Genomic DNA, 576716 nt, shown 5'->3' on the forward strand with positions numbered 1-576716 from the left:
AGGTTGGCAGGAGCTGGGACCGCGCAACGGGAGCTCGCCCCGTTGCGGGGATTCGAACCGCTGACCTTCTGATCGGCAAGTCCAAGAGGCTCAGTGGTTTACACCACAGCGCCACCCGCGTCTCTTTGAAATGACATTACCCATGCCCAAAGTACATATATCAGCATGCTCAAATGTAAATGATGGTGGTGGTGATGATGATGTTTAAGGGGCCAAAAAGTGGCCATAGAATGCTGAGTGCCTGTTATTTAGGGCAAGCAGGATGAGTGCAGTATCCTTGAGGAAGTTATGGTAGACTGACTGGGACCTTGAACATGAACATTCCACACTGTAATAACAAAAAGGCAAGATTCTTTATTTTTTCAACTTCACTTTAATTTCAAAAATACATATAGCACAACTCTAATTACTGCCCATTTACATTTCTATGCAACTGAATGTTAATTAAGTTACGTTATGAGGCAGTCGTCTAGTTAAAAAAAGACCTGTTAAATGATCTGTCAGTTACCATAAATATTTTAATTTAAACACCTCTCTTTAATCTGGAGACATATAGTGATAGAGCTTAAGAAGTTGTTTTGTACATGTTACTATGGGAGAATACAGACAACAATAAATGATTATTAATTGAGCGTTTCAGCCCCAGGCTCTGGACAAACAAAAGTTATTTACACTTAATTCCCATTAACATTAGCGAGGCATGTTAGTCATGCTGAAGTCAAGTTCTGTCGATTCCAATGGGATTTCAGCCCAGCTAACTTCTGTTGGAATGGGTCCTGTGTATCACCCAACTTGGTGCATTGCCACCATCACAGCAGTTGAGGATCCTCTGTCACTTCATGAGAACAGATTGTTCAGGAAAAGCCCAACACACTAATTTATTTTTTACAGAATAAATCTCCCCTGCCCCATTTCCCAAAAAACCCATTCCCTTGACCCAAGGCTCTGTGATGGATATATGACCACATGGAATACACCAGAGTTGTTGGACAAGGATGATCATGTAGAAGTGAGTCCCAGACAAAATTTACTTTCACATTGTGTGCTAGAGGGGGCAGAGTCTAGCAACTTAATCACCGCTCAGGCATACTGAAATCAGAATGCGAAGTTACATGCCAAGTCTGCAACCTTAAGCATTGGGAGTAGGTCCTGGTAAATTCATTGTTGCCTATTCGGATAGATCTTTGGTCATAGGCTAACTCAATATCACCATAAAAGCATGGGTCCCTTCAATCACTGTTCCCAGTTTTCCAGGTTTTTGCACAAAGGCAAGAATTACACATCTCTTGGATATGGGTACAAACAACCTTCTCATCCACTGAGACCTGGTTGCAGGGGATGAGGAAGAACAAGTCCTTCATTCAGCAGGTTCTCCTCATAAAGGAGAGCATGGGTTGTTGAAGGGTTAACAAGACATCCCAGAGTTGGAGAGGCGGGTCAGTTTGGATGGCCACATGTGTGATTGATGGGTGTGCTGTTGCTGGGGAAATTTGCTAGTAGTAAATGATTGATTGACAGCCTTAACCCTATATATGCTTAGAGAGCAGCTTTCAGTTCCACTTTGCTACTCGCAAGGAATCTCCTGCCTGCCCTCCTCTAATTTTAGGTGGTTTTTTGCATTAACCTTGCTGCGCATCTCATGGGGTCGCCTGTTTTAGATCAGGGGCCTGGTAGGAATTTTGCCACTTGGCTGATGGGCTGGTGCCAGGTGGTTTTTGCCTACTACGCTGCAATAAGTCACAACTTGTAAGGTTGGCGGTTAGGCATTGGTTCAAATTGGATGGTTGAGGGGTACGGATTTTGGTTGGGCCTGCCCCTCATGGTTGCTGCTGCCTTTAGGGGTATTCCTTTAAAGGAATGCTGGGGCTATACATGTAGTCCGTGTATCCCCGGTAGGGGCCAGGGCCATGCATGAGTCTCGGGGAGCATCTGAGGGTGAGGTCAAGGGTGTGGCCCCTGCCCCGATCTCTCCTGCTAAGGGTGCTTACCTACTGGCTCCCCTACTAGGCTAGTGGGAGTCAGATCTGTCCCAGGCGGGGGACAGATGGCAAGAACCAATGCCTAAGCAACCACTCACATTCAGTTGTATTTAAATAAAGTTGTGGCCAAATTAATGCCAAAAACCTTAAACTTAAAATATTGTGTGAGGTGTGAGTTATTGGGGGGATGTCTTGGTACCTCGGCACACAACTCCTCTCTTGCTACTTTCATGAAAAGCAGCACAAAGCTACCTTAGGTATTACTGGATTCCAAACAATGTCTGTTGTGAAGTAGATGCAGATACCCTCCTTCTTACTTTTTTTAGTCTTGTCTCACTCTCTTCCCAGAGGAGCACACCTTGACATTATCTGGTTTCAGGTTAGGTTGTTTATTTGCATAATTCTAGTGTGGCTGCTCTCTATTCCATAAGTAATGAACAAATGCAAAGACTCACAAGAAAGGTAGAGAAGGAGCGACAATGTTAAACTGGTTGACTCAACCAACAAGAACATTTTAACACATGCCAGAACAACAACAAAAAGGAGATGTAGGGAGGGGAGAGAAATATCATGGAATCAGGGTGGGAATCAACTTTTACATTTGTATTAAATTTGTATTTATTTGATGCTAATTTGTTTAATTTCTTGAAAAGCAATAAAAAGTAATTGGCAAAAAAATGAGATGTAGAATAGCCTGTATGTGAAAGTTTGTCCAATTTCTTTCAGTGGGGATGGCCCTCCAGACATTTTGACTCAAAATACCATTATGCTCAACTGTCAGGGATGATGTACACTACATTTCCAGAGCCACGGGTTCCCTGCCCCTCGTTGCAGTATGCACTGAAGAAAGTCCCAACGCCTATCACCTTGAGGCATTAACTCTAAAAATTGCAAAGAAGTCTGCATGGGGCGTAAAAATCAGCCCTTAAGTGTGGGTGAAATTCACTCAGTCAAAGAACTCTACAAAGTTAATTATCACAATGTGAGGGCAAGAAGCACTAGCAAACTGCAGCTTGTACAATGTGAAAGACCTGAATATATAAACATAAACTGCAGGAATACATCAGACAACAAAATAATGAGAGATATTAACCTGTTCTTAATATTAGAGATTTGAGAATTACATTGCAAATCGCAAAAATAAAAACATGTTCAGAAGCATTAATAAATTACTACAAATCTATGATAGCTGGCCAGGAATTTATGTGTTTCCATTAAGAAATGATAGTTTAGAAAGCTCAATAATAAAGCATTTAATATTGTGTCAAACAATGCAGCCCCATTTTTTTTAAAAAAGGCAGTCAACCAAAAATTCTATATGAAAAATCTCTTCATAACATCCTGACCATAGCCTGAAGAATTCAGAAAAAGGTTTTCCTTGTCAAGCTATTATTATTAAATTTATTAACCAACCTTCACCTTAAGGTCTTGGGGGTGGATTACAATAACATAAGCAATACGAATTAAAACCAAACCATATTTTTAAAAAAGGTATTATCACGTGTCTTTTCCCAGCCATTTCAAAAACAAACAAACAAACAAACAAATCTCCCAATTAGAATGCAATGAATATAGCTTCTGTTTAGTCATTCTAAATATTTCTATTTTTTGTTTGTTGTCTAAAAACAGGCTTCTCACACAGGTGTTCCGCCTGGCAGCCATGTACTGTAGCTGACCAGGTGTTTTTTTTAACAGATGGCATACATATTGCTTGAAGCCTGGGTCTAACATTTTTACAGGCCTGGTCTAAAATATCAGTTCAGGAGCTAACGAAATTCGTTCTTGTCTATGTCTTCATGCCCAGGACCTTGATATCGGATACATTTTGTTGGACGTTTGCAGTAATAATAAACAATATACCAAATAAAGGGTCCCAGGTCTTATTTCGTCCTGTGGCAGTGTAAAACCTATTCATTTTTTGTCATGTAAAGCTTAATTTACTCTTCAGATGAATAATATGAAGGAAAGAAGCAGCTGATCTGTAAAATGTGCACCAGCTTCAGAGAGATGGAAGACCAATTTTTCAGAAGCAAACAATGGGTAAAGGTGCTCAGAAGGAATTACTGCAACTCAAAGTTGTGGAAACTCCTAAATATTGTTTTGTGAATGCAAAGTCCCAGGTATATTGTATATGGAGTTCCCCTTCTATGGCTAGGCCTAACCCTACGTTTGTCAGCTTTGCTCTGCACACAGGGCAGGGAAGAGCTTTCAAAGGTTATAACATGTATAATATGATGTCCACACTGGTCTTTTATATGGTGCAGTGAGCAAGGTTATCATCACCAGAGATGTTATAATGCATTGGCAGTGGGTTCTATGTAAAATACTGAGAAACAATACTTCATGGAAAACTGGTGTCCAAACAGACGACGTACAAATGTATATACAGTACTATATAACCCATAGGGTAACTGCTTTTCCTTATTTAGATGAAGATTTCAGTTCATCACCACCAATGTCTATTTGGTTTTTAAAATATTATTTAATGCCTCTGAACTGTCCTACAGGAACTGTGATATTAGGCTGAACGGACTAAATTATTTCTATCAGTAAGTTTAGAACATATGAGAATCAGCTAGAATTTTTATTTTTATGACAAGGAGTTCTCTAACTTGGAAGCTCTTATGCCACCAGAACATGGCCCCATAAGAAGATACCACTTATCTACCTCATCCTAATGTTTCTCCAGGGCATTATATATTACTAATTTGTTCTCAGTAAAACAAGGACAGTTTTCAGCTATGTAGACAACAGCAACGTCTCCCCTATTGCTGTTTCCGAGTCCTGACTGTGAGTGGAACTGATTCCAGTATCAGAGTCTGTATCATTTATGTCTAAACTAGTCACTTTGTGAAGGAGATCAGTCCCTGTAAAGCTCTTGGTGGAAATTTCACTGTCCTTTGCTTTCTCCTCATTAGGTGGGTGCCTGATTTCACTTTTGGCCTTAGCATGCAAAGCATTAAGCTCTTCCACAATCAGTTCATACTCCTTTTCCTTCTTTTGAAGCATCAGGTCCCTATATTTTAACTCCTGCTGGATGCAGTTTAGTTGAGAATGGATCCGTAAGGCATCTTTCATGCTTTTCTCCAATTCATTCTTGACACTTCCTACATCGCAACTCTCCATTTCCTCCTTAGGCGGTTCCTCTGTCCGCATGTCTCCGTTTCTTCCAATGTCATTAACCTCTCGTTCAATTTCCGCAGAGAGCTTTTCAATAAGCTCTTTATGGTGCTTTAGTCCTTCTTCCACTTGTAACATCCCCTCTCCTTTGCCAGAGCTTTCTGGCATCTGCTGGTTGCTGTGAGGCATGTCTGTTTCTTCTTCAGCATCACTGGATGTCACCATTAAATAAGACTCCTGCACATAATTTCCTCCATCACCTTCAAGCTGATCTAGGTGAAATTTGGCTTCACACTGTTCGATTTCTAGATCCAGTTCCTTCATTCTGTTGATTTGCTGGTGAATGGTGTGGTCCTGAGAAAGGATCAAGTGGATGAGAGTCTCTATGTTGTCCCTCTCTTGCAGGACTCCTTCTTGTTTAAGTTTGGCCAGCTTCCGGAAGGTTTTCCTAACAATCCTCTTTTGCTTGTCCATTGGCAACATCTTCATGTAATTGGCTGGGCTCAGGTCCCAGGGTTTTTCAAGATTTGGTACAAGCTTGGCTTCAGCTGTCCTCCACAATGGAAATGGGGGGAAGGCATCTGCCTTGACCAAAACAAAGTGCAAATTAGGCTGCTCTTCCCCCCAGGCTTTCCAGAGTCTCAGCATTTTAGTGAGAGGCGGAAGGACCCTCTCAGAACCTCTCCATTTTTCTATGATGCAGTAATCCTTGGGCTGTCCAAAAAGAAACCTCTTTTCTGCAAAGGTGGCTTGATGTTCCTCAAGCAGAGCTTCAATTACTTGAGTGCAAGTTGTGCGCTTTGTCAATCCGCTAACAATTTTCTCTTCCTGGCAAACCCAGACCACGATTTCTCGCTCTGTAGAACCCATCTCTTTTTCCGGTGACCTGGAATTAAAGAAAGCAAATATTATATAGAGCACTTGTTATCTCTGAAGTTTTGAGCATGATATGTATTTGATGTGTTTAAACTGTGGGTGGATTTCAATCTTTTAAAACCATCTTGGAGGGTGGGGATGAGGAAATTCACAAGTTCAAAGAGGTTATGGCTGTGATCTGCATGCTCATTAAAGCTAATCTTTATATTAACATACAAGAAGTAACTATGTAGTTTCATGTTCAATTCTTTATAGTGGTCCGTGGTACCTTGCTAGGTGATACAGAACAATGATTGTTGTTGTTGTTTGTTGTCTGAGCAGACAATGTTATTTTTAGTGGAACTTTTTCTTACCCCATTACTCAGAACTGTATTCTGATAGTGAAAGCTGCTGTGGGAACTTTGTTGAAAGGAAGGCTGGAAATCTATAAAATAAATAAGTGAATACATTTGAATCCTGAAGGGGGCATGTACAGTGCCTTAACCGTGTGCCTTCTTTGCTGCAGTGCCTTCCTTGTTGCACTTCTTAATGCTATCCTCTTATTGCAATGCAGCAGAATGGTGCATATGTGCTGTATGTGCAAGCTTACTCCTCTTGGGATTAGTGAGGCCAATATATTACTCTCAAGAGTATTGCCTCAGGGTTACAAGATTTATTTTATTACAGTCATACCTTGGTTTGAGAATGCTCTGGTTTGAGTACTTTCAGTTTAAGTACTCTGTGGACCTGGAAGTGTTTACTTCCGGGTTCCGCGGCATGTGCATGTGCAGAAGCGACCTGCACGGTTCGCGCATGCGCAGAAGTGTTCTATCGGCACTTCACGCACGTGCAGAAGAGGCGCTCGGATTAAGTACTTTTCGGGGTGTGAATGGCACCCCAGAACCAATTAAGTCCTTAACCCGAGGTACCACTGTATAAGGCTGACTATACGTCTACAAAGTTTGTTAAGCATGCTGAGAGTTGCTATTTCCATCGCAGCTACAATTCCCAGAATTCTCTGGAAGTGAATGTTAAACAATTCTGATAATTGTAATTATGTGAAGGGAATGGGGTCTCCTAACAACTCTCAGCACCCTTAACAAACTACATTTCCCAAGCTCCTTTGGGGGGAAGCCATGTAGTAGTGCAGATGGAGTCTAGGAGGGGAAATCCTGAAACAGTCCAATGCCTTAGCATGTTCAATGGACACAGAATGCTGACACAGAATGTTGGAGGTGGATGGAAACCAGAAAACTAGGAGGGAGGGGGTTGGATAAAATGGAGTATCTTGAAAGAGAGCTTGGCCAGATTGCTGTAATCCTGAACAGAAGCACTCCAGAGCACAATGCTTCTCTGCAGGCCCCCTTGTTAATATTTGATTATCAGACAAAGTAGCTGTCATGGGACCTCTCCCAGTCAAAAGGTCTGTGGAAGGCTGCAAAAAGGCTGTGATGGAGAGGTTGACAGTTGCAAGCGGTTGTTAACCTACAAGAGAAGTCAGCTTGACATAGGTCAAATTTTAGAAATGTGAAAGTATACCAAGACATTCTCTCAGTACCCACTCAATTTACCACTCCTCCATACACAAAACACTGGGAACTCAAACAATGTACACTTGCAAGCCTCCTCCCACCTGTTCTGCACACAGTCACATTTCCCATTGTTATGCTGTTGCACAGAATACACTCCCCCATCCCGTTCAGTTTACTATCCAGAATTAACATTTAACTCCCTAGTTCCCACAGTGCTTTCAGGCTGTGCTGGCTGCTACACAATATTGGTAGCAGCAGCCTAATTCAAAGGTAAACTCCAGGGATTGGGGAAGGGTTGGTGTGGCTATTAAAAAGTACACTTTCTCAAATGTACAACGTATAGTCTGGATATTGTATATTTATGTTTTGCATTGACAGAATTAAGAATGTGTGAAGCACACAGGAACTTTGGGAGCTGCCTTATACTAAGTTCATCTTAGCTCAGTTGTCTGCACTGCCTGCCTGTGACTCTCTAGATCTCTTCCAGACGTACCTGGAGATGCCAGAGATTGAACCTGGGACCTTCTGCATGCAAAACAGATACCGAGCTACACGCCTTTCCTTGTATTTTTCAATTTACATCCTGTAAGTTTACAACATTATGGTAGTATTGTTGTTTTGCTGACTGAAAAAAGAATGAGTTAGTGACTGTGGGTGTCACCATCATTGGGTGGCCCCAGAGATCTCAATCTTTTGCAGGAAGCCCTAAATATAGATTGGCCTCTGCAGTGAATGGGGGAGAGGTTATCCAGAGCCTGAGAAGGTTGACACAGGTGATAGACAGCAAGAACCAGAAAAAGAAGAAGAAATTAGTTTGTTGTCCTCTCACTTTTTTATGCCTCAAGAGCTGTGTGTGCTGGGGGTAAGGATAATTAGTCCCAAGTCTGGAATAGAAATCAGTCCAGCAAACATGATCAGTATCTGCTGTTGTTGATACAGATTGTTTTACGTCTCCCCCTTTAGGAGTCCAGGTTCCCGGCTTGGTAACACAGTAAGCGTACATAATTAAAAAGGAGGATTTATTGCAAAAAACAAGCAATTATCTCCAGATGGCTCTAGCAAACCTGCAGCCTCCATCACTCAGTTGATCCTTCTGAGGAGTTCTTCCTGTGTCGACAGAAGAGATGGAACCTTTCACCTTTACATATCTTATTTTGCTTCCTGTCTAGCAGCCTTCCTATACGCCCACACCTCAGACTTATTTGGTCAGCTGCAGCCCCTTCCTGTTCTGAAAAGCTGTCTCTAAGGCTTTCCACGCCTGTTTGGGCTTTCGGGGAGCTTTGGCTGTGTTCCAGCCTGCTCTCTGTTCCTTATCAGTCAGCTGTCCAAGGTCAGAGGGAGTCAACTCTGGCAGCTGCGGGCTCTCCTGTGCCAGCATGAAAGCCCAACCTCCCTGTTCCTGACTGCATTCTGCAGCTGGCTGCGAGATTACACTTGGAGCTGGTGTGTTCATGACACCCCCATTCCATTTGTATTATGTTACCCATGCATTAAAATAAATAGGGTAGAATAAACATAATGGAAACATGGGGGAAAAAGATTCTGGATCTTTGGGTGACATCTGTGTGGGCATGAGCCAATTGTGCCCAAGTCACTGTGGATCAGACTATTTCCAATCCATGTCCTTTTTGCATTTGCCCATTCCATCTCACTTGCACATCAATCTATGAATTGTTTATTTTTGAAAAAAAATCCACATTTAAATCCACCTTTCTTTGAACAGAGAGCTGCATTGTAGCATTTCAAGACACACAAAAGCCAATGGATAGTACTGTATGTTCCATTCCACATGTTTGTCTGGGAGGTACAGGTCATTTCGTCAATTCATATTGCAATTCCAAACAGCAAATTCCTCAGGTATTCCTAGAATTCTGCTGCATATAGAGCCAGTGGTTGTGACACACAATCACATCATAGACTCATTGTTTTTACGCAACTCATTCAAACAGTCATGAGCTATCATGGCAGGGGCGTAGCCAGGATCAAAACTAGGGGGGGGCAAGCCATGGTCGATCAGGGGCGGGGCCACAAAGTGGGAACGTGGGTGGGGCTGGAGAGGACGGGAGGGTCGGGCAGGCGAGAGGGGGTGGCAGGGCGGGCGAGGGCGAGGCAAGGCACGGCCGCAGTCACGACGGCTCCGAGGCGTTGCTGCATATCAGCATAATATTTCAACCATGTTGTGGGTTCAAACCCCACATTGGGGGGAAATTCCTGCATTGCAGGGGGTTGTACTAGATGACCCTTGTGGTCCCTTCTGACTACAATCCCATGATTCTATTGATATATTACCATAGCATATGCATCATTCTGCTTTCTTGAATTGTCCTAGGCATAGCAGCCAACTCCTAGAGGCCTAGGTGCCTCCCCCCCCAATTACTGGTAAATACTGTATTTTAAAGAGTCATCCCCCCCATGTTGATGGGCTTTCTATGTGGGGCTTATCTGCCCCCCCCCCAGTATTTTATTGAGGATGGAAGAGGGAGGAAAGGAAGGAAGACATAGAGAGAGGGATAACTCATATTTGTGGGTGCCTCTGGCTGACGCTGTGATGCTAGAACTCTGCAGCAAGAGGAAGATACTGGTACACCTGTACAGGAGCCTTGTAAGCAGCTTTCTCTCTGCTTGATTTACAGCAGGCACGTCCAACAGGTAGATTGTGATCTACCAGTAGATCACTGGATGTCTGTGGTAGATCACTGCTAGATCACTGGCACCCCTAAAAAAAGCTCACCCCAAATTTTCCTCCTCCCTAAAAAAAGCTGAACTATGACCTGAAGCCCTAAACAAAAATGGGCCTCCCTCCCTCCTAAAAGAAGCTCAACAAGTTTGACCTAACCCCCCCCAAACAGGGCTTCCCTTCCTTAAAAAAACTCAACAGCTTTGATCTGAACCCCCCAAAAGGGGGTAGATCACTCCCAGTTTTTAACTCTGTGAGTAGATCAGAGTCTCTTGGGAGGTGGCCACCCCTGATTTACAGTATACAGATGCAGAAGGAGGGGCAGACTGAAACACCACTGCTTTTTATAAACATCACTGTGTCTATCAAAAGCTACAGCCCCCCCCCTTTCTTATTCACTTCCTTTTAGCCTTGCAGGGCCACCTTAGTCAAATTGAATCCTCTGCACCCTCATTAAATCGCCAAAAGAACTGTTAATGCGATCCCTGAATGCTCATTAACAGCTCCCACTGAAGAACAATAGGGTGAATAGGGTGGACCTTGCCTGAAGGGATATTCTTCTCCCTTGTCTTAACTGCTTAAGTACTGGTAGCCACTTTGCTTTATTTATTTGATGTGTTTTTGTTACAGCTGTGTTCCTGCCCCCCCCCCCCCCGCCCCAGCAAGTGGAGAGCTGCTCTTGCTAAAGCAAAGCCCTTTCCACTTCAGTTTTTGGAGGGGGAAAGTGCTGGTTTTGGTCTGTAAAATACAATAATTTTTTGCTTCTAGGGGGGGCAACTGCCCCCTCCTGCCCCCCCTGTCTACACCCATGTATCATGGAGGTTTTTCTAAGAGCAAAAATGAAGTGTTAGAGTGACCATTAATTTGGCAAAGTATAGTTCTGCATAGATATAATTGTGAAACAGTGAGCTGCAACCAATGTTAGTCATACTCAGAGTAGGTGATTTTTAAAGTTTTATTCAGAATAGATCCACTGAAATTAATGGTCCTAACTTAGTCATGTTAATTACTTTCAGCGGGTCTACACTATGTAAAACTTAGTTGAATACCACCCAGTGAAATTAATGGACACGATTAATTCAGGCCCATTAATTTTAGCAGGTCTATTATAAGTAGAACTTAGTTGCCTACAACCCAGTGATACTATTTTATTTTTACAGCTATTAATTTAAGTACACCGATTCATAACGTAGGGAAAGGAAAGAGTGGCAGAAAGACCAAGTCAGACAACATTATTTCTGAATGTGTCACCAGATACAAAATAAATATCTGCCACCTTTTGGGATGTTTACATAGCCCGGGATGCCATAGAAATGCCATTCTGAGCTCACAGACTGGCTGTTAAAATAGAACGTATAGATAGATTGCAACAGAGGCAACAGGTAAGCACTAAATGTCAACAAATTCTGAGCTCTGTTTGCCTTAAGTTTCAGCAATCATAAAAAAGTAGGTCCCACAAATGGAACAGGGAGTTTCTGAAGGTGTTTCAATATTCTATGGCTAAAATGAAAAGCAAAGTAACCCATAATGATAATACACATTAACACAATAGTTATCAAGTACAACTGATAGCTTTACAAATAACTAGCAGGTGCTGATAAAAAAAGAGAAAGGAACAGTCTACCAGGAACAATTCAGCTCCAAGGAACTATCTGAAGCCTGCTGAAATCTCACCTCCATATACCTGACCACAGCAGAAGTAGTCAACCCTTCTATTCTATCTAGTATTGATTAAGATAATAGTACAGGCTGCTGCATTGATACAGAAATCCTGCAAAGCTTCAGGGAGAGTATTCTGGATGCCAAGATTTCTATGGGCTTCTATGGATGAAAAATATAGAATGCCACACCTCACCATGTTCCTAAACATTTATTAGTATTTTTCTCTGCTGCACAAATGAATCCATCGATTATATTGTTGTTAATTTAACCGAGGGTCGTTTCCACTCGGCACATGGCTTTGTTTTGAATATTCGTAGTAGGTCAAAATCTTTATTTCACCAACCAAAGCATCACAAAATAGGGTGAAAGGCTGCAAGTTCTCCAGAACTCTCCATCAAGTTAGAGAGTAGACAAAGAACTTTTTTTAGGGGGGGAAGGGGTGGTGGTGGATGGTAACACCATCTGGTCAGGGTCTTAAAACGGAAAGTAGCAGGAAGCAGCAGATAGTAGAAGCCAAAGTAGCAATAGTGCCATATGATGTGAGATATTGTTACTGCATCACCCTCCTGGTGATACTGCTGCTCCCTGGTATGGGCCAGTCAGGTGGTAGCAAGGGCAGGTGAGCACAAGACTGGCAGCAGGTGGAGGGGGTGTAACACCTGGGCCCACAGCTGCTGCCAATCCATGGTTTCCTCCACCCTCACTGCTGCTCCACCTCATCCTTGGCAAGGGACAGCACCACTACAGCCAGGAAGGTGGTCCAGTACTGGCACCCCACCTTACATAACATGAATGCAGTTTGGATAACTCTACTTTTTAGCTGGAGTGAAATTTCTCTTAGGGAATAAAGCCCAATCTTCACAAGATCCTCTTCCTCCAGTTTACGATTCCACTGTTCAGTGGTGAAATTCAGTATTTTCCACATCACATAAAATATTTCCCCTCTACAGTATTCGCTTTTTAATAAACCTAGCAGGTCACCTAGAATTTATTTCCACATTGGTTGACGTTAAGACTGCCTAGGTTTACTTTATTTGTGTTTTCCACCTATCAGAGAACCTGTGTTTTCTCCCACGTGTGAAGATCAGGTTTAATAACAGCCTTAGTAACAGCCGTTTTCTGTATTTGGAAGAGATGGGGAAATTGGCTGTTCTGTTTGCCACTGAATAAGGATGGGAAATTGAAACAAATCCAATGGAGCAACTGTTCGTTGCCCTTTCTATAATACAAATTGTTAATGGCTATTTTTAGGCACATAACTTTAAGGGTCCTTGAGAATGAAAATCCGGAAACCTCATAAGAGCGGAATAATGGCAGGGAGCAGTAACTTTGCAAGAAATGAAAAGAGCAGTTGTAACATGTGATTATGTGATAAAAGATTGTATCATACTCTGGCTAAGCATTTTTAAATTCCAAAGGATTCATTTTGCAATGTTGCTCTGCTTCTAAGGTGGTTGGGTGTACATGGTATATGTCTGTCTCTTTAGACAGCTTTCTGGAGCAGCTCTAATCCTAAACAGGAATAGTTGCCTAGAGAGTGGAAATATCTAAGCAAAGGATGGGCAGGAATCTGCCAGGAAATGCTTTATGCATAGGATGTCCTGCTACAGGGCAGGGACTTGTGCCAGATGATTCACTACATTCCCTTCCAACCCCACAGCTGTGCTTCTATGATATACCCACCCTAAATGAAACCTGCATTAGTCCTGATTTCCTTCAGTAGTCATATGACATGCTTTCTAAATTTCATAAACAAATACCAAGAAGAAGTTTAAGGAACTTCCAGCTTCAAGAATGCTTGTATTGTTTTGAGGCTACAGAAAGGATAATCTGTGTCACCATTACGGTTCATGTTAAGAACAACAGTCCTATTTTCAGTTTTTAGAGACCCACTATAAACGGCGTTTTTGTGCACTGCTCTGGTTTGCCAGAAGCAGCTTCGTCATGCTGGCCACATGACCCAGAAAAACTGTCTGTGGACAAATGCCGACTCCCTCGGCCAGTAAAGCGAGATGAGCGCCGCAACCCCAGAGTCGTCCATGACTGCAGGGGCGGAGCAAGTGGGGGGCGTGGGACGGTATGCCCCAGGCACCACTCTGGAGGGGGTTTACTCAGGGCCGTGCCCCTGCCCCGCAATCGGCACCTCCAAAGCTGCGCGCCTTGCTCCAGCTACAAACTCCAGGTAAAAAGCCCTTGGGAGGCATGGGAGGTTGGCGATACCCCACCACGTAACGATGCATGTGACGTTACGTAGCGATGCCGCGCCCACCCGGGTGCATGGCAATTTGCCGCCCCGGGTGTCGCAGCGCCTCGCTACGCCCCTGCGTGACTGGACTTAACGGTCAGGGGTCCCTTTACCTTTATAAGGCTTCTGGTTGTGGCTAACACTTTTTAGCCTGAGGAACACATTCACTCATGGCAAACTCTCCAGAGGTCATATGCCAGTGGTGCAAGTGGCCACCATACACTTGCGCACACTCCCTCATATACCTGCAAAAAAGGGAAAGGTTGAGTCCAGCCAAAGGCGACTATGGGGTGCAGTACTCATCTCGCTTTCAGGCCGAAGGAGCCAGTGTTTGTACACAAACAGCTTTCTGTTTACATGGCCCCATTCTGATGCAAACAGCTGAGAAGTTTGTTCATCACTGGGGATGTCAGACGAAACTGTCCAAATGCCCTAGCAATCTGTTTCCTTCCATCAACTCAGTTTGCACAGACTTGTGCAAAATAAACCAATTCACCAGCCGCTGATCAGCCTAATTCTGAATTTACTTGGTTTGTAAAAAAATTCTTCACCATCAAAATCACTAGGATTTTTTTTTTAAAAAAATATTTTGGTGGGAGGCACAAAATTGCTTGTTGAGCTGGCTCAGGCCCCTGAACTGGGGGTTAGGCACCTCTGTCCTAGACAAATTGCTGTTGCAGACCAGCCCTTTAATCTTCTCAATAGAGGAATAATAATACAGTGGTGCCTCGACTTACGAATTTAATCCGTTCTGAAGGCACCTTCGCAAGTCGAAAAATTCGTACGTCGAAAAACGCCATTGGAAACGCGATTTCCCATAGGAATCCCCTATCTAAAAATTCGTAAGTCGAAAAATCCCTATCTAAAACCGCAGCGGTTTCCCCCCGGATGTCAAGACATTCAAAAGCACCCCCGTTCGTAAGTAAAAAAATTCGGTTGTCGAGTCGTTCGTAAGTCGAGGTACCACTGTAGTGAGATATGAATACTACATTCTCGAGTACAATTATGGCAACAATTTTAAGTTGTACTCAAGAATGTACATTTATTTATTACCTTAAGCAATCTGGAGGAGTCTGTGGAGACAGAGGTTTGGCAAGATACAAAAATAAATAAATAAAAATGATGATAATAGCTAGAGAAGGAGGTTGACAGCTTTGTCTCAGCTGTGCCAAACTAGAGAGTAATATAGGAACCATGGGAGAAACACCTAACTTGCTTACAAAGAGAGAGAGAGATGTAAGAACAGTGGAAATAATCTTTTTTTTTTAAGGGGGTGGAGTACTCTTATTAGCACCACTTGATCTTTACTATTTATTTATTTTTCCTGATAGGGGCGGACCTGATCTTCCCTTCTCACATAATGCATGGACCAAAACAGTTTTTCATGAGCTTTCACACTTCCCAAATGTTTTGATGCAGTTCTCAAGTTTAAAAAGCATGCTCAAAACAAAACACATTTTCAAATGTGGTCTTAAATAGGTATTAAAGGGTGCAATCAGTGGTCAGTGGGAGGCCATATGACCTCCCATATGGTCATGAAGCAGGTGTTTCTGTTTCATGTCAGCCATGACACAGAGAAAGGATCACATAGAGGGGAAAGGGTACACAGTATAGGAAAATCTTGGCAGAGAAAAGGGAAGAAAATGGAAAGGGGGCATTTCTGGGTTTGATTAGGAGAGGCGTTGGATCCAGTGAATTCCAAGCTCCCATGATCTCAGTATGCCACGACAGTGGTAGATGGAATAAATGCCAGCTTCGGAACTGGCATGCTAATCCCTCACAACCTTTTACCCTGGCAGGTATGAGACTGGCTGGGCTTGGGAACTGGTAGTTCTATTGCCTCCTCCAACCTCACCGGTTTGCTTTGCCCATGTGAATTTGAAAACAACAACACATTAACATGGAAATAGGATCAAATGGACTTATGGGTGAACACATGAAAAGCTGACACAGACCAGAAACAGACTGATTCATTCATCCTTAAGCTCCACTAGATATTTCATATATGGCTGATGCAAATATCTCAGCCTAAGGAAATAATGTAGTAAATTTGAATGGAAGCCCACTAGGCACGGTAGAAATCCATGAATAGTTACAGAGAAGATAAAATAGGAATGTAAGAAGAGGTTGCCTTGTACTTTTATAATTTCCTGGCAGTCTTCCATGTCTTGATCTGCTTTCCAGAATGGGTAGCGTACCATGGCCTAAGGTGATTTTTGGGGTTTTTTTTAACAATAATTGCACTTCAAAATGAAATTTGGTAGACAATAAGGAGGATTCACTGACATGGCTCCAATTCTAAAATATAATCACAGTGGCTTATTGATCCTGCACGACAGGGCGAGCCTTGGTCCTAGTACACTGGATGACCATTATGATAATCTGATCTGCTGTCCTTTGCTTAACCAGGAGTAGAGTCGACAGCCATTGTTGTTGAAACAAAAGCTATTGCAGCAACAGATGTTCTCAAATTCCAGAAGGCTCCGAATTCAATCCCTGGCATCTCCATGTATGACTGAGAAAGACCCCTGAAACCTCAGAGAGTCACTGCCAGAGTGTAGACAGTACTGAAGGAGATGGAACCAATAGTCTGATTCTGTATAACACAGATTTCTGAGTGTTTCCAAAAAACTCTGCCACCACAATAGCTGGATAGGATTGGGAAATGTTTCTGTTGCAGGTTCAATCCCTGGCAAACCATGGAGAGATGGTGCTAGTCAGTGTAAACAATACCAATCTAGGTGGATCTATGGCAGGCTTCCTCAAACTCAGCCCTCCAGATGTTTTGAGACTACAATTCCCATCATCCCAGACCACTGGTCCTGCTAGCTAGGGATCATGGGAGTTGTAGGCCAAAACAATCTGGAGGGCTGAGTTTGAGGAAGCCTGATCTATGGCCTGACTCAGGAGGATGTCAGCTTCCTATGTTCCCTCTGCTCCTACATCAATCATGAACCCACAGTACCCATGCAAGTAATGCAGTAATCAACAGCTGATGACAATGGAAATGTCAGACAATGTCATCCTACTCAGGTTACGCCCCCTCCATATAAAATCCACAAGAATGCAGGTGGGAAATCTCCGCTTAGAGCTTGTTGTGGTCTCGTGGTTAGCAGGCCTAAATGGAGAAACTAGAGGTTTCTCAGGAAAAGGCCTCAGGTTTTTGAGATACTCTCAGTTACACACTGAGACATACAAGTTCAGAACACAGACTGCAACACGCATCTAGTTATATACGGTATGTCGGAGAGGAACAAGCCCTGCTTTGAGAGGGAGGGATGAAAGCCATATGGCTAAGAAAGACTGAAAGCTACAGTAGCACACAGGAGGCAAGAGCACCAACAGACCATTCACTCAGTAGGAAAGAAAACACTTTGTGAAACAGGCACTGTGGATTTGAGTTCCACTGCTGAGAAATGCCAATGCATCCTTCACAAGGCAAAGCCCAACTTTTGGGTGTGCTGACAGCAAAAATAACATTAATTTCTTCAACAGGTAATAGAAGGTAGAGTCCCATGGATGCAGAATGGGGAATCTGTAGCCCCCCAGATGTTGTTGGGGCTCCCACCATTCCAAGGTAGCAGGACCAATTGTCAGGGATGATCGGAACATCATCCAAGAACATCTGCAGAACCAAAGGTTCCTAGCCCTGCACTGGAGCAACTCATAAACTATAGAGCAGACAGAAGAATGCCTTGTGATATGGTTATGCGTATTCTCCTAGCCAATGACACAACCCTTGCCAGCCTCTCGCTTACCCATTCCATATAGAACAGAACTGAAGCAGAAGAGGATTTAGGAGTGATCGTATCTGCCCCAGCCTGCACAACTCTGGATTTATATTATCATTTACGGTCATTTGGTTTCCTTTACCGCTTCTTTCATGTAAAGCATGCTATTAATTCCAAACTTATCAAGCAGTGCCATGCAACTGTAATATCTCAAACATCTGTTCTTTGTCATCTCACATTTCAGAAAATTAAGTCAGTAAGATCTAATATCATATGGTCTTTTCAGGCAAATTACATCATAATTCTTTAATTATAGCTAATCCTGGTAATACCCAACAAAGAAGCTCTGAACTTAGCTTCTGCTTGTTCAGTAACCATTTAATACCATAAGGGGTTGCGTTTCTTTGTTCTTCTGTCCAAAAATGGAGCTTATGTAAAAATAATGATTATTAATAACGAGTTGCCTCATTACATATGTTTGCATTAAGAAATAAGCAGCTTCCATCGCCATTTGAGGACTGATTCTACATGTTCAGAAATCTAATATGGTATGGCTCTCCTAGGACTGTGCCATTTCAGAATGCATTTCTACACGACGACAACGAAACCGTCAAGGTAAGGAGTACTTGTCAAACATTGTGTCTGAACTGAAGAGAAGACAACATGTATGTATTGCTATGTAAATAGAAGTTCATGGGAAGCAAAGGTCTTCTGGCGAGTCCCAGCTCGGAAACCTGTTACTTCCGGGTTTCGCCACTTGCGCATGCACAGAAGCGCTAAATTGCACTTCACGCATGCACAGAAGCGCTAAATTGCACTTCACGGGCATGCGCAGATGTGGCACTGCAGGTTACGAATGCTGTGGGTTGCGGACGTTCCTTCATCATGGATTACGGATGCAACCTGAGGTTCCACTGTATAATACCATAGTGTATCATACAACATAAACACCCATGGAAAAACAAAAAAACCCCACACATACCAGCTTTATAAATATAGTCGTACCTTGGTTCTTAAAAGCCTTGTGACTCAAACATTTTGGCTCCTGAAGGCCACAAACCCAGAAGTGAGTATTCCGGTTTGCGAATGTTTTTTGGAAGCTGAATGTCCGACGCGGAAGCCGCACCAATCGGAAGCCGCACCTTTGTTTTCAAACGTTTTCAGAAGTCAAACAGACTTCTGGAACGGATTCCATTTGAGAACCGAGGTACAACTGTAGTAGCAAAAAATAGTAATACTACTCAAATAATAAACAAAGCAATGCCTCAGCCTCCCCCTAGACCAAACAAAACCTCAGCCTCCTCCTAGTCCAAAAAATCATGCACATCGAACCAGCAATTTTCCCCATTTAACATCCCCACCCCACCCTGAAGTCTGGTGTCAAGGCCAGTTGTTAGAAAGCAGTGGTCAGTGGGTTTAGTGTCCTCCAGGGATGGTCTGTCATCTCTCCTCTGCCTTCAGGGGGGAGCAGAAGCGAAGCGAAGCAGGAAGGTGGTAACAAAAGTTTTGCCTGATTTGCAGTTGACCCAGCTACTACTCCTCTCCTGCTTTAATCTTGGCCCCCTCCCTAGAGGCAGCCCAAACAGATCTGGAGTTAGGACACGTCTCTCTTAAGCTCAGATGCTGCAGCTTCAGTGCCAACCCCCACCCCAGATAGTATAGTATACTAACTAGCTGCCGTTTAAAGTAAAGTTTCTAAGATGAGATCACTTCTACTTTCAATCTACACAAATCAAAGACATATCTGGCTTTCCCCCTGGAGTTTTCACTATTTTTTTATACTGCAAAACCTAAATAAATATGGATTTATCAAAGGGCCTTAAGGCAGAACTGTTCAAGCTATGACTGCATTTTGTTTGAAACTCAAAGCTTTTCAAGCTCCATGCTTATGGAGTGGTGAAACTTAGGTATGCTGGGGATATTGTTTGTTGTGGTATTTTCACTTTCATGCTGGAGGTAAAAAAGAGCTGAAATGAAAAAATCTAAGGGAACTGCAAGTATACAGTGTGTGTGTGTGTGTGTGTGTGTGTGTGTGTGTGTGAGAGAGAGAGAGAGAGAGAGAGAGAGAGAGAGAGAGAGAGACTGAATACCCATATTACTATTTTAGCCTCTTTCCAGCAAGTTCTGCTAGCATACAGATGAAGAAGATAATCACATTTGCCAAACTCATTTTAGATACCTTAAGTTGGAGATGCAGGAATCAGTTACCGTATTTGAACATCTTCTCCAGCTACCTGGATCAAGCACGCAAGCCATGGTTCTCAGGGCTTGACTTATCTGTGATGACTTTTGGGCTCTGAGGCTAATGCAACATCTCAGTGGATGGAACGTTCAAAGCCCACAATGTCCGAGTTGCCTCAGATGCTGTGAATCTTGGTAGCATAGTTCATCTATTTTTGGCCTATCTCGAACAATCAAACAGCGCTGCAAATGTACAGATGAAATAACCTGTTGTGTGATAGGAAACGGTATTTTCCATGGGCTGTTGGAGCACTATGACCAAAGAGCAATGAACTAAGGAGAACTGTGATGCATAACTGAATCTGGATTTCATCGCTTGAGAACACATACCCCAAATACTTTACAGGGATAAAGCTTGAACAAATAGTCAGCCTGAAAGGAGTTAGTCTGAACAAAGCACTGAGCTTTGATGCAATATGTTCCATGTTAGGTTGCTATCTGGGCAGTTACTCCAGGAAACTGACATGTTTGCACTTCAACATTTCAATATCGTTTACCCAGCATAACATAGTAGCTCAACCAAAGCACATTCACAAAGGACTCAGCAAAGAAGTTAGTCAAAATTATTCCTTAAAATCACCCTGATTCTGCACAACATTTAGGTCATGTTCACACCATACATTTAAAGCACTATGATACCACTTTGAACAGTCATGACTTCTCCCAAAGGGTTCTGGGAGTTGTTAGGAGAACTGTATCCCTCAAAACTACAGAGTTCCCTGTGAAGAGGGATCAGTTGTTAGAACCACTCAGCACCCTTAACAAACTACAGCTCCCAGAATCCTTTGGGGGAGCCATGATTGTTAAAGTGATAGCATAGTCCTTTAAATGTATGGTGTGAATGTGGCCTCAGAAACAAGTCCTACTGTTTTCCACAGAACTTCCAAGTATGTGACTAAGACTGGAATGGGGACATTTAAGAACAATTAAAAGCTTGGCCTAAAAGTCTTCCTGGAGGAAAATAAATGAATAAACGAGTAATTACTGAGAGACCACATGATAAATTATAATTTAGTTTTTAGGATAACTGAGTGATGAAAGAAGTGAGCAATGGAACTACTACATATTTTGCCATGATGAATCAAAATGGATTGTATCTCCTCAAAGTAGACTTACTAAAATGAATGAACCAAAGTTAGTCATGGCTATTAATTTCAATGGGCTTACTCTGACTAGAGCTATTGTATACAACCCAATGCACTAGCAAAATGCTCTGGAAAGCAAAGGGGTTTAGTGGATGGTGAGCTACAGAGTTTTGCAGTGTACAGCAATGCAATATACTGTATGCCAGTATGGCCCCTCTCAGGTTGCCCAGTGTTGGGGCTAGATATGTGTAGGCTTTTTCTCTTGTGCAACAGAGTCCCTGACCATTCATTTATATGGGAAAAAGTAAAGGTGCCTGCTCTTTGTGGCTAGAGCTAAGCACCGTGTCCTCGCTTCCTCGCAGAGAGAGTAATTTATTTTTATTTATTTGCCTTTCTCCCAACAATTGCCAAAGGCTGCATCACATTTCATTTGGCTCATAGAACTTAGGCAGTCAGTATGAGTCAAATGGCTCACCACAAAACTGTGCCAATTGAGACTGCATGCAAGGACATGCTTAACCTTTTCCAAAAGAAGTCATTGTAGTAGTCAAAGGGCCTGGGACTCTTCTGAGTATGCTTTTATATGCTTCCTGTGTTTTTATATTGCTTTTAGGTTATGGTTTTGTTTCTTATGATATATTGTTTCTTTTTCAGACAATACACTGCTTAGAGTTTTTAAGAATGTGAAATGGTTGCCAAATTATTTGAAATAAATGTAAATAAATAGGAGTATGGGTGCAGAATAAGCTAAGCAAATATATTTTATTTATTATTTCCATTTTTTAGACAACGTACTATCTGAAGATCTTGAAGCGGTTTACAATAAATAGAAACACAGGTATGAGTACAATCAAAACCATAGCAAATGATTTACATAAAAGAGAAATGGCTATATACACTGTATCAATAAATAGAAACACAATGTTGTTCTAAATGAAGCCAGAAACCCCAATGGGCTCTTGCCCCACTCACACTGCTCATCTCTTATCTCTCACCTGAGAGCACCAAGTTTTATATTGGAGCAGACTTTTACACTCAGTTGGGTGTTATAAACCTACTTCCCTCTGTGCACTCCCAACTACATAATCGTAACATGCTTGGTGCTGCACAACCTCAGCTCCTGAGAAATCAGCACTGGTAGCAGAAAATAGTAGATCCTTCCCAAAACAGATACCCCCTCCCCAAATTCTCCCCAGTACTGGGATGGGCTTGCCTGTGATTAACTCAGCTCTTCAGAAATACTGATTTGTCAGTCGAGAACCCGCCACCCGCTTGAGGAAATAAAGATCCAAGGACACAATGTATTTTAGTTAATGGGTGAAAAAGGCCACAACTTTATTGGTTACAGCATGGGAGTGGTATTGGCTTAGGCATTAGATTGAACAGACTAGATGACTCCCCCCGCTCAGCGTGGAGTCATCAAAGGTTAGCAACCAGAAAGTGGAGCCTGTTGATGCAAATACAACTGAAAGCTCCCCCTGATGCCACTGGGGGTCGTGCCATGGCCATAGCCCAGGTCTCCCATATTCTCCGGGAAACCCCCGTTTTTCCAGCCATTTCCCGCTGGCAGCCCAGATTTATTTAAAAAACCCGTAAATCCCCCGGATTCTTACCGGCCCGGGGAGGCTCCTCCTGTGCATGTCTGGAGTCTCTGGACATGCGCAGAAGTGATTTCTGGTGCTGTGGCCATTTTGGAAATGGGCAGAGCATGCGTAGAAGTGACTTCCGGTGCTGCTCTGCCCAGTTCCAAAATGGCCGCAGTGTGACTTCCGCTGCCGCGCCGCAGCCAATCAGGGATTTTTCAATCTGGGAGTTGGCACCTATGGCCATGGCCCTAGCCACCAGCAGGGCATCAGCAGGAAATGGAGGCTGAGATCTGCCATGGCTTCATTAAGTGCAGCTAAACCCCGCCCCAGAGCCAACCCTATTGGCTGGCTACTGGAGGTGTGGTGCGGCAGCAAGGGCAGGTAAGGTAAGGGGCTGACACGCCCCCTTGCCTACGCGGGAGCGGCTTCCGTTCACAACCCCTCCCCTCTGTAAGGAGGAGAGACTTTAGATCAAAGAATAGTTACCAGTATGTCACATACAATGCAGTCATGACAGTTATCATTGACTGTGCAATTACCCCACCATCCTCTCAGCTATATCCAAAGGTGTATAAGGATTGGGATTCACTTACCACATATGCACAGTTTCTAAGATGCTCTATTAATATGAAGGGGTTTTTTTAGTGCAAAATTTAAATGGCTTACAAGACAATATCCAGCCCAATTCCTCTGGACAGATATATGCTAAAAAACACAGCCCATAGGTTGAGTGCAGTGAGCACTTGTTACACTGATGGTTTTCATTCCAGTTACGGCTCTTGATCTGCAAGTCTACACTTTTAGTACATCTATTCTTCTTCTTTACTTGTCACAAAAAGTTTGTTTACACCATGCATCCTCTAACCTCAGGGTAACGCTGCTGGGGGTTTTCTTTGGTAATTCATACCTGCCACCTGTCTGACACCTGCCACCTGTCTGATTCTTATGAATGCAAAGGCACTGTAAGGTTACTGGCAATCATTCCAAATATCTCATTGCGAAGAAGGCAAAATGCCAACAGATAGGTTGAGTGCGGTGTCATTCCTATATTGCAGCTGAAACTGCAGCTAAGGAGAGCCTTGGATTTGTTTTCTACAAAAGTGCAGGTGGGGTGCTGCTTATATGATCCTCCTTTCAGCCTAAGGTCCCAGGACACGTAATTGCAGGAGTTTTTTTTTTTAAAAAAAATGGAACAAAATCATATTTTACAGAAATAAGTAGGAAGCCTCGGAATTACAATTATAGATTTAATTATAGTCTACACAGACTCCACTAAGGAAAACCAACAACCATTATGCATGTTCTTGCTTGAGGGGGGGAAACAAGAAGAAAACTATACATCGTATTTCCTCAAACATAGGGCCGGACAGAAAACAGATTATGGTCCATTAAGCAGTTTCTTAATGGACAAGACAAGAATGATGGACAAGGTGGATCTTCATCTGATCTTACACCACACAGTCACACTCCACAACCTATTGTATTGGCTCCCGATCTATAGATCTTTCCAGCAGATGTTTGGGCATTTAGAGTGGTTTTTTCTTTGCTTTTTCTTTTATAAATGAAGTCCTTTATTTATATCTTTTTTTAAAAAAGAAAACCCCAGCTTATATGAATTTCTTTATAATGGGCTCCTGAGATCTGAAGAAATAAAATGTCTTTTGAATTATTATTATTTTTCCCTGTAGCAAAGACAACAAAGAAACGGGTATGCATAAATACACCTGTTCAGACTCCACTCTCATCTCCATCCCAAGAAAATTTGGCTGCTTTCCAGTCACCCTTGAATCAGTTAAATTATGTAGGAATGTCTTGTATCAAAGCTGAGGAAAAGAAAATGGATAGGCTCATGCCTAATTTATTTTGAAAGTGACCCAAATGGCCCTTCCACCTGCTGGGAGGAAACTAAGCAAACCAGTCTTTCCCTTGAAAACAGTCTACGAAAATAAAGCCTTTAGGGACCTGTTACCATATACTATACTGGGGTCCAGCTCAGAGACCTTTCAAAAGCTATCTAGTTTATCCTTCCTTTCCATTCCTGCCAGCATGGTCCTTTCCTTCCTGAGGCAGCTTCATTTTTCTAGAGGAACGAGTGAACCATCCCTACCAGAGGCAACTCATATTTTCTTATCTCTGTCAAAACACTGTCCCTCTGTTTCCTGTGAGTGTCAAATCTTTATATCACCCATGATTGAGAAGGGCGTGTCAACAGACTGGGCTAGCCAACATGGTGCCCTCCAGTTGTTGTCCGACTCCAATTCCCATCAGACCCAGCCAGCATGGCCCGTGATATGGGATGGTGAAGTCCAGCATCATCTGCACCATGTTGGCTATGCCTGAGCTAGGAGCAATAATTACTCACTTAATGGACCTCTGAACCTTCAAAATAATAGGCTCAGGTAAAATCATTGTGTGTAGGGTTGTCGTATTTCAAATAGTGAAAATCCGGACAAAAACATGGTTGAGCTTTTTTTTTAGTTTTGCGCAGAGTTGTTGACTATTTTCTATAAAAACAGCACTGCTGACATGGGTTGCCATCCGTCCAGATTTTCCAAGACATTTAGCCAATTTCTGCCTGGACACTACTGACAAATGCAGTATTCCAGATATGTCCAGGAAATTCAGCAACCCTAATTGTGTGGAGCTTCAAGCATTGGACTTTTGGGGAAGTTTTTCCTAAACCTTTTGAGATCCATTGCCCCACATGTTCCAACAGACTTCCTTTTGCTGAGCAGGTTTTTAGTTCAGGCCCTAGATTAGGAATCCTGCAAACTAAATCATTACCTACAATCATATGTAATTTCTTTTGCACTCGGTGAATCATTAAGTCTGGGGAGACAGCTTATTTATATCTGCTTAACTATACAGTGCTTGCCAATTTGGATGAACCAATCATTACTTCAAGGATACCAGGCTAGGACCTGCTTGACTACAGCATGACACCCAAACCCTGCCTGATCCTTTACTCCCTCAAGGAAGGAGTTGCGTATTCTCCTGCAAGCCTTCTATCAGTCTTGCTTTTTCAGGAGGGAAGACAAAATATACCTCCCTTGGCCAGGAAGCTGTTTTCTATCCATGCAGGAAATCCTAGCACATAATTATCACCAACACAAGGAACAATCGGTGTGAGAAGTGCACCTACTTTGCCATCCAGAAACATAGAGATAAATAATAATTAAGGATACATTTCTCTTTAGAATTATATCTTGTTTGCAGTATTATATAAATTAGCCGTCATCTTGGGGAAAACTACTATTTTGGTTTATGGAAGACTGTCCAAAAAGGACAATTCTCAGATTGGCTCAGAAGTGTCCACTGTCTTCCCTGAAACAAACATAGTTCAAAAGTGGTCTAAGTGCAACTCAGAAGGTGGAGGTTTTCAAAACAGAAGTTGTTTGGCCATTTGTCAGGAATTCTTTAGCTGTGTTTCTTGCATTCATAGAATCGTAGAATTGTGCAGTTGAAAGGAAGCCACAGGGTCATTTAGTTCAACCCCCTGCACTGCAGGAATCTCAGCTAGATCATACATGACAGATGATAATTGAAACCCTGCTTAAAGACCTCCAAGGAAGGAGAGCCTACCACCTCTTGTAGCAGTGTGTTCCACTGTCAAACAGTTCTTACTGTCAGAAAGTTCTTCCTGATATTTATTCAGAATATCCTTTCTTGTAACTTGCACCCATTGGTTCAAGTCTTACTCTCCAGAGCAGAAGAAAACAAGCTTGCACCCTCCATGTGATAGCCCTTTAGATATTTGGAGTTGGCTAACATATCACCTCTTAGTCTCCTCTTTATAAGGCTAAACATACTCAATTCCATCAACTGTTGCTCATTAGACCTGGTTTCTAGACCCTTCATCATCTTGATTGCCCTCTTCTGCACACATTCCGGCTTGCCAATATCCTTCTTAAATTGTGGCACCCAGAACTGGACATAGTATTCCAGGTGTGGTCTGACTAAGGCAGAATTTAGGACTATTCTGAGTAGGACATTGATCAAGACCAGGCATCCCCAAACTGTGGCCCTCCATATGTTTTGGCCTACAACTCCCATGATCCCTAGCTAACAGGACCAGTGGTTGGGGAAGATGGGAATTGTAGTCCAAAACATCTGGAGGGCCGAAGTTTGGGGGTGCCTGATCAAGACACTTCTGTTGATGCAGCCTAGAATAGCATTAGCTTTTTTGCTGCTGCTGCTGCTGCATCACACTGTTGACTCACCATTGACAATGTTGGCTTGGGGTCTACTAACATCCCTAGATCCTTGACATATGTCCTATCGGCAATCCAAGTGTCCCTCATTTTATATTTGTGGTGCTGGTTCTTCCTACCTGTGTAGAACCTTACATTTGTCTCTGCGAGGCATCTAACTAGGAGACCCTTGGAGTCCCTTCCAATTCTACAGTTCTGTGATTCCATGAAAGTGACTTTTATTTCAACAGATACTATACATTTAGTAAAAAACTATTGACACTTCCTCACAAGCAAATGAATGCAACATTCATTTTGGTGACCTGTTTGTACAGTCTAGTCTTAAAATGAAATCAGACCTTAAATGATATTTACATTCCTAATTCATAAGGATGCTTCAAGAACTGATGTTTTTAGAACATGTGATTACAGAGTTTGAAGATTATGTTTGAAGATTAGGTTTGTGAAATACATTTATGTATTTATCTTATTATTCTGTATATGCCCAAGGAACTTTTTGTCCCTATGATTATTACCCTGTGAGTAAATAACCAGCTTCTAAATGCACTTATCCTCACAACACCTAAGTGAAGCAATGAACTGCTGCTTTTCAACCACCATCCCATTTTTAAAAACAAGCAAACAAACAAAACTAGGACAGATTTGCACAGAAGTTTCATGTGCTACTTTTGAAAATGCCAGAAGCTGTGTTGAAGACATACTCCAATTTTTATTTATACTAATAGCAAATTTTCCTTCTAACATTACACTTTCCCATAAGTAATTTGCCCAACTCTTCTGTAGAGTTTCTCCTAGAAGGTGGTATCAAATGCTAAGAAGGTACAGTGGTACCTCGGGTTACAGATGCTTCAGGTTACAGACTCTGCTAACCCAGAAATATTACCTCGGGTTAAGAACTTTGATTCAGGATGAGAACAGAAATCGTGTGGCGGCGGCAGAGGGAGGCCCCATTAGCAAAAGTGGTACCTCAGGTTAAGAACAGTTTCAGGTTAAGAACGGACTTCCGGAACAAATTAAGTTCTTAACCTGAGATACCACTGTACTTCTCTAGGGATAAAAATGCATGAATCACAAAGTGGTTCAATGTAATAGCTCAGAGTACCCACAGCAAAAGAAGTTACACTACTCAGTCCTGGGTTTACCCTAACACTTAGACAAAGCTCTTGCAACCTGACAATGTTGATTCCACCCCCCATTCAGTGCAATATTGGAAGCAGAGTCACATTCATTGTGAACTGTAAGGATTATGCTATCCCTGACCTGAATGTACCAACACACAATTGACTTTCTTCCAGGTTAAGCACAGGTCTCCAGTAGGTGTTTCAAACAACTGCACTGATGATGTATGTATGGAAATTAAGTAGGATGGAAATTAAGTAGGTTATCAGAGGTGAGCGTTCACCTCTGCATTGCATAGAAGCATGGGGAGAAAAAGCACAAGTTCATTCCCTGCATTGCTATTATTATTGCTTTCCTGCATTGCAATTGTTGATTAATTTATATACTGCTCAGTGCCTGAACTTGTTTCTACAAATTCTATTTATTTATATTTAAAAAAAATAAAAATATAAAAACCAAACACATAAATTGAATTTGAACCCATGATTAAGATATACAATAAAGCTGTATAATTTTTTAAAAAGTAAAAACGGAAGATCTAGTTCAAGGGAATAGGAATATGGTTACACATCTGCAAGTGCCTGCAGGATGCAAACACAGACCGGGGTCTCTCAAATCTCAAGACAGAGGGCATTCCATAGATCTGGTACAATAAGTGGAAAAGGCCACCTTCACATTCCCAATAATCATTGGGCCATGGCAACATTACCAGGGTTCCATTTGCTGACTTCAATGCCTTTACAGGGTAAAAAGGTAAAGGTAAAGGAGCCCTGAGAGTTAAGTCCAGGTGCGAATGACTCTGGGGTTGCAGCGCTCATCTTGCTTTACTGGCCGAGGGAGCCACGTTTGTCCGCAGACAGTTTTACCAGGTCATGTGGCCAGCATGACTAGGCTGCTTCTGGTGAACCAGAGCAGCACACGGAAACGCCATTTGCCTTCCAGCTGTAGCAGTACCTATTTATCTACTTGCACTGGCGTGCTTTCGAACTGATAGGTTGGCAGGATCTGGGACCGCACAATGGGAGCTCACCCTGTCGTGGGGATTCGAACTGTCGACCTTCTGATCGACAAGCCCTAGGCTCAGTGGTTTAGACCACAGCACCACCCGCGTAGAGGGGAAATCAGCAGTCCAGAGTATTTTAGCAGTTTATATGAAACTCTCAAGACCTTAAAGCTGGCTCGGTAGCTAATAGGCAGCAAGAGCAGATCCATCAGTACAGGTGTGATGTGTGTCCAATAAAAGGCACCACTCAGCACCTAGGCTGTGGGCATTCTGCAGCAGTGGCACCTATGGACCAGCCATAAGAGAAGCCCGATATATGATGCACTACAGAGAATCTCAGAAATATTTCCCCTGTGGGTGAGATTGTGTCCCTGGACCAAGAGTATGGAAGAAATGAACAACAAAAGTACCAAAACAGTGGCCTGGGGATGCTCCAAGAGTCATCAAAGTCACTGGTGGCTCAAGTGGCTGCAGTAATGAGGAGCATCTCTTATCAGTTTTGGCTGGTACATCAGCTTTGGCTGTGTCTGAACAGGGACAGCTTAGCCACAGTGCCTTGCTAACCTAATGCCTTGATTACTGCGATGTGCTCTATGTGGACCTACCCCTAGCTGCAGTCTGGAAGCTGAAGCTAGCATAGAATGCAATAGTTAGGCTAATGAGCCAGGGACATGTAACACCCTTGTTAAAAGACCTACACTGTGCCAATTAGCTAACAGGCCAGGTTCCAGGTTCTAATATTAATTTACAATTTCTTAACCAGCTAGGGACTAGCTTATCTGAGAGAGTGCCTTCCATATAAAACTGTCTGCTTCCTGCAGTCATCTTCAGTAATCTCCCACAACCTGCAAATGTTTGTTGGCGACAACTCACAACAGAGCCTTCCCTGTCATGACACTTTCTTTTTGGAATAACCATCTCCCAGACATAAAGCAAACATTAACTCGGCTACACTTTTGATGAACGTTGAAAACCTTCCTGTTCATCTTGGTGTGTGCTGGTGTGTACTGGTGTGTGCTGGCAGGCATTATGGTTTTAAAAAAGGTTTTGACTTCTGATTATGTTGGACACTTTTAAAAAATTTTAAGTATATAGTGGAATCTCGGGTTGCGGATGTAATCCATGATGGAGGCATGTCCGCAACCCGCAGCGTTCGTAACCTGCAGCCCTGCGTCTGCACATGCGTGTGACGCAATTTGGTGTTTCTGCACATGCGGAAGTGCAATTTAGCACTTCTGCGCATGCGTGAGCAGTGAAACCTGGAAGTAACCCTTTCCAGTACTTCCAGGTTTCCCGCAAACGTGTAACCTGAAACGTCTGTAACCCCGAAGGTACCACTGTATTATGGGCCTTGGCCAGTATAGCGAGATGAGCACAGCAACCCCAGAGTTGTTTGCAACTGGGCTTAACTGTCAGGGGTCCTTTACCTTTTTTAAGTATATTGTATATTTGTTTTGCTGTATGCCACTTTGAAATGGTGCTCTTGCTGTGAGAATCGCAGGCAGCACGCACATATTTAAAAATAAATAGCCATCAACAACAATATCTCCTACTCCTTCTCACTGTATGAAGTGACCTATATTGAAAATCTCAAGTGAAGCAATCCTACTAGCCATCTGAAACTGTTTTGACCTCTAGCCACTCTTCACAACTGCCATTAAACATTCATTTCTAAAGAAGTGTCTGAGAAGTTTAGAAGTGCTATCTGTTCTTTCTACAGGCTTCATATACAATATGCTGTACTTCCCCTACAAGAAAACTGTGGTTTCTTAACTCATGGGATTATTTCTGAGTAAGTGTTTTATTAGCTTCTATCCAAGCCAGCTCTTTCTCTTTCTCCAGATTATGCAGTATTATGCTCGAGTCCATTAGTCATGTAATTTAGCCTGCCGGAATGAAATTGTTGCCTGCCTTTCTAAAGTGGTAGATAATTAACTGTTGCAGAGAAAGGTATTTGTGCTTTGCCATTGAAAGAAAACTCTTCCTGGGTAAATGAGTAAGAATCCAGATATTGCTAGAATTTTTTTGCTAACTAGCAGTCTGATCCTGTGCATGCTTTAGCTAAACACCAATGCAGGCTTGTCCATTAGGACTGATGGGGCACTGCCCTACCAACCTCAGTCTGCCATCATTGGCTCAGGCACCTACTATTGGCATTTCTGCCTTCTGCACCACCAGTCCTAATGGCCACCAGCCACTACTGTTAAATTCTCATAGGGCATTGCATTCAAGAGTATTCTCGCGAAGTGGCAGCCAATGAAATGGAAAACCGAGCATGGTTTCCAGAGACATTGTGCGTTAAGGACTCCATTTGGGAAGGAACACATGTTTTGCATGCAAAAGGTCCCAGGATCAGACTTTGGAACTCCCTGCCTATTGATATCAGGCAGGAATCTTCATGGTACTGTATGCTTTTTGGTGCCTGCTAAAACATTCTTGTGTAGACAAGTCTACTCATATGTTTACAAAGTTGATGCAAGTTTTAATCTGCTTTTAGTCTATTGCCGTTTTAATTTTTTGGAAGTTTTACATTTTTGTTGTTAATTCTTCTTATTGCTAATGTAATTGTTTCATATATATTTTTTGTAAACCACTTTAAGTGGGTTTTTTTTAAAAAAACCAAATCAAGTGGTATACAAATTTTATGAAATAAATAAATAGAATCCCTGCAAGCATGATAGAGAAAGACTTCTGTATGAAACCCAAGAGTGCCACTGCCAGTCACTGGAGACAGTATTGAGTTTGATAGACCAACAGTCTTGCTTGATATAAGAAAGCTTCCTATGTCCCTATGTGTTTTGACATGCATGCAGAACAAGGGGAGTGGAATTGTACCTGCTGGCTCAACCAACTCTGGCATAACCCATGTGTGCAAGAACCTGTGAGTCATAGCTGCCAAGTCTCCTGTTTTTCATGGGAAACCCCCGTATTTTGTTGCTGTTTCCCGCTGTTATCCCGAATTGATTATATCCCGTAAATATCCCGTAAAGCTCCTGCCGGTGGTCATGTCCCGGCTCCCGGCTGTCTGAGCATGTCTGGACATGCGATTTCTGGTGCCCAGACATGCAGACACAGGCAGCCCAGCACCAGAAGTCGCTTCTACGCATGTCTGGACATGCGTAGAAGCGACTTCCGGTGCCACTCTGCCCATGTCTGGGCACCGGAAATCAGGCGGCGCCGGCACTGGAAGTCGCTTCTACGCATGTGCGTAGAAGTGACTTCCAGTGCCGCACCGCCGCTGATCCCGGATTTTTCAATCCAGGAGTTGGAGGGTATGCTGTGAGTCCGCAATATGTAGGTTTGACAGGGATCACTGAAAGAGAATGTCTCAGATTTGCAAACAGGAGTATGCATGTACACTCTGCATTCCTCTGAAGAATCTTTATAACGGCTACAGCTTTGGAACTCAGTTTCCCCACCTCTGCTTCACTGCATTGGTTGCTATTGGCAGAGACAATGATGCCTGCCTGCCTTCTTTAATTAAAGGTTACTAGGGAAATGCAGAATTAATATGATGTGATGGCAGGCATGTTAGTATGCTGTTTGGATGACTTACTTCTGAGCAAGCATGCGCTGGATCAGATTGCTCGCTGGCAAGCATTTCTTAGCAATCTCTGGGAATTTACTGATTTAAGCGTCAGAAAGAGTTTTCTCTCGGTGGCAAAGAAAGCACAGGTATTTGTGCATTAAGAGTTAATTATCGACTGCTTTTGGAAAGCAGGCAACAATTTCTTTCTAGTGGAGTAGATTGCATGACTAATGGTATTATACAGGTATGTAATACTTCCTAAGCCAGAGAAAGAGGAAAATTGGGTTAGATTGATACTCATATAGGGCTGAGAGCATGTGGACACAGAAGTTATGCTGAATGCATGCTGTGAGTAGAGCAAATGGACCCAATATTGTAGCATTCATGTTAATGCGAGAAGAATTTTATGGTACCTTAAAAATTAGTAGAAGTATTGTGGCATGAGCTTTAATGGACTAGAGCCCACCTCATCAGATGCATGTATATCGCCAGTTGCCCAGCATTTGTCTATCTTTCTATGCACAAATTTGGAAAATATAATTTGGGCTTCTGTTAAGTGGAGCTTTTTCACAAGTTTGTGTGGATAAGAATCGCACTCACAAAACATTCAGTACTACTTTCATCTCAGAATGATGGATAACAATAACATCATACCTATTTTGAATTTAAGAAAGATAGGGCTGTAATAAAGCTGTGTTGGTTTTCCCCTTAAAAAGACACGGTGAGCTTGTAGGCCTACAGATATTGTTGGATATCAGCCCCAAACAACCTGATAGGAGTTGATTGGCAGCATATGGAGGGCTACAGGTACCCCAGACTCGTCCTAGGATAACTGGCATAACAGCTTGTTGCAAAGATAGCCTAACCTGTAAAAGGCACTATTCCCCGCCCGCCCCTTCTCTTCTGTGACTGCATATGTGTGCAATGAGAGAAAGTGAAGTATAGTTAGAGCAACCTTCTCCAACCTGATGTCCTTCAGATGTTACTGGGCAACAACACTCCTCAACCTTAGTCAGCATGGACAATGGTCAAGTGGGCAAGTCTGGGTTCGAGTGATAGACTAGGACCAACGAGGCTTGGATTCAAATCCCTGTTGTGCCATGAGGCTTGCAGGATTAGCTCAGGCCAAGCACCAACTCCTAGCTTAACCACTACACAGGATTGTTGTAAGGATCAATTAGTGGCAGGGTGAGACAATCATGTGTGCAGCACTGAGCTATAAAAAACGTACTAAATAAACTGATAACAGCAAGTGTGCAAGTAAATGTGCTTGTAGGCAGCCTCCCTCTTCCTTCCTCCCTCTCAGCCGCCAGTGCCTGTCTATCCTGTGTAAGATGTCCTTGAACAAATATTGGGGGTTCCTCTGAGCATACTGATACCTTCCTATTGCTTCTCAATTTTGGCTACATGGTAACAGCATACTAGGATGCTACATAGTAGCAGTGTACAGTATAAAGATGACCCAAAGTCACCTCGTATCTGAGCATTAAAAAGAAAGATAGATTTCTGAGTTCCAACCACGCTGTGTTCTAATGAATCCAATCAATGTTTAAGTTTCTGAGCCACTCTCTATAAAATGAAGCTCTGCTCTCCCGCTCACTATAATGGGGGAATCTAAAAACAGCTTTAACTTTCTCCCCTTTTGGCTACAGTGGATGAAACTTATGAGCGTAGTAATGGTTTAAGCCGACTAAGCTGTAGAGCAGGCTAAGCTGTAGGACCAGAACCATTTTGTGGATAAAGTTATGAATGTAAATTTCCTTTATAACCCATTATGAAGGTTGTGTGAGAGTGATGGTTTGTCTTTAACATATTTAAGAACTGGCAAAATGGGTATGTTTGCTTGTATTATTATTATTATTATTATTATTATTTAATAATAATAACAACCTTAGCTTGATAGACCTGGCTTTGTTGTTTATAGATCTACATTGAAAAAATGGCCACACATTTTTTTTTTTTAGTTTATAACTGAAAAACATTTATAACACAATCACAAAATTTCACTTTGGTCAATCATTTATATTTATACTTTATCCCCTACCGGGTTAGCAAAACTTGCATGAACAATATATTAAAATTATACGATTGAGACTCACATAGAGATTTTTTTTTTAAAAAAAGAAACTGTATAATATGTTGAAAAACACACATAATATAATGTTCTCATGTGCAATCCCCCTCTGCTAAGGTATCCTCCTCCTCCGCAGTCGAAACATTCCTAAAAGATTAGCTCTTTGCAAGAAGAGGAGAATGCAGCCTGTCATCATCCAGATTACAGCATGGCAGAAAAAGACAGCAAGAGATACGGATGACCAGCACAGCCTTCAGGGTAAGGAACACATTCAGGAAGACAAGCCCCAATGGATCAAACAAGCTGGCCATGGCACATCATCACACACTTCTGGGAAAGGCGAAAACCTACTTGCTCTACCAATCCATTTGATGCAATGGCAAATTGGCACTGGTCGCATTGAAATGATCACCCCTCTTTTCTGAAAGAGCTCTAGTTATGGACCACTGCATCCACCCAAGCCTTCTAGAAGTGCAACAAATTTGAAAGTGCACATGTCTGCCAAATTATATTTTCAAAACGTGAACATGATCATTGCTTTCACATAAGGCCAATGGCCACAACAACCACAGTAACTCGAACTGTAACTCTCCAAAGATGATCTGCCCCAAACTCAATTCTTCATTCCTGCTTGTTTGGGTATACTGTACATAGTTTCCAGGTAGCACAGTACTCTGTGGATCCTTTATCCTCTCTCTATAGGATTAGTGACTATGCCTCTACCATCTTCAGCACAATTGGAATACCGTGCTGCAAATTCTGAACAAGCAGCAGGAAAAATGTCGATTTTTTGACTAAGCACAAAATTCTCCTTAGTTCCCCCTATTACTTGTGGTGACAAAAATATTGTCTATATTAGTGAAGATAACTAAATGGATCCCCATGATCACAAAGGGTACATTGTTGAACACCAGGTGTCATGGGACCACAGAACAGGGGAAAATATGTTGCCTTCATAGAATCTTAGGAATTCCAATGGTCATCTAGTCAAATCTGCTGCCACAGCATCCCAGAAAGGTCACCATCCAGCTTCTGCATGAAAACCTCAAATGAAAGTTGATCCTTGTTCCACTGTCGAGCACCTCATACAATCAGAAAACTCTAATACTGTATTTACTCAAAACCCTCTTTCTTTTATTTTGAAAATGTTGGTGTAGGTTCTACCCTCTTGAGCAACAGAAGGCAAGTTTGCTGCACCCCCCATGTGGCAGTCCTTCAAATACCTGTATTTGAAAACAGCCTCTTTGTTGCCTCTTTTAAATATATCCAGTGTGGTGTAGTGGTTAAGAGCAGTAGACACATAATCTGGGGGACTGGGTTCGGGTCTCCGCTCCTCCACATGCAGCTGCTGGGTGACCTTGGGCTAGTCACACTTCTCTGAAGTTTCTCAGCCCCACTCACCTCACAGAGTGTTTGTTGTGGGGGAGGAAGGAAAAGGAGATTGTTAGGCGCTTTGAGACTCCTTCAGGTAGTGATAAAGCGGGATATCAAATCCAAACTCTTCTTCTTCTTCTTCTTCTTCTTCTTCTTCTTCTTCTTCTTCTTCTTCTTCTTCTTCTTCTTCTTCTTCCACCTTCATTGTAGAACTTGGCCTGTCACCCAACACCATCACCCCCAAAGGACATTTTATCCTGCTTGCAAGCTGTAGCTGAGTGGTAAAACACCCTACTTTGCATTCAGAAGGTCCCACCTTCAATTCCCAGCATCTCCAAGTAGGGCTGGGAGGGATCCCTGCATGAAATCCTGGAGAGCCACTGCCAGGCAGTGTTTGTCAGAATATGTTTAGATAGACCAAATGGTCTGACTCAATATAAGTCAGTTTCTTCTACCCTGTGTTCTTCCTTTTCAAGAGGATGTTTCTGTCCACTGCTTAGAAACTGAATAAATGGTCCATTTGCTCTCAACAGGAAAACTCTGCTTCCATCTGCTTCAAATAATCTTGACCTCTTTGGCTAACTAAACAATATATTGCCTTTTAAACTGGGGGAGGGAGGGTTCCCACTGTTTTTGTTTGTTATTATGGTATGTATTTTTGTGTTTTGATGTTGTAAACTGCCCTGTGACTTTCAAATGAAGGGTTGTACAGAAATTTAATAAATCACCATCATCTTTGCTTGACTAAGCTGAAACATATATACTAGAAATGTCTTCTTCTTCTTTGGCAATCACTCATAGCTGAGTAAGATTGTCTTCCATAAACACAGTTTTAACAATGAGTCTGTAAATGACTGTGGAGGCCAATTCTGGATCCACACATCCACTAGAAATGTAAGGATGTTTAGAACTCCTGCCTAAACTTCACTGAAGTCATTCAGATGAATGGGACTTTTTAATATACAAGCATGTTAGAATAGGATGATAAATCAGAGATAAAATATAGATGGCACTCACGTAACTCTGTGGGGCTTAAAAATATATTTCTTGGATAGTTGTTAATAATTTCAAATGTATTTCTATGGACATTCATGTGGAATTATGAGATGTCTATTGAGTTCCCCAGAACTGGAAACAATGGGCCTCACAGCACTTCTGTGGATTACAAATGAGTGCATTATGAGTACTTGCATGTCCCAAACCACAAGGACTAGCTGGCACTATTTGTTCAAAAGTAGCAGAGCCAGGAACAAAAAGAAAAAGAAAAATCTATTTCCAAGCTTACTGTACCAATTAAAACTTTGATGGACAGATCCGACTTAGGGCAAGATTTTACTTAGGTTTGAAAAGGCAGCAACTACTCAGGGAAATGATTCCTATCTCATCACAACTTTACAGATTTACAAAACATCCGTTTTTCATCTGTCTTGGCAGCCTTTAAATTATCAGACACTGATCTCCACCAGGAGCAAGCTGTAGACAATTGTCCTCTGGTTCCAGTACTGTAGTGCAAGAAAGGGTGCCTTTGTTTACTTTCCAGATTTTGCCCTTTGTTATTGTGCCAAGATTTACCCTCCACCCCTACCCCACTGGTCCAACAAGAACGTCATAAAACCACAGCAGATTTTGGGACTAACACTAATTTTCAAGGAAAACAAAGACTGCAGTCCCCAATGCCATCCCACAAAACTCCCCCCAAAACTTCTGAAAATGTGTCACTTCTTTGTAATTTAATTGGAAAGGAATATATCCAAGTGTAGGCCTCTGAAACTTTCTGCATATATTTGCCCACCACCACCGCAGTTCACTGTAGAGTTTTAGATTAGCTTCTTACACTGCAATTCTATGCATATTTGCTCAGAAGAAAACCCGACATAAGAGTACATAGCTTTTGCAGTCTAAAGCAGCTATCATTTTCTAACATTAACAGAAAACTCATGAACAAATCATTGTTCTCAAACACAGAGACATGCTCATTTATTTTTGCCTGCCACTTGTGAATAATAACCACTGATAATATACTGATAGAGGCAAAGAGATATTATTGCAGATTATTGGCCTTATCATGGAATGTGACCATGGTCCTAAAGAGACCAAGGCACACAAATGTAAATGAAACCAATAAAATAAAATAAAATAGAAAACATCCCAATAGAACTCAAATCGGAATTACAGAAATGAGGAGGACACAAACCAGCGCAACGATAGGCACTTTAGCTATTCCATCTCAAGTTCAAGGTCACTGTAATTGCCAAAGCAACAGAAAAAATATCATGTTCACTCCAAGGAAACTTACACTTAAAGATGTAAAGCCACACCAGCAGTTAAAAATAATTACACAATTCTGGAGCATGCAATTTTCTCCTTGCAGTATTGGAAAGAACATGTACAAGCAAGTGTGGCTATTGGGGGTAGGGGGGGATAGGAGCCCTGGAAATAAGAGGAAAGGGGACATGAAGTGCTGCCCTTGTTAGGACAGACTAGGCTATTCAAAACGAACCAACTCTTACCCCCAGTAAAAAGTGGTAACAAATTTTAACGATGAATTAGGAACCATATCGTATAGATCCCAAACTCTGCTCTCAGAACAGATTAAAACCCAAAAAACTAAAAACAAACCAACAAACCATCATACAGCCCGCCAAACATAACAAACTTTCTCTTCACAGTACAAAACTTACACTGAAAAGCGAATGTAGCCTGCTGAGAAGCGAGAGTGGATTCCTGAGAGTTTTCAGGCAAACGTTGGGCAAAGTTTAGGTGGGACACGAACAAAAACATGAGCCGCCCCCTTCAATGAACAAGCGAGTCCCCGCTGTTTGCAGCCAGCCAACTCCTGCGCGCAGAAACTTATCTGCTTCCAGATAAGGGGCGCTGTAACGTTTGTGTTTAGTTCCCACTCCTAGCCAGGACGTTGTCATCCCACCCTGGAATTTTCTCGGACATTCTTTCACACGTTCAGTTTGCAGGAGGAAATGAAATAGTAGTAGTAGTAGTAGTAGTAGTAAAGTCGTGCACTGCGCCAGTATCCGAGCGCTTACAAGCACCTTTTTATAAAGGGGGAGGGGAGGGATAAGAGTGGGGTGGAATCTTCCTATTGAAAAGCCATGGTTGGAGAAGCCAATTTATAGGCATGTGGAAAGTGCAAAAAAGGGGAGAAAGAGAGAGACATATACCCGACTTGAGTTTATATAGGCACCCTTCCCCGAAGCGTTAATCTTTAGATGATCGTCTTCTAGGAGAAAGCTCGGCTGTGTGTGAATCAAACAAGTACAGGAAAGAGAATCTCCAAACAACCCCTTACCTATTTTTGTGCCGGGTCTTTAAGAGATTCCTTCCAAAAGGAGCCATGGTAGGTCCCAAAGGCAGGAGGAGGAGAACATCAAAGAGGTCCCAGAAGAAAACTCTGGCTGGCTGGCTGGCTGGCTGGCGCGTTGCTGTCTCGCTGGCGTTCTTGTTGCTGCTGCTGCTACTCCAGCTTGTTAATAGTCACCCAGCGTCGAAGTTGTGCAACCCGTTGCTAACTTTGAACTCCTGCCTCCTTGTTTGTTGCTGCTGCTCTTTTGGAGCCCTGCCCAGCAGCCGCGATCTTGAAGGAGGCGTTTAGGAACAGGCGGGAGCCGGGAGGAGGGGATGGGTGTCGAGAGAGGAAGGGCGAAACCTGAGGTGGAAGGGGGAACAGGAGCGATGGCGAGGGGGAGCAATGCTGCTAAACTTTCTGAGCTGCTAACTAGAAAGAAAGAAAGAAAGAAAGAAAGAAAGAAAGAAAGAAAGAAAGAAAGAAAGAAAGAAAGAAAGAAAGAAAGAAAGAAAGAAAGAAAGAAAGAAAGAAAGAAATAGATCAGTAAAACTAGAGCGCGGGGCAGAGGGGGTTTAACAAACCAAAACGGAAAGCCAACTTTTGTTTGTTTGTTGGGGGTGAGCAAGCAAGGTGGAGAGCATCAGACCACTAAAGGGTAGAATCATAGAATTGTAGAGTTGCAAGGGACCACAAGGGCCATCTAGTCCACCCCCCTGCAATGCAGGAATCGTTTGCCCAATATGAGACTTGAACCCATGACTCTGAGATTAAGAGTCTCATGCTCTGCTGACTGAACTACCAGATAGGATTCCACTGGCTGCATCAATTTAGCATTGCCATACAGTATTTTGAAAAGCAAAAAAAGAGAGAGGACTCTATGACACTATGATGGCCATTCAAGGCAAATAAATGCAATTTGTCTCAAATTTTACCCCTGAAAAAGAGGACGTATCCTGGAAAAAGAAGACACATGCATGTATCTCTGCCTCCCCAGAGAAGATCACCTGCCACCAGCTCTGTGAAGACCTTCCAAAGCCTTTTAAATAGTCTAGTCATCTAAGTTTTGAATTTTGTCTTAAATTGTGGTTCTGTTTTATTTTTATTTTTGCTGGAGTTTATATTGTTCTATATGTGGACTTTTGGGGAGAGGAATTTTTTTTTTTACACTTGCTTTTTTGTATAACTCTTGTAAGATACATACCTGTAAGAAGAAAATATATGACAAGATGAAATTCAACAGGGGAAGGTTTTTCCATGAGAGAAAAATATGGAGAGGGGAGAGTGTATTTGTACCTTGAACACAGTGTGGTGGGAAAGATATCTCAAGCAAGTTAGGATGCGATTCTGACTCTACCTGAGAGTAAGGCCCATTACATTCAATAGGACCACCTTCTACATGTGATTAGTATTGCAGCCTGGGAGGAGCATCAGACAATAATAGAAATAACAGGAGTGGGAATGGGGAAATGTGTATGCTCTTGAAATTGTTACAGCATATGTTTTCTTTCGCTGGGGAAGGTATATGAGAAGAGTCTTGACTTCGGAAGTTAATTATATACTTGAATACAGGAAAAATGGTTCATTCACCCTTCCTGTATGTATTTACATGATATTACTAAAGTGCAAAGTTACTTTTAAGGTCCCTTCCAGTGTCTCCTAAGAAACATGAGAGCCTTTTGTTTGTATTTCTTGTACTGCCACAACAACATAGCAATGTAGCATCTCTCCATGCCAGCACTTCCCAAGCATCATGGGGGTCAACACTAGTGTGGGAGGCAGGCACCTTGCTGAATCTTCTCACATAGCCTGGTACTTCCAACATGACAGCAGTGGAATGGAAAAGAAAGGACACGCCTGCAGCTTCTATGCATGCTATTCAAGTATTTATCAAGTATATGTGATTCTGCCCCCCCCCATTCCATCAAAGCACCTGCAACCAGCTCTTCATTTGAAAAGCTCTAAGAACAGCTTACAAATAAATAAAAATAAGACAATCTAAAAAGACATGTCACAAAAGGAAAATGGATGGTGAAGGAAGAGGAAAACAAACTCTAATAATAATAATAATAATAATAATAATAATAATAATAATAATTTATTTATACCCCGCCCATCTGGCTGGGTTTCCCCAGCCACTCTGGGTAGCTTCCAACAGAAGAATAAAAGAATCAATTAAAGATTAAAAGCCTCTCTAAACAGGGCTGCCTTCAGATGTCTTCTAAAAATCTGGTAGCTGTTTTTCTCTTTGACATCTGATGGGAGGGCGTTCCACAGGGCGGGTGCCACTACCGAGAAGGCCCTCTGCCTGGTTCCCTGCAACTTGGCTTCTTGCAATGAGGGAACCGCCAGAAGGCCCTCGGAGCTGGACCTCAGTGTCCGGGCTGAACGATGGGGGTGGAGACGCTCATTCAGGTATACTGGACCGAGGCAATTTAGGGCTTTAAAGGTCAACACCAACACTTTGAACTGTGCTCGGAAACGTACTGGGAGCCAATGTAGATCTTTCTCGGCGGCCATTCCCAGTCACCAGTCTATCTGCCGCATCCTGGATTAGTTGTAGTTTCCGCGTCACCTTCAAAGGTAGCCCCACGTAGAGCGCATTGCAGTAGTACAAGCGGGAGATAAATATCAAATTGCAGTAGTCCAAGCAGAAGATAAATATCAAATTATCAATGTTTTCAATGGCCAATTTGAATGAAAACTAGCTGTTCACTAACTAAACTAAACAGGCCTTGTCAACCCCTGAGAAAAATCAAAAAGAACCATGGTGACTGTACCTTACTGGACTGGTAGTGTGGCAAGCTTTTTTCATTTTCCACAGTGCCAGATCTAATGTTATTACAGAGCATCATAGAGAAGAATGACAGTTGACACAAAAATATTTAGAGAGTATTTGGCAACATGTCTGCAGGTTTGTTTGCTTATTTTTGTAGGTGGGTGGTGAGAAAAAGAAGATTCTCATACATTTTATTATTATTTTTATTTTTAAAAAAACTCCCCAGAGAAATTTCAACTCAGCTCTAAATGCAATGTAAACATTTATGGAATGAAAATATGGACACACAAAGCTCCCAAGTCAGCTTTGTGGCACAAATCTAAAGTACCCCTGAACAAGAAAGTCATCTTTCCCTCTGAGGACAGGTGTCAAAAAAGCAGGCAAACCAGCTGTGTATTATGCATCCAGCGCACACAGGATCTCACTGTTATCCCCATCAACTCTAGGGGAGATGGCAGCAGATTGACAGGAACCGAAATTACCTGTGAGAGGCAGTGTGGAAATGAGATATACAGGACTACGAACAGGTGTAAAAACCCATCAAATGAGGGTGTTGTGCATCTTCTTATGCACATCACAGCATAAAGAGTTAGAAGGCAGCTTTGATATTTTTGGGTATGTTTTACTATCTTCTCTCATATGCTTTGTTGGTGTTCTTATTCTTTCTGACACTTTAACAGAGTCCTTTAGTGCAGGAACTGTGCAAAAAGCTTTAAATTAGAATCCCAATTCTTTTCTCCTGTTACTCTCTCATCGACGGAAGGGGGAGGGTCATGAGGCACATTCTGCCTTTTTAACATTATGGGCTGCTTTGCTCACTGACAAGTGAAAAATAATGAAAAATAATAACAACATAATTTGCATGAAGATAGTAAGTTGGAAGTCAACTGTGATGCTCTAACCACAAACTATATTTTCCTCCTCTCGCCTCCCCCATAGAGAAGGAAGAGTTTTCCTTGTCAAATGTCTGTGAATTGTGAAACAGCCATGAATGAGGGCAAAAAAATGGGTGCCAGCAGCATTCTTCATCCCACTATAGTGTCTATCTCAGGCATCCCCAAACTTTGGCCCTCCAGATGTTTTGGACTACAATTCCCATCAGCCCTGACCACTGGTCCTGTTAGCTAGGGATCATGGGAGTTGTAGGCCAAAACATCTGGAGGGACGCAGTTTGGGGATGCCTGGTCTATCTCAATCAGCCTATCTAGTTCAGGATTTCATATTTATTCTTTTTTTTTAAGTGTCCTTGTTTTCTTAAGGTTTTCTTGGTTATAGTGGTGTGACAACTCCATACTGTTGTCCTTTTCCAATGTTTTCGCTGCTGATTTCTTTTACAAATGCATTTGTTTTTAATGGCTGGACTTATCCATGAATGTTTTGAATAGGGGGAGGGCATTCTCCACGCCATTCCGTAATCCATGGCCTGGCACCTCATTACTGGATGTAGTTCTTCATCAAATGCTGAAGATACATAAGAGCAGCCTGCTGTATCAGGCCCCTGGCCCATATAAGAATAAGAATAAAAGAATAAGAATATACCACTCTATATCCACAGGTCTCAGGGCAGTTCACAGAATAAAATCAAAATATAAAACCACAAAATATAAAATCAAAACAACAACAACAACAACCCAATACCACCCCCACCCCGCCCAAACTCCCACATTTTAAAAGGGCTTGTAGTCGAGCATCCTGGAACTGGCACATTAACTTCTCCCCTCCTGTGTATTCCAGCAACTGATGTTCAGAAGCACCTCATTACTTTGACCTTTGACACCAGAGAGAGATATTTCTAGGAACCACCATATTGTCTTGATAGTTCATTTGTTTCTACTGAAATTAGTATGGCAGCGTTAAGCTGTTGTGACCTTCCCTGGGTCCTCATGATGAAGGGTGGGTAAAAAAAAAAACAAATTGGGAAGGAAGTTAATATTTTGATGCAGAGAAAGGAAGACGTTGGGCGACTAGGGAAATAGGGACCTGTTGTTTGCATTAAGAGGTTCATTGTGTCATTGTGGCAAAGATTGCAAGAAAAGAATGGTGCCCAGTATTGTAGTTACACTAACCTTCATGGAACAATGTTGGAACTCATTCCATGGATTATCTATTACCAGCAGGTTTGGGAATACCCTACAAACTTTCAGTTAATCCCATGGCACTAAACTGTGACTACAAAACGAAGAGACAGAGGAGAGGGGAGGGGAGAGGGGAGGAGAGGAGAGGAGACAAAAAGAAAAGAAAAGAAAAGACCCCGTAAACTTGACAATTGCACAGCTGTCCTTGTTTCATATCTCCATAGAAAGCTTTCTACTGATACCTCAAACCTGGGGCTTAATTCAACGGGAGGGGAATTTCCGCACCATTCAATGGTGACAAATATTTCTCAACCACCTGAAATGCCTGCCAGTCTTTTCTTGGCACAGAAACCTCATTCCGCAGCTGGGAATTTCTCCAATACACATTAACTTACTTCCCCCTCCCTTTCCCCTCTTTCTTTGTCTGACTTACAATATTATAGGCAGATTGTTTCAACAGGCAGCTTTACATTATGGTCCTAGGTTTCTCTTATTACAAAGATAAAAGGTAACATTATGACAGCTACAGCTTATCTGACATTTGTACAATTAGCCAATTACTCCTGCAGAACAGAAAGTGGTGTAGCATGGTGTCTAAGAAGCTGTACTACAAATGAGGAAATCTGTGATCTCAATCTCATTCCTGACATAAATACCCAAAGTAGTCTTAACCAAGCTCTCAGGTTCAAGTAAACCTCTGTTGGGACCAAGGTACGGTCAATCCATTCAACACATGTCCAGCTCAAGATTTCTAGCTTTTGAAAGAGGGCTGCGGCCCAGAAGCAGAGCATCTGCTTTGCATGTAGAAGGTCTCAGGAGTCAGGTTCAATCCCTGGCATCTCCAGGCAGGGCTGGGAATGTAGCCTGTCCATATACCCTGAAGAGCTGCTGCCAGTCAGTGTGGACAATACTGAACTAGATGGACCAATAATTTTTTTAAAATTAAGATAAGACAGCTTTCCTATGGACCCTTCTGGATGCCAATATATTGTGCATTCACGATAATTTGCAGTCATGATAGTACTGGGGTGGTTTGATGCATTCAAGACTCTTTGCACCTGCAAAAGTTTCAGAGAGGACATACTGCTTTCATTCCCAGTCAGTGCATACCCTGTTCAGCTTTCTGCTGAAATCATGTAATTTTTACGCCACAAACATTCCAGGAGCTTTGGTCTCACTTTTGTTGTGCAATAGTGCAAGAGTGCTCCTCCAGATGACAATGGGGCATTAACTTTGGGAAAAGGATCACAGAACAAGGAATAAAGTGGTGTGGTATGTAGACTTTCCAGTGTAAATCCACCACTAATGTGGGAGCCACCCCAGGCATTAGGCAGGGTGAGGCCACTGCTTCAGGTGGCAGAAGCACACACACACCCGGAGTGGGCACGCCCACAGGTGCCCTGCCACCAACACCAATCGGGAGTGTGATTATGTCCATTTGGGAGAGATGTCACCCCAAATTGTTGTGATCTTGCCCAACATTTGTACAGATGGCGGTGCCGCTTCTGTAATTCAGCAAAAACTGTGAAATTGATACTGAGCACAGAAGTCCACAACTTGAGCAGCTCAGTGGATCCATTCAAGTCTTTCAGTTATTCAGTGGAACAATTCTAGCTAATTGCCATGAATAATCTCCTTTAGGTTCAAAAGGGGAGAGGAGAGTAAAACCATTTGCATTTGGGTATCACCTAGCAAGAATGCTTATGCCCGGGAGATTTACAAACAAAGGTTGGAATATTCCAGCTCTGAGTCCATCCCATTTGGTCAGCAGTTCCAGAGGCTCAAAGCCATGGCATATTAATGGGTATGCCATTCACAGAAAAGTTATTTCTTTTGCTCTTAAACTTTGTGTCCGAGACACACATACAGTGGTGGTACCTCGGGTTACAAACACTTCGGGTTACAAACAATTCGAGTTACAAACTTCGCTAACCCGGAAGTAGTACCTCGGGTTGAGAATTTTGCCCTAGGATGAGAATGGAAATCGCGTGCTCGCGGCGTGGCGGCAGGCCCCATTAGCAAAAGTGTGCCTCTGGTTAAGAACAGACCTCCAGAATGAATTAAGTTCATAACCACTCTATAGGGTATTCCCAAGGCTGGGAAGTATAGTTAGAGGTCAACTCCAGTGGTCAAAAGCCAAAGAAGCAAGAAGAAAAGAAATCTAAACTTCAAAGAGTGGGTCTGGAATATTTAAAATGGCACAAAAATGAGGGCATGGTTCATAGTTTTAGAGAAGTTGCTGCAGCAGCACTATGTTAAGCAGGTGGCAACCCAATGGGAGCAATGTGTAAAACAGAGGTACAAATGTAATAAACCACAACAGCAACAGCAACTATTATTGCTATTGTTGCATGCCACCCCTATCTCTGAGCAGTGTGAGATTCCAGAGTTCCAGGCACTTACCCAGGGTTCATCTTTCCTTCAGAATGAGGGACAGTGGTGTCTTTAGGATATATGGTTTAGTTACACATATATACAACTTGAGCCTACGATGGAGAGGGTTGCAGCATTAACACCCCAAGAGGGTCTTGCTTCTCCCACAGCCACAGCCTTGGATTCCCACACCTGAGAGGATCTGTAGGGATGGAGGTGTTCTTTCAAATGTTTGGTGCCTAACTTGTTGGACTACTGCAATGGGCTCTAAGTGGGGCTACCTTTGAAGGTGACCCGGAAACTACAACTAATCCAGAATGAGGCAGCTAAACTGGTGACTGGGAGCAGCCGCCAAGACCACATAACACTGGTCTTGAAAGATCTACATTGGCTCCAGTACATTTCCAAGCACAATTCAAAGTGTCGGTGCTGACCTTTAAAGCCCTAAATGGCCTCGGTCCAGTATACCTGAAGGAGCCTCCACCCCCATCATTCTGCCCGGACACTGAGGTCCAGCACCGAGGGCCTTCTGGCAGTTCCCTCGTTGAGAAGCCAAGTTGCAGGGAACCAGGCAGAGGGCCTTCTCAGTAGTGGCGCCCGCCCTGTGCAACGCCCTCCCATCAGATGGCAAAGAGAAAAACAGCTACCAGATTTTTAGAAGACATCTGAAGGCAGCCCTGTTTCGGGAGGCTTTTAATGTTTAATAGATTACTGTATTTTATTTTTCTGTTGGAAGCCACCCAGAGTGGCTGGGGAAACCCAGCCAGATGGGCAGGATATAAATAATAAATTGTTGTTGTTGTTGTTGTTGTTGTTGTTGTTGTTGTTGTTGTTGTTGTTTGCCTTGGATTGGGCCCAGAAATGAACTGGTAACCAGTTCACATGTTCTAAATGGAACCCAGTTCTGTAGCTGGTGGTTATGAGATGGAGTTCAAAATATCTGGAGGGCACCAGAGGGTCAGATGAATGTGCTTAGGGCCCTCAAACTGCAAGGTGGTTGTGCCTGTTGTAGTTCCCACCTCCTGACCCAGAGAGGGTTCCTGTGCTTCTGACAGTTGTCTGACAGGAAGTTTTGTTTACTAAGTATATATTCCCCCATTACAGTGCTCCAGGGTGTCTCTTCCATCTAGCGATTATAGGTACGGAAAACCCTTTAAGGCCAGGTGTTGGCATCCCTGTGAGCCTATTATGATGACTGAGCTTTCTTTGAAATATGCACCTAGTTCTCTCCTCGACAGGATGTTTGTTTTTATTTATTGTTTGTATAAAATATTTATAAACCACTCCTTACCAAAATTGGTTCCAGGGCAGTCGACAAAATTAAAATGACGATAAAAGTGCCATAATAAAGCAACTAGCAAATAAAAGCGGCAGTCGAGTTTTTAAATGCGTGGAATACTTTTCAAAGCCTGAGAGGATGAGAAAGGGTTTGTCCGGTGCCTGAGAAAAGGAAATGTTGGTGCCAAGTGGAGAGGGTGTTCCATTGTTGGGCACACAGTCAAAGAGGGTCTTTCTGGTTGCTACTTGCTTCATTTGACAAGTTGCAACAGAGAGAATGGCCTCAGAGTGTGGGAACAATGATCTTGGTGGAACTGCACCTTCATATAGCATACTCCTCAACTGGGGGTGGCAATTCGATATGCTGCTAGACTACAGGCAGATCACATAGTAACATGAATTGGATCCTGCTGTCGGAGAGTCTGTTGCTATCATTGCAGTCATGCAATATCAGTCCTATACACGTTATCGATCACACTCCAGTTTCAGATTTATTGCAAACACAATCCCCTGATCTGGCATGTTAATCCTCAGTTATTAACTCCTCGGCCTGGTGCAGAGAAAATTAGACAGGCACTTACAAATAATTTCAAGGAAAATGATACTCCTGTTATTTCCACAAAAATTAAATCGGAGGTGATGAAAACAACTCTTAAAGGAATCTGCATTAAGGAGCTGAATGAAATGGGGCGTGCAGGAGATAAACAAATTACAAAAATAATGCATTACAAACTCAATGTAATCAATTGGCTTCTAAGAAAATGTATAAGCCAGTGGTGGCGAACCTTTTAGAGACCGAGTTCCCAAACTGCAACCCCAACCCTGCTTATTTATCGCAAAGTGCCAGCACGGCAATTTAATATGGGATAATAATAATAATAATAATAATAATAATAATAATAATAATAATGGTTGTCTGCAGGCACACATACAAATAAATATAAATAAAGAAACCCAGCCAGATGGGCATGGTATCATTAATAATAATAATAATAATAATAATAATTTGCCGTTTGATTTGCCTAAGAACTCCATGAATGCTAACCTCAAGTTCCATGATGAAGGAAAGGCAGGCTATTGGTGTACGCAGGGTCACCCATTATGTAAAGCCTCGTAAAGCCCAGAGGATATAACAGGAAGACCGTCCTGGCCAGGCCAGCATCCAACTTTTGCTCCCCTTGTCTACAGCAGTTTCAGGAGGAGAGAGAAAGACATGCTATTAGCTAGTAGGAACTGATCACAAAGAATTAAATTTACTAGATATTATTTTATGTCAAACAACTTTATTATGAATTAGAAAGTTGAAACAAATTAAAAACTAAACAACAAAGTTGGATGTTTCATTATATTAAAAGCACCGACAACTTCTCAGGGAAACACAGAGTATAGCACAAAGTATTTTAGGGATTTACATATATTTAACCTACTGAGTGCTGACTTTATTTCCTGATATTTATCAACTTTGTTACTCCCCAACTTTGACAGAAAAGGAATCAAGGAAGTTATCAACCACCTGAAAACAAAGAATGTGCTGGGCCCAAAACATTTTGTGAGTGGGTATTATAAATTCTATAAAGATTTGCTAATTCCTCAAATAAAACTATTTCATGAAATTTTAGAGGGTGCTCCTATCTCCAACATATGGAAAGATTCTAGAATTATAGCTTTGTCCAAAGCTCATAAAAACCCTTGTGTCTAGATTCCTATCACCCTATTTCCTTATTAAATCATGATCGCAAAACTTTTATCAACATGGATAGCTCAGCTGGTTACAGTTTGGTGCTGATAATGACAAGGTTGTAGCTTTGATTGATGTATAGGAAAGAAGCTGCATATTCCAGCATTGCAGGGGGTGGGACCAGATAATCCTCAGGATCCCTTCCAACTCTACATTTCTATGATTCTATGATAACTACTCAAGATTAAATAAAGAATTACTGTACCTAAATAAATCTTGATCAATCTGGTTGATTTCCAACCACCAAACTGCTGACCATCTTGGAAGCATTTTAAATATAACCAGTCCATAAACAGTGCCTCTGTGAGGATAATTCAACATTCATGGTGGTAAATCCCTTGACAACAGCTATAAAATCTGTAATGAATTGGACTCTTTTCATATAGTTTCAGGGCTAAAGGCAAATTATAAAAAGTCTGAAATGTTCTGCTTTCATGTGCCTGCTTTAGAGCAAAGACAAGCCTCGGCTCATTTGGATGTTATGTTTCACTGTGAGCAAATACGTCATTTAGGTATTCAGATTTCTTGAGAACTATCTAAATGATTTCTGGTGAATTTCAAACAAGTTTGTTTTTCATGTTTGCGGCTACAAAAAAATGTTCTGCCCATCCATGCTTGTTCCCCACATTCCCAGTATGGATTCCAGGAAAAGTAATTAGCAATTTGGCAAAGGATACTTTGGGCCATTGTTCTAGTGAACATAAGGGAGGCGTGGGAGATCTGAGGAAGGAGGCTGAAGAAGAGAGTTGGGAGCAGGCCCAAGTGCCGCTCATTGGTCAGTTGGGCCAATCCTGGGGAACACCTGTCTGTAGGGTTGCCAGACTCAATAGAGGACAGGACTTCTGTGCCTTTAATTGCCCTGCTCTCTTTTGAGTCTGGAAACCTTAAAGAGAAACCAGCAGACCCTTTCTTTAATTTTCAAGCAAAGGGTCTGCTGGTTTCTCTTTAAGGTTCCAAGACTCAAAAGAGAACAGGGCTATTAAAGGCACAGAAGTCCTGTCCTCTATTGAGTCTGGCAACCCTACCTGTCTGAAGTCTGCCGGGATTGCCCAATCGCTAGCAGCTGGATGATCTGGCCTGCCATTTGTCAGATCACTGGCCTGGCCTGTAGCCTGGTTGCAATACCATCACCACAGAAGGTGAGTGGACTTAATAAATGAATGGTGTGAATGCAGTCTAACAGTGTAATTATATGTATGTCTACTCAGAAGTGAGCCCCATTTAGTACAGTAGGACTTACTCTGTGTACATTTATATAGGATTGCAGCCTGAAGGAGCAATCCCTTCTCATCAGGCAGGTGGGTTTTATAGCACACTGCAGACTGACAATGGTTATTTCAATAAGTAGCAAGAGACATGTACTTTCATCTGTGCACACATGCTAATTATTTTGTTCGCAGCATGCCATATTTGCAAAGAACCAGACTGATTTAGTTTGATGACTGTTATTATGTATGGTTATACCTGGTATAACTTACTATTAAAGCAGAGGCAAAATATGCATGTCTCTTTATCAGTTGGTATGCGGACTCTGTACTGTGGTACCTCAGGTTAAAACACCTCAGGTTGCAAACACTTCGGGTTACAGACTCCACTAACCCGGAAGTATTATCTCGGGATGGGAACAGAAATTGTGCACTGGCGGCACGGCGGCAGCAGGAGGCCCCATTAGCTAAAGTGGTACCTCAGGTTAAGAACGGTTTCAGGTTAAGAACGGACCTCTGGAACGAATTGAGTTTGTAACCTGAGGTACCACTGTATATAAAAATTAGTTCACAGTGTTTCATAGAGTTCCTAGAAAACCATAGACAGAAAGCTGTGCTCATAGGTGAGAATTTGTCCAAACAGGCTGGGACATCTCCCCAGTCAATCATACATTGTGAAACATATCCACTTATGGATATTTGAAGGATCTGAATCTTTCTCCAACTAGGTGAGGAATTAAAACCAGGGCATAAGACAATGATCACATTGAAATTAAGCCTCTTTACATTTTTAAAATCATTTTCTTATGATTATTATGATTTCTTATGTTTATAGGAGACTGCACTCCTATAAACATACACACCAGGGAGTAAACGCTGTTGGACACAGCGAGACTTACTTACAACTCAGCATGCATAGGAATTGTACTGTAAAAACAGCAGAGTTAATAGATCTAATCAAAAGCGTTCAAGAAATGGCATGTGGATGGCATGACTAATCACCCTTCCCAACGTACAAGTCATGAAACAATAAATCATAATTTTGCAAAAATGTTATTTAGCAAACGACTCGAAATTTTCAGTGGTTTCCAAACAGGTATTAATCAATAAATGAATGAATCATTTGGGAGATGTTTGATACTGCTTTGAAAGCATAACAACAACCCCTAACATGATGAAAGTAAAGCTCTGATCTTCAGACTGTCCTGCCAAAGCAAATCTTACTCATTTCAGGCAGTGCCAGCCAGGAATTCTGACTTCCCAAGCAAAAGGATTTCTGGATGTTCCAGCTTCCTCCCACTTCAACCAGCCCTCTGGACTTTGCAGTACCATCTATGTCATTTTGAGCTTTGCCTAATTGCTTGTGCATTTTCCTTCTCCACCAAATAACTTTGAGATTCTGGAGTACAGCATTCATGTTCTGCTCTAGCCGCTTAGTACCACCATCATGCCATCTTCTCTTGCTTCTGCAGGTGTCCCCATTCTTAACAAGTTGAGATTCAGGGCTTACCTAGATGGAAGCTTTCTCAGTGGATGGTTTAGACCAGGCCCTGCTTGCAGGCTTCTGGTTGAGAATAGGATGCTGGACTAGTTGGGCCACTCTCCTGATCTAGCAGTGCTGTTCTTATGAATGCAAAGTTGGAAGTGAATGAAAGGTACTTCTGATGACCCTTTGGGTCCCTTCAAACTCCTGATTCACTACAGGAGAGATGTACCAACTACCTGTTGTGCCAGAAAGCACGCTTACCATTTTGACAAGTGGCAACAATTGAGGCCTGATGGGATCACAAACATGGCAGGGTGGGCGGGGGAATCCTTGGCTCTCGTGCGGCTGCTGGATAATGTGTTTCCCCCATTGGCTGCATGAGAGGCCCAGAAAGCCCGTAAAGGTCAAATCTTTTTTTGGCCAATTGCAGGCAACCTGTAAATTTGAAAGGCCTGATCACATGCCAGTTTGGGGCAAGTCACTCAAGGTGGACCTGAATGAAGCCTTTCCTTGTCTGGCTTCAAACAAGTCCACCTCCTATCCATAAAAGCTGGTTGTGGTGGTTTTTTTGTTTTGGTAAAACACTTTGCAGGTTTTCCATAATAAATTTTATTAAATAAACAAACCATAATAAATATAAATAAAATAACACAAGCCAAAACACAATCCACCCTGTAGATTTAAGTATCTGTCCATAGTCGCCTGCTTGTTATCAGAGGCTCAGAATCCACATTCATTTGTAAGAAAATATGAAAGAACGTAAAATCATTTTTGCAGGCCAAAAAAATAAAATAAAAATCAGTGTGTGTGTGGGGGGGGGGGTTGACAAGAAATTTTCCACACCTGACCTTCCTACGCCTCTGCCTGTTGTTATAACACCCCAACCCAACACCCCAGCCCACTGCGCCAGAAAACACAATTGCTGATTTGGCTCCATCTTTCAAGATCCCATTTTGTCATCTAGACTAGCAAAGATCTGTTTGGGCATTGTCGTCAGAAAGTCTATGTAGTTTGCTGGCAAGTAGCATGTCTGAGCTCTTCACCCCCACCCACTGCCCCCCACCTTGCCAAAAGTACACTGTGCGACTCCACTGAGTTTCCAACCAATTAAGATGCTCAGGCTCACACATGTCTGCAATTGTGTAGCAACAAGAGTTCTGCTTGAATCAGAAGTGTGTGCTTATGCATCTGGATGGGATTGTAGCTATACCTGTGATTTTACTGGCAGCTCTTGAGGCTGATTACAGCCAGCATAGGGAGCAGCAATGGATGGCATTGTGGGGCATGGGACACTATTGAAATTTCATGTTTCATCCTTGCAATTAGAGAAGATCAACGCCACCGTATGGTTGGTTTGTATTATCATAGCATACCATATCGTGACCTCTTCAGGTCAAACCTTTGAATTTGCCCAAGATAAATTGATGCAAAATCTTTGCACTTAAAAATGCACGGACCAAAGTTGAAAGCTCAAAATGCAGAACATTGTAGCAGATGTACCATTGATGAATTAGACCTAACAGCTTGCAGCACAATCTTAACCATATCTACTCAGAAGTAAGGGCTATTGACTTCATTGAGGCATTCTCCCAGAAAAGTGGGTTTAATATTGCAGCCGTAGCTGGGCATAGTGTTAAGCAAATGACAATGCAACTCTGTTCATGAGTTGCACTGGCTAGAATAAACTATGATCAAATTACAACAAACCCCATTATGTTTGCACAATTTTTCCCCAGTCAGTGTGACTCATATACCACCATAACTAGGGCAGAGTTGTGGGCATGGTGAAGCAACATTTTAGCCAGATGGGTATGTTTCCTCAGTGAGAGGGATTGGTGAAACTGTCTGGTTCAATTTCTCTGCTTTGTTCGCCACCACTGATCAACCAAGCAGGTTACATTGCAGCTTCCTGAGAACTTGTGGTTGCCAAGTGAACTGCTCCTTTCACAAGTAATGTCCTTCCAAAGTGCTTGGCGCCACCATACAGACACCAATAAATACCTACTGAGTGCAGTATTACTAGCACTAGTTCTACAGCAGGACTCAAACCTCTGTTAGGACTACACTGTTGTCAATGGATTCCAAATTCACAGCTGATTCAACAGATATTTTTTATTGTTGTTTATTTGCTTCTTTCCCAAGCTGCTTCCTTATATGCCACACACAACCTTGCACTTTATATCAAGCAGACAGTGCACTTGATCTTAGCCTTGCTTTAATCTCCACCTGTCAAGCCACCAAGTGAGGTACAGTCTGAAAAGGCACAGTTGAGGGAGCATGTGGCTTGTGAAGCTCAGTTATGCTCATCTAGAGGCATTTATTTACTCTCTTCATTACAAAAAACATGCATATTGCTCCTTATAGGCATAATTAGAACTCATCACTGAATATTGCCATACTGTTTGGCATAGACTGCTCTTATAAATGTGTAGCAGGGGCCACAAGTGTGTCATCTGCAGGTACCTCTGTGCTCACCAACATCCACTCCTTAAATATCCTGTTGACACTGGCTCAGCGGTACTCCTGGGTAAGCACGCAAAGCATTGCAGCCTTTTTATAACCCACACCAGTCTATCAGAGAAAGATTAACACCACCAGAGCTCTTGTCTTCAAAGATTTGCACCCTGCCCCCCCAAAAAAAAACTCTTCATGAAAATTCACCTGGATTTTAGTGCCAATTTATCGTTATATACACATTTTTGTATGCAATTTCCCAACTCACACATTCTTGCAAATGACTTTCCCCAATATAATTCATTTTCCCCAACATAATGCACTAATATATGCACATTACTCTCCTATATGCATTTTTGTACACATTACTTGGCTAGAAAACTGCAGTGCAAAATTTAGAGAAATGTGAATTTCGATGGATGGTTGTGCTTCAGCTAATATATTGTTTCAGAATATGAGACTTAGGTGGGTTCACCTTTAAATGTAAAACAGTTTAAATTTAAAACAGTAAGAACAAGCAGCCTCACACTTTGCTCTTTAAATTTCTTCCCATTTCTAACATTATTTGTCACAATTCAGTTTTGTTTGGGAGAAAATGAAACAGCGACCTGGATCAATAATGCCAGGCCTGTTCCAGCCTGTTGAAAATATAGCAAGGACAGACTATGCATTTTGAGGGAAATGCAAAGGTGCAGAAGACTTTGGGTATCAAAACACTCTTGTCTGCTAAGGTGCCCAATTCAAGATAAAAATAGAGTAAAAAGCCAAAGGCTATTAGCTGGAACAGAAATGCATATTACACTGAATCATGAATTATTCTGGGAGACAACCTCAAGAGCCTGAGTGGTCCTTTTGTACCCAATCATTTACCTACTTAAACCAGAGAGAGAGAGAGAGAGAGAGAGAGAGAGAGAGAGAGAGAGAGAGAGAGAGAGAGAGAGAGAGAAGTCATCCCATTGTTTAAAATTGCATGATCTTGTAGCTGGGGCCAGAGTATGCAACATTAGTCCTCTAGGGGATATAGTTGATTCCCTTTCTGAAATTGCCATGTTGATTCTCATTCTATACTAATGAATGTTAATTATTATATCAAACACTGTCAGAACAGGATTTTATTTATTTAATTTGTTTTTAAAACCCTCTAGTCTTCTGTGAGGAAATGAAGTGTGAGAGGAGGCTTAAAGTAACCCAGAACTGTTGAAATGAGGCTGCTATCCTAGACTCACTTACTTGGGAGTAAGTCACATGGGACACAGTAGCATTAAGTAGATGTGCGTAGCATGGTTCTGAGCTTAGGTCCACATCATGGGAAGGGTTGTCATGGCTATTGATGGTGCACTATACTGTAAATTATAAATAATACTAGTACAACTAATGAGGATGGTGTAAGTCAGTGATGGGCAACCTTTTGAGCTTGGTGTGTCAAAATTAACCAAAAAACCGAGCATAACTCGGGTGGTGTGTCACTTCGAGAAAAAAAAAACACAATTTTGTGATATTTATAGTTTACATAACAAAAATGTATAATTGTAATATATAACTGTATTTAATAAACCAAAAACTAATTATTTAACCAAACCAAACCAAAAACCCCTTATTTACCATAAAGTGTCCAGAGTTGTTGAGCTTTTTTGGGGGGAGCTGCTGACCAAAGTTTTGGAGGTTTTTTTGGGGGTGCAAAAGTTTCTTTGGTTTTTTTTTGGGGGGGGGGGTGCCCCAAAGCTGCTGCGCTTTTTTGGGGGGGGGGAAGAGAACAGAAATAAATGATGAATAATACATTTGCAGGAACTAACACGCAGCACCGACATAGCCTGCCAAAGTGCCAAAAAACCCAGCACAGAACGGGTTAAAAAATGAACGCTATTACACCCAATCATCGTCTGCCAAAGCGCCAGAAAAAACAGCACAGAAAGGGTTTAAAAACCAGTCTTTGGCTACCAGCAGCAGCAACAACAATAAAAGGATCTGGGTTTTAACAGCGGGTTTTACAGCGGAGACAAGCCCATATCATACCTGCCAACAATACTCCAATGAAAATAGGGACATCCTATTTAATAAAATAATAATAATAATAATAATAATAATAATAATAATAATAATAATAATTTTAGTATTTAGACCCTGTCCATCTAACTTGGTTGCCCCAGCCACTCTGGGCAGTTTCCAATATATATAAAAACATAACAAGTCATTAAACTTTAAAAAAATTCCCTATACTGTACAGGGCTGCCTTCAGATGGCTTGGGTGGTGGATGATTCCATACCCTCCAACATTTCTCTAATTAAAACAGGGACATCCTAAGGAAAAGCGGGACATTCCAGGATCAAATCAGAAACTAGGATAGCTCCTGTAAATCTGGGACGGTCCCTGGAAAATAGGGACACTTGGAGGGTCTGTCATATGCACTGTCGAGCTGTGTGTGTGTAGAGTGTGTAGAACACCCTGTTTGTGTGTTCATCTTGCACCCAGCTGGCGATATCCCACTCCACACTCCATGCCAGAAAATGACTTTTCTTTCTGTAATGTTTTGTCATGATTGCAAGAAAACGGCTACCTTGCAAAAGGAAAATAAAACTGCTTCAAGGGGTGTGTTTCCTGATGTTAAGAAACAACATGTTTCTCTACAATACCCTTAGGCCTGGCTGCAATCTGAAACAGATATACTGGAGAGTAAAATGGGACTTCCTTCTGAATAGACATGCAGAGAATTGCACTCTAAGACTGTGTATATGTCGTGCATTTAAAACACCCCTCTTAAAAATTCCTGGAAACTGCAGATCTCCCCTTTCAGGGCTTAAATTTGAAACACCCTTAAGAAATTACAGTTCCCAGGATTCTTAGGAAATATTTTTAAAATGTTCTTTAAACTTCCCAAATCTTGGTCCTGTCTTCAGGAAGTAGAGTCTTGAGGGTGGGGTGGTGATGGAGGAATTACATTTGAAATCAATATTCTATTCAAGTTTTAGGCTGCAATTCTAGCCACACTTACCTGGGAGTAGGCCTGGCTGAATATAATGGGACCTGCTTCTGAGTATGCATGAGTCAGATTGCAAGCTATGCCATCATGCCCTTTCCCTATACCTGTTTATCCTCATCTTCACCATTAATGAAATCCGTGTTTCATTTCTTGCTGAGTGATCGTGTCCATTGCAGCATGCAATCCAAGCCAAGCAAGTTACGGCAGAAAATGCAAACAAACCTGAGAAATGTTTCACAAGCGTGCCTTACATAGTCAATGATCCACCACACACTGAAGTCGCCACTTGTCATGTTGGTTTGTACAATAAGCTCAATGGAGCAAAGTGTATTTTGGCCACATGGAGGTTACAGTTTTTCTCGTACTTCCACTATGCCCCCTAATGGAAGAAAGGTAGATAGAGGAATAAACTTGACTTACTATGCTAACAACAGCCAAGTGTATGTTCATTTCATTCATCTTCTGGGTCTGCTTAATAATATCCTGTGCAATGTTCGTATTAAATCATTCAACAGTTCTTTATGAAATTAGTTTTTGATTTTTTGTCACCTCCTGAAGTATGAAGTTCGCATATTTTTATGTGCAACTGATTACGTTGAAAGAAACAAAGTCACATACATGTTTGTAAACCATTTTTTTTAAAAAAAAAATCAAATATCAGCAAGGGTGCAGTCCTATGCATACTTGCTTGTGAATAGGACCCCTTCAAGTTACTGTGGTTTCTTCTGGATAGACATGTAAAGTTAACTGGACCACATAGACTGATGTATTCTTGTTCCCCCTCCATCAAATATGTAAAACGGTAACATTTTACATACATCAGTGTATCAGTCTTGGAATCTTTGATGAGATGCATTTAAATATTATTGCGCTTCATTGGGGACTGGGGTCCATTGATTCAGAAGAACCTGCTGGATCAGGCCAATGGCCCATCTAGTCCAACATCCTGTTCACACAGTGCTCAGCCAGTTGCCTGTGGGGATAAACATTTAATAATAATGATGATGATAATAATATTTTATTTTATTTTATTTTATTTAAAAATTGAGGCAGCAATGCTTCCGAATACCAGTTGCTGGAAATCAGCAGAGGGGAAGAGTGCTCTTGTGTTCAGGTTTTGCTTGAAGGATCCCCACAGGCAACGGGCCAGCCACTGTGTGAATAGTTTGCTGGACTAGAAGGGCCATTGGCCTGGTTCAGGAAGCTCTTCTCATGTTGTTAGGTTCAATGGTCCAATTCCCAATGTGGCACATTATTTATTTATTATTATTATTATTTGGAATAATGATGCTGGTACATCATACCTACCGGATAACTGTGTCACTACCTATATCGTCTAAATTGCATGGGACATATGCATCACAGTTCGACTTTCTTGTTATTGTTGTTCCTCTTATCGCCCGATGCCTCCCGGTGTCCCTCTCCCTCTCTCTGCGTCAAGAAGCGCGGAGCGCAATTAACGACGCGCGTCAGTTTCACTCCGGAGAAGGGGAGGGAGGCGAGGAAGGAGGAGCGGGCGAGTGGGTGGGTGGGTGTTTCATTAAAAGACAGTGGCTGTTGTGCGTTTATGACATCAGCCCCCTCGCTTATATACTTAGGGAATGGCCCAGAACTCCCTTTATGGTCCAGACCAACAGAAATCAGCTCAAGGCAGTAGGAAAGCCGAAGACCTCTCGACTCTCTCTCTCCCTCCCTCTCTCTCTCTCTCTTTCTCTTTTCTGTGCGTTTCCCTCCCTCTCTCCGCGTGTGTGTCTCCCTCTCTCGCTCTCGCTCACACAGCTTGTCCCTTCTTTGTACGGACTTTACTTTCTAGAGGGAAAGAAGCATGGCAAAACTGAGGATGCAGCTAGTGTGCGCGATGCTCCTGGCGCTCGCCTCCTGGAGCCTCTGCTCAGGTAAGTCCCGTTACTGCAGCCTCTCTCCGCAGGGCTAACGGCAAGGGGCGCCTCTTCTCGGGCTTGCCTCTCTCTCTGGCGAGGAGGAGGACGCAGGGCGGTTTTATGCTAAGCTGGGAGAGCCGCATGCAGGGGAGACTGCGTTGCGAAATGCCTAGTCAATCCCGAAATACTTGGCCGGTTTCAAAGATTGGGCGCCCAACAGGGCGGATGCTATCTATGGTGGAGCAGCTCTCAGGAGGTGTCTAAACTCGGAGATTTATTGTAGTGTGCGTGTGCGCGCAAGAGTAGCACACAACTTTCAAGGAAGTGTGCGCCTGTGGTTGCCAACGCGCGCTCGCTTCTCCCCTCTGCATCTGCTAAAAAAAAAAACCGGACCAAATGTACCAAAACAGTTCACTATAAGCTATCTTGATACAGCTGGCCCCATCGAGGAAGATTCGTTGTAGGACTCTGAAATCTGATGAACCACACCTGAAACCGACTGAAAAATTCCTATGGCTTAATCCAGACTTGGATAGGCTTGCCGTGTGCTCAGTCCTACACATGGAGAAAGGTGATTCTAGATCAAAACTGAAAGAAGACCCTTTAATGTGAAACAAACAATAGATCCATTTTGAAGACAGGCAACTCGGCTCTGGTCCTCAGGTCTACTGTACGTTTGCTGGCTAGTTTTAGGGCAAGTCACCTTTTTACCTGTAATTCAGTTTTGTTTTGTTTTCGTAAAATACAATGAGGAAAGTAATCTATCTCATAGGCTGCTGTGAGAACGAGGGTGCTTTCAGATGGACACTTAATATTGTTAATGGATTGTTCAAATATAAAAGGGTTATTGTCAACAGGTGGTGCACATATATGTGCACACGAACACACACACACACACACACACACTGCTATTTTTCTTGAAAAATAGGTTCACTATGAACACCTCCCTCGTCTCTTAGAATGGCAATGGCACCCACCTGTGACGTGCCAAAACTGAGTTCCCTGCATTTACCCCAGAAAAAAGCAAATCCTGATTAAGTGAGGTGGAGGTGGAATTGGGCTGGCATTTTGATGCCTTGACATCTTATGGATGCTGTGAAAAGCATGCATACCCAGGGCACACCCATCCATAATCAACTCCTATCTGAAAGCACCCTGAATGGGATAAGAATGTATGGTTACTTGATTTGGCTGCAAGGTAAAAGAGAAGGTTCTTTCTGAAGCTTTGAGCAAGATCTACCGAAGGGGCAAACTGCATCTTTCCAGTCTGTCCATAGCTGAAACTCATCAATAACATGGTTGATTTCACATGAATTTAAAGGATCAGAAAGAAGTTTTTTCTCAATGAAAATGTGGGTTTAAGTAAATGTAGCAGCAGATCACCATAAAGAAAGAAAGAAAACAGGGATATTGAATGCAAATATACTGCTTTAAATCAACTCTACTCACCTCCCAAAAAATATCTTTTGGTAACCTGTACTTTGGAATATCATTTCCCCTAAAGAAAAAAGCTGCAGTGTGCAAAATACAAAATAATCTGATATTCCTATGATACACAGAGAGACATAAACTAGGGTAAACCAAGTTCAAATCAAATGTCCATGTGTTTCATGACTATTCATGAAATATTTCATGGAGTAAAGTTGTATTTCATATTCAGCTGCTTCATGTAGAGTTCAAAACTCTATGATGCATGGTTCAAGACTAGAGCAAAAGTATTCCCAAACTCATTAAAAATGCTTATGCTTTAAACCTTTGTATCTTTATGTGGATGTAGTGAAGTAGCAACCCAGAATCCAGTGCAGTTACAATGAAGGAATTCTTTTTTTAAATCAGTGAGGTTTAAAGTTAAACAACACTTCAATTTCTGTGTCATGCTGAACCCAATGAATCTTACTTTAAAAACAGTGTACTGTTTAGGGGAGCATCTAACAGCTCTCTCCCTTTTTAAATCAGTTTTTATCTCCCTTTTTATCAGTATATTGCATTTTCCTATCAGAAGAAATGTCAAAAGTACATAAACCATTGTTTAAGGGCTCTACAGATATTGGGTACTATAATAGCCCAGTTGATAACATGGATACTTTGATATGAAGTGTTCTCATCCCGGTGTCAGAAACAGAGCTTTCTCAACTTTTTATTTTTTTAAATCTGTTACTAATTGTGCTGTTAAGTGTTAGGAAAGTCATTGTAAGAAAAGTGGTATTTAGATCTACTTAAAACAGCAGGAGCTGTATTCTTCAATGGCACAGCACTTCTCTTTTGCAAATGTTCTTTTGCAATCCTCTGTTATTATAAAGCCAAGAGAACACTTATGCAAATATTCCATTTTTCAATTTGAGAACATTGCTGTTCCTTGTACTTGATCATCCCAAACACAATCTAGTGATAAGTACTTTAAAATCCCACTGGATTCCAATGGGAAGTGCAAGCACTTGCCAAAAAGCTTTCATTAAAACCAATGCAGTGCCTTAAGTTTGACTAGGATCATACGAGTGATATCCATAGAACGGTCCATAGAACACTGAATGATTGCCATTGAACTCACTGAGCTTTTAATCTGAATATTTAGATTTACATATTTATAGTTAGAACCAGACAAAAAATGAAGTAGAACACAGCAGGGTAGCAAATACTACTACCATCCATATCTTTAACTCTGAGGACATGATATGTAAAGCATGACATGAGGTTGAAGGTGACTCTAAAATTCAAAATCTCCTTGTGAGTTCATGGAATTGAAACAGGATGCCTTTCATACAGATTATAGTAGCAGTTTTCAAGTGTAACTATCATTTTCAGTTGCCATTAGCATCATTTTTCTGATGTGCACATCCCTGGGTTGTTTTCACTTATTCTGGAGATATATATGCATAGTATTATTTTTGCCTAGATAGATATTTTCCCAGATCTATGAATTGTTTTTCCTTACAGGAAGATGTACACCAATATGGTTTTTTTGAATTCACTCACATGCTTATATACCCACATGTGAGAGCCAGCGTGGTGAAGTGGTTAAGAGCAGTGGACTCGTAATCTGGGGAACCGGGTTCGTGTCCCCACTCCTCCACATGCAGCTGCTGGGTGACCTTGGGCTAGTCACACTTCTCTGAAGTCTCTCAACCTCACTCACCTCACAGAGTGTTTGTTGTGGGGGAGGAAGGGAAAGGAGATTGTTAGCCGCTTTGAGACTCCTTAGGGTAGTGATAAAGTGGGATATCAAATCCAAACTCCTCCTCCTCCTCCTCACTCTACCCCAATGTTCTTTGCTTTTATACACCAAGTTGTCTGGATTCCTTCATTACAATATAACTGCCTACTTTGGGCAGCATTCTTTCAGCAATATCGTTTCTCATACAATTTGTATTGCAATCTAGCTCCATTAGAGATGATGAAAAAAAATGTTGATTTTAAGCAGATGTGGCTTGCACCTATAAGTTGGCATCTATCTACTGCTTATAATTTATACCATAGACCTATTAATAACACTATTCCAAAGATACTGTATTCATTGTGTGAATTTGATACTGTAAAAGATATGGTCTACAGATTATTCTGTTTAAAAGTTTACTAGGCTAAATCACTATGAATATTATTGGGCGATTCCAACCAAGTCAGTAGTTTTAGTAAGTCCATTTCATTGTTGTTTTCAGCTACTGGTGCCCTTGGAAGAGACCCTGTAGCAACATAATACCCCTTAAGTATCTTCATACATGTTTGTATATATTGTCCCCCAATCCTAGTTATGACTTAAAACAGTTAATGATTAAATTTTATCGCTATCAATGGCACAGTGATCTTGATCTTATTCATATTGATTTAGAGGGAAGTCCCAGTGCTTTCAATGAAACTCAATCTCAATAATTGTGCATAGGGTTGCAGCCTTAGCCACAGCAAACCATAGCTGCATTGGGGCCAAATGAACTTAGTTGCTCTTCTCCTTCTTCTCTTGGAATGCAATAAATTTTCCCCTGCAATTCACTGTTGAAATAAATTGCTTCTTATTCATGGATCAGTCCTCCAGACTTATCCTTCCCTTGGGGGAAAGGGGGGGGGGAAGAACTTCAAGACTTGCTAGCATGCTAATATAGGGGTCACCTATGTTAGCAGAAAACTCTAAACCCCATTGGAACCATAAATCTCTTACTGTTTTAGTCATGTGGATCCATACATACAAACTCACTGAATATGGAATGTTTACTGTGAAAACTGTCCTTTCTGCCAAAAAGAAGTTCAACGCTATTTGACCTCTTGGATTTAAATATTTTCAGGATGTGCCTCTGGGTAAACGTAGTAGGAACTTAAAATAATTAAGTCATTAAACCTACCCCTCATCCCAAAGAACCAATGGGTTCTGAGCCCTAAAATGGTGATGGAGCCCTAAAATGTTGCAGTGGACCAATTATAAGCTGCTTTCATGATTGAGCTGCACTTTTCCAGAGAGAGAGAGAGAGAGAGAGAGAGAGAGACTGCATAAATCAGGGAATGTGTATTAAAGAACAAACCACTTGCCAAGCATTTATTTTAGCCAGTGCTTAACCCTAAAATCCCTTTAAAGGATATTCCTAAATCCTATGTGTTGAAACCCAAATGCTAGTGATTTATAATGAAATAGCAAACATATGTTTCTGATTAACTCACAGATTCAGAAGAGGAAATGAAAGCCTTAGAAGCTGATTTATTGACCAATATGTATACATCAAAGGTAATGTTTCCCCCTTTTTGCCACAGAATGCATGAATTCTCAAACATATTTGTTTTAGCACACCATCGTAAAACCACAGTTTTACAATATTCTATACAAGGTATTGTGCAAAAATTCTCTTCAATTTCAAAGACAGCAGAAAGCCAAAATCTACGGGTGAAGGGATAGTGAAAAATTTGTGTTTTCTCAGCTGAACTGTTGATACATTTACTGAACAGCCAGCATGGAAATATGGCCTGAAGTACATTTATTTGAGGAAGATATATTCCTGGTCAGAATATACCTGATGAAAGTTAAGGTAACATAAAATCAAATAATGATGTAACATTTTAAAAGATGTGCAATTACCATATCAAGCCAGTGAAAATCCATCCCTAGAACTGCTAGTTTTATCATGTAGCAACATATTTTTTTAGCGAACCTCCAATTGATGGAAAAATTACTTCCATGGCATGAAATCAGTGAATGATGGCTCCTTCATTTTGAGGATATTGTATCCCTTCATATTTGGTCTCAAATGGATGGCCTCAGGATCCCACAGGTGACATATCAAAATGTGGAACATATGGTTTGACAGGCAGGTAGCCAAAGAAAGGGTACCCAAGTTATATCTCCTTAATGTAAGTGAATAGCTAATGCTTCACCATCAAAAGATTTATTGCACAGGTTAAAAGCAGGATCCTTCAGACACAAATGGTCATCCCCCCACTTCGAAAGAAAATTTGATCTAAATTTTAATCTAAATTTTGGCAAGCTATAGTCAATATTACCATTTTCCAAGTCTTTCACCTGCAATCCATATGTTCAGGACCTTTGTCTTTGCTGGAACAGGTGATTGCAGTCTTGTGGCCTTGGTAGAAATAGCATTTCTGCTGCTACTACTAATTGCTCTAAAGGATTTCTATAATATAATGGGGGGGAAATATCTGAATTCTCTCCCCCCTCTCTCTCACATACACACACATAATATGAGCCACAGGGTTGTGTTTTCTTATAATGATGCCTCAACAAAATACTTTTTCTTGGTTAAACTGGTGATACCTTGGGGGGGGGGAATTAGACTAATCCTTACTGGAAGACATGGTCGAAGCCATCAAAAGGCATCAAAAGAGTGTACAGACCATTTTTGCCTGTACACTCTCACCTATGGCTAGAAAAGGCTTCACATTGAAGTGAAGCATGGACTTTGTTAACCAGGAGATGGGAGCCTCCAAATGTTCCTAGACTAGAACTCCCATTATGTCTTATTATTGGCAATGCTGGTTGTGGTTGAAATTAGTTGGAGGCCACAGGCTCCCCAGCTCAGTTATAAGTGGTTGCTGAAGCATTAGCAGCTGCCCTAAATTGCCAAGAAAAAGTATAAAACATAAAGAAAACATGAACATTTATATATGGGGAAGGGGGTGGGGGAGACGACCAAAGAACCTATCTGACACAAAAACAAGCAAATTAGTTTCAACCAAAAGAGAGGCAAATGCAAACTGAAGTTGTGTGGACCCATAAAGACAAACAGATTTATCATGGCATAAACTTCCTAGTCATTAAGTTTAGTCTTCAAGGTGACTCATGACTTTTTTGTGTATTTGCTACAGCAGACTAACTCAGCTAAGCCCCTTTTGGATTTATAACAAAGGGAATTGCTGGCACTTTTTAATTTAGATATTTGAAAGTGGAATGGCAAAGACATAATTACTTCTGATGTACATGCTTTTTTCTTCCTTGGGCCACCACCGCCTACTGTCACCTCAAACAGGCCAAACTCTCCAAAGCCTGTTTAACATAAATGATGGTGGTCTGGACTCTGGCAACTATGGATCTAACAATCTACCAACAGCTATCTGAAATAGCAACCATCTAATAATCTCCCCCCACCCTCTTTTACTCTGATAAAATACGTGGATAGCACATCGGTAAAGCATACCAGAGGATGGCATTAATGAGGCAAACCTTTTCTTCTGGTTTGTGTGATATCCTTTGGCATGAATTATCATGGCGAGGTTCACAACCCATCCAATGGCCTTAAAGTGAACAGTATAAAGGGATGAAGAGAAATAAACATGAAAGAAAACTGAGTGCTACAAACCTCAGGACTGAGCAACAAAGTATCTAACTGCCATGCTGTCTCAATTTTGAACATTTTTTTAAAAAATATTTTCAAAAATGTTACATTTGTTTCTGCCAGGGTGCTTGCACTTCCATGAATGCTTTCTTTCTCTTTCTTTCTTTTCTTTCTTTCTTTCTTTCTTTCTTTCTTTCTTTCTTTCTTTCTTTCTTTCTTTCTTTTTAGATTAGTGTTCTCTTGTGAGGAAATGATTCCCTGGACACTGCACCAGGGTTTTTCCTTTTGTTTTTAAAGCCACATCCCTTGCATGCATAGTTCACATTGCAAATCTTCTGCATTTTAGCAAATTGCTCCATGACTCTTGAAAACTTCACGCCCTGATTCTCTTAGGGCTTCTCCAGATGATGTATTTATTGAGCATTCATCCCAGTTTGCTTGTGCAAAGCATAAGCAGAGGTTAAATTATGGTCTCCCATTCAGAGCATTCATCCTGATTTGCCCGTGGGGGTGTTCATATGTCTTTTCATTAATCATTAATTCATCGCACACGGTCCAGTGCAATTCATTTTCACTCTCCTTCTCCTAACTTCAAAAAGTGGTTTGTTTTTTTAAAAAAGGTTTTGTTGAGCAACAGAGCCCATTTAATCCACTTCAGTTGATCAAGCCTAAATCTCTAGTATGCCCATGAATCCCTCCCACAAAATAGTTACATTCTGCAGGAGCCATTACTTTTCATTCATTCTTTTTCATGGGGAGCCTGCTTGTCCCGCTGGATGTTGTTGGGCTCCAACTCCCATCAGCCATAGAAAGAAGGTCCAAGGATCAAGGGCAATAGGAGTTCTAGGCCAGTAATCTGGAGGGCAGTAAACTCATAAGAATAGCCTGCTGGATCAAGCCAATGATCCTGGATCCTGTTCTCACAGTGGCCAACCAGATGCCTGTGGGAAACCAGTGAGCAAAATATGGCCATAAAAGCATGCTCCTGCCCCATGGTTTCCATTGATAGTCCACAAATTTGTCTCGTTCTCTTTTAATGCCGTCAAAGTTGGTGGCCATTGCTGCCTTCTAGGGGAGTGAGTTCAATAGTTTGACTAGATGCTGCAGGAAGAAGACGTAGTTGCTTTTATTTCTCCTGAATCTTCTAACATTCAACTTCGTTGGATTTCCACAAATTCTGGTGTTATGGAAGAGGGACAAAAGCTTTTCTCTCTCTAGTCACTTTCTCCATACCAAGCATAATTTTATAAACTTCATTCATGTTGCCTCTTGCTTGCTTTTTCTCTGAACTAAAAAGTCACAAATGCTGCAGTCTTTCTTGACAGAGGATCCACTCAGTCCCATTTGGTTACCATTGTGGTTACCCATCCTCGCTTTGGATCATCAAAGTGAGTAGCTGTTGCCTTAAAAGTGTTTACCTGAGCATTCAGGGTTGTATCCAGCTAAGTAGGGTAAGCCCACTGAAAGTAGTGAATCCATTATCACCATATCCAATAATTTCAATCTTTCCTTTCTGCATGGAACTAGCACTGGATACAAACCCCCTGCAAAACAGAGATGTATATAAGTACCTTAATCATTGTTCATGCTCAATTAAAAAAAAATAACCATTCAGATGAAATCCTAAACAATCTTTCAGAAGACTGGGTTTTGCCACCTTTTGGTTTTGCTTCCTGGACCCATCTGTTATTGTATCCCGGTAATTAAGTTGTCAAACAATCCTGCAAGGCTTGGACAGGTTCAGTTCCAAAGCAACCTTGCTTCAAAATGTCTTTCTTAATTAATTAAAATTGCCACTTCATGGGTAAAAAAAATATTCAGGAAGGTATTGACTGCAACTTCAGAACAGAACTTTGATAAATTTAATATTGATGGAATGTGGATTTAGTCACATAATGTATTTCAGTTTTCCATGAAACTGTGGGTATTGTTATGACAAAAATAATAGATTAAATAAACGCAAGCTTTTCATGATAGTATATAGAAAACACACTCATTCATGTCTACTACTACTCATGTCCTTTGTCCAAAAATGAAGGGACGAATGAAGGTGTGGGGAACCTGTGCAGAAGTTGTTGGATTCCAACTCCCATCAGTCCTGGCCACCATGGCTCAAGGTTAGGGATAATGGGAGCTTAGCAGCACCCAGAGGGCCACATATACACCACCCCTAATTTATATGTACAAAGAAAAGAAATCCTGAATGTTAGAATTAAGCTTTCTACTTTGAAACATCTCTTAAGGCTCTCTTGAATTGTCACTTATCCAACAGCACAGATGTAACAAGGTTTATTTTAACTGGCAAAATAGCAGAAGTCTGGGGAAATGTTTTGCATTTGAATCGAACAATTCAGTGTCTGTACATCCATGGTGGAAAATTGCTTGATAGAATGAAAGTGCTCTAGAGGGAGAATAGTATCTTTTTTCAAACTAATTAACAAAATGATTTACAAAGTGTTAATTAGCTGACAAAAAAACCTTCCCAGTGTAGTAAGTGTTTTGATGTTAACACACTTTCCTCATGTGCATCCTTAAATGCAAAGAACATTGTTTAGGTAAGCAGTGAAGGTGAGACTGACTAAAACAGATTGAATGGTGATCAGTAATCAAAATAAAATAAATTCCTTGCAGTAGCACCTTAGAGACCAACTACGTTTGTTGTTGGTATGAGCATGCACACGAAAGCTCATACCAATAACAAACTTAGTTGGTCTCTAAGGTGCTACTGGAAGGATTTTTTTTTAATTTTGTTTCGACTACGTCAGACCAACATGGCTACCTACCTGTAAGCAATCAAAATGTCATGCTAGAAGAGGGAGAGGTGGCCCCTCCGTAATTGGATGGCAAGTGATGGAACTTAGAAGTTCTCCAGATAAAATGCATCCAGTATTAAAACAGCCAAAGTTTACTTGAGTTATGTAAGGGATTAATCTCTATTTACAAAACACAAAGACTTGTAAATAATGTCCAAACCAACCTTAGAGCTATTAGGATCCATTTAACATTTTTAAGAAGCATCAGCAGAAATGTAGATTTTCAAGATATGATGAAAAGTTAAGGACATTGGATTGCAACCATTTCGTTTCTAGTCAAATTACACCAATGAAAATCTATAGGCTTACATTAGTCATATCCATTCATTTCAATAGGTCGACTCTGAGAATGACAGGCATTGAATACAACCATACAGATCATTCAAAGACTGAGCAATGACAGTTGGGAGTGGAGAGCCTTAGGAGGTAGATATTTGATTAACTGCCCATGACTGGATTGGGAAGATGAACTTTTTTTAATCACACGGAATGCGTGCTATCACTAGCGTGCTATTATTTTGGCCCTGATGGTGAGCTTAACAAGCTGCCAGGATCTAGAGCTTTGTGAGTATCACTGTGACTCTCAGAATCAAGGGAAATGAAATTCTGATATGCTGATGCTGAGAAGCATCTCTAACCTTGTGTCAGCTTGCAGCTTGAATGACAGCAACTGAATCTGTGCTATATAGGCAGGGTGGATGGCAGAACAGAATAGCAGACAAAACCTCATGCTCACAGCTAAGCCTTCAGCCTTCTGTGACATATGAAACACTTCTTAGCATACAGGAACAACAGTTATATGGGAGCCCGAGAGCACATTCAAAAACCTCATTCTGTTATTCAAGTGGCACTGTCTACTGATAACAGGCAAGAACATCTGACATGCTGTGCCTTTTGATCTTTCAGATAAACAAGGCAAAGCCTCCTCAGTGGAAAATGACCCTTCTAAATATCTGTGACCTCCTAAGCAACATAAACAACCAGGAAGAGGATGTGGGTGATGTTGAAGAAGAAGACCTCCTGTCAAGAAGACAGTTTCCCTCTACTCTCGATGGCTCCACTTTGGAAGCTTTGTTGACATTGTACCAGCTTCAGAAAGTCTGCCACAGCAGAAACTTTCAGCACTGGGAGGTAAGTCAAATCATGGTGGGAACCCAAGTTTTGCTTTACTTTGGTCATATTACTATGAAAAGCCATTTTTATTCATACAGTGCACAGATGAAATTATTAGTATGTTTTTCCTAGTTAGCAAGGTATTGAATGAAATTGTCCATAGTTTAACAGGCCCTCAGGCTAGAATTTTTATTCCTAGATTAGGGATGTCATAGTTTTATTCCTACCGGTAAATGATGAAGGAAATTATATGGGACCCAATCTCGCCCTAAAACTTCAGAGTCTGACTTCTCAGCCACAGTATGCAAAGTAATACTTTAAAAGACAATACCTTAAAAATGTACAAAGTCCCATCTCCTTGACTACTGCAAATCCCCAACTAGTTCCCATGCATCTAGAATTAGATGGAAAGAGTTCAAAAGGAGAGGGGTGCAGGTAACATCCACTTAATCTTTATTTCTGCATGCAATAAGTTTCTGATCCTTAGGACATGAAGGATATTATTTTATTATTCATATCATTTCTATACAGCTTTCGATTTTAAGGGGGGGGGCATCTCAAAGCGGTTTACAACACATCAAAACATCAAATAAAACAATCCAGAATAAAACATTCAAATATTGGAAGGAAGTCAGATATAAATTATACATTCGAAACAACACAATTAACAGGAAACTAAAATATCTTCTTAAATATTTCAGTTGGAGTTGGGGGAAAACCCCTATTGGGTAATGGGAGTTGTTGGGGAAGGCTAGTGTAATTGTTGACAATTCTATAGTAATTGATTAGCTCATATTACATGGTATTAACTTTAGGCAGCATAGATGATAGGTAGATGACAGAGATAGATTAGATAGATGATAGATAGATAGATAGATAGATAGATAGATAGATATAGATAGATATGATTCAGATGTGCTCCCCTCACCAAAAGTCCACAGGAAAACAATGATTTCATATTATTTTGTTATTACCAACAGTTACTTCAGCAAGATGTTTATGACCCTGAAAATGCAAGCCAAGATAAAGATCTGATGAAGAGGAAAACTCCTTACATTCTGAAACGGCAACTACATGTCAACAAAGCCCGCCGACCATACATACTGAAGAGGAGTTCGTATTACTGACTCAGCAGTTAAAGTAGTGTTTATTTAGTTTCTAAGTAACTGTGCTTTATGGTTACCTTATTTCAACCTTAAATCTTATTTGTGTGGAAAATAGATTATGGAAAGTGACTGTGTCTTTCTTGCCACTGTTGTTTATTGGTTGTTATTTTTTCCTACTTAAAATTCATTGGAATAATATATTTGAAAATAAATCTAGTTTCTAAGCATTATGCATTGTACACCACTGAGAATTTTGAAGAGCTGGCAACATTGTTTACTTTGTGATACACACTCCTTTCAGCAAGTAGAAGAGCATAGTTGTATAAAGCCTTACAAGGATATTTCATAATTCAAGCCATGTTGAATTATCCATAGTTATTACACAAGTAAATTGCAATATAAAACATTTTGACATTCATGATGATGAGTTATGCCATCAGTTACTATAGAATGCTTATTAATAAATTCATAACACCCAAATGCATTTTTATCGTCCATTCTAGCTTAAACTGATTCAGAAAATGAAGGACAAAGCCCATAGAAATTATATGCACCTTAAAACCCAGACAAATCAGGGTGATTGACAGCACATTCCTATGTTCAGAAGTAAATCCCATTCTATCCAGTGGGGCTGGGTGCAAAGGACTGGAGCCTTCATGGCACAATTAAAGCTGCAATCCTTTACTCATTTTCTTGGGGGCAGAGATGGAAATAGCTGTCAATATCAGTTCTATCCATTTCTCTCTCTCTTTTTCCAATCTAAAATTCAGTTCTCCACATTTCTGCAGCAATTTGCATTTTCTCTCTTTAAAAAAAATCCTCATGAAAATTTATCAGCATTTTTGTGCAAATGTCTCCTAGCCCAGAAATGTATGTATGCAGTTCTAAGTAACGTACACAGTGCTGTAAGTAATTTATCTTGGTGTAATGAATTTTGTATGATATTTTCACAAATAGCTTCATCTTTAGGCACACTTTCCCCTAATATATACCTTAGAGAAATATTATTTGGTCAGAGAACTGCATCACGTAATTCAGATACATCCACATTTCAAAGGATAGCTGTGCTTTTGTTCTCATATTGTTTCAGAAAGTGTGGAATTTGATAGATTTGGCTTTAAATGAGAACTGAATTGAATTTTCTTCCCCAGCCCTACTTTGGAGTAAGTGCCATTGAACTCGGTGTGACTTACTTCTGCATTGACAGGCCTTGGAATGTACTGTGAATTTATAAGGAACACTTAACTGTCTTAGGATCACTATCTCCTATGCACTAGAACCCAATGGACAGTTCGGAAAGAAAAATGAAATATTGTCAACTGGTTTGGAGAGCAAAAAGTATGGCAATCATTGGGGCTGGGCTTGATTTCTTAACTGGAAGCTACACTGATGGCTTTGATATGGAAATTGATAGGTTATAATGTGCTTCAGGTGCTCCATTTTACTGAACTCGTATGGCTAGGATATGATAGGTAGCTTTTAAGTTATAGAGATCTCTTCATCAGGCATGAAGTCAATATCTATTGGAAACTTCAGAGCTCTGAAAGAAGAGTAAAATTGGATGTGAAACTTGCTGCAAAGTGGGAAGAGTATAAAGGTAAAGGTACCCCTGACCGTTAGGTCCAGTCGCGGACGACTCTGGGGTTGCAGCGCTCATCTTGCTCTATAGGCCGAGGGAGCCGGCATTTGTCCACAGACAGCTTCCGGGTCATGTGGCCAGCATGATGTGCTTTCAAACTGCTAGGTGGGCAGGAGCTGGGACTGAACAATGGGAGCTCACCCCATCGTGGGGATTCGAACTGCTGACCTTCTGATTGGCAAGCCCCAGGCTCAGTGGTTTAGACTACAGCTCCACCCACGTCCTGGAAAGAGTATAAAGGTTCACTAATGTGGGGAAACTCAAGGTCAAATCCTTACTCATTATTATTATTACTCAGTCTTTAAGATTTGGTATCATCGAACCAGTTGCTATCATTCAGCTAAACATTCCCTCACAGAGAGTATAGAATACAAATTTCATACTGATAATTTAATTTTTTTTATAAAAACACATTTTAAGCAAATTAAAGGTGCTAAAATGTTTTCAAAAACCTAATGAGACTCATGCATTCACTGAAATTGGATTATACTTAGAATTCCTGAAGGCAGAGCTATCACCAGACCATATGCCAAGATAAAGTAAGCACATTTAATACTACACGGATCAATCAAAATATCAATATCGGACTGATAACAGCTCTGCGTGTCATCAGTCTGGGGTTCCTCTCATCATCTGCTGATTTTCAAGTGGAGATACCAGCAATTGAACCTGAGAATTTATTCATGAATAACACATTGTTTTCACCAAGCTATGGATGAGGGATGGGGAATCAGTGGTCCTGCTGGACTGCCACTCCCATATTAACCGGCCATGTTGACTGGGGCTGATGAGAGCTGGAGTCCACAGGTTCTCACTCCTCCTGTGAGCCCTTCCCAGCTCAAAATATGATGTGACTTTTTGAACTGCAGGTCTTTGTATTTTGAATACTCCCCCTACAAATTTACCCCATCGTTAGCCCTTATCAGTGATGGTTCTGAAGGTTCAATAAAGGGTGGAGAGCCAGTGAAACAAGCTAGGAAGCGTGGAAAACAAATAGTAGATAAAGGAAAGGAAATCCCAGTGGCACAGGGAAGCAGCAGGTGGAAATGATGATGGATACAAGAGTGAATGGATGCTTGTGTTGCATACATGCTGAAAGTGAGAGATAAAATGAAGTCCATTGGGAAATGGACTGGAAAGAAGGAAGATGTAATATCACAATGCTACCCAAAGCCTTTACAATTGTTCTGTGAGTCCCTTTCTTATTCATGCTGGTAGGATATCATAGAAGGGTATAACCAGCGTGAAAACAAAACTCTGCCGTGATAACTCCCTGAAAAAGGTGAAAAAACTCAACTAATAATTCCTCAAAGACAAATAATAGATTTAAATATTCCAAAAGAAACTTAGTATAGAAAAGAAATAAGTATCCCAAAATAACCTCTAAATGAAATAAACCTTGACGAAGTGCTGGCTAAGTTACTCCTTTCACTGGAAAATATCTGTTTCCTCAGAAGGAAAATGTTAATGTTAAAGGGCTGAGAAATATCATTGCTCATTGAAAAGTTAAAACACAGGGCTGCAAAAGCTCTCTTGGTTGTGATGGTATGTCCCCATTATTCAGACTGCTAAAGGGTGTTTCTAATTCTTGGCTTATATACCAAATGGAGCTCCATTTCTTAAAGGGCTAGGAACCATAAATAGTCTTAGGGCGTGTCAAAGGACACTTTCAACAGTAAAATACAACAAACTTACACAATGCTGGTTCTAAATTGCTCTTAGCATAGAGAGAATTATAGAGGAATAATAGTACTAAATATGATTGTAAAATGAAAAGGAAGTATCCTTGTTTATAATCACAGTAAAACACTGTAAGCGCTCCTGATCTGAAACATAACTCCAAGCTAACCTCTTAAAGAAAAGGATGTTTGTGACCTTATATTTAACGTTCTTGGAATTAATGAAAATGGGTCTTTACAAGAAGGGACTAATATCCATTTTCGTGTTAAGGCATATAGGCAGGCATATAAGCAGGCATATAAAAGACAAAATAGAAGGTACATAAAAAAATTCCTTCAGTAGCACCTTAAAGACCAACTAAGTTTTTATTTTGGTATGAGCTTTCGTGTGCATGCACACTTCTTGCATGCACACGAAAGCTCATACCAAAATAAAAACTTAGTTGGTCTTTAAGGTGCTACTGAAGGAATTTTTTTATTTTACTTCGACCCAGACCAACACGGCTACCTACCTGTAACTAGAAGGTACATGACATCTTAATAACTTCCACCAATAAAACCAATATTTTAGTTTCCCAGAATATGATATTGTGTGACCAGGCCATGACAGCCCCAGCCCCCAGGGATCATAAGAAAGGAATAAAGACTCTGACAATGTGTTATGGAATTAAAATTAGGCCACAACTTTATTAATCTTCCGAACGTGGGAAGATTTTGGCCTAGGCCTTGGGCGTGTATCCCTCCCAGCCCCCCAGCTGGGGAACTGGGGCACATCAGAGTTAATGGGATATGGGGGTGCACTGCGAGACATATGTGTACGCAGGCAGCCCAGCCCATATCCCCGCACACAGGGTAGTTCACTGACAACTTTTCAGTGTATGGCCAATGACACCCATTATATAACCCCTTTTAAAAGAGGACCCTGGAATCGCCGCCAGGGTGTGTGTGTGGGGTGAGTCACCACTTCATGCCCCCCCTATAGGGAAGAAAAGACTAAAGGATTCCACCCAAGGCCATAACCGCCAAAGTTGTGACGAATTGCTACGGGGAAATTGATCAGAATTTCTCAAGTTCAGATGCAATGTAAAACTGCAGTTGATTCAAAAAGTGGAAGCTTTCAGTCTCCTCCTTTTGCAGTTTCCCATTTCTTCTAAACTGTATTTTTTCATGTGTCACTCGGAACTGTTTAGCTATAAAGAATTCTTTTGAGCATTTACATTTGTTGTAGGGTTTGTATTTCAAAATATTCTACTGACCTCTTGTTCTTCACAGTTATCAACAAGGTATAGACTAGAAACCTAATCGGCACACTCTATTCCAATAAGCTTTTTAAAAGTGCTAGCTGCAAAATGCAGTGAAAGTTAATATAGCCACAACATAGCATTAAAAAGGCCTCTTCGCTTAGGAGGCTTTGTGCTTCTCTAGTTAAAAAATGCCTTATCTTACAGTGTAGAAAGAGCATCTACCGTATGAGTCATCTTCCCTAAAGTTTTATGAATGCAAAAATAAGTGTCCAGCACTTTTGCTAGAAAGTTGCTTTAACATTGCATTGCATAATTCTCAGTGAAATAGTTAAGTCACTTTGAGACAATTTTTCTGTAATAAGTGACAAATATAATAATATTATATATAATATAATAACACAGCTATGGGGAACATGGAATTAAGAACCTTCCTGGAACACCTGAAAACTTCTCGGAAACCCCACAAAAAGAAAACAGCTTTGATTGTATCCTTTAAGAGATTCTGCATAAGACTCTAAGAGTACCGGAGCGCTCTCTCTCTCTCTCTCTCTGGATTCACGCAGTGGGTCTTTAATGCTGACAGAAACATGTTATCATCATTTTCAGGCCAGCTTTGCAAAAGACACCCCGAAGCCTGCCTATGCACCCTATGTTTAAAACACATTATCCCCCAAATCCCCCAATGACTGTTGGAAACTTCACAGAGCTACAATTCCAAGCACACTTATGAAATTAATGTTCATGAGATTCTTTGTGTGTGTGTGGTTTTTAATGTATGGTGTTGCATGCAGCCAAAATCAAAACTCCTTGGCTTGCCTCTGAGCTGCTTGCTTAGAATAAATTTACATCTCAGCAGGCAACAATTTAACACTGCACTTTCACTCTTCAGATTTTCATAGGGAAACCTACTCCCTCTGGACCACGCCCCAGTATCTTTTGTTGTAGTTCTATTAGTTTCTCCCCTCAGTAAATGATAGAGGACTTCTGTGAGCACATGCTGAAGCTCAAACCAAACCCTTACACTGTACAGAAAGCAGTGAGTAACCTCACAGACCCATCCTCTATGGTTCTCTAATCCTCTTTAAAAGCTATCCAAGTTGGTGAATATTGTCACATCTTGTTCTAATGAATGCTGTAAGTTAATAATAGTGTGTGAAGAGGCACTTCCTTTTGCCTGTCCTGAACCTACTGTCCATCACTCTCTCTGAATTATAATAGAATGAGAGAGGGAGGTGAAAACGTTACCACGTCAACTTTCGACATGCAATGCATCATTTGCAGAACTGAGAGGAAGACAGGGTGAAGGTGCAATGCTTTGGAAGTGAAATCAACCACAACTTTATTACCAAGCTCTAAAAAAGCTATTATAAACAGTGTGTTGCAGGGTAGGTGAGTTTATTTCATTTCCTTTGTGAATCGACGTCTGTCACTTGATAACAGAAGCCCCAAATTCTATCATTTAAATGTCACTCAGTTTTAAATGTTTTGTGACTACTTTAGAGGAATTTTCATTCCAGAGTAATGTAGGGTGTGTGAATTGTTCTTACTTCTTCTCTCAGTCTAACACTAAATAAAAACTCAACACTTAAGAGTGTTTATGTCAAAGCTGGAATGCATTCTGAAAACCTGGGTTGCCTATACATATATGTTTGGCTAGCCACGAGATTTTCAGTCCTTTCTCTTATGCGCTAAAGATTCCTTCCTGATTTGACTCTAGGTCTGATTGGATATACTTTCAATCAGAACTGGGGTCCAATCAGGAAGGATTGGTTAGCTGGAAGATCATAAAAGCCCACCTCAAGGAAAAGTGAATTTCACGAGCTCTAAAATTCTTCTTCAGCTATAATTAAAATTAAAACTGGAGATGAATTTCAAGTTTCCACCCACAAGTTTCCACTAGCTAGAATTATCTGGAAAAGCTTTCTTCTGCCCCCCCTCCCCAACATGCTCTCCCCTTCCATTGGCTTATTTTGCAAGTAGAAGAAGCCACAACAGAAGATGGAGAACAGAGAGGTGAGAATGATGTCCTCTTTCTATCCCATTTTCTCCTTTATTGTGATAGGTTAGGCAAAGTGCATCAGGGTACAAAGCCCAGGAACTGTGGAAGATGCTGTTCTCCTAAGAATTGCTGCAATGTGGGACTCCTGCTGCATGGGAAAATAAATTCTGACCCCTTGAGTTCAGATAAATAGGTTAAGTGCAGGGCAAGATCTCGTGAGAATGAATTTCTTACCTAACATCTGAAGATCCTAAGACTTTGGGTCAGAACTTGAGTTAGACCATCTATCTCCATCATTCACTGATTGACAACAGTTCTCCAGGGATCCGAACAGGGATATTCCCAGCTCTACCAGGAAATGCCAACAATGGGAACATAGGGAATTTCCATATGCTTGGTTCGTCTAGCTCAGTATTGTCTACACTGACTGGCAGTGGCATTTCAGGGTTTCAGGCAGGGCTCTCACACAGCCCTACCTGGAGATGCCAGAGATTGATCTTCGGCAAGCAAAGTGAATACTCTACCACAGAGTTATGGCCGTTTCCCAAACTTTGAAAAACATATCTCCATTTCTAAATGAGCAGAGATGGGAAATGCAACGGATTCGTTTTAGCCGTGACAAATCATTTTGCAGATAATGGGATTTAATCAACATCTGCAGTGGGCCATTCTGAGGACCAGTATAAGTGATGACACACCAGGCAGTAGAGCTCATCTGAACTATTTCCCTACAGATAGCTATGTGCTCAGGAAAGGCCAATTTGTTCTCTTTTGTCCAGATGTGGTTCAGCTATGCTTGAGTGAGTCCTGTGAGTCAATGCCTAAATTTCATCTTGTCATAAATATTCGTATCCATCAAAACTGTGGGACAGAATGAAAGACTGGAGCAAAGAAAACAGCAAAATATATCTAAATAGAGTTTTGTGCACTTCAAAGGAATGGCATAGCATCCTGCATCACTGCATATAACCATGAGAACTTTACCCCTCACAGAACTACTTTTCTGAACACTCTACAGGTCCCAGGATTCTTTGGAAAATCTGCTTTAAATGTGCTTTACGTTCTTATGACCTTGTAGCCTACCTCATATTTTAGGGAACTCTAATAACTCAGGGCAGCAGTTCTTTGTAGAAATGAATATATTCAGTTTCATAGTGATGTGAATTGAATAACTAAGCATGAAAAAAAAAGCTTCCACATTGATTACCAATAAAATTAAGTGACTATTCTTCCATTTTGAGATGAATTTTTAGATGCCAAAACAAAATGATCTATTTGTATTCATGTCGTTTTTTAATGTTATAGCACCATCTGGTGGATATTTCTAGGAACAACTATTTAACAAAATATAACCATTGTGGCTCCGAGGGGGAGAAGTGGAAGCATAAAAACATACGGTAATAGGACTCCTGCTGGATGAGACCACAAGGCATATCAAGTTCAGCATTCTGTTTTCATAGAGGCCAACCAGATGACAACTCAATCCTTGCAACCAGCACCTGAACTGGAAACAGAAAGCACCATTTTGGAGGACTGACTGGTATGACTGGCAGTTCCTGGTATGACAAAAAGACTACAAGAAAACCATTCTGCCTAAGTCAATGCAGATATGTTTATTTATTGCTGTACTACATGCAGTTGATGGTCATCCCCACATTTTCTTTTTGTGCAGTTGTCAGCCTGCCAGGTCTTTTGGGACAGTTTTTTTCAGTTATGGTGCATCTCACAAATAAATAAGGCCTGTAAAGAAGGAAGCCACAGTTGACCATTAACTACAGTTCAGTTTACTTCAGTTTTATTTACTACAGTAAGGTAAATAAGATGGGCATTAGCTTAAGTCCACTGATTTCAGTAGGATATCACCAAATAAAATGCCACCTGCTGAACTTCCAGTGTTAACAATTTCTCTCAATACCAATTAAAATCAAAGTAAGCACTCCATTTTGATTGTTTTAATATTGTTTTCTAAATTTATTTTTTAGATTTCTTAGCTGCCCTTCACCATAAGCTCCCAGGGCAGATTGCAACAATATAATATACAATTATAAAAACAGATAGAAGAGTTACAATTGGGGGGGGGGATCCAGTAAAACTATCCAGCTAGAACAGCGCAGCACAGCTTCAAGAAAAGGGGTGCTTCCACAAAACAAGCGCCAGGGCAAAGAGGTATATCTTCAGCATATGGTGAAAGCTATACAAAAAAAAAAAAGCTAGTCTAACCCCCATGGGGATGGAACTCCACAAGTTAGGACTTGCCACAGGGAAAGCCTTTGACCAGGCCACTATTCCCCACACTTTGAGAATGCTGGCGCTACAGAGAGAGCCCCCCTCTGCAGATCTTAACACTCCAAATGGTCTGTAGACATGGAAGCAGCTTTGCAGCTAAGTTGCTAAGGGCTTTAATCACTAATGTGAGAGGTCTGATTTGGGTCTTCTAATGAATTAGCAACGGGTGCAGCTGTTTTAAAATGGGTATGTGTGTCTGTGTGCATGTGTATGTGTTATATGAGCTCTAAATTGGAATCCTGGCCAGTAGTCTGGCTGCCGTATTTTGGACTAATTGAATATTCTGAATCCTCCTCAACAGCAGCCTCATACAGTTTTCAAGTTAGCAGAGCAGGAAGTAGAGTGGCCATATCATGGATGGCATTTCTTTCAATCAATCCACACTATGAAAGCAAGCTAAGCAACCCTGGTACTCAGGGCTAACCTTTGTGCATTTTGCATTCAAGAACTTCGAAGCATAAAAAAAGAGCTTCAACACAGGAATTTGTGCTATGTCAATTCATGAAATTAATGGGATTTGAAGTGTGTTGTGTAACTTAATGCAGCCACAGCCACATCAAAACGTTAGGAAAGATCAGCAAGTACTGTTAAGCAAAAGAAAGGTCTGTGGACTATATCTGCAGTAAGCAAGAATCCAAGTGGCCACTAGGTGCTACTCCTACTCCAAATATCCAGAAATACAAATTCAGAAACAGCATTCTGTGAATATGACTTACAGTCATACCTCTAGATACGAATGCTGTGAGTTGTGTACAACACGGGTTCCGAACGCGCCGAACCCGGAAGAACAGAACGGTTTGGTGATTCGTGCATGCGCAGAAGCGCCAAATCGCGCGGTGAGCATGCACAGATTTGGCGTTTCAGGTTGCACACTGCTCTGGTTGCATATGGGGCTCCAGAATGGATCCTGTTCACATCCAGAGGTACCACTGTGTATGTTCATTTGCAAACAAGCTATTTATTCATTTTGTTTTATACTGGCAATCACTACACCTTTCAGCAAATTCCCCATAATGGAAACAATTAAACATAAAGAATAGTGTAATAAGTGTGCATGCACACGAAAGCTCATACCAAAATATAAACTTAGTTGGTCTTTAAGGTGCTACTGAAGGAATTTTTTTATTTTGCTTTGACTCAGACCAACGCGGCTACCTACCTGTAACTATAAAGAATAGTGTGATTTCTTAGAGTCACTTCTTGCTCTCTGACAGCTTATTTACCGTTCTAGCCTATATTTTTGTGAGCCTGCATTTCTGTAGGCTTGTGGCAGATTAAAAATATAAGAGCCATGCTGCATCAGACCAAAGGGCCATTTATTTCAGCATCCTGTTCTCTCAGTGGCCAACCAAAGGCATACCCATCAACTGCCCTGATTTGACCAGGACATCTCAGAATTACAGAAGCCTTCCCAGCTTCTGATTGGTTCCCAGTGTGCTCGGTGTGCTGACAAAACTTTGGGAGTGGGGCCTCAAAAGATGTGCAACCCGATTTCCCTCTGCAGCATGTTGGAGGGTATGGAAATGTCCATGGGAAGCCTGCAAGCAGATTCTGAATGTAATAACAGCCTCCCCGCTAGTGAATCCTAGCAACTGGTGTTCAGAGGAATATGTGCCATGTGAAGGTTTAATTTCCTTTTTTGTGTGTCTTGGATCTTCCAACATTCAGCTCTTCAGTGGATGTCTTCAAGTTTTAGTGCTATGAGAGAGGAAGAAAACTTTCTGCTGGGAGATAATTGATACTGGCTGGTTCTTCGTGCCAGAATAATGTGAAGACTATTACTAATAGGTACATCTGCAGAAAGCATAAGTCAAGGATGGGGAACATGTAGCTAGCCAGAGATTGTCAGACTCCAACACTCAGCCCGCTAAGCTATCATGATAATTGTTCAGGGGTTATGTAAGTTGTAGTTCATGAATATCTAGAGGACCACAGGTTCCTTATCTATGGGATGACGGCTAATTATCCATGTCGGGGTGGGTGGGTGGGTTAATTCCAGTCATTTCTCCACATGGTGTTTCTTACATGCCCTTGGATAGTTCCATCACACACACAAGAATTATTTTTATTTGACCTTTAAAAATGGTATAGATTACTTTTCAAACAAAATGCTTCCCAAAGTGATTTTACAAAATACAACCATAATACAACTTTAAAATCAAGTTAGGAAACAGACATTTCTTTATAGTATAAAACTTTACAAAAACCAGCATGAACGAACGTAACCATGCAAACAAACAAAACTAAAACAAAACCCAGATATAGCACAAAGTAGCCATTAAAAGCGGCAACTAAAATAGAGATTTTGAAGTCAAAATAAAAATAAAAATAAAAAAATCCAACACGGCTACCTACCTGTAAATAGATTTTGAAGGCCTGCTTAAAGGCGTTTAGGGGCAGAGCATCCCCACCTCCATGTAGAATTGAGTTCTTTTACTAGAACCACTAGAACTGAATATCAATGAGCCTTGGGTCAAATTTGGGCATACATTTTCTTCCAGTAAAAGCTTAGCTTTTTAATAAATTTGCATAAGGATTCTGTCTAAGGATTAGAAATTAGAATTCCAAATTTCCTAGAGTCTCAGAAATGGAACTGATCTGTAATCACCACCACCACCATCTTCCTAAGGCTGGTTCAAGCATCTTCCATTGCTCAGCACCAGATTTAGGGCAGTATGGCCACAGGGTGCCAAACTAAGGGGATGCAAAATTGAGTAGATCCATAATTGAGAGGATCCATTTGGGGGCACAAAAATTTGGACTCGGACAGGAAAGATTGCCAAAGTCTGCCCCTGCATTGCTTAGATTCTGACCCCACACATTGTGGGTTGGGAACCTCAGGCCCTGGAGCCAAGTCCAAGCTTCTCTGTTTTACACCCAGAATTCTCCCTAAACTACAGTTCTCACCAGCCCTGCTTTACAGCCTCCTCAAGTAATAATAATAATAATAATAATAATAATAATAATTTATTATTTATACCCCACCCATCTGGCTGGGTTTCCCCAGCCACTCTGGGCGGCTTCCAACACAAATATAAAACACAATAATCTATTAAACATTAAAAGCCTCCCTGAACAGGGCTGCCTTCAGATGTCTTCTAAAAGTCTGGTAGTTGTTTTCCTCTTTGACATCTGTTGGGAGGGCGTTCCACAGGGCAGGAGCCACCACCAAGAAGGCCCTCTGCCTAGTTCCCTGCAACTTGGCTTCTCGCAATGAGGGAACCGCCAGAAGGCCCTCGGTGCTGGACCTCAGTTTCCGGGCAGAATGATGGAGGTGGAGACGCTCCTTCAGGTATACTGGACCGAGGCCATTAAGGGCGTTTGTCGGACTGGAGCCATTAAGTGCTTTTGTCGGACTGGAATTAGCATTTGAACTGTCATGATGCCTCCTGCTTTGATGTGAGTGAGGGTTGCAGAACCCTCTGACTTTTGTGTGCTGAAGAATAACCTACTGAATGCAGGTAAGAGTTGCATCCATTGATCTGCCCATTTGTTGTTGCCTCTTTGACCTCACACACCTTTGCCTCAACAGCATGCAGGTTTGCTGATGAGAAAATGTGGTCTTCAGATGAAAACATTCCCCCCCTCCTTCCATGCACTGAACTGTCACCCACAGCAATGCATTCCTGTAGATACAATATTGGGTGGGGAAAGTGCCTTGATGTGATGATATTCATGATCACATCCAGATTATTTTCCAGTGGGGTGTGTGTGTGCATATGTTCTCTTTGGATATTTTCAATCACTGGCAAATATTGGAGTAGGCAATAGGAATACATGTTTGTATCCATGTGTATATGTCAAGTTAATAGAGCCAGTACTATGCCTTATTTCACAGACATCCAAAGAATCCTACCCTTTCTTTGTAATATTTGAGATAAATGCTGATTTGTCTATGGCTCTCTGAGCCTTTGTGTTTTAAAGAGCAGTCATAATCAAGAACAAAGAGGAAGTGGGGAAGACAGCGACACCCCAAATCTATATGGAAATAGAAGACATAAAAGAGGAGGTAAACATTTTTCTTGCTCTTATCTGGCCTAATGGAGAAATGGAACTGTGTTGGACTCTGATATCATGAAATGAGAGTTTTTAAAAGGAGAGGTTGTGTGTGCGTGCGCAGACACTTTAGCACCATGGAAGCTGCAAAATCACACTTTTCAAGACAGATCTCTGTGCCATATGGAAGGACGGCTCTGTTTCCCAACAAACAGGAAATAAACAATCACTTAAGATGGCAAACAATTTTACTAATTGTTTTAGCTGTCCCTGTTGTTCCTTTTTTCACAGTTACAGTAAAGAATGGAAGATTACCACATAGGTTAGTGAGGAGCAGCCATAGTTGTAGATATGTACTTTGCATGTAGATTCAGTCCCCATTACTTCTTCATTTACTGACAGACATGTATAATCCATATTTTTTCAGCCCCCTTTCCTAAGACTTGGTCTAGATTTGCCATGCAATGAAGAAAATGTAAAAACAGCATAGAAGAACTCTGCTGGATCAGGCCAAAGGCCCATCTTGTTCAGCATCCTAGTAGCCATTGATAACTTAATTCCTCATGTATTTGTCTAACACCCCCCACCCCAGTAAAATACTGAGGTTCTAGAGTGAATTTTACAAGAAGTTGGGATGCTATTAAAAAGTTTCCCTGACCATCATTTTACTTCCACCACAATGTTCAATATCTTGCGTCATTCCAAGGTACAGTATTGGGTAATGGGGCACTGGCCACCACAAAAAGAAGGGAAAAGGTGAAGAATATTTGGGGACAATTCTGCAGACTTTGTATTCTCCCAAGTCTTTCATTCTGGTCATATTTTTAGGTCCATTTTAGATCTTGGCATTAATTCCATGCCCACCTTTCCTGGTTCTCAAGCTATTAACTACACTAATTTCATGCTGCTTGTTTGTTTTTGGGTGGTTTTTTTTTATAAAAAAAGCTGTGTGGTTTTACTTTATGTTGGGCTCTGAGTCTTTAAGGAATTTGTGATGAGATTGTTTTATTGAATTGCATTTGTGTGTTTCACTGCTAATTTGTAAATTGCCCATGGTACCTTAGTTGGTCTGGTCTAGAAATTTAAATCAATCAATGAGTGATTTTTTTAAAAAAATTGCCTTGGCCAAATCTTTGCCCATTAAGTCAAGACATGCCCCCTGGCATGTGGCTGGATGGCAGAAAGAAAATAATATTGCTGGCCAAATTCAGTTCTACAAGTGGAAATCTAGGTTTTACGAACTGAGATTCTAATTTTGTGAGGAGGTGTTGCTTTCAATCAACAAATAATACACCATTGATTATGCCCCGCCATCTACATTGCATTTTCTTTGCACTGAAATGGGTGGGATGGGATAATGCAATGATAACATACTTTACACAATTTACAAAATTATTTATGTAAGTTATATAATTTCACCACAGCAGGCACGCAGTGAGACGAATGGCAGAAGATGAACTGCAGAATGGCAGAAACAGTACTCCATGTGACGAATACAGGGTAACAGAAGAGTATGTTTTCTTAAGTCCCTACACACAAGTTGTAGTCTCATTTTGTAGTACGGCACGTGGTGCATACAGTTTGTACGCGCAACTACTTCCTCAGTTGAACTGTCTTTTCTCCCCACTGGCTCGATGTGGAAAGCAATATTCACAGCTCTGAGTGACTCTGCACTTTCTGATCATAGCAGCTCTACTTGCCCAGGGCAAGACTTTGTAAAACTGAACACATTATGGTAATTGATATGGAATTATGGAAGCAAAGGTGAGGGCAAGTGCTGTGTGAGCAGCCATCTTTTTCTGAGGGGTTAATAGTGCTTCTGACAGAAAGGAGCATTGCTCAGGATGGCAATAGGTCAAAAGAAAGGGTTCAGTTCTTCAAAGAATATATAGCTACCTGATCTGGTAGCCTGGCAACCATTTATTTTTTAGCCCCTGTCTATACATAGCTCTTTCTCATTCACATTTCCTTACCTGATGATTCCCACATTTTATGTGATCTTTCACACAATGTAAAAATTACTTTGGAAAAGCTAGAAAAATTAATGCTCATTTCAGTCTTATGTGCTTCAACAAATTGCAAACCCATGAACACAGCTTGCAAGCCCACGAACACAAAAAATCACAATAGGTTTTTTCCTGTTGTATTTTCATGCGATGAAATTGCAAAAAAATCTTGGACAGTTTCCTGGAATCTTTGTGGGAGCAGTGTCGCAGATACAATTTGGAAATCCACCATATTGGAAGTCAAGACTGGGCTGCAAAATTATAAATAGTCATAGGGGGAGGTGAGCCTTTCATATGTCATTTTTTCCAGTTTGATTTGGTAAATTTCCCCTGGAAAGGCTAATGTTTGATGCAATCGGTTTTGGAAAATTACTGAGCAGGCGCTCAGAACTATGTGAAGATGGCGGCTGCCAGCAGTGAAAAAAACATTTGGATATATTCAGCGGAAACACCAGCATGTGAGGAGATACTGTGAACTTATGGAAGGGAATCATAGACATAAAATCCACACAGATTTGTTTTAACTCACTTGTGGGAACAACTCAGAGGCTGCGAAAGAATGAAGGATAACAACAGAAAGAAATAGAGGAACCACCGGGAATGATTATGAAATGCAGTAGAGCTATGATGATGATCAGAGCCTTCCGAACTTGAAGCATGGGAAGTCCCCCCCAAAAATATAATTTGGCAGAATATTTGGATTATTTGATATGTACATGTATAATTTGGAATGTTTAATGTGATTTGATTGGATTGTTAAAGTGGAAAATTTAATAAAAATGATTTTAAAAAAAGAAGAAGGTGTAAATTAGAAATCATGTAAATGAATAAGTAAAATCTATTTATGTCATTGTTAACCTTTCAAAACAGTGTATAAGATATCCAACAATAACCAACATGGGCATTTTATGAAACAATGGAAATATCTGTCTAGTAATAATAACAGTATTCCACTCAAGCACAGAATGGACAATGGTCTGAGTTGTTTCATACCATTTGCAAGCAGAACTTGTCTAGCTGGCAGCACGCTCCTTAACACAAAATGTCATGCATATTTAACCCTAACTTTTTTCCATCTTGGATCAATACTGCACCAGAATTTTTGACAACTGATATGAATCAATTTCAGTAGACATGATAGTTGTCTTACTCCTGTTTGTACTCAAAAGAAATGGACATTGCTTCAGCGTTTGATGCGAAGCACCAAATATAAAAAATTATAGCCAGCTTCCCAAATAACACAGTATATTATTTCCCACACAAGCTAATAAATAACTGTCATTTATGGTTTAAATGCATTGACAAAATTGTTTCAAGCATGAGACATTTAGTTCATTGGTATGTCTGTAAACTCACTCAATTACACATGGCTTTGATTAAATGGACATATTACATCTTGGTATGTTGTGTACTGCTTGTGCCAATGTGGGATGTGTTTGGAATATGTGGTGTGTACACACAGAGAGGCTCATGTTGCATTTCCAAGACTACTTTTCCTTTGTTTTCCACACAAGCTTATAATATTTAGTCTTCTCTGATCAGGTTCCTTCATCACCAATACAGGCAACGAGACAAAAAAGAATGGCACTGTGTTTAAGAATTATGTCTAGCCATAAAAATAGTCAGTTACTATAGAAGGTAATTTTAAAAATAGTTAGCCTTTTATGTATATTTAGATGTGTGTTGATTTAAACTTAGTGGTTATTTTTTAAATTTAGAGAAATTGCAGGGGCATTTGAACTTGAGCCTCCAGAAGGTATTTAAAATGCCTTGTTTTCCCAGGGATTAGAGAGGTGGATGGTTGTGAAAGAATTTGAGTTGAATAAATCAAACAAAGATTCTTCTCTTTGGGAAAGAGAAGCTTTCGGGAGTGTCGCAGTGCTACTCACTAGATCATTTATTTAGTGGGACATTGTGCTTTTAAAAAGCCTTTGCCAAACCACCCTCGAAAGTTAGCAGGATTTATGAGAAGAAAGCTATGAGGTTCCTACCTCTTGGAACCACATGAATAATAATGCTCTTGTGAAACAGCCTTGCAGGTACATACAGTGCTATGCTTGATTTCTTTTCCTGTTGGCATGTTTGCTCAGGACAGGCATTCTTTCCACTAAATGTTTTTTTTTTTACCAACTTTATGCAAATGACATCAACACATTTCCAAGCACAGATGACCACAACATTCCTGGGATTATTGGTACAAGCATCTATTGTGCTTGCTTTAATGGGCTGAGGATTGGGAAGTGAATCGAACTCCAAAAATGAAACTTTCATCCAGAGAGGATGATTTGAAAATTGTTTATGCCATAAAGTTTATGGAGAATAATCTTTGCAGGGTGAATAGGGTCTATTCAGATGTTACTTATTGAACAGAAATTGGTGAAGGGGTTGACATATTCACAGCAGCTTTCAGTAACAAGCCTTCATGTCCTGTTATATTGTCTGGTCATCTTGTGTAAAATAGCTAAACTGTGCATAGCTGCCAAGTCTCCCATTTTCCCCGGGAAATCCCCGTTTTTCCAGCTGTTCCTGTTTTTCCAGCTGTTCCTGTTCTGTTTTTTGTTTTCCCCCGGTTTATTCTGGCACGGCGGCCATTTTGGAACTGGGCTGAGCATGGGCCGGAAATAGCAGACCGGAAGTAGCGCTGCCGCCATTTTGGAACTGGGCGGAGCATGTTCAGAAGTGACTTTTGATGCTGCTCTGCCCAGTTCCAAAATGGCTGCAGTGCGACTTCTGGCGCGGTGGCCATTTTGGAACTGGGCAAAGCAGCATCAAAAGTCACTTCTGAACATGCTCCGCCCAGTTCCAAAATGGCAGCAGCGCTACTTCCGGTCTGCTATTTCCGGCCCGGTCCCTTATTTCTCTGACAGCAACTTGGCAGGTATGAAACTGCGTGGTGTGCCCAGATTCTGATGGCATCCTGCAGCCCTGCTTTCTGCAGTTGAGCTATGGGTCAGGTACATGTAGGTTGCAGTCAATAACACAATGAAATGCAATGGGTCATAGCACAGAGGGAGAGCATGAGATTTGTATGCAGAAGGGTCCAGGATCAATCCCTGCCATCATTTCCCAGCCTTAACCTTTGATCTCAAATCCCTGAGAGCCACTGCTAGGCAGTGTGGACGATATAGAGCAAATGGACCAATATCCTGACTTAATATAAAGCAGCTCCAATGCTACCCTAAATTAGATGAAATATAGCTTGCTGCCTTTGTCTCCTGGGTTTTAAAGCAAATGTTAAAATAAATCATTTTACAGCAGTTTCCGATAACCAGTCCTCACCCCACCACCCCAATAACTGCTGGTGTTTCAGTCAATAGGCAGTAATATAATAGGGTGAAACTGGTGTGTCTGAGAAGGCCAACAGGCAGTGGTCTCCTCCACAACCTCTATTTATTGCACCAGTTAGATTTTTTTTTGCTTTCTTCCCCATGAGTAGCATCCGACTGCAGAACCATTATTCATTAGATCCCTTTTGACATGAGCTCCATCCTTTAGAACCAACACACAGAACATACTGTATATAAATGATATGAGCTGCTGATTTTCCATGTGAGTGGGCCACAGATGCAAGTGAAGAAAAGGGTTTATGCCAGAGTTAGGTGCCCAAAAGATAAAGGGGATAACATAGAAGGAATGTCTGGCTAATAATTAAATGATTGTAGTCTTCAAACATCCAGACCCTTTCTGGTGTATCTTATTCAAGACTGGATTTTGTAAACTGGTGGTGTTCTTATGCCATAGCTGCCAAGTTATCCCTTTTTTAAAGGGATTTCCCCTTATGCTGAATAGGCTTCCTCGCGAGAAAAGGGAAAACTTGGCAGCTATGTCTTATGCTCAGTTCATAGACTGTCAACAGTGTAGCTGTAACAGCTTCTTCTCCCTGGCTCTGGGAAGCAGAATCACTATATTGTCATTTGTTCAGATAGGACTACTCACATTTTGAGACATACACTTTGATTTTACTCTAGCATATATTTTCCTAATTTGGCCTCATCGATATTTTACCTTTTTGTTGTCTGCTAGGGGGTCTACTGGGGGTCTTAGTAGATTACAAGCTTAACAAGAGTCAACAGTGGGATGCAGCAGCAAAAGAAGCTTTTAGGCTGCATCAGCATATAGTGTCCTGATCGAGGGAAATAATTGTCCCACTCTATTCTGCATTGGTAAGATCACACCTAAAATTCTGTGTCCAGTTCTGGGCACCACAATTTAAGAAGGATATAGACAAGCTGGAACATGTACAGAGAAGAGTGGTCAAGATGATAAATAGTCTGGAAACCAAACCTTTTGAGGAGTTGTTGAAGGAGTTGTGTTATGTTTAGCCTCATAAAGAGGAGAGAGAGAGGAGATATGATGGCCGCCTTGAAATATCCGAAGAGCTGTCATGTGAGAAATGAAGCAGGCCTGGGTTCTCCTGCTCTGGAGACTAGGGCCCAAACCAATGGATCCAAGTTTCCAGAAAGGAGATTCTGACTAAACATTAGGAATTACTTTCTGACAGTAAGAGCTGTTTGACCATGGAACAGACTCCCGCAGGAGGTGGTGGACTCTCCCTCCTTGGCGGTTTTAAAGCAGAGCTTGGACAACCATCTGTCCTGTATGATTTAGTTTAAATTCCTGCATTGCAGGGTGATGGCCTAGATGACCCTTGGGGTCTCTTCCAACTCTTCAATTCTATGATTCTATGGACACATGGGCATATTGCAGATATGTGTTAGAATGTGCGTAGGGCAGGGGTTAGAGCCTGCCACTGACATGATGGCCTCGACCTTAAGTTCTATGAACACATGACACCCCGGTCCCTCCCCCCTTTAAGAGGGTTCCATTCTTTTTTAATTCCTTCTGCCAAAGAAGGACAAATCGCACCCTCCCTTGGCAGCCTACCCACCTGCACCCACAGCTCAGCTTGTGGAAATACTGTACTCATCCTAGTTTCACCATAACAGAAACAAGAAAGACTTAACTTTCAAGTAATGAAGACAGTCTTCCATTCTGTCAGTTAAATCAATATTAGAATGGAGGTTATTTACTGTTGCTTCCATAGAGATTTATCACTGGTGCTGTCACAATTGACATCACTTGTCATGATGAAGACCACCTCCAGCACCGGGCTCAGAAATGCCAATTTCACAGTTCATGCACAATGACAACTGCTTCAAGCTCAATAAAATGAAATATTGCTGCAGTTTTTGCTTTTTTAAAAAAATGTCGGATGTACTTATCTTCGAAAGATAACTCAATAACAGTCAGGGAGAGGAATATGGACTAATTTTTTAAAGTGTCTTCCATCCATACTATCCCAACTGCTGATTAACTTGAGCCCAATTTCCTCACACAGAACTTCTGTAAATGCAGGGTTTCCTCAGGGGATGTCTTCATCTGTGCACTGAGAATGCATATGCAGAGCTGCTCAGCAAGCCAGGAGAGTTGAGTGGCATCGCTAAAGAACCTTAAGGGCATCAGAAGAGGTGATGTTAAAGGGAAGCCCAGAGAGCCTGACCTCTCTGAGTCTTTTATGCACTGGCCTCAGATCTCTTCCCACTTCTCTGCTTTTGGGGGAATTGAAAAATAATGTTTCACTTTGCTTTCAGGTCAGCTGGGCATGCGGCAGAAGTGCAGTGCCAGTGAGACTGCAGCCCTCACCTGCACCTTAATCTGCTAGAGGCACTCTACACATTTATGCAAATTTGTCCTATGAGCTGTTTATGAGCTGTTTATGAGCTGTTGCCTTTAATATCTAGCAATGCCCCTGATCATGAGACAGAACAATGGAATGGGGAGAAATTCAATTCACTTTCAATTTAAAAGTGAACTTAGCTAACTTACACGTTCTCTAACAATACACAATATACTTCTCCCTGTTTTGCAATGCAATTCTCCAGCAAAGTCATATGTACAATGATGCATATAAGGTAAAAGAAAAAAAAGCTTTAAAATGCATACATTAGTGAAAGCAGCATACATAACTCATCATACAGTATTAGGAAAAAAATGTTTTGTGAAAATGTGTATTAGGCAAAATAGCATACACAAAGCTATATTTTGGGGAAAATTTGTGGATGAATTTTCATGAGGATATAATCACCACCACCATCATCAAATGTGAATATGTGGAGAACTGAATTTACGATTGGAAAAATGAGAATCTGAAACCAAAATTGGCAGATTCATGCATCCCTAGAGGAGAACACCAGCAAAAGGTGAAAGGATTCAAATTCAAGGATGCAAGGCAGAGTTAGGCAAAGTCAAGAGATGAGAGAGCAATCAGGTTTGAGCCACATTCTGAAAGACTGTAGCTTATTAGAAGCTTCTTTTAATTGGTTCTAGAAGGATTATTGAAAAGATTGGGACTATGATGGATAACAGTAAGATTTTGATAATAGGATTAGGATGGCAATGTTAACAGCTGTTTAAAATCCCAGGATTTTGGAGCATGGGGAGTCGAAAAAAATTGTCTTAAGGATTTGGCATAATATTTGGCTTAATTGATATGTATATGTATAATTGGATATAATTGAAATAATTGAATTGTTTTTTTTAATTGGAAAATTTAATAAAAAAAAGTATTTATAAAAAAAAGAAGAAGCTTCTTTTAATTGGGCTGCTGTGAGGCTGGAGCCAGGAATGGGAAACTCAAGAGGTCTCAGGTGAGCTTTCCAAATCTGTTAAAAGTAAATGCACAGGATTGTAGCCAAAGATGTGTGTGTTAGCAACAACATTTCATTTTTTGTATCAAACTACTAGATATTATGTCATTCTGTCTCCTTGTTGTATGCCCTAGATAGACCATGGAAAAACACATGGATTTATATCGGGAGGAGGGTAAGACACTACAAATGAATTTTTTTTTTTTGAAGGTAGTGTTGGAAAGAATAAATATGCTTCTTGTTTCTCATTTTCAATGAACCTTCTACAATTATCAAGATGAAAGCATTCCTAGTGGAACATAGAACCATCATAATTTGACAGCAACTGTACATTTTTTACACTATCACCCTAGAACACTTCTTATTCATTTCTTCATTATGTTTAGTTGCAGTTTCTGTTCTCTCTTGATCCTATTTATATTGTTAATTTATTATCTGTATATTATTGGCAGTATCAATGTACTGCTATAATAAGAAATAAAATAAAAATAAAAATCTGTAAAACGAAACAAGGTACACTTTAAATACATTAAAGCTACAAGCTGTCGGGGGAAGGGGACCCACATGAGGGGAACTGCAATGAGGACCAATGATTTAAAAGTACGTAGTGTTTTAAAAGTGTGACTGTATTTATCAACTGTATCTCCAAAGCAAAACTGTTATAGTGTGCAAGAGTTTTCTACCAGCTTTGCACCAGCATTTCCCACCCTGATGCACTCCATATATTTTTGAACTACAACTCCCACCATCCCCAAGCTGCATGGCCAATGGTCAGATATCTGTTTATTACTTAGAAAAGTATTGATGTACTGCCATCTCATGTAAAATATCAAGGCAGTGTACAACAAAATGTACAAATACAATAAAACATAGCATACCATCAAAACAATACGAAATAATCATTAACAAAATTTAAGCTGACTTTTGGCAGTAAAAGGTTTTCAGGGGATGCCTGAAAGTTAATAGAGAATGATCCTGCAAAAATCTCCCCCTGGAAGAGCATTCCATAGCATGAGACCGGCAACACTAAATGCATGACCTGGTTGAGGACACTTGTGCCTCCAGTTCTCCTCTGGATGTTCTCAGTGATCAAGCTGGGATATAAGGGCTGGACCCAAATTGTTAATATGAGAACCTTGAACCTGGATTGGCAGCTGGTACAGGTGATTTAGCAAAAGGGTTGTATGCTGTCTTCCAACTCTTCCTATCAGAAGTCTAACTAGCTTCTGGAGAAGGTCCAAGGACAGCCCCACACAGAGCACATTGCAGTAATCCAGTCTTGAGGTCAGCAATGCACTGACTACCATGGCTAGGTGATCCCCAGATCCAGAGGGAGCTGTAGCTGGCATGCCACATGAAGCTGATAAGAATGACAATACATATTTTAGTCCAAGTCACCTGGAAGGCACCAGGTTGGGGACACCTGCTTTATTTGGGGTGCGGGGTGCGCAAAGTTGACTTATTCATAATGATTAAATCAACCACAACAATAACAAAAAGCTCACACTGGGGAAACAGCAGTGAATGACAGATTTCTAAAAAAAAAAATTCTAAAAAAAAGCTGCAAAGGAAAAGCTGATGTGGATGGCTGGGGAAATGATTGGAAATATCTCACATGGCAATACAACAAAGATATTGTATGAAAAAGAGTTGCTTGTTATAAACCCACCTACTGATAGGCCTTCCATTGACAAGAGGAGCAAAGCAGAAAAGACTCACTGAAATGAAATGGAGCCATGCAATAGTAGTCTCTTTCGTTGTTCTTATTGGCTACAATGCCTAGCGCTGCAGGGACCTTCTGTGCTCACAGAACTCAGTAGATCACTTTAGTAGTTCACTTTAGTAGCACACTTTACCATGACCCGGTCCCAAGGCCAGGATGGCCTTCTTCCCTACAGCTGTCCTTGGCTCTTCTTGTATTGCAGCCCCCAATAACTTTGACTTAGTACCTCTTAGGGTTGGAGCTCCATATGTACATCAAATCCTATAGGGAACCTATGGCCCTCCATCTGCATTGGCCACGCATGCTGGGGCTAATAGGAGTTGAAGTTCAGCAACATCTGGAGGGCAAAGGTTCCCCACATCTTCCTTGTATGTTACAGACTTGTCTGCATTTCTGCAGCTGTCACATATCTAAGTGTCCTCTGTGCAGAACTTGAAGACCAAAAAGAACCTTAAAGTATAATATGATGGATAGGCCTAATGCAAAACAGAAAGGCTACTCCCGTAATTCAAACTGAATACTGGGGAATGAAGCTAAAGGCAGATAAAATTGAATTGGTGCATCATTTCAATGTAATGAATCATGGTAGGACCATACATCGTGACTGAGATCAAGAATAGTTTACAGAACTTGAGGTGAACAGAATGAGCATTACAGATTCATAACAGAGCATGTATTTTTCATTTTAAATAAGTTGCAAAGGGTATCAACACTGCTTTCATACAGTTCTCACAGTAGAGATTACCACCTTCATTAACAGGAGTTCTGTCACCAAAACTTTCTTCAAAACAAAACAAACCACCAACCACTGTACAAACACAAACCACCATTACATTTTTAATTTATATGTGGATATGATGGAGTCAAATTCTTTTGACAATATACTGGCACAGGCCTACAAAACCTTTAAATAATGAAACAACACTTGCTTTGTTTAGTACATCGGAATTCCCCCAAGAGGGGAGATGAAAACAACAGAGCAGTGGATTTGGAGCTTGAGAGATGAACAAGAACTTGTTTGCACTTCCTAAAAAAATTCAAACATTCCATCAAACTAGTAGTTGTATATTGCCTGACTGAACTAGGAAAAACTAGATTGCTTTTGTTTGTTTTATGATTTCCCAGATTGACAATGTCTTTAGTAAAAATCGGGTTGGGTGAAGTCATTTAGGGAGTGGCACCATTTTTGGGATTCAAGCGATGGGGCCTGCTTCCCTTATAAGGAAGGAGAAAAACCTACTGTGATACATTTGCCTTATTGACTTGGGCTCTGTGAAGTCCATATGCTAATGCTCCGAATGATCAACCATTCCTTTTGGCTTTTGGTAACAAGTATTCTCATACAGTTAATATCAAAAAGAACTTTGTGCTCCACATTTGCAATTTCAAAGTTTCCATTTTTAAACTCCCCTAGCCGCAAGAAAGTAGTACATTGTCTCCCTTTTTTGCCACCAACAATTCTTTCCCCAACTTCCAGAGCCCCATGATGCAAGATATCATTTTGTCGGTCTTCTGTCCCAGTGACAACTTTAATTCTGCTAATTTTAATAGGTTTTTCAAAGACGATCATATAGAAATCTCCAGTCGAGGGAGCTTTGCCCCAGAAGTACTCGTCGACGCTACTATATGCCTTGCTTGCCTCGTAGTTTTCAAATACATTCATGTTAGTGTGCAGGTTGGCAGGTGGGTTATCGGGAAGGTCAAATGAATCCTCTTCAAAGTCATCATCTTTCAATTTATTCTCAGCACCCTTGTAGGATGAATAATATCCCATATGCTGGAAGAGAGATGGTTTGAAACGTATCACATCCTTTTGAGCCAACAGCCCACGGAAATGTATCAGCAGCCAGTCACAAGGCATTTCCTGGTAGAACATCAGCAAGAAATGGGCCAGGCGAGGGAGATCGTGGGAGTGGTACAACTTCCCAATGTAGCCCAACTTTGAAAATTCTAACGTCACCCAGTATGTTCCTTCTCGTGAGGTTATGACTTTCTTAACAACAGTCAAGAAGTTTTTTGCACACCGAACATCATCTTCTAGCATCACATAATAATCAGAAAGGTTAGCACAAAAGTTAAGCAAGAAAGCATAATCTACATTTTGCTTGGAACGAAATTTCACTCGGTCCTCTGGGTCATTATAATTTCTCTTAAGGCCATCCAATACAGGGTAGTATTCTTCAGGCGTATGGATCACCATTAACCTCCCAGCAATTACATGATGGGCAAATTTCTGTGAAATATCCTGAACCATCCCATCGCACCAAGATGAATCAAACTCTGCCAGGTGGACCACTACTGCAATTTCCTTCAGCTCTTCATAACTTGACTGCTCAAAGATGGACTTGATAGTCTCCAGCAAATAATTCCCCTTTTTCCTTTTGACAGAGGACAGTCCAATGGTTAGATACCCTGAATAGGAGAAGCAAATAATAATAATAATAATAATAATAATAATAATAATAATAATAATAATAAGATGTTAAAAAATAGAGACTACAAATATTGTCAGAACATGTGAATATAAAGAAGAGTATACTGGATTAGGCTGATGGCCCATCTAGTCCAGCATTCTGGTTTCAAAGTGGCCAACCAGCTGCCTGTGGGAAACCTACAAGCAAGCTCTAAGCACAACAGCACCCTCTCCTCTTATGGTTTCCAACAGCTTGTATTCAGAACCATTACTGCCTCCAACTGTGGAGACAGAGCATAGCCATCATGACTGGTGTCACCTTTTATCTCTGTGAGATAAAAGCAGAGTTGATGTTTTAATAAAAATATGTTATCTGAATTACAAAGGCCATAGGAAATATATGGCCAGCAGGCCTTTTGCCTTTTCCCCTTTTAGATAGCAGATCCCACCCCAATATCACATCATAAATGGCTTTTGAAACTATCTAGTTTTGTGTGTCTGAAGTGTGTATATAGACACATATATTAGTGACAATAATGTACAAAAACGCATTGCATTAGGGGAAAATCGCTTTGCAAAAATGTGTATATTATGGAAAAATGCATATAAAATATGCATAGTAAGATAAATTCACACCAAAAAAATGTTGAATTAATTTCTCACGAGGTCTTTAAAAATAAATAAATCACAAACTGGTGTAGACATGTGGAGAACTGACCGAAATGAAAAACGAGAAACTGAAATTGACATATTTGCTCATCACTAACCCCACTCAAGTATCAATCCTATGCCCTTCCTAAAACTGTGTTTCCATTAAGGGGGTTATGAAGGCCTCTTCCTTTTCGTGTTCATGCACTTTGCACATATGACATACACATTCTGCGGGAAAGTAAAGTTTATCAATTGAAGCTTCTTTCACCCAACTCTACTAAGCAAGAACATCGAACTTGCAGTTTTTTCTCTGCTTGCTTCAATTAGGTCAGATACAAACCTTGCTTTACTTAATGAAATCGAAATGTTCAGATACTTACTTTTTCTTAGCAAAGGTGTGCCAGCCAGATAGCGGTAGGAAACATTTATTGATCCTGAGAAATTGGACAGATCTTTAAACGTGTGAACGTATCGCTCTGAGTTTAATTGATGTGTGGCTGTTTCTCTGATTAACTGTTTGTCTCCATCCTAGCAGTTGGTAGAGAAACAGAAAAAAGCAAGACATTCACAATTCAGAAGCTAGTATGAGGAATGGGGAGGGGTTTAGGGATGAAAACACATCCTTACATTGCAAATATATGTAGATTAGTCCCTATTAGCCTGGTTATAAGCATGTGCAGGTGGCTTCAGGTAGAATCAAGCATTATCATTTGCGTAAAAACAGTGTACATCCAACTTGATAGGGGATAGAGAAATGTATTCAGATATGTGATTCTGAATCTGCACTGTCAATATACAGTATTACTTTCTAAACTTGAGCATTAATGTACAGGATGTGGATCAGAAACACAATGTCTGTGTTTAATCATATATTGTTTATTAAACTGAAATATCAATACAATTTTTTTTTGTTATTTCAGACACTTTATTCTTTTTTGGCAAACAATTTGGGAAGGCTTCCAATTAACTACATTTCCCCATTTCTTCCAAATTCAGAAGCAATGATTAACAGCTTCACAGCAAGTTGGGATGTCCGGTCAACCTCAAACCAGAGTTTAACATCTTGGCTTGTTCAAAAGTTGTTAACTATACTGTCCTCATTTGGATGAAACAGTAAACATTGGTTAATTAGAGGTTGGCTGGTCTGACTAAAACCAAGGAGGAATAAAGGGGCTGTGCTGAATACACAGTCAGAAGGTTAATTTGTATATCTGCTTATCAAACTGAGATATATGATCATCCAAAAGTTAAGAAAAGATAAAAAAAAATTGGGGGGGGGGGAGTAGAATTAAATTGCATTGACAGTCAAATAGATAGACAGCTTGTTAAACATTGAAGTTGTTTAACATGCCTGGGGAGATTAATAACTTTCCCACTTTTATTTGAATATAATGATATTATATATTGGAATTATTTTCCATGGAACATAAGTTCTGCCCATGAAGTACAGATCCAAAACACTCCTTTGAAACAAGGACACAATGTGTTTCCAATAAAACAAATCCATGTATGAAAGGTACTGCTGTACATTTCAGAGCTACCTCCTGTGCAAGTGTCTTCTTCAATACATCTCAAAGCTATGCTTCATCTATGTATATTGTAGCCCTCTTTCTCAAGAGAGGTGAAAACTGCTTTGCTGTAGCATCTCAAAGGAGGTTCTGCATTGAAATGTTGATTTTCCTTCTTTTTTTCCATGGCAACATCAATACACATTTTAGGCAGCATTGGTTAAGGCACACTACTAGACACATGGAATGCATTCTGAATAAGGCATGGAAATCCAAAGAGCTCTATGTCTCTACTTGTTGTATAATACTTTTGAAAAAGCTTCAGAAGTCCTCTTTTTTCTTTCTTTTTTTGGAGGGGACAATGCTGGTTTCAGATTTTACACCGACTTTGGCAGCAGTGTTGCCTCTGCCCGTTGAGAACCAGTCCTGCCATTAGGAAGAGATAAGTGCCTATTAGCCAGCAGATTTTGACTGTCATGAAATGGCAGCCAACATTGTTGCTGTTGCTGCTATAGAGGGGGATATTCAGCCTCAGGTGCCAAAATAACCTAGCTGGCTTTGAATACTATGCTCCATGACTTGGGCACTATATGTTGCGATGTCTCAGGCAGGAACATGCTAATCCTGTGTCCACTGCCTTTTCTCCCCCCCCCCCCGGGAATAAATCCACACCACCTCCCAGAGCGAGAGGACAAGGCATACAAAAAATACTTCTCTTCCACCTCACACTTTTTACTTACTTAGAGAGGGCAGGTGAAAAGGTAGCAACACCAAGGAGGTGGAGCAACAGAAGACTCTAGGTTGAGGGGTCATTCCTGGACAATGTGCCTTGGCAATGTCCCAACTGTGCCAACTCCTGACACCATCCCACATATAATCTTCCCTGGCATTCTTATCTTACCATTTTGCCCTTGGATAACTGAGCATCTTTATCACTGCTCCCACCACCTTGACATGATTATTTAGAGGGCTAAGGATTTAACAGATCCATGGAATCTCTGTATTATTCTTTTTCTCATGAATTTGAATTTATGAGAAAGGAAGCTCTCAAAAATGTATGTAGCTTTCCTGTAGTCCAGGAAGAAGAATAACAAAAGCGACAAGTTTCAACATCCTAATATATAGGCTAAGCTCAGATGTAACATGAAACCATGGTCTGTTTAGCTAAATTGTGGTTTGTTTTAACATTTGAGCTTCAGTCTACTCACAAACTGTGGTTTGTTTGGCACTGACAATGCAGGATCTGCAACCATGGTCTGAAGCTAGTTTGCAAGTCATAGGTTGTACCATAGATATATTAACAAAAACCACCAAGTGTCTCTAGATCATAGCTTATCTGAAAGTTCAGACCATGATGTGTGACCTTAACTATGGTGAGTACAAAACATTACTTCTCATTATGTCTAATCTCAGACACTGAATGAACCATAAAATCTCAGAAGAACTAGACAAACACAGCGGAGGCTCAGCAATGAGATGTGCCAAATTTGTTTTGAAAGATACAATGGAGGAAAAACACATTTTAATTTAAAGAAGTCAAATAAAGCACAATACATCATGCCATCTGGGAAGTTCACAAAAAGATCTAAAGACAAGCAAAACAGAAACAGCATAAGCCACAATAAATTAAAAAATCCCAGATATGTATCTATGGGGTTTTGAAGCAATTAGCAAATCAAAGGAGGCATCAGCCAGATTGACAGAAAATATGGTATAAGCCACATCACATCTAATCACAAGTTAGGGGTTGTTAATAAATAAAATCCCGCCCACAATCTTAATGCAGATGGTGCCACAAAAAGAAGCCATATATCAAAAGCTGAGCAGAACACAAAAAATAAAAAAGACCAACTGTTGGATTCTCTTACTTGGAAATATCTTGTTGACTGAAGCCTGAACAGCCATATAAAAAAGTGAATGCTTTCTGTGGTATTTTAATAGCAAGGAATTGTGTAATCAATTGGAAAAGCAATTTATTTACTTTGCCCAGTTCTTCTAAGTTGGGAGAATCCTCCTCTCAAAGTCATCTTGGGTGGGCAAATGTGGAGGACAAACCACAGCCCATCCATTTCATACTCTCTTTTTTCTGTGGGTTTCCAGAAGCAGCTGGCTGGATGCCATTGGAAAGAGAATAGATGGACCTTTGGTCAGAGCCAACATGGCCGTTTGTTCTCCCCCCACACACACCTAGGAAGCGGCTGAAGGATTCTAAATGACTCCAGCTGAAGACAAACCAGAACTGTTTGTTTGCAGTTTCAGCATCCAGTATCCTGAAACCTTCCACCCCTTTCCCCTGGCCAACATTGCTAGACCTTTGGGCAGATTCCATCTTTTTCTGAACTCAAGATGTGCAGCATGGTCGATGTTTCAGTGCTTCACATTTGCTCAATAAATCATGCAGAAATGAAGAAAAGGCTCCAACAGGCAATGCTATCATTGCTTTCAGGCCCATCTCTTCAGCAAATAAATAAATCGTTCACTCTGTCTCACAGCCCACAAACAGTTCCGCAATCCCTTTGGATTTTATGACTCACAGGCGAGGACAATGCCCACCCTCACATACCTGTATTTGTTTTTGTTATCCAATAGTTTTAAAGGGTAGTTTGTTCCATACACCAAACTTACCAAGACATAGCTATCTTCAATGTATAAATTCATGAACAACAAGCAGATGACAAGGACTCCTAGGAAGGAAACTGCAGATCGCTTTCTCAAGCATCTCATTTTGTCCAGATAATTCAGTGTGAATCTCATATGGAGAAAGGCATAGGGCATCTCCTAAGGGAGAAAAAAACATATGGAAATTTGGTTTTCTATAAGCTCTTGTGGGAAACAATTGGTAAGGTGAAATTTTAAAAACACTACAAAACTTTTGCTCCTCAGAATTTCTTACATCTCTTCACGTCTTTATCAGCTGCTTCATGTCATATAAGAAATCATAAACTGAATTTCATAGCCTAATGTTTACAAACATGGAACAGCTTGGCATATGAAAATAATAATAATAATAATAATAATAATAATAATAATAATAATAATAATAATATCCAGTGTAAAGACATCACACCAATTTCTTACTGATCTCTTTCAAATATAGCCTGTGTCTAAAACACTGTGCCATCGTTTTAAAAAATGGATGGCACCATACCCATTACACAAGGTGGTTTTCAAGAAACATACACAATTCACTAGGTGTGCAGAGCTTTTGGCCATCCAAATGTTGTTGAAGTACCATTTGCATCACCCCTGACTATTGACCATGCTTGTTAGGGCTGATAGGAATTGAATGATATTGCTAAATATCATAAAATAATGAATGAATTGGACAAGGCTTGGCCAAAAACACTTCAAAATGCCATAAACCGTAGCAGCAGAACATGCAATTAAAAGCCTGAAAAAAATAGATAGGTTTGTAAAACTTTCTTTAAAATCAGAAGCTAGTTCCTTTTTTTTTTGGAAGGGAATCCCACAGGATAGAAGCCACCACTAAGAAGGTCTTACTAGTGGAGGTAACAAATTTCACACACATTCTTTTCTTGCTCCCTCTGTGAAAGGAAGAACATGCAGGACACAGATATTCCATGTCTGCACCAGAGTAATAATAACAAAATACTACCAACATTTATGTGACTCCAATCTAAAATCGTTTACTCATCTCTACAAAATTTAGTCAAATTGCATGGGCCTGAACCTAGACTGTAGTGTTGGGAATCGATTAGTGAATGTTTGATAGCAGGGAAGAAAACAGTAAGAATGCAAAGAAGGCATGGCAAGCACAAATGCCACAAATGAAGTGGAAGTTTTGCCTTAAGAATGTTTATAGTTGGTGACAAAAACGCTAGTAGTTTTCTGCTTTTAAAATCCAGCTTTCATTGATCTCTCTCACATGATTCCACCTGAAGTAGGTCACGTTACCCTACAATAGCAGGGTTAGTCCCATAACAAGTTCGAAACTCCACGCAAGAGACCTGAAGCTGTTCAGGGTGCTGTCAGGGTGCTTCAGGATGAGAGGTGAAAATTGCAAATGCTTCACTAAGATATCACACTGGTGAGTCTTAAAACTGTATTTGGATTTTCCCTGGAAAGGGTAAATCTGAATAAAATTGGCTGCGGCGAATAGGAAACGGCATTCTGATGGCAACAATGTTGTGTGGACACTTAAAAAACAAACAAACTCGTATGCATGAAGAACACCACAGTCCCAGAATTATAACCCACCCAGAGGCCTCAGTTGCATGTTCATATATAAGTCTTTAACAAGACCTACACAAAGCAGCCTTCAGAAATCTACAGATATTTATTGGGAGGTGGGAATGCAGCCAATGATTTGTTTCGAAGAGCTACATCTGAAAAGAAAATGATCAGATACAACTGGAAAATTCAGGGCTTAAATAAATAAATGAATGAAATGCTTGAGCCGTACCAAGGATGTATTGAAACAGTAATGTCATAGCTGTGGCGCAGCGTAATGTTGCATGTGTCAAAAAACTTAGTTGTACTTTTATAATCACTAGATGGCAGCATGGATACTTTCCTAGCTCTGTTTGCCCTTCTGCTTTTTTCCCATTAGGTTATCTAAATGCATCACCTGTTTTTCGTTTTAGCACACTTAGGGCCAAATCCGACCTAACACTTTTCCATATGAAAAGTTTATATCGGAATCCCAAACCCACATGGATCTTTTTCTTTTTCTTTTTTATTTGCTGTTGGTGAGGAGGAAAACCTGAAAGAATAAGATGAAAATTGTCTCTTTCTGCTCCTAAAGGCATGCATCCCATCTCAAGTAATGAGATGACTATGTATTAAACAGAAAAAGTGAAACATGGGATAATTAACATTTCCTTTGAATTTTCTATTCTTTTTTTAAAAAAAAATAAATTCACAAATTGCAACAAGGCGGAAAGCACAGACAAAGAAAAGAAAAAGACTCTGAGTAGAGGAAGGGTGTGTGGGTTAAGAAAAATGGAAATGTTAATTTGCTCCTGCACTTGGGAATAAAGGGACAAAGACAATGAGAATGAGTTAAACTAAGGAACACAAGTTAATTAATTAATTTGGGCTGCAATGCTAAAGCTGTCCAAAGATGAAGAGCAGTTTGATGTGGCCTAAGTGCATGATTGGGAACATAATTTTGCTGTTAAGTTCATGCCAAAAGAAAAATAAGCACAAGGCAACCCCAGCCAGTTTTAAAATAACATGCACATTTAGAATGTCTCCTGGTGTTCTTGGCTTGGCCTTCTGTTTTAAAAAAAGACTTGACTGGTAAAGAGTTGGAGCTGGAAAGCATAAACTCTACATAGCACTGACATGCACTATTTGTGTTGCTCTGGATTGTATATCTTTACAATTTATGGCTCAATTGTTGCTCTGCCTCGCTGACACACTGGTGGTATTTAGGCGTTGATCATGTCAAAGTCCCATCCTCATCACTCAAGTAAGAGAGCAACTTTTCTACTGGTTCTTCAGTACTTCACCACTACTCAGCCACACTAGCACATCAGCAACCTGGATTCCTTCAAAGCTCCTACATTAACAGTCCTTTTTTGTCACATATTTAGGACCATTAGTGTAGCTCTCTGTCCTTTTATCCAGAATTAAAGGGAAATGTGGCTATTCAAGGGAAATATAGAGGTGGTTTTTTTGGAGGGGGGATTTCCCCAATGGAAACAGGGCCCAAGTTTTCAATCTCTTCCTACTTGTGCACCACATTAAACATAGTGACATCCAAAGATGGGTCTGCCCATGATGTTGTCGAGGAAACATTGCTTTCTTGCGGTGTCATGTGTGAGGTGGGCTTGTTTTTATCCCTGGGGAGCAGACCTGAATGGAGACCTTGTTGGACCCAGTCACACCCACCCGTCAGGAGGCCTGCCTGCCCTTCAGCCAGTTGTGCAGGCAGGCTAAATTCAAGATATCCAATTGGAATAAGTTAGCTGTGACATCGTCCAATGGCAGGGATTCCTGTCTGTTCTGGCTGCTGTGGCTGTGAGCTGGCCTTGTCCCTCAAAACCACTCTCTCTTCGTGGCAATTTGCCATGCGCCACATGCAGCTGGTGGTGGGGCTGAATCCAACAGTGGGCAGGGTGAAAGCAGGGATGCAGTGGGGAGGCTTCCAGAGGGGCATGAATTTTTGAGAGGGTGTGAAGCAGGCACCCACACGCAGGCACCCCCAGCGTGGCCCAGTGCTCCTTTCCCAGGCGTTGGAGGAACCAACGCTCAGAAAGAAGGACACGAGGATGGGCCACACTAGGGGTGCAGGCATTGGGGGTGGCAGATCACACCCGCCAAGTACAGCATCAGCTGGTCAGTCTCCCGCCTGCACCAGAAGAGCAGTAGCAGTGCCAGGAGCAGCAGGATCCAAGCCAGTGGCTCTGTGAACAGCAGCAGTGCTTTGCCTCCTCTCCTCTCAGTGGCCTTGTGCTTCTGGATTCCAGTTGGAGGAGAGCATTGCTCTTGATTTTTGAGGGGGCTCTGGAATGGGGGTGCCTGCAGTCAGCAGTGAGGGCTGGAGTGTTGTGACTGGCCCCTTCACTCTCTGTGCCCTGCCCCCCCTCCCAGTGTGTGTGAACCTTCTGTTCAGAGGAAACAGTTACTTGGGGGCTTGGGAATCTAAGACATTGCTTTCTTAACCCCTTGCTGCTTCTGTCATTTCCTCCCTGTCCACCGCATTTTAATTCCTATGTTAATCACATGGGCTACCCCAGCCAACCAATGATCAAATAGCAAATGAGGTGGTGTTACAATGCTACACATCCATTCATCTTGGCCATGTGATGATGTCAGTGAAGGCAAACAAAGTCCATTGGGAGTAAGAGCACTAGAAGCCGAAGCCATCAATCTCATCCATGATTCCAGTCAAGTGGGTATCACACCGTAACTGAATGCCATCACAAAGCTATGTGGTCAATTGTATTGGCCTGCCTAACAATGCCCCTGAAGACAAACAAACCCAACTAAGAAAGAAACTGAGAAGAAGCTGGAACAAGGCTGCAAACACAGTCACAGACACTGTGGGAAATTGTCAGAAGGGTGTGGGGCTTTTGATGCAGCTCAACATTTGTACAAAATAATTGGTTTTGTCTTAACCCTGCTTAATTACCAGCATCAAGAATCCTAGCACTGCAGTCCTAAGCATACTAATTTGGAAGTAGCATTGCATTGATGGAAATTGTTCTGAGGTAAACACGGTTAGGATTGGGCTGTAAAACGAATAGCAAGCATCATTTAGCTTTAACAAATACTCATCAAAAGCAAGTGGCATGTCCCACCTACGAAATCATTCAGAGACTGTTGCAGTACTTGTGAACTTGCTTCCAGTACTTTGCAAATTCTTCTTCTTGAAATAGCATCAACCTTTTGCACTTGTCAGCAGCTATGGTCGCCTTCCTTTGTGCTTGGCCAATTTATGTTTCTACTTTTGCTCTTAAAAGACTGCACACGATGCCCTCGGGGTTATGCTCTATCTCACCTTCACCAACTGACAACTCCAGACAGTGGGAGGATGCTAAAAAATACCCACCTGAGCAACACAATCCTTCACAAGGAAAATAGGAAATGTACATGAAGGTGTTCAATATTCTGCCATAGTTTTTCCATAATATATGCATTTACAAATATAGGACCTAATTTTTCAGCTATTGTTGGCATTGAACTGGAAATGAAGGCAAATTAAACTGTGGTCCATGGTCCCATGTAGACTTCCAGTAAAATTACTCTTTGTCCCATGGAGAAAGCTTGATAATATTTATCAGCAAGGAGCAGAACATTTGTTACCAATATACAACAGACAGGAAAATGTCATCAAGTGGCTAAGAAGAAACGTATTATGGGAATAATGCCAGAAAATGTAGGGATGAGTGGATTATTTCTGCCCCCGAATAGAAGCAGTGCCAGGAGTTTATTCTGTTAATGGTAGAAGCATTAAAAAGTGAACTGAGGGCAGACACCTTCCTAAAGTCCACATTCTCATTTACTTCGAAGTTCTTGACCCATTTTGAAGTGTAATCTTTATTTGCAGACACCACTACACTTTGTCACTCTTTTAATTGCCTTTGCGCACATCTTTCATCTGACATTTTAATTGATTTGCCTTTCATTGATTGTCATGTGCATATGTCATCTTCTATTCTATCCTTATTTTAAGGGCATGGAGCATTTATAAAATCACCCCTAAGGAATGAGTCACACCATAAATGAATGATCACAACACCTGTCAACACTTCCCATAAATTAGCTTTACAATTGCTCTACAACTACAACCTTTTCAAGAGCCAGCACTCAAATCCTGTGCTGGGTGGGGCTTGACACTTAACCCAGTTCCATTACTGCAGACTATAGTCCCGGGCACGGAACTCTCCTTCAAAGAAAGAACAAAAATGTAGGATCCCAAACTCTGAGTGCATGCGACAAAATGAGGTAACTGCCGCCGGTGGCAGGATCGCGCCTCCAGTAAATGTTTCACCTGCTGCTACTGAAGCCGTCAGATGAGCCTACTTACTCCTTGGCATGCCCCTCGTGCTACTTCTACAGCAGCCTCTTGGTGAATAGGAGGGGCTACTGGTCTCCTCCCACTCTTGTTCCTGATGTAGATCTTCACTCACACCTTCTTCCCAGGGGAGGGGAGGGCGGAAAACACCCTTCTTTTTTGTTCACCTCATGTGCCATAATATTGGGCCGGCCCTCATCATTGTAGCTGTAGTGATTCGTTCTAGAAGCTTCACATATTTATTTCTCCATAGTAAAGCTAAATTAAGCTGACGTTTGGGGCAATGAAATCCATTTTACAATTATGCACTCCCTGCCCTTGCAGAAACCAAGCCAATCCTATTGTACTCCATCTGATTGCACAAGAGATGATCCAGTGTCATCTGTTCAACGAATATACTTAATAGTTATCAGTTTAATGAGTCCAGTGTAGAACCTATTATTTTTAAACAGACACCACCAAGATAAATTTGGTATGCATTACATCCACACAGAATTGAATATATTCCACATTAAACAAGTGTGCAAGAGAGTCAGCACTTTGAAAGCGATTTACATTCCATTATGTTGCTTTGAGTCCATGGAAACTCACTGCCAATTGGTTTTTCTTTGGAGAATAAACTAATTTTTAAATCTATGTATTAACCTAGAGCCAATTCCATGTGCATCATTTTCTATCCACCCCCCCCTTTTCTTTTTGGAATGAATTCCTTTATTGATCAGGAAGCTTCTGTCAGGGCGTTCAATAAAAGGTCTTAATGAAAAACTTATTTTAGAAAAAGATTAATAATATAGCCAGTGGAAACCAATTTCTTCATGTTTAATCCCCTAATCTATTTTACATTATTTCCCAAGAGGGCCCTGGACTTCATGGATACATGGTGCATAGAATCAATTGTGCTAGAAAAAGCACATGGAACATAGTTAGATCTTTTAAAACCCACCAAGTTTCTACAAAAAGTATTTCTAAAATACTTTCATAAACTTTGAACCAAGGGCCATTTGGGTGCTACATAACTGTGGTGCTTTTCTATGTTGCTGCATGAAGGACATTTCCTCCCAAACTCTCCCAGTGTGCTTTCTGGGGACTTCTCTGCATAGAAGGGAGTTGGAAAACCCTGGAGCATTCATGTGTATTGAGAGGGATCAAGGGCTACAAAAACAAGCTGGCCCGGGACAGCTCTTACATGTGTGTCTTTAGAGTGTCTGGAGCTGCCATCAGTTGCACAGTTGGACAATGTGTGATTGGCAGCAGCCCATTTTGGCAGCACAGCATTCTCACAAATCTCAGCTCTAACATGGAGGTGCCAGTCGAGTTCTCACCAGATCTGAGGCATGATTTCCAATGCATATGTCAAAATTTGCTTACTTGTTGAGGGAAAGCATATTAACGAGTAGCCTGGCATTTGCAAACAAAAACCAAAAGTAATTCTCCACTTTTCATCCCGTTAGATGCTAATCACAGCAGAGTAGCACAACAATTTCCACTGCCCGATTTTAAAGTTGGCAGGGAACTGTACACTCCCTGTACAGGCCTACAGAAAAGCTCTAAAAGGCAATCGATTTCAAAGGTTTGCATTGGTTTTTCTTTGATAATGTTGTTGTTGTTGTTTAGTCGTTTAGTCGTGTCCGACTCTTCGTGACCCCATGGACCAGAGCATGCCAGGCACTCCTGTTTTCCACTGCCTTCCGCAGTTTGGCCAGACTCATGTTGGTGGCTTCGAGAACACTGTCCAACCATCTCGTCCTCTGTCGTCCCCTTCTCCTTGTGCCCCCAAACTTTCCCAACATCAGGGTCATTTCCAGGGAGTCTTCTTTTCTCATGAGGTGGCCCAAGTATTGGAGCCTCAGATTCAGGATCTGTCCTTCCAGTGAGCACTCAGGGCAGATTTCTTTGACAATAGGGGGCTGTTATATTGGAGAATACTTGCTTTAGTTTTATGGGTGAAGGGCCAAAGACAGAAGGGGTGTGGCAGGAGGGGAAAGGCAGGATTGGAAAGGAGGGGCAGAAAAGGGAGGTCGTGGTGGGTAGAGGGAAGGGGGTGCTCAATGGGTGACACAAAAGGCAACTTACTGATACTCTATTGCCCACAACCACCTGAAACCCTGATCTACAATCTCATCTACAGTACTGGATTCTTCTCTCCCAGATTACTGCAAAGTCATGGCAGCCAGAGGGTTCAGGAAGTAAAAAAGGGATTAAAAAGAATTAATAAGTCTCCAAATATAAAATGTTGCTTTCCTTAGCAGGCTGCAGTCTTGGCTCACTGACCTGCATTCAATAATTATTTTGTTTTGTTTTATTTGGCATATTATCAAAGCAAAGGACTCTGAATGTATTCCATAGCTTGCCAAACGTAAGCTCAACTAATTTATAAGAATAATATGAAAAGTAAAGGAGAAGCTGATCCCTGTTTACAGGTTTCCCATTGTAATTTCATATGATAAAAAAAATGGAAAGGGGAGAGAAAAGACAAGTGTCATTAGGTCTACTGTATTTTAACAAGACTACATTACTATGTCTCATTACAGTGAGATGTTTTACATTCACACAGTGACATTAATTGCTATACTTTAAGGTTTTAACCTGTTGTAGTGGATGTTCCACTTGTATCATGGTTGGTATCATGTGCTTGCATTCATATCTATTCTCAAACCTGAGCTAGCTTGAACTGAATCATTAACATATCCTTTGGAAAAGAAAACCAGAGATTTTTGTATCATGCACTAGAATATTATCAGCTTTCCCCAAGCTGCTACCCTCCAGATGTTTTAGGATGGAACTCATTTTATCTGATGAGAATTGTAGTCCTAAACACCAACTTTTAAAGAAAGGAATCTACATTGTTTGTATGTGATTAGTTTAGTAGCCTACTGTGCTGTGCTGAAATCTGTCCACCAGTTTCTATCATGTTGTCATCTTCTGTGAAACAAGTTTGTATGTTTCTGTCTCATTCATAGAATCTTTATAATTTCTCAGGAATTTCAGTGAGTGCAGGGTGTTTTTTTTTTTTTTTTGCTTACCTTGGCCATTGTGAGGTGTTTAAGGGCAGTGTATGTGTCTTATGTTCCAGTAAACATTTCTCTAGCACTCTGCAGCTTTCCTCGCTACCTAAGCTTCCTGATCTGAAAAAGCCCCATAGGAGGAGTTAGGTCATGATATCTTCTCCTGAGGTATGACTGAAATGCAAGCACTCAGGAAGGTTCCAAAGAGCAGACCAATGGTGAGTCGATCTGAAGCTTTAAAGGACACTCACAGACACCCCTCAAGCACCTCAGAGCTGAGACAAGCACAACAAAACCCTGCTCTCCACCTATGTGAATTTTATCAAAGTTTTCTCTTCTCTTTGATAATTTTCAAATGCAATAATTTTTCCTTACAAATTGATAGAAAACGGTCAAAATAAATGCTGGATAATCTGTTAGCACAGCAGCATCAGTTTAATAATTATATTAAGCAGTGATATTTTTCTAGAAAAAGAGATGTAAGAACTCACCACACACACCTCCCTTGTTCTCTTACAATGAAAATGGTGCCCTCCTGAGAGGTGCTGTAACTGAGTTCTGGCTGAAAAACAGCCCTGGTATTAAGTGCCTTGATAACTAAGAGAGGAAGGCAGTGTTGTTGTTGTTGTTGTTGTTGTTGTTGTTGTTGTTGTTTTTAAAAAATAAACAGAAAAATAAATAAACCCAACCGCATACCTATGAATCTTGCTGTGAGCCTGCCATGCCCAACACAAGGACTGAATTGTAATTCTCCTCTAGTGAAATGGCATCCCTGTGCATATAATTGGAAATACTGCTCCCTCTCTCTCTCTCACACACACACACCAAATCTGATTTGTCTCACATTATACCCAAGCCTGACAATATATTTCAGTGTCAGAGTAGCATTACAAAGATCCATAATTTATCCACGAAAAGCTTTTTTTTTGCTTTAAACAGATTAATTATACATTGAGATAAAGTCTTTCATGTATAACTAAGAAATCTCACTCTCATCTAATGCTGTTTTAAAATCCAAAGTATCATTTCTTAGACACCCTTCACTGCACAGGGCTTTCCATATATATATATATATATCATCAGTTCTTATGCTCTGTGGGGATCAATGAAAACCATGTTCGAGATGTTTTAATTTGTACATAGCAGAACAGATTGGGATTTCATTTGCGGCAGTGTAATTGAGATAATATCCTTTTCCAATAAGGCGGAATATTAGATTTTCATCAGCGTGCCTCCATTTTGAAGGTGGCAAAAGAAGAGTTTTCAAATAGGCATAGTTGCTGAGGAACATCCCTGTCCCCGAGCTTATTCACCCAGTGAATAAACCTCAAGGAGAAGGCATGCCAGCAGTTATCTCAGCAGATTGCAAATAATGGGACTAAACTGGAATTGTGCCCATATCCGAGGCCAATGTTCTACTGTTAGAGGAGGAAGATGAGACAAGCATCTATACAAAACTGAATATATTGGAACACCAGCTGCTGTCTTTCAGATGGCAGTGAGGATTAATGTAGGTGGGTTAAGAACATGAATTGAGCCATGTTTCTCATTCACACGTTTCATTAGGTTTCATTTTTAATACGCATAGGCACATAGGAAGCTGCTCTGTATTGTGATCAGACCATTGGTCCTTCTAATTCAGTATTGTTGACTCTCACTGGTAGCAGTTCTCCAGGGTTTGAGCTTGGGACCTCCTAGGTGCAAAATATTCGCTCTAGCCCTGAGCTATGAACCTTTCAAAGTGAAAAGGTGGATGGTTGTTTACATACACCCATGGTTGTTTTTCTGAGGAAAGATATTGCAAGAGATTATTCTTTCAGGGCTGTTTCTTGCTGAAATCTTACACCGTAGCTTCACATAAAATCCATAGTAATAAATTATATTCCATTCCATAGATATGAAAGAAGATGTGATACACATAAATATTTGTTCTTATCCACTGGAACGATAAGGTGCTATCTAACCCTTGGGTAAGTTTGCACTAAAGACTTGAAATTCTACCTCCATTTTTCAATCAAACTGAATAAATCATATATCAAAGCTTATACATGAAGGTTAATTCACACTCTTTCAGGTGGAGTTTTTCTGAGTCTGAACAAACATCACTGTCAGCAGTAGCAGCAATGCAAAAAAGAATGACAAAGACTATTCAGAAAAAATGATGTCCAAAATTAGCAGACAAATCCTGTAGTCTACAAAGTAAATGAAGGACTTGGCATTTTTTTAAAAAATAATAATGAATATATTGCAGATGGAGCATAGATAATTTTTGTCTTCATATGCCTTGTGTCACTTTGCTACACATTTCATCCAAATAATTACTTACTAATGAATTAAAATGCACCATCTGCCTATTTTGCTACGGGATCCATCTCTGCAGCTAGCCTAGAAGGCAACAACATAAATGGCTCTATTAAGACAGTAAATGTGATATAAGTTTGTGAAGGCAGCAAATGCAAGTGATCCAATTAGAACAAGTTGCAAACTTTAGGGACTACAATTTCTTCCCTTGCATGATGTAGGGAGAATGAGATGAGGATGATGGTGATGGTGATGGTATCCCACCTTTCCTTAAAGGAGCTCAAGGTGACATCCCATGGTGATCCTCCTCCTCTTTGCAATCACCCTATGAGGTGAAGCTGAGAGACTGTGACTGACCCAAGATGGTCTAGTGAGCTTCATGGCTGTGTGGGGATTTGAACCACAGTCTCCCAAGTCCTAGTCTAACCACTGCACCTGACTTACAATTGTTCTGATGTTGGGTAACTTGAAAGAACAAAAATCAAACATATTGCCATAGCCATGGAAACCAGGACCATCGACAGTAAATGTGTGACATTTCTTTGATCAATAAATTCAAGACGGACTGTCATGCAGGTATACACCAGGATAGAACTGCACCTCCAAATGCAAAAAGAAAGGAGGGGAGAATTCAAGTAACATACAGCCTGAAAGTAGAGAACGGTGATGTAAGAACCAGAGCTCCAGCTTTGGTTTTATTACTACTTGTTCAAGTCAACAACTGGAATGAATATACCCAATAACATTTTCCATTTGCAATTTGTCTCTTGTTGTCAAATGTCTGAGCTGGAGCAGGTGCAATCTAGTTTCTATAGCTTTGGTGTGTTCATTGGGTAAGTGTGCTTCTTTTGATTTCTCTCCGCCCCCAACCATTCTGGTTTTTCTGCTGTGGGGGTTTTAGATAGAAAGAGCATCTTGACTTTCGGTGCCTAAGTGCTGATCAAAAGGAAGGAGGAAAAAAACCAAACCTATGCACTCCGCAGGTGTTCCTTCTTGGTCTCGCTTAACGATCAGTTTTAGTGACTTGGATGTGCAGAGCTGCCAATATTAAATGTAAAAGATATCACACGGTGAGTACCATTAGCTTCTCAAGTTATATAGGGTGAAATTATTGATTTCTAAGACTTATTTTTAGTCATTTATCATGGGGCAAGGCACCTGCAGGAAAAGCCTGACACTTTTATAAAGCTGCTCAGTGATTAGGTATTCCCTATTTACTGATGATTCTTTAGTATAACAGCATCTACAACAGCAGACAATGTTTTCCAAAATATTTCCATTGCAGTAAGAAATCCACCCCAAGGGCCTTTGTATCTGCTAGCATTTCCAGTTGCATAACCTGTTAATACTCGTGTGAGTTATCCACATGTGCCCAGATTTATTTTAATCATGTTAATACATCACTGTGAACTGCTACTTTACAAACTAGGTAATTTGTTGCCTGAAGGCATTAGACTATATGCTGAAAACTTCATGTTTCAATAAGCAACACAGTTATTTCTCATTTGGCATGTCTAGAGGAGAGTGAGAGAGATAGTTAGAAGGATGTGTTACCTACAATGAGTCTCCCATGAATATTTCAAGTGATGTGATATTCATACTCATCTAGTGAATCAACCTCATTATGGTCTTTGCAAATTCACAGAAAGGCACATAATTGATCTGTAGTCCATTGCATAGCTTAACCCAATTATTTCATAAGGTGGGGGGGGAATCTACCTTCAGTTATTCACAAAACTGTGACTTTCCCTTTGCTGGTGATAAACTGGATTATGAATTCTTTCAAATTTTAATTGTGGGGACAGTGAAAAGTGAGTGAATGGATAAATGGGGTATGGATGGTATGAATAGGCTATTTTATCTACCATTGACTACACAGATTGCAGAGGATGAGTAAAAGAGTGGTTCCCTTTGTCTTCAAACAATTGGAATACGGCCCATATATGACCCCTAAATGATGATCGATTCCAACACCTCTGAATTCAATGAACTGGGTTAGGAGGAATCCCAAACACTCTTGCTGAGTAACTTTGACTGGGCAAACATTTAAATCACATCTTCTCCCACAAACCACAATCCTGGGAACTATGATTTACCCTTTACAGGACTATAATTCTCAGCACCCTTAACAAACTTCTGTTGCTAGGATTATTTGGTGCAGGGAATGGGCATTTAAATTTATTGTGCAAATGAAGCCTACCACTCAAATACAATGCTAATAAGAAATGGAACTGGAATTGGCACTAAATTTTACTCATAATGGGCGGGGGGGGCCAAGATGAATTTAAAGATTCTCCCTTGGTCAAAGCATCCAGCACATTTTGAGGGAAGCAAAACTAACTTCAGTAAGACTGGTGGTATTTCTCAGGACATTTCTCATTCATGTATTCCAAGATAAGCAAGATTTGGGCTCAGCAATCTTTATTTTTTTCTTACGTATTGTTTTCCTTAGAAAAAAACCCAATGAGTTCCCCTCTTTGTTTTTAATTCCCCTAAGCAATGACATTTCATTATTTTCTTGGGCTCCTTGATCACTGCAGATGGTGACAGCAGTCACGAAATTAAAAGACGCCTGCTTCTTGGGAGAAAAGCAATGACAAACCTAGACAGCATCTTAAAAAGCAGAGACATCACCTTGCCGACGAAGGTCCGTATAGTTAAAGCTATGGTTTTCCCAGTAGTGATGTATGGAAGTGAGAGTTGGACCATGAAGAATTGATGCTTTTGAATTATGGTGCTGGAGGAGACTCTTGAGAGTCCCATGGACTGCAAGAAGATCAAACCTTAAGGAAATCAGCCCTGAGTGCTCCCTGGAAGGACAGATCGTGAAGCTGAGGCTCCAATACTTTGGCCACCTCATGAGAAGAGAAGAATCCTTGGAAAAGACCCTGATGTTGGGAAAGATTGAGGGCACTAGGAGAAGGGGACGACAGAGGGCGAGATGGTTGGATAGTGTTCTCGAAGCTACGAACATGAGTTTGACCAAACTGCGGGAGGCAGTGCAAGACAGGAGTGCCTGGCGTGCTATGGTCCATGGGGTCACGAAGAGTCGGACACGACTAAACGACTAAACAACAACAAAGCAATGTCATTCTGACATAAGGTTTGCAAAGTGTTTTCCTTTGCCGGTATTCCTCTGTGGACCAAGTGCATTATCTCGGAACCGGCCTTTAAAGGAAATGCTGCTCTGGGTTGCCCTGAACAGACAGACTATGTCAGTGCACATTAAAAGAGAACTAGTATTATATATTTTGCCAGCTATGCAAACCAGCCATTATTCTTCCACTAAAAGCAGCCCTTGTGACCTCTGCTTCTGTGCAAGACACCTGCAACAGATAAATGCCTGCCCAGCAGAACTATCTGATTGGGAAGTTCATTGCGAATTCTCTTTTCCCTGCCAAGTTTTGAGGTGATAAAATGGTGTCGGTCTAATCACCAAGAATACTATTATCATTCAGGGAAGGATACAAATTAGTGAATGATCACCACCACCCCTGGCTTGTTTCAGAATTAAGATCAGCAAATGGAGGTGTTTTGCCTGCCAATCATAAAACACTTCACTATCTTCAATGCCTGATTACAAAATTCGGACTCTTTTGGTGCCCAGTGTATAATCAACAGAGTGTGATTTCTGAATGAGTCCCTCACCCATCAGTAAACTGTTGCCCCACAACGTGACAATACTTGACTAGATGGACACATAGTCGGACACTGGGTAAGGCAGCTCTCGTGGTTCCTGCCTTTGTTTTTGTTTAAAAGAATAATGTTAATAATTGGGGTAGAAACCAAACAGCTCTTAGGAAAGAAAGTGACACAGAGAAAAGAAGTGGTTGTTGCCTAGTATAATAAAAGAAAGGGAAAGAGTCATAATCTGGCTAAAACAATGGGGTAAGCCTGAAATAGAGGATATTGGTGTCTGGAATTAAGCCACAGTGTATTGAAGGATTTTAGTTTGAATTTCTCCTAATTTGCTTGTATGCAATTTTCCCTAAAACCTGAGTTTTTTGGGGGGGAACCACCATGTTCCCACATTTATGCATTAGTTAGTTGTTTTTATGCATACTTCTCCCTAATTTGTGCACTTTTGGGCACATGACTTCGCTGGAGAACTGCATTGCAAAATTCAGGGCAGTGTGAATTTCAAAAAGATGATTGTGCATTGATTCAGGTATTGTTTCAGAAGGTGTGAATGAGGTAGATTAGCCTTTAAAAGTGAACTTAATGCAAACTGGGTGCCATGAGCAATGGTCTGTATCAACGTCCTTCACCAGAATATGAATTCTCTCCCTCCCCTGGAATTTAGTCAGGGCCGTCTTAAGTATATTTGGCGCCCTGGCGCCGTGGTGCAACGGATCCCTCCAGCGCCCCCACCCCACTCCATTTCCCAGCGTGGCGGGCGGGCGGAGCTGCACGGGCGGAGCTGTGTGACCGGGCGGGCGGGCGGGTGCAGTGCACAGCACGGCTGCTGGGGGTGCAGCTCCACAGCGGGCGGGGGGGGGTGTGCCCTGGCGCCCTGCGCCACCCAGCCTGGCCGTAGGGCTGGCCCTGAATTTAGTGCCCCAAGTCAGTGGCAGACTTTGGGTTCTCAATTTTGAGCGGCACCTGTGTGATGCTAAAATTCAGCGCCCCTCCCCCCGGATGCCTCTTGCATTCCGTTCTACATCATTGTTTTGGCACTCCCTGCAACATGGTGCCCAGTCAAACTGCACCAGTTGTGCCACCCTAAAACTGCCTCTCCCTCTCCCTTTCTTTGAGATTGTGATACACTCATTTCAAATAAACGCCACTTTGCAAAGAAAAGCCCTTTCGTGCTGCAGTCAAAGTTCTCTTTTGATTTGGTTTCAATAGCAGTTCTGTGACCAATCATATGTGAAAAATAGGTTACAATGAAGAAGCTCCAGGTCTGATGGAAGAAGGGTAAAGCCAGGGATACATGTAATTCTCAAAGCTTTCATCGTTAATATTTTATGGACCTCGCTGGTGTGCCCTGAAGTAGAAGCACACATGCAAAAAAGATCTTCCACTTAAGCATGCAAGGCAAAGTAATAGGTTTCATCTCTAGATGGAGGGAGGTGAAATTCAAAGCGCAACCAAGATGTCAGGAGTAAGAAACAAAACCATTTTCCTCCATCTTATTCGTGACAGGCCTTTCTTGCGAGGCTTGGCCTTCTCTGCACAACAGAGACATCGCTGGAATACAAAGCTTTACATAAAATGACCAACGGACCGAAATCTGATCCATACAGTATCTGAGATTTATTCAGTCCCCATTTATAATTCCTCTTCATATTCCGGAAGTCTCCAATAATCAATGTTCATCTCTTAACCAAATACTGAAGAAGACGGTGATTAGCTCAAACAATCTGTCTACGTGCTGGATTTATTTGCATGGTGGGAGGGTGGGAAGAATATAAAAGAAAAATCATTCTTTTCATGCATTCGCTGACCCATCTCAATTTATTAGCCCAAAGTGAAAGATCTGTATCAGCTAAACAGCTTTAAATTAGTTATCTAAAATAGTAAGCACTGAAATTGAAGAGGCTCCCTCCCCCAATTAATGGAAGCATTAATGCATTTTTCTAAGAACACAGCTATGTTAAGGGTTTGGGTGGTCCCATTAAATGGAGACAAGTGTTAACTAAGCTTAAAAAAAAAAACACCCCACACAGCCTTCATTCAGTGACCCCTATCACTGAGACAGACAAACATAGTTTGGGCAAGAACTGGGTAAATAAGGTTTATGCCCAAAAGCCTTCTGCATTGTGACTGGAGAATGAAATTAAGGACCCCAACAGTTATAGTCTATTTTTAAAAAAACTAAGATGGAAAATTTGCTGTTAACTTGCAAATATTTATGGTTCCGATGTAGATGTCCCATCATATTTTCATGATTCTTTTTGACATCTGCAGGTGGTGACTTATGGCCATCTACTTATTGAGGGTGGTTTCAGTGTTATCCTAGATCCAGGGTTGGATTGAAACTGCCCTCTTTTCAGCAAAATCACAAGCTAGGGAATCTTTGTTTGCTTATATAACAGAACTACAGGTCACGGATATCTGGTGCCTCACACTCTTCTTGTGATACTACACATTTGCCTCTTCTTACATCAAAACTGTTTTAGGGTGGATTATTATCTCTCTCTCTCTCTCTCTCTCTCTCTCTCTCTCCATATATATATATATATATATATATATATATATATATATATATATACTGGGCATGGGGGTTGGTCTCCACTTTTCTCCAAAACCGCTTGACCAATTGGACACAACGTCCCAAGCGAATATGTGAGTGACCATATACAGGTTTCGTAGATAGATGTCACACCTGTGGCATGTAAAACCCCATTTTTTGAAGCTCGAAACCCACACAGCAAACCTTGCCGGGCATGCTGGGAAAAGAACCAGGTTACACAACATCGCCCTCTAGTGGCGGCTACACTGGTACTACAGCTATAAAACCTTCGGCCTCTATCTGCGACTACACTGGTACTGCAGCTAGAAAACCTTCCCTCTCCAAAACACCTTGGCTCGCCTTTACAGACTAGGCCGAATGGAAGTGGGACTCACCTGGGTGGGGGTGGGGGGGAGGAGGGGGTGGGATAGTTCATGGATCAGGACAGGGTGGGGAGAATCACAGGGAAGAGCTACAGCAATGCGTGGCCGGGCCAGCTAGTTATTTATATATTTATATATTCAGGTCTTTGATTCCTCTGAGTGAATGGGGAAGGCCTCGCTTAGGCAAAATTATAATAATTTCGTTAAGATCCTACAAAATTAAAATAATTTTGTTAAGATTCACATATTCCAAGAGGCTTTCCACATGCCTATGGGTTGGGATTGCAAGAGAAGTGAACAAATTTATAGATTAGTGTGTGTGTCACATAAATATCAAAAATCTTGTTCCTTCCTTCCTTCTTTAGTGTAAAGCCCCCACCTTAGGTCACACCCCTCACTAACCTAGCTCCATGCTTTTGCCTGCTTGGAATGTGTCCTTGAACTATAATAATATGACTGATTGCCTGAATGGATGGGTGCGTGCAGAAACCGCTGACTTCCCATGACTGGAATGCAGTCTAACATACAAAGGTAAAATTCGCATTTGTTGCTCTGTCCACTTTTCTTCCTGGTCGAATGTCCCTAGAGGTTCACTCTGGTAAGCAGCAGTGACTTTGCTGCTTGAAGATCAGGTATGGAGTTCTGCACCACCCCGCCATCCACTACCAGTGCCACGTAATTAGCTTGATTACCACACAACAGACAATTTTCATGCAACAATGAACGTGAAATGGCTCAATAATGGAATCAAGAATTGTAGCATTGGAAGGTACCCCTGGGTAATCTAGTGCAACCCTTTGCAATGTAGAAATGTCAACTAAGACATCCATGACAGATGGCCCTTGAAGCTCTGCTTAAGAACCTCCAAGGAAGAAGTCCACCACCTTCTGAGGGTCTTACTGTCAGAAAGTCTTTCCTGATGTTCATTTGGAATCTTCTTTCTTGTAACTTGAATCCATTGGTTTGGTGACAGGTGAGTAGCATGCAATGAATGAGAAGACAGGTGTTCTTTGTTCTTAAATAAGTTCTTCCATACTTAGAGTTTTGAAGGCCATCCAGCAAAGAAAGCCTTCCAAAACAGATTAGCAGTGGAGGATCAGTCTGGTGTTGGCTAAGCAACCATTATTACTGGACAACCAGATCTATTTCAATAATTACAAAGCTAGGCAATAGATCAGCAAGCAGAAGTCCCTCTGTGATTTATCCATAAACACAGGCACTGTTTGGTTTACAATAAAATGAATTAAAATTGAATTAGAAGCAACTGATATAAAAAAGCTTCTGTAGAATCTGAAAGCTATGGTCACTCATACACACTCAGACCCTGGGGATATTAACAAGGTTATAAAAGGAGAGCCGGCAACTGGCACTTTAAATAATAAATGACGATAATAAAGAGAGAGAGCAGTGCCAAGCTGCTAGGAAATGGGAGAAAGCATAATTGTATAATTTGAAGATGAATTAATGTTCACTAGCCTGTTAGCATTCTAAGGCTGCTAGTCAGTGAGGTAAAGAGAAAATATTTTACAGATGTGCATTTTTGAGAGTTATATATTTGCCCAAATTTAGTGCCTGGTTTTGAGAGTGCTAAAAAAGCTCTTTCCAGCATTTTCTTTTTTTTCTTTTTACTCTCTTTGTTATTAAAATTGGATTGTTTCAAATGCTGCTCTGATATAGCACCACTTTCCTTCTCCTTCCATACCTTAATTGCCTTTGGCCTCATTGGTTCTCACTGCTGTTTAGTCCAGCTGGCTCTGGCAAGCTCTGTGAAAGGCTATGATTCTGGCTTTGCAGGGGTTTGGACTAGACAACCTTTTCGATTCCTTCCAACTCTACAATTTTATGATTCTATTACTTTGCCCATGACATCACACTGCTGCCTCTGATGTGATGATGAAAGAGATTATTATCCCCCCCCCCAAAAAAAATCACAGGGATTACCTGGTTGGCTATAGAAACTGCTGCAATTTTGTCCATGATACCACACACTGTTGTCTCTGAGATGATGATGAAAAAGATTATCATCACCCAAATCACAGAGTTTGCCACAAGCAATCAGGTAGGGATGCAGAAAATAGCAAGGGCAGTGAGGGCAAAGAAAAAGGCACATTTCTACCCTCACTTCCTTAGCAGTGCCAGGTGTCCCCTGGAAGGAAGAAATGTATATCCTTTATCCTGCAACTTTGGCAGCGAGCTTCATCAGCTTCACAAAAGAAGGAAATGAAATGGGCAAAAGAATAACCAGTGTTGAAAGGAGGAGAGAATGCAGGCTTCAAAGAGGGGGAAAGAGTAACAAAAAAAGCAATAGATTGTATCGGATGCTGCCCTTCAACTCATGACACAAAGTTTGATTCCAGGATGGACTCTGTAAATGGACATGGGGGGGAGGCATCTTTTGCCAATTCCTCCTTCCTTCTGAAGTTTGCTGCACAGGTAACAGCCTAGATTTGCTCCGGAGAGTTGGCAGAGCAACCCTGCAGCAAAGACTTCCCAACAGATTTCTTTTACTCAATTTAGAAATAACTAGGATGATATCTAAAAGAGTGAGGAATTGCTATTGATGATTTGTTGGTTTAGGATACAGGCTATTTAAATCTTTCATTGCAGACTTTCTGATGGGGATCTCTAGTCCCTGTATCAGTTTTGCAAAAAGATTCTGTGGGAGGCTGAGGAACCCTATTCTGGAATTTCATGGTCTGCCCACCCCATTTCTGGAGCAAAATCTCCTGAGTTGTATTTCAGGGAGGAAGGGAATGGGGCAAACAAACCCACACTAGAAAACGGGTTTGTGATTGGTCTTTTCAGAAAAGTCTCCTGATACAATCAGTTCCTTATTTGCTTTATGTGAGTTTTGTCCATAGAAAAATCTGACAACAAAGAAGACTAAATGATCCCATTTTAATATCTATCTCCTCCAAAATTCTTTAGCAATTATTCAGTTTATGACATTTATTATTAGGTGTTAGAATACTGTATAATTGATCTATAATTTAAATGAAGGAACATAATACAGAAAAAAATGTATGTACTTATGAAATACGGGTAGCGTTCAAAAGAGAGGTTAAGTTATTGCATTTATGTGTAATTAAAATGAATGTTAATAAACTTCTGAAACAAGAGATTATAAATGGAATGAATGAAAGAAATTGTGAATAACTATGATAACAATATACCATTATTCTATTTGATAACTCATGTTGATTTATTGCTGTGCCAAAAAAAAAAACCCTACATCTTCACATATCTTCCAACAACTCCTCATCAATTAATGAGAAAAGAAATTGTATTCTAAAATTATCAAATAAGTGAGAAAATTTCAGTGAAATTCATAATGGTGGGATTCAGAGTCTTTGTCACATCTACCTTATTTTAGTAACTGTGTTGTGATTGAGGTTTTTGTTTTGTTTTGCTGCTTTCGTTTCTACAAATGATTTCTCCAGTGGTCTGCACTCTGAAGCCTTCTGGGGTGTATGTGCTTTTATTAAAGCCCTATTGAAAACATCCTCCTACAGAATATAATCCTAGTGAGCAATGACTAAACTAGCTATCTTTGTTTCCTGTCTTAAAGTTATCTTAACTAAAGATTTTCAGTCAAGCCTAACAATGCTAGTTAGTATGTGAAGCAGTTAAGGACCATAGAGTCCTAATTTTCTAGAGTAGGCTCAGTGATGACATTTCGTCTTCTCCAGAGAGGGAGGAAATAAAACTTTCTTTTCCTGTTCTTTCTTGTTTCTTCGTGCCATGTGAGCAAATGGACATGCCTGGTCTCCGCTCCCCTCCAAGACCACCTTCCATATTTAGAAACAAACTTTGTACTCAATAAGTTTTTACCTGTGTTAATTGGGCTGTAGCATTGGCTGACACATGAATGAGATTGCAGATTATGTAAGTAAAGCATTTTAACTTACTAAAGTGTGGGGTCTATTCATTGAGAAAGGGGTACATGTTAGGAGATTCATTCCCCGTCTGCAGTCATAGGGTTGTTGTGTATCATATGACTGTATGAGTTTTGTTCCCACAGAGTGGAAGTGACGTAGACAGGATGTTTATCTTGCTGTACTACGTGGGACTGTTGTCTCTCTCTTCTTTCCCTTTACTGGCTGTGATGCCAGAGAGAGGGAGCCATGATGTAGAGCTCCCAGTTTGTTTATATGTAAATAAAGCAGTTAAGCCTTATTTACTGACTTGTGTGTTGTTCATCACGTTTGTGAGAGCAATCACATATTTGGCCTGTGGGACAAATATGACAACTTGTCCCCAGGACGGCCGAATTACTGACATGGGAGCAATGGAGGAGCATATTGTAACTGTCTGAAACGGGATATTTTAAAGTCTAATAACCTATATTCCCCACACTTCACAAACAGTGCATATACTTGTATATTTAAACTCTGCTGGGGGCTGTTTTGTTAGAGTGAGTCAAGTTCCTCCCTTTTTAAACTCACGCAGCCCACCGGTTCTTTTGTAGTTCCCCCCCTATAGAACTTCAGGATTAAATATACTTTCCCTATTTATTCCTTAAAAAACTATTTGTCTGTGTGGCAACCATCCTTTAACTTTAGCATTTTGCTGGTAACCAGATTATATTTGCTGATCTTTACACAAAGTATTAGGAGCTCAGGATGTCTCCTTGATGCCTTCCAGGACACAAACTGAGATAGGACTGGTACCAGGGTCAAGAAAATTCATAATGGGGATCTATTTCATGCTAAGTTATGCTATGCCAAATTTTACTCATGCCAAAATCTATAGTAATAAACCAAAGGAAAAGTTCAGATTGACACTCATCTATTCACACATCTATCCATGACATACAATTTTCATAGCTTGCATAGCACACGCTATCCATGAAGGAAGTCCCAGGTTCAGTCTAACAGTATCTGGAGCATATCACATAGGCTACCCCGGTATGGACAGTGCTTAGCTAGATGCAACACGAAGGAGAATGGTAGGTATTGACACAATCAAAGTAAAAAGTCTGCATCAAAGCAAACAAAAAAAATAGCAGAGATGAAGTTTTTCAGTATGTATTTTTATGCAGTTACCTATTCTAAAGGTATAGTCTTCTTACATTAACCTAAAGCTGATGGCCCAAAATGACAGACCATAAAAAAGTACATAGCTACAGGAACTGGTGATATTGTGAGGAGATTGTTTGCTATATCAGTGGCAAATCAGTGAGTGATGTGGTTCATCATTTTCCTCCAATACTGGGCTTAAGATGTTCTCACTTGCAAGATATGTGCATGGTGTCATGTTTTATGGAGTTTATCTAGCTGAAAAAGAGGGATGTGCCTACCTTAGATAGCAAAGCAATGTGTAGAAAAGCAAGGTTTTAAACATTTGTATTTTAGAAGATACACACAGGTTAAATTCTCTGGTATTTGGTGCAAGCTCAAGATTTATTATCATATCCTGCAGGCACGGTTTTAAGACATTGAAGAGGAGATGAGTTCAAAGTTGAGGTCACATTTGAAAGCGTTCTGAGTTCCACCAACCTGACATCTCTTTTGACACCCTGGATGCCATATTTTCCTGACCCACCTATTCCATCTGGCCTGGAAAAGGGGTAGAGCACCGAGATGCAAGTGTCCTGACATATGCTATATCTCGATGCTAGCAGGTGCATGGGCAGAACGTAAGCCAAGTTTTTAAGTCCATTGTCCATCAGCACTTGGAAATACTTGGAGCCTTCCCATCTGCTCTTAGGATGCAATGAACCAAATTGATCAAAGGGATATATTTTATTCTATCTTGTTTGCCTCCTCTTTCCTGCTTACCCTGGAGCATTGGTAATGACCATAGAATAGTGTGCAGGTCTCCTTTTCATTAACTTTCACCCATCCCCTGCCCACCATGTGTCTCTATACCTGTAACTCAGGAGTTACTTCAGACATCTGATGAAGCACACTGTAGTTCATGAAAGTTATACCACTGTAAATGTATTAGATTTTAAAGGTGTTGCATGAGTCTTTATTGTATGTAGGGAATATAGGTTTTGAGGAGACATTTGAAGGAAGATAAATTATGTTTAGATCACCCCTTAATTGTAAGTCTATTAACAGCAGCCTGTGCGATTAGATTTCAATGGTAAGAACGCTCAATATGTACAATTTGCACTCCCACTGTGAAACATAAATATTATATATACATTTCATGTGGTGTTCTCTCGGCAAAATAATACAACAACTTCAGAAAGTGCTTCACTTACTAGCAAGTGGCCTATAACAGCGCCTGAGAACCCTGAACAGAACATAAGATCTGCTAGAAATTACTACTTATGTCGACTTGAAGTGGTTTGTGTGATTATGAACTGGCATTCAGAAATACAGCACATACAAATGGAGGGCGTAGGGGAGCATTTTGAAATGCCCTAGGCATGGCTTATGGGGAAAACCAAACTCAGGCCAAAGTGTTCACAGTAAGAGAAAGTGAAATGAAGTACCAATGATGGTACAATTGGTTTGTATTTGGGGTGAGGTTGAGGGAGAAAAATGTGCTATTTGCTTTAGGAATGTTATGTGGCCTACTTGTGGGGCTATACATTCATTTTAAAATAAATCACTTGCATGACATTTCCACTGTAGGGGTTGCCCATTAATAAGCATTTGTTCTGATTTGTTTATGAGGCAGTTTTATAACAATGAGCATTCATCTTGCGTACATCCTGATTTGCTTGCAGGTGACATCTTCCTATTAGTCCCTTGTTCATCCCACAACTTTCAACGCATTTCCAAATCACATAAGTCAGCTTCTTGTTTTTCAAGCAGATGCGGTGTACTAAGAAAACCGAGTGCTTCAACCCACTTCAGTTGTGCGAATCTAAATTTCCCAGTATGCAATGGAATCTCTTGCACAAAATACGACCCATATGCAGGCAGATGATGGTCTCCTTCCCCCAGAGGAATTTGGTGAACTGGTGCCCCCCCTCCCCATTTCTTTGCCAGCAAATCGGGTCAAGAATTTCAAAAGGCCATTTACACACCCTTGCCATTAATTCTCATAGATGTGTGAAACTTTCAATGGAAATAGAGAAGAATGTGGCTTAAACCCCCCCCCCACTTATTAAAGGTAAGAAAATTAAAGGGATAAAGACTTGCTTTAAAAGCATTTGATCAGGGGATCTTTAGAAATCTCACTGTTTTCAGTGGTAATGCTTTAGAAGAAAAATGCTATACGAAATGCATCTCAAAGAGATTTTTTTTTTGGTCCATGAAAATCAGCCTGTTGTAATGAACTACATAAGAAGATGATAATAAACGGGCCAGAACATGAAGTCTGAATGCATAATTGTCTACACTTCTTCTGAAGAACCTTGTGGGTGGATTCTTTAACTATTTTTCTTCACAGTCACTTTAGGCACCATTATTGCCATAAGAATCCTCAGGACACCTTGCCTCTCATCTAAACACGAATGCAACTGCTGCTTCATTTAGGTAGGAAAAGATTGTTGTGAAAAATTGTCTAGCAGGCAGAAACAGTCTGCATTATTATGATGTCAGATTTTAGAGTTATAGTTAAATAGCTCCAAATCACCTGTTTTTGCAAAAGTAGCAGTGTGTGTCCAGCTAAATATCATTGTTACACAAGTGGCTACCCATGAAAACCCACAGATAACATTCCATTTCCTCCCTACTTCAAAGTCTGCAAGAACAGAATCCTGCAGCCTTCCAATGCCATCCTCCCCCATCTCACAAGTTTTGAAGAGTTACAGGAGAATTCCTCTGGAATCGGTGAAACTTTAAGACAATTATATGTTCATCAAACTAATATTTTTTTGATGTCATGAATGAATGGGCAGACTAAGCAATTCATGCATCTTCCAAATTATACTAGCAAAGAGTGTGTTTTGTTTTGTTTTGTTTTTTGCTTTAGGATTCATTTATGTCTGCCCACACCCATGCTACAATTAGTCAACAATATGTGAATCTTTTCAAACTATTCTCCCGACCATTCTGCATTTTTGCAAAATGTCATTGCCTGGCTTCTCTTGTATCACATTAAATGCAGATATCCAGGTGGGAAAGGAAACATTATGCTTTTGTAGTCATCTGTCATCTATATCTCATTACTCAGGAAAGCCCCATCTGCCCTATACATTTAAAGCAGTATCTTACCACCATAAACGGTCATATTGTCTCCCAAAGAATCATGGGAAGTGTATGGACTGAGAATTATTAGGAGACTCCCATATTTCTGTCATGGAGTTACAATTCCCACAGTTCCCTGAAAAAAAGAGATTGGTTGTTAAACCACCTGGAAGATTGTGGAAGTCTGGAACTAAGCTCATCAAAGCATTCTCTTTTTGTTTGGTTGTTGTTGTTTAGTCGTTTAGTCGTGTCCGATTCTTCATGACCCCATGGACCATAGCACGCCAGGCACTCCTGTCTTCCACTGCCTCCCACAGATTGGTCTTTTTTTTGGGGGGGTATACTTTTTGTTTGGTATACATGCTCTTTCTTCTGAATTCCCTTACCCACTATGCCCAAGTTAAATTTACTAAGAGTTGTAATCTGGCATTAGTCATATTCAGAGTAGATCTATTGAAACTGATTATCCTAAGCTAGTAATGTTAATTAATTTCAATGAGTCTAAGTGCGATCAACACTGGATACAGCCCTAAGTCTCAAGAAATATCAATGATGTCTCTGTGCCATCCCCATAAAGCTTACTTTTTCTACCTTCATAGAGGAACACAGCTCTCTCACTCCCAATCCACATGCTGATGGGGAAGGCTAAAGCATCTGTGGTAACACCACTTTCTTCCCTCCTGTGTTTACATCTAATGAAGCCAGACGTGACACAGTTCAAAGACTGGAGACAGCAGCGGCAAGACCCTCACTTTATGCTTTCTGAATGCATTGTTCCTGTTGTTTTTGTGTATTGTGAGCCACTTAGAGTGTGACTGGAAATGAGGTATATACATTTAAAATCTAATCTAAGTCCAGCCATCATTATTTGTTTTCTCCTCCTCTACTTTTGTCTCTTTGCTTGCTCTGTCTCTATGAATGTCATTGGTTGACATGTTCTGATGTCACAAGGTACATGGGATAACACAGTGTGTAGCTCCCCACTTATTTCTTTCATAGTGGACTATTGAATGCATATAATGGCATGGGTGACCATCATAATTCTGTCCTAGCACATGTTCTTTTGGTTATGTTTGGTGGTTAAGTAGAAGGGGATTATAACTTACCATTTTTGTAGAATTGTGTTTGACAACTTTTATGCTCTATTTCCATATGCCCTTAAATGTATTATCCGTCTTCACATTTCAGGATATGGTGGAATAAAATGTTTCTCTTTGCAGGAATAGGAAACATGGCATAGCCTTGACATCATGTCACAAACCAGTTTACGTTTTACATTTATATCTGTAATTTATCTGCTTCTATATATAGTTGGCCCCATCTAGCTTTTTAATTAATCTGCCTAATGAGAAGCTCAACACGTTCTAAAGGTTGAATACCCTTTCACAAACTTATAATGCTATTAATGGCAAAAATAATAATCTTTCAAAGGCCTTTACTAGAAGAGATGTATGGGAAAATCCACATCCTGCATCTGAAGCCCATTCAATGCGCATTCAAAAGATGTGATACTGTTCCCCACCCCCAGACTGTGGTTTGTTCAGAGTGTTGAGAATTGTAGCTCTGTAAGGGGGAAACTGCAGTTCCCAGGATTCTTTAGGGTAAGTCATGTGTTTTACACATGTTTTGGATGTGTGGAGCTGCCTGTAGTCTAATGCTTATGATGAACACTCTACATCAGGGTTTGGAAATCGTCTTCAGCCTGAGGGCTGCATTCCCTCCTGGACAACCTTTTAGGGGCCACATATCCGTGCTGTGCTGTGCCACAGGCAAAATTGGATGGAGCAACACATTTAAATGATGCCTTTGTACAGTAGGCTAGTTTTGACACATACTCCCACACACTGCTCTATTCTTCATCCACGCATTATCAGAGTTTGACACATTCTAAAGCAGGCAAAATCACTCAAGAAAGGTGAAAAACAGGGCAAGGGAGGGGTGTGGTTGGAGAGGGATTGTGACCTGGGGAGAGACAATGGCCAGATAGAGAGACTACTTTTAACTCTCAGGCCTAATGTTCTACATGAAAAGGTCTATATGGAACAAGCGTAGGAGAAAAGAGAATGTGTTCCCATTGCGAAGGCAACCAGGGCACCCTAAAACATTTGAATGAACATCCCACCAAAATGAATTGTGTGGCAATGTCCCTCCCTTCCCCAGAAATAAGGCACAAGACACAGTGAATTGAGTTTGAGTGGGTGAAAAGGCCACAACTTTATTGGTTGTGGATGTAGAGCGGTATTGGCTTAGGCATTGGACCCTAACCGGCTATATCCGACTGTAACCCGTGTGTTACAGTCTGGGAGAAATTAACCACCAGAAAGGAGCCCAGTGATGTACATCTACCGAGACACCTCCTGTGGCCACCGTTGGGGGGTGCCATAAGGCCCTATCCTCCGCAGGCCCAGGACAAAGCTACCGCCCCCAGAATCCCTTTAACGGGGTTAAATCTCCAATTTCGGGCAGAGGATGACGTAATCTGCCCGCCCATTCTTTATTATGCAAATTTCCAATGCCTAACCGCAAAACCAAGTTGTGACGAAATGCTATGAGGTAGGCGAAAAAACCAGATTGGCTAATCCAAGTGGAAAAAGTCCTACCTGGCCCCCCGGCCAACCAAGGCGACCGACCGAAGTCCACAGCAGTGTCGGCCTAACCTGCCTAGCTGCCTAACCTAAATGGGCGGGTGGGTGGGTGATCCGGATGGTTCAGGTGCCGGGGCAAAGAGAGACAGGGCTCCCGCCTCCGGCCCAATTTAAAACATGTGGAGGCCCCGCCTCCCGGTCGACCCTATTGGTCGGCCGGGGGTATGACGAAGGCGGGAGCCCCGTCTCGCGAGAGGGCTGAGATCCCAGCCCCCTCGCGAGGGTTGAGTCGGGCCACGCCCACAACACCACCTCCGTGAAACGCGGAAGTGGTTTTCTCTACAGGAGAAAAACATTCAGATACATATTTGATAAGCAATCAAAGGCACATACCGCCCCCATGTATAAGACACCTTTTTTTGAGACTCCGAATTGAGAAAATGGGGGGAGATGGCCCAGAGTTGTTGAGCTTTTTTGGGGGGGGGTTCCCAGACTTCTTGAGCTTTTGGGGGGGGGTTGCTGAAAATCGCTCACCTGCAGGACCGCCACAGCCAATCTTGCTCACATTGACGAAGCCACCAATTGTCTGCCCACTCGCCGAAAGCGAGTGCCAATCACCCACCCCATTGCCATGGCAGCCAATTGCCAGCGGACCTTGCCACACCCACCAATCACCCACACAAACGCCGCTGACAAAATCTCCTGCTAACGGCAGCCACCAAACGCCCATCCCACCCCTCCATTACCCGTATATAAGATGACCACCAATTTTAGCATTATTTTTTAAAATAAAATAACCTTGTCTTATACACAGAAAAACATGGTATGTCGTTGTTCTACACTGTGAAGTTCAGTGGGATGCAAATTGACATGCATATCCCTGCATATCAGTTACCTTAGCAAGACAACCCATTTCTTCTTCTTCCACAAGCAGAAGCATTTAAGATTGGGGAAATGATGGAGGTGAGAAGTTTCTTTTTAAAAATAAAAGGAAAGGAAAGAAATACTCTTCTAAAGCCAGGAAGAAGGTTTTTTCAAGTGATTTCATATCCCCCAAAAGGCAAGGTGAAAACAGAAACTTCACAACACTTTTAACACAGCACTAATCTGTAAGAAATAATATGAAAAGTGGGGTGGGGTGGGGTGGGCGAGACTTCAAATTTTGCACAGTGATAAATTGCAATATGCCATTCAATCCATTTCACTTCCAAGGCGCCTTTGTTTTCCTCTTACCAACACCAGATCTGGAAAAAGCACTTGTCAGAAATAAAGACGTAGTTGTGATTCATGGAGATTTTACAGAATTCTTTTTATGTTCCAAAGAATATCCACAAAAGAATACCCCCCCCCCTCTCGATCCAATTTCATTCAGACAGGAGGTTCCTTGATTAGGTTAATTGGTAAACACTAGACAACTTCTCTTAGTTATATCCTGAGATATTAACTAAAATTAGCCTTAGAAATAAAAGAATGGCTGCATTAAAAAGATGAAGTAATTGTGTATTCTTCCATTTAGCTTCTTATAATTCTTTCCTTCACACACGTACAAAGACTGCCGTAAGTTCTCCCTCCCTACCACTCCAATTATTTTAGCACAATATTTTAATGAGGTTTGCTCAACTCTCAATTACAGTCGTGTTGACTGTTGAATATTGTCAATCCAAGAGTGCAACAATAGTGCTTAATATTGGTGTAGTGTTTTCAGGTGTTCAAAGTGTTTCACATCTGTTATCTAGGTGCAAGCCATACAGTGATCCTGTCAGTATTATTACCCATCCTCCCCTAATAATGAAGACAAAGAGACAAAGTGATTGCTAAACCACTATAGGAGTTGCAGCTCCCTGGGGAGAATAAACCACTGAGCCTCTTGGGCTTGCCGATCAGAAGGTCGGCAGTTCGAATCCCTGCGACGGGGTGAGCTCCTGTTGCTCAGTCCCAGCTCCTGCCAACCTAGCAGTTCGAAAGCAAACCAAAGTGCAAGTAGATTAATAGATACCACTCCAGCGGGAAGGTAAAAGGTGTTTCCATGCGCTGCTCTGGTTTCGGTGCTCTGTTGCACCAGAAGTGGCTTAGTCATGCTGGCCACATGAGCCAGAAAAACTGTCTGTGGACAAACGCTGGCTCCCTCGGCCTGTAAAGTGAGATGAGCACTGCAACCCCAGAGTTTTCTGTGACTGGACTTAACTGTCAGGGGTCCTTTAGCTTTTTGAAAAAAACTACCGGCAATAGCAGGACCTTTAACAAACTATAGTTCCCAGGATTCCTAGAGGGAACCTGTGTATCTTAAATATAATAGAGCTTTAAATGTATGGTTTGGATGTGGCCTGAATCTGGGACAGAGTGGCTTGCCTAAGGCTACCCTAGCAAGCTGAAGACAGAGATGAAATTTTAACAGCCATTACACTGTGTATCCCCCCCCCCCATGTTCAAAGGGCTCTTCTCTGTGTGGTGCCAGCTAATTAAAGGATGAATAAATTGCTAGGAAGGGACAGCATGTTTTGTGTGGGGAGGAATTATGCAAAACTTTTAACACCACCTTTTTAGCTCAGAACTAGAAAATAAAAAAATGAGCAAGTAACATTCTAAAGCTTCATTGTGTGTGTGTGTGGTGAGGTGTGTAGAGTGGGGAGAAAAACCTTCCATTGACTTACCTAATTACTTCTTAAGCGGTGACAAAGATAGCAGAATGGAAAGAGAAATTTAAAATGATTTCCACCTCATTTTCCCAAGATTAACAATGTCATAGTCATGAATGAAAAACAATTCAGTGGTAGACAACCCCTGAAATGCTCCTGGATACTTAAAAAGACAGAAAATCAATGCAGCCCATAACTATTGGCACAGACATGTAATGAAGTGTAAAACTTTGGTGTAACAACAAATTAAAACAGCATTCATGTCCAGGCTAATGAAGAACATAAAATGAATTTTTCTTTGTGCATGAGGAGGATATTATCCTCTCTCCTGTTTTTCTTTTCCTCATTAAAGAGGAAAAACACTAAATCAAAAATGGTAATGAGAAGTTAAGACTTATTATGATCCACAGAGCCTTAGCTCACCTGAGCATTCTCAGGTCAGTGCCACATTCTCAATGAATAACAAGCTTTGCAGGAAGAATTTAAGAATGAATATGAAGAATGCCATAGGCAGGTTAATTGGGTTTGCACCTTGAAGTATTTCTTCCAAATTGGTTATCCACCCCTTTTTCTTGCCATTGATGCAGCACCAGGTTCTAGGAGGAGGTGAAAAGCATATGCAATACTGCCTGAGAGTAATGGGGGACTGTGCAAAGTGTTTCTGAAAATCAGGTTCAGACATTATATAAAGACAGAACAGAATGAGTCATGTGTTTGTATGTAGTTTTACATTGTTGGGGGAAAATATTCTTATAAACTTAATATGCCATGTTTTATTTGGTATATACATTTGGGGAAAATATTTTTTGCCATTTATTACTGTCATTTTATGTTCACATTTAAATTGAACTTCTGACTGTGCAGGTATTATTTGTTCTGGCAATGGTACAGAGCTGTTTTCCTTGTTCTCCACAGGTGCTTAGGATCTTTTTATGATCATTAGTCTGACTTGATGGAAGCTGTCCCACTATATTACAGAAACTAATGACCCTCAAACTGGGAAATTAGTGGCAATGTGTTTATCCTGTGTATGTTGTCTGCCAGCTCAGAGCTGACATGTGTTATGAGATGCAGAGCAGATAAAGCCACACATTTGATTTTTGATTTGATTTGATTATTTAATTTTTATACCACTTGATATATTAAAAATATCTCTAAGCAGTGTACAAAAACTTAAGCAATGACAGATAAACAAAATATTACAATGCAGTTTTTGCATTGACTGTTCCATTAATACAAAGCTACTGATATATTCACAACTTGATGAAAATGCGGGCAGTGAGAGAGAAGGGGAGAGAAAGTATGTTGTTAAAAATATTAAGATCAACAGGAAGCATACCCTCCAACTCCCGGATTGAAAAATCCAGGATCAGCGGCGGCGCGGCACCAGAAGTCGCTTCTGCGCGGTGGCGGAAGTCGCTTCTACGCATGTCCAGACATGCCTAGAAGCGACTTCCGGGGGCCGGGCTGCCCGTGTCTGCATGTCTGGGCACCAGAAATTGCTTCTGTGCATGTCCAGACATGCGCAGACAGCCAGGAGCCGGGACATGGCCGCCGGCAGGAGCTTTACGGGATATTTACGGGATATAATCAATTTGGGATAACAGCGGGAAATGGTAACAAAATACGGGGGTTTCCCGCGAAAAATGGGAGACTTGGCAGCTATGACAGGAAGGTATTTTTAAATACTTCAGAAGAATGAGATCAGCCTGAATATACTTTTTAACTATTAGGTAACATGAGAAAAGGAAGTGCTAAAGGAGGATCATGAGATTGCATATGCTGAATAAAATCTCCTCTCCCTCAGTCCCAGTGCCTTTTTTTCTTTAAAAAAATTGTTTAGGGGTACTCTCATTTTGACTCAAGAGAATTACCATTTTATAGTTCAAATCGGGAAAAATACAGTAAATGAACAAAAGTACAAAGATTCACAAAATGTTTGGGGGTCTGCGTACCCCTGCGTGCCCCCAGAAAAAAGCATTGCTTAGTCCTATAGGGCACCTGCATTGGAAAGAGTTGCTTTTTTGTGTGTCACAATCAAGATAACTCATTGCAGACCCCAAATTTCAATAACACTGGATTATTATTGTTTGACACTTGCATGAAGTAGCTTGGTTCTTATAATTTGGTATCAACTCAAATTCATAAAGGAAACGTATAACAAAATTTCATACTTTAAAACTATCATTCAATGTGCATCCTTCAAAGTAAATATTCAAAATATGAATTTATAAATATTCATTTTTTAAAAGTCCTGGTATTAATCCTGTTTTTTTGCCAATTTCATTTCAACTCTAGGCTTTCCTACTGTCAACAACTAAAGTGCTGTCCTCTCTGGAGCCAGCAAAAGCGTCAACAGAATCACTCTGTGTACATATGTGGCCCAAAATTTCATAAAAACTATTTCCATTTTTATAATATTTCCTCAAACACAGACTATTTACCGTGACATAAAATATTTATTTTAGTCAAGGCACAGTAGGATAGCCAGAATGAAGAAGATTACATGCACATTTTATGCAAAATAATGGTGCTGAAAGCCCTCCATTTCAATTCTGCATTTCAGATAAAAATCCCATTACTATGTTCAGTGGAATTCATATATCTGGTCTGAACATTCTTCAAGAACTGGCCTTAAACAACAACAACAGCAACTACAAAGTCCAAGCCTCAAACACTGACTTGTCATTTTGTCAAAATATCAAGGATGACCATACTGTTATTCAAAAAATGGATCCCATTTTTGTAATAAAGAATTCTACTCAACAATTCAAATACAACAACAATCATAGCTCCATTCAAAATCATTTAGGAATTACATCCAATGATATTACCTTTTGATAGATGTCACTAGGACAATTCAACATCTTGACCTGACAGCATGTAATGATTCAGATCCCTCCATAAAATCATATAAATGGCTTTTGTCAAGAGCACAAAACCTTTCTCTCAGTACACAAACCCATGTTTTCTCTATTCTGTTTTAAATAAAGTAAATCATTTACATTGTTTATTTTCATTGCACCTACAATGAAAGGGGCATGCAAAGCCAGAGCAAATCTACTACTGTATAATTAATTCAAAGTTCCATACTATATTTGTATTCATAAATGTTCCATAAATGAAACCTGTAAATAATACATTAGAGGGCATGTAAAGGAACCAACACAAACAGAAAATGATTTTGTTGAAAACCTTTATAAACTATATTATTGAAACTCCCTGTGAAATAATTGAAAACAGATCAAAAAGAGCGATGGTCTCACATCTGCAGATGCTGTTATAACCATTGAAGTATAAAGTTATTTTAAATAGCTAATAGAAAATCATAGTCAGCTAATTATAAAAAAGAGACAATTTCCTTCATTAAAAAGCCATAGCATTTCCACAATAGGCGGCAATTTAAAAAATAATAATATTGCCATAGAGTTTCCAATGCAAGAATTTGCTATACTAGTAAATAAATGGGAAGGATATAGCAGTTCCACTAAACACGCAATGATGATTAAATGTGCAGGGACAGTGCCAATGAATTGCATACAGATATGCTGCCATGCCTGGCACAAGGCCAGCAGAACTGGAGTTTTCTACCAAACTCCAACATATGAGCATTCAAACAACACATACAGATAGCTTATGGTACTGTGAGCCCTAGGAGCTGCTACCATCCCAAATGAGCATGCAACCATCTTCAGCGAAATCCATCCTATACAGTGGTACCTTGGGTTACAGACGCTTCAGGTTATAGACTCCACTAACCCAGAAATGGTACCTTGAATTAAGAACTTTGCTTCAGGATGGGAACAGAAATTGTGCGGTAGGCCTCATTAGCTAAAGTAGTACCTCAGGTTAAGAACAGTTTCAGGTTAAGAATGGACCTCCAGAACCAATTAAAGTTCTTAGCCCAAGGTACTACTGTACAGTAATGTGTTTGTACTGTGCCACCATCAACTCTCCCCCTCTCCATCCTGGTATGCAGCAGTGACTGAGCTAGAGGGAGGTCAGGTGAACAGCACAGATCCACTATGCCAGGCATGTCAAACCTGTGGCCCTCCAGATGTTTTGGCCTACAACTCCCATGATCCCTAGCTAGCAGGACCAGTGGTTGGGGAAGATGGGAATTGTAGTCCAAAACATCTGGAGGGCCGCAGGTTTGACATGCCTGCACTATGCTATCTGGTACTGGATGACTTGCCCGAGGCCATCTAAGTATAGCATGGATTAACTCCCTGGCTCCAGTACTAGATACCAACCCTTGCCGGCACCCTTAAAAACTATAAAACTACTAATTAATAGTGCTTGATCTTCCTTCTGGGTCTCTGATCTCTTTCACCCTAACCCACATCTTCAACAAAGTTTCTCACACTCACTGAAGCAAAATAATGTCAGCCATATGAATGAAAAATTTGTGGAGGTCCCAGAATACTGCAGTGAACTGCCATTCATCTATGCTTGGTGAATTGTGATTACTGCTACTCCCACATAACCCTTTTCAGATGATCAAGAAAATATTCAATGCGAGTTCCCTGCACAATCATTTAGAATAGCGGAGCCATCAGAAATAGAAAGAGATTTAAATTGGTTAGATAAACTGATATGAATTATACATTTAGCTACTGTATGCTTTATTTCAGGTGGGTAAAATTAAATGTCTAAGGTTTAACTTCCTGAAAGGTTTTAATTAGAGCTGGTCAAATAATTCATGGAAGTTTAACTACATAATAAGTTTTAGCCCCCCCTTTTTTTGCCAAGTGTTTTGTAGAAACCAAAGCTATTTTAATGATCATTTGAGCGTGCATACTATTAAATAGTTTTAGCATGAAAAAAACAACAGTTCACTCAGTCACCAAAGAGGCATTTTTACTGTTAAGCCAGAACAGCATCTCAAAGAGGCCCTTATGATTAAAATGATAACAATACATTAACAAATAGTTAGATAATTCTTATTTAAGAGTTCCTGGAAACTAAACTCTCTTCACTATGAACCAAGCTATATGCAGGAGAAAGTGAAAAGCAATCTGGCTATATGCACCAAGGTTTGCTCATTAAGAACTAACTGGGCTCTTTCCTTGCAGTTGGATTGATCCAAAGTCATTGCTATGGTCCCCACATTTTGCAACATCAATAGGTGTTGGCATTCATACACATTCAACAAATTTCTTTCAGCATACAATATCCATGGAAATCTTGGAAGAGGGCAGGTTGTGAATCCTTTTCCACATTCACTGAAACAATCATTAAAACATATTCACATTGTCTTAACACCTGCTACACAGACAATATTTAATAAAAGTGGGGTGATTGTAGCTCTTTCTCTATACTTGTACTAAAGTCCTCTTTTTCTTTCTCCATATTTGTACCAAAAATCTGCAGAATACTTCCTTTCAGAGCTTGTAAGCTGCCTCATCAACAGATGTCATTCCACTATCCTGTTGACTTACAATTTATCTGCCAAGGGATTAATTTGCTTGACATAAAGTTTAGCTGGAGAGGCTAAATATTGGAGCCTTGATCTACTGAGGGAAGAAGCAGACAAACTGAGGTTGTGGTGAACAAAGAAATCGATGAACAGTGCTGTAGAAAGATGCCATAATGAACCAGCTGGTTACAATGGCCTACAGCATAAGCAGGCATCCTCAGTACTAACAGCATTAAACTCCACACAGAAGAAAATGAACTAAAGTCTATCCAATTGAATAGAATTCTTTGCAGGATTTCTGTTTGGGCAGTGGGCGGGGGCTATGTTCAGAGAAAAACAAATTGGAAGTCACGATAAGCCACTGCATGCCTAGCCAGGATAAAATATTTTCCCCAAGCTGAATGGAATTATCCCAAAGAGGGCTGGTGCTGGGTTGATATTGGGGTGCCTGACTATAGTGGAACGAACAAACAAACTGTCTTCACTGAAATGGTTGTGAGCTAATTCACTTCCATAAACATTCTGCTGTACAAAGTCATTTTTCTCTGCCCAGAACTGCGAGCACACAGCTTCCAATTAAGGCCCATAAAAGCAGAAACCGGGCTTGAAAATAGGTACATCTTCTGTAGTGTAAATCAGGCAGTTCCAGATGTTGAAACCTGCTGTCAATGCTTTCAGCTCCTCTTCCCATTATCATATACGAGCTGCATCTATGGCTTGCCCCTGCTGCATCCATATTGTACTGTTACGTACAGGCATCACAATGGGCTCAAAATGTAAATATGGTAGGCAGTTAGAAGCACCCACAGCAGCTCAGGGTCTGAATCCAAACACATGTGCTACCCCCCCCCCCACTCCAGGGGACAATTTCCAAGCATCAAAATAATATACTTTAAAACAGGAGTATTATATGTAAGTAATGTAAATGGGAACACAATGCATCATTATGTTATTCTGGGAAATCAGGGAATTTCCTGCAGACATCCCCAAACTTCAGCCCTCCAGATGTTTTGGACTACAATTCCCATCATCCCCGACCACTGGTCCTGTTAGCTAGGGATCATGGGAGTTGTAGGCCAAAACATCTGGAGGGCCGCAGTTTGGGAATGCCTGCTATAGTGCATTGGCTACCTTCATGAACATGCTTTCCAGAGCCCACCTAATCCCTTGGCTAGTTTCCTCGGTATATCTAGATACCAAGCAAAATTTCAGCCCCAAGTAGTTTACAGATCTTCAGGCTGGAGATCTCCAAAATCCTCAAATGGGGTATTTTCATGTGATGAGTCTGATGTGTGCAATATCCCCACATCTTACCAATAAGCTCCCATTAAAACCACCAATGGATCGATCCATGCATTCCTTAAGCCATCTGAATTAGTTAACAAAGTTTAAAGTCTTTTTTTTTAAAAAAAGGGGGAGGCGGCAGCTGTGTGGCTGTGGAGATACAGGGTATGCAAGCCAGCCAACAAGAAGATACAGGGTGTCCCTTGTTCAAAAAAATCAGGCGATGGGTTTCTCTTCAAGATGACATATCTGAAGCTAACAGTTCTAGAATTTTAATCCCTTTGTTGACACTCTTATTCACTTCTGTGATTGGCAAGGCCCTGACAACCTGTTTTATAACACTGTTTGTGTTATAAATGTCACCTCGATTAATGAACAGTTTATAAATTAAAGCAGAACACACCTTGATATTTATTAAAGTAAACATGACATATGCTTTGATGTACTATTTCTCACCTTTTATTTCAGGTATCACAGAGATGGCAACATCATTTAAATATATTGACTCTGAAGAATTTATGGTCTTGTCTTTCACTGAGTTCCAAAGACATAAAGCAAAACAACAACAACAAAAACAGTGCAGCTCCTTTGAGTTATGAGAACAACAAATTTTCAGCATATCAAGAACTCTACGATGACAGGACAGAATAACTTGTCTCCTTATCTAGAATTTATTACTCACAGTTTCATCCCTATACACAATGGAACCTCTGTGTCAGAAATATTCAGAGATGCTCCATAGCACTATGAAATCTGAATTGCTGCTTAAAGCATATTTCTGCTTATCTTTCAGCATCTAAACATATGAAATAATGTGCCCCCAAAGTCACTCAATGCCTCATAAATGCATTCTATCTTTATCACCATTTTTTCAGGGCAAAGGAAACCAAACAAGATGAAAGACTTTGTCCTGGGAAACATTAGTAGTGTCAGACCTTTATTTCCTTAGCTGTATACCTATTTTGAAAGTACTGTCAGAGAGACTTGTTTATTAACTTTCCCTCATTCATCTGACCGCTAGTTAGTTGGATTACTGCTGCTTACTGGAAGGTAAAGGGACGAGACAAGGCAGCAACAAGGTTGGTGTGGCACTAATGCACCAGCAGAGTCAATCAGGTGCTCTTCCCAGTGTGTTTGCACTATGCCAATTTTGCCACTGCCTCTCCCCTCCCCCTCTATTTCTCAATAAGTATCGGTAAATGACCTGCTAGAGATCAATGAGTGATACCAACACACCAAACTATCTTCTACTGTCTGTACGCTCTTCTGAAGAGCCACAAAGAATATTGTTGTTACCTAACACCGGAGAGGAGGCTGCCAAAAGGAGGGTTAAAGGTAAAGGGACCCCTGACCATTAGGTCCAGTCGTGACCGACTCTGGGGTTGCAGTCATAGCTGCCAAGTTTTTCCCTTTTCTCGCGAGGAAGCCTATTCAGCATAAGGGAAAATCCCTTAAAAAAGGGATAACTTGGCAGCTATGGTTGCAGTGCTCATCTCGCGTTATTGGCCGAGGGATCCGGTGTACAGCTTCCAGGTCATGTGGCCAGCATGACAAAGCAGCTTCTGGCGAACCAGAGCAGCAGTGAACGAAAACGCCGTTTACCTTCCCACTGTAGCGGTACCTATTTATCTACTTGTACTTTGATGTGCTTTCGAACTGCTAGGTTGGCAGGAGCTGGGACCGAGCAACGGGAGCTCACCCCGTCACAGGGATTCAAACCGTCGACCTTCTGATTGGCAAGCCCTAGGCTCTGTGGTTTAACCCACAGCGCCACCTGCGTCCCCAAAGGAGGGTTGTGATAGGGCAAATTAGAGTTGCAAGCTTGGACATGCAAATCGCAGTGAGGGAGACTACAGATTTGTACCAGGCATGTTCTAGAGCAGGCATGTCCAACTTCCAAGAGGGAAGGTCATCTAGTCCAACCCCCTGCAATGCAGGAATCTGCAACTGTCCCATATGAGGATCGAACCTGTGACCTTGACATTATCAGCACCACACTCTAACCAACTGAGTTACCCACTTCAAAATACCAAATGCTAGAGACAAAAGACAGGACCAAGTCATGACTGTGGTACCGTGTGTGTGAGCTTCCATGCTTCCAGTTTTAATCAAAGCACATCACAGCCTTCTGAATGATAGCTAAGAGGAACAATACAAAAAGGTATTACCCCCCCCCAAAAAAAATTGTACATTGCTTAGAATATAATGTGGGGGAGGGATCAAGTATCTGATATCACTAACCATGTTAGTGGTGGTCGTGATGTATAATTTTGTTGATACAAACAGAGAATTTGGAATGTATTATTTTCAGATGTAAAGCTGCATTTCACACTGGGTGGTATGAAGAGTCTCCACCATCCCTGAAAATGCATTATTGTGTGTCCTGTTTGCTCATTATATTCAATATTCATATCTGAACGTGACTCACCTTGACAACCTAGCCATAAAGTTGTGAAAAATCTAGAACCGAATCAGGGCCATTTCATTTCCAGCTTTCCCACGGCTGCAGAAGATTGAACAGCTGCATTGAAATAAACTCACAGAGTAAAATGCTGAAGGCTTTAAAACAGCCCAGGGGAAGGAATAGGTAAGGTATCCCATATATTTGGTTTTCCAATAAGAACACTATACAAACACTGTTGAAATGTGAATGCCATTATTTTAGGTGCCTAAAGATGGATTCAAGCTGTGCACCTCTAAACCTCACCATGTCTAATAACTGAATCCACCCTCATTCTGAAATAACAATATTTTGCCTGAAGCAATTCCTGTGTTTATAACTCTGTAGCTCAAGCAAAATAGAATTTTGAAATGTTGTAGGGTCAAACTCTCTGAATGGTTCAGGATAGGTTGAAAACTGTCAGCAGTATAATTCTGCAAGGTCAATTTTTTAATTCCTCATCTCCTCATACTCTTTGCACTAAACAAATATTCAGAGGCATTATCAAGCAATCAGGACATTCCTGAATTAAGTCCTGTTTGAATGAATTAAAAAGCTTCCATTTAAAAACAACAATTGTGATATACAGTGGTACCCCAGTTTAAGAACAGTCCTGTTTACGAACCATTTGGTTTAAGAACGCCACAAAACCAGAAATAGTGTCCTAGTTTATGAACTTTATCTTGCTCTAAGAACAGTATCTGAATGGTGGAAGGGCACCTGCGGCGAGAGGCCTCATTAGGAAAGGCGTGCCTTGGTTTAAGAACGGTTTCGGTTTAAGAATGGACTTCCGGAACGGATTAAGTTCGTAAAACGAGCTACCACTGTATAAACACATAGGCCTACTCATTTTTAAAAAACCAAATTGCCATGTTTTTGACTGTGTGAAAGACAGTGAGATGTTTTCAGCCATGCCACTGTTATATAGAATAATAAAATAATAGAAATGGAGAATTAGAAGGGGTCCCGAGCATCATCTAGTCCGATCACCTGCATGACATATGGCCATTCTATGAGGGAGTCAATCACCTTCCAATGGAGTCCATTCCATGGCTGAACAGCTCTTACTACCAGAAATGTCTTCCTCGTGTTTAGTCACCCTCACCCACAAACTCACAATCAAGTTTCCAAACAGCTCAGACAAGCAACCAACCTTAATTCAAAAGACACAATCTCACTCTTTTCAGTCTCCACCACCAAGCCCTCGGAAACACCCCTTGTTGTCAAGTCCTGGTCAAAATGTCCTGGTCATGAGCTCCCAGATTTACAGAAGCATACTGAAATGGCTAATGTAGCATTTCATATAACATAAATTGTAGAATAATGTTCCAAGGGGCTGAAATCAAAATACCATATAATTCAGGAAAAACCCTACAGTGGTACCTCGAGTTACAAACGCCTCAGGTTACAAACTCCATTAACCTGGAAGAGTTATCTCGAGTTGAGAAATTTGCCCCAGGATGAGAACGGAAATTGTGTGTTGGTGGCGCAGCTGCAGCTAGAGGCCCCATTAGTGAAAGCACACCTCTAGTTAAGAACAGTTTCAGGTTAAGAACATACCTCCGGAATGAATTAACTTCGTAACTAGAGGTACCACTTCTAATGAAACCCATTGCATAAATGGTAAGGCACAACTGTCAATGTGATTGATACAAATTAGCTGGAAATTTCCCCCAATAAAAGAGTCGCAGAAGTATTCAGAAAAAGCAGCTTAGCAGAGTATGGAAAAATCAAAGTCGCCTTGATTGCTGACACAATGTAAACAAGATCCTCAAATTAGTTCAGGACTCTGACACAATTTTGTTGCCACCTCACCTCCTCTGCCACCCCTTTTACACTTCTCTGCTTCCTTTTCCTTCTTCCTATAATATGTTATGCACGGCTTGGTTGAAACCCAGCAACAAAGTGGTTTCTATCTGTGATATTTTTTTCTCCTTACTGACATTGCCACTCATGTTCCTGATGTGGGCAAGCTAAGTGAACCATGCTGAGGAATGCTTTCTGGTGTACTGCCTCTAAGGTGGGCTTTGGAGAAATTCCTTGAAATACAGAAAGCTGGAGTTTTTCCTCGGCTGATCTGCCCCTCTGCTAATGTGGAGATAACTTGACTCTTGGACCTTATTTGGAGACTGAAGGAGATCAGTCTCTCTTCTTATTTCCTAGCTTCCATAGCACTGGTGCAGGGGGGATGAAAAAGGTGGAATATGCTGGGAAAGGCTGGTTTCCAGGGAAATTTCTTCTTAGGTTCAGCTGACATCCCATTCTAGCTATCTGCTGTGAAGGTCAATACCTACCTTTGCTAGGGAGCTCATTAAGCCTAGTGAATGACCTGAGACCAGGGGCATCTTACTCCATAGTATTTTTAAAATTAAGCAACTGTGACCTGATTGTGGTGTGGATGAGAAGTCATTGAGAACACCATGCAAGCTATCCTGAACTTTCCAAAGAAGCTTGGATTTTATACAGATTAAATAATAATGCTTATTAGGTAGGAAACTTTTGTTACGCGGAGAGTGGGCTGTTATTGTCTATTAGCCTAAAACATATTTTGTACTCATGAAATAGCATTCGTGAATGAAAATATAAAAGAACATTTGGGGGCTTTGGGTCAATTTTTTCAAGGAGGTTAGAACACTTTCATTATTGCTGGGTACAAAAATGTCCTCTGAGTGTTCCTTCTCCAAATATCCTTTGGGTGTTTCTTCCAAAAAGCTATATTCATTTCAAATTGCTTCCCCCCCCCTCCCGGACCTTATTGCTTCGGCACCCCTTTTTGCAGCATAAAACAACTCATTATATCACTAAAAGGTAATGCAATGTAAAAGGTCACCTCTTAGTTGTATGTATATTTATGTGGGTGAACCAAACAACAAGAGACCTGATTTATGATGGGAAACTCTGAATGCCACCTTCATTAATGGAATTTATTTAAAAGTGAAGATCCTCTGTTTTATTGAGATTTCTCACCCACCATATTCTCAAAGTCCTTACATTTCAAAATATTTTGAAGATCCAGCTAAAGATTTTTTTTCCTTTTTTTTAAGTAGGACCACTAATGGGACTCCTCACTATGAATGCAAACAAAAACAAACATTCTTGCAGCACTTTTGGTGATCATCAAGGAAAAATGAATGCCTCATTTGTGACGCATGTACAAGTAAACCTACAGATTAAAATTTAAATTCAAAATGTTACTCTTCATTGATAATGGCATTTTCAATAGGATAATGGGGAGGAGGTAATATTTCACATTCCAATTATATTAGTTTGGTTAGGACATAGAGAGCATTATAAGACGATGCTTGGTCCCTGTTGGTGGTTCGACACTCTCTCCTCCTCCTCCTATCGAATAGCAGAAAACCATTTCTGTTTGACCACAGTTTTTCACATAATCTAAATCTGTGTTTTGTCTGAAACAAGACAACTTCAAACCATAGGGTTATGAAACTGGCTGGTCTCAACAAACCATAGTTAAGTTTAAGCACCATTTTGACAGCATGTTTGATGGTGGTTGATCTAAAGGGAGAGCTTCCAATCTTCTTCTTGTGGCCACACAAGGAGATGATAGGGATGGGGAAGAAAGAGTGTGAGCCAAGGAAAGGCATGACTCATTCTCACCATGTTAACATAATTTAGCGTTATGAGCAAACACAGTTGTTTCATACACATTCTTGCAGCATGCTTTGAAATTGCCTTACTTGTGTTAGAGGACCTTAAAGACTAAGAGGAAAACCAAGTCAATGCATCAACTGATGTGGTTACTTGGACAATATCAGATAGATGATAGAATCACTGCACTATTAACTCTTGCAGAAAATATTTCTACTTGACTTTGTATGACACCCCCCTGCGGCTACGCTCAATCCACTCTCTTTAAATTGCATTTCGTTTTTTGATGAACAATGTCTGGCAGGGCCTAAAATGTGTGCTACTCAATCCTGTGGGGAAAATGATACACAAACTAAAATGAAATAGAATAACTCAAGTGAATACACACAGAGAGAAAACATCATATGTATGAAGCCCAGTTCCCTGTTCTCCATGACCTGGTCCAAGACTGACATCAGGAGTGAAGGGACCTGCAGCAAAAATGCTCTCCAGTGGGCTCCCTCTGATAGCGATGGACCCTTCTGTTTGGTGGGCTTGCCAGTGTCCATGAGTACTACCCACCATTATGATGCTTGTACAACGCTCTGATATAGCATTCCACTGGGTTATCAACCAGTCATAGGGAAACCTATGGCTCCCAATATTAGCAGACATCAACTGCTAATAGCCCAGTCAATATACGTGTCCCAGAATTTTTTGACAAAAGCAAGAATCCTGAGCTGAAGTGGGACATTTTGGACAGAATCAAGGCTTGAACGCCTCTGGTCTGGCCCTTGTGTAGAAATAAATCTTATTTAACACAAAAAATAGGTTTTTAAAACTTCACTTGCAGAACTTGATTTTAAACATTAGAAAAACAAGAAAATTATATATTGCAAAAAAACAAGCAATTAGATTCAGCATTACAATTTCGTCTCACACTTATCCCAGTGTGAGGCTCTAAGCATGTTTACTAAAATGTAGCTTCTCTGCTAAAAAAAAAAAATTAGATACTGTGTCTATCTCATTCTCCTGCATGCTGGCAACTGACTACATGCAGCTCTGTGTTGCAAGCAATCCAATTTTCATAGACAAATGCTGATAAGATACTAAAGTTTCAGCTCGCCTGTTGAGTCACAGACCTAATACCTGAGATCTAGTCACAAAGCCTAGGCACAATGTTGTCTACCACACCCAGTGGAACAATACTGGCTATACGCCTAAAACTGAAGAATAAAACATTTTATGTAAATTAAACTTTTAACAGCAATGTCAGACAGCAAATGGAGGGCAGGAGAAGGAGATGCATGGAGGCTGCCTGCAGGTCTCTCTCTCCCCCCCCCCTCCCTGACTTTATGTTTATATAGAGTTTAAAACCCTAGTTAAAGGCTGTGCATGGTCCCTAATTTGGTTCAGAGCCAAGATCTGAGCCATGTCACCCCCAGATCATTCCAGGTCAGATCAGGATCTCTCTGAAGTGCCCTGTATTGGATTAGAGGGGATTGCACAGTCTATACACACCTTCAAAGGCCTGACGCAAAGTGTCAGGTTTCTGCTCCCACCATCTATCTTGTTTTCCATGGTTCAGGTAGCAAAAAGTGATGGGTTAAAGCTATCTCATTTAAATCAACTGCACCACTAGCCATAGTTAAAATTGGAATCCTCTCGTTCCATCCCAGGAGATTTGTATCCATATACTATGAAATAAAGGCTATAATGGATATTTTAAAACAGTGCAGTTTATTTCATGTTTAGATCAGCCGATTGTGGAGAAAGGGGTTCTGAGCACCTTTTGCAACAACTGAAACATGTATGTTCTCTTGGAAGCAACTTCCTCACATGGTGGCCCAATGCCAGTCACAGCTCCACTTTTCGGGTCAGGCCTGAGCCGGGAGCAGAAGTGGCAGGCTCCAGTGCATGAGTGTGCCACCCTCAGCACACTCCACCCCTGGCACATCCTGCAAACACCTCAGCACATGTGCACCTGCGCCGGGTGGTGATAGGAGACGCTATGCCCCTGGCTCCAGGTGCACTCAGAAGTTTGCTTCTCATCTTGTGTGCATGAATCCAGAACAACAGTACATTGTAAAATTTCTGTTAAAATTTGTTTTGAGGAAGAGGAGCATGTGCAGTTTCTGACCAGCAGTGGGGAGAATAGAAGCCTCTTCGCTACGAACCCTGGCAATGTAAAGGTCAAACATAATGCAAAGTTTGCAACACAAAAGCTCTGCTCCTTTGTTAGATGCAAATGCTATTTTGCGCCCATAAATTAATTTGAATTTGGAGCCTCAACATAGACAATCCTCACTTTGATTTTCCTTTGTTTCCTTTGTCCACATTCCAAACTTGAAGAGGGGTAGAAAATGATATGGCTGTCATCATTGGCTTTTCTAGTTTAATTAGTGTTTATAAATCCAGCTGAAAGCAGATAACAGATTATGGACAAAGCGGAAGCATCCGCCATCCGGCATAAATGAAAGCCATTGTTCATTTCCTCCTATTTCACCTACATTAATGAAACTGGTAATAGTTTTGGACCCCATGCCATTTTGTCATGTAGTTACAGCTTGTCCTTTCACAAAAGAAAATTAGAAAACTGCTGAGTATTATAGATATTAACGGTTGCTGGGACAGTATAATAAAAGGCTTCTTTTCTAAAGCGCTGCCAAGCTTTCATGTCATTATTCATGAATGAGTAATGCATTCAAAAGGAGAAGAGTGCTGATCTCCAAGGATGTGGAGCAGCAAGAAGGAAGGATGGAAAGAAAAATTCATGTAAAACACAAATGCTGGGGCTATGCATATTGAACGGTTTTTAGAATGAAGTGAAAATGAACCCTACTTACAGGGAAGGAAGGTGCCTTGCCAATCAGGGGAAAATATTCCTGACATCCACAGAAATGTACAGGTAACTAGGCAGCCAGAGAGGGGGGGGAATCACTAAAGCTTTGAGAATTTCCACAAAAAGAGGAGACTTCGTCTACTCTTTCCTTCTGAGCAAAAGCTTAAGAACCCAGAGAAAGGTAAGGATGCCTATTCAGCTCTAGTGCTTAACTGTGTGCATTATTGCACAAGTTAAACAATGTTGTTTATTTATTCATTCAGTTGCTTACTTAGTTATTACTAGATGGATGCTCATCAGCATGTGTTCGCTGTGATGCTTACAAAAAGGAGTAAAATATAATACTGAATGACAAGATAATGAAATGCTTAAGTGTCACATGAAAATCTCCTTTCTGGTAGAGTAAATGCAATTTACTGTAGTTAGCAGCCCGGTTTACGAGATCTAAAATACTTCAGGCCCTGTTGATTACAATGGCAGACTTTGAGCACAATTCGGTCCATGTTTCCTCAGAAGGCTACTGCTCTGTGTTCAGAAGTATTCACTCCTCAGTAGGGGCAGCTAGAACTGTGGCCTCATTCGCAAATGACTTAGCTCTGATTTATTTCAACTGGAGATGTGCAGTGGGCTTGTTCTCAAGACATTTAGCTTGCCCGAGGCTAAGGACAATATGGTGCCTCTTCAAATCCATGTAGAGAAACCAACTGAACTGGAAGCTGCAACTTACTTTGACACTGGTGACGGTTAGCATCCTTCAGAAAGCAGGCTTGTTTAGGAGGAGCTAGGTAGGCTGTACTGTACGTCACACACAGCTCTATCTTCTAACAGAATGGATTGGCCCCTGGGCTCAGGAGGAATGCCCTTTAGGTTTCCGCCACTACCCTGCCCCACACAGAGATAGAACATCTGCCTGAGGCTATCAGGGGCAGCTGCCTCACTCTATCTAATGGTAGAGCTGGCCCTGATGGGGCAGCCTTATTCTCTGTGTGATTTTTCATAGCTCTGATTGATTATTCAGAGCTAGGTTCCCAACTTCTATTTTTCTGCCATGATTTAGTTGTCCAATATCTCCAGCTTCCCCCAATGTACCTCCTGCTAGGTTATAATTTTGAGGATGATCACTTGGCAGCCAAGGTTCCTCTTTTGCAATCTCTTCCTTTCAGGAGCCACCAGAAGAATGAATCACTACAATGAGTCTGGAAGACAACATTGAGCTGTGCATTACCTAGTAGTTTCCCAGATTCTTTGGTGGGGAAGGCAGGGATGTCATCATTCTGCAGACAGCTTCAAATACAGTAAATAAGTGTTTCCTTTCTTCTCATCTTCAAAGAAGACATAGCTTGCTAGGTAGAATGGGCTGACAGCTGTAATCAATGGTGGGGAAAGTGGCATGCAATATTCCTTTGGGCAGCCATAAATTGCATGCTAGCTTGATCGTAAAGAAGAAGTTGCAAACTCTTATAACAAGGGATACATAAAAATGAGATGTGAAACTGCAGAGATTTAGGGCCTTCCTAAAGGTTTTATTTGTCACCTAACTTCTGTCACACACACTGGAAGAGATGATGATAACATGTACATATATTGAATACAGCATGTGAATTATTTCCTAGATCCAAGGGAGTCCAAGACACATCCAACGCTATATTCACAAAACAGCTGCAGGATGAAACTGCGGGTACTCTGTTGACTTCACTATATTAAACCAAGAAGCACTGCATTATTATTAATATCAGTGAGCACCATGCATTTAAAGCCAAAATGAAATTAGGGTGGTTATGTATTACACATCACTGGAATGCTGTCATTTGGATGATGTACCGTACAACACTAAGAGCTGCTGTTCCAATGAAGTATTGCACCAAATGCCATCACTCTGGTGATATATTTCACCCTAGCATAAGAACCAATGTGAAAATAGATCGTCGGAGCAATCCCTAAGGGTAATATATCCCCTCAGCCACTGCAATACACTTAGTGTTGGATTATAGCTTGCATGGTGTGTATGCATTTACATCTGGAATATTTCCACGTATTCCTGCCAGGAGCATTTATGGAGTGTTGTTTGTTATTGTTGTTGCATGTGTTTACTTGAACCTGAGATTTCTTTGCAGCTGCAGACTACTTGGGGAGAAATGTAGTTAGTCAATTACATTTCTGTTTCCTCTCCTTATTTAAAGCGGGGGCACACACAGATTATTACTACAAACACTTTATGCACTTAGGGCAGAACCGCATGGGCTTTATTTAAAGCATCTAAATGCACAGTTGATGAACCACTAACTCTCTCACAGACCACATTGCACCTTCTAAATCCTTTTCATGATACTTATGGCCAAGTTAGATGGATCAGATGCCCTGGGCACAATCCTATCAAAATAAAGCATTTTAGAATCCCATCAGTTCAAGGGGAGAGTTACTCGTAAGTGCAGAGCTTAAAATTGCTTCACATTGGCTGGATCATGCTCACTGAGTGTAGCAGCACTGGGCAGTTAAGATGGAAGTTATGAAGACATAAGTACAGTGAAAGGCTAGCATGACTCTCTGGTGTTATATACAGCAGTGGTGCATGTGGGGATTGGGCAGAGGTAACATGGGGCTGTGCAGGTGCACAGGTAGGACCAACCCAGCACTCCCACCAGCAGATCCACACAGTCTCTGTCAGGAGCATGGGCAGGAGTCAGGCTCTGGGGCCTGTAGTGCTTTGCAGGACTGGGGCCTGCCTCAGCTTGTGCTGGAGAAGCAATGAGTGGCCACTCAGGTGAGGCCTCAGCTTGTGCTGGAGAAGCAAGGAGTGACCACTCAGGTGAGGCCACTTGATACCTCACAAGCACCTGGTGGCAGGAGCTGGGAGGGATAAAAGTTCAGCATTTCCCTTCAGCTCTTTGCCACAGCAACGCTATCCCTGCCTGGTTGCATCTGGCCTCTTGCTCCTTGCTCCCTTGCCTTGCCGACGCCTTGATCCTCGACCCTTGGACCTTTGCCTTGCCAACACTTTGCTCCTTGACTCCCAGACCTTCGCCTCTGCCTTGTTCCTTGACCCTGCAACTGCCTGCTGCTGGACCCTCAGGCCTGCACCTGTTCCTGCTTCTACACCACCATCTTGCCTCTGGTCATGATGTCCTCAGCCAGGGCTTCAACTGCCCGCCGACTGGACCGTGACAGTCTCAATCTCACCACTGCCCCATCCTAGATCTGTCCACCTAAGCAGCACTCTTGCCAGTGTTAGGTCAGTGCCACCCTACCCTATGCAATGCTGCTGGGCATATGCTTTTATTGGTGCAATAATATTTTGAGATTTCATTGCCCCGGCAGCTATGAAGCGAAGGCTGGAGGTGGAGGAGTTGGGGTTGGAAAACGAACCTGTTACCAGGCAAATTTAGCAGCCATGCCATCTTCCCTAACACAATCAGCTGCTCTTGGCTAGTGCTTCTGTAGCATTAAGGGTGATCTGGGCAGAGTAAACAAAGAAACCACACTAGACCATAATTAAGGAACCGTCTGGGTTCACACATAATGTTAAGCCATACTTTCAGGTTAGTAAGCTAACAACAAACAATGGCTTACTTTTAGTGGCAAACCATAGTTAACAAACCAAGCAACTTGTTAAGATATTGGTCAGTTTATGCTAAACTATAGCTTATTAATTAATATTTGTTTAAACCATAGTTTAACATTACATATGAACAAAGCCTTTGTTACATTGACCTGGTTTGCATAACACAGTAAGCTAAAATGGTTTACTTGGACCATGTGAAAAATTCTCCTAGAGAGGAGCATTGCTCCTTCCATAATAATAATAATAATAATAATAATAATAATAATAATAATAATATGCTCCCATGCCACACAGTGCTAAGCCATGATTTAGCTTAGTGTGTCATCTAAACTGGTACTCATGGTAAGCTCACAAACTTAAAACTTCCTTCATGGCTAATGGGCGGGGATGGTGGAAGTTGTAGTTCAACATATAGAAGCCACCATCCTGGCTTCCTCTGGTGTGATCCTTATTTCAGTGCCTGCTCTATGATCGTTGGATTCCACAAGTTAGAGTACAGGGCCAAGGAGGGGTGGTAGATGGGTGATCTTGCCTTTGGGACAAGGGATGGCAGAAATGAGCTTTCATTCATTTCAGTGCTTCAATTTTCTATCAGTATTGTTTTGTAATGCAACATAATGAAAATGTAACGGAATGAAAGTCGCTTAAATCTCACGATAATACACAGTTGATGTAGCAGCCAAACATTTTGTACACACTTCAGGCAGTCATATTATTAAAGTTAATGGCATCTGTAAGAGGAAGACAAACTCACCGGCTTGAGACTGTAATGAGATAAGCTGATCCAGTTGCATGCAAATGATCTCATCTGAATTAAATTTATGTCTGCATTTCAATAATACCCTGAAAAGTATGGCAGTTCTCTTTTCACTTTCCTTTTCTGAGATTTCTATACTTTCTTTCATTTCTACTCCTCAGAAAATAACCAGAAGGTCACAGATTACTCTGAATTTCCTGGATGTATCGGCTGTGAAGCTCTTATATTGGTTACAGAATATGAACTTCAGAATCCCAACCTTAAAAAAAAAAGGTTTTAGATGGCTTGTGTCATTCTGCGAGTTGAATAAAATGGTTTTTGACTTAAACTGTAACCATGCATTTCTAAAGAATAATGAGATGCCAGGACCTCATATTTTGATGAAAAATGTATTAACAACCTTAATTACATTTTAATCCAACAATCCATTTAAATGCACATTTGAAATGGTGAGGTGATACTGCACAAGCCATGCTATGCAGAAGCTTGTGCTTTTACTAAAGCTGGGCAGATAGGTGGGGGCAAAAAGAAACCACCCAATAAAAAGAAAAGTGATAAATCTTGCAAGTTCCCATGGGTTAAAAGGGTTTGGATTCCATTATATAAATGTTGTGGCAAGCTTTTTGTTTTCTACTTCTAAAGTTTGATGAAAGACTCACATGTCCACAGAGGAACATCCCATCTCAAAACGGAAATTCATCACCAATTGGGGTAGCCAACATGATGCCTTCCAGATGTTGTGGACTACAATTCTTATCAGTCCCGGAGAGCATGGCCTATAGTCATGGATGGTGGACCTTGTAGTCCACAACATCTGGATAGCACCACATTGGCTACCCAGACATAGAATATATTAATTAAAAGCACACTGTCCAAATTAGTGAATGTATATATTTCAATAACTACACTACTGTCTTAAAACCAACAAGAGGTACCGAAAGGGACAAGGAAAATTATGACAATAAATTATTCAGCGTTTGTGAGAAAGCTTGCCACTAATCTTTCAAAGTAAATAAATCAGTACACTGTTATATACCAATAACATATCAGAATAAATAATATGTCAAGGAAATGCAGAAAGAAGGATGTGTTGATTTAGCTGTCTTATCTATGCTGAGATATCACTTTTACTGATCTCACAAGAGAGCAAGAGAACAGAGAACAAAACAGCATACATAACAAGTGATATACATAGAAATGAAGATACTCCGAATGTCAGCAGAAAATAAAACATGGGGGAAATGCCAAATAAGGAAACAAGAAAGGTTACCCTGAGCTTTTGCTTTATTATTATTATTATTAAAAAGTGCTAGTTATTGATAGCATAATGTTTTTATTTAATTAAACAATTACAAAAATTTATGAGGTTATTTAGCTTTCTTATGGTCCGTGAAGAGGAATAGATATTCTCAGAGGAGCAACAATTTATTGGGCTGATGTTTCTATTAAGCCTAGTCTTCTCTGGCTTCATAAAGTTGGTAATGTTTCATGGTTGGTATGCTTGCATCTCCTGGTGACCAGTATCCTACCAGCGACTGAAATAGGCAAATGATCTCATATGGGGTATAGCCCTTGAATATAACTATATCTTCAGCATAACTTGGTGGGTAAATTCATTGGCAAGCTCTGATAATGGAAGAACAATTCTCAGCTAGCCTAGCTTGAGGATGCTAGCATGTCATCCATCCTTTAGGCTGGATGGTTTCCTTCCATGTTCCACTCACCATAATGCAATGTTTTCTAGAAGTATAGCTAACTATCATGTGCATTCGAACACGTCAGCCTGGGTCTCTTATTGGGTCAGACAGGGATTATTATCTTATTTCTTCCACTTTCAGGCTAAAGAACAAGTAACAGCTTGAGACTTCATGGCCTCCTTGACAACCATGGGTCTCTCTCAGATGGTCATCGGTCCAACACACCAGGCAGGGCTCACTCTTGATGTGATATTTGCCCCAAGTGATACAAGGGATGGACTGAAGATAGAGGGAGCTATCAAGGATGTTCTGCGGGATCAGTTTTACCTTATGCAATCAGCTGTTGTCAACAAGGTGCTGGTGGCAATGCATCGGACCACATACTCCCTCGACCCCTGTCCCTCCTGGCTTAACAAATCTATCAGAAGGGGGATGACAGGTTGGGTACAGAGTGTGATGAACACTTTGCTGCATGAGGGGATGGTCCCTGCTGAATATACGTCAGTTCTTGAAAACTGAGTTTTGTTTTGTTTTTACAATCAAGTGGTATATAGATTTTATGAAATAGATAAATAAATTCAGACATGTGACTTGCTTAAAACTAGCATTCCTGGGTCAATTGATTTTTGTTCATCTCGTAATCACTTATCAGCTCCTACCATGCAGAGCTCCCATTCATTGAGGCTACTGGAGACTGCATGTTGTTGTTTAGTCGTGTCCGACTCTTCATGACCCCATGGACCAAAGTACGCCAGGCACTCCTGTCTTCCACTGCCTCCCGCAGTTTGGTCAGACTCATGTTGGTGGCTTCGAGAACACTGTCCAACCACCTCGTCCTCTATCGCTCCCTTCTCCTTGTGCCCTCAATCTTTCCCAGCATCAGGGTCTTTTCCAGGGAGTCTTCTCTTCTCATGAGGTGGCCAAAGTATTGGAGCCTCAGCTTCACAATCTGTCCTTCCAGTGAGCACTCAGGGCTGATTTCCTTCAGAATGGATAGGTTTGATCTTCTTGCAGTCCATGGGACTCTCAAGAGTCTCCTCCAGCACCACAATTCAAAAGCATCAATTCTTCGGCGATCAGCCTTCTTTATGGTCCAGCTCTCACTTCCATACATCACTACTGGGAAAACCATAACTTTAACTATACGGACCTTTGTCGGCAAGGTGATGTCTCTGCTTTTTAAGATGCTGTCTAGGTTTGTCATTGCTTTTCTCCCAAGGAGCAGGCATCTTTTAATTTCTTGACTGCTGTCACCATCTGCAGTGATCATGGAACCCAAGAAAGTAAAATCTCTCACTGCCTCCATTTCTTCCCCTTCTATTTGCCAGGAGGTGACGGGACCAGTGGCCATGATCTTGTTTTTTTTATGTTGAGCTTCAGACCATATTTTGCGCTCTCCTCTTTCACCCTCATTAAAATGTTCTTTAATTTCTCCTCACTTTCTGCCATCAAGGTTGTGTCATCAGCATATTACTGCATAGCCGTTCCAAATGTGGTGGACATGCACCATGCAGTAACTCCTAAACCATGGGTAGGCAAACTAAGGCCTGGGGGCCAGATCCAGCCCAATCGCCTTCTAAATCCAGCCCGTGGACAGTCCGGGAGTCGGTATGTTTTTACATGAGTAGAATGTGTGCTTTTATTTAAAATGCATCTCTGGGTTATTCCTGGGGCATATAAATTTGTTCATTTTTTTTCCAAAATATAGTCTGCCCCCCCACAAGTTCTGAGGGACAGTGGACTGGCCCCCTGCTGAAAAACTTTGCTGACCCCTGTCCAGGTTCTCTGAGGGGCTGCTTAGTATCTTGCTGGTGACTGTAACATGGGATTTCTTCCTCAGTCTTCTAAATGGAAACTGAAAGTTGCGACCATCTGCAACCTCAAACATAAGCATGCATTTCCTTCCAGATTCCAAGGCCACAATCCTATATAATATAAGAATATGCTCACTTTAGACAGAAAACTTAATTTATCTTTTTGGGTTTTGGATTTGCAAGACTACTGGAAGTCAGTTGTGTGTGTGTGTGTGTGTGTGTGTGTGTGTGTGTGTGTGTGTTTAACTGATACCAGCAAAGTTTGAAAGATATCTTAACCATACAGTTTTATGGCATCTGAATTCTGCTACAAAGGCATTTAGGTGGAACATATGTGGTTGAAATGGAGCGCTCCCCCATTTTGCTAAACAGAAATCTACTAAAATTCTTGCTTGAAGAAGCTAGACTTTTTATATCACTTATCTAATTTATTCATTGGATTGATTTTTTTAAAGCTTTCTAGATGTTTATTTGATCTGGCACAATGTTCAGATTGAAGCATGGTTGTTTATTTATCTTTCTGCTCTGCAAAATTTTCACCTTTACCTTTCGGTGAGAGATGGGAATGAAATCCGTAAAGAGCTGTCTGGGTTGGTTGTGCAATCCAATGTGAATGCCATTATAACAGGAAAGTTTAACAACATTGTCATTTAGAGTGCTTTGGCAGAGCTGCAATATTGTTCCAAGAACACATTTGCCTTTGGCGTGGCAATGAGAAAGACAAGGTAGCTCAGAACTAATATCTTTATCTGACAGCTCTTGGATAAAAGTCAGCAATAATACCAAGTAAACCAGGACATAACTGGGGAAGAAGAGGCAATAAGTAACCATTTATAAAAAGATAATAATGGTTTTGCAGTTCATTTTATTCCAGGGGGAGACATGTGCAAAGAAGTATTCATCCCATCCAAAACTTTCAAAAGAAAAGGTCATTAGAGTGGCTGCAAGGGCAATATTAGAAACATATTAAAATATAATGTAATCTCTTTCTTTCCGGCTGAACTTTGCTAAATATTCATACTGTGCCCTAGTGACCGTGTTGTGGGAACAGTTTGGGTGTTGGGGACAAAACAATGCCTGCTTTGAGGGCACTTTAGCATAATTAAAACATGCAGTTTGCTCAGATGCTGTGGGCAGGGGTGGACTTTGACAATATGGCACCCCATGCGAGCCTAAAATTGTGTGTCCACCCCCCTCCCAATAATGGCCAACAGGATGGTACAACAGAAGTCTGACAGTCTTTTGCTCTCCCCGCCTCCTCTCCTCTCCTCTCCTCTCCTCTCCTCTCCTCTCCTTCTTCCCAGCCTGATTTCCCCTCCCGGGCAATACAACAACAAAAATAACACAGAAAGAGGTGTTAGAGGGATTTCTCTGGATTCCCTCCCTCTTTCCTTCTTCCTTCCCCCTTTCCTAGCCATCTTTCTCAAGCAGAAATAAAACTTCAGTGCTTCCGAAATCCCCTTTCCTCCCCTTTTTCTCCAAAAAGAAAAGAAATAAAAGCCGTTGACTTAAAAAATAAATAAATCTGAACATAAACCATTCCCCTTTGGCTTCCAGTCTCCAAACCTGCCTTATTGCTCTTGTGCATTATGTCTAAGTGAGTATGGGAGGTAGTTCCCACCATTCAGTCCTCCTTCTGAGCAAAGAAACGGAGGTTTGGTTTTGAGAGAGAGAGGACAAGAAGTGGAAGTGGTGGAAAGAGATGCACCTTGCTCACTTTTTGGATTTTCTAGACCTTCTCCCTGCCCCTTCCCTTTTAAGACAAATCTCACTGTGAACTGAAAGGTGGAGGATGTGGTTGTTGTTGTTTAATCGTTTAGTTGTGTCCGACTCTTCATGACCCCATGGACCAGAGCACACCAGGCACTCCTGTCTTCCACTGCCTTCTGCAGTTTGGTCAGACTCATGTTGGTGGCTTCGAGGGATCAAGGGCTACAAAAACAAGCTGGCCCGGGACAGCTCTTACATGTGTGTCTTCAGAGTGTTCTGCAGCTGCCATCAGTTGCACAGTTGGACAATGTGTGATTGGCAGCAGCCCATTTTGGCAGCACAGCATTCTCACTAATCTCAGCTCTAACATGGAGGTGCCAGTCGAGTTCTCACCAGATCTGAGCCATGATTTCCAATGCATATGTCAAAATTTGCTTACTTGTTGAGGGAAAGCATATTAACGAGTAGCCTGACATTTGCAAACAAAAACCAAAAGTAATTCTCCACTTTTCATCCCGTTAGATGCTAATCACAGCAGAGTAGCACAACAATTTCCACCGCCCGATTTTAAAGTTTGAAAGCAAACATACTTGGTACACTTAGACCTAAGAAACCTCGCTGATGAAGAATCATCGAAACAGGGCCTTGTCCTGATGTTGATATTTACTGGAAGTTATCCTGAATAAAACTTTGTGAATATTTTTTGAAATTATCCTTTCTGGCCCGAGTTCTTGCAACTTTTCATTTTAATCACAGCAGAGTAGCACAACAATTTCCACTGCCTGATTTTAAAGTTGGCAGGGAACTGTGCATTCCCTGTACAGGCCTACAGAAAAGCTCTAAAAGGCAATCGATTTCAAAGGTTTGCATTGGTTTTTCTTTGACAATGTTGTCGTTTAGTCATGTCCGACTCTTCGTGACCCCATGGACCAGAGCATGCCAGGCCCTCCTGTCTTCCACTGCCTCACACAGTTTGGTCAGACTCATGTTGGTGGCTTCGAGAACACTGTCCAACCATCTCATCCTCTGTCGTCCCCTTCTCCTTGTGCCCTCCATCTTTCCCAACATCAGGGTCTTTTCCAAGGATTCTTCTCTTCTCACGAGGTGGCCAAAGTCTTGGAGCCTCAGCTTCAGGATCTGTCCTTCCAGTGAGCACTCAGGACTGATTTCCCTAAGAATGGATAGGTTTGATCTCCTTGCAATCCATGGGACTCTCAAGAGCAGGCACCCCGAAACTTTGGCCTTCCAGATGTTTTGGACTACAATTCCTATCATCCTTGACCACTGGTCCTGTTAGCTAGGGATCATGGAAGTTGTAGGCCAAAACATCTGGAGGGCCGCAGTTTGGGGATGCCTGCTCAAGGGCCTCCTCCAGCACCATAACTCAAAAGCATCAATTCTTCAGCGACCAGCCTTCTTTATGGCTGAGGATGAGGAGGAGACTATAAAATGCAGCTCCCTTTATTGGTGCCACCTCAGCCCTCACCACCTTAAATGTGGCTCTGCTGTGAGGTGAATCTACCAGTTTCATTTCTCTCATGTTCCCAATCTTAAATTCTGCTCACCACATTTCCAAGCAACTGGAAACTACTCTGGCAAATGAAATAATGCAAAGAAGGGTTCTTCTCACCATAAGTGACATTTCCTAGTTGGGGGGTGGGGAATAGAAAAACACAAGGTTTCCCTGACTCCATATTTGCAATGCAATGCTAATGCAGAAGACGGTGGGTAGTATTTGCAGGCACCAAGAGGAGTGTTCAACCCATCCACCACATATTACTGTCCTCTCGCCAGTTTTAGCCTACTTTTGCCCAGTCAAGTCCAGTAGGAAGCCTGTCTGGGGAATACCGGTAGTCTCAGGAAATGGGGATGATATTTGCTGGAGAGAATTGGCAGGCGTGGGACACTTCTTATCTTGCCTAGGGATGGACAAAATTGTCAATTTCACTTTCTTTTGGTTTCCCATTTTTCCAAACTTAAGTTCAGGGGTTTTTTTAATTAAAAAAAGAATGTCCTTATGAAAATTCATAATCTTTTTGGTGCATATTCCTCCTGGTATACACTGTTGTTGGTTTTTCATGCAGTCTTGGCTAGTTTGCACATATTAGAAATCCGGTAGGAATGATGAAGCCAATATTAATGGTAAAACCCTCATATTTATTAGTTAAAGCTAAATTTTGTTTTGACTGCTAAAGTAGGGGTTGTCAACAAAGGCTGTTTCCCATAGACATCTGGTTGGCCACTGTGAGAACTGGATGCCTGATTGGATGATCCATTGGGCTGATCCAGCAGGGCTATTTTAATGTTCTTAATGATGTGCCCGTGGGCACAGAGTTGCCCTCAGAAGCTTTCCTTGGAGTCCACAGAGTACCCCGTTAGGATTCATTCCCCGTGTTGCAGTCATGGGATTGTTTTTATCACATGATGATGTATGTTTTCATTCCACATTGTGAGAAGTGACGGAGGCAGGATGTTTTTATTACTGTGTTTCCGTGATGAAGGATTTTTGTCCTTTGTCCTTCCTCTTTGCTGTCTGGTGTTGAAGAGGAAGGAGCTGAGTTATGATGCTCTGAGTGTGTATATGTAAATAAACATAGCCAAATTGCTGCACTACTGAATCTGTACGCTAACTGCCTATACTCTGCTGATCCTGAAGTGTGCTGATGCCTCTTAGGAATCAGTTGCTGTGGTGTTTGGGCTGGAGAAAGATTTTGAATCTCCCGAACGAACGACCAGGAGGGAGAGAACATGCCAGTCGGGCATGTGTCTCTGCCGGACTCCTACTTGTGTGTATCATTATAGCCAATAGGAAAAAGCTGCCACTTGTGCTTCCCACATGGTTCCCACAAATAGTGTTTCCTGTTTGCAAATGTGCCCATGGGTTCTCAAAGGTTGACACTATGTTTTCTATTGGAATTGTAAATCTGAACTCACATCGTATTGAAAAAAGCACATAGAACATAGCTGTCAAGTTTTCCCTTTTCTCGCGAGGAAGCCTATTGAGCATAAGGGAATTTCCCTTTAAAAAAAAAAGGGAGAACTTGACAGCTATGACATAGAACCCTCTTTTTTTTTCCTTCAAAAAATGAAATACACGGTCCATTTTGAAGATGTTTTCTTTATCCCTCAACACTTACATCCATACAAATCTTAAATTTCAGTATCGATACAAAGGACAGGTCTGATCACTACTGCCTGGTGTCATTCTAGCAGCTTGTACAGTGAATTGAAAATGCAGCAAACACACAGTGAAGTGAAAATCCAATCTTCTGAGTTGCACTGAAAAACAACAGATGGCACAAAATCAGTGACCCAATGTAGTAGCAACTGCCATCAAGCCAATTGTCACACTGTATTTATTTTCACTTTGCTAGGTGCCCTATTTCTATAGGTTTGGCAAATCCCTTTCCTTCATGGAAGTCATTTATTTAATTCTTGCCCTTACTGGAGCCAAGTTGATCCCTGACAAAAATGCACTTCTATAGAAAGCAAATCTGTACATCTGTCAGCCAAGTCTCTTGATGCAGGTCTCAGAAGTATATTAAGAATCAGATCCTCGCCACACCCATTGATTGGTTTTATGCCATCTCTGCTGTCAACTCAGTTTCATTTCATTGAATAATATACACCAGCGCTTCATAACCTCAAGCATGTGAACCACTGCTTGTCTTATGGAATCCTGCACTTTTATTGTAATACAGATTTTCTCAGGCCACAACCCCAAGTCTTCTCGTGTATCCTGCCCCCGCTAGATTAAACTACAAATGCCTAAATATCACCTATAAAACATTTTTTCTGTGCTCAATTTATCCGTGACTGTTTCAGTATTCCCATCTGATGAGCTGCAAAATTTACAAAAGTGTTGAATATATATTCAAAATCCATTCATAGTCATTCAAAATAAAAGCTCCTTTTCTCCCACCCTCACCAATGCCTGAAAAGTGGGGCTGCATTTATTTTTTTTAGAACAAATGTGATAATACTGTTCGTCTACTGTAGACCACTTTTCCAGTTTCAAACATAAATCAGTTCATTTATGTGCTATCAAGGTTATTCATATGGTATTCAGGTGAGTGCACTAGATATAAATATCACTATTGAAGTTTGAATGCTAAAGGAACGCATTTCAAAATGGGTCTTATTATAGCTATATTTTCTTTTTGAGCACATTAAATGCTGATGCCATTTTAAACCTGCCTGAACTGCAAGATGCTTTGGGTATGTTAACTGTAGCGCTACCACAGACTTTTTTTCTAGCTGACATGTTTTCTCTCCTGTACTGTCCAAGGGGTGGAGAGTGGAATTTGTATTCCATTGGAACCTTGGTGTTGCTTGATATAAATGAGTGAGAAACACAAGTGACAACCTGATAATCAGACATAACCTAAGCCCTCGACATGCATAAGCAGATTTGCATATGGCAAATAGTGACTCTACTTTTACAAACTTCTAAGGGGCACATTTTCAAACAATTCCAAGTAATTGCTATTAATGTTCCAATGGTCCATAAATTCCCAGCTTGTGTATTATGTTGCTCTCAGAAATGGAGATGTCAGGGTGACTCCCTTATTGGAACAGCTGAACTTCTTTTAATTTAAATTTACATATCTTTAAGTGAATTAGCCTCATCAGTCTTCTATTTATTATTAACTGAGCAACACAATGTTGCAAGGGTAGATTTTATATTTCCAACCATTGTATGTTCTTCCCTGCAGCCCTTGATTTAACTGGAAACCTACATAGCACCTTATGGAGCCTACTCCAAGTCTCTGCTGCAACATCTCCTTAGTCTGTGACCAGATACAGGACTGCTGCCTTTTTGCAGGTGTGTTTACACCTGAAATCATGGATGCAATAAAAGGGCATTTGTGGCAGGCTTATATTGAACTGCCCATACAATATCTCAGTTTATCAGTTGTTCTGTGTTGCTTCCCCAATTACATGCTGGTATTGCCATCTGAAATGGGACGTGGGTGGCGCTGTGGGTTAAACCACAGAGCCTAGGGCTTGTTGATCAGAAGGTTGGTGGTTTGAATCCCCATGACGGGGTGAGCTCCCATTGTTTGGTCCCTGCTCCTGCCAACCTAGCAGTTCAAAAGCATGTCGAAGTGCAAGTAGATAAATAGGTTCCACTCTGGCAGGACGGTAAATGGCAATTCTGTGTGCTGCTCTGGTTCGCCAGAAGTGGCTTAGTCATGCTGGCCACATGACCTGGAAGCTGTACGCCGGCTCCCTCAGCCAGTAAAGTGAGATGAGCAACCCAACCCCAGAGTCGTCCGCAACTGGACCTAATGGTCAGGGTCCCTTTACCTTTACCTTTATTGTCATCTGAAGGGGCACTCATGTGCTCAGGTGAAACAAAAGCAGTGGCGTCGCAACGGGGGTGGGGGGTGCGCCCTGGGTGCCATGTCTGCAGGGGTGACAAGAAGGTACCCCGCAGAAGTTCGCGGGGGCACAAGCAGCCATCGCGCCACTGCAGCCACATGTGGAGGATCCTCTGTTTGCAGCTGCAGCCGCGAGCAGAGAATCCCAGCACCGTCCTTACGGTGCTGGAGCGATGCCGCCAGCAAACCACTAAGCACAGAGCATGTGCAGCATCACTACGTACGATGCATGCATTGCACGTAGTGACGCCGCACATGCGCCCTACGTAGCGATGCCCCACCCTGGGTGTCACAACACCTTCGTTCTCCCCTGAACAAAAGGGGAACAATTCTCACCTGTTCCCCAGTCAGCTGAGCAGAGCAAGAGGGAGCAGAGAGAGGACAGTTTTCAACCTTTCCGAGGATGCTTTTTCTTTTCCAAACACTCCTGGTGGTTAAAGGTACAGGTTGCCTCGATCAATGGAGGAGAAAGATCTCAAGGTTTGTATGGCAGGGAAAGCCCCCAAGGATAAAACACAAATTGTTAATAGACAAAAAAGAATGGGGGGGGGCTTTGCCCTGCCAGACTTAAAAGCATACTACGAGGCGGCTTGTCTAGTCTGGGCTAGAGAATGGATGGCTTTAAAAGATGTTGACCTGTTAGACTTGGAAGGCTTTAATAACAGGTACGGGTGGCACTCGTACCTGTGGTATAATAAAGTAAAAGTGCACAAAGGATTCTTATCACATATATTCATAAAACCTATTTACGAAGTGTGGGAAAGGTATAGAAACTTATTAGAAAGAAAGACCCCTTTGTGGTTATCACCGACCGAGGCCCTGTCAGTAAAGAAAAAAAACATGGAAACTAATTGGTTAACATATGAAGACTTAATAATAAGATCAGAGGAAGGTTGGAAAATTAGGCCATACGAACAATTAAAGTCCAAAATGACTAGTTGGCTCCAGTATTACCAGGTGGCAGACTTATTTAAGGAGGATAATAGGAAAAACGGTTTTGAAAGGGAGAAATCTAAATTCCAAATAGAAATTGTGGAAGGAGATAAAAAGATGTTGTCAAAAATGTATGAGTATATCCTCGAATGGAACACCAAGGACGAGGAAACAAAAGACGTTATGATCAAATGGGCTAGGGACATTGGTCATAACATAGAAATTGACTTATGGCTGAAACTATGGAATTCTAATATCAAGTTCACCGCATGTACAATATTAAAAGAAAATATTATGAAACTTATGTACCGCTGGTACTTGACTCCAGTCAAGCTAGCTAGAATCTATAAGAAACAGGACAAGAAATGCTGGAAGTGCAAGGAGGAGGTTGGAGAAATGTACCATATGTGGTGGCAATGTAAAACAGTGAAACCCTTCTGGGAGTTGATTTATAATGAGCTAAAAAGGCTGTTAAAATACACATTCCCGAAGAAACCTGAACTATTTTTGTTGGGCTTAATTGGGAAGGAAATAAGAAAAGAAGATGTAAGATTATTTATGTATGCCACCACAGCAGCCAGGGTGCTCCTAGCTCAGAAATGGAAATCCACTATGATACCATCAATAGAGGATTGGAGAGAGAAAATGGTAGAATATATAGAACTAGCTAAATTGACTGGAAGAGTAAGAGACCAAAAAGATCAGAAAATCCAGAAAGAATGGGGTAAATTTACGGAATACCTTAAAACATATTATGAAACACCAATTGTGTCTATTGTAACTTCATGATACCTGCATCCGTAAATAATAGAGACTATATAGAAGATGATAATATATAAGAATATAAATAAGGAATGGTTTTGTAAGAGCGCAAGTTTAAAAATTTGATAAATAAAACCAAAGATGGGAGAAAGGGGAAGTCGGGTTCGGCAGAACAAATGTAAATTATGTTGTAACCAAAGGAGATATCCCTAAAAATGTATAACTTGGGATATATTTATAAGTTTAGGTTGTGATTATGTAAGAATGATGATTATGTTGATTTGTGATAAAATAATAAAAATTATTGGGGGGGGGAGGACAGTTTTCAACCTTACCTCCCTCTCCCATGATTCAAATGAAAATCCCTCCCTGCTGGTATTAAGCTAAAGAAAAAACCTTCATAGCAGCATGGGAATCGATAATAATGGAAACACTGCCATTTCTTGTACTGCTCAACTGACTGGAGAGCAGGTCAGAATGGTGATAAGGGGATTGGACTGCAGAAAAAACGTCTATTTTTATCTGGAACCTTGTCGCTCCTTCCTGCTGCTGTTCTAATTGGTGGGAGATGTTGTGGGCCATGTAAGATTAGGCAGTGGGCAAAAAGCAGCCCAAGGCGTGCAGATGCAATGCCTCTGAACAAGAGGTAAGGAAAAATGGGTGTGTTTCTTGGAAACCATTCGTACCTGTTGGAGAATGTGTATATTTCCTCAGGGCTCATCGTAGACCCCCGGTGGCGCAGGGCACCATGGCGCCGGCATTATTTCATTTGATCCTTTCCCAACATCAGGGTCTTTTCCAAGGATTCTTCTCTTCTCATGAGGTGGCCAAAGTATTGGAGCCTCAGCTTCACGATCTGTCCTTCCAGTGAGCACTCAGGGCTGATTTCCTTAAGAATGGATAGGTTTGATCTTCTTGCAGTCCATGGGACTCTCAAGAGTCTCCTCCAGCACCACAATTCAAAAGCATCAATTCTTCGGCGATCAGCCTTCTTTATGGTCCAGATCTCACTTCCATACATCACTACTGGGAAAACCATAGCTTTAACTATACGGACCTTTGTCGGCAAGGTGATGTCTCTGCTTTTTAAGATGCTGTCTAGGTTTGTCATTGCTTTTCTCCCAAGAAGCAGGCGTCTTTTAATTTCTTGACTGCTGTCACCATCTGCAGTGATCAAGGAGCCCAAGAAAGTAAAATCTCTCACTGCCTCCATTTCTTCCCCTTCTATTTGCCAGGAGGTGATGGGACCAGTGGCCATGATCTTGGTTTTTTTGATGTTGAGCTTCAGACCATATTTTGCGCTAACCACTCAATTTACATCCCCCTTAATATAGATAGATCGACAGATACCCTTCTATCCTCAAGAATACACACACACACACTCATTCACAAATAATAAAAACATAAAAGAAGACCTGAAGTTAGAAGCATGCTTCAAAGTTATAACATATCATAGTTAACATCTCAATCTCAGTCTCCAGTCCTTCTTCCCTGGGAACTTGCACATAATGTGTTAAGCTTATACTATAAATATTAGTAACACTGTACAATATATAAGTTAGTTTGGATGAGAATGTACTGTTGACAGTTTATTTAGGAGTGGTTTTTGCATATGCAGCCCATCAGTAAGGTAAAGATATTCATGTCATTAAATTCTTTGTTTATGGAAAAGCAGATGCTATCCCCTGTAGATCATTGAACTCTACAATGAAATATTCATGAAAAGGAAGGTGTTGTTTATTATTAATAATCCTGCTGCTTACTATGGAAATAAGGAGTACATTTCATTATGCCATTCTGAAAGGCTTAACAACTTTCAGGGTGTCTTTCCCTTCTAACTTTGCTTTAGTTAAAATTGTAATGAATAATCTGTGCCACAGGACCTGAATCTCAGTGTGGAAAAGTGTATTGTCTAATACGATGCATTACATTATAAAACAAAATAGCATTTTGCACTGTAAAACATTGCAGCTGTGCTCAATTTTTTAGCATCAAAGTGGGAAATGCTAGGGGCATATAAATAGAAAAGATTAGACGCTACAACAGCTTTGCTACACTTACTACAGCAAAATACCCTTACTGTAGGGGTAGACAACTAAATGCTTGTTGAACTACAACTTCCATCAACTCCATACAGAATGGCCAATATGCAGGACATCACAAAGGCAGGACAACCCCCACCCACCCCAAAAATTGTGGTCTGGAGTTACAGGATATACACTGACATGGCAATGAATCATTATAATCGCCCCAAAACTTTTGGAGGTAGAAATAGTATTGAATATGTTCTTGTATATGACTGCTCCAATAGCATTATCAAGGAAAAAGAATATGCAATGAAAATAACATCTGGAGAGGTCCCTGGTATGGATTAGAGCCTAAATATTTGACACAAACAAGTGTCCATGTGTTACTTGTGAACAGAGCATAAATGTGTAGAGAAGGAGGAGTGGGACACCTACTAGCAGGTGTCCCCAAGTCCTGAACCCTGCACCAATACTCCTGCACATCATTTGTAAAAAGAATGAATAAAGGTAGCCAGGAGCTGCCTGCCTCTATCACCCTCCCTCTGGCTAGTCCTTCCAGATTGAGCTGGTTTTCTTCTCCAGTCTCCCAGGAGAAACAAGGCAGCCAATGTTCCAGGAGAGCCTTCCAACTGCTCTGCGTATATTCAGTTCTGCAGTGATGACTCCAACAGCGACTCTAAAGTGCTGGCAGTCACCAGGACATCAAAGACAGGCTGGTAGTGAGTGAGACATGGTCTGGAATCAGGCTACCTGGCATAGGCTGAGCTCTGCCTTTGAAGGGCAGGTTTGGATGAATTGTGGAGGAAAGAGAGGCATTTAACTCTCTGGTGAGTCTCTCCATACTACATCCAATTGTGTGTTTCTAGCAACAAGAATAGCAAACTGGCTTTGTTTTTCCTTTAAGTCCAAGGCTGCACAAGAGTCACATTGATGTTTGAGAGGGGTGGTTTTCTGGCTACCATTGTGACTACGCATAGTCTTTTTTTAAAGAGAAAGAAAATAAATAAGTTCAATTTTAAGTTCCTGGTAAAAACAGCTTTAATGTAAAATGGCATGGTTTAATCATCTGAGTGGGATGAAGAGAGTGTATTCTCTTATTTATTTTTACAACTACCTTATTTTTTTAAAGACCTCCTTCATCCGAGTCCTTTACCATATCTGATATGATAGGTATGGGTCCTTTCCACATTTGATTACACCATGGAACCACAACCTCATTGTGAAATACGGAAGAGGGGGGGTTGTCATTTTCCACCATAATTCTGCAATTTCTGCCACTGATGGCTGGATGTTGCACTTGCTGTGTGATTCTGTTTCCCTCCCTCTTCAATGGGATTGTGTAGTAAACATGAAATTAGCATTCCTTGCAGGCAGAAGCAAAACTACTTGAAAATGGAGAAACTATTTATTTAATAATCAAATATAATAGCTAAGCAGCAGCATAAGAAATAGATCTCAAGCGGAGCTCAAATACCAAGAAATCAACAGCCTTGGAAATTTCATGCCTTGGAAATTAAGAGCTCGAGAAGCAATTTGAAGGAAATATCAGGTAAATTCAGTCCTAAGTGAGGTTAGCACTTGAATTGTTCCAATCCCAGAGGATATTAATTGCCTTGCAAAGCCTGGTAAATTCACCATTAAAAGTTTGTTTGGGTCACACATAGACACACACACTCACAACAAGCCCACTTACCATTTTTGGCTGTGATGGCAGTTGTGGCCTGGCATGTCTATGGGAAGTCAGCAGGTGGAGAACAACTCTTCCAACATGGCCAACAGATAGTGTTTCCTCCGTTGGCCATGATGGTTGACTGGACATACCCAAGAATTGGTCAATCATGGGTGAATTAAGGGGTGGGTCATTATTTGGCAGACCTGGGTGAAGTCCAGCCTGGATGGGCTTCACTCAGGTCTGAATTCTTTTTATTTGAACTGACTGTGCTCACAATATCATCAGATGTCCCGCCCTAATGTTTTGACACTACCCATGCAGTAGGCATGTTGGACAGTACATGCTCGGACCTTGCTATGGAATTATTCAGTTACCATATTTGGGGCAGAGGAGGAACTCACCTACAGACAAAATTGAGGTTTTGCCTTCCTCATAGCAATTGTCACAACTTGCTGGTGGAAAAGGGGCATGGAGTTGGATGCTTAGTCCAAGCATTGGGGGAAGATTGGTGCTCTACCCCTATTCCTCCCTCAATGAATCTGGGTACCCCAGAAAAGGAATCCAGGGGGGCGGATTCTGTCTGAATGCTCAAACAGGGGTTAATGGGCAATAGAAAATTCTGAATGGCATCTTGGAAGATTGGTCCAGTTTGGTGCACATCATGAGGTAATTCATAACTCAGGATTGACCCTGAAGGAATAATCTGTCAACAATACAGGTTGGATGATTCAGGATTCACACTCAGTGCCTATGTCAAAGCCAACTGACACCTGCAATCAATAAAGATTGTGGCCAGTTTGATCCCTGTATGTTGTCCTGTCATTATTGCTTTCCACTCTCTACCCCAACAACATCAGACACACTGTGCCTGGACACTAACCAGTACTTCAGGAAGTAAACTATGATACTGTGTACCAGGTTTCCCAACCTGGTACCGTCCAGGTGTTTTGCACTACAACTCTCATGATCTCTGACCATTGGTCAGGCTGGCTGCAGCAGATAGGAATTGTAATCCGAAACATGTGGAGGGCACCAGACTGGAGCAGGCTCCTGCTGAACACTGGCTTTGGTCTTACTACCAGAGTCCTGGGCACATCTTCACTGAAAGTGTAACCTTGCTTTCTAAACTAGTTTAGCATCGTGGATTTTAAACAGACAAACTTTTTTGAACTAGACACCAGGAATCACACATAATTCCTTACTAAATCCCCAGGGATGCTTGGAGGTGTTTTACTGGTTAGAATGGTTGTGACTAGTTTTATATTTGTGGTGTAGATGTGAATACTTTGTCCTAGGCAATACAGTCACACCTCGGTTTAAGAACGCTTCAGTTTGAGTACTTTCAGTTTAAGTACTCCGTGGACCCGTCTGGAACGGATTAATCCACTTTCCATTACTTTCAATGGGGAAGTTCGCTTCAGGTTAAGTACACTTCAGGGTAATAATAATAATAATAATAATAATAATTTATTTATACCTCACCCATCTGGCTGGGTTTCCCCAGCCACTCTGGGAGGCTTCCAACTGAATATTAAAAACGGTACAGCATCAAACATCAAAAACGTCCCTAAACAGGGCCACTTTCAGTTGTCTTCTGAAAGTAAAATAATTACTTATTGCCTTGACATCTGCTGGGAGGGCATTCCACAGGGCGGGTGCCACTACCAAGAAGGCCCTCTGTCTGGTTCCCTGTAACCTCACTTCTCGCAATGAGGGAACCGCCAGAAGGCCCTCGGTGCTGGATCTCGGTGTCCGGGCTGAATGGTGGGGGTGGGGACGCTCCTTCAGGTATACAGGACCGAGGCTGTTTAGGGCTTTAAAGGTCAGTACCAACACTTTGAATTGTGCTCGGAAACATACTGGGAGCCAGTGTAGATCTCTCAGTTTAAGTACTCCACGGACCGTCTGGAATGGATTAATCCACTTTCCATTACTTTCGATGGGAAAGTTTGCTTCAGGTTAAGTACGCTTCAGGTTAAGTACAGACTTCCGGAACCAATTGTGTACTTAAACTGAGGTACCACTGTATCCTACTTGGAAGTTATTCTGTTTCCTCTCTTGTTATGTACTGAGCTTGGATCCTAGAACAATAGGCAGGGAGGATCCTAGAAGGCAGCAACCTGATTGGTCTGCAGGAGCCGCCCAATCCGGCTCTAGGAGGAAATGAATCAGCAACCTGATTGGCCTGTCAACACTCAACTCTGAGTATATTTCAGTGCTCCTCTAGGCTAAAGTTTAGATTCCATTCAAACTATGATCAAGAACCAATGGGATGCAAATAGGGACATAGAGAGGTGCCTCAATCTGTTCCAACATCCATTCACTCTGCCTTCTGTCCCATTGCAATGGGTCTATCAGTGGTGGACTTTGGGCTCTCAAGTTTCAGTGGCACCCTATGCAATGCTAAAATTTGGCTCCTCTCGCACTCTGTTCTACATCTTTGATACAGCATCCCCTGAAGTGGGCCAGTGCCCAGTGTTGTGCTACCTTAAAACAGCCTCTGGGTTTATTTTGTACAAGTTCCCCCCCCCCCTGTTTCCTCATCTGCTGATGTAGAAATAGATGTACTTTCCCCCCATTTATCATAGTACACAATAGACACGAACCTCTCATCCATCCATAGATATTTACAAATCAATTGCCTTCCCCGTCCTTTCAAATTTAATGCATTTCTAGAAGTGCAGCCCTGTTAGTCTTTTGTACTAACAACAACAAAGAGTCTTGTGGCACTTTAAAGATAAAATTAATGAAGTGGCTAAAGGCCTATCACAAAGGTATCTATACAGCTGGAATTCTAACCATGTCTACTCACAAGTAAGTCCCATTCAATTACATGGAGCTTACTTGCAGGTAAGCAGGGATAGGATTGCAGCCTTTCTCACTCATCTAACTGCATAAACATCTTTTTTTTTATTGCAACATTTTATTTCACAAATGTGTATACTATGCCAAAAAAAATTGGTCAGGTATGTGTGTCATGTTTAACACCCATTGCAAAGCAGTTTGTGTATCTATTTACCTACAATGCGCGTATGTTTAACAAAATGCTTCTGTTGTAGAGAAGTAAGGTGAAAAGAATCATAGCAAGAGTCTGAGCTGTGATGGGGGTCGAACAAAAATATAGAATAAAATCTGCTTGGTAGTCCATGTTCAACAGATTCCTCTGACATGCCAAGGTACAAGTGGTGTTCTTAAATATCAATTTTCATCAGCCAGGCTTGTAGGACTGTTTACGAGACGAGTAGATGAAAGGTTGAGCATCAGAAGCAGGAAGTAACTGCCTACACCATTTTTAGAGTTTTGAAAGATGTAGTTTGAAGTAAGTGTCTTCAAAGATATATATTCCATGACTTAAGGGCAATTCACTTTTTATTTCAGTATAGATACGCAAAATAAATGAGGCTCTTTGCAAATGTGAACTGTGCACACAGACATCATATTTGGAATGCTCCTCTCAAAAATACTTGAAGAAGTATGAACTCTGCTTCTTAGTATTTAAATGAATATGCCAGATTGTATACAGAGGCATTCCTTCCACACTTGATCAAATGTGTATGTTTGGGTAAAGGTAAAGGTAAAAGGACCCCTGACCATTAGGTCCAGTCATGACCGACTCTGGGGTTACGTCGCTCATCTCGCGTTATTGGCCAAGGGAGCCGGCGTACAGCTTCCGGGTCATGTGGCCAGCATGGCAAAGCCGCTTCTGGTGAACCAGAGCAGCACACAGAAACGCCGTTTACCTTCCCGCCGGAGCGGTACCTATTTATCTACCTGCACTTTGATGTGCTTTCAAACTGCTAGGTTGGCAGGAGCTGGGACCGAACAACAGGAGCTCACCCCATTGCGGGGATTCGAACTGCTGACCTTCTGATCGGCAAGCCTTAGGCTCTGTGGTTTAACCCCCAGTGCCACCCGCACTGTATTTGGGTAGCCATTCCCAAATACAATTGTAAAGCAAATATGAGTCTTTATACAGTGCCAGATTTAGGGCAGTGTGGGTGCTTTCTCAGACCAAACAGTGCACTCGAGAGCATGCACAGAACCGAAGGAAAAAAGAAAGGGGGAAGGCACTTCAACAAACTCTTTTCCAAAAGTAATCATTGTGAAAGTAAGAAATAGAGAGGGCTCCATATTTTGCCTTCACTCAGTGCACCATATTATCAGGATCTGCCCCTGCAGTGCTGCAGCTGACAGACTTTTGGAACTGGACATTTCCAAAAAATTTCCAAATTGTAAAGCTCAGTGAATGGTCTTAGACAAATCAGCAAATCTAAACTATCTGGAGAGGTGTGGTACCTCAGATCAGAGGCACACTTTGTAGGAAGGTTGTTGTTAATCAGCATTCATTTGCAGACTAAGATTATTGCAGATCTGGATTTTTATTTTTCTGGCTGAATCTGCTAGCACACTTGATTGTCTATGTCAGACAAGGGAACAGCATGGTGGTAAGGGAATTCAGAAAAATGGGTGAAAGTGTGGGGAAAAGCTCCATTTAACTTTTCATCATCAAGATTTTATGATAATTGTTTTAAATTCATAGGTGATATCTGACTCCTCAGTCTCTCAATAGGGTAACACGTAGTACCAGCCCCAATCGTTGGTCGTTGTGTGGAGGACTAGGTCATTTCATAGTGATTGAGGAGCTTTGGAAGAAGGTTTTCTATGAGCTCCAACTGATTATGGGGCAGCTGCTGTCACCAGATCCACTTCTGGCACTGTTGCCCATTTTAGATATTGGAGACAAAAAGGCACTTTATCAGAGTGCATTGGTTTCCTTTTATATTGCAGCCTGCATAGTGGTAGCCTGAAATGGGAAATTAGCAGAATAGCACCTAATTTGAGGAGTGGTATTCTCAGATTAGGTTGGCGGCCCTAAATGGGGGGTGGGGAGAAACCCTTGTCAATTAAGGGAACGAAAGACTCCAAGGAGGGAAAAAAAAAAGTTTTATGTGAAATGGTTTTGTTTTATTAAATATGTTTCAGTCAAAGAGCATAATAGGCTCCCTCCATCAACTCATGTTGCTTTTTGGAGTGATGTTATAGGTTGAATGAGTTAATTTTCCTTCTTCTTTTTATGCTTGGCTAGATGATTACTTCTATGGCAGTTCCCTGATTGCTTCGCTAAGTGTTGATTTGTGCATGTTATGATTTTCTGTTGACTACTTGTTTTGCTCTTATGTTTGCTGTAACCAAATGCATACGCTTTAAGTTCTTGTTGATTTTTTTTTTGCTTCTTTTTCTTTGATAGGGAAAGATTAAAATAAATAAAATCCCTTTTAAAAATCTACCAAGAATTCCAGTTCAAGTAGCTTAGTGTTTTACAAGGGATCAAGTTATTTCCCATCTGTGTCACTTTCACATTTATTCATTCCTAAGTCTGTTCCTTTCCAGTTCTGCATTAATGTGTGATACATCTGCATGAGAATTCACACTTAAATACTTATTTTGAAATATATTTTGTCACACAATATGCAGTTCCTAACATATTTATAAACACATTTTTGGGCTGAAGGCATCCTGAAATTCAGAAAAGTGTGAAAGTGTGAACTAGATCAATTCATACTGGTATTGGCAAAGGGTTTGTCAGGCAATAATAATAATAATAATAATAATAATAATAATAATAATAATAATAATTGATTATTTATACCCCACCCATCTGGCTGGGTTTCCCCAGCCATTCTGGGCGGCTTCCAACAAAATATTAAAATACAATGGTCAGTTAAACATTAAAAGCTTCCCTAAACAGGGCTGCCTTCAGATATCTTCTGAAATTCTGGTAGATGTTTTTCTTGTTGACATCTGGTGGGAGGGCATTCCACAGGGCAGGTGCCACTACCGAGAAGGCCCTCTGCCTGGTTCCCTGTAACTTGGCTTCTCGCAGCGAGGGAATTGTCAGAAGGCCCTCGGCGCTGGACCTTAGTGTCCGGGCAGAACAATGGGGGTGGAGACGCTCCTTCAGGTATACTGGACCGAGGCCGTTTAGGGCTTTAAAGGTCAGCACCAACACTTTGAATTATGCTTGGAAATGTACTGGGAGCCAATGTAGATCTTTCAAGACCGGTGTTATGTGGTCTTGGCATCTGCTCCCAGACACCAGTCTAGCTGCTGCAATCTGGATTAGTTGTAGTTTCCGGGTCACCTTCAAAGGTAGCCCCACATAGAGCACATTGCAGTAATCCATGCAAGAGATAACTAGAGCATGCACCCCTCTGTGAGAGAGACCACGGGCCGGTAGGGTCTCAGCCTGCGTACCAGATGGAGCTGGTAGACAGCTGCCCTGGACACAGAATTTACTTGCGCCTCCATGGACAGCTGTGAGTCCAGAATGACTCCCAGGCTGCGCACCTGGTCCTTCAGGGGCAGAGTTTACCCCATTAAGGACCAGAGAGTCCTCCACACCTGCCTGCCTCCTGTCCCTCCAAAACAGTACTTCTGTCTTGTCAGGATGCAGCCTCAATCTGTTAGCCTCCATCCATCCTCCAACCACATCCATCCTCCAAATCATAGATTGTAAATATGATTTACAATCCTTTAAATGTTGAATGAGAGAGGTTCTGCGCAAATAGATATAACAGAAAACACAATTTAAACTGAGTTAGACTTGTGGACTTTGGCAACGTTCCTAATTATTTCGATGAACTGGGATCTTGCCCTAACTTTGAACAATTCCTCCAGTAACTTATGCTCTCAAATGATTTAACGGCAACAATAAATAATAAGCAGCAGATGTGTTTGGGATTCAAAATTCATTACACAATAAATCTGGGCAATAGAAATGTTTGTGTCCCCAAACTATCATGCACTAAGCTGTTTCTTGTTCGATATCTTCAAAGCCCTGTTATTTAGGAGAACAACAGACCATACATGCAACAAACAGAATTATGCAGATAAACAGAGAAACCCATTACAGAAAGCAATTAATCCTCAGCAAAAAGATTTCTTTTGAAACCACATAATGATAGTGTCGCTAGAAGTATTTTTTAAATAATTTTTGCTGGGTTCTGCTAGTTATGCTGAACTGACTCTCATCACACTGTTTTTCTGCTTTTTAAAAAAGATGTTTGATACATTGTGATTAGGGAACTGGATAGAAAGTTGTCTTTTCTGCTATGTGAAAGAGTAACCTGCTGTTCTAGACAATCACCTTTATTGTATTTCCTGTAGATGCTAATAAGCATGGAGTGAGAGTGAACAAAAGCAACACTTTGATACACAAAAAAGGGGCAAATGCATCTCTGATAGTCCATATGGGGTAGTCAAGAGAAGAGGTATTCATGCTAATAATGACTAAAACATTATTAAATGGCTGGGTGATTTAACAAAAGATTCTGGCTTGTGTAGTTTTCCAGGTGCAAACTTACTGCTGTTATGTACTTTGCCTAAATAAAAATCCCCACTCTTTCTTGTCATTCTTTCATTTGTAGCTTGGGGAGATTTTCAGGGGACATTTTTTTCCTGTATCCTTATTTTTGCACTAGTTGTTCATCCTGGGGTCCTCCAGCTACTTTTGGACCCCAACTCCCACCATCCCTCACCACTGGCCAATAGTAGTAGTAGTAGTAGTAGTAGTAGTAATATCTATACCCCTCCCATCCGGCTGGGTTTTCCCAGCCACTCTGGGTGGTTCCCAACAGAATATAAAAAACACAAGGAAACATCAAACATTAAAAACTTCCCTAAACAGGACTGCCTTAAGATGTCTTCTACAAAGTCAGCTGGGGATCCAAGGTTGAATAACACTGTACTAGAAGGTTGGAACACATCACATTATGTACACCTGTGTCAACCCCCCCCCCCCAAATTAGTGATTGCGCGCACACACACACACACACACACACACACACTTGTATATCTTCAAATTATTTTGCTGAATTTAATGATAATACCTGGACCTCTCTATGGTGCAGCCATCATCTTAGTGCCAGTTCCACCTTTAAAAATGCAGAAGACCTTCCTTTGCAGATTGAAGCAAAGGCACCACTACACTGAACAAGACGACCAATATTTTGTTGTAACGCTCGACAGCAACGTGTCATGGAATTGGTCATGTGCTGGCCCTGGACCAAATAGATCTGGGTCCAAGTTCTGATTCAGCCATGAAATTCAATGGATAGCAGTGGAACAACAGCAACAAATAAATATTCTTTCAAACTAATTAAATAAATAAAAAGCTTCATGCAACACCAACTCCAATTCACTTTTCAAAGCTTGCACAGTCCAGCTGGGAATTCATGGTAAACACAGCGAGCTACTCCTACTAATCCGTCATTTTCGGCCTTTGTTTGTTGCTATTCAGTGATGCAAACTCCAAACAGTAGCAATTTAATACATTTTCATCCAATTATACTCCCCTAATGTTTAACATTACACATCCCTAGTGTACTATGTAAAGTCTATCGCAAGCCCAATTTTAAAATGATGCCAGGCAAGCAAGAAGAGGAGGAAGGGGGGGGCTACCCATGCAGTATACCACATGCCGGCATTCTCATTTAAAGTTGGCTCTCAGCAACTACACCAGTGGGGTGTCTGCCTGAACCACAGATCTCTGGCTTGCTAATGCTGCAAGTGCTGGTGAAACAATGGCATTTAAACTAGTACTGTGCTAAAGAATTCTCCTGCACCCTGTCCCCCAACTATTGCCTGTCAATTAATGAGAAAAGAAATTACATTCAAACATTATGAAAGGGGAGAGAAAATTATAATGGGGTTGTTGTTGTTGTTGCAGCACTTCCTTTACTTTTAAGTTAGATGAGGACTGTTTGTGAGCATCGTTCCTTTCATTCTATAAATCATCTCACCATTGGGCTACACCAGTAGCGACCGTTGAGGATGGGGCACCATTGCTGTGCTGGCTTCCCAGCCCTACAGGCTGCTGGCACTTACCAAGAAGGAGAAGGGAGGTGAGCTTGGTGCCATGTAGCATGTTGTCAGGCTTAGGGAAAGCTATTCCTCTCCCTGACAATGTTGTTGCTTTTTTCCGGTCTCCTCCTCCCTCCTTCCTAGCAACAGCACCTCCCTTTACGGTGGCTGCTCGTCCTCAATTGCCTCTGAATCCTTTGTTCCTGCACTCTTAACAAACAATGGGTAATGGGAGAAGAGGGGTCAGAAATACTCTCCAGTGACAATGTGTCAGCTGGCTGCTCTGCTTCTGTCTCCCCTCCCCCTTCTGCTAACACTTTCCAACTCTTCTGTTCGCCTATCTCTGCGCTGTGATCTTCCTCAAACTCCTCAAACCCCTGCTGTAATTCAATTCTGCATTCCTCTTCTCCTGCAGCATCAGGAGAAAGGGGGGGTGATCTTCACCATTCCTCCTCCATCTTGCCCTCATGAGTCCAATCCTTGACACATGTGGCAGGAGTGTCCGACCCACTGTTTTGGGAAGCCAGGAAAGCAACTGAGCCTGACCCCCAATGGCTTAACATTCACTCGACTCCATTATCTTCTGATAGTTGTCACCAAGAAACTCCCAAGGAGTAGAGGACAGAGGTCACCAGAGGTCATTAGAGGTCACTTTGCCCCAAACCCCTCAAACCTGAAACACCTCAGTGTGTATAGATCCTTGCTAACAGGCAAAACTCATTTTTCATTTATTCTACAGAGTCCGTTATAGCACAATATTTAACTTTGTGGGCTTCCCCCTTTCCGATTACTTTATTAGCATAACATTTCACTCCATCAGGACTACGATTTGGCATTTAAAAGTGTCAATTAAAAAATCCTTTACATAAATACATTCCTTTTATTGTTTGACTGATAATTTACTGACTATCATAATATTTTGTAGCACAGCATAAATAACCATTATTACAACTACCAAGTTTATGGCAGAGTATGATTTTATACCCTGTGGTCAGGGTGATTGTTCTATAAAAGAGTTTCCTGTTGTCATCCTTGCCATTTTCATTTAAAAAAAAAAAACAGGAGATGATGTCCAACTGAGCGTGCCTGTATTAGTAATGAGTTTGAATTTTCTAGGCATAAACTTCCAGCTCAAATTGAACAGGGGAAACAAGCCAAGAACCTGGGGCCATTTTGGAGGGCGGGCAGTTTTGTTATGTGGAGAATTCATCAGGAGGCAGGTTTCCCATTGGTAGTGGGAAGCCTCTTGCTCCCCTCTTTTAAATTTAAATTTAAATGCAGTTGCTGAAGGATCTCCTCTTGATAGCTACTAACTGGTGGCTGCCATTTATTGCTTCCTCACATACCCAGTTCCTTGTAAGAGTGGTGCTCATTAAGAGCTCCTTCAACATCTTTGACAGTGCCACCTAAATATTATTTAGGTTACTACAGTCATACCTCGGTTTAAGTATGCCTCGGTTTGAGTATTTTCAGTTTAAGTACTCCACGGACCTGTCTGGAACGGATTAATCCACTTTCCATTATTTTCAAGTTCACTTCAGGTTACGTACGTTTCAGGTTAAGTACGGATTTCCGGAACCAATTACACTCATACCTTGGGTTAAGTACGCTTCAGGTTGAGTACTCCATGGACCCGTCTGGAACAGATTAATCCACTTTCCATTACTTTCAACGGGAAAGTACACTTCAGGTTAAGTACAGACTTCTGGAACCGATTGTGTGTGTAAACCGAGGTACCACTGTACATCCACCTATGTCACATGTGTCATTGTGGAGAGGCCTCATCCAACAATGATGTATCTGCAGGTGTACTTTAACTAAACCAAATGCCATCGACAAACTGATAATATGTACTCCAAGTTTTGGGTTGTTTTGCTTGTGTTATTACTAGGGTGTGTGTGTGTGTGTGTGTGTGTGTGTGTGTGTGTTGAGTTCTATATAGTTTTAATCTGATACTGTATATCTGCTGCAGACTCTTATGCTATTTTATATTGTTTTGTTGATGAACCTCTAAAGGATTTTTATTTGAAGAATTGCACAAACACACTACCGATTGCATGGTAGGACATTGGCTGTACTCCATGTCACCCACCCCAGACAACAAGGGAGCCCCAGTGGTTCAGAGGTTAGAGTCCTGGACTAGTACCTGGGAGACCAGGGTTCGAATCCCCATGTAGTCATGAAGCTCACTGGGTGACCTTGGGCCAGTCACTACATCTCAGCCTAACCTACCTCACAGGGTTGCTGTGGGGATTAAAGCAGCTGAGGGAGAACTAGGTATGCCACCTTGAGCTCCTTGGAGAGGTGGGAAATAAATGCAATAAATGTATAAAATGAAATACACTTCATGTGCATTTGAATTTATGTTGGAATGAGTATAAATCTATCAATTGCTCCTCAATCTTCTTAAGATTTCAGTGTTGAAAATGCCTTAGAAATATAACCAATTTGTGGGGAAAGTGTGAATTGTCCTCTTGTTAAGTACCAACATTTGCTCCTGGAAAACTGAATTGGAGCAACAAACACAGCGCCGGGAGCGACACTTTCAAAGTGAAAAGATGAAAGGTTGGAGAAGAAAGTAAGTGGCAATCACAAACCAGACACAAATGAAATTGGACAGATAGAACTAGTGCGGATTGCAATTTGTAAATTATTGAGTGGGACTGGGAGCTTAGTGGATGAGAAGATGTTAGAAACAATTTAAATTAACTATGGTATTAAGATGTTGCTTTTTGTAACACTTTCAAAAAATCTACTGGGTGCCCTGCCTCCAGTTCTATTTAGATCATTTGGAGCATTGCCTTTGACTTTGCTCACACTATTCCCCCTACTTTTCAAGGTAGGTTTCTCCATTCCAGTATATTCCAGATTTCATCCCATTCCTATTTCTTTTTTTCCCCTTTTTTGCATTTTTTAAAATTAGAAACTGTAAAGAAAGTAAGAGGTGCTGCGAAGTTACAGAGAACCAGGCAGAGGGCCTTCTCAGTAGTGGCGCCCGCCCTGTGGAACGCCCTCCCACCAGATGTCAAAGGAAAAAACAACTACCAGACTTTTAGAAGGCATCTGAAGGCAGCCCTGTTTAGGGAAGCTTTTAATATCTGAAGGACTATTGTATTTTAATATTTTGTTGGAAGCTGCCCAGAGTGGCTAGGGAAACCCAGCCAGATGGGCAGGGTATAAATTGTTGTTGTTGTTGGTGGTGGTGGTGTTATGACTGTACAATTGCAACCTCCGAGAACTAAAAGTGCCCAAGTTCTATTTTTAATGCCCAGAGTTAGTATTTGATGTTAGCACAGATGTTATAATTCAAAATGGAGTCACTACCACAAGTATTCCAAGTAATATGGCAACATCCACCTGGAGTAATAAAAAAATTCTAAATGTCTCTCTGTGAAACGCTCCCTCAAGACTCCCTCCCTGTTGTGGGTCCCTTTGTGCATATATCAATTATGTGCAAAGTCCTCATGATTAGGGTTGTCAGACTCAATAGAGGGCAGGACTTCTGTGCCTTTAATTCCCCTACTCTCTTTTGAGTTTGGAAACCTTAAAGAGAAACCAGCAGACCCTTTGTTTAATTTCCAAGCAAAGGGTCTGCTGGTTTCTCTTTAAGGGTTTCCAGACTCAAAAGAGAGCAGGGCAATTAAAGGCACAAAAGTCCTGTCCTCTATTGAGTCTGGCAACCCTAACCATGATGCATTTATTGGGGGTATGACTAGAGTGGACATTGTAATCTAGGATGGACCAAAATAACTGAACAGGGTGAATGAGAGAGAAAGAAATCTTTATGCACCCAATACCACCTTAAGTTAACCGAAAACCACCATAGCCCAGTTTATTTTGCTGATTTCATGCATTTCATAAGAAGCTTTTCACAGTAATGTGAAATGCAGTTTGCCACCACATTTGAAATGTCTAAGCATCGCTGAAGGCGCCCATAGGAAACTGAGCTGCTGGAAGAAAAAGACTGCTCATTGCATGCAAGTGATCTAAAGTGACTGACAAATCCTCATATATTATCAAATGCCTGAAGAAGTAGCTTAATATTTGCTAAAGGAAAGGGGGAAGAAACCTAATTAAATAGTTTGTATTTGCTAGGAGCATGCTAGGCTATGAATATGGAAGTATATATAAAGTAATAATACTCTTGTTATATCTTTTCAGAAACACACAAAGACAACTCATAATCTACTATTATTTTACTGAATTAACAAAAAAGAAAGTAAGGCTACACACACACCATGTATTTAAGGCACATTCATGCACTCCAAAGAAGCATGGGAACTGTTGTGGGTGCTGGGAACTGTAGGTTTGTGATGAGTAAACTACAGAGCTCAAGATTATTGAAGGATGTTTTAAATGTATGGTGTACAGTATACGCAGCCTATTATGAGAATCTGAATGAAGACTAGATGGACTCTTTATATGGAACATCTGTTCATAGATAATAACCAGGACATCATCCTATCAAAAGTGCAAGCATTTCCTATTTTAGGCTATGAAGTGTCAAGACCCACACTCACATATGGTGTGCATAGCTTGCAGGAGGAAACCTACCTGTGCTTATTTTTTTCGAAACATGGTCATTGGCCAGTGTGCAATTGATTCTGGAACCAATCCTGTAAAATAAATTGAATGACTAACTCAATTCTGTTGGCTTACACCTGCAGGCATTTGCATCTGTGCACACTGCGAGCAGCCATGTTAACACACTCAGCAAACTTCAACACTCTCAGTTCTCAGACAGTTGAAAAACTAAGGCTTGCAGGTTTTTATTAAAACAGCAAAAATCCGAAACTGTTCCCTGGGAAGCGGGATCGATTGTTGAACCACTCTGGAAACTAGCTCTGCGAAGGGAATAGGGGTCTCCTAACAACTCTTAGCACCCTTAACAAACTACAGCTCCCAGAATTCTTTAGGTGAAACCATGACTGGCAAAAGCGGTATCATTCTGCTTTAAATGAATGGTGTGGATGTGATGCAATAGTAGGTGGAATTAGAGCCAATGACAAGCAGAGCCAACTAAATTCTAGTTTTGTCCCCATCCGCCTCCCTGCTGAGTTCTATAAGGGGCAACAAGGAGACTAAGGAGAAGGAAGCTGATAGGCAATGGCACTCCCGGGACTGGCTGTAAAGAAGGCAGGCAGGCAGGCAGGCAAGTGGAGGTGGCTGAAGGTGGTCCCCGCCTCTGCCCTAATGGACCAGCCTTCATTGCAGATAGACTTGCCACTGCTTTGTGAGGATTATTTCCAGGCTGCTGCCAAATAATCCTTACTTGCAAATCACATGGTAGAGCCAATAGTGAGCTTGTACATACAACCATTTCCCAGCATGGAACAGCCACCACATGGAGGCAAGATCCAGAGGCATTCTGCATTTGCTCAGTCAAGTCAGAACAGGCCTGGCTCTAGGGGTAGTCTCGGTGGCCCCCCAGTCTCGGGGGCGGTGGCGCCGGAGCGATCTCCGCACCATGGCGCCAGGGTGCCCGACCGGCTTGAGACGGCCCTGAGTCAGAATGTGCTGTTTATTCACACAGCTCATGTACAGACGATCTAAATCGACTTTTCCCATCGTCCTTAGAGTATTGTCTTTTAAAAAGTATTTATTTTTTTACAATAGCTATTTATGCCCACTTTTTTTCTTTGAAATCCACATGTAGCAAAATGTCAAAAGCCAAACTATGGCTGGCCGTTTCCAATTCCCTACATCAAATTCATTTTATTTCTCTCCCCCTCATGGCCTCAGCGTTTTCACCAAAGATGTTGACCTATATTCTCCTCCCAGCACACCCCCCCCTTATTCAGAGTAGACATCTACATGCGGCAAGAATAAAAATCCCAATTAATATCCTGGTTTTGCCTCAGTGGTTTAAAAAAAAGGCATCTCTTGAATGCAAATAAGCAGCGATAAATTGTCAAATATTCAAGAGGTGGAAAATAAGCTATAGAGTCGGGCAGGATTTTGTCATGTCTAGAGTACAAAAACGTCTCTCTGGGAGCTGTGAAATAGCAGGCTGTCACATACAGTACCACATGTACAATTAAAGTTGGTAATGTCCTCAAGCATTAATGTGTATCTCTTTCAAAGGCTTAAGCATAGATTTCTATTTAACTAGATGTATGGTTGTATTTCTCCATTGCATCCAGGCATAAGGAGGAGGATGTCCCAATATGGATGCGTATTGAAATCATTTAACAGCATGATGATGTGAAGAGATTGCAAATTCCAGCCATTTGGGGGAATGAAGTTTACGCAGCTCACTCAAGCACAGAGAGAGCTTTCTGGGGAAAGAAAAGCAGAAGTGAAAATAGGATGTGTTGCGATGTCTTGGTGTCAGAGGACAAAATAAATTGTGAGCCAATGTGTTTAAAATGCTCTTAGAAGAGAATACATTATCTCCCCATGGCCTGCCACTATAAAAGCCAAGCATATGTGAAACTTTGCAATGAATAAAAAGGCACCAGTACTTCTTTTTATAGCACTGGATGAAACTGCAAACAAATCAGATCCAAAAGCAATGCAGGAACTCTCACCACTGTGTCTAAATAGGAAATTGCTAATGAACTGAAAGCACAGGGAAAATCATAATAATGAATGTATCTTGGCTTGGAGTATGTGTCTCTCCAATTCAGTTCATTATTTGGGACTGAATTAGATACGTTTAAAGCAAAGCTTTGTCCCATCCCCGTCCCCTTTCACTATAATGGGGAATCTAAAAATGTTGTTTTCCCTTTTCAAAGTAGATGGCATTTACAGGCACACATGCCCATCCAGAATGCACTTAGGCTGCCAAATTGTAGGCAGATACATACAGGTGTTTTCATGCAGGGACACCTTTAAAATCCATTTGTTTTAAAGCATCTTTATTAGATTCAGTTTACAGGCATGGCTGCCCCTTCTAAGCGTACGAAGCCTGCCATATTTCAGAATGATAGCTGTAGCGGTTCTCCTTGGTAAGAATGGGGTGGGGATGGGGTGGGGGGAGAGTGTAAATTTCCAAGAAGGATTGGGATTCTGGGAGTGGGGATAATGCCATCCACCAGCAAGGGGGACTAGATGGGTAATTGGCCTAATCCAGCAGGCTCTATTTAGTTTTTATATTCAGCTATCCAGCAGGCTCCATTTAGTTTTTGTATTCAGCTCAAAAATGTGCATTTTAGGTGGAAATGCACTACAAAGCATACAAGAATGTGTATTTAAGGGAGAAGAATGCATGTTAAATGGATACAGTGAAACTGTTTTATCCCTCATATTCCCAGTAGGTTGCTGTGTTTTCAGGCAAGTTTCACAAATATCAGAAGCCACAGTAACTCAGGGCTGGACTTCCAGGGTTGCACCCCTGTTTCTATGGAACAGTATCTCCATCAAGATACAACAGGTATCCACACTGTGTACTTTCCAGAAACAACTGAAAAACAAGCTTTTCCAATTGGATGAAAAGGTCTTTTCCTTTGGTTTAAACCTGTCTTTAGTTGTTTTCTGTACAGTCATACCTTGGTTCTCGAACAGAATGCTTTCTGGGAGTCCGTTCAACTTCCAGAACTGTTCAAATATGAAGACTCGGAGTTTTTGATACATCAGAAGCTGAAATGTATGAGTTCCAAGGCATTCAGCAACTTTCTTAAGAAAAAACATGCACATTGAGATGAATGTAAAAGGAAATTTATAACTTAATAAAATAAATACAAAATGTGTACAATTTAAATGTGATCTTTCATACTTTTCTAAAATGTAATCCATAAAACACAGAACTGAGGCCATACTAATGGGTCCTGGAATGGAAACTGATTCATATGTACTTATGGATTCTGGGTGCAGAGTGCCAGTTAAAAGGTCTTTAGAAATAAAAATTAATTCCACAATATTTTTCCAAGCTTCCCACTGTGTTGCTTCACTCTGCCCTCACAATAGCAGAGCATGTTACTGTTTGTCACAGAAATGCCACAAAAGAGTCAAAGAGAGAGGGAGAGAAATGAGCTTGCAACAGGAGTTAATGCATTCATTTCAAACCTGAGAGTCAACACTTCACAACTGAGGTAATAGTAAGTGTCCAGTGGCTTGGAGAGAACAAAGGCATAAAACATCAAGACTGGAGATGTACAATTGTTCCTTTAAAAATCTTTGCTTTTCCTGATACAGAATATTAAATAGTGAAGTCACAAATCGTAAAATCATTCCAATTGCTATGGTAATAATAAAGAAGAATCCCATTCAAAATGCTGGACACAGAACAGATGAAATTATACCTTTTGGGACCTATCATTTGCTTAAAATGCTTCTGAAGTCATCTCTTATTCATCCAGAGCTGGTATTCAGAGCAAAACATAAAAATAGATTTTGTTCTTAGGCCTGGGCTTACAGTTCTCTGGCTGGGTCTAGTGATCTTACAATGAAGGTGGTGAGGATGCAGTGCGGAAATTGGATTATAGATAATTAGGCTTTGTCCAGAGAAATGGCCGAAATTTCAGTTCACTTTGATACCAGGAGAAAGATAGCCAGGAAAATGCAGGTAGCAAATCAAGATGCAATTAATCATTAGCAGAGAAGGCATTTCTCCATTTCTAACTCCAACCAGAACCAGATCTCAAAGAAACATGGAAAGGCAAAGAATGCAGAAGTGCAAAGTAGTCATTATATTAGCAGAACTGGGGATGAATTTGGAAAGCAAACTAGGTAGGGCAAGTGTCAAAGTGCTGACACTCAGAAAAAAAATGCTTCATTTGTTGAAATTCCTTTGTTTGAGAACTACAGTACATACCAAAATGCAGGCGTAAGCTACAGTTTATTTTTAAATGAAGAAAAACATGTAATTATTTTCCTCCCAGGGAATACTTAATTGGCTCTTGTTGATGTGTATGTCTGTGTGTTTTTAAAAACCAAGCAAACAGTACACAGTGACAAAATTTGCACAAATTAGCATTCTTCTTCCTTCTGAATTAAACATCAGACTTGCGCTTACGTAAACCAAGGAAGATCTGCTAAATCAATGCAGACATCCTTCTTTAGATTAAGAAAACAGATGCACCAACATGTCAACGCTCCATTATGTTCATTCCCATACTGTTGTTTCATCAATTCTCATTTATTACTTCTTTAAAGGACAATTAATTCCAGTCTGTAGATTCGGGTTCGCCACTTTACTCCCTTTGCCTACAGCCTGAAACTTCATTCTTTCCTTTAAACCTTTATACCACTGAAACGTTTATTTAAACCTTTCTGATCACAAGTGAAGGTGCATTTTTACAATTGTGAGATGTGAGTTGATCATTTCTGATTCAGCAATTAACAAATTAGACCCAGAATGATCTCCCCACCACCACCAAATGGGTTGCTACAAGATATCCGGTGAGGTCAGAAGTGTTCTGGAGATACAAGCATTGACTTTACAACATTTTTGTTCACACCGAATGTTTATCCTCACCCCCACCCCCTACATTGAGCAGTATTCTGATTGCTTTGAGCAAAGCTATGCTATTTGCAACCCATTTAATATTGCCCCTTTCAAAAATGTTCTACTGCTGTGCATTAAACTCAGGGGGGCTTGAAACACTGCAGGATGCAGCAATCACCACCACCTGTTTGTGTTTCATCACTGCACCCAAATTAGGGACAAACATGCACGGCTTTCCACTGATAAATATTTGAATTACCTATGTGCCTACATTTTATTATAGTGGAAATATATAGTCCCTCTTTTGGACAGTGCAAAAATGGCATAGATTATGATTCATGCACACATCCTGAAGTCACATTCAGGTAGGTTGCCACCACCCTAGAAACTTCCAGATATATTTTCTTACTTTATGTTTGATCTGAAGTTCTGCTTATTTGAATCCCCAGGGAATGCATGATACGTACATTAAACAGAATTACAATGTGCGGGCAAGATAGTGGGTGATATCCAACTAAATCTCACTCGGGGCAGACTCAACGGTTCTACTCTGTGTATGCCTAATGCTGGATGTCATTCATTGACCTATTTTCATTGTGTTCCAAAATGTAGATCTTTGGTTATGCATTGTATTCATGTGTGCTGCTCTTGGAGATGATAAAAGATTCCCCTGAACCTCAGCTTGTCCCTTTCAGTTCTCCCAGGCATCTAATAAGTAGGACCTTTCAGGTGTGCCACACCATTTCTGTGCTGATTCACAGCAGAAAGGATGACATTTTCTCAGACAGTAATCATAGCTTCTATCCAACAATAAAAAATAAATAAGACAACCCAATGCTGGAAGGCTGGAGGAGCTGTTCTGCTTGCAGAGTTCCCCCTTGAAATAGATGACACTTGATGAGATGGACTAACAGCAGATTCTGAGGGAACTCCAAATATTAGTTCACCTTGTAGTGAGACTAGCAAGCATTCATCTGTGGCATGGCTCAAACACAGCTTGACAGTATTGTAGATGTAGCTGCTGATTTGAAATTCATTACTTTGAGTGAGGCAAAAAGAGGGAGCAGGGGGTGTATTTTTTTTCTTTTTCTTTAATATATATATATATAATCTAAGTTTGGCATGGCAGGAAAACTTGAGTCTGAATGTACAATTTACCATGAGCAAAAGAACACACAAGGTCTGGTTGAAACCTGGTAAACATTGCATTTAATTTATAGCCTGAAACAAAGGATCAGGTCTTTTAATTGATTGACAAAGAGAAGCTAAGGATAGGAAAAGTAAATGAAAACACTCTAGAAATGGACAGGTTTGTAATTGAAAATGGGAAAAGGTCACTCAATGTGCTCTGCGTAATTTAATGGAATCATTATTTTATAGAAATCTTTATTTGGAGCCCAAGTGTGGGCAGGACTAAGCAGAATAAAGGTGGACTCACATCTTGTTTACTCCTAGTAACATGCTGCTTCTGAACCGTAACAAGATAGTGATTGTAAAAGTCTTTTTTTTTTTTTACAGGCAGGCATCATACCCAAGTTGAAATGGAAAACCCTCCACATTTCCAGTTAGGGCTAGCTACAGAGGTTGGCATAGTTGGGTACATGCTGAGGTCCATAAAATAGCTGTGGTGGTGAGGAAACCACCAACAGCTTCCTTGACCTACTGCTTCTTCTACTCCTGCACCTCACTATTGTTACCTGCTTGCAGATAACCTTCAAGATGGAAGGGGGAAATCTATTGCAGCCACCTGGGCTGCACCAGTAACCCTACCCCCTGGTTGGATCAGAGACCTCATCCTGGGACATGGAGGAGAAATGTGTGCACAGTGAAGGGATGGTAAACAATGGTCCCCTCACTCTATTGCAGCATGGCCACCAGCATGTAAGGTCTAAACAATGGTCCCCTCACTCTATTGCAGCATGGCCACCAGCATGTAAGGTCTAATGTAGGGGTAGGAAAGCTCAGGCTCAGGGGTCAAATGAAGCTCCTCTAGGCTCCTCTGTCATGTCCTCAGAACCACCCCCCTTCTTTCTAGTCCATATCCTACACTTGACTTGTTTCATGTCCTTCTCAAGTCCTGTGAACTGCATAGATCTCTGACTTTAGCTTGGCTAAAATGTAAACTACTGTGCAGTCACATCCATTGTCCCACCCACTTTTTGTTTCTGGCCCCACCCACTATTTTCACGCATCCCTTGGACTGAAAATTGTTCTTCATGCCTGGTGTAGTGCTAGAACCTTCGCATCCAGCAAGGGTCCAGGAAAATGCTCCTGTACAGATGCTGAGTCAATGACAGAGACCAGATTCCAGATTCTATAAGCCACTCCGGAGTTTGGGCAGGGCAGCAGGATTCTATTTTCCTCTCTGCCCAAACTCCACAAAGTGAAACCATCTAATTCCACTCACCCATACTTGTATAGTGTGTGGGTACATTATTTGCCTCTGTGTGGTGGGTCGTGGGGATTCTAAACAGGGAATGTGGGGTGGATACACCAAGACTACTAAACAGAGAGGGGGGATGTCTCAGGGCACAGGCTGCAATAGGGCCTCCCAAGTTTTATCAACTAAGGATACAAATTGACTCTCACTTGTGTAACATTCAAAATGCAAACAGAACAACAAAATAAATCAATAGAAAAACTGCCCAAACCTACAAATCCTTGCTGAAAAGCGGACCATAAAGCAGATGTTTGCATTCACTGCATAATCATTATATTAAAGAAATCCATACTCTAGCAATGTATAATATATACATTATTTAATGTGTACTACAAAAAGGGGATAGAGCAAATTGTCTAAAACTATTTCATCACACAATTTATTCCCTTTTATTCCCCCCACCCCAAAGCAATCTGATACCGGAATCCAACTGAGAAAGTTAGTAGTGGAGAGCGATGTGGGAGGATAACACACCTAAAACACTGTGAAATCCCAAGTATGGTAAAATTCATAGTATCAAATGCTACCTGAAACATAGCTGCCAAGTTATCCCTTTTTTACAGGGATTTTCCCTTATGCTGAATAGGCTTCCTCGCGAGAAAAGTGAAAACTTGGCAGCTATGGCCTGAATCCAAATCTAAAAGCGCAATGTTTTGCTAGAAAAGTAACAAGGAGTGAAATATAAAATCTAGTAACCTGTCATCAACTGTTAGAGGTGTCCTACTGATATTTAACAGTGTGCTAGACATTATAAAGGACTTTATCTGTGTTCCAGAGCTAAAAGGACAAACTTAAATTTGGTCGGTGGTTTGGACTGGGGAGGAATTTAACCCTCTGCCTCATCGTGGCCTCAGTTTGGACCAGAATGGCTAATTTCACCGATGACAGCTGCACCCCAAGGAGGCAAAGTGGCTGCAGAAAGGGAGGCTCAGCCCAAATTGGGACTCTTAAGTCCCTACTCTTCCCCTCTGCCACGATGCCCTGATCCCGATGTGGAATACTTCTCTAGCTATTACTTAGGGAATAAAAACCAAGCACACATTGGCAAATCACATGCTTAATGAGACATTTTTTAAAGGGGTGAGTTCCAGTTTCAGTTCATCGCCAAGTTGGCAGTGAGGAATATAAGCCTGTGAGTCTCACCTAGATCCTTGTTGGGTCGACAACCCAAGTACACCCTTGCTGAGCTTCCAGTACCACAGTAAGTGCTCCCCATGGACAAAGGGCAATGCACACACTCCAGGCCAGGAACTTGTGAAGGTCTGACCCCACAGGTTCTGCTCGTCCAGGAGATTCTTCCTGGGGTTCCTGTCAAAGAGCCTCAGGCACAGTGCTCTCCTGATCTCCAGCAGGAGAGTCCTTAACTTGATATTGCTCCTTAGCTGGTGTCCCTGTGACCTCCAGCTCTGTGTCTGCATTGATGCTGGATTCAGGGATCAAGACAGTTTGCCTAAGGACCACATTCCTTTGTGGGTAACCTTCTAGGGGCTGCATGAATGCGGTGGGTGGGGCTGGAGGGGGAAAGTGGACAGGGCAATTGGAGTGACTCTTACACTTGTGTAGTAGGCTGCTTTCTATCCATGTGAAATTCTGAGCTTTCTACCTTCTCTCTCACACACACATATTTCTCTGGGGTGTGAATCAATCTAGGGGAGGCATGTGGCCTGGGGATAGTCATGCAGGCTCGACAGAGAGGACTGGTGGACCACATCCACCCTCTGGACCTGTTACTTCCCATCCCAAGTTTCTGTCAATAAACCCTTGCAAAATCTGGAGAACATCATCCTCAATTGTCGTTATGAGTAAGAAACACAATTCAATTTGCTCAACGAATGAGAAGAGACATAAGCGGGGGGAGGGGCAGAGTTGGCAATCTTCATTTAAAAGTCAATTGCATTTAGCTATAAAAGTATTGGGAGATAACTGTGCTGCTTCCTCAATATATTCCTGAATGCCCAAGACTTCATGATGAAAATAAATTTCAGGTTGCGGTGAGTCAATAAAAGGTATGTTCTTTTTGTACTGGTGAAGCTTGCCTGACTGCTGGGAGAAAAAAAAAATGCCTGCTCCTGCCTTTGAAGAGGTCTATATAAACTTTGTCTTTCAGAAAATAAAAAGGCGTTCAATTTATGTATTACTGAAAAGTGACTCTGCCTGGGCAAAGATGTCTCTGGGGACTGTGTACCATCTCTTCCCCACCCTTGATAATAGCTGAACTAGCACTAGCTATTTGTGCTAGATACCAAGATAAATTGGTGGCTGGGGGTTATCTTTCTAATTTACTAGAGATTTCCTGATAGCCTTGCCGTTCTAGTATCTAGCATTACTGATCTAAATTGACAGATCAATCAGGCTACAGCAACATGCTCTCCTATATGTCTGACCAGCAATGGAACTGAGCGCTTTCCTGTCACCATGCTGCTAAGGCTGCTCTTCCTAGCTAAGGTCACCGTCAGGAGGAATCCACCGAGAAGGCCTGATCAATCCCTCCATGTGGAGCAAAAGAGGCTGCTTCCGACGAATCCATTAATGCAGAAATTCAAACTCAAAAGTTGAAAGCAGGCTATAATAAACATCTTCTACCCTTCTGTCAAATCCAATTAAATTAGAAGTGACACAGTAAATACAAGTGTATACTATCACACTGTGCTGCAATGGCATTTCATGTAATAGATTTTTATCCTTTAGTACAGAAGGGGTGAGAATAAAAAAAACCATAGATAGCACTTCAAGAAGTTTGATATTGCTTATGTTCTCAATACCACTAAATACAAAATGCAGAGGAGGGCAAAACCGATCAAGGGTTAGGAAACCAGGCCTTATGAGGAACAGTTGAAGGAACTGGGTATGTTTAGCCTGGAAAAGAGGAGACTGAGAGGAGATATGATAGCCACAGGGCCGGCCCTACGGCCAGGCTGGGTGGCGCAGGGCACCACGGCGCCGGCCCACCAGGAGGGCGCCGCGAGCTGCGCCCAGCTGCTGGCCGGCCAGTCCGCCGCGCACAGCAACCGCGCTGTGCCTGCCTGCCCGCCCGCTGCGCAGCAGCGCCTGTGGCAGCCACGCTGCGTGCGACGCCCACCCGCCCACCGCACTGGGAAACGGGGCGGGAGGGCGCCGGAAGGATCCGGCGCACCACGGCGCCAGGGGCGCTTAAGACGGCCCTGGATAGCCACCTTCACATATATTAAGGGCTGTCACATGGAAGAGGGAACAAGCTTGTTTTATCCTCTTCTGGAGGGTAGGATTCAAACCAATGGCTTCAAATTACAAGAAAGTTGATTCCAACTAAACATCAGGAAGAACTTTCTGGCAGTATGAGCTATTTGAAAGAGGAATGGTCTCCCTTGGAAGGTTGTGGATTCTCCTTCCATGTAGGTTTTTAAGCATAGGTGGGGTGTATGCTTTAGCTGAGATGCCTGCATTGCAGAAGGTTGGACTAGATGGCCCTTGGGGTCCCTTCCAACTCTACAATTCTTTGATTCTATTACAGCCAATTGTATGGTTGTTGCTGCAAATCTCCCTTTGGGACCATGGCACCTCATACAGCAATCCTATATCTTCTTACCTTCAGAGCTGGTATAATAGTGTAAACTGATTGCTTGTCTCAGCATATATACTAAAGATGGGGAAGGAAACAATTCACTCTACTTTTCTCACTGGGCTTTTCTCAGTAGACCAAAAAATTCAATTTTCCCAGACTTGCTTGAGAATTAGAACACAACTATCAATTGCATTGCACATTTATCTAAATTCTGTGGTGCAGTTTTTGTTGTAAATGCTGTTTTTTAAAATTAAAAAAAAGCATTTAAAAGAGTCTATAGAATGCATATTTTGGGAGACACATTGAAAAGTTTTGAAATGAATTTAATTATTTATGTTCTAGGGAAAGAGCGTGCACAAAATGTGTATAATTTACATGCAGCTTTTTCAGAGAGTTTGCAAGAAGTATGATGGAATAGATCTATGTCCGAATACCAGCAAAATAGATACAGAAGGGACTTAGACTGTTCTGTTCATCCCTAATGCACACTTGACACCAATATATTACTGTATAATGCTTTCTGAAGCTGTTGTTGCTGTGATATGAACCCTCTTCATAATATGACTATATCAGAAGACTTTGGGCGCTAAACAAAGTATACCCCTGCATATAAAGCAGTGTAATATCTGTTTCAGGACATGGACACACACTTACAGACACGATGTCCTTTTCATTCATGGCTATTTGTGCTCATGATGCTATTCCCACTTTCACTGCTGCTTGTGCCTGTAGAGGCTTGGGGGAGGTCACACTGCTTCATAGAATTGTAGAGTTGGAAGGGACTATGGGGGTCCCCTCGTCCAACTCCCTGCAATGCAAGGATCATTTCCCCAAGGTGGGACTCGAACCCATGACCCTGAAATTAAGACTCTCATGCTCCATCCACTGAGCTACCCCAGGTCCATTTCCCATCAGTCCATATCACCTAACTTTCTGATGAATTTTCCCATACCTTTTTATATTACAAACGTTCTGGTTTATTTTCAGCCCTCTTTTGTTGCACGTTAGCCCCTCTGGACAACAACCATGGGTAGAATTATGGATGCATCACAGAACAAACTAAAGCAGGATAAATCCACCACAAATGCACTATTAGTGCACCAAGAATTTGTAACAGAATACATCTGCAACAAAACACCAGCTTTTTATTTGCACATTCAGAGTGGGTTTTCCTAGACAAATAACTTAAACGTCAAGGTGTGGGATGGTGATGTTCCAGCTTAGATGTTTCCCTTTGTATTTATGCTCTAGAAACTTCATTACAATTTTCTGGCCAGTGAAAGGCTCTTTAGAACTTCAGCCACAGGTGCAGTAAAACCTAACAATTCATGTAGCCAATATTTCTATTCTAAATTCATTATCCATGTGCATTTTGCAGATGAAAGAGAAAAAGGTGATGATCCTTATTAGTCCAAAGGTTGGTTTCACAGAATGAACAACCTTAAGGGGAGATCTGTTATCATTAAATGAATATTCAATTCCGCTGGAACCTAGAGAAGATTGAAAACCTCAAAGCTCTACCCATTAATTTCTCACACAGGCCAGACTCATCTCCCAGGGGTAGCACGTAAATGTTTCTTGCACATGGTCCCAGTTTCAATCTTTGACATGTCCAGCTAAAGAATCTGAGGTAGCAAAGCTCAGATAAACATTCTGCCTGAGTTCTTGATTGACATGGGAGCTGTGAGCTGGCCTGGTGGCCAAAGGCTACTTCATATGGTTTGTATACTAGCAGCTTCTAGTCTTTCGTACTGGGATTTCTAGAGTAGTGGGGTAGGAGAACTGGGGTGGGGGTGGGGAATCAGATCTGGCAATCAATGTGCCCCTTTGGTTTCAGATAGTACATGGGTAGACAAGTCTAAAATGCCCAGTACACAAATTTTCATGGCCCTTTAGCAGCTATGGTGGCTCATTTGCCAGAAGTGTTAACTCTGGGAGTGTATACTCAGTTCTAACCAGCCTTGAATATACAGTTCCAGAGTTAACACTAAATACATTACTTCTGGTAAATGAGTCACCATAGCCATTTCTTTTTAGAGGACCGTGAAAATTTGTGTCCTGGGCTTTTTAGCCTTGTCTACACAAGGGAGAGGGACGCGGGTGGCACTGTGGGTTAAACCACAGAGCCTAGGGCTTGCCAATCAGAAGGTCGGCAGTTTAAATCCCTGTGACGGGGTGAGCTCCCGTTGCTTGGTCCCAGTTCCTGCCAACCTAGCAGTTCGAAAGCACGTCAAAGTGCAAGTAGATAAATAGGTACCGCTCTGGCGGGAAGGTAAACAATGTTTCCATGCACTGCTCTGGTTCGCCAGAAGCGGCTTTGTCATGCTGGCCACATGACCCGGAAGCTGGGTGCCGGTTCCCTTGGCCAATAACGTGAGATGAGGGCCGCAACCCCAGAGTCGGTCACGACTGGACCTAATGGTCAGGGGTCCCTTTACCTTTACCTTCACACAAGGGAGCCAACTGAAATAAAATATTGCGGAGGGGCCAGTAAGCATTAAGGGGACAGTATGATGGCACTTTTGAAATACTCAAAGGACTCATAGGCAAAAGAGCAAAGACTCTTCTGCCCTGGATGAGAGGTCTAGATCTTCTGGGCTTAATTTACAGAAGGGTAAATTAATCACTCAGGCTCAGATTGTATATATGTGTAACTATACTATATACCGGTATCATAAAGACACCACAGTCTCTGCTGTGCCTCATTTCCAACAGAAAACATGAAATCTGGGTGAGAGCCTGGAATCTTCACAGGTCAGAGATTGGGGTGCCGTGCAACAAATAATAAATAACTTTCACAGTAAGACAGGAAAATGTTTCCTTTGATCCATCCTTTCCAGCCTTAAAATAATAAACATATTTCTCTTGTTGAGGGGCAAGTTATTATAACTTTGCATGGGTTGAACATTCAAAACACAAGTCATGCTGTTTTAATAAACTCAACCTGAAACTCGAACTGGAAAGATAACTACTGCCTTGATATCGTCAGAGATGCCTAAGTATGGTGATTTTATGTTGAGCTGGAATTCACCCACACATACACATTGTTTTCTCCACAGTCCTTTTTCACTTGGGATGTCATGCCCATCAAGCAGTTATTCTAAACATGCAAATCCCGCCATGTGGAAAATAAAAACAGGATTGCTGCATTGCCTTCATACAGCAGAATCACACAGGATTTTGTTGCTAGAACACCTAAGGAATCTGCCCATATCAGTCCATATGCACACATGTGTTGACCTCATGGAAACAGTCACTGTGATAGTCTCTCTGTTCTTCCAGCGACTAACAGTGTATCTAACAGCACAATCCTGTGCATGGCTGCTGAGAAATCTCATTATGTTCCATGGAACCTTACAGAGAATCAGTGGAGAGTATATCCCATTGAACTCAATGAGGCTTACTTCAGAGTAAACATGCACAGAATTGCACCACATCTCTCCTAAAAGTTTATTTCTCATGCTTCCCTGTTTAAAGTCTGAGCATGCATTATGGAAGATGCATAAAATAAATCATAAATCCTTTCACATGCCCATGCTGTACAGCTAAAGATTTTATCGGACACAACAGTTAGTGGCATGCCATAATTATTAAAAAAAATATTTTTCTCCCTCAACAACCAGCATAAAGAGAAAGGTGATTTGGATCTGCGGGAGTTGAAAGTAAAATCTGCATGTCAAGTCATGAATTCTTTTTTAAAATGTTTTTAAAGTGCTTTTACTTGGCGTACCAGTATTGCTTAGGTATTTTCAGCACTTATTTAGGCCCTTTATGCTAAGAAAAATAGTATTGTATTATTATTAATATTATTGGTACTGCTATAAGGCACATTTGGAAGGATTGTCCCTTGATAGTCTGTGTGCATAACCAGAGATTAGCAAAGCCATTGTCAAGAAAACATGTACTAGTGGCTCACACTAGGGACATTCGTGACCTGCATATTGAACTGGCAAGACAAAACAATTAACCTGATGTTTTCTTTCATCATGTTACCCTGCAATGAACAAACATTATTCCAAAATTAATATGCATTTATGTCTTTGAAATTTCAACAAAGTACACTATAATGAGGGAGACTGCTGTAGTATTAGTTATATATCATTAGTCGTTTAAAATCTAATTACAGGAAAACCTGCATGTCTGCAGGTTATTCATCTGCTACCTACACAGGGTAATGTTCCATCACTGCGATAGTGTGCTTTGTCTGCGGAGGACTTGATTTAAATGATATACTGGGCAGAGATAATGGCTGTAAGATTCAAGGAAGAACTTTCCAAGCGCATTCCTTATCCAGTGTACAAAGGAACATAGGAAGCGGTCTTATACCTTCAGACCAATGCTCCACCTAGTACAATATTGTCTATACTCTCTGGCAGCATGTCTACAGGGGTTCAGTAAGGATATCTTTTCCAGCCTTACCTGGGCATGCAAGTGGTTGAACCTGAAACCTTTAGCATTCAGAACAGATGATCCACAGTTAGAGCTTTTCCTCAGATGTACTACACACATGCCTGAGAGCTGAACTACTCTTCATACTCTACCACGTACAGTCATACCTCAGTTTAAGTAGGCCTCGGTTTGAGTACTTTCAGTTTAAGTACTCCACGGACTGTCTGGAACAGATTAATCCACTTTCCATTACTTTCAATGGGAAAGTTCCCTTCAGGTTAAGTACGCTTCAGGTTAAGTACGGACTTCCAGAACCAATTGTGTACAGTACTTAAACAATTTGTGTTTTTGTTTGGGTGGATGGATATAAACTACAGTGACAGCTGCATTTTGTTGCAAGTCTCCTTTCATTAATTCCCAACACTCTGCAGTGAACAACATACGTAGAAAAGACAAATGTCAAAGAAGCCTCAGATAGGATGTTGAGAGGACATATTGCCCACAATAAGGAGCCTCGAGATCATGTCATCAAAGCAGGGGACTCAACTATGCTAAAATCTTTGTTATTCACATTGTGCTGTCACCACCCAATTGTACTTTCTTAGAGCAGATGGATTGGACTAGGAGAGAAAGTCAAGCCATCCATCACCCACATATGTGAAATAAAAAGGTACACAGTAATTGCTTGCACCAGATCTGTTGTAAAGATGTTTCTGAAAGTTTGACCTTTATCAGATGCTTGCCTGCTTCAGACACATTTCCTTTGGCTCTTCTCTTAATTTATGTGTGAAATGGAGCAAAGACAGAGCCACTGGATTATGAACAGGTCATCTCCTCCCTTCCGCGTTAGCAGGTGTATTTTTTCAGGGTCAAAACAATCAGCGGTGGCAAATGGATAAGCGTGCCACAGCTGAGGCGCTAGCCTGACTCACTAAAAAACCAACCTGCCTCTCAGCACGGACAAAAGTCTCCAGCAATCATATGGCTCTTTCCAGAACGCTCAACTTGTGAAGCAAGAAAAACAACTTCAGAAAAGACAAAGTAGGGAGAATAATGAAAACTCATCCAAGTCTGTGTCAGTTTTTAGCTTACATGTGATTCTGCACTGTGTTCTATCTGCATGGGGTAGGGGTAGGAACAGAGGAGAAATGTGATTCAGTTCACATTTAAAGACAAATCTACCTAATTTGCACTTTCTGAAACAATACAAGAAACCAAAACACAACCACCACTCAAAATTCACACTTCTTTGAATTTTGCAGTGCAGGTTTCCAGCTACGCAATGTGTAAAAAAAAAGGGGGGGGAAGCATATTCTTGGGTAAAGTGGACAAATGTAGGAGCAATTCACACTCCAAGGCTGGAAATTGCTCATGAGAACTTGGAGAAAAATAAATAAATCAGAAACTAGGTTCAGAAAGGCTTAGAAGATGAATGAAGACTTCTATAAATGAGGTTTTGAGGGCTATTAGGCTTGGAAGGGGGGATAGGAGTTGCCTGAAATCATCTATGCAAAGCTATTAGGCTCAGTGGGTGGTAGCTTGGCTCTCAAGACCACAAACCATCGTGAAATATGTGGAAGGAAAAGGGAAAAGCCTCTTCATCACTCCTGGAATCAGAGCCAGGCTGGGGTACCTTGAACCTTGTAAGAGTGGAGCAGACAAAAAAAGTAGCACCTATTATTTCAACATCAGGGTTATACCCACATTTGTGTTGGGAATGCAGAATTTAATTATCCCGTGGCATAAAATTTAAACTAGGGTTGGCTCAGCAGTGGCAACTCTAGAGGATGCTGGACTGCAGCTCACATTGTCCTTGACAAATGGCCATGCTGGCGGGGCCTGATGGGAGTTGGAGCCCCACAGTATTTGGAGGGCCACAAGTTAGCCATCCCTAAGGTAAAACCAATTAGCAAAGTTGTGGTGCTTGTTTAATCCATTGCTGGTGTCTTGCCCCCTTTATTTCTGGGACCATGGGTGATTCATAAACATGCCATTACATAAGTCACATTTGACATTTTTTGGAAAAAGGAATAATGATAATTATAATTTTGGGACACAAATCTCTTCTGCCAGTGATATAATGAGTTTAGTGTGAGTAACAAAAGGCACCTCAAGTATTCTGTATAAACTCCACATTTGTAGAATCGTCTACCATGAAAGACAAACCATATTCCAAATTTTCATGAAATAGAGTATTTTATCACTTGTGGCTTATGGACACAATATAAAGCACATCATCTAATGAAGGTATATTAAGTCAGTGTTCGAGTAAAGTAAGGTACAATTTAGGCAGGCAGTGAGTTCCATCTAAGCTCATTCATGGACATATATATTTATTTATCCACAGAACAGCGGCAGTTATAGTAATAACCAAAGTTCTTTTCAGTACCATCCTAAGATAACAATGGCATTATCATGCAGTAATGTAAGATAATACTTTATCTTTATCATTGTCTGCTATGCAGACAGACAATCTGAATGCAGCATCTAATGTCATTTTGTACTGGCTCTGAGAAAGAAAAAGAGCCAGATTCTCCATGCTTCATCATTAAGCGACACAGAATTTTCTTCTAACAATATTTCATTTAATGCTTGGGGCAGAAGATAATGGTGTAAGAAACAGTATACATATGTTGAATATCTTCTTTTTTTTAAAAAAACGAACTCTGTTATGTATTCCAAGATTTTCATGAAATGCATGGCACAATCAGGACGGTGATGAGTGTTATTTTTGGTAATGCCCAACGCAGAGAATTATTACCTGTATATGAGAGTTCAAGGAAGTATAGAGGTTATCCAACAACATCTGTTCCAAAACAGGCTTACTACAAAATACTACAGGGAACCTGAAAGTATGAAATATAAATGGGACTGCATATTCACTGATATCTAAGTTGGAATACAGAGGAAGTGTACATAAATTTCACTGCTCTGTGAGATTTTCCAGATGTTGTGCTCTGACTTTTGTCAACTCCAGATTGTACCGTGTTTCTCCAAAAATAAGACACCGCCTTATATTTATTTTTCCTATAAAAAAACCCCCACAGTGCCTTATTTTCAGGGGATGTCTTATTTTTTTAATTACGCGTCCAGCCTTGCCTCTTCCTTGGGGCCCTCCAAAACTGCACCTATCACTGTGTCTTATTTTTGGGGTATGGCTTATATTGCACAAATGCTTAGAAATCCTGCTACGGCTTATTTTATGGGTATGTCTTATTTTAGGAGAAACAGGGTATGGCCAATGGTCATGGATGGTAAGAACTATAGTGTAACAACACCTGGATGGCCTCAGGCTCCCCATTCCTGTTCTGGACAGTATTCCCCAGCCAATTTAATTTACTTTAAAAAATTGCATAGTTATACTGTATAATACACTTTAGCTATTCATCATCATCAGATCCAAGGGAAGCAAACCAAATAAAAGTATAAAGCAAATAAAAAAATCAGTAAAAACAGGGGGACACAGAATCATTAAGAAATGAAAGTCATAAAGTCCAGCAACCTCTTGAGGACCACAGGCTTCCCTCCCCTGTCTTAGATGGTAGTTGGGCTAGGTAGACAACTCAGATGAAGATCTGAAAATTTCAGATGCTTTGTATGGCCAAATATTTCTGATTGGTTGATAGTAGGTTCTTCCACGGGGGTAAGTATTTTGCCCAACAGTATATCTTCCACTTGGGTTCCTCAACCGCGCTAGCTTTTAACCCTCGTTGTTGTAGATTTGTGTAGATGTCTGAAACAGTTGGCACTATTTCAGATGGCAACAATTATTGAAGTGCTAAGTTTGGATAATGCTGTTGAAGAAAAATGAAGAGGTGTGATTCTAATGTGCTTTTCGGCACACTCGACTCCTCTATATCCAACAGTCGAGAACTGAGGATGAAGGCAGACCAACACTGTTGGATATACAAGAGTCAAGTGTGTTGAAATGATTTTTTAAAAATATATAGAAACCCTCAAATCAGGCCATAAATAGGCCCTGTCTCTAAAGTCATTCTTCTCTCCCCTCCTAGACAGATGCTGGGAGAGAATGTAGAAGAGAGTTCTGTAGAACAGTACGGTTACTACACCGTCTCTCAGGGGAAATATAAAAGGACCATAGTGCCTTTGAAACAGCTGAATCCTCTGTCCCCTGTGAGAAGCACGGTTGCTATCATTACTGCTGGAAGTCAAGCTGATCTTCCAGAAAGGTTCACAAAGCAGGTGTATGCCTCCTCCTTCTTCCCTGTCCTCCAGTTGTGATCTCACCGGCAGATGGTTCATATAGAGATAGTGGAAGACAAAGGGTGTCTTTTCCCCCCTCTCCCTTATTTACTCCAATACATCAGCTACTACATTCTCCCACTTCCTTGACCACCTTTCTATTGTGAATGACAAACAATGTGTTGAACAGAAATACATGGTAAGAAAAAGAAATACACACCAGGAACAATCCTGTAGAAATGAAACACTTTTAAAGCCCACTGATTTCAATGAGAGAATTAGGCTCAAATCTCTTCTGCTGGGATTTCAAACGTGTTTCATTTCCACTGGATGGCACCTCATTGTGTTTCCCCCCCTACAAAATGTGGTTTTCACATGGATGTTTCAAAGACACCTCCTTTAAGAAGGGCTACCAGTTAGTTTGAAATTCCATCCAAGACATTGGGAAGGGGAGTATATTATGACAAGGGTCCAGAAAGCTGCTTGAGGCACACTCAAAGTCTTGGGCATTCCCAACCCAATTGGATTTTTTTACTACCACCATCCCTTTAAAAAGGAAATGATTTACCAATGTGGTGCGGAGGCAGAGTCCTACTTGGGAACTCATTATGCACTTGGGACCAGTTGCACGGTTCTAAGGATCCTGGCTCACGTTTCTTTGATTTGTAAGAGTTGAAAATACTTCCTGTGCTTTGTGTGTGTGTGCTTCCAGAATTTATTAAGCGCTTCACTGTTCCGTGTCTTAATATAATATGTAGGTATTCATATTTTACTTATAGCTTCTGCAAATCAACAGGTTCGCCGTTCATAAATTCAATCTGTTCTTCATAAAATAAAATAAAAAAGCAGTCATCAGACTATTAAACGTTAGCACATTTATTGCTGCCCGGAAGAACAAATTCTTTTACTAACAGACCCAGATCTAGTATTTCCATGCTGCCCCATTTATCTTGGAAGTTGTTAAAATGCACTTAAGATTCAATTAAGTTTCTCTGTTCAGTTATATTATCAAGCACAGTTTTCAAAGCTTGAATCAATCCTTTTCCATTCAGGCTTCTGATTGGGCATTAATATTAATTGATCTGCCACTGGTTCCCAGAACTTCAAGCATAAATGATGAATTTTTTATCGTATCCCAAGTCATTAATCTATCTTTCTTTTGCAGTAACCAACATCATATGTAATCAAGAGAGTGAAACCAGCATCTGAAATATTAATGTGCTGACCCCTATCACTGAAGTGATGGGATTAACTCTTCATTTTGCTGATTATAGCAGAATGTTTTTCTCTAAGTGCTAAGTAAGGTAAGCTGTAGAACAGGCATTCCCAAACTGCGGCCCTCCAGATGTTTTGGCCTACAACTCCCATGTTCCCTAGCTAACAGGACCAGTGGTGAGGGATGATGGGAATTGTAGTCCAAAACATCTGGAGGGCCGAGGTTTGGGGGTGCCTGCTGTAGAACATAAACTTGCACCCTATCCTAAACAGCTTATTTAGAAGTCAGCCCCAATGTCTTAAATGGACCTCGTTGCCATCAAATGTGAACATCAGACTGTAGCACGTATAAAACTTCCTACTGGATTGTTTTTAAATGTGAAGAATTGAGATTTGCCAATATGTAGCAAATCTACGACAGAGAATCATAATATTTGGACTAGAGGTGGCAAACCTGTGGACAATACAGGCAAAATAATTATTATGATATAACTGAAAGCATATTGCTACAACAGATTTCCAAACATGGCCCTATCATTCACTTTTTGAATTCTTGAAAAGTATTATTATTAAATTATGTTGTTTAGTTGTTTAGTCGTGTCTGACTCTTCGTGACCCCATGGACCATAGCACGCCAGGCACTCCTGTCTTGCTATAATTAAATTATAGAAAGAGGGAATATACGTCTGTTCCTGAAAAAGTGGTGGGAAATATTGTCAAAGATAACATTACAAAGGATATGGAAGATCAAGCCTTGCTGACGCAAAACCAGCAAGGGTAAGTCCCATCTCACTAACCTATTAGAGTTCTTTTGGGTGTTAACAAGTATATAGATAGTGGTGCTCCAGCCGATGTTTTGCACTTGGACTTTCAAATAGCTTTTTATATTACCAAGAATCCCTAGTAAGTTAGGCAGTCATGGAATCAGAGAGGTCCTCTTGTGAACTGGGAAGCAGAGTTGGAATAAATAGATAGTTCTTCCAATGGAGGTATGTAGAAAGTGGAGTCACCAAAGGATTGAAACTGGGACCTGTGCTTGCCAACTTGTCCATAAGTAATCTGCAGTTAGGAGTGAGCAATCAGGGAGCCAAGTTTGATCATTCTAAATTGTCCTGGGTGATTAAAACAAAAAAAGGATTGTGAAGAGCTTCCAAGGACCTCTCCAAACAGAGTGAAAGACAAATTTATGGAAAATGTAATTCAGTGCAAACAAACGCGAAGTGATGTATGCCAGGGAAAAACAACAACTTAATTTCACATATACATTCATACCTCGGTTTAAGTACGCTTCGGTTTGAGTACTTTCAGTTTAAGTACTCCGCGGACCCATCTGGAACGGATTAATCCACTTACCATTACTTTCAGTGGGAAAGTTCGCTCCAGGTTAAGTAGGCTTCAGGTTCAGTACAAACTTCCAGAACCAATTGTGTACTTAAACCAAGGTACCACTGTATAATCACGGGGTCTGAATTGGCAGTGATGGACCAGGAAATAGATTTTGGGGTGGTAGTGGATCACTCAGGGAAGATATTGACACAGTGTACAGCAGCAGTGAAAAATGTGAATTCCATGTAAGGAACCTTAGGAAAGTAACTGAAAATATAAATTGCAAATACTGTACCACAATGTCCTTATACAAATCTATGGTGTGACTGCACTTGGAATACTATGTATAGGTCTGGGCTCCTCACCTGAAAAAGAATATTGTAAAGTTGGGAAAAGGTTCAGAAAAGTGTAACTGAAATTATCAAGGGGACAGAGAAACTCCCAGGTTAGACCAGAGCTGCTCCAAAGCACCAGATCATACTCCAAATTGGATCAGGGGGCCTTAGAATCATAGAATCTTAGAGTTGGAAGGGGCCCAATGGTCATCTAGTCTAACCCCCTGCAATGCAGGAATCTAGCTAAAGCATCCATGACAGATGGGCCAGCCAACATCTGCTTAAAAATCTCCAAGGAAGGAGAGTCCTCCAACTCTCGTGGGAGTCCTACTAGACAGCCCTATTAAATATAGCTGGCAAGGAGAGCTCATACCCTCCTGTGGTAGTCTGTTCCACTGTCAATTAAATTCTGCTTTTAGGAAGTTTCTTCTAATGTTGTGGTGAAATCTTCTATGATTCCCTTCAATTTCAACTCAATCCAGGAAAAAAATAAAAATAAAATATTCAATATAAATGATCCTGTCAGAGCCTTTCCCCTCTTCTCTACAAGTTTCAAATAAATATATAACTTTTAGGCTGCAACCCTCCACACATCTGTACTGGAAGCGAGTCGCATAGAGCTCAGGCATGTATAGGATTGCATATTACCCAAGCCTATAAATACACACAAACACACACACACAATTAAAGCACACAAATCATTGTGTGTTAATGAAACAATTCATATTATTCACACTAGTCACAGTGACAGACACATTTCTCATGAATGGTTAAGGTGCTGTCAGCATAGCTGCCAAGTTATCCCTTTTTTAAAGGGATTTTCCCTTATGCTGAATAGGCTTCCTCGTGAGAAAAGGGAAAACTTGGCAGCTATGGCTGTCAGCATAAGAAGTTTTTTAAAGCAATAAAGTCTCTTCCCCACCTCGGGGAGAGGAGATGTTGTGGGCGCCACGAGGCCTTCATGTGGGGGGGGGGTGGTTAGCATTCCCCCCCCAGCCCATTGGTCATCTCCCTGCCGCGGCACGCCCCTAGCACAGCCAATTAGGTCGCTCTGGGGGGCGCGGCTCGCCTATTTGAACAAGAGCGCGGCAGGGACTCTGCCTTGCTTCTTCTGGATTCAACAACTGCGTTTCTCCCACCCACCTCCCCCACGTAGGCAGGGTTTCTTCGTGACAGTGCTATGGACTATGGTTGGTCGCCTATTGGGGCCTGGTAGGAGTTTTTCCCACTTGGCAAATTGGCTCAGGCCTTGTGGTTTTCGCCTACCTCGTAGCTACTCGTCACAACTTGGGTTTTGGCGGTAGGCATTGGATTATCTCGTGAAGGTACAGGTGTGGGGGGGAGGTTGCGGCCATCACCTCCCCCAAAATGCAGAAAGGTACTCCCTTAAGGAGTCTGGGGGCGTTGCCAAGTCCGAAGCCGTGGTAGGTGAGGGCCAGAGGGCACGCCCCTAGCGGTGGCCCCAGGATGAGCTCCTAGTTGATGTGCATCGCAGGACTCATCCAACGGTGGTTAACCTTTCACAGACTGCCAGCAGAGCGGGCTGGAGTCAGATATAGTCGGTTAGATCCAATGCCTAGGCCAATACCCCTCTACATCCGTAATCAATAAAGTTGTGGCCTTCTATGCCCATTAACCTTATGCAATGTGTCTAGTGTTTTTATTTCTCGGGGAGGCATTGGGGTATCGCCACACAACTCTCTCTCTCATTAAATATCATCTCCAAGCCCTGTGCTTCCATTTTCAGTAGAAGGTCAAAATAATGGCAGGTAAAGTATCCAGGAAAGAATGCACAGCTGCATTTGCCACCAAATATTTATTATTATTGTGCTATTTCTGAGCTGTAGAAGCGTACTATGAAAGATATCAGCATGCATATATGGGGAAAATGTTATTAAAAAGTAGAATTGAAATAATCATAATTGGTGCATCTGTTAAGATAAATTTATTGTCCTTAAAATTACAGCACCTCTGCTTCCCCTTCCTCTATATATACAGGTTTTTCCCCCCTGCTGAAATTCACCAGAACTGAGTTTCGCCATCCCTTTGGTGCATTCTGGGACCTCTGTGTCGGGAGGCTTCTGGCTGCATGCCACTCGTGGTTTTGTGTCTGAGGTTTTGTGGCAGTGCATCTGAGTTGATGTTGTAAGGCATCCCCCCCCCTGAAAAAAGTGGGAGTTCCTGCTCCTCTTTCTAGAAAAAAAGTAGTGTGTGTGTCTTTTCTCAGCCAAAATGGAAGGAATTCCCTTCCCCTCCAACTTGGCATTTTTTCATGGGGAGGGCCAACTTAATGCATTTTGCTGCTTGAGGTAAAGGAGAAGATATCTTTTCTATGCACGTAATCTATCCATGCAGTTAACCAACCCAAATAGTAGCAGAATTTTTACAGCATTGCTGGTGATGGAATAATATCCTGCACCCCATTTGAAGATAGCAAGGTCTCTTAGGAGTCACAGAGCAGGCCAAATAGAACACAATCTCCTTGTCACTACTTCCCACTGCCCATCGTCTTTGGCCCGAGGTGTGTACCTCATCCTGCCTAATGAAAGGGACAGTCCCATTCATGGGGCATGAAGACACACACACACACACACACACACACACACACACACACACACACACACAATAATCAGATAGACCTCTTTAGATTTAAAGAATAGTAAAATTACCAACAAAACACATTCATAGAAGGTTTTTTAGAAGGCATCTTAAGGCAGCCCTGTTTAGGGAATTTTTAATGTTTGGTGGATTTCTGTATTTTAATGTTTTGTTGGAAGTTGCCCAGAGTGGCTGGGGGAGCCCAGCCAGATGGGTCGGGTATAAATAGTATATTATTATTATTAGTATTAGTATTATTATTATTATTATTACTACTACTACTACATAATCCTAGCCATGTCTATTCAGAAGTAAGAAACCCTACTTATTTGTGAGGGTTCCCCCAGTAAGCAGTGTATTATTGGAAGTAATCAATTACAGGTAGATAGCCGTGTTGGTCTGACGTGTTGGTCTGCTTGGCAGGGGGTTGCAATGACTGGATGGCCCTTGTGGTCTCTTCCAACTCTATGATTCTATGAAACAAAAAATAATTTTTAAAAAATTCCTTCCAGTAGCACCTTAAAGACGAACTAAGTCTCTAAGTAAGTCTCTTAGTAAGGAACTAAGTAATCAGTTCCTATTATCTTTTGTTGTGGTATATGGGATTGGGATTGCAGCCTATTCTCTCTCTCTCTCTCTCTCTCCCCAGAGGCAGATATTATACCTTATATTGTGAATCCATGAAAACTTGCCAACCTCAGCCTAATGATTCCAATGAGCTATAAGAATATCAAAAGCTATGATTATCACCAATTTCTTTAGTTTATGGATAGTCTTCTCTAGTAGATAAAGTTTTATCCGTATATTTTCAAACAATTATTTACACAATTTATTCATAACAGCTGCTGCCAAACCTTCTTCATGAATCTCAAAGGCTCTTGATGCTTTCAGAAAGGAGGTCACAACAGAACTCATGATACAATTATTTTACATGAATAATACACAGTAAATAGCGAGGATAATCATTAATTTAGAAGTTGTGTTGCAGAATTTGATTCATTAAATGATTACATCTTCATGCTAAGCATTTTCTCAGTTTGCTTCCGAAAATCCTCACAGAAAATTCAATAGGCTTTCAGTCTACATATAGATGACAGGTAAGACTCAGAAATCAAACATGTTTCTTTGAATATTGATTCATTCTGCATGGGAAACGTTTACACACTGCCCTTCAAAATAAAATTCCAGGGCAGCTGAAAACACAATGTCAAAATACAACAAAGCAATTAAAGTCTATAAAACAATATTCTAATAGCAGCCAAGTCTATAAAAGAGCAAAGCTCAAATGTTCTGATTGACCGATCTTCAAAAATCATGAGAATGTGGGGAGGAGGGGCTCCTTTGCAAGTTTACCAGAATCTGCCAAGTCTAAAAGATGTAACTACTTCTACCACATAGTGATAACCATTATTGTTTATCATAAATGACTCATATGTTATGTGGCTGAAGGACACAAGAGAGATAGAGACAGGCAGACCCTATTCCCTTCTAAATACTTCTTTCAGTATTTATAATAATAATATCTTTATTACGGTCATAGACCAGCAAAAGTATTTGAATCCTCTCTGTGGACCAATATTTCGGAGTTGTTTGCTGTCATTTTTCTATGACCTTAACTGAGTGTGCCAATGTTTCCAAACTTTGAAAAGATTAATCCATCTTTTAAATCTATCCTACCCTCTAGCAACCCACTTTGCCAATATTTTCTTCCACACCAGAACATGTAGAGATCTTTGCACTTATTATTTTTGCTGCAAGGAGTTGGGGCACTAATCTGTCACTGGCAATAGAAAGGGGGATACCTTCTACCCTTCTTATAACTGTCTATGCCGAAACACCACATATATACCATATATATATATATATATATATATATATATATATATATATATTAGCAATTATTCCCAAATCATGCTAGGATGATGATGCAAGTTGGCAATCAGTCCCAATAGTGTATTTCTGTGGTATACCAGCATAGCCAAGTAGAAAATATATGCACCATCAATTCCAATGCAACAGCCATTGGGAATCCATTGTATAGTTTGGCCTTTCACAACATCCATCAGTACCGATGCCATGTGCAGGTGCAGATTTTTTAACCCTTTCCTCCCTTACCATAGTTCCATGACCATCATCTACTGCTATTTGCATTTCAATAGAAGCTGCTACTGTCGTTGCTATTTGCATTGCAATAGAAACTACCACTGATGCAAGAGGGACAGAGAAACACACACACACACACACACCACAAACAATTACCTTTCACAAGGTGTATTTGGGTGTATTTATAAGTTAATTGTGTATTGTCCAGTGCCATGCCAAAAAAAATCTCCAAGGTTTCCCTGCTCCATTACTATTTTCCATCAACAAATGTGGAAAATTATTTGCATTTGAAAATTATCATTTGGGGAGAGGTGGTGAAATGGTGAAATTATGAAGGATCACATGAAGGATATTGGTTGCACTTACTTTGCTTTTGGGGTGGCTCAGTTTGTGAGAGTCCATTCTCTCTACAAATTATCTCATCTCAGTGGCCCGCAATCTGCAGCCTTCCCATGTGGACTGCAATCAGAGTCCAGATGAAAACATCACAATGGAATTCCTCCAATTGAGCTTCCCACCCACCACCCTGCTCTGGAAACACAGACAAACAAGGAGGCTATACACCACACAGCCACCTCATTGTGGTTGCTCAAAACCCACCAACCACCAACATTTTAGATATTCTCCTGTGCCCTAAGAATGAGGCAGAAAAATTCAAAGAAATTATAAGCACAGAACTGGCAGTGACACTTATCTGGAGTGTTTTAGTTGTTCTGTATTCTCAGATATTGGTCCTTAGCAGGGATGCGAACTTGAACAAAATATTGTGGGCACCAGGTAAGCCCCTGCCTTGCATAATCGATCACAAGAAGTGGAACACACCCACCGTTAGAATGGCAATGTCCATCAACGGTGTGTGTGTGTGTGTTTGTGTGTGTGTGTGTGTGTGTGCTGGCCCCCTGAAATATTGTATTGTGGGGTCAAAGGGATCTCAGTCCATAGGAATTGGCTCCTATGGTCCTTAGCATTTCCTGTGCCTCCTAACATTCCACCCTTTTGTTTGTTTGCCCTCTGCATCCTGATCCTGCCTGCACTTACCATGGGTAAGGATGCTGTGAAATCCACCAACAGTCTGGTTCCCAAGAGTTCTATGACTGTGAGAAGGGAAGCCATCAAGGCTAGAGAAGCACAATGCACCTTTTGTCATTAAATGCCAGCATAGGATTTTACAATAAGAAGACCCTGGCTCTTCATTGATTCAGTGGAAACTGAGAGCAGGACAGGTGCCAAAGCTTTGACTGTGTTATTTTATTCATTTCCACTTTTCAGGGAATTATTTATCTACAGGATGAGAACAGAAGGGAAAAAAATCTCATTGATCATCTCCAGTCTGCTAGCATTAGGTGGGGCATCTAAAATATTTTGCACATTTCTTCTGTAGTTGATGACACCTGTTTAGAATTGTAAGTATACAGGAGGGGGTGGTGGTTACAAGCACATCATCTCAATGTATGTAGAGATACAAGCAGCAACTACTGTGTAGTACCTTGTCATGGCACCCTGTTTCACATGGATATCATAAAACATGAAATTCAAGGTTTGCGAAGGGTGTTAAGGTGTGCCTGATGTTTTAAGACATGCAGTTTCTACTTGTAAAAGCTACAGCCTGGTTCTATGCATATTTATGCAGAGGTATTTCTCAATAATCAGCCAGACTTACTCCTGATAAGTGTACACAGGACTGGAACCTCAATTTGGAATAACCAACTGGGATATAAAGGAGTGGGCAACACATGACTTAAAAGACTAGAACACTGGCAGCATGGTCCAAAGCATGCTTCCTTGGAAGTTGATCCCATTGAGTTCAAAGGGGTTTACTCATTAGCAAGTTTACTTAGAGTTGCAGGTTTAGAAACAGATGTGTGGGCATCATGGAATGATTGACTTTATTTGCCCAGGCAGGTGTATTATGTGACCCATGAGGGCACTAAAATAACCAGCCTGTACAATGGTGATGGGGTAAAATCAGGCCAATTCTTTATTGACAGCAGCAGGCAGGCAGGCAAGGGTTGGCATGGCATTGGGTCCCAGGATCAGCTCATCATTTCACAAGCCCCATGTTGATGGAATGGATCTGCTGGGTTTAGATCGCTCCAAACCTGTATGATGGGAGTCGGGCAGTGTTGAACCTTGCTGTGGTGCAAGCTGGGGGACCAGGGTGCAGATTCCAGATTCCAACCAGGCAGATACCAAACCCACGCTTGGGTTTGCCATAGTCAATCTTTCCCTCAGGTCCATTATGGGAGCCCCCCCACCCTATACTATGTTGATCCTGACCAATGCCATTTCCACCCTCATACAAACAATGTTCTTCCTCCTAACAAAGGAAAGCCATAATTTCACTGAGGGAAAAGCATGGGAAAAAACTCAATCAAGTGCCAAGTAGGTTAAGAAAAAAAAAAGATCCCCTTCAGACACTGTCAACCAGCAACCCAAAATTGCTCAGTGAAGGCTCTAACCTGAGGGAGGGAGGGTGGGCGGGAATCTCTCAAAGCAAAATGGCTCTGAGTTCCAAAGGAAGCAGCCTGTTATAGGCTTCCCCCTCCCTTCTGCAGCAAGGACTCATGGGACAGCTTTTTCCATGAGCCTATTACACAGAGAAGATACTGGACAAAACCTTGCCCAGTACTTTGCTGTAATCTATGGCCTTTGGGCAAAGGAGCCCCGTTCTTATTGGGCATGGGACGGGGCATATCACTTAATACTCAGATGGCTTCTAAACAGTTTATAAAACATAAAAATCAATTGCAGAACACTGATAAAATGCAAAATAATTTAAAATACACCACCATTAAAATACACAATACAACAATCCCATTATAACATTATAATATAAGTGTCCATGATCCAAATAAGCAATAAAACAATCAAGATAAAACAGCACAGCAATTAAAATGGGAGACTTCGGTCAAAAGATCAAGGGAATGAACGTGTAAACAGGTGTGTCTTCAAACGCAGGTGGAATGCCAATACAGATGGGGCCATTGGTATTTCAGCAGGGAGTGTGTTCCTTAACACTGGTGCCACCAGTGAAAAATCCCATTTCCATATCATCACAAGCCAAAGCTGATGGAGGGCACTTCACATCACTGAGGCCACCTGAGCCTCAAGTGACAGCAATGGGCCCCGGAGTACTTGGATTGAGGATGTGGACAAGGTGCTCTGGACCTTTGTCCATCTTGACTGATAAAAACTAGCAAGGAGCAGATAGCTGGCTAGACCAGGAAGGTGATTAATGCCTCCTTGTGAGAGGGGGTGGTGCCTGCTTGCTTGAAGGAGGCAGTAGTAAACCCACTCCTCAAGAAACCCTCCCTGGATTTGGAACATCTATTCTAAGTCATTACTGGCCAGTTGTCATGCTCCTCTTCTTGGGCAAGGTTCCTGAATGGGTGGTAGTGGACCAGATTCAGGAGTTCTTGGAGGAATTTGATTTTCTAGATCCTTTTCAATGGGAACGGTTTTGTTTATGTTTTTTGTTTGTTTTTAGATTGTAAACTTCCCTTCAGATGAAGGATGGTATAGGAATTTAACAAAACAGCAAGAGAATATAGGAACATTGCAGCTGTGCCAATAACTCTGTGGAAAAGGTGGATTTTGAGGAGGAATTTGAAAGAAGCGATATCACACATGTTTTTAGAGTGGGTTGGCAACAAGTTTAATTTCTCCCAGTCTAAAGAACTACACAATGTTTTAAAGTTTTAATATATTAATGATTAGCTGTTTTAATTGTGTGGTTTTCTTTTAACTGTTCACCGCTCTCAGAAACCCTTGGGGTTGAAGAATTATAGATTCAAATGGTTGTATATTGAAAGTTACCCCATGGGTCATCTAGTCCAACCCTCTGCTGTGCAGAAATCACAGCTAAATAATCCCTGACAGATGGCCATCTAACCCATTTTTAAACCTCCAGTGAATAGTAAGATGTTTGTTCTCTTTACAGGTAGGTAGCCGTGTTGGTCTGACACAGTCAAAATAAAAATAAATATTAAAAAATCCTTCCAGTTCTCTTGCTGCAAGACAGACCGAAAAAAGAAAATAACAGAACACCACTAGTAATCACATACAGCTCCCAAGTTAAAACAGTACAGCGCATCATCAGAGATCTACAACCTCTCCTAGACAATGACAGTTCTCTTTCTCAAGCCCTGGGAGGAAGACCTTTCATTGCCTACAGACATCCACCCAATCTTAAACAACTCCTCACCCACAATAATGCCACCACCAGACTTAACATGGACACTGGTACCAAAGCCTGCAATCATCCCAGATGCCAACTTTGCTGCCATATACACCCAGACAACACCATCACTGGCCCCAACAACATCAAACATACCATCTCAGGACTATTTAATTGCTCATCTTCTAACACTGTGTATGCCATCAAATGGCAACAGTGCCCTTCAGCTCTCTATATTGGACAAACAGGCCAAACCCTACGCCAAAGGATAAATGGACATAAATCTGACATCAGGAATCACAAGACAGAGAAACCAGTAGGAGAACACTTCAATCTCCCAGGACATTCTATACAAGATCTCAAAGTAGCTGTTTTATTACAGAAAAAATTCAGAAACAGACTGGAAAGAGAAGTTGCTGAATTGGAACTCATTACCAAGCTTAAAACCATGGAGAGACCTGGTATGAACAGAGACATAGGATTCTTATCTCATTATACATGATCAAGCTTTCTTTAGCACCTCAGCTTTTTCCTGCAAGACCAATTGCAGTCATTAACAGTCGTTAACAGTCATCAACAGGTTTACCACTCCTATCAGCCCATCACCCATTCCCACCCCCACCCCACCCTCTGTCTATACATAAGGGTCTGGTTACTTCTGTTTCAGTGTATTATACACCACTTGATTGTTCAAAAATCTCAGAGTGGTTTACATTTACAAAAGATAAAAGAATAATATCAAGAAAACTTAAAAATGTACACAAGTTAAAATACTGAAACATATTAAAATCACCTCAACTATCTAAGCATTTGGCTTGTCTAAACAGGAATGTTTTTTAGCAGGCATCGAAAAGAGCACAGTGTAAGGTACCTGCTGGACTTCAATAGTAAAGGAGTTCCAAAATGTAGGCACTAAACACTAAACAATTGAGTTCTTACTAATACAGAATTGGTATTATAAATATGTATCTGTGAAAAAATACAAAAATATACATTTGTAGTTGGCAGAAATTATTACTTTAGCTTGACAATAAAAGATCCATCTATAGCAGGCATCCCCAAACTCGGCCCTCCAGGTGTTTTGGGACTACAATTCCCATCATCCTTGACCACTAGTCCTGTTAGCTAGGGATGATGGGAGTTGTAGTCCCAAAACACCTGGAGGGCCGAGTTTGAGGATGCCTGATCTATAGGGACTAAGTTTGGATGTGCAATGGTTGTCTCCATGAACCCATGCAACCCATTTAAAGCAAATGAAGATTACACTATTGCTTGCCATCTCCAAAGGGGTAAGGGGGGGGGGTAACCATCCACACAGAAAACCTGAGATCTGGGAATATGAAGACTCAATCACTGCACAGCTAAATTCAACCCGCATCCCCATTTTCAGAGTTGTGTGAGTCTTCTGTGTTTAAATAGTCATCCATGAGTGCCTTTGATTGTTTTTGCCATATAAAGAATGGGGGAAGTTGTTCAGTCACTGTTTTTTTCTCCTAATCTAAGACTACCTACAATTTCATTCACTTACTATTTCATTCGCACATGGCATTGTTTGGGCATGTATGCACCAAAAGAGCTGGATCAGAAGTGGTAAGTAATCAGAGTTACTGTTAAAGCACTTCTGAGATAGAAAAAGAAAAAAAATGTAAGCTAGTACAGGATAGGCAAGAAACCTATACTATCTTTTAAGAAACTCCTGAGCTGGAACTCACTACATCTCCTAAATTACTGATACCTTGACACAAATCTGAGACATGTAAGCAGGTGATGAAATTACAAATAGCATGCACACATAAAACTCATTCTTATTGTACTATCAGAGATTATTAAAATTAAAAACAATAAAGCCAGATGTTAAGTGGAAAATAGTGGATTCCAATCATTCCCATCTAAATAACTGCCATCAGCTTTTCTATTAACCTCAACCAGTTATTTAGTTCTTCTCATTATGCACATTATTTGACTACTTAAACTGGTTATTGGATTGTTCATACAGTAGCCCTTCAACTCCCTCAGTCAATTAAACCATTATTGTATCTGATTTGTCGGAGTCAGTGTCACTGCTAATCTCCTAAATCCACATCAGTTCCGGAGCTTTACATGTGCTTACTATCTTGCAAAAGAGGGAAGGCGTATAAGCAGGACCCCACAGAGGACAGCCACAGAGCTGAACAGCAGCTCTACTCTGCCCAAAATGGGCACAATTATCCCTTTTTATATCAGACAAAAAAAGTAATTATCAGAGAGAGAGAGAGAGAGAGAGAGAGAGAGAGAACACAGAGTAGATCAATATTTTATTGCTGACATCAAGTTGTACAATCTGTGTGTTTCTCATTTCCTTATTTCTCAATGAATGAAAATAAGTGCATATAACTTAATATTGGAATCAGGATAATATAAATATTAGCCTGTGCTGCTAATGCAGAAGTATACACCAACACAAAACTATTCCAGAGCATTTTAAAAGTTTGATCTGATCTCAAATTCTCTGTCTTCCTGCACAAACCTTTTATATATATATCTTCCCCCTTCCCCTAAATGCTAAATATCTATACATAAAAAGGGGAGAAGTACGGTAAATTATTGATCAGGGTTACAGCTTCGTCAATCCAGTGCTAAATCTTCAAACACCCACAGGCTGGCATTGCGATTTTATATTGTAAAGTAGAATTCCAGCCAGTCAGCCAGATAAGACACACACATACATACACACACACACAAACCACACACGTGCTTTTCTCCCCCTTTAAATAACACCCTTCTTTACATAACAAAGGCTGCAGCTTACATATTAAAACAGCATAACCCCCTGGATTCTAAATACGGTTCCCTTCCCCGTACAGGTTTGATCCATCATCTCTTTTTCTGAAGAAAGAGGAAGTAAAACAAAAGACTCCCTTACCACAGGAGTAGAGAGAAAGCAATTCGTTCAGCTACATCCAACAGGCTTTGTGCATGCAGGCAGCATGAGTGATTCTTGGGCCTCACACAAAAGCAAAATAATTGGTTCTCATGAAGAGATGTAAACATCCATCATAATGGCACTAGTACTGAAGCCGAAAGCTACCTCAGCTGTTCTATGTACTCTGACTGGGAGATGATGTCACAAACATCAACTGGGTGTACTCTCATTGGCTTCTGTTACCTGGAATCATATCTTAACCCTAAACTGTCAGATGCATATTTCAGTGTGGATCTCTGTTCCTTGGGAGAGGGACAGGCAGCAATCTCCCATTCTGGGAGAGAGAGTAGCTGGCAGGTGAATATTAATTAAAAATGGGAAGGGGAATGTGTAAAAAATAAAATAAATATATATCTAAATCTATGTACCCAAACTAATTTGCCTAAATTATTAAATTAGAGCCCTAGGGAACTGCATTTTCATAATCTGTTTACTAAATGGCAGTAATCATCAAAATAATGTACAGAGAGGATCTTAAAGGAAAGGTTAATGAATACAGCATCTGGAGGATTCAACCATAATGGGCTTACATTGTCTCCTATTGTGCCCAGGCTTTGTGATAGATATACGCTTGGGGGGGGGAAGAGGAGGGTGTTTATTTTGTGATGTTTTACTTTGTTGAAGCAAGCTTTGGAGTTACATTGATTTTAAAGTTTGAAAAGATACATTGTGTGCCCAAATAACACATATATACTGATCTCTAAATAGGAAGTAGAAATCTGGGCATTCTGTAGTCAAATAGGAATGCAAGATAATGCTTTGATTATGATAATTTATACAGAGGAGCTAAATATGCTATAATACTGGCAATCAGACAAAAATGTGATTTTAAAGCCAGTTTATAAATGATTTGTATTTCTTCTTTAAAACTCTTAAAAATGCAATTTTCAACTACATTTGACATAATCATTGCAATACTTTAAAAAGTTATTAAGCTACAAAACACACACACACACACCTAAGTATTTTCCTTCTGTTGCCAAGGTCTACCCCGTTACATTTATCTGAATGGAATAAAGCCTGTGTTGAATAAAACATACAACACTCCAATCTATTTCTGAATTCAGAGTTTCTTTTTCAAAAGCTTACAACTATTCTTATTCTCTGGGAAGAAAACCTTGAGTTGAACACAGCAAAGGTGGAAAATATTATAGGAGTTTCAGAATTAACTTGATAAACTACTCTGCCTTTGCCTTGTGGTCCTTTTGCAAAGTTGTAAAGACTTGGGAGATTAAATTCTGGGGACTTAATAAACAGCAGCTCTGTGTGGAGATTCAGACACTGGCTTATTAGTCAAAATGTACTTTAGGCCAAAGTGAAAACCTCTGCTCATTTATTTCTGCCTCTAAACATAGGAGTTCAGATGGAAATGTATAGAGGGGGTGGGGAAGATCCATTGCCATGCAAAGTGACATAAGAATGAATTACAGATCAGAAAGATGAATTTGGACAATGGAAATGCCAACTTTGTTTTTTGTTTTTTTCATGATTAATGGTAAAGGTAAGGCCCAATAATTCCTAAGGAGATATGAGTCATGAATAAAAGAATTATTTATGAAGGAAAATCTGTTTAGGCATATAACATGTATAAATTATATTCCTCTGAAAATTTAATGCTATAAATAGCCAAGATCAAGCAGAGAGGTACTCTGTGATAGAAATCTGACTGTGTGGTTTAGGTCACTCAGCAACACCTTCCAAAATTCCTTTATGAAATGAGTTTAACATTGCCTGTTTGTAAGATTTCTATACAAGGCAATGTGTTTTCTCCTTTGAGTAGCTACTCTTCCCTAAGGTTGGGTGAGTATTCAGGTCACTCCACAATTAGGAGTGAATGCCCCCCCCCCCAATCTAATGGATCGTGCTTGGATCAGAACATACGGTAGATATATGGATTATATCACATGACTATGAACCTTCCCAAGCCTGATTTGCTACTATGTACAGATGCAAGAAGGCAAAAATTTGCATTCTATCCTGTATTCATCATATGCAATGTTGTTTCCCTTCCCCTGCAAATCAACTCCCACCAAAAACTACATTATATCCTGGTTCCCACTAAAGGAAGAACTGGAACTGAATCGAAGATTCTTCCCAAATGCTTTTATGCTCAAGTCACTGCAAAACATATTGAAAAACTCAGTTCAAAAGCTCAGCAGGCAATACACATCTCTACTCAAGGCATGGATAAACAAAGGCACAGCAGGTGATGTGACTACTCAAAGCAAAGACCTTGATCCAGCAATGACACATCTCCTGCAATCCTGTTATAAAGGAATGGGGCAGGCACAGCTTAACATGGCAAATGTTTCTGTTCCTTAGCAAGCAATCTAGTACTCCACATTGTAGGCTGGACCTGAACCTGATCCTTCTGTCCATGCCTCTCTGTTGACCCAGGTAACAGAGGAGACATCTTTGTCTCTTAAGAGGTGGAGGATGGAGGTGCAGAACCCCCTCTGAAGAGGTAGGGCTAGATCCAGTGTCTCGCACCTCTTTGGCAGAGTGGGTGGAGAAAGAGGCCCAATGGAAAGATCTGAGACTGACTCTGACAGCTGTGGAGAGGGAAGGAGAGGCTGGTGGCTCATGTCATTGGGACTGGCAAGGTGTGAGAGCAGATGGAATGGTGGGAACTGAACCGGAATCCTCAGCATCAGATAGCCCTGGCTCAGGCAGTGACCTCTCTAGCTCACTGGAGCACAGCTGTCAACTTACAGATTGGAAAATAAGGGATCAGCAGCCTCACCCAGTGGCACAGCACCAGAAATCGGTTCTGTGCATGTCCAGACCATAGTTGCCAAGTCTCCTGCTGAAAAATGTGGGATCAGCAGCGGCACGGCACTGGAAGTCACTTCTACGCATGTCCGGACATGCATAGAAGCGACTTCCAGTGCTGGCGCTGCCCGATTTTCGCTGCCCAGACGTGGGAGGAGCGGCACCGGAAGTCGCTTCTATGCGTGTCTGGACATGCATAGAAGCGACTTCTGGTGCTGCTCTGCCCGATTTCCGGTGCCCATACATGGGCAGAGCGGCACCCGAAATACAGCCTCTGGCAGGTAGGAAATCCAGGGGATTTCTGGGATTTTTTTTCCATTCGGGAGAACAGTGGGAAATGGATTAAAATCCAGGGGTTTCCCACGAAAAATGGGAGACTTGGTAGCTATGGTCCAGACATGCGCAGAAGCGACTTCCGGTGCCGGGCTGCCTGTGTACACATATCTGGGCACCAGAAATCGGTTCTGCGCATGCCCGGGCATGCACAGAGGCGATTTCCGGCAGCACTCGGAAAGTGAGTGAGCAGCCAGCCGCTGAGCGAGGCGTTTTACCGGGTGGCGGCTGGATGTTGCTTGCAGGGGGGGCACCAAGTGGAGCCTCCCTGGCCAACAGGGAGGGAGAGGAGCTGCTTTGAAACCCGGGAAATTTACGGGATATCTACAATCCAGGATAGCAGCGGGAAACGGATTGAAATAAGGGGGTTTCCCGTGAAAAACTGGAATGTTGACAGCTATGCACTGGAGACATCTTCTGGGTCCTCTGTAATTCTGGGCAACATCCTAACTCAGTCAGCCCATTATTTGTCTCATGTGGCAAATTTATGAAAGGTACATGAATTAGGTAAGTTATGTTGTCAATACACAATTCTACTCCATTCATTTTAATGCACAGAAAACACAATAGAGAATGGGGCTGGGGACATAATCAATTGCATAACATTTGTGGAATGAAAGCAACAAGGCAGTGAATACCAATTGTATTTCTGCTAGATTGATTTCCATTCCAAACCATGGGACAAATATACAAACAGTGGCAATTTCCACTCCTATTTTCTTGGGATTTGCTGATATCCCTACTCCTACTTACATTTCACACACACATATGAATATTCATATATGCATCCCTGTGATGTATGTTATGATTGTTGTGATTGACCACCATGTCCTGGGTTCAAATGCCCATTTGGCCATAAATCCCACTTGGGTTAACTTAACTCACTGGGTTGTTTTGAGGATAAAAATGGGTATACATAATAATAAATAAAATACATAATGATAAATTGTATGGCTATAACATAGCTGCCAAGTTATCCCTTTTTTTCAGGGATTTTCCATTATGCTGAATAGGCTTCCTCGCGAGAAAAGGGAAAACTTGGCAGCTATGGGCTATAAGGATGGCTGCACCCAAACAGCTGCTCCAAGCAGCTAGAAAATAATTTTAAACGGAAAAAAACATAGAAAGACAGAAAACCCTTGGGCCACCTCCTAAGTGCTTTATACTCTATTCCCCTACATTTTGAAAGTGCATAGATTATTTTAAGCATTTGCCCTAAAAACATCTGCATGGATATTTGACAGAGTGAATTTACTGGTCAGATTAAGACCATTTGGCCCATTGCTTTTGTTAAGACCAGCATGCCAGGAAAGGAATTTGAAAGAGGTAATTGGGTATGTGCACATGATGGCCAATCATCTGTCCTCTCCTGCCTCCCAACCCCCAACAAAACAAAACAAAACAAAACACAAAACCCTATTGATCATTTGGTTTCACTTTGTTTTCAGCTGGTTGCCAGAAAAATTCTTTTTTTAAAAAAAAGCACACCACTGTTCCTTAGGTGAATAACCTGAGCTCTACCCCTAGATATGCCAAAGTTGTTAGGTTCTGTGACCCTAGACCTAGGGCCAGTTTCAGCTTTTAGGGGTCTTATCTGGCCTTATTTAACTTATATGCAGAATTCATCATGCGAAAGGCTGGACTAGATGAATCCCAAGCCGGAATTAAGATTGCCGGAAGAAATATCAACAACCTCAGATATGCAGATGACACAACCTTGATGGCAGAAAGTGAGGAGGAATTAAAGAACCTTTTAATGAGGGTGAAAGAGGAGAGCACAAAATATGGTCTGAAGCTCAACATCAAAAAAACCAAGATCATGGCCACTGGTCCCATCACCTCCTGGCAAATAGAAGGGGAAGAAATGGAGGCAGTGAGAGATTTTACTTTCTTGGGCTCCTTGATCACTGCAGATGGTGACAGCAGTCACGAAATTAAAAGACGCCTGCTTCTTGGGAGAAAAGCAATGACAAACCTAGACAGCATCTTGAAAAGCAGAGACATCACCTTGCCGACAAAGGTCCGTATAGTTAAAGCTATGGTTTTCCCAGTAGTGATGTATGGAAGTGAGAGCTGGACCATCAAGAAGGCTGATCGCCGAAGAATTGATGCTTTTGAATTATGGTGCTGGAGGAGACTCTTGAGAGTCCCATGGACTGCAAGAAGATCAAACCTATCCATTCTTAAGGAAATCAGCCCTGAGTGCTCACTGGAAGGACAGATCGTGAAGCTGAGGCTCCAATACTTTGGCCACCTCATGAGAAGAGAAGAATCCTTGGAAAAGACCTTGATGTTGGGAAAGATGGAGGGAACTAGGAGAAGAGGACGACAGAGGACGAGATGGTTGGACAGTGTTCTCGAAGCTACCAACATGAGTTTGACCAAACTGCGGGAGGCAGTGCAAGACAGGAGTGCCTGGCGTGCTATGGTCCATGGGGTCACGAAGAGTCGGACACGACTAAACGACTAAACAACAACAACATCTGGCCTTGGCAGTTCAAATACAGTAAGCAACCACCAAGCAGCTTGGTCTAGCCATCATTTGAATTGCACAGTGTAGTATCACATCACTCCAGAGTATTTTTGAAAATAAACATGGCAGCTACTGCTGGGAGCTTTAAAATGGGGAGGGGGCACACAGCTGGCATTAGCAGTGGGTCCTGCCAAGCCATTGGGACCTTGGCAACTTCCCAATAATGCCAGATACTTTTGTCAGCCCTGTCTGGACCTATTACCCAAACCTGTGCTGCCAGACACAACAAAAACTGTTCATCTGTGTCCATGGCTCCACTGCTGAACTGATTCTGGGCCGTGTCCCCTCAGGGGATCCTCAGAAGAACTGCAAAATCTTTCTTTGGAAAGTTGGCAGCCTTATTTATGAACACCAATGGCAATGAAAAAATGGAATCACTGATGGGGGCAGGGGAGAGGAAGATCAACTCCAGGTGCCAGAAATGTGAGCCTAACACATATTGGAGATTTCCTTCTTCAAGAATGTGATTTTAACACCAGACTCAAAAGAGAGCAGGGCAATTAAAGGCACAGAAGTCCTGTCCTCTATTGAGTCTGGCAACCCTATCCACAAACATTTCATAATTGTATTTGAATTCTGAGAAGCACTGCAAGCATTTATGCCAATCTACTTTTCTCTGACCAATCTGGTCTCTGGAGACAATCCTAATCAAGAAATATAGCTATGGAAAAAATGCCCCTCTCATGCAGAAAAACCATGCAGCTTATCAGATTACTGGAAAGCCAGCCCAACATGGAAGGCTCCTCCTTGAACCTTCTTGCCTTAAGTCTTCACCCCTTGTTCCCATATTTGGCCATCTTTGGTCAATGATGTGAGCAATGCATGGCACAAAGGAAAACACAAGCTCATACATCTTCTTGGCATTACAAGAAACGACAATTTATGTTCAACACAATGGAAATATTGATGGTTATAGAAAGAACTGGCTGGAACAAAGCTTAATGAAGCAGACATCTCATGATCATAATCAATGCACTGAGTAACCAACAAGGCAAGTTTACATGGCCAACAAGGGAATTAGCAGCATTTCAGTTGCCTGAATTGAAGGGAACAAATGAAAATAAAAATAAAATAATGGGCTGCCAAAGCTCTATGTCTCCTCTATGCTGTAACTGCATACTAAAATTCAGAAATAGCTGCTAGCTATTTTCTTCAATTGACCGCTTGAGTGAAAAGCAAATGTAGAAACACTTAAAGTAGTTCAGAAATTTTTTACCCCTATTATCTCAGTTTTGGGGTGTTTTTTTAATGTTATAAAAATCAGAAGAACGTGATACATTGTATTAAACAAAATACAGTGCACATTCCTATTATACTTGTATAATGGGAAAAAGTGTTTTTTTTTTTTTGTTCTTTTTTCAGATTAGGTTGTGCTGATGTGAGTCAGTAACATAGTATATAAGAAAATCAAATGATTCCTTCCCCCTTTCCTTGCCTATGGCCAAATACACTACTTTTGCCTGGATAAAACAAAAAGAAGTAATGTATCAAAATTCAGGAAATGGTTTACAATGTAATGGTATGGAAACATGGGCCATGATGCAATTAAAAAGCACACACACACACACACACACACACACACAAAATTAAGCACTTGATTTCAAAGGGAAACTTAAGCAAGTGCTTAAAACTAGCCCATTGAAATCAATGGGGCTTAGACTAAAATGGAAAATGTACTTACTCGGGAGCAAGCCCCATTGAATGAACACAGGGCTTGCTTCTGAGTAATCATGCACAGATTTGTTTTGTACCAAGTGTGTTGGTGCATTATGCCCTCAGTTTTTTAGGAGTGGGTATGTCACAGGAGTTGAAACAATTTCTTTGCCTGACCCTTTATTCAGGCATACAAGTTTAACGACCAAAGCAATGCACAATAAAAGGATCTGGCTTACACCAATTAAATGAAAAGGTTTGTGGCATCCTAAGTCAAGTGCAATTGCAAACATAATCAAATCATGTTTCAGCAGGATCACCAAATGGCTCGTTATCTGCTCATTCACAAGATGGCAGCTCTACTGACATGCTCATCCTGACCATTTAAAAACAAAACAAAACTGGATAATTTCAAAGAAGTTCTTCAAAAGGATATGATTTCATGTAGATGCATTTGTAGGCTCTTTCGTATGTCATGATCACAAGTCACTGAAATAAATGGATCAGATGTGCAGTCAGAAAATGTAAGCATTGTCGCTTTGAATGTCAGTGGCAGTCCTCTCCAGTTCCTATCAGTCCTAGCCAGCATGGTCAACTGCCAGGGATGCAGGTTTTCCTACCTTGGTTTGTGCAAATTAAATGCATCCCACTAGGCACAAACTTGGACCTCTCAGATAACTTTGCCCGCATCTTTTTTTCCTGCATTCCCAGGCACAAAGCTAAAGATGGGTGCTTATTGAACCTGTATCACAGCTCATGAGTACTAACCATTATGCTGATTCTTTGCCTCTACAGTCAGAGGCAACATGGCTCAGAATATCAGTTTCTGGGAAGCACGGGAGGCGAGAATACTGTTGTGCTTAGGTCTTGCTTGCACACTTCACATGAACATCTATTAGGCCCAATTACTCATGAATATGGTGGCAAATATCATTGTAGCCTTGGAAATTTAAGGTTAGTATTGCTTGCCATCAACACTTTTCAGCAGGTTTCTGCACGGAGACCACAGCAGAGTCTCCTTTAACTTAGTTTCTTTTAAAGCATCTAATCTTTTAAAAAAGTCATTACTATTAAAAGTCTGCCTTCTTGAAATTTGCATTTTCTTTCATTCTTTATATTTACGTGGCTGCAGTGTTTGATCCTATCAGAGAACTAGACTTTCCCGTTTCTAATTTGATTTCCCCTGCAGCAAGTCTTATTAATTTCTTCTATATAATATACTGAACGACCCCGTGACTTTCCCCCCTCTCTAATGCATTTTGTGCTGTCTTCTTCAAAATATTCCAGTAGCTTTCACAGCTCAATGCTAGTTCATTTTATTCTAGAATCTCCTTGTCATTTTATTGTTCAATGGGCAACAGGAAGGACTATTTGAGGAGGGGACTGCCAGTCAAAATAGACAATACTGGTATAGATTTTACAAATTGTCTTTCTGGCATAAGGCAGCTCCCTTTGTTCCTAGGACATCAATAAGGTGCTGTCTTTATTGTATGTTTTTAGTACATCAAAAATAGTTATCGGGAAAATATCTGTGAAATTTCACACTACTGTGTTTTACATTATTATTGTTTTACTAGGGACCTGCCCTGTTCACATTGCTCACCAATCTCACCTATCCCTTAGGTAAAGGTAAAGGGACCCCTAACCATTAGGTCCAGTCGCGGACGACTCTGGGGTTGCGGCGCTTTACTGGCCGAGGGAGCCAGCCTACGGCTTCTGGGTCATGTGGCCAGCATGACTAAGCCGCTTCTGGCAAACCAGAGGAGCACACAGAAATGCTGTTTACCTTCCCGCTGTAGCGGTACCTATTCATCTACTTGCACTTTGACGTGCTTTCGAACTGCTAGGTGGGCAGGAGCAGGGACCAAGCAACGGGAGCTCACCCCATTGTGGGGATTCAAACCGCCGACCTTCTGATTGGCAAGCCCTAGCCTCAGTGGTTTAACCCACAGCGCCACCTGCACCACCAATCCCATACCCCCGGACAACTACCCCTCCCTTTACACCTCACCCAAACCTGCCATTCTCTTACAGTTGCTTCAAGCCCCAGAGCTCCTTCAAGCCACCTTCCCCTCACAGCAGGCTCATCTTATGTTCTTCCATTCTTATGCTTTTCAGAAGTGTACTTTATGGGTTTTATTGTATGCTATACGATGAGCCTATAGCACAGGGGTGAGAACTCTCAGACTGAGGTGGAGTGGATGAATGTGGCCAACTAGACCTCTTCAGCCAACCCTTGGGAATTTCTGAGGGCACACCCATCTCCAGTCCTGCTCCATGTCCTTCTCAAATGACTGAAATATGTCCTTTAACTGTGATAATGCCTCTTGGTTACCTTGATGGAATATGGAGAGACGTGGAGGGAGGGGAGGGGGGGGGCTTTGGTTTCTGCATGGTGAAAAGTATCCTACTGTAGAAAGGTAAGAGTCACATCTATTGCTCTGCTCGCTTTTGCCTCTGACCCAAACCAGAACTTCCAGAAGTTTGCTTGGGAAGGAATACAACCCTCAGACTGAAAAGGTCTCCCTGTCTCTGATACAGAGAAAATATGTTATTGGGTGACTAATAAACACAGTGATTTTGCAGAGCAGCTGTACCTGTCAGATAGCTGCTTTGGGCAACCACACCTTCCAAAACTGAGCTGAAAGATTGAGGCAAACTGTAGGCACACAGAGTTTAATTTGTAAGCAAGCATAGTATCCGAGACTGGGCAAAGCCAATATCAAAGTGTCTACTCCTTTTTACTATGAAATCTTCTTGAAGCCTATAGGATCTTCAGCAGTATATGTAATGCAACCAGTAATAGTATGTGCACTTAATTACTACACCTATCTAGTCTGAATAATTTAGGTACAATGTGTTTTGCATGCTGTGACTGCTCTAATTGGTCACAGACATTGCTTATGCTCCCAAGCTCTTTCATGCAGTCCTTTTCACTACATGCATTATTCAGCATTTGGTGGCAATAGTTGAAAGTCACTCATTATGCAAAAAAGATAGCAAACCCCAAATTCAGAAGGATTAAGCCGGAAACAGTTCCATGCTTTCGATGTAAAATAATCAAATGAGTCTCTGGTCACCCATAGAAACAGGATTCCTTCCCTTCCCTGCCCCGCATTCTTCTGCTTACAGATCACTTGCGTCCACCGACAAATTGTAAGTCCTATTAGCAGGTCCTTCTGGTGCCAAAATGGTTTGCAGAAGTACAATAAAAATTAAGGGGAACCTAAATGGAAGTCAGGGGCACTCAAAATACCTAGTTGATGACTGAGCATGCTCAGAGGACATAGAAAGTTGACTGGCTGTTGGAGGGAGAGCAGAATGGAAAACCAGGAAATATCCTGGATGGGGGCAAGGCTGGCTTACTGGAAAGCTGAATGGGAGGACTGCACAGTATAATGTTCGTTATGGGCCCCTGCTTGGCTAAAATATTTGAAGAATTTAAGAGGAATAAAGAATAGTATTGATAAAGCCAATTTTATCTGGGCACATTTTACATGTTTATAAAATAACCTTGTGTGTTTTTTCTAAAGCCTTCACCTTTCCTCTGTCATCATGATCTAGGCTCCAGAGGCAATGTAAGAGCAGAGGGAAAGAAAAGGGCTTCCCATGGTTGTTAGGAAGCTGAGGGGAGCCAATTTTCTTTTGAATTAGGCAGAGTGAGGTACCTCAAGAAGCAGGTACTGGGAGTGGGGATAGAGTAATGGTGAGGTGTTGGCCTACCCTGAATGACCTAAGCCAGGCACCCACAAACTGCGGCCCTCCAGATGTTTTGGCCTACAACTCCCATGAACCCTAGCTAACAGGACCAGTGGTCAGGGATGATTGGAATTGTAGTCCAAAACATCTGGAGGGCCGAAGTTTGGGGATGCCTGACCTAAGCTAACCTGCTGCCCTCAGATTTGGTGGAGGGTGCTGTCCGGTTGATAGTGCTGAAGTAACAGTCAACTGCCACCCTGGGTGGGAACTAGGAGAATTCATTTTCCTTGAGCCAGCCCTGGTAAGAAGAGATGTCACAGCATTTTGTTGACAATAACTAACAGTCCTAATGGTTTACACGCCAGCTAACAGTGAAGGGGGGTGTACCAAGGTGTAGAAACAGACATGGATAAGCTGTGGCCCTCCATATATTGTTGGACTACAACTCCCATCAACCCCCACCAGCATAGCCAATGGGCAGGGAAGATGGGATCTGTAGTCTGGAGGGCCACAGCATAGCCACTTTAAAGAACTCTTCAAAAGTGGTTTACCTGGCAGAGCGGCTTCACGTGACAAATGTCTGCCAGTGACTGACACTTCCATTTGTACTTAGCAGTTCTAATGTGTTCTAGCTGTCCACCTCATCTGGAAAGCCACACATGCTGAATGCTGCAAAATTGACTTTATTTTGTCAGAAACAAAGAGAGAGATGAGTTTCCCAGTGAAAATAGGCCACCTCTTCCCCATTCTGCGGAATGCACTGATGTTGATCAGTGTTATTTCTTTGTTCCTTGCTAAAAAAATGAGCAACAAAATGTTTTATAGCGGCGATTCTAAATGGATCACCCAGAAATAATAATATAACCAAGAGCAGCTGACATACGTATGTATGATATCACTGAATTAATTGTAGTTTATATTGCCTGTGTTTGCTGCTGCAGTTTTTTTTTTTTTGGGTGGGATTTATTTATATTTTTCCAAAGTCTGCTGTTCCATTCTATTTGACCTTAATTAGTATAATTGATAATAGCTTTAGAACTGCATGCCATTTTAATCATGTAGTTACATCTTTCCTGACAGAAGAAAAATGAAGAAGCAGCTGGGAGCCATCTATTAATAGTTAGGCAACAGAAAGTTAGAGCAGCAAAGCTCTTCTTTGTGGGGAGACTGGGTCTTCTACAGGATAAGTAATGAACAACTAGTATATTTTAAAGAGGGACACAGTGATCTCTCCAAGGATATGAAGAACAACAGGAGTGAAGATCAATGTACAGTGGGAATTTGATATCATTAGAGAGGTGTGTGGCTAGAAATTGAGACAGCAATTCAGGAAGATAATTCATGCCATGACATTTTCATTCCCCTCGGACTCAATGCATTGCACATGCAGCCACTCAACAGTTTTTAAGGATTTGGAGAACCATGGGGATCAACCAACACAAAATATTCAAAATCACATTCTTTACTACAGTGATTTTTATACTGAAGCCCATAATTTATGCTTAACAAAGGAATATATTTTAGCAAGGTCCCTCTGTATAATTGGGGAAAAAAAGAAAGAAAGTTATCAGCTGCATTTCTGGGTAGGGATTTATATGGAGAAATGAGTCTTTTGGTCTGTGATTCAGAAAAAGCCTGGCCCTAGGTGGGAGAAATAAAGTGGGAGAATTTCAGAGCAGGGAACAAAAATGTCCCATTTGACTGTCCAGCATTTCCTTTAAGTGTTATCTTCTTGAAGGTTTCTCCGTTGCCGCTAAAAGTTGCTCTCCCTGGGTTTCCAGGGATGTGGATCTTTTGCAACAAAGGGAACCTCTTGCTCACCAGGTGGGTTTTATCCATCTCTAACTGATCTAGCAAAAAGAATAGTCTGCCCATGGCACGTTTTTCTCACACCATACTGGGAGAAAGAAAGATGTCCGCGTAAGTGCCAATTACAGATGAAATATCATGTCCCCCTGTGTTTCTCTATGACAGGATAGCCGAGGAGCCTGGTGCTTTCTGTTTTGTTTTTAGAAGTAATTGATCGAATTCATATGAAACAATATTTCTTAACCTGTGCTCTCAAATAAAGCTTGATCACATACTCATATATATATATATATATATATATATATATATATATATATATATATAGAAAAGACACTGTACCAAAAACCAATTGCTGCATTTTCTTTTTGCTGTGCTTTTTGGGGGGTAGAGACTGGGAGCTATTTGATTCCTGATGCATGAGTTGAGACGACATCAATCATAGCCCTGGTCACACTGTGAAATATGGAGATGATGATTCAGGTGCTTGATGTGAACATTCACCTCCATCCCTGCAAAGCCCTTGGTCACAGCTTTGGTATTCTGTAGGAATGAGGGCAAGGAATCCGGAAGGGAAATGGCCAGGATGCAAGTGAAGGAAAGATCACCAACAGTCTGACCACCACCTCCTCTCAGTGCCATCTGGCAAAACCTGTTCTTTTGGGGGTTGGGGGTGGAGTTTGATTGTTTTCACACCATTGTTGCAATTTAGCCCTTCCGGGGATGTGAAAGAGCCTTCAAAATCACATTGTGTGATATGTTTGCAAGTTACCTTGAGGATAAAATAACTCCCGCCAGCTGTGACTTGGATATTATGTTTGGAGGGCAACCTATGGAGGTGGCCAGATATTAGTCTGCCCTATATTGATAAGTAATTGGACATGCCTGTGCTCAACCCCTGCCCTTCTTGGGTCATATCACTGAGAAGGAAGAGTCTGACTGGCTGGGCTCGGGTAGTGATAAATGGGGGAGAGAGGGAGAGAGAGAGAGAGAGAGAGAGAGAGAGAGAGAGAGAGAGAGAGAGAGAGAGAGAGAGAGTACTTAGTCTCCTATATAAGCACTACTATGGCCCATGTGAGGTGGGGCAAAATTTCAGAAGCACCCTCACAACACCAGCATCATTGCTGCTTTCCAGTATGCACCTGAAACTGGGAGGTGGTGAAGTTAGGAAAGCATGATTGCTTTCATTGAACCACCACCACCATTTCCAATGGAGGCACCGTCCTGCCCCATAGTCCTTTCTCGTAAAGCAATAGTGATGCTAGTGTTGGGAGAATGCCTTTTCACCACCCAAAAGCCCTTGCTGGGTATGACTGCTTCTGAAAAAAATGTACGTTTGACCCAAAATATTATATATAATCCAGTTTTTAATATCCCCTTTTTGGCAATGTGTTTGAGGATGTGGATACAGTACAGTACAGCTGATTTTATGACGGTAGATTTGCTTTTGGTACAGAAGTGCCATCCTGAAAAATGATTTATGCCAGGGCAGAGACAGGAATAGTGGCATCTTGTTTTTGTTCCTGGATCTCTCAGCAGCTTTCAATCACCAGGCAAAAGCCTTTTTTGAAAAAAAAACAACCTTTGGGGCTTCTTAAGTTTTGTTGTTCTATTTTATTTTCATCCTGCTTTTATAGAGTTGCCATTTTAGCTCATTTCAATGTAGTTATTTTATGGTGCTGGTACTATTTTATTGGAAGCCACCCTGATAATATACAGGTGCACATCGTATAAATCTAAGAGGTCAATAACAAATCCATACTAACACAGTTGGTTCTGGGTATTCTTAAGGCAGTGGTTGTCAATCTTTTTGGGTAGCATGGGTAACAGTCATAAAAGAGCTGCCACTGAGGACATGTCATAACACAAAATTAGAGAGTACACTTCTTGCTTCATGCCCTACAGGACAACCTCATCCTTACTACGGGAAGTAAGCTATATTCTGCCGATCCCAATTCTGGAGTTTGCACGATGTTGATTTCTATGCACACACCCCCCCCCCCCTTCACAATACAAATTTTTATCTTATTTCACACGATAAAGGGAATCTATTCAAATCCTGCTATTTCACTGGAATGAGAAATGACATTTGTATGTGTGAACTTCAGAAACAGCCACTTCCTTCCTCTTGGACTCCTTCAGCAACAATCTCTCTCTATGGAAAGCTGCAAGATTCTTCATGCTCTAGATCTCACCCTGTCCAAATATATCAGAGATGAATGGATGAATGGATGCTTTTAAACTTTTGCTCTCACTTGAACCCATTTGTGTCTTAAAGGTTTGGAAACAGGCAACATTGGTAAACTACTCCGTTGTAGCATTCCATAAAGTGATGGTGGAAAGCAAATTAAGCAAAGTGCATAGTTAGCTTTGCAAAGTGCCTTTTCTTTTCTGAGGGGGTGTTCAAGTATCAAGAGACAGCTCACGGGTAAAGGTTCCCTGCCACAAAGAATAGGAAGTGAGATGGCAGCAGCAGAAACAGCATTTTTAAGACACCACTGTGTGATTACCAAAATAGCAATTTAATGCCCATAGGGAAAGCAATACAACACAAGGGTGCAGAAAAAGTATGCAGTATATATAAATGTATCTGCAGATGAAGTTGATTGCTCAACTCATAACTGAAGTGAGTCACCCCAGGGGGACAGGAAAGTTACCTACCAACATTCACACTTTTTTTAAAAAAAAATTGGTTCAATATTCTGCAAAACAGTTGGCTGGTTATTACAGATCAATATTCAACTCCTTTCCTGATGATCAAAAACCACCATCCACCCCAAGTCCCAATTTCTTGTTTCCATCCTTGCTTCCCTTTACTACTCTGTCTATTATTCCATGAGCTATATTCAATGCTAATCGTACTTAAATTAGACACATTAAAGCTAATGGACACAAGTAACTTTGGTTCAATAATTTCAATGGGTCTACTCTAAGTAGGACTTAGTTGAGCACCACCCTCTGCCTTCAAACTCATGTCCTCCAATTCCCCTGTTGGTTTCTTCCCATCTTGGCATTCCTCTTCCATGCCTCTCCAGTCTTCAGCCCTCACAGCACAATCGACCTGTTTCCTACACAGTCTCTACCATGACTGAGCACATTCTGTGATGCTCCTTTCCCCATGCAACTTGAATGTTTGTGAGTTTATTTATTAAGCTTGGGGGAGCTCAAAGGCAATAATCACACACCCCCTTCATGGATTATTTATTTATTTGCCATCTATATTTAATGATTATTTAAAGTTTTGGTATCAGCATGTGGATAATGTCATTATATGCAGAGGGGGAAGTCAATTTGTTGTTTGTGGTTGTCAAACAATTGGAAGTTGGATAAATCCTTCCAACACATCACCAAGTCTACCACCGATCTACCAACTGCCCACCCCTGGTTTTATCACCAGGTGGCACTGGACTTAGGGCAGACCCACATCCTACATTAAAAAAAAACATCCAATACACATTTAAAGCACATGGCTTCTCTCAAAGAATCCTGGGAGCTGTAGGGTACTAGGTATTGTGGCTCTGTGAGGGGAAACGTCATTTCCCAGAATTCTTTAGGGAAGATATGTAGTTTATATATGCTTTAAATGTAGGGTGTGAATCTGTGAATCTGACTTTAGTTATATCTGCCTGCAGTGACAAATTCCATGGCTGTTTTGTTCTTGTTAGAAAAAGGCAATGTGGTGTTTTTCTACCTTCCTCTGAGTGTGGCCTCTGCACCTTCCATGTCACTCTGCCTTTCACTTTTATAAATATCAAGAAAGATGGGGGGCTGCTCAAGTTAACTTTATAGAAATGGAATAGTAAAGCAAATCTCCTCACTTCCCTCTACTATATCAGTTGTAGAGGAGGATAGCAGATCTTAATTGTGTTGCATGGCAGAAGTGTGGTTGACATAGGACTAAAATCATGACCCATATTTCAGCTCCAAAAGATTGTGCCAGTGATATATCTTTCATGCTATGAAGGGTAATTCAAATGGCTTACAATGTACATACAAGTAACTGAGTTATATATTGTTTTTCCCGATAAACAGGCAAAGTTTCAATGAAAACTATACCTTGCATACACAACTAAAGCATTTCTGTCAATAAAAAATGCCACAGAGGTCTTTATGGAGAGAGGAAGTGAAGAACTAGATGGGGAACCCAAGGCGGCTAGTTATGTAAGAATGGGAAAAAAATTAAAATGCCAACAATACTTCTTTGGATAAAAAAGGAGATTCACATGGGTACATATGGGATATCACACAATTACTCAAACCTTCCATAAAATCTGTTTCCAATCCAATGACAACTAAGTGCTTCTTTTTTGGTATTATAGACAACAGACCAAGTGTAAGAAATCTCCTTGATATTGTGCACTACTGCAGTCTAATTAATTGAAACCCTCCCAATTTTCAAGCAGTCACAATATACAGTATATAGAAGACCAGGAAAACACACACACAGGCAGCTTTTACATACTAGAAAGCACTAGAGAAGAGCTGGCAACTCTTGATTGTTGCAATGAGTTTGATTATAATTAATCACAATTAAATCTGAACAAAACAATGTATGTCAGCATGGTTTTTGAGCAGAGATTTGACAAGTATAATGAATAAAAGGATGAGAGCTTGAAGAAAACAAAACAAGTGTAGAAAAGAGAACAGAGATTAATCCACCCAGAAATGCATCCTGTATGAAATGAAATATTTATCCTATTCACATATACTAAATAGAATGACTGCAAAAAGATTGGTTATATTCAGCTTTCCTGAGGGGCAAACTACACACATGCAAATATATGTATTGATGCTCAGACAGATTTTCTTTTTCAGTGCATAGAGGCCTCAGGAGAGAGCAATTCCAAGCAGATGAGTAGGAATAAGCGAGTTCTTAACCTTCCCAGATGCTACTCTTTTCCCCATTCAAAATGGCTTCCCTAATTTCAAACTTTATTGGGGATAGGGAAGCATCTTAAGGGAGTAAGAATAGCCAGTAGGGAAATGGTTAACCTCAAAGCCACCTTACAAGGTGGCGGCGGTAATTATATAGACTGTTTATTTATAGCTTAATGACAATAATCTCTAAGCAGTGTACAAGGAACACAACACAGTGGAACCAAGAGCCAGTGAAAACTCTAACATCAGAATTCAGTTGAAATGCTTACTGCATTAAAAAAAAAATACTTCAGTAGACACTGGAAATTCAACAGGAAGGGGGCCTGTCTGATCTCCAGTGGGAATTCTATAAAATTAGGCCCACAATACTGAAGCACAGCTTCTTGGGGATACAAGTCATGCATCCGAGACATGTCTTATCCATTAACACTCCTGATTTGACTGGGACATCCTGGTATTACAGAAGCTATCCCAGCTTCTGAATGGATGTCCTATTTTTGGTGCTAAGCTCTTGTGCAAGTCAGGTGGTTTCTGTGAGAGCTGGGCACCAAAAGATACACTGAGCAGGAGCCCATGGAGGGGGAGGAGAGGGAACTGCTGGTGAGACAGGTCAGGTCACCCCTGCTGGACCCAGGCACCACACCTCCTCTGCCCAATGCTACCCCCATTGGAGAAGAATATGACGATGAAGACAAGGAAAACAATGAGGACAGGGAAGAAAGGGAGGAGGAGGAGCTGGAGGTGCCGGTCTGGCGTTCACTGAGGGAGCCAAGACAGGGGACCGGGGCAGGGAAGACCCAGTTGGCTCATACAGCACCAAACAACATGCACCCCAATTTTAATCGGTGGAATGTTGGAAGGTATGACAAGTGATATGACACTATCAGCAAGTCCCCCCAAACCCTCAGTGATCAGGCAGGGATATTAGGGATCAGGTAGCTCCTGAAGTATCCTGGGCACAGGGGATTGTAAGTTAATACAATAATTTTGACCCTTGTAGTTCTGTGCTGCCAGCAACAGCAGAGCTCAGTGGAGGGAGAAGCCAGCCAACCAGCTGAGACTCAGGGAGGTACTTGCCTGGAGACAGAGTCCATATACAAGGCTCAGTCCAGTCCTAAGGTCAGGAGTATCTTAGCTCATGTAGTCAGACAATCCAGGGGTCAAGAAAGCTGAAAGTTCAAGGTCCAAGGTCATGAGAAGCAAGAAGAAGCAAGGTCTGGCCAGGAACAATGAATGTTGCTTCCAGCAACTGAATAAGACTGGAAACCCTGCTTAAGAAAGCTGGAGCCAGCTGGTTCTCACCAGGAGCAAGAAGGCTGATCAGCAGCAAGTTGAGTCACTTTGCCTTCTGTTCCTTCAGACTGCTTCTCAGCAGGTGAAGCCGCCTCCTGACCCATGACAAACCTGCCTGGACCCAATATTGTGACATTTGCCTGCTTCTTAAATGTCTGCTAAAGTGAAGCAGTGTATAGATGACCATGACTGGCTTTCTATAATTCTCTGGTGCTTTTGCCCCACCCTGAGTTAGTGACTGCTATGACCCATCCCTCCACATTTGTTGCCATTCCTTTCTGGCTCTTTGTTTAGGGAAGTAGATAGTTAATGTATTCTCACAATCTGAACAGTTTATTTATGCCGATAATGGTGCTGTTTCAAACAGGTCAATAAAACATGCACCACTCTCTTTAGAGTTATTCATTTTCTCTCGGGAAAATTGTCTCACTTGTTTTTAAAATGGCATTATTTGCAAACCCGTGAAGCCAATCTCTGGCGTATAATTTCATACCTTAAAATCAAGATTAATCATATATACGCACACTGCACTCAGCCCCACAGAGAAACAGATCAGAGGTATGACTACAGTTTATCACATATTAATAACAATAATAATAATAAATGTAAACCCTCACACAGACTGAACATTATGGGGCTAAATTTAGTATCTCACATTACTGTGGGCTGTAGCAAGACTCTGGCGTTTGACTTATTTCTTTCTTTGAGTTCTATTCTAGGAGCAAACAGCCAGTTCTTAGTCTGCAGTAAAGTATGTTATTTATTCATATATTAAAATATGTTCCTATCAAAACACAGTAAAAGAGGCTGTGTATAAACAAACAAACAAACAAACAAACAAACAAAAAGGTATTTATTTATTTATCACCCTGAACAGTCTGGTGTCAGCATCAAAGCTGGCTGTCTCACAGCTAGCTCCTAGATTCAGAGCATTTAAGAACTAGTTTAAAATCACAAGTCCCAATAGAAATCCTTGGAGGCCTGGATGTATTGAGAGTTATCTGGTCTGGACCAAAATCACATTCTTCTGAGACACACATCTGCAACTCTATGACATGCATGTTGGGAAGAATAAAATGCCATAGAATCCTTCTAGTATAAATTTGTTAACACTTTAATCTACAAGATTTGGAGCTTTGTGGTTTATGTACAAAAGTCATGCTGTGAGGCTACACACGATTATTACACAATTCACTGTCGCCTGTTTTAGAATCTGATGATTCATTTAAATAAGAAACAGGACATAGTGAAATATTAAGGGCAGCATAGATTATAATAATATATTCATATTTAAGTTGTTTTTCCTAAACAAACTATGTTGAATTCTTTGCTAAAGTAACTTTTTCTTTTTCATTTGACTTGATGGAGGAAAAACAATGAAGAGTCTATTATAACCTAGTTTAGATAGCATGCATGAATAAGCAAAGATGCAAAATTGATGGATTATCTGTTAACAGCTTCCCTGATGAACCAAAGAACCAAACATAAACACAAATAAGATGGTTGTTTGGGGGGGGGGGGCAAAGAAGGATCCATCTCCAAACCAGTCATCCTATTCCACGGCTCATTAAGGCATTCTGCAGCCATCTGTCTTTCTGGGTTTCCCCCTCCACTGAGTTTTTTTATTTTTTTACAGACATGCAAGGTGGTTAATAAACTATGTTTTATTTCAACTTCTGCAAATTATAAAATTAGATTAGCTTTTATTTAAAGTTGAAAAGTGTGCAGTTTTCACACACACCCCAATCCACTTAAAAACCAAAGCTCCTTGGTAGGAAAGAAATTAAAGTGTGTCATCAGAACACAAGGCTATATTCTTGACGGAGCGTAAATAGAGGTGGGGTGAATTCCTCCACTCAGGTTTAGAAGTAGATTTGGAAAACTAAACTATCCCATTGCCCCAAACTCAGAAAAAATAGGGACACCCCATTGAATCCTACACAGTGAAACCAAAATATATGGAGCTGAAAGATATTAGCTGAAGGCTACGGAACCACGACGGCAGCAACATCTTTAGTTGAATTTAAGTGCAAATAAATCCTCTCCAAAGATATGTACGGAAATCAAATGAATTTAATCTGGGGGAATGCTCATGATTTCCAATGCCTCATTGCACATTCCAACTGCAACCTGAAAAACAGGAGGTCAACACCAGAGTACTTGTCAGCTGCAACAGGAATGGCTTGCAATGTCAAAATAAAACTGTAGCTTTTTTATGTCCAGTTGGCACAGCAGAGCAGTCACTACTGCATCTTAAGCATTTCTTAGAAGCAGGCTTTTTGTCTGAGTGGGAAGATGGGTTTCATTATGAATAGCCCTTAATTTATCATGAGTAGCCACACAAAAAATATGTTTACTGTATTTTGCTTTCCAAAGAATTTCCTGATGCTGTTCACCAGAAACCAGAACATCTACCATAGTCTATTTCACAGCACTCTGTTAGTCTGTAGAAATAGGGCTGTGGTTCTTGTTCCTCCACCCACTTCTGAATTTATTCCATCATTCAGGCCTCCACAACTTAACATTGAAGAATTTCCATTTTTTTACCAGCTAGTAACGAGCTGTGTGCATTCATGTTTAAGGAATAGACACAAAACTTCCTACTGGATATTGCCTCTTCCTTGGGCTGTCTTTCAAAATCCATGCATTCAGCTTCCCAATCACAATCAATGGATTATATGCATGCTGCTGAACTCTGCCTGCTCCCCAAATCTAGGCAAATCCATTTGCAAGACAAGGTGTATGAATTTTCATGCATTTTTAAAATCACTCCTGTGTATGGCAATGGGATGAACTGAACTTTAAAAGGGGGCGAAATAGAAACTGAAATTGAATAATTTAACCTTCCCTCAAAATCCAAAACAGTGGCACCTCAGGTTATGAACTTAATTCGTTTCTTAACCTGAAACCATTCTTAACCTGAGATACCACTTTAGCTAAAGGGGCCTGCCGCTGCTGCTACCACACGATTTCTCTTCTCATCCTGAGGTAAAGTTCTTAACCCGAGGAACTACCTTAACCCGAGGTACTACTTCTGGGTTAGCAGAGTCTGTAACCCGAGGTGTTTGTAACCCGAGGTACCACTGTACTAAATATGGAAACTGTGATTCCCTACCTGTGTCTCTTCCTCCTTTCCCTCTACTTCCAAGTGCAGAAATCTTAGGCCTCTAGATCTAGCATGTTCAGTTCACTTTCCCCAGAGATGAAGAAGGCACAGGTGGCCACGAAGTGGCAACAGCAGTAGTCAACCATGGAGCTAGTAGAGAAGGGCAGCAGTAGTAGAGAGGGGCAGTGCTTGATTTGCTAGCATAGCTGGCAGTTCATATTTGAAGGTGGGATCAAAATGCTGCAAACACTCTCAAACCTCATTCTTCATTTTTTTTAATCTCACACATTTTTTAAAAACATCTTAGCCTGTCTCTCCAGCCGCTACAAAATGTGATATCTAATAATAACAGGTTGCAAATCACCATATGGCTCCAAGGCAACTGTCTCAAGGCACCTGTGTCCTTTATATGCATTCCTTGTACTATATGGCCCTGTATACCACCAATGTTTTGTAATCAGTTAACCTTAGCAAATGGAGTATGTCGAGCAAGTAAGCATTACTGTTTAAATCACATTGTATTACAGAGTACGAATAAAGATACAGACAAGATTGCATTTGTATCCCTAAATATGTGTAGACAAAGGGAAACCGAGAGCACTCTCCCATGTTTCTTGTACTCAGAGTAGACCCATGGAAATGAATGGGCACGACTAACTTGGGGCAACTGATTTCAGTGTGTCTTCTCTGAGTAAAACTCAGTTGGATACAAATCTGAAGCCGCCAACTGATATATATGCCACACAACTCTTAGCAATGACCTTTGCTCCAACTAGGTTCCAGCAGTCTGTTAACTGAAACTTCAAGGGAGAAAGGTACTCCTTCTTTAGAGTGCAACAAGCCATTATTCAGAGACTGTATGCAATCAAATAATTAACTGCAAATTGGGTAATTTGCATAAACTACTCTACCAGCTCAATAAATGAGCTCACTATACTGAATTGTGGCACCAACTTTCATTTAATGACTTTTTAAAACCACAGAAGCATGTAATATATCCAATAAATTTTAATATGTTATTTTTGCTTAAAAGCAAGCAAACCAAAAGAAAAGCAATTAATTGATCCTGGTTTTGATGGTATTTTATATAAGCACAGTAAATATTTATTTGAGTACAGAGTATGTAAACTTGTCCTCTCTGTAGACCACAGAAAATTTTGCTGCATTTAAACCTTTACCTACAGATCTATATTAAACTTTTCAGTTTCCTTCTTTCTGAAATCTTCTTGTATGGATCTGTAAGGTGTTCATGCCTGCCACTCCACTCCACAAGACCATAGTTTGCTGCTCTTGCATTGTGAGTGTGTGCAGAGTAAGCAGAAGTTTACACAGGGCCTGGTTAAAGTGAGTGAAATAATAAGAAAAAGCCCCTTTCTTTCACAAACAGTGTAACACTTCTCTTTCCCCCGTGCCTTTTGCCATCTGTATGTCTCAAAGCTAAGGACAGTAATCTCATTCTGTCAGCTGCTTTGGAGAAGAACCTTAAGAACTTCCTGTTTCCTGCTCCAGCCAGCCTAATTTTTGCTCCACTTAACATGCACACGGTAAGACATAATTCCCACTGGTTCCCAATGGTGGGATCCCATGTACCTGCAGAGTGTGTGCCAATATCACACCTATGACTGTGTCGGTTTCCTTTTCTACCTGATCATTGCTCTTCATGAAAGACATAGGGTTGTATCCAACCAAGTCATTCTCAAGGTAGATCCATTGAAACCAATGGATTTAAGCTCGTGGTGCCCATTGATTTCAGTGGGCCTACTCTCAGTATGTCTTAGTTGACTGCAGACTATAATTTTACAAAAGGGCCCCATAATGATTGAGTAGACCTGTTGTGACATTCATACACACACTGATGATGTGGGATAGCACTCAGTGTTGTGAGTTCCTTAATAGTAGTCATTCAGTGACAACATCTTCATGATAACAGCTCTTTATTTAAGGCAATAAGACAAGACTGACTCTAAGGACAGGATAGCTACATTTATAGGGACGGGAAACTAGCTAGAAAGGGATACATTTTGGAGGGAACAATATCAGGCAATCACAATGCTGCCTTTTGGAGGAAACCAATAAGACAGAGGATCCAAATACAGCAGCTTAAATGAACCAATAGTAGCTGTACCTTCTGGAACCAAAAGGTAGTAGTTGTTGTTGTTTAGTCGTTTAGTCGTGTCCGACTCTTCATGACCCCCATGGACCATAGCACGCCAGGCACTCCTGTCTTGCACTGCCTCCCACAGTTTGGTCAAACTCATGTTCGTAGCTTCGAGAACACTGTCCAACCATCTCGTCCTCTGTCGTCCCCTTCTCCTAGTGCCCTCAATCTTTCCCAACATCAGGGTCTTTTCCAAGGATTCTTCTCTTCTCATGAGGTGGCCAAAGTATTGGAGCCTCAGTTTCACGATCTGTCCTTCCAGTGAGCACTCAGGGCTGATTGCCTTAAGAATGGATAGGTTTGATCTTCTTGCAGTCCATGGGACTCTCAAGAGTCTCCTCCAGCACCATAATTCAAAAGGCAGTTACTTTACCCTAAAGCAAATACTGTACAGACAATAGTAATACAGATATAAAATCCTTTGACTCAATACACAACACTCAGGGCAGCAGTTTCCATGCTTCTATGTCTGTCTGAGGCCACATCCGCACTGTGCACTGACAGCATTCTTATAGCACTTCCCCTAAATAATAATGGGAACTGTAGCTTGTTATGTGTGCTACGAGTTGCAGAACAGAGGTGTCCTAACATCTCCCAGCACCAAACACCACACACTTTTGGAACAGGCATGACCATAGCTGCCAAGTTTTCACTTTTCTCGCGAGGAAGCCTATTCAGCATAAGGGAAAATCCCTGTAAAAAAGGGATAACTTGGCAGCTATGGGCATGACTGTTTAAGCAGTTTGATGTTGCTTTAAATGTATGGAGTGGATTTGCTTCATGTGTCTGTGTCAAAGATTCAGGAGTTGTAATTTTGTGCAGAATTATAGTTAAAAAAACAAAACCAAGCTACAAACATTGAAAAAACCTTCTCTGTTTGGTGCCATGCATCTTCCGAATGCCTCTCTATAAACACAAACAATCTGGAAATCCAGAGATGCATGCTATGAGCAGAGAATCTGGAAATGTATGATTTACCAGCCTCCTCTCAAATGGGTGCAGTTATGAAGCTAGTAAATAACTGCACTTTTCTGCTGGAAATCCTGGTTTGTAAAGCTGTCACCATTTGCACTTGGTTGATAGCACTGGGGAAATGACCGCTCACAGCACAACAAGAATGCAGATGAAATTGCTTTGACTATAGGTGCCTGGGGAGCTTGCTAAACATTTTATACAGCAGCCACATCCTGTCACTTTCCTCAACAGCCAGGAATAGCTGCTCTATCATATAGACCTCATAGTGCCCATTTTTCAGGCTGCTCATCTCAGGTGTACTCAGGCAAGATGATGTGGTAAGGACAGACAGCTGGCTCCAAACCCCTTTTACAGGATAATCCTATCTAAACTACTTCTACATTACCTATGATCCACTGGGGAAAAGAAATAAAATATTTCATCTAGTCATAATCCTAGATTTTGGCATCTATCCCAATATATCAAAGGTGGGTTTGTCAGCAGATTAAGGTTTATTTTAGCCATTTTAAAGAAAACTGGCTAAAGCTTTAGGAAAGGGCTATAGCTCAGTGACAGAGCTTTAGATTATTTATTTACTTACTGCATTTGTATCTATGGTTGCCACTTTTGTTCTGGCAAAATACAGAACAGGGCGGGGAGGGGCGGTTGGGGTTGATTCCCCCCCCTTCCTCTCATGCAGAAGTGACTTCAAAGCAACATCTCTCACCACCAAAGGAATGCAAGCGAACAGCAGAGAACCTACACAAGCAACGCTGACAAAACAAAAAGCCCACATACACTAAGCAAAATAGAAACATCGTCACCCCACCCCACCCCCACGCACCCTCCCCCCATCTACCCCTTTCCCCCTTTTCTTCCTAGTGTCTCAACAATTGAAACTGATTTGTAAAGATGTTACAAGAGACGTTGCACATATTTTTGTAACTCAAGAAAACCTTTAATAAAAAAAGCAATCAATTACAATTTATTGCACCCAAACAGGATGGCCCCTCTACAATTTTTCACACATGCACACACACGTGTACACACACATGGATTTGTAAATCTGTTTGTGCTTAAATACATGGCCTTTCACACTCCCTTTTAAACACATGCATTTGGAAAGGATCCATATCTTGGTGGGGGTGGGAGCTTAAGGCAGCAAACTTGGCTCTCCTCCTCCCCCAACACACACTGCTCCAGCTTCCACCTTATTCTCACAACAAACCTGTGAGGTAGGTTAGGATGTGCCCCAAGTTTGTGATTGAGTGCGGAATTGAAACTTGGTCTCCCCTGTCCTAGCCAAAGAGCCTCCCACTCAGCCCCTCTGAAAGGACAAGGATCAAGCATAGGTGTAGCGGGTCTTCACACACACACACACACACACACACACACACACACACACTTCATATATATATGAATTCCGAATTTGTACAGATATGAGCAATCTTATCCATCAAGTGCCTTGCAAATTGGTCACAGTAGTCTTTATCCCTATATTATAGATCAGTATGTAGGATGCACAGGATTACCTGAAAAAGCTCTCTTGGATGATTCTGCAGATGCAATGTAAAGTTCTTCCAATTGCCTGGTCATTTTCTGTCTTAATATGTTTTCATAGAGCCTTGATTGGCTCTATGTGCTCTACTTTTGGTTTTGTTGATTAAATAATGTTAAAGCACAAACACTTCTCTCAAGAGAAAGAAAGATTTTTATTAGTTTCTCATGTGCTACACTATTTTATAGAAGACAGGAGTGCCTGGCGTGCTATGGTCCATGGGGTCATGAAGAGTCGGACATGACTAAATGACTAAACAACAACAACAACACCCTATTTTATTATATCATGGTCATACAAGGTGAAGGTATTTTTTTTAAAAAAAACAGGAGCCAAAGACACCCCACTCTCTTCAGATGTTTGCACACAAAAAAATGCTTACAACATTTGCTTTCATCTTTGATTCCCAAATAATTCTGCTTGTCTTATTGAAATTCCTCAAGTGCCATCATTGCGTCCATGTTCAGTCCCTAGTGCTGCCTCATTAGTTGAAAAAGATCTTAGACACAGATGATGCAAGGATCTTCTTGCCTAAAGTTCTGGTGAGCTGTTGTCAGTCAAAATATGCAATGCTAGAGTAGATGAATGAATAGTTTGACCTGGTAAAATACATCCCTCCTATGTTCTAACTGAAATATGAATGATTCTAAGGAAATACTCTTAATTACCTGGTTAATGTTAAGATATTCATGTTGGAAACTGATCTGATACTCCCCCCCCCCGGGGGGGGGAATGCCAGCTCCTACTGCTTTTGCAAGTTGCATTCAACTATTTAAAAATAGCATGGACTATGGGCTTGAAGCACTGGATTTTCTTTCAAGATTTCATGAAGTAAGGCACCATCTTGTGAAGGGCTTCTCATTTCACTCTTGGAATGAATACTGTACAAATGTGCTAACATAACTAAGAAAGAAAAATGCCCTTCAGAACACATTTCTGATGTTTTGGGGACAGTAAACCTCTCAAGGAATTGCGAGGGAGTTCATCATTTTATTAGACAACAGTTGTTCTGCAGGGCTTTCACACATACATAGACATTTATTTGAAAATCCTTTGTAACTGCAATCTGCACAGCGCAATGGATTTTCAAAAATGTTAGTATTGTACTAAAGGCAGCTACACCTGACAACAGAGCTATTGTAGAATCAACAGTGAAAGCATTCTAAAGGCTACCTAAGCCAATTCACTAAAATGGGAGGCATGATCCTGCATTATCAAACCTTTTAAACTGCCCCATTTTATCTTGAAGACATTTCCAGGCCACCAGGACATATTGTATCCAACAATGTTGACTCTTTTTGGAAACTTTATAGAAGGATCTTAAAACAAAGTTTCTACTTGTGAGGACACTTTTCTTGGATTCATAATAGATTCTGTTGTATTTTCCTTGTTCAGAGTGGTAAAGGTAAAGGGACCCCTGACCATTAGGTCCTGTCGCGGACGACTCTGGGGTTGCGGCGCTCATCTCGCTTTACTGGCCGAGGGAGGCGGCGTACAGCTTCTGGGTCATGTGGCCAGCATGACTAAGCCGCTTCTGGCGAACCAGAGCAGCACACGGAAACGCCGTTTACCTTCCTGCTGGAGCAGTACCTATTAATTTGCTTGCACTTTGGCATGCTTTCAAACTGCTAGGTTGGCAGGAGCTGGGACCAAGCAACGGGAACTCACCCCATCACGGGGATTCGAACCGCCAACCTTCTGATCGGCAAGCCCTAGGCTCAGTGGTTTAAGACTGGTAGGGTGGAAGGCAGGAAGGCCAGCAGAAAGCGGTACCAGTGTCAATGCCAGGCAGAGCCAACTACTGATAGTGTTGTTCCCATTCTCATCCCTGCTGATTTCTAGAAGGGGCAACATTGAGGAATATGGAGAAGGAAGCTGATAGGCAGTGCTACCCCTTGGACTGGTCATAAGTTTTTTTTTTTAAGCAAGCAGGTAGGGGCTGGTGACAGTCAGCTGAGATTGGTGGATCAATGCACCATTTGTCCCAATGAATCATCTGCAACTGCTTATTCATTTATTTAAAACAGTATAGTAGGAATCAGACACAGCACTTAGACCAGTAACCATAAAAACGCACCAGTGGTTCCCAATTGGTAGTCTGTAGACTCCAGGGGGTCCATGAAACCCACCCATAGAGATATCAAAATTTTCAAAAGTAGGGGGTCCATGGCTTGGCTTTTGAAAAACAGGGGGTCCACAGTACTTACCTAATGGGGAACCACTGCTTTAGATTATTTCGATCTGACTTTTTTGCCTTTCTGTGGCTGGCGAAGAGAACAGCAGAATAAATATTTGTGTGTGGCTGTAAGCAGCAACATGATGATATTAAAAAAATACTTGTGGTTTTTAAAGCAATCACAACATGGAAATATGTTCTATATGGATCAGTGCATAAGAAAACTAAAAAATCAATTTTAAATGGCCCATGAATTTTCTCCTCCACTAAAGCTTGCTTGAACAGTAAATTGAAACTGTAAATATACTTCAATAGTCTCATTAACATCTCTTTGTCACTTGCTTTCATCTATTGATGGTTAAAGTCAGTCAACTGTTAAATATTGCTAATTCATCTTCCTTTGATTAGTAGGCTGCATAAATAAATAGAGAAGTGGTCAATGGCTGGATAATTTTTTACTAAATATGGCAGTGTATCAAAGTTCTATCACGTAAGATTATATAGAGCAAGTTTCCATATTGATTATGGACCACTATGTTAGTTATTGTACCATAATTAATTTGGATGGGAGTGAAAATGTGATTACATTGCCAAACATACAAAGAAAATCTTCCTCCCTGTTGCTCATTTCTGCTGTCCTGCTAGAAAAGTAGAGAACGCAAGGTGTATATTGGCTAATATGTTGCCCAGCCCATCTGATGCCAATGTACTCATACCCCTGCATGTTGCCATATTATTTATAGCCATACTTGTTGGACCACTAGGCACATTTTGAATTTCGAAAGAGTGCTGTGAATGCCAGTCACAAAATGACTGCTGTGGGAACTTGGCACAATACAATATTAGACAGTCATGGTGAAATTTTCCCCTAAATTGTATTTCAGTACTGGAAAATAATTAACCTGTTGAGTTTCTGCCTGCCATACAAGTACTAAAGTCACAACAGTCCCATTTCTCTGCAATGTCAACCCTCAATTAAAACCCAGGATGCCCTATTAAACATGAATAGACTTACTTCTGATTAGATACAGTATGCATGCTATTAGTTATACAATAAATATCTGGTATTTAATTCCTGAAGAGCAGGAGACATGCCTAAACCTCTTTGGCAAAGTTTAAACATTTGCCTTTGTAGCCAACAAAAGAAGACTGGCAGCTTAAAATGATGGAAGACGAAGAAATGGAGAAAGTTACAGCAAGATTAAGAGATAAATAATAATAATAATAATTTATTATTTATACCCCGCCCATCTGACCGGGTTCCCCCAGCCACTCTGGGCGGCTTCCAACAAAATATTAAAATACAGAAATCAATCAAACATTAAAAGCTTCCCTAAACAGGGCTGCCTTAAGATGCCTTCTAAAGGTCTGGTAATTGTTATTCTCTTTGACCTCTGGTGGGAGGGCATTCCACAGGGTGGGCGCCACTACTGAGAAGGCAATAAAGACTTTAAACAAGACTGGAATTATTATATTTGCAGAAGCGTTGTAAAGAATTAGACTCAGTAGCAGGGTTTGAGTAAACACAACCAAAAAAAATTGATGTTTAAAATATAGAAGGATGATAGGAAAATAAATAAGTAGAACATGTGATTTTAATGGTTCGATATTAAATTTGGAAGAAACTAGGGGTGGGGGGAAAGGGGATTTATGTTTATCTTTTTATTTGCAAACTATGTTGTTAGCTTATGTTGTTTATAAAATTGTAAAATTCAAAAAAAAATTAAACAACAACAGCAACAACAACAACAACACATTTGATTTTGTGTGGAGGGGGGATTCTGTAACATAACATCCACCTGTGCTTGATATGTAGTATTATTTGTACACATAATTTATAGGGAGTACCTGATCTCAGACAAATCCACCACAGGAAAGATGCACCCTGGTTGTTGGGCTAAAAAGAACAGCAAACTAAGGAGATTCAAAGGACTAGAAAATAAAACAGAAGTAGGAAAATGTACACTAAGACAGGGGGCAGCAGCTCATTAGCATCCCAAGGTTTCCAATGGCCTGGTGTCCAAACAACTTACTTATCAGTCACAGCTCTGAATTCCCTCATGTGCTAAGAACACTGACAAGTGGGAACATTCACATAAATTGCTAAAATATGCTTCACAGCTTTCTTTCTGGAGGCCTATGGGCAAAAGGGAGGGAGGGAGGGAGGGTCTTGGGTCCCTGCCCAAACATGTCACCAAATGACAGGAGCCAATAGGCACCAGGTTGGTGACTCCTAGCCCATAATTAGAGGAAAAATGTAATTCCAAAGTAGAACACACATGTTCTGCATTGAGAGAGTCCCATGTTCACCCCCTGGCATCTCCAGTTAATAGCATCAGGTTGCAGGTGATGACCTCTGCCTCTGCTTAAGACCTTGGAGAGGCACTGCCAGTTCAATAGAGGCTGTACCTTGGGCTCTATGGATAAATAGTCTGAAGGTGACTTTCTGTATTCCCCAAGAAGAAGGAAGACAGATTGGAATACAGTGGAACCTCGGTTTATGAACACCTCGGTTTATGAATTTTCGGTTTATGAACGCCGCGGACCTATCTGGAACGGATTAATTCACTTTCCATTACTTTCAATGGGAAAGTTCGCTTCAGTTTATGAACGCTTCAGTTTATGAACAGACTTCCGGAACCAATTACACCCATGTTTCAGTTTATGAACGCTTCAGTTTAAGTACTCCGCGGACCCGTCTGGAACGGTTTAATCCACTTTCCATTACTTTCAATGGGAAAGTTCGCTTCAGTTTATGAACAGTTACTCCGCGGACCGTCTGGAACGGATTAATCCACTTTCCATTACTTTCAATGGGAAAGTTCGCTTCAGTTTATGAACGCTTCAGTTTATGAACAGACTTCCGGAACCAATTGTGTTCATAAACCGAGGTACCACTGTAGAACTATTTTAGAAGAGACGTTCACATAAAGTTGCACCTGTTCTGTTCAGGCTGGAGCTGAAATGTAAGACACTTTAAAAAGAGCATTGAATCAATGACATATTGTATCAAACGTGAGAGTTTGTGGGTATAAAATCTGACACCATGTACCAGCACCTTTTCTTATTGATGGACCTGCAAGGCCAAACAATCTAATGAGCTTTTCATTTAACTATGGCTTGAAGCTTTCAAGAATGGTAACATTGGCTGTGTTTTGAATGTACAGTCTGTGTTAATATATAAAAAAGCATTTGACAATAAGCAAAACAAGACAACCTTGGGCTTTTATTTTTATTAAGCTGGTAAAAGCATTTTCATGGTTACAGATGCCTCCCTGCCTTAAACCTTTCACAGCATCATCCTATCCATGTTTACCCATTTTTGTAAGTTCCATTGTGCTCAACAAGGAAGGACACCATCACTTCTCATTGCACACAGAAAAGGCTGCTTTCCCCAATCACCAAAACCATTAACACTGCTTTCCTACTTGACATTTGCTTCAGCGTAGCTAACACAGTTTCTCCCCCTTTCTTCACCCCTCTGCACCTGAGGCAAAGGCCAATTGTCCTTGATCATCTCCTGTACCCATTCTGTTTCACTTGGTCCTCCTACCAACCCCGCCAAACAGCTCTGAGATGGCGGGCCAATGAGAGGGCTGTCCATAGTGGAAAAAACGATCCACAGGAACCTTTAAAAATGTGTTTGGCATCATGACGGAAAAGGAAACACTTCCTATCTCCTGTGAAATGTAATGAAGGGTAACAGATCTTTCCCTTAGGTTTGAAGACACAGAAGGCTAGTATGAAATGGATGCAGAACGTAGCATGCTAGAATCCTCATCTTTCCTTTCTTTTCAAGTATGCTTCTTGCTCGATGGGCTTGAAAGTTTGCAAGCAATGCTCAAGAAATCTCAGAAGGTTGGTAATATAAGGCTTGGAACCTAAGTATGACTCTCATTGTGCATTTGGTGGAATACCCAAGCTCTAAATAACTCTTTGTCCCAGCAAACCACAGTATAATCCTGAGAATTGTGCAAAATAAGTAAAACTATACAGATATATTTGGCTACAAAAATTTGCACCCATAGTTGCACAATGGGCCCTATGAAACAGAGCTGGAGGCCAAAAACATACAAATGACTGTGCCTGAAGAGTGAAGAGTCATTCAAAATTCACTGAGTCCAGTAAATCAGTTCCTATGCCCTGGAGGTTTCTTCTCTCCTTTTGTTCAGACTGGATCACATGACCACAGGAGAGGAATCATAACTAAAGGGAGGATGTGATTCACATTCAGAAGGTCCCCGGTTTAATACCAGGCTGTTCTAGATAAAAAATTTGGTAGCAGCTGATGTAAAAGGCTTCTATGCCAAATATGTGCCAATTGAGATTCTTCTAAATTTCTTCCTGTTTTTGCTCTGAAGGACTAGAGATGGAGGGATAGAAATAACTATCCACACAAACTTGTATTTGTGGAACACATATGCATCTCTTATTCCTCTCCGTACTATGGGAGTTGTAAGGAAAAGAGTATTGCCTGTTCTTACATGACTGGTAATAAATTAGGTTGGGGAGGAGGGAGGGACCAGAAAGCCAAAAGCTATCAAGGCAGCTGTGGCCAACCAGCCCATCAGTGTCCAGCAGCTCAGCTCACATCTCTCCACAATAATAGTGATTCATGCTATAAATCTGAGACTTTATGCTATTCCGCCCCATCTGTGCTTGTCGAATTCATCTGTTACCATGTGATAAGATTGTTTATCCTGGACCTTAAAAAGGGATTCGCCTGAAAAAGACAAATAGGCACATGCTCATTGCAGGCCAAGGAGAAGTGTGAAAGCCTCAGAGGACAAAACAGTCGGCACAATAAACTTCAATCTAGCAAACAAGCACATAAGCGGCTAATGAGATCTGGCTCTGACGCCCGTTGCATTGAATTATATTCTGTATTATGGAACAAATCTCTTCTGCCATAACTCCATTTGTTTCACTGTTTATACATGAAGATTTCATAAGCTTTCATTTAATGAATCTTCAGCAGTCTGACTAAAGACAATGTTCCAGCTGGATGGAAATCAGCAGATCTGTCTAATGAAAAGGCTCACATTTCAAACAATTTCTAACATGAAAGAGGATGACTAAATATTTATGCTCTTGGACGAGGAGGATAATGTATTTTAGGTGGTTGCAAAGGCTACTGCGGTAAATAATGGAACTTGGAGAGATCACACATATTCATATCTTCCAAAATGTGGCCTGATGGATTTGAAGCACCATACTTCTTAAATCCCAGGGAAAAGGAGAATAGTCAATTAATCAGGCTTGTGGTGCTTTTAACTTGCTATGGGTCTAAGCTATTAAATATTAAAGTGCTGCTAAAGGTAAAGGTACCCCTGACCATTAGGTCTGGTCGCGGACAACTCTGGGGTTGAGGTGCTCATCTCGCTTTACTGGCCGAGGGAGCCAGAGTTTGTCCGCAAACAGCTTCCGGATCAGGTGGCCAGCATGACTAAGCCGCTTCTGGCGAACCAGAGCAGCGCACAGAAACACTGTTGACCTTCCCGCTGGAGCAGTACCTATTTATCTACTTGCACTTGACGTGCTTTTGAACTGCTAGGTGGGCAGGAACTGGGACCAAACAAAGGGAGCTCATCCCGTCATGGGGATTCGAACTGCCAACCTTCTGATCGGCAAGTCCGCATCCTAGTTCTGCTACCTCTGCATAAAAATCCCCACATTTGATGGATGTTGTTTATGAGTGATCAGTGCAATTCTATGGGTCTGCTAAAACACTTACTGCATGCTCAGTCAAATGCATCCCAACAACATACTAGTAATAGTGGCAGAATAATAATTACAACATCAAATAGTGCCCATCGAGTACCACTTGCTTAAAACCACAATTTCTGAATACCAGTTGCTTGAAACCACAGGAAGGGCGTAGTAGATGAATCAGGGCAAGGAAACAGCTATGCTTATCATGACAGTCAGTATCAATTGATTGTGTGAATTGACTGAAGTTTACCACATTGAATGAACACATGGCATGTTTGCCCTTTATTGCAAAAGAGTGCCACTTTAATTCCACTACAAAATGGCTTCTTCATCGCTCAAACAATTAATGTAGGGATTAAAATGTATTAGGAGTTCACATTATCCACGCATTAGTGTAATGAAAGCTGCCTTCATTGTTTAGATTATCCCTTGTGGAATTTTCAGTTGTTAAACAGTATGTCTTGTGTCAGCAACCCAGTAGCTAATTTTAGTAATCCAGATAGATATTTCCAAGGGCTGTACATTACAGTACACAATTCCCTGGTAGAAAACTCTATGATGATAGACAGCATACATCTATATATTTGAATTATTTGAAAAGGTGTATGTAGGAAGTACTTTTTCAACAATATTTCACATGATTACAAAATGTAAGTTTGTTTTATTATTTAGAACAGTTTTACATATGGCATTTTATATATAGTTTATAAAAAGGTAAAGGGACCCCTGACCATTAGGTCCAGTTGTGACCGACTCTGGGGTTGTGCGCTCATCTCGCTTTATTGGCCAAGGGAGCCGGCGTACAGGTTCCAGGTCATGGGGCCAGCATGACAAAGGCGCTTCTGGCGAACCAGAGCAGCGCATGGAAACGCTGTTTACCTTCCCGCTGTAGCGGTACCTATTTATCTACTTGCACTTTGACGTGCTTTTGAACTGCTAGGTTGGCAGGAGCTGGGACTGAGCAACGGGAGCTCACCCCGTCGCAGGGATTCGAACCGCCGACCTTCTGATCAGCAAGCCTTAAGCTCTGTGGTTTAACCCACAGCGCCACCTGCATCCCTTATATAGTTCTTAGACATTATTTATTATTAATCAAGTTTGTGATCAATGTAAATAGATGTCTTCTATGAGACTATTAGTAATGTCCTTCCAATAGATATTGTAATGGAAAGGTATTCCAAAACAAGGTCCACTCTCACCGAAAAAAACGGGCCAACCTGTTGCCTGTAGAGACTCAACCTGTATTGCCAGAATAGAATCTACAATTCTTCCATGAAAAGTATATAAGAAGTATACTGACAGTGGAATCTTAACATCCCTGCTGTACCTAAGGCAGTATATTGAAGGGAATTCACTGCTATTCCCTTCAAATCCATTCAGGGTGTTGCTGCAGTGAAGATATCCTTGACTTATGCCCTCTGAAATCTGTCTCTTTTTACTGCACTGGTTTCCACATGGCATTTCTAAAGCTGGGTATGAAGCTGATTCATTGCTTCTAACAATAACTAAAGCTGATTTACCACCGAACTGCAACTCGTGTCATAAAACCATTACAGTGGTGGTGATGGAGACTTCCCAATTCTAGTTTCAGTAGTAAACTTGTAGCAGAGTACTGAGGACATACAGTCTCTGTCTCCTATTTTTCGCCAGGATTTCTTGAGACATTGCACTCGTGCAATGTAGCATGTACATTGGATTTCAAACCGGCAACTTAATCTGCTGTGAATATTGCAACTAAACTGGTAATTTTTTAATTTTAAAAAAATCCAATAGTTTGAATATTCTAGCCACACTGATCTATCTCTCTTTGATAGCCACACTTAGACAACAAACTCAGAAATTGCTTCAAAGACTTCTAATATCAATCTGGTATACAGAAATGGCAGAAACAGCTGGAGTGTTTTTGAATTTAGGCAGGAAGAACCTGTTTTCCTGTTTCCATAGCTGAGTTCTAAAATGACCTTCGTGGTGTGACTGTCACTGCCTGCAGTGTACACACAGGTTTCTGTTCAACAGTGTTCCTCTTTAGCCTGGCAGGAGAAAAAATGCATGATAAAAAGCTAACAAGGAAAGTTAGCCTGGGATTAAAAGTGCAAATTGAATGAAAGTTCAAGTTAATTGCTTGGGAAATATTAAAAGAGCCAGTGTGTGTGTGTGTGTGTGTGTGTGTGTGTGTGTGTGTGTGAGAGAGAGAGAGAGAGAGAGAGAGAGAGAGAGAGAGAGAGAGAGAGAGAGAGGTGTGTGCAAATTCCATTCTCACAAAAGTTTAAGTTTTATTTCATTAGTAGAACTAATAAGGCTTCCCATCAGACAGGATGCTGTCTTCCTGACACCTTCTCAGTGCCAAGAGCTAAGACATAGGGATGGACAGATAATTCCCTCTCACTTTTGCAATTATGTTCATTCCTGAATCCATTCAATCAGGTTTATGCATTAATCTGCATTATATATATTTCTGAATGAGTATTTTAGGCTGTTTTTTAAATTCATATTTATTTATTTAATACAATTTTTACACTACTTTATTGCAGACATAACCTCTAAGACATAACCTTAATCAAAAGCAGATTAAAACACACATCAGGTGCCACACCTTCGGAGAGGATTGCCTAGACAATTTTTTTTTTTTTAGCAGGCAACATAAAGAGTAAAGTGATGGCACCTGATGCTGATATTCCAAAGTGTGGGTGCTGCCACTCTAAAAGATTGTTTTATTACAGCTGCAGAACATGTGTGCCTCTGTTCATACATTTTGGGTGTCAAGTAAAAGCTTACCCCTTTTCCCAGGCTTTTGCTGAACTAGAATAATGTTCTTTGTTGTTAGTTGTGCTGCCAATTATACTTTTAAAGATGTTGTAAGTCGCTTGGAGACCTTTTTTTGTGTACCAAGCGACTGACAAGTTCAATTAATCATCATCAACAACCAGAAAAACAGCAGCAGCATTCACACATTAGTCCAGTGGAGGTGGACCAGGTCAGTTCCTACTGGAATTCTCAAAGAACAAATTGCTCAAGCATCCCTAGTTAGAATGGACTGGGTGGTATAAGATTTGTAGGTCCCCGTGGCGTTTCCCTATTGATCCATATGCTTGGCTAAAACCATTCATCTTTTGTGCACAAGGCAGAAAATGTAAACCCATTGGCAAATGAGCATAAAGGTTTGAAGGACGTTGACACATAACAGCAAGGCCAATTGGCAGTATCTGTGACAGCACAGAAAGGAAAAGCAGGGGATATGAATAGACCTTTCTCATTTTTAATATATTTTTTATTCGCAAAGATAATAGAAAGAAAGAAAACAACAATAAAGCATTGACAGATGTCATTGACTACAAAATATCCCATTAATCCTAATTGAAATATATAGTTCTATTATAACGACAACATAACATCTATGGCAGCGTTTGAATGACCCTTGTGTAAATTAAATACTTCTAGGCAAGGAAAAATGGTACGATATGTTATAAGAAATACTAGAAACTATAGTAAGAATAAGGTAAGAAGTATAAGCACATTCAATGTCGTAAATGTAACTTACATCGGGAAATGACGGGAAGTCTGATTTCATATAATTTAGTTTATTGGAATTTAGTTTATTGGATTTTTTACGTTGGTTTATTTTTGTTTAGTTAGAAATTATAAGAAAAGAGCATGTGCAAATACAAGTTTAAATCAATATTTAATGGTATAATTATTTAAGGCTGTACATGTACCTAAGATTGTGTATGTATGTAAATAAATAAATAAATGAATAAATAAAAGAAATATATATGTCTCTATATATGTAGTCTCTATGTCCAAATTGACATTTAAATAAGATTGACGAATATAAGGTATGGGTCCAAAAGTTGAAATTTTCAGATCACTGAGTAGCAGAAAGTAGATATTTGTTCTTCCAGCCTTACAAAATAACTTTATTTGCCTCTTAAAATCCACTTATATTACTTATTTGTTAGTCCCAAGTAAGGTTGCCATATTTCAATATTTCAAAGAGTGGAAACCAGGACACCCCGAAAGTTGCTGAGCTTTATTTTTTATTTTTTACAAAAATATCTTTGAAATTCAAGAAAATTCAGGCGTATGGCCCTAATCCCAAGACCACATGGATATAATTTATGTAAAGGTAAAGGTAAAGGGACCCCTGACCATTAGGTCCAGTCATGACCGACTCTGGGGTTGCGCGCTCATCTCGCATTATTGGCCGAGGTGGCCGGCGTATAGCTTCCAGGTCATGTGGCCAGCATGACAAAGCCACTTCTGGCGAACCAGAGCAGCACACGGAAACGACATTTACCTTCCCGCTGTAGCGGTTCCTATTTATCTACTTGCATTTTGATGTGCTTTCGAACTGCTAGGTTGGCAGGAGCTGGGACCGAGCAACGGGAGCTCACCCTGTCACAGGGATTCGAACCGCTGACCTTCTGATCAGCAAGCCCTAGGCTCTGTGGTTTAACCCACAGCTCCACCTGGGTCCCGCCATTCACTAATAAATACCAAGGATTTCTACAAGACAATGCAAACAATCATTTCTGACTGAAGGAGAGTTCAGATCAGGCAGCTCCATCCAAATCCCTCTGGTTTCATTCCACTTTCTAGAACAGCTGTTAGATGCCTTGGTGTCTATGGATATAGGCACACTTTTCAGGAGGCTGTTGGTAAAGGAAACTTCTGAATGATTCATAAAAATTTGACCTCCAAATCCATCCTGGTGAGAATATAAATTTTCTTGCTATATTTGAATGGGTACCATGACACAGATTGGCTTGAGGTTTTTTAAATGCTGTTCTTTTGACAATGCTGCTTCAACCAATTTGTTGCCATAAGGATGAGTGAGGAATTTGATTTATGTACTTTCTGCTGCAAGCTGACCTGGTCTGTCCCTGTTGTCCTACTGTGCAACTTGAGACATAATTATCCAGGGTTGTATCCAACTAAACTATACCAAGAATAGATGCATTAGAGTTAATGGGTATGAAGTAATTTAGGTCCATCAATTTCGGTGAATCTACTCAGAGCAGAACTTAGTTAGGGACAATCTCCAGATTTCACACATCTCCGAACATTGTGATAAAGCCTTTGGCTCCAAAAATGTGCCAGGATGCATATAAAATGTGTATGTTTAGGATTAAATATGTTTGAAATGTATATATATATGCATGTTGGAATGTGTACTTTGTGACAAAAGATCATTTACATATTGATTTCAATTAAAAATAGTGGGCATTTTAAAATGTAAATTGATGTGGAAATGGCACAAAACAGACGTTTGAATGAACATATGCGAAATTGACATAGTCTGGAAACAGACTGATCTATCCATCCCTTCTTGCCAATCCCCAAATCTAATAAATATGGACATTTTGGAAACTATTCCTCCTCAAATAATTCATTTCCATACCATTTTGAATATAAAAAGAAATGCCCTGGGAAAGCAGCATTTGCAAACTGATGGCCAAATAAAGAGACAGACAGAGAGTCTGGGTTGAATTTACTTAGGCTGCTTTATTTAAGAATAAAATCCACACAAAAAAACCCCGCAGAGGGAAAACACTATTGGTGAGAGAGAGCAAACTTAAATCTGAACAAACTGCAATCTCTAGGGCGACTGAAACCCCTGCCTGTAGGAACTGCCTCCCATTCCCATGTCACACCATGAAGGTGAGTAGGAAGATATGTGCTGCTCCACTACTGCCCTGAGGTCCCACAGCTTCAGGCCAATGAAGTAATTTAGCCTCAAGAGCTGCTCTCCTACTCCAGAGCCCAGAGAGCAAGCCTCAGGGCCAGCCCATCACCCAGAAAGGTGCCGAAATGGGGTCAGTGGGCTGAAACACAAATATGCCCCTGAACGGCCAAAAGTGACTGAATTGAAGACCAGGTTGACCTAATTAACAGTACAGCTGACCATCTAATGCCCATTACCCAGCTATTCAGTATGGAGGAGGCAAAACAACAACAACAACAACAACAACAACAACAACAACAACAACAACAACAACAACAACAACAACAACGGCCCACTAAGAGGCAGGTCGGCCAAAAATTCCTACACGGTTATGAAGTGAAGGGAGGGAGAAAAAGAGGGAGAAAGAGCCTGGAAGGAATTTTCCTGCAGACAAATTGTGCCTGTTTGGAAGTTTTGCTTTCCTCATAGCAAATGTCACGACTTTTGGCAGATAAGGCATTGGGTGGAATCCTAGTCCATTAATTGACTTGGGGTGATGTGGTGAAAGCAAGTACAATTTCATGATGCCCCATTGGGGGGGGGGGGCTAAGTGGAAGTCTCTGTCCAGAAGCTAAGTATGGAGCAGACAGGCTATAGAGCAGGCATAGGCAAACTCTGCCCTCCAGATGTTTTGGGACTACAATTCCCATCATCCCTTACCACTGGTCCTGTTAGCTAGGGATCATGGGAGTTGTAGTCCCAAAAACATCTGGAGGGCCAAGTTTGCCTATGCTTGCCATAGAGTTTCCAGCAGCAACCATGGATGGGCCATGTTGGTGGACCTGCATCTTGACATGGCCCCAAATCCCAGGCACAAGCCCCAATGCCTGAGCCAAAGCCTAACCTACACCTGTAATCAAGAAAGTCGTGGGCAATTTTAACCCCAGATTACGGTCAAGTCTGCTCCATCACAACCTTGCTGTTGTCTTCTCCCTCCCGGGTGGAGAGCACTACAGGTGGGTCTGAAACAGTTTCTAAGAATTTTGCTTCAGAACAACTTCTACAGTAAGGAGGTTTTATCTAATGGCCAATTGCATTCAATTCACTAGTGTGTTTGAATTGCATTAGCCTCTGTTAAAAATGCTGAATTAATCAACATATTCAGACGACAAGATAACTATATTCAGCTATCCTTGCTATATAAAGACGTACCTGTTTTATATTCCAGGTCAGGACTGGAAAAGGGAGGAGAAGAGATTCAGTAGTTATCCCTTTGTATGGAATAACAATGCAAGTGAACAAATAGTAGTATCCAGTCATCACAATTATTCTGGAATCAGTAGTACAACGGGCATCCAGATATTTGCTTAATTTATTATCATGCAGTGAAGATTATGAATGTTAAAATATTCAATTTTTTTCTGACTTCCTTGAAAAATAAAAAAGCCTGCCAGTTCTACCATCTTTAGTACCTCTAAAATATTTCATAATTATTGCTAACGTTGCGGTTGTGTTAATTTTTCAAATCTTGAGTACCATTTCTTTGCTAACAACTAATATGAACTGTGGTGCCCTGGTTTAACCAGGTGGTGCTGTGGTTAAACCACTGGGCCTAGGGCTTGCTGATCAGAAGGTCGGCGGTTCGAATCCCTGTGATGGGGTGAGCTCCCGTTGCTCGGTCCCAGCTCCTGCCAACCTAGCAGTTCGAAAGCACGTCAAAATGCAAGTAGATAAATAGGAACCGCTACAGCGGGAAGGTAAACGTCGTTTCCATGTGCTGCTCTGGTTTGCCAGAAGCAGCTTTGTCATGCTGGCCACATGACCTGGAAGCTGTACGCCGGCTCCCTCGGCCAATAATGCGAGATGAGCGCGCAACCCCAGAGTCGGTCACGACTGGACCTAATGGTCAGGGGTCCCTTTACCTTTTAATATGTTTGACACCTATTTTCTTTCATTGTTTTGAGAAGCTAAAATAAACCAGCAGTCATCATATAAGAAAGCTTGGTGCAATATTGATTCCTTGGTTTGATTAAACAAGGATATATTTCAAGTGACAGCTGGAAGCTTTAGTGTTAAAAACCTAAAATGAATTATGGCCAAATTGCTTACCATTTCACAGAGTTTACTAATGCATCTGTGTCAAAGGCAACTTCTAATAAGAAAGTCGGGGAATTTCAGAGTCCCCTGTATCACTTAGTACTTTGTGATTCTCCCAGGGCAATTAATATTTTCTCGGAAATAAGTTCCACTGAGTTCAACAATATTTACTCCCGGATAACTGCATTTCAGATAGCAAAAGTATTTTCTCCATGTTATATCTTACTGATGGGTATACAGATAAAATGGTTAAACCAACCACATGACATACAATATACTAAGCACATATAGACCTTAAAAACTGGAGGGATAGTACAAGTCTGCCTGCTCTCTTGTCAATCACCTGCTTTTCAATGATATTGAGGCTGTAATTTTAGATGCTAGGAGTGAGATACCTTGTGGCCATCAGTCCTAACCATTGGCCATGCTGGGTTGTGCTGATGGGAACTGCAGTCCAACAACATTTGGAGGATCAAAGTTCATAGAATCATAGAGTTGGAAGAGACCACAAGGGCCATCCAGTCCAACCCCCTGCCAAGCAGGAAACACCATCAAAGCATTCTTGACATATGGCTGTCAACCCTCTTCTTAAAGACCTCCAAAGAAGCAGACTCCACCACACTTCTTGGCAGCAAATTCCACTGTTGAACAGCTCTTACTGTCAGGAAGTTCTTCCTAATGTTCTCCCCTCTGCTATTCACTAGGGTAGGCGAGCTTCCCCCCCCCCTCTGTTGAGAGCCACATTGTTGAAATGGGAGTATTCTCTGTTGGGGGCTGCATGGCCCCAATGAGTGGAGTCAAAGCTAATAATGGATAGAGTCAAAGAAAATAATATATTCTGAATAGGCAAATCCAGAATAAAGACCACCCTGTTATGATTTTTTCACACCAGCTAACTCAGGTTAAAATTCCCAGTCCCAGACACATCTATTCAGAAGTAAACTTCACTGGGTTTGATGGGATTACTATCAAATAAACACAAAGAGGATTTTTTTTTTAAAAAAAAAGTACAACAGACTTTTTAAAAAAGTACAACAGACAAATATTTCTACTGCTCTAGAAAGCAAGTAAGAGTAATTCCTTTGCACAGATATCCCTTCTTAATCACAAGGCACACACCAAGAAGAAGCCTACTGATTTGTCCTCGAACACATGGGAGGGGACTTCCTTTCCCCCAAGCCATGCAACCAGGAATTATTTTTAAGCAACCCATCAGTTTATTTTTATCAAATAAAATACTGCATCTTTTAATTGTTCTGGGACAATGGGACAACTTCAAAAGGCAAAGAGGTCACACAAAATCAGGTCCGGGGAGGAGACATACACAGGTTGCCCACCTGTGCTCATTTTCAGTTTAATCTTACATATATTCCTTCTTCTTCATCTCCCTTTCCTGATTCTTAAGGTTCAGTGGATCTAGTCTAGCTTCTGTATTCATAAATAATTACCAGTTTGAGGGAATACCCTAGGGCTATTTTCCTCTATCAGAATTGGCAGGCATTGGGCTCCATTTGCAAATCACAGACAAGTTTCTCATGCAGTGAATTTCAGGTCATGCTGCCTTGCTCGCCTCATCACTCAAGTTGGAGTTTTGGCAAAGCAAAGTAGCAGCTTGCCTTCTGCAAACGAGCTCAATTTAAGAATGTCCATGAATATGAATGAGTAAAAGTACACCACCGGTATGGGCTATTTAAATAAGAATTAACAGGAGTAGTGTTCTCTTATGAGGTCATGGTATCCAATTATATGGCAATCTCAGTACCACTGGATTTCTCTTCATTCACATCTATATTCAGCTAAAATGCTGAATTTTAATAGTTAACTCATAGATTAAGTTCTCCTTCCTTGTCAGGTTATTAAAAGAAAGATTGTTTCACTGTCATGCTGGCCACATGACCTGGAAGCTATATGCCGGCTCCCTCGGCCAATAATGCGAGATGAGCGCGCACCCCCAGAGTCAGTCATGACTGGACCTAATGGTCAGGGGTCCCTTTACCTTTTTAATGCTCATTTATTTATTTATTAAATTTTATATCACCCTTTGCAGTGCATTCCTCTCTCTGTCTGCTAGGAGTTAAGTCCTGAGGAGTTTGGTGGGATTTCACTCCCTCGGAAAGTGAAGTAGGCAGTCTGAGGTTTGCAATCGTATGTGCATGTACTCAGGAAGCAAGACTGCTTGAATCCAATAGGGCGTACTTCTGCATAGACATGCATATGCTTGTGTTTACTTTGCATAGCATTTAATGAATGTGGTTCATCTCCATTCCATGAAGACGCATCAGTGGCTACAAGCCATGATGGCTGAAAGAAAGGAGATTCTGATGAAACCTTCTGACAGCAAGAGCTGTTTGACAGCTGAATGGTCTCCCTCAGGAGGTGGGGAATTCTCTTTGGAAATTTTAAAGCAGATGTTGGATGGCCATCAGTCAGTGGTTAGGTAGCCATCAGTCAGTGTAGTTGAGATTTCTGCATTGCAGGGAGTTTGAGTAGATGACCCCGAGGATTACTTCCAACCATACAATTATGTAATTCTATGATTCTATTATCTACAGTGCCAGAGGCAGTATGCCTCTGAGATGGTGTATACACCATACTTCAAAGCAAACCCCACAAGAATCCTGGGAACTGTAATATGTCAAGGGTGCTTGGTAAACTACAGCTCCCAATATTCTTGGGAGGGAGTTCCACAACCTAGGGATTGCCACAGAGAATGTGCTCTCCTAGGCCACTCTCCCTGAGCTTCTGAGGACAACACCCAATAAGGCCTGTTGTGCCAATCTTAAAACTTGAGAATTTCTATAGGGAAGGAGGAAGTCCATGCCCTCTAACATGTCACAGCAGACAACCAGGACACAGGTCTTTGGGAATGTGCTCCCATGCGAATTATGTGACCTGTACGAGATTGTGGCCCTAACATCTTTCAAGGCCACAGCACCCAAAACCCCCCAATTTAATCAGGGCGGTTGAGGAATATAGAAGTTTTGCAGGTATTTGGGACTTGGGTAGCTTAGGGTTTAAAACACCAATGTCAGCACATTGAATTGGGTCCAGGAACAAGCTGACACCCCTGCAGATTTTAGTCATCACCTAGCGTTTAAGAGTGGGAAGTAACAGTTTTACAAGAAACTTTCTACTACACCTGTACTGTACTGTCTTATGGAAAGATCTCAAATTTGTGGATTTTCAGATGTTGACCTTTCTGGAAATAATCCAATTACTCTTTTTAAACACAGAGCCAACTGTTTGTTTGAAACTCTTCCCAGCATGCAGTTGATAAAAGAAACTTTTTTTTTATGAAACAACTCATATGAGCCACAGTTACTTTCTACTAAATTGCTTCGAGATTGTTATGCATATGGGCTGCACTCACAGAATGTGTATATTGGCATTCCAGAGCCACAGCAGAATCCCTCATTCCAGAGCATTCTTTGGGTTACAATGTGCACATGGAACTCCATCTCCCCTTTCACAAGGTTCACACCACTCATTTCAGTTAAAGGAGCAGATAAGAACACACAAAAGGAATGCATTCACAAATCCTCTTCTTTCATGAAATGAATGGAGCAGCTGTAAGAATCAGGAAGGAGCTTCCCCACCCATAAAAAATAGCTGGATCAGTGTTAATGCCAAGGAATTGAATAGCATTTTTTTTTATCACGTGTGTTATTTGTTTTGCTTTAATTATGGGGATAGAATTCTGTTTTTCTCTCTTCAACCTGGCAGTCAAATGAATACAAAAAGGTATAAAGAAACTACTTAAACTGCAGGTGCAAACCTTGAGAGTATCCAGATCACATTGTTTTTGTTAATTTGATACCAGTGCACGCATATATATATATATATATATATATATATATATATATATATATATATAATATCTCCATCCTTTTATATAGAAAGTGATATTTTGAAGAAATCTCCCTCTTAAGAAGTGTTAGATTGCCAATTAAACATTGTGAAATGTACTTACTGCATTGGGTGCCACTGTTCATTAGACAGCCTCACAAGGGTTTAAGGTCACTGTCTAATTTACAGATTACAAACTGTGAAGCATCTCCTCCTTTAAATGTTGTGAATTCTGCAAGATTGATCTCATCCTACTTACTCGTCCTCCTTAAACTGGTGCTCTGTATCCTGAAAACCACATATATATTTTACGTTCAATACTGAGCAGTCTTATCACTAACATTGGTCCAGTTCCTTAAAATACCTGGCTCCCTCCTGCACTCCATATCACAGCATGACTGTGGTAGAACAATGGCATGTCATGTGAAATGTTTTCCACTTTTGTTTTTTCCTGCAAGACCAATTGCACTCGTTAACAGTCGTCAACAGCTACCGGCCAATCACCCATTCCCACCACCCTTCTGAGTAATACCCCTCCCCACCCTCTGACTATACATAAGGGTCTGGTGACTTCTGTTTCAGTGTATCTGAAGAAGTGTGCATGCACACGAAAGCTCATACCTATGAGAAACTTAGCTGATCTCTAAGGTGCTACTGGAAGGATTTTTTTTTAATTTTTTTGTTTCAACCACGTCAGACCAACACGGCTAAAACGGTAAAGGTAAAGGGGCCCCTGACCATCAGGTCCAGTCGTGTCCGACTCTGGGGTTGCGGTGCTCATCTCGCTCTATAGGCCGAGGGAGCCGGCATTTGTCCGCAGACAGCTTCCGGGTCATGTGGCCAGCATGACAAAGCTGCTTCTGGCGAACCAGAGCAGCGCACGGAAACGCCGTTTACCTTCCCGCCGGAGCGGTCCCTATTTATCTACTTGCACTTTGATGTGCTTTCGAACTGCTAGGTGGGCAGGAGCTGGGACCGAGCAACGGGAGTTCACCCCGTTGCAGGGATTCAAACCACCGACCTTCTGATCAGCAAGCCCTAGACTCTGTGGTTTAACCCACAGCGCCACCTGGGTCCCTACCTGTAACTAGTTTTCCACTTTGTTTCCTTTTTTTTCTTGGTTAAAAAGCCTCCCTTGTGACAGCCAAGTGATTGTGCAACACACACGAGATGTGGGAAGAAGAAAGCGGAGGCCAGATTATGGACCCTGCCCTTTGGGTTGCATCCAACATCTTTCTAGACAGGCAGATTTATGTAGTTCTTCAAGTCCCCTTGAAGGGGTCATGTAGTTCTTCAAGACCCCTAAGTTCCAGTCATTGCTGGATCTTGCCTGATGGGCTGTCTCCTCTTAAATAAAGCTTGGGAGCCAATAAGATCTAAGATCTCCTTCTATTGCTCCTGTTCTGTCTTCCTTTCATTTACGTTCCTTGTCTGACTTCAGATGTAGACTTCCTTTTAACCCACTTTGTTTGTGTTTATTTTGTTTAGACTCAGTTTTGATCCACAGTCATTTTATCCCTGGCTTTAAATCCCCAAACACACAAGACATTATATCAGCTTGTTTGTTTTATAGTAAATTTCATTCCATGTTCTGACATGGTGCAGTGTTATCCACTCCTGTTTGCTTAAAGAGGGACTTCTTTTTCAGCTCAGTTTTATACTAGATTATCTTCATGTATCGTCTGTATGTATAAACTTTATAATTCTAATACAAATATTCCACTGGATATGATAACTTTCTCCATATATGCATAATAGATTGTTTCCCCCCTTAAACATAGTTAGAAAATTAAGAAAGTGTTTATCTTTCAGTAGAAAATGATCATAATAGATTTTCACCTAGTCTTATTTTTTTAGTATTTTAAATGCTACTATGCAATTTAAATTCCAGTATCCCACAGCCCAGAGTCAGCTAAAACTGTGGGTGGCAGTCAGTCCATTAATCACATTTTAGGAAATGCAAATAGCAATCTTATTACCATTTGGTAAAGTGAATAATCTGTCTTTAAACACCACCACCAAAGGTGCAAGTAAAGGAAGCTGAATATAATAATTATTATTTCCTTCCTTTCTTTTTTCTTTTAAAAGGCCTGGCTGGCACACTCATATCCACCAGCCACTCATTCTGCTTTGCACGACATCACATAAGTGCTACGCAGCACAAAAATAGCTTATCTACATTATATTTTAAAAGTTATCTGCTTTTTCCAGGAAAAGGCAAGAGGAACATCGCTAATTAGATTGGGGATTCAGCTGCCAAGATCGCAAACAGGAGTGCTTCTGAACCGAGTGTGCTCTATCCAGTGGCATGGCTCGGCTGACCCCCCAAATGTGACCTGTTCCCAGTGGAAAGCAATTTAATGCTTCAGCACACAGCAAGTGGGTATATACGAATGCAAAAAAAGACTATACAGATAAATTAGCAAAGGTGCATGCGAATAGGACAGCTTCAAGCTTGCTTATCTGGGGTCATGCAAGCTTGCCCCACCTCCATTTAAAATATAAAGCCAAAGGGCAGCCTGCCTCAGGAAGTTCCCATCAAGCAAACAGCCTCCATTGTCCATTAGCAGAGAAGTCTTCCTATTATTTAAGGGAATGTGACAGCAATAAAGGCAAAGTGAAAGCTATCTGCTGGTAGGAAATTCATCAGCGCATTATGAACCTTTGTGCCTTCTGGATTTTTTTGCTAGCTTTTTCTGTCTTCCACTTCGGCTGCCTGACAGTTCAGATACCCGAGGGTTGTAGTCATGGCAAAGTTCAAGAACGTAACAGCAGGGCTTTAACATGAGGCACATTCAGAGTGGGGGGAACTGTCAAACATTAGCAAATATACCAAGAGGCAAATAATGAAGCCTGTGATTTCAGCAATCTTATCTTCCTAGCACAGGGGCTGCTGCTGTTTGCTGGATAGCATAGTAAAATGTTCAGAGCCGTTTGAATGTGTTTAGATTCGCTACCACCAGAACACCACACTAAAATATTAAGGCAAGGACCTATGCCACCCAAATGGATGAGGGGTTTCTGCAGTACATAGGAGATAATCCACATTATTCTCTATCTAAAAAGATAGAGATGGGCTAGATATCATCTCTCTGCAATGTATGAGCATAACAGGAAGAAGAACTGCTGCAATGCATGGACAGGAGCCTGGAATTAAAGCTGCAACACATGCGTTCTAACACTGAGCTACTACTCTTCACATAGGACTGAATGGGTGATCCTGTGATGTGCTAGGAAGGAATCATGGAATCATAAAGTTGAAAGGGACCATGAAAGTCATCTAGTCCAGGCATCCCCAAACTTCGGCCCTCCAGATGTTTTGGACTACAATTCCCATCTTCCCTGACCACTGGTCCTGTTAGCTAGGGATCATGGGAGTTGTAGGCCAAAACATCTGGAGGGCCACAGTTTGGGGATGCCTGATCTAGTCCAACCCCCTGCAATGCAGGAATCTTTTGCCCAGCATAGGGCTTGAATCCTCAAGCCTGAGATCAAGAGTCTCATGCTCTATCGACTGAGCTGTCATGTGAACACTGAAATCATTTAATGTTCTTTGTTAGGTGGTGTCAGTACATGAAAGAGGAGATGTGTCAGTACATGAAAGAGGAGATGTGCTGGTTATCATTAATGACAAAGCACTTACATAACTACACTCAATGTAACATACTCAAAAGCTACTTCATCAAGCTGATTTTCCAATCCATTAAGAGCATTGCCACATTAAGCAATAAGCCAACAGAAGGCTCCCCCCCGCAAAGCCTAACTGTGGTGCTGTGATCCCCACCTCCCCAGGCCTGTGTGATCTGAGGAGGGAAGGTTAAGACACACCTCTTTCCCTTGTCATTTATCACTTGGGATGTATATTTTTTAGGACCAGGACCAACAACCACAACTCTTGGTTTTCCAGGCTGCACTTTCCAGGAAAATCACCCACTATCCTAACAGTAGGATAGGCTTCCTTGGTAATGATTGTAAAGTTCACAACACAGATCTCTGTTAAACGCAGTGCTTTTTTCTTCTTCTAAAAAAATGTTTAGGGGTACTCTCATTTTCCTACTCATTTTGAAATACGGCCCCTCAATGAGGCCAAACTTAGATTCACAAAATATTTAGAGATATATGTACCCCTGCATCCCTCCCCCCCAAAAAAGCACTGGTTAAACAAAAAAACTGATCAAAACAGATGATATTTCTGAAGTGCTGAAAAGCTAGCTTTTGATATAATTTCTGAGATTTTTATTTACTATCTCTCTAACACCTTGCTAGAGAGGGAGGTCACTGAGTTGATGACATTTCCCTCCCGCAATTCCCTGGTGTGACACTAGCACCAGGGCATTGTGGATGCAAAATGGTCATCATCCTGAAAAGATAGTAGCTGCTGCCACACACAATGGTGATGGGGGACCTTATGAAATAAGACAGAAACCGTGCTGCTGCTGATGTTCAGACTGACCTCCAAGAGACCATTGGAAAATATATCTACCCACTGGAGAAATTGGGTGAAATGATCCCTTCAATTTCTCTGCTCACAAATAGTGTGGAGAATTTCAAGAGGTCCTTTGATCACTGCTCTTGAATGATAGCATTCTAAAATCTTCACAGAATTACATGGTGAGGGGGGAGCTCTAGTTCCAAGGTTTTCTGAACTCCATTCTGCCTCCTTATTGTGGGGTCGATCATGAAGCAAAGTGGATTGTCTCCATAAACCAATTGATATAGATTCTTGAAACAGTAATTTGAGAAGTAGACGTTTCAGCCTATGATCACAATTTTCTCTCCAGAAATGGCTTCTCTTGGCTTTCTCATGATGGTTATGTATGTCTCTAACTCCTGAACCTTGAGCACAGATGTAATGAATAAGGAATAACAGTGCTTCTCAGCACTAGTTCAGTCTAGTTCAGTAACACCAAGGGAGAAATATGTGTGCAACAAATTTTAGCTCCAGATTGCAGTTATTGAAAATTGTAGTCATTGAAAATTGAAAACAATAACTTTGACTATTTAGAGCAGGCATCCCCAAACTGTGGCCATCCAGATGTTTTGGCCTACAACGCCCATGATCCCTGGCTAACAGGACCAGTGGTCGGGAAGATGGGAATTGTAGTCCAAAACATTTGGAGGGCCGAAGTTTTGGGGATGCCTGATTTAGAGCAAGGTATGGAAATCAGGAAGACAGGTACAATAGGTTCATTTGGACTGTTTTATATTGTTGCCACCCACCCTGGAACAGTAGTCGCTTCTACACATGCCCGGTGACCATGCGACTTCTGGTGCCGCTCTGCCCTATTTCCGCTGTCCACACATGGTCGGAGCGGCCCTGGAAGTTGCTTCTACACAACCTCCGGAGCCGCGCTGCTGCTGATCCCGCATTTTTCAGCGGGAGACTTGGCAGGTATGATCAAACCATTGATAAAATCAGAATACTGTATACGGCAAAATGCATTTGCTCACATCTCTGCTTCCTGAAAGGTTGAAGTTCTAGAAGCACACTCTATTGGAAGTAAGTTCTTATTGAAGTATCTCTATCTATCTATCTATCTATCTATCTATCTATCTATCTATCTATCATCCCCCCCCCCTCTCTCTCTCTTCTTTTGTGAATTCTCTATGTGGTTGGGGTGTCCATACTTTAGGCTTAGTGTTACTATTCTTCTATGCATGCAAGCAAAACAATCCAATATGTGCTCATTGGGAGTGGGACAGGAAACAGCAAGCCCAATTCTGCCACAATGAGTGCTCTTGAACATCTGCATAGGGCTACCATCATAAGCCAGCATGCCTTCAAAATTGTGCTGGAAATATTCGTAGATTAATATAGTTTGTGTTAATTTCACGCTTCAGGTGGCAGTATATTGGGGTCAAGGAGAAGAGTAAGTGGCAATGGATTTGCAATAATGAGAAGCAAAGACATGGACCAGAGGAAATAGGTTGCATAGGAGAAAGGAAGATAGGGATGCAGAGGGTGAGGAGAATGACTGGGAGAGAAATGTGTTAGGGAAAGAAATAAGTATGCTTTCCTTGCATCACTCTACCAGTCTGCACACCTGAATACTAAACCTTCCCATTCAGATGTATGTTTTTATGTTTGAGTGACACTTTATGTATGTTGAGAGAAAAATGTCTTCAGAGAAATTTGAGTTTCATTGTGGCTCTCATTCTGAATTAACACCTTTGCTAACCTGGTGCCCTCCATCATTCCCAGCCAGTAATAGCCACAACTAGTGAATGTTTATTCTAGTTAAGCATATTAAGCTATCATTACTATTGATTATTTTATTAATTTTATTTATTAAAAATTATATACTAAAAGTTAAATTATAGATCATTAGCTAATTTCAGCAGTTGTGGTTTTCTTTTAGGATGTTGGAAACCATTAAGAGATTATCTTTGAAATCTGAAGTTGTATATACTTAATCCAAATAAATAAATAAATAACATATTACACAGAGGTTTTAATGGAAAGGACACTTCAGTCGTCATATGTGGGCACTTCCATATGTCTCTTCTTGTGCCACATCTGTGAATACCTATAGGATCAAAGAATTTGACCATATTTCTTTCTTCTTCTTCTAAACGTCACTCAGCAAAGAGCAAAGCCTTGATTTTGACAATGCTTATAAGAAAATCAAGCATATTCTATAATGAACAGGCCTAATCAATATCATTTTAAAGTTTATGCTTCTACAGACATCAAACACAGTGCTTTGTAATAATAATGGACAAAGATTAATGTCTATTCAAAAGCCACTTTATAAATAATTGCTAGCTACATCCAAATGAATAAGACACGACTAAATCTACAAATAATGACAAATTAATGAACAATCATTTCCAAGGGGATTGAAAAGGGGGGCTGTAAAACCTTTTCTCTGAATGGTTAAAGATTATTTCTGATGCTGTGAATAACTTGAACAGACACAAGCCAATAATTCACAGTGATAATTTCACCCTTCTAGGAGATCTCGTATAAGTTTGTGGGTCAAATTAAATGGCCACATGCTGTTAAGTCCTTCTCATTTGAAAGAGAATAGCTGTTTTTTTTATTATTATGATAACAATAATACATGACAAATTTTTATTAACAGATTAAGTCTTCACTACAATGTTATTAATCATAATGATTTAGCTTGGTAGTCATGCAAATGAAATATTACATTCATGCTGCTTATTTTCAATTATTGCATAAGGAGATTAATTTCAGTTTAGCACTGCTGGGTAAATGCTTTATATATGTGCATAAAAACCAATGACCGCATTGGTGATTTGAACTGGGAGATGTTGTGGAAGCCTCTTTTATAAATACAAATAGACCTTGAGTCCATGAATAATTAGTTTGACTTTATCAGCTTATTTCCTTATATATCTGTGGGTAGGCAAATATGTTTCTAGGAGTGAAGCAACCCATAATCTTGTTCTACATCACTTTAACGGAATTCCTAGAGTAAAATTATAGACATCTCTAAATAAGCTACTGCTTCAAAAGAATCACAAGTTTTCAACAGCATACATACAGTATCTTTCAGTCAACACCTTCCATGCTTCCCTCTCTTGCTCCTTTGAGTCAGATATAATCTAGGAAGAGTCCTCCCTCCTCCCCTACAAAGACATTCAGCCTGTCTTCTGTATTCTTGATGGAAAGCAATGACCTTTGAGAAAGCCTGTGTCTTTTTGTTGAGTGCTGGTGCTGCTAATGAGGAAGGGAATGCAACAGTCCAAGCAGCACTAGACTCTTCCATGCATTACCCATCCAAAAGAAGTAATCCACAACCTTGGAATGGCTGAAAGGAAATGAAAGGTGTGGATTCACTAGCCTTATCTAAGGATTGAAACAAAATAAAAAAAATTCCTTCCAGCAGCACCTTAGAGACCAACTAAGTTTGTCATTGGGATGAGCTTTTGTGTGCATGCAGACATATTCCAACAACTTGGTATCTGAAGAAGTGTGCATGCACACAAAAGCTCATACCAATGACAAACTTTGTTGGTCTCTAAGGTGCTGCTGGAAGGAATTTTTTTTATTTTGTTTCGACTACGTCAGACCAACATGGCTACCTACCTGTAACTTATCTAGGGATAGCATTCTTACATTTTCGAAGCTTCGCAAACGCAACCCTTGCTGTTGGCAATGCAAAATATCCCCATTGTTTTCATGTTATGGATAATAGAGAGTCTCCAGATACAACGAGAAAGCGTTACCTTGCTAAAGGCATCTGAATTCCTTCTAGTGCTAAATCCAAGGAAATTCAGGGTAGAACATCAGTGGTAAATAAAAAACTGTAACTACAAAAGCACTTAAATATACTACAAAAACTTGCACTGTTGTTGTGCCAGATGTCAGTACTACCATCCATGCTGCATTGCAATTTAAGGGATTGTCACTGCCACTGCTTTTGTACACACTTGATGGTGATGATGGCGACATAGCTGAGCCAAAATTCAGGATAATATTTTTCTGCCTTTCGCTCACACAGAAATTTGCACCTGTTTGCAGATTTTTAGCTGAATATCCTCCACGATATTTTTGTAAAATGGTGGCCAGGCTGCCACTACAGTTGTTGCTGCTATTGTGGAGGAGCCTGTGTTGTAAACTTAGGGTAAAAGAAAGAAGCTGTGTGTTTGCTGCTGTTTGTCTTCTTAAAAACTGTGAAAGAATTTCCCCTGTTTCTGGAGAAAAGCGATGAAGTGGTATTCCCCACCACCACCCATCTTAATTTGTCTGTCCACAACTAGGGTGGAGAATTTCAAGAAGCCGCTTGTGACCAGCTCTGTGCAGTCGTAAGAGATTTGTGGACAATGCCCAAAATGTTATGATATGACTGATATGTAGCAAATCAGTGAACATGCAGGTGCTACACAACGATGATATGTCACATTGTTGTCAAACAATTTCTGTGCCTGATGGCAAGCCCCACTTTTAAATGAACATTGGAGATAGTAAGTGGAAAATGTAAGTCAAATGAATAAAATAAGTGGCTGAGTAGTTTTTATCTACTATAACTAGGGCTGAGATGACAGCTACGGTAGTTACTCCATTCAATTCAGTAAGTGCCTTGCTTGATCAGAACTGTGATCCATTGAGTCCAGCATGTTCCTTTGAAACAAGCATTTACATTCTTTGGAGACATACAGAAAAATGAAATACAGCAATCCTCTAAATGGCAGAGAGGGAAATAATTTTCCAACTGCAGCTATAGCCACTGAAAAGATAAGGATTTCTCTCTCTCCATCTTCTGTTTCACTACTGACCCATACTTTAATATTTCATATTCCTTTTTATCTTGAAATAACCGTGTAGATGTTAGACCCATTTGCTTTTCTATATAAGGATTTTCTACACAGTAAAGATCAGGATGCTATTATGATCCTTAGAAAAGGCATCCTTCTAGCAGATTTCTACTGAATTGCATTCTCTGCATCAAGAGGGAAAGAAACAGAAAGGGCAGATGTGTGCGGAAGAAAGCTACTAAATCAACATGACCTTTTTATTTCCTGGTCCTAGTGGTAGGTCAGTCTCTAGAGAGTCAATCAAATGAGGTTCTGTTCATCTTGTAATGAGATGTCAACCCTCAGCTACTATTCTATCATTATCAGCCCAACTTGGCTACAAAGTGAAAACATCTTACAAATGTCAACCATTCTTTCCCACGAGACAGAAGGGTGCAGCCACATTACTATAATTAGTTTTTCTTTAAATAAATTAAAGGGGAGAGTCTTCCTCAGACTAAACACCTAGAGAATATATAGGGAAGCCCAATATGTTTTGATAAGGTAAGTGATTTTTTTCCCCCCAGAGTGAAAAATGTAGTGCTTCCAGATCAGTTGAAAAAAATTGAGGAATTTTGAGAAGATGTAGGGGAAAATGTTTTGATAGTACTGTATAGAAGCATTCCTTGGGGAGAAGAGGATATATCCACAGCTATGAATTTAAGGAATGTGCCAGTTCTATACCAGTCTACACAAGCAATAACGAGGGCTTCAGGGGCATCTCAGTATGCTTTAGAACAGGCATAGCTCAACTTGGCCCTCCAGATATTTTGGGAATACAACTCCCATCATCCCTGACCATTGGTCCTGTTAGCTAGGGATGATGGGAGTTGTAGTCTCAAAACATCTGGAGGGCCGAGTTTGCCTAAGCCTGCTTTAGAATGTACAGAGATGGCTTCTTGTTTTGAACACAGAGAAATCCAGAGGGGAGGAGTTCCTTTATTTTATTAGAATCCTTCTTCAATCTTGCAGCTGTGCACCACAATTTTGTTTGCATTTTAATGAAAAAACAAACTTATTTACACTTCTCAAGCCAATACACAAACCAAAACACAGCTTTCCATCAAAATTCACACTGATACAGAACTCCAAGTAGAGAGTAAGTATAAAATATGAATATGTACAAAATATGCCCCAGTGTGGGTATGTTTGGAGAATGCAAAACACATATTCTGGTGAAAGCAACATACAAAAAGTCATTATATTAGGGGGAAATTGTTAGCAAACACATATATTAGTCAAAATGCATACAAAAATATATTCCTATGAATAAATTTTTCACCCAAAGGCTGATTAATTTTCAAGTGAAATTGACATATTTGTCCATCCTTAGCCTGTATCTTACTTCTACAGGATAAAGTGCATGCTAGAGGGATGCATAAATGAAGGGGGGGCTTGGAGGGGTGACACAAAACATATATGAAGCATTATGATCTGATGACGAGGAGGAGAGGGACAAGAAAAGTAGATGGTTACAGGTAGGTAGCCGTGTTGGTCTGGGTCGAAGTAAAATAAAAAAAATCCTTCAGTAGCACCTTAAAGACCAACTAAGTTTTTATTTTGGTATGAGCTTTCGTGTGCATGCACACTTCTTCAGATACAGTGAAATAGAAGTCCCCAGGCACTTCGCTGTATCTGAAGAAGTGTGCATGCACATGAAAGCTCATACCAAAATAAAAACTTAGTTGGTCTTTAAGGTGCTACTGAAGGAATTAAGAAAAGTAGACTGTGGCTTAGGAAGAGAAGAGGAAGCAAGTTTGCCAGAATCGTACTGTGAAAAGTTCATGTTCCATGAATAGATGTTCAGAAGGGGAATTTATACTAGCTTTCCATTCTGTCCATCTGTTAGCAAAACAGAAGACCTTGCAAGGTCTGAACTTTGAAATCCTAGAAAAGTAAATAGTCCAGAAGGTGTTTATTGAACTTTTCAAATCGTATGCTCATAGATTACCATTTTATGACAATGATGTGGCCTTCTTCACTTCTCTCCTGCTGCTGCTGCAGTCTCAGTGTGTGAATTTTACCACACATCTCTAACAGGTGTGTGGAAACATGGAGATCTTTTTCTTAAAAAAAATGTACATTTGTGTTGTACTTGGAACATATATAAGAAGTGCAACAGGCCATAAACAGACGCATCTCTCCATCCCTTCTTGGAGGACATGATGATGGCCATTGTTTCAAGATTTCAGGGGTGAACCGAGCTAAAAGAGAAACCAGTATTCTAGCTCTGGGTCTTCCAAAGAATTTTGTAATTAGGATTGATTCAAATATGAACTTGTCTAATTCACACTTTCCTAAACAATATGCAAATCAAAACACAGCCACCCTTCATAAGTTGCACTTTTCTGAATTTTGTAATGAAGTTCTCCAGTCAGATAATATGTAAAAAAGAGAGAGAGGATATACTAGGGTAAAATATACGTGTACATGCATATATTAGAGAAAATAACATGCAAAATGCATTATACAAAATGGAAATTGTTTTGCCAGAATGTGTACGTTAGGAAAAATTCACACAAAAAGCTGATGAACTTACATGATACTTAAAAACAACAACACCAAAGTGATGTGGAAATGTGGAGAAACTGAATTTAAGATTGGAGAAATGAGAATCTGAGAGAAACAGATCACTATATGTAATAAATGCTTCCAAAATTGAACGCAGGAACATCTTAGATTTTTTGTTGCTCTCACAACACAATAAATATATGGCATTATTTAATTATTGCCCCTAAACTGATGGAGATAGATCAATGCAAATGTTAGACCAAGGCAGAGGTGGGACCATGATTATTACTAAAAGAGAGGGAAAGAGAGAGAATGTGCCAGACATAGAAATAAGTGTAGCTCCTTTACTTTGAGACTATTCTGTCTAAAGTTTCAAATGCCTTTTAAAAATGAAATAATATTAGCCACAATTCAGCACATTCCCATCAGGTGTCATCACTTATTATTATTCCTATAATTAACTAATCTCACCTCCAACTGCGTGTTTCTCAACCAAAACATAAACAAAACATTTTAAAGCACCACACCCTTCTGTCATCTCAACATGTGGCTCAGTGAATTAAAAACCTATGATCTGCTCAGACTTTCATATAGCAAAAAGTACAGATTTGTTTACCCTAGTTTTGACAGCAGGTAACCAAACATCCAGATCTTCAAATTCTCTCTAGAATGCCATTTTTGCAGTTGTCATACAGGTGCCCTTTGAATTAAACCTTTGGAACAAAAGCACCAGCCCCAATTCACAGAACTATAAGCACAGCAAAATGGGGGGGGGGAGTGAAAAAGTAAAGAAAGTCGTGTGCTCAGCAGTTTCAAAGAGTGACCATTTCAGAAGGAGCAAAGACATTTCAGATGGAGCAAAAGAGGATAAATAACCTTTGAGAATTGTTCCACTTGTCTCCAATCCCCACCAGTTCCAAGCAGAACTTCTTATAACACCAGTCACTAACTAACCAATAAATACACTAGGCCAGTGTTTCCCAACTGGTGGTCCGCGGACCCCCAGGGGTCCGCGAGCTATGCGAGAGGGGTCCGCAAGACTGGGACTCTGGCGAGGCAAGATGGCGGCGCGGAGCTCCTAAACTCGACGAACGTGCTAGCGCCGCCAAATCAGCCCCCAAACAAGCAGAAAGCCACCCAAACCGCAGCCGCTGCTGCGTGGGAGCCGAACCCTTCCCCCGCGAGTCCACCCGCCTACCGGCCGCCTAGCCGCCGGCCACCGGCCGCCGGCGCCCGCTGCCTGGGGCTCCCGCGTCTGCAGGGGGGCGGAGTCAGCCCCCTGCACCAGCCCCTCCCCATCGCCGCATCATACCCCTCTGCCAGCCAATAGGGCTCAGGGGGCGGAGTCCAGCTGCGGCGGGAGAATCTTTCCAGCTTCTTGTTGGACTTCCGGCGAGCCATTATTGGCACGCGCCGCGGCGCCACCGAGCTCCTGAGGGCAGCCAGCGTGTTCGCGCTGCCTGAAGGGCTCCTGAGCCGCTGAGACCGCCGCCGCGGCGTGCATTCTTGGCCAAGTGAGTTGCGACAGATTTATACCTCATTGATTTCAATGGGCCTTAAGCATGAGTTGGATTGGGATAGCTGATTGTGAGGGTCCTTTATTCTACGGCTACTGCTTTAGTTTAGTATCTGAACAGTACAAGTTAAAATTTGGTAATTTAATGAAATTAGGGGGCCTTTCACACCTCTTTCCTATATTGCCTTACTCCCTATAACAGGGACAAGTAAATAAGTATATTTCTCATTAATATCAGTTCTGTATATGTTTAAGTCATGAGTCCATCCATATTAGCCTGCAGATTTTTCTCTAAAAGTCTGCAGGAAAATTCACATTTAAACATGAATTTTTTTAAAGGGCCTTTCTCTCAAAATGCACATTTTAAATGTTATTTGCTGTCCAAATACAGTATGCATTTCAAGTACATGTTGTTGATGTATTTATTTTTTTGGTGGTGTTTGAGCCAAGAGCAGTATTGAAAGATTTGGGAACTAAACAAGCCAGTGGTTAAATTGGAACTGTACATTATTTCAATACTTGCATTTCAAAACAAGACCAGTGCAGGCTAAATCCTGTGTTTTTGACAGAATTACAAGCCTGGTAGATGAAGGGAATGCTGTGGATATAGCCTATCTTGATTTCAGCAAGGCCTTTGACAAGGTGCCCCATGATATTCTTGTAAAGAAGCTGGTAAAATGTGGTCTAGAACTGAAAATTAAAACTAACTGTATACTGATGGAGTACTCTGTTGTAACTAAAAAGACTCTTAATTTGGCTCTCACTTTTTAATTTTAGGATTAGGAATTAATGGGGGTCCTTGTCACAATAGCGGCTCGATGAGGGGTCCTCGAGAAAATTTTGTTGGGAACCCCTGCACTAGGCAAAAGCAATTTCAGGCCAAATCATCTTCTGATGGATATAAAAATTGTTAAATGGCCGTAGTGTTCCAGCACATGAGAATAAACATGCAGGTTGAAAGTGATCTTATATCTGTCTTCATCTTACATGTGTCCACATTGTAAACTTTCCAATGTTTAATTGAGGGCTTAAACACTGATTAAGTTTTGCTTCTGCTGCAGGTAAATATATTTCAAATAAACAGTTTATCATTGTCGTAGCATCCAGCAAGCTTCCTGGGTCACACACAAAGGCGTTTCGGAAAGACCAATGTGGGAGAATATTAATGTTTAGCTCGCCTGTTCTCTTACAAGTTTCCAACATTTTGATATGCAATGATTGGAGTGCATTAATTATAGCAGCAACGTTTTTAAAAATGAAAACACCCTAATCTGAAATATCTTGGGATCACACACACACACACACCATAGCTGCCAAGTTTTCCCTTTTTTAAAGGGAAATTCCCTTATGCTGAATAGGCTTCCTCGCGAGAAAAGGGAAAACTTGGCAGCTATGACACACACACATATATGAGAGAGAGAAAGTTGTGTTTCCTTTATTATTAACTTGAGATGGGTAGTTTGAAGAATACAACCATGCATTTACCTTTCAATATGACTGTAGTCCAGTTAATAAATGTGTAGCAGGAGGAAAGGGTGGGGATCTTGTCAGTGTTCAATAATGCCACAAGCACAAGGTTGACAAGTTTTTTTTTTGTGAGGTTCCCCCCCCCTTTTTTGGGTTACCGTGAAGTCAAGCATCAAATATATGGTAAGCAGATACCCAATGGTCACAGGAGAGTTGACAGCTTGAATTACTTAGTTATAATGAAGATAAATAGTGTTCCAGACACAGACATTTATTGCACCCTGAAGAAAAATTGACAATGAGCTTGTTGCCAGGCAACCCCTGTTCAGCATATAAGACATATACTTCCTGTGACTTGATAGCTATCAATGTTTAAGGAAGGGGCCTGGCATATTCTCTGTGCTTATGTTGCAAGAATGTGCTGAGGACAAATATTTGCATGTGCCATGAACATAACAGAATGCTACAATTTTGCTCCTAAGCAAAATTAACGAAGTTAAATTACTATTTTTTTTAAAAAAATATATCCATACTAAAGAACCTTTCTACTACTAAAAGCATTTTTAAAAGCAGCTAATTTTGAAAAGAATACATTCTTTGGGAAGGGAATTTATATTGTTGAGGATATTTTTAATGCGCTGTTAGAGCATTTAAAAAACAGAATTGTCGCCACAATGATTGCAGAGAGTGAAAGAAATGAGGAATTTAAAAGGAAAAACTGGATAGAGGTCTATATATGTGCAATCAGGAGATCAAACTCCCTCCCCCTCAAAGTCATGGTAAAGATTATTTTATTTTATTAACAGTTAAAAGTAGCTTACACTTTGTTCTTACATGGACTGTTTTTAGCAGGGACACCAGCAAGATTTTCTTTGCCTCACTTGAATAATGTGATACAAATATGCATCAAATTTGTGTTTACATTCTGTCGTATGTAATGTCATTTTCAGGGGAGTTGGAGGACCCGAAAGCAAATTAAAGCCACAAACAAGTAATTAGATGTTGGACAGATAGAAGGTCATCAGGTGAAGTTTTCTCCATAATCACATCCACAAAGGTGTAACCTGTTTCTGCCTAGCACACAGATGTGAAAAGGCCCAAGTGCTCTGATCTCCCTCAATTCCAACCCTAAACCATTCAAAGAGCTCAAATTCCACGAGTTCTTACCCAATTATATTACTATAGGTGTTTCATCAATTGACCTTAGGTTGGCAATAGAACATTCACTTGAAGACCAGGCTTGGTATCTCAGGTGGTGCTGATGCTCATGTTTAGATAAATGTAAATTTAAATTGTTTTAAGGTAAGCAGATTATTCTAAGAGCACTTGTGGTGGTGATTTATTTATATGTTATAATAACCACATCAGTGTTATCAGCACACATCAAAGATTCACCCTTTCCCTTTTTGAGGAAAAAGGATTTGAGCCTTGGCCATGGATATACTTACTTTAACCAGCAATATTTTCCTAAAATAACAACAAGCAAACAAGAAGTCACCAAGAAACAACCGTGGATTGTATCCAAAGGGTCATCTAGTCCAACCCCCTGCAATGCAGAGAAGGTGTTGTCATACACATACACTACCCTTTTTCACCCAACCCCAACCCAAAATATTAATATAACACTCGACTACTTTGCAGGGCTGAAGAAGCCCACACTTTCTCTAAGTCAGGCATCCCCAAACTTCGGCCCTCCAGATGTTTTGGACTACAATTACCATCTTCCCCGACCACTGGTCCTGTTAGCTAGGGATCATGGGAGTTGTAGGCCAAAACATCTTGAGGGCCGCAGTTTGGGGATGCCTGCTCTAAGTGGTTTGAGCCCTACTCTCCCCACTGTAATACTAATGATTTTCATTTTTGCATTTACAATGGCAGGATATTTTAGTATGCTTTCATACTCAGATTTTTTTTAAAATGAAATTAAGCCGGAGTTAGAAAGTTAATGAATTGTATTTGCTGCTACCTTTTCCTTCTGGGTGAACACGCGTTTGCTCAGCCAATGCTTCTTCCCCTCTTTGTTCAAGAAGCCCTCCCTCAGATATTCACTTCTGGTCCTCTGGGTTCAGCCAAAGTCTGTTCAGACTTGGTCTGCAGAAACCTGGCCTCTGGTTAGCCTGGTTGCAGCTCTTGCCGCAGGCCCACTCACTGCTGAAACTGGTAGAACCTCTCCTCCTTCCTGAGGGGAGGAGTTGTGAGCGGGAGCCGGCTCCCGCGTTGGCAAGGGGGCAATTCGGCCCCTTGCCTTAGCTTAGCTGTTCCTGCTGCTGCGCCACACCTCCCGCAGCCAGCCAATAGGGCTGGCTCGGGGTCGGGGTTTAGCTGCACTGAAGCAGCCGCGGCAGCCCTGAGCTTCCATTGTGCGCCAGATTTTGCATTGGATCTCCCTCCCACCCTCCCTTTAGGTCATTTCTATGCTCATGACATTGCTATGGACTTTGGTTGGTTGCCATGGTTGCCCAAGGGGCCTGGTAGGAGTTTTCATCCATTTGGCAAAGTGGAATATTTGTAGTGTATTGGAGGGCAAGGTTCAAGCCATCGCCTACCCCTCCATCTTTTGGGTATTCCATTAAAGGAATCCAGCAGTAATGGATCCTGTCCGATGCCCTGCTAGTGGCTAGGGCCATGGCATGACTCCCGGTGACACCAGGGGGAGCTTCCAGTTGTATTTGCATCAGCAGGCTCCACCTTCTGGTTGTTAACCCTTGAATGACTCCCCGCCAAGCTGGGTGGGGTATAGCTTGTTTGATCCAGTGCCTAAGCCAATACCACTCCCATGCTGTAACCAATAAAGTTGAGGCCTTTTTTCACCCATTAACATCATATCCTTGTGTCTTTATTTCCTCACGTGGGTGGCAGGTCCTCGACTCACAATTAGGAAGCCATCAGGAATGCCATTAATCCCAGCAGTTCCCCACAGTGGTTTAATAACTGGATCTGGAAAGCTGCCATTTTGATCATTCCTTAATGAGGGAGTATAAAATCAAGGAAGTTGAGGAAGGGAGAGTTATTGCTCATGCCCCAAGCAGTAAAATATGTAGAAGAGTCTTGGGACAGCGATCATTTGACATAATCCAGAAATGCTTGAGCAAAGCAGATGGCCGTATGATAATCAGCTTGCACAGTCTTTGGATTCTTAAATGTCTATCTCTTTATTAAAGTCATTCTTATCAAAGCTTTTTTTTGTGTAGCTCCACCTTTAATCTCTACCAGCAGCTTTCAATAATACATTTTCCTCTACAGCACATCACTGTCATTGGCTTCAGACTTCTAACCCAAGGCGAGTCTAGAGTTCCAGACCTGGCCTGGGTCCAATCTGAAACCCCTGGAGCTGCCATCAGCCTCATTTTGCAATGTACCATTTGGTGAAGTCAGCACAAGATAATCTCCCACTTAACTGAATCTTACAAAAAGGCTGTTGGAGTGGAGAACCCTCCAACAGAGCTTTTTAAACCTGAAGCGCTAATTGCTTAGTGATGAAAAATTCAATCATGAGGCTATTAAGATGTTAAGTGCTAAGCAGATGGATAGAATCCAAGCGATTCTAGCAGAGACAGATAGAAAGTTTTGCTTGAATAATATATTGGACAACCTCCCTCCACAAAAGTATCTTGTATCCAAATTTTGACCTTTAAGAAAGAGGATTCCTCACTATTTTTGCTCTGAAAGTATATCCAGACATCTTTTCCAGGATTGAAGTCTGCCTCTAAGTAAGCCGTACCTGGAGTTTAAATCAATGGACTCAAGCTAGTCAAAGTATTGATTTCAATGGATCTACTTTGCATATGCATTTGTTGGATACAACCCAACTGTTCTCCTCCTTGAAAGATGATTCATTCTCACCCCAGAGCTGCTTCACATACAGTAAAACACCTGCAGGGATGCCACAAGTATACATAGATTTTTGTGTTCTGTCTGAAACTTACATGTGCATGATTCCATGATGCACAGGGAGCAGGTCTGAGAATGCCAGCAATGAGCAGAAAAGGCAGTGATGGACAAGCTGAAGTACAGTGCAATCAATTGCAATTAATAATAACCATACAATGTGTAACATTGATCCAGATCTGAATTGCAAGTGTCAAATGTTTGTTTTGTCCTTCACACATAACAGCAACATGTGTGGGAAGGTGGAAACACCCATAGGAAGAAAGAGATAGGTCTTACAAATTCTCTATTCATATCCATGCCTCAACAAATATCCTGAGCTTCTTTCACAGATATTTAAGAAGTTTGCATTTGCATTTGCGGTTTGTGTGTGTGTGAACACGAACAATATGGAATTTCTTGTTTGGAGTGGCTTCAACATTATAGCTACCCTTCTTCCTCTAACTAGTGGATTGGACTAGCTGTTGCAGTAGAGTTCTTTGCCCAGGTAGGCAGATTATGTGACTCACAAGAGCAGCAAAATAACCAGACTGTACAACCGTGGTAGGATAAAATCAGGTCAAATATTTATTGACAGAAGCAGGCAGTGTAAGGGTTGGCATGGCATTGTGGCCAGGATTAGTTCATCATGCCACAAGCCCCATGTTGATGGAATAGGTCCACCTGGTTTGGGCTTCTCTTACATTAGGCAAAGATGACTACTTTAATTTTCATTCTAGCAGGGAAAATGTGGAACTCCTATGATGAATATGAGAAGGTTGACCAACTACCATTAGTGAAAGTTTCTGCCAGAAGATGTCTGCTCAGTTTTAAATCTCATCAACTCGCACTAACAGCTGCAAATTAGCATCACAGTAGAGACCTGCATGTTCTCCACAACGTTCTAATAGGTCAATATTAGCTTGAGTCTGTCAAAGTTTTAACAGAATAACCAAGTTGGCTGAAGTTTCTGACGGATGGAGAAAACACTTCAGCTCCCCTCTCTCTTCAATGCCTCATGACAAAGATTTTTTTCTTAACTTCTTCGATTTCTGCTGTAACATTCAGCCTAAATCCCCACTGAATAATCACCTGGTGGTGTATCACAGGCAATCAATTCATTCCCCATGACTTTCCTGGACTGAAAAATAACAGCACTTTGGGGAGAAGCTGCCATGTCTCCTCTGTTTTAAGAATCAAATTCTTCCCGACTTCTTTCTGGCAGGTTCTATAATAATATTTTATCAAATACTAAGGAGAGAGGGCATTTTAAAAAGTGAACCATTCATCTTCTATTAAATCTCTGTAACCAGCTCTATCCAGTTTTCTTCTTTTTTCCATTATTTGTTGAAGCGGTCCTGCAATGTCTGTCCTTGAAAAGACAACTCTGAAAGTCAGTAAACTCCAGTTCTAAAAGAAAATAGTTGTTTGCATAATGTTTTGAGCTAATCAATAGTTCCATAATCCACAAACCATGTGGTGGCTCCAGTATGTGAATGAACCATCATGGATCAAACACCAAAGACAATCTAACAATGAGCAAACAGTGTTTGGGGTGGGGGGAGCAACATTAGTAGGGGAAGAGGAAGAAAGAATAAAAGTAAATATGGCCTTAAAAGGAGCAGCAAAAATCTCCAACCCTATGGAAAATGGGATTTTTTTATCCACATGAAACAAAAAAAGATTGAATAAGGAACATTGGAGATTTTAACTAAAAAATTATTCTACCCTCTGGACTTTCTGGGGTGCTCAGGGAAAACAATAATAGCCTGATCTTCCTCAGATTACTTTTTTCCCTTCAACTGTACATCTTCCTCTCTGCACTGCACCACAGAATGGATAGATGATGGCTTTCAGAGTTTGACACTGGCCAGAAAGATTAGCAGTAGTGTTGACATTGACAAATTAGATATATTAAACCTTTGCCACAGGGAGTCCCACAATGGTGGGATGAATCAAAGGAAGGCACCACATTTACAAGTCTGCTGGAAAAAAAGATAATGGCTTTGTGTGTGCTCACATACTCATAAACATTGGTGGGATCATCGCCATCCTGTAGAAGTACAGATGTTTGTGTGTAGTTCTGGCAGAATGCTGACTGACTTGTGTTGATGTAGCTTCAGAATTTTGGACCTTATGCACTGTAAATTTAGGAGCACTCTGAATTTGGGCATGTGGGTCTTATGGGTACTGAATGTGTGAAGGCAATCTTTGGAACATGTCTGGCCAGACTGATCCCCTAAATGCTGATGTGCATGATGAATATGTGCCTTCAGGTCAAAGTGCAGACTTGCATATAGATATATCCCATGGGGATAAGAAACATGGTCAATCAGGGTTCATTTCTTGTGAATGGAGTAGTAAGTACATACAGCTATACAATATAGATATCCCACACTTCAGACTGATGCTGATCATAAGCTGGCTAGAAAGCCATGGCTGACACATTAACATCTGGGGGATGACAGCCTGTCGTGAATTGAAGTTTCTAAATGTCTCTTATTTCAAAACATGCATTACCAAATCCATTTCCTCTCACAATGCACATTTTTATAATGCACATTGATATGGTCCTTGAGCTGAAAATGATGTCAGAGTAAAAGTTTACAAATACTAAGCTCCAATCTGCTTATTAGTTTGAGAAGTGTGTGTCAGGTAAGTTTGTATCTGAACTCACAAAAATCAAATTCTTCAGGCATCCTAAATTTGACCTTTATAGGTTACAACTGGCAGGTTCAATGAAGGTTGAAGGAAGGGGAACATCTGAATAGTGAAGGGAGGATCAGTCAAACCAGCAAACCCATAGTTCACCAGCTTGGTGGGTGCTTGGTTAGGGAGACTTTTACAAAAGGGATAGGAAGACCTGCGGTCCTCTAGACTCCATCAACTACAAGCTGGATGGCCAGGTGAGATAGGAGTTGTCATCCAACAATATCCGGTTTGCCACAGGTTTCTTGCCTTTGCTTTACAGCCTAACTTAGCCCATGGCTAATGGATTGACATTACTGACAAACCAGATTGCCCTGACAACCTTTTAAGTGTGGGGGTAGTGAAGGAAAAGAAAGAAACCCTGATGCATAGAGTCAGGGTGTAGTCATCCACACACACCAGGCAAGAGAAAATGCTAGCTTTCACCTTAGTAGCACACATATCTAAACTTTGTTAAGGTTTTTGGCTTTAACTAAGTAAGACTGATTAGACATTTAGTAATAATGTCTCATAGCTCAATAGGGAAGGACAGTAGCTCAGCATCTGCTGTGCATACAGAAGGTCCCAGGTTCAATTCCTTGTGTCTCCAGGTGGGACTGGTAGTTTCTTGCCTGAAAACACTGCTGGACAGTGTTGAGAATACTGACCTGGATGTGCCAATGGTCTGACTTGAAGGCAGCTTCCTTGGTTCTCGGTCTTTTTGTGTGTGTCTCATGTGGTGTAGTGTAGTGTAGTGGTTAAGAGCAGAGGACTCGTAATCTGGTGAACCAGGTTCGCTTCCCCGCTCCTCCACATGCAGCTGCTGGGTGACCTTGGGCTAGTCACACTTCTTTGAAGTCTCTCGGCCTCACTCACCTCACAGAGTGTTTGTTGTGGGGGAGGAAGGGAAAGGAGATTGTTAGCCGCTTTGAGACTCCTCAGGGTAGTGATAAAGCGGGATATCAAATCCAAACTCTTCTTCTCCTTCTTCTCCTTCTTCTCCTTCTCTATTTTGGAAGGGACAAATGGGACAAGGATTGCTGCCTTTTTTCTTTTCTTTTTTTGATGAGGGGATGTGAAGTAAAAAAACAACAACACCCGTACCTGTAATGCAAATATATGCATTCAACAGGAGACCAGATGGATTACCTTTCCCCACAAATAAAAAATATAAAAGAGCAAAAAAACTCATATCGGCTCTTGTCTCAGTAATACAGTTACCCACACTGCAGTGGGAAATAAATATGAAAATACACATTTCAAAAGGCTACAAGTAATTTCTCTTTCTCTTTCTTCTCCTCTGCTTCACACCATAATCCTATTAAGGAATTTCCATGACAAAATCCACCACCCTAACTGTAACAGAAGAAAATTATTTTCATATCAGAGGGGAATTAGGGGCTTCAGAATTTAGTTAAATGAAACAGATCTGCAGGGAGGGAGACTTGGCTAATCTCCAGGTCTTGCACAAAACCTGGCTCTCTTTAGAAGTGTGGAAAACATTCATCCAAGGAGCACTTGCTTGTTAAAACAATGTTACGGCATTAGGGCCATTCATGCTGCATTTCATTAACATTGCATAGGTTGATACACCTACATTTTTGACGATACCAATGCTTGCAAAGTGACAAACTTGTAGACCTTCATACACATTGTCTATCATGAAGTTTCTCACTTTGCATTTCCAGTCCAGAGAAGACAGAATCAGAATTGATGGTCTAGAGATTTTCTCGGGAGAATCTAGTTTATCCCCCATTCTTCTAGAGCTGCCACTGAATTTTGCCCAATGTGAAAGTCAAGGTAATTTGGGAGGAAGGGGTTCTGCTCTGCTAAAACCTCTGTAAGGATTTCAAGGAAAGTGAAAAAGAAAAGGATTTCAAGGTCAGTACCACATTCATGCTTCAAATCCAATTGCAGTAGGTGTGCCAGCTTATCCCACAGTATAATTCATTCTTAAACAGTAGACACATCCTGAAATGATTATTTGGCCAGGGTTTTCAGGTAGAAGTATAACCATAACAAAGAAGGACATTAACAAATGCCTATTTTGTTTGCTTTTCTAGAAAACAGATACTTCTCCTGAAACTTTATGCCATGGTGACTATGAAGATTGCTTTTTTTAAATTGATTAAATGCCCACTTCACATTATGAGTCAGGAACCTAGTGCAGTGTTTCTCAACCTTTTTTGGGCCACGGCACACTTGTTCCATGAAAAAAATCACGAGGCACACCAACTCTGTGCCGCCCTCCCCTTTTCGGGGAGAAAACTGGGCCTGGGGTTCAATAGTACTGTAATCAATAATGATTGTGGTGGTTGCGATGCAATCGGATCGTCCCTGTGACGGGTAGGGGGCTGAAGGCTCTAATGCCCCCCCTCCTTTTGAAGCGAATAATATTGGGGAGAGGGTCAACACCCCCAGCACCTCACACCGCCTGCCCCCCCTCATCGAGATTACTATTATTCCTATTACCATGAATTTATTCGTCACCCGCCCCTCACCCTAAGGACCCAGGGCAGGGGTGGGAGGGGGCACTTACCGCCCGCAGGAGGAGGTGGTTGAGGAGGAGGAGGAGGAGGAGGCCTGCCGGGCCCCTCCGGTGGTCTCGAATAGAAGTGCGCCGCCGTCGCTGCGCCTCACAGGCGCTCCCCCCGCGGCGGCACCGGGCCTCGCCGCTTGCTGCTGCTGCTGCCGCCGCCTCCCCTTCCTCCTCAGAGGGGGCTTCTCAGCCAGAGGGCCGCTCTCCATGCCGGGCGAGACCAGACTTGCCTCCGCTTAAGCCCGGGACGAGAATGGTTAATGGCGGCGGCTGAGGGAGGAGGGCCGCCCGGCCACCTCGGCAAAAAAAAAAAAAAAGCCGTTCGAAAATGGCGGCGGGAGCCGCGCCAGCCAATCAGCGCTGCCGACGGCCGGTTGCTAGGAGACGGCGCGGGGTGCGAGTGGGGAAGAGGCCTAGCTGCCAGGCCTGAGGTCTTCTTCGCTTTGGGGATTGCCCTTCTCCCCAAATCGCCCTTCTCGTCACCGCACTCACGGCACACCAGCCAGCATCTCGCGGCACACTAGTGTGCCGCGGAACAGCGGTTGAGAAATGCTGACCTAGTGGATGGGAAATGGAAGTAAGGATGGACTTTTAAAGGGGCTGAATCTCTTCAAGTGTTCAATGTGAACACATGAAAAAGGCCCTGTTGCCTTCCCCTTTGCTTGCCTCAAACCAAAAGATTTACCTTACAGCAGGGGAAAAGGGAGTTGGGTGCTTCAAGCCCAGAATTAAACCTCTTTAACCACTGGGGTATAAAACTGCAATCCCTGGTGGGAATTCCTGCCTGGAATTTTGAGACATAGTATTTCACTCCCCAGCAACAGAAGGCTCTCCATTGGGGATTGGGATTCCTCTCTTCCATGGTAGTGTTTTGTTTTGTTTTGCTGTCTTAGGGCATTGGGCAGAAAAGTGTTCAAGCAGAATTAAGGTAGCCATCATCTACACACTGCAGGTTTTGCTGGTGCCTCTTCTGCTTGCAAGACTTTATGTGTTGATGCTTGCCCTGGTGGAGGAAGAGGAATGGGGGGGGGGAGTGCACCGCAATCTGGTGGGGTGCCGTCGCGGCTGCCCCACGCCCACGCCGGGCACCCCCCCCCCGCGCAGGTGGCACGCCATGCCCCAGGACGCATGCACGCCACTGGATGCTCACCTGTGTCAACCAGTGTATGGTTTGACACCATACACTAGTCATATTCATTGTAATTGGTTAATTAGCACATAGCTGAATGCAGAAAGGGGCTTCCAAGTGGTTTACAACATATACAAACCAGCTGCATCAATGTGAAAATCCCTAATGAAAATCCACAACAAAACAGTCCTATTAGAATGCCAAAATATCCATGTTTTATTTAAATGTAGGGCATTTCTGCTTTTAGCTCCCCCCCCCCGGATTTTCTTCCTGCAACCTCCATGGGTTGAGCATAGTTGTTTGAAGTAATACGGAACCTGTGTAAAATATTGTTTTTCATCTAGAGAAATGTGTATCACCGTGCCCACGGAATGATGAATGAGACAAGCAACTCCTATTTTTGAAGGAGGTGAAAGGACTAGAGCAAAACTTCGGTTAAAGTAAACATGTCTGTTTTGCTTTCCCATGGTTTCTCATTCTCCCAAAGTTCCACTCAACATATTTCCACACCACTTTGTAATCTTCCTCCTGCCCATGAAATGTCAAAGCAAGTACAGTGCTACCTCTACTTACGAATAACTCTACTTACGAATGTTTCTACTTTCGAATGGAGCTCCGTCCGCCATCTTGGATGCGGTTTAGATAGGATTTTTTTCTACTTACGAATTTTTAGATAGGGTTGCTTCTACTTATGAATTTTTTCTCCCAATGCATTCCTATGGGATTCGACTTACACATTTTTTTTGACTTACGAATGTGCGTCTGGAACGCATTAAATTCGTAAGTAGAGGTACCACTGTATACACATTTTGCAAGTGATTTTAACCACGGAATGTGATTTTGTATGTTATTTTCCACTAATACGGGCATTTTAATACTATTCACATATTTGTACACATTCTGTGTTTGGGGAGCTGTATCACAAAATTCAGAAAACCGCCAAGTCTGAAGGTTAACTACATTTCAGTTCACAAACTGGGAAGTGAGAACTGGGTAGGTTCACATTAAAGGGCAAACCAAACATCATTTCTGTCCAATTCCTAGGTTAGCTCTGTATTTTAAAAATGCAAATATGATGGTCCTTTGAATCCAGGGGAAAATGTGAAAGAGCCGGGGGCGGGGGGGGGGGGAGTATATAGCATCCAGCCACAGTAACTGGAAATGACAGGCTTGTGAAGCAAACATAAATAATAAAGAGGCAGTGTTTAGAAATACAAATGACCTGTCCCCTGTTACACCTCTTTCATTTCAGCTTCAGTTACAATGTGACAGAGAAGATGACTAAAATCAGGGGAGGGTTGTGCGTGTGTGCACATGTGTGCATGTGTACATATTTAAACTGCTGCTGATCATAATCTCTCAGACCGCATGAATAACTAAAAAAAAGGGGGGGATATATTCTCAACTGCACATCAATTTTGTACTCAGAAATCCCGAGAAACAACAGAATCAAATGAAAAAGCCATGGTAAACAGCATAAAACATACTGTGGCCTGGTTTTCACATCACGTGAAACTGTAGTTAATGTTCAGCTCTGGTTTGATGCAAGTAAGCAGCGCAATGTTGCATAGCAGATACTGTAAGTCCCTGCTTTGCTTCTCCCTTGCCATGCCATACAAAGAGCAGCAAGCCTCTAGCCTTGGCTTGTTGCATTGGCCAGAGCCAGGCTCGTGGTTTGTTTGTGGGTTGTTGCTCCTGGCATGGTGCCCTGCAGCCAGGACTGTGGGTGGGGTAAATTGAGCACCAACCAGAGATCTGTTCATTCATATTAAAACAGAGTTAAAACATTAACAATGGTTTAGAATCATATGTGAACATAGCTAGTATGGCAGATCCAAAGGGGGGGGGGGACATTTTCCATGTGATTTTCTTGGAAAGTGAATGTTCTCAGCATGTGTTGGGAAATGACCCATTTCCATAACCTGTCAGGTCCTCCCCCTCCCCCCTCCTCCTCCTTTCTCAGATTTACATAGTTTAAGGCATTCAGGTAGGTAGCCATGTTGGTCTGACGCAGTCAAAATAAATAAAAAAATAAAAATTGTCTAGTAGCGCCTTAGAGACCAACTAAGTTTGTTCTGGGTATAAGCTTTTGTGTGCATTCAGAACAAACTTAGTTGGTCTCTAAGGTGCTACTGGACAATTTTTTAATGGTTTTTGCAGTTTGGCTAAGGCAGAATCCTATGTATACTTACATAATAAACACAGTGGGTCCTATTTCTGAATAAGTCTGCATAGTATTTTGCTGCGCGTAATTTTGAACTACTTTTTTCCAGTGTTCCAAAATATTTCAGAGTTTGTGGGGTGGTTTATCTCCTCTTTTCTGATTACATTTTCAAAAGTTAGCTTAGGATAAGGGAGAGTGTAGAAAGACATAATAGAAACATCTTAAAATGTGCAGGAGAAAACCTTGCTCACTGTCAGAATTTTCCTGACTCCTTTCCCTGTTGTTTGGTTTGTAAAAATTAATTGGTCTTTTTTGGGGAGAAAGTAAGGAAATCTCCTGTCTACATCTCTCTCTCTCTCTCTCTCTCTCTCTCTCTCTCTCTCTCTCTCTCTCTCTCTCTCTCTCTCTCTCTACATATCACCACATCCCTAGAGAAGCTAGACTGTCTCCCTTATTGTCCTTCTGTTGGCAAGTGAAGAGATTTTTACTCCAACAGACTTTTGGGAACTGAGTGCTTTTAATGAAAGGGCTGGTTGTTATTATAATTATTTGTAAGGGTTTCTTAGATTTTATTTGTGTTTTACTTCTATCGAAGTTTAATTGCTTTTTAATGTTGGTTTCCCCCCTATGTTTTTAATGGTTCTCATTTTTATATGTAAGGTGCCTTGAGTCACATCAGGTAAAAATAACAATTATTATTGTTAATAATAATAATAATAATAATAATAATAATAATAATAATAATAATGCAACCGTCTCCCAGTACAACAATATCACACATATTCCCACATGCCTATGCTACACACCTAAATGATTTGTGAGTCATTTAAATGTGATGCGAAGCACTATATGACTTGCAAATCATCAAGGTGTGTAGTATAAACACTAATAATTAAAACATCATATTCTGACATATTCATGTGTAGCTATATTATACTTTGATCTACGAAGAAATAATCTGATCTATTTAATTTGAAATAACTAACAAAAATTTCAGTGAAGAATTGCTTTTAGATCAAACTTGATGTAAGGCTGCATTGAGTTCTGACAGTGCTACAGGGGAAAGATATCTATGAAGTGAGGGCAATGCCTTGGCGGATAGTTATGATTAGCAAGAAGGAGATCTACTCAATAGCTAGGAAGTTCTATAAGGTCAGTAGAAAATGAGTGTTATTTTTCAAACACTTGTCACTCACTGAAAAGACTTTGCACTTCACCTACGTTTATGGTTAGCATACTGAAGATTCAAATGTCACCTGCATTTACACATGGAACTGTAAACGAGTTGCAGTATAACTGAGGTTACCATGAGCCCAGAAAGAAAGTATTTCTTTACATGGTGCACAGTTTAATTATGGGATTTGTTCCCACAAGATGTAGTGTTCAAAAGAGAATTAGACACACTCATGGGAGAAAAGGCTATTGGTGATTACGAGCCCCAATGGCTATGTTTTACCTCCACTGTTGGACATGATTGCAACATGTCCTCCATCATCCTGCAATTGCCAACAACTCATATTCAGAGGCATGGTGCCTCTAACAGTGGAGGTAGAACATAGATCTCATGACTAGTAGCTTTCAGTAGCCTTGTCCACTGTGACTTTGTCTAATCCTCTTTAAAGCCATTCAAGTTGGTGGCTCTCACTGCTTCCTGTGAGAGTGAGTTCATTAGTTTAACAGGACAATTTTAAAAATTCGCAAAAAAATTATAAAAATTCACAGAAAAAAGCCTCTAGCCTACCTCCATTGTCAGAGGCATTATGCTTCTGAGTTTGATAAAGTTTGCTTCTGAGGCAGGGTGCTTTTGCAATCATTCCCCTCCCCCCCCCACACCAAATATATTTATTAATTTTATAAAACTGAAACAAGAAAAAAGCAAACATAAAGAACACAAAAATATAAAAATACAATAAAGAATCACATAAATCACAAAACATAAAAATACAAAATACACCTTACAAAAAGAAAAAAGAACCATATTAAACCACTCATATGTCTTAACATTGTTGACTTCCTCAAGTCCCTCCTTTCTGCTTTTCATTATATATCATCCTTAGTAGTTTCTATATCATGCTTCAATTATCTTATTATTACCTTAACTAACAAATTTCGATATTATACTTCAATCGTCTATTTTTCATATTAATTATTTAACAATACTTATTATACCTTTATATGTGAATCTTAATATTCTGCTCTACCTCTCCAAAACTACCTCTACAGCCTCCCTATACTTCCGAATCTTATCTTAAACATTTCTAATATTACAATTATTTCTTAAATAAATTTTAAATTTCTTCCAATCTTCTTCCACCGACTCTTCCCTCTGGTCACGAAGTCTCCCGGTCAGCTCGACCAGTTCCATAAATTCAATCATCTTCAACGGCCATTCATCCACTGTAGGTATGTCTTCAGTCTTCCAATTCTTAGCTAAAACAATCCTAGCTGCTGTTCTGGCATACAGAAAAAACGTGATATCTTTTTTTTGGTAATTCCTCTCTAACTATCCCAAGTAAAAAAGCTTCTGGTTTCTTAATAAATGTGTTTTTCAACACTTTTTTCATTTCATTATAAATCATTTCCCGGAAGTTCTTTACTTGGGGGCAGGTCCACCACATGTGGTAAAAGGTTCCTTCTACATTCTTACATTTCTAACATTTATTATCATGTTTATGATAATTTTTTGCTAGTTTTACCGGTGTAAGGTACCATCTATACATCAGAAGCCCATATGTGTTTGTGTGTGTGAGGGACAGCAACATTGGAATTAAAGCTAAGAAGGGAAAGGATTCTAGGCAACCCCCCAAAAGTATGTGTTTGTGTCTTAAGATAGAGCTCACCAAAATTAGAATCCTAGAATTGGAGAATTGGAAGGGGCCCTGATGGTCATCAAGTCCAACCCCCTGGAATACACTTGTACTCAAGAAGCATTTATTATTATTATTATTATTATTATTATTATTATTATTATTATTATTATTTCTTATCTGGTATATAAAGGCTTGTGTACTCCCATTGAACTGAAAACAAAAATATTCTTGCCAATATGTTTGCTGTTCATATTCTTGAAAGGAGGGGTTGGTTTCATTCCTACTTTTACTTCCTTTAAACTTGAGTAAAAATGAGGGAATGTTTTTGACAGGAAGTTAAAATTATTCCCGGCTAATTGCTGTCCATACAATTTTGGGTCAGGCTCAGGAGAATAAAGCTGTCTCTATATTTTGAACACTTAAGTTCCTTTCAATCATAGTTAGTGAGACTTTTGCCTAGGCTTCAAAGGCAAAGAAAATAGTATGTTAATTTATTCTATAACAGAGACTTCTGGACAGAGTTTTCAGACTCCAGAGGCTATAGCTGGCGATGAAGCTGTCAGAAATTGCTACACTTTCTCCACCCCCTGAAGGATATATGATGTCTCTGGTAAAATCAAAAACATATTGCTGCCACTGAAACCTTGTTAAGATTGCAAAGAATCCATAGGTATTCTTTTCCCCTCAGCAAGCGGTAACTATGAAATTATTTTATATAAAAATAAGTCTGAAGATACAAATCATAACCTAGATTCTGAACTATTTATTTCTTCAGTTTACTTATTAAAAAGATTTATGCTTTGCCTTTTGATTAAAATCTTCAGAGTGGCTTACCAAATTTTCTAAAAACATTTCTGAAAACACTTTAAAATACACATAAAAAAAATTAGTGCTATAAGAGTAAAATGCTAAATAGCAAAACCAAAGGAAGCAATTAAAAAAAGAAAAAAAAGCACCCCAAAGGATTTCAGAAGAGAGATGCCTGGTCTGATGCCTAAAAGTGCAGTAAACCTCTCTATGGAGGGAATTTCACAACCTTGTTGCCACCATGTAGCAAGTCCTGCTCCCACACCCAGTCTCCATGTGTCAGATAGTGTCAGGTGGAAAGGGGCCTCCAAGGAGGTTCTTAATGTATGAGTAGATTTGCACAGAAGCAGTTGGTCCTTAAGGTATCCTGGGCTCAGATTGTTTAGCCCTGTGCCTTTTCAAACATCAATTACAATGGTGGCACTAGGTTTCACAAACATGACCAATCAGCTGTTTGTCAGCATGTAGAAAGCACTGTGCCTTTGCCTGAAATGGTTTGATTTCAAACCACACAGGCAAAGAGAAACTGGGTCACCTGACATCATTGTGACGTCAGGTGGATAACAGGCGATCCCCACCCGCTTGATAAAGTTGACCTGCAATTTAGTGTTTTGAAGGTCAACACGCCAGTACTTTAAATTGGTCCCCCAAACCGTCTGGGAACCGATGAAGTAAATTCAGTGTTATGTGCACAAGACAGCCTGTCCCAATTCAAGTCTGGCAGCTGCATGATATGGAGCCTTTTCAGATGCACACCCAAGAAGAGTACATTGCAGCAGCTTAATCACAAAGAAGAGGATCACATATTTGACCAGCTGGATATCAAAAGATCAAATATTCGGCCAGCTAGATACTAGGACACATAGAATCGGAAACATGACACTCTTAGGGTCTTCTCTCACCAGTCCATTGGTCCAGGGAACACCACAGAATACAGGAGAACTACCTGTCTGAAGACCAGAGGATTGGTCCTTTAAGAGACTCTAGATCCCCCAACCCATTTGGAGCAAGCGGTTCACTGGCAGCTGTCCAAGGTCCTGCAGCTGCCTAGCTGCCTTTTTCTGTGGGCTTCTCTGCATGGCCAGAACAGGCAAGATTTGAGCACACACACAGTCTGGACAGTTCTTCCACACATTTGTGAAAGTGAAGCCCAGCTGGTCTGGACAGCACCCTTGTAAATTGAGTGTGTGGCTTTGAATGTGCCCCAGGACACTCTTTTTATTTCATAGTCAATGTGCAGGAGTTATTCATATGAAGGGTTGATCTGCTAAATGTAGAAAGTTTGAAGATCATGGTACTAGAAAAAGCACATACAACCATACTGAATGCAGCATTGCACCCTAATATACAGCTGTATTTAAATCATTTACATCTTTCTTTTTATGGCTATAACAGGGAAATCTGTTCTTTCTCATTTACAATTAGGAACCAGAGCAGATGGCAAAAAGCTCAGTTTAAACTAATACAGGCTTTAAAATAACCACATTTTCTGGATTTTCCAACGTAACAGACATTTAGTTCTCTATAAAAGCAGTTTGTGCTACAGTGAAATGCATTAGCAGATGCATATGGTTTCGTATGACTTTACAAAAACCATAAAAATCACTCCCGTTTTCTTCTTGCAGGTTTTCTCAAGCCCATATGCACACACATATCAAGTGAATGGATTCAATGACTGGTGAGTTATGAATATCTGGGGTGTTATGTAAATCTGTTAATACATACAAGATGTGTAGACTAAAGAAAAGGAAACAGGATTTCAGAATCTCTCCATGGGCATTATGTACAATGTACTCTAATTCTTGATAATGTGATAAAATATTGAAAAAAGTTTAGCTGCTGTAGATATAGAACTATTTGGTGATAATGAAGTAAAAACATAAAGCTTGAGACCTGAGAGCAGAGTGGTAGCAGGGTAAACTTTACATGGGTAGTTTACAGAAAAGGAAATTATGATTCAAATTGGAATATGGAGACATATTGACAGAGCACCCATCCACCAACATCACTACATGTGTTACAACATAGGAAACTTTCTTGTTCCGCGTCAGACCATTGGTCAACACTACTGGCAGAGGCTCTGCATAGTCTCAGACAGGGTTTGCAGATTAAACCTCCATCATTTTCAGATTAATAGTGCCAAATCTAATGTGAAGACCTATTTAAGAAAAAGCACCTTGGTATAGTACGACATCAAACACAGATATAAGGATGGATGAATTAGTCTATTTCTGATCCTTGCCAAATTCATTTCTGTTTATTAAGAAGCCCATCTCGTCCCATTTCTAGAAATAATATGTGACTTTAAAAATCATTTTGAAATACTTATGTTATCACAAAAAGCCTATTTAAAGTTTGATATGTTGTTTGAGCTAAGAACGGTATTGCAAAATTCAAAGAAGTGTAAAAGCAAAATGACAGCTTCATTCCAATCCATGCATTAGTCGGAGAGGTGTGATTTGCATCAGTTCCCTTAAAAATGCAGACCAGATGAAATTCTGCTACATCCCTATACAAATGGAACACCTTTGACTCATTAAAACTGATTAGCCCAGGCTATCTTTGCTTCTCTCCCCCAGTTTCATATTCCAGCATAAATCTTATACACCCCACATTCCCTCCCCTTCCCACCTCCACAATTATTTCTCAATTCACTGGTGAGTACAGGGCAATAATTAAATCTGTTTCTTTGGTAAATGGAAATAGGGCAGGGAGATGAAGCCATTCCCCTATTGGTTAGAATTAATTAAGTGCCGAAGTTTACAGATACATGCACATTTATCCAGGGAGACTAAATTGATTTCCTTTTTGCATGAAAAGACAAAGGATGGCATGGAGGATGAATCCACTGATTGCCCAGATTAGCTCGTGTCGAAACGTTTATTGTTATATATTAAAGAGAATTCTTAGATCACAGCTGTTAAGAGAAGGGCAGACTGCACTAAATCCTGGGGATTTGCATATTTGAGCACAATGTACTCCATATGACAAAAAACAAACTTTCTAAGGGAAGTGGCACAGTCACATTCTTTTAAATGCTAAACTAATAGTTTTGTGAATTCCAAATTCCCAGCCAGAACACACAGCCCAAGAGTAAAAGTGTTCCTCTGTGAGCTACTCAATATATGCATATTAGTAACAAAAGGGAATCTTTGAGCAAGAGGAAAGTCACTCAGGGTTAAACCTCAAATGTAATCAAGACAAAACCCTACTAAGAAAAGTTAATTCTGAATAGCGACCAACCGAAGTCCATAGCAAGGCCAATGACGCAACCTAAAAGAAGGGTGGGAAGGCGGGAGATCCTTAGCGCGAGGCTGAAAGAGGAAGCCTCAGTCGCGCCGAGGCTTAAATCATCCTCGGCCATGCCCCCAGGCGAGCTGATTGGCTGCCTGGCATCCTGATGTGGCCGGGGTCTCCCCCAGCGTAACACGGGACACTGTCTCGCCATGACACTGAGGGGCTAGGGGAGCCAGACCACAACCCGGCCCCATCAGGAAGTGGATCCACTTATCAGAACATAATTAGGAAAACCATTAGTTGAGGAGGAGGGAAGTCTCATGCCAAGATGGCCAAGTGGTCTCTATATATTATATGTAAGATGGATGTTTTGTCAAAAAAATTATAAAATTCAATAAAAATATATAAAAAAGAAATACAAATGCTACACCAGGGGTCCCCAAACTAAGGCCCAGAGGCCGGATGCGGCTCAATAGCCTTCTAAATCCGGCCCGCGGACAGTCCGGTAATCAGCATGTTTTTACATGAGTAAACTGTGTCCTTTTATTTAAAATGCATCTCTGGGTTATTTGTGGGGCATAGGAATTCGTTCATATATTTTTTTCAAAATATAGTCCGGCCCCCCACAAGGTCTGAGGGACAGTGGACCGGCCCCCTGCTGAAAAAGTTTGCTGACCCCTCTGCTACACAGATAGTCAGCAAATATGTCTGATTACTATAGTATGAAGAAGAAGAAGAAGAAGAAGAAGAAGAAGAAGAAGAAGAAGAAGAAGAAGAAGAAGAAGAAGAAGAAGAAGAAAGAATTGGGCAGAAGTGTACACATACGTTCCACACCCAATAGCCTGAGGCATATGAGCTGGTCTTCAGTTCATTGGGTTTCAACATGAAGATGTGAAGGGTTTTTTCAAAAGGTGTATTCAACTGAATGGGCTTAGAAACTCTAAGAACATGTCTGGAAACTCTCCCTGTGATCAAAAACACTGGTAAAAGAATGATTCCACTTGCACTGAAGGTTTTTAATTGTGCTGCATGTGCCTAAATCTGTTTTTAAATCTTCATGCTAATCTCACCAAAAACGAAGATCAGGCCCAGTTTAACTGGTCACATGTTCAGTCCAGTTTTTTATCAAATCATTTGAAAAGCTCTCTTTGTCCTTCCATCTCCTAGTCATTCTAGTCATGCATCCAATATTTCTCGCCCTCTATTTTTGCACTGAAAAACAATTTTGATAAATATCAGCAGACACAGGGAGCCGAATAAAACATCTTACACTGATTCTGTAACACCTATTCTCTAGAGAAATGGGAAAGAGGAGCAAAATATTGTTCAGAGTTGTAACAAAATAAAAGAAGAAAAAGAGTTCTGGCTAAGTAGTTAAAGAAAGTTCTAATAAAATTACAGAGCAATCCTAACCCTTGTTGGGCAGCATCAAGGTGCGATGGGGTGGCATAACCATCAGTACATCTGCAGCCCCACCATCTGTCACTCATACCATCCAGAGGGAAGCGGGGAGAAGGCAACCGCCTGTTGTCTACTTCACCTGGAGCTGATGAAGCAGACACTGATTTAAGGGAGCACAGTCGGTTTGATGTCACTGAGCCCTGAGCCTTGGGGCACCTCAACTATGATTTAGAATGGAGCACAAGAAGGGGGGCACCAAATTTTGGCATTGCGCAGGGCACCACTGAAATTTGAGACCCCATCACACAGAGCACCACTGAAATTTAGACTGTGGATGCAGTAGTGGAGCTGGATGCCATCAAGTGACAATAGTGGGGCAAGATTGAGCTAGCTCCTCTTCCTCCTACCCCCAAAATAGCCTGTTCTGGGGCTTTACATGGGCTACCACCAGAGAGAATCCCACTGGTGGTACTTCTGCCCAGGCACCAATTCAGTGGGTAGAATGGAGAGCTTTGCTCCAGAATAGGGATACTGACATCACTTCATAGGCAGAGGCCAGTGGCACTGAGCTGTTTGGGGCTGGGCAGATACCTTCATTCCATTTAAAACCACCCCCTCTGGTACTGGTATTCTGAATACGCACTGGTATTCTGAATATTCGTTGCAAGGCTTAGACATGTTGGCCAGATCAAATGCTTTTAAAATGAGGAAGCTGCACAGTACCTCAGAAGAAAAGAGTAATAACACTATTTGACTGCACAATTCACACTTTATTTAAATGTACAAATTAATGCTTGCATTTGCTTTTCTCACTTTTTCAGCAATTGCATCTGGGTCACAGCATCACAAAGCCCGTCTCAGAGTTTAAAATAATTTGGTGGCTTGAGTAGTCAAATGGTGTTAACCACAACATCCTTTGGTTAAAAAACCATCATCATAACCATCAATATCTAAACTGGAGACAAGTTAGCTTTTTTGAAAGCTTCCCATATCACCTTGCTCATTGTCAGAGGTTCACACCATTGAAAAGCATCAGTAAGCACAAGTTCCATGCAGCAGATCTGTACTGGAGGCTCTTGTTAGAACAGAATACCAGCCCATGTCCTCTTGAGGTGTCCCTGAAGTGGCTTTGCATCTGTGGATCAACAGTCTCTCCTAGCAGAGGCTAATCCAATGAAGTCAGCTGGACTGGACTTGACAACCCTTTGAGTACCTTCCCACTGAACAATTATATTACTCTAAGTCTGGAATAATTCACTTTAGGACAATGTAGGGAGAGCATAACATTAGTCACATTCAGAATAGACACATCAGAATCAATGGATTTAAGTCACTTAATGGGTCTATGCTGAGTACAACTTCCATATACCTTGCGGCTATAACAACAGACCAGCTTTTTTTCTCCCCTGCCCCAACTTTTTTGCTTAACATCTAGCCAGAAGAGTTCAGCTGGAGTTCAGCTGGAACATTCAGAACTGGAAGAGTTCTGAAGAGCCCATGAATCTTCTTCATTGTTTTGTGGCATTTGATTGGTCTAATAATGTTATTGCGCAAGTGTGGATTTTGAAACCATCTCTGTTTTCAAGTTCCATTAAAAGATTCACAAGGAAGCATTCAATAGCAGTCTATTTTTCTGTGCTGGAGCAAATGCATCCCAGTATAGAGTCACTTCTCAAGAGTGAAGGAAAGGTTTGGTTAACTATGAAGTGTGCATGTGAGACCTTTGAACAAAGGCTGCACTATATATTTTCTATTTTAAAAACCCCATTTGATGTGCAGATTGTTTGACAAGCAATTCTGAAAACATATAGCTGCAGGAGTAAATTAATGCAAGCAAGGTCAATCTTGGCACAATTCTGGTCTAAGAATGTGTATTTTCATAGATCTGCAAGGAAGCCCTGAAATGAATGAAGTTCAGTTTGCCTGATGATTATGTTTGGAGTACACCACAATCACCCAATATAATATGCAAAGGGCTTCAGCTTACCTTGGTTGTCAACAAAATAAAATACAAGCAGTACAATACTGACTTGTCTTCCTTAATCTGCATAGGAGCTTGGCTTCCTGAATACCTTTATTGTCTCATCTAATACCGGTATGTTGTAGAGGTGTCATGTCTGTGGAAGACAAAGGTACAGACCCTTGTTTATAACTGGCCCAGGAAACAGGACCATTTCCATTGATTTGTAATCCTTTGTGTCTCTGGCCCGAACAGCATCCGTGCAATCAGTAGGCAGTTTAAGATTTCAGTTCATGGCTTCCTTTACATATCTAGCAACTCTTTCTCAGCAGTCCAATTATTCTCAGTGGGAGAGCTAACTTTCCTGCTTAGGATTCCCATTACATCTGCTATGTCAAGTCTGGTTGTTATGGCAAAATACAGGAGTTTTCCAATGGCTGACCTGTAGTGGTTGTTGTCTCACAAGAATTCAGACTCATATTTACTCTTTAGAAAGTCAGTCACCATTGATGCAACTACTTCCTTGGCTTCTTTCAGCCCTAGGCTTTGTCTTCCATGGAGTCGGAGCACATAGCTGCATGCAAATAACTGGTCTTGATTGACCAAACAACTATGGACTCTGAGTTGTATGAGCAGAAAGCTATCTGACTGATAAAGGACAATCAAAGCTGTTTTAAATTATCTGAAAGTTCCATACAAGATACAAGAACCAAACACATTGGGGTGAAATAACACAGTTTGAGTGAGAAGATTTGGTGTTTTGTGAAAACAAAGAAATGACAGCTGATACTCTCAACAAGCCACTACCAAGAGAACCTTCAAGATGGTTCAATAATTGTGCATGCAATATCTATATTTGCCAGCAAAGGAGTTTGTGGAATACCCAGCCTCTTATAACCAACATGCTTAATTAATGCATGAAGAGTTTAAGACCATTGAGTAAGCTTTCCTACAAGGCTTAGCTCCTTGGGGCAGGCTAGGTAATCAAGGCTTTGTTGCCTTCAGTTTACCTGAGAAGCTCAACATGTGAAGAGATCTGAGCAGGTTGCTGCAGCTCAGACTGCATGGCTCTAACAAGCCTCCCTTGAGTTGGAACTAAACCAAGTTTTACTGCCTGTGCACCTTTTCTGGCTGATGTATGGAAAAGCACATGAACCTGACCTTTGAAGAGTTTGTAAGTAAACAAAATTTAACTTACCAAACCTGTGGTCTTCTTATGCTGGGGATGGAGGAAAGTTTTCACACTTACAAGGTGAGCTAAGCCTTGCAAGACAGCTTACTCTATGGTCACAACCCCTTAATTAATTAATTAGACTTAAGCATGTTGGTTATATGACGCTGGTTTCCCCAGAATTTTAAATGCCACAGTTATGTAAAACAACCCCATTGGTTGGTTGTAATTAAACTAGGTCAGATAAAATAATAGAACAAGCAAAATGTACCCACTCAAACATTTTCCCTAAGTGTGTGTTAAGGAGCAGGAGAGACATTTTTTGAATTTTTTCACGCACTTAGAAAATAAGACAAGAACAAAAAGCTTATTGAGGTTAAAAAACAAACAAGCACTAAGGAAGATGTATCTGCTTTCTACTTGCTGTGAGATTTTTTAAAAATGATCTTTCACACATAGCCTATTTACTAGTTCAGGACTCTTAACACCACATTAGTCTCCCAGGTGTAAATTGCCTCTTACATTTATCCTCAGTAAAATTCAGTACAAAGAATAATAATATCAGATTTCCATATCTACCCAATCACAATACTTGAACAGATTTGCTGTGAACAGTCATTTTTAATGTCTCTCTGATGTACATTTTCATTCCAGGTCATTCTGAGGGGATTAGGAATTAAGCCTGTAGAGCAATTTCGTACCATTAGTATGAAATTATTAGGACTAAAACACTTTGGTCGCAATTAGGTGTTCTTTCCTTCCAAGCAGAAATTATTAACTAGAGATCTGAAATGTAGCACCGCTCAATGTGATTATATAATTTAATATTCACTTTGCGAATCTGTAATGATTTTTCATCAGTTAATGCATAGGAAGCAATAATCAGCTCCTCCTTCTAGTAGAAACTAAGCAGTGAAAGAATCAAGTTATTCAATTTGCACAATTACAACTGTTCCCTCTATCATCTTCTATTGTAGAGAATTCAGAGTATTAGAATTTGATGTGACATTTTTATTTTCTTCCAAACTGACACAAAGCACTGAATTGGGTGCAGGGACACTTAAGTCTGCTGAAAACTAATATGGGATGGGGAAGAAATTTGATTCTCATTTAAAGCCAAATTTATCAAATTCTCACTTTCAAAACCAATGAGAAGCAAAACACAGCTCTCCTTAAAATTCTGCTCTAATTCAAATTTTCTGATACAATTCTCTGTGTTTTCAAAAATGCACATATTAGGGGGAATGTGAATAACAAAAGAAAGAAATATAGTAATGAAAATCACAGACAAAATACATCAAATTAGGAGAAATTGCTTGCAAAAATGTGTGCTTGTGAAAAGTGCAGACAATAAAAGTGTTTAGTAGAAGAAATTCATACTAAAGTGCTCTAGAATTTTCATGAGGATTTAAAAAAAATATCCAATTGCTGCAGAAACCTGGAGAACTGGATTTAATCTCGGGGAAATGAGAAACAGAGAGAAATTATACTGACAGATATTTCCATCTCTAACCCCCTTCCATACGCACACTTCAACCTCTTACACACATAGGCTTAGTCTGTCACACATTTTGTTCTGTATTTTAATGAGTAGCATTTTCCATTCTACAGAGAAGATGGAAAAATACACCCTGTGGAATCTGTGTTTGGAATCTGCAGAGAACTGAGAAAATAAAAAAAACACAGGTGGGATAGTATCATTTTTTATCCCTGTCTGTGTCCTACAGTTTACAAAGGAATAGTTCCAACTATAGTTTTCAGAAAAGGCAGCTCCATAGGGAGGGTAAGATTCTTTCGGCAGAAGGTTTGGTTCCCATGGAGAAAATGTTTCACAGATCTATCCAACAGGGATGCTTGTAATCTTAAACTAACACCACCCTTATTCTTATGTGCAATTCAGGCATGGGAGCGCAACCTCATGGAAGAAGCTCCATGCCAGAAAATGCAGTGAGAGAAGATGGGTTACAATGTCATCAAAGTTGGAATTTCAAGAAGAGAATTCCAACTTTGATGACATTATAACCCATCTTCCCTCACTGCATTTTCTGGCACGACTAAGGCTTCTGCAACTAGGTGGGAAGTCTCTCCCCCAAGGTATACTCCCAAATTCAAGTGCTCAACACCCCAAGCACCCAAAACACACATTATACAATAGCCCTCACCCCCTGCAATGTGTCCCACTCCCACACCTGTGTTTTGGTGGGGGTGTGGTAGATTGACTGGTGTCCGTTAGATTATTGTATGTGTGCATGTGCATGTCTGTGTTTCCTGAGCTATATTTATCATGCATGCAAATAGGCATGTGTGTTAATTTGCCTTGGGCTAAAATGGCCATCCCTTGATGCAAAATGTGAAGGAAAATGTTGGCAAGTTATCATAGGGTGAATTAGTGAAGCATTTGGAGGGGCGTGCTTATTCTGCCTTTTTTTTAAAAAAAATACACTCTCACTCTCTTTTGCGGTCCCCTGTCAGGAGGAAGATGGCAGCCAGCGTCATGTAGGAACATTCTTTCTCTACAAGAGAGAAGGGAAGAAAGAAAGTATGCCCGGATAGATCTAGATCTAGATCTAGCAGCAAAGATAAGCTAATTCTATTTTAGGCTGCATCAACGGAAGTATAGTGTCCAGGTCAAGGGAAGTACTGTAATAGTACCACTATATTCTGCCTCGGTAAGACCACACCTGGAATAATGTGTTCAGTTCTGGGTGCCACAATTTAAGAAGGATATTGACAAGCTGGAATGTGGGCAGAGGAGGGCAACCAAGATGATCAAAGTTCTGGAAACCAAGCCTTACGAGGAACGGTTGAGGGAGCTGGTTATGTTTAGCTTGGAGAAGAGGAGATTGAGACGAGATATAATAGCCACCTTCAAATATTCAAAGGGCTGTTACATGGAGGATAGAGTAAGATTGATTTCTTCTGCTCCAGAGGCCAGGACACAAACCAATGGCTTCAAGTTACAAGGAAGGAGATGATGACTAAACACCAGGAAGAACTTTCTGACCATAAGAGCTGTTCAACAGTGGAACATGCTCCCTCAGAAGGTGGTGGACTCTCCTTCCTTGGAGGTTTTTAAGCAGAGGTTGGATGTCCATATATCATGAATGCTTTAGCTGAGATTCCTACATTGCAGGAAGTTGGACTAAATGACCCCCAGGGTTCCTTCCAACTCTACAATTATTTGATTTTTTTATTCTATGCTTCTTCTTATAAATTTTGCAAGAAGAATATATTAATAATACAGAGACTTCAAATGTATTCACAACCTGATATTTACAGGAAAATACTCCTTTTTATTTCAAACTTTTATTAAATCCCAAAGGTAAACTGCAAAAGAATATGCAATTTACTCTAAAACTGCAATAGTTCTGTACTGTGCTTTAATCAGTCAGCAGAGAAAGAAAACAGTTAATTAACAAGTGTTATTCCAGGACCTGTGGTAGTATCATTAATAATGTTGATACACAAAGTACTAAATGATACAGAAAGCTATTGATTAGTGATACATAAGTCAATGAAGGAAATCTCTAGATTCACTAGGGCTATTTGCTTTCCCAATACAAAGTGTTACCTTAGTCCATTAAGTGTTGCGTAGCAAAATTGTTCTTCTGTAGAAATAAAGGTGACATTAATAGTTTACTTTAATGTGAACAGAGGTGAAGGAGAATGCAATGAAATCAAAGCAGCTCACATCTGATAAGATGCAAATACTGTTTTCTTCAAGAAGGAAGCAATGGGATTTTAGACTAAAGAGAAGACTTTTTTTACATAAAGAAGTTTGGATCTCCCTCATTCCGTAGTGCATTGAGTAGCAGAGCTCTAAATAATGTTATATAATGAATGTAATCCAAGCTATAAGAACTTGGAAGCTGGACATTATTTAATTCTTAAAACTGACGCCAGATTAACTACATACTTCCCTGAAGAAGAAGTGGCAGCAATAGCTAGAAGTCAGCTCTCCACTTCACAGCAACAGAATGAATCATTTAGTAGGGCCAGAGCAACAGCAACCATAAAACATTACAAAACCAGGCACCCTTTTTTTATATATTAGTACACTTCACATTTAAAGAGACAGAAAAACTCTCCCACATTGATCGCTTGCCTGGTTGTATTCAGTGATACACAAGGATGTGTGAAGCAGCTCCAACTGAAGCCTGGACTTTGGCCACTGATCCAAGGCATGCTCAGGTGTTTGCCTGAACATGCTAGTGCTGTATCCTTGAACAGGAGGCAGGGCTATACATGCAAGCTAATACCTTTCATGTTGCCCCACCTGTTTTGCCTCCAACTTTCTCTGTATTGAGTGAGAAAGGTCTGCAATGGGGTTTTCCATTGTTTCTGCTTGAACACAAATAGAGCCCTATGTCGGACTGCGGATCCAGTTAAAACAGGGAACCCAACTGTGCAAGACATTCTACTTATGCATTCTACTTTAAAGAGTAAATTTCATGCTCTCTGTCCACAAACTATTCTCACTTTCACATTCATTAATGCATGTACTTAAGGAATTCAGCGTTTGAGTCTGACTCGCTGCAAAATTATATCCCTGAAGATTTTGCTGTACGTAACACAGTGTAAGGATACTTAACTATATATTACGAAGATACTTCTTGTGATATGCCTGGTACTTACATTGATTTTATAGATATAGCTTACCAGCACCCCAAAGACAAAACTCAAAGGCTCAAAGTATTTTGATAGCAAAGAGGTTTAAAGAGACATCTACACACAAAACTTCAGGTCATAGCGGGGTGGGAAAACATAAAAGTCCTGGAGTAGGTAATGAGGTAGATTCAAACACCCTGATGCTTTGAAACCGCCGTCAGATCGCGCGAACACCTTAGCAAAAAAACAACTGTTTGATATATGAAGCCCAAGGGTGTCATCACTATTGACAGCTCCCAAAATTTCAAGAACAAAGTAAAAAATAATTTGAGAAGAAAATAACATGTCAGTTTCTATGAAGGGCATGCCAGTGCTTAGCAATGAAATATGAGATGGTGCAGAGAAACTTTGCAAAGCACAACTGGTCTTGGCGTTCAGTCAGAAAGAAACTGATAAAGGGGCTATGTTTTTAAGAGAATATATATACTTTTAACTCTATCAATGTTTGTTTGTTTTTAAATGATTAATTTCCCTCCCTATGTTTTTAGCTGGAACTGTAAGCTACCTTGAGTCCCTGTCTGGGAAAAAGTAGGTGTGAATAAATATATAATGATAATAATAATCCTCCAAAAGAAATAAAGATAAAATTACTAAAATGAAATGATATATGCTCTCATCTATCCAATTTGATGCATAAAAATCAGTCTGATATGACAAATAATAAATGGGTTTATACTAGCAGTCCAACATGTTTTGACCTACTTCTTCTTCAGAGCTCAATGAGTTTGTAACACACATAGGTGCCAGCTTCTTTGGGTCCAGACAATCCCCCCCTCCAAATGTTTTTTTTAAAGGGGCCGGGGCCCCTCAGTGTTCAGAGGGCTCCTTGTGATATTGCAAGGAAGACATTGTCAGGACATTGTATTGCCCCCCCCCTAATCATATTGAGAAGTTGACGCCTCTGTAAACACATGATTTGACACTTGACATTAGCCACTTGGCTAATCTACATAGATGGTAATGTAAGCTGACCTGCAATGGCTACAATACAGAGTGGTGCATAGCTAATATAAATTTCTACAAAGAATTCTACAAAATGTATTACAAAAATTTCTTCTGATGCATTTTTGGGGGGTATTTAAGATGGATTTTATACTAATATACACATTTTAGGAGTACTTTACATATATTATTTGCTCTCACCCAGTTCTGCAAAAGGGGTCTAAGTTGAAGTATGGAAGTTGGGATTCACATACATATATACAGTGGGTTTTTTCCTTTAAAAATGTTTAGGAGTATTTCTCATTTTCCTGCTCATATTGAAATACTGCCCCTCAAATGGGCCAAACTTAGATTCACAAAATGTTTAGGCATATGCGTACCCCTGCATCCCCCCAGAAAAAAAACCACTGCATACACACACACAGTGGTACCTCGGGTTACAAACGCTTCAGGTTACAAACTCCGCTAACCCAGAAATAGTACCTTGGGTTAAGAACTTTGCTTCAGGATGAGAACAGAAATCGTGCTCTGGCAGTGCGGCGGCAGCAGGAGGCCCCATTAGCTAAAGTGGTACCTCAGGTTAAGAACAGTTTCAGGTTAAGAACGGACCTCCGCAATGAATTAAGTTCTTAACCAGAGGTACCACTATATATAGGGATGCGGGTGGCGCTGTGAGTTAAACCACAGAGCCTAGGGTTTGCCGATCAGAAGGTCGGCAGTTTGAATCCCCGTGACGGGGTGAGCTCCCATTGTTCGGTGCCAGCTCCTGCCAACCTAGCAGTTCGAAAGCACGTCAAAGATAAATAGGTACCGCTCCGGCGGGAAGGTAAAGGGCGTTTCCGTGCGCTGTTCTGGTTTGCCAGAAGCGGCTTTGTCATGCTGGCCACATGACCCGGAAGCTGTACGCAGGCTCCCTCGGCCAATAATGCGAGATGAGCGTCGCAACCCCAGAGTCGGTCACGACTGGACCTAATGGTCAGTGGTCCCTTTATCTTTACCACTATATATATATATATATATATATATATATATATATATATATATATATGACTTATTAGTAGAACTGTGAACTAAAATGTTGAGGAATTATGGAATGCATATCAGTTTCCAATGCATGTGTGGTGTGTGTGAATCCTCTTATGGCTGTATAAACACGTTGTACATTTAAAGCACATTCAAAGCATCCCATAACAAACTAGAGTGCCCAGAATTCTTTGATGGAGGGGGATGTGCTTCAACTACGCTTTATGGGTATACACTATGCAACCTATCATGGGTTGGAATTTTAAAACCATTAGTACCCTTATCTCTCACCTTGTGCTATAAAAATAGATGAGTATTCCTTCTGAAAATGAAACAAGAGTAAGCTACAGAATAAATTAGGTAAAACCTCAAGACACGTTATGTTTAATTTTTACATGAATCTGATGAATGTCAATTCAATGGTAAACATGACTTACACAGAAATCACAGGGTTGAAGTGAACAGTGATATAACAGGATTAATGTTTGATATACTGTATTAAAGTCTTTTCTCAGAGTACTGTATACTGCTATGAAATAAACATATCAATCTTCCAATTCCAAACTGGTTTTTTTCCCTTCTTCTCTCACATAAATGATTTTTTTTCCTGACCAGATGCTAAGTGTAACAGAATGAATGCTTCCAACATAGCTAGGTAGACTCTCAGAAACTCTCCCACCTCTGAGATCTCTACAAATATATTTTAAAGTCATAACTGTCCACAATATTAATTAGTAAATTATTTGAAAGTCTACTACATACTGGCAATTGATCTGCTAGCAAATAGTACTCAACTTTCCACATAACAGTAAGTGTAATTCAAAGTGATTCCCACACACATTCAACAAAAATCCCGCTTGCATTTTTGAACCAGAGGCAGAAATCCCACAAGCATGTCTCCCTGGGAGCAAACATCCATAATCTGCTGCTCCACTCATGTATCAGATTTCCATGTCACAGTGGAACTGCCTCTTCCTCTCCTGTTTCCTCCAATCCCTCTCCCCCTCCCTCAGCTCTGGGGGTTTAGGATTCTCCAGACCAGATTATGGGGTATGCACAGGGGTAGGAGAGGCACCAGAAGTCCCATCGCATGAGCAGAATTGTTGGATACAACCCCTTGTTATTCGTTATAAGCAAGTTTCCATCCTTCCACATTTATGTTGCATAGGCTCTGATTCTAGGTGGATTGAGAGAAGAACTGTGCTAATGGTCAATTTTAAATTACTATTTTGTGGTTTCTTGACACAACCCTTTGCATCAGCCTTTGCCAACCTGTTCCCCCGCCCCCTGATATTTCGTACAGCAACTCCTAGTGGTCCCACCCGACATGGTTGTATTGGCTGATGCGAGCTGCCATTCATAACCTCTGGATGGCAACTGGTAAATGTGTGTGTGTGTGTGTGTGTGTGTGTGTGTGTGTGTGTGTGTGTGTGTAGGCATCTTCACTAATTTATATTTCTCATTTGGCATAATAGTTTGACTATGGCCTCAATCTGGAGGGGGAAACTTTAGTCCCATCTAATACTGTGTGGGCAGTGTTTTTATGAAACAACGATAGAACTAACTGTTCTGAAACACTTGAAGCAATTAATTACTACCATTCAGAACTGTAAAGGCATACTTCCTTGTAATTGCTTTTAAATTATTTAATTTGGCCCATACATTATTTATGAGGCATTGCCAATACAAAATCCTTCTGGGGGGAAAATGTTTAAAGAGTCTATGAAATCAGTTTTATAGAAGCACATTATGCATGTAGATGTAGGCAACATGAACATAGTTCATACATTGCAGTATATATATGTGTGTGTGTGTGTGTGTGTGTGTGTGTGTGTGTGTGTGTTAAAGAAACCCTAAATTAAATTTCTAAAAAGCAGGCATTCATTTGTAAATGTATTAAAATTAACGTGCACTTTTGCATAATAGGTTCATTCAATTTGTACCTAATAGTGGGGATTTGGGGAAGAAACAATCACTAAGTAGTCAAGAAGAGAGTGGTGAAGTGGAAAGCTAACTGTGTTAAAATATCTTACACAAGCTGTCAGTTTTTTTGAGTTGGAAAGCTTCTAAGTTAGGCGAGCTCATGGGACTGTCTCTCCCACAGCAGTGTCCAGGCCTTCATACCTATCTCTGAAACTTTTTTAAAAAACAAACAAACAAACAAACACCACCCTTTGCTCTGTTCTGTTTGAGATGACATTTGTGTCCAGGACATGGGGGGGGGGGGGAAATTGACTTAAACTATTTTACTCCACGAATCTGCAAATCATGTTATAGATTTTCAGCTATCAAATAACTTTTCACAATACATGCATGCATTGCATTATTGGCAGATCTGTATTTTGAGCTAGAAAATTGGTAACTTTATAGCATCTCTAGAAACAACTAGCAGTAGATTGAATCATTGTCTCTCTGAAACTCTGAAACAACAAGCAAACTTCCATATCTCATCCTGTGTCCCTGAAACAATAAACACTCTCCAGCTGGGCCAAGGGTCCCACAAACAGCCAGATCATCACCACATACTAAAAGGAACACAATGTACAAGTAGGTCAACCTCCTCAGTAGGGCCAAGGAGTGGAGTTGCGGCAATAACACCAGCATTGCTGTTGAGTTTTCTCCCCAAATGAACCTTCTCTACCATAAGCATCAGATCTCAGCTATACCATCTGCCTGCAATAGAGGGGGGAGGTCCCAGTGCTGTTGTGTACTCAGCATTTTAAGCACCAAAGCCACACTTTGTCACACCCCTATTGTTAACAATCCATTTTTGTGTCATGGTGCGAGTACCATGTGGTGGTACCATATAAGCAGACTCAGACCCTGAGCCAGATTGGTCTTGCAGTCCCCCAAGTTTGTCTGTCCAAGTTTTGAGAAGCTTGATGTTGATTCTCAAAATGCTCTGTTTGCCTGACTGCAGATCACCTGGTTCTCAATTAGCAACGCCGTCTTATCTGAATTAAACTTCAGCTTTCTCACCTACACCCATTCCATAGCTGACCTCAATGTCAGTTCAGGACCTTCACTGTTGCCCTGGGCTCTGATAAATGGACAGATAAAGTTGAGTATTGCCCGCATACTGGGGACACCCTATCCTAAATCCCCCAGCTGTCTCACCCAAGAATTTAATGTAACCAGGTCAACCAGAGCCACCTTAGTTGAAAGTCATTCATAAAGAGTCTTGGCATCAAATACCACCAGCACCAAGTGAACACAATGTGCTTCTCAAATTGGTCACAGTGGCCCAGTGGTTTTTCCTCTAACCCTCTGTAGGCTAAGATATAAATAGTCCCTCACGAAAGAGAATCCAGTGGATGACACTGTGGAAAACTAAGAATATAAGCCAATAATAAATAATGTGAAGTTTTCCTATGGTACATTCTTAGTGGAGAGAATGCCGTTTGATGCTTCCAAGGTAACAGAGCTCACAATCCCTTCATTCTCTTCGGCATCAGACAATTCTGATGTGTATAGTTTTTGAAAGACACAACACTGCAGTTTATCGGGTGGTTATGGAGTTAGGGGCTTGGCCACTATGATACGAAGCATGAATATGTGCTATCAAAAGGATGGATTGCCATATATGACAACCTTGGCATGAATTTAATGGTGGGAATCATAAGCAGGCGCTCCTCATCATAAACAGATAATCCTGCTAAATTTTTCGCACTGACAGCTGAATCCATTGTGTGTTTTCTAGAAACACACAGCAGCATGTGTGCATTTCCAGTGCTATCAGTTCAATAGTCTGCATTTGCTTTAGTAATCCAAATAAATTAAGTTTCAATGCTTGATGGTAAATTAACTTTTATGCACTAAAGGGTATTTTCTCTCTCTTCTGTATCAATTTGAATATTGCCACAAAGAAAGAATAAATAGTTTTCCTATACCATTGTAAGAGTGCAAAATAAAAACCCCTGGTGCTTCCTCTTTCTCCTCCTCCTCTCCCACTATTTCCCAACTTTCCCCCTCATCTGCCTCTGAGCTGTGACTGCCCTCAAACCCCTGTTGTAATTCTTGTAATACCATCTGTCTTCCACTTCTCTGGAAGGGTCAGGCTAGGAAGGTGGTCTCCACCATTCCTCCTCTGCCCAGTCCCTGACACTTAGTACTGTATGTAGGCGGTGACATTCATGGCAGAATGAGCTCTGCCAATATTTCAGATCCAGGCCATTGGCAGAAGGGAGTCCTCAGCTTGTCAAGGATACATCTACCCCCATCAGGTTAATCACTGCATGGTCCACTTTAAAACTCTCAATTCTCTTAAATGCTTGTGCTGCAGTATCTGATAATACACTTGACAGAATGCCCACATGCCTAGGTGATTAAATATAGATAGGGCCATGGTATGTGGTTTAATCCATGAAATAGTCAGTATTTTGGCACTTCAGCAATCCGTTTTCATTGGGAACTAATTTGCAGAAACAACATGTATCTATGAGCTGTGTATTTTGTTTTTTTCAGAACCAATTGTTTGTTGAACAGCTCGCTGACTGATGTTTAGTTAGATGAATTAGCAATTTAATAAGTAAAGTCGTAATGGTTTTTGAACAAATGGGCCGCACAACGTTTGATCCCTTTTCTTAAAACAGGAGGAATGACATAATGTGTTTGTTTTACAAGTTGTGTCCTCCATCATGAAGGGCACGTGTTGCAGTGAGATCACCAGAAACTGCCTCCCTGTTGTGGGGCGGGACCACTTGGATGGCCACAACACCCTATTGGCTGCCCCTCTGTTCCTGGGGCAGAAATTTGGTCAGTTGGGTTGGCTATTGGCTGCTGAGAGGCTACTTAAGCTGTTGCACATCACTTCTTTGCGATGTGCAGCGGATCACCCGCCCTCCTCTCCCTATATTTTGGGTTGTTCTTCTGACCTTGCTATGCCTGTCTAGGGGTTGTCTGTTTTGGAGCAGGGGCCTGGGAGGAATTTTGCCATTTGGCTGATTGGCTGGTGCCACTTGGTTTTTGCCTACCGTGTAGCAAATCGTCACAACTTTGTAAGGTTGGCGGTTAGGCATTTGGTTCAAAGTTTTGGTTAGGTGACATGGTTGGCTGTGGCCTGCCCCTCCATTGCTGCTACTAGGGAATTCCGTTAAAGGAATCCAGGAGCTCGCCTTGCTTTTGTCCGAACCCTGTCAAGGGGCTAGGGCCATGCCAGAGCCCCTGGGAGCATCTGGGGTGAGCTGTGAGATCGAAGCCAGCTTCTCGCTCCCCCAGGATGCTTTCCCTTACTGACATATGGTGGTGCCCAGTGTCAGTCCCGTTCCTGCCACCGTGCAGGTTCAGGTAGTCTGAAACCAATGCCTAAGCAACCACTCAAACGCTGTAATCAATAAAGTTGTGCCCAAAATGTAATGCCAAAAACCTTAAACGAAAATCTGTGTCTATTGTGTCTTCATTTGGGGGTGGCTTTGGCAGGTCTTCACACACAAAACAGGCACTATTGGCTAGTGATCCCAACCAGTTTTATTTGTGTGAGAAGTCCATGAAAGGATAGATTAATGAACCACTTGACTTCCAGTCTGTGTCACTTTTGTATAACAAGCAATAATCCAAGTTCTGGGAAACATTTACATGGGTTATACAGATAGGAATAATTACCCTTGTGGTTTTCTCCCCTTTCTGTTTCTTTTTTCCTGCTTTTATATCCAGATCATAGAATCTTAGAACCATAGAACTGCAGAGTTGGAAGAGACTACAAGAGTCCCAAAATGGGACTCGAACCCATGGCCCTAAGATTGCCAATGGAGCTATCACAAATCTTCCTTTTTTAAAAAAATAAATGTGTTTCTCCTTGTGAGACACTTTGAAATTGATCCATAACTATCATATTTCTGTCAGGTAATCTGTATAAAGTACAATATGCAACATTGTGCATTCCAAGTTATGTCATAATTGGAGACAGATGAATTAGCATGTTTCTGGACCACCTGAGTTTCACACCTGCAGTCATAAATCTGTTGCATCCTGTTTCTGTGGTAAGCTACAGATTTTTTTTTTAAAAAAAGGAAATTCAGATAAAATTTTCTGATTTAAGTATTATTTAAATACATACTTATCACACTTTCTATCAAGTACATTTTTCCAGACATGACAGCGTTGGAGCTGGCTTGGCACCTTTCTGCCCACAGAATGAACTCTTTAGGGGCTTTTTTGCAAGATGACCCAGACTGAGTTTGGCAGGACTGAGTAGAGGGATGCCCCCTGTAGTCCTGTGCAAATCACACTTATCTCAGAGTCAGCCTCATGGAATAGGATTTACTTCTAAGTAGACACGGTTAGACTTGTACTGTTCTGGAAGGTGTGGATTAGGTCAGTTTGCATTGGAATTTCTCGAGTTTCCCTAGTCCCAATACAGCCAGCATCACTTAGGGCAGATTTATATGATATCATAAGCACCAACTCCAGGGGACTTGGGCAACCACAATAATCTAATTGTGGGGGCTGGGCACCCACAAAGTCAATGAGAAAAGCCAGAGAAGTAGGAAGAAGAGCTGCTGACCTACACAACGTGGATGTGTGACACCACACACACACACACACACACACACACACACCCCTTTATGTCACACACACTACATACAGATGTGGATGTGTGATGTTGCGCGTCCATGTTGCAGTGGCGGGCACCCACAATCCTGATGGCGAGCTGGCACTCCTGTATGATATACTCCCCATGTCAAGGCAACCCAAAGTGCTTACACATGATGGCATACGTGTAAGGGTACATCGTCTGAAGTCCCCTAGTACTTTGTGCATGGCCTTTACCAAAGAATCATAGAATTGTAGCATTGGAAGGGACCAAAAGGGTTATATAGTCTAACCTTTCAATGCAGGAATCATAGCTAAATGATCACTGGCAGATGCCCATCCAACCTCTGCTAAAAAAAAAAAAAAAAAAAAAAAACCTCCATCCCCAGCTCCTCATCCTTCCCTGCCTGCCTGCCCCCAGAGATTACCCGGCCCCAGAGCCCAGCCTGGCTTTGCCGCATCCCCAGAAGAGGCCCACAACTGCAGACGCTCTGCGCACACCAGGTAAACGGCTCTGCCTGCCTTCTTTACACTCCTGAGGGTGCATTACTGAGGTTGGGCTGCCCTTCGGCCAGCCCACACTTTGGCCAGCCAGCACTCACTTGCTCCTCGCTCAGTGTGCCAAAAAAACCCCAAATGGCAGTGGGAGCCACCCAGACCCACAGTAAGCAGATGTGTGTGGATAGAGGGAGGTGGAGAAGGGGCAAACCCAATGCAGTCTGGCCTGGTGCTCCTCTCTGGCAGGCAGCTGGGGGGAGATTCACCCCCCAAGGGCTGTGTTGGCTGGCCAGGCTCCCCCATGCACAGGTGGGCAGGCAGTGCAGCTTGGCTCTGGTGGTGGGGAATCACTCTGCTGGCATTGGCGACTTGCCTGTGCTGGGCACCGGCAACCTATGCTATGCCACTGACCCATGGTATCAATATATGAGGACCAGTACCTCATTTTTCACCCCACCCCAAAGGTAAAAGTCAAGGGGCCCCTGAACATCAGGTCCAGCCGTGTCTGACTCTGGGGTTGCGGCGCTCATCTCGCTCTATAGGCCGAGGGGGCCGGCGTTTGTCTGCAAACAGCTTCCAGGTCATGTGGCCAGCATGACAAAGCTGCTTCTGGCAAACCAGAGCAGCGCATGGAAACGCTGTTTACCTTTCCGCCGGAGCGGTCCCTATTTATCTACTTGCACTTTGGTGTGCTTTCGAACTGCTAGGTGGGCAGGAGCTGGGACCGAGCAACGGGAGCTCACCCCGTTGCAGGGATTCGAACCGCCGGCCTTCTGATCAGCAAGCCCTAGACTCTGTGGTTTAACCCACCGGGCCACCTGGGTCCCCCCAAAAGCACTGCCTAAATGTTTCAGTTTCTGGGTGGTACTGCATTTTCATTGCATTTCTATTTAGGAATGCATGGACTCCAAGAAAAATGTTGTAGTCTTTTCGAACTTTTTTTTAATCTCCTTCAACTTATCAAATGACTTTTCTGAACTGGAACGTCTGCAGTTGCTTTAGTATTTTGCTTTAGGCACAATCAAACCATAGCAAAATGTGCTGCTTGGTTCAGCTTATACGAAATGCTACAAAGGGAGAATTTCCTGCCATTTTTCCCTATCTTTAGTAGATAACCGTTAGAAATTGTTTTAAGACCTGGTCTTCAGTGGGCTGCCTTTGTGTCCTTCTGTGTCTTGAGACCAACAAATTGGAAGTGATTGCTAGAATCAAGCCATGTAATTAGACAGCATAACATCTAATATACTCCTCTTGTCAGTGCGCCAGAGAGAAATTTTCTGTAAATGACACATTACACCATAAAAAACCCACTTTCAACAGGCCTGTTAATGATGATAAATAAAGAACTTGTGGAAAATCAAGCAATTAATCCATTGGAAGCTTTCCACGGGAGTCACTAATAAGGCATCAGGAAATGCAAACACTTACATAAACAAACCCTTTGTGAATAAACTGTTTTAGATTACTACAGGTTTTTGGGTGGAATAAGCACCCCTAACCTCAGCAGTAATGTCTTTTATGGCATTAAAATAAATCAAATTATTCGTTTAAGAAAGATGATGCGCAAAGCAAGTTCTTTTTATTAGAAAGTATTACTTACGCCGATGTATAATTTTATTTTGTGGACAAATCAGATAAGGCAGCTACATTATGTTTTTGTTTATTAACCATCAAATAATGCATTACAGGCATAATGCGCTGCTGGTAATAAATGCTGAAATTTAGAATGTAGGAGGATATTATTGAGTAATTCAAACTGAGGCTATGTTAAGTAGGACACTCTGTGAAATAAAGAACAGAAGGTCCTGGCATGATAGTAGGCATAATATTGAATCCATTAGCACGGTAAATGTCCTTCGGGGGTTTGGCAGTCTGTCACTTTGGCAGGTGCAATCATTATTTAACAAAACGTCCCAACATTTCTTACATTGCCCAGATCTGTGTTTTGCACATGCACTCCCTTTCTACAGAGTAGTCCATTAACTGCCATAGTGCATGATTTCAGCATAATGCTAAGTTCAAGCCTGTACGGAGCTGAGGGTCTGCATGAAATTGTTGGAAGAAGATGGGCCAAAAGTGAAGATGCTAGCGGAAATAAAGGATCTGCAGAGAGAGATGGGGAGAGATGGATAGATGGAGGGAGAAAATTTCAAGTGTTTAATGAATTGATGGTGGGGTTGGGGTTGGGGGTAATGGTGGGTGTTCTATGTATTTATTGTAAAGTGGGTAATGTCCTGATTGAAATATCATTTCCTTATATAAGTATAAGAAAAATGATAATTTGCCAGTATGTAATCTGTCATTTTCCCAACCAGAAGGTTGAAAGAAAAAGAGAGAGAGGTGGTCATAAATAAGTTCAAACCCAATACAAAGATCTTTGGAGAAAGGCTTGGGGAGGATTGATTGATGTTTTTTTGAGTTCTGCATACACTATGTTTGTATTTTGTATATTTTTTGTGTTTCATCTGAAACTCAATAAACAAGAGAGAGAGAGAGAGAGAGAGAGAGAGAGATTAGAAAAGAGTGCCACAAATGTCTATGCTTTAAGACGGACCTGGGAGCTTCCATTTGTTGTTGGACTCCAACAACTTTCACCGCAAGACAGCATGGCCAATGGTCAGGTATGATGAAAGTTGGAATCCAGAAACATTTGGAGGGTCATAGGTCCCTCATCCCTGTTCTAATAAATTTACAGCCCAATCTTTTAATGGCTATCCTTACATTAAACATCATATCAAATAAGAACATTCACAGGAAACATCCGCTAAAGCCAGCTAAAAGATAAATACCTCTAACAGCCCATTAGAAAAGGAAAGAATTCAGGAATTGTGCAAAAAAAAAAAAAAAAACCCATTAAGGCAACTAGGCTTAGAATGAGTTCCAGAGTTGAGGTACTAACACACATACAAAAAGCGTGTGCTACTACTCTTTCTTTCCTGTCCAAATCAGGGTGTTTTCCAAATGTATAGGCTTGTCTCAAGCCACACTGTTAATTAATGATTCACAACTGGCACTCTCAAATGCTCCAGAGATGCCAAAAAATATATTGCTATTGTTATCTGAATTTCACATCACCTCCTGAGTGTTTTGGACACCCTGGACATCAGAAACTGCCTTATATCAGGTCAGAAATAAAAAAAATGGGAGTCAGACTTAATTACTGACTCCCAAGTAGCATTCTCAAAATCTCTGGAGATGCAAATAAACTCTGCCATAAATATGGCATATGTAGTTTAAAGTTTCATTCATTATACTTCTGTAAAGTCCTTCCCACTCTCTCTTGCCTCTCTTGCAAAATCTCTTCCACCTTAGGGGAGGAGATGTTGTGGGCCCACGAGACCTTCACATGGGGGGGGGAATGGTTGCCATTCCCCCCCCCAGCCCATTGGTCACTTCCCTGCCGCGGCGTGCCCTTGGCGCATCCAATTAGGATGTACCGGGGGCGTGGCTCACTGATTTAAGTGAGCGCATGATAGGGAATCAGCCTCACTTCCTCCGGACCCCCAGCTGCTTCGTTTTCCCACTCATCTCCCCTTTAGGCAGGGTCTACTTCGACATTGCTGTGTACCTCGGTTGGTCGCCATTGAGGGGCCGGGTAGGAATTTTCCCACCAGGCAAATTGGCTCAGGCCTGGTGGTTTTCGCCTACCTCGTAGCAACTCGCCACAACTTGGGTTTGGGTGGTAGGCATTGGATTATCTCAGGAAGGTACAGGTGTGTGGGGGGGGATGTTGCTGCCATCACCTCCCCCCAAATGCGGAAGGGTACTCCCTTAAGGAGTCCGGGGGCATTGCCAAGTCCGAAACCGTGGTAGGTGAGGGCCAGAGGGCATGCCCCTTAGTGGTGGCCCCAGGATGAGCTCCTAGTTGATGTGCATCGCAGGACTCATCCATCGGTGGTTAACCCTTCACAGGCTGCCAGCAGAGCGGGCTGGAGTCGGATATAGTCGGTTAGATCCAATGCCTATGCCAATACCTCTCTACATCCGTAATCAATAAAGTTGTGGCCTTTTACGCCCATTAACCTTATGCTATGTGTCCTGTGTCTTTATTTCACCCGGGGAGGCATCGGGGTATCGCCACACAACCTGATCCAATGAGTCTGACCTTATTTAAACTGGATCTTTTTTAGACGTATACTGTATGCAAGACACACCCTGAGCCTGTTAATAAGCAATAAATTGGGTTGTTCCAATATTGTTAGATATAAGATCTGGAATTGGAGAAAGACTTTCCTTACACTGCTGCACCTAAAGCTCATTGGACTCCCAAACCACAATCCTAATCTAGTTGGATTTTACAAATGATACTGAAATTCAGTGGAATTTACTGCCATGGAAATGTAGAAGGCGTTACCATTTTTCAAACAGCCCTTTCTATTTTTCCTCATCCCCAATTTTCCATCAATATAATACCTAGAAATTCAAACCTTGTTTCACAGAGACACAGAGAATATATTGTATTCTCAGAAGTTTGAAGTTCTTTTTTTCTGAGCATTTAAGTAGGCAGAAAGAAATATTTCTCCGAGATGAATAAGGGAACAGGGAGCCAACCCAGAAAATAATGAATTATCAACCATATAGATTTGTCACTGCAGTAAGGAAAAATGGATGCTGCATGCACAATTACAAGTATGTATGAGAGACTGAAAAACCAGCCTGCTTCTTGTTAATTTCATATTTGCAGATTTATTAGGGAGGTAAAGATTTATTCAAGTAAATCCTTCTAATGACAGCAGACACTAGACATAAAAAAATACAGTCGGGAGATAGTAACCATGACAGACACAAAGAGAAACTAGAACAAAGCTTTATGCAAGAGGAACAGAAGTAGAGAGGGAAGGAATACACACACACACACACACACGCACGCACACACACACACTGTGTTGTGCTATACATCATACAAAAAATGAACAAATGCCTTTCCTTTAGGAAAGCTCAATTTACATGTTGAAAAACAAATTCTCCCTGCATCATTAAACCTTAGCAAAGTGGATGCATAGTTTGGGATAAATTCTGTTTACTCCATTTCACACATAATTCTACCTCCCCCCCCTCTCTCTCTCTCCCCACTGCCCCAAGCCATTGAGGCAGACTTTCCTAATGGTTGTTTGAAACAATCCTGGGATAGATGAAAAGGTTGAATGGTTGCAGTATAACGCACTTGAGAGTTTAACTGATTTCAGTGGGAAAGATTCAAGCACTTGCTGAAGTCTCTTGGGACTTAATGACTGCCTCACTTTGACTGAATTATGCCCAACATTACAATACAGCATCTTTCCCTGTTTGTGACTGAAGCCTGCATAGGAGCTACTGCCATCTTGCTGCAGGAATGCTACTGATTACCTGAAGTCCTGAACAAAGATGGGTTGCAGATTACTTGGCAAGCAGTCAATAACGAGAAGCAGGGAGTGTTAATCCTATATCAAAATGCGAAATACTTAACTCTGGAAGCTAAAGGAAAGATCAAGGTCACATGTACACCAGTTTACCTCTCACAGAGTCACAATTCTCTAAACTTTTAACACATTACAGTTTTCGGGATTCCTAGGGAGAAGCCATGTGCTTTAAATGTATCATGTGGATGGTGTTTAAACCAGAGTTCCTGTAACCTAGAGTGCTGTCCCAACACTGATACTGAAGGGTAATATACCAACCACAGGGCAATGTACATTTAAGGTTGTGTTTCACTGAAGAATATCAGCTCTCAATTGCCCTATTTCTGAGGGGTCCATTCTGATGATGTTGGTAGGTTTCCAGTTACTTCTGAGGATGGAGCAGTAAAATGAAGGCAAGTAGATGAAAGGCTGAGTACCTGGGGAAGAATTCTGGGAGTGGGGTGAAAGGTGGACATGAGAACTCTACTTCTGACAAAGGTCTAGAGATACTTTGAATTTCCTAAAGCTCACCTCAATTTCACTTAGGAAATACCTGGTTTTGTTTTCAGGGGGGGTGGAATGGGAGATATTAGAGGGGCACTTGTAGTCCCTCAAATGCATCCATAGCCTATGCTGATACACTTATGAAAAGGGGATGGAAATGGAAGTGTGTTTTGGGGCTGGGAGTTACTCTTCCGTGGGTGGAAAATGGCAATTTTGATCAATTTTTTATATGAGCTGGATAAGTGTGTGAGGGCTTCAAACACTCACCTTTGAGGCTACAAGGTTCATTTCCAAGCTGGGATTCTATGGACATCAATGGGATCTCTACATGCAAATAACACCCTGAGTTCACCCCTAATTGCCTACCTGCCTTCCCAGTTCTGTAACTGCAAGTGCTCAAGAGCCTTAGCCTGGCACTGGGTGAGAAATATTTGCCTTAGTGGCTGTTTCCCAAGTTGGTCCAAGGAGAGGGTTTTTGTTTGTTGTCTCAGGGCTCCTCTTCTGATGCAAAAGTGCATGAGTCTCGGTCCTGAGTTCCATGGCATATTCACCTGAACACAGCAAAAAACAAAAGCAACTTAGGCGTGCCCAATGGAAGTCAAGGACCAGACCAGACTTGAACTTTGATGACAGAGGACGGGGAAGACTGAGGGGTAGCAGCCATGTGTGGAGACAGCCCCAGAAATTCCTGCCTTGTTGGAGACTCCCACAGGAAGGAGACCCAAGAGCTTACATCCTCATCATTTGCTTTGCTCTAGGTGGCAATCCAACAGGCAGAAAGAGTTGAAGGCTTCCAAGACCCAAAAGGGCCAACAGCTTCTGTCACACGGGTTGGAGCTAGTACAACCCTTTAGCTACAGAACAATTAAAAGCTGTTGCTTTAGCTGTTCTGAGTGCCCTGGCTTGTATCCAAATCTTACCCCTTGCTTGTCTTTCATATGTGCCATCTAACTACACAGAGGGGTAATCATTTGTTGACTCCAACCATACAATGAGTTGAAAAGGGATATGGAGAAAGTGCATATGAAACAAACTCCCTGATTCTCTTTGAATCAGATATTTTTGTTGGTGTGATGCCTTTAAAGAGCATTCTGCACCATGCCCAAAGCTTGCAAAGTGCTTCAGGTGTGAGTTGCCCTTTCATAAGCCCATATCACGTCTAAAGTAGCTAGCCTCCATATTTGTGAAAGAGACTTTTGAATAACGAGATTTTCCTGTGTTGGAGGATATCAATCATTTGTTGTGAGTCAACCCTGAGCATAAGAAAAATATTCATATTTGTTTAAAGAAAAAAGAAGCATTGTACTTCTCTTGCCCCAAAAAGGTGCATGACTCCCTTGAGAGCGCTAGATTTCCTACTGATATTGACCTTGAAATGCATCAACTCTCATTTCACCATGCTCTAGCCATTTCAGCTCTCAAATAAAAGACATCTTAGTATTAAAGGCCTCAAGAAACAAAATGTATTAACTAGATCACTTTAATGCTGCCTTAGTAAAGTTGTAACCTCTGTGATCCCCATTTTAGAAGAGAATGTATTCTACTTGCTCTTGAATGTACATGGTCAAAACACTTATATCCAACTATTTTTATGCTATTGAATTGCTAGATTACTTGCTGTGTGTTTGGAAAACAGCTTACTTTGTTAAGTCTGACATGCTTTGAGTATGAATGAAAACATTCTACAGGGCAATACTCTTTACGTCATTTTTGCATAAGGCAATGCTTCTTGTGCTTCCTTAGGCTAAGCAAAGAAAAATGGTATCAGGAAAGTTGTCCCCCAAGAAGGGCTTTCATTTCATACCTGCTCTCAAATGTGTTTACAATGCTACAACAATTCATTTTCTCAGTATTATTCTTCCTTTTAAATCAAGGCTGGGAGACCTGTGGTCCTCCAGATGTTGTTGGATTCCACAACTTCAAACCAGCATGTCAAATGGCTAGGGATGATGGGAGTTGGAGTCCAACAATATCTGGAGAAGCACAGGTTTCTCATTCCTATTCTGGTAGTTCCAAATTACTAAGGCTACAATCCTGTACCCACATAACTGGGAGTAACCCCAACCAAACTCAATGGGACTCTGATCAGAAATGTATGGGATAGTGCTTTATAGTAGTTCTAAATTAGTCCGTTCCTTGTTTTTGATCAACAAACTTAACTTCCCTTCCTATGAAGTTAACCCATGAATCCAGACTATAGAGCCTGTAGTGTTCTTCGATAGCTATATATGCAAGACAGGACTGTCTCACGCAAAACTTATGATGAATTTGTTATTGTATCTCACATCTGTATAAATGTATTTATTTATTACATTTATATTCCCTCTTTCTTCCAAGGAGCTTAGGGTGGCTTCTCCTCCTCTTCATTTTCTCCTCACAACAACCCTGTGAGGCAGTGTGGGCTGACAGATACTTATTGGCCCAACACTCCAACCATTTCAACACACTGGAGCCTTAATTAAATTGCCCACTTACATAAGAAAATGGTACAAGAAGGATTTAGCTAAGTATATAATTTAAAGCTAGGAAACTGACCTGTGCAAAAGCAGCTTAAAATCTGAGTTTCTAAAATAATTTGATGCAATCCAGCCAAAAGATAAATATTTTTGAGTTCCGTTAACTTCAGTTAGAGTCTCCTGTTAAAATATATCAAAGTTCTAAGTCCTGAATTATAACAGGGTTGAATTTTACACCAGAACTCTGGAACACTAGAATTCACAGACATACGATGAAACTGATTGATGGAAGATTCAGGACAGAGAAAAGGAAGTTATTCTTCACATAGCTTATAGTTAAACTATGGATTCTGCTCCTACAAGAGGTACCCCACAACTTGAATTGCATATCAGCTTATTGTTCAGATGGTGGGTAATAGGTTGTTAAAATATCTGTGGGATAAAACTTATATTTTAGAACATTCTTTGGGGTCTCATACGTAAACTTTCCCTGCCTCCATAGACCAACAAGTTTTTTTTTAAAAGGCTTAATATATTCATTGAATCCTACTGTTACAGTGAAGACAACAGACTTTGTGGGAGGAAAATCTTAACGCTTTAAGAAAGCAGACTGAATTCTGCAGAGAGATGAATTCTACATCACTCCAAGTTGGTGCGTAAGTAGTTCCCCTGTTTATTTTTTTTGTCAATGGCATTTTTTAAAAAAGTTTGTGGTGACATAGGTTAAATAAACACATGCCTCTCTCCTCCAATAGGAATTGGTTGTGTTGCCATTTAAAATCCAATGCACAGAACCTTTAATCCTTCATGTATCACTTTGGGTAAGAGTCTACATGTCAACAAGATTTATCTCTTAATACACACTTAGACAATAGGTGTTCTTTTGATTAATCTTGCGGCTAATTGTGTACTGAATGTACAGCTGCAAATTCCATCCAATTATTTTCTCAAGGATAATGACTAAATATACAGTACTTGCAGATAACTGCACCTTTTAAATAATGCCTCAGCTTAAGCTCATAAATAATAGTTTACTCTGGTAATGGCATTGAAATCTATGGTGCTGATATACTGATCCTCTTAGTCAACAGAGAATTCTGTGCCGGCTGCTACACACAGTGTTCTCTTCCACTGAACACACAATTGTTTCATTGACTGGCAGTACTTGTCATCTGTTGGGATACAGTTAGTGGAATGCTTAGCTTTCATCCATTGAAACAGGTGATGAGCAAAGCTGCAACATCAGTCATCTGCTTGGGCAGTGTACACATGATGCAAGAGTACAGCCTTATTGAAACATGATGTGAGCTTTTTCTCCTGTGTACCTTTCTGCACGCACAAAGGAATATCAAGAAGGAGAAGACATGTGCAGTACTGTTCAGAAATTACCAAAGATCTGTGGTAAGAAGCTAGCCTTTAAAACCTCATATGAAGGATAAGAACTTAAGAACAGTTCAAATGGTCCATGTGCTCAAGCATCCTACCTCCCACCGTCAAAGTCCACAAGCATGACAGCAAGGCAATAGATATCTCCTGATTATATACTCTCCAGCGACAGGTACTTTTACCCATTTTACATCTGATGAAATTGGTTTGTAGTATTTGGAATTTGTAGGGATGGTTTTACCAATTTAGAGTTTGTTAAATTGATTTTAATCAACCTTAGAGCTTGCGCTTCTATGTTTTATTCCGTTTAATATGTAAACCACTTCAATGGCTTTAAGTTAAGAAGAGGCCTACACATTTGTTTGTTATTCTTATGATTATGAAGAAGATCCTGAAGAAATATCCTACCCCCAATAACAAAAATAAATTGCTGAGAAATATTATCAAATTCTTTTTTTGACATCAGGAGATACAATTGCAGCTGCATCCATTCTTTGAATCCAAGGGTGATTTGGATTTTTCTTTGAAAGAAAACCACAGGTACAAATAAAAGGAAAAACTTTGGGCCCATGTGCATCTCTAGCGTTTACTATAATATGAAAGGGCAAAAGAAATATTCAAGAGTTCTTATTTGCTTCCCCACCAGTTTTATACCACTAATTTTACTATTTCTTAATTCTTCTCCTTCACTACTATTGGTCATGCTATTGCCTTTCTTCAAACGTATTATATACCAACAATAAAACATTTTGTGTATTTATGCATAACTGCCTGCAAGAAAATGTCTTTGCATATATTCTGCTATATACCTGAGCTGCCTTGTGGGACATCTTTGGGAGAAGAAAAGGTTAAGGAGTAAACCCTACACAATTTCAGAGTAGAATCCAGAGTAGATAGTGCCGTTGCACCTCCTTCTGGCAACTCCTGCAGACAACCTGGTGCCAAATGTATTGCTTTGCCTACCTGTGGATCACATCAGTGAGGCCGAGAGGGGGGCCTTGCCATCTGGGCAGCCCAGGACCTCCATATACATTGCCCAGACTTGTGCCCCAGAGAGGACTCTATACAACTTGACTTCATCCCCAAAGATGCACTTCATTTTCTCTTGAGACAGATGGATGCCAACAGCAGCAATCTGAGCTCAAGTTATAACCTTAAGCAAAGCAATGAGAAACTCTTGAGAGGAGAGAATGAAGAACCCAGTGGATTATGTACCTATCAGACCTTTGTTACAAATATACATTCCCAGGAAATGAGTTCGCCATACAGCAGCATTCAAGCTATCAAAACATCAACAGAAGAGAGAGTGAATGAAATATTCAATGGCTTTCCTCAATAAGAAAGGTAATAAAGAAAGCTATTGCTGGCAGCCACCCATTTGAAAAGGTAATATGGCTGTTTGCAAGCTGAGCAGTGCTTTTTTTCTCCCTTCATTGAGCAAAGTTCCCTGCCGTTGAGTAACTGAACTTAATTTCTCAACGTCAACACCTCTGCTAATCCCACACCCGCTTTCAAAGCCAGCTCTGTTTAGCTTTACGTGGAACGAGCTGAATGTTTTACTTTCAAAGCAATAGGTGAAACAGGAAGATCTCTCTCATGCTTCTCTACCTCAAAAGGGAAAATTACAAAATGACTATTCTGCTACTTATTTAAGTGGGAAATTGGCCTTTTATGTTCATCAATCCAACTTGCATACAATTGGTAAAGCAGGAGTGCATGGTATGGTTTAAAACTGCTTTACCTTTACCTTTGCTCTACACACATGTTCCAAGACTTTTTTAAAAATACACTTACTCAGGGCTGGCTCTAGGGGTAGGCTGGGTGGCGTGGGGCTGGCAGGGGGGTGCCATGCTGCGCGCTGTGCCCGCCCACCAGGGCGGGGGCGCCGGAGCGATCTCCGCACCACAGCGCCAGGGCGCCCGACATGCTTGAGACGGCCCTGCACTTACTGATCCTCTTGACTCCTGCAATCTTCTTTTTGATCTCTGCCTGCTAGTAATTTTGCCTCAGCAAATCTGTTAAACTTGGTCATTTTAAGTGATCCTCAATGAGACACTGATTATTCCCCACATTTATTTTATTTCTGTCCTTATTATGGTTGTATCCAGTGCTGGCTTTGCCTTTTCAGAAACCGCTTTCACTTGTAAAACTCGGGCCTCAAATTGCTGCTGCCATACCTCCTCACTTAAACCCTTTGTCTTCTCAGCCATTCCTGAGAATCACTGGCTAAAATGTGGTGCCCCAATTTATGCTAACAGAACCCTCTTGCATTAAGCAAATTCACCACTAGAAATATCAGCATCTCCAAGACAGGGCACCCTTAACAATCAACAGTTCCTAGAATTATTTGGGAGAAGCCATGACCGTTTCAAGTGGTATAGTGCTTTAAATGTATGGTGTGAATATGATCTTAAGAGAGTTCATGAGAGAGGCAATATATGAACCAGGAACCTCCTGATTCATAGCTCTGTTCTATGATACGCCATCTCATACACCATCTCATAACAACAATGCACCAATTTAGGCAAAACTATGTAGTGCAATGGTCTCTAGACACAAATATTATTCTTCAAACATTTTTATCCATCACAGAGTATCTTGGGATAGGCAGTCAATATACCCCAAGAACCACCTCTCCCCACATAAACTAAGCCCATTCATCACCTGAGTTTCAGAGGGTGATGACATCAGGCCTTTTCAATGGTGGCTCCCCACTTATAGAATTATCTCCTCAAGGAGGCACATCTGGAATCATCACTATCTTCGTTCAGGTGCCAGGAAAAAACACTTCTTTTTTTACTGAGGCTTTCAGCATTTAATTTGAAGAGCTTTAGGTATTTGTGGTCTCTTTTCAGTGGGTGGACTGTGTTAGATGTATTTTTTTTATTTTGTTTGGGTTTTACACTGGTTTTAATCTTTGTAGTTGTTTGTAAGTTGCTTTGTGTTACATTTTGTTAGAAAAAAGACTAATAACTCCAATAAACGATTGTAGTCAAGGTTGGGGATGGTCTGAAAAAAGGTTCAATTGGGTGGGTTCCAGACCTTGTCAGCTTGAAGCTGTTCAAGGTCCCACACTGTTACTCTGGTCCAACACTACCTGCTCTTCTGATTGAGTGGTTGATTTAGAGTTGCTGCTATCTTGCACTTCTCTCCCATATTGGAAGGCTGAACTCATGATCCACCCAGAAGAAATGGATTAGATTAGGAATGAGGAACCTGTGGGTCTGCAGATGTTCTTGGACTTCAGTTTCCATCATCTCTGCTCAACTGGCCCTGCCAGTTGGAGTCGATGGGCATCTCAGACAACACTGGGAGGGTCTCAGATTCTATATCTCTGCATTAATTGATCCAGAATATGTAATATGATGATGCACCAAGATCCTACCATGAACATGGCAACAACATGAAAGGCACATTACAAAATCTCTAACTTTAGTATTAGCAGCACAATAAGTTTAGGGTTAGTGGAATGTTCAGTGTAAGATGTTCATCTTAAGGAAATGGATTCTAAATCCAAATTAATTTTAGTTTATTGTAACAAATTCTTTCCAGTTTCACACCTGAAGCAGATGGAAGGCGACTGCATCAGTAAATCAGTCCCTTCAAATTACTGTGGTTTATGAAGCTCATCTGCATTTTAATCAGACATAAAGGGTTTATTCCTGGAAAACCTCAAGAATGCCAGTTTTTGCCACCTGGAAATACATGGGAGAATTCATAGTAAATCAAATAAAATATGTTGCACATTTTAATTTTGCATATATTTCTCTCTTGAGACTGCAGTGTTACATAGTTACAGGTATCAATATTTTTTTACTAGCAGTGATATATTAGAACTCAGATAAGAATCTGATTTCCTGCCATAAGCCCATTTAATTGGAGATTTAGCACTTTTTCAACAGTGTTACAAAAGTGCAATAATTTTTTAAAAATCCAAATGCAGTTGTGACACCTTCAAACAACTTTTATAATCCGAGTGTCAGTCAACCAGTTTCCACTTAGAGAGAGAAGTGATGTATTCCAGTTTGGATTCCCTTTATAATTATTTTATGATGTATTATTATTGGGTCATGAATGCAGCAAAGAAACGTAAAAAAGTTACATTTATAATAGTTTGGTTTCAATCAGCTCAGTCAAATTAAATGAGTGAATTTGTGGGTATCCATTATGTGCTCTGAAATCCCCTTGTAAGTGCACAGAATTCCTTGTGCTTTTGGAGGCAAGAAGAACCTTGTCAATCAACTAATTTAAACCCAGAAAAGAAAATAGGAGGAGTAGCCAACAGGAAATGCCCTACTGTGGTTCCCATTAGCTCCAGTCAGCATGGCTAATGGCAAGGGATGATGAGAGTTTTCCAACAACACTTGAAGGACACCACATTGGCTATCTTGCATTATAGACTCTGATCCAGATGCTCAAGTACCCAGCTCCCAAAACTAACTATTCAATGTATCCTTTTCCTCAGTTTTATTTGTTGCCTCAAACAGTTCCTTACAACCAAGTGCCATCTGAATATTAGGCATTATACACTCTTCACAACCATATTTCAGATCTCTTTCCATCATATGACTGCACCATCATCAACTTTTCTACTTTGCTGTTCAGGTCACATGGAATCAGTTGGATAACTTCATTCTCTTTCCACCCGCCTGACAAATAATTTCCCAAAGATGAAAATGTGTGTACTTGCCTATATTTTTTCCCCCAAAGCTACCATACTCCTTGACCACATGCATTTAGTTTTCAGAATATGTCACTTTTTAAAAATACTTTAGTTTACAGTTATTTCATTTATTTATCATAACATACCCTAATTGTTCGTGTTGGCTGGTGTTTATTTAGTATCTTACTTTTTTGCTCTTGCTGTTTTCAACCATGGTGGTAGAGCTAAAACTCCATACCAATGTTGCATTTAGGATTCCAAGCCTCCACAGTTTTCTTGAAGTCTGGAGAGAAAGAAAAAAAATCATAATATATATCTCTTCAACTTATTGCCACTATTACTATTTCATTTATTATGGGTTGGATCCAACGCTCCCTATCTACGATCAATAAGAGTTCACTGCGGACTTTCATGAATGAAAGTAGGGTGGGGACCATTTTTAGCCAAGCAAACTCCCACATTGTTTCACAACATCCTCCAACCCTCTAGAGCAGCTGAGTCAGCCTTATCATTAGGCAGAGATGGATGCAGCAGAGTGATGAGAGGCACCAGCTTAGGAACCCCCAAGGGAACACCCAGGGGAAGAAGGCTCAGAGCCGGTGGATTGGTTGTGGGACTACAATGAGTGGTCAGAGGCAGAAGATGGGAAGGAGGAGGTGTCAGAAGCTGAAGAGGCAACTGGGTTTCGTGAGCAGGAAGAGACTGTGGAGGAGCACAGTTCTGACTCAGAGGCAGAATAGGGGGATCAAGGGGCTGAGTGGAGGCAGGCTGCTGAAGACACCAGGGAATCTCCCCCTCCTACACTCACAGACACTGAGTGTTTTATTGCTGACTTACTCCTGACTCCGGCTCCTGACAATCCTGCGTTGTCAATCCGGCACTTTCTTGAAATATTAGGCAGCATCACTATGCATTTTAGTGAAGGAAGTGAAATGGGCTAATAGAATAAAGTTAGCCCTGACAGTGTGACACAACTCACAACTGGCATCTTGTCCATCAGTATAGGACAGGGGTCAGCAAATCTTTTAAGCAGGGGGTTGGTCCACTGTCCCTCAGACTTTGTGGGGGGCTGGACTATATCTTTTGGGGGGAATGAATGGATTCCTATGCCCCCCCCAAAAAAAAACCAGAGATGCATTTTAAATAAAAGGACACATTCTACTCATGTAAAACACTCTGATTCCCAGACCGTCCATGGACCAGATTTAGAAGGCAATTGGGCCAGATCTGGCCCCCAGACCTTAGTTCGCCCACCCATGATATAGGAAAATGACCACACCTCCAGTTATGCTAAAGTGTGGGGAACTAGGCAGCATTGAGCAGCAAAATGGCCTGACTCAATAATTGTTGTTTGCCCTCCTGCTTCATTATGGAACCTTTTATAGCTGCTTAATTCAGTACTTAGTTGTGAATGCTGCTAATCGAAGTAATCATGGAAAATTAGAGCTTTTTCACAAGGCAAGAACAACGTCTGCATTTATAGTCACATAAAATAGCAATAATTTCATTATGTGCTTTGTTGCTTTCGCCCTCATATGGTTCTTTCTACCCTTCTATATGCTGTATGCAAAGGGGGTGGGGGTGGAGAGACTTTGTGGCTGTCATAAGCATTTGCTGAAGGTTTGCTTGACACACAATCCAACCATCTGCCATGCTGCAAGTGTTGACATGTCCCCAGCTGTCACTGGAAACCTGACTCCAATCTTGAGGATTGTTAAAGCATGTGAGGAAGAAAAGCATTCTTAGTGTTTGACAGTGACCTCTTGGTAAGAGATGCAGTGAAGTTCAAGCCTAGATAGATAGACAAACAGACAGATGGATATTATGGCCATTAGATGATTGTAAGGATGATTGCAAGGGCAACTAGCGGAGGCTGCTGAGCAGAAATGACTCACCACACCACTTTATCACAGAAGATTCCATAAACCAGAATAAACTACACTTTTCTCCACAATCAGTGAGATTGCTTGATGTGGTGAGAGGTTTGCATGCAGTAGCTTGCAACTAGGCTTGGGCAAATATGGCAATTTTGGTTTCTCTCCCTGCCCCCCATATCCACATTTCCACTTCAGTCTGCACAAATAATATATAATGCAACTGTTAATGAAATTAGTGACCATTTGGAGGCCGATTGCCAACCACCTGTTTAAAAAATGTATGGACATATTGACTAATTATTAACATTGCCCAGTCAACATTTCCTCAACTTAGAAAACAACAACCAGTGAATAAATATTCATGTCATCAATGTAAAAGAGAGAGGAAAAAGTCACTAATTATGCATACGCATCTGTGCCGAAGAAAAACTTAACACTGCCAAGAGACTTCAAATTGCGGATACGTTTGGGATCTGAATAGCCTTGCATTGCAAATAATAATTTCAGAGAGAGTTGTAGTTCTTTCATTGTTTTTAATATCATGTATGTCCAGGAAAACAAATGTTACACTTTCATTTTTAAGCAAACAGAAATGCATCATGAGCAAAACAAATTATATTTGGTGCACACACAACAATGTGCCAGATATTTAGATTCCTTCCTTCTGGCATAAATGGTTCAATTGTACATTTTCTTAATGTTCATGATACAATTTCCCAGGAACGTGAAAGACTCCTTGGTAGTCAGTTACTGTTCTTTCTGTCCTTTCACAAGATAGGTAGTAGCAAAGAAATTTGGTAGTTTGGGATGCAAATACAAGGATGGACAAAACAGGAAAGTATTGCTGGGTTAGAAGCACTCTGAGGGGCAGTAAGAAACTGCTCTTTTGCTTTTGGGGATTTGAGGCAAGATCAGCCCTTTGCTGCATATTGTGGAAGTAATTTTTGTCCCAGTGTGCCCTGCTTGAATACTTCCAACACGTATATTACAAAGACGCTTTGAGGTAAATAAATGCATATAGAAAGTGGAACAGGAATAATGCCAGCAGCTACCACTTCCAACTCCTGTTTAGGCTCTATACACCTGATTGGGAACACTGCTTTTTATTAATGAAGCAACCCAAACTTGTAACTGGTCAGTCTCAAGGACGAATCTGATGTCCAGATGAATACAGAGCTTTGGTGTCTCTCTAGTGAACTGAAATATTCTTGTAATTCTAACCAAGTTTAATTATGAGTTAATTCATTGTTTGTACACATGAATGTTGAGCATGCATCTTTGTGCATATTCAGGAACCAAGAGACTGAGCCCCGGCCGCGCGCTCACTTAAGCCAGCCCCCCCCCCCGGGACGTCCGGATTGGATGCGCTGGGGAGCGCCGCACCTGGGGCACAGCCAATGGCTGGGGGGATGGCAGCCATTTACACCCCCCCCCAGCGCGTGAAGGGCTCGTGGGTGCCCGCAACCTCCCCTCCTGCTATGCCGGAAGGGACTTTATAAAAACCAATAAAACCATCATAATTATGAGGCGAAACAAGTAATTTCACTTGGAATTGGAACAGGACAATATTCGGCAAAAGAGATGAGTCCCACAAAACAAAATACAGTAGGTGTCAAAGGTCAACGTAAAGACGTGTGCCTTCATATGAAGGATAATGCACACAGGAAAAGTTAGACACATCTCTGTGGGGAGGGTGATCCACAATTTAGGGGGTGCCACAGATAAAGCTCTCTCCTGGGCTGCCATGCTGCACATTTCTGAGGGTCATGGAACTATCAAGAGAGCCCCCTCAGTAGATCATAACATCTGAGAAGGTTAGCAGTCTTTCAAACATTTGGGGCCTAAGTCATTTAGGCCTTCAAAATACTAATGCAGACCCTCCAGGTGCCCCTATTTTCCAGGGACATCCCTGATTTAGATAAGCTGTCCCAGTTTCTGATTTAATCCCAGAATGCCCTGCTTTTCCTTAGGATGTCCCTATTTTTATTGGATAAATTTTGGAGGGTATGGAGTTATCTGATCCCCAAGCTGTCTGTATAGGGAAGGTTTTTTTAAAAAAAAAATGTTTAATGTTTCATTATGCTTTTATATATGTTGGAAGCTGCCCAGAGTGGCTGTGCAACCCAGTAAGATGTGTGGGGTATAAATAGTAAAATTATCATTATGGAATGGGATATCCCTATTTTCATCAGAAAAATGTTGGAGGGTAATGTATGCTAATGTGAGCAGGTTCAGTTAGTCCTGGAAACAAACTGGCAAGCAGTGAAGCTTCTTTTATAAAAGGCTTATATAAACTCTAAACATAATCCTGGTAAATAAAAAGTAGCTGCAACTTTTTGAACCAGTTGATCTTTCTGAATAGTCTTCAAAGGTAGCCCCACATAGAGCACATTCCAGCAGTCCAATAAGCAACTCACCACAGTATGGAGTACAGTGGCCAAGTCATCAGTGTCCAGGGATCATAGCTGGTGAACCAGCCATAGCCGGGAATGGGCACTCAGCCTCTGAGACTACCTGAGCCTACAAAGGCCGTGTTTGATTCAGGAGCACCTCTGAGCTACAAATCTGTTTCTTCCAGGGCAGTATCAAGCTAAATACCATTCCTGTTCTCAAAAGCTGATCCCACTGTTTTTACAAGCCTCCTCACCACTTGCACAAGTGGAAGAATAAAACAAACAAACTGGTGTCGTAATGAATTTTGGCAGGGAGAAATCTCTCTGGTTTACCTCTCTGTGTACCTGCACTATACCCATATACTGAAAACTGAAAACTGTATCCGACAGGGGAAGATTCAGCTGGTAAGTTTATAGATATATTGGAAAGAGCAGGTAGGAGGTGCTTTGTCTAAAAGGAAATGTGTTTTCACTCATTCCTCTTGCAAGAAATGAATGCAGCTCACACCTGACATTTCCCGTTCTTCTATTCAAGCACAAGTAACTCTGAGCCCTTATTTATTTATTCAACTGCTAGAATGCTTTTGCACTTATTGTTGGCATCCATCTGTCTCAAGAGACAATGGAGTGTGCCTCGTGGGGTGAAGTCAAACTGCTGGAAAATCATAGCACTCGCTGCGGCTGCAGAGACTGGTAACTTGTAACTGCTGGCTCCCACATTCTTTTTACTGAGTTAGCTGCTCCAAAGTGACCTTTCTAGGGTGCAAGCCTGCTATAGGCTGTCCAGACAATATGACCTCCCTCTCAGCCTCACTGATGTGGTCCAAAGGAAAGCACATTTGGCACTAGCTTGGTTGCAGAGTTGCCAGAATGAGATATACAAGATGCCATTCAACCATTTTAGGGACTTTATTCCAGATTTTTCTTGCATTTCAACAGCAACCAGCAAAGCAGTATCTACCTGCAGCAAACAAATGTTTTGTGTGTTTATGAAACCCAGCAGGTCAGGATTTGCATGACAAAGCCCCCAAGAAATCCCAATAACTCACAACTGACACAATATTTTAGGTTTGGTTTTTGGGCATTATTTTGGCCACAACTTTATTTAAAATACAATTTAATTCTGAGTGTTGGCTTAGGCTTTGGTTAATCCTTTTGTCCACTCTAAGGGACAGGACCATTTCCATCTGACCATTGGGTCAGGACCATACCATCTGCCCCGTTGGGCAGGACCAATTCCATCTGACCATTTGGGTCAGGACCAGCTCCGACTTACCTAGGGGTTGGTAAGTCAAGTAAACACCCCAAGGGATTGGAGGTACGGTTCACTGCACTCTCCTTCCCCCAAGGAGTGTTCCCCAAGGCTCGGCTCTGTAATGGACACACCATCCTTGCCTATGGCAGGATGATGGACTAGAGTCCCTGAGCCCCAGGATTCCTTTAAGAGAATACTATAAGGAGCAAGTAAGGGGGGTAGGCATTTTAAACCATGCCCCTCCTATACCAATTTAACCAAAGCCTAACGGCGAACCTAACAAGTTGTGACAATTGCTTGACAGTAGGCAAAAACCACATGGCAACACCCAATCAGCCAAGTGGCAAAATTCCTACTGGGCCCCTGAATACAGGCCACCCCCGCTAGTTGGGCAAGCAGTGCCAGCTAAAGCCTAAATGCAGCAGAGGGCGGGTGGGGATTCGCAAGCTTTTCAAAAGAATGGGAAACTGAAAGGAACGTGATCGTTAAATTAGAAGTGGCTGTCAATCAAACTCTAGGCACGCCCCGTGACTCATCCTAACTCACAGCCCACCCCCTCCCTGATTTCTCTCAGGCTCGTCCGCAAACGCCACTACACTCTATGAGTGTAATGGACTTTACTAGATGTGCACATTGGCCCAAATTACAAAGTGAATAGGGGTGATTCAGGTGAGGTTTTCACAAGTCAAAGTCAGATTGCATTGTTATCAAAGTTTATCAAGCTATTTCATGGAATCCTTAAAGTCAAGAGGAGCTCTGTAAACTTGGGAATCCACACAAAATGTGTTGGCACTTAAAATAAAGCAACCACTCTATTGTTACTGCTGCTGTTGCTTTATTGCTGTTGTGGTTGTGGTGGTTGTTGAAATGAAACCAAGCTAACTAGGGAAGTTGCCCTGAACTCAAGTCAAGAGGAGTGGAGAGAACCTTGATTTCATGATTGACAGGTCTAGGTTTGTTGTTGTTGTTTAGTCGTGTCCGACTCTTCGTGATCCCATGGACCAGAACATGCCAGGCACAACTGTCTTCCACTGCCTCCCGCAGTTTGGTCAGACTCATGTTGGTAGCTTCAAGAACACTGTCCAACCACCTTGTCCTCTGTCGTCCCCTTCTCCTTGTGCCCTCCATCTTTCCCAGCATCAGGGTCTTTTCCAGGGAGTCTTCTCTTCTCATGAGGTGGCCAAAGTATTGGCGCCTCAGCTTCAGGATCTGTCCTTCCAGTGAGCACTCAGGGCTGATTTCCTTCAGAATGGATAGGTTTGATCTTCTTGCAGTCCATGGGACTCTCAAGAGTCTCCTCCAGCACCATAATTTAAAAGCACCAATTCTTCGGCGATCAGCCTTCTTTATGGTCCAGCTCTCACTTCCATACATCACTACTGGGAAAACCATAGCTTTAACTATACAGACCTTTGTCGGCAAGGTGATGTCTCTGCTTTATAAGATGCTGTCTAGGTTTGTCATTGCTTTTCTCTCATGAAGCAGGTCTAGGTTTAATCACATTGAATTATTTTCCTAGGCCATAATTAAAGTAATTTGTAATAACTAGCAGTCTTTTGTTTTTCAAATGGTTGTGTTTTTCTGCAAGTTCTGCCTAGGAACGCAAGGTGTTCCAAAGAGCAGTGGATTATTGGCATTCACGCCAACTGCTTTCTGATTCTTAACAAATAAAATCAACACTACAATCAATTTGTCTTCATTCTACTGGCTCCACCCACCTTTTCCTTGGCGCCTTCCTCAGTTTGCATTCATTTGGTTACTAGTTTGGCTACCAGTTTGCAAACTTTTAGGAGAGCTCAGTTCAAAGCAGCAACAACAAGATTTTCCTTATATATGTACTTGCAACATTTGGAAGCAGCCTGGTCTGTTTAGGATCTACTCTGTATGATTCCAATTCTGTCCATCCTACACATTTCCAATTTTCGAACTGATTGCTGCAGGCTGGGAGCATATGAGAGGAAACATGATTTCTATTTTTGATGGTAAAGCCTGTACAGTACATGCAGGCGAACCACAGCCCCTCTCATTTTAAGGTTGCATCTCCCCAGAAGGGGCAACTATGTCTGCAAATTTCATTCAGTTATAGCAAAAAATCAAAAAATCAGAGAAAGTTTCTCTTGATTTTTAAAAAAATCATATTTAAGGGTGCCCCATAAAAAAAAAAAATCTGGATTGATCTGCTTACAACTCATCGTACTTAATCCGTTTAGCAGATCTGATTCAGACCTCAAAAACAAACTGAATCTGAAAGACACAGAGTGGATCCAAATTAGATTGAGTTTGTACTATAGGAAGTTAAAATGTTTGGGTCCAGTTTTTTAATTATTATGCATTCTACAGGACTACAGGAAGAAAAAGGCGGACATTCAGCCCCTGTATATTGGCGGGGACCGGGTGGAGAGGGTGGCTGTATTTAAGTTTTTGGGTGTTACCATCAAGCAGAGTATGACCTGGAGCACGAATACAATTGCTCTGGTGAAGAAGGCCCAGCAGAGAATATAATTCCTCAGACTTTAAAAAAAGAACAAGCTGAGTGAGAGACTGCTGGTGTCCTTCTACCAAGGCTCCATAGAGAGCATTCTTACATACTGCATCTGTGCTTGGTTTTCCAGCTGCACAGTCATGGATAGGAAAGTGCTCCGGAAGGTAATAACCACAGCCCAAAATATTATTGGTCATCCTCTCCCATCCCTGGAAGAACTATACAACTCCCGTTGCCTTAAAAAAAACAAATAATATTTTACAAGATTCATCTCATCCTGGATATAGTCTTTTTGCACCATTGCCTTCAGGCAAGAGATACAGAACAATTAAATCAAGAATGAATGGATTAAAAAAACCAGTTTCTATCCAAGAGCTATAACCATCTTAAATGCTGTAACTAAATAGTATGATCCTGGGGAGTTGTGATGGGTATGTATGTATGTGTATGTGTGTAATTGTGTTTATATTTTGTTTTTTATGGGATGGCATTCAATTTCATTGTACTATGTACAATGACAATAAAGTATTCTATTCTATTCTATTCTATTCTCTGCTAGACTTATCTGTCAGACTGGTACATCTTATCATTCTCTGGTCAAAGTGCCCTGTTCATGAGCCTGATGCTGATCCTTTCAACGCAGATATGTTATGTAATCCCAGAGAGCCATCTTCTTCTTTTTCATTCAACTGACCAAAGAGTTAAACTGATACATCTTAAGTGTGCACTTAATTATATGTCATTTTACTTTCCACACGAAGCCTACTTCCTTGAAGTTTGAAAACATCTTAGTCCAATTAAAAGGTAAAATCTCACTAGCTCTGTGCCTGCATTCTGTGGGACCAACATGACTACAAAGACTGTGACCTAAATTTATCCTGCAGCAATATGTAAATTTTATAATTCATATGGATGAGCTTGGGGGAAATAAAGCCAACATTAATAACTTGAGAGAGAGTCACACAGATGGGCCCATGGATGTGTTTATGCTTTGAATATGTGATTTCCACTTTGGACTGTTTCTGTCTTTCGTTGTCTCCAGCTGGGCTAGCCACAACACTTTAAAACAGAATACGCACATATGGACTGAGTTCTCTCCCCTTTCCTCCCTGCACTCTCACACTTGCTCACCTCAAAAAAGCACATCCCATGAAATTATAATCTGAGCTATCCTCAGCTAAATTGACCTTCAAAAACATCTGATGACACAAACCTCACCAATGTAAACAGATCCAACTGTTTACCAATTACCATTGACGTTGTCTTTATTTTTAGGGAAGGGGAAAAAAGTTATGTACTGGACAAGTCACTCGAGATTTTGAATGAATGAAGGAAAAATATTCTGATGCACTGTGGTAAGAGTGATGCTTTAATAAGATCTACAAGCAGAAAACAAATTCCTGCTTTGTATGTTGCCATGCTTTCTTAGTATTAATGTCCTGGGGAGTAATGCAGCACTGAAAATATTATACATAAGTGTGATGTATCATTTATTTATGCACAACACTGTAGATTTTATTCATTTCTTAGTTCGGATGGCCATTAAACTATGGCAATAGCCATATTTTAAAGCAAATATTGCTGTGCCTGTTGCTTATAGCTCTGCTCTCTGTGTGTTTGTGTGACATTTCCCCCCAATGTTATTTAAAACACTGCTGCTTTTTTTAATCATTGGGCACCCATGGGATTCCTCCTCAAGTTTAGACCCCAATGGATGCTCTTCCAAGGAAAGTGGTATGTCTCTACCCTTTTCTTCTTGCATCCACATTGGCAGGTCCAACATTCCCTGGGCCAACACGACTAGTACAGTCGAACTGAAAAGCTGCCAATAGTCAGATAAAAACAAATGAATGCACATGGGTGAGGAGCTGTGTTAGTCTATTGTAGACAAAAGCAAATGGTTTTAAAGGACTCTGTGTGTACTCTCTCTCTCTCTTACACACACACACACACACACACACACACACACACCAATTTATTAGAATCATTATGACTACCACCCTCTGCATTGTTTCCTGGGGGTAAGCTCGATTGAACTTGTTTCTGGTTGCATGGATTCAACTTGTAAAACATATCGAGCGTGTACAACAGATCATGAGCCATGCAAAATACAATATTGCCAAAAAAGGTTACCGTTTAAACCTCAAGCAATCTTGTAAAAACATTGTCCCATTTAAACTGCTAGCCTGAAGTACTAGCCCTATCAAAGAAAAGAGAGGTATCAAGCTGGTAAAATGTGGGCTAAACAATGCTACCATTCAGTGGATTTGTAACTGGCTGACTGACCGAACCCAAAGGGTGCTCATCAATGGCTCCTCCTCATCCTGGAGAGTAGTGACTAGTGGGGTGCCACAGGGTTCTGTCTTGGGCCCAGTCTTATTTAACATCTTTATCAATGACTTGGATGATGGGCTTGAAGGCATCCTGAGGAAGTTTGCAGATGACACCAAATTGGGAGGGGTGGCTAATACTCCAGAGGACAGGATCACACTTCAAAATGACCTTAATAGATTAGACAACTGGGCCAAAGCAAACAAGATGAATTTTAACAAGGAGAAATGTAAGGTACTCCACTTGGGCAAAAAAAATGAAAGGCACAAATGCAGGATGGGAGACACCTGGCTTGTGAAAAGGATCTAGGAGTCTTGGTAGACCACAAACTTGACATGAGTCAACAGTGTGATGCAGCAGCTAAAAAAGCCAATGCAATTCTGGGCTGCATCAATAGGAGTATAGCCTCTAGATCAAGGGAAGTAATAGTACCACTGTATTCTGCTCTGGTCAGACCTCACCTGGAGTACTGTGTCCAGTTCTGGGCACCACAGTTCAAGAAGGGTACTGACAAGCTGGAGCGTGTCCAGAAGAGGGCAACCAAAATGGTCAAAGGCCTGGAAACGATGCCTTATGAGGAACAGCTTAGGGAGCTGGGTATGTTTAGCCTGGAGAAGAGAAGGTTAAGGGGTGATAGGATAGCCATGTTCAAATATATAAAAGGATGTCATATAGAGGAGGGAGAAAGGTTGTTTTCTGCTGCTCCACAGAAGCGGACACGGAGCAATGGATTCAAACTACAAGAAAGAAGATTCCACCTAAACATTAGGAAGAACTTCCTGACAGTAAGAGTTGTTCGGCAGTAGAATTTGCTACCAAGGAGTGTGGTGGAGTCTCCTTCTTTGGAGGTCTTTAAGCAGGGGCTTGACAGGCATATGTCAAGAATGCTTTGATGGTGTTTCCTTCTTGGCAAGGGGTTGGGCTGGATGGCCCTTGTGGTCTCTTCCAACTATATGATTCTATGATACTAAGCTTCTGTTTGATTGTTTCCCCAATCTCTGATTTACTCTGTTTCAACAAACTTGAGAGCCTTATTATCACTTCATTCACTTGACAGAACAAGGAGGATCTCTCAGCCATGCTAATACTCCAGCTCTGGGTGAGCTACACTCCGCAGGGTTTTCTATTCATTACATCAATGTATTTGATTAATAATATTAGTCCCTGCTATTTGTTTCTCTCATATTAGCTCAGGCTGTGGGGAAGTCCCCAAAAGACCTAATTTCCAGAAAAGTTCAAATGCCAGCAAAAACTTCAGACTTTAATGATACTTAGAGAAGAGACACTGATTTAATACCACTGTACTTTCTAGTGTGCACAAGGGAGCTCTCAGAATTCTTTCATGTGGAGTGCTATCGTGCTTCCAGAGGATTTAGCGATAGTATTAAGTCCTCTGAGGTTTGTGGGATGAGTGACTTCTCTTTACTATTCATTAACGTACTCTAAAAGACAAGCCCTCTCATTCTAGGGGTTCTGCACTAAGTCAAAAATGAAGGGGACAAGAAGAAGAAGACAGAATGAAGGGAAGCATTCCTGTCGTCGTCGTGGACGGGTGGTGAGACATTTGGAGACACGTGGCAGTTTCAATATGTATTCAGTGCACAACTGTGTCTCTTGAATTGCAATCTGTTGGTTGCTCTCCAATAACTTTTCACCACTTTCTGCAATGTATTTGGGGTGGGGAAGAAACAGCATAGGGCTGTCGGACTGTGTTAGGATAAATGAGATGGTCCCAGGTACAATCCCCAGAGTTTCCAGGGTAGAGTTGGAAATGTCTTCTTCCTGAAACCCAAGAGAGCTGCAGACAGTCAGTGCACATAGGACTAAGCAAGATGGAGCAAAAGGTTTGACTTAGAATCAAATAATTGGATGGTTTAAAGGGACCCCAGGGTCGTGTAGTCAAGGCCTCTGCAATGCAGAAATCACAGCTAAAGAATCCCAGATGGAAGGCCATCCAACGTCTGTTTAAAAATCTCCAGTGAAGGTGGTGGTATCGGGCAACTTCCTAAACTCATTTGTCAATATATGTGTGTAATATTGTGTCTACCCTCTTCTCTTCTTCCTCTTCCACCATTATAATTACTTCACTCATATACCAGTGTGTTTCCAAGCACAATTCAAACTGTTGGTGTTGACTTTTAAAGCCCTAAACGGCCTCGGCCCAGTATACCTGAAGGAGCATCTCCACCTCCATCGTTCTGCCCGGACACTGAGGTCCAGCTCCGAGGGCCTTCTGGTGGTTCCCTCACTGCGAGATGTGAGGTTACAGGGAACCAGGCAGAGGGCCTTCTCGGTGGTGGCGCCCACCCTGTGGAAAGTCCTGCCATCAGATGTCAAGGAAATAAACAACTATCTGACTTTTAGAAGACATCTGAAGGCAGCCCTGTTTAGGAAAGTTTTCAATGTTTGATGTTTTATTCTGTTTTTAATCTGTTGGGATTCCCCAGAGTGGCTGGGGAAACCCAGCCAGATGGGTTGTTGTTGTTGTTGTTGTTATTATTATTATTATTATTATTATTATTATTATTATTATTATTATTATTATATTGAAGTAGGCCACCATTTCTTAGGAACTCAAAAATGTAGAATTCATTGCAATTGATACATTAAAGCAATAAATGCATATACATATACATATGAGTCAGAGAGAAAGAGAAATAGAGCAAGCAAACACTATTGAGTCTAGATGGCCAGTAGTAACAAATAAGCTTTCAACAAATGTCAACATCACCATTTGTGCTCAACTTATTTCAGAGGAGGGACGATTCTGTAAGGTGTGTGCCACAACAGAGAGTGCCCTCACCCTAATTAATACAAGATAAGGACATAGGAAGTAATCTAGCTGGACGGAGGGGTCAGGAAGTTCCAACCCAGTGAAAGGAATCAGTGTATATCAATGGGCCAGAGAACCCCAAAATGGTGGTTTGAGGGTAGCGGTCACCCTGGTTTGATGTATTTCATGGGAAAATCCATATCCTTGGTTAACCTTGCCTAATATATCAGCCAGAAAATGGGTTGGTTGGTTCAGGATACACACCCAATGCATGTGCCAAAACCTGCTGACATCTGTAATCAACGAAGTTGTGGCTTGTTTAAATCCCAAACAGCTGTCCTGTATTTATAACAACTTTGCCCTGCCTTGGCTCCACCACCGCGCTTGGACACACAATGATTCGAGGCACTTTGAAGGCACATGGACAGATTAGCATTTATATTATAATAACTATGCAAGAGCGAAGGGATGCTGAATTAAACAAGGCTTCACTAATTAATTTTGGGGAGAATACTTGAGATTTTAAAGGTCCTAATGAGCTTCTTAAATCAAGCACTTTAATTATACAGGTTAATTAATATTGCTCCAGTGCTCTAAAAATACAGAGCACTTCGTAAGGTCTACGAAACCATCCTAATTAGTCACAGAAAAACATTTGATTCTGGGACACAGAGCAAAAAGATATTGTTGTTGACATTTTAGGATCCCTTTATCTTGTTCTGCTACTTATTTGTACTAGCCGAGCATAATTGATACAGGCCCACAAAATGAGGGCATCTCTGGGGAATATTACAAGAGTGCCAGCTGCCCTGGAACTTTGAGAAAAGCACCTTTTGCACATGCACCTGTCAAATAACTTGCCTTGTGCAACCTGCACACCATGTTTGAGAAGTACAGTAAGGAATGCAGATAAGATTGGCATCGTCATTATTATTATTCACATGAATTAGAACAGAACACAGAGAGAAGTTTGCTCATGACCTGTTTTAAAAGAATGTGAAGCTTGCAGGGAAAGCAGGCAACATCGAGTCAAAGGAAAGCCATGTTCACTCTATACATTCAAAGCATTAAGATATGTACCACTTTAAACAGTCATGGCTTCCCCCAAATAATTCTGAGAACAGTAGTTCATTAAGAGTGTCGAGAGTTTTTAACAGACCCCAATTCCCCTCACAGAGCTACAATGGTCAGAGGATGAATGGATTATTAAACCACTTGGAAATTGTAATTCTGGGAGGGGAACGGGAACCATACTCTTTTCAGCTTTTAAGTGGCAGTAACCAGAAAGTACTTCAGTGCCAGGCTAATAGTACTTCACTACCATCAAATGAATTTCCACAGATTTTAAGCACTTCCCAAAGAAGAGATCAATGCCTTGTCGTGGTGAAGGGGCTTGAATAACTCAGAGAAGCTATGAGCTATGCCATGCAGGGCCACCCAAGATGGACAGGTCATAGTGGAGAGTTTTGACTAAACGTGATCCACCTGGAGAAGGAACTGGCAAGCCACTCCAGTATCCCTGCCAAGAAAACTCCATGGACAAAGACAACAGGCATATAAAAGTTATGACGCTGGAAGATGAGCCCCTCAGGTCGGAAGGCGTCCAACATGCTACTGAGGAAGAGCGGAGGACAAGTACAAGTAGATTCAGAGCTGATGAAGCGGCTGGGCCAAAGCCGAAAGGACGCTCAGTCGCGGATATGCCTGGAAGCGAAAGGAAAGTCCGATGCTGTAAAGAAAAATATTGCATAGGAACCTGGAATGTAAGAACCATGAGTGGAGGTAAGCTGGATGTGGTCAAAAATGAGATGACAAGAATAAATATCGACATCCTGGGCATCAGTGAACTAAAATGGAAGGGAATGGGCGAATTCAGTTCAGGTGACTATCATATCTACTACTGTGGGCAAGAATCCCGTAGTAGAAATGGAGCGGCCCTCATAGTCAACAAAAGAGTGGCAAAAGCTGTAATGGGATGCAATCTCAAAAATGACAGAATGATCTCGATACGAATCCAAGGCAGACCTTTTAACATCACAGTAATCCAAGTTTATGCACCAACTACCGGTGCTGAAGAAAGTGAAATTGACCAATTCTATGAAGACCTACAACAACTTCTAGAAATGACACCAAAGAAGGATGTTCTTCTCATTACAGGGGATTGGAATGCTAAAGTAGGGAATCAAGAGATAAAAGGAACAACTGGCAAGTTTGGCCTTGGAGTTCAAAATGAAGCAGGGCAAAGGCTAATAGAGTTCTGTCAAGAGAACAAGCTGGTCATCACAAACACTCTCTTCCAACAACACAAGAGACGACTCTACACATGGATATCACCAAATGGGCAGCATCGAAATCAGATTGATTATATTCTCTGCAGCCAAAGATGGAGAAGCTCTATACAGTCAGCAAAAACAAGACCTGGAGCTGACTGTAACTCAGATCATCAGCTTCTTATAGCAAAATTCCAGCTTAAACTGAAGAAAGTAGGAAAAACCACTGGGCCAGTAAGATACAATCTGGATCAAATCCCTTATGAATACACAGTGGAAGTGAGGAACAGGTTTAAGGATTTAGATTTGGTGGACAGAGTGCCTGAAGAACTATGGATGGAGGCTCGTAACATTATACAGGAGGCAGCAACGAAAACCATCCCAAGGAAAAGGAAATGCAAGAAAGCAAAATGGCTATCCAACGAGGCCTTACAAATAGCGGAGGAGAGGAGGCAAGCAAAATGCAAGGGAGATAGGGAAAGATACAGGAAACTGAATGCAGATTTCCAAAAAACAGCAAGGAGAGACAAGAGGGTCTTCTTAAATGAGCAATGCAAAGAAATAGAGGAAAACAATAGAATGGGGAAAACCAGAGATCTGTTCAAGAAAATTGGAGATATGAAAGGGACATTTCATACAAAGATTACCATAATCAAGGACAAAAGTGGTAAGGACCTAACAGAAGCAGAAGACATCAAGAAGAGGTGGCAAGAATACACAGAGGAATTATACCAGAAAGATATGGAGGTCTCGTACACCCCAGGTAGTGTGGTTGCTGACCTTGAGCCAGACATCTTGGAGAGTGAAGTCAAATGGGCCTTAGAAAGCACTGCTAATAACAAGGCCAGTGGAAGTGATGATATTCCAGCTGAACTATTTAAAATTTTAAAAGATGATGCTGTTAAGGTGCTACACCCAATATGCCAGCAAGTTTGGAAAACTCAGCAATGGCCAGAGGATTGGAGAAGATCAGTCTACATCCCAATTCCAAAGAAGGGCAGTGCCAAAGAATGCTCCAACTACCGCACAATTGCGCTCATTTCACACGCTAGCAAGGTTATGCTTAAAATTCTACAAGGCAGGCTTAGGCAGTATGTGGATCGAGAACTCCCAGAAGTGCAAGCTGGATTTCGAAAGGGCAGAGGAACCAGAGACCAAATAGCAAACATGCGCTGGATTATGGAGAAAGCTAGAGAGTTCCAGAAAAACGTCTACTTCTGCTTCATTGACTATGCAAAAGCCTTTGGCTGTGTCGACCACAGCAAACTATGGCAAGTTCTTAAAGAAATGGGAGTGCCTGATCACCTCATCTGTCTCCTGAGAAATCTCTATGTGGGACAAGAAGCTACAGTTAGAACTGGATATGGAACAACTGAGTGGTTCAAAATTGGGAAAGGAGTACGACAAGGTTGTATATTGTCTCCCTGCTTATTTAACTTATATGCAGAATTCATCATGCGAAAGGCTGGACTAGATGAATCCCAAGCCGGAATTAAGATTGCCGGAAGAAATATCAACAACCTCAGATATGCAGATGACACAACCTTGATGGCAGAAAGCGAGGAGGAATTAAAGAACCTTTTAATGAGGGTGAAAGAGGAGAGCGCAAAATATGGTCTGAAGCTCAACATCAAAAAAACCAAGATCATGGCCACTGGTCCCATCACCTCCTGGCAAATAGAAGGGGAAGAAATGGAGGCAGTGAGAGATTTTACTTTCTTGGGCTCCTTGATCACTGCAGATGGTGACAGCAGTCACGAAATTAAAAGACGCCTGCTTCTTGGGAGAAAAGCAATGACAAACCTAGACAGCATCTTAAAAAGCAGAGACATCACCTTGCCGACAAAGGTCCGTATAGTTAAAGCTATGGTTTTCCCAGTAGTGATGTATGGAAGTGAGAGCTGGACCATAAAGAAGGCTGATCGCCGAAGAATTGATGCTTTTGAATTGTGGTGCTGGAGGAGACTCTTGAGAGTCCCATGGACTGCAAGAAGATCAAACCTATCCATTCTTAAGGAAATCAGCCCTGAGTGCTCCCTGGAAGGACAGATCGTGAAGCTGAGGCTCCAATACTTTGGCCACCTCATGAGAAGAGAAGAATCCTTGGAAAAGACCTTGATGCTGGGAAAGATGGAGGGCACAAGGAGAAGGGGACGACAGAGGACAAGATGGTTGGACAGTGTTCTCGAAGCTACAAACATGAGTTTGACCAAACTGCGGGAGGCAGTGCAAGACAGGAGTGCCTGGCGTGCTATGGTCCATGGGGTCACGAAGAGTCGGACACGACTAAACGACTAAACAACAACAACAAAGAAGAGAGCAAAATGGGTGCTGCTGATAGTTAATCGAGTTAAGAAGGGTGCACCTCTCGGCCTGTTTACCTCACAAAAGAAAAGACTGACTACTCCTTTATTACATTAGGAAATATGAACATAAGGAATCTATCGCCATGCACTGCAGCCTCCACAATCCCTCTCTACCCTCCTCCCAGAATCCAGCCATTTTAAAAGCAGGGGGGTGTTCATTTAATTCTAAATGATAGAATCCAACAACCTTTTAGATTATTGGAGTCTGCCCTACCAGAAAATATGAAGACTTTCCCTGTAATTTCAACACACATGAACTGGATTCCTGTTTCACAGAGGATATCAGTTTTTTAAAAATAAATAAAAATGCAGTACTCCCAGTGAAAACAGCTGTCATTATTGAGCTGTGACAGAAAACAAGATGGCAGCTACTGCTGTACACTAAAATCCCTAATGGGCACACCATTCTTTCTAAGCCCCAGGCTGCCAAGTCTACTCACATCAATGGCTTTTTCAAAAAGTTTTTTCACCAGGATAACAATAAATCACCTTGATGACTTATAGAACTGCATTTACAGAGCTTTTTGTTTTGTTTTGTTTTGTTTTGTTTTCCACATATATCTTTTCAAATATAAAAAGACCAAAGCAAAAATCTGCACACATTTTTAAATTCTTTGAGAGAAAATGAGTTGGCTTATTGAAATCTATAACCAGTCTTAATGAAAGAATGAGAAACAATAGGTCTATAGAAGCAAAAGGGGGAGACACTAGGAGGGAATCAATCAAAAGCAGCCCTCCTTGGAATAGCAGTAATGCTTCAAGGACACAAATGGCGCATTGGAAAATGTTTCTACTTATTCCGACTCCCTGAACAGTAACAGCAACACAATAAATATTTCATATACCAAAAGACATTATCCTCAACGAATAAACTAAGGTTAAGTTTCTTCATCCTGTTCCGTAAGGCGAAACGGTTCTCTGAGGACAATAAATTCAACTCTAACACTGAATCAACAACCACCACAATGTTCTCCTTACTAAACAGGATCTTGTTATTATGAGATCACAGAATTCTAAAGCACAAAAAAATATCAAAAGCCCATCTAGCAGAATGCAAGGTCATCTGCCCATTATGAATCTGTGCGCTCCAGGTTCTGAATTCCCATGAAGCATAAAAAACATGCAGAACCAATCAAGAAGAGAGAAAGATTGCAGAACAACTAATGTATATACCACTGAACAGCAGAGAGATTACTCTGTCTAAGAATCGGCATACCAACCAGAGTTGGTAGTGAGCACTCCATGGAACACAGGCCACTTCAGCCTCTAAAAACCAATATGGATCTAGGAGTGCAACCCAATTATTGGAGCCAAGATTGGACCCAGACAAGAGACCCACCCGTGCATAGGGTCTCTTGCCTGGTCAGAATTCAGTCTCCATTATTAGGTCTCATCGAGTCCATTTCTGCTTCCAGGGACTGGTTCAGGGCATGCAATGCTATTACTGACTCAGATGTTACAAAGAAACACAGCCAAGTATCATCCACTTATTGCTTCACTCCAAATCTCCTAAATGACCTCTCCCAGCAAATGCAGGTATATGCTAAATAGTGTTGAGGACAATATAGTGACTGCTAGGTGGCCAAGGCATAGTTACCCAATGCAATTCTCTGAAACAATCCCTGCATGCAAGAATCAAGTCACTGAATACAGCGTCATCAACCCTCAAACCAAGGAAATCATACATGAGAATACTGTGGTCAGTGGTATTAAAAGCTGCTGAGAAAGTCAACAGGATTAAGAGGGTTGTACTGCCCCTGGCTCTCTTCTGGAGAAGGTCATTCATCAGGGCATCCAAGGTCTATTCTTTCCCCAGACCATACTTGTATGTGTACATACAAATAATTCTTGAAGCACAAATCAGATTCTAGAAGCCTTTGGTTGAGGGTGGCAGATAGGCTAAGCTAGGCTCAAGGCTCTTGTGATTAAAATTACACAGGACACAGAAGTTGTTGTGTTTTGCCACTATTGGATAAGAGGTTTGGCTGAAGTGTCTACAAAGGATGTATTATGAAGTCTAAATGTCCTCGGAGAGAAAGTTTATCAAACTACCATTCTGGCCACTTTCAGAATAAAAGCCAGTCCCCAGAAGAAATATTGTGTTCTGAGCCTTACTTGTCCACAACTGACTGTTCTAAATGATGCCCAAATCCCAGCTTCTCCATTTGATGAAGAAAAGGCTAGTCATTAGTACCTGGTTTCTACTGGATGCGAAAGATATTTTGCATTGGATTAGTCACTCCATCGATGCCATTGTATTCCACAAAGGAAAGCTTAATGATTTCACGCTCTTGTGTTCTAAGCATTGAGCCACTGGATTTCTGCCAAGCAAATGTTAAGTCTGTGCTGTGTAATAATTATTTTTAATCTAAGCTTTAGTTTGTGCAGCTGTCATTAATCAGCACCGTCTTGTTGCCTATTTGCTTTGGCATTTGAGGCCCAGTAACCATATTCGTTCAACTAGCTTAAATGCTGCACAAACCCTAGGGTGTATTGTTTATCTGTTAACTGTGCTCAATATAGATTTAAGTTTTCAGCTTCAAAGAAATGACATGCATTTTCTCCATTAAAAAAACTTATTCCATGCTCTTGGTACCCGCCTGCCATTTCCATTGTGATTAGAATGAAAAAGCTCAGAAAAAAGGTTGCTCTTTCAAAGCTCCGTCTGGGTATACATAAGGGACTTGTCAAGAAAGCAAGCTCATTATTCCATTCAAAAATGAACATAACCAGTTTAGAGTGAAACTGAGAAAAGGCAATTCGACTAACATGCTGATCAATAAAAAGCACTAGTTTCACAACATCAGATTCTAATTTGCTTCCAACAAACAAACACTAGCAAAACACTCACATGCATTTCTGAATCTTGTTTTTGCTTTTAAAAAAAGGAAGGAAGAAAAGTATTTGCAACTCATCTATTTAAGACTGAGCTGTATATCCATAACAAAAGCTTCTAGACATATCAATTGCCATTTGAGAAGAGAAAAATTAAAACTAAAGTTACTCAGACATAGGTCAAGTATGGCAGTGAATGTGACAAATATATTTCTTCATAAGGAGGGGAAATTGTCAAAACTGCAGTGTTTAGTTAGTGTGTTCAAACTATGCTCTGGATGCTGAGTTCAATGCTTTGGTGTTTCAGAAATAAAGGACATGCACACTTACTATTTAAAAAGGTGGGAAATAATTTTATGAAACTAGTACAGAATCTTTTGAAACTGAACACACCTGCAACATCTGTTTCAGTGTGAGGGATGGTTTAAGATACTGAGTTTCTTCACGAGAATTACTGGTGATTGATTTCTCAGATGTCCAGGTCTTGTCCAAAAGCTTCAGCTAGTGCTGAATGCTGAGGCTAGCCTGGTGATGGGAACAGACTACCACTCAAACAAGAGTCTTTCCCATCCATAAGTGGAAACAACTTAGCCCCATAACCAGAAGGACCACCTAACCCTGTGTGACCCAAGTAAATCACCAGTATCATCTGGGGGAGCAGTAGTCATGTCAATGAGGATTGTGCCTTCAGTGTAGGGGCCCAACTCTGCGGAACTCCCTCCTGCTAGAAATCAGGTAGGCTAAAATAGTTTTATTTCAGGAGCTTGTTGCACCATGAATGCTAATCTTTTACAGTCATACCTCAGTTTAAGTACGCCCCAGTTTGAGTATTTTCAGTTTAAGTACTCCGCGGACCCATCTGGAACGGATTAATCCACTTTCCATTACTTTCAATGGGAAAGTTCGCTTCAGGTTAAGTACGGACTTCCAGAACCAATTGTGTTTGTAAACCGAGGTACCACTATACTCTACAACATGACATTGACAGTGTTGTATAGTGGTTAGAGTGCTGGACTAGGACCAGGTAGGACCAAGTCCTAACTCAAATCCCTACTCAGAAATTAAGCTGATTGGATGACCCTAGAGCAGTCTTTAAACTACCCGGTATCATTCAACTGTCAATCATTGTGGTGTTGTGAGGATAAAATAAAAACAAGAAGAAAATGGGGAGGAAGGAACCACTCCGAGTTCTTTGGTGGGATAAAAATATTTTTTAAATGGCTCATCACTTTTACCTGAATAAACACTGAAGCTCTGGGCAGATTTCCCATACACATAACTGCTGCACCGGGACTTGCTAGTCTCATAATTGTGTTCCTTAAAAAAAATCATATATTGAATGAGCTTTCTTAAAATGATAATGTTATCTTTCTTAACTTGCTTTTCCTTCTTTAAATTAAGGTATATCTGCAGGAAAATTGGATGATTCATTCTGAAGAATTTGGATTTGACTATCATTAAAATCACTATTTTCGCTGACACCTACACAGTTTCTCTGCAACCGTAAGACTATTAATGCAAAGAATTATGGTTTAATGAACAGGATTAGAAGCCCATTAGAAAAAATCATTACCAAGATGTCTGTTTAATTTTTTTATATTCAAAACACATTACTTATTGCCTCCTTTCCTACATTCAGACTGAGCTGTGAGTTCCCAAGAAGCAGAAATGCTATTGAAATGTCTTTTAAATGCCTTCAATGGGTCCAATATGATATATGAGAAAGTAAAAATAGCAAAAGTATTCTAGATCCTGTTGAAGCCTTTAATTATCATTTGGAATAAGGAGAAAGCAACATCTCTAGACATTTAGACAAAGTATTGTGGCAAAGAACCACTCCTTTCTTCTGTTGTTCTTGATGAATATTGCTACTGAAATAATTATTATTTATAGGCTTTCATATCTTTCCAATCTTCAAATCAAGAGCTCAGGGTGCATATATTTCTGAAAGGTTTTTCTTTTTTGGTTCACTATGCATTTGGATGTTTTATAAACAATTTTTTCACGATGGTTCCTAAGATCAGGGAACAAGTTTTCATCTACTTTGGAATATAGTTAGGCACCATTTTGAAACAAGTTGCTGAAATGAACCTTTCACAACTGCACAAAGCTTAACCAAATTTTGTGTGATGTTCCTAATATCAAGGAGCAGGATTTTTGTAAGTGTTTGGATTTAGTTGGGGGCCATTGTGAATTAAGATGTTGGACTGACCCTTTCAAAACTGCACTATTTTAACCACTGTTTTCCAAACCACTAGTTTTTTTTGTTTGTTTTTTAGAATTCCCCACCAATGCCAGGTATGAGGATCCAAGTAAATAATAGAAAGCCATATTACAAATAAACCATAATTATATAAAACTATAATTAAAATCACAGAACCACAATCTAATTTTAACAGAGCCCAGCAGTGTCAATATTCATAATGTCAATTCACTAAAATCCAATTTCCTTCACAATCCTGGAAAATAAAACTGTGCTTAACTGCCACTTAAATATTTTTATCGTAGGGCAACCAGATATCTTAAGGGAGGGACCTCTCTATTTCAAGGACTCAAATTCTGTTACCTTACTTCCTGCACCATCATGATAGCTTTCCAGAAAAGCTACCTTTTCTGAGAGCCATAATTTGATACTCAGGAGAGCTGCTGATTCAATGAGTCACAATAAATCTATCATAGCCCATTGACATACCTAGACTGGCTTGGCAGTTTGGGTGCAGATGACATAACCAACAAATTGGGTTTCATCCTACTCTAGATTGTGTCTCAAGTCTCTGCACCTTCTGCTACCTCCAATACCAAGGAATAACCAGACATAACACAATATCTTGGGTCAAAATAGGCTCAACTTTATTGATTACAGATGTTTGACATAGGCAGTGGATAGAACCATTGGTTTCTGGCCCATATTCTCTCAGAGGGGCAGGCAGAGGCTACAACCCCCTCCCCACTCCAACCAAGACTAAGACTTACCCAGTGCTTAAACCTCCAAAAGTTGTGATGATTCCTATGAGGTAGGCAAAACCACAAGACTAGATCCAATTGGCCCAGTGGGAAAATTCCTACCCAGCCCTGAATACAGTGGCCAACTATGTCCATACCAAGGTCAAGAGCAACCAATAGCAGCAATTATTCAAAAGTGATGAACTGAGCACTGAGGACAGATCAAAGCACTTTATATCTCCCAGGAGCAGACCCAAAGGAAGCCTGCATGCTCTGTTGGGTCTGCCTCTTGGGAACGGCCAGCCTCCAACCTGCCTATGATTGGCCAGTTTTGCAGGCAGGCTTGGATCCTAAACTCTGGCCAGGAATGCAAGCAGTTATGCCTCCCACTGACCAGGCAGCCACAGGATCAATGCTGGACTGCATTGGAGAGAAGCAGCACTGGCATGCAAAGCCACCACACCACTGATGGTAAGTGGACTTTGCCTGGCTCTTCTGACTAAGCATCACATCCCAAGAGTACTTCCCCTGTAGCTCAGATGACTAGTCTACTTGGTTATAAACCACTGTCTGCTTCAAAGATCATGCCTTGGATGCACCTTCACACTGACAGCCCTGCTAGTTACATGTTCCCCTTACATTCTTCAGATATTTTCTGCTGCATTTTCAAAGCACAACACTGGAACATACACTACTGAAATAAACAGGGCTCGCACAAGCAGAGTAGTTGAGGATCAGGAAGCACATGATTAAAAGATTTCCAGTTACATCCGGGATTGCTGTAAACCCAGGCAATCCCCAGCAGTATCCAGCTCAGCAAAAAGTATGTAATATTTTATGACACTCTAAAAGCATCAACTTCGTATCAGTCTACAGACTACATGAACGTCTCCCTGGTAAAAAAAAAAAAAAAAAAAAAAATCAAGCTATTAAATCAATGAGTAAGCACTGCCTCTATATTTTATAAATAATCCAATATAGAGTTTCCTGACATTTATGGACATTTACAAATTAAGTGTGTACTTTACTTGGAAGATTGAAGATCTAATCCTCAGAGTGCTTAGCCAAGATTGAACTGCTTATTTTATACGCATGAAAGGATTCCTTTTTCAACAAACCTTGGATGTTCCGCATTTTTATACATGATGTGGAAGCACAAAAATATTGGTGGCTTGGGTACCCTCGGTCCATACTGCTGAGGTTTCAAGAAAGGGAAAAGTGAATGCATTTACTTGAATTGGTAAAATGTACACATATCCTGTGGAGAGATGTGTGAGCTCCCCAATTCCATGAGCCTCATAAGTGTGGGAAGATGACACATAAATCACCACTTTTGCGTTGCATGCAAATCAGTTCAGTATGAGGGGAAGCTAAAATATGAGGAAATGTTCACTACAGAGCAGACAAAAGGTGACAATTTCAGGACAATTGGAGTTCCCTGTTGAGACCACAGTAGATTGAGAATTTAAATGTGAAAGGCTTTGGCACAGTTTACATGGCTATTTTAATCTGGAATTCACAGATTCAACTCATAACCCATTGGCACATTAAGAAGTTAGCGAGGAGTTGAGTGAATCCAAAGACAACTCCTTGTGTTGGGGAAGGAGTTGGTTTTTATCATGTTCATAACTGCCAAGTTATCCCTTTTTTTAAGGGATTTTCCCTTATGCTGAATAGGCTTCCTCGCGAGAAAAGGGAAAACTTGGCAGCTATGCATGTTTTACCTTCCTTCTTGTTAATTTTAAGTTCTACTAAGACAGGAGTGGCCCATTTCAATGAAGTTCTTGTTTTCTTACATTGCCTATCACTGGAGTAATTAGCGACAGACAGCTCAAGTTCAGTTGTTGCTTTTTTCCTATCCTGGCTATTGACTGTGATCCAGGAAATCCTTATTTCACAGGCTTGCTTAATAGTTCTCTTCCCAACTGCTGGAATACATAACAAGTATGCCTTGCCAATGTCTGTAGGATAAAGGAAGACCAACAGAGGTTGAAGACTGGTGACAAAGGTTAAATGAGAGATTAGAGAGTGTTCACCTTGCTTTGATCTTGCCTGTAAACCTGAAGAGCCAGATACATCGGAGAATCAGAGATGCTCATTTAATCTCTTTGGTCCTGTGTCACCACACTGGCTCCATTACTTGCTACTGTTGCCTCTTCACTGGGGAAAACTAACATAGAGCCCTGCCACCAGGTGGTTTGCTTTCCCTAGCCAAAGGTGAGGCCGTTTGCAGCAGAAGAGAAGAGGAAATGATAGAACTAACAATGTAGCCCGCTAAGAAGCGAAAGACCGAAGAACTAGTGTTCATTTCGCTGCTGGAATGTCTGAAGGAACTTGGAGGCGGAAAAGTCTTGTTCGTACTTGGTTTGCAGAACTCTGACTTCTTCTAAATGGGGTATTCGTTGTACGTGGCAGTGTATATGAGGGAAGAGAAGTCTGCTGATTTATTTATGAGTGGCACATAAGTTCATTTCAATCACATTTAGTTTATTCACCGAGTTCCATTCTGAAGGAATGAATTCATTCTGATCATTTCGTCTGCGGCTGAGAAAATTGAACTCTAACAGATTGCAGTCCCAGAAGAAATTGCTTGGCGTTAAAGAGTTTCGAGTAATTGTTAAACTCCCACATGCTTCAGGGGAGAAAGCGTGTCTCTGATTAGAAAAGCAAGCTGGAAAAAGTAGACAGCAGACTTGTAGTTAATAGGTATGATGCATCCCAGTGTAGAATACACTGACCCAATAAGATCTTTCTATTCTGAATAACTAGCATATTAATTGATATCGGCTCTATTCATAATCACCATTAGGCACCTGGATGCAGAGCTTTCAGCTCTTTGGATTGCTCTTAAAATGATAAAGATGTTCTTTTTTTAAAAAAAAAAGCACACACACAAATGAATATGAACAAATGCCTGAGAAACTTACTTCCATCGACTCATCATTGCTCACTGAATTATGCACTTCAGTCAAGTCAACAGCAAATTAAATAGGGGGGTTTACTGACAAATCCTACAGCTAGGAAATTAATATATGACAATTACAAGGACATGTTAATGGCTTTGGTTCATCAGGGAAATTTATGACAGAATCCAGGGAGAACAAATAAACTTCTCATTTATGAATTTATTTTGCTTCTGCACCATACACACACAACTCCCAAGGTGGATTAAACTGAAACAATAGGTGCTACATTTACAATATAAGATTCCCAGTGTTATACAAACAAGTCATCAATGGATGTTTTGGAAACAGTATTAACATTTCGTCTTGTATGGGTTTTTGTACATCCTATCTATGGTTGCAAAGGCCAGAAACTTGGCTGAATTCATCTTGAAACAATATTTCACGTTGTTTATCAAAATATTTCTAGACCTCCCAATCAAAATATCAGACTAGTATACAAATAAATTTTAAGAGATAAAATACCATTAAGGACTATGCAAAGTGACCATAAAATTGGTTGGCTCATCTTAAAAGTGTAAAGCACTGAATAGGCCTATCAACAAACACACACACACACTTTTCAAGAGATGCCTGAAGGTTTAGAAGTCAGGATGCTTGTTGAAATTCTGATAGAAACTATTTCACAGCATGGGACCATCAGCACTAAATGGCCAACTTCTAGTTGAAGCTGGTTAGGCTTCAGAAACACAGGGAACAACTAGCAAGACTCCTAGTATTGCTAAGAGCCGGCATGGTGTAGTGGTTAAGAGCAGTGGACTCGTAATCTGGTGAACCAGGTTAACGTCCCTGCTCTTCCACATGCAGCTGCCTTGGGCTAGTCACACTTCTCTGAACAGGGCAGTCTCGAGCAGGTCGCGCGCCCTGGTGCTGAGGGACGGAGAACGCTCCGCCGCCCCCGCCCGGCGCAGCATGGTTTCCGCGCGGCTTCGCAGCGCCGCGGGTTGCAATTCGGCACTTCTGCGCATGTGCAAAGTGTGATTTAGTGTTGCTGCGCAAGTGCCAAAACCTGGAAGTAACCTGTTCAGCGCAACCCAAAAAGACACAACCTGAAGTGTTTTTAACCCGAGGTATGACTGTATATTATTGCCTTTGCACACATTCTTCCATTGTTCCTCTTGCCTGTTCTCATCTTCCTTTCCTTTCCTTTCTTGTCTCTCCCAAATGAAAATTTCTATAAAAATTTAGGTTTTAAACTCCTTTGGAAGAGACCAGTTATTTTTCTTTATCTTATACTATATTTAACAAAATGTGTACACTGCTTACTCAAGCAGAAGACACACAGGTGGTTTATAAAAGGCAATCTAAGATATCCATTGCAATACCAATAAAAGGAAACATTAAAAACAAGTTAAAGCATAAAATTAAACCCATAATTTTAAATTAACCATACTTACTAAAGTTCATGGACTACAACTACTTGCTGAAATTACATGCCTGGGCAGATTTGTTGAAACAAAAAGTATCTAGCAGCAGCTGAAAACAATATAGTAACCAATACCTGCCTACTATTCATCAGTAGGTGCAGTTCTGCAAATCTAAATAGTTGAGTGGGCACATATTGGGTCAGTTGTTAGAAGACCTTTATTTTCCCTCAGAGAGCTAGAATTTCCAGAGTTCCATGTTAAGGGGGATTTATTGTTAAACCGCTCAGAACTGCAGCACGGTGAGGGCAACAGGAGTCTCTTAAAAGCTCTTAACACCCTTAAAAGACTACAGTTCCCAGAATTCTTTGGAGGAAGCCATGATGGTTTAAAGTGATATAATACCGCTTCACATGAGTAGGGCAAATGGGGCCTAGCTGATCAACGCTGAGGCCAGGGATTGCCTAAAATAGAGTTCTGTATTATGGACATTCTAGCAGAGCCTGATGAGTGCTAACAATAAGCCCCACTAAGATTGATTACATTAAGAAGCTTTCAATCAAAAACTCCATATTGCAGTAAAATAAAAAAATTCCTTCAGTAGCACCTTAAAGACCAACTAAGTTTTTATTTTGGTATGAGCTTTCGTGTGCATGCACACTTCTTCAGATACAGTGAAATAGGAGTCCCCAGGCACTTATGTAGAGAAGGGGTGGGGAGGGGGTGGGGATGGGGAGGGGAGGGGAGGGGGGATCACTCAGAAGGGTGGTGGAAGTGGGTGATTGACTGACTGATAGCTGTTGATGACCGAAAACGACTGCAAATAGTTTTGCATGAAAAAGCAAGGGTTGAGATGGCTGAAGATCGCTTATCATGTATAATGAGATAAGAATCCGATATCTCTGTTCAAACCAGGTCCCTCCATGGTTTTGAGCTTGGTGATAAATTGTAATTCAGCAACTTCTCTTTCCAGTCTATTTCTGAAATCCATATTGCAGATTACTTTGGATGGCTGTAAAAGAGTGGTGAGTAAGACTATGGGCAGCTACAAGCCACAATGGTTATGTTCAACCTTCACTTTCAGAAGCAATCAGCCTCTGAATATGAGTTGCTGGGAATTACAAGGGGCAGAGTGCTATTGCTCTTATGCCCTGCTTCAGTGCTACTCACAGACCGATTGTTAGCCACTGTGAGAGAGAACAGGATTCTGGACTCAATAGGCCATTGGCCTGACCCAGCAGTCTTTTCTGATGTTCTTACCTTCTTATGCTGCTGCCCAAAGCAGGGATTACTGCTATTGTTGATCAGCAATCTTCCATCTGGATTGAGTTCAAGGCAGGTTGCAAAGAAAGGAAGGCAGGAACAGGGAGCACGTTTAGAGTTTGCCTCCGATTCCTTCCTTTGAATTGGGGTCACTTGATGTCACAGTGTGGCCTGCCTGTCAAAATGGCCTGCTGGTGAGCTCAGATTCCAGTCCACTGGCCTAGTCCTGTTCTTCATTCCTGGTCTACAGAACAGTATTTTTCCCATGGTGCAACTACCGTACTATTAATGGAAAACTTTACTTTCCAGCCATGGTTAAGGCTGCTAACCACACTTACTGGGGAGTAAGCTCCATTGAACATAACAGCACTCACTTTCAAGTAATCATGCACGTGAGTGCAATAGACGGTGACATATGAAGCCAGTTTGAGAAATCTAACAGGAATTGATTTATATTCCCTGCTTAACCTTTGCTTTGTAAAGTTCCAGGAACACTTTCATTGTAATCCCAACAAAACCCCTCATTACAGAGGACTATGAACAATGCTGAATGCCTTCACACCTGTCAGTCACCCTTTTCATACACAATCAGAGATCAGCATTGGAAAGGTTACGATCTGATTTTGAAAATGGTTTCTCTTTGCCATTTAAGCTGCTACAGGTATATTGACTTCAGCACAGATTTTGAGACTTCAATTAAAATAGCCTTATAGCATTTTGACAATTCATTTCTGGCACCTTCTGTGCTGGGTGTTGTATTTAACCAGCCTTAAAGGGCTAGGTAAGTTATTTAAATGAATGAGGCATATTGATATTGTAATCTGTGTATGGGGAAATAAAATTCTTTATAAAAAAAGGGTTGTCAAAGCCCCATTTGTCAATGTTACCAGTACTATCTATATATCTATGCCTAGATCTATACACACACACACACACACACTATATATATATATATATAGTGGACGCGGGTGGCGCTGTGGGTTAAACCACAGAGCCTAGGGCTTGCTGATCAGAAGGTTGGTGGTTCAAATCCCCACAACGGGGTGAGCTCCAGTTGCTTGGTCCCAGCTCCTGCCAACCTAGCAGTTCGAAAGCACGTCAAAGTGCAAGTAGATAAATAGGTACTGCTCCGGCGGGAAGGTAAACGACGTTCCAGGCTCCGCGCTCTGATCTCCCTCCCCCCGCCCCATGTGCGTGCCCGTGCTTGAGGCCGGTTGGCTGGACACGCGTGCGTGCGCATGAGAGTGTCCTGGGCACACGAGCAAGATAATAATATCCAAGTGTCTCTGTGTTCCAAGTCCCAATGGCTATTCCGTGGGGCACATGTGCAGTAGCGCAAACCCAGGGACACAGGGACTGGACGCAGAGACACTTGGACTTTATTATATAGGATTATTATTATTATTATCAGGCTGCTGCAGTTCTAAACCAATTTAATAGAGCAGGGTGGGGAACCTTTTTAGAAGTGAAGGCCATGTTCCCCTCTAGGCAACCTTTTTGGAACCACATGGCAGTGCCCCTGATCCAACAGACTCCTGTTATTTCATTCTTAATAGGACTAATGGGCTTTGGGGCAGCAAGTAACCCCTGAGAGATGCTAGTAGACCGTTTCCTTGGAGCATGTTGTGGCCTCTCATCACATTGAGAAGGTCCCTCCTCCACTTTCCTCTTCTCATTTTCTATGGTCAAACATCTCTCTACTTGCCTCCCCCTGCTTGCAGAGGCTTGCTTCCGTCACCTGAGCATTGCTGCCATGCTAGGCTAGCAAGTGAGATGAGAGGGAAAGAGATTCAGAGAATGGGGTAAGAGGGCAGTGTAGTGAGCAGATCCCTATTTGGATCAGCTCAAAATAGGCCAAGCAGTTCCCCAATTTTAAGTAGTTAGGCTAATTTCCAAGGTGGAACTTGTCAATAACTCAGCCTAATCATGTTTATTCAGCATTTTAGTGAGGCATTTCTCCTGGTATGTATGTTTTTGTATGCAAATCTGCTAATATATGCATTTTGGTGAGCCATTTCCCCTAGTTTAATGCAGTTTCTATGTTATTTTCACAAATATGTGCAACTTTATGTACCCTTTCTCCAAATATGTGCAATTTTGCACAAAAAAGTCATCACAAAATTCGGAGAAGTATGGATTTCAAAGCATAGCTGTGTTTCAGTTTTGTGAATTGTTTCCGTAAGTGCAAATGAGATAGATTTGCATTGAAATGTAAACAGAAACAAATCTCCCCTCCTGTTCCTAGCATAGCACATCTGTGAATTAGCACATCGCGTGGTGATAGAGGATGCATTCATTGCTTATGTTGATTGTGGTATATTTTTGAGTATAGGCTATGTTTATGTAGCCACTTCATAACACACTAGTGTATCAGATCAACAAACAGGCTGCTCTAACAACCACCATGCAGGCAAACCATCCAATCCATAGCAATCCAAACCTTTTCCCTTCCAAACAGACCACAGCAAGCAATATAGGCCTAATTTATTCGTTGTGCTGAAACCAAAAAGCAGATTATTTATTCACAAGATACCACACAAAATTTATTAGCACAGCTGTTGCTGCTTGCACAAAGAATTACAAATGAACATGATGGGCAATAAATTTGAATTAAAAATGATTGGTAATGCAAATTTTAATGACTGCAGATACAGGGCTATGTAAAGTCATGACATTGTTTTGTGTCTCTACTCCGGAGTGAGCTTGGTGTGCCACCAAATGCCCTTATGTACAAAAATAGCATTAAGCCATGACTTGCATATTTATCACTGATATACTTGGCGTAGAAACATTTGTATTCTTGGTGACACTTCTGAACCTAGCTTTCAGAGTGCTGAGATAAGTGTTGTCCCTCATCCATTCCAAAAACAGGTGACAAAATTCATGTTTAGCCAGCACACCAAGAGCCACATGCCGCTTGCACCGCGTACAATCATAGAATCATAGAGTTGGAAGAGACCACAAGGGCCATCCAGTCCAACCCCCTGCCAAGCAGGAAACACCATCAAAGCATTCTTGACATATGGCTGTCAAGCCTCTGCTTAAAGACCTCCAAAGAAGGAGACTCCACCACACTCCTTGGTAGCAAATTCCACTGCCGAACAGCTCTTACTGTCAGGAAGTTCTTCCTAATGTTTAGGTGGAATCTTCTTTCTTGTAGTTTGAATCCATTGCTCCGTGTCCGCTTCTCTGGAGCAGCAGAAAACAACCTTTCTCCCTCCTCCATATGACATCCTTTCATATATTTGAACATGGCTATCATATCACCCCTTAACCTTCTCTTCTCCAGGCTAAACAAACCCAGCTCCCTAAGCCATTCCTCATAAGGCATCGTTTCCAGGCCTTTGACCATTTTGGTTGCCCTCTTCTGGACACGTTCCAGCTTGTCAGTATCCTTCTTGAACTGTGGTGCCCAGAACTGGACACAGTACTCCAGGTGAGGTCTGACCAGAGCAGAATACAGTGGTACTATTACTTCCCTAGATCTAGATGCTATACTCCTATTGAAGCAGCCCAGAATTGCATTGGCTTTTTTAGCTGCTGCATCACACTGCTGACTCATGTCAAGTTTGTGGTCTACCAAGACTCCTAGATCCTTTTCACATGTACTGCTCTCAAGCCAGGTGTCACCCATCCTGTATTTGTGCCTTTCATTTTTTCTGCCCAAGTGTAGTACCTTACATTTCTCCATGTTAAAATTCATCTTGTTTGCTTTGGCCCAGTTGTCTAATCTGTTAAGGTCATTTTGAAGTGTGATCCTGTCCTCTGGGGTATTAGCCACCCCTCCCAATTTGGTGTCATCTGCAAACTTGCTCAGGATGCCCTCAAGCCCATCATCCAAGTCATTGATAAAGATGTTGAATAAGACTGGGCCCAAGACAGAACCCTGTGGCACCCCACTAGTCACTACTCTCCAGGATGAGGAGGAGCCATTGATGAGCACCCTTTGGGTTCGGTCAGTCAGCCAGTTACAAATCCACTGAATGGTAGCATTGTCTAGCCCACATTTTACCAGCTTCTTTACAAGAATATCATGGGGCACCTTGTCAAAGGCCTTGCTAAAATCAAGATAGGCTACATCCACAGCGTTCCCTTCATCTACCAGGCTTGTAATTCTGTCAAAAAATGAGATCAGATTAGTCTGGCATGACTTATTTTTCAGAAACCCATGCTGACTTTTAGTGATCACAGCGTTCCTTTCTAGGTGCTCACAGACCGTTTGCTTAATGATCTGCTCTAGAATCTTTCCTGGTATTGATGTCAGGCTGACTGGGCGGTAAGATTGTACATACTCACCCCATATACACCACACAGAAACCTACACATGCACACTGTACGTACCTACACATACAGGCACACGACAATCTCTCCTTCTGACAAACACACATATACACAGAGAACAAATTCTCACACACACATAAAAAGCACCCTCTCTTTGTCTCTCTCTGACGCCACATACATTCTCTCACACAGTCTCTCATTCATGCGTACCTCAGTTTAAGTACACAATTGGTTCTGGAAGTCTGTGCTTAACCTGAAGCTGCTCCTGCCCACCTAGCAGTTCGAAATCACGTCAAAGTGCAAGTAGATAAATAGGTACCGCTCCAGCAGAAAGGTAAACGGCGTTTCCGTGTGCTGCTCTGGTTCGCCAGAAGTGGCTTAGTCATGCTGGCCACATGACCCGGAAGCTGTACGCCGGCTCCCTCAGCCAATAAAGTGAGATGAGCACCGCAACCCCAGAGTCGGTCATGACTGGACCTAATGATTAGGGTCCCTTTACCTTTACCTTGCCATATGGTCCAGTTTTATGTTCTTTGCCTTTCTATGTTTTCACCTTTGATGTTATGCTGATTTTATGTAAAAACTGCTGTGAGGCTTCACTATTATTACTACTACTACTACTACTACTACTACTACTACTACTTCTCAATAAGTATGGAAATATATAAATAAATAAGCACTTGAAAATTCCAATGTTTTCATAATTGTTCATAATTGTTATTATCATAGATTGGCAAGCATATGTATAATTGCAAGATGTAAAGTTATGATGTAAAGATATACTTGTGAGTAATAAAGGAAAACCAATAATAGTAATTAAAAACAAAATTCCAATAAGTGGAAGCAGAGCAGATAGTATTAGAAGAATATAAAGACATATAACCATAATGGCACTAAAATTTTGACTCACATGTTCCTTCTCATAGATTGCTACTACAGTGGTACCTCGGGTTACAGATGCTTCAGGTTACAGATTCCGCTAACCCAGAAATAGTACCTCAGGTTAAGAACTTTGCTTCAGGATGAGAACAGAAATCATGCAGTGGCGGTGCGGCAGCAGCGGGAGGCCCCATTAGCTAAAGTGGTACCTCAGGTTAAGAACAGTTTCAGGTTAAGAATGGATCTTCAGAACGAATTAAGTTCTTAACCCAAGGTACCACTGTGTTAAGATTTGAGTAGCCCACAAAAGGGAAAAAAAATTTACTCTCTGTGTGTGTAAAAGCAAAGTGAAAACTTGGTTACACACGTATGCATTTCACACACATTTTCCCAGTGGCGCTTAACGGATTAGCATTTCCATATTTCCTATACCTAAAAACGCGTAATTTGTTTATTTTCATTTCCTAGCAAGTTGACTGCCAATTTATTCTGAGAAGGGGGAAGAACTTTGATATAACCAGTTTCATCTTATTTGCAGGAAGTTGTTAAACACTGGGCTTTTCGCTAGATTACCTTTTACATGTAACCAGAGCATGAGAGGAATATTCAAGTCCCTGTATTAAATGAAAGCCCTTTGATCAACTGCCACCTAATTTTTGTTTTTCACCTGACAATATGTTCCACCAGCTGTCTGACATTTCTACTTAAAAGAGCTCAGCCAAATTCATTAGCATCGAGAAGCCTTTAAGAATTTATACCCCTTCTTGCAACCACCTCCCTCTGAATGCCAATTGATTGCTGATAATTTCTCAAAGAGTCTTTCCCCCACTTTCCTAAGGCATTTATTCTTATTGCTATTTCACTGCCACCAATGAGCATATATATATATATATATATACAGTGGAACCTCGGTTTATGAACACCTCGGTTTATGAATTTTCGGTTTATGAACACCGCGGACCCATCTGGAACGGATTAATTCATTTTCCATTACTTTCAATGGGAAAGTTCGCTTCAGTTTATGAACGCTTCAGTTTATGAACGGACTTCCGGAACCAATTACACCCATGCTTCAGTTTATGAACGCTTCAGTTTAAGTACTCCGTGGACCCGTCTGGAACGGATTAATCCACTTTCCATTACTTTCAATGGGAAAGTTCGCTTCAGTTTATGAACGCTTCAGTTTAAGTACTCCGCGGACTGTCTGGAACGGATTAATCCACTTTCCATTACTTTCAATGGAAAAGTTCGCTTCAGTTTATGAACACTTCAGTTTATGAACAGACTTCCGGAACCAATTGTGTTCATAAACCGAGGTACCACTGTATATATATATATATATATATGAGAGAGGTAGCAGATACAGCAGCACAGAGACCTGAGAAATCATAATTCCAGCCAGAAACCTGGATTATGAATGAAGGGAAAGCACTCCTAAGGTCTTGCTTTCAGGTTTTCCATAGGCATCTGGTTGACCACAGAGTGCTGGACTAGATGGGCCTTTGGCCTGATCCAGGCAGGGCTCTTAAGGAAGATGGGAAGTGACTTGCACAACTACCCGTCCCCCTTGCAACCTCCTCTTCCTTACTAGAAATCTTTCTCAGGGCCATATAGAAAGCACCATAGCTCAGTGGTAGAACATCTCCTTCTCATGAAGAATGTCTCTGATTCCATCACTGACGTTGTCAGGTAGGGCTGGAAATGTCCCCTACCTAAGACCTTGTTGAGCCACTACTGGTCAATGCAGATATTGCAAAGCTAGATGGACCAGTGGCCTGGCTCAATGAAAACAGCTTTTTTGTGTTCCTAACAACATCTGGAAGGTGTTGAAGATTCATTCCCTGTGTCTGCAGTCATGGGATTGTTGTCTATCACATGACGGTATATGTTTTCATTCCACAGAATGGGAAGTGACGGAGACATGATGTTTGTGTTACTGTGTTCTGTGAAGTGGGACAATTGTCCTTTGTTCTTTCTCTCTGCTGTCTGATGCTAGAGAGAGAAGGAGCCATGTTGCAGTGCTCCGAGTGTATTATATGTAAATAAACGTAGATTAGCCAAAATGCTGAGTTGCTGAGGTCTGTTACGCAAACTGCGAAGACTCTGCAGATCCCTAAGTGTGCTGATGTCTCCAAGGCATAAGTCGCTGTGATGTTCGGGCTGGAGAAAGCTTTTGAAGCTCCCAAACGATCGACCAGGAGGTCCTGTAACAGAAGGTTCCACATTGGCTAATCTAAATTGTATTACCGTTATTTCTTATTTGTATCTACCGCTGAGGACAAAGTCAAAGGAGCCCAGAGTTGCAACCACCTCCTTGATGCAGGAGGTCACCTTAACTGTTTCCCTTTTCACTAAAATAATTTGAGAGATGCACAGCTGTCATGCAGGGCCAATGCCAAGATGCCCAAGCATAATTTAGATGTCATTTTTCTCTATGCATAGCCGTGATAGGATTAAGACAAAGCAGATTATTCAACTCTGATATGAGTTGCGAAATTCGAGTGATTTATGGTGTGTGAGCTCTCCTTGGATGAATAGCATTAATTACCTAACTTAATAAAACCGCAGTACTCTTTGGGTCAATTCCTGTGGCAAGAATCACTGTGGTGTTGAAATGAGTATTACAAGGAAACAAAGGCAAAGTCGTTGACAAGTATGTATGTCAGCTGCAATTTACAATGATAGATGTGAGCATTAAGAAACCAAATTTTGTGATTAAGGAAGCACCAGCCCTTACTCAGCAGAAGACAGTTGAAACCATTTGGGTCTGCAGAATATAGCAACTTATTGAAAAAGTAATGCCGTGTGATTAATTTTTAAGCAGATTTTCCTAGGACTGCATTTTATGACATTCAACTGCATAAGGAGTTGTGCTGAAAATCTGGGGTCACTGCATTACAAATTTAAGGTCAGGTTTCTAGTTCTCTTGAGACCCAAGTTTGTTATTAGAACTCCAGCTTTGTTACAATACTCGGCCTCAGAGCTGGAGCATGCCGCACAATTACTATGTGTATTCATTTCATAGCCAAAGAAAGCTACAGTGCATTCGTAATCACTGAGGAATAGGATGGCAGAGGAAAAAGCTAACAGGGCTCCTGTCTCTCTATTCGTTCAGGATAAGCGGACATTCCAGGAGGTGTAGCTTGCATGGCAACTTCTACACAACTCTTCAAGATGTAGGAGGGCTCCTCTTTTATGTATCTGGCCACTCTACAGGATTAAGAATTTTAACCTTATGAACACCGGTGGCATGCCCTAATCAGAAATCTTGTGGGTTGTGAAGGGGATACACAAAGTCCATGCACCTCTGTGCTTTGTTCCATCCCAGGTGTCTGATGCTATTCTTATACTTCCACTCATGATGCACTTGGATAAGCTGTAATTCTTACACAGCTGCAACCTCACCCAGTTCAGCACTGTGGAACAGAGCTTCCTTACCTTGCAGAGATACTGTCAGTAGTTCCGCAGGCACACCATTCCCCAACAAAGCATCTCTATGGCCGGGGGGGGCACTATCCCTGTTGAACTTCTACCTTCCATGCAGGTGTTAAACTACTGGATGATACAGCTAGACAGAAGAGGATTCAATGGGTATGTCTTCTGAAATATTAGTTGTTGCCCTTTATCATCAAACTTCTTGGTGTGGGCAGAAAGAGTTGAAACTTCCAAAAAAAAAGTGGCTGGGTGCCAGAGAAGAAGTTCTAGAAACCATCCCCAAGTTGAAGTTATAAGTTTAATGTAGATAAAATGCTGTGTTTGACTGCATTGTATTTAAAGTGCTGTAGTGGGAGGTTTACCTTAGGCAAAAAGGTTCCACTCTGGCAAAGGTGTCAGGGAAGGCTGGTGTTTTACCCCTACTAGAGTGAGAGAAGCTACCTGATGACTCACCTCAGGAAACACAAGCTGCAGCAGGAAGCTGAAACTTGAGAAGCCTGTACAGTATTTGTTTGTTGGAGATGGCTAGTAGTAGTAGCAGCAGTGAAGTTCTGCAATGATATTTATTTATTTATTTATACCCCGCCCATCTGGCTGGGTTTCCCCCACCACTCTGGGCAGCTTCCAACAAATACCAAAATACATTAAAATATCACAGATTAAAAACTTCCCTAAACAGGGCTGCCTTTAGGTGTTTTCTAAATGTCAGGTAGTTGTTTATCTCCTTGACCTCTGATGGGAGGGTGTTCCACAGGGCGGGCACTACTTCCGAAAAGGCCCTCTGCCTGGTTCCCTGTAGCTTTGATTCTCGCAGTGAGGGAACCGCCAGAAGGCCCTCTGCGCTGGATCTCAGTGTCCAGGCTAAACGATGGGGGTGGAGACGCTCCTTCAGGTATACAGGACCGAGGCCGTTTAGGGCTTTAAAGGTCAGCACCAACACTTTGAATTGTGCTCGGAAACGTACTTAGGATCTCCCTCTGGGAACAGAGGAAAGTTTACTGCATAAAGGACTGAATCTCACTGCTTGCTTGCAATGTGTTACAATAAGATCAATGTTACAAAAGAACAATGTAGCTAATATTTAAGAGTGTTCTGCAGTAAAGCTGCGAAGCACATTCTTTTGGAGAGCATCCATTTCTACACAGGATTCAGATCAGAGGTTCGAATGAACAACTCTAAAAGCCCATTGCCCTCAACATGTCAACCAAGGGGCTCCGTTCCTGGATCAATCTCTGAACCAGTTCTCACACCTTCAGATCAGTACTTCAGTTCCATTCAAGCAGGCTGAGAAGGAATAGGGTACTGGTAGCCCTCCAGAAGTTGCTGGACTACAGCTCTCATCATCCCCAACTATTGGCATGATGACTGGGGCTGGTGGGAATTGGAGTCCAAGAACATCTGGTTCCCCATCCCTGAGTTAGAGCCAGAGTCGTGAGAATTTGCTCATTACTGTGTTCATCCTTCAAAAAGTATACAAACAGGTATTTACTGCTGTAGTGAATGGTATAATACCTATGTTTGGACGCCTTCCCATAACTGTGAAATACGTCCAGGTTGGACTTGCAATTAATCATTTTTCAGCAAGTCTTCCTACGTGACATTTTAGTGGGATTATAGAAAACCTGTGACACATTAATACTCCCCCCGCCTCCAAAATCGTTAGCACAAAAGTTAAAATGGCAACACACCATTGATTTTTTCATTTTCGAGGTTAGCACAACCTCAGATTCTTCTTGAAGCCAAGAGCAAGATGCAGCTATTCAAGCATCCAATGTAAAACAAAAGACTTATTTACAGGCACAGCAATTTAACAAGCTGGGGGACCTGTTTGCTGTGCAGATTTCAGATGAAATTAATTCTTTGTGTGACAGCATAGATTGAAAAAAGCAACAATAATTAGCAGCATTTTGTTCATGACTGACACTCAAAAAACAGAGACAGGTACCTTATGAAGTGACTGTTTTTGGAGAGCTATAAGAAGTGGGGAAAACATGGGATTTTTAGCTTTAGAGAGGATGCCTTTTAAATGAAAAATAAACTCAGAGGGTGGAATCCATTTGGTTCTCTCATATTCATGGTTACAGGTAGGTAGCCGTGTTGGTCTGGATCGAAGTAAAATAAAAAAAATTCCTTCAGTAGCACCTTAAAGACCAACTAAGTTTTTATTTTGGTATGAGCTTTCGTATCTGAAGAAGTGTGCATGCACACGAAAGCTCATACCAAAATAAAAACTTAGTTGGTCTTTAAGGTGCTACTGAAGGAATTTTTTTATCATATTCATGGGATACTTTTTGATTCCTCTGCTAATGGAAGGAATCAAAAGGCATGGAATTTGCCTTTTTCACAGCTGACAAACACTGGGTCTATGTTTATATCAAGATATCCACTACTACAACACTAAGGTCTGAGTAAAAAACTGAGAGAAACCAACATTTGCAGATTTATTTTACTCTCCTGCTTCTCCTTTCCTCTCTCTCATAGTGCCCAAAGTTAACCAGGTCCTTAAAGGTTTTTAAAAGAGCAAAATAATCTCAGCACACATGCAATTCTTGTCTGAATTGGGCTAAAGTTTCAGAAGGCATTGCTTCCTCAACTTAAAATTTCAAGAGATAGCAGAGTTAAGTTGAGAGAGAGAGAGAGAGAGAGAGAGAGAGAGAGAGAGAGAGAGAGAGAGAGAGAGAGAGAGAGAGAGAATGTTAAGGGATTATCAGTGATAGTGAACTCCAATCTAGAAAACTCCTTTCTGAGCTTAGAATGACATCATATGGGGCTGACTCGTATTTGCTTCAAGGGAGTTGATTAACCTTTCAATAAAAATCTCAGTCGTGCAAGAAACTAAGAATTACAATTTGAGCTATCTATTCCTTCTCCTAATAAATATAGTATTGATAATACACACTTCCTTACTCATGCAGGATGGAGAGAAGCAGATAATACAAAGTAATAAATTAGCATAACAAAGACTGAAGCTGAAGGGAGGAATCAACTTATGAGAAATCTGACTGGGGAGAAATAATACAGGATTCAAAATTGTAATATCAAACTCAGAATGCAACATTTCACCAGACAATTTTTATGCACTCGTTTCCTTTTCACATGCCAAAATACCATCCAAAGCAGAACGTATATGCAAGTCATGCAATGATATCTTCCATACTTTCATTGCGTGCCTGTACTGGCATCAAATGGGAAAAACCGAAAGGGTATCATTCTGTTCCCTGCATGCGGAGGATAGTGTAAAGAAACTTTTAAATTGCAGTATGGAACCATGTGGAGGCCCACACTATCAGAACCCAAGGCTTCAAGCTCATTCATTTCACATGCAGCATTCCTGACCCCTGCACCTGTCTGGAACCAGGAGTAAGCAGCACAACTGGTAGAATTTTGGCCGCTCACTGCTTTACGGGGGGGAAATGATGCCATGACACTGAGAGCTGAACAAATTGGTTGCCAGAGAGACAAGGGAGTATGCTGGACTACCCATTCATTCCCTTACCTTAAAGAGTAGAAACCTATGGCCTACCAGATGCCAGATACCACTGGACATGCTGGCTAGGGCTCCTAGGAGTTGCAGTAGGGCCACTGTTTCTCCATTCATGCTGCACTTCATTCATCACACAACAATGGTAGCTTCCTTAAAGTGAAACTAAATACTGTACTTCCTTGGGCACCAGACCACTGGCCATTCATACTATAATTGCCAACAATTTTGCATAAGCAAGATTCAGGGTGAACGAAGAGAGTCCCATCACAAGGCAAAACAGCCAAGGAACTGTGACTGGAAACAGAATGGGGGTAGCAGGAGGAGAGAAGCACTAAAGTGGGACGTTGTCAAGCTTCTCATCATCAATTTCTCATCTGCATTGGCTGAACATTTGCATGTTTTAGCCAAAAGTGAAAGGTTGTTGGCTGTCACTAGATTTTACTGACAAATCTCAGAGGATACTGCTCAGGGGAAATACAAATAGGTTTAGAGGAATAAATTAGCTATGGCTGTAAAAGTGGTAGGGTGGTTTTCTTGCGGGGGTGGGGGGGAGTGGTTTCAGATCTGAACTAATCCCCAATAATCCATGAAGCTCACTTTATATCACTGCCCTATTTAAAGAGGGATTATTACTAAGTGTACAAATCTCAGTGTGTCTGCTCAGAAGTAAATCCCATTGAATCGAATGGCACTTACTCCCAGATGAGTTAGGTTGGTACTTCAGCTTTATACACACACACAAATCCATTGAGAAATAATCGTTTAAAAATCTGGAAGTCAGTTAGTGACGTGATATAATTTTAAAAGTTAATTACTCACTCATCTAGTGCTATTTCATTGCATTTTAAAAAAAAAATTAGAAGCCAATAAATTAAAGTCATTCTAGAATCACTGAAGAGATCTGATATATTATCCACTCCTTGTTAGAAACTGGAGTTCAAACTGTGGAGATGTTTCAAAGCAAAGGTGTCATTTTTAAAATGAATTTAATCATCATGATACTATATATATATATTTTAAAAAACTATGGCAACCTTATCGAAGGGCCAATGAAAAATAAAATAGAGAATTGTTTCATTTTATTTTGATATAATATTTCAATATTGCCTTTCAACTATAAAAGGAGCTTCCCAGGCATTTTGCCACAGTAAAACATCAACACAATTAAACAGAGCATTCAAATGCAAAATTTAATCAACAAAACCTAGCAATATAACAACACAAGGCAGCAGAGAAGGGCCCTGTCTAACCAACAGGATTACAGAGGTGCAGTCTGGGGTCACATGAGTTCAAAGACCTACGACTATTTCTTTATTATTATTAAAGGTTTTCTTGGTTTACAAAGATATGTGCAATGTCTCTCATAACATTTTTACAAATCAGTTTCATTTGTTGAGACATTGGGAAGAAAAGGGGAAAAGAGGTAGATGGGGGGAGGGTGGGTGGGGTAGGGGGATCGTGTTTCTATTTTGCTTAATATGTGTGGGGTTTTTTTGTCAGTGTCGCTTGTGTAGGTTCTCTGCTGTTCGCTTGTGTTTCTTTGGTGGTGAGAGATGTTGGGGTTGGCCTAGGATATGGTTTTTCCTTTGTGGTTGGCTGTGGTGGTCTTTGTTTTGTGTGTGAGTGGGGTGGATGAGTGTTTTGAATTCATAACCCACTTACTCTCAGCAACCAGAAACACCATAACCAGACACTGGAAAGACCTGTCAGAAGTAAACATGGGCCAATGGTACCAAACAGTATGGGAAACAGCCTTACTAGAAAAATTAACCAATAAGTTGAAACTGACACAGGGACAAATAGAAGAAGATGGCTCTACCCCGGTATGGTTCCCCTTTATCACATACACAGCCCAACAAGACAATGACAAAAATCCACCAACAGCATACAAATCAATATGGCTAACCTGACCTGCGACTATTTTTGAGGCAGGGGCTGTATCTCCAGCCAAATCAGCATGAAAGGGGACGACACCTTTTTAGCCACTGATAAGTCTTCTCACACTTTATATTGATTGATTCAGAGTGAAAGGAGGAGAGTCCACCACTGAAGATTGGCTCTTAGGGTCACTCTGGTGAAGGTGTGTGGGAAGAACACAAAGATGTTATTGTTCTGTATGCTACAAAGCTAAGCATTTATGGACCCTGAAAACACAAGGTGCTTCAGTTTCAAGAGAAGGGTGTGCAAGTTATGTTACATACACTTGAACTTCAAGGAAAGCACAACCTAAGTCACTATGAAAGAAGAAATTGGAGTACTCCAAATGTTGTATAAGATTATTGAATAATCTTTAAGGTTGTATAAAGGTTAGGTGGTGACAGGGCATGACAGTGAGGCATGACATTGAATTCATTTTTGTGTTGTGGTGGAACACAAAACAAGGTCTTGGAAGCTGACTGCAGTTGACAAGCAAATTCATGTGGGAAGTGACTACCCTTCAATTATCTTCAGCCCAAGCCATTTAGGTTTCTAAACTGGAGTCAACTGGAAGACATGGAATAGGTATTCATTCTGTAGAAAGGGGAGGATACAAGTCAAGATTTGCTTTTAGAATGAAGAGATTGAATAGGAGCTCCCGTAATTTTTTGTAATCTTGCATATCTGGGGCATAGGCTGCATGGAGAATCATCTTTAAATAGCACTATTGTCTAGCAGACAAAAAAATAAAATAATTTAACTCAGAGGACAAAATGAACTCCCACCCCCATTTCAACAAATTCTCATGCAAAATTTCAGTTAACTAGCAATGTTATAATACATCCAATTAAAACTGACCTCCGCTCTTCTTCGTAGCAAATTAAATATCTAGATAAAACAGAAGTTGCATGTGAGGATACTTGAAAATAAAAAATGAACAGCAAGGGATCACAAGACAATAAGAGAGTGGGATTCAAAAGCATCTGGAAGTGCAAATGAAGGAGAGGTTTAAATAAAAATGAAGAGGGAGCACACTGAGGTTCATCAAAGAAAAAAAATTGAGTGTTGAAAAAGCAACTGAGATTATTGTGATGAGTGAATCACCCACCTGCCCAATCTCAATTTGGAATTGAGCTCTGCTGTCTGGGCTAAATGGTTAGGAGATAGTGTGGCTATTTCTGAGCCCAAGATAGACTTCTTTTCAGATCCTGTTATACTTCTGATGATGTTGTTGGAAGCAAAAAGGGGTACCAAACCCCTCCATTTAGTCTCTTGCTCCCTAACTTATTAAGTCTCCAATGTCTTAAGCCCAAAATAACTAATAGGCTGCCTCTTTCACCACAGACCCTCTCAGGTGCAAGGGGAGCCCCCTTGGTAGCTCCACCACACTTGGCATTTGGGGGTTGTTGGTCCAGGGGAGTGCATTCTCTGGGTCAGTCCTATAGCCGTGGAAATCCCTCCCTGCAGTGGCAGACCTTGGGGCCACAAATTTCAATGGTACCCTTTGTGATGCAAATTAAGTGCCATCCGCCTCTTGCCTTTCTTTCTACATCATAGTTGTGGTGCCCCCTGTAGCACCCACAAGGTTTCACACCCAGTGTGATCAAACTGGTCATGCTCCCCTAAATCTGCCCCTGGTATCTGAACGCATTCACTATATAGATTTTGTCATATCTGAAAGACATATCTCTTTACCCTGAATGTTAACACCTGGTGCATATATACATAGCTATACACATAGAAGTAGAAATTCTGTAAAACTGATTATCAGTGAGGCCAATGTCACTACATAAAGGTTAAGCCTGGTAAGAACCAAACTTAACAGGAAGATAACACTGACCATCAAGAGTGGAAAAAACAACAAGACAGCAGAGTGGCCCTGCACTTGCAGCAAAAATTCTTGGGTTGAATAAGTGTTTTCAAGGACTGTGGTTGGATGAAGAGATGGTGAGGTGCTGGGGTGGCAGAAGGTGGTGGTTGACCAGAGAATAAACAGCCAAAATGATGTGTTTTTTTTCTATACAGGAATGCTCTCATAAACTCTGACCACTAATGCATTTCTGATCAAAGTCTGACCAATTGGGAATCTGGTTTGATTCTCTGTATTGAAACCCAAAGGGAATTTTCTCCCACAATATATAGATATTGATATATCTTAGGACCCACCCTAACTGTGTGATTGTAAATTGTTTTAATTGGTTTTAAGATTGTATTTTCACATTGTTGTAACCCATCCTAGGTAAGAAATCCAATAAAATCAGCAGAGTGGCAGAGTGTTGTGTGTGTAGCCCCTTTAACCTTCCCCAAATAAATTCAGACAAGACTCAAATTTTAGGTTTGGTTTTTGGCAGAATTTAGGCCACAATTTTATTGATTACACTCAAGTGAGTGGTTGCATAGGCTCTGGTTCAACTAGCTCTCTGCACCCTTGCAGGCAGTGCTGACCCAGGGCACACTGTGCTCAGCATTTTGACTTTAATTTGCAACACAGGGGTCGTTTTATCAGCATTGGGTAAACACCCGGCATAGTGGAAGGCTGCGTTCAACCAGTCCACCAGCCAGATCCCCCCCCCCCCCGGACTCTGGCTCCGGGCACAACCCCTCTCAGGGAAGACCAACCAAGAGTCCCAGGATTCCTTTAACGGAATACCCATTGCATAGGGATGGCCAGACCGCTCTGCCACCCCTATCACCTGAACCAGAGCCTATCCGCAACCTTACAAGTTGTGCCGATTTTCTACGCAGCAGGCGAGTGGGGAAAATTCCTGCCGTGCCCCTGCCCCAATGACAGATGACACACAACGGCATAGCAAGGTCATGTGTGCAAGCCCTAAATATAGGGAGAGGTGGGCGGGTGTTCCGATGCACTGGCCCCAAAGAGGAAGCTCAGGGACATGTGCATGGGATTAAATAGAGGTCCCTCGATACAAATTTGCTGGCATCCCTTTGGTCTGATTGCACCCAGCATCAAGGGACCTCCAATAGGGTGTTGTGGCCATCCAAATGTTCCCCCACACAACACAGGGTCTGGTTGCTAGGTCACACCGCAACACATGCCCTCTAGTTAGGGAGGACCCAATTTTGCAGAATGAGCCAAGCTAAATGTTGGTGGGGGTGCTCTCACTTCCACAAGACCTCAGATGTAATTCAATGACAAACAGTAGCTCTGCTGGTAATCACCATCGCTTCCCATTTTCATTTTGATTCCTATGCTTCTAGTTCTTTACAGCATCTTCCACCCCTTTCCCTGCTTGGAAGTACAGTACTGTACATTTATTGCTAGGGATGGGAATAGTGTAGTGTTGAAGCAGTGGCAACTGCCATCACAAAAGTACTCATAGCTCTTTAAAGTAGAGAGAAGCCATGTTTTCTAGCTGTGCTAGTGAGACAGGGCAGTTGGGGGCTGATTTCCAGGTGAAAGGTAGGTGAAACTTCTTTCAAGTTTCCAGCGACACGTCTCTTTGATCACTCTTGCAGACGGATTTGAGAGGAGCAGGCAGACAGATACACAAATAGAAGAAAAACACATGCCTGAGATTGAACACACACATCCATCACAAAAGCTATTCCATTTGAAAGGTACAGAATAGATGGGATGAGCAAGAAAGCCAATGATAGGAGAGATTGTGAAAGTGTCTACTATGGACATGGAGATAACAGAAAGATCCTGTATCTGTTAGGCCTAGTGGTTAGGCCTGTCTCCAGCCAGACAGGAGCCAGTCAACTGGAAAAGGTCTAAAACAAGGCTATAAAAATATTCTCCCTAGGCTAAAGAAACCTTCTGACATTTTGGCCTTAGGAGCTACTTAGGAGCTACTCTAAGAAGACAGCATTCACAAAACAGAAATGAACAGACTTCGTTTAAGATCTCTTCAAATTCAAGAGGCAGACATCTTCACCAACAGTTAGAAATGTCTTCTATACAGCTGCTAAAGTGGTCCTCCTACAGCAGCATGGGATCTGCCTGGACACTTATGTCCAGCGCTGAGGGCCTTCTGGCGGTTCCCTCACTATGAGAAGCCAAGTTACAGGGAACCAGGCAGAGGACCTTCTTTGTAGTAGCACCTGCCCTGTGGAATGCCCTCCCACCAGATGTCAAAGAGAAAAACATCTACCAGACTTTTAGAAGACATCTGAAGGCAGCCCTGTTTAGGGAAGGTTTTAAAGTTTAACAGACCATTGTATTTTAATATTTTGTTGGAAGCAGCCCGGAGTGGCTGGGGAAATCCAACCAGATGGGCAGGGTATAAATTATTATTATTAGTAGTAATAGTAGTAGCATTTATGAAAAACATTTCTATAGCACTTCCCACACTAAATCTCAAGGCAGCATACATTATTAAGTGTATAATTATTTTTAAAATGCACACCAACACATTCAAATACAGGAAGGAAATGTTAACCATTAAATATGTTAGCATTTGCCTTAATTCCTAATATATTCCTAATTGTTCAGTAATATATTTCCATCACAAGTTGGCTCTGTGACAGTACCTGTCAATGCGAGGGAAATATGCCAATAGTAAGATTGGGCATGGAAGGGGGTCATCTTAATTTACCACGCGACCTACAAATAGGGCTTTGAAACTCTCCAATTAATGTTCTCTATTCTACCCAATTATGAATTGTGAACTGATTCATCAATGTGTTAATTTACAGAATCTGTGACCGTAAGAAGACTGCTTGGCAATTGGATAATTCAACCACTTAATGAGTTCAATACTTTTCATGGAAAACTGCTTCTTAACTCCCAAACTGGAAAGGTTGATGAGTCTATGATTCATATTGTTACTACACGCTGCACTCGTTAGAGAAGTGGATATTAATTATATATAAACTTAAGTGGAGGGGGAGCAATGTGTGGGAGGAACAGGAGTTTATAGACAACTCGGCATTAATAAAGATTTAGAGCAGTGTTCTCTTCTGTATAAATCTACTGCTATTTTCTATTAATTAACATAATTGATAACAATTATAAAGATATCTGGCATTTTAATCATGCAAATACGTCTTCCACTGTCAGAGCAGAAAATTAAAAACAGCCAGGAGTCTTTTATTTGCAGTGCGAGCTGGAGAGGAAATTAAAACAGCACCAGTAATGAATGAGTGATATATTCACTTTAAAAGAAATCATAGATTAAGTTCATAAGGCTAAGGACAGGACACCAGGAAGCTTTGTAATGAACATAAGAGGTAAATGATGCTGCCACTCTAGGAATACTAGAATGAATGGCAGGGGGCAGGGAAGAGCATAGAGGCAGTTCACATCGTTCTGATGTCCTGGGTACTTCTCATCTCTTTTAAAATATTATAGGATGACAAGTCCAGCATTGAGAGATGAGCAGGTTATCCTTATGCCAAATGTCTATTGCTGTCATATTCTTCAGTGTACAGTAAATTACAATGTAATTGGGGTGCTTCAGGAATTCACTTCATCTGGGTTTATCCTAGCATTGCAGTCCTATGCCCACTTAGCTGGAAACTTAGATCAGAGCAGATATGCATAGGATGGTGTGGTAAATTACCTAGTGCCTTGAGAGCCACTGTGGTGCAGTGGTGAGAGTGTTGGACTAGGACCTGGGAGACCAGGGTTCAAATCCCCACTCAGCCTTAAAGCTCACAGGGTGACCTTAGACTCATAGGATTGTTGTCAGGCTTAAATGAAGAGCAGTGGAGCCGTGCTGTTCACCACCTTGTGCTCCTCGAAGAAAAAGGTGGGATATGAATGCGATAAAATAAAATAAAAACAAGAGCTGGGGGCAGAGGGTGGCGGGTGTGTGTGTGTGTGTGTAAATCATAGCTGCCAAGTTTTCCCTTTTCTCGCAAGGAAGCCTATTCAGCATAAGGGAATTTCCCTTAAAAAAAGGGAGAACTTGGCAGCTATGGTGTAAATACAGAAGTAAATATTAAACAAGCAATTTAAGACCTACAGACAGGATGAAATAAATCCAAGAGATGAGATGGGGGCCATTGATAGGTCCAGCGAAGTATTAAATCTGTAGGCTGCTGAAATGAAGCAATTTGGGCCCTATACACGAGAACAGAGCCAGTGAATGCTGCTTTCAGAAGTTAACAAGCAGGTGCTTGGGCAAAAGTTACTTAAGGGACGTGAGGGTATGGGGATAAGATAGCGGGCTGCGGCAGCCATGAAATGAATGATAAAGTTCTTAAGGGGAAACAGTTGATCAAAGGAAGCACCTGGGCTGTCAGATAAACCACTGATGAGGTGCTAAACAAACAGTTCAGTTGGTTATAGGAGCTGTAAAATGCGAAGGAGTCTTGTTACTATGCAACCACATGGAGAGGGCACAAAGCTCCCAAAGTAAACGGATGGACTAAATAACCCAGTATCTCTTCCACATCAAATGCAGAGCCCCTGAGAGTTCTGTTAGCATCCTCTAACACTATAAAGCTTTCTTAAGGATCTCCAGTATTTCCCTTTCATCGCACTGTAGGGATTTGACAAGCCATCGATTAGACCAGCTACAAACCACAGACTCTACTTCTGATTTCCCCGCGGTTAACTTAAGATAGAAATTATCTATCCAGGCTAAAAACAAAAACAAAAACTTCAACTCTTGGCATGGTGCAAATTGTTACTGGAATGGCCGTAGGCAAAGATGGGCCAATATTTTTTGATGTTTGAGGTGGAACAGCAAACAGTGCACACACATATGCACACATACACAAGGCAAGGCAATTAGTGTCCATGATCATGCACAGAGTTGGTTTTGAAGGATCTTTTTTTATTCCAGATCAGTTGGTAGAGGAAACACCATCCACATTACTGTCCTCCCTGCTTAAGCCCCTGACCCAAAGCAGGGAGCCAGAACAGGTAAACATCCAACAGAGGGAGCTCCATCAAGGTGTATTGACTGGGCATCACCCCTGGGGTTCCCAGGTTCTGATATGGCCCTCACCCCTCGGATAACCCAGAACCTGGATTCCTTTAATGGAATACCTTCTAAAATTGGAGGGGCAGGTGATGGCTGGACCTCCCCTCCCCCCAGATTCTTTTTGACCAATGCCTAACCGCCAAATCTTACAAAGTTGTGATGATTGCTAAGGAGTAGGCAAAAACCAAGTGGCTACAGCCAATCTGCCACAATGGACAAAATTCCTACCCGCCCCCTGTTCCAAAACAGACAACCAACCCAAGTCCAAAGCAAGGCCAAAGAATTCCTAAATAATGGGTGGGCGGGTGGGTGTTCAGCAGTTCGAAGCAGGATAAGATCCCCACATCACGCTGCTGTGTATTTTAACCCCCAACCCCCAGACCTTGCCACACTGCCTATTGGCTAAAGCCATTAGTAAATATGACTCCACCGGCCGAGGGCAGGGCCAGCCCCGCCCCCAGGCCGGTTGGGGAATGACGTTCCAGGGCCGAGCACAACATGGCCCCTCTGTTAAGAGGATCCACCTTGCCAGGTTACAGCATTCACTGACCCTGCTCCACACCTCCTGAAGTGCTTTTTGCCTGGCTGGAATGTGCCCTCAAACTATGATACTATTGCTAAAATGGAAGATGGAGAGGTATGTGCATGTAGTGGAACTCCTGAACTTTTGCATGCTTTGAAATACAGTACAGCTTATGCACGATCTATTGCTTCACCCACACTTGGCATGGGACTTACTTCTGAATATAGCTGCTTAGAGTCAGGGTGAAAGTGACTGACAAAAAGTTCTGGAGGAGAACTTCTGCCTGTTTCCGAAAGGTACTCCTCTCCCCCTTCCTCCCCAGCCAGCCTCCATTCATGATTAGGAGAATTTAAATGCAGTCTCAGAAGAGCGCCACAGATTTGCACTAGAACACTTTGTGCATAACTAAAGAGCTACATACAAATAGTTTAGTTTAATAAATAATGTCCAGCAAATTTATCCAAAAAAGGCTCCTGCATAATTTAAGCTTGCTTGAGGGAAGGTTGAGTTTGTGCGCTGGCAATGCGCATTCTTGTTTTTTCCCAGACTCCTTACATCACAGTGTGAACCACAAAATGAAATATGACATGTGTTAATGTTGCATGCTTGTCTATTTAAACTCTCTTGCTCCTGAAATGTAGAACTTGGCCTAATTTTTACATGCATTAAACCTGACTCTTTTTGTGAGTAGTAAAGCCCCTTTTGGGGGCAGTGGGATCTCCAGAATTTCTTTACTAAATATAATGTATCAAAATGAACCTGCTCTGGTCAATATTTTGTTTTTTTCCTACCTGCAAGCGCCCCTGCACTGGCAAAAAAAAATGATACTTTATTTCACACTGTAATAGGGAGAGAAGAGAAGCAAGTGAATCGTGAGCCAACTCTGAGGAATTGCCTCAGTTTCATTCACTTTGTTATTTTATTTTTTTGTTAATTAATAGCACGTAATACCCACTCTTCACCGGTTGGTGCTGTCAGGGTGGGTTACACACATAACACACCTTTCAAAAAAAAAACCCAAGCCACAGTTAATATTTATTTATTAATTATAATTTAAGTTTACTGAATTTATATAGGACCCTTCATCCTAGGATCACAGGGCAGCTTATAGCATTAAAAACACAGAATTACATGACATAATAGCAAACCAGACAATGCCCTTCCACAATTTAAAAGGCCATACAGTGGTACCTCGGTTTACAAACACAATTGGTTCCGGAAGTCTGTACTTAACCTGAAGCGAACTTTCCCATTGAAAGTAATGGAAAGTGGATTAATCCGTTCCAGACGAGTACTTAAACTGAAAATACTCAAACCGAAGCATACTTAAACCGAGGTATGACTGTAGCCTGTTTAATTAGAATTCTGGTGCTTGCAATAGACATTGGAGCGCATCTAGCCCAATCACCTCTCCCGGTGCAAGATCCACACCATAGAATCACATCCTCCCTTCCATTTTCACTGTTATGTTATCACAATGGCTGTGCCATTCAGATTAAAAGTCGCTTAGGTTAATATTTTTTATTAAAAAAGTAATACATATAGACTTTAAAAGTTAAAACCATTGAGAATTGAGAATTAGAAATGACTTCCCATGATTCAGCCACTTGCCATGCAGTCCTAGGCATGCCTACTCAGAAGTAAAAACCCATTGACTCCCATGGGACTTACTCCCAGGTCAGCGTGCATGGATTGTAGTCTTGGTATACTGTCCCTTATACCCATATGAATATTGAACTGATATAAACTCGAGCTGAAATCCTGTTAAGGTTTTTTTTAAAAAAAGGAAAAGAAAAAAAGACAGATGAAGCCCGCAGAACATTCTATAGTCAATTTCTGCTTCATTGATTCCATTTTGCAAGAAGAGGTATAAGGAGCTTAACCCTGCACTGCTGACCTTAACTGAACAGAACATGCATTCCAGCTGTTTGCAAAGTACCCAGAAAAGCATAGCTGTAATTTAAACAGAGCAGCACTCATGAAGATTGATAAATACTTTCTTGCTAGAGCAAGGACAACTATGATGTTGCTTCCAGTTTTATTTCAGCAGTGTTTTTGAAGCCCCACATTCTGCATTGGTTTCTATTCTTTGCATAATGCCTAGAAACCTCAAACTATAGGAGCGATGGTGATAGTGGTCAATAGCCAACTTGGATGACTTTAAAAGTGGATAAGAAAAATTCGTGGAGGAAAAGGCGGTCAGAGGGTACTGGTCATGATTGATGTGCTCTCCGGCCATTGCCAGAGCCCCGTAAAACCAATTGTGGGAGTCTCAGGTGAGGAGAGTACTGTTGTGTTTAGGTAATTCTTGCCGATGTCCCATAATCAGCTGGTTGGTATTGCAATAACAGGATGCTGTCTAGATGGGCCTTTGGCCTGATCCCACATAGCTCTTCACGTAGGAAAAAGGCTTCAACTGTGAGTATCACGTAGGAAAAAGGCTTCACGTAGGAAAAAGGCTTTTTCACGTAGGAAAAAGGCTTCAACTGTGAGTATCACCAGTTCCCTGAATTAAATCAACCGAAACAACAGCAAAATGGCCACATTGAGAGCCCCAAATTAGTAACTCCCCATGTGCATTACTATTGATAAGAGAGATTATCAATACAACTGTCTTAACCTAACAAACTATATTTACTGCACGACTGCTAAACTCTTTTTTGTTGTGGGGCGGGGGGGGGTTTCTTTTGGATGAAATATTTCTGCTTGCATCGGCTGAGATAATTACAAAGACAGCTTCTAAATTGCTTTTGTCATCCTGCCAGCAACAGATTTGTACTTAAATGGTACACTTTACTACTGTACAGGCTTATTATACCAAGGAAGCTAACGAGAATATATTTGATTCTCTCTCTCTCTCTTTTCCTTTTGGGGAAAAGCAATTTATTCCCCAAATGGGCAGGGAATACATCCTCATGAGACTATAATCATGCTCTTTTCATTTTTTTTTCTTTTAAAAAGAAATATTGATAACATCATTACTGTTACTTTATGGATTTCTTGGTTACGGGTATCAGTTTAAATCCATTGACATTATGTTCTCCTGTCTTTTGAAGTATTTTTCTAACTATTCCAGGACCCAGTTATTTTGCACTATAGGACAGTTTCTACATATGCTGCTTTCCCTGGGAGAGAACATTTGTACCTTGTTTTAAACTAAGTGTGTGTTATGATGGGCACTCATTTCCTGAATATCATACAGTAGGACCAACAACGTATTTTCCATGCAACCCCAATCTCTGAGTGGTGCAAAACACCGGGGGTCCCAGGAGTTTACCCAGAGTTTGAATTCCTTGGAGTGATGGACAGCAGAGACCATGATGTCTTTATGACAAATAGTTTATTTGTTGTTGTTTAGTCGTTTAGTCGTGTCTGACTCTTCGTGACCCCATGGACCTGAGTACACCAGGCACTCCTGTCTTCCACTGCCTCTGCAGTTTGGTCAGACTCATGTTGGTGGCTTTGAGAACACTGTCCAACCATCTCATCCTCTGTCATCCCCTTCTCCTTGTGCCCTCAATCTTTCCCAACATCAGGGTCTTTTCCAGGGAGTGTTCTCTTCTCATGAGGTGGCCAAAGTATTGGAGCCTCAGCTTCAGGATCTGTCCTTCCAGTGAGCACTCAGGGCTGATTTCCTTCAGAATGGATAGGTTTGATCTTATTGCAGTCCATGGGACTCTCAAGAGTCTCCTCCAGCACCATAATTCAAAAGCATCAATTCTTTGGCGATCAGCCTTCTTTATGGTCCACCATACATCACTACTGGGAAAACCATAACTTTAACTGTACGGACCTTTGTTGCCAAAGTGATGTCTCTGCTTTATAAGATGCTGTCTAGGTTTGTCATTGCTTTTCTCCCAAGAAGAGGCTCATCTTCCACTGTCATAACATTTATATGCCTGTTCTCTTTGTCCATGGAGTCTTCTTGGCAGGAATACTGGAGTGGCTTGCCAGTTCCTGCTCCAGGTGGATCACGTTTAGTCAAAACTCTCCACTATGACCTGTCCATCTTAGGTGGCCCTGCACGGCATAGCTCATAGCTTCTCTGAGTTGATCAAGCCCCTTCGCCACGACAAGGCAGTGATCCTGAGCCTTTGGTGAGGGGGCTCATAGCATTAACATCCGAGAAGATCTTGCTTCTCTCATAGCCACAGGCTTGCATTCCAGCAGAAATCAAGCATGTCTCTCCCTCTCAGAGTTCTGCCTGCTTCTAGCCCAGCTCTTAGATACTCAACTCTGGTTTTGTCTTTCTTACTACTGGTCAGGTGAGGGAGGGCAGCCACCCATTGTTCTCTGGCACAAAACCACTTCCTCTATGACCTCTATACTTAGGGGGCATTAACACACCAAGAAGCTGGCCTGGCCTGGCTGAATCCTTGCTGGATCCAGGAATTAAATGGGATTCAAGCATACAGCCTACCCTGTTTGAAAGAATCCTCTTTTTTGATAGGCTGTACTGTACCAAGTCCAGTTTAAATATAAAGGAGCACAAAATGGGAGAGCAGCTGGAGTCTTGAAGTTGTCTATCAATGCTTACCACCTGGACAGTTGACCAAGCAGGCAGACAGGCCATCTGGTTACATTATTCCCCACTGCTGTTTTTCTATTTAAATTATAGTAATTGTGGCTAAATTAGCATCCATACAGCTAAATTAGCATAAACAAATCTGTATGCTTTTGGTCCTCTTTTCTAGTGACTTGTTTCCTAGACCACTAGTAGTCTGAGTAGAGATGGCTCCCCTACTTGAATAGCTTTTAAAAGAGAATTACACAAATTCATGGAGAATAAAGCTATTGGTGGATATTAGCCAATTGCTGGGTATTTTTTCATTTCCAAGCCATCAGGCTACCGGAAACTGTGCCCAGTACCACTGAAGCTATTACAGGGGAAATATATTCAAAATTGCTCCTATTAAATAGTTTGTATTCCCATCAAATTCTAGAAGGCATAGATTACTTATCTACTTCTTAACAGCACACACATACTCTTGATCAAGCACCCAAACTCCAATATGGATGGAGCCAAGAGCGCATATTCTCACAAAGTGAATGGGCCTTGTTAATTGGCTCATAGAAGATCAAAACAGCAGCACTTACTTTTGGTATAGAAGTGGCCCCGAGTTATTTTCTTTGCAGTTTTGTTGTAAGAATGTAGCAAGAGCATGCTGGATCAGGCCAAAGGGTGACAATTTCAGAACTACAGGGTGGTGGGTTTTTTTTTTTTTTTGCCAGCATTGTCTAATCCTTTGGGGTCATGCAGCTGCTGTTTGGTGCAGAAAGAACAGTGCTTTCAACATTTTAAGGCTCTAATGACTGCTTAGAATGTTTCAGGTTTTCTGCAAAGATATTTAGTTTTTGTTTTTTTCAAAAAAATCTCATTCTTCACACCTAGTCAACCCTGACAAGACTTCTGCTAAGTAGATATAAATTTATCCAAGTGGATCGCTGTACCTTGTTAATCAGGATAGAAGTGTAAAAAAAAGCTATATATGCAGCACATCAAGGCATTTTTCCCTATGGCCCTTGGAATTCAATTGCTGTGACCCGAGCAGGTCAACTTGTATAAAGATGGAATAAAAGAATCTACAACATAAAGCATTAAGGGAAGGGAAGTACAAGTATAGATTTCATTCCTTCTGCTTATTTGAAATGGGGAATGTGGCATGAAAATAAATTCCCAGTTTCACTATGTACATTCCTGTGTTCCTCTCATCAGAGTACAATAACATTTAATCTATGCTTTCACATCTTTAAATAACAAGGTGTCAAGAGCCATACTGAGACTGTTGTAGCACCTTTGAGACTTAATATTTTTAGTTTGCCCAGGAGGTCAAAGGCAAACCTATTTTCATCAGATGCTGGCTGATGGAATGGTATGCATGATCACATGGATTTAGTTTCCCTAGACATAAACTAAGTTAAGAAGAAGGTAATGAAAGAGGTAAATGGCAATGGAACACAGTTTCATTTTAAGCAGTTTTTGCTTTACTGATCCTTCTTCTTCCAACGGTTTTTTCTACCTTTGGTTTCTCCCTAATGCCTGAGAATTGGTTGCTCACAAAAATTTCATCAACAAGGGGAAGGACAATTAACGTACTGGAAGAAAGAATATCACGAAGATCACAGAACAGATATTTTGGAGGGCACAGCAGTTAAAACCTGCAGAGTTTGAAGACCCATTCTCTCTCTCTCTCTCTCTCTCTCTCTCTCTCTCTCTCTCTCTCACACACACACACACACACACACACACACCCCAGAGGCAGATTTAGGGCAGTGTGAGTGGTGCAGTTGCACTTGGTGAACAGCAAAGGAGGTTGCCTTCTCAAAGCCTGGTAAGTGCTTGATCCACTTTGGGAAGGAGATGTGCAGCCCTGGCAGAGCTCTTGAACCCGCCCACCTGCTCCCCAAAGTCCAGTAATTACTTGCCCAGCTTTGGGATGGAGGCAGAGGGACTCTAGGAACCTGTCAGAGCCTCACGCCTTCTACCCAAAGCCTGGCTTAAGCCGACGCTGTGAGGGCATCAAATATTGGCCTGACACAGGGTAACATATTACCAAGGTCTGGCTGTGAGCACACATATACTGTATTCTAGGGCAGGGGTAGGCAACCTAAGGCCCGTGGGCCGGATGCAGCCCAATCGCCTTCTCCATCCGGCCCATGGGCGGTCTGGGAATCAGTGCGTTTTTACATGAGTAGAATGTGTCCTTTTATTTAAAATGCATCTCTGGATTATTTGTGGGGCATAAGAATTCATTCATTCCCCCCCCCCCAAAAAATATATAGTCCAGCCCACCACATGGTCTGAGGGACAGTGGACCGGCCCACAGCTGAAAAAGGTTGCTGGCCGCTGTTCTAGGGCTCTCACACATAATTCAGGACTCACCGTCATGCCTCAAATCAATGTTATGTGGCGAGCCTGAGAAGCTCCAGAGGGCAGGGTATTCAGAATTACCTCATGAAAAGCTTAGATTAGATCCAGGGCTGCCATTTTGATCTTCATCTGCAGACCATAGGAATAGTGCAGATTTAGGCTATGGAATTCTGTCCAGAAGTGTGAGAGATGGCCAACAACTTGGATGACATAGAGGAATAGACAAATTTATGGAGAATAAGGCTATTGAGGGCTCATAGCCACAATGGCTATCCATGTTCTGCCTCCACTGTTGAAGGCTGCATACCTCTGAATACCAGTTGCTGTAAATCACAAATGAGGGGAGTAATATTACAGATTTTCCCCTAGGTATCCAATTGGCCACTCTGAGAATACAATACTGGACTAGTTGGGATTTTGCTCTGAGCAGGATCTTCTTACATTCTTATGACAAAACTGTAGAGAAAAGTACTTGGGACAAGTGTTATCACTCTTGTCTTCATCTTCTGTGGGCCAATTAATAAAGGTCATTCAGCTTATGAGAATATGGGTTCTTTCCTCCCTCCACGCTGGAGTTTAGATGCTTGATCATGTAAGCCTCATATGAGAGCCACAAATTCCTCATTTACATAGTTAGTAGTTTGCAAGGACACACCAATCTAGGCCATTTTGCTCCTCCCCACTAGTGTGTGGGAGAAACAAATGGCAATGGCTGATTTGGTGTTATGTCCAAACCAAGAATCATGGTTTGTTTTGCTCCAAACAAACCACAGTCTGTAGCCAAAGTTTGATGTTTGAGGGAAGCAAACCACAGCCCCTGGATATGGACATAACTCTAAGCCAGGGAGTGTGGTTTGTTACTCCATGTGCTAGCAGGGAGGAGCAAAGTGGTCCAGAGCAAGGATTCACTATGGTTTACTGAGATGGTGGAACTGGATCAGTGCAGGAGGCAGTGGTTTGAAAAAGTGTTTATGGACCTAAAGAGAAGAGCTGAAAATTTCAAGCTCTAAAGATTCACCGTTGCTCTCTAGTTACTGTAAATTATTTCAGAAAGCATGCTATTATGCTGCATCTTACAGTCATATTTTGTTTGAGTGGCAAGTAGCACATCCAGGAACTGTATACCTGGATTCCATGCTTATACATGTTCTTGCTTCAGATTGCAGCAAAATGGGAGAAAGAAACATTTGTCTTCCTGGAGTACACATATGAGCTTTCCCTAATATGTCTCCTGGAAGATACGGGAAATGTGCTTTATTTGTTAGGAAGTTTATCACAATCTTGTTAATGTGGAAGAAATGGACCATGATGCAGAAAGTTGCAGGTAACGGACATCTTTCAAAGCAAGCGGCGCTGAAAAAGAAAATGACAAACGTACAGCCTGATCCCATTTAGGCTGGCACCCAATTTCTGTTTTATGCATTTTAAAATGTTCTCCACTTCTAGTTCATTGGCAGTGTCTCAAAATTTCTGATGATCCCAATATATTTGTTGTGGCAGGAGGAACCATTTTTGAGAGCAATCTGCGCATTGTGGCTTGATAGCTAAATCATCCCTTCTTCAGCTTATTTATATGGATGTTTATCTCTACTTTATCCAAGCTCTGAGTCGCTCTAGTGCCAGGAGCTCTTATCCATGCCTGCAATGGAGTAGGTGGGGGGGGGTCAAGGGCACATTGCCCACCCAGCAGCGTTGGCAACAGGGAACCAGTTTGTCTGCTCACCTCCAGGCCAATCAGGAAGCGGCTGGGAAGGAGGAAGCAGTGTTTGACGGTCCAAGGGGAAACTTCTTCCCTCTATGCTATCAAAACTTCAGAAATATGAAGTCAAACTGTACCAACAACTGAGATGTAGAGTACAATTAAGTCTATTTGCACATTCCTAAAAGCCTTAGGAGTTTTTATCATGGTGGAGGCTTCAGAATTGATCCAGTTCTACTCTAAAAAGGCTACTGTTGCAACTGGCCTCAGGATACAGTTTGGCAGGTAAAGGACGCGGGTGGCGCTGTGGTCTAAACCACTGAGCCTCCTGGGCTTGCTAATCGGAAGGTTGGCGGTTCGGATCCCCGCAATGGAGTGAGCTCCCGTTGCTCTGTCCCAGCTCCTGCCAACCTAGCAGTTTGAAAGCCCGCCAGTGCAAGTAGATAAATAGGTACCGTTGCAGTGGGAAGGTAAACGGCATTTCTGTGCGCTCTGGTTTCCATCACGGTGTTGCATTGCACCAGAAGCGGTTTAGTCATGCTGGCCATAAGACCCGGAGAGCTGTCTGTGGAGAAACACTGGCTCCCTTGGCTGAAAGTGAGATGAGCACCACAACCCCATAGTCTCCTTTGACTGGACTTAGCTACCCAGGGGTCCTTTGCCCTTTTTTTACCTTAAAGTTCGGCAGCATGCCTAGTTATCAGATAGTGATCCCCACCCCCCTAGTTCTTGACCAGGTTGGTGAAACTACAGCTTGTTTCTGATCCTATTGCAGACACTCTCGTCAGTGTTTTTGTCTCTGCAACTGATTGCTGTAGCCTGGGTCTAAAGACAATTGACTAATTTGGTGCTGGGGGGGGGGAGTGGGGACACAGATTCTTTCAACGCTATGATTCCTCCCTGCAGGAAGACGGGATAACTGTGCAAGCTACTACACCTGCTAATTTCTGTCTGTCATGAAGATAAATGGAAGCAAAATTTCAGTTATAAAAGAAAAGTTGCGCTTCTACCAGTATCCCACACTCTAGCCTGGACATCAGATGAAGGCAAAGGGCTATGTGAGATTTTGAGCATGACGGGGGGGGAGGGGGACTTCCTAGCATAATTTACAGTAAAAAAAATGCAAACAAAATGCACACAGTGTTATTTTAGTAGAAAGTACATTGAATAATCATAACAAATTTCTCTCCTAATGGATTACCTGTGAAACAGACATGGGATGAAAATTGGCTGATAGGTCCATCCTTATAGTGCACACTTCTGTACATCAGCTCTGATAATACACACACACACACACACACACACACACACACGCCAGGTGAGAGAATGTTCTCTGAGATTAAATAGCACTCAGACATTATCAGGAATCCTATCTAGGCTGTGGCAGTCTGTATTCAGAACATTTGTTTGACAGTTTTGTATATATGGAAAAGAAAACCCTCATGAATGCAATGCAGTTGTATCTAAATATACATTAGCAGAAGTACCAAAATTGTGTTTTGAAATGAGTCAGAGCTGCAAATGAACACAAACTGTAGACATAATTGCACATTTTAAGGCTCCCCTATAAAGTTAATTAACTGTTATGAGGTAACAAAAACAGTCTTCCATATATAGATTTATTCTAAATTGCAACAATCTTGAAGCTTTGCTTTTCAAGGCAACTCTTCATTTTATCTTTATTGGAATGGTTTTCAGGTAAAATGCTGTGATGTTAGTTTTGCAAAATAGGAGTTCCAGAAACTCTTGTAAACATTTAATGAGATACTAAAGATAGCTTAAGAACGATATTATCAGTCACAAATAATAGTCTTAATGACTTACTGTCTATTAAAATGGTAACAATGGCTGCTTTAAAATAATAAACAGCTGAGTAATGGCATAAAATGTGATAAATGCTACCGTACTAATGATGACACCATTTATACAAGGCCTTGTAATGGATTTCCACTCTGTGGTGTTCAGTAATAAAAAGAGAGTCAACCGCACTTCACAAAATCATAAGCCTAGCAAAACACAAAAAGGCATACTTACAATACATACTCACGTATTTTGTGCGTTCACAGTTATTAAACTGCTTCATAGCCGAGTACTTTAATATAATACTTGACAAGAAACTGCTAATGTTCTCGCTAGCTAAATAACTGTCAACCAATCACTAACATTGGCTGGAAGTGTTAAATGAACCTACTCTTTTTTTTCTGGATGGGGTATCCCTAATACTCTATTGACCTTTGCTGAACAGCATTTATTTCCTGAGCTGTAAAAGGATACATCACAATTCATATCTAATGGTGTTATATCAGTATTACTGACTTTAACTGAACTACTTTGGATCAAATGGGAAGTCTGCTGTAGGCTATGTGAGCTTTCCAGTCTTGAACTGGTATTCCATGTATAATAATTATCTACTTCCCTCTAGGTGAATCTTCAAGTCCTACTGGACGCTCATCTTTGTCATTTGTAGGGATAGGGGAGGAATCTGGTAAGAGAAAATCCTTGTGCAGAATCATCTAATCTGCATCATCCCAACCAATGTTATCTTCTTGGGAACCCATACATTGCTGAATCCCCTAGTGACTATGTGAGAGCTACCTCCCAGACTTCTCTTGCTTGTCTCTAAAAAAAAGCAATCACAGCTGACTATGAGCAGTTAGCTAATGTATGGGTTTCCTATTGCTGTGCTCATGGAGGGCAGGGATGAAAATATAGCAAATATTCTTGGAAGAATCACAACCTGAAAGCATAGTTGCCAGTTCTGGAGAGAGTTGTTCAGAAAAGAAAAAACCATGGCTGACTCTGTGGAGCTCTTGGGATGAAGTGGCAGCAGGAGGAGAGAGGATTATTTTTCACATGTGTGAAGTCAAAAGTTTTGTGTGCTATCATAATTATTTTTCAAATGTAGTAAAAGAAGGTCTTGGGCGACCTCCAAACTGTGCACTTTTTTTTTAAAGAAAAGTTCATTGTTTTGTTTTCAAAATTCTTCCTATAATATGTGCATGGAATCAGGACAGTCCCTTGTGGAACCAGGACCAGCTGAAATTTGGACCTGTGTCCATGCCTAGTCATCTCTCTCTAAGTTGGAAGGAGAAGAAAACACCATTTGATTTACTCTATCTAACTCCATCTATCCTGTACCCTGAGAGTTATCCCCGCACACATATCACCTAATCAATAAACTGCTATATACATTTTTGTGCTTTCATCCTGATAGTGATGCCTCCTTGGAGCTAAATAAACCACCCTGGGAAAATGATGGAAGGGTACTGTAAAAATTCTTACAACAAATAGCATAACAAATATATGGTGATTTGCATTGTCTGCTTCCTCAAAGAGTGGGAAGTTTCAGAAGAGTTTTAAAGCAACGCCTAAGGCTTACATGTTAAAATCCATGTGTTGGTTGTTGTTTTTAAACAAATATGCAGGTAGAAAAGATTGCAAGGAAATGAGCACATGGACAGGTTTTTCAAATCCCCATAGTAACATAATTCCCAAAGTGACAGGCAACGCCCTTGTTGTTCCAATTCAGCTTTTGCTAGCAGCTCCAAAAAAAAAAAAGAATATATATCCAAAAGTGGCAATAGCACCAGAGTGGCTTGCTTAGGGAGTGCAGGGCAGACTATGTAGCACACACAACTTTGTCCTCTAAAACTTCACCACCACAACTTGCTTCCTCCCAGTAGCCCTTCATCTCAAGGGATGGCCTCACTCTGCCTAATGGTCAGTGTAGTTATCACCGACTTATGAATTCGATCCTATCGTTCATGCCAGGTTGCAGAAAAATCCTAAGAAACCATATTAACACTAATGAGAAAGTGCAACAATGTCTCTGTTTGCATGGAGTGCTGCTCAGTTAACAGACTTAACGGACTACATAAGCAACAAAGGGACAAACAAATTTATTGCGGCATATGCTATGCTTATATTCACTTAAACATAGCTACCCCTCTGGGAAAGATGCTACAAGACTCTTTTTATATTTGATAGAGAAAACTTTTGTTTTTACACTATTGCTTCTGCTGCTCACAGGCAACGGTGAGGGAAAGGCAGAACACAGTCTTGATGCCATGAGGAACATAGCTGCCAAGTCTCCCGTATTCCCTGGGAAACCCCCGTTTTCCCAGCCATTTCCCGCTGGCAGCCCGAATTTTTTTAAAAAAAACCGTAAATCCCCCAGATTCTTACCGGACCGGGGAAGCTCCTTCTGCACATGTCTGGAGTCTCTGACATGCGCAGAAGCGATTTCTGGCGCTGCAGCCATTTTGGAAATGGGCAGAACATGCGTAGAAGCAACTTCCGGTGCTGCTCTGCCCAGTTCCAAAATGGCCGCAGCGCGACTTCTGGTTCTGCGTAGCTGCCGATCCCGGATTTTTCAGTCTGGAAGTTGGCACCCAAGGGCGTACCCACCACGGGGCAAGTTAGGGCAGCTGCCCTACTCTAGAAGCAGGGCTGGTGGGCAGAGGCGGAGCACAGCCCGGCGGAGCGCGAGTTCGCCATTCCCGCCGTGCCGCGCCGCACCCTCCCTCCAGCTCCCCGGCGCGCCCTCAGGCAAGGCCAAGCGCGGCGGGGAACCAGGGAGCGCGGCGTGGTGGGCGGGAACGCTGAACTCGCGCTCCGCTGGGCTGGGCTCCGCCTCCGCCCACCAGCCCTGCTTCTATGGAGGGGCACAGCCCGGCGGAGCGCGAGTTCGCCATTCCCGCCCGCCGCGCTGCGCCCTCCCTCCAGCTCCCCGTCACGCCCTCTGGCAAGGCCAAGCGCGGCGGGGAACCAGAGAGCACGGCGCGGCGGGCGGGAATGCTGAACTCGCGCTCCGCTGGGCTGGGCTCCGCCTCCGCCCACCAGCCCTGCTTCTAGGGAGGGGCACAGCCCGGCGGAGCGCGAGTTTGCCGTTCCCGCCCACTTTGTGGCCCCTCCCCTTACGTGCCTTGGCCCCTCCCCTTGCCCCCCCCTAGTTTTGATCCTGGGTACGCCCATGTTGGCACCTATGATGAGGAGGCAGGGATGGATGGCTCAAAGTAGACAAGAAATCCAAGCCCTACTGCATTCTGGAGCCATTTATGTCGCATGAGTTGATTATGATCTGTAGAGCAGGGTTCTCCAACCTTTTCCGGTTAAGCTCAGACCTCCATATGTTTTGGGGCTACAGCGCCTTCCCTATTGGCCATGCTGGCAGAGGCTGATGGGAGCTGTAGTCCAATAACAGATAGAGGGCACCATGTTGTAGCAGCAAAGGATGAGGTTCTGGCTGCAGTAGCTTTGCTATATTTGAACACTTATGCATCATTTAATTTTATTGTGGGAATGGAGAAAGGTAGCTTGAAGACAAGGAGAAAAAAAATGATCCCATTTCTTCCAAGGCTATTTCTTTTTCACGTTCCCAAGAACAGCTGGGTAATCAGCTGCTAGCTAGGGAGTCTTACAACTCCATTTATTACAGCCCTTTGTCCATCACTAGTGAAAATAAATTGCCATGCTTAGAAGTACTAAGGGTACTTCTGCAGAACAGGGTAGAATAGGGTGGAACGTTTTGAAGTTTCTTCCCATTGGCTCTAAGGTAGGAAGCAATTGGAAAAAGAGCACACATATTCAGCAGTGAGAAGGAAAATACAGTGCTACACCTTAAAAAAGATATTATTTTCTTAATACGGCAAGATTTCTGCCCTACCCCATTTTACAAATCTCCCCCCCCTGAAAAGCATTCTGCTTAGCATTGCAGATGATAAAATACTTATAAAATTACATGTAAGGTTGCCAACTTTAACTATTCTAAGCGGTAGATTAATCTGCTAATGCTTCTTTAAGTGGGGACCCATTTAAAATAACAAGCGCACCATGAATTGTGAACTGTGCAGCACACGATGGAAAAATAATAAATATACATTGGAAATAGAGTGTTGATAGTTTGAATGAAACCTATTTCCTCCCTATAATTTCACTGCCCAGTCCCCTGAACATGAAAATCGGGTGCACCCATCAATGGACACCCCCACAGGGGTATAATACATTTAAATACTCATTATACGTAAACTCCTTTAAATAATGTTTTTCTCGCTTCACAAATGTTTGGCAATAGACATATCTGAAAAGGCGAAATAAAGTAATGTTCCCACCCCACCTGCTGAACTGAGTTGATGTTTCAGATGCAAAATTAGATTTATTTATTTTTTTAAAAAAAATGGGATGCAAATGATAAAATATGCTCATGATACTAAAGAAGGTGGCTTTCAAAAACAACAGCTTTGTGGCATGTTGATACCATTTGTCATTATTTCCCATGGTTTTATTCGATTGGCCATTATGTAGATGTGTAATGGATCGGGGCTACTGAGATTACTGTATCTGAAAGCTCAGCATGGCTCTCAGCTTTATATTATTTCATATACCTGTGGCTCAGCAAAGTAATTTCTGCAGAGATTGCTTGAAATAATATACAATGCAATCTCCTATGGCTTTATCTGGAGGGTATTTCCCCCCCAGCTTATATAGACCCCATAAAAATGAAGTAAAGTTACCATATTGCCTTTCTTGCTTTGACTTGCTTCTCAGCATGCAATGCAAAACACCTTCCTTTGCTCTCCAGACTTCATATAAAAGTACAGTAAATACTCCTGTGGTCCCCTCCCCACCTCTTTTTTGGTACGTCATGATGTAATGATAAGCTTATACAGACCCGGCTTAATTCTTATGGCTATGCACCCATTTGCACTATACATCTAAAGCAGTATCATACCACTTTAAAAGTCATGGCTCTCCCAAAAGGCTCCTGCGAGCTGTAGTTTCCTACGGGTGCTGAGACTTGTTAGAAAACCCCTCTCAGAGCCATGGTTCTCAGTAGCCAAAACAAACAACAGTTCCCAGGATTCTTTATGGGAAGCCATGACTTTGTAAAGTGGTATGATACTGCAGTAAATGTTGTGACTATAGAAGAGTCAGGATCACAAACACAAACACACAAAAACATGGTTTCTGTGTTTCTGGGATATTTATACCTTTTATCCAATTTAGGACTTCATGCTAGTGAACACTTCTCTGTCATCGTTCTACCCAGGCACTGAGGTCCAGCGCTGAGGGCCATCTGGCGGTTCCCTCGCTGTGAGAAGCCAAGTTACAGGAAACCAGGTAGAGGGCCTTCTTGGTAGTGGCACCCGCCCTGTGAAACACCCTCCCACCAGATGTCAAAGGGAACAACAACTTCCAGACTTTTAGAAGTCAGCAATGTTTAAAGGTAAAGGTAAAGGGACCCCTGACCATTAGGTCCAGTCGTGACCGACTCTGGAGTTGCGGCGCTCATCTCGCGTTATTGGCCGAGAGAGCTCGCGTACAGCTTCCAGGTCATGTGGCCAGCATGACAAAGCCGCCTCTGGTGAACCAGAGCAGCACACGGAAACGCCGTTTACCTTCCCGCTGTAGCGGTACCTATTTATCTACTTGCACTTTAATGTGCTTTTGAACTGCTAGGTTGGCAGGAGCTGGGACCGAACAACAGGAGCACACCCCGTCGCAGGGATTTGAACCGCCAACCTTCTGATCAGCAAGCCCTAGGCTCTGTGGTTTAACCCACAGCGCCACTGTTTAGGGAAGCTTTTTAATGTTTGGTGGATTACTGTATTTTAATATTTTGTTGGAAGCTGCCCAGAGTGGCTGGGGAAGCCCAGCCAGATGGGCGGGGTATAAATAGGCATCTTATTTTTATATATCCTACATGAAACCATCTTCTTGAGTACTGTACTTTGACCTCTTTATATTTATATAAGGGTGAGTGGATTTGTGTCTCAGTGTGCCTAAAATAGTTTCTCAGGTGTGAGATCCTGTTATTTTCTCTCTTTCCTTAACTTTATTTTCAGTTTCTAAAAAGACATATAACAAGCAATCTCCACCATATCCCTCCACACACACCCCAGGAACTTTCCTTGCATATACAATGTAAGTAATGCAGTCAAACATTAAGGAAGTTTGTATAATAGTTTAGTGCTGATTATATCAGCAACTTTTTGTCTTAACAGTTACAGAGCAGAGGCAGACTTAAGACAGTGTGAGCAGTTCTACTGCACGGGGCACTGAGCCTAGGGGGATGCTGCGGGGCGTCACAACTATGATGTAATGAATCGAGCAGAACAGAAGGTGAGAGATGGGGGTTGCCAATTTTGGCCATGCTGAAATTTGAAAGATGAAAGTTCTCTCCTGCCCAGACTGAGCCATTGGTAGCTGGTGTGCTGAATAAGCATATGCCATCCAGTTTCAAGATCATTTTTGGCCTTGTGTTAGAGCTCCTGTTATTGACCACATCTTTTGTTCTGCAGTTCTTCCTCAAGAGAAGCTTTTCAGGTGCTTAAGCTTGCATTCTACTTCACCAAAACCGTTTCACATGTAAAATATATACAAATATGTCTCCTTTGCAGCTAAGTATTTTCTGTCACCTACAATTCAGTGATGCTCTTCAGCAAATATTACCATGCTCATGTGGGAAAGGAGGTTTTTTGTTGTTGGTTGTACATATAAGCACTAAACCCTTTTGAATGTATTGGAATGGCTGATTCTAATTGTTCTCTTATCAGTTATTTAACTGGCACAGATTTTGAAGCATATATAAAGACTGTAAATTGGTGGTGAGATTTCAGCTACTTTATTATTAATTTTATGAATCTCCTTCTGCATGGGTCTCAGGACAATTTAGTTTTAAAATAGGGTTGTGATCATTTTTAAATGGTTTTAAACAGTACCCCCAAAAGCTAATGTATTTCTAAAAAACAATATAACATGAATACCTGAAACAGAGAACACTTAATCCCACTGGCAAAGCTTGTCCAAATAAAATTCAAGAAACAATTGAGAAGTGCAAATAGTGGTCACCTGTTGTATCACAATCAGAATGCTGTTCCGCAGAAGAAGGACAGCCCTACTCCAAGCTATCATGAAATGGACTTCTGATATTTCAGGGATAAACTCTCCTGCAGAATACAGTGGCCTGCGAGTATTTACGGGATAAGTAACTTGGACCTAAGCTGTATCGGGGCTTCTACTGAACTTGGTCCAGTATGTAAAGTTGTTTTCTATGCAACTAAGATGTCCTTTAATGCCTAATGCCATCAGCTATATTGGGATGAAATAAATATTTTAGACACCTTTTATATTTCATGCCTGGTGGCTAGGGCTATCTAGGCAAGCTGCATGGATCCATGCTCAACATTTTATATTAGTCTCCCCATATAAAGTTATTCCAGTGACAGCTATGGTCATAAAGAAATGTTTCCCCATATTTTTTATAGCTTTAGTTATGGAAGGGTAGGCAAAACTAATTTGTGCATTATTATTATTATTATTATTATTATTATTATTATTATTATTATTTAATAATAATAATAATAATAATAATAATATGCATTTATTGCTTCTATTTTTATCAAATTTTCTTGTTGGCTTTAGTAGCCATATGAAAATAAAATAAAATCCTAGTTCTGTTAGAACTGAGAATGAGACTCTATCAATCAGATAGTTATTATTTGTAGCTGATGACCATTGTGATGCAAGTATAAAAATGCAGACAATCCAATCAAAGAGTAAATTAAGCACATAAATTTTCAGAACTGCAGGTTTTCAGAATTTAAAATGGCATGGAACTGAGCAAGGAAGGGTGGACTTGAGTCAGCTAGGGCTGTTTCTGGAGGATGTGCATATCCCCCCCCCCCACACACAGGTAGTATGAGCACAAGCCAAAAGGGTGAAAACCAAATGACTGAGGTTGTGGCACTGAGATCTGCAGGTCCAAAAAAAGAGAAGAACTACATAGCTGGCTGTCTTTCTTAATTGTTTCCAGAAGGGTAGCTGTAGCTGTCTCTTGCAGCAGAAACAAGGAATGTGTCTTGTGGCACATTAACGACGAACAAGCTTTTTTTATTGTGGCATATGCTTTCATGAACTCAAGCCCGTTTCATCAGATGCATTTTTCAATGCTGCCCAACGTGAAGTGAAACTGTAATATAAAAGGGTGTGCCTTGGCAGAGCATCTGAAGCTATTTATTGATTTGTTTCTTTGGAAGAATATTTATGCACTGCCAACATAAAAAAGCCATGGCAAGGTGCAGTAAAATAAATAAACCACCATAATTTAATAAAATCATTAAAAACGGAACAAATTGTCAATGCTGAATTAAACTGAGGTGTGTACACACACATGGTAAAACAAAAACACTTTCAGCAGGCAACAAAATGTTTTAGTGTTCAGTACATACTGTAATTTTAATAATGGATTTGTGGTGTTGCTTTTGAAAAGATTTAAGGTGCCTTTGTTGCTAAGACCAAATGCCCAAGTAGTGCCGGACTTCATCGCCTTCTCTCTAAATCTAAACAGAGAAGAATTGATTCTTCTATTGTTTCTCCAACACTCTGCTTTTAGATTAACATTCCTGTCAGTAATTGCTTTCCAGTATTTGATTTAAACACTGCAGGGTTGACAGTGGCTACAGATCAAGTTGCTACAAGCTCATCTGAGATATCAAAACCTACATCTGAATCAGATCATCCACCTGAGCCATCTAAACATCCATCTGAGCCATCTAAATCAGCTCTGACAAACCCAGTTTCTAATGGGGAGGATGGGAGCATTTCAGCTGTTCTTTAATCTCTGTACCACTGTAAACCACTGTAAACTCTGTACCACTGTAAACAAGTGGTACAGTGGCAATAAAGTATTTCTATTCTATTTTCTATTTCTTTCTAGGCAACGGCTAGGCAAGGGCGGTTCAGCTCAACGGTAGAGCATCTACTTCACATGCAGAGCGTCCCAGGATCAATCCCTTGTATCTCCAGGTAGGGCTGGAAATGTTCTGCAGCTAAAACCATGGAGAGCTACTGTCAGTCAGTGTGGACCATTGTTGGCCAAACCTGAGTCTCCAGCTATTTTTGGACTACAACTCCCATCATTCCTAGCTTACAGGACCAGTGGTCAAGGATGATGGGAATTGTAGTCCCAAAACAGCTGGAAGGCCAGGTTTGGCCATGCCTGGTGTAGACAATACAATACTGACCTGGAAGGACCAATCGTCTGGCACTTGAAGAAAGATAGATTACCTCCAGAATAGCATCCCCAATGGCTATAAGACAAGTAAACCAATGTGGAACACCTGAGTTGCAGAACTGACCTAGATCTTTTACTACATGATACCAGGACTGGCTTTTCAGTAAAGCTAAAGGCAGTACAGTAGTTCTTGGGTGTGGTCCAAATCATTGTAAAATACAGCAATGGAGTTAAATACAGTTGTGTTAGCCAGTTGTCTTACCTCTTGAATCTTCACAGGAGTGCAATTAATGTCAGGTATGGGGGTTATTTTCACATACTAAAGAGATACATTCTTACTTTCTACAGAAATTGGATTTCTGATATGTTGTCTGATAGTAATCACATTGTAGAAGCAGTAAATGGCTTCTCATTCAACTTTAGTGAAGGTTTTTTTTGGGGGGGCACCCTTGCTTGTATCATTCATTCTGTTCTGTGCTTAACACCAGCCTCTGTTTATGCTGGTGGAGCGGACCGGAGTGAAGACTTCGGCAACACAGTCTGCTCCGATTGCCCCTCCTCCCAGTCCACTGTGGATACACCAGAATTTGAATCTGGGTTTGGTGGGAACCCATTAGGCTTCACAGCAGCCGGGGAAGAGGAGCAACTGTTGGGGAAAGATGGCGTAACTTTGGGAGGACGAGGGAAGTTCTGCGCTGGGTCTCAACCCCCACTCCTGAACTGAATAAGTGGTCATTCTTGAGATATGTGATGTGTACACTGCACAAATGTGATGCTCCTTACAGAAGGGAATGGCCAGCACAACCTAAACATCTCTGTATTCCCCTCCATTTATGAATCTAGATCTTGAAAGATCTAGGAAGATCCAATGGAAATAGCTGATTTGCTCCCTTTTGTTTTGTTTAACATACTTATTTTTATATGTCAAATGCTGGTGGTTAGGCATTATACAAGTGCCATGGCCAAAGCACAAAAAATACATTATTGTGTTTGTTTAGACTTCATGTTTTGTGTGTCTGTGGTTAAAATCATTTCTTCAGTAGTGACATCTCTACAAAAATTGCAGGAGTTATTTTAAAAATGAACTGTGAAGGAATGCAGTTCTTTCTCAGAATTGACCCGAGGTTCAGTCCTTAGGAAATTGACTTTTTTATTGTTGTGTGAGAATCCGAATGTTGTAATAATACATTGATATATTATTTTCCATAGAAGAGTACCATTATATTCATTTTTTTTTTAAAAAAAGGTGAAGATAAATTGACAATCTATGCCTGTGAGCTAGCATGGTGGTAGATATTGAACTAGAGAGAGCTCTCTGCTCGGCCATGAAGCTCACCTTCAGCCAATGAGTATCAATCAGTTTAATCTGTTTCATTGAATTTTTGGGAGAATTGCTGGGAAGCGACATGTCCACCATGCTAAGGTTCTTTGAAGAAGAATGGGACAAAAATGTAAGAGATGAATGGATTTAATTAATTATGAGATATATTAAACCAGAATTACACTATGTTCTGTTCTAAAGCATAATTCTATAATGTATTCTTACTATGTGAATTAAACAAAATATGTACAGATGAAAAACAAATAAATTATTCCCTGCCACTCATAAGGGGACAGACATAGCTATGCACCTTCACATGTTTGGGGACTTCACAAACATACGTCTGGGACCCTGGCTGCATGGATACAATTGCAGATGAAAAGATACAGAGGAGGTTAAGCACACCTTCCTCTCATCTACTGCTTCTTTCCTGAAAATGTCTTTCCCAAAGCTACATAAAATATAGTTATATGTGTCACCTGACACTGGGCACATCTTTAAATAAGATTAACACATTCCATTACTAGTTCAAGGCTTTCTTCAGAGGCATTTTGTTCATCCTCCATAACCAGGTCGTTGCACGTTGCATCTCTAAACCGCAAAGCACTTAAATCTAGTGACGCTTTGCTAGTACTTTCTCTAGTAATTGATTATCAATTTCTGTTTTCATTGCTCCCCCCCCAAAAAAGCATACTTTTTTGGGGCAATCCTTAACACACCTAAAGGAGACCAAATATCATGTAACTTTATTATGGGGTGTCTTTTATCTTATTTATTTATAAAATTTATAAACTGCAAGCACTCTCCAAGCATTGTACAGATAAAAGAAGAGAGATAACATGATTAAAATCCAATTAAAAACATACATAAAATCATCATTGTTAAAAAGAAGGTATATTTGAGCAAATGTGTATAGGATTGAACTGCATGGCTTCCCACCCCCACCCCCCTAATTTTGGGCATACCAATATACCAGGGATGTCCAATATGTTGATCGCGATCTACTGGTCAATCCCTGGGAGGTTTTTGTAGATCGTGGTCGATCGCTGACCCACTTCTGGCCCCGCCTCCTCTCCCTGCGGCGGCCTCTATTGTTTCAGAAGGGAAGCTGGAGACTGTTAACTGGTGAGCGATTGTAAGGTTAGTTGCTGCCTCTGTTCCTCCCCCTCCGTCAGAAGAGGTGGGGAAAGTTCCCTTGACCCCTTAAAAACAGGGCATTTTCACTTCCCAAAAAAGGTCAACAACTTTGAGCTGAACCCCCCCCCCCCAAAAAAACCAGGGGTAGATCACCGCTAGATTATAATTTTGAAAGTAGATCGTAGTCTCTCGGGAGTTGGCCACCCCTACAATACAGCTTTGGCTGTCCTAGGAAACATATGCTACATATCTCCAGTGATTACCATATTGTTACAGAAAGGTCACTCAAATCCATTTCTTAAGGCCACTGCAGATATTTCTCTTTTGTGCTTTGTTTCATAGTATCTTCTTGACCTTCTTTTAATACCTGTTTTAAGCTTCTAAAATTCAGCACTGAGATGTGTATTTATGCAGTAATGCTCTCATGTGGAAAATTGAAGGAGCTAGATGTGGGTATGTACTGTCTGATAACTGCATCATTCTAAAAAAAAAATTGTACCCCTTCCTTATCTGTTACAGCAGATGTGACAGCAACTGTTGGATCAACCTTAGTCTGTTGTTTATTTACCCAAATGGGTATCATTGGTTTTGGCTTTGCATTTTCCTTTATTCAGTTTCAGCAATGCTATCCTGGGCCCCCTCCTCTCCATAATGCTTTCTGAAGCTTTCAGTGATGTTGCTCACTTGCGAATTTCTAGATTAAGATGCCATCTTTGAAAACCTGGGTGTCTTCTCTCTTGATAGCAGTAATGTTCTTTGGAAAATCTGCAGTGTAAATCATAACCAAAATGTGGGCCTTTTAAACACACATATAGACCACTATGACCTACACAGATAGCTCCTTGGGGAGAACTCCAAGGTAGCACCAAGTGCGCAGAAATAGTAATAATACTGGATCACAGTGAATTATCCATATGTTTTATCATCTCCAACTTTCATAATAATAATAATAATAATAATAATAATAATAATAATAATAATAATAATATATTGTTTATACCCCGCCCATCTGGCTTCCAACAAAATATTAAAATACAATACTTCATATAAGCATCTTCCTTTGTTTAATTAGTGGTGAAGACTAGGGATAGACAAATCTGTCAGTTTCAAATTTTCTCAGTTTCTTATTTTTCCAATCCTAAATTCAGTTCATTGCCTTTTCACATTATTTTTTAAAGTACTCGTAAATGTGTGTTAGTATTTTAGCATCCGTTTCTTCTGACGTGAATTCATTTGCAAGCAATTTTTGCCTAACAATATGCATTTTGAGAGCAACTTTCCTTGATATAATGAATTTTTGTCTGCTATCTTCCCCAGTGTAGGAGTTCCTTTTGCACACATTTGCACTTTTGTAGATATATTTTGATTGGAGAACTGCTTTGCAAAATTCACAGAAGTGTGAATTTTGAAAGATTGCTTTGTTTCAGTTTGCATATTGTTTTCAAAACTGCAGATTAGGTTTGTGTTAACATACAAACTGAGCGAAATTTCTCCTCCTTCTCTTATGAGAACATAAATGTAGTTTAGAGCCTACCTCTCAATTTCTACTAAAAAACCATAGACATTCTTTTGGCCTGCTGCTCTTTCTATATATATATTTAAATGATATTTTTGAGAACCACAATTATTTACATGTATCAAACAGAAATACCAGTAAACAAATAAAACTCTGGGCTGAGCAAAAGGCCCAGCAGCTAACAATGGCATGGCAGCAAAAGTTTCATAGCATTATTTCTTGTTCTGCTGTTTCTATTATTATTAAGCACAGAGAGCCTCTTGTAATTTCTTTTTTAAATGCAAAAGCCATAGTTCTAGATATGTGATGTGGAGTAGCTAGGTTCTATTACCTCTGTTGTATATTCTGTAGGCAGCTTCCGTAACAACATCAGAGAATAAGCTCCCTCTTGGTTTGTTCTGCCCTCTAGCATATACAATTTATTTTAATGAGACCCAGAGCATGGCAGGTTCTCCATCTTAGCACTGCCACTATTTGCTCAGGCACTATTGCCAATGCAATTATTTCTTGTTTGTTGTTGACTTTTATATCTAGCTCTCAAATCACCCTTGTGAGTTGAGGTCACCATTGTAAGCCCTTCATTTTATTTGATTACCTTCAATCCCCCCCCCTTTAGTCTCTCTTTCATACATACAGGGACCACACTGACTCAAGAACCAATAGCCACCTTCCCAACGTAATAGTCCAGTTATGTGCTGCTTCAGTATATGCAGTTTGCAAGATCGTCTTCTACCAAGCTGTTACTTCTGTGCCTTTCTTTTTATGGTTTGTCTATTCCATTCTAGCTACAGAATGAGCCCATTCACCTTAAAAAGTGTGACTTTTTGGTTTGTGATTCCAAATTTGATTGCTTTAACAACTTCTACATCTTCCAGCATTTCTCCAACATTACATCTCTGTAAAGGGAGGAAATGCCCATCTTTATAAGACTTTTTCTTGCTTTAGATACTAATAGACACCGATATCCAGGTGATACCGTAGTTTTCAAGCTAAGGGAACAAGTCATACCCAGCAACTAGGATCGGGAATGGGTGGAAGCAAAGACAGCTAAGATCAGGGTATGGAGAAAAGAGCCAGTGTGGATTTTAGCAATATGCTGGCAAACAACTTTGGGAAAATATTCTCCAGACATGTCTATACATATTGCACGGTGGTTCATTGGCACCAAATGATATGGAAGTTTAATTTATGTCTGCAAATGACTGTGCAGTTCAAATGTTGGATGGTATGAAAGTTTCACTGATTTCTGCAATGGGTTTGTAAGATGCAAGCTGTATTATGTAAGTAATTATTCACAACGGCAATATATGAAAATTTGTAATTATTTAATATGTATTACGATATGAATTTTATACATGGTTTTTGATTTTGTGTCTGTTCTCCCATTTTGCTGTACTTCAGATATCTGAAGAAGTGTGGATGCACACGAAAGCTTATACCCAGAACAAACATAGTTGGTCTCTAAGGTGCTACTGGACTATTTTTTTAATTTTTTAAAAAACATTTTTTTTTCGACTGCGTCAGACAAACATGGCTACCTACTTAAATCTTGTATTTTTAAACAAATGATAATAATAAAAGTAATAGTGACTGGTGTGGGCAAGCTACTTTGTCTGTTTCATTTTCCCATTAGTCTCCCAAATAGTGGTTGATATTCAACACTAACTATATTCAAAGTCTTGTGACCTTTTTCTTAAACAAAACAAAACTCCATTGGATGTGGAGTATGATCCTGTTGGGTATCACTTATTAAATTTAACTCTGGTTTAAATTCTATGAAGGAAATATATCAGTTTATGAAGATATGCATGTAATATTGCACAATGCACATACTTTCTACAGACAACTGAACTGAAGACACGAAAGTGGCAGTGCATCCTTAAAAATGAATCACTTTTATTATCATATATTTCCTTTATGTCTTTCACCTCAATAATTTGTTATGAAGGCAAAACACTACTGTAGCATCAGAATAAAAATGGAAATATTTCCAAAAGTTTTTAACAAAAATCCCAAGAGTCAGTATACAACGAAAATTATTCAATGCCTGAAATAAGGAATCCACACTTTTTATGTTCATAGCCATGATTCTTTTGAGAATCTTGGTTACTTAACAGTAAATAAATTAAGAGGATAATTACGAAGAGAGTTCTGATTATAATATTCAAATCCTTGCTTGGTATAAGCAGCTGATATCTGATAATGTAATTATTTGCCTACATATTCATATTTAATAATAAGGAGTGATAAGAAAAGTCACTGTGATAGAAAAACAGATACCTACTACTGTGAAAATTTTCTTTCCCTGGAGAAGGAAAGGTTTCAAAGTTTGGAGATTCTAGAGAATGAACCTTGACCCTTCTGCATGAAAGCTACGTGTTTGACCATCACTGAGATATGACATCTCCCCAAGCATTATTCTCTGTACTTTACAAATAAAATCATACTGTGACAGAAGTGGCACATCTGTGATCTGAAAACCATCACAGATTTCACTTGAGGTTTCATGGAGTCAAGACCAAAACAACATCACCCAAAGAAACACCTTTATATCCTGAATCCAAATAACATCAGTAGAAGTAGGACACAAATCAAACACTCAGTGAGACCTGTGTTACACTTTTCACACAACTTTCAGGATGCATGTCATATTTGACAGTATCTGCAGCTTAACATATCCTAGCGAATCTTATCCCTGATATGCCCCTTCTGAGTCAGTATTGTCCACTCTGATGGGTAACAAATAAGTCTCCAGGGCCTTAGGCAAGGTTTGACACATCATCCGCTCCTTTTAATTGAGAGTGCAAGGGATTGGACCTGACTTTTGCATGCCAGAACAGAGATACCTTTTAACTATGAAAGCATTTTCAAAGAAAAGTAATCACCTGCTTGTATTTTGGGAAAGTTCAAACCTTTCAGAGTTGGTTGAGTACGGCCATGCTAGTGTAGGAGGTGAGTTGAGGACAACCTGTCAGATTAGATTTCCTTAAATACTCCACATGCCAACCCTTTAAGAAGTGCCTTATAAATCAACAAGAAGTTCAGTATTTTTTAAAAAAATTGGTTAATATTTTCGTTTTAATAAGACACACCTCTCACAAAAGATACGAAAGGAAAAGTTGAGTGATGTTTGCTAAAGACAGGGACCTCAAAAGTGGGTTAGTCAACCTCATTTTGCCACAATTTCCCCAATCTCAGTGGATGGGGACATGCTTTGGAAAAGGAGTGGATAAGCTGTGGAGCACCAGGTGCCAATGTACTACAACTCCCATCATCCTTGACCATTGGCCAAGCAAGTTAACTGGTGCTGGTGGGAGCTGGAGTCCTACAATGCCTGTAGGGCCACTGGCTAGCACCCCAGCTCCCAATTTAGAAGTCATAGCACCTGAGGGGAAATCAGCTCCCTTTATCTCTACTTCATGTCTCTTTTCCATCTAAAGTCTCTAGTTGTAAAAGAAGTTTCAAAAGTATCCCATACCAAAGCCCAGCTCATATGATCTTCCTTATCGTAATTACTTCTGAAATGTTAAATAGTCACTGAAGGAAGGTGATTTAAGATGTCCACCTAATGGCTCTTCCATCTTCACTGTTATTATTCTTACACCTGACAAACGTGATTTGCCATGTCTTTCCCATGAAGTGACAATATCAGTTCTATAAACAAATTAGACAGCACAGCTAACATGTGTCAACTTGTAGCTAGTCGATTCATCCCACCAGCAGTGTCAGAAACTCCAGATATGACCTATTTAGTCATATATTTTATGAGGCAAAAGAGGCATGCCAGCAATGTGTTGGAAGAAAAGGAGCTTTGGTATGATCTGTAAGCATGAAATATCATCATGCTGAAAAACAGAAAAGGGACATCTGTGCATCATTTCAACTATCAGGTTTCCCTCCCTGGTCCCTTTCCTACATCTCCTTAGAATATATGTGTCTCAGCACTGACACACACACGCTGAAGCCAGCAATGTTACATCAGGAATCATTTCATGTTACACCACTCTCAGCCTGAATGCAACCGCTGTCATTTCCAGCAAGCAGAACCTTGAAACAGTTTGAATGCTGACTTCTCTGCAACACAGTAAAATGATCCCTATTTCTTTCCTTTTTCTTTCTTTTTTAAAAAGGGATCTACCCAAAGCACCACATGCTTTAAAGTCTTCTTAAGTCACACAGAACTTTGCTATTACTATTATTTTACTACTCCTGTAGATTTTTTAATGCATTCATGTCCTTGGCTGCATAATAAACTTTTATTGGGATGCTTCTGAAATTAGCAAGGCAAACGCCAGTCACATCGATCATATTTGATGAAATGTCTTGATATTAAATGACTTGCAACACCTCAGAACATACCGAACCACTGAAAATGATTCATGTACTTGCGAAACTTTTCCGAGCTTCTCAGCATGAAAGCATTTCTACCATTTTGTTCAACCCACCAGTATCAACAGTCATAGATGGGTTATCTGCTTCCCCCAAACATGCTTTGTCAGTCTCGGTGCTATGATTCATTGTAGAAAAATTACCAGGGCAGCCAATGTGAACTTATACTAATACAGCTTGCAGGTGTGTGTGTGTGTGTGTGTGTGTGTGTGTGTGTGTGTGTGTGTGTTGCTGACAGAGCATTTTATGGTAGGGTAGGAGACACAGACCAACAGTAAACAGTTCAGAGTATTTTACCTGCAACCATGCTGCAATAAAGTGTCATCATCATTCAATCGATAGAGGTTACTCACTTAACATTTGCTTGAACATATTTGGATTGCCAGCCCATTAGATCATTTTCTGATAAACAGCATCGTTAATGAATGGAGAGAGTAACTACCTACCTTCAGGAAGAACCTGCCCAGTAACAATAATCCATCAGGAAAACTGACAATATCCTCTGATCTATTGCCTGCAAAGCAGGGACTTGATGGAGAGTTTCATTCCTTCTGCTCAGTACTCCAGGAGAAAATCAGTGCAATTTGAATATTTCTCAGGCTGTGACACCTCTCCACGATTCCTGGTTGCGTTCTGTTTCCCAGAGGACGGCAGCCTGGTGCTCCAGTGTGCATACAGCAGTGAAGATAAATAGAAAAAGGCTTGAGATAAATTAGGGATGGCTAAGTTAAAATTGTCTCTGCTCCTGGCTCTCTCATCTGCAGTCTGAAAGTCTGTTTTGCTGTGAAAAAGCTAGATGGCAGGCTGCCTCAGCGAGTTCTTCTTAAGCTACAGAGAGCATTTCAATGAAGAAAAATTTTCCCCATTATCTAAGCTAATGTGACTGAAGCTAAGTCTAGTTTTTAAAAAGTGTCTGCTGGCATGAAATTCATTTCACTGTTGCTTTCTTTCAAGCTACAGGTCAAAAAAACATATTATTGGGCTATATATTTCTATCTAAATAGAGCACTTCAACTTTTCAAGGTACACAGATGGTATCCAGGATCTTTTTACAGCTTTGTTCAATAGCTTAAAAGGTAGTCAATTTCCACTTTTGTACCTGAGTGTGTCTTTCAGGCTCTTCAGTCTTTTAACCTAAGATTTATTTCCCACCACACAAGCACACTTTACTATGTCTCTACAAATATAATAATCCAGAAATTAGGGTATTGACTCATTATAGAACACTTATTTTGGGGACGAGGCGGGGCAGAGGCTTGTTATGTTGTTGTTGTTTTTTTAAAAAAAGGCATCCCAACCACATGTACAAAGAAACAAGTGTTATTGACAACCTGCCATTATTCTTGTTATGAAGCACTGATACCTAAGATTGCTCCGGTAGCCTGAGGGGAAGATCGGGTGGTGGTCCTGAGAGCTAACCGGAAACCCAGGCAGCTGGTTGGGGATTTCCAGTCCTGGGGCATGGATGTCCAGATCCAATAGCTCCTCGGGATCATTGGTGATGCAAAGATCCTCAGGTCCAGTGTCCAGTCCAGGCTGAATCCTACTACTACTACTACTACTACTACTACTGATAATAATAATAAATACTTTTTATTTGTACCCTGCCCTCACCGGCCGGGACCGGGCACAGGGCGGCTAACATCATAAAACTAACACAGTATACAAAGAACATAGCATAAAAACAGAAAATCAATTAATGAAAATACATCTTAAAATTGTTGTTGTTTAGTCGTTTCGTCATGTCTGACTCTTCGTGACCTCATGGACCAGAGCACGCCAGGCACTCCTGTCTTCCACTGCCTCCCGCAGTTTGGACAAACTCATGTTGGTAGCTTCGAGAACACTGTCCAACCATCTCATCCTCTGTCGTCCCCTTCTCCTTGTGCCCTCAATCTTTCCCAACATCAGGGTCTTTTCCAGGGAGTCTTCTCTTCTCATGATATGGCCAAAGTTTTGGAGCCTCAGCTTCAGGATCTGTCCTTCCAGTGAGCACTCAGGGCTGATTTCCTTCAGAATGAATAGGTTTGATCTTCTTGCAGTCCGTGGGACTCTCAAGAGTCTCCTCCAGCACCATAATTCAAAAGCATTAATTCTTCTGCGATCAGTCTTCTTTATGGTCCAGCTCTCACTTCCATACATCACTACTGGGAAAACGATAGCTTTAAAATTAGTTCAGATCAAATTAAAATCTGGACAGATGGCAGTCCATGGGTAAAATTGAGAGTGGACACGCAGATACATATTCCCATTACAGACAGTTGGCTTCCATGAGGTGGAAACAGTAAATAATGACTGAGGGGGCAGAGCTATTGTATTCAGCCCCAATTCCTCCTCATGTGCTAATTCACTTTAAAATGAAGCTTGAAGAGGACTTTCGTGAAGCTATAGTGGTGGAATATATGTGCATGCTTAATGTTTAATAAGTCACTTTCCTGTCCTATCTCAGGCTGCATAAACACCATATATTTAAAGTATCCCCCTAATATTCCTGCAAACGGTATTTTACCCCTTACGGGGCTATAATTTCTAGCACCCATGCCAATCTACCTGTTCCCAGGATTCTTTGGGAAGGTGCTATATATGTGCTTTAATGCAGTGCTTTTTTCCCCTTAAAAATGTTTAGGGGTACTCTCATTTTCACCTAAGAAAATCACCATTTTATAGTACAAATTAAAAAAATAAATACAGCAAATGGACAAAAGGCCACTATTGGGGGTAGTAACAGAACTGATGATTCACTGTGCTAGAGAATAAACTATTTTTTATTTTTATTTAGTTTCTAATCCCATTAGATTCACAAAATGTTTAGGGGTATGTGTACCCCTGCGTCCCACCCCAGAAAAGAACACTCTTTAAATGTATGGTTATATGTGGCCTCACCTCTCTGGGTAACCCCCAATCTCAGTCTCGCATTGTCTGACTGTCTCAGTCATCCATGTTTTAGCTGCGTTGTAGCTGGAATAAAAGCCATTGTGCTGTTGAAAGCGTAGTGTTTCAGCCTTGCATTATTCAGGCCTAGTCGCTTGAGGGCCTGCAAGTCATTAGGGCTAAACAAAATGAAGTTCGGTTATGCTCTCTCAACAATACATAATAAAATATATATGGAATGGCTGAATTAATCTTCACTATAGAAGCAAAGCCTCTCCTTGTGGGGTTTTTCTCTATCTCTTTACTTATTTACAGCATTTCTATATCACCCATTAGCAAAAAAAAAACCACCCAAAAAACCCCACAAAAGTTCTCTGAGCAGCTCACAAATAGTTTTCATGGAACCAACATAACTGACAAGAATAATGACTTCAGTCAAGTCAAGTGGATGATGTACATTGAACTCTATACACTTCAAATATAAAAATAAATCTGAATGGTCCTTACATTTCAAAGATCAGCCATGGAAGGTAGATAGGCATCTTCAGTTCTTTGCATCGTGATGATGAAACATTAAATAAAGATAAAGGTCAGCAGGGGAAAGTTTCGCTCAATTAACATTTCTATTTCCTTCTTATGCCTGAAGGGCTCTCCAACTTCCAACCATCAACAAAGATACAGGGGGCCATCCATGAAGTACTGTTGTTGTGGAACATCTATTCATTTCCCCATAGACCAAACATGCAAAGAAGATAAACAGTAGAGTCCTTATAGGAGTTTATTTGGAAACACCATAGACATTTAAGTCTTTCTGAATTCAGTTTGGGCTGATGTCCCAAGTACCTGTGTTCAAGACTTGCAGCCTTAATCTTGGCTGTATGCTTTCTCGCTTCCATTTAATTTAGTTTAGTCCTAATAATAGAACCCATTATTTGCTTTTCTTTAAAAACAACAGCTCAATGTAAATGAAATGTTTAGCTGACCAAGCTGACCAATATAATCCTGGCTTCCATTTAATTGTATTTTGCTGCATCTTATTTTTTGATGTTTTGTTGTGATTTTGATTTGCTGAATGATGTGTAAAGATCAGAACAGCAAGGTAAAAACATTGATAGTAACAAGAAGTCCATGCATGCCAAATGCACAGAGAGATGTGAATCGGGGTGACAGTACGGGAAGCAGAATTGGCTTTGCACTCTTCAATGCTCCTCCTACAAAATGGCAATATTTGATTCCCTTCCACTTGCAGTTTTCATGCCCAACACTGTCATTACAGCTAAATAAATACACAGCAACATTTAACAGCAATCTGGTCCAACAGTAAATTGCCGCCTAGTACATTCCTAATATTTTCATAAAATAAGATAAAAAGCACAGAATAGTGTTCCCTTAGAACTTTGTGCTGAACAATTGCGATAACGTGGGTGGGAAACTGTATTTTGCGACAATGCCTTTGGAAATTTAGGGCTCAATAACAACCCCTTTGGCCACCTTATGAGAAGAGAAGACTCCCTGGAAATGACCCTGATGTTGGGAAAGATTGAGGGCACAAGGAGAAGGGGACAACAGAGGACGAGATGGTGACAGAGGACGAGATGGTTTCCAGTGTTCTCAAAGCCACCAACATGAGACTGACCAAACTGTGGGAGGCAGTAGAAGACAGGAGTGCCTGGCGTGCTCTGGTCCATGGGGTCACAAAGAGTCGGACACGAATAAACGACTAAACAACAACAACCCAACCCCTGACCAGCACTCATACAAGCCACACTGGAAGGTGGGGTGGCAGGGAATAATAATAATAATAATAATAATTTATTATTTATACCCCGCCCATCTGGCCGGGTTCCCCCAGCCACTCTGCTGTGTCATGTGATGGCAACAAGGTTCACATGGGATCCAAAAGAACCTGTGCTGACCCTCCCACCCCTCTCCTGAAATGCCCTGTTTCATGGGTTTCTGCCCATTTGTTACTGGCAAGGATGCCACTGGAGGTAGCTTCCACCTTTCTGCCACTTGGAGAGGTGCAATGGGACATTCCTCACCAGTAGGATGTTCTCACTGTCTGATGGTAAAGCTTGCCTGGCAACAGTGGAGCTCCCCTACCAGTGGAGGTCAGAGGCCTCTTGCTTTATCCAATCCCCCTGCAGCAAGGCTGATCAGGGATTTGGGTTGCTCCATCAGATAATTTAGCTATGATCTGCTGAAGATGTCCAATATACGCAGATTCAACCATGTAAAATGGGAAAGTATTTGAATGGAAGACTGGCATGGTTCTAAAAAATGAAACGTGTTGCAGGATCACCAAAAATAGACCAGGGGCAATTGTATTTCATCCAGCAGAGTTTACTACTGCTACTGAAGGTAAATGAGCATAATGGTAATAAATCCAACATATTCAGGATTGGCACTGTCCATAAGAAATCCAGTTGCAACAGAATTAACTTAAACTTAAATAGGTACGGGCAAAGGACCCCTGAAGTCCAGTCGTGAACAACACTGGGGTTGCAGGGCTCATTTCGCTTTACAGGCAGAGAGAGCTGGTGTTTGTCCGCAGACAGTTTTTCTGGATCATGTGGCCAGCATGACTAAGCCACTTCTGGCAAAACCAGAACAGTGTTTACCTTCCCGCCGGACTGTGGGAGTTGCACCTTTTTTTTTCCTGGTGTGCTTTCGAACTGCTAGGTTGGCAGGAATGAGCATATTGCAACTAAAACCTTAAAACTAAGCATGCTATGTACAGAACACCACACCTGAAAAGAAAAAAGAAAGGTCAAACCCAGGCTCCTTCTGGCCTATTATACTAGTCTGCATGACCTTGAGTGAAAGAGATAAACAGTACCAGTTTAAACCAACTGTTCAGCTTCTCTGAAGGAATAACCCAAACATCAGGAACCTTCTGCATGTTTCTAGGCAGAATAGAAGCTTGCATGTCAGCTAGAAACTGCCAGCTTACACCGGCTTGTACCACACAGAGAAGCTTCCAGAACCCTCTTGAATCAATTAGAATAGGAAAGATCTCTTCACATCAGAGTCTCACCTTGGGCTGAGGCTTAAAGGCCAGTAGGGATCAAATATGGTGGTCTGTGGTTTGGTTTTTTTGGGGGGAGGGGGTCAACAACATTGGTGCCTAAATAGAGATGCATCTCATATCACATGTATGCTTTGAGAAGGATCTTAACATAGGGACAGAGTTAGGTTATCCTTAAATAAAGACATCATTAACTAAGGCAATTTTTTTTTAAAAAAAAAAGTGGGGTGGAGAGAAATCACCATGGACCCAAATTTACTTAGCAAACAGAAAGCTTGTTTTAACACTCCCTGACTGTTATGGTTCCTGTGAATTAAATTCACAGAGGATTTTCATTCTTCCAGTTGAAAATAAAATTAGTTCTTTCGGTGACAAATTGAGTGTATATATAAAAAACAAAAGAAATCCCACAATATATTGTATATACATTCAAGCGTAAGTGAAATAAAGACCATAGCAGGCAATTGGCACATTTTTTAAAAAATCAACCTTTTTAAAAAAGCTACCAGAAATGTCAAAGTAATGTGGCACTAGCTGGGTTTGAAACCATGAGAAACAAAGTCGACAGAGACTTTATAGAAGCAGTTTTCACTTCCTGAAGAGATGCCTCATCATCTGATTTAATGATGCTGTCACAACAGCAAATAAAAAGGGTCACCAGTTACATTAGCACCATTAAGTATCATAGACACTTTATTTTTCCTAGTGGAAGAAGGGTCTCATAACAGCACAACAGTTTTGGGTGGTTTTTTAAGGTGGTGTTGTTTTTCTTTTTGTTAGTAACTCTCAATAAACAGCGGCTCATTGGCTCAACTGTCATCTCCTTCATTCTACACCTATTTTAGATGCCACAGCAATATGTAGAGTTTTGGGCTATGGTCTTGGCGACCAAGGTCCATGATCACCCAGCCCTGAAGCTCGTGGAGAGCTCTTGGACTAGTCAGTCTTTCAATCTAACCTTCAGCCCGGACACTGAGATCTAGCGCCGAGGGCCTTCTGGCGGTTCCCTCACTGCGAGAAGCAAAGCTACAGGGAACCAGGCAGAGGGCCTTCTCGATAGTGGCACCCGCCCTGTGGAATGCCCTCCCATCAGAGGTCAGAGAGATAAACAACTACCTGACATTTATAAAATACCTAAAGGCAGCCCTGTTTAGGGAAGTTTTTAGTCTGTGATATTTTAATGTATTTTGATGTGTGTTGGAAGCCGCCCAGAGTGGCGGGGGAGACCCAGCCAGATGGATGGGGTATAAATAATAAATTATAATTATTATATTATTATTACCCACAGTGTTGGTGTGAAGATTAAAGGGAGAGAAGGGGGAACCATGTATATAACCTTGAGCTCCAAGGAGGAAATGTGGGATATAAATCAATAATAGTAACAACAACAACAACAACAACAACAACAACAACAACAACAACAACTTGAATGGTTTCAATATCAGGAAAACCATTTATTTTCTTATGGCAGGGCCAACCATAACAATAGTGATGGATATGCAGAAATCCCCAGGTATCAAACCTGACCAGTTTTGGCCTTCTGGAACTGAACCATAACATTCCATATGATGCATTTTAATTGCATTTTTGTGGTAGAGAGATGCTTGTGGGATTCTTATCTTTGGGTAACAATGTAACATGGCTTTTCTTGGTCACAATGGCTCTGGAGAGAGATGGCATGGCATTTGTTTCTCTGCCTCAGGCAGAAAATAGCTTTAGCCAGCCCTATCTCTGAAGCAGAAGAAGCAAAGACAGAAGCAACATCCCACAATATGCCATTGCAGTTGCACATCAGGGTAACTATATAGAAAACAAGGGGGGGAAATAAGGGGTTTGTATGTGGGCACATGATCCGGAAAAAACTGTCTCTGGACAAACAGCGGCTCCCTCGGCCAGCAAAGCAAGAAGAGCTCCGCAACCCCAGAGTCGTTTACAATTGGACTTTACCTTTACATGGGCACTGTGCATCTTGACTTTGTGGGAGGATATCAGGAAGCAAAATGTCTGGAACTTGCCATAATCTTAGGGACAAATGCACAGTAACAAATGGTTTGTGTGAGCTGGATAGGGTACCTGTTGTGTGTCACCCCTCCCAATCCCAGGAAGGTTTAAACAAAGGACTCCTGGTGCTGTTAGACTACAACCCTCCCGGCCATTGAGCAAGCTGGCTAAGGCTATCCGAGTCTAACAACATCTGGAAGGACATCGCCATCCCTAGTGCAGAAGGTTATGAGTATCAGGAATGTGCTGATCAGCCATCTCACCTATGATGTCATTTGTTTGGCTCACAAAGGCCCATGCCCACTCTCTGAGAAGGGCAAGCTCACCGTGTCTGAATTGAGCCATAGTTCCAAAACCATGCAGTGTTCTGTGTGTGCTCCTGAGGTGCAAAACCATCTTATTTTTTTTATTTCACTTTATAGCTTTCGTTATTCTACAATATATCAACCCACACTGAGAAGAAAATTGCCCTCTGCAAATTTCTAATGCATTTTATAGTTAGGGTAATTCTCTCTCTCCCCCCCCCATCACCCCCAAATACTGCTTTGCTAGGTAGCAATGGCATGCTTTGTGTGTGAAGACCATGTATCAATTTCATCCCTCGAGTGTAGTTATATCTGATTTATCAGCGCCTTCAAAGCTGCTAATTCCTCTGCAAGCTGCATCACCCTTCTCCCTCAAAATCTATTTATTTTATAATATGTTTGCAGACAACACCCTGAGAACAGTCTGCTAGTAAAACCCACACACACAAAGCCGGAAGATTTAATGTGCCCTCAAGGATTCCTGTTGTCTGATGGACAGTAGCAATTAATAGTTAGGGCTAAATAATCTAATGGTGCCAAGGAAATAAGTGCCTAGTGAAATCATATTTATTTATCTTTCCTGCTAACATCAAAACCATTAAGATGAAAGGTTCAAAATACAAGTGCTCTTTACTGATATGAGCTTAGAAGAATCAACACTTGAATGTTGGAATCTAATTATTAGGCATTTTTAGTCACAAAAAACAGACATCGCCACAGTATGCTATTGTTATATACAATACAGTAGGCAAGAGAAATGGCACTTAAGGGTTTGCAGATTTAATTTCACTTTATGCACACAAATTTGGGAAGCAATAAGGCTTATGAAATATTCCGTGCAGCTAAATGAAAGTCTGGTATAACATTAACCATTCTGCATGCTTACCCAAATCCTTCTGTCGGGGGGGGGGGTTCAGGGCCGCACAATGCTAGCGGGCCCAAACTATTGATTCAGCCATCTCCGGTGGAGGAAAATGCATGTGTGAGACTCAAAGCTCCTGACTTCTGAGTGGCTGGTGTGTAGCCTTCTGTACAAGGATAAGTCACACCCATTGCCCTGCCCTTCAGGTCCACTACTAGCAGATGCCCCGTGAAAGGTTTCTCAGGATGGTCTGTGGCCTTTGAGCTGAAATAGGTTATAAAATAATAATAATAATAATAATAATAATAATAATAATAATAATAATAATAATAATAATAATAAATTTATACCCCGCCCATCTGGCCGGGTTCCCCCAGCCACTCTGGGCAGCTTCCAACAAAATATTAAAATACAGAAACCCATCAAACATTAAAAGCTTCCCTAAACAGGGCTGCCTTGAGATGCTTTCTAAAGGTCTGGTAATTGTTATTCTCTTTGACCTCTTATGGGAGGGCATTCCATAGGGTGGGTGCCACTACCGAGAAGGCCTGGTTCCCCACTCCTGGTTTAAAACTTTTTTTTTAAAAAAAAACCAAGACAGCTTTTCTTGTCTCTGGATCCATTTGCTGCACAAATATAAGATGGACTACACCTGTCTTGCCAGTTGTACATTTGAAAAGGATCTATGGGTCATAACAAGCTTGACATGAGTCAACAGTGTGATGCAGCAGTAAAAAAAAAGCTAATGCTATTCAGCAGTAAAAAAAAAGCTAATGCTATTCAAAGCTGCATCAATAAAAGCACAGTGTCCAGATCAGGGGAAGTGATAGTACTGCTGTATTCTGCCTTGATCAGACCACACCTGGAATACGACGTCCAGTTTTGGGTGCCACAATTTAAGAATGATACTGACAAGCTTGAATATGTGCAGAGGAGGTAGGGGCCAAGGTCCCTTTGCCTCACCCCTAAAATATTTGAGGGGGATGGGCCTCACCAAAATTGATGTGCATTGCCATTAAAAGGGGTGGTAATCAATTATACAGAGTGGGGCTTGCCTGCCACCCAATATTTTATTTGAGTTGGCCACACTGGCCGAGGAAAGTGACCAAGATGAAGCCACCCAGAGTGGCTGGGGAAACCCAGCCATATGGGCGGGGTATAAATAATATATTATTATTATTATTATTATTATTATTATTATTATTATTATTATTATTATTATTATTATTAAAAGGCTGGGAAACCAAGTCTTAGGAGGAATGTTTGAATGAGTTGGGTATGTTTAACCTGGAAAAGAGGAGACCTAGGGGAGATATGATAGGGGTCCTTTCCTATCCTACAATTGTATGATTCTATGATTCACACAGGACCCAGGTGGCTCTGTGGGCTAAACCACTGAGCCTAGGGCTTGCTGATCAGAAGGTCGGCGGTTCGAATCCCTGTGACGGGGTGAGCTCCCGTTGCTTGGTCCCAGCTCCTTCCAACCTAGCAGTTCGAAAGCATGTCAAAATGCAAGTAGATAAATAGGAACCGCTATAGCGGGAAGGTAAACGGCGTTTCCATGTGCTGCTCTGGTTTGCCAGAAGCGGCTTTGTCATGCTGGCCCCATGACCTGGAAGCTGTACGCCGGCTCCCTCGGCCAATAATGTGAGATGAGCGCGCAACCCCAGAGTCGGTCACAACTGGACCTAATGGTCAGGGGTCCCTTTACCTTTTATGATTCACACAGGAGAGAAGCTGAGTGCCGAAACAATTCAATCAGAAGGGGAACCTTAGAATATATGAGAGAACGGAGAGAACATTGGGGGTCAGAAGGAACAGGGTGAAAAAAAGCACATTTGAAAGAAAGTATGTATGACTACCTACTTTCTTCGTTGACTAAACAGTGATGTATAAGATGCACTTGGAAGTAGAATAAGTAAAGTTCTTATTAGATCTGTCACAATGTCTTATGAGAGTTAAAGTGTGGAAGGAAACAAAAAAATAGGAAAATATCATGTACTTTGCGATGTGATTGAAGGTGTTCCCTGATTTTATGCTATTTTGTAAACCACCTTGGGAGACCCTTCTTGCCATAACAGGTTGTCTAATTATATTAAATCAAATTTAAACAGGTGGTATGTAGGGACTAATCTGATGCAAATTGTAATGCTTAATGAGTAGTAAATAAGTGGGATTGGCGGGCAATTCAAAAGAGCTCTGGCAGTCCCTTTATCTTTTCTAACTGTATTTCCACAATGAATGAAGAAGCTACAGTCCATTTCCCATTTCAGGTGTTGAGGCCAATGGCCAACATAATAATGAATATCAAAATTACTCCTTTATTGGAAGATCTGCAGTCTGGATGGTTAAAGATGGCTTCATAATTTTCTGAGCCAGATAGATATGCTCCTATTTCCTCATTTGGGGGGGAGAGTCACTTAACCTTAGTTGATTATGGTGTGGAAGTCTATTTTCATGGTTGCAATGCTTTCAGTCCATTAATACTGCTTTAATGAATATAAATAACTAGAATTACATTAGAAGTAAATTATTTGCTTCCCTTGTGTAGAAAGCAGGATGATATTTTGGTAATCAAATATGCTGCGAAACCCCCAGTTCATCATCCAATGGCTTCTTGTTGAATTACTGGAGGGCCAGAGCTACTACATCTGTATTGCTGCTGTTCGCCGGAGCGAGCCCTACAGTGAGGCAGAATGAAGCAGCTTCCTCAGGCAGAAGATGCTCTGGGGAGGGTAGGAGGCAAAGGCAGGCAGAAGCACCAAGGTAATAGAAGATGTAGCATACCCTACATTCAGTGGTAGTGGAGGCTGCTCCATTGCCCCACGGCATAGCTGTAACTCACATCAGCCCTGACTATTGGCTGGGCTAGCTGGGCTGATAGGAGTTGGAACCCAACACTCTCTGGAGATTACCATGCTGGATAACCATGCTGCAGTATTGAGTAGACAGAGGGGAGCAGGGAAACCACTATCCACGAGGCCAGTGTGCTGATGGATGAAAAATGTTTGCAACCAATTTGACCAGCACTAAATGTTTGCAACCAATTTGACCACAATTTGACCAGCCAAAGGTGGAGGACTGGATGCTAAAATGGAAAGAGCCTGGTGAGGAGGCAGAATTTGGTAGCCACAAATGCGCTCTGCAACACTGGCTCTGAAGCCCTTGGCTTTCTTTAAATCTCCCAGCTCAGTGGTTCCCAACAGGTGGTCCAGGGACCCCCAGGGGTCCGCGAGCTATGCCAGAGGGGTCCGCAAGATGCTATTAGAATAAAAAACATATTAAATATATTTCGTATGATAACAGATTTTTTGTTTTGGCCGCTTCCTGCATGAGCAGAGTCTAGCGCAAAACTAGAATTAGATAGAGGCAGTAGTTCTGCTGTATGCCGTTAGGTGGCGCTTTACAAACACTACTGTTTTGCAAAGAGGCAGCGCGCATTCTACTAACGCTCACCTCCCCAAGATGCTTTGCGCGCGTCGGCTTTATTTGTGCGCTACTGCGCAGGTACCCTGTCTTCTCCATTCCCCTCCCTCCTCCCTGGCGCGTGCTGCCTCTTTGCAAAACAGTAGTGTTTGTAAACAAAGCGTTGTTTTTTGCGGAAGCTACAGTTCGCGTAGTTAAAAATAGACCGTTGGTTAAAAAGTGGTTCATCTCATTAAGAACTGAAAATTAAAACTAACTGTATACTGATGGAGTACTCTGTTGTAACTGTAAAAAAACGTATAAATATAAAAAGACTCTTAATTTGGCTCTCACTTTTTAATTTTAGGATTAGGAATTAATGGGGGTCCTTGTCACAATAGCGGCTCGATGAGGGGTCCTCGAGAAAATTTTGTTGGGAACCCCTGTCCCAGCTTATTAAAATATCCCAGTTACTTTTGTTATTTTGGGGTTTGGATATATGCATATACGTGCACAAAATAGATTTGGCTGTGGCCTTTTATTAAGAGGGACGCCATCTAGGAAATTACTTTTGCATTGGCCTTTCAAAACAGTCATCTGTTCTCTGCTGTGCAGAAGTTGGAGAATTTTGTGTTCAAATGAAAACTGGGTAATTGAGATAAGTGGTCTCAATTACTCAGCTTTCATTTTGAACACAAAACACCTTACTGAGATAAAAGGCCTTCCTAGATTATCATTTTTAATGTTCTCTTTTAAATTATACATCAGATAGCCTGGCCCAGCAGAGGTAGCCCAATATCCTGTCTCTATAATGTGTGAAGAGATTTCTGTCTCTTTTGGGGGGGTGTGGCTTAATGTTGCTTTACACAGAAAGAGGGGGACTCAAGATAGCAGACAGTGAAACAGGAATGAGCCTTAGGATTATAGGAAACGGCCCTATACCAAATAAGACAATGGGTCCATCCGGCTCAGAACGGTTTACACTAGTCTTTCTCAACTTTGGTTCCATAATAATAATAATAATAATAATAATAATAATAATAATAATAATTTATATTCCACGCATCTGGCTGGGTTTCCCCAGCCACTCTGGATGGCTTACATTACAACATATACAGTGGTACCTCGATTTGCGAACACAATCCGTTCCGCAGAGGCGTTCGCTCGCTCAAGGCACGCTTCTGTGCGTGCGCGAAGCACCAATAGAGTGCTTCTGTGCACACACGCGCTGCGCAGATCGCTTCTGTGCATGTGCGAGTTGCGCAGATCGCTTCTGCGCATCTGATGCTGCGGAACCCGGATATAAATACTTCCGGGTCCGCGGCAATCGTAAACGGAGGTAGTCGTAAACTGAGGTTCCACTGTATGTATGTATGTATGTATGTATGTATGTATGTATGTATGTATGTATGTATATATATATACATACAATAAAACATTAAAAACAAAATATCCTATACAAGCAACAAACCAATAAAACAATAGAAACCAATAACAACGGTAGTAGTAGTAGTAGTAGTAATAATAATAAACAGTTTACAGTTATACACAAATTAAAGTAACCACCAACCCCAAATAACATTTAACCAACACCAACCCAATAAAAAACAAAACAGAGGAACCAAAATTAGAACAATTTAAAACATTTTCAAACATTTTAGCCAGTTGCCTCAACCCAAGTGTTGTTCTAGCAATGTCCCAGTGGCCTCCCAGGAACCTCTTTTAGCTGTTCATGGAGAGTGTGGGCCCCAGCCCCCTAGACCAGATGGAAATGGGCCTTGCAACAGAGAGTGGTCTTCTCTGTCTTCTCTCCAGCCCTCACAGCAGTTATTGTTGGGCTACAATTCCCATCATTCCAAGCCAGCATGCCAGTGGTTTGGGATTATGGGAGTTGTGGTTCAAGAGCATCTGGAGGCCGAAGCTTGAGAAAAGCTGGTCTACACCCATCTCATACCCGCCAACATTCCTCAGATGAAAATGGGGAGGTTTCTCACTCCCCCCCCCAACTGACCCTCCTGGACCACCCATTCCCCCCCCCCGATCCTCGCAGAGCATTTATCAGAAGAAGGGCAAATGCCATCACTACTACACCAACAGGACATGGCATGCATGCCACCCACCGTCCAGATAAAACCTATTAATCCCAGTTTTGTTTTATTTTATTCTTTGGTAGATTTACAAAAAGAAAAACACACACCAACAAATAGATTTCTGAAAGGGTCAAGATTAGAAGTGAATACACAAAGTGTGTGTGTGTGTGTGTGTGTGTGTGTGTGTGTGTGTGTGTGTGTGTGTAAAGACTTCTTGCACTCTGCTCTGTTCCCCCTTTCTTCCCACCCAGGGCAGTTCTGCCCTCTGCCTGCCCCTCAAAGCCCGCATGTTTCGCAGGTCTGGGCCTTGGTAGTGGCAGCCTCTCCTCCTCCTCATCCGCTCTCCAGCAGCCGTTAAAGGCTGCTCAAGGGAGGAGACCAGCAGCAGTGGTCTTGGAGAGGACATGAGAGGTAACAGGATGCTACCTCACTGCCGCTGTCACTCAGGACAAGAGCAGGCTCATCCTCTTCCCGGAGATTAGTAGCAGCAGCACTGGCAGGGATCAATCAGAAACCAAGGTTACTTTCATAATTCCAGGACTGCCCCTGGAAAATCAGGACACTTGGACAGTACGTGATCTTCAGTGGGTCTCCAGGGTTTCAGAAAGGGGTGTTGCCCAGTTTATGTGCGCTTGCATTTCTTGGTTTATAAAAAAGTCTTTGATCAATCATTCTGGGAATCGAACCTGGGTCTTTCTGCATCCATACCACTGAGCTAGGGCCCTTCCCCATAAACCCATACTGTTTTTCACAAGTTTCAAAAACAAAAAAAATCCCCACTTGACACAGATTAACTTACCCAAGCATTCAATTAACGTAAAACTAGCATGATTATTTTGAAGTGTGAGCCATGCTCAGAACATGATTTTTCTTTTCTTTTTGGCAAGCCTGCAAACACTTCGTGCATTTATTTTTATTTTTATTTTTTTGCCTATCTACCTGACTCAGTGCTTGTTGGGTTTCTGTAGTTAATTAGAATGTGAGGATTTGAACCTGAACCTGTTGCCAGGTTCTGCACATTCCTTGACTTAGTATAAACCTCCCCAATGCATATGGCAGAACACAATATGCTATGGAATAAAGCTGGAAAGGAAAACGGGAGAAGAGCTGCGGAGTGACGGGTATATCGGAAAGGAAACAAGCAGCAGAGGAAAGCCCTGTAAAATGGAATAGCGCAGCACAAGGGAGCACTTTTTATAACAATGCAAACAAGCAGTGTGGCAACCCACCAGGTGCCAGTGGGAGCTGATTAAATAGCTCTGGGCTTCTTTCTGTCTTCCCCCCCTTCTTCTGTCTCTTTTACAAAACATGTCTTTTTAAAAGTTGAGCATTTATAAAGGTTAAACTTTTCCCTCACATTCACCTTCTCAAAATGTCAGTGGAGTTGGCTAGACTCAGAAAGCAAGGGGCCAAGAGATGCCACACATTCAGATATGTCCTTGGTAACACTGGCCGAGGATACTTTAAGTGCTGTCAAGAGGTGTAATTTTGACATAGAGCACCTACTTTGAGTGCAGAAAGTCCCAGGCATCTCAAGATACAGCTGGGAGATAGCCCCCATCTGAAAGACAGAGCCAATGCACACATTACTTAACTCAGGATAGATAGATAGATAGATAGATAGATAGATAGATAGATAGAGTAGATAGATAGAGTTTGGTCATGTCTGTACAGAATCTTATTGTGTGTTTAGACCTTTGAACCCCCCCCTTTAATAAATTCACACAAGACTCAAATTTTTGGTTTGGTTTTTGGCAGAATTTAGGCCACAACTTTATTGATTACAGCAAGTGAGTGGTTGCATAGGCTCTGGTTCGACTAGCTCCCTGCACCGCACTGTTGCAGGCAACGCTGACCCAGGGCTCTATCATAGGTCAGCCTAGGGTGAACACCTGGAATGGCGGAAAGCCAGGGACATGCTATGTCCACCACCCAGATGTCCCCCTGGACTCAGGCATGGGCACAACCCCTCGCAGGGTTGACCAAACCATTGAGTCCCTGAATTCCTCTAACGGACTATCCCTTCATATAGGGATGGTGAGAGCGTTCTCCCATCCCTATCACCTGAACCAGAGTCTATCCGCAACCTTACAAGTTGTGATGATTTGCTACACAGCAGGTGAAACCCAAATGGCACCAGCCAATCAGACAAGTGAGGAAAATTCCTGCCGTGCCCCTGTCCCAACAACAGACGACACATGACAGCATAGCAAGGTCAAGCGTGCAAGGCCTAAATATAGGGAGAGTTGGGTGGGTGTTTCGATGCACTGACCAAGAGAGAAAGCTCAGGGTCATGTGCATTGGCATATATAGGTCCCTTGATCCATTTGGCAAGCATCCCATTGGTCAGATTAATCCCAGCAACAAGGGACCTACCAATTGGGTGTTGTGGCTATCCAATCGTACCCACCCACAACACAAGGGTTTGGTTGCTAGGTCTCACCATAACACGTGCCCTCTTTGAGGGAGGACACGATTTATCTGTAATCCTCCAACCTGCTCAGAAAATAATACACTTTCTCCCCCAAATTTATGACTCACTTTTATGCTATTAAGCTGGATCAAAATTGAACTGTAGGCATTCAGTGAAGAAAATTGGTATGTACAGTTCGATGTAGCCTCACTGATTAGTGACATATTCAAATATGACAATCAAACATTGCTGAAGGTTGGAAAAAAGAGGCTGTACTCTAAAGTGAAATAAGCAATTCTGTACAAAATTGGCACATATTAAAATGTATGACATGAAAATGATGTTCAGAAATGGAGTGAATATATATATATATCCTGTTTGCAAACTACAAACCAATAATGGATTTCAAGCACCAGGTTTCAAATATTTTGTTGAATTGCAACGCCTCCTCTCTCCCTACCAAATTTTATTCAGACCTACCAGGTGTATACAAGTATCAATGTTTTTTTACCCCCCCCCCTACTTTTCAAGAGACAAAAAAAGGTTTTTAAAATATTGTGCAGTTCCAAGTAATGTTGCTGATGGTAAATGTAGATTAGCAGTGCATTCTAATTAACATTATCTGGAAGTAATCCATATAGTGCAATGAAACCTATTCACTGGTAAATGTGTATAGTAGGTGTAGGGAACCTTTGGCCTACCAGAAGTTGCTGAACTACAGTTCCCATCATCCCTGGCCATTGGACATGTTTGCTGGGGCTGATGGCAGTTGTAGTTCAGCAACATCTAGAGGGCCAAAGTTCCCACACCCCTGGTGTATAATATTGCAGTCATAACCCCTCTTGCCTGGGAGTACTCCCCATTGAATTCAGTAGGGCTCACTTATGAGAAGGCATGATTAGGATGTGGTAAACCCATGTTTAATTTTGCTGATTTAATTATTTCAATATTAAGAAAATCATTTTTGTATACATATGGATACTATGATAATTCTTACCTTTGCAGGCATTGTTTCTTAAAACAATCTGCATACAGTTCACCATTTGATGAACCACAGTGCTTGAGTAGGCCCTGGCTGTAGCAAATTTGGGGATCTTTATTTCAGGATTTTGTGGGTTCGAGCCCACAAAACGTTCCTGCATTGAAGGGGGTTGAACTAGATGACCCTCGTGGTCCCTTCAACTCCAAAGTTCTAGGAAACATGTATTTGTTTTGGCATTTGAAATATGGCTATAAAGTCAATAGGTCTGACAAGAAAACCCAATATACAAATTGGGCTTTGTGGTGATGGGCACTGTAACTTGCTTTTACATGACGGTTGCCTCAGGCTGCATTGTTAACCAGATGATTAACAGCGCAATCGTAATCATGTCTGCTCAGAAAGAAGTTTCATCCTGTTGAATGGAGCTTTCTCCCAGGACTTGTATAGGATTGCTGCCTTATTTCTCATTTCAGGAAGTTCAAAGCTTGCACTTGTAGGAGGAGACATCTTGAGACATTTTGAAAAGTGGGTCTTCCAGCACTAATCTGACTAGCAACTAAACAGGGAGCTGCTATAACACATTCTCCTTTCCTTTTTCATTTTGAATTATCCTGCGGCTAAACATGTTCAGTTGCAGTGCTCTTCATGTCCAACCAATTTGCTAAAACACCAAGGAACAGCAGACTCTTCTGCTGTCTCCAGCCATTTCGCCTGGGTCTTTTTAATTAACAGCTATTAGCCCCAACAGAGTTCCAGGCATTGTGCACAACATAACACAACTGAATTGGAGCACTGTACAGGGAGTGTTTCGTTTGTATGCCTACCTTCAGCAAACCAACCACCGATTAAGGCTGCAATTCTATTCCTACTTACCTGCAAGGAAGCCCCACTGAACTCAACAGGCCTTACTTCTGTTCTGAATCAATGTCTATAGTTGTGCAATGTCTATCAATGTGCTGTTCAGTTCCTACCTTGGACTTTTAGGTCTACCACAGCTGAAAGTGAAGTCAAGAAAATAGGATCTATTATTGATATTTCTTCTGGGCATCCCCACCCCCCACCCCAGGTCAGTTCATAATAAAAAACAAATAAATGAAAATATACAATTGTTACTGCATGCTGAATGTGTAGCACATCCTTTGTGTGGCCTTATGGTTTTTGGCAACCAAACCCAAACTATGATTCTTTCTCTGGCTTGTGAGACCATTGTGATTTGAAGGTCTGCCTCGATCCCTTGACTAACTTTTTAGCTGTATTATGGTTATATCAACACAGTGTAGTAGTTAGAGTAATTGCCTAAGGCCAGGGAGACCTGAGCTCAAATACCTCTTCAGCCATGCAGCTCATACAGCTAGTCAACATCACTTAGCATAACCTACCTAACAGGGTTGTTGTGAAGATGAAACCAAACTAAGGGCCAGAACCAAGTTGTTCTGAGCTCTTGGGAGAAAGGGCAGGAGGTAAATGCAAAAAAACAAACAAACCCTGGAATGCACTTTCCTAAATGTGCTGCACAGTCCGAACTACAGTCATACCTCGGTTTAAGTACGCTTCGGTTTGAGTACTTTCAGTTTAAGTACTCCGCAGACCCGTCTGGAACGGATTAATCCACTTTCCATTACTTTCAATAGGAAGGTTCACTTCAGGTTAAGTACGCTTCAGTTTAAGTACTCCGCAGACCGTCAGGAACGGATTAATCCACTTTCCATTACTCTCAATGGGAAAGTTCGCTTCAGGTTAAGTACACTTCAGGTTAAGTACAGACTTCCAGAACCAATTGTGTACAGTACATTTACTCAGAGGTGTAGTCAATGGCACTCACTCCTTTGTAAGTGTGCATAAGATTGTCCAGAATACTCTGAAATGTGACTGTCTAGCACCTTGAAAACCTGACAAGATACATTCCACACGTCAGTTTTCTTCTAGAGGTGGTCATCATCAAAAGCAGATAAAACAAAACTCTTGCCACCATCCACCCAGCCCAGTTCTTAATTTTCAGCCTCAGCCAGTCAATTACATAAGCCTTGATTTGGAACCCTTTGCCTGGGCATCGTACTTGTTTCAAGGAACACAGATACTTTGAGAAACTGGATACAGTATATCTTTTGTTTAGCCAAAGTGATGTTATTTCCACTTAACAGGGATGTGCATGTATCCACCAAGGCTGTTTTCTCCCTTCCTTTAAATCCCTGCTTTGTCACCCTAATAGAACCATCTCCTCCTTTGTTCACCACCAGGAATATTTAAAAAGCTTTATCGGAGCTTCAGTTAAAGCTCACATGTAAAACATATTGTAGTTATATAAAACAGTATTTTTCTTCCGAGCTTGCAAAATTAATTGAAATCTGAATGTGCTGCCTTTCACTTCACCCTGTGTCATTATCCCACCAATACAATAATCATTGCATTAGCATTCAGCCGGTAATTACTTAGAACCTACAAGGTCATGTGGTGTGATGGTAGATATGTCCAGTGGCATTAAGTTGCACATTAATCCTGCTAATTTATTTGCAGAGGGAACTGAATAAATGCTCCTCCAGCTGGATTCTAGATCTGTAAAGAAGGGAAGAAGAAAATAACTTACTGTACTGCAAGCGGATCCATAGCTATTTTAGATTATACTGCCCCCATTAATAAGGCACATAACCAGAACTGTCAATAATGCAAGACATAAATGACACAATTTAAATTTGAATGTAAATGCAACTAGCATTCCTATTTTACCATTTGCATTTTCAAATAAATAAATTTAAAAGGCACTAACTGTATCTATGGAAATACAGGGGTAATAAACATGCTTGATTTTTAAGATCAAGTGACAAGTCTATGGTTTCTGGGGCTTAGCCTTCATCTTGGGATACCCTGGGTTTCATGGGTTGGTTCCAAAATTACAGCACAAACCCAACTGTGGACTCAGCTACATTAGTAAAGAAATAGCAATTTGAATGCGCTATAAACATGCAACATCAGGTGGCGCCAGAGAGCAGGAAATTTTAAAACATGATTTTCCATAGATATTTTTTTCTTTTGTTATAACGATCTAATTTCTGACTTATTTACAGCATTTTTTCCCTGTGTCTAGACCCACTCTGTGTCTACTCAGAAGTAAGTCATATTGAATTCCTTAGGTTTAGGATTGCAGTCTTAACTCATGCTTAATGTAGATCTAACGAAATCTATGCAACTTACATTAATCCACATTTGTCTCCTTTATTTCATTGGTTCTGCATTAAGTAAGGATCCATCTAAGTATACCAGTCCAATTGTTCAATTGTCCCTCACAATCCTCATTTATTTCTTTTCTATAATCCCTTTTTGAGATGCTTAATCAGTTAACATAACCAAGAGACAACTGAACATTCAAAGATCACACAGGGAGTCCGAGTGAAAACTCAAGTGCACCAAAGTTCTTAAAAGGCTGAGTCTTAACTAGGACACATCACAAATTGATGTGAACGGACAAATTCTATGTTTTCTGCACAAGGTAGATGAGAATTCACAAGGAAGTTGAAATGTTCCCACCTTTGCAGAGGGGGCAGAGCAGTGTGCCTAACGGAAATGTTTTTCATCCATGTGTTTGCCATTTGCCAAGCACTCTACCTGTTCAGTGATTTGTGTACCTCATCGTTCATAAGGGTCAGGTGTCAAGAAGAAAGGGGGATAGGATCCTCACTGCTGAAGCAAACAGATTAACACCGGTTCCTCAAATTCAGTTGTATGTGGCTGAATACTTAGAACGGTGAAGCAGAATTATTTGAAAGGCAGTGCTAAATGAGCACCGTACAGGAGCTGTGAACAGGTAAAAGAAACAATGCAAGCATCCACAAACTAAGCATCATGCCAATCCAGAACAATATTTACAATAGACTGAATTCTTGAGTTTCTCATTTTTTCCAGTCTTCAGTTCAGTCATCCACATTGCCACACCTGTTTGTGAATTTCTGTTCAAATTCCTCATGAAAATTCATCAGCACTTCAGTGCAGATTTCTCCTGAAGTACACATTTGTATGCAGTGCCGCCTTATCTACACAGCACTGCAAAGAAATTCCCCCCATATATAATGCATTCTCATATGTTATTTTCAAAAATGCATTATATATGGGGAAATTTCACTTCTCGGCCTTTTGGCTAAGATGTTATTTTCCTTAATAATGCTTTTTATGTGTACACTTTACCCCAGTGTATACATTTTTGTGCACATTATGTGGCTGAAGAAATAAAATGTAGAGAAGTTTGGGTTTTGAAGGAGGACTGGATTTCACTTCGAGTACAGTTTCAGAAGTTGCAAGTGCAGAAAGTTCGCTTTTAAATGTGAACTGAATTGGATCACTCTCCCCTCTCTTCTCTTCAAATACTAGAAAATCAAGCTCTTGATACTTATTTATTTCTATAGTCCACAACAGTGGCTGGTTTCTTAATTGATTTGGTGAAATATTTTCTTTGTGCTTTGCTGTCCTGCCGCCTGGTCATTATTGTAATAAATAAATAAACACACACACACACACACACACTCTTTTTCAATAGTGCATCCCCCAAAAGTACATAATTATAAGGTGCAAAGAATTTGAATTCAAATTACCCATGAGTCCAAATGCTTGGCTTGTTATAATTACTTTCAAATTATTTCTGTCAAATATATGTTATAGTTGACTTAGTCATTCATTTTTTTTTTAAGGGAAACCAAGGAAGTCTTTATTTAGAATTGTTAATAAGGAGAGATAATACATTCTTTCCTCCTTTGAAAAAAAACAAGGAAGTTTTTAGAAGAAATAAAATCAGCATATGAAGTACATTCAGTATTCTGGAAGATAAATTTGCAAGTTAAAGGCTGGTATTCTAGCACACCAAATGTATCTGACTTTATTTTTTTTTAAAAAAAAGACTATGACCTCAATACATAAAATTTGAGATTTCATGCTTGTGATGTTTTCGTGTGAAATCTTGGGAAGCATTCAACACATTTCCTCCACCACAAGCTGATGTTAAATGTATCTACAGTGATTGGCATCTGACAGTGATGTGTTAAATAATGTTTACACCCATTCTTGTAGTAGTTCGATTTTACTGCCAGTTGGTAACAGGAGACCTCAAGCATTTATAAAGAAGTCCAGCAGCTGCAGGAATTAAATGTTGATTCCCACATGGGACTTGATGTTTCATAATGTGCATACTTAGCATGCAGCTGAACATGTGAACTACTTCCCCTGAAACATCATGTGCTAGATGCTAGATGGAACTTTTGCATTAACTGTCATGGTTAATCTGTGATGCGATTGCTCTGCACGTGAAAGTCTTCACTACTTCTTGTTGAAGTGGCAGCTGAATGATGAACATGTGTGTGGAAACTCAACAGTTTCCGTTGGGCCCAAGTTTGTTTCTGGACCCAATTCAAGATGCTCGGGCCCCAGAGACCTAAAAGACCACCTCTTTCTCAACAGACTCTTGGGCGTAAAGATGAGATGATGGTTGTTCCACCACCATCAAAAGCTTAGGTGGGTGTGTCCCAAGAGTCTCCTAAAAATAGGGGCCTCCTAACAATTCTCAGGGATGCGGGTGGTGCTGTGGATTAAACCACAGAGCCTAGGGCTTGTCAATCAGAAGGTCGGTGGTTCGAATCCCTGCGATGGGGTGAGCTCCCATTGCTCAGTCCCAGCTCCTGCCAACCTAGCAGTTCGAAAGCACGAAAGTGCAAATAGATAAATAGGTACCGCTTTGGCAGGAAGGTAAACAGCATTTCTGTGTGCTGCTCTGGTTCACCAGAAGCGGCTTAGTCATGCTGGCCACATGACCTGGAAGCTGTACGCCGGCTCCCTTGGCCAATAGAGCGAGATGAGCGCTGCAACCCCAGAGTCAGTCACAACTGGACCTAATGGTCAGGGGTACCTTTACCTTTAACAATTCTCAGCACCCTTAACAAAGCCAGAATTTGAGGGTGGGGGTGAGTCATGACTGTTTAAAGTGGTATTATAACAACAACAACAACAACAACAACAACAACAACAACAACAAATTTAACAACAACAACAGCAACAACAGCAACAGCAACAAATTTATACCCTGCCCATTCTGGGTGGCTTCCAACAAAAGGTTAAAAATACATTAAAACATCAGTCATTAAAAACTTCCTTAAACTGGGCTGCCTTCAGATGTCTTCTAAACGTCATAGAGCTTTAAAGGCATGGTGTGAATGTGGCTTTAGCATACCCTCCAACACTTTGCAGCTAAAAACCAGGAAGCCTGTCTTCCAGGGCTGCACTCCTGTGTGAGTCATGTAACTTAGGAATTGGGAGATTGAATTCAGTTGCCCCCAGCAACCCCTGCCCCAAGGATGATCAGAAAATGTCCGCCTAAGGGAATAGTGCAGAAATTAACTCAGCAGTTAGAAAATAGAATCTACTTGCCTCAGCAGTCCGACACCCATTGGGGCAGGACTCTTGAAAACTGCTTGCTTGCAATTATGTAATCAGGCCTTTGCACATGCTCTTGTACCCGTGTCTGGAAGCTGTTTGTGACATGGTATAAAAGCGAGCCCCAAATAGCAACCAGGGCTCAGCCTTTGAGAATGACCTCGCTGATGCCAGCTGCAGCTAAATCAACCAGACCTTCATCGGAAAGAACCCTTGTCTGTCTTTATTGACTCGGATAACCTGCATGAGAGCATGGTCTCCCCAAACACCCCTATCCAGGCATTGCAATCTCACATGGTTTTGGGTGCTGTGTTCTCACATGGATATCCAAAACAGGATGTCCCAAAATGGGACAATTGAGGGTATATACCAGTTCGAAAAGCAGTTCGAAAGCACGTCAAAATGCAAGTAGATAAATAGGAACCGCCAATAATGCGAGATGAGCGCGCAACCCCAGAGTCGGTCACGACTGGACCTAATGGTCAGGGGTCCCTTTACCTTTACCTTTACCTTAGAGTACCTGTCCCCAGCAGATATTTTCTAGGCAAACTGATATAAACAAGAGAAAGCAATATCTTAGATACCAGTGGATGCAACGGTATTTGGCATAGCAAGGGAAAACCGAATCCTCAGCATTTTCCTTTGGGACTCACTCCCTATCTAGTGTACTTAGAATTTTGAGCCAAACACCACAAGGCTATGTGTGGTCCCTCAGAAATAAGTTCCATAGTTCCATAGGGTTGCTTTTTAACAGAGGCGCTGCTGCAGAAGAGTGGCTTGACCTGAAGTGTGTAGCACTCAACAAATATATGGCTTTAAGGACAAAGGAGAACAGCAATTTGCATAAAGATAGCATATGCCCATTTATTTTATGTTCGCCAAATCCAAATTTAGACATAATTACTGTAATTTAAATAGAAATGCAATTCAGCTCATCATTGTGGGGAAGACTATGACCTGGTGACCCCCCTCCCCCCTGCAGTGCTGCTCCAACCTCCTGAGGCTGCATTTGTTTTCTTTTTTATATAATGGGAATAAATAATCACAGGTTTCGTGCACATACGCACGTCAGGTTTGTCTGAAGTACTTCTGGGCAGTTTTATTCATTAAGTATTTTGGGCAGTTTTATTCATTAAGTGTGCCCTGTGCATCTTGCAGGTAGAGGGCATGAGCCCATCACAGCTTCCCCCCTCCCCATCTCAACATATTCACCACCCTTTGGCTGTTGTGCTGTTAGTGTCAATAGGGAGGGCCTGTATTTCTAATGAAGAATCAGCTGTTTTGCTTGCGATGCTAGTGTTCAATGAAATTATATAGTTCAGAGAAGCAGCTGTGAGATCCAGGAGGAGGATGCTTCTTCCCTGACCTTTGTCAGTGTGTGCTATCTGCCAAGAGAGGAGAAAGATACCCACTCACTCCTAGGCTCCTCCTCCTCTTCCTTTCATCTCCATCCTCCCATTGCGCTGCCACCAATTAAGAAAGAGACATAGCCAGCCATCCACCTTGAGCATTGTCCACCTTCAAAGAATGCGGAAAGAGGAGGAAACCACTCAGCAAAAATGGAAAACCCACAGTGGCTGAACACACGCTCCCATTCCCTCTGTGAATTCTCCCATACATACAACATTGGCAACAACCCACACCTGTCCTGTAGCTTCTTGTGACATCCTCCTCCTTGATGCCTTTCCTCCAAGGTGTAGCTTCAACCTGAACTGAAAACAGATCATTGGGTAAAGACATCCCTGCCCCATCTCTCCTCACTGGTGTGGGCACACCTCAGGAGACCTATCTAGACACAGAAAGCCACCCTGATGTAAATAGCAATGTGCAAATACAGTTTGAAATGTATTTTCATAGCCAAGAAGAGGGAGTGGAGCTTGTGTGACATTCTGCCACAGGTGCCACAATAAATTGACCAGCTTTGAATTCGACACATATTTACTAGGGTGGGGTGGGGAGACACTTCTGTTTGCCTCAGGTGTAAACATGCGCTGCTCTGGTTCGCCAGAAGCGGCTTTGTCATGCTGGCCACACGATCTGGAAGCTGCACACCAGCTCCCTCGGCCAATAACGTGAGATGAGCGCCGCAACCCCAGAGTTGGTCACGACTGGACCTAATGGTTAGGGGTCCCTTTACCTTTACCTAAACATGTATTGGGTTGGCCCTCGGCAGATGATTTTTGTGCCCTTCAGAATGTAAGGTTTGGAAGAAATACTGCTACCACAGAGACCTGGTTAAACGTGTTTAACAGCATAAGAAGATACCTGCTGGATCAGGCTAGTGTCCCATCTAAAGCTCTCGCAGTGGCCAACCACATGGCCATTTGAAATCTTCAAGGAGGATCTGAGTTCCCCAGCACTCTGTCTTCCTGCATTTCCCAGGACTCTGGCACTGCAGAGAGACTAGACACACCATGGTTAGTAGCCACCATTAGCCTTATTCTGCATTAATTTGTCTAATTCTCTTTTAAAGCCATCCAAGTTGGTGGTCATCGCATATAACAGATGTTTGTTAGCAATTCCACATCAGTTTTTGATAGAATTGAATTTGTCATAGTTGTACCTCTTTGTACCACCATCAACACATTCTTTTCCTCCTTTAAAGCCTTTGAACAGCTTTGCAGATGCACAGTCTATTTATATTTATGATGGCTACAGGGCTGGCAATAGCATAGTTAAGCAAGAGATGTATTTCTTATATAACCTGCTGTAGCATTATGGTTGGCATCTAGTAATTTATTCATATCTGACTGTCAAGAGCCTGCTGGTATCCTGTTTATATGTGCACATAAATTCTTAATCGAGGGTCTTGTAAAAATAAATATTTTAATATAACTAGCTTTTTCCTTAAATGCAAGTATTTCAGATGCATTTTAATGTTAAAATACCACAGCGATTTAAGCAACATAAGAAAAAAAAACAAGATACAAATTGATCTATACTCAAAATACACTGTGCTCTGAAAACCATCCCTGTTGCCTTAACATGTCAAATTTTATATGCTTATCCATCTTCAGACAAAAATTTTTTTTGTGGGTTAGTCCTGTGCAAGGCTCATTCCATTTCACTATGGTATATCAAAGCAGCATTGTTTATTTCTGGGTAAAGGCCATTTCTATATTTGGTTATCATGAATATGCCCAAGCATAATAGGATATCAAAACAGGGGGAATGCATTTATAGCTCCAAATAACATAGGACTACACTGTATCATGCAAGAGTTTCCTTAGCAGTTTTGTTTGAAACATCTCATTTGTTCCTCAGCCTAATTAAGTGAGATGAATCATTTATCATCATTGATTGTATCAACAATGTTTTCAAAATGATGGAATGCTAGGACAAAAACAGCTTGGGGACCATGCATCATCATCATGGGATTGTGATTGAATTTTTTTTAAAAAAAAAGAATAAAAGAATAGCAACAATTAACTATTATTTCACTATGTTTTGTACTAGGTCACCACTTAACCTCCCCCTCCAAATAAAAGCATATAGTCTTGCAAACCATTTCTAAGAATCAGTGGCAGAGAGAGAGAGAGAGAGAGAGAGAGAGAGAGAGAGAGAGAGAGAGAGAGAGAGAGCGTCTACCCTACAGACTAATCTACAATAAGAACTAATACTTAGGAAACCATGAACATATTTTTGTGTGCTCTCTCTCTCTCTCTCTATAGTTTTATAAACAAAAATAATATTATACAAACAAGTCTACCAAGTTTTCTTGTATCATTTGTATATCACAAAAATAGCATAATAAATGTGGGGAACTATCTACAACATATGTTTCATTATAAGTGGTCAATGTACAGGTTCTTGGTTCATGAATTGGTTTAAACAGTTGTGAAGAAATTAATAAAAAATAAAAGGGGGAGAGGAGGAGGAGGAATGGTGAGTGGGGGGGTCAGGTGGTTATGTTTCTATTCTTCTACGTAGTGGGGGGGGAGTTTGTGTCAGCACTACTCATATGGCTTCTCTTACTATTCCCTTGTTGTATTTCTTTGGTGGTGAGAGAGGTTGGGGGATACTATGAACATAATTGAAGGGGAAATGCTTTAAAATGAAATCCACCATGAGTCAGGACAAAACTGCATTAAGAGGTCATCCAGAAATGAGAAGACGTGTAGTGATAATCATTTCTCACAGGCAGGATATAAATGCAATAAAATAAAATAATAATAGAAAAAATATTTCAAGCACACATCTCATTTTAGGTTTGTGTTTAATATGCTTATGCTTAATTGTGCATGTGACTGATACTTTGAAGATTTTGACTGAATTATCCTCAAGGCAGCTTACAACCAATTGCAATAAAATGATACAAATGAAAGAGCCAAACATACAAGATGCCACAGGGGTGCCAAATTGACTCTGCCATTGTGTTTACATCACACTGACCCAGATGCTGGGAAACCTGTGTATTAGTTCCACCCACCCAGGGAGACGCTTCTGCTGACAGTTCCCTTCCCTTCAGCCAATACTGTTCAGGACAATAAAAATTATTATAATAATTTATTATTTATACCTGACCCATCTGGCTGGGTTTCCCTAGCCACTCTGGGTGGCTCCCAACAGAATATTAAAAAACACAATAAAACATCAACTTCCCTAAACAGGGTTGCCTTCAGATGTCTTCTAAAAGTCAGTTTTCCTTGACATCTGATGGGACGGCTTTCCACAGGGTGGACGCCACTACCGAGAAGGCCCACTGCCTGGTTCCCTCCAACCTCACTTCTCGCAGTGAGGGAACCACCAGAAGGCCCCCATTGCTGAACAATGGGGGTGGAGACAACTAGCATTGGAATGAGGTATTGGGGTTTTGTTTTTTTACATGGATAGTGGAAGCCATCTCCCTGAAGCTGCTTGTTTTATGGCTGATGGGATGGGACCAAGCTTGCCTTCCCTTTGCTGTTACGTCATTTGACAGGGTGAAAGACACTCATCAAGTAAGGCATCCAGGATAGATCTTCAGTATAATTTCTTCAATGGATACTGGAAGACTAGCAATGAAGGCACATTTGTGATAATTCACAATGTGAATTCAACCCTTACAGGCACATGTCTGGCTTCACTACATAGAAAGTTTATAGGTAAAAGGTAAAGGACCCTTGGATGGTTATGTCCAGTGAAAGGTGACTATGGTGTTGCGGTGCTCATCTCGCTTTCAGGCCGACGGAGCCAGTGTTTGTCCACAGACAGCTTTCTGGGTCATGTGACCAGCATGACCAAACCGGTTCTGGTGCAACGGAACACCATGATGGAAACCAAAGCGCACAGAAACACTGTTTACCTTCCGGCCACAGCGGTACCCATTTATCTACTTGCACTGGCATGCTTTCGAACTGCTAGGTTGGCAGGAGGTGGGACAGAGCAACAGGAGCTCACCCCGTTGTGAGGATTTGAACTGCCAATCTTCTGATCCACAAGCCCAAGAGGCTCAGTGGTTTAGACCACAGCGCCACCTGTGTGTGTGTGCTTGTCTTGGGATAGTTATGTTAGACTGAACATTCATGATTTTGCATACATGGTTTCTGGGACATGGCTTGTTTTTTTTAATGAGTCTAAATAATTCTTACTTCTGAGCAAATCTGTTTGAGACAGATATATATTTATTCCTCTATCCACTTTGAGTGTTTCTGGTTTCAGTGTCAAGCGACAGCCAAGAATGCACATCCTTAATCAAGAATGCATGAAGTGAAACCTGCAAAGATTTTGCAGTGTGAAATATTCTTGCTCACTCTGCCTGCCAGCCAGCCCTGCCTTCCACGAGGGAACATTATTCCATTCTCCTGCTGACCTGGCTTTCATCTCTCCTCAATAGTAAATCAGATGTCTATTGGAAGATTGAGGGCACTAGGAGAAGGGGACGACAGAGGACAGTGTTCTCGAAGCTACGAACATGAGTTTGACCAAACTGTGGGAGGCAGTGGAAGACAGGAGTGCCTGGCATGCTCTGGTCCATGGGGTCACGAAGAGTCGGACAAGACTAAACTACAACAACAACAATGGACTGGGCATGCCCAGCCATCAGCAGAGGGGAGGTTCCTCCCCTTAGGCTTTCATAAAAAATACTTTTTGCGCTTTTGCAAACAGGGCTGTTTTAAGCACATCCAGCGCAGTGGCACAAAGATCCCTCCGACGCCCCCTCCCTTTCCCAAAACTTAGAACTCGGGCTCAACTTGTGGACCACCTCACAGCCCCAGTAGCCACTGGCCACAGAAGACACCACTGATGTGGTGGTCGCAGCGCGGCTGGCCAGACCACCGGAACCCCATTCTCACTTGCAAGGGCACCGCCTACTCCTCCACTGCCTGACAACAACAGCCCACTGCCAGTGCTCTCGCTGCTGCCCAGTGGCCTGAGGAGCAGGAGTCGGTTGCCACACCACCGGCTGTGCCCCGGGGAGTGGGGGGGGGCTCAGTGACGTGGAGGAGGCCCCTCTGGAGCCGCTCCTGCCACTCCCTCAGACAACAGCAGCTTGGTGGGCAGGGGCTGAGGGGATTCCCATGGCCGAGGGAGAGGAGGAGGTGGCGGAGGAACCATATGGCTTAGTGGTTCGTTGCGCCCTGCCAACCATCTGGTGGCATGCATGGAAAGGGGAGGCCGCCGGCAAAGCCGTGCAGCTCCCCCACTTGCTGGGGCTTCCCTGAGAGGCCGGCGCCCTGGCACAACGAGCCACTAGGCCCTATGGAAAAGACGCCTCTGTTTGCAAAGCTTGGGATTCCACAAAGCCTACTGATACCTCCTTTTTGTGCATGGAGTGTGCCACCTTAGCCACACGCAGAGTGTTAGCATTAGATACAGGATTGCCTTTAATATTTTGCTTGCTTGTACCACAGTCAATATCCTTATATTTTCACATGAACATTGTCAAATATCCAATATATCAGTTACAGATAACCTGTTTAGAGTTACACACAAACACCCTCCCACCTTACTTTCCATTCAGAAATGCAAAGGTATGTTAAGCTCTGAAAGAAATCCAGGCAACTTCCACCATAATGCTTTAGGTGGATATATTACATTTCCACATGGCAATGTACCTCTGCAGGGAGCTCCCTATAATGGCAGTGCTTGAAAGGTTAATGGCATTCATCGCTCTACTAATCTATCCTTTGAACCACTGATTAGCATTGAAATTGATTTGGAGCTACTTCTGGCTGAAATGACATTAATCTAGACTTTGCAGTGGAAAACTCATGTTACTAGGTGATGACACATTGTTTTCTTCATTTTTCCAGTAGAACATATGAAATTGGGAATATTATTCCCCCTCCCCCACAAAAAAAATTCAATTTCATTTGCACCTTATAGTTTCAGCCTTGTTGGAAATGTATACATCTGATAGGTGAAAATGAAAATGAATTTAATAATAATAATAATAATAATAATAATAATAATAATAATAATAATAATTTATTTATACCCCGCCCATCTGGCTGGGTTTCCCCAGCCACTCTGGGCGGCTCCCAACAGAAATATTAAAATACACTAATTTCTTAAAGATTAAAAGATTCCCTAAACAGGGCTGCCTTCAGATGTCCTCTAAAAGTATGGTAGTTGTTTTTCTTTTTGACATCTGGTGGGAGGGTGTTCCACAGGGTGGGTGCCACTACCGAGAAGGCCCTCTGCCTGGTTCCCTGTAACTTGACTTCTCGCAGCGAGGGAACCGCCAGAAGGCCCTCGGCACTGGACCTCAGTGTCCGGGCAGAGCGATGGAGGTGGAGATGCTCCTTCAGGTGTACTGGACCAAGGCCGTTTAGAGCTTTAAAGGTCAGCACCAACACTTTGAATTGTGCTCGGAAACGTACTGGGAGCCAATGCAGGTCTTTCAAGACCGGTGTTATGTGGTCTCGGCGGCTGCTCCCAGTCACCAGTCTAGCTGCCACATTCTGGATTAATTGTAGTTTCCGGGTCACCTTCAAAGGTAGCGCATTACATATAGAGTACATTGCAGTAGTCCAAGTGAGAGATAACTAGAGCATGCACCACTCTGGTGAGACAGTTCGCGGGCAGGTAGGGTCTCAGCCTGTGTACCAGATGGAGCTGATAAACAGCTGTCCTGGATACACTCTATTTTACAATGATAAACAATTATAAGATTATAGGCTTGATTTCCCCAAAGCTTGACCCTTCGTGATGTATTTTGCCATCAGGATGGGACTTAAATCACCTACCATAGTGCAAAGTCACAAGGTAGGGCATTATCCTGCACAATGACCAAATATGTCAGGATCTGTGTACAGGTTCAGATGCCAAAACTGAGAATCACATTTCAAAACATCCTGAACATCACCTCTGCATCTGCATATGGTGATTAGATGGATTTGTTGTACCATTTAGTCAAGTGTATTTGAACTTTTCAGAAGATCAGTAAAAAATGGTAAGTGGGCTTTCATGGGACCACATTGGCCATTACAAATGTTTTTACTGAGGAACCCCTGAAAAGCTACTAAGGAAACATGGGGTTTCCTGGACCACTGTGCTACATTTTTTGACATTTAATTAATCAGAGGAACAAAATAGATGCTTGTCAAACATGAGCAGAAGAGCAAAAGTTATTCTGAACCATTTATGCAGAAGGAATGTGCATCAGCCTTAAAATATAAACATGATTCTTTGAATGCTTTGCTATTTTCAGGAGTATAGAAGGTTAAAATAATGACAAGGTGTTATTTTTACGGCAACGTTTAAAATAAATTCAATTCTTAAATGTAATAAAAAGACCCAAGTACTCTTGTCCATGTGTCATAAAACATGGAATAAGAGTACATAAAAGAGTCAAACATAAGCATTCTGAGCATGATTTCTGAAAAATACAGATTTTTATAGAAGTCTAAACAACAACGGTGCTTTTAAGAATAAGGAGCAAAAGATGACAAGAATTAAAAGCACTCTGCTATTAAGTGGAAGAAAGAATTGCTGGTAGTCCAAAATCTAGGTACAATGTGGCAGAGGTAGGCAAATAAAAGTGTGCAATTTACTGTGTGTGACATGTTATAAATATGGAAGCAAGGAAGGGGATAATTGTAATCTAGCAACAAACCCTTTGCATTATCCACCAGAGGATAATGCATAAGGAAAAGAAAAGAAAAAGATGGAATTGAATATGGTTGCAGATTAGCTTGGACTTTAGAGCCCATGACCTTTAATAAGGGAGGATAATAATGGAGGAATATTGTTGCACTGATAAGCAGCTCTACCAACAAAAGATGAAAGCGGATTCAAAATGGGGGCAACCTTCGAAGTAAGCACCACTTACAGCATTTACTGTGGAAGGACCAGGCTCAGTGGCAGTCAGAGTGAACAACAGTGGTACCTCAGTTTAAGAATAGTTTGGGTTTAAGAACGATTTGGTTTGCAAACTCCACAAAACCAGAAATAATGTCCCGGTTTGAGAACTTTACCTCGGTCTAAGTACGGAATCTGAATGGTGGAAGGGCACCGGTGGCAATAGGGAAAGCGTGTCTCGGTTTAAGAATTGTTTTGGTTTAAGAACGGACTTCCAGAACGGATTAAGTTCGTAAACCAAGGTACCACTGTAGTTGGAGCAATGACTCAAGAGAAGCCAGCTGTCCCTATGACTGTGTTTAGCAACCAGACTGGTACTAATTGTTCATCCTTCATGAAATGAACAAAGAGCATCAGGTCACTTCTCAACTTGTGCCTTCAGCATTTACTAAAGGGTGGCAGGGAAGACTGGAAGATGACCATACAGCTAGGATGTCATAGGCCACAACATCATTTTCAGGAATAGCTTCCAAAGAGTACCAGGACAAGGCAGATGTTGCTGACTTGAAGTTGATGAAGTGTTTTTGTCAGCAGTCAGCAACATCTTGACCACTGGGTCATCCTAAGAGAGAGCATTTCCAGAGGATAAACTGTGTTGTGTGGCAATGTCCCTCCCTGCCCGTGAGAATAAGACACAAGACACAAATGATAGATTTTAAGTGGGCGAATAAGGCCACAACTTTATTGGTTACGGATGTTGAGCGGTATTGGCTTAGGCATTGGAACCTAACCGACTATATCTGACACCAACCCGTGTGTTGGAGTCTGGGAGAAATTAGCCACCAGAAAGGAGCCCAGTGATGTACAGCTACCGGAACTCCTCCTGTGACCAACGACCCTGACCTCTCCAGGTTCAGGACAAAGCTCCACCCCCGGAAACATTTAACGGAATACTTCTCCATTTGCAAATGTCCAATGCCTACCATTTGCCATGCTGACTGGGGTGGATGGGAATTTTACTCCTGCAGCATATGAAGAGTAGCACATTAGCTTTCTGGGCAGAAGCGTCATTGGCTAGGGTCATCAGATTCAGGTTTTTAACCCCTAGTTAGCTTTTAAGGTGCTGCAAGACTCTTTGCTGTTTCTGCTGAGTGGAAAGGATGGCTACTACCTGATTACATGTGACAATCCTGGAATCTTTAGACCGTCCTGTGAGCTCTTCGAGGTGGCTGACTCCTGTTATTCTCTTACCAGAAGGCGCTAGAAGCTTTCTAACAATTGTGTATGGCAAGTTAAAATGATTACTTCCCACACTCTCATAACAGTATTATAGAAGAGAGGTCTAAGGCTCAGGAAGAACGGTTTGCCGAGGCAAAAGTCAAACCAGGGATTTCCTAATTTTCAGTTCAGTCTCTTTAACCATAGGAATTTATTCAGATACCTATTTTTTGTGAGGTGTGTGAGCATCAGTTTTGAAAGTAGATAAAATATGCCATTTAGTTATCCTATATGTATTTTTTACCTTTTCCAAGAGGGATCCCTTCATTGGCGGGGCCGCATAGAATGGACCAGGAAGATCTTTTCATAGTAGTTCTGAAGTTGTTTGCCCAATGACAACTGAAGGTGACTGAAGATCTCATCCTAAGGTAAAAAGTAGACAAGAGAGAACAATTATACCCAAAGTCTTGTCATATCAGCTAATAGAACACCTGTTTCTCTAGATGTGAAAAAGAAACTATGATCCTTGAGGGGGAAAGAGAGAAAAGATCACAGCATGAAAATATATTCTGCAGCTCCAACAACACATTTTAATTGCCTCTGATTCCTGTTAAGTTGTGATATTTTAGAAGCTTAAAAATTAAGCTTCAAGTGCATGGTCACAAAGTATAATTTGACATTTTTGGTGCTCTGTCAGGTTTGTCAAATATCGGTAAAGGGCATTGTTTTCCTCCTTGCCCTACCCTCACTGAACCCCCCCCCCTTTCCAGCTGACGATGCTTTGAAATTTGATAACAAAAGAATGACCTGGTTCTGTGTAAGTGGCTAAGAGGTGATATCCCAGGAGTTTGATGGAAAGGGAATGAAAATTAGGCAGATGTTTTCCATTATCACCCACAGTTGAGGTGCTGCCGCAGAATTACTTTATCACCAGTCAATAGCTGAAGCAGTAATTAGGCACGGCTTGCTTCTGATTATAAAGAAGATGAAATCCACTCTTGTTGGCAATATTAATTTTAGTTATTACAGCTGCAAACTATTAGTTGAAAAACAGCACTGATCTTATATATGTGCGCATGTACTTGGGTTTTGCTAAAAGGGGGTTCACTCATACAATCATAGAATTGTCGAGTTGGAAGGGAGACCAAGGGTTATCTAGTCCAACCCCCTACAAAACAGGAGTCACAATAGAAGAATTCCTGATGGATGGTCATCCAACCTTATTTTAAAACCTCTTAGGAAGGAGAATCCACCACCTTCCAAGGGATTCTGTTCCACTCTCAAGCAGCTCTTACCACCAGCAAGTTCTTCCTAATAGTTAGTCAGAATCTCCTTTCTTGTCATTTGACTCCATTGGTTTGGGTCCCAGGAGAAAGCAAGCTTGCTCCATCATCCATGCGGCAGTCTTTCAGGTATTTGAAGATGGCTATCCTATCATCTCTCAGGATAGACTCACCACCTTCCTCCACCATTCCTCATAAGGCTTGGAGTCCTGACCCTTTGTCTAATTGCTCGCCTGCCTCTGTGCACGTTCCACCTTGCATATCCTTCCTAAACTGGGGTGCCCAGAACCAGAAACAGGACTCCAGGATGTGCTCTCAGTGTACAAGCCACTACCTGCAGGGTGTGATCCCACACTGCAGGGGCACACACATTGGGAATAATGCAGGTGCACAGTTGTGTGGATACTTCCGAAGCATTTGGCAAATATCTGTGACAATGGCAGGAGCTGAGAGTGTGGAACCAACTCACAAGATCAGCCCTGTTCTTGGAGCAGCATGAAGCCCATGAGGGATGCTGCTGTATGCAATGGCACCACACAGAAACAGCTTTCTGCAGGGCTCAGAGCACATGGGAAAGTCTGGGGGCTCAACAACAACAACAACAACAACCCTGAATATATGCATTCAAATTTGTTTCCTTCAGTGCTACTTACCTGATGACTTTTGTCTAGTCTATTTCATTTATTTTTATTTAGCAAGATTTATATACCGCTTAATAAATATATATATATATACCAATATAAGCAGTTGAGTTTGACCAAACTGCGGGAGGCAGTGCAAGACAGGAGTGCCTGGCGTGCTATGGTCCATGGGGTCACGAAGAGTCGGACACGACTAAACAACAACAAATAAGCAGTTCACATAATCATATAAAATAATCATTAATGATAAAAAAACAGGCTTTAGAAACAACAGACAATAAAATGACCCAAACATAGCTAAAATCAAATGTTTTCAAAGTAAATATACATAATAAAATTTCATGTCTGCGTAGGCTTCCGGGTGTGTGTATACTGTATATATATATGCAGGCATTGAAAACACAATGAAGATGCTGTGTAATATTAATAGGTGGGGAGTTCTATAAAATAGCCGCTGCCACACTAAAATATTGATTTCCCACATGTGCAGATTGTGCATTATGGGATGCTTGTAAAAGATGGCTTCTGTGCACTATAGGAATAATTTCTTCATTATCTCAGTATAGGGCAATGGGTAGTGTAAGGTGATGCCCATTGGTGTTAATAGTGCAGAACTCAAGGCAGGCAACAGGCAGATGGAGTCACTATATCCCAATTTTTTTATAATGATCAGTGGATTTAACAACAGCCTGCTATGCAGGAATTAAACATGTGAAGTAAAGTGTATTTAAAAGAACATGGTGTTTTAAAAGACTGAGTGACCGAGGAAGTACAATAGCATGGGAGATAGGAAGAATAGAATAGCAGTGACCTACATTGCACACGGGAATGTTGGTACACTGTGCTGAAGTGGTCAGGGTACCTGACTAGACATGGGTTCAAATGCCCACTCATTTACGAAGCTCGCTGCTTGACCCAATCCCTAAGTATAACCAGAGCTTTTTTCAGCTGGAATTTGCTGGAACTCAGTTGTGGCACCTCTCAGCCATTGCCATTCCATTCTTGGAGAACAAGGAGGTGTTCGCGGTGAGTTCCGGCACCTCTTTTTCTAGAAAAACAGCATTGAGTGTCACCTGCTTCCTAGAGTCATTGTGATGAAAAATGGGGAGAGCCCTGTAATGCTACCCTCCCCTCTGGAGAAAGAGCTGGATAAAAAGGTAAGTTTATGTGGAAGAGGGAATGAAGGAAAGAGAACAGCGTCAAATGCTTGTTATTGCAATGCTGAATTAAATAATGGCATGCAGTATTAGTGCCAGGGTCTTCAGCAATACAAACAAAATTGTTTAACTACCTTATCGATCCACAATATTGTATTTCTAAAACATAAGATATGTAACTCCTGCACTTTCTTTTCCTCAATAAAATAAATAGGCCTTTTGTGTAGTGGGCTGTGGCAGAGGCTGTCAAAGAGTGTGGCTGGTGAGAAAGAAATAAAATAGATTTTTCCAGCTTAGGGCTGTTTCATTATTCCAGACAACACTTCATATTGATCCCCCTCTATTTATTTCTAATTTTGTTGCCTCTGATTGAGCTGAGCTCTAAATCTTCTGATGGCTTACATGCTGTAAGGATGCAGCATTGCTACATGAAGTGCAAGGTAGCAATGTTCTCATTTTAAGCTCTAATTTAGTCTGATTTGCAGCAAATTAAGGTGTCTGAAGGAGCATTTTAGCACAGAGGCCATTGCTTTATTATATGACTGCTATTACTTGAATAGCAAACACTACACCAATTACTGGGCTGCCTTCGTTTTGCAGCCATCAGTGCCTCTTGGCATTTTCCCCAATACAAAAATCAAATCTGAAACATTCAGTAGCATTCTCAAAACTATTCACAGCGATTAGACATAGATACATAAAATTTTCAGCATTAAAACCAGCAGACAGGGTAGGATTATTTAGAAAATTGGAATCAGCCGAGAACAAGTGCTGTATCCACACACATACAGCAGCATCTGCATTGCCTTCCACAAGTTGGGAGGTGTACATTCTACAGCAGAGAGCCTTTCTTATTATTTCATATCGCCTTCAATACATTGTCCAAACTTTTCCAAGGCTCTAACTCATGTGGAAAGTCTACATGAGTAGAGCAGATTCCCCGCATCAGATGCTATCCCTCCAACTTGTGGAAGATGATGGAGCTGCTGTACCTGTCCTTGGTCTCTCTCATTGTGGGATTTAAAATGCTCATGAAGTACTAACATGCAAGTTGCATCTGGAAACCAGATAGATGTTAATATCTATTTTACATAAAAGATGTACGTGAATCTTAATCCAGTTAAGAAAATTATGTTGATTGATGCTTTGACATTCCAGTTTATCACCTTGCACATGCAACTTTATCAGTAGAATTATGCTAGTTATAAAAGGTAAAGGGACCCCTGACCATTAGGTCCAGTCGTGACCAACTCTGGGGTTGTGGTGCTCATCTCACGTTATTGGCCGAGGGAGCCAGCGTACAGCTTCCAGGTCATGTGGCCAGCATGACAAAGCTGCTTCTGGTGAACCAGAGCAGCACACGGAAACGCTGTTTACCTTCCCGCTGTAGTGGTACCTATTTATCTACTTGTACTTTGACGTACTTTCGAACTGCTAGGTTGGCAGGAGCTGGGACCGAGCAACGGGAGCTGACCCCGTCGCGGGGATTCGAACCTCCGACCTTCTGATCGGCAAGTTCTAGGCTCTGTGGTTTAACCCACAGCGCCACCCGCGTCCCTATGCTAGTTATGAAAACATTCAAATATATAACATTTCTGATTCCAAGACAATAATGCCCACCTACATCACAAAGAACTCATAACCCACTTAATCTCAGCAACCAGAAAGATCATAACCAGACACTGGAAAGATCTGTCGGGAGCAAGCATGGACCAATGGTACCAAATAAAATGGGAAACAGCCTTACTAGAAAAGTTAACCAATAAGCTGAAAATGACATGGGGAGTCGGGGACAAATAGAAGAAGACGGCTTCACCCCGGTATGGCTCCCCTTCATCACATACACAGCCCAACAAGACAACGACAAAAATCCACCAACAGCATACAAATCAATATGGCTAACCTGATCCAAAACACCCACCCACCCCACTCACACATGAAACAAAGACCACCGCAGCCAACCACAAATGAACAATCATACCCTAGGCCTACCCCAACATCTCTCACCACCAAAGGAACACAAACGAACAGCAGAGAACCTGCACAAGTGATGCTGACAAAAAAACCCCACATATTTTAAGTAAAATAGAAACATCATCACCCGACCTCATCTACCTCTTTTCCCTTTTCTTCCCAGTGTCTCAACAAATGAAACTGATTTGTAAAAATGTTACGAGAGACATTGCACATATTCCTGTAAATCAAGAAAATCTTTCATAAAAATAAAATATAACATTTCTAATGTTATTTAAATTAATGTTTGTTGACTCAGCTACCTTAGATTTCAAGGGAGGGACCCACTGGCATAATAACTTAGGTTAATATTTATAGGTAGGCTTGATCAGTTCAGACCAGTTTGTGTTAGGCTAGCCACCCTATCACTCAAACACTGTACACTCCGTAAAATCCAGTTGGAGAGCTGTTTGGAGTGAAGACATTGTGGACAGAGAATTAAGCTCACCCTCATTTTGCTCTCAATGGTCCCTTTCCAAAATTGCTTTTCAGTTTTTTAAAAAGCAGGAGTATCGTTCACACCATTGACATATACCAGCTCCTTCATTTTTTTTGCTAACTCACAAAAGGTCATTGAGGAATATAACAAATTTCCACCAGTTCATAGTTTTGTTCCCAACTACAATTTAGGAACAAAAGTGAACTACTATTAAGACTGAAGAAAATGCAAAGTTCTCAATTGGTTAACTTCAGATTTCTAACTTTTGTATTTTGGCTTAAACTAAGCTGAAATATTTCAGGGTAGTAGCACTGAAAAACATGAGCATTATTCAGTACAGCAGAACCTAAGTTAACATCTAAATGCAAAAGTGGAAATCTAGCACATTCACATGCCCTTAAATCCCATTGAAATCAATTATTTTAATGTGTGGTCATGTTGTTTTGTTTTGGCTTTGTTCTCCTCATCAAAGCCCAAACGTGCTTAGCTATGGAGTGCTTGTAACTGCCGCTAAGTGTTTATGCTGATTCCCAGAATCCCGTTATGTATTCGGCAGAAACAGATGGAATTTGCTTTTCTTGCCATTATTTTGACCTGAGAACAACATTTCAAGAAGCCCTTGAGAGTGTGTGAGAGGAAATATTGAAAAGCTGTACAAACATTCTAACAATGTGAACAACAGAACAGGCCAAGTCCACCTTGACAGAATGAAAAATCGCAACTGCTGTGGTGCATGTTAATGCTTCCTTATATGTTATATTTTTTTCAGAATTTCCTAAATCAGGGTATGCCCACTTCTGAAAACTTGAGGACCATGTGCATTGGCACCCAGTGGCTTAGCTTGGACCATGGCTCTTTGATGCACAGCAAGTCACCTGAGAAGGCATTTGTGAGAAGGTTCTCCCCTTACTAACTGCCCTCAGAACTCTAATTTTACAAATGAAGCACCAGGTCAGTTTCCTTTGTCCCTCATGTAGCTGACAGGGACTAACCATCTAACGATAAGCTTCCACGGAAGAAGAAGATTCCCAAAGCCTACTCATGCTATCATCCCTGAAGGACTTAATTAACCCTGCACCAAAACTACTTTGTTCATGTAATCATGTAAATCTGATTAATTTATGAATTCACATAAATATCAAATCAATTTACATAAACTAAAAAAGTACTAAAAATGGCAACTAAAATACTCAAGTAAATAAATAAATAAATAAATAAATAAATAAATAAATAAATAAATAGCTTTGGGGGAATCTTATGGAACACACTGGGGCAAGGGGGAGGAAAAAACATAAGGAGCAAAGTTGAGGAAGCCCTGTTGTGAAAGTCGAACTCTACTCCCATTGGTACTGAATTTCAGCCTATATGCGTACATAGATCTAGGATTTTCCAGTTTAGAGCTGAAAGTTTTGTTTTTCCTGTTTTTTAGTCAATTTCACTTTTCACACTTGCTTGGCTAAGCACCGGAATGTTCATGAGAATTAAGCTTTCCCGCTTAAGACTCTCTTTACCTGTACAATCGCTCATTTGTACAACCAAATCACAGTTCCTCACACATTTGGGTGACAGCTGCAAATTCTGCCTGATTGCTCTTTGCCCTCTGCCTTGGCATAGAAAGCTGTATCAGTAGAATGTAACAAGCATTAACTACATTCCCATCACATACTCTCACTAGGCATGTTCCTTTGCTCTGTGTATTGGTCTTGACAATGTAAGCAACAGTTCCTTTTCTACAGAGAAAAAAAACACAAGTTAACAACCTCATTTATTGAAAAATGTCACTGTCGGAGTTTTTCATTGTAACAATTATAAGGCCAAAGGTTTAGTGAACACTCAGATACTTCTTCAGTTTGGCTGTCCCATAATCCAGATCTAAACAAGCGCCAAAATGCACATATGCACATTGTAAATTAACACATTACTCTATTGGGGGGGGGGGTGGAAAATACAGGGGAAAACCATACCCTCCAGGACAAGTTCAAGATATTTTGTTGTCTGAAGAAGGAAATGACCACATTCTACAAGGCAAAGAGGAATACTACCCAAGGCTAGTCAAGTTATTTGGGTACCCAAGGCAGAAAATCCCAGAATCACCTCTCTACTTTCCTGCCCACAGAAATGCAATAATTATAAATTAAATAGGAATGTGCTGCCAGTTCATTAGAACTCAACATGGATGGCGCCAAAGGGGGGTGGGATAAATTCCCTCACTTGCCAGACTCCTATCATTAACACGAGACAGTGAGGAATTCTAGGAATGTACTTTGCCCCTTCTGTGCCCATCACCCCGTAAATAGACGAGTGGCATTAAAAAGTCTGGTATATAGCCTTAGCAGAAAAGCTTGCATGCAATGAGTGCATTATGAGAGGACACTCTAAAACTGATGCATTTTTTAAAAAAAGAAAAGAAAAGAAAAAAGCTTCATTGTGTGGACAGGAGGAGTCCCAACCCCAGGCAACCCCTGAGTGGAATAATAAGACAGCGTGCTATGGGATTAAAATTGGCCACAACTTTATTAAGTTTCAGATGTAGGGAGACCTTGGCTTAGGCATTGGGCGTTTATCCTTCCCCGTCCCCAGCTGGGGATCTGGGAGACATCAGGGTTATCCAGAATGTGTGGGGATTGGACTGGCTCTGGAGAACATGTGTTCAAGCAGAGAGCCTGCCCTCTGTTTCGTCACCGTCGCCAGGGAAAGCAATGACAACCTCTCGGCGTATGGCCAATGCCTCCCCTCAAGACCCCTTTAATGGGGAACCCTGGGATCACCGCTGCAAGGGGGGCATGGGTCACTGCTTCATTTAGGAAGATAGACTAAATGATTCTGCCAAAGGCCTGAAACTACCAAAGCTGTGATATTTTGCTATGGGGAAGGCAAAACCTGCCAGTGCAGGAAAATTCCTTTCCGGCCCTTCAACAGTGACCATGATGTAGCAGTGCCCGCGTACCTGTGGAGAAGAGGTTAACCTGCAAAAGAAGGCTCAACTGAGGGAGGTCAGGGTGGGAGAAGCTTTGGAGACAACTGACACTTTGCAGGTAAGATTCACCTTCTGTTCCCTCCCCCTACCTGGCCGATCCCCTGGCAATGCCTCCCCAGGCCGGATTGGGCTATTGACTGAGGTAGGCAGAGACCTCCAGGTATCCAGCCTGGAGGGCGAAACCAGCCCATACTACCAGGAGCCACACTGGGATCCGGGGGGCTGCATGTGACCACGCAAAAGGCGCCCCCATTTGATGTGGGGAGAGGTCATTTATTTTCCAAACTAGTCCAAAAATGACAGAAATCACCCTGCCGCATATAAATGCTTTGGTTTAATGTATAATACACGCGACTTTACACATCTGAGGGGCACTGAACAAAAGACACAGACTTCCACTATCATCCTATAGGATCACTGAGTCAATAAATTAAATATGGCAAACAAGACCTGCTTAAGTACTGAAAGAGCTTCAAACAAAAAGCACTTTATAGGCAAAGTGGAAATTGTAGCATTTGTTTTAATATATTGCATGTCTAATTGAAAATAAAAAGGAAAAAGAGGCAGGAGAGGAAAGAACTTCTTCTTAGTAGGTAGGGTGCAATAACCTCAGATTTATTGTTTAATGTGCTACCAAAGTGAATCTAATGTGTAAATATTGCCTAAAAGAAATGTTACCTAAGTGGGATTCTTCCTTTGACATCTACCTGAAATATTTCCATCCCTAGCTATGTATAGTGTTCTCAATCCCTTTGCTTTATCAGTAAATCCACACACTGGTAGGAGAGGAAGATTTGCTTGCTATTTGATTAATTTAGAACAATTATAAACCACTTAATAAAAAGCAGAACAAGTCCTCTAAGTGGTGTACATAAAACAATTATCAGAAGTACACAGGTAAAAACAGCAAATACTAAAAGCAGGCACACATAGCTAAATGAATAGGCTTGCTAAAAACAAAGTTTATACGGTAAGTTTATAGCAGGTTGTAAAATGGCATAACAGTGCCTGCCTAATGTTAAAATGTAGGATGCTCCAAGACGTTGGTGCTACTATGCTGAAAGACTGACTCCCAACAGATGTGGAATGAACATTATATGACACTTGTAAAAGTGCATGTTTCCACCGAGTCTCTGCTTTCTTCAGCCTTTGTGCTCTTATTGCATTGTTATTCAAGACCATTATCCATTCCGTGTTCATGTCCTTCCAGAAGACATATTCTGTCCCCTTGGAAAAAAATGGCATAAACCTTAAATTTCCCCTTGATAAACATCATCATAAACCTCATGTCTAAGCTAGCTAGTACTTTCCAAACACAAAGGATTATTCCAAGCTAAAAATGTCAGGCTCTGGCAGGCAAGTAGGTAGTTTTATACTACATTTCTCAGCAATCTTTGCATGCATTTTTGAACTTGTAGAATTCCCAATTGATTTTTTTTTTATTAAACACTTTTATTACAAAAAGAAAGACAACAATAGAAACTACATTTGATTCTACAAGATACAAGAGCCGTGGGCAGTATTCAACAAAATAATTGTGCAAGAGCAAGGATTAAATGCTACTGCAGTAGGACTTCCTCCTATCCTTCCCCACATGCACCCTGCACGTTCCCTGATTCAGTTCCAAAAGTTTGTGATTCTGCTCTAAAAGTTCATCCTCATTCACTGCCAGCATTTTAATGCACATTTCTCCCAGCAAACACATTTTTGTATCACCTTTTCTTAACATACTCATTTTCCCCCAAAGCGGTTTTGTCTAATATAATACCATTTTGCATGTTATTTTCACGAATCTATGCACTTTATGAACAAATTTTATGCAAATTTCAGAAAAGTGTGAATTCTGAAGGCTGGCTACATTTCAGTTTCTGTTTTGTTTCAGAAAGTGCAGATTTGGGAAGTTCACCTTTAAGTGTGAACTGAATGAATTTCTTTTCTGTCCAGATTCCAGATCTGCCCCCGACTGACTTCCCAAACAGATTTCCCTGGCTCTGTCTGAAGAACTGTTTTCTTTCAAAAGCCTCTGCGTATCTCAAAGCAGATTATACATCACTGTGCTACCATTACATGCCCAGCCTTCCAAGATATACATGCCAACCTGCTCCAAACCCCAAAACATTATTTTATCAATAATAATAATATTTTTAAAAAACCACTTCAGCCCACAAACACATAATAGCTGGTAGGCTTGTTGGAAGCCTCATGCTTTCTACTCAAATTCTGCTTTGATAGGATTAAAGAAGAAATTAGCTGACTAATTTAAGGATGTAATGTGCCCTTTGAAACTCCCTTTTCCCATTAAAAGAGAAGATGCTGTTGAAAATTTCATTGGAGAAATCTGTCTCCAATGTCTTTTTCATTTTCAAATTAATTAGTTAGTGTATCATGAATAAAATTTGTTATACTTTATGTGCCTCAGTGGTTCATAGATTAAAGCCTTGATTCCACAATTCTTGTTCAGTGCACAGTGCATAAGGTTGATAATGTCCCTTGTGAGGACTAATGGAAATTCTGCAGAGCTGAAAGCCCAAACAAAGCAAGCACAACACAGTGTTCTACACTAACCCTGGGGGACCTGTGGCCCTGTAGCTGATGTCGGACTCAAACTCCCATCAGCCCCTGACAGTACAGCCAGTGGCCAGGAATACTGGGAATTATAGTCCTACAGCAGGTGAAGGGCCACCGCCACTGAAAAGTAAGAAGAACCTTCACTCAACAGGCTTTTGAGTGACCTGTGATTCTATCTGATGACAAGAGAAAGCTCTCTTTTGCTTCCCATTCACCTTCCCATTCTGCTCATCAGGACACAGAACCCAAGAAGTCCCATTGTACTGGGCCATCTTTCTCCGTGCATCAAGCGAGCATTGTCTTCTTTCTAGTTTCCCAGCACATATTTGTTATCTGATCCTTAAAACACCCGTACATTTTTCCCAAGCTCTGTCACATGATTCTCCCCCCTCAACCCTTTCGCCATGTGCAAGCATCTTTCTTTTTTTTCAAAGCCATGAAGCTGTCTCGAGTCTCCAACAGATCAGCCCTGCCTCAGGGCCTTATTATTTCATGACCAGACAAAGCTCTGATTCTAAAGGACATGACTCTGTCCGTCCTCTGTGTACGAGTACAGAAAGAAGCAAGGTATTATGAAGCCTTTCCCCCTAGGTGCATGATTACAAAGTTACAGTAAATACAAAGTTACAATAAATACAACCTTAAATCCTGCAATGCCCTTGCGAGAGCAGAGAGGGAGGAGAGAGAATGGAAGAATAAGGCAATACCTCCAGGCCTATAGCCTTGAACCTTAATAGAATTATTTTTGAGGAGGAACATAGGAGTCAGGATCAAAATCCCATTTACACCACTGCTTTTGACTGGATTTTTATGCTTTCCAAGAAAGAACTTTATTGAGCACTGTGGGGCTTCTGTATACTGAAGTGTCTTACACACAACCTGATCAAACTTTTAGTGCTCAAATAAAACAATTCAACACAGCAATTGTACATTATCTAGCTCTCTCTCTCTCTCTCTCTCTCTCTCTCTCTCTCTCTGTGTGTGTGTGTGTGTGTGTGTGTTCTATTTCTGGGGCTGTTAAGCAGGGCTGGCCCAGCTATAAGGCAAGGTGAGGTGACTGCCTCAGGTGGCCAGACCCACAGGGGCAGCAGATCTGCCTCCAAGGAAAGCTTTATCTGTTGTTTATCTGGTAGTAGTGTTGTTTATCTGGAAGCAGTGATGGCTGCAGCATAGAATCATAGAATTGTAGAGCTGGATGAGACAACAAGGGTCATCTAATCCAACTCTCTGCAATGCAGGACTCTTTTGCCCAACCCAGAGTTTGAATCCATGACACTGAGATGAAGAGTCTCATGGTCTACCAATTGAACCATCTCAGTTCTTCCATACTCCTTGCAGGCTAGATCTGTCGCCTCCTCAACATTGCCCTATGTCACCTCTACAGCAGCCTCTCAGTGAATAGGAGGTGCTGCTGGTCTCCTCCCATGGAGGAAATAACAAAGGCTGGAGTCTCCTGGGCTCTTCATGATCATGATTCAGAACAGGTCCATAGCTCCTTGCCATGATAGACATTGATTCCCACGTCAACCACCGGATAAGACTGATTTGATTCCACCCCCTCGTCCCCAATCTAGATTTTCACTCCCCCCTTGTTCATGATGTAGAACTTTACTCCCTCCCTTGCTCCTGATGTAGATCTTCACTCACCCCATCTTCCAGGATGGGGGTGGGAAGCCCCATTTTGTGGTTTGTCTAAGGTGCCAAAATGTTTGGGGCTAGCACTGCTATTATGGGATGGGGAAAGAAGCATGACATATGTGGAAAACTCCAGGTACTGCTTTACTGCTATTTTGGATGTTGGAATTGTTCCATACCATTTCCCCTTTCTAGCATCCATCAGGATTCAAAACCAGCAGCAAAGACTGATGGTATGACCCTGATGGGATGTGTTAAGAGTCAGCACAACTACACGATCCCAAACAGCAACTCGGTGTCTCTGAATGTGCTTGCACATGGAAGATTGGGATGTTGGGCTTGTTGGCATTTCACCCCTCCCATTGCAAGAATCGCCTGATCTTTGTTTTACTCTCATGTTATGAGAAAGAAGGGGGCGGAAGCTGCTCTTTGGTTCTTCCATCTCTTGCCTGGAAACTTTCGCTCTTATCTATGTAGAGATAAGATGGCTGCATGGGAACTGCTCTTCTCATGTCATGGACCATGTTCAAATATGTAAAAAGGATGTCATATAGAGGAGGGAGAAAGGTTGTTTTCTGCTGCTCCAGAGAAGCGGACACGGAGCAATGGATTCAAACTACAAGAAAGAAGATTCCACCTTAACATTAGGAAGAACTTCCTGACAGTAAGAGCTGTTCGGCAGTGGAATTTGCTACCAAGGAGTGTGGTGGAGTCTCCTTCTTTGGAGGTCTTTAAGCAGAGGCTTGACAGCCATATTTGAAGAATACTTTGATGGTGTTTCCTGCTCGGCAGGGGGTTGGACTGGATGGCCCTTGTGGTCTCTTCCAACTCTACGATTCTATGATTCCATGATTCTATGTCTGTCTGTAGTGTTTTGTAGTGACTGTTAGAAATAAATTAGGTATGCTTCAAAACCTCCACACCTTCACTTCCGTTACCCTGCTGAGTTTGAGGTGCTCACATCGAGCAGATGTGAGTCCATAGCACCAGGACCTTTTCTCCGGGAATGCTGTGTCTTCGTTCCTGTGATCAGAAGGTTGGTTAAGGTGCTCCAGTCGCCTAGCCCATGCACGCGCTTAAGACGTGGGCTGAACAGGGCGTACTGACAGTGCTGTTCACCACAGCTTCCCTCGCCATCATACCCAGGGATGAAAGACCACTGCAGAACAGAACCCGAAAACAATCCCTGCAAAATATCAAGAGCTCGAACTTTTTTTATTGTTCTAATAACGAAAAAGATGGATGGAACCGAATACCAAACTTTACATTCCAAACATGAAATACTTGCTTATGACAACAAAATGCCTTTTAAGTAATTTATCTTCTTGGACGTTTTATTTGGCAGCACTGGAGAAGTAGAAAATAATGCTGATATATTTCTAAGGTATGCTAATAAAGATCTTTATTTACTTTATTTGGTCTGATAACATTCTTTCCTCAACATATGTAAGGGAGGGGCAGTGAAACTGCTAGGATAAGAAGCATTATAGCATCTGCACACTCATAAGTAACTGCTTCCAAATGACAATTAAAAGATCAGTTCCATGTCACACCTCGTGCTTGTAGGGATCTTGAGCACTAACTTTTGGCATGTGACACTCTGTAAATATTTAGGGAAGGGTTTTCTCAGTTTTTGAACCAATCCTAGAGAGAGGGAGTGCACACATATGTAATCTTGAGGGCAGTTTACTGTGTAAAATATTGGCCCAAGCTCTTAGGTTTGGGAAATCACTCCAGATCTGGACCAGATTGGTCTATGCCAGCCTACATAGACTTTTAAAATTGAGATGCAACATGGTGAGCAGTTTAAATTGTCAGACTGCAGACCCAACTTTGTTCAGCTTCGTGCTGTGAATTGCATTTCTGTCTGCTGTATGTCTAATTCACAAAAGGTTGCAGTATTTGGAGCTGATGGAAATATGGGGTTGCATCCATTCCATTAGGGAGAACATCATAGCTCAGTGGTGCAGCAACTGGTTTGCATGCCAAAGGCCCCAGGTTCAATCCCCAGCATTGTCAGGTAGGGCTGGGAAAGATGCCTGAAACCCTGGAGAGCTGCTGCCGGTCTGAGTAGGCAATACTGAGCTAGATGGACCAATGAACTAGATGGAGCAGTGGTCTGACTTGGTATAGGGCAAGTTCCTATATCCTTAACACAGAGAGATGGGACAAGTGCCCATGTCAACCCCTCCCTTGTAGGCTGAGGTTGTATATATGTGTAAATAAACCATATACCATAAAGACACTGCAGTCTCCACAGTCTCATTTCCAAAAGGAAACATGGACCCTGGGTAAGCAACTGAACCCCTGGAATCTCAGACTGCTCTGAGATTTGGGTGGGGTACATTTTATTAAAGTGAAACCAATCTGATGTGCTTTTTTAAAAAAACCTTTTAATCTCCCCCCCCCAAAAAATCACACCACCCTACCTCCCCATATATATTTGAGAACCATGTCCAGAGACTTTTAAATCAGGCAATGAACCCACATATATCCAAAGCTTTCTAGACAATGGAGAAGAGAAGAGAAACATCTTTCAATTTTAGCCTCAGGGCTGTCATCTATTTAAAGCCGCCTAATGTGGAAAAAGTCCTGAGTAAGCAAGACAAAATATACTGGTTTTAATCTCCAAGACACCTTTAAGGCTATATAAAAGGATTATGGCTTTTACGAGCTTCTTTTAATACTGTATCAATATTGATCTTATCGTGTAATTACATAAGATTCTCCAGCCAACCTTACCAGGGTAAGGCTGTTGTAACTATTTCAGAGTATTCTCTCTCTCTCTCTCTCTCTCTCTCTCTCTCTCTCTCTCTCTCTCTCTCTCTCTCTCTCTCTCTCTCTCATTCTCTCTCTCTCTCTCTCTCTGTGTGTGTGTGTGTGTGTTCATGCTCTCTTACCAGGAATTACCATTTTAAATGGAACTCTATGTTCATTCCCCCCGCCCCAATTATGGAGATTTTCATAGCCCCCAAGTCAAGAGCACAAAGAAAATACTATTTATATTCTTCTGTGTGGGATGAAGGCCAGAGCTGATAATAAAACTGTCCCCTTACAGTCTGCCACAATGTTTCTGTAAGAGTTTAAAATATAGATGTAGAAAAATGGCCATACATTTTACTTCTCCATTTGCGTTTGTGAAATTATGTCACACAATGATGTGTGAGTCTGCATTCACACAGCAGTTTATTCCATTCCCCTGCCATTTCTCTAAACTGCTAATTTCCGCATTATAGTTGAGCTTTCATGTGACATAAAAGCCACTTCTAGAAATATAATGGAATAAAGCACATATTTAGCACTTTCCTGTGTTATTTAATTAAAAAATAAATAAATATGTTTTCAGGCCCCTTAACCTGGAAAATGTGGGAGCGAAGTGATAAATTTTGGGGTTGTATACCAGCATACAGTTCTTTCCAGATGTTTTCATGGGGGAACCAGAAGTGCACATGTGCAGAAATGGCAAAGGAGTAGCAATGTTGTCTAATGATGTTCATTGTTGTGTCTCACCCAGGGACGTACGAAGTGGGGGGCGGAGGGGGTGGTCCGACCCGGGTGCCACTCTGGGGGGGGGGATGACAAGATGGCCCCTGCCTCCCCCCAGCTGTAGAGTGGCCGAGGGCGTGTGCAGTCAGTATGGGTGCCGCTCGTGCGACATCCATATGGACTGGTGCTCTCGCATACCGTCCATACGGGCATCCATATGGTCTGCCTCTCACACAGCAACCGTACGGGCTGTCACACGTACGCACTCCATGCAGTCACCATGCAAGCGGTAGCCCATACAGCCACCACATGCAAGCGGCATCCCGTATGGAGTGCACATGTGCGGCACCCCATACAGAGTGTGCACACGTGGCAGCCCGTATGGTCGCTGCACATCAGCATTCCATACGGGATGCCGCTCACACGGCAACGCGTACGGTCACCGTGCAAGCAGCAGCCTGTACGGACTGCGCATGTGCGGCATCCCATATGGAGTGCACATGCGCAACAGCCCATACGGTCATCGCACATGCGCAGTCCGTACGGACGTTGTCTGTGTGTCACTGGGTGGTTCACCCCGCCCCTTGGTGCCCTGACCCGGGTGCCGGAGAGAGGGTTCATCCGCCACTGGTCACAACCTTCCCACTGGTGTGAGTGATTGAAATTTAGTGCATATAGCGGTATGTTTCGGCTCATCACTAGCTCTGATTTTTCTAACTGGTCACAATGGCACAGGCAGTTGTCGTCGCTGGTTGGTACATGTCAGGGGTTGTTGTGGCTACTCTTGAGTAACGACCCTCCACATCTGCTTGTCTTTAAGATGTTTTTATTTGTGCATATTATTTACAGTGCAAAGTGTCCATAAATCATGTCTGCCTCAGTCTGAGTCAGAACCTCGCAATGGCTGCTTTCCGTTTCGTGCCCAACATAACAGCCTGGGAACCCCAAAGCGCCTCCCCTTGCTCCTACAGGGAGCTGTTCGTCTCAATTCAGGCATTGGGGGGAAGGGCCTCCCTTCTGACTGTTTGCCGGTCCCTTCCTCCACAGCTCTCTCTCCCTGCCAGAGCCCTGGGTCTCCATTTCTGTTTCCTGGCTCTTGTAATCTGATCATGTGCTGGACTTACTGCTCTGCGAGGAACGCGACCTGATGGGGGGGGCTGTTCCCTATAAGCCTTCCCCCTTACAGTGCACAACAACATTTAATACAGGCTACTGTAATGTTCAAAGGGAAATGTGAGTTGCAGAGATTTGAAAGCTTTGGGTGCACACATTTTCTGAGCCGAAACTGTACAAATTCCGCTTTGGGTATTACAGCCAAGGGAAGCAGAACAGCTAAGCTAGCTTTCAGAAAGGTAGGTTGCTGTTGCTGACCAAGAGAGATAGTGAGAGGGTAGAGATGTTGCAGTGGTCAGTGTGGTACAGATGCACTAGCAGAGCCCAATTCCTGCCGGTGTATTTGCACCACAATGACCTCCCTGCTGCCCTTACCTTCTCCCTCCCAGTAAGTATCAGGAACTCACCTTCCAGGAAGCTGATGTAGTGCCTCCACTCCATTCAGAAGAAGCTCACGCAGAATGGCCAAACTACTCCTACTTTTTATTATTATCATCTAAAGGATTTGGTGTAAGGGTTTTGTTTTTGTTTGTAAGCGTGGGGAAGCAAAATGTGTACTGAAAACATTTTCCTTTAGTAAGTCTTAGTAACAGATCTTCAAACTGCCTTCTGAGAACCTGAGGATTCCTTGTTTGTGTGGCATTCTTTCTTTTTCTTTTTTGCTTTTTTAAAAGGCATGTTCATCATTATGCATATCGTGAGGATTATGATCAACTAGAAAATCCTTGACAGCTATGCCTTGTAAAATCTATATGCATGAATTTAGTGACAGAGATAGTAATGAGAAGAGAAATATTGGGGGGATTGTGTTATGGTGTCTTCACCCTCTTCCCTCTGATTAATGTAAGAACAAAACTTGAACTCAATGTATTTTATATATTTTTAAAAATAGCATTATAATATATTGATGGCATTCTGCTTGATTACTGATGTTACCATATACTCCCCCCCCAAGTATACTCTGATGGATAAGCAGATAGGAAAAATATTGCTAAACATAGATGTGAAATCAGAGAAGTAATAAAACATATATAAATATTGAATGTACACTCAGCCACCTCCCCCAAAATCAAACACTTTTCATTTTTTACAAAAATGTTCTTTTGTGTCAAATCCATCCTTTCTTCCCACAAGGTCAAATGTTACTATTTCCCAGGCCTGCTGTCTGATCTAACCTTGAAAATATATACAGCAGGAGAAGCAACCCTCTTGCCTTCTCCTCTCTTTCTTTACAGAAAAATCCTTTGTCATTACTGCAGTGGAAGACTGAGCATTTATTGGTAGTGACCTACATTGCTTTGTTCAAAAACAAAAACTTTCAATATTGAAAGCATAAATGGATACCATTCCAGCAATAAAGAAAAGTAGGAGGCGTCTAAAGAAACTAGTGTGACTGCATAAGGAGCTTAAAGATGAGTTGAGATTTAAGAAGGGCAAGTGTAAGGAAAAGAAGAAACGGGAAATCGTATACATGAGTATACATGAGTAGCCAACAGTTATAGGGAAAAGGTCAGGTGGACCAAAGCTGAAAATGAGCTCAGGCTTGAAAGAGAGGTAAAGAACAATAAAAAAAGGTTTATTCAGCTATGTTCAAAGCAAGAGGTAGAACAAGCAAGTCTTCTGATTGGAGAAAATTGAGAAATGCTATTTGGCAACTTTGTCTTTGTCTTCACCCAGAAGGAAAGCAATGCCCAACTTGGTGACAACAGAATAAACGATGGAAGGTGGGAGCTGCAGCCCAAGACATGAAAAGAGGTGGTAAGCAAACACCTTGCTAAGGAATTCAAATCTCCAGGGCCTGATTAGTTGTACCCAAAGATACTAAAGGAGCTTATGGATGTAATCTCAAAGCCCCTGTATATAAACTTTCAGATTTATTGGAGAACAGGTGGCGTCCCTGTGAACTGGAGGTAGGCAAACATTGTTCCCATCTTTTAAAAAGGGGGGGGGGGGGAGAAGATTGAGGAAACTACCAACAAGTGAGCTTGGCATTCTATTCTAGGAAAGGTCCTAGAATAGATACAGTCATACCTCAGTTTACGATCGCTGCGGTTTGCTATCGATCGGTTTGCGACCGCTACGGACCCGGAAGTGCTTACATTCGGGTTCCGCGGCGCGCAGGTGCGCAGAAGCGATCTGCGCAGCTCGCGCGTGTGCAGAAGTGCTCTATCGGCGCTTTACACATGTGCAGAAGAGGCACTCTGTTTACGACCTGCTCAGGGAGCGACCGGCTCCCCGGAACCAATTGAGGTCATAAACGGAGGTACCACTGTAATTCAACAGTCAGTCTGTACGCACTATTCTTTTACAGTCATCCCTTGGGTTGCGAACACTGTGGTTTATGCGTTTTCGGGTTGCGCTCTGCGCTGAACCCGGAAGTACCAGAACGGAATGCAAAATGACATCATGCACAGAAGCGCCGACTCGTGTCCCGCGCATACGCAGGCGCTGCGGGTTGCGAACGCGCCTCCTGCATGGATCAAGTTCGCAACTCGAGGTATGACTGTATTGTAACGCACAAAGAAAGATATAAATTTAAAGTATGAGTACAGGTAAACGCATCCTCATGGCAATACAAATTGCCCTCCTGCTAATAATTAGATTGTTCATTCGAGCGGCAATAATCTTCCCTCCTTGTCTGCATACACAATACATTGAAAGCACATTGAAAGCACATCCCCCCAAGAATCCTGTAGTTCTGCCATTAGAAGGCTGTGATTTCTGATTCCTTTAACAAACGACAGTTTCTGGGAATCTTTGTGGAGTTCTTGAAATTAGGGTGCATGGTGGTCACACCCGCTGCTGGTGTACAGCCTCCCCCACCTCCCGAGAGCAGGACAATGGTGAATGCATCTCTCAGGCATCCCAGACCAGCTAGTCCTTTCATGGCCATTTCACCAAGTGTGAATTCCAGGGTGACTTTGTAAGAACTGACAGAAAACTCAGCGGTCCACTCATTGGGCTGGGGTGCCTTCAATCTGCATTTGGGGAATTGCACAGTTTGTTATAACCCCATATCAAAATCTCTCCACATGTGCAAAGCCACATGCCAAAGGGCTGACTGCTGCAACCAAGAAAACAGCAATAGCTGAACCTTTTCAGTGGTGCACCGTCTTTGAGTGTGCTGGAAATGTTAAGGCAGTCACTTTTAAGTGATGCTTCCTCCCAACATCTGAGGTGATACACAGACCCTTCTGAAACCGCTCTTGGTATATGCTTCCTTCAAACTGCAAACAGAAATAAATTATAAACTAGGAACTTCAAAGCATATGACACGAGAAAGCAGCCTTTGGGAAATTTGGTCTTGTTCCTCAGAAGGCAATTGCTATTTTTACAGGGGCAGAACTGGAGAATGGAGTGTAAGCCCAAGGAAGGGATTGGGGACCTATGCTTCTCCAGATGTTGTTGGACTCCAACTCCCATCAGCTACAGACAGTAGGGGCCAATGAACAGGAGCAATGACAGCTGTATTCCATGAACATCTGGGAGGTGCCAGGTTCCCCATCCCTGGTCTCAACCATAGGTTAGCAACCTATGCCCCAGTGCTTATCTCCCCGCCATTTATCCTCCTTCCATTTTTCTTGTTGTATTGCAAATATTCTTATGGAAGCACACACAAAAACAGGAAAAATCCAGTGGTGTAAATGAATAAAGGAGTGAGAAGTGTGTCTCAGAGATTCTGGAAAACATACATGTTTGTTACAGTGGAGTGTGATGAATTTTTTTATAGGGGAACAGTTAGGCGCCAGCTCGCAATGGTGATTTGGAGGTGGAGGGAACACTGCACATGTAATGTCATGCATTTGAGCATCACACCTCTCTCCCTAACCTGGGAAGAAGCTTCCCAGGCTTTAGGAGGGAGGCACCAGGGGAACATTTAAGGCAGGCATCCCCAAACTCAGCCCTCCAGATGTTTTGGGACTACAACTCCCATCATCCCTAGCTAAGAGGACCAGTGGTCAGGGATGATGGGAACTGTAGTCCCAAAACATCTGGAGGGCCAAGTTTGGGGATGTCTGATTTAAGGGGACTAGTCCACTGACTGCATGCCACTGGAACACACAGCCTACAGTCCCGAACCTCCCTACTCACAAGTTGTCCTATTAGCATTCCAACAAGGCTCTTTTAAAAACGTCACCCAAAAGACATATTTAGCATTAAGCAATGATAAATAGAAAAGATGCCTTTATTTCAGGTGATTAATTTGAAAGCATAGTTAGCTGAAACAAAATGCAAAAGGCCTTTCAAAGTCCACAGACTCCTGATTGATTTTGAAAGCCTCCCTCTACTAATTTTTGTAATGTATAACACCTAGGAAATGTTCTGATTAACCGTGTTTATGGAAGACAATCTTACTTGGCTATGAGTGATCGCCAAAGAAGAAGATGATTTGAATTAGGAAAATTCAAAATACAATTTAGTTGCCAATATGCCAGCATTCATTTCAGTGGAGACGGAATGCCTGCTTTACTGAACAAATAGCTGCTTACTTAGTCAGCTGTTAAAATGGTATGAAGTGATCTACTCAACATAGGGTTGCCCCATCTGCTACTTACACCAGAATCTGTATGTTCTTGGTTCACTGAACTGTCTTTGTTCAGTACAGACTTGTCACTTTCACTTTCAATAACTATAGGCATCTTTCATGGAAGAAAGATGTGCCAGAAAATGAACAACAATGTGAGATTTTCCTGTTTTTTGTTTTATTTATTTTGCCACTCATTTTGGACAACTGAGAGAGAGTGCTGGAGATGAATGTGACATTTGCTTTGTTTACAAATATATACTAGAACACAGGTACCAATGGAAGCACTCCTATAAAGAAGCAGGATCACTACCCCATAACAGACGGAGGTCCTAGAGCCCAAGAACATTCTTCTTTTAACCAACTAACTGTGATCCTTCCATGAAGATGAAAAAGTAGGTGGAGAGGGGATTTGAGGCCCTGCTTCATGGAATTTGCCCAGCTCATTCAAACATAGAAATTCCTCACCTATCAGGAGACTATCTCCAGAGCACAAACCATTACCTTCCTGGGCTGTATTCAAGAGTTTGAATGGAGCATATTAGTGAAGAAAAAATCAACCAACCATCCTGTTGAATACCATAGCATCTTATGAATGTCTATTCACAAGTAAGTGCAACTTACTTCAATGGGGCAAGACTGAATCCTCAATCTGCTTAAATTGTTGTTGTTGTTGTTGTTGTTGTTGTTGTTGTACCTTACTGGAAAAAGTATATGATTTTTTTGTACTGAAATAATGTTCCACAAATGGGTGAAAAATACAAAAAAATACTTACTAGAAGCAACCCAGAAGAGAAACTTCAAAAGCTTTCCTATGTATTTTCCTCTGCAAATTGCAAAGATGCTAATCTATAGTTCATCACTTTTGCCATGCTGGCTCTCCGCAGGAAACATAAAAGCACCAGTGAAAAGGTTCTGCCCTTTCTTATTAGTTTTACAACTCAGATCATCCTGTGTCTGACTGGCCAAGTTTATCAAAGTAAGAAAGCTGAAATAATTCATGCACAGAGTTATCTGTCTAACCTGGGTCCACATCCAAGCACAGAATTTGAATTCTGCATTGGTGGAAGTCAATATACCCCTTTGTTGTATTATCTGCAGTTTACAACCAATCATATGCAGTTTATTCAGAAATAAATTCCACTGCATTGGGTGAGATTCCACCCAGATAAATGTGCATGGGATTGCAGGTTTAGAGCGTTTAGATAAGGAAAAGCAATACAGCACTTTCTGATAAAAAGACTTACATAGGTACTTTCTTGGACTCTTCCTGTTTTTCTGTAGATTGTCTAGAAATCCTTTCATTTTAATACTACTCTGAATTCTTAATCTCAAACTGTTGGACTTCAAAATACTTCCATTTATTACTAAGCAACACCCTCTTCCCCCCTTCCTCCATGAGGTTCTATTTCAGCAGTGATTAATAAAATTTCTGTATGTACAATATTGTAATGCATATAAAACAAGGCTCTGAACACATTTTCCCATTTCCTCTGCATTCAAGACATTCCTGCTACTGGTTTGGTAAGAGATGTATATTGTAAATATTAATATTGTGCAGTCTGAAGTGACTGGGAGCCTAAGAACTGGCTCCTTTTGGGGAAAAAAACATTGTCTAGACCCATGGAAATATTATTTTAAGTTTATTTGCAGAACTTTAAAAAAACACACACACACATAAAAAAACCAATAAATGAAACACCCAAGCGGTTCCATTTCCAGCACAGGCTCAGCATCTTCTCAGAAATAACTTTAAACATGGTTGAGATCATAACTCTGTCTCTCCCCCATTCCAGCCTCCATTTTTCCTGGAGAGCTTCATTTACATCCTCACTCCATGGAGTTTGGAACCAAAGAAACAAATGCAACTCTCTTCACAATAGCAAATTGCAATTCAATACCTTTGTCACCTGATCTAAGGTTAAAACACTCCCTTACTAGCTGCTAAATGACAAGAATCAGTTAATTATCAACTACTTAAAGCTCAGAAAGAGCTCTTTTTGATGTTCTTTTCCTTCAGTTGAATCTTCCCATGTTAAACCTTTTCACCGGTACACAGACAATCCTATTTCAGTGTGAATTAAATCAATTATACTTATGATGTTAGCTACAATACACATCTATCCTATCATTTCTTATGAAATACCAAGTTTTTATGTGCTTTCCCCCAAACCACTATTTTTTACTGAAGTCAACGTCAAAAGCATGCTTGAATGGAATTCATTCCTTTTGGAAGAAAAGTACTGTATAAATGGAAGTTTTATCCATTACACTATAAGATTTCACCGGGAAATATGCAGGCATCTGTCTCACGATGACACAGTCTTTGTTCAGTAGAAATTAAAGACATTGTGCCCGTGGCTGAGGACAACTGTTTGAACCCTTCCAATGGATTATGGGTGGGAGAGGGGGTGGGAAGGGAAAGGAAAAATGGTACGGGAAATTAAAAATTGGAAGGAGAGAATATAATGTATGTAAAAATTCTCGTACTTCAATAAAAATCTTTTTTTTAAAAAAAGACACAGTCTTTGCTCTGACACTCATCTTCAAGGTAAATGCTGTTTTTATATTTATGGCTGCTGCACCAGTGATTATAACTGTCTTCAGGCATAACAATTAATGGTTAAATAAACACATGGGTGGAAGAGGGCAATAGTTTGCCCCTCCATCACCCTTTTGACTTGGGGAAAGTGACTGTCTGCAGAGCCTTCTGTGCTCATGCTTTTTCCAAGTCTCTAAAATGTGTGAAGGGAATCTCTGTTAATATGGAAGGCTGTCATCTATGGGAGAAAGCCCATAGATGGTAGAGCAACTGCTTTGCATAAAAGAGGTCCTAGATTCAAACTCTGGCATTCCCACATGATACTGGCAAGTCATTGAAGGCAATAATGAACGAGGTGGAACAATGATCTGACTTGGTATAAGGCAGTTCCTAGGTTTCTCCATGAGTTCTTCTATGAATTGGAGGTGAGTGGGATGGGGATGGACCTAGCAAACTCATCTCTGCATTCATTTAATTTCTAATTTAATGCTTGAAATGGGCTCCATGCAGTTGAAACATGACTTTGTGCTGTATTGACACGAATCCAACACCAAAAGAACCTAGGTCACATACAGTTCAAGCATAAACCACAAAAAAACGCAACCTGCTGAGAAAATTACATACAATATCTAATTTATCTCCACATAGGGGTAAACAATGTAGTAAATAGCAGTGGCACTCAACCGCTCTGTCATGTAAGTCCAAATGAAGTATTACAACATAAGTCCATAATGCAAGCAGAACAAAGTTTTCCGGAATAAAAACAACCTGTTTCGCCTTTTGGCTTCTTCAGCTGCTTGAGGCCTAAGTGATTTTAAAAGATGCGAATGAAAATCTCTTCTTATACATTCATATAACAAAATGATTTATTCAATATTATAAATATAAATACATACCAACATAAGATTATAACCAGGAATACCACAAGTATTTCTAAGGTTGTAAACCCCTTCACAATAGGGTGAGGAACATCCTTTCTTCAACGTAATGAAATCTACAAAATGTACATAAATGCAATGCTATAGTCTTGTCATATTGGGATTAACAGACTCAAAATCATAAACCTGTAATATTTGCAAGATAGTAATACATACCCAACACTGCTTTCTATTCTTATTTTACAATGGTATTCCAGGACACTGTGCGATACACTCATGTTATAAACTGTAATTTATACAAAAAGCCAAAGTATCAACCCAGGTGTATGTAATTAACCAATAGTTACCACAGTCTTAAAGCGATAACCCCATGACAGAGCGGTTGCGTTTTTTTGTGGTTTATGTATTGACACGAATGGCTAATACATGAACAAGCAGTGTCCGGACAAGAACAATGACTCTATCTGAGGGTCACTGGATTGCATGGCCAGATCTCGACCCAACGTGGGGAAGGTGGAAGCAGAGAAATTAAGGCACAGAGATTGGGGTGGTGCCTAGAGGGTCACCATTCTGCTTCTTCTCCCCATATTAGCCTTCCATGCAGGGAACTAACACTTCAGGGAGGTTAAAAGTTTGGGCTAAATTTTGAAGAAGAAGAAATAAAAATTGAAATCCCTCACCTCTAGCAACAACATTTTAAGGCCCTGCATTTAAATATCTGCCCACAGCTCTTTCTGTTATTGTTATGATGCTCAAGGTGAAGTTGAATGTTCTCGTCTAGTAAAAGGTAGCTTATTGCTAATAGGCATTCATTTTCCTGTCACTTTCCTCTGCAAGACTAAGCAATTAAAATATCCTTTATTTTCAATTCTGTGAATATTTTCCCTACAAGTCATTAGGGAGTTCATTATGGCCTCCTTTACAAGATCTAGTGACATTTTCTTGATGCTGCTTATATAAGTGAGGATCTTGAAAAGCGCTGGCTGGTAATTATGAACCTACCGATATGACCCATGGATGGGTTCAGCATGTGAATTGCTTCTAACATTATTAGCACTTTAGAAAAAATCTGAGTTGCTAACCTCTGTTTTGTGCAATAGCAATTTTGTACTTTGATTCAAAGAGCATCCCCTCCCCATGCAAGGGAAAGCCAGCCATAAACTGAACACTTTCCTCCATTCCCAAGGTTGCCAACTTTGCTTACTGGCCTTTGCTCCTAAACTTTTAACAGCTGCTTCATCTGCAGATATTAACAGGGCTGAGTTTTAGCTCCCTACAATGAGAAGCTCCACCTGCTGGTCAGTGATAATTCCAGGCACGCTCCTATTGCTTAAGTGGGGGTTGCTAGTTAATGTGAACCAATCCCGAGTAATCTCCTTATACGAAGGTTGTTGTTAATAGAGCTGTTATTCCATGCAATGCATTTGACCCCATTTGGACTAGTCTGGAGGAAGCCATCAGTGTGCTTAATTTCTGATTAATGTCACATAATATATAGCCACCCACAAAGAGAAATGAGCAGAAGTATTTAGATAGGAGATTTGCTGAAATGTGAGGATTATAAGGGAGGAGGGTGGGTGAAATCCAGTTTTATAGTCATTAACTTCTCTGTGAGACTAATCTCAACTTCAATGAGACTTCAGTAGGTCTATCAATAGGTCTGTTCAGTTGGATATTAAGTGGCTAAGATTATAGTCTTGGGCAAATTGACTGTTCCCATGCTTAAAATAAGCAAGCGCTTGACAACCACTATGTACAGTATTTGTGTTACAGTTGGGAAGGCCAACAATCAAGTGAAGGAACAAATCATTAATGTGCAGGTACCAGGATCTGCAATCTGGATGCCATGATTCAAAAAAATTAGCTTGTATGTCATTTATAATTGTTTCAGTCATAAGCAATAATAAAATTAGTGACAATGTAAAACCCAACATTTTTAAAGCATCCACCAGGGACTCATGTAGTTGGCCCATTAAAGTATTAATTTAATGGCACACATCCTTGAATTCAAGCTAGCAAATTACAAGTCTGCTGAATCTTCCTATGATGAAGCTATATCGGGGAATGGAAATCTTCAACCTATTCTACAAACATAATGTAGGGAAGAATTCAATGATCTCAGAGAGAAGGGAAGAGTCATGTTGCCATGATATATTAAAAAGAAAAATGCAAAAGGTTCTGAACTTGTCCTAGCTGGTATATGAATATTCAAAAATCCAACTTAGTTCTCTCTCTCACTCACTCACATCATATCATATGTGTGTGTGCGCGCGCATGTGTGTGCGCGTGCATATGGAATGGGCAACCTCTGGCTCTTGAGATATTGTTGGATCCTAGCTCTCATCAGTCACAGGCAGTATAGCCAGTGGTGGGGGTCAATGAGAGTTATAGTCCAACAGCTTTCAAGTGTCACATATTTGTCATCTCTGATATAACCTATCTAGCTTACACTAATATGTATTTAGTTATTTAGAAAATGTATAGCTTGCCTTTCATCAGTACTAATACCAGGGTGGGGGTACAACATAATACAAATCCCCCACCCCCAGAAATGTTTCACATTTCACTCACTTCCTAGAAACAACCCAAGAGCATTACTCCAGTGTGTGCAAATAACAATCAGTTAATTAGTTTTGTTGTGGTGGTTTTTTAAACAAAAATAGTGCTAGAAGAGCAAAACCACATATTCCCCCCAAAAACTACATATTCCTCACTCCTATGGATCAGTTAAAACTGTAGTGATTCAGGTAGCAGTGTGTCCTAATACCAGCTTTTTATTTGATTCTTATTTAGTATATTTTTAAAAATGCTGGTGACTAATAAGAGCACAAAAGCCACAAATCCCGTATCATTTGCTTTCTGCATTTAACCAAAAGGAAAAAAGAATTAGGAAAAAGGAAGAACTTACTATTTAAGAACTAATGAGATGTGATGTGTTGTGTTCATTTCTTATTTATTGTGTGTAGGAAAACTACCATTTCAAAATCTCTAAGTGCACAGCCAGATAACTCAGCTTTCTCTATTGCTTGCAATAACTTTCAGTCTGTCCTTGCTGCTGGCTGTACTTTCCTTCTAAGCATCTTTGAAAACCCATTTGATATCTTCCCTAGCCCTGCAGCCATCTATTTTAGCTGGTTTCTTTCTAGAGAAAACTCTCGCTTTCTCCAGCTGGTTCCAAACATTCTCCCACTGCTGTTTATCATTTACTCTTTTTCATTGACTCTGATCAGGATTAAAACTGTCAAATCTTAAGTGGGGATGTAGCAGATAGAGCCAAAATGACAGCCATTTTACAGCTAATTCCTTGAACACAGTCAGTATCATCCGGGTAAAGTTAGGCACGTGTTAAAGGACACATTGCACATTACACACAGGCTAACCCAGGTTGTTAGGAAACCTGTTTTCCCCTTCCAGAGCTACCATTTCCAGACTGGTATTATCAATCAATCCGTCTTCATGAGGAACTTTGCACTCAGCCTTCATCAACCTGTCCAGATATGTTGGACTCCAGTATGCTTCAGCCACGTCAGCATGGAGGATGACAGGGGTGTTGAAAGTTGGAGACCAGAATGTCTGGAGGCCACCAGGTTGGCAAAGTCTGATTTAGCTGAAGGCATTAGCAAAATGCATTCAAAAGAGGAAGATATATGTTTGGAGCTGTTTCAGGAGTTGCTAACCTTTTTGGACCAGTGGACACATTTGTAACTGGCTTACTGACCGAACCCAAAGGGTGCTCATCAATGGCTCCTCTTCATCCTGGAGAGTAATGACTAGTGGGGTGCCACAGGGTTCTGTCTTGGGCCCAGTCTTATTCAACATCTTTATCAATGACTTGGATGATGGGCTTGAGGGCATCCTGAGCAAGTTTGCAGACGACACCAAATTGGGAGGGGTGGCTAATACCCCAGAGGACAGGATCACACTTCAAAATGACCTTAACAGAATAGACAACTGGGCCAAAGCAAACAAGATGAATTTTAACAAGGAGAAATGTAAAGTACTACACTTGGGCAAAAAAAATGAAAGGCACAAATACAGGATGGGTGATACCTGGCTTGAGAGCAGTACATGTGAAAAGGACCTAGGAGTCTTGGTAGACCACAGACTTGACATGAGTCAGCAGTGTGATGCAGCAGCTAAAAAAGCCAATGCAATTCTGGGCTGCATCAAGAGGAGTATAGCATCTAGATCTAGGGAAGTAATAGTACCACTGTATTCTGCTCTGGTCAGACCTCACCTGGAGTACTGTGTCCAGTTCTGGGCACCACAGTTCAAGAAGGATACTGACAAGCTGGAATGTGTCCAGAAGAGGGCAACCAAAATGGTCAAAGGCCTGGAAACGATGCCTTATGAGGAACGGCTTAGGGAGCTGGGTATGTTTAGCCTGGAGAAGAGAAGGTTAAGGGGTGATGTTTTCATATATAAAGGATGTCATATGGAGGAGGGAGAAAGGTTGTTTTCTGCTGCTCCAGAGAAGCAGACATGGAGCAATGGATTCAAACTTCAAGAAAGAAGATTCCACCTAAACATTAGAAAGAACTTCCTGACAGTAAGAGCTGTTCGGCAGTGGAATTTGCTACCAAGGAGTGTGGTGGAGTCTCCTTCTTTGGAGGTCTTTAAGCAGAGGCTTGACAGGCATATGTCAAGAATGCTTTGATGGTGTTTCCGGCTTGGCAGGGGGTTGGACTGGATGGCCCTTGTGGTCTCTTCCAACTCTATGATTCTATGATTCTATGATTCTATAATTTTGAGGAACGTACCATGTGTGCCAGTCATAAAATGGCTGCTGTGAGCCTGTAGTACAATACCAAATGGCTGGTGTGAGGGCCTGGGGTAATACAAAATGTGAGGGTATAGGTATACCATAACACAAAATTATTTCTGTGAGGGCGTGGAATAACACAAAATGGTGGCTGTGGCATAATGACTTTAATGTAGAGGCTGAACCAGTGCCAACAAGAACTGAGCAGAAGGGGCAAACATTCTCTCATGCATTTAGGGAATATTTACTGAGACATTTTATGAGCACCATGCTGGCAGGCACACTATGTTTCGTGAGTTACCCCCTGCACAATTGTAACTAAGCCAAAGTGCTAATAATATTCTTCCTCTGCCTACTCATGCCTCCTTCCCCCTCAGGGCAGGGGCCTGTCATATCCATTCTTTGTAAAGTGTTGAACATATAGAAGGTACTACAGTCATCAACATCATCTTAAAGTCTATGAAATCGAGCACTAGATTTTTATGTGATTAAATGTAAGCTGCACAAACCCACCGGGAAGAAGTTGCCTGTCCTGATCCATAGTGTTGGTCCACCACCAAGGGAAGGAGATGGTCTAAGCAAGATCATGATCAGCAGGCCTAGGTTTCTGGAATACAGTGGTGCCTCGACTTACAAATTTAATCCGTTCCGAAGGCACCTTCATAGGTCAAAAAATTCGTAAGTCAAAAAGCACCATTGGAAACGCGATTTCCCATAGGAATGCATTGGAAACGGAAAAAAAACGTAAGTCGAAGCAACCCCATCTAAAAATTCGTAAATCGAAAAAACCCTATCTAAAACTGCCGTGGTTTTCATTAGGATGTCGAGAAAATTGTAAGTGTGCAGCCATTTGCCCCATTCGTAAGTCGAAAAATTCGGTTGTCGAGTCGTTCGTAAGTCGAGGTACCACTGTAGATGGCAAGGCACTGGTTCAGCACCATGGTTAGCAATCCTGCATCTGATGCAGAAAATCATCTTGGTATGATATTGAAGTAATTGACAGAATTGTTTAGTTTGTGCTAGACAGTCAAAATGAAAGCCTCACACCCTGCCTAGTCCATGTGGCCAGTTGAAGGGCTGGTTCCTGTTCTGCTGCCGCGAGGCAATGGGATTACAAGCCACAGTGGGATATCTCCACCATTCTTCCCTGATCCTCTGAGTTGTCTGTGGTCCAGTAACTGGAGTTTGGTGTCTCTTTGGGGTTCAGAGGACAAGATGCAGGCTCCACTGCCTGGAGCAGTTACCTCACTTTGCCTACTAGTAGGGCTGCCCCTGACTCTAAAAAGCTGGGACGGATGCAAACAAACTTTATTCATATGGGTGCACATTTTTATTTCTAATAATGCATGTTGCATTCATCGAGACAAGAAAGTCACTCCAGAGAACTGTCCCTGCTCAAAACAGTTGCAGATCTAAAAGAGCCATTACCGAAGGCTGGGCAAGCTTCTTGCTTGAGTAGCTTGGCTGAGCAAGAAAGCAAGATTGGTGACCTTTCTGCAGCTTTCACACTGTGGATAATTTCTGCTGAATAGGCCTAAAAGTAATCAGGATCCGAAGGTCTACAGCAGGGGCATCTGATCTCATTTCATCATTACAGCACAAGGAGTGAATCGTACAAAGATTATTCTTTGATTTTAATTTAAATGGATTTTACTGGTAAATTGGATTTTGTTATGCTTCATAAGAATATATTTCATAAAGCAAGCTGAATTGCCCACCTTTACAAATAGATATGGATCAGAGGAGAAACTTCATTTCATGCAACCTTTGAAATATCCATACAGAAATGTAAAATTTACTCTAGCAAATCATCTGTGGTTCTAATGCCTTTGGAGTTATTATTATCTAAGCAAATGGAACAGCTCACGGTTTCATATTTTATTTTCCAAGAGACCCACTGTGTCTAGTATCAGGTAATATATAAAACCTATATAATCTCTAACATTAAGTAAATGTATAATAAAAGTATGTTTTCTTCTCTAGATTTTAAATCTTGCTTACACTTCCATTTATTTATATTTCAATTTACACATATCGTCCAAGTGGCAAACAGAAGAAACAAGGCTGCTGCTGTTGATGTTTTAGTGGATTTTGATGTATTTTTCATATCGTTGAAACTTTATCATACTAGGACTTTACAGTAAAGGGTGGGTTATAAATATTATTGTTGCTGCTGCTGTTCACAATAGTAAAACCCATTAAATAACTATCAATATATTCTATACCTCTAACCCTTTTACCATCCTTGCAAACATGTTAAAGCAGGATACAAGTCACTTATCTTAAAGGTTTGGCATTCCAAGTAACAATATTGTTGCACACCGCCCCCAATCTCTACTGAGCAGTGGCAAGATTTCAGGGGGTTCAAGGCACTCACCCAGGAATGTGTCTCCTGAGTGTATTTGAAATATGTATTTGAAATATGATTTATTGTGAAACTGACGGACAGATTACAGGGAAAAGACAACAGTGACTTTGAAAGAGATTGGGAACCATTTATTGTATACCTGCAGAAAGACTATTGACTTGATGGCAGGATTTAAATAAACACTCACACCTTTAGTAATAGAAATATGTAGTAAACAAGGAAATAATACAATATACATTTTCAGAGATAGCAGCGTGTAATAGGGGGAAAATAAATCAGAAGTGGAAGTTGGGGGAAGCCCAGGAGGGGTGGGAAGAGGGAATGTAATATGAATGTTATGGATATGTGATATTTGTAATAATTTAAAAAGAAAATGGAATAATAATAATAATAATAATAATAATAATAATAATAATAATAATATGATTTATTCACACATATTTACACCCGGAGCCTGCAGCAGAGTGTGTGCAGAACATTATACCCCAAGAGTGTTTAGCGTTTATTCTCTCATAACTTCAGGAAACGGCAGCCCGTCATGGCGCCCAGTCTCTGATACAGCCTCCTCTAACCAGCACCACAAGGAGCTGCCTAATTTCCTCCTCCTCGTTCCCAGAGCACCTTGCCAAAAACCACATATTTTTTCCTCTGTGTGACATCACACAGACACACACAATGCCCTGGCTGGCTCCCTCCTTCTCAGTTACCAGTAGGGTCTTTTGTCTTGTAGATGGCTTTTGCAAGGCCATCATCTCCCACTGCCCTGTCAGCTCACCTTAATTATCAAAGCTTTGATTAAAACCCAGCACCCAAGAATCTAGAGGGGGAAATCTGACACCCAGGAATCTGGGGGGTTCCTATTGCACCACTAACTCAAAACTATATATTTCCAAACACACACACACACTCCTTGAAATGATTCAGGCCAATGATCCACAGAAATGCAAATTGCTTCAAGGATGTGATGTGATTGGATGTGCTGTTCTATAGGGTCACAGTCTTCTGACAGTTATTTTTTAACAACCATAACAGTTTGAAACATCTCAGTCACCATACGTCATGAAGCACTTCAACTCATATTGCTTCATACAGATCTCACTTCACGTCTTACTGTCAGGGTGCTGTCAGTGATTCCCCATTGGTTGCCCAGCAAAGTATAAAGACAAGGAAAAGTTTCTTACAGCCCTTTTCTATTTCAAACTTTACAGAGAGAGGCTATGGAACCTAGCCTTTTGCATAATGGTGTTGTCCTGCGTGAATCTCCACCCCCCCCTACTCTCCCACTTCCCCATACATCAATATCCTCCTATACGGGTGCCGCTAAGTGCCCTCTGTCTTTGAGTTCTTTGCTCTCCTACTTTCAAGGCTCGCCAGGTTCTGGGAGATGGTGGGTCTGGAATGCTTTCTAGTGACAACATGTTAGCCAGCTGCTGCTCCAGCTCTGCCTGCTCCTCCTCTCCCATTATTTCCCAAATTTCCCCCTCATCTGCTTCTGAGGTGTCACCTCCCACAAACCACTGCTGTAAATCTATACTATCTTCCTCTTCCTCTTCCCTGGAAGGGTTAGGATGAGGAGGTGGTCTCCACCACTCCTCCTCCTCCTCTGCCCAGCCCCTGAAAAGCCCTAAATCTCTCTGAGCTTCCCTTTGAGGTTTGGGATTCATCCAAAACCAATGAACAACCCTAGTATGTATTACAACTGAAGTCACTAGAATTTTTTCTTAGTCTTATATAGAAGGGATAAACCCAAGAGGTAGTGGAAGTTTGCAAAGTATTCTGATTGGTTTATTGATTGATATACATGGGTGTGTCCAGATTTAATAAGATGGTAGAAGTCATTAAAATGTTTCCCTGCTATTGAATAGAAAAAAAAATATCAGGCCCCCTGTCAATAGATGGTGCAGTCACAATATACTTTCTATGTATTCCATTCCCAATCCTAGTCTCTAGGGCTAGCTATCCCTTTTACAAATTCTATGCACAATATAGACATTTCCATTTGTGCAACATGTCATTAAAGATAGCCAAGATATCTACTTGTTTAGCTGGCCTCTTTAAGAGGGCACTTAATCTCCATCTCCACTCTTCCTTGGGCGAAGGGGGAATTTGAAACATATTGAAAATATAAGGCCACTAGATTGTTGCAAATTTTATTAATGCTCATTAATTTATAGAGCATCCTTCTCCATCCTGTAAGCATACTAATGTTCACTGTACATATGTTTATAAAATGAAAATTATGTGGGTTAAATGAAAAGGGGCTAATAAAATATTGGTTTCTCTCTTTAAATAAATAAATAAATACATACATAAATATCACTTTCATTTGTAAACAAATATTTGTCTACTAATATTTTTCATATTCCCTTTCTGAGATCACATAGTTCTATGTTTGTGGTCAATAGGAAATATTTTGAACTCTTGTTGCCAAGCAACTGCAAGAGAAAGAAATTATATTCCTACCACACGGTTAGCAGAATACAGGTTTCTAAAGTGTCTATAAAATGAAGTAAGCTACAGTGCACCTTCTAGTAATGTAATGTGACAAAAAGAAAAGTTTTATGACTAATTAATTGGGGATGTAAGTTGGAATTTAATTTTTTGCATGAAGGTTCAGAGGAAAAAAGAAAATCCTTCAAATGCAAACAGCCATGTCATTAAACCTTTGGAAAAGTAATCTAAAATCATTATTGCTGATAGATTGTTGTTCATCCTTCTTGCTCTGCAGTAATTTTGAAATAAATATGGTTGTCTTCAGGAAACGCCTGTTCCTAAGTGCAGTGAGTGAAATCTTTATTCACTTGCAGACAATTATCTGGATACAGAAGCATTTGAACAGTCAGGTGTTCCAGCACACGTGCAGAGTCTCTGATATGGAATCCAGCCAATGCCAATCATAAAAAGGTCTCATGGAAACCCACTGAACAAGTTAGTTGTTACTAACAAGTTAATTGCTTTCAATGGGAATAAGTCACAAGTAACTCTAGCTCAATTGGAGCAGGCTCTGTGACTGTAAAGAGCTTCTTCATTTACTTCAGTGGAAGGGGCAGTTTTGTGTCAGAGTAACCATGGATCTTTGAATCAGATCAGATTATATAAAATATGTTTTGTTTTCATGTGTAGAAACGCATCGTTACTATAATTAGTGGGTCATAACAACTGTTAAATAAATGGGTTGCAGCCAGAGAAGCCCGCTGCAAATAGATGATGTATTCTGCAAATGGATGCTCCTTATGTGATAATCTAGCAATGTGTTTTTTTTCTTCATTAGGCATTACTCAATCTCTTAGTTTTCCAAAATGTACCAATGAGTGCTAGTACAATGTATCATGTAACCGTTTGCAGAGATCTAGCACAAGACGATGGGCAACAATGAGTTGTCTATGTTGTAAGCCAGGCATCCCCAAACTTCGGCCCTCCAGCTGTTTTGGACTACAATTCCCATCATCCCTGACCACTGGTCCTGTTAGCTAGGGATCATGGGAGTTGTAGGCCAAAACATCTGGAGGGCCGCAGTTTGGGGATGCCTGTTGTAAGCAGTCATCTACTAGCTCTTGCACAACAGTGTACAGAACAACACCACTGTTGGATTCCCCCCCCCCTGCCCAGCGTACAACTGGACACTACCCATTGCATGCAAAGGGAATACTGAATATTGTTGTGTATTGTTCTGCATTGTAAAGCCACTCTGCTTTATTATATATGATTATTTGATTAGCTCTAGATGGACTATGCTCTTTGACTTTAGAATTCCCCCTTATTTCTTTAGCACACATTGAATAAACTGCTCTGGAAGTGCAACTGAGTTCCTTGACATTCCATTTGTAAATAGACAGCAGGTCTTTGATTAGAATCAAAAGGGAATGAGCTCATGGATAAGACTGAATAGTTTTACCACTCTAAACGTGATTAACAAAAACAATACAATGAATGTATATATCCAGAGGCGGATCTATGATATTAATGAAGCTTAAGCTTCAGGACCCCTAATCCCAGGGGGCGGGGGGCGGCGCAGAAGGTACTCTATTCCACATTGCTTAAAACATTTGGGTCTAGTAGAGGCAATTTGAGAGGCACAACTCAAAGTGATTGATGTTTGGTAGTATAGATTGCAATAACCCCAGTCTGTAGCACAGATGTAAAGGCGTGGTGATCTGTCGTGGAACTACCCCATTGACAAAGATGACAGTGATTATCCACACCTCATTGCTGGTTTCAAAGGGGGACCATGACATTTCAAGCTTCAGGGCTCCCCAAAATGTAGGTCCACTACTGTGTATATACTGTATATATCAGTTCAGTTAATCAAGGTCTGTGATGTTGATAAATAAAAGAACATTCTCTACACTAGAAACCCTTCAATGTGAGAGTGCATTTTGGAGTTTTATGTAAACTCAGACAGGTTATGAAGGCTTGTAGAAACCACCAGAGCTTCATTCCATGCATCTACTACATTGCATTGTTTCAGAGATGAGGAACTTCTGGCTCTTTGAATGCTTTGGGGCTCCAGCTACCTTTAGTTCTTGTCAGTGTGGTCAATGGTCAGGGATGATGGGAGTTCCATGACATATGGAGGGTCATACCTCCATCCCTGGTCTATTTAAACTCATTATTCCAGATCCAGCAGTTATTTAGTCCACATGTGGATTCTTGTATGCAAATATCCCACCAGTTTCAAAGCTGTTCTGTTAAATCAGAGCTCCTTTCAAGAGGCATCTCCTTTACAAAACCTCTTCAATAGCTTTTAATTATGGTACCTGCACTCCTTCTTCCAGCTAACTTGTACAGTAATTAAAGGCTACTTTCGGAGTCTTTGCAAAGGATCTGAATTCTTCCAAAGAGTTATAAATTAACCCCCGAGCTTTCACCAATCATCTAATTGTCAACAGAAGAAACAAAAGGGAAGAGGTTGAAAGGAAATTTCTGATATTCCAATCCGCAGCCGAAATTGTGGGTAATTTGGCTAAAATCCAAGTACTCAGTTGATGATGAAAAGCGGAATGAGAAGAGATTGGTCCATAATATTGGTAGTCTAGTGCTCCAGGAAGTTAGGGTTAAGTCTGATTGAATACTAACTTCATCACATTTGCTGGAAATAATATAGAATGATAGTAAGCAATATAGCCACATTGAAAAACAATTGCACATAAATGAAATGGAACTATTTCTTTCTAAAGAGTCCATTAAAGGAAAGGACACTTGACTTGTACATGCAGCAGGTAAAAGCAGGAGGCAGAAATATTTGCTACATGCTATCTTTCGACACAAGGCTCACATAACACACACACACACACACACACACACACACACACACCAATTCATTCTCCTGACAGTAAGTGAGATAGCTTTCAAACCCTCCAAATAGTCAGGAAAGTGTGGTTCATATTTAGTGTAAATAAACCTTTCTTCCTAGCACTTATGTTGTGCCATAAATGTTGCCAGAAGGCAGGGTTCTCATGGTATTCAGAGTACAAAAACTCCTAAGAAGGTTCATTGTGAATACTGTATTTTGGCAGATATTGAGCCTTACAGGCTGAGAGGACAATTCAATTCAAACAACTGTTCTTTTAAAAGGAGTGAAGCTGTGTGCTCTTTCTGCCCAACACCCCCAACAACATTGCCCCTTTAACCGTGATCAGATTTTTATTCTGGCGGCGTTATCATGGTGGTTTACAGCCAAATAAAGTTTTGGTTTGGGGCTGGGAAAAAGCCGAGTAAATAAAAAAAAGTACAGATCTCAGATATGTATAAATTGAAAATGATTTAAATGTATATGAATTTTGTCCAAAAAAGGAAAAGAAAGGGTAACGTTACCTGTTCCTATCTGGCCAATCCCCCCGGCATGCCTCCCTGAGCTGGATTGGATGGCTAACTGAGTGGGTGGGGAACACCAATATCCAGCCCAGGTAGGCAGTGCCGGCTTCCAAACTTCCAGGGCTGCCTCAGGGATCCCAGGGGGCTGCGTGCGACTGCGCAAAATGCACCTCCCCTTTATGTGGGGAGCGGTCACTCATGCAAAGGAACTTCCCCTTTCCTTGTAAAATATCTCCCACATCTGCTCTACCAGCTCCTCCAATTCCCCAGAGCATATCTGAGGAGTGGGGACCACGCAGGGAGAGGAAGGGGAGGAGAAGTTCTGTTGTGCAAGTGGAAGTCATTCTGTTTACATAATGATTGCATTGGATTCAATCCTCTGTCTGGAAAATGTGCTATCACAAATGTATGTATCTGGCATCCTTTGTCTAACATCTAATATGTCAATTAATGTTCTTGATCTTTTTCTATCCATAGTGAGTTTCTGGCCTTGAATTTTGCAATGGCTTCTTGCTCATAGGGGTGGACTAACATTTCACCAGCTTTGAATGGATAATAATAATAATAATAATAATAATAATAATAATAATAGATGTATTTGAAGCTGTAGTCACAAAATGTTCCTACTGAGTCTCAAAGATAAAAGGTATCTTTGTCAATCCACTTTTGCATAGAAAAAGGAAATATTTTTCTTTTTAAGAAAAAAATGAAAAGAAGTTAAAATTCTGTTCATTAAAATACAACAGCAGGACATCAATTGAGAATCAAGAGGATTTTTTCTCATACAAATGAAGCAATGTTGAACTTCTATGACATTCTGTCAAGCTGATCATTAAGAGTTCTATTCATCTAAAATTCCTGGCTCCCTGGGTGTCTGCTCTGGGAGTTTCTCAATTTAGCATGCTGGAGCTGCATCAAAGTTTAAACTTTAAAAAGTCTCTGGGGTCAGAAAGAGCTCTCCTAAGACATTGTCAAAAATGGAAAGGGTGGGTGAAGGTTTATATACGCTCACATTATTACTCTTAAAAGGCTGCTCAAGCAAACTTTTTAACTGAGGACCCATAAACCCACAAGAGATCTCAATTAGAAAGTGGATCAGGTGTTCAGGCTGTCAATCTTTGTCAGGGCTGACATAAGGGCAGCACTCTGAGGTGAGTTGAAAGCCAAGAATTAAGAGCTGTGGGACAAAGCCAATAGTCAGGACCAAATAGCAAGTGAGGACCAGAGTAAGAATCTAGGAAACAAGATTGAAGAACAAGCCAGGAAGCAGGACTGAAGAACAAGCCAAATAGTGGTGGAAATTGAGGTGGTATACTGGCATAAATTTCTTTTCTGCTGTTTTCATGGGTGAATCCTGGGAAAACAGAAGCACACATGTGCAGAAAGAGTGAAAGATTAGAGACATTGTCCAATGATATTTGTAGTGTCACACCATGATTATTTAGCACTTCAAAGCCACGGTTCCATAACAAAGTTACCAGATTTTTTTCAATGAATTCTCGGACACTTTTCAACTTCCTACTAAATAGATGGATGTTGTCAGGGGACTTATTTGTAAATCCGGGGACTTTCCCTGGGAAACGGGGACGTCTGGTAACCTTCCCATAACACCTCATATCTTAGGAATTTGTCCGTACCCACCTACTGGCGTTTATTTACCAGAGCTAGATTAAATGTATTTCCATCGGAAGTTCTAAATGGTAGACTGAGAGGCATCCCTTATCAGAATAGGCTTTGTTTATTTTCTCAGGACATCGATTGAATGAAGCATATCCTACTGTATAGTGGGCAGTATGAGAAAGCAAGGGATCAACTGATCAAACCCTGATTAGCAAATTTGTCGGGAAAATCTGAAGGAGGACAGGTCAAATGATATTACACTGACTGTGGCAAAGTTTCTTTCGGAGGTCACAAGAAACAAAGACCATCATGCTCTAGAACCAGGCATGTCCAACAGGTAGATCGTTATCTACCAGTAGATCACTGGATGTCTGTGGTAGATCACCGATAGATCAGTGGCTTCCCCCCCAAAGAGGCTAAAAAACTTTGGCTCCCCTAAAAAAAACTCAACACCTTTGCCCTGCACCCCTAAAATGACATGAACCACCAAAAACAGGGCTTTGGGTTTTCCTTCCTAAAAGAAAGCTCAATGACACTTTCCTCCTTCCTAAAGAATCATAGAATCATAGAGTTGGAAGAGACCACAAGGGCCATCCAGTCCAACCCCCTGTCAAGCAGGAAACACCATCAAAGCATTCCTGGTAGATCACTGCCAGTTTTTACCTCTGTGAGTAGATCGCAGTCTCTTGGAAGTTGGCCACCCCTGCTCTAGACATAACAAAATAACTACCTCGGTCTCTTTCTCCTGTTGTTTGGTTGTATTTTGTTTTGAAACTGTTTTGTGGGTCTATGGACCACAATAAAGATATTTGATTATCATAACACAACAGGTAATGATGTATGAAAGGAACATTAGAAAACAGAGCAGAAGCTCTAGTGTTGTATTCCAGAAAACTAACACAATATTCCCCACATCTGCATCTAGCCATTGGCTATTTGTTGAGGGCATTAAATGATGAAATCAAACCACAGGAATAGTCACTGTGTCCAAACACCTCTTATTTCATGCCAATTCTGCTTCTGATTTCCTCTGCAGTTATCAATGTAGTATATTTTATTTCCCTCTTCATACCACCATGTTATGTGGGGCCTGGGACTTGGAGGAGAACTTGTTTGTGTACCCTCTAAGGTCTGTGAATTACACCCCATCCTCTTTGCAGAATGGGGGGGGCAGAATAAATGTTTGGAAATAGGTAAACATTATGTGAATACTTTTCAAACTACAGTGGTACCTCTACTTACGAATTTAATGCGTTCCGAACGCACATTCATAAGTCGAAAAAATTTGTAAGTCGAATCCTATAGGAATGCATTGGGAGAAAAAATTCATAAGTAGAAGCAACCCTATCTAAAAATTTGTAAGTAGAAAAAATCCTATCTAAACCTCATCCAAGATGGCGGACGGAGCTCCATTCGTAAGTAGAAACATTCGTAAGTAGAGTTATTTGTAAGTAGAGGTACCACTGTACATGATATGAAGAAGGAACACGATTTAGCTTTTTTGAGGGGAGGGGAGACAAGCTATTTAGACTACCTGGCGACAAAAGTGAGCACTGAAATGCCTAGTGCCTTCTTGTTCCCCTCAGTCATGCAATAGGACCCATAATGAAGCCCATATATTTCCCTTCTCGAGGCAGAGCAACAATTTTTTAAATCTCTGCTGCCCCCCACATACCCTCTGAGTCAACGTGAACAGTACCCATGTCTGCCTCTTGAGACAGAAAATCAATTTCTCCAGCAGTAAATATACAGAAATAGCAAATTAAATAAGTAACAATTTGCTGCCCTCTCAGGAACACAAAATAAACTGCTGGTTATGGTTGCCTCACTCTACCTAACAGTAGGGCTGGCACTGCTACTACCCCTTTGTCAGCCTTCCTAATTTTCTTTAACCGTTCCTCAAGAGGACATTCTATTAACTAACAAAATCATCCCTGCAAATGTGGCAAATAAATAAATAAAATGAAGCCTAGCTACAAGAACAGAAATTAGCAATAAAAATGTGCATCTTCCCTTTTTTTTAGTTGGCATGACTACCCCCAGACTCATTCAAAAACAAATCCAAGGAAACTTTACTTCATTCTGTCACTGTGAGTGAAGAATGCAACCTCCTACAAAATGAGGTAATTTGTGCTTAATTTAGTTGTGTACACATTTATCAACATGGCAGTCTTTGGTGTGCAAGGTGAGACTGCATGACGCGTGTGCTTTGTTTTGCAAAGCTAGAGGCCATTGCCACAAAATTGAATTAACTTCTAATTTACGCTTGTCAATAAGACCAGCGATGCATAATAGTAATTAATATAGAAACTCCTCCTCATTATCGCAAAACAAATAAACAAATAAAAAAAGTTAGGATTTTTTTCCCCTTTAATTACTCTGGGTTCCATGGTAATGGTATAAGAAAATATCAATGGTAAATCATGTTGAGCAATAACCATTCAATTTTTTTTAAGTGAACAATTGCATCTTAGTATTTCTATCAGTGGACTAGTCAATGATCCACATTTAATCCTTAACAGATAATCATGCAGAGCTGGAGTCAAGAGTTTCTGGAGGACACCACATAAGCTATCCCTGCTACAAACATTTATTTAGGAGCAAGTCCAATGGTACTCAGTGGAGTTTATTTCAGAGGAGACATGCATAGAATTGCATTGTTGTTGTTGTTGTTGTTGTTGTTGTTGTTGTTGTTGTGAAGATGATGACAATAATAATGATGATGTGGATGATGTGGGGGGGGATGTTAGGCGGGTGGTAGTATGTCTGGTGGGGGACACATTGTGCTTCTTCTGGGGTGATCTCTACTTGCACTCGGCTCTCACCTGTAGCTCCGAGTCAGCAGTGGCCACACCCTAGAAAATGACTTTGACTGGCTGGCTGAACCAGGTAAGGGTAGCCAAAGTGTATCAAATCCTCAGTGAGTTAGGGCCTTTACCTGCATGCAAAGACAGGCTCTGGATCAATCAGATTTTAGTCTGCAAATTGACTTTTCCCAGCACATCCCCAGTCTGCCATTCTCTCTCTCTCTCTCTCTCTCTCTCTCTCTCTCTCTCTCTCTCTCTCTCTCTCACACACACACACACACACACACACACACACACACTTTTTCAACCTTACCTGCCATCTGTAGGACAAGGGCCCCAGATACTTCCCAACAGTGGGGATTGAGAATCCAACACCAGGCCAACTCTCCGTCCTCAAAGAAAGATACCTGAAGCTTCCTGTAGCCCCTACTGGGACACTTCTTTAGGAATCATATGAATTTTCTTCTTAACAGGGTTATAGTCACATTCCCAGATGCATTTAAGTCTGTGTCACATTCCCAGATGTATTTAATACTTTCCTGATGAAGATTTATTGGTCTTAATGCAGCACAATCAATGCAATGCAAAAGAGCCTGATACTTGCATCTTCTTACACTGCATTTGGAAAAAGAATGTCCTGTAACACAGCATTCATATTATTCCCTCCTGTTATTTATGATCCTGCAGCCGACATAAATAATGCATATGGAAAAAGATATGTCCAAATCATCTAAATAACAGGAGATAAAAACACGATAAAGTGCCCTATAGCTTATCACCTGACACATATGAAAACACTCTGGCAGAAGCACAATGTTTATGTGGAAGATTCCTTCTGTTATAAGCACTTTTAATTTTCTGTTCTCAAATTGCTTTAAGACTATCAAGATTCAGTTGTAGAAGATGAGCTACCCCCTTCATTTTTAAAAAAGAAAGAAAGGAAAACAGTTTGTCTTGTCCTAAAAGCCGATTGTGTGTGTTGCTTGAAGCTGCTAAAGCTTTGAGTTGTATTTTATTCTGAAGAAAGATACTCTACAGTCATACTAATGTTCATGGACCAAAAAGCACAAAAGGTCAAGGATAAAACACAGGTAATTGCTCATATACAGGTAGGAGCAAGTGAAAGTATAATTATATTTCCTCATCCTTGTGTGCAGCTAACGGGGCTATTCTGTATATTTATAGAATGGAGATTCACAGAATAATTTACATGATAAGGTCTTGCACTACTGGAGAAGTTATTAAAGAACCTCATAAACTTCCCCTCTGAAAGATATATGGAGCAGTCTATCTTTGATAAAGAGTTGCTGGGATTGAATTATCTGCATGCATTCTAGATCCTTGATCTTTGGACAACCTGCTAGTTGTAATGTGCAGCTAATATTTCTTCCAACTCACTCCACACTGCAAGTTGTTAAATTGGAGACATATTGCCTACTGACAGGTTTTGAATAGCTTGTAAAAATTATAGAAATCCTTGTACAAATCTTTGGGAAATTATGTCGTGGAGAAAGCAGAACTATTGACTGTGCCAGTTCTATAGATTTATGAAATAGCAGATTTGATCTTTAGATTCTTAATCAAAGCATGGTGGGGGGTGGGGGGGGAAGGTGCCCTTTAATCATATGATATTTCAAATTCAGCCCTTCACAGCTACTGAAAGGGATATGATTGGTGCATATTAATTGCTTCTCTGCTAATTTCCAGACCTTGAACTCATTTGTATGATAAAATGTGTAATAATTTTAAATTTCTTTCAGATGGATTACAAAAATGTAAATGAAGAACAGCATAGGAGAAGGAATAAAAATTGCAGCTTTAGACTTCTACATTTCAAATTTATGATAATTTTTTAATGTTGGTGTTAAATACATAATCATATACATTTGGAAAGTGCTAAAATATACATCATTATGAAAAGCAATGCAAAACATGACAAATGTGTAGCATATTGTGCCTGGTTGTTTATAAAATAAGCCTGTGAAAATACTAATTGAAATCTAGCAGATGAAACAGCATGTTCTAAATTATGTTCAGTTGTTGGAAAGGGCTTGTTCTTGGAGATGATATTTGCTGGAATACTGGAGCTTTTTGATATTTCAAAATGGACCTGCTTTGATTCAGACTATGCTAGGTTTGATTAGCCATCTGCTAAGGTTGGGGGATCATATTTATAAAGTTCCTCTTGGGGGAAAGAAAAACTAAACCCAGTGACCCATAAAACCTTAGAAATGTAGAGGTGGAATAAGCCCTTGAAACCAATCCAATGCCCTGCACTAGAGAGAACTAAGGCATCCCAAACAGAACATAGCATTAGCCAGCCATTCTGGGATATTAGCCAGCAATCCCTATAGCCATAACCAGTGATGTACCACAGGGAGAGCACAAGGGAGTCGGGATCTAAGACTTCATTAGAGCATGAGGAATGACTCCATGGAACTGGTGGAACCTCCTTGCTTTGGTGAGTGAATGAAGTGATAACAAGGCTTTAATGTTTGTTTGTGACAGATTAGCATAGGGGAAGTCAGAGGATATGCAAAAGAAATCAGGAGGAGGCTAGCTCCTTCTTTGCTTTTCCTTGATGGAGTTCCTGAGTTAGCAGTTTAAATGGAAACATTCCTTTCCAAGATGGTTTTCCTTTCTAGTTAAAATCTTAAAGGTTGTGTTTCAACTGGCTGAAGTTGCACTTTTCTGGGCTGTGTAAGAATTAGAACTATGAAATCAGAAGCAAGCACCTCAAAGTTCAATGAGCTAAACTCACTGGAAACTACATGGGATTCTGGAGTGATGTTGATCCTAGTAAACTGGGTGCTTTGTAGGTGTATGCCTGTAGTACCAGGTTAACACAGCTGCTTGTATTTTTGGAATTCCACAAGTGGTGAGCCACCGCAGAAAAAGCCCGTTCTTGCATTGCCACCCTCCAGACCTCTCACAGGGGAGACACAGAAAAAAGGGGCCTCAGAGGATGATTGCAGGGTCTGGATCAGTTTATATGGGGAGAGGCAGTCCTTAAGGTATAGTAGCCCTAGCCATTTAAGGCTTTATAAGTCAAAACAAGTACAGTGGTACCTCAGGTTACAAACGCTTCAGGTTACAAACTCTGCTAACCCAGAAATAGTACCTCGGGTTAAGAACTTTGCTTCAGGATGAGAACAGAAATTGTGCTCCGGTGGCACGGCAGCAGCAGGAGGCCCCATTACCTCAGGTTAAGAACAGTTTCAGGTTAAGAACGGACCTCTGGAACGAATTAAGTTCTTAACCAGAGGTACCACTGTACTTTGAATTGGGCCCGAAAACTAATTGGCAGCCAGTGCAATAGGGGCAGGATGAGTGCAGCACATAGCTGTCAAGTTCTCCCTTTTAAAAAAAGGGAAATTCCCTTATGCCGAATAGGATTCCTCGCAAGAAAAGGGAAAACTTGACAGCTATGGTGTAGCATGCTCAAATCATCTTGCCCCAGTGAGCAACCTAGCTGCCAAATTCTGCCAACTTCAGCTGAAGTTTCTAAACTGTCTTGAGAGGCAACCCTCTCATATAACATGTTGCAGTAATCTAACCTAGAGGTTACCAGAGCATACCAGAGAGAAGTTGGGCTATTGCTATCCCAACTGGGGCTCAGCTGCACCACCAGCTAAAGCTGATGGAAGTTGCTTTGCTCCACCGAAGCCACCTGAGGCTTAAGTGACAGCAGTGGATGCAGAAGTACCTCCAAGCTGCGTACCTGCTCCTTCAGAGGGAGTGTAAGCCATCAAGAGCTGTGTTTCATCAGCATCTTGCTGACAATGTATTCCAAAAGTCTGGTGACCCCACTCAGCAGTTTCATGTAGATGTTAAACAGCATGGAGAATAAAATTGAACCCTGAAGAACCCCACGTTGAAGGCTCAATGGGACCGAAGAGCACTCTCGCTACATGTGGGTGTATATAATATAGCAGAGTTAAACGATTCCTTGTTTGAGTTTACACAGCAGCAAGTGTATTGCTAACTCGTTTGAGTCCTTTTAATAAATTATGCCTTCTACCTTTCTGCCTTCTTGCCTTCCTGGTTGATAATCCCTTTTGTCCCTCTTAAAGAAAAATACACATGAATCTGAACGATAAGAACATAAACTACTTTACTGTCAGATTCATTGAATACATACTTAGGTTACATAGCATATAAACTATATACTAGATATTAAGGTAAAGGTAAAGGGGCCCCTGACCATTAGGTCCAGTCGTGACCGACTCTGGGGTTGCGCGCTCATCTCGCATTATTGGCCGAGGGAGCCAGCGTATAGCTTCCAGGTCATGTGGCCAGCATGACAAAGCCGCTTCTGGCAAACCAGAGCAGCACATGGAAACGCCGTTTACCTTCCCGCTGTAGCGGTTCCTATTTATCTACTTGCATTTTGACGTGCTTTCGAACTGCTAGGTTGGCAGGAGCTGGGACCAAGCAACGGGAGCTCACCCCGTCACAAGGATTTGAACCGCCAACCTTCTGATCAGCAAGACCTAGGCTCAGTGGTTTAACCACAGCACCACATGAGTGAGTCCTAAAAAGACTCCATCAGAGCATTAACTGCTTAACACTCCTATCAGCAGCAGACCAACCAACCAACTGACAAAAACTGACTGTCACATAGAAGCAGTTAGTCCTCTCTTAGAATGTTGGATTTGACTGACATATCCCACAGTGGGGGGCTGGCATGAGGTGAGGTGGGGCAGCCAGGAACAAAGATCTGCTTAGGGAAATCCCAGGGCTTTGTGGGAACCAGGTGTTTGTCTGATTCCAACATCTGACTACCACACACTTTAATTACTTTTGAGCCTCCTTCCTTTTTCCAGAGTGCTTTGCCCTTGGTATGCAAAACCTGTTGCTCAGTTCTTTGGATCCTGGAACATGACATGGGTGAAGGAATGTTACATATTAGAAAGGGAATTGCTCATGACTGAGTCTCAGAGTATGCCTTCAGGGAGATTTTTCAGGAGCTTTGATACATTGATTCATCATATTAGTTCCTGGTGAACCACAGAGCAACTATATCTATATACTAATCTCCCAGTTGTTGCAGAATGGGGGAATTGTAAGTGACACCGACCACACAAAGAAATATCCAACTCACTGTCAGTCATAATATCTCTCTCTCTCTCTCTCTCTCTCTCTCCCTCCCTCCCTCCTTCCTTCCTTCCTTCCTTCCTTCCTTTTTTTAGTTACTGCTTCTCATACTTCTTTTTAGCACTGAAGTAACCAAGCAACAGCAAGAGTCCCAGTCAGCATTTCAAGTATGCCTAGGTAAGGCTATCATGATATTTATTACTTCTTTTTTTCCTAGATACTCAAGTTCCACCTTCTTCTCAGGTCATCACCCAGGCCAGAAGAGACTCTTCAGTTGGTTGGCTTTGATACAGAATTGTGAGGTTTGCATGAGAGGGCTGGTGGGAAGGAATGTTTGTTTTATTTTCATTTATTTTCATTCTGTTGCCCTGACAACTGTGGATGGCACCACAGAGATAAAATAAACCAGACTCGACAATGCGACAAATACAAAAACATCATTAAACTATAAACACTTATTTATTTTCACATTTATTTTTGGCCCTGTTTTACCTTGCCCTTTCTTAATTTGATGGATGCTGTACAAAATTTAAAAATAATTAAGCTGCATTTGGTGTTAAGAGATGTTTTTAAAGTGTTAGTTTTTTGTCTTTTATGCTGATTTATCTATCTTTAGTAGAAAAAAATATTTTGAGAGAGAGTGTGAGAGATAGAACAAAGACCTATTAAGTCAACTGAAACAGGATAGTTGATGCAGGAGCAGGGAACTGAGATACTGTAGCTCCCACCAGCCCTTTCCTGACCTCCATATATGAATCTAGCAATTTTGTAGAGAACCTGAAATAAAACTGCACACACACACATGCACACACCCTTGAATCCTGCAAAATGTACAGTCCCCGGTTGAATGGAGAAAGCCTGTGCTCAGATAGTTTCACATGCAAAGGTTCTGTAGGGGGGAGGGATCAATGTGCAGAGGACAGACATAAGACCCACAGTTGCTATCTCACCTTTCCCCCTGCAGTTATTCTGTATCCCTTGAGTTGCAGCAAATCCCTTGGGTTGTAGCCATGCTCAGAATAGACCCATTGAAATTAATGTATGTGCCTATTTAGGTCAATTAATTTCAGAGGGTCTACTCTCAGGGTCTTCTTAGTTGAATACAGCCCCTTGTTTTGGTCAATTGGACAGGGAGCTAGAAAAAAAAGCAACGTACACCATTTTCAATTAATAGTTCTGTGAGGGACAAGGGATATCGCGAAGTCCCTCCCATCTTGAGGTCCAGCCCATCCCCGAGCATGGGGGAAAGCAGGGAGAGTTCCGACTCAAGTGGAGAAGCAGGAAGTGGTGTCCGAGGCTCAGGCAAGGTAGCGGAGCCAGCGTCCCAGGTGGGACAGGAAGGGGAAAGCAAAGGGGGTAGACCGATCCCCCCAACTCCGGAATTGCGCAGGAAGCGTCGGGGGAAGAGGCTGGGTCTCCCCAAGTTGTTATGTTGGAGAAAGACGCGCCAAACGCCATTCGGAGGTTCTGACTCAAGCGGTTAAGATGTGTCTCTGTAAATAGCACTGCCTTTAGCACTGTAAATACGCAGCACCAAATAAAAGATAAAATGCAGAGAGGTGTGGCGTCGTTACTCTGAAGTAGCCCATCAACCCCCTGTGACAAGTTCATTTCCCCCCTTTCTATAGTTATTCTAAACCTGTGAGTTGAATTTACTCCTACTGCTAAGCAGGGGTGGACTTCTGAGCAATTTTAGATGCCGGTAAGCCACTCCACCAATTGCTATGGATAAAATATGGAGAGAATTATATTATGAAAAATATCATGAGTATCACTATTAGACAAATAGATAATACGATAGTAAAACAGCATTTTTCATCTCACCATGACTTTGGTGTTCACTGTGTACATAGATTTCAACTTGCATCAGCACTTAAGCAGCTCCATCTTGTAGGAAATACAAAATTGATATCACTGCAAAGATCTTTAACCTAGTAATGATGTCTATTATTAACAAATGTTATTTCCAAGACCAAAAAAGAAACAGAAAAAAGAAACAGTATTTCACTATATTGGTATATTCAAATCAGAATATTTCCCTATTTACAGAGGAGGAAATAAAATATTCTGAGAAAAGCAAAAAAATAAAAATAAATGGGAAGTATCTTACAGCCTCTGGAGATAATGCTTGGGTTTTATTTTTTTAGATTTAGGATACAATTCTTCCCTCATTAGGGGTTTGAGGGGATGGCATAAATTTGCTGCTCTGCCAGCAGAGACAGAAGTACATAATACAAAAGTGCTTTAATGTGGCCATGTATATATTTCCAACAAGTTACGTCAAAACCAAAGTTGTGTCATTTGGAGAGAACCCTCTTTAACACAAACAATGGGGTGGGCGGAGCTATGTTAGGACAGGTTCAGCCTGAGATTTCTGTTCAATGGCTATAAGAAGAGTCCTGGTGAATCATACCAAAGGCTTGTCTAGTTCAATATTCTGCTCTCACAGTTTCCAACCAGATGCAGAGGGGAAGCTTGCAAGCAGGGCAGGAACACAACAGCACTGCTCTATGACCCCCAGCAACCAGCATTCAAAGGCATACTGTCCCTGCAACTGAAGGTAACACAGCCGCCACGAGTTTTAGCCACTCAAAGTGCCTCACTATGAATTTGTCTAATGACCTTTAAAAGCCTTCCCAGTTGGTGGTCATCATTATATCTTCTGCTGGCGAATTTCACAGTTTAATTATGCACTGTGTGAAGAAAACTGTGCGGCGCGTGAATAACTTGTTGGAAAAAATCAAGTATCATCAGTAAGATTTCCAACAATCCGAGCAATACAGACTGTCCTTAAATTGTCATGGTCGAAAGGAGGTAATTAGACATGCTGCCAGTTAAAGTATTTGTAGGTCAAATTACCTTACAATTTCTACATAGTGCAGAAATCTGGTGAATTCATGCACCATACTTTCTAAGAGGGATGCCTGGAGTCCCTTGTGCCCTTGGCAAGGAGCTGTATCTGTGCCCCTCCCCAAACCATTTTACCGCAATAGCCACATTATAAATTATTATATTTTATGCAACCCAAATATTCAAAGCATCTGGAGTGAGGGAAATGCAAGGGGGACGGACAAAGAAATTCACATGTAACATAGTACAAGAAGGATGGGCAGTTCTCCTCCATTTGATCTCACTGCAACTGTGGCATTGGGCCACCACACACATATACGTCATACAATCCATAGTCACCAGCAGTCTATCTTCATACCACATTGCCATTTCCGCTGCTGCTCAGCTCCTAGCTCTTATATAAACTCACAACCTTACCCTGATAACTTGAGACAGATTTCTGGGTTGACCTTTCCAACCCCTTTGGGTCTGTGCCGCTGGCAGGTGCCAGTTTTGCCAGCCCTTGGGTACAGATCTGCACCTTTTTTAGGCCTTACAACAGAGGCGGATTTTGGGGAGTGCGACTGGTTTCTCTTCACTGGATGCTGACACTTGAGGGTGCTGTGGAACTTCACAACGATTAACATAGTGAATGGAGCAGAACAGAAAGCAAGAAGTCCCCTTGGGGGGTGGCACCAAATTTTAGCCTCACACAAGGCACCTCTGAAATGTTAAAGACCAACGTCCATCACTGCTTACAGAACTGGTTCCTTAAAACCCTGCCTGTGGTATGACAGCTGTGATGTTGACAGTCAAGTTAAGCACAGTCCTTTTTGTACGTTTCCTTCCACTTGTTCAATGAGCAATGCCCACTGGGCCCATCTACAATGGGAGCAACCTTGCTGGCTTTTACCCCTTGACCTCTGACTTCCAGGAGATCTTGAGCTCTCTTCATTAATCCCCTTCACAGATGGGTAGTAGCAGTGAAGAAACCTGTGCATGTAGACCTCTATGCAAGTCTACCCGCAGCTGACTGAATCACATGGATTCCCTTCCGCTTTTGCCTCTAGATGAAGAAAGGAAGAAGGCAGATAGCAATTCACTTCTGTGCAGGTTCATATTTTCACATTATGATTCACAGCCTCTATCACCTCTTATTTGAATGAAATTAATTTGCAAAAGCTGGTGATTGAATTTAGATAATTAAATCACTCAGTAATTAAATCAGCTTAATAACATTAATTATGCAAGAAGCATATCAGTTTTTATAGTTTGTAAAAAAAAAAATCTTGAGGGTTTAATTGAAAAAAGGTGATTCAATTACACTGATACTGAATGTTTTGCTCATATTCTCAGTAATTATTCCAGCATACTGGAAGCTGCTTGGAAAATGGAGAATAAGAATTGATCCATGGAAATGTCATTTTGTTCTATTGTCCTTGTAGTTGTTGTAAAATGTTGCTGACTAACATTAATGTTGTTAGGGGTGTCCAGCGAAGATAGATAATTCATTCCTCCCTATCCTTCTGACTTAGAATAAACTCTCCTAAATCTTGCCAGCTATTACAAGAAATTCCTAAATCTGCTTGCTTAAGATAAGTATCACACATGTCATTTCTGTACTTACATTGTTCTTTTAAAATACCCCCTTTATCCCTGTTCCCTCTGGTATTGTTAATTATGTACTATAATTGTCAACTTTAATCACAACTGAAATGTTTAATCTGTGTTAATTGTATTTAATTAATTTTTGTAACTTTTTGAAAAGAAAGTGTTGCAGAAGTATGAAGTAGTTGTTGCCAAATCACATCTTTCAACCTTTCAAAAGAGCTCTTTTTTTAAAAAAAAAAAGAGTATTTGCAAGTGTATGGAATTATTAAAACCACAGGAAAATAAATATTGATATGTAGATTTAATTAACACTGTGCAAATCCAAATAAATAATGAGCATTATTTTCCAATCTCTTTATAAGCCTGGAGGAGATCCCTAGGAAAGCATATACTCTAGTTATGTTCAAAGCTAGGCAAATTAAATAGTTCAGAGGGACTAGCAGCGGGGTCTAGCTCAGTAATAATAATAATAATAATAATAATAATAATAATAATAATAATAATAATAATATATTATTTATACCCCGCCCATCTGGCTGGGTTTCCCCAGCTGCTCTGGGCGGCTTCCAACAGAAAAATAAAACACAGTAATCTATTAAACATTAAAAGCCTCCCTGAACAGGGCTGCCTTCAGATGTCTTCTAAAAGTCTGGTAGTTGTTTTCCTCTTTGACATCTGTTGGGAGGGCGTTCCACAGGGCAGGCGCCACCACCGAGAAGGCCCTCTGCCTAGTTCCCTGCAACTTGGCTTCTCGCAACGAGGGAACCGCCAGGAGGCCCTCAGTGCTGGACCTCAGTGTCTGGGCAGAATGATGGAGGTGGAGACGCTCCTTCAGGTATACTGGACCGAGGTAGTCTTCAGTCTTTTCAAGCCCAGACCAGCTTTTAACCCAAACATGCATTTAGAGGCCCATTTCTTAATATGTTTTTGCCATATATTCACAGCGTGGCAGTTTTGCTCGTGTGTTCCAGTAGTGGCTTCTGACCTACCATTTGAAGTCCATTTGTCTAGCTCCCATTACTACTCACCTTGCCTCTCTGCTCAGTACAAATACAAAGGATAGGAATCTCTCCTGGTTTATAGAGGACAGCCCTCTGTTTGAAGGTTCAGTCCAGGTAATGATGAAGAACCATAAGAAGGTAGAGTGAGCAAGACCCTTGAAGTTGCTCATTAGCACTTGGACAGCAGACTGAATAGACCCATAGGTCACCTCACCACAATTTTGCATTTCTATTTAAATTATGGAAATGGTTTTTTTTAATTGCCTAAACTGGACTTAATGTTTATGCACATCTATGTGCTTTCATGCATGTGTGTGGTGCATTTTTTCATTTTTGGTGGTGTGTAAGCGGCCACCCTACAAACAAACAATTTTGAGGATGTGGAATCTACACCTATGAAGGGGCTCATGAAACCTCATCTGGCATTCCTGCCACTTTCCTTAAAACAATGCAAAAAATAAATAAATCTACTGAAAGGGCGACACCCTGAAATAATGTAAATTATGGGGCTGGCCTGGTTTAGAGTTCTCAAAGGCTAACTTGTAAAGGTAAAGGGACCCCTGACCATTAGATCCAGTCGTGACCGACTCTGGGGTTGCGTGCTCATCTCACATTATTGGCCGAGGGAGCCGGCGTATAGCTTCCAGGTCATGTGGCCAGCATGACAAAGCCGCTTCTGGCAAACCAGAGCAGCACATGGAAACGCCGTTTACCTTCCCGCTGTAGCGGTTCCTATTTATCTACTTGCATTTTGACGTGCTTTTGAACTGCTAGGTTGGCAGGAGCTAGGACCAAGCAACGGGAGCTCACCCCGTCGCAGGGATTCGAACCGCCGACCTTCTGATCAGCAAGCCCTAGGCTCAGTGGTTTAACCACAGCGCCACCTGGGTCCAAAGCCTAACTTAATTGTATACATTTCAGTGAGCTCTCCCAGCTCACATTGTTTCTAGAAGTCATCTCCGGTAGTAATGCACATAGAAACAATGTATTCTAACTGTGGTCATACATGCATGAGGTAAGAAGTGGAAATAAAGCAGAAAGTATGATACCATTAAATAAATCTGTGGTGCAGCTATATTTAGAACAACGAGAGCAGCTCTTTCCACTCTCCATCTCAAATGTTATATTGTTGAGAAGGATGACAGAGTGATTGAGAGGGTGGAAGGTCTTTATGAAGAAAGGCTTAAGAAGTTGAGGCTCTTTAGAGGAAGGGAAAAGCTGACAGAGGATATATGATAGAGATTTATAAAACAATGAGTGCTGTGGACAAGGTGAATAGAGAAGAAATTATTCTGTCTGTCCAAACAGTGAAAGCGATGGGCTGCACTTTCAGGACAAACCAAAGGAAGTCCTTTTCCACTGCTCATCTAACTAACCTGTTGAATTAACAGCAACCTGTTGAATCAATAGATGCCACTGAAATTGCAGGCTCAGATCATAATGGAAGTGAGTTTTGAGTTCTCTGTCATGACCACCCCATTATGAACGTTGGTACCATCACAATGCTCCCCTCCCCCCCCCAGGTGACCTGCACTAAAAAGAAGAAGAAGAAGAAGAAGAAGAAGAAGAAGAAGAAGAAGAAGAAGAAGAAGAAGAAGAAGAAGAAGAAGAAGCCCCTGCTTCCAAACTTTACACCAAGATCTTGACGCAGCTTCCTTCTGGCTGTGTGTCGTCCAATGTCTGATAAAAGCTGTTGTTTTCAGAGATTGTGCAGTGGTGGTGGTGATGGGGTAATATCCATGATGGACCCAGCTGAAAACTCATGTGAGGATTGGTTAAATCCAAGAAGATGGAGATGCTGTGGGTGGGGAGATCCCTAGCTCTGTCAGATGGTGACTCCATGACTGTGGAATTCCATTTTATTGGAATTCCTACATTGTAGGCTTTTTGGAAGGCCCTGAAGACCGACTCTATCTTTTTGCATTGACCTTCAAAATGTGATGTCTTTTAGCTGAAGGAAGACTTAGTAGAATTATGTTTTGTTCTGGCTCTTCCCAAAAGTTGTAATTGTACAATGTTGTACAATTGTTCTTTTTAGCATTTTGAATGGTTACCCAGAAATATTTTACTTTTTTATTTTAATTGGAAAAATCTGATTCTTAGAAAATGTGACGATAGCTTGGTGCCAAAACTTTGCAAGGTTGTGCAGCATTATGTCAGTTAACAACAGTATACACAGTAGGTATCTCCATAGTGGGCAAGATTTGCACAAATTGTGAATTCAGTTTAATGTTAAATTTATAGTAAAGTCAGAGCTTCAGCATAAGTTTAGTTTTGGGGTGCTTTTCATAACTATGTAAGCTAGAAAGCAGAATTCCATATACTTTCTAGATGAAGGATAAGAAACCATTAGAAATGGGAACCTGAGGCTCTGCAGTGGTTGTATTCCAATTTCCAACAACCTCAACTGGCATGACCAATGGTCAAGAAAGATGGGAGTCGTAGTCTCCTGAAAGGCCACACTTCCCTATCCTGTGTTAGATGAAGCTGACTCACATATTTAAAATATATAAAAGGATGTCATATAGAGGAGGGAGAAAGGTTGTTTTCTGCTGCTCCAGAGAAGCGGACATGGAACAATGGATTCAAACTACAAGAAATAAAATTCCACCTAAACATTAGGAAGAACTTCCTGACAGTAAGAGCTGTTCGGCAGTGGAATTTGCTACCAAGGAGTGTGGTGGAGTTTCCTTCTTTGGAGGTTTTTAAGCAGAGGCTTGACAGGCATATGTCAAGAATGCTTTGGTGGTGTTTCCTGCTTGGCGGAAGGTTGGACTGGATGGCCCTTGTGGTCTCTTCCAACTCTATGATTCTATGATTTAAGTTCAAATAAACATATTTGCTGGGATAGCTCTGTTGGTAGAGCATGAGATTCTTGATCTCAGGGTTGTGGGTTGTGAGCCCCACCTTGGGCAAATTATTCCTGCATTGCAGGGGATTGGAGTGGGAAACCCTCACTCTACACTTTGATGATTCTATGTTTGATTGATTAGGTAACTTGACACTTATTCCTAATTGGTATTCACATTGAGGCTGTGATCCAGACCTTACCTCTCTTTATACATACCAGGAAAGGAGTGTGTGCATGTAAAGGATGAAATGCCAAGCCAAAAAGCCAAAAAAAATGCCACTGCTTTCCCACCATCGGTCGGCATTGGGGCTTATGCTCCCACAGCCCCTTTCTGCTAATGATCTACACACCTGCCTTAGGCAGTTCCTTAGCTAGCTGGTGATTCCTTTTCCTGGGAAGGCTTTCCTTTCCAGGCTTCCCCCATGACACACCAGACACTTCTGTCTTCCTGGCTTCCACCACTGCCTTCAATGCAGAAAGAAGGGGGACTTGGAGTATGCCTAAATGTTTTTATGGCTAATATCCTGGGAAATGAGGGGATGGGCATTCTGGGTAAGAGGACTCACTCAGCAGTAGCTTAAAATTTCCTGTGGTTTTACATGCAAACTGTCAGCTCTTCAACTGAGCTACATTCCCTCCTCTATGATGATTCTCCCTGCCATTCTCAAGCAGTTTAGGCAATTGGCATTAGATTTTCCCCTTGCCCTCCTTCATTATTCAGAGACCTTTTTTATAGTCCATTTTGTTTTCCAAATTATTCGAACAAAATCACATTATAAATAAAATAAATGTTTCCAATCATTCTTTTGGCAATTGCCTGTGCTTGTTATTCAGCACTGAGCTTAGTAGGGAATATCAAATCTCCTCAAGGAGGTTTAAGTGAATTTTGATTAAATAGAAGAACCAAACAAAGTCTAATTACAGACAGCTTTTATAAAAAAAAGTTGTAGTATCATCCAAGAATCCAAAGCTTGCTTCATTTAATTGCCTTTAAATTATTTGTGCTATCCTATTGCTATAGGGATTTATATGCCTGGCTCTAAATTAAAAAGTAATTAAAACAGTTATCTAGTAGCAGCATGTCACATTGTATTGCAGAGAATGCAGAGAATGCAAAATAAAATAAATAGGGCACAATTCCAAAGAAAGAGGATACAGAGAGAAAGATTTCAGTATTTTTCTACGAATGGAATCTGAAGATTTTGAGAATTGACTCTAAACCCAGGAAGTTGAAGCCCTTCTCTACATATAGATTCTCAGCTTGCAGAGGGAGTGGACCACATCTGCTACTCCTAGTGCCCTTATTGCATGTCCTACCAGCCCTATCCCCTTGACATTTGTGTGTTGTGCATTTAAGGTTCAGGACACTTGCATGATCAGGCATCCAAATCTGACATCATTTAGGCTATCAGATGTGGAATTGGTAAAATGCAACAGAACTATATGCATGTAATAATAATAATAATAATAATAATAATAATAATAATAATAATAATAATTTATTTGTATCCCGCCCTCCCCAGCCAAAAACCGGGCTCAGAGCGGCTAAAAACAAGTAAAAATATCACAGTGTACATAAAATCACACAGTCAATTAATTAAAATACATTCTAAAATCAATTCAGAATCAAATGAATGGCAGAATCAAATGAATGGGGGGGGGTCTGACTGTGCCGTGGCCAAAGGCCTGATGGAACAGCTCCGTCTTGCAGGCCCTGCAGAAAGTTGTCAAGTCCCTCAGGGCTCTAGTCTCTTGTGACAGAGCGTTCCACCATATTGGGGCCACGGCCGAAAAAGACCTGTCTCTGGTTGAGGCCAGCCTAACCTCCCTGTGGCCTGGGATCTCCAAGATGTTTTTATTTGAAGACCGTAAGGTACTCCGTGGGACATACCAGGAGAGGCAGTCCCGTAGGCACATATACATAGTAAGGATGCCAAGTATGTTTGGGTATATGTGCATATTATGCAAACACTTGAGCTCCTCTATGTGTTGTGTTGTCCACACAGGCTGTGCATATGGGAAGCTCCTCAAGATTCAGTGTAGGTAAGGGATGCTTTTTTAAAAAATATTGAATTTATATACCGCCCTATACCCGGGGGTCTCAGGGCGGTTCAAAGAATAAAATCAAGATATAAAACCACAAAAGACATAATAAAAACAAAAACAACCACCCAATAGCCCCCCCAACAAAACCAGCACTTTGAATTGGGCCCAGAAACTAATTGGTAGCCAGTGCTGTTGAACCAGGATCGGTGGAATATGCCCCATAAGAATATGCTTATGGGGCAGCATATGCAACCTCCATAAATGCACTGAACACCTGGCCAGGTCTTTTGTACTTGACTATTGTATACTCAAGGTTTGCTCGAAAATAAGTGGGTGAAACTATGGTGGTTGAGCTCAGAAAGGTCCATCGCTCAGTGGTAAAGGTAAAGGTAAAGGGACCCCTGGCCATTAGGTCCAGTCGTGACCGACTCTGGAGTTGCGGCGCTCATCTCGCTCAATTGGCTGAGGGAGCCGGTGTACAGCTTCCAGGTCATGTGGCCAGCATGACAAAGCCGCTTCTGGCGAACCAGAGCAGCACACGGAAACGCCATTTACCTTCCTGCTTGGAGCGGTGCCTATTTATCTACTTGCACTTTGACGTGCTTTTGAACTGCTTGGTTGGCATGAGCTGGGACTGAGCAATGGGAGCTCACCCCGTCGTGGGGATTTAAACCGCCAACCTTCTGATCAGCAGGCCCTAGGCTCTGTGGTTTAACCCACAGCGCTACCTGCATTAACATTAATTGCATGCAAAAGACCTGAAGCTCAATTCTCAGCATCTCCAGGTTGGGCTGGGAGAAGCTCCTGTTGAAAACTGAAGCTCTGGAGAGCTGCTGCCAGTAGATATAGCCCAGGCATAGGCAAACTCAGCCCTCCAGATGTTTTGGGACTACAACTCCCATGATCCCTAGCTAACAGGACCAGTGGTCAGGGATGATGGGAACTGTAGTCCCAAAACATCTGGAGGGCCGAGTTTGCTATGCATGATATAGTCAGTACTGAACTAGGCAGACCAGTGGCCTAGCTTCAAAAAACACAACTTTCTGTGTCTGGCCAAAGTTTATTGAAATCTTCCATAGGACTTTTAACTGCAGCAGTTTCTACTGTAATGAAGCAGCAGAGCTAACACAAGTTAGGTTTTGCTTTTGCATCAAATTTTGATCGTCTGGTAACTTCAGATTCCCTCGAAATTAAGATTTAGTGGATTGAAATATGCCTGGTTACCCTTGAACTAGTCTATAGTGTGACAGTAAAATGATCTTTTTATAGATCTGTAGTTCTCATATTATAATTCCAGTGATATGAAAAAGGAACACATTTGCTAATGTGACCTTGCCTTTGTTAGCTGTAAAACAATTATATCAAAGCTGGCCAGTTTTGTGGGAACAATAAAGTAAAATAATTGCACGCAAAGGCAATTCAATTATTTAATGTTTAGACTCTTACCCTTTATTAAGGAAAAGGTCATTAGTACACCACATTCAGATCGTAGTTAAGCACATTTTTATGCATAGGTTCCACTTGGATGGAGAACAGACAGCAGTGCTCAGACTCATGACAGAGCCTCTCCTTAAAAGGATCCTTAGCTTCTTTCTGTCTCTTTTAACAGTTAGGTGGCAGGCAAAAATTCAGCAGGTAATGATCCCTGGCCATAGTGGCCAGAAAGAGTCCACCGGCTGGATTTCTACCTGCTAAGTACAACTTAGAGAGGCCCAGAGGCCCAGCCCAAAAAAGCAAAAAGGAGATCCTGAAAAACAGCAAGTACCGTAAAATGAGCAAAAACCCCAATCAGCTGTGAGTATCATCATCTCACATCCTTGGGGTAGTTTCCCAGGGAACTCTTTCAATGGATGCTACTGGTCCTTGGCTTTGGCATTCAATTGTGACAATGCAAAATTAGTTAGACTAAGAAAAGTGATAATAAACAAGCAGGGGCTGGATACTACTTTCCTTCTTCTTGCACTAGCTGTTTAGAAGATCACACTTTTTTTGCATATCTACGTTAAAACCCAAGGCTGTGTTTCAGCTGGCTAAAGGTCTTTTGATACAGCTCAGTGTGAACCATGCAATCAGAAATAAGCACCACTGATTTCAACGGCGCTTAGTCCACTGTCGGATTTATTTAGGGCAGTGCGGGCAGTTCCCTCACATAGGGTGCTGAGCCGAGGGGGACACAAAACAACAACAATGTATATTTATATGGGTACCTACTGAGAACACTAACAAAAAAGCAACTGTACCAAAAGGAATTATTGTGAAAATAATATTTCGCTTGAGGGAACCAAATTTTGTCCTCGCTCAGGGTGCCATATTACCAAAGTCAGTCCCTGCTTACCTATGGGAAAATATGCAGAGGAATGCAGTCAGGATACTCTTAATAAATGTGGTATTATGCTATGTTGCTATGTACTGCTGGTGTATCTGTGCCATGTATTTCGAGAGCATGGCAATAGGCTTTCCTTAGAGGTGTGGCTTCACAAACTCCTGCACTCAAAGTTACACCACTGTACACTACTGATTGTAATAGCTACAATAGTCAAAGACTGGCAAACAGCAGATTAACAACAGGGGCTGGTGGATAGGAACAAGGTGCTACGCTTGTAGAAGTGGACTTGGAAGCCTTGCTGAAGAACTTTAAAGCCTTCTAGAGTTGGAAGGAACACCAAGGATCATCTAGTCTGCAATGCAACAATCACAGCTAAATCACAGGCCCTTCAAGATAGATCTTCAAACATCAATAAATCTTTTACAAGATGCTTTTTAAACTAATTAATCACTTTTCCATTTGACTTTGATTGATGGATAAGAAACTTGGGGCAGGGAGGATGAGAAGCTCTCTGCAAGATTTCATTTTCTGATGCACTGCTTTTGTTGCAACTATTGAGCTGGAATTGTTGCAGTGGCATTTATTGCCTCACTGAACAGTGCATGGTAGACTGTACCGGGGGGGGGGGGGGAGTAACAGAATCACTGAGTTAGAAAACACTTTTAACCTTGCACAGATTCAGTACTTATGCTGAACAGGATTCCTGCTGGCAAGATTGGCCATCTTCGAGCCCATAGATATTTCCTATAATTTTCAGGTAGGGACAGGACAAACCTTTGACTGAGTGCATCCAAAACCACCATGAATCTTTATGCAATACGGCTTTGTCTCATTATCTTGGGCTTTCTGAAAGAAGCAATAACGTAATATTTCTTTAAAAAACTTGGTCATCCCCAAGAGGCATGTTTCATTCTTGGTCCCTTGAACACTAGACTTCAGTGTCATATCACAAGCTGCTTTGGATTCTGCATAGTAATTTGTTAGTGGATGCTGCATTCCTAAGTTTGGGAGAAAGATCTCCAGAACACAACGGGACTTCACAGAGAACTTCTGCAATGGGGTGTCTCTATGGGTGAGTGTGGTAAATAAATAAACAATATTACTTATTTACTTATTTACACTGATTTATTTTTATTAATAGGGACCCAGGTGGCGCTGTGGTTAAACCACTGAGCCTAGGGCTTGCTGATCAGAAGGTTGGCGGTTCGAATCCCTGTGACAGGGTGAGCTCCTGTTGCTTGGTCCCAGCTCCTGCCAACCTAGCAGTTCGAAAGCACGTCAAAATGCAAGTAGATAAATAGGAACCGCTACAGCGGGAAGGTAAACGGCGTTTCCATGTGCTGCTCTGGTTTGCCAGAAGCGGCTTTGTCATGCTGGCCACATGACCTGGAAGCTATACGCCGGCTCCCTCGGCCAAAAATGCGAGATGAGCAACCCCAGAGTCGGTCACGACTGGACCTAATGGTCAGGGGTCCTTTACCTATTTTTATTAATATAATAAAAACCTTTTTTTCAGTCCTGTCAGGGAACCCCTCTTCTGTAAACAATAGATAGCATTAATAATCTCCTTCAGACTGGCATCTCACTCCAGATTCCCATTCAAGCTATTGAATTCTAATAGATTAGTGAATATTGCTTTATTTGATGTAAACTGTTTATTTTAAAGTCACTGTGACTTTTTATATAGGATCTGATTGTTACTATTAATGTTTGAAGTTATTATTATTATTATTATTATTATTATTATTATTATTATTATTATTATTATTAGTGTGTTGGAAGCTGCCTAGAGTGACAGGGGCAATCCAGCCAGATGGGCAGGGTATAAGTAAAAAGTTGTTGCTGTTGTTGTTATAAATGCAACAAAGAGTGCATCCCCAAAGAGCCAATCCCTGTTTATGTCACCTGTGCAAGGGCCGCCCCATTGTTGGGCACCCTGTGCCTCCCAGTAGCACCTCCTTTTATCCCTGACCAAAATGCCAGCCAGAGACCTCCCAAGGAAGCACCCAGAGCTGGTTCGGGTGTTTCTGGTTTGGAAAACAAAAGGTTTGTGTCCACAGTCCACCCCCTTCACCTGAACTCTTGAGCAGCTGGGAAGGGTTCCGCGTAAAGTTTTGCTAGGCCTCAGCAGGGCAGATGTTCCAAGAGCATGAGGGGAAAGGCAAGAAAATTGCCTGCCATCCCAGCTCCAACATTACAGCTTCTGCTGGACACCATTGAAGCTGCTGCTGCTCTTTGGTTGGTTGGTTCACTTTCTTTGTCCTTGTCATTGAGATTTTTCCAAGAAAGAAGATGAAATAACATTAAACATTAAAAGCTTACTCCTCCCACAAAAAAATAATAACCTCGTGAAATAACCGCCATGTTTCACGACTTCTGTGTGTTGTTGTAGAAGTAAGTAAGCAAAAGCATTTGCTGGCAGACTGTACATGCCACTAAAGCAAAGCCAGTTGTCGATTGTGGTTTTTTTTTAAAAAAATGTATTATAACGATAACAAATAAATTGCAGTACCTGAGAATAATATTGCATTCCAAGTCACTTATCATTTTTGATGCTTCACTGGTTCAAAATTGGGATTTTGTTTGTTCTACGTGACATTTGATGCAGCTTTTTGTTTACAGTCATACCTCGGTTTAAGTACGGTTTGAGTATTTTCAGATTAAGTACTCCGCAGACCCGTCTGGAATGGATTAATCCACTTTCCACTACTTTCAATGGGAAAGTTCGCTTCAGGTTAAGTACGCTTCAGGTTAAGTACAGACTTCCGGAACCAATTACACTCATACCTCGGGTTAAGTACGCTTCAGGTTGAGTACTCCGCGGACCCATCTGGAACGGATTAATCCACTTTCCATACTTTCAATGGGAAAGTTCACTTCAGGTTAAGTACACTTCAGTTTAAGTACTCTGCGGACCGTCTGGAACGGATTAATCCACTTTCCATTACTTTCAATGGGAAAGTTCGCTTCAGGTTCAGTACAGACTTCCGGAACCAATTGTGTTTGTAAACCAAGGTACCACTGTACTTGTTAGTTTGCCCTGGTTCCAGGACTTCTAACAACTTATTCTATGGCTCACTGCATTGTTTAGGTGTGTACTGGCAAGACCTTATTACCTCATGGCAAACAGATCAAAATACAACTGCCTGTCAAGTGAAGTTTAAATGGGCTGGCTCATGGTCAACTGGCCCACACACTAATTTCAAAGTTTTAAATTACTAATTTACATTTATATTAGATTTAATTATATCTCTCTATCATGTGAAATTTCCTAGCTTCATATTCCCCTCTTTAAAATGATGATGAGTGAAAGGGAATTTGTGTTTGATACAGTAGATTAATCCAATAAAGCCTACTTAATATGAAATTCTGGCTTTCTAGTTACTCATGTGGACTAATTAAATCCACCTTTATAAAAATGTAATAATGCCTTAAAGCATAGCCAGATTTCTCATTGTTTAATTCTGACATTACCCTGGTGGCATGGCAGTGGAACATGGCATCCCTCCCCCAAATGAACCAATATAGGACATAAGACAATTAACTTGCCTTTATTAAATTGCTTTAGTTACCGCTATGGCTATGATAATATACTATGAATGATATTATGTTATAGCAATTGACCAGCAATATCACATTTGAAAATCATAACACCGGTTAACTGCAGAAACACTTGAGTTTCTAGCTGTTATTTTGTCCTGGAAATGGGGTGGAGGTGGCTTTCACCCCCTAACTCTCAGCTATGGGAAATTACCTCTTTTAGATGTTTATATTCAGACATCTTCCTTAGATTGCAAATATACAAAAACTGCGAACTCGTATCCCTGCAGTCAGAAGATGTGCCCAGAAAGAAAAACAATGTAGGAAAGAGGATGAAATAATATAACTGAACTATGCACAAGCAAAGAAAGGTGCTGAAAATACCAAATAGTTATAGTTTATGCCAAATATTTGCATAATAAAATTATACCGCAGCCATTATATCATTCTAGGAACAATCTATATAACCTTAATCATTGCACTAGCATTACTGGCCAGGGCTGATGAGAGTTGTAGTCCAAAATATTTGGAGGGCAAAAGGTTGGAGAAGGCTGCCATGTTGGCTTTGCCCTACTGTAGTTCAAATAAAAGCCAATAGGATTTCAGTCACAGAATCATAGAGCTGGAGGGTTTCCAGCTTGCCTTTGCACTGCTTTAAGGGCATTTTCTATTTTATTGCATACACATTGCTGTGCATCACCCAGATATTTTACATTATGGAGGTAAAGTTGCGAACGGGATTGCGAACGGTTGCGAACGGGATCCATTCCAGAGGCCCATTCGCAACCTGAAAAGGCCGCATCCTGAAGCACCATGTCTGCACAGGCACATGACGTAATTTGGCAATTCTGCGCATGCGCAAAGCATGATTTAGCGCTTCTGCACATGCATGCGCGCTGAACCCATAAGTAACCCATTCCGGGACTTCCGGGTTTGGCGCCTCCGTATCCCGAAAAGACGCATTCTGAAGCGGATGTAACATGAGGTATGACTGTATATAATTTTAAAAAAAAATGAATAAAAATATAGAAATCCAGAGCTAGAACATCTTCAACAGGTAACTGTCCAACCCCTGTCTGAAGATGTCTGGTGAGGGACACTCCATCCTAGCCACACAGCTGGGTATAATTCAGTGAGACACAGCAGGAGTGAGGGCCACCTTTTTGCCCCTGAAGGCCTTGGTCTTCCAGCGCTGGGTGAGAGTCACATGCCAGTGGCAGAGCTGATGTTGGTGGCGGGCATGGCCATGAAGACACACTCAGTTGACACTCACATATTCAGTTTTCCTTCTTAGTTTGCCCCCCAAGTGATTCCCAGCATTAACATCTCCCCCAGCGTTAGCTTTCCCCACCCCAGGGGTCCTGATCATACTAAGACCGTGGTTCCAAAACTGCTGTTAGCAACTCAGAGGCAGCAATTTCAGCTGTATCAGTTAAAAGCTTTCCTACCATAGTGATTATTATGTAGCCCAACTCATCATCTTGGTAATAGCAGAAGAGGCACAACCATCTTGCCTGACTGCTAGTTGAGAGCTGATCAGCTGGATGGAGGGGAAAGTGAGCGGGCTCCTCAGGGGTCAACACAGGGAGTGGCCAATGGCTTCTTGTGACCCCTGGGCCACAGGTTTCCTTCTGGTGATGCCAAAGGGCTACATTTGGGTTTCAGGTTGTATTGGCACAGCAGTTTATTTCACTTCTTTGATGTTTCTCTCAACTTTTAGTCCCTGCATTATATTTGAGCTTTCGCACAACTTCCAGAAAACAAATGGGATATAGCTCAATTTAGTGTTCAGTTCCATGTTATTTGATTAAAAAAAATAATAATGTTGGCAGTCCCCTTAACCCAGAAAATCACAGAAGTAAAGTGATTAGATTTGGGGCACATAGTGTTCCCCCACTGTTTTCATGGAGAAATCACGGGGGGACAGAAACACACATGCAAAAAGGGTGGAGGAACAGAGGCATTATCACCGGTGTGATAGAAAATTATACTCTTCAAAAAGCCACAGTTCCACAACACGATGGGCACTGTAGTGTGAAAACGGGAAGTGCTAGCATCAGGGAAACTAATGCAATATTCCCCTCAGTATCAAACTACTCCTGCCATTAAGACATTTCTCTTCCTGTTCAACAGGACTCTATCGACCTGCAATTTAAGCCCATTACACCTTGGCCTTGCCCTTTGGGCAGCACAGAACAAGAGCTCGCCCTTTTCTCTGTGACAGCCTTTCTGCACAACAGCCATCAACAATTTAATCAATATATTTGTTTAATGTTAGGAAGAAAAGTAACTTGTCACCAACACATTTGAAAATATTAAGAGCTATGAAGAAGGGGCCGTGTGCTACAGGTTTGTGAGAAATAACTGTTCAGACCGTTGAGCTGAAAAATTCCATTTAGGACACCGCATAGCCTTCTTTCTTCCCTAATTATAATTCTCTGTAGGTATGAGTTCTAATAGATTCAAGCATTCAAGTCTTTCTCCATTCAGCTACAGGCAATGTATAACAGCAAGAATGATCCCCCCCCTTAAATATATTCTGTAGACAAAGTTGACATAATAGGCTACATAAATGGAATTGATTTTTTTAAAAAAATATTTCAGTCTCCAAGAGCGTGAGACCCATTTAATTGTTTTACTTGTTGAAAGGGGCAAAAGTCCTAGCTATTAAAGTGGTCACATGAGAACTGGATCTGATATAAAATCAAATAGTCTAGTGTGTTATTAGTACATTGATTTTTCTACCAGTGCACAGGTAATATAAAGCTTCGTGCTCAATATTAAAATTATAAGGAAGAATATAGTATCATCTGGTAGCTGAGTAATGTTCGCTCTACTTAATAAAGCCATCAGACAATAGCATAATGGGGGGGGGGCAGCCCAGGAATGCTATAGCTTATGCCTCAATGTGAAAACTAACATAAGAGCAAATGTTAAGATAAATGCAGTGTCTGTGCATTTCTGGGTCATGTTCTATAAGACAATCCAGAAGACTTGCTGGCACAAGCTTGCAGCACTTTTGCAGTTTTCAGGTAGGATTCCGTCACATAACCCCAAATCCAGGTGGTGCAATTAAAGATGGAGCTCTTGCCCAACAAACCCACTTCTCCTCAGATCAGACTTTATGCCATAAGGAAAGAGATGGGGAAGCACACTAAAAGTGTCGGGCACCATTCACTTGATTCAACATCATTCAATCTCACTGCGAACAAATCAGAATGGATGCTCAACAAATATCCAGTTTTCTAACCTCCACGCAAACAAGTCTGGGAAAATATTCAATCATCAGGTTGCCTGGAGGCGATATTACTGTCTTCATCTTGCTTTTGTCCTTATGGTCCCCACATAGGGAACAACATGAGAACGGAAGAAGAGTCTTCTAGATCAGGCCAGTGGCCCCTCTAAGTCCAGCTGTGTGGCAAACTGGCAAGGTGGACCTGAGTACAAGAGAAATCTCTCCTCCTGCAGTTGCCAACAAATGGTACTCAAAAGCATTCCAGCTGTGGAAGCAGAGCACAGCCATCATGACTGGTGGCCATTAATACCATGAATTTGTCCAATCCCTTTTACATGATGGTCATCACTGCCTCCTGGGGGAGTAAGTTCCATAGCTGAATTGCATGCTATGTGAAGAAGTCTTTTCTTTTTTCCGTCATCTTCCAGCATTCAGCTTCATTGACTGTCCATGAGTTCTATGAGAGAGGGAGAAAACTTTTCTCTAACCATTTTCTCCAAGTCATATAACATGTTGTACACTTCTATCATGTCGCCTCTTACTCGCCTTTTCTCTATAGTGCAAAGCCCCCAATGCGGCAACCTGTCTTCTTTGGGGAGTTGATCTATTCCCTTGATCATTTTGGTTGCCCTTTTGTGAACTTTTCCAAGTCTACAATATCCTTTTGAGTTGAGGCCTGAGGCTGTTCTCTAGCTGCCTTAAAGGAGGCAGTAATATGGCCACTCCTGAAGAACTGTTTTATTGTATACATATGTGCTGCTCTGGTTTGCCAGAAGCGGCTTTGTCATGCTGGCCACATGACCTGGAAGCTATACGCCGGCTCCCTCGGCCAATAATGCGAGATGAGCGCGCAACCCCAGAGTCGGTCTCGACTGGACCTAATGGTCAGGGGTCCCCTTTTTAATGAAATATACATAGTGTTTGTGTAGTTGTCATAACAGAAAGTCTATCTTAGAAATATCTCTCAGTTTCCCAAAGCAGTTCTAGACCTCTTCCAAGTCTTCTTTATGATGGCGTCTCAGCTGAACCTTCTTATCTTGGACATAAACATTGTAAGTGCTTGAAGCTAGGAAGCTTATTATCTTGACACTGTAGGGAAGACAAAAAATTAAGCCCGTACAAATTGGCTTTAAACTACTTACAGCCTGAACCATGAAATATGGTTAAAAAGCACACTAACTAACCATCCTGTTCAACGTGAAACTAGAACACTCAGTGCCCTCCGGTCTCTATTTCTGTACACATACTAGTTTCTGAAAACATGGATGAGTTTAAATATGCCCCTTGAGGAAGCCATGGGAGGAAAACCTGTGAAGTTATCATGCTTTGAGGGATCTCTTTGTGAATTTATAGGAAATTATACATTAGATGTGGTTCAAACTCTCTCCCCTATTTGATGAAGCACGTGGTTACTTTTAGATTTGCCTAGAGTAGTTATCAATACTTTGTGGTAAGAATATATGCAATGTAGACAAAACTCAGCTCGATGGGCCAAGTGGTATGACTCAGTATAAGACAGCATCTTATGTTCCTCAATTGCCCATAGAAAGCTTTCATCCTTACAGTTTGTACACCCAGAGGTTTTATTCAGAAGATATGCTGAATATATGTAGGGAGCATGTTTCATCTAGAGTACGTCTGCAAAATGCTATGAAGCTGATCATGTTTCAGAATTGCCCCCCTGATTGTGACTGTTACCCTGTAGGTGGCCTTGTTGATCTGTGGAACAGAGCTTGCAGGGAGCTCTATAAATGCAATAAAAAATATAAAATGTCAGTCACTCAGCATGTACATTGGAGATAATTAATGAAGTGTTTACAAAAACAGCGCTCTAAGTATAGAGATAACATCAGATCTTGCTGTAACTGCACATTTAGGTCTTATCTTTGCTGTCTTTTGGCTGTGGTGTATCTATATATATTTGTTATGGCACTCTAAAATTAATCCCGGACACATAATTTTAAAGGAGATGGGACTTCTAAGAAAGGGATTATAGGTAATTAGAGATATAACGTTTTACAAGATCTCCGAATCCTAACTAAAGCTTTCTTGGCTAACTTCCTTAATGTTATGCTATATTATTTATTTCTCTCCCGTTTACAGCTAATTAATGGCTTATTCATCTGAGATTTGTTTAACCTCGACCCCAATTAATGTTCATGTTTTCATTCAAAAGCATTGCTATTTATTTGGCCCTGGCTTTCAAGTAGTTGAGCCTTCCTGCTCCCTTTGAAGCACAGTCTTTCCATTTAAACAACAGATTAAGTTTCATTAAAATTGCCATAAATATTGCAGCCATCTCCATGGCACCAAAGCATTTGGTTATGCTCGCTGAGGTCTGAAATAATATGTCAACTCACACTGTAAACTGTTGAATAAAAATGCATTACACCAAGGGTTGCTATCTCAGGAAAATGGATGGGCATTGCAAACAGGAATGTCTGTAGCCTTCTTATCTTTTTGCAGCTGCTCTACTCTACTCTTCTCCATTTGATTTGATATATATATATATATATATATATATATATATATATATATATAGCAGTTTTATAGTACAATTTCAGACTGGATAATTTACTAAGCAGCATTTGCTGCACCTAATTAAGAGGACATCAGAATGCTCCACAAATCTGGGAGGGGGGGAATGCTACACAAATCAATTGCTTTATTAGTCTACTAAAACTAATTAGAAAATGATAAATAACACCAATTTCACTGAATAATAAATGCCTTACATTGGTCAATAGAGAGAGTATTAAAACTTTAAATATGAAACTGCTATTGACATCTCTGCATTAACTTATTATGGAACAAGCAACAAGATAGCGGCTCATTAGAAAGGCAGTTAACTTGGAAAAAAAAATCTTGCAGGAGGAGGGAAAAATCTATGGTTGGAATATAATTGTGCCCATCTGTTTGCAGAGGGGCACTTGATCTAATGCAGGGCTTTGCTAACAGAAGACACGAAGAGAAGGTTCCTGCCTCTTCCCCCTGCAGTCCCCCCTCAAAAAAAGGCGACATGGGGGCTTTGAGGACATTAAGTGAAAAGCCCATCTCCTCCTCTCAAAGACTCTTCTATAAATGGAACTGCATACAGAAATTGAGGGCAACCATATGGCATGGCATTGGACTCACAATGTACTATCAGTGTTTTACATCACTTCTGCACAAATCGAAATAATAATAATTAGCATTATTTGTCATTAATTGACAATGTTATTATTATTTATCAACCGTATATTCTGCCCAAAGGAATCTGGGGCAGCAAACACACACAAAAATGAAAACAATAGAATTTTTTTTTTTAAAAAAACCCATTTATAGACAATTAAAACACCTAAAACAATTAAAATATCTAAAAGTATTTTAAAACAAAAACATAAGTTTGCCAGGAAGAATATCTTCCAGCTATCAAATGCAATTTTCAAAACCAAAAAACCTCACCCCACTCTGCAAGCACTGTAGAAGCCCTATGCCACACTGAAACCCACCCCACACTGAATCCTCTCTGCCCCAATGGCATTTTGCCCACCCCACACTGAAATTCATTCTACACACTCCACCCCACAATTGCAACCCCACCACAGAACTCCATAAACACCCCACCCCACAGTGAAACCCCAGAGCAGACACACACTGTGCCTCGCACCTATTCCCCCCAACATTCACCTGACTCCACACCAAAACACATGCAAAACTCGCATCACACTGAGACCCACCCCCATGGAATCAACTGACGGGAGGATTCATCTAGCAATATAATAAGGAAAGCAGATGATTCATTCAGGACACCTGGAGGCATCTTTGCTTGTCCCAAGAGCTCAAGACCTTTGAGCCTGAAGAGCCAAAAGAAAGTTTGGAAGCATGAAGGATAACTGTAAGCAAGCACAATTTGTGGCACATTGCTGCGTCTCAGGTTCCGGTTTCTCAGCTTTGTGGAGCCTGCGCCAACATGAGATAGCCCTAAGCCTGATCTAAAACTGACAGGATTTTTAAAATCATTGAATAAATAAGCAAGGCCCTCACATCCAAAAATGCCAGCCGGACTGGCATCCGTATTTGCAAAAAAAGATCAAGGCTTCAGCTTGGTACGGGAGTCGGAAAGGACTCTTAATTTCTGCAGTTAGCTTCAGGGCCACTGAGCAATCTCCCCTGCTTTCATTCACTGCTTTATGACAAGCTGCCTCCTCTAATCTGCCTCAACCTGTACATTAATTAACTTAAAGTCACTGTGACAAGCTTGTCATTTCAGATTTTCGGGGAGCAGGGAGGGAGGTTCCCAGAGATGTGTGTGTGTGTGTGTGTGTGTGTGTAACTATATATAATCTCTCCACAGTTTTAAACCAATAATCTGCAACAAATCTATATGTCATCTATAATGAAAGAAAGGAACAAGCTGGAGAGCGGGTTGTCACAGAGCATGGTGACAGGCCCCAAACTTTTCCAACCTTCAGGCTTCTTCTGTTTAGTAAATGAACCGCCTTGAGATTTTTGATGCAGGGCAGGATATAAATCGAGTAAATTAATAAATAATAATAATAATAATAATAATAATAATAATAATAATAAGTCAATAGGAAATTAAGTGTTCCCCCCAAAGCAATCAACAAGGATCTGCATGTTTCACCCTTCAAATAATTCCCATGCAACAAATGATCCCCACCAGCAGCTGTAATGTTGATTTAGGAATCGGGTCATTAGACTTTTAAACACATTTGGAACTCCCTCCCCTTGAACATTAGATAGGCAACACCTCTGTTTTCCCCTTCAGCACCTGCTGAAGATTTTCCTCTTCCAATGCAACTTTTCAACTGATATCGTTTCCAGTCTGCATCAGTATTGGAACTGTTTTAAATCTGCTTTTAAGATGTTTTAATTGTTTTATCACTAGTTGTTCACCGTCTTGGGGGGGGGGTTGGAAGGAAGAATATGAATTTAATAAATAAAAGAATAAACTCCCCAGATTCTCAAACTCTGTGAAAAAACATAAGATTGAGTTTATTAATGTATTTTCATTAATTGCATTTATATCCCACTTCGTCTACAAGATCATCAAGGTGATCACAATGACCCAGTGAAGTTGGCTAGGCTGAGAAGCAGTGACCGGTCATCCAACGAGCTTCATGGCCCAGTGAAGGTTTGATCCGTTGTCTCCCAGATCCTAGATAAACACTCTAACCACTGCACCACACTAACTCTCAATTTACTTGGTGGTTTGGCTTCTTGGAAGTGTATTTATGGACATGGCATATTATTGTTGCACTAGAAATGCTATGAGGTGAAAGCTTTCTTCATAAGGAGACACATTTATAGCTGAAAATAGATTACTTCAGTGCTTTCTATTTGTCCCTGGAGTGGAGACTGGGGGCACTGGAGTTTGGAGAGAGGGATGCAACACCTTTCAATCATTGCTTTTACTTTGCCAAATAATTTTAAGGAAATAATTACAAATGACTACCTTTTTATGGTACTGATTTCATATCATTATATGTGCTCCAAAGAAAATGTGATGCGGCTCCCAACTGATAAATCAGTAACGAATTCAGAAATATCCTGATAAATCGACCCAGTCAGTTTCATGGCAGCAGCCGGGCTACTTATTCAAACACTGATATCAATCTGAAAGCCTCTATAAAGAGCAGGATAAGGCTGGCAAATATCTCTCTGTTCAGTAGTCTTTGGGTGAAGGTATTCAAGATTATTTCCGGAAAGCACAGTGCACAGATTTATTGCTGATTATTTACGTAGTACTTGAAAGCAGACATGAGCATATTCAACCTACATTATAGCCACTGCACGGGATTCCTGTTCACTTACAATCACAGTTCAAGGTGTTGAATTTTTAACTGATTTTAAATCCCTGTATGGCTAAGGAATGTCATTTTCAGTTCCTATACCACTCTGCCAAAGTTATTGAAACGACTAGGGCAGGGGTCAGCAAACGTTTTCTGCAGGGAACCAGTCCACTGTCCTTCAGACCTTGTGCGGGGCTGGACTATATTTTGAAAAGAAAAGAAAAAACCCTCCCCACCGACTCTCCCCTCCCTTTTTCACGGCACCGGGTGAGCCCCAGTGGCTGCTTACCTGTGCCTTGTGAGCGGTAGGGGCTGCTGGTGGTGGTGGCGGCGGCAGCAGAGGGATGATGAGCGACGCAAAAAGGCTGGCTCCAGAGAGTGGCTACTTAAAATGTCACTCAGCCAACCGCGGCTCAACAAAGCCCAGCCCCCTTCCTCCTCTAGGTAGGGCAGGGAGAAGTCAGGAGGAGAGAGGGAGGAGGCACCGCCACAAACGATCAGAATCTCCAGACAAATCCACATGGACTGTCCACGGGCTGGATCCAGAAGACAATTGAGCCTCATCTGGGCCCCGGGCCTTAGTTTGCCGCGCTGGGCACCCCGCCCCAGAACATGTGCCACACCCCTACAGGCGGTGCACCATGCCCCCAGAATGCGTGCCATTCCCCTACGGGCAGCACACCCCACCCCCAGAGTGCACATCACGCCCCTAGGGCGGCGCACCAGCCCTACCCCCGTCCCCGGTGCCGGAGCATGAAGCTCTGCCACTGTTCACAGGTGACCCCTGTGAGTCATCAGATCAGCGTCTTTTTAGTTGTGGCCTTGTGAGCTTTGGGTGAAGTGTGGTATACAAATTTTAAAAAATTACAACAGCAGCAGCAGCATAAAATCTATAAATCCTACCCTCCACACATTAGTGGAAGCTTTTTGGTTTGACTTCCAGAATGTGTCCTCATTTGGGGGTCAAACAGCACTCTATATTAAATATGCAATCATCTTTTTAGAAATAAAAATGGGGGAATAAGACCACAGAAGAGGAAGGAGGAACTGAATAGTCTAGGCCACACGGTCCTGACAAAAAGAAATAAAATAAATCACGTCCTACAACCCCGAAACTGACAGATCCAGCCCTACGGTAGCTCCAGAACTGTGATACCAGTACAGCACCTTCATAGAATCACAGAATTGTAGAGTTGGAAGGGGGCTACATAACGAGGCTCATCTAGTCCAACCCTCTGCAATGAAGGAATCTCAACTAAAGCATCCCCGCCAGGTGGCTATCTAACCTTCTGCTAGAAACCTCCAAGGAAAGAGAGTCTACAACTTCCTGAGGGAGTCTGTTTCCACTGTTGAACAGCTCTTGCTGTCAAAATGTTCCTCCTGCTCTTTAGCTGGAATCTCCTTTCTTGTGACTTGAAGCCATTGGTTCGAGTCCTATCCTCTGGAGCAGTTGAAAACAAGCTCGCTCTGTCTTCCACATGACAGTCCTATCGTATCTCCTTTCAGTTGCCTCTTTTCCAGGCTAAACGCACCTATAGTGTTGTGGAGCATGTTTCTTTAAAAGTGAGACAAAGGCAGTTTTCCAATACAGGATTTTTCCTTCAACAGTGGCGTTCCTTGTTAAATCTGATGCTAGGCCAGCTGTTAACAGCCGAAATTTGCTTTCCACATTCGAAACTCTGCACATATCATAATTCGATCTCTACATGCAGCTTTAAAATACAGTGCCTAAACCAGGAAGAACAACAGCTTAGAAATGACATGTGCAGAATTATAACTAAGCACAGAACAGAGTAGGGAAGAAATGTTTCTCCTTTCAATCCACTGCTTTTCAGTTAGTAGCTACTTTTGACCTAGGTCCTCAGAAACCAGCTTCTTGCTGCACTAGTTATACATAATAAACCAAGTACTGAAATCAGTAATAACCACAAAATGTGCTCAAGCATGCCAGGAAAGAAATATTCCGGTGATTGCAGCCAGCAGCAGCAATATTTATATTTAATAAGTAAATAATAAACATGACATTAAATTGCAAAGATTACAAAGAATATAAACCATCCATGAAATTGTCAATTAACAGGATAGCCCCTTGGATCTGTTGAGGGGAAAACCAAACAGCAGTTTAAACTGTAATACCCTCTAATTCATCCAATCTTTTCCATGTGGATTTCTGTTTCAACCTTCTAGAAGTAGCTCCCTTCATCTTCAGGGTATCTTTTTTTAAAAGTCAGTATTAAAATTGGGGATTGGTCCCACACGATACATTCCAGTTGCATTTCTTAATACATTATTCATTTCCAAAGTAATTTGGAGAAATCAGCAATAGCCTAGGTTCCGCTGCTTTCATCTCTGAGCAACTTGCCAAAGTCTAGGGCTGTACAGAAGTGTTGATACCCAATTTCAGCTATCAGCTATTTTAGGATAGGAGACATCAAACTTTTTTTTGCCGGCAGGCAGATTTCAAATATTAAGGAAGCACTGTCCACTCCAGTCACAAAATGTCTGCTATGGGTGTATGGCATAACACAAAATTAAGAGAGAGTGTTGTGCTCTTGATTGTGTAGATCACACAATATTGATTTAAACACACACACAACACTTTGCTGATGCTTTGTAATAACTACAGGGAGCATTCCCTAGTACCCAGAAAACTATACTGTCGCACACAGAACACACAAACTCAGCACACAAACATGGGACACAGACAAACATGGAGCTCTCTCCCTTACACACTTCACATCTCTCTCTCTCCCCCTCCCCAGGAGCATCTCTCCTTCTCTCTCACAGAGAGGCAGGCAGAACTTTGATTTAGTACCATTGCCTTAACCACCATCTCTCTTCCTGAGTTAGGATTGCACTCAGACTGACCTCGCAGACTGACAGCTCTCACCAATCAGAGGAAACTGGTGAGCGGTATGAAACACATGTTTGCCAAACCACACCCACCAACCCCAACCTCCTCCCCACAGAAAAGGGGATGGTGCTTGTACATATAGCACGCATATGAAAATATTGAGGATCCATTCCGGATCTTCCACGAAAGACAGATTTTTTTTTTTTTAGGTATAAGAAGAAGTGGTTGCGGTTTTGTTTTGCGGTTGCGGTTTTCCATTATTTTGGAATACCAGCTGAATAATGATGATGTTGTTTGGCAGCATACCAACCCCCCACCCCACCCCACCCCAACAAATCCCTACAACCCAGCAACTACACCACTATAAATGGTAAGTGCAGAAAGGGCCTATTTCTCAATGCCTATTTTAGGATGCAGCTGTTCTTTAATGTGCTCATCACTGACCATCATCACTTACTGACTCCTTTGCTTCACAGCAATAGTTAACCAGGACAAACTCTTCCAGAAAACATGAGACTGCCAAGGAAAGCTAATCTTGAATGAATCACGTACTTGGTTTTTTCTGCTGCTGCTGCTTACGGAACACAATAAATAAACCAATTATTCTCACCGTGCATTTCTAAGAAAGTCAAACAGTTTCTCCTCAACAATATACCCAAAAGGATTGTATGGTACACATGTAAGAAACTCATTATGGGGTGAGAGGTGGGCATTTGGGGTAGATAATACAATGTCTGCACATGGCAATACTTGTTCCACCACTTACTCATCCATCAGCGCCGACAGCATGATCTTATCAGGCACCATTATGTGAGACAACTCAGTGCTTAATATATCATGGGAGACTTGAGGTAGAGCCCATTTTTCAACAGCACTTTTCTCAGCCCCATCTACTTTTGACATAAGCAATCTTCTTGAAGTTTCTCCACAAAAATATGTATGAATTCAGCATGCAGTGATGTATTGCTATGTTTAGACATTTTGCTATTTCTTACGCCATTCAAATAGGTGCTTCAGTAATAAGGTCTGAATGAGTATTAGGTGTAGGCTTGGAACTAACGTTCAGTCTTATACAATAATATTCTCTTCATCTCAATGAAATCCCCCTTTGCATAAGAAGTGTGTATTAGGAATTCATAGGTTTAATCATGGTTACCCAACTCACATATCTCAAAGAGAATTTGCTTTCTTCTGCTCCTTCAGCTGCCTATATTTTATTCACAACTGATTTTCTTTCGTATCTCATTTTCCTAATAGCCTACTCTTCAGAAATCTGACCCAGGGATAGTTTTTAGGACCACTACATGATCATTTTCATTTACTATCATTGGACCTTTTGATACATGACTTTTGCGCGTACAAACACACACACACACACACACACACACTTACCTTTTATTGGTCTGTATAGTGAATTTAATTGCTATTCATTGGCCTTGAAATAGAATTGAAATTCATCAATATATTTGTTATAGTCATTTTAACTTCTGAACAATTGTAAAACCAAGAACAGCTGAAGTTTCATTTGAAAAATGTATCATGCTTCAGTTAATTTTAATAACTATAATTCATAATAAATGCAATCCAGTGTGAGATTCTTAATAATGTAGATCTATGCTTTCTTGCCAAGGAATATTAATAAGATGGGGCAGAGGCGTGTGATAATATATTAAAAAGCATTGCTTTTCACTCATAAATACACATAATTTGTAATGAAAGTTTATTAGAAATTTGTAATCTAAGATCAGACATTAGATCAGACAACTTGGGGTGGGGGAAAGGACCGTAAACCCATCTGAGTATTTAAAACAAGGCATAAGGTGTTGAAATAAATGTGACTCTAAAACAGGCATCCCCAAACTGCAGCCCTCCAGATGTTTTGGCCTACAACTCCCATGATCCCTAGCTAACAGAACCAGTGGTCAGGGAAGATGGGAATTGTAGTCCAAAACATCTAGAGGGCCGAAGTCTGGGGATGTCTGCTCTAAAACATTTCTAATGCTTCTTTCTTGCATCAATTGAGAACTATGTGTTAGAGATTGAGAACTATGTTCCAAAGACCTAGTATGGCCAACATATAAAATGTTATTAGAAGAAAGAGACGGGAAATTAAAATTAAAAGAATATACTGAGATTAAACCATATCTAAGCAGCTGGCTCCAATACTTTCAAATTAATCAAAGGTTTCAAGAAGATAATAGATTAGGGTTTGAAAAAGAAAATTCAAAATTAGATGAAATATTATTAGGCTCAAAAAATAAATTTATAACAAATTTAAATCAAGCCCTGTTTAGGGAGGCTTTTAATGTTTAATAGATTATTTTATTTCATTTTTCTGTTGGAAGCTGCCCAGAGTGGCTGGGGAAACCCAGCCAGATGGGCGGGGTATAAATAATAAATTATTATTATTAATTATTATTATTATTATTATTATTATTATTATTATTATTATTGAAATGGGAAACCGAAGAAGAGCAAACCAAAAGTACAATGATTAAATGGGCCCAAGATTTAGGGAAACCAATTATGCTTAAAAATGGGAGAATTTGTGGCAAAGAGATATCAAATTTACACCAAATTATGTTTTAAAGAATATATTAAAAATGCAGCATAGATGGCATTTGACGCCAGCAAAATTGCCCAAAATTCATAAAGGAACGAGTAATCAATGCTGGAGGTGCCAAAAGGAAGTTGGTACGTACATCCATATGTGGTGGCAGTGCGAAGACATCAAAGGCTTCTGGGACATGATTTATAAAGAACTAAAGAAGATCCTAAAATATTCCTTTACAAAAAATCCGGAAATATTCCTATTAGGAATGATGGAAAGTGACATCCAAGCCAAAGACAGATATATTGTAAGCTATGCAACAGTAGCAGCCAGACTCCTTGTAGTGAAAAATTGGAAAACCCAAAAAATACCAAACAAAGAAGATTGGCAACTAAAAATGATTATGTATTATAATTTGGCGATTAAGTATGATGAAATTAAAGGAATAGGGGAGAAAGAGAAGGGAAAAAAATAGAAATTATTTGCGGATTACATTAAACAGTATGTAGGAAAAGCTGATCTCTTGGCAGACGTTTAAAGGCTCAAGTAAATAAACAAATGAGAAAAGAGAGAAACAAACCTAGAAAGGAGGTATGCAGATAAATGTGGTAACTCATAATTGCAACATAGCAGAGGCTGAGAAGGAGAGAGGAAGGGGAAGGGATAAGTGGGAGGGCTAGGGAAAAATATATATTGGGGATTCAAATGTATTGGAATCATTACAAATGTCATTTTATCAATCGACCCAGTTTTACTTTTGTGTTTTATTTCTGTAACTGTTAAAAAACCAATAAAGTTTTGTTTTTTTAAAAAAATTTTTTAAAAAAGAACTATGTTCCAAAGACCTGGAAGAGGAAGGCAAATAGTCTCAGTGCTGTTCACAAATGAAAAGAGCAAATTAACAGAAAAGGGCTCTGGAGCTGTTCCCATGATTCTTCTTGCGCAAAAAGTTGTTGCACAAACAGAGTACCATTTTTGCATTTGGTTTCATTCTCCCTCTGTGATGCTCTAGAGAAAATTTCAGTTCTCTGAGCGAAACTGAAAGCCTCTTTTAAGAACACAAAGGCACCTTTGCATCCAACCCCATGTGTACCTGCTTAAAACTCATGGGACAAAATCCAGTCAGAGTTAAGTACATCCAAGAGAATTTAGACCAGGCATCCCCAAACTTCAGCCCTCCAGATGTTTTGGACTACAATTCCCATCCTCCCCGACCACTGGTCCCGTTAGCCAGGGATCATGGGAGTTGTAGGCCAAAACATCTGGAGGGCCACAGTTTGGGGATGCCTGATTTAGACCTGATTTAGCAAGTTTGTATGAAGTGTATGTTTTTATTTTAATTTCCATGTGTTGTTTTGCTGCATGTGAAAAGAGCTCTTTGAATTTTATAACTGAATAGAAAAAAAAGAGTACTGGGCATAGCTGCCAAGTTATCCCTTTTTTTAAGGGATTTTCCCTTATGCTGAATAGGCTTCCTCGCGAGAAAAGGGAAAACTTGGCAGCTATGGTACTGGGAGGAGAAATGTTTGTCACAGCTAAAGAATTTTCAGAGTGCCACTGAGTCACAATTTACTTGCTTGAATAAACATCCCAAATGAATGCTGCATAAAAGAGAAGAAAATATTACATTTGCTAAAATAAATACGTGTTAAAAAGTGTGCAGCTACAGGTGACTTTAACGCTTAGTAAAATAAATAGAGCTAAGATGGGAATAAATGTAAGACATTGAAAGGAGCACACAAGTGTTTTACAGAACATGATAAAATGAATACTGCACCATTTAAAACTGATTGACAGGTAATGAACTATAAAATCTATATTGAAATGGGAATGACAAAGAAAGAAGAGTGCATGGCTCCATCAACGTAGTGCTGCAGCTGAAAGATGGGAACTTTTCCTAAGACAGCGGCTCATGAAAATTAAGCAAATTAAGGACTGATGAAAAATCTATGTGTGCTGATTGCATTAGCAAGTTGCTCAGAGACAAAATAACACGGCAGTTTAACGTGATTATTAAGCAGATGCTCCTTCTTATGTCTGCCTGCGTAGATGTGAGACGTCAGTGGGACAAAACGAGACGTCAGTAAGACAAATGGCACTCATGCAACTGGATCTTACTTAATTTTAATAACTCAGATGTTAGTCTCTTTTGTTTAATGAGCAGCTTTTTAATTAGTTGGTGCACATTGGTTCCAATATATAGATTTGAAAATGAGTTTTGATCAGGAGTCATGATAGGCTCCAGACATTATCACTTTTTAGCTCAAGAGAGGCAGCAACCACCATTTAATTCAAAATTAGCATATTCAATGCAGCTGAACTAATTGCTGGGGTGGGGGGAATGTCTCACTGGCTTTCTGCATTGTTCCAGTGCTACTCAGTGTCTTTTTCTTCTCCTGGATACTGGTAATTCTTGGTTCAATGTGCCCATCCTCTTTGCTCTCACTGCCCTCCCCTTCATTGCCATTTATCCTGATGGGCTATGACAGCCCACATGTTTGTGCTTATGGGCATTCAAGATGTTGTCATATCAGACATAACACTATTATGCCATCCACAAAAACACCTGAGTTGCCACATCCAATCAAAATGAGTAGCAGTGAGGACAAATGTGGCTCAACGGCAGTGAAGGCAAAGAAGAAGAATGACGTGAGAAGAAGTAGGGTCATACCAGGGTGTGTGGAAAGAAGGGACACCAAAAAGGAGCAAGAAATCTCTGCTGTAATTGTGGAGTCAAGATCCTAGTGGATGCAAGCAATTTTATCCTCAAAAGGCTTTGCAAACAAGTCACAGCAAGCTATTATTGGTTACAGGCAGCGGTGTAGCTAGTCGCTCAGGTGTCTGGTGAGGGGGTGTGTCCTGCAGCCAGGGGTGGGGCAATCCATGCCCATGGGGGAGGGATGATCTGCCGCCTCCCCCTCAGTTGTAGGGTGGCTGAGGGACAGGCAGTAGGCAGACACAAGTCCCATGTTGCCATTTTAGTCACTCCTAAAAAGTTTCTTGAGCCCATTAAAAAAAACCCAAAAACTTACTTTGTCACCCCCCTCTCAGTGATTACACCCAGGGTGGATAGCAACCCCCCCCCCGCACACACCCCTTTCTCCACCACTGATTACAGGCCAGACTGTGAAAAGTCCAGCACTACCCAGAAGCGTTGTGCCAGACAGCACAATGAGGATGTAATGGAGTTCACTGCCTCTAGGTAGTCTTGATAGTGAGCCCTCACTAGTATTTGATTGCATTCAACTTAGGGCCGCCATATGTATGGCAGTCCATATGGAAAGTGTTGATTTATTGGTTAATTTCATTTAAAAAAAGCTCAAAAACATAAATTTTGGAGGTCAAAAATATGGCAAACCTAATTCAATGGGAATTTTCCTCCAGTTGTGTTTGAACTGTCTCCTAGCTTGTTTCCTCATACTACGCTCTGGAGTATATCGATGAGCCAAGTGGGCTCCAAAAACTAAAACAACAATGTCTCCTATAACACTCACTTCCATATCCCACATGAAGAAGGAGCCACATAACGATCGTTGTTGTTTAGTCGTTTAGTCGTGTCTGACTCTTTGTGACCCCATGGACCAGAGCACGTCAGGCACTCCTGTCTTCCACTGCCTCCCGCAATGTAAGACTCATGTTCATAGCTTCGGGAACACTGTCCAACCATTTCATCCTCTGTCGTCCCCTTCTCCTAGTGCCCTCAATCTTTCCCAACATCAGGGTCTTTCCCAGGGAGTCTTCTCTTCTCATGAGGTGGCCAAAGTATTGGAGCCTTAGCTTCAGGATCTGTCTTTCTAGTGAGTACTCAGGGCTGATTTCCTTCAGAATGGATAGGTTTGATCTTCTTGCAGTCCATGGGACTCTCAAGAGTCTCCTCCAGCACCATAATTCAAAAGCATCAATCCTTCGGCAATCAGCCTTCTTTATGGTCCAGCTCTCACTTCCATACATCACTACTGGGAAAACCATAGCTTTAACTATGCGGACCTTTGTCGGCAAGGTGATGTCTCTGCTTTTTAAGATGCTGTCTAGGTTTGTAATTGCTTTTCTCCCAAGAAGCAGGCGTCTTTTAATTTTGTGACTGCTGTCACCATCTGCAGTGAGCATGGAACCCAAGAAAGTGAAATCTCTCACTGCCTCCATTTCTTCCCACATAACAATTACCTATTTCTTATTTGGCACTTACTCAGAAGAATTAATAACTCAAGGGCAGATGTTACGGTGTCCAATTTTGTTAGCACGGGAGGGAAGAGAAAGGCTTGTTTTAACTCTCACCATATAGCAAGCTACTGAAAAATCTGAATTGCACCATTAACTGCATGAACTCCATTGTTTTGAGTAGGACCTAAAATATGGAACTTTCTGCTGATCGGATTCCACCAGTCCAGCGCTCAAGGTAAAGAAAAACTTGTGCAATATCAGATTTCCAGTGTAGAAAATCTATCTTTTACAATTTGTGTGTGTGTGTGCCACAATATATTTTAGCAAGAAAGAAAAAAGATATTCAACTAATACCTCTCAATTTTATGAACAATGAAAAATGTCTTCAGGAAGATATCCATATTTCATTGCCTGCTGTTTCATTGTTCAAGTTCATTACATGCTCATTCATATCCAGTGTTCAAGAAATACTCTAATGTCATACTTAATAACACTGTATTCATAATTATGAGTAAAATGTTAAACCCAAAGGATCCCAGATAAAACTATTTCCTAAAGTAACAAGTCCTATTCATATGTTATGTTTAATGCATACTGTGGTGGGGGTGCAGCTAGCTGGCTTCCGCCGCTCCAGACCTCGATATATTCAGCTTATGTATTGACAAAAGGGCAATGGTTCTTTAAGGATTCAGAACACATGGAAGACACAAATAGAGGGAAGGGTGAAGATGTTATTAAATAGTTCAAAGAAAGCTACAAAACATAGTCACTATCTTATGCTGTTTCCGTCTTTGGTTGCTCTGGGAATCCTTTCTGCAAAGAAGGTGGCCTCAAAAGATGGTGATGGAGCTGTGCCTGGGTACAAGCACTTTCCATGGTCCAGCCTGCATAGAGGTCCCCACTAACAGAAGTATCATCATCATTGTTTCATTTATTAGATTTATATACCACCCTTCATCAAAAGATCTCAGGGTAGTTCAGAAGATAAAATCACAAATAAATAGTTAAAACAGAAACAACAACAACAATTTATTATTTATATCCTGCCCATCTGGCCGGGTCCCCCCTGCCACTCTGGGCAGCTTCCAACACACATTAAAATACATTCCAACACACATAAAATACAGGGCTGCCTTTAGGTATTTTCTAAATGTCAGGTAGTTGTTTATCTCTACCGAGAAGGTCCTCTGCCTGGTTCCCTGTCGCTTTGCTTCTCGCAGTGAGGGAACCTCCAGAAGGCCCTCGGCACTGGATCTCAGTGTCCGGGCTGAATGATGGGGGTGGAGACGCTCCTTCAGGTATACAGGACCGAGGCCATTTAGGGCTTTAAAGGTCAGCACCAACACTTTGAATTGTGCTTGGAAACGTCCTGGGAGACCCTCCCACAAACACATTTCAAGGGCTGTAGAATGTTAATCAGCCCAAGGCCTGGTTGAAGAGGAACGCTTTCACCTGGCACCTAAAAATATATAATGAAAGTGCCAAATAGACCTCTCTAGGGAGAGCATTCAACAAACAGGGAGCCGCTGCAGAAAAAGCTGGTTCTCATGGAGGAGGCACACAAAGAAAGGGCCTCGGATGATGAGCACAGAGTCCAGGCCAGTTTATATAGGGGGAGGTGGTCCTTGGCGTATTGAGGCTAGTATACCCTTTGCATAAACCACATCTGGTCCATTCCAATCCAATTGAAATACTACTTCATACTGCTGAGGTTATATAAGCCACAGCTGGTTTTTGGGTGACAAACTATTCTCCCACCTGAGTGAAAAACTAATATGACTGATTCACATTTAACTTACATGATTTCAGCTTGATGCACTTGGCTGGGGGGAAAAATAAAAAGTGGTAGGTTGTTAGGGGAGGAAATGTTGCCAATCCCACCCACCATTGCACTCACCCTGGGAGAGCATTTAGAGGTGCAGGGAGAGTGTGAGCAGCCTTGGGGGAGTGCATGCGGCTTCTTACAAACCATTTTCCATTGTTTTGACTATACGTGATTTTTACTTTACACGCTATCCCTGGAATGTAACCCTGGCATGAAGTGATAGTTGGTTGTACTTTGCTGGAAGTCAACATAAATAACTTTCAAGCCTAGACTATACTCCTAGGAGCTCAGAATATATGTATTTCTCTTTCCTTTGCCCAAAGGCATCAGTGAAGGACTTGGCATAGGGGGCGAGGTTAATATCCCTGCCCCACTGCAGTCCATCAGTTGACAACATGGTGGGGCAGCACCACTCACCAGACTCTCCTTTGCCTCTAGTGTTGCTACTGTTTACCAGGGGGTAGAGGAGAGAGGCAGGATTGGGAACATGGTACAAATGCAGCAGAAGGCACACTAGATTGGCTCTGCCAGTGTGTTTGCACTGTGCTGACTTCACCACTGCCACCTCTCCCCTTCCTCCCTATCTCGCAGTAAGCAGCGCCAGGTGAGCAATGGTACCCATCATGAAGCTCACTACTGCTACAGCCTCAGTCAAATTGTCACTCCAAGCTATTATTAGCTGTATATTTCTTATGAAGGTACTTCCTTTCACATGCCTCACTGGAAGAAAGAACATTAGACATCAGAGGCAGAGCCGGCTGGGTCTTCTCCCCTTCCACATCTAGAAATCCATAAAGGAATATGTCTGTAAAGCCCTCTGGTTTTTATTCAATTTAACCTTTTAAAAATGCTGTAGAATTGTGCCTGTTCCCAGAATTATGTATACTTTTCCACAAAGGAAGCTGTAATTAGATTGTTTAAAAGAAAATTGGAGGAGGAGGAGGTGCAATTGTTGGAAATTAAACTCTTGGTTTCCTTGAATCAACTCTGCTTTCATCAACTTTAACCTTTTATTGCTAGAAAAGGAACAGAACAGCATTAATTGAGTAGGAGATGCATTAAAGAAAGAAAAAGGTAACATATTCCTTTAATTCAAAAGGGTTTATGAAGGTATTGATGGGTTTGGGAATGGGCTTTTGCAGTTAATAGACGGTTAAATAAAGGGCCCAGTTACTAACTGTCAGGAAATTCTGACCCAAATGCCTGCTATTCTTAAATACCATGCCATTTATAATGCTAACATAATTGCTAAATAGATGTACAAATATATATTTGAAGGAGAGGTGTCTAGTCAAGTTATTTTTCTTTTTCCTCTTTCCATTACGGTATTTTTATTTTCTTTTTGTTACAAATATGTATATGTACCTAACTGTTTATAGGAAATTATATTTAAATATATATATTCTCTAGACAAGGAACAGGTCCTTCTTAATTTTAGTGCAGTTTCATAACTTATAGATTGTTATTTGTTTCTGCAAGAGATACAGCTTGAAAGGGGGATGAAAAATGGGTTACAGATCCTTTCATGTAGCTCATAGCTAGTGTCACAAATGAGGCCATATTTTTCTGAAAGATGATCAATAATAATAGCAACCCGAAAGCACTGAAATACAAACTGTGATTTTAAAGAACACATTTAGAAACCGTTTGGGAATGTATACATTGTGACAAATTGTTTACTTCGTTGTAACAAGATTTCTCCCCTGGTGACACAATTAAGCATGAATCTATAAAATGAATTGATCAGTAAAAGGCCAGCTACTTTTAAAAAAGTTACATGTGTAAAATATTCACAACAGAATGACAACATGTGTGTGCATGTGGAGTCATAAAAGGACCCAAGACCCAGAGATCTGTAGTGCCACTAAAAATGTAAATGCTTTATCTGTAGGGCGTATGAAAAAATAAAATGTTTTGCTCACCTATCACACTTTTTCATAATACATACAGTAGTGGACTGCGTCTGTGTATTTCTGTGGAATCCTGTACCACACCTAAGAATTTTGGCACAGATTTATTCTCCAGTTGAGATTATTCATTAATTACAATTGAAACAAGTAAACTCTTGGTAGAAATTGCGCCAAATCTGAGCTAACTTAAGTCAAAAGTTGAAAAGCCACATTGCCTACAAACTGCTGTTGGCAGACTGAAGAGAATATTGAGAAGAATTAGAGCATTCATGTCTCAAATACCTGAAGGGCTGTTACATGGGAGAGGTCAATCATTTACTTTATGCTGCCCCATGGAGCAAGACTGGATTGAATGGGTTTAGGTCAGAGGAGGATCAGCGAAAAGAAAGTAAGATTACCAGGGCAATCTTACTTGGGCCTCATCTGCACTACACATTTAAAACAGTATCATAACACTTTAGCCTGTCACAGCTTCCCCCCAAACAATCAGGGAAACTTTAGTCTGTTAAGGGTGCTAAAAGTTTTTGTGAGACCCCTGTTCCCCTTGAAAGCTACAATTTCCAGAACTTCCTGAGAAGAGGAACTGGTGGTTAAACCATGTGGAGAATTGCAGCTCTGTGAAGGGAATAATGTAGTTATTTCACTGAAGGAGAAACAGGAACCTGGATACATTTACTTGAGCAAGGAAGAGAGTATTGAAATATGCAGGAGGTTGCGCATATAATTGTGTGTGTGCATATATATAATCCCAGACATTCACCTTTTGAGTCATGCAGTTTGAGGCACAAATTCCCAGCTGAGGATGACAAAAAGCAAAAAGGGCAGAGATGTTAAGAGCGTATCCTTTAGAGGATGCTACTGAATACACTAGATCCATATGAAAGACATTACTAAGAAACCCTTATTTGGGCTATTTATTTTAACAAGTATTCTTTGCTTTATGGGGGGGAAATGATCTCTATTAGAGCTCCACATAAATTTGCATTGTTTGAAGAACGGGGGTGAAAGTGAAACATTTGGCTGGAATACATTAACTCTGTAGAATCCTACTATCTTGACTTAACATTATACCTGCAATACACAAAGTCCCATGTTCACTAACACTTTGTAATGGACAAATTGGGGAAAATGCTTTTTAAATATATTATTGGGCTGAATAGGTATACCATTATTACTGGTTCATTTAATATTTGGATTAGGGCTAATATTAGGGTTGTACAGCAGAAAAGTATTGTGTATTTTACAGCTTCCTGCACTTTCCCAAAACCATAGATGAAATTTTTTGTTCTGACAAGCTTTCCCAGCTGAATGAATAGGACTCTGTCATGGCTGTCTACTTTGTTTTGTGTTTAAATGTTCCTGCTTTTATTTCCGGTATTGTTTCTAATCATTCTTCATTGTTTAAATGTTAATCAGTATATACAGTACAGTGGTACCTCTGTTTCTGAACACAATTGGTTCTGGAAGTCTGTTCATAAACTGAAGCGTTCATAAACTGAAGCGAACTTTCCCATTGAAAGTAATGGAAAGTGAATTAATCCGTTCCAGATGGGTCCGCGGCATTCGTAAACTGAAAATTCGTAAACTGAGGTGTTCGTAAACCGAGGTTCCACTGTACTATGGTATGCAGGCTTCTATGTTGAACAGCTGTCATGTGAAGGGAGCTTCAAGTGGGAAATTGGCTTTGGTAGGCTTAACATCCAAGTACACATACAAGCAGGACTTTTTTTTCAGCTGGAACTTAACAGAACTCAATACTTCTTAGGTGGGCACCATCGCCATTATAAGAAAACAAGGGAGGCATTCATGGTGAGTTACACTACATCTTTTTCTAGAAAAACAGTACTGTATACAAAGGTCTGGCTTATCCTAGAGTTGTTGCTTTTTAAAAAAAAGATATTATTTGGTACATGACAGGTAAAGGTAAAGGACCCCTGGATGGTTAAATCCCAAGTAAGCTCATATCACTTTCAGGCCGAGGGAGCCGGTGTTTGTCCACAGACAGCTTTCTGGGTCATGTGGCCAGCATGAAACACCATTTACCTTCCCGCTGCAGTGGTACCCATTTATCAACTTGCACTGGTGTGCTTTCAAACTGCCAGGTTGGCAGAAGCTGGGACAGAGCAACGGGAGCTCACTCCATCATGGGGATTCGAACCACTGATGTTCTGATTGGCAAGCCCAAGAGCAGGGGTCGGCAACCTAAGGCCCACGGGCCACCGCAGCATCTGCGGGACCGTGAACCAGCCCAAGCCACAAAAACTTGGCCGACCCCTGCCCAAGAGGCTCAGTGGTTTAGACCACAGCACCACCCACTCCGCATAATGACCATGACAATGAGTGGCTGAATATGTAAAGGTAATGGTAAAGGGACCCCTGACCATTAGGTCCAGTCGTGACCGACTCTGGGGTTGCGGCGCTCATCTCGCTTTCCTGGTCGAGGAAGCTGGCATACAGCTTCCAGGTCATGTGGCCAGCATGACAAAGCTGCTTCTGGCGAACCAGAGCAGCACACAGAAACACCATTTACCTTCCCGCTTGGAGCGGTACCTATTTATCTACTTGCACTTTGACATGCTTTCGAACTGCTAGGTTGGCAGGAACTGAGACCGAGCAACAGGAGCTCACCCCGTTGCAGGAATTCAAACCACCGACCTTCTGATCGGCAAGTCCTAGGCTCAGTGGTTTAACCAACAGCGCCACCTTATGTACTTTTACCCAAATAACTCTGATTCAGCCCAATAGGATCCTTTGGCTTGTACAAGCACAAGCGTATTTCTGTGTTCTTTTGGAATTCCAGTATAGCATTTCCTACTGGAAGGCCTGAGAATTGCCACAGATAGGGGACAAAGAAGTGAACCCCTGTAGTTGCTGCCTCCTCAAATTTTCATAGAATTCAACATATCTTTTTCTTCATGCAGATGACACAAAGCTAAAGAGCCTTGATTGTCTGCAGATGGGGCCATGTGTCAATGATGGAGCATGCACACACATAACACATGCAACATTCTTGGAAGAGGGTGTGGAGCCCACAAATGAATGCTACACAAATATTTATCTGAAAAGATTAAACTTTTTAATTATCTTCCATAAATACCTCTTGTTGAAATAAACTATTTTTCACAGTTATTGGTGCAACAATAAGATCTGGCCATTAGAAAACAAATAAAACAAAGAAATGAAAGATTTCAAATTAGCACAGTGTCTTCTTGAAATGAAATACACTGCAATTTTTACAATGTTGTGTTGGATAGCACCAATCGCTCTGAGGAGTTTGCATAAACAGATTATTTTCTTAGTATTTCCTTAAACTTTCTGCTGTTTACCTGTGTCTGTCTGTAATGGCCTGTGGCTTCACCGTTTTCAAAGGAAATCGACATCTGAGTGAGCTTACCCTACGTACTTAAGCCTAAGGAAAGAGCACAGCAAATCATAATCTGTATATTGCAGTCCTGCTGTTCTTCAAGAAGTGGAACTCAATAGTCTTTTTCAAGGGCTTCCCCACCCCCCTGTGTGACAGAATGAGGAGACGCCATCTGACCCCAGAAAATTACAGGTTAACAACTCAGGCTTACACAAATACTTCAGGCTGGGGGCATAACAGCAGTAGCTTTATGAACAGGAGGAGGCAACACTTTCAGAAGAAGGCCAGGCTCTGAACTCCAGGCACTGCATTTGAAAATCGAAATTGGAGGACATGGGGGTTACCTTCCCTGATGTTTTTCTGAATCTTGTCCTTTTAAAATGGCAGACGCTTTTTTTCCCCCTACAGGGAACTATGTTGAAAGAATGGGCAGTTTGTGCTTCCTTACCGGCTTACACTTATTTTTTTAAAGCTGAAGGCTGACTTCCGTAGGATTTTGGTAGTAAAACTGTGACCACATTGCAGCTTGTGAACATATTGCCCTTTAAAAAAAGCAGACCAGCAGCATTTAATCTCTAATATATTCAGTGGTAGAAAAGTGTGCCTTTTTCCTTTCTTATATATATAGTTCATTATTTTTTACTGATGTAGTAGCAGTGAAAACTAGGGAAATTCAGAAAAGCCCTTGGTTTAAGAAGACAAGGTATTTACACAATAATTGCCATTCTTAGACAATTGATGCAATCAATAATCATACTTTCCTGGAAATAAACTTCCAGTAATACATGTTTAGCAGAATACAAGTCACTCCCAAGAATATGGGTAATCTGTTATCTCCTCCAAACCTAATTAAAGGTGTAGAATGCCAGGAATATGCAGGATAGCTCAGTCGATAGAGCATGAGACCCTTAATCTCAGGGTTGTGGGTTCAAGCTGCATGCTGGGCGAAAAGATTTGCAGGGGGTTGGACTAGATAACCCTCCTCGTGCCTTCCAGTTCTATGATTCTGTGCATTCAGGAATTCTAAAGCTAGAAAAAACCAAAGTACAATGTAGTTCAATGTCAAGTCCAAAGTGAGACCCACTCATAAACAAAATAATAATAATGAAAATACTCTCACAAGTAGACAGCAGGTGAACCATATCATATTTCAGTGTGGCTCAAAGGAAGGTTCCCAAATGTGGGCTAGCAGAGGTCCTGTTTATTTGAAAGTTCTACATGAGTCTCTGCCTGGTGGTACTTATTCTCCAGAGTAGCCTTAAGATTGGATTAATCATACATATTCACACACAGAAAGAGACAGACAGACAAACACTCCTGTCCTCGCTGCTTCTGTACCATGGTAGTAAAGCAAAATGTAGTTTATCCTAGAATCAAATGGTCCAGTGCAAAGCATCTGAAAGATCCTTGTCATTGCCCTTTACTGATTCACTGTGCCCACTGGAACATAACAGGATGAGATCAGTATTTGTTAACAGGACTCAGGGAAGCAGAAAGGCATTATTGTCTGCTGCTTCTCCTTTAACAGCGATGGCAAATTTGACTGTGATCCATTGAGAACACAAAGACATGATTGCTTCCCGAAACAGAAACAAAATCAGTGTACACAATAAATAAGCTGTCTGACCGGCAGTCCAAAATTCAATTATTCCAAGTCTTGAAAAGGCTTTTGGAAAAATTGAGCTCTTTAGCCTGAAGCTCTCCAACTTTGAAGAGAAACACGTGGGTGTATTAAAAAATAAATGCACAATGAGAATTTTCAAGATTACAAAGGCATTGTTTCAATTAGAATACATGGAAGAAAACATATTTGCAGGGTGAAGGCCCGTTTGTGTTACCCCAGCAAAGATTGTGACTGGGTGACAAAGTTGTGATGGGATCAGAACCATTAAAAGCAACAGCAGCAGCAACAGCAATATAAGCAATTAGGAGTATAGGACAGTGATACGGTAATATAACTCATATCAGGGGGAGCAGAGCAAGGTAAATCTAAAACTTTAATGAAAGTTCTTAGCGACTGCTTGAAGTTGTTCAGGAATAACCAAGGTGATGAACGCCAGGTGTTTGGGGGATTCATCTCGCATCAGCTTCAGCCAACATTGTCCAAAAACATTTGGAGATTCACAAATGACCTGCTCCTAAAGGCTGTTGAGCAGAAGTGTGGAACCTCAGAGCCCTCCAGATGTTGGCCCTCCAACTCCCAACAGCCCCAGCAAGCATTGCCAGTGTGTTTGAGCTGCTGGGAGCTGTAGTCCAGCAACATCTGGAAGGCCAAAGTTCACCATTTCTTCTGCTAGGGACCTCTATGAAAAACATTTCATGTTTTCTTCACCTTTTGAATTTTATCATTTAGAGCATGCCAATTACATAACACAAGAACTTCACGACCAGTTCTGATCAAGGTAAAGAAGACTGACATTCTCATACTGATTTCAGGTGACCAGCCAAATCCTTGGGTATAATTGCCTTAATTGTAATTCCTGCATTTTGCCCACAAATGCCATGGAAGATCTAAAGATTTGGTGGCAAATTACATCTTCTGAATTCCCAGAGGGAGGGGAAGCCATCAACACTGACATGCCTATGATGGTTCATTTGGTTGAATTATTCTGGTAGCAGATTCTATAGTTGTTATATTTTAATAAAGATAACCTGCTGCCCATCTACCTTGTCTCAAGCCTTCTTGAGCATGTTAGCAAAGCCCCTTTGTTTTAGATAGTTTTGGTTTCGTTCAAGATTGTGGAAGAAAAGGGGCGCTGACTCTTATCTATGAACATCTTCCTAGCTTGGAGTTTTAAACCACTTTGTCTTTCTGTTGTTTTATTGTTCTAATGTAATGATAAATGCTTTCAAATCCATTTGAGGTTGAAGAGCAAGCTATGCAACTAAATAAATGAATGAGATTCTTTACATTTTATTCTTCTAGCAATGCCGAAAAGAAAGTTGTTGAACTAGCAGTTTGTGATGCTGCTGACATGAGGGATATTATCTTTTTCCCTTCAGATGGTCTGCATCCTTTGATAATAAATAAGGCTCCCATCTCTAAGAAATCTGATGCCAAGGATGTAAGAAGATATGTCAAATATTTATCATTTTACTTAGATTATCCTCTAATGGTCACGATAGGGTTTTTTGCCCCACACATCAGTTTTTTGTAGCTTTTTGAATTCTTTTTCTCAAAAGAATTGAAAAACTGCTGGAAATGCAGTGAAACATTTGAGGGGAAGTTTGACATTTATTTCACAGTGAAATAAATGTCCAGTTATTTTGGAGAATCCACACAACACCACCCCCACACACACACCAACTAGCAATCCTACTGTAAGGAAAATCACAATTCTTTCACAAAGGGAATTGCTTCACTTCCTTCATGCTAATACATAAAACTGACCTTCTTTGGTCCCCTTTAGTGATTTTAGAGCAACCTATGCCAGGACTTGTTCCCACTCAAAAGGCAAAAGGGTCTCCCCAGGAGGTCTGTGAAAACCAGTCTGAATACAGTCTGAATCAGTTTTCAAAGTTTGTCATTTTTTGAATCTAAGATTCAATTCTACACATTTCTACAACAATTTGCAATTTAAATAAAAAAAAAAACTCCTGAAAATTCACCAGCATCTTAGTGCACATTTTTCTAAAGAATCGTGACTTTTGAAGCAGTATTTATTAAAATACATAATTTTGTTAGTGGTTTTCCATAATATAATACTTTTTTCATGCATTCTCGAAAGTACCACCCTATCTAACTTCTTTATCAGTAACGAGGCACAGGTACGCCTTTATAAAGGCCAGATTCAATGCTTTTCCATCACATGTCATGGGAAATAGACTCTCCAATGGCCAGATCTCTGTTCTATGCGACTGTAAGAGTGGTTCTATAGAATCTCTACACCGCATACTTTTTTGTTGTCCACTACATTCAGAAGCCCGAGCTAAATATCTGTCACCATTTTTATCTAGAATTACTGACAGAACGCAGGATGCTCAACTAATATACCTTCTGAACAATGAAAATCCAAGCAGATCCCTTGCAGTTGCTAGATACCTGATTAATACTTTATCTTACAAGAAGAGAAATGGATCACTGCGCATCCTTGATAATTACAATTAATAATCATTTAAAGGTCTTAGAAATAGGCTGTATTTTATTGGAGAGAATCCAGAGTCCTTTTCAATATATTGACAAATTTTATCAGATAGTAGTCTAAATTGTTGTTTTAAATTGGGTATTGCTGAATCGTGTGACCTGTTTTAAATGTATATTGTTCTGGTCAAAGTTGATGGAATTGTTTGATATTGTTCTAATATGGGCCAATGACCGAAATAAAATTACCTACCTACCTACTTTTACATGTACTATTTTCACTCATATGTGCATCTTAATGCACACTTTACTTGGAAAAAATGCATTTCTGTACACTCTGCTTGGCTGGAGAACTTCATTGCAAAATTCAGAGAAGTGCAATTTTTGGAGGATGGCTGTTTTTCAGTTCACATATTGTGTCAAAAGGTGAAGATTTGGTAACTCCGCTTGTTAACTTAAAAATTCTCCCCATCCTTCACTGACAAACTATTAATATTCACATGCCATGGGGATGGGAGAGGAATTTGGGAGGTTTGCGTTCCAGAGAAGACAGACCTAATCTCCACCTCTGAGAACAATGTATTGTTGAGACTATGGCCCATCTCTGGAATCTGCATCTCTTTGAACTTCTCCACAAGGTGGTCTGAAAACTTAAGCCTTTCCCCTCTTTCTTTAATAGCTACTAGAAATAACCTTGGGAGCTGAACAAGGGGCCAAAAAAGTCCCTGTGAGCCACCATTTTAATTCTCTTTCCATGGACTGAAGCCAAGCAATGTCTAAGTGCTTCTAAAAACACTCCCTAGTGCTTCTCCAAAAAATACGGTAGTGTGTAACTCAACCCTGATTGTGGTATTTGTTCTCAGGGACACGCATTGGACAAAGGGAACCCCTTCCGAGTTTTGGTTTTTCAGTAACTCAGACTGTACAACCAGAATATGCCAATCAAAAGTTACCCATAGGAATGTCTGAAAGGAAAAACAAGCAGATTTAGTTGTTGGCTGTTTTGCATTATACGATAAATATCATTTCTAATCAACACATTTTAAAACAAGGATGTGTTTGGTGGTAAATGTTACACACACACACACACACACACACACACACTTACACACTTTTTGTGTTAAAAAAACATTTTTCCCTATTATTTTTCTTGTATTTCCATAGTAGTGATTAGTAATTATGAGACATCGGGAGTTGTCAGGCAAATATCTTCAAATACAGCTCATGCTGTGCTCTTGAACATACAGCATTGAATCTTTCGGAATATCTTGTATATATGTGCAAATATTCAGTTTTTATATTTACTGTCATTCTGTTTGAGTCATAATAACCCTTTAGAAACAAGGTCCTCTGGGCAATCAGTTTATTTGTTTCTTCAGCAAATGTACAATCTAGGTAGTCTGCCATGAGCACAGTGGCTGCATAACACTATCTCCCTGTGAACATGTACACATTTCAACATTAGTGTTTGACTTGTATTTTACGTTGTTCTACAAATGGGTTTCTTAGCTACCCTTAAATGTCTGGCACTAATGGTCCCACCGAATGAATTGCTGTGAGGGCAAAAAAGTTATGTACGGTTGAAAGCAAGGACGGCTGCACAAACGCATCATTAAAATGTGTGGCTGTTTGCCATTCACCTCAAGCAGATCCAGAACATTCCATTGGCAAAGTCACAAATGTCAAGTTGATCATGTGTAAATGGATCCCAGTTGTAGGGGAAGTGGGGTTGGAGGGCAGGCAGGGATGACAAGCAGAGTGAGCAGGGGCAGCCACCATTCGTGTTCAGTCAGTTCATGGTTTGGTCAGCTTACCTTAATGCTGTGAAGGGGCTAAGTGTGGTGTGTTCTTTCTTTCTTTCTTTCTTTCTTTCTTTCTTTCTTTCTTTCTTTCTTTCTTAATAACATACTGGAGATTCCGCGTCACAAGGTGGTTAGACTGGCCTTGACCAGGACCAGGGCCTTCTCAGTACTAGCCCCGACCTGATGAAACGCTCTCTCTCGGGAGACTAGGGCCCAGGGGGAGTTGTCATCTTTTCGTAGGGCCTGCAAGACAGAGCTGTTCCGCTTGGCCTTTGGACTGACCCAGTCTGACCCCAGTGTTACCCTCCCCTAAGGCTTTATCCTACAGATATTTAAATGAGGTTGCACTTGTAGATTCCTAATTTTAAAATTGAATTTTAACATTGTGTTTAATCTGCATTTTAATTGAATTGTTTCTTTTATGCTTGCTTTTATGCTTGTTAGCCCGCCCTGAGCCCGGTCTTGACTGGGAAGGGCGGGGTATAAATATTATTATTATTATTATTATTATTATTATTATTATTATTATTTCTTGTAACCATTACTTCCTGGCTGCCTCTGCTTCCTCATCTGAAAAAGCTCTTTGGGAGCTTTTTTTACCTCATATAATGAGCACCTGTGAAGGCTTCAGAGTGCAGATCCCTGCTGTTGATTTGTAGAATGAAAGAAAGTACGGATTGTGGAGTGTGACCCTGTAATTCTTGATGTAATGTATTGGAGCATCAAAACATTAAATTGTTTCAATATAGGTTGTGCATAAATCTTGGTGTCAATTCAAAACCCGTGAACAAGTCTTGCTTCACTGCAGAATATGCCACTCGAGGTACATTCCAGTAAGTTATATCTCAACAACTAATAAGGTTTGGATAATCAACTTTGCATCTTTCCCTCTTAAAAAATAGGCTTCCTTAGGCCAAACATGGAGAAAACAGCCATAAATATTTTAAGGCCAACTCAAACTGCCTGAAACAGATTTTAATAAATTACTTTATATGCTGCAGCTCAAACATTAAGCTGCCACCCTTATGATTAATAGAGGTGGAATGTAATTAAAGGAAAACATCTCTAAGAAAAGAGAGTTGTGCTCTGACAGTGGTATAATGGTGGCACTATAAATGGTACAAGGGTTTCACAAAAAGATAAGGGAAACGGTTTTATAAAAATGCAGCTCCTTGTACATCCTTCAACTGGTTACAATAATATCTGTACAAATGAATTTCAATAAGATGAAAGAAGGACAAGGTGAGCATCATCATTACTTGATAAGAAAAATAGTTTGCTCTTATGAGAACAATTTGCATTGGAAGACAGGAGACTGCAAAGCTCCTAACTATTGATGAATGCTGCCTTTTGTATCTTTTATGGAATATAACTAAATGGGGACAGAAGTGATTTCAGCATGCCCAGGAATCTGGGTGTGCCTGCTGCGATTCTTGATATTTTTTTGTTTGCAACGAACCCTCTCCCCATGCCTAAAAAGGATTTTTTTAAAAAGAAATATCCTTTATTAAATAATCATGCTCATAATTTTCTCCTTCCCCCTCCCCTCATGTCTGCACTGCAGAGAGCAGGATGAACCTTCTGCACTGCAGCAGGTGAGTAGAGAGTGCTACTTCACCAAGATGTTCCCTGTACAAACAGACACACACAGCCAAAGGACAGTGTGGGGCTGTTTGAAAGCCCTTTTGCAAACAGCCTCTTGTTGCTCTTGTAAAGGCCACTTCCTACCTCTCCTGCTTGCCACTCTCCTGCCCTAGAGTTGTTGGTTTTATAAAAAACAAAATAAAAAAACTACAGTCTGTTCTCTCCCAACTTGGTATTTTGTTATTTGTTACACTGTCTCCTAGCATTTAGAAATGCTTTAATTTCCCCACTGTTGAACAGTTAGCAACTTATCAAGCCTTAATATCTACTAACATGCACTTATTGGTTTTTCCATGGAGTATGTCTAATCCTATTTAGACTAGTTCTCCTCAGAAAAAGAAAAGCCTCCCTCTGGACTTGGCCAAATCACTCCTGAGTTCCAGCCTGGAGAACCAGGCCTTGCACTACATTTTCTGCTCATTCATATCACCTCTTTTTTTTATTTCAGTCAGAATCAATCTTCCATTAATCCTTCTACTACAGCTAAATATTTGATCACCTGTATTTACAAGCTGTTTGCTGTTCAAGTTATTAATAAAGTTCAAAATTTATTTACATGAAAGTATGAGTTGGATGTGTGCTTAACACACTGAATATACATGCAGATTAACATGTATTGATAATCACCTAGACTTGGCCAACTCTGTAGTTGTGAAAAGATCCGTTCTCTGAACAAAAGGGAATGTGTGCTGAGCTATCTCCTTAACAAAGGCAACTGGTTAACTATTTAACAAAATAAGCTGGATGTTGAGCAAGATTAGTTATGTATTGAAAGAGCAACAATGACCCCTGACCATTAGGTCCAGTCGTGACCGACTCTGGGGTTGTGGCACTCATTTCGCGTTATTGGCTGAGGGAGCCAGCGTACAGCTTCCGGGTCATGTGGCCAGCCTGGCAAAGCCACTTCTGGCGAACCAGAGCAGCACACGAAACGCCGTTTACCTTCCCGCTGGAGAGGTACCTATTTATCTACTTGCACTTTGGCATGCTTTTGAACTGCTAGGTTGGAAGGAGCTGGGACCGAGCAATGGGAGCTCACCCCGTCGCAGGGATTTGAACCGCTGACCTTCTGATCATCAACCCCTAGGCTCTGTGGTTTAACCCACAGCGCCACCTGCATCCCTAAAAGTAAGCACAGTGAACAGTATAAAATCAATGTATAACTTGGTAGAAGGAGGAAGGACAGGAAAAGCATACTTTTGCATGTGGATTGGACAAAGAGGGCAGGATACACATGGGATGAAGGTAAGAAGGAAACACTATAAGTCTCCCATGGATACTTTAATGTTGTGATCCTATGCAACCTTCAGATGAAAGGCAGCATATAAATTTAATAAATAATAAAAATAACCTTACCTGGGAACAGGGCTTTTTTTAGCTGGAATGCACTAGAACTGAGTACTGGCACCTCTCAAGTGAGTTCCGATAGCTCTTGGGGGGTGGGGCACCATCGCTATTCTATGAGAACAAGGAAGGCGTTCATGGTGCATTCTGGCATCTCTTTTTCTAGAAAAATAGCACTGCCTTGGACGATGTATCATTGAAGTCAATGCAGCTTACTTCTGAGTAGACATGCCTAAAATAGCACTAGAGAAGTGCCAGACATTGATGAGATTGCACCCTAGTGAAACAGCCCCAGAGATTCGTTGGAGTACAGACTATTAAAATACTCCTTCAAATCATCTGTTTATTTAGTATTTGTCTTGATTTGCTTACACAAAGCTCACACGGCAGTTAAACTATATCTGGTCTTTGCTGAACATTCATTCTGATTTATGTGCAGGTTTACATACTGTTGTAAGTGTGTGGGAGGAGACTCCCCTAAACCTAAGAAATTAATGAATGAAAGGATCTAGCTAATATCTGGAGTACTGAAGGGAAGATTCCTGGCCAGTATAAAAATACTGGCTAAGCTTCCTTTCCAAGCCAGGGCCTCACCTGAGATACAGGCATTAAGATGACAAAAGGTGTTGATGACCCATCCAAGAGGACTTCTTGGGCCTGGGCAGACAGGGGTTGCCAAGGTGGTGGGGAAGGGGCAGGCAAAAATGTGCCTCTTGAAAAGTAGACTTGGGATGGGAGATGGATGAGGAGGAGTTGCTTGGAGCAGAATTTTGCTGAGGAGAAAGAGAATAAAGGCCAGACCTCCATGAGTTGCTAGGCAGACCAGAACTCCATATGGGAGCTGGAGATCAGAACCATCTTGGCTGCTGTCTGGAGAGGCTGCAACCCGAAGACCAGGAGCCCTGACTGACTGCTGCTTTGAACCCAAGCTTGCTGAAGCAATGAGATACCCTATAGGGGCATAATGTTCTGCATCCCCTCCACTACAGACTTCGAGGTGTATAAGGTAAGGTAAAGGACCCCTGGACGGTTAAGTCCAATCAAAAGTGACTATGGCAGTGGTTCCCAACAGGTGGTCCGGGGACCCCCAGGGGTCCGCGAGCTATGCCAGAGGGGTCCGCAAGATGCTATTAGAATAAAAAATATATTAAATATATTTCGTATGATAACAGATTTTTTGTTTTGGCCGCTTCCTGCATGAGCAGAGTCTAGCGCAAAACTAGAAAACTAGAAGTTCTGCTGTATGCCGTTAGGTGGCGCTTTACAAACACTACTGTTTTGCAAAGAGGCAGTGCGCGCATTCTGCTAACGCTCACCTCCCCAAGATGCTTTGCGCACATCGGCTTCATTTGTGCGCTACTGCGCAGGTACCCTGTCTTCTCCAATTCCCTCCCTCCTCCCTGGCGTGCGCTGCCTCTTTGCAAAACAGTAGTGTTTGTAAACAAAGCGTTGTTTTTCGCAGAAGCTACAGTTCGCGTAGTTAAAAATGGACCGTTGGTTAAAAAGTGGTTCGTTAAAACGACAAAGGCCTACAGATGAAGAGGAAGAAGTGTAAAAAACGTATAAATATAAAATATAAAAAGACTCTTAATTTGGCTCTCACTTTTTAATTTTAGGATTAGGAATTAATGGGGGTCCTTGTCACAATAGTGGCTCGATGAGGGGTCCTCGAGAAAATTTTGTTGGGAACCCCTGGACTATGGGGTTGAGGCACTCATCTCACGTTCAGGCTGAGGGAGCCGGCGTTTCTCCACATACAGTTTTCTGGGTCATGACTAAACTGCTACTGGCGCATGGAGGACCATGACGAGTGCCAGAGCGCACAAAAATGCTGTTTACCTTCCCACTACAGTGGTACCTATTTATCTACTTGCACTGGCATGCTTTTGAACTGCTAGGTTGGCAGGAGCTGGGACAGAGCAATGGGAGTGCACCCCGTCACGGGGATTCCCTGTTTACTGTAGGTGTAAAGTAAACCACATTTCTTAAAGACACTAGCCACCACTGAGCTTCAAACTTCCCAATGGAAACACAACCTTGGGTAAGTGCTTGGAACCCCTGGAATCTAGAGCACCTGTTCAATGGAGATAGGGGTGGTTTGTAACAATACCTTCCTGTTAATTCCTCCCATGCTTTTCAAAGCATTTCCCCATCATATTCCAAACCACCAGAAGTCTGTGATTTTTTTAAAAGTGGATTTGTTGGCAGGTTCCCCAAACTAAGGCCCGGGGGCCGGATGCGGCCCAATCACCTTCTAAATCCCGGATGGTCCGGGAATCAGCATGTTTTTTACATGAGTAGAATGTGTCCTTTTATTTAAAATGCATAGGTTATTTGTGGGGCATAGGAATTCGTTCATTTTTTTCTTCAAAATATAGTCCGGCCCCCCACAAGGTCTGAGGGACAGTGGACCGGCCCCCTGCTGAAAAGGTTTGCTGACCCCTGTGCTAGGGCAACAGAGCCTTTTAATCTACCTTACCTGTGCAAACCTAACATTCCAGGATGGGTTTGAATCCCTCCTGCAAAATACTGACAGACTGAAGACACCCAGAGTCGTCATACTCTAGGCTTCCGCCCTCCACTTTCTTTCTATAAAACCATTTGCTACTTATAGTTAAGAGAAAGAAAGGAGAATAATTCTGCATTTATTCATAATTACAACACTTTGTTCAGTTAAAATAACTGCTTTTTGTCCTCTGAAGGATGTCTTTCCACTATAATCTGCTTTTTGCACACTGAGATACTTTAAGCTTGCCAGAAAATGGATGCATTACTCTTCCTCTTTTCCTGACAGAAAACCATAGAATTGAAAAATTAAAAAGCTAAAGTGGTTGACTTAGATATATTCATATTGACAACAATTAGTTTTAGTATGTAATGAGTTTTAATTCAAATGGCTTCCTGGAGTTTGCATACTGAAGCCTACATTTTATCTAAGTTTACTGTCTTGTACTGTTCTGCATGTTGCATATAAATCAAATGGAAAAGGACAGGAAATGCTGTTTATCCACAACTTTGGTAGCATTTCTCTCCCAGTATATGTTTCTCTGAACTTGCACATCCAGGTGTTCCACTATAAAAGCCACATGTTAACACCCATTGAATGTGATATCTCACATGCACAACTTCTTCAGTCTGTAGGCCAATTGTTTTGGTCCATGCAAGTATGCAGTTCACACATGTGAGATGGTACTATTTGACATCCACATTCATCCTGCACATATATTATGTGGTGATCTGCTGTGCAGGTTTAAGTATGCATGTGTAACCTCAGCAGAAGCTTGGTACAGTATAGTCAATTTTGACTGTACAGCACATCTGTTTAAATAAGAGGGGGACGAAGCCCAAGTACTCCTCTTGTCACTTCAGTATATTCTCAGTCCACATAGGTTTTCCATGTGTAATTTGTAAGTCCACTCCATCCTTTTCCTACATTAATCAGCAATTCATTTATCTATTGATTGGTTGACCTATCCATTCATCCATACACACACTTACAAAATGCATATTTAAATATTATTTTATAATGAAATAGGCAATTAAATGTTGTTTTATTGCAATATATGCCCTTCTGAATGTATTTAAACCTACAATATGCCCTTTAGTACTTTTTTTGAGCTAAGAGCTACATTGCAGAAGTTGGAACTTCAAAGCATCATTACATTCCAAACCACACCTTCGACCAGGAATCAGGTCAGTTTGCATTGGAATTCACAAAAATCAAATTCTTCAAGCATCTCCATCTATTCAGCTCTCTACAAGGGTCATCATAGTTGGCTGTGCAAGTCATCTGTTCAATGAGTGGCTCTGCATAGATCTTTGCAGGCAGCACCATGTATACTGTTGAATGCAAGGATATGTAAAAGTAAAGGACCCCTCGAAGGTTAAGTGTAGTCAACATCTCACTTTAGGCCGAGGGAGCCGTTGTTTGTCCACAGACAGCTTTCCAGATCATGTGGCCAACATGACTAAACTGCTTCACAACAGAACACTGACAGAAGCCACAGCACACAGAAACACCGTTTACCTTCCCACTGCAGTCACCCTATTTATCTACTCACACTGGTGTGCTTTTGAACTGCTAGGTTGGCAAAAGCTGGGGCAGAGCAACGGGAGCTCACCTCATCACGTGGATTCTAACCGCCAACCTTTTGATCAGCAAGCCCACGAGGCTCAGTGGTTTAGACCGTATATTAAAGGATCTGTAGATTAGTGCCAACACCACCTAATTTAGTCAGTTGAAAATTCCAGCGTTGTGCTAATTATAAGAATAGGGAGTTGTTTGAGGATATGGAATAACTATGGATGTCAAAGAATTTTAAGCCACCAAGACTGCAAGCTAAGAAAATAAGAAGTACCTACTGAATCAGGCCCATGGCCCATCTAGTCCACCATCTTGTTATCACAGTGACCAGCCAGAAGCCTGTGGGAAATATGGCCTTTAGGCACTTCTACTTCACCCCCAGGACTCTTCACAGACCGTATTGTTCTCCTTAGGCCACACCCATCATTGGCGGCCTTGCTCCACACCCTCCTCAAGTGCTTTTGCCAGGCTGGAATGTATCATTGAACTGTAACAATACTGTACCTCTTATTTGCCTGGAGGGAGGTTGGAGATGTGGATGCAGAAACCTCTTATTTTTGCCCAGCCGGAATGTATCCTACAGTACAGAGGAAGGAGAGACAATTGCTCCACCCAATTTTGCTTCTAGCCCCACCCACCACTGGCACCTGGCCTTTAAAGACCTGCATTCCCACAAGGGAATAAAGCCCACTGGCTTTAAAAAAAAAAGTTCCCCCACCTCTGTACATACAGACCATCCTTTTCAAGGAAACCCTATGGGGCCTTGGTGAATTCACTTTCCTGGAGTAAATAGCTGGATTTAGGAAAGTCTCTCTTAATAAGTGTAATACTAGTGGTAGAAGTCAATGAACTTAGTAGCATGTTTTAGAGTTCTTAAAAGGTTACCCACCATATTAGAGTGAAATGAGACGGGCCTCAGTTTGTCTGAAAAGTGCTGAAGATAGCACTGTGCAGAAGGTTTTATTGGTTGCTGGATTCTAGCTTCCAGCTGCACAACAAACTAACATGAACAGTGAGAAGCAATTCATACTCAGAAAATACTTCATTTGTAGTGGAGTTACAAAGACCCGGAGACTAGATGGCTTTGTTTGAGTCATCCATAAAGGATGATATCTCGAGACAAGAACTGCCATCTGTCCTTTATTGTGTTTTAGCTTCTTTATTTGTTCCCCCAAACAATTTCACAGAAAGCTGTTCTCAAATATCTTGACACCTTGTTCCCAGCAAACACAATAGGAGGAGGCTTTTAGCCAAATGATTACCATATGCAGATCAAAAGGTTTGTTTTACGTTATTTACCATTTAGAATAATTATGAGCAGAGGTCCCTCGTGGCACTTGAATTAGTGAGAGAAATAAGCTGGCAAATGACATTTTCCATGATCTATATGTGCAAATTATTAATACAGTGCTTATACAGGGAACTGGAAAAATTCTTAGGCTGTGTGATTGTACACACTTATTATTGTTGTTTAGTCGTTTAGTCGTGTCCCACTCTTCGTGACCCCATGGACCAGAGCACGCCAGGCACTCCTGTCTTGCTCACTTTTCAGATTTTCTGGACCTTCTCCCTGCCCCTCCCTTCCCTTTTAAGACAAATCTCACTGTGAACTGAAAGGAGGAGGAGGAGGAGGAGGAGGAGGAGGAGGAGGAGGAGGAGGAGGAGTCATTTAGTCATGTCCGACTCTTCGTGACCCCATGGACCAGAGCACGCCAGGCACTCCTGTCTTCCACTGCCTCCCGCAGTTTGGCCAGACTCATGTTTGTAGCTTCAAAAACACTGTCCAACCACCTCGTCCTCTTTCGTCCCCTTCTCCTTGTGCCCTCAATCTTTCCCAACATCAGGGTCTTTTCCAGGGAGTCTTCTCTTCTCATGAGGTGGCCAAAGTATTGGAGCTTCAGCTTCAGGATCTGTCCTTCCAGTGAGCACTCAGGGCTGATTTCCTTAAGAAATCACTTACCTAGGAGTAAAACCAACTGAACTACTTCTGACTAGCCACTGTGATGAGTATACCGATGATGTTTATTGTTTGGTAAGTAAGAGAGTGATATGCATCACTGAAACAGAGCTGAATGATCACTGTCTATTGTTTTCAGCAAATGACAGTTGAGGAAAATATATATAGTCAAATGGTTCGCAAGGATTCAGATCCAATAAGAATGATGGCCCAATGATGCATCACACTGTACAATAAAAATTAGGAACCTGGAGAAGTACCCTTTCCTTTAAAGCCCAAATGCAGCTCTTATGTCCCATGTCAGTTCCCATATGTCTGTCCCAGTATGTAATGTAAGGATTAAAATTCTGCATATTCATACCAATTTAATGTCTACAGAACTCTAAAAGCACAATGATTTTTCTCTTGTTTTTATAGAAAGGGGAATGTTGGGCTTGGGAAATGAAGAGTGTCCGCTTTTGTTCACACAAAATCTGTGCCATCAACTGAGGGCTTCTAGAATGTAGCCATTAGCACTCAGAAATGGGGCTATAATTCAGCATACACTTTATTGAATCCTTTAGAAGCTGATGGACTCACACCTGTATAGACATAAACTGGATTGCAGCCAAAGTTACTCATTTCATATTCAGTTAATACATTGAGGAGGCAAGGGTGACTGACTTGCATTCTCTAATTCCTCACAAAAGGGATAACAAAGAAGGCATAATTTGTAGGACAAAGAGCAACACCATGGGAATTATTTCAAAATATAAAATAGATTATGCCTGTATGATAAACATTTCAATGCAGCAAGATCTCTCTAACCTTGTAAATTCCCAGGTCCGCTATAATGAGCTCCGTTCCAATGAATTTCTTTATTTAAAAGAGAAGTGGTAATTAAAATATGCAGTCAGAATGCATGCAGTAACTGTCAGCATATAGTCTAGAAAGGTGGACTCCTGGTCTTTAATCATCAAACATTATCAATTGGCATAATCCTGTCTGGGGCAAATGAGGTCGCTAAGTGCTTTGAGCATACTTAAGCAGCATTAATACAGTAGTCACAGGCACAACGCCCCCCCCCCCCGCACACAATATCATAAATCAAAAGGATGAAAAAATGCAGGAGAGTTTTACCACCTTTCTATCAATATAAAAAGAGATTTTTACATTATAAAATTCCAAGAACTAATTTGCATAATTCAGAGAGTCTTCTGTCTGAAGTTCAGGGACTTCCAACCAATTAAAATAGTTCATAAAGTTTGTTTACCATCTTCCTCCCCAGCTATCAAAAATCTCTCTGGAAACCCTCTTCCAGTAGCTATATGTGCAAATTCCCAATTCTCATTAGTTATCAAGTTCATTCACTGTACTCAGAAGCAATTTGTTCTGCTTTAATTAAGGTGGTAAACATGCCCTCAAAGCTCAAGGAGGAATTCTTCAGGTCATTTGTTTTCCTCGCTTCTTTATAGAATTTGGGGGAAGCTCCCAATTCCTACACACACACACACACACACACACACACACACACACACACACACACAGTGCCCGTAGCTTACATGGCTATAAAATAATTCAAGGCTTTGCCAGTTATAAGTTTCTGCAGAGAATTTCATTCCACAAGGCATAAAATATGGCTTTGAATTTAGAATGCAACTGAAGGCCTAGCTTGTTTTTAGAAGCCAGGTTCCATCAATTACTTTCTGTGTGACCCTGAGCAAGAGAGATGAGAACACACTGCGACAACTGAAGCTATTGGGAAATGCGGTGCCGCTTAACGTCCCTGATAATTGGGCCAGGGCTCCACAACTCTATTACTAATACTTCCCCCAGAATCAGGAGATAACTCACTTTCAGACGCTTATCAAAGGCACTACAAATTAAAGTGAGTAATGTTTACAACCTGTAATGTTTACAACCTGTAATGTAGAACTTTGATCAAAATTCTGTGGGAGCAGCAAGATTCAAACCAATGAGAAAAGGGGCGGAGATGCAAAACTCAGACCGCTACAGAGCATCATTTCAGAACATCAGAGTGGCTCAGAATATTCCAAATTTGTAGTCTGGGAATGAAGACTGAGGATTTAAAATAGGAATCTACAATGTGTTGGTGTGCTTTAGTGAAAAGGGTGTTAATTAACTATTTATGTACTTGAAAAAATGTGCTGCGTAGGCAGGTATGCCTTCTGTTTAGAAGTCAATAAAGTAAAGCAAAGGACCCCTGACAGTTAAGTCCAGTCGCGAATGACTCTGGGGTTGCGGTGCTCATCTCGCTTTACTGGCCGAGGGAGCCGACGATTGTCCGCAGACAGTTTTTCCGGGTGATGTGGCCAGCATGACTAAGCTGCTTCTGGAGAACCAGAGCAGCGCACGGAAATGCCATTTACCTTCCCGCCAGAGCAGTACCTATTTATCTACTTGAACTTTGATGTGCTTTCGGACTGCTAAATTGGCAGGATTAGAAGTCAATACATCACAACTATTTAATCAAGAGAGATGATCTAACTTGTAGCTCTCTTCCACAAACCTTCTGTCCTCAGGTTCGGCAAAGGAAGGAAGGTGGCCTCGTTTAGAAATGCTGTATCTCTCTGATATAGGCGTGGGGGAGAAAATAGATTCAGTTAAGATTTAAAGGGAAACCCACCTGAGAGGCACTTACTGAAACAATTGGAGAACCAAAATAAAGCCATCCAAAGTCAACTGTGATTTTATTTTCTATTATTATTTTGGCAATGTGGTTCTCCAGCCAAGGGCATATTAAGGCGACTGTCCGCTAGGGCCCAAAGGGTATGAAAACTCACAACACTAAATCATAAGGGTAGTCCATAGAACTGTTGGGATTACACTGCTCCCGAGCTGCAGATGTGTGGGATTATTGCATGTCACATGTCTGTTTACATTCCAGCACAGATTGCTGGAGTCCCGTGAGCAGAACATCCGCTCTGTATTTTTTGTTTTGTTTTCAGTCTCTCCGAGAAGAACAACAAGGAGAGAGGCCATGTTTTCCTTTGTCCTGATTTATGTAGAATAGTATGGTATCATATCCATGCCTCGAACCTGATCTGTTGTGTGATTACTCTGCTGAGTAATGTGTGCCCCAGCATGCACTGCGGCTTGAGTTGCGGACGCACGTCGGAGGAGGATGACTGATGGATCTCCGCAGCAGCAAGGCTGAGAAGGTAGATGCTCCGGCTGGGGCCGAGCCAGCTGGCTTTTCATCCCTCGGTTCTGACAAGAAGAATGCTAGCCTAAGAACTCCAGTTTTCGGAAAATGGGTAAAAAGGAAACTCCAGTGTATATACAGTTCAACATCGCGCAAATCTAGCTAGTGGGAGAGTCAACTTAGTTTTTAAAAGGGCAGGCTTATCTACAATTCTAATTGGACACTACCAATTGTACACTAATTGCACACTACTGAATAATTGTACACTAATTGCACACTACTGAAGAAGTGTGCATGCACACAAAAGCTCATACCAAAATAAAAACTTAGTTGGTCTTTAAGGTGCTGCTGGAAAGTCCTTCACAGATTTGACTATGTCAACAAGATCCTTTAAAACAAGCAAGCCTTAACATTGTATCAGGGAAAAGATTGCTCTCTTCCCTGGTCACATTTCTCCAAGACATGTAGAACAACTCTGACAAGATTGAAGAAAAAAACAAAGAAAACGAGTCATCAAATGGAAGCCCGTGTATTCAGATGAAAGATCAACCACACAGAGAAAACAAGTAAATTTTCACAGGTGGAGAAAAGTGACTGAAAGCTTTCAGAGAGATGTGCTTTTGCCAAATATGCAAATTCATTTGGATTCCTGGCATTCTGGGTCATTCTTCCCCAAATTTTGATACACTGAAAGGGATCATGAAAGGGATGCAGAAGATTTAGTGAGAGCATACTCAAAATGCCTTCTGATTCCTCCATCCTCTGAGCTAAACCATTTCATTCACTACTTAGATGCCACAGAGTGAAGTGATGGATCTGAGAATACTGCACATAGAAGACAATTCACAGTAAGGACCAAAATTGTACCGTAGCTCTCTGACTTTAACTTTTGTCAAATTCTGAAGGGAAAAGATCGTTCACCAAGTAATTTGTTCATTAAAAATAAATCATGCTTACCACTGCTGCAGTCACGACTGCTATCATTATCTGTTCTTTTCTACAGAATTTGATATTACAAGAGAAATGTCTTTTGAATTTGCTCCCAAAGAAAAGTAGAAAAAGAAGATAGAACTTTACCCTTATATGGCGTCATCACTGTGTGTAAATATTTTCTTTTAACTTTACCAATGTTCATCTTAGATGGAACTCTGAACACAGGAAGCTGCCTCACACTGGGTCAGATTGTCCGGGGTTTCAGACTAGAGACCTTCTCAGCCCTTCCTAGAGTTGCTGAGGATTGAAATTGACAGCTTCTGTGTGCAGAGGAGAAGCTCTACCTCAGAGCTTGAGACCTCCCATAAAAAGAGGGGCCTATATGTGCGAATTCCTGAAAAATAACATACAAAAATTCATTGTGTTAGGAATAATTGTGTGCAAAAATGTGTATATTAAGATAAATGAACACCAAAGGTGCATATAAATTTTTAAAAGAATCTGCAATCTGATGTACAAATAGGGTAAAGTGAACATAAGATGGGGAAAATGAGAAACTAAGAGGAAGCCTTATTGAAAGATTCATCCACCCCAACCTTACAGACTAACAATTGTTGTTATGGAATAAAACTCTGTGGACTAAAGCCCTGACCACAAAGGTTTATTGTCATAATAAGGCAGGGATGAACGATCTCTTTCTGGAGGGGGCAAAGACCTTAAAGTTTAAGGTGCCTCAAGAATCTTTGAATCAAAGAAAGCCATGAAAACTGTAACATTATGACATTCATACCATGGGCTGAACTGGCACTGAAAGTCACGTCTTTGAGCATGTTTTGAGTGCAGTGGGGGATTCATCAAGTTCTCATAGCATATTAGTATATCTAGACTTATGCTCTGCTGTGCCTGCATCACAAACAGCAACAGGTTCATGGCTCTCGGCAGCAGTGCAAAGAGATAAATTATTTGCAAAACTCTGACTACAAACCCAGCCTCCACTTCAGCCCAGCACCTCAGTGCTCCAGCAGATGTTGGTATAGTAGTAGCAGCATTGAACAGAAATGTATTGGAGAAAGGTCAATGGGGCAATTGCCCAGGACGTCAAATTTAAGGGCCTGGCATATGAAACATCAACACGAGGCCTGAACTTCCAGCTTTCATTTAAGAAAAAGTAAGGCCATAAGCCTAAAGGTGAGAGCTGCTGCCACCTGCAATTTATGTGAAATGAGTTAGCTCACTTTGGCTGACCTAAGTCCCCACCAAACAGTGGGTTGGGGGTGTAGGGGCTCCTTCAACACCTCCCCCATCTTCAGAAAGTCCATCTTCAGAAAGTGAATGCAGAAGCAGCAGCTTCTTCCCTGGGAGATAAGACTTTTCTCCTCTCCTTCATGCAGTGCTTTTTCTCCTGACAAAACTGACTGGTACTCAGTGCTGGCACACTTTTTTGCTGTCACCCCACCATCTTTTGTGGGGGGGGGGGGGTAGTTTCACCCTCTACCTCCCTTTCAAAAGAGAGGAAGACTCCATGGCTTCCTCTAGCTAGGAGACGGGCTTTGGCACTCATCGCATCCATGGCAGCCAGTGGGAGACAGACAGCTCTCTCCAGTGAAAGAAAGCCTTCTCTCTCCTTGTCCTCCACAGCTTTGACACCAATAAATGGGCTACAGACTTTTCCCAATAAATAATACCCAGATGAATAAAACACAGAGTCATACCTTTATTTACCATTCCTATCCCCATGTGACAGCTACGAACATGAGTTTGACCAAACTGCGGGAGGCAGTAGAAGACAGGAGTGCTCTGGTCCATGGGGTCACAAAGAGTCGGCCACGACTAAATGACTCAACAACAACTACACCCCCATGTGACTGGTTCATTTGCGGCTAAAGCAAGTCATGGAATCTGTTGTCCCATGCCATCCCCTCACTTCTAAATGACATGACAGGGTGCCAAAACAGTCTGCCGCCTCACGAGACATCATCTTTGAATCACAATAATCTATCTATAGCCAAGAGATTCCTTCTGTAACTGTATAAAGTCCTCAAACCTGGGTGTGTGTGTGTGTGTGTTAAATGGTCTAAGACAAGAGCTGCTGCATCCTGTAGAGAATGACATCAGTGAAGCACAGCACTAAGTGTCTCATGGCCTCTTAGCATAGCTGTCAACTTTTGGATTTGAAAATAAGGGATCAGCAGCAGCCTCACCTGTCCCAGGGACAGTCTATGGTATATCTAACAATCCAGGATAGCAGCGGGAAACGGCGCTGGAATAAAGGAATTTCCAGCAAAAAAAAAAAGGGAGGGTTGACAGCTATGCCTCTTAGGAAGTTGTTTTAGGAACACAGAACCTGTGGCCCTCCAGATGTTGTTGGACTCCAACTCCCATCAGCCCTGCCCAGAATGACCAATGGTTGGGGTTGATGGGAGTTTTGGCTAGCAACATATGGAGGTCCATGGGTTCCCTATCCCTGACTTAGTTACTTCTTTCCCCTCTTCTACTGCTTTAGCATTAACAGTTCCACTGTGCAAGAAACACCAGCTTTTACTACGGAGGCTAGGGCTATTGTGCTAAGTCACCCAACTGTGTCAGTACTTTCTTCCTCAATTCCCTCAGTCAGCATAATAGCTTGGCTTATGCTCTTATGTATTTTCAAGCATGACATGTTGCAAAAATTGGTCTTTGGCTTTCTGATATAAAACCAGGCCTTAGCTAGACTACTTGAAAGAAGTCTCCCCCAACTTTCTTCAGAGCACAAAGCTCGAGTTTGATTATTTATTTCCCTTATATCATCTGTGGGTTCCCCCGCCCCTTTTCTTTATCTAACTGCAATTTAGCTACACATTTAATTGAACTGAAATGACTGGGCCTAATGTAACCATGGCTATAAACTAATTCCAAAAGCTCAATTAGGTATCATTTTAAGTATCTCTTTTCTAAAAAGAATACATATTTAACATTCACTCTTTACTTTTCAATTATTTTCAAGGAAAGAATTGTGTTAGTTATAATTAAAGAACACACAGAAGAGTGGCATTATCTCTGGACCAGCAGGAGTTTCCAGCAACGAATACAACCATGACCATTTTTGATGTGCACAAAGCTACTAATGGAAAAGCGTCCTACTGTTTCAGCTATTTATTGCTAAAATCATGCACCATTGTGAATTCATCACTCATTCATTCATAAAATGAATAAACAGTTATATTGCCTCTTTCAAAATGTATGATAAAAACCGGATGATCAGATCTCCCACCTCAAAGATATTTCAGCAGCCTCTTGAGATACATGCTTAGTGCAAGGAGAAAGCAGTTATTCACACAGCAGGTTGATCCCCTGGCAACTAATTCTTCCCCTGATCTTTCTTATGGTGCATTCAAGAATCTCTTTCTCTACAACTACATGAGAGCTCTCCGCATATAATTAGGACTTTTCTACAATATCTCTAAAGGTTTCACCTTGCAGATCACATAGCCTAGCTGCAGAACATAAATTTATTTCCTGGGAGTGAGGAACTCTTTGCACCATGTTGGGGGAAAATAGCATCTGTCCACCTCCTGGATTTCTCATTGCACATCATTTATTGGCTTTATGCGATATTTTGCAAGTGAAAAATGCAACAAAAAGTTGCAGCATGGAGTGCTCCTTTGCAGTCCTCCAAACTTGTCATGTCTTCTTCCAGGATGCTCTCTTCCTTCCCCGCCATCCCAGCTTTTCATTTCCAGGGTTCCATTGCACCTCCTTCTTGTGCATGGCTGTTTTGACTACATATGGGCTGGTCCTCCCATTAGGCAGAATGAGGCAGCTGCCTGGGACAGCACATGTTGGGGCAGAGAATGGCAACAGAGTGCTACAGACCATGCTCTGACTTGTGCCCTCTAAGCTAGCCTGTTGCCTTCAGGTGTACTGAAGGATGTTGTCCTATTGCCAGTGTTGAAGGTTCAACTGCCAGTCCATTAAGCTCCTGTATGTTGAATACAATCAACATTCTAAGAATGACAACTATTATAATATATAGCAGGGACGGTGAAACTGTGTGCCTCCAAATGTTGTTTGGTCCCAACTCTCATTATCACTGACTGTTGGTCATGCTGGCTGATGGAAGTTGGAGTCCTACAACATCTCGACCATGGGTTCTCCATCAGTGTATGTAAGGCATAATTTATATCGAGGAAAATTGAAAGGGTTTTCTTTTTTAGTAAATTAGTATGGATCAGTAAAAAATTATCTTGACTTTCCAGCAATCTACCTCCATTCCTGCCTTATCTACATACTCTGACTTTCTGATATCACATGTTCCACCTATGGAGATTCTCTTTATACCCCACACATCATCTTTTGTGAAGAAACTAAGGATGCATCAAAGTGGACAAGCTCCCAGCTTAAAAAAAAATAAGAACAGTCTAGCAATGCCTCTTAAGCCTGCCCCACAAAATTCCTATTTGGGAAATTTAAATATAAATAGGTCCTCAGTAAATCATCTCCTCAAGACATGTGATATCTATGCATTCAACTTAAAATCATGGCCCTGGGTTTGTAATCTTTGGCATCAATTTTCACAAAGAGGAGCTAAACTACAATAGATGAATCCACCCTATCATAAGGCATTATGCTCAGATAGAAACCAATTACTCTTTCCTTGATAGAATATGAATTCCTATGATAGAATAGTGGTTCAAGTTCAATTTGCAGCTAGTGCTTTCAAATTCCTGAATGCTACTTGAAAATTCAGAAGCACTTTGAAGACTTATGAAAGTCACAAAGCCAGCAAAGAATATCTCCTGAGTTCAAGAACCTACATTTTTTATTTGGGAGATTTTTTTTTAAAAAAAGATTTAACTCTGTGCTGATAGATGTTATTTTCTTGAGTCTTTTTTATTTTATTTTAAAGAAAGTAAAGTTGTGAGAGTCATAATGCAGATTTCATTGGCAATATTGCATGAGCCCCTTCCCCCTTTTCTTTGTATTAGTGTCAACAAAAACAAAGCCAAAATGACTTCTAATACAGAAGTATTGACATATTACATCCATCAAGTACTCAGTCTGCGTACACAAAGAGTTGAGTTGTACCAATCAAGAAGTGTACACTCTTTCACACAAACACTTGATATGCTTGGATCGGTGTTCAGTATAGCATGTGAACAAACCTAGTGCCACCATTGGATACGATCCTCTGATTATGTGTTGCCAAACTTATTATTTTGGGAATATTACCAGAAGAGAACACTTTCTTAGTCTTTTCCATACTGCTCATCCCTGCTGATGTGGGAGGGGAGAAAGGGGGTGAGATTCCAGGAAAAATGACTTTGGCAATTCCACCCACCACTGAACCCAATGTGTTTGGCTTTAGATGTGACCCTCAAAACGTAACCCCTATGTAAGTTGCAACTGGCAGGCTTACTGTATATGATATGTTACAGTCATCATGCGTATTGGATATTCTCTGATATTCACCCTGTGATATTTAAACTCAATCACAGCTGTATGCTTTTACTGCTACTGCTATATGATATGATATGATAGCTATGTTCAAATATATAAAAGGATGTCATACAGAGGAGGGAGAAAGATTGTTTTCTGCTGCTCCAGAGAAGCGGACACGGAGCAATGGATTCAAACTACAAGAAAGAAGATTCCACCTAAACATTAGGAAGAACTTCCTGACAGTAAGAGCTGTTCGGCAGGGGAATTTGCTACCAAGGAGTGTGGTGGAGTCTCCTTCTTTGGAGGTCTTTAAGCAGAGGCTTGACAGGCATATGTCAAGAATGCTTTGATGGTGTTTCCTGCTTGGCAGGGGGTTGGACTGGATGGCCCTTGTGGTCTCTTCCAACTCTATGATTCTATGATTCTATATACAGTTTTCCTATCCTTGTTTTTTGTTATTCTTAACAGAATAGATCCATTTGTGACTTTACATCAGACAAGTCCTGGATTATGCCATCGATACTAAACATTTCTGAAGGAGCTGGCCATGCAATCTTATCCATGTAAGAAGTCCAAACAAAACCAAGGGTTGGGCTTGATGAATGTTTGGTAAATCAGATGTAAACACCCCTACTCCTAATCATGCTTAAAAGTAAAGGTAAAGGGACTCCTGACCATTAGGTCCAGTCGGGGACGACTCTGGGGTTGCGGCACTCATCTCACTTTATTGGCTGAGGGAGCCAGCGTACATCTTCTGGGTCATGTGGCCAGCATGACTAAGCCACTTCTGGTGAACCAGAGCAGTACACGGAATCGCCATTTTCCTTCCCGCTGGAGAGGTACCTGTTTATCTACTTGCACTTCATGCTTTTGAACTGCTATAGGTTGGCAGGAGCAGGGACCGAGCAACGGGAGCTCACCCCGTCGCGGGGATTCGAACCACTGACCTTCTGATTGGCAAGCCCTAGGCTCTGTGGTTTAACCCACAGCACCACCCACGTTTACTTGGAAGTAAATACTGTTTCCAGTAAATTCCAAATGAACATGCTTCCAATTGCACATAAGTAGAATAAAGAACCTTTTATGTCAATAGCAGTACAATCCTATGCGTGCCTACTTAGAAGTTCCTTTGAGTTCAATGTGACTTAGTCCCAGGTAAGTTTGCCTAGAATTGCAGTTTAATGAGGTTTTATGCTGGGCATACACTAGCTGATGTCATGCTATTGTAGCTTCTGAAATTGCTGTGAAGTTTGGAGAAGATAAAACCAAACACTCACAAATGTTTTCTTTCTTGCAAACTTGCAAGGAGCGTTGAACCTTAGTATAAAGTGCTATGGTTAAAAAAGAAATGTTTTTATAAAGCTTTGCTTCCAGAGTTTCAGTTAGTAATTATTAATCTCTACAAAGTCTTTCGTGTCTTTTTACCTTAGCACTTCATCGATGCAGCTTTTTTTTTTAAAGGGAAAAAATAATCTATGGGAAATACATTTCCCTTCCCCTTGTACCCTATAAAACTCACAGTAGTATCAGAAACTAAAAAGGCAGAAGTGGTGTCTCTTTCTACCTTACTGAAAGTGTAGCTAAATCCATTCAATCTCTGCTACAAATTAGAAAGCAGATGATAGAGTAAGAACTCCCTTTTGATTCCTCTCCGTAGCTATCTGCATTCTTGTTATGTAATGCATCCTGTTTGTATCAACTTTTATTGGTCCGTAACTGTCATGAATTATTTATCCATTCTAATTGCTTTTGGGGGGGGGGTCCCTTGATTTAAATGTGCGACTGCAACTGATGGGGAGATTCTGAACCATTTAAATTAACTTGCTTTATAACACTGTGTTATGGATCAATATAATTTGTAAATCTTAAATGAACATTCAACACAGACTCAGAATGCAGATGGGATAAAGCAGTAAAAGGTAAAAGACAACAACAAAAATCTAGCACGGGTTCTGGCATGTTTAGGAATATTGTCTGGTATTATTGTCCAACATTTAAAAACACCTGTGTTCAGTATTGATCATTAAAACACAGCATGCTTAATTTATTGGTTTTTTTTTAAGCAATATGAATTAGCAGGGAAATACATATTTTGACCTGTGATTATTTCTAATAATAATAATTGGCATGGAGGAGGGCTATTTACACCACAAAAAGTAAAAATAAGGGTAATATTTCATGATCCAGGAAATAAGCAAGATGAATTGATATAAGGGCTATTTTGGCAAAACACCAAGCTTTCCCCATACTGTGCTAGCATGGAGGCATGTGTCTCAATCAATTCTACCCCTCAAGAACACACTGCTTAGAGAGATAGCACGTCTAAGTGCAACTCAACAGTGTTTCACAAAATTGTTATGAGGTTCAAAAACCAGTAGAAATGGAACGTGGTCAAAGACAGAGCAAGAGAATGTCATTCAGTCACCATAGAGCCCGCTATATATATCACAGTTATATGCCTGATACATTGCCAAAGCCTGTTATAGTGAGACTACAACTAACGAGCAGCATAAGGGATACAGCTGTCTCTGCCAATGTTATGGTTATTCCATTGCAGCATCCATGGAAGTCGCTCTGCACTATTGTGGCTAGATAGATCAGGAGGAGAGAGGTGCCCAACCACTGGCGGAGGAATGGAAGTGCAGAGGGAGCAGACCGCCCCTGGCACCACTATTCCAGTAGGGCGCCATCGTGGCGGGGCTCCTCGGACACATGCCGCACACCCCACTGTGTGCCGGGCGCCATGCCCCCACAAGTGGCTCGCCATGCCCCCAGAACACATGCCACGCCCCCAGAACACATGCCACGCCCACAGAGTGCATGTCATGCCCCCCCCCCCGGGGATGCCAGCCATGCCCCTGCCTGCTCTCTGCCCCCGGTGGCAAAGCATGCAGCTTCGCCACTGTGCCCAATGCCAATGAAACACAACCAGTTAGGACGGTATCAAATCTAGCCAGCGTTACACTAAACTGAAGGAAAAGGGCATACAGGACACTGTATCATACACCTCTGGGGGAATGCCTAATTGTAGCATTTGAAGTCCACTCTCTTATGTTATGGTAGACTCTGTGCAACAGCCTACCACACTTTTCCCTCCACTTACCCAGGAGCATGCATCTGCTCTTATCCCAGCTGGAGAAGGACATCAGGTAATGTTCACACCCACATCAACACCATTTAAGGCACCTGGCTTTCTCTGAAGACTCTCAGGAACTGTTCCCTGAAAATATATCTATGTACAGTGCTACCTTAGTTCTTAAACTTAATCCATTCCAGAAATCCGTTCCAAAAACCAAAGCGTTCCATTGAAAGTAATGCAAAATGGATTAAACTGTCCCAGACTTTTAAAAACAATGCCTAAAGCAGCAATTTAACATGAATTTTACTATATAATGAAACCATTGATCCATAAATTGAAAGCAATAAACAACGTACTGCAGTCACACAATCAATCAATCAATCAGTAGCTGAACTGGGTTCCACACAGTCACAAAAGCAAAAAAAAAAAAAAAAAGAGTCGCAAAAACAGACAGACCTTAGCGTAACACTCAAATCGGAAGCGTAACACTCAAAACAGAAGCATAACGTTCAAAACGGAGCATGTTCGGCTTCCAAATAAAAGTTCACAAACTGTAACACTTGCAATGTTTGGGTTCCAAATTGTTTGAGTACCAAGGCATTTGAGAACCAAGGTACCACTGAACATATTTATAGGGAGACATGATATAATAGTAACATGATACAGGGTCCCATCTCAGTCTTCCATCTCTTGCAGTGCTGGGTCTTTTTCTACTGCCATTAATAATACTTTTGAATGCCATTCATAATAATTTCTTCCCCACCTTTTACTTACATTTGTACTCATGTGTGTGTGTGTGAGTCCTAAGAGATCAGATTGGGGATGGATTGGTATTTATTTGCATAGATTGGGCGAGGGCATATAGTTATAGAAGTCACTCCATCATTAACTAAAGAGGGATATTAGAATTATTTAATTGGGATTTTATGGTCCATGGGGTCACGAAGAGTCAGACACGACTAAATAATTAAACAACAAAAGTTTCCTTACTGTGCAATTATGTCTGTGTCTACTCAGAAGTAAGTCCCATTGAGTTCAGGGAGGCTTCTTCCCAGTTAACTGGGTACAGTGGTACCTCGGTTTAAGTACACAATTGGTTCCGGAAGTCTGTACTTAACCTGAAGCGTACTTAACCCGAAGTATGAGTGTAATTGGTTCTGGAAATCCGTACTTAACCTGAAGCATACTTAACCTGAAGCGAACTTTCCCATTGAAAGTAAAGGGAAGTGGATTAATCCGTTCCAGACGGGTCTGCGGAGTACTTAAACTGAAAGTACTCAAACCGAAGTGTACTTAAACCAAGGTATAGGATTGCAGCATTAATATATATTCTTTATATGTATATAGATGTATACAATCAATCCTTGTTTTGCACTGGGGTTACTTTCCATATCCCCCCCCACACACACACACACTGGTGGAACATGCATAAACCTACTCTGCCCTGCCCATGGTCCTCCACATTCTGCCCTTTTCATGACATTTGGAGACTATTTCCAAGTTCTGTGCCAGGCACACATGCATAATCTTGCATCATTCGGACGCTCCTAAATCGGTCGTTGCCTGTATATTAAAAATCTATTCTCTTTAAACAGTAGTGTGTGTGTGTGTGTGTGTGTGTGTGTGTGTGTGTGTGTGTGTTATATGCATGCAGGAAAAGTAAACAGTTTTTCTCTCCTACTAAAGCTGTTCCTTTTTGGCCATTCCTGACAATAATCTACATTCCTGATAGCATCAGGATTAACTTTTTAAAATTGTGCTTGGTTTGTGCCAACAGCTATCACTTTTAGCCCTGTTACTTAATGGAAGAAAAAATTTCTGGTCACTAATCTGCTGGGGATCAGAAGGTTGGTGAAGGAAATTGAATTCAACATCAAAATAGATCTTCTGTGAAATTTAATTTTCCCCTCTAGGGGTTCCTTTGAAGCTTTGAGATTCTCTCTCCTCCTCCTTATTTCTTAGACTCACAGTAGAATGACTTGGCTTCTGGATGTGGAAAGCTGGTTGTCTCAGATGAAGTGTATTCCCAGCTCTGAAAGACAAATGACCCCCTTCTGTTCAACTACATAAATACTTCTGAAGACTTAAAAATTTAAGGCATGCTGAACCTGGATCTTTAGCTTCTCTAGAAATATAGCTGGTGCATTAGTAACAGAAGCCTGAACCAAAATTGTATTTTGTTTCTCTAAAGGAAATGGACTCAGACAATTAATTAATTCTCCCACACATGTTCTATGCAGTTATTTATTTTAGACTTTAATCTGATATTCCTTCAAGGATATCTCCATCTACTTATTTACGATGGGACACAACACAATGCCTTTTTACCCGGCTGATACCAAACCTGTAATGAAGGCCCTATAGCTCCCCCTGCTTTGTTACACATCAATCCCATTCATCAGGTGAGCCACAAGCTCAGCATCAAGACCAGAAATATCAGGAGGAGAGCCTTCATAGCTTGCACCAAAGAACAGTTGGTAGAAACTGCATGGCTAAGTTGGTGTATTAGCAAAGAAGTTGAGAATATACAAAATAGTAGCCATTATTTTGTGAGACCACACTGAGGATTACAGCTCTGAAGAGGAATGGTAGGAAGCTCCCCTTCTTCCTGCTCCTGACCAGGATCCTGAAGCTGCTCAGGAACAATGGAGCAGTATAGATTCAGAGAATTGGTTTGCAGAGGGACATAGTTTGGGAAACAACAGCTGGGCAGAGCTTAGTGGGGAACAGCTAGGAGAAGCAGAATCGGAAGAGAGAGAGATAACTGACTTCCCTTCACTAGAAAGTATCCAGCCTCTATCTCCAAGGGCACGGAGAGCTGATAAGGTTGCTGTGCAGAAGACTCGGTGGTTGCGAGATCAGGCTGCAAGAAGGGAAAAGTGACGGAGATAACTTGGGGCGGGGGAGTAGGAGGGAAGCTTAACTGGGAGCACCTTTCCTCTGAGAATGGCTGTGCTGTTCTTTTGCTCTGATCATTAAACACTCTTAAACTGGTAAGGGACTCGAATTGCTTTGTTCTGCTGATGGACAGCCAAAGGGGGGTGGGGGAGAAACCATTCTCCAAAGCCTGATATTTTGGGACCTGGGATATATCAGTCTTACTGAGCCTCTTTCTTCTTTATGTTAACCCCAAACTCGTTAACTCACCAAAACACCATATGGAAGCAGGAGCAACCTGGTGTCTGTATTACAGTTTTGGATAAATATAGCAAGAGACAAGAAGCACGAGATCCACTGGAATGGGGGGGGAGGGGAGAGCTCCAGTGTGATACAACTAGAGCACTAAGAATAGACAGCATTAAATACCTTTGGGGAATTAGCTCAACCCTTTCTTAAAACCGATCTTGTTATGGGTTCATGCCGTTGTTTCTTTTTGGAGATTGTTCCCAAACTTTACATGCTAAGCAGTTTGAAATCTTATTTTAATTCCTCTTTGAAACTGATTAATCAACTTGAAGTTAGTAATCCCCGGAAGAATATTTTGTTTTGCATGCCAAAGGGGAATGGTGTTTTTAAAAGGCACCTTTTTTTTTCCTTCCTCTCTGACTCTGTTGGTTATCTGCAGAAGGCTTTCTTCAGATTCCAACATATTAAAATTTAACAACTCGAAATCTCAAGGGATTATCATTTATAATTTATAGGGAACACAGGCAATCTGACATATACTTCCCTTTCCCCTCCAGCTCTACTGTTGTATCCTTCCTCTCTTTACTGTTCTATAAAATATACAATTGTTTTCCGTAGTAGTATTTTTTTCATTACCCAACAGATTTCCCCCCCCCCCTGTTACCTGCTCAAGTATTTCAAGATTCTCCTGTTGCATTCCCACACCTGCTTATCTGGGAGTAATGTTAGGAGGCATTCTGCAAAGAAACAGAAAAGAGGATTGTAACTTTAAGAACCTTTCCCGTGAGTTCTGGGTGTGGTTTTCTAGGTTCTTGATTAGGCACAGCTGGTAATGTGTACAAAAGAAAAGAAGTCCCAGTTTGAATTTTGCCTGCAGAGAGAGAACACCCACAGGCTTTGTGCTTGTTGTTTCTGTATAGCTATAATAAACCTTTGTTTGAGTGTTTTACACCCGTCTCGTGGTTCTGTCATCTGCCACCAGAAAGAAGAAAAACAGCCTCCAACAAGTAAGCCTCACTGAACTCAGTGGAACTTAGTCCTAAACAGATGTGTATAGGATTATGTTGTACAAGTTGAAGTGGTAACATTTTTATCCTCACATATCAACCTTTCATTTTAGCTGATTGGATTAAGAGTTGTGTGGTGTTGCTACCGTACTTCTATTCTGTAAATGCGGATGGATATAGTTAAAATATAGTGGGTGGAATTAAACGCCGTGCAACTCGATTGTGTCATCAGTTTCTGCTTGACAAATTGAATAATCTACCCTTCTTCATATACTGTTCTTGGGAGTTCTTCTCCCCCCCCCCCATTTGGATTGGGGGGCACGCAGGAGGAGAAAGGAAAGCCTCATTGAATTAGTGGGACTCATTGCACTTACTTACACTAGAACACCTATGTAGTTGAATCCAGCTATTTGAATTTTAACATCACTGGTTCGGAATACATAAGTCAATAGATGAAAACACCTGACTTGTCATACAGCCATAAATTAGGTTGGTGTCACAGAAAGAAGCCTACATGATTTTAAGTTTTCACTTATGGGACACAGAACAACTGGGGGATTATTGTTGTTGTTATTATTATTATTATTATTATTACTATTATTATTAATTTTATTTATATCCCACCCTCCCTGGTCAAAGCCGGGCTCAGAGCAGCTAACAAGTAAAAATAGCACAGTGTACATAAAATCACACAGTCAATTAATTAAAATACATTCTAAAATCAATTCAGAATCAAATTAATGGCAACTATTGGGCTAGAGTTCTATGAGGATTACAGAAGGAGAGAGGGGGTCAGACTGTGCCTTGGCCCGGGATCTCCAAGATGTTTTTATTTGAAGACTGTAAGGTCCTCCATGGGAAATACCAGGAGAGGCGGTCCTGTAGGTACGAGGGTCCTAGGCCGTATAGGGCTTTAAAGGTTAAAACCAGCACCTTAAACCTGATCCTATACTCCACCGGGAGCCAGTACAGCTGGTATAGCACTGGGTGAATGTGATCCCATGACGAGGACACCGTAAGGAGTCTTGCCGCGGCATTCTGCACCTGCTGGAGTTTCTGGGTCAGTCTCAAGGGCAGCCCCATGTAGAGTGAGTTACAATAATCAAGCCTGGAGGTGACCGTCGCATGGATCACAGTGGCCAGGTCAGGGCAAGAGAGGTAAGGAGCCAACTGCTTAGAATGGATTTTCAACAGGGTAACAGTGGAGGGGGAAAGCACCGAACTAAACTATTTGTTCGCACACACACACACACACACCCTACCATCTTGTAAAATATCAGGGCAATGCACAACATTACACATACAATAAAACACAATTTTAAAAAGTGCACAATAACCATGGCTCCCCTCAAAGAATCATGGGAACTGTAGTTTGTTAAGGCCGCTGAAAGTTTTTAGAAAACTTCTTACAAAGCAACAATAATGCACTTCCCAAACAGACACTATGATTGCTAAATGTGAGGTGGTGTGGATTTGACCTTAAGCCCACACCAAAAGGTGGGTCGAAATTACGAACTCCACACCCTTGACACTCCCTGCCCTCCCCAGGGAGCACCTGCAATCATTCCTTGTCCTTTGAACACTATATATCATATAGCCACTGAGAAGCCTACTCTGAATTTATATTTCAAGTTTTTGTTCTGAAAGTAAGCCTACAACAATCTTCCGAAGGAGCGTAGCCAGATGCACAGTATATAATCGGCTGAGCTAGCAGCTTCAAGGCACAACTGAAACTGCCTCGGTATCTAATCTAATTGTATTCAAAAGATAATATTCAAGGGGCAGAGCAAGTAAAGATTCAATAAAAGCCCTGTCCGTTTTTTTGTACATCAAAAATCCTTGTGCATGTCTGAAATTGATTATTCAATTGAGCAATCTCTGCAGCCCTGAATAGTCTTTCTGTAGTGTCAGCCAACCTTGAAACCTTTCTCTTTTTCAATTTGACTATTAAGCAAGTCCTGCAAGTTACATTTTAAAACACTGAATTTCATTTTCAGAAAGGGTTCCTGTATAGCCAAGCTACCAAGGTGTAAGCCACAAAGCCTCTCTGTTAGGCTGCTGCTATACTGCAGTTCTCCTTCCACAGTGGGACAACCTACCTCTCTGGGCCTTGGTGCTGTTGCTACTGCAGGGAACAGCTGCAACAACTCCTTTCCAGGACAATGTTCTTGTGGCTCCTTTGACACTAACAGGCAATCATACAGCACATAGCCATGCATCCAGCTACTTTCAAGGCCAGGTAGGCTCCGTCTACGCAGGAAGTCTCTCCCCGCCCCCATAATAACATCCATTTTATAAATAAAATAAACATTTGGCTATATAAGCCTGGAACTTCTCTCATCTTTGACTAATGGTTTTCCAACTTAATCTCTAATATGCATTTTGTTCTTATAAATATTACTATTAAATCATGATCTTAAATAAACAATTTGTAAATTGCATTTAGTAATAAATGATAATTTGACCCTACAAAACGTCTTGTAGCCCTATTAGCGATGTCAATTGTTTACAGTTGTCTTTCAGATACAACATGAATTCATTCCAGTCTTTCAATAAATTCTGGTCCTGCTGGTTCCGAATTCTCCCAGTCAATTTCGCTAATTCGGCATAGTCCATTAATTTCATCTGCCACTCTTCTTTCAATGGTATCTCTTCTTGCTTCCATCGTTGGGCTAGTAATATTCTCGCTGAAGTTGTAGCATATAAAAATAGTGTTTTGTCCTGCCTGTGTATTTCTCTACCCACAATTCATAATAGGAAGGCTTCTGGGTTTGTTTGTTTTTACAAAAGTTCATTATATATTGTACCCAGGAAGTCTCTTAGACCTGTAGGACCAGGCTGGTGACACAGCAAGCAAGCTGTGCAAGGAATATATGAAGCAAATACCTGAGCAAGGAATATATGAAGGTAGCAACTGGCAACAGACTGGTGCAACAACACCTTTCTTATGGTCCCTGGAAGGAGAATTCTTCCTCATAGGCATCTTGTTGATTGTCACAAATGCTGACACACATCCCGTGCTATGCTTAGTGGTTTAACACTCTGTCTTCCTAAGGAACTCTGAAAATTGTAGCTCTGTGAGGGGAATAGGAGTCTTCCAACAGCTTTCAGCATGCTCAACAAACTACAGTTCCCAGGATTCTTTGAGGGAAGCCCTAACTGTTTAAGGTGGCATGGTATGGCTCAAAATGTATAGGGCAGATGACACCTGATAAGTTTCTCACCGTGTGTGTGTGTGTGTGTGCTTCTTTGTGAAATGAGACATCTTAACTTTCCTCAGTTACAATAAGCTTCATATAACTAGATGTTTGTTTTAAAGGAGGGGTCTATCCCCTCTTCTTAATTCATCAAATTGTATTATATATACCCATTCCAGTTTTCCTGGTTGAGCAAAGTTGGTGGCCAATTTTTTCAGAGTACTTTCATTTGAGGAATTACAACAGCAATGAACTACAATTAGGCTTTGTACAAGTTACAGGTAGGTAGCCGTGTTGGTCTGAGTCGAAACAAAATAAAAAATTCCTTCAGTAGCACCTTAAAGACCAACTAAGTTTTTATTTTTATTTTATTTATTTTTATTTTTACAATTAGCTTTCTATACAATACTTTCCTTTTTCTTGTGCATATCCACAGCATTCAACACTCCCTGAAAGAGAGAAGCAGCAGAACAAGAAAGCAGGTAACCCACATGCCTCATTGAGACAAGAGAAATGCCTTGGTATGTCTTAGTAAATATTTGGATGTTACAGTTTAATAATTTAGCCATAAAAGTGCCAGCTCAAACCGAAAGTGCATCGTGCAATATTGCACCATACAAACGAAAGACAATCCGTCTTCATTTCCATCATACCAAATGAACAATTAAACTCGGCTTATGCACGACATACAACAGCTGCTTTGTTGCTTGAATGTGAGGCCAATTATTACATGGCAATAGCTTAGCCTAAGTTTAAATGAGAAATCAAATTGATTACCATATAATTGGAAATAAACAAGCAGTCTCATATAAAATCTCAACCTCACGCTAGCATTGTCTGTTCAGATAAGTAGAGCTCAAGCTGAGCTTTCCATTTATAAGCATAAATTGAATGTAGGAAGCTAAAAATTGCTCTGTCTCCTGGCTCTGAGTGATACGATTCAGCATATTTGATGCTCTGTCATTGCGTATTGGCATTCAGGGCACCAAATTATTGATATGTGTTATGACAAAGCTATTTTTTGCCATCTCCTTCCAGTCTCAGATACGATCAGTCTGATGAACTTTGCATTTGTGGTTGAAGTTAAAGACATTCATCTACTGTTATAAAAAGGAAGGGCTTGATGGCTTAATGGATAAAGTGCTGACCTTTTGCCTGTTTCTGCTCTAAGCATTTCACTGAACAATAGACATCCACAATGGATGAAAAGAACATCAAGTGCCATGCAATCAGCAGGTGCTATTCACTGGAAGCTGAAGACTAAGCTAACTCAAACAGTGAATTCCTCAGGTAGAAACTAACTTTACTGCACTGGACACCCCCCCCCTTTATTTTAGATCCTTAAGCATAACTCAGATGGCACTGAGTGGGACATGATGGTAAGGGTGGGATCAGAGGGTGGGACCCTGCTTTTACTCTCCCTACCGCGGATCATATCGTTGAGATTATTGAGTGAACACAACTTTTGAAGTGTTGAAGAGCAGCAGCAGATGCAAGTTAGGGGGGGAAATGTTGCATACTTCTGAGTAAGACCATTGGTCCACCTAACTCACTGTCTATAGTGACTGGGGGCAGCTTTCCAGAGACTGGTGATATTCCAATGCAGGGCCTACGTACTAGCGTGAATGAATGTGCTGCCCTTGACAATAGTACAGGGGAGATTTCAGAAAACACCACTAGTAGAGAGACTGTGCCCCTGTGAGGCAGAGACAAATAGAATCAATCACACATGTTCTTTTGCACTGCCCCTGCTATCAGACCATTCAATCTAACAGGTTTATTATTAGGGAGTGGTTCGTGGTGGTTACTAGTAGGGAGCGGCATTCAGATGAACGAAAGGTAGCCTTCCTTTACTCAAGATGAGGATAAGATAGAGATAGTAGCCAGGTTTCTGCAACACACAAGGAGGATTTGTGAATGCTATGCAACACTAATTTAAGCATTAGGTGCAGGGAATTTTTTGTGAGTGGTTATTTTGTATTGAGCCCTACTGCAATATTTGTCAAGCTCAGAGAGTCCTCCCCTCCCTTTGGTAACTCCACAGATAAGAATTAATGAGCAGTTGATAGATTTATAGTCCTTTTATTAAAGCTTCACATTGTGGTCACAAAATACACAGCTCTCCGCAAGGAGGGCAGTTGCCTGCTCTGAATCTGCCTCCTACTTCCGTAGCAAGGAGCGTGCCAATAGGAAATTCCTCTCCCTCTCTGCTTCCTTTGTTCTCTGACACATTCGGACCTCCGAGTCCATGGGGACTTCCCCACACTCTCAATTGATGTGTCTCCCAACTGCACCCTCCCTTCTGGATCTCTTGTCATTATCTCGTAAGCTGGGTAACTCCTCCCTAATCTCTTCAGCTTCTGTGTCTGCGTCGGTCTGTCGCTCTGCTTCTGTAAACGCGGGAGGTGGGGGGACTATCCCCCCTCCTCTTCTGAGAGAAGCTGATCTGTCTGCGACTGCATTCCCCAGTCTTCAGATCCAGACCATTCCCGGACAATATGGCACATATGCCAATAAAGGTTTGAGAGAGTCTGATGATATTCCCAGCCCAAGCTAGAAATGCTAAGGATTGAACTTGGAACCTTTTGCATGCAAAGCAGTGAAGGTCCTTGGTTCGATTCCTGGCATCTCCAGGTAAAACTGGGAGAAAGCCCTGCCCTAGGGAGACACTGCAAGTCACCAATGGTCTGATTAATGTTCCTGAGTTACTAATCCTATTGGTGAGTTCCGTCAGTGCCCCTTTCTCGCAAACGGAGGATATTTATCTTGGCTGATGTGACATTCTCTTCAGTTGGATCAGTATAAGGCCTGCATGGCGCTTATTCCTGACTAAATGGAGCCTAAATGGCATTGGTCATGCTGCTCTCTTAAGCGGAAAAGAAAGAAATTACCTCTGTCCTGTTTTAGGGGAAGGTGCTTTGAAAATGAGGATCTGCTTTTCAGAGACAAAAATGCTGCAACTTAACTGACTAACACTTGGTTTCATCATAACTTGCCACTGAGGGTGGAATACAGAACACCTATCAAACAAGGAAACAGAAATCATCTCCCACTGTGCAACATGGAATAACTGAGCTCAGGTGTTTTATTTCATTCAACAAAGCAAGACTTTTGAAGCACAAACACCAGCCTAGACTGGAGCGTTTAAAATGGAATTTATTTCCTACAGATAGGAAATTCTCTTGTGGGTAAAGCAGAATAAACAAATATCATTAATATGTCTTTGAGTGTGGATGTGTGTGTGTGTGTGTGTGTGTGAGAGAGAGAGAGAGAGAGAGAGAGAGAGAGAGAGAGAGAGAGTATGAGAGTATGAGAGAATGAGAATGAATTTGACAAAATTGTTGTCTGTTGCCCTCTTAATGGGCTTATTTGTTTTATGAAGCAGTTTAAAAAACATTTTGGGCAAATTCAAATGTTTTTAATAGTTACAGTATATTCTAAAGGGGTGTGTGTGTGTAATACTTTAAAATGCTTTAAGAGTACTGTTTTCCCAGCAAACAAAGGAAGCATCAAAGCTTCGATAAACCCCCTTGCTGTTGACAATTATGTGAATGTCTATGCTAAACTAATTACAGGTAGGTAGCCGTGTTGGTCTGACGTAGTCTAAACAAAAAACTGAAAAAAAATTCTTTCCAGTAGCACCTTAGAGACCAACTAAGTTTGTCACAGGTATGAGCTTTCATGTGCATGAACACAAAGAAGAAGTGTGCATGCACACGAAAGCTCATACCTATGACAAACTTAGTTGGTCTCTAAGGTGCTACTGGAAGGAATTTTTTTTCAGTTTATGCTAAACTAACTTTGCAATTGTATAGAAACCTAATTCACAGACCTGCGCTCTAATGTGTTTGTGTTTGCTTGTTTAAAGAAGAAAAAGCTAACAACAAACAATTGCAAAAAAGATTTGGAAACTAGGCATACAGTAGCATGCTGTACATTGCATAGCGGTCCAACATCAGCCTAAAGAGAGGAGATCTGACTTCACTTGACTCCAGTGTCAACTGGTGTCCATTGGGATTGGTAGATTATAAGGCAAGAGCCAACAGCAGGTGAAGCCAGAGCCAATTACAAGCACAGTGACATCCAGTGAAAGGCAGAACTAATTATAGTTTTATCCTCATCTTTCTCCCTGTTGGGTTCTATAAGGGGAACATTAAGATTCATGAAAAGGAATCTGAAAGCTCTGCACTGGATGCAAGTAAGAAGGCAGGTGGGTGGGGGTTGTCTGGGAATAGACTGATCTTGGTGGGACAGAGCCCAAATCACTCTAACGGACCAGCCTCTGCTGTTTTGCTCACCATGAAGAGGTATCATAGGAGCATTGCTGAATCATGGACAGGCTACCAACAAGTTAGCTGTGCACTTATTTTCTCTCACACATGCTCCATTATAGCAAGATCCAAATGATCTACTGAACCTTCGCCTTTAAAAACAAAACAAAGAAAGAAACACCAATACTTTCCAGCCAGTTCTCAATCAGAAAGTTTCAAAGCAGGACCAAGGTCATAAGACATGGCCAGTGTTTGGTCACAAAATTGACTTAAAACATAGGTGAAGCATCAGCTGCAACATGAAGTTCTGCTACAGACAAGTGAGATATGAGGGCACTCCCTTAATGCCAAGATACCAGCGTATCACTCAAAAAAAAAATTATACATGTATCTCCCATATTTCATAGAACACAATTTTCAAGGAATGCTGACTTGTACATTGTAATGACTTAAATGGTCAGGGCAGAAAGGAAGACCGCGATAACTGTCATTCTTTAAAATGATGCTAAAGTCCAACCATTCATCATAGGGCATGCAACAAGAAAGAAAAAAGAAACCTTTGTGCTGAAACCAGCAGCTACCTCAGCAAACCCTGCATTTACCCAGTCACTCATAATCACCTTTTCTTAAAGAAATGAAAGTACCAAACAGAACATATATTTCCTTACTTTTTTACAAGCAACTAAATATTCATATGAATAGTTTTCACCCTTTCTTTAGAAAATCAAGTGTTGCTGAACACCTAGATACTGGTTTCTTCAGCACCTTACCCATCTTGTCCAGTAAAATGCTGAAGAATTTCATTTTTACATTGGCAACAAATATTATTCAATGATACAGCCATTTTATATAAACATGAGGCAGTTCTGAAGAGCTATTCTAAGCAGCAACTTAAAATGTAGGATCATAATTTTGTAGATTCCTGTCATGCACCTGTTGTCTGGGCACACATTGTCTGGCAACAGTTGTCTAAGGCCCTCTTCTCCTACTATTATGTAATATCCGACACTGTGTGTAGTTCTCCTCTCCCTACATGCTGTCAAAATCTGCTCTGGATGATACTCCAACCTTTGAAAGCAGATTTTGAGGGTGTGAAGGGAGCTGCAGGAGAGAGGAGAGGAGGGGAAAATTGCATTGCACAGAGAAAAGCAGCATTGGGTATGACTCCTAATGTGTGAAATTGGGATAAAAGACATGTGATGTTTATCACAAACTTTGCCCTCCAGTGCAAGCATTTTCCATCACAAATTGCCAACATGAGATGACCATGATCTGGATCAGAGCACTGGCATTAGGACTGGGTTTGACCTCACTGACTTCTTCAATTTGATTTCACTTTTGTACTTTAAGTGAACTGGCAACATAGGTTGTGTACTCTCCAATAGCTTCAACATCATTGTGACATGCTGGAGGTGATTTTTACTGCTTCCATCTGTGTTGTGAAATGTTCTTGCTGAAATATGAGAGTCCTCCCCATCAGTTTTGGCATTCGGCTGGCTCTTAAAGACCTACCTGTTTATACATGCATTCCCCTGGCTTCCTTATTTGTACTATGTTTTAATTTCTGTTTTAATTGTGCTGTTTTAATGGCCTTGTATTATTGTACATTTTAATGAATATAGAAATGCATTCATGAGGTGTGTGTGTGTGTGTTGGCTTTATAATTAGAAATTAAGTGGTATATAAATTAATAAATGAGGGTGATGGTGGCCCTCATTGCATCCAACCAACTGTAAGTAGTGGTGACATAAAATACATTGGGTTGGATCTCAAATTTGCTCCTATGGATGAAAACATCCGCCAAGCAGAGTTCTGTTCAGAGGACTATCCCACTGACAGAGGTGGGGAGATGACTTTGATGACTCCCTCTTCCATACTTTTCAAAAGGGTTGGAGAACCCTTCTAAACAGTGTGGGAGTTGGCACTGGAGGCTGCAGGGAGAAGGAATCAGTGAAATTCCCTTGAGCAGTAGGATCTCTCCACTGGATCAAAAGCCTTCCATGGATGGAAGGAGGCTTTCCATTCATGAAAGCTAAAATCTGGATCTAAGCTGTTATGCTATATCATCTCCATTCTCTTCCTATTGGGCAACAACATAGCTGCCAAGTTATCCCTTTTTTTAAGGGATTTTCCCTTATGCTGAATACGCTTCCTCGCGATAAAAGGGAAAACTTGGCAGCTATGGGCAACAAGGGACAAAATGTCAAAATCAAAGCAAATCAGTTTAAAAATGGCTTGATCCATTTCCAAGCATTATTTTGGGTTCCAGTATCAATTTCAAAGCTTGAAAAGGAAATTGATGCATGTGTATTTGTGTGTGTGTGTGTGTGTGTGTGTGTGTGTGTGAGAGAGAGAGAGAGAGAGAGAGAGAGAGAGAGAGAGAGAGACTTAATTGCAGTACAGTAGCTTTATAAATGGGTGATATCCAAGATCAGTCATGCTGAGACTAGACCCACTGAAGCAAGTGAACTTAAGTAACTTATATTTGTTCATTGCAATGGATCAGCTGTGAGGTTGACTTAGTAATATATGACCCCCATAATACTGCATGAAAATCATCATCATCATCATCATTAGCATTAATTAATTAAGTTGCACTGGGATGGAAAAACCTTTGTGATAGTAGAAAAAGGGAGGAGAATTTTACAAATCACAGTCTGAAAATTTGTAACCATCATTTGGTACACAACAAGGCTGAGCCAGTATGGCCAGAAAAATAACTATTAAACTTAACAGCTCTGCACTGCGAAATCTGGCTAACCTACATTTAATTTCAAATGAAGCCATTAATTTAAATGTGCTGCAGCAGATTCAACAAATGGAAGTGAACCAAATGTTCATTACACGATGCTGGCATTGTATTACTTGCATTCTGCAACATTTACGGCAACAATTCAGCAAATTGCAGGTGTGGTCACAGGCTGCTTCCATGTCTTCAGTTTCTAACGGAAAGTTCTGCTGCTATGTTTTAAGACAGATTATGCATTATGGTTTATTTCTTATGAGAACTGGATACCCACACTCAGTATTATCTTCTGTAAATACTTCCTTTACTCTTAGGTGGGTCTTTCAATCATGGGGGGGGGAATACTTGATCCACTGCAGTTTGGGTATAGAGCTACATAGGATGGGATCCAACTTAACATCTCAGGAGTCTGCTTGCACATCAAAGACTTTGCTAGCTTTCCTCCACCTGCAGCCTCCCACACGTACCCAAAGAAACATGCTCTGGCAGGTTGGAAAGAGCAGATTTCAGAGCCACATGGGAGGGGACAGAGCAGCCAGAAGTCCCATGGTGTGTTGATTCCCATTCCTCAAGCAATTAGACATCATTTGAGGCTGCTCACAGTTATTTTGAGCTATTCTGACTCAACATCATGCATTTAACTATTTCAGTACAGCCGCAGGATAGGAAAAGAGCAAAGGAGAAAATGTTTCCACGTGGTCTAAAACACCTTTACTGCTACTTTACTGGCTTCTGCTTAAAACATGTAAAATAGAGGCAGGGAATAATAATCACAGAATACATTGATATTTACTGTGATTTATACTCATGCTGCAACACACTGAACAGGTAAAGTGTCGTGGCTAAGAGACTGAATTAGCAAGTGCCTGATTCAAATTTTATCTGTGCTGTGAACCCATCACATGGCCTTAGGCAAACTATTGCCTTCCAGCCTCAATCTCCTCGTCTATAATTTGGGAGGCTAGTAAGATAATAGGTTTATGTAAAAATCACTCCATAATGCATGTGAGGCACTTTGAACACTTGAAAGAGCCTAGGAACTCAAGGAACTGCCAAACACTGAGTTCATTGGTCCAGCTGGAAGTTGTGCAGAGCAGGGCAACCGAGGTGATCAAGGGCCTGGAAACCAAGTCTTATGAGGGACGTTTGAAGGAGCTGGTTATGTTTAACCTGGAAAAGACTGAGAAGATATACAATAGCCATCCTCAGACATCTTAAGGGTTGTCACGTAAAAGATTGAGCAAACTTATTTTCTCCTGCTCTGGAGGGAAGGACTAAAATCATTGGCTTCAAGTGACAAGAAAGGAGATTTTCACATAGCATCAGGAAGAACCTTCAGACAGTAGGAGCTGTTTGGACAGTGGAATGGTCTCACATGGGAGGTTGTGAACTCTCCTTCCTTGGAAGATTATTAAGCAGAGGTTGGATGGCCATCTGCCATGGATGCTTTAGCTGAGATTCCTCTATTGCAGGGAGTTGAACTAGATGAGCCTTGGGGTTCCTTCCAACTTCACGATTCTATGATTATAATAGAATTATTATTATTATTATTATTTAGTTCAGTATTGTCCACAGTGATCAGCAGTGGTTCTCTAGAGTCTCAGTTGGAGGTTGATCCCAGCTCTTCCTAGAGATGCTGGGGATCGAATTTAGGACCCTTTGCATGCAAAGCAGGTGTTCTAACACTGAGCCATTCACGATGTGGCTTGAATAAGCACACAAGAAGAAAATGTGCGTGAATGTCCTATGTCCACATTCCTATCTCCTTTGCATGTTTCAAGGCTATCTTTCTGGAGCAGGGAACTCTCCTGTACTTGTGAAGGATCCTGCCTGGTTTTGTATGCTGATAGAGAAAACAACCCATTCCTGTTAGAACTGGAAAGCTGAAATCAGTTTCCCAAACGTAAACATGGAGATGATCAAATTAGTTGAAATAGTTCCTATAGCTAAATGGGTGAGGTGTATGTTTAACAGACATACATAGATCATCCTTGCCCTCTTCATTGTAGCACATTAGTGCAAAACCTCAGTCTAGTAGCAGGATTACTGTATGGCTGATATTCAGCATTTCTAACAGTACATTCAAAATTCTGCTTACATTGTAGGTTAAAAAGGAAAGCAGTCAGTAGTCATAGTAAGGTATTGATGCTTGTAATCCATCTTCAGGTTATCAATTCTCAACTAACTGCTTCAGAACAATTTCTTTTCCTGGCTTTAAGAAAACCAATGTGTCACCAACTGCTTCCTTTTGGCACAGGTTTTTTTCCCCGACAGGTGATGGCTATAGGAAAAATGGGGCCCAAGGTAACAATGCTTCATTGCTAGCCAAAAGACAGTGAGTGGGAAGAAAGGAGAGGCAGCTCTCATTACATCTTTACTGTGCGAACCTGTTGTTACCTGGCATTTATTGCTGCCGAGAAATGGACTGGCCAGCTGCTACGCAGGCTTTCTGCTCTTCTAACAGATGGCACAAATGTAGTCAGTCTATTGACAATGAACGCAGCCAGGCTTGCTCACAGGAAGGGAAGACTCCCCAGGTAACAAGGTCTAAATGGTCACACGTGCTAGAAATACACGACTGTGACAGCAGCAGCACCGTGTTTCTGAGCTGGTCTAGGGTTTTAGAATGGAAAGGAGAAGAAGAAAGCACATCCCAGCAAAATGAGCCTGGAGACTGACTCTCAAACAGTGAAAACACAAACAATGTCTACATTCCCACTCTTGCCCTCCTCAAAGATATATGCATACATCAGATCTGCTCTAAGCTTTATAAAGGCTTACTAACATTTGTGCATCAGTGTGCTAATTACTGTTGAGAAAGATCTCCAAAGGACATGATAGCCTGCCATGGAATAATGATCTCAGCGTGCTTTTTTAAAAGGAGAGGAGCTGTTTTAGTAGGTACTGACAAAAAGA

The 576716-nt window shown here is 41.3% G+C and overlaps 3 protein-coding genes and 1 long non-coding RNA gene across 14 annotated transcripts; 1 reads left to right on the forward strand and 3 right to left on the reverse strand.

Moving 5' to 3' along the window:
- Nucleotides 1-334: 334 nt before the first annotated feature.
- RASSF9 (Ras association domain family member 9) lies at nucleotides 335-39582 on the reverse strand. 3 transcript variants are annotated; one of them, XM_035127989.3, is made up of 2 exons: nucleotides 39328-39582; nucleotides 335-5985 (listed from the first exon to the last, which is right to left on the reverse strand). In XM_035127989.3, the coding sequence occupies exons 1-2, from the start codon at nucleotides 39372-39374 to the stop codon at nucleotides 4719-4721; spliced, it is 1314 nt and encodes a 437-aa protein (XP_034983880.1). In that variant the 5' UTR covers nucleotides 39375-39582; the 3' UTR covers nucleotides 335-4718. The 3 variants fall into 3 exon arrangements, with proteins under 3 accessions (XP_034983880.1, XP_060135673.1, XP_088507932.1); XM_060279690.2 differs by lacking the exon at nucleotides 39328-39582 and adding an exon at nucleotides 38705-38998; XM_088651806.1 differs by lacking the exon at nucleotides 39328-39582 and adding an exon at nucleotides 19981-20082.
- Nucleotides 39583-59209: 19627 nt separating this feature from the next.
- NTS (neurotensin) lies at nucleotides 59210-71843 on the forward strand. Its single transcript, XM_035128038.3, has 4 exons — nucleotides 59210-59582; nucleotides 64211-64272; nucleotides 70051-70275; nucleotides 71238-71843. Exons 1-4 carry the CDS (start codon nucleotides 59513-59515, stop codon nucleotides 71382-71384), a joined length of 504 nt encoding a protein of 167 aa, XP_034983929.1. The 5' UTR covers nucleotides 59210-59512; the 3' UTR covers nucleotides 71385-71843.
- A 22569-nt stretch (nucleotides 71844-94412) lies between these two features.
- Nucleotides 94413-408455, reverse strand: MGAT4C (MGAT4 family member C). Of its 9 annotated transcripts, none has more exons than XM_088651813.1 (6): nucleotides 407981-408454; nucleotides 329245-329340; nucleotides 299865-299994; nucleotides 101780-101932; nucleotides 98027-98174; nucleotides 94413-96994 (listed from the first exon to the last, which is right to left on the reverse strand). In XM_088651813.1, exons 3-6 carry the CDS (start codon nucleotides 299925-299927, stop codon nucleotides 95838-95840), a joined length of 1521 nt encoding a protein of 506 aa, XP_088507939.1. In that variant the 5' UTR covers nucleotides 299928-299994; nucleotides 329245-329340; nucleotides 407981-408454; the 3' UTR covers nucleotides 94413-95837. The 9 variants fall into 9 exon arrangements, with proteins under 9 accessions (XP_088507939.1, XP_088507938.1, XP_088507941.1 ...); XM_088651812.1 differs by having other exon boundaries at nucleotides 329204-329340; XM_088651815.1 differs by lacking the exon at nucleotides 407981-408454 and adding an exon at nucleotides 358170-358896.
- A 152877-nt stretch (nucleotides 408456-561332) lies between these two features.
- LOC148684590 (uncharacterized) lies at nucleotides 561333-563352 on the reverse strand. The gene is made up of 2 exons (XR_015951773.1): nucleotides 563244-563352; nucleotides 561333-561485 (listed from the first exon to the last, which is right to left on the reverse strand). It is a non-coding gene; the product is annotated as an uncharacterized LOC148684590 (long non-coding RNA).
- Nucleotides 563353-576716: the final 13364 nt, after the last annotated feature.

Source organism: Zootoca vivipara, chromosome 9 (genome assembly GCF_965207765.1).
Source record: "Zootoca vivipara chromosome 9, rZooViv2.hap1.1, whole genome shotgun sequence".
NCBI classification, from domain to species: Eukaryota; Metazoa; Chordata; class Lepidosauria; order Squamata; family Lacertidae; genus Zootoca; species Zootoca vivipara.

Coding starts and splice junctions, on each gene's coding strand:
- NTS (XM_035128038.3), top strand. CDS start 59,513: ATGGCAAAACTGAGGATGCAGCTAGTGTGCGCGATGCTCCTGGCGCTC. Junction 59,583..64,210: donor CTCCTGGAGCCTCTGCTCAG/GTAAGTCCCGTT, acceptor ATTAACTCACAG/ATTCAGAAGAGGAAATGAAA. Junction 64,273..70,050: donor CCAATATGTATACATCAAAG/GTAATGTTTCCC, acceptor TTGATCTTTCAG/ATAAACAAGGCAAAGCCTCC.
- MGAT4C (XM_088651813.1), bottom strand. CDS start 299,927: ATGCAGATTAAGGAAGACAAGTCAGTATTGTACTGCTTGTATTTTATT. Junction 98,175..101,779: donor TTGAAGATAGCTATGTCTTG/GTAAGTTTGGTG, acceptor ACCAACTGCTAG/GATGGAGACAAACAGTTAAT. Junction 96,995..98,026: donor CACACCTTTGCTAAGAAAAA/GTAAGTATCTGA, acceptor TCTCCTATTCAG/GGTATCTAACCATTGGACTG.
- RASSF9 (XM_088651806.1), bottom strand. CDS start 20,057: ATGGCTTGCGTGCTTGATCCAGGTAGCTGGAGAAGATGTTCAAATACG. Junction 5,986..19,980: donor TCCTGCATCTCCAACTTAAG/GTATCTAAAATG, acceptor CTTTAATTCCAG/GTCACCGGAAAAAGAGATGG.